General features: G+C 46.1%; 2 protein-coding genes across 3 annotated transcripts; one reads left to right on the top strand and one right to left on the bottom strand.

Moving 5' to 3' along the window:
• Window positions 1–115,500: 115,500 nt before the first annotated feature.
• EFHB (EF-hand domain family member B) lies at window positions 115,501–366,089 on the bottom strand. Of its 2 annotated transcripts, XM_078663999.1 has the most exons (13): window positions 365,944–366,089; window positions 339,084–339,143; window positions 328,520–328,663; window positions 301,632–301,812; window positions 266,724–266,834; window positions 236,752–236,881; window positions 221,577–221,660; window positions 202,456–202,523; window positions 179,489–179,643; window positions 172,689–172,896; window positions 146,217–146,399; window positions 121,562–121,743; window positions 115,501–115,829 (listed from the first exon to the last, which is right to left on the bottom strand). In XM_078663999.1, exons 1-13 carry the CDS (start codon window positions 366,004–366,006, stop codon window positions 115,671–115,673), a joined length of 1,728 nt encoding a protein of 575 aa, XP_078520125.1. In that variant the 5' UTR covers window positions 366,007–366,089; the 3' UTR covers window positions 115,501–115,670. The 2 variants fall into 2 exon arrangements, with proteins under 2 accessions (XP_078520125.1, XP_078520126.1); XM_078664000.1 differs by lacking the exons at window positions 339,084–339,143; window positions 365,944–366,089 and having other exon boundaries at window positions 301,632–301,808; window positions 328,520–328,652.
• Window positions 366,090–416,536: 50,447 nt separating this feature from the next.
• Window positions 416,537–565,217, top strand: RAB5A (RAB5A, member RAS oncogene family). The gene is made up of 6 exons (XM_078663998.1): window positions 416,537–416,761; window positions 461,372–461,632; window positions 513,811–513,962; window positions 523,754–523,876; window positions 525,012–525,105; window positions 563,021–565,217. Exons 2-6 carry the CDS (start codon window positions 461,467–461,469, stop codon window positions 563,134–563,136), a joined length of 651 nt encoding a protein of 216 aa, XP_078520124.1. The 5' UTR covers window positions 416,537–416,761; window positions 461,372–461,466; the 3' UTR covers window positions 563,137–565,217.
• The last annotated feature ends 11,499 nt before the right edge of the window (window positions 565,218–576,716 follow it).

The following is a 576,716-nucleotide window of genomic DNA, read 5'->3' as shown; positions in this document are numbered from 1 at the left end:
TCAGTGAGTGAGCGACTGGCAAATGCCACCGGCATCCAGTCCATTTCATCCCGTTGTTTCTGCATTAGTACTGCACCCAGCCCAGCATCTACGGCCACCAGGGTGAGATTTCTGGGATCAAAGAAGGCTAGAGTGGTAGTGTCCGAGAGAGCTGCCTTGATGTTCTCGAATGCCTTTTCTTGCTCCGGTCCCCAGGTCCAGGGTGTGGAGTCCTTCGTGAGTTCTCTCAAGGGAAGTGTCAGATTGGCAAGGTCTCTAATAAATCGTCCACAGTAGTTTACCATCCCCAGGAAGCTACGGACTTCGGTGACCGTTGTGGGAGGCTTGGCATCCTTGACATCTTTGACCTTCTCCGGGTCTGGGTTGACTCCATCTGCCGAGAAGGTGTATCCAAAGAACCCTATTTTCCGCCGCAGGAACTCGCATTTTTCTATGTGTAGGGTTAGTCCAGCCTCTCTTAGTCTTCGGAATACTTGTGCCAGTCGTTGGTTGTGCTCCCCGATGGTTCGCGCATGTATCATAATGTCATCACTGACATTGATCACCCCTGGTATGTTCGCAATCAGTTCCTGGATCACATTTTGGAATACTTCCGCTGCACTGGATATTCCAAAACTGAGTCTGGTATATCTCCTGAGGCCTATGTGAGTTGAAAACGTCGTTATATTCCTCGACTCTTTGTCCAACACCAATTGATGGTATCCAGATCGAAGGTCCAATTTTGAAAACCAGCATGCTCCGGCCATTTCCCCAATGAGATCATCAATGGTGGGTGTAATGTGGCGGTCCCTTTTGATAGCGGCGTTGGGAAGTCGCATGTCCACACAGATCCGAACAGCTCCTGGTTGTTTCGGCTTCCTAGTTACCACAATGGGCGATACCCATGGGGTGGGACCTGTGACTTTTTCGATGATGCCAGCCGCTTCCAGTTTTCTGAGTTCTTCTTCCACCAGCGGCCTGAGATGGAAAGCTATGCGACGGTGTCGCAAAGCTACAGGCTGCACCGTCGGGTCCACATGGAGATGTATTTCACGACCAGTGAACCGGCCTATTCCTTTGAAGATGTCAGAGAAATCCATTATGAGCTGCTGCACAGACTCTTCGTGGACACCAAATGCAAAGGTGACGACCCCCAGGTCCTCAGCCGCTCGACATCCCAGTAGCATGCCTTGCCCATCTTCCGACACGAATATGTTTGCATTGATGGTTCTGTCCCCATGGTTGATGGTTGTCCGGTACTTTCCTCTGATTTTGAGAGGCGTCTCCTGACCATATGCAAAGACTGTGATGGGTGAGGGACTCAGATTTGGAGGGTGAGTCATGGTCCTGTAGAGGGCTGCGCTCATGAGATTGATGGTGGCCCCGTTGTCTACCACAGCCATTATATCCTGCTCCGCCACTCTGAGTGAGAATTGTGGAAGTTTCCGGGCTCGACGTGCGGCTACGCCAATCATGTGTACCTTGTGCACCGTCCGTTCTTCCTCCTCATCATCGTCCATGTCACTTTGACTCTGGTCACCTTCCGGTAGTGCATTTACTACTTGTCTGGGCTTGCGGAACTTCTTCGAGCGACATACTTTTTCCAAATGGTTGAGTTTGCCACATCCTGAGCATCGCTTCCCTCGAGCTGGGCATTCCGGCGCTGGATGATTCGGGCCTCCACAGTACCCGCAAGGAAAACCAGACGCGCCTGCTTGTGTCCTCGAGGTTTCTTGTTCCACTTATCGGTGATCGGACTTGGAGCTTGTTGACTGGTTCAGCCTTGACCGGTGCCTGTAGAGCTGCCTCCATGTGTGCAGCCCGTGCTTTGGACAGTTCCTTGGTGCGACCAAGGGTCAGGATATCAGCGAGCGGCTTACCCGACTCTTCCAATATGCATTCTCTCAACTTTGCCGAGGCACAGCCTTGAATTATTTGACCTCATATCTCCTCGGTGGCATCCGCAAATCCACAGGACAATGCCAGTCTCTTGAGCCTGGTGTGATACGTGTCCAACGACTCCTCGGGCAACTGTCGCGCTTGCCTGAATACAAATCTTTCATAGTCCTGGTTGGCCATAGGTTCAAAATGAGCATTCAGGGCATTGATGAGTGTGTGGTGAGTTTTGGGAGTGGCTTCCGTGAGCGTTCTGGCAATGGAATGCACATCCTTGCCACCTAGATGGAGCACCATGGCTCGCTTCTGCTCTTTGTGGACTTTCGTGGCTTCAAAAAATACCAGGAGTCTATCCACCCATTCTTTCCACTTGGGGGCCAATGACAAAGGTGATCCTTCCACCACGAATGGTTCAATTGGTGGTATTGTGGCCATGGCGCGACTGGCGACTGGCAGGCCCCCCTGTGACTGGCGAGGTGCGGAGCCTTGCCAGGTAAACACTTGCCACGCAGGTTCCCTAGAGCTTGTTGTCTCTTGCGTGTGCACCCCACTGCGGGGGCTTGTCCACAGTTCAAGAATATGGTGGGAGAATGGGGGAGCTTATGTGCAGGTACGTTCTTCCCCAAGGGCAACCGAAAGCAGGGCACCCTGGTGCAGCGTCCGCCGAATCCGGCACACCGCTTCCGCGCGATGCGTGTGAAAGAGCAGGGTGCGGCTCCGCACGATGCGTGTGAAGCGGCAGGGCGCGGCCCCGGCACGGAGCGTCGGCTGTGCAGGGCCAGAAGAGAGCACGCTTCACGCACCGGCAGGGAGGCCGAGTGCGGCGCTAACCAGGGAGCACCGTGGCAGTGACGGCAGGCCCGTAATCTGAGGAGGGGCAGAGTCTGCACACCCCGCAGGGCACAGAGACGGAGCGGGAGCGCGGCGGGCAGACAACAGGGGCGCCGATCCAGCTCACCTGCACGCCCGTCAGGCGAGACTCAGCGTCCGTGTGCTCGCACAGCGTGTGGGCGGCAGTGGGGCGCGAGCGTGTGTCCCCGCTCGCGGCCGCCGCACAAGAGGGCCTGCGCCACCCACACGCAGCGAAGGCTCGGCAACCTCCCTCGTCGCCAATTGTTGTGTTGAGGGTACTGAGGTGATGACCTGGGACAATTACGGCCTAACACGTGGCTTGATAATAACAAGAGACGGACACTGGTGGTATGGTTTATGGCTCTCCGCTCCGCACCCGAATGACGTGCGTGCGTACGGGGCCCCTCTTTATTCCAGCAGGTCACATGACCCAACGTTGCACGCCTGTGGTGTCATCGGCGTGCAATAACAGGGACACAACAGTAAGTGGGGCTGAGGCTTAGTTTTGGGGGAGGTGGGGGTAGTTGGTATGGGTTAGGGTAGATTTTATGGCTGGGGGGTCGGGGTGGTTTTCCGGGCAGGGGGTCGAGGTAGTTGTCAGTGCTGGGGATTCGGGGTAGTTTTCAGGGCTGTGGGTTGGGTCGTTTTATGGGATTAGGGGGGTGCAGGGAAGGTTTTAGGGCTCGAGGGATCAGGCTAGTTTTTAGGGCATAGGGGAGGGCGGGGTTGTTTTTTAGGGCTCGGGGGATCAGGCCAGTTTTTAGGGCGTAGGGGAGGGCGGGGTTGTTTTTAGGGCTCGGGGGGTCAGGCTAGTTTTTAGTGCGTAGGGGAGGGTGGGGTTGGTTTTTAGAAAGGGGGGGATAGTTTTAGGTGTCAGGGCAGGGATTTAGAGGGCCGTTTTAGGTGTCAGGGCAGGGTTTGGGATACTTTTTATGGCTCAGGGGGGTCTGGTTAGTTTATAGGGCTTAGGGAAGGGCGGGGCAGTTTTTAGGACTGGGGCAGGGAGGTTTTAAGGGCTCAGGGGGGAGGGGTTGGTTTTCCGGAGGGAGGGGGTAGTTTTAGGACTAAGGGCGGGCCCAGTGGTCAGGGGTTTAGGACTTAACTGTCAAGTCTTAACCATGGATATGTCTTTACCATACATGCCTTAACAACGCATAATTCCTTCTAAAGGCATGTGTGGTAAAGGCATATGCATGGTTAAGACTTGTGTGTTGAGTCCGCGTGGAACTGGAATGCATGGTAAGCGCATGCGTGGTTCCATCACACAACCGTCTCTCTTCACAGCACTGGCAAGCAGAACACTCTGTATGAAAAACAGCACCTGGCGTAAGGCTATTAACTCATATTTATTAATTCCTAAGCTCTTATACGATGTCGTGAGAGGGAAACCAGTGCTTCCTGTCTCCTTCCAGGAAGTTCCTGGCATCTCACTTCTGTATGGGCCAGCTAGACCACTGACCTACTTATCTAACAATGTCTTATCCTAGAGGACATGACATCTCCCCCCCACTAACAAAGAAATTCAATCAATCTCTTCAGTGTTCTCTCATTCTATCCAACTCCGCAAAGTCCCTTGGCTTCTTCCTGGACAACAACATGTCAATGAAAGAGCACATCAAAAATTCAGCCAAAGGAGCGCTTTACACGCAAAAACACCTCAAGAAAATTAAATCATTTATTCCCTCTGAGGATTTCAAGATTGTGATACAATCTCTGGTCCTCTCCAAACTGGACTATGGAACATGCCATTCTCACAGGGACACCGAAAACTCACCTCACCTCCCTTAGATCCGCTCTAAACATGGCAGCCCAGCTCATTACTGATTTTAAATGGTTTAAACACATCACTCCTGTCCTCAAGAGCCTCAACTGGCTATCCATCAAAGGAATATGTACTATACAAGACTGCTTGCATCACCCACAAAGCCCTTCACTCACATACCTCCAACTACTTAGAAAACAAGCTTCTGAAAGCTGGGATTACTAGATCTTTGAGAAGCTCCAAAGCACTTTTGCTCCTACCTCTCAAACTAAAAAAACATCAACCAAGTCTCGCTCTTTTTCTGGAAATGCACCAAGCATATGGAACTCTCTACCTAGCAATCTCCGATGCAAACCCCCCTTCCCGTGCTTAAAAAGAGACCTGAAACTCCTCCTAAACAAATACTTAAGCTCTTAGCTTACTGGACTTGGTTAATTATCTCTCGTATCAGACTAGTCGTAGTCGGCTGTTTGTTTGCTTATGCTGTCTATTAGATCCTCTAGAATTTTTCTTTGTTTTTTCTTGGATGTGTACTATAATCTATTGAGTCTCGCTACATTTGTTATTGCATTCTAGATTTACTGTATTCTTCACGATAATGTAAAGCACTCTGATACCTTCAGGTCTAGCTAGCGCTATATAAAACTTATAAATAAATGAAATAAATAATCCTTTGGGCTCTCTAATTGGTTTCTTCGCCCTGTGGATGTTGAGAGTGGTTTCTATTGTGAAATGTGTTTGTTGGTGGGGTGAGTGTAGTTCCCTCTCCATGGCTTTACGAGAGCAAGTATCAGCTCTTGTACCCATTTACTTGTCTTGTTTGTCGCAGTTGTCTATGGGAATTTTGAAGTCTTTGCCCACCCAGGCATCTACATGTTCTTTTTTCATCCCCCTTTACTTGAGAATGACATGTCTCTGCTAACACATCTCAGCCTTTCAGACGAAGGGATGATGCAAAATGTTCCCAAACTTCTGGGTAATTTACCATTCGTTTTCTTCTTATTCCGTGAGTTTTTGAGTCAGCCGGGCCACCCTCTGTCACAGGTGAAAGTGTAACAGTCATATCTTGATGTGAATATAACTGACATGACAGGTTGTGTTGCAGGATTGGTGATTGTTCTGAGCCATTGGCAAGTGACATGTTGCTCTGAATGGGGAGAAAGTTCTTAGAATCCACTGTGCATTTTGAGTGACTGACGGCATGGGCATTTTCTCTATCTTGACGTGCCAGATAATTCCATTGACCTACGTGATTGTGCTAGCATGCTTTCTGGCTCAGACGAGACTTCTGGTGGTTTCCTTTCAGAAAGTTATTTTGGGTATGGTCTGACTGGTGAGTCTCTTGAGCTGATGGACTGTGATGAACTGCTCCTTGAGTCTGAGATATCTTTGGGACGTTTCTTTGTGTTCATCTTTTTAAGTGTCTTATGTACTCTTGCACTAGGGGTGTCATTTGATAGCTGAGTCTTTTGTTTTTTTTGTTTGGCCCCAGTGCGTTTTGTCTCTGCTCTTCTCATTTAATGTTAACTGTCGCCTCTCAGTTTTCTCCTTATTGACGTGGGTTTCTCAGGTGTGTTTGTATCCCATTTTTCAGAGAATGGGGAAATTGCCCAATCTTCTGTAGTTTTTTTCTTCTTCTCACTTGTTGATTACGCTGTTGTCTGTGCCATTTGTGTGATCCGTCCCACGGCTTGATGCTGGTTGTCTCAGGTGTGGTTGTATACCAGTTTCCGGAGTCTGGGTGAGCTGCTCAATCTTCTGTAGTTTGTTTCTTCTTCTTCTGAATTATCTGGGAAGTTTGATGAATTGCTCATTGAGGATATTTCAGTTTGGCTGTCACGATCCCTGATTTTCCAGGGGATGTACGTTGTTACAATGCATGCTTTTACCACGCATGCTGTTAGAACGCAAGTTTTACTACGCAAGCCATTACAACGCATTGCTTTGGGGGTGCTGGATATTGAATAGTTTAATTTACTATTCCAACTCCAGTCCCCGTGGATAGTAGGGAAGGTGTTGGATAGTACATTAAACTATTACTTATCCTAGAGCGCCCCCCAGTGCAATGCGTTGTAATGGTTTTTGTCGTAAAGCCTGCGTTGTAAAAGCGCTGCGTGGTAAAAGTTGCATTGAAAAGGATGTTCCCCTTTTCCAGGTCTTTCATTTGCCATCCTCCTTTACTGAGTGCATTGTTGAAGCTGAGTATTTTGTGTCATGTCGTCTATTGTGATATCTTGCTTCTGATCTGTCTTTGCCTTCACTCTTTCCCTTTCTATCAGTCTCTTGGGCTTATTCACTGACATGAGAAACATCTAAATTCCCTTTTCCTCCCTCTCCTTGTATTGAGGTGTAATTTTCTTGCTTTGGCCCGATATCCCACTTCGGCGTTCTTGATGATTTACTTAACACCTTCGATGCTGATGACGGAACCGCTCCGTCATCAGCTGCGGTGGCGCTGTGCTGATGATGGAGCGGTTCCGTCATGGCCCTGCCGCCGCGCCTTTGCGGCGCGGATTTCGCGCCTGCGCTGGGCGTTCTATTGAGCGGGCGGGGCCATGACGGAACTGCTCCCTCACGAGCACAGCCCAACCGCGGCTGATGACAGAGCGGTTCCGTCACCAGCATGCGGCCGCCCCGCCCCCTTACCACTGCGGCGGAATAGCCGCCGCAGTGAAGGGGTTAAGTGAGAGCTACTTTTGGAGGATCTTACGCTTCATGTCTGGTGGTCCCTCAATTACCCTGAGTCGAATTGCGTCCTCATTTGTGAATGTATTGAAATCACAGTATTGTACCAGACTTTGTAACCTTGTAATGAAATGTGTTAAGGATTCACCTGGTTCTTGGCATGTTAAGTTGAAGATGAGGTGTTCTTGATCCACATCTTTCTTTGTGTTGAAATGGGCATATAGTGTCTCTTTGAGTTTTTCATACGTCTATGCGTCCTTTGCTGAAAAGGTCCTGATTAGGTGTCGGCCTTTATGACCCACCAGCTGAAGTATTAGTTGCAGCCATTGTTTGTCCCTTCGCTCACCGGCTGCTACAAAAAATGTATCTAGTGACTCCAGCCATCTGTTCCTTTTGGGACCCAAACTCTGGGTGCTGGCCTGTGTCACTTGGGGTAGCACTTCAATGCAGGGTTTAACTTTCTGTGATCCTTTTCCCACCCGGCATGATTGTGTAATATGCTAATACAGTGATCCCATATGACTGTTCACTATGATGTTTGTTGTGTGTATTTTATTATGTATTATTTTTCGTCCCTCTTATGCAGAGCTCCAGGGTGCTAGTTGTCATTTGTGTTTCAGTGGTGTGTCTATTCCTGGCACATGTGCCTTGTTGCTTATCACACTAGTGTTGCTTTTCTTTTCTGTAGCATATGTTGGCTGATATTTTGATCTATGTTTAGTTTGTTCTTGATTTGCTTTGGTGTTTGCTCCAAAACCTTGGGCCTTATTTATGAAGGCCTTGCGCCGACGGTGCGTCACTTTTTCCCATTTTAAAAGTGGCGCACCGGCGGCGCAAGGCCTTCATAAATAAGGCCCCTTACTTCTGCAGTACGTCGCAGTCAGAGGATGTGCCTTGGGACTTTTATTACTGTTACGTGTTTCGTTTCTCTTTCCTGCATGTTTGTTGTACCGTTGACAGAATCTTTCCACGTGGTACAACTTGCATCCCGGCTGGTAAAGTCATGTTTTATTTTTATTTGCGTTCTTGTGCCTCAGTTGCCTTCGCCGGCTAATCTTCATGTGGCCTTCTTCTATTCTGTGCTGGCTCACTCAAAGCTAACTGCCGTGTTCTTTCTGGCAGCTTCACACATTCCTTGTAGAGCTGTCCTGACTTTGATGCCCCCAGCTATGTGTATTCCATCCTGGATTGCCTGATTCAAATATGGCCGCCTAATTATTTGTAGTGGGTTTGTCTGAAGATACCTGACGTCAAAATGGCTGCCATTCGTCTGACGCAAGCTTGACTTGTAACTCTGAGAAGTCCTGCTTTTCTTTAACACTGCCTGCTAGCTGCAGTTAATTTGTGCTTCCTCAGCACTGGTACTTTCTTGTGTTACTTGCCTCCTTTGTCTCCAGGCATGATCTTCGATCCCACCCTTGTCGCTGGTTGTCATGTTATGGATGGGTTTCTCTTCGCAGCACCTGCAAGCGTAACACTCTACATAAAAGACAGCACCTTGTGTAAAGGAATTAACTCATCTTTATTAATTCCTCAGCTCTTATACAGGGCCTGCTGCTGTGGAGCTACTCTCCACATGTCCTCTACTCTCTGCTTCCCACGATGTAGTGAGAGGGAAACCAGCGCTTCCTGTCCAGTGGCGGCTCCTCCACTCAGGGGGAGGAGCATCGCCCCACTGCTCTTTGAGCAGTGCAAAAAAAAGAAAAACAAAATGATAACAACATGACATTATTATCATTTTCTTTTTCAGTACGTACTCGGAGACAGGTTAGAGTGGAGCGGGCTGGCCAGAGCAGAGGGAGGAGTGGTTTGCACTCTCTAAGTGCGTTTGGCAGTTTGGCCGGCCCTCCTGGCCTAGCCAAACCATCATGTTCTCCAGCGGGCTGTAAAGCACAGTCTGGCTGAAGAACATGCCCAGGCTCCCAGTCCCCATCTGAGTGCTGAACCACGGTGCCAGGGTGCTCAGACCAATCACAAGATTGCTGTCATGGTGACAGCAGCGTACTGATTGGCTGGGAGAGTCTGGGAGTCTGGGTGCTTCCGTTCCGTGCTGCCAGTGCCGAGAGAAGAGGGCGGAGGAGAGGTCTCTTTTTTCCACCCCTTCCTCACCACCCCTGTTCCGAGGCAGCTACCATAAGTCTCCTCCGAAGGGAGTTCCTGGCAAAAGAGACAAGAAGTCAGTGCCAGCAGCCAAGACACAAAAACCAGAAGGCAGAACACCAGGATACCAAAGAAGAGGACACAGAAGAAATAAACAACCACACCGTAACCCAACTAAATCCCCAAAACACCTATGTAGATGATGGTCAAACTGTGTCAGGTCATATGAAAACCAAGGGAGCATCACTCTAAGGACAGAATATGGAGACAACATGCAATGGAACAGTCCCAGATGCTGAAACAGGACCATAACAATGATGTGCAGACGCCTGTCGGTCGACTGTGAGTCAGAGGTTTCAACCACAAGGCCTTACTATATCTCCTCAACCTAAAGGGCATATGTATGAGGTAGTTGTGTCACCCTTGCGCCATTCAATTGGATGCATGGGCGATGTAACTACTAAGTAAGATTTATCAAGCTACACATGGCCACCTTGCAAGGCCCTGCATGACTTGATACATATTGAGTAAAACAACCCAGCGCAAATTGCTGCATTGCGTTACTCTGCCCCAGGGATCGTTACATGGGTGAAGCGTGGGTGCTCCCGCACATCCACCCATAGATTCTGGCCCATTCCCAAGTTTACCAACACTGCTAAACACGGGAATGCATCAAAATGCAACGGTGAGGCGTAATGAGGAGAAATATCTTTATTTGTCCTCATTTGTTCTTCTTTCTATGTGTGCTGCATTTTGCAGCACACATAGAGAGTGGAAGAAGCCTCTTTCCTGCACAAAACAATCTTGCTTACAACTCGGGCACCCTTGTACTATGGTGCATGCATTGAGAGTAGGCAGCAGTTTGGGCGCCAGTGCAAGGAAAATACAGGAATGTGCTGTATAATGTTAAGTACTGGGCATTCCTGCCCTTTCTCTATCACGCACCGCAGCAAGGTGGCTTCCTGCACTGCATGATTTGTTGATATGGTGAACGTGTGGCCAGAAAGCTACTATATTACAGAAGTGAGCAGTGATCTCCTCGAGTCGCCACCTTCCTGGTAGTTATCTCATTGTTTCAGATAGTAGTCCATACCACAGTAAAACAGAGCAAGGAGTGCCAGTGAACCAAAGTAAGAGGTAATTGGAGGAAATCCCAGAAAAGAAAATGGAAGCCAGGGAGGAGACCACACATAGGAAAAGCTAAAACCAACCATAAGAATGGCCAAGGTACTTTAGCAGGTCGAAAGGCAACATGGAAATGCCCATCACAAATACCACCAGCATAGCTAAAACAAGTCCCAGGCACCCCAAAGAATAGCCTCTACAATAGCCAGTGAAATGCAGACATTTGTATAAATATCCTGTTACGTTCCTTCTTTGTATCCCTTTTCTTAAGCTACATATGTTGATTATTTAAAGACAAATGATAATATGTGGAATGCACTTTTATTGGTATAGTTATTTTTATAACGCAATTGTTAGAAAACTGGTCAATAATTGTGTGGCCTGCACAAGTAATGGGTTCACATTCACCCTCTACTGGGAGCCAAACACTCCAAGGTAGCGCTTAACTCTCTCAGGGTAGCGAAGCAGAGCAGTCCAAGGCCTACTCAAGGGAGGTGGTGTGGGTTAGTAATCACCATTCACAGGTACACAATAATAACACTCAATAAATGATTGTCCAGTCTGTGCTTTTTCTTTTGAAAAAGGAAAAAGTACATTTATTAAGCCCACAGTACTCAATACTATGCAGCAATTTACAAATATATATAGAAGCTGATGGGAATGCTTCTTGATGACATTGCATAATCCTTCTTAACACCCCCCCCCACCCCACCCCAAAGGGAGATCTAGTTCAACAAATCACATGCCAAGACATTTACTTGTATTAAAATGCAATAATTGAGCACAACTTAAGGTAAGAGCACTTAATACTGGCAATAAAGCATGCAAACTTCGATCACAAGTGGCTGTCAACATTATTATCTCAACAAAGCATTTCACCATAGGATTAAGGGTATTAATTAAACATAACCATGACTGAGAGCACTTAATACCGGCAAGAAAGCATGTAAACTCTGATCACGAATAGCTGTCAGCATCATTATTTCACTGAAACATTCACAAGAGAAAGGGTCTATACATGTCTGGATGATTTGTGCAATCATAATTACTTCCAGCACGAAATACACAATTAAACCTTAGCCTGCTAAAGGGCATCACCTCTATAATCACTGAAGCGTCCTCCCCAGCACGGATACATGTAATTGATCATACCACACACGGAGCTTAGTATTACATGTCTTTATTCTGCAGAGTCTAGCCATTTACTGCCCATACTATGTCATACATTTTCTTAACCACAACCGATCACTTACATCACTATTCTATGGAGCCCATCAGGGACAAGAGACATCCCACTATCTCTAAAATAGAAAACATTACATCTCCCCCCTTGTTAAATAATAAGTACAAAAATAAATATATACATACATAATAACTCCTCAATGAGTCTTAGAGGTGCTCTAATCAATCCTTCAGATCTTGTTGCGTGAGGTTGAAGAGACATAGAAGAGGCTTCCGCGGCCGGCACAAGTGACACAGGCATAGGGGCAGTCTTTAGGCTCTTCTGACTTCAGATGGAAGGGTCTCACTCTGAACGTTTGGAGTCAACGAACCTCGAGGAATGTGTTTGAAAAAAAGAATCTCTTGTGATGGACTTTTAAGGATGATGAGTAGTCACCATGTGTCCTTTGCTAGTTACAACCCTTATTGGGTCATCATCAAAAGGAGCATCAGACTTGCTCCTTTTGTTTCTGTTTCTGCCTAACAATGACTTGGTGTTCTCTTTTGAACACAGTACTCCGATCACAGCGATGTTTATCTGCGTAGGTCTTCATTTTGTGTTTGTGAGACGCATCAGCAGTGCAAAGTTCATCAGTGTCAATAGATTTTCAAGTGGTCCATTGTGACAATTTAGTTCCCATGGCTCTCTCAAGCATTAAGGTGGCAGGTCTCTCACTAGTGGTAGAGTGGGGAGTTGACCTGCATGCACAAAGCGTAGACTGAAGAACTGATTTGAGTTCAAGTCTTTCCAGCGCAGCGCTGAACAGTCTTCTTGAGGGTGCTCATAAATGACTCGACGACACCATTCACCTGAGGCCAGAGAGGTGTGCTTTTGTGATGCTTGATGTTTAGGTGAGTGAGGAAATCTTTAAATGATCAACTATTGAAAAGCGGGCCATTGTCAGATTTCAAAATCAAATGGAAAAGCCAGGTTGCAAAAATACATTCTAGTATCTCAATGACTATGTCATGAGTGGTTGATGGCAGATCTTCCACAAACGGAAAAACGAAATTTTCATCAACAACCACTAGTAGAAGATTACCATTATCAAGTTGTCCAAAGAAATCAATTACAATCTTCCCCATGCATGCTTTGGAATATCAGACATGTTTAACAGGTGTGGGGTTGTTTTGGATGACACGCCGTTGCACAAATGAGATGCCCTTAATTTGTTTTCAACTCTTTCATCAAGATGAGGGAACCATACTTGGTCCCATAGAACTCTATTAGTAAGAAAAAAACTCCACGATGTCCCAGATGTCCCAGTTCAATCACTTGTTGTCGCAGGCTCTCATGTATGACAATTCTCAATCCTCGTACCCCTTCTGGGGTAACTGAAATTTCTTCCTCCACATTTTTGAATTTCTGATATTCATGGTCATCAAGAAGTGGTTGAGTATGTTTTCTCCAAGATTGATGTTTAATAAACACTCTAAGTATTAGCAAATACCTGTCAGCACTTGTTTCAGCGATGATTCGTTCCACAGATATGGCAGCAGGGGCACTGGATTTTACAATGAAGTTAACATAAGCAACGGATGCTTTAGAAGGGGTACCATGACATGGTATTGGTACACATAAGAAGTAGTCAGCGGGGTTTTGATCGTCTCCTAGAGGATGTACAATTGTATAATCATACTCCTGCAGTCTCAAACCACACCTCTCAATGCGAGGGGGCATCTTGGTTTTAGGATTGCCACAAATGGTGAGTAATGCTTGGTGGTCAGTAACAACTGTGAAGTGCATTTTATACAGGGATACACAAAAATTTCACAAGCCCACACCACAGCGAGGCTTTCATTTTCAGGTTGTGAATAAGCATGTTCCGTCAGTTGAGAAACTCTGGCTAGAAAAAGCCACAATGTTTCTGGGGGCATTAGGATGTCCATTGTGCTGAGCAAGTATGGCACCTAACCCCACTGGACTGGCATCAACAACAATCTCTGTTTGCAGTTTTGGATCAAAGAATGCCATTTTAGTGGCATTCTCAATTGCATGTATGATTTTCTTGAGGCTTTGTTCACAAATACTTGACCATCGAAATGGAACATTTTGTTTTGTTAAGTCTCTCAATGGTGCACTTACAGTGCAAAGCCACGTATGTACCTTGAAAAGTAACTGGCCATACAAGAAAGGATCGCAACATAGTTAGATCTTGTGGTGGAGAAGTGGATGACAAAGCCTGTACTTTATTTGTAACTGGAGTCAATACCCCATCAGAAAAGATATGACCAAAGAACTTGAGGTTTGTTTTATGAAACTCACACTTTGCTGCATTTAAATAACCCCGGGCGGAGACCTCCGTTCCGCCCATAGAGTGTTAACAAACACATGATTGTTTGATTGAGTTCAAGTTCTTCAAATCAAGGTGGGAAAATATTTGGCTCCATTAAGCTGCGAAATCATGTCAGCAATATGTGGACCTGGATGTCGATCTCTTTCAATCACCTTGTTAGCTTGGTGCATATCAATGCAGATATACACTGTTCCTCCATTATCCTTCTTAGGCACTACTACTATGGGTGACACCCAGGGCATCAGATCAGTAGATCACTCAATGATGACATGCTTTATTAGCGTCTCAAGTTCTTTCTCAACAGCCTCTTGTAAATGAAATGCAATTCGATAATGTCGTTGAGCAACAGGACGGATGTCCTCATATATGTGAAGTTGCACTTTCGTTGTCTTGAGTCTTTCTAGTCTATGAAACAAGGATGAAAACTGATTTACTATCTCATGATAGGCATTGACATAGTATTTTACAGAAATTAGCCCCATGTCAGCAGCAGTGCTTAAACTGAGTAAACACGCACTCGATGAAGTGCCTGGCAGGACATAAATTGGTGGCTGGACTTCAAACTTTTTATGCTTCAGAGTTGCTATAAATTAAGCAGCCCATGTATACACTTTGGTTTTCGACTGAGTTAAACGGGCACTTGAGACAGATCATAGTATTTTCCCGCTGGCATAATGTTTATCGATGCGTCACCGTCTATGATAAAAGGTATGGAGCACCCATTCACCTTCAGTGTGATTTTGGGACCTCCCCCTATGCCACTCATCCGCCATTCATCTACTTTTTTTATTAGTGTGTAGTGTGTGTTTTTGTGTCTGTGTATTTTACGTCCTTTTCTTTTTTTTTTGCTTTTACTGCGACTTTTGGTACTTTTTTTTGTACTTTTTTTTGTTTTTCCTTTTTACTTCCTTTAGTTCTTCCTTTCTGTTTCTGTTCCTTATTTTGATTTATTTGTACACGCCAGCACCATGTCGGAGCACCAGGGAGCAAGCAGCTTTGCCAGTGCTGCTTCTCCAAGCTGCAAACCTTGTGGTTGCCAGCACCACCAAAGGATGCAGGTCGCCTCATTTTTTCTGAGGCCGAAGTAGCCAAACTTGTTTTCTATATGCAGCACCACCTCCCCTCCATGCTGGCAGTAGGAGGCAGGACTAGGAAGGGGGTAGAGTCTGCAAGAGCTTTGGCTACTGTGCGGGAGAGTGTGCCGGTGTGTGTACCAGCACAGTGGGGTGCAGCGCACTATGCAGAAGCTGATGCACTGCTGGGTGGATATAATTGACCGCAAACAGGACCTGCTCAACTTACTAGGCACTGAGGTTGCGGGGCTTAGTGAAAAACTATTTATTTTTTGTGTTCTACAATTATAAAATGTTTTTTTCAAATAGCATGCTGCTCACACTCAAAGGTAAGTTAAGTTTACATTATGAATATTACGTGATCCTGTTTGAGCTAGCCAGGTGCTCAGCAAAACCTAATTATACTCAGTGACTGCAGAACTTGCTTGGGCTGATTATTTAAGAAGTTATGAAGACTTTGTCATGCCATTAAGATAGTGGTGTTAGAAATATCACTGGGTTAGCGTTCTCTGTGCCTTTCTTTACCTAGCTCATACAGTTCCAATCTCCCTTTAATGTGTAGTACGCATCTATACATTGAAAATGGAGACTGAGTTGTCCAATCAAAGGGTGATGAGAAGCAAACATCATTCATTTCAAATGCAATGCATTAGTAGTGCCAAATGTAGTTTAGGTTTAGGAAATTTGGAATAGGGCTTAGGTTCAGAAAATTAGAAATAGGTCAACTCGATACAAGTACTATAGGCGATATGAAATAGAAAAGTATAAAGTTACTGCGTTTCCCTTTGCCTGTCAAATATTATTTGGGAGATTAACTGTACCACTTATGTATTTTTTTGATCTTCTTTATTTATTACATCAGCACCCAAGTGCAAGAAGATGAGGGCATCATCACCAGCGGCGGGTCAGGACAGGGCTACCACCACCAGTGCCGTAGCAGGTAGAAATACAACCACCAGTGCTGCGGCCACGGCCATCAGCACTGCTGGACCCAGTAAGTACGGTTATCATTATTATTAATAATAAAATTATTATTATTATTGTTATTTACCTAGCTTTTACCTCTTCCCACTATTTGAATCATTTTGCCTTGTTTATTATTTTGTATACGGTCTCCCTTTTTCCAACTTCTCCCTTATCTAATATTTGTTAAATTCTGTTTATCCCTGCATTATGCTTTTTTACTGTATTTCATGTTTCTGTAACTGACTTCCTCCTGTCTGTACTTGTGGTCTGTAGTTTTCTTCTGCTTTGTTAGTAAGCTTTCCCTATTCCCTTCTATTTCTTGGGGACTGGTACTGTAAGACTAAGAGAACAGAATTTAGGTACTCTACTGTGAAGACTGCAAGCCCAAGTGAGCTATTTTTCTCTATGCATGTTTGCTGAGAAGGCTTTCTTTTTCTTGCTCATGCTTAAAAAGTAGAAGAAGTGGTCATGGTGAATCCACCCCCCAATGTTGTGTTGTGTTATTATTCATTTTATGCCAGCATTTTCCATGACTTGGCATGAGGTCCCATTACATTTGTCAACCAAGACCATGTGTCCTTTATCGACCAATGTATTTATTCCACCCCTACATTGCACTTCAATAACTGAGAGTCATCATAGCTCTGCCCTTCCATTATAACATGTTTTTGGTTTGCTTGACTACCTGGCTTTTCTAACATTGTCAACCAACAAAATGCCCAAAGGGATGTATGACGTTATAACGCATACTTTTACTCCGCAGACCATTACAACGCGACTTTTACTCCGCGTACCGTTACAACGCATAGCGCCTTGGGGCGCTGGATAGTGGTAAGTATAATTTACTATTCTAACTCCAGTCCCCGTGGACCCTAGGGAAGGTGTTGGATAGTAAATTATACTTATTCCCTATCCTAGAGCGCCCCCCAGCGCAATGCGTTGTAATGGTATGCGGAGTAATGGTCGCGTTGTAATGGGTCTGCGGAGTAAAAGATCCGTTGTAACGGGTGTATACCGCCCAAAGTGATATTTTTCAATCAATCAATCAATCAGTGATTTGTGAAGCGCACTACTCACCCGTGAGGGTCTTAGGGTGCTGGGGAGGGGGGCTTAGCGCAGCTTCGTCTCATCCGAAGAGCGAGGTCTTGAGGTTCTTCCTGAAAGCTTGCAGTGTGGGGTTTTGTCTGAAGCTTAGAGGGACTTTGTTCCAGGTCTTGGCTGAGATGTAGGAGAAGGATTGTCCCCCCGCTCTGGCCTTGCGGATGCGAGAAATTTCAGCCAGGGCAAGATCAGTGGATTGGAAGCTTCTCTTGGGTACATACATGGAGATTCTTTAGTTGAAGGATTGGGGTCCGATGTTGTGGAGGGATTTGTAGGCGTGGGTGAGGAGATTGAAGGTCACTCTCTTTTTGACAGGGAGCCAGTGGAGTTCTCATAGGTGCTGGGTGATGTTGTGTTATCTGGGACCTACTCAACTCCACCGCCCCAGGCGTCGCCTTCCTAACAGAGACCTGAACCCCTCCTCGGCACCCGACATCGCCATAGCCCTCCCGGAAGGCTACAAGATCACCCGCAGAGACCACACCAACGGAGTAGGAATCGCCATCGTCCACAAGAACACCATCAGAGTATCAACCTACACCAATGACGGGGGCGTGGCTTGGCAAGCCACGATGGCGGCTGTGTCCTGCTGAGGCTCCGCGGTCGGGCTAGCATCTTGCCCACTTCCTACGATCGCTGGGAGCCTCAGCCTACAAACATATATTCCACTGGGGCTTACCTGCAGTGGGGCATCCTCTAGCTACGTCACGGGAGCTGCGGACGAACGCTAGACACCGACCCGTCCCTCTCCGAAGCCGGAGCCGAGCGCCGGGCACCCAAGATGGCGAGCGCGGCTCCTTCTGCTTGCTGGGGGCGCCACTGAAAACCTGTCCCCGAGGCGGCGACCCTCGCCGAAACGGACTGTTGGCGGCTCCGGAACCCCGGCGAGGAGCGCAGTGACCGGCTCACGGACTTTTGATCCAGGCCAGGCTGATTATTGCGGTGGCAGTCCGGCGCCCAAGATGGCGGCCGCTACGATGAAGCAGCGCTACACCGGCACTCTTACACGGCCAGGAGCCTGATCCCAGCACTGACCAGCCCACCGCCACGGACCAAGGAACGCCAGCGGAGGTGCCGCCTGTGTGACGCTGGGCCCTTCGAGCGACCACGATCCCACCTGGAGGCGGTGAGTGTCGACCCCTCCTCCCCCCCCTCCTCCCGTGGACCGCGGCGCCGGCAACCCGGCGGCCCCCTACCCCCTCTGGGGCCCGCCGAGGGGTCGCGGACCGCGTCGGCCCTTGCTCGGGGGGGGGGTCAGAACGCCTCTGTAGCATCGCGTGGCCCGGTGGACCCGGGTGCCTGACCCCAAGATGGCGCCCACAGAGCCCAGGGGGCCGTGACCGGAGTGGGCTCCGCCCTGGAGGCACGGTGCTCTTCTGACCCTGAGGCGGTAGCACGCCGCACCGTAGACACTCATCGACCCGAGGCCCCCCCTGGGCCCTGGTCGCCTACTCCTTAACCCCCGGGGTCGCCTGAGAGACAGCGCCACGCGCCGGGGAAGGGGAGCGCAGGATCCGGCCTCACTGAATACGCCCTATCTCCGGGGCAACCTGGACTATGGTGGCAGTGCCCCCCTGATGCGCATCCCCTGACACCTGGACTGTCACCCCCTGCAGCCGCGAGTTACTAATCGCGCCCCGAACTGGCAGGGGTCCCCTAGAAGGAAGACGGTGACTGCCCCGGGGCCAAGAAGGACTGGGCGCCCAACCTGCACTGAGCTGCTGCCTACCTGGATGCACAGAGTGGAGGTGGCCTGCTGATCGCGGGGTGCACGGGGGCCCGGCCCCCCCCATCTTCGACAGCACTCATGGGGAAAACGAAGGCCTCGCAGCTGACGGCTATCCCCGAGACGGCCCCCGAGAGGATGCCACAAACTAGAACATGGACGCAAGCCAATGCGTCGCAAACCGACCCTACACTGTCGGCGAAGTTGGATCAGGTGTTGGCAGCAATCGAATTGTCCCGCCTTTCGATGGAGGAGAGATTGGGCGCCCTGACAACGGACATCAGTCTAATCCGCGACGACCATCGCAAGTTGGCGGACAGGGTGAAGGAAGGAGAACGGATCGTGACTGAGCTGCAGCCTGCGGTGAAAACACAGGAAGCGGAACTGAAGGAGGTCCTACACCGCGTGGCGGCCTTCGAGGAACGCACAGTGGACTTGGAAGGGCGTTCAAGAAGATGTAACATCCGCGTCTTAGGCCTACCGGAAGGGATTGAGAACTCGGACCCTCTGACATACATGGAATCCTGGACCAAATCTTTCACACCGGAGGCGGACAGGTCGGCATACTTCTCCATTGAAAGAGCCCATTGGGTCCCGGCCCGGGCACCCAAGCCGGGCCTTCCTCCGCGACCCATGTTGGCTAAATTCTTGCACTTCCGAGACCGCGATGCGGTGCTCCGTGCGGCCCGGACGGCGGGCCCCCTACAAGTGGAGGACCAGCACGTTATGGTGTTCCCGGACTATGCCCGAGAAGTCCAGCACCAGCGTTCCACCTATCTAGACGTCAAGAGGCGCCTCCGCGCAAATGATCTTCAATATTCCCTGCTGTTCCCGGCCCGCCTGAAAGTGCTACACAAAGGGAAAGCCCTCTTTTCCAACACGGCGGAGGAAGCGCAGGATTGGACTGAGTTTCACTGCCCAATAATCCCTAATCCTGGACCCCAGAGAGCACGCAACAACGACTTTAGACGATCCAGACGACGAGGTGCGAACCGTGCTCGATCGGGCCGCCCCAGGGGCCAAGCGTCATCCCCCACGGGATCACCCGACCTCACGCAAATCATGCAGGAGCGACGAGACGCCTTACGAGCGGTGACCGAACTGCACACGTCACCCATAGCGTCGGATCTGGAAGGTCGACCGCACCTGTTCACCCCTGAGAAGGACCGGGACAGTGACGGAACAATGTCAGGGATAGGACCAATCTCCTCCCCCCTTGTTGCGGTGCACACCTTGGACGCTACCCTGGCCAGCCAACCTGGCACCTCTTCATGATGGAAGAACTGTCCACTGTTATATCCTTCTCATGGTGGCCTATTGTATTGCACGACGTCTAGGAGCCTAGACTGCTTTGTCAAATGATTGTAAGCGCTAGCGAGCGATCGACGCTTCTCCTGCAAGAGCCCGACCTGCGCACAGGCCCAGCAGCGACACACGCTGCCACCCCCGCAGATATCCGTTGTATTTCTCCCCTAGTGGGACACTAGTTTGGATATGCCACCTCCGGTGAGATATCCCCAGTATTGGGACTGTTTCCCACCTAAGGTTCTGTTTGTTGTTAATCCCCTTAGTCCCTCCCCCATGACTGTGGAAGCTCGGCGCATAGGAACACACGTGACACATACACACTGGCGGCCGTCGGGGGCTGCAGGGGGATCCCTCTCCCACTCACGACACCCTAAGAATGGCAGTCTCATGCTCAGACATTAATGTCCTTACACTGAATGTACGAGGCCTGCACACGCCCAGCAAACGCTATTCTGTTTACTCATACATTAGGCGCATGTCAGCCAATATTGCGTTTCTGCAGGAGACACACATTAACACTACCGAACTCACTCGCTTGCAGGTCAAATGGCGAGGGATCCTCTGTGCCACACACTATTCAGCGTTTGCGCGCGGCGCGTTAATTTGGGTCAGGCCAGGCACTCCCTTCCGGGAGCTTCGACGAGTGGTAGATAGAGAGGGCAGGTATGCGCTTCTAGAAGGAATACTTGATGGACAGGGAATACTCCTTGGCAGCATATACGCCCCCAACACGGATCAGGACAAATTCTGGGATCACCTCACGGGCGTTTTGGCCCAGTTCACTACAGTCCCGTGGGTACTGGGAGGTGACTTTAATTGCACACTGGACCCCACCCTGGATCGCTCGCATCCTCCCCCCACACACTCCCCGGCCCCCCGGCAGGCAGAACTCTTCAGGGCATGGACCATGCACTGGGCGCTCACTGACGCATGGCGATACCTACACCCACTGGCTCGCATTTACTCCTTCCACTCGATTCCACATAATCTCAGGGTCCGCCTGGACCGTTTCCTCTGCTCTACACCAATCCTCCCTAAGATCACATCTACGGATTACCTGGGTCGGATCCTCTCGGATCATGACGCCCACATCATTCGGCTGACCTGGCGCCCCCCGCACCCACCAGTCCCCACCTGGCGCCTCCCTAGAGACTGCCTCTCAGACCCAGTCTTCAGAGACGCACACGAAACCAGCATCCGAGACTACTTCACACACAACACAGACATGGCATCGTCGGTACTGGTGGAATGGGACGCGTTTAAAGTGGTGGCAAGGGGAGAATGCATCAAACAGGTAGTCGGGGTCCGCCGCACCTTGGAACGGATGCTCCAAACCTCAGAGCAGACTCTGGCCGCACTCACTAAGCGGCCTGACGACTCGGAGGAGCACGCCATGCTCACAGCCAAGGCTAAAACGGAGTATCAGACTGCCTGCGCTGACCTCCGAAAATACAATTTTAGGGCTTACGCCTCTAGGGTGCATAAGGACAGAGACAAAACTGGAGCACTACTGGCTTGGATGGCGAGGCAGGATACCGAACTCAAGCCAATCACGGATATTGTCAATCCGGACGGCGTGCTGGTGCGCTCACAGGCCGAGATCCTCCTAGCGTTCCAGCGACACTATACACAAGTGTACGGGACCCCGGCCCAATACTCTCCATTTTCTGTGGATAGTTTTTTAGACCCACTGACGCTACCCGCAATATCGGATGCGGACAAGCGCACCCTCGACACCAGGATCAAACCCTCTGACGTCACCCAGGCGATTCGGGCCATGTCCCGGAATAAAACGCCGGGGCTGGACGGATTCCCGCTGGAATACTACTCGACATTCTCTCCCCTAGTGGTCCCCCATCTGTCACGGGTGTTCGGGGCGTCTCTTCGTCTGGGGAGGTTACCCCAGTCACTGCGGGAATCCGTGATTGTCACCTTTCCCAAGCCCCACAGGGATCCACTCCACATGGGGTCGTACCGCCCCATCACGCTCCTGTTGGCCGACTGTAAAATCCTGGGGAAAATTCTAGCTGATCGTTATGCACAGGTCATACGCCCGCTAGTCCACCCCGACCAATGCGGCTTTGTTCCGGGAAGGAACACCTCCCAGAACCCGCCGCCGAGTCTTCCATGTTCAGGATCAGATACGTGGCAGATTTCCCCGCGCCGCCTGCCTCATTATGGACCTGGAGAAGGCGTTTGACACCCTCACCTGGCCCTATCTCTTCTCAGTCTTGCAACGCCTCAATGTCGGCCCGACGCTCATAGCATACACACGCCTCTTGTATACCGATTTGACCACGCGAGTCCGTATCGGGAAACGTATATCACCAGCGTTCGAAGTTCGGCGAGGCACAAGACAAGGGTGCCCCCTGTCGCCTCTCTAATTCGCATTAGCAGTCGAGCCGCTGGCGGTTCGGCTGCGCCTGGAAGGTGTGGAATGGGGCATCCCACTTGCGGACAGCACGCATTGCGTCTCCATGTATGCGGATGATCTCCTCATATACGTCCGAGACATCGAAACGGACCTGGCCCCTATAGGGGCGACACTGGAGGAATTTGCAGATGCCTCGGGACTACAGGTGAACTGGGACAAGTCCAAAGTTTACCCCTTACACCCGGGCCTGCCCCCCCGGGAAGTCGAGCTCGGAGGGCATAAACTGTCATGGTCCGCGGAAGCCCCCCCGATACCTCGGTGTTCGCTTGTACCATTCCCCAGCTGACCTTTTCGAGGGGAATCACCGCAAAGCACTTGCCAGTCTGCGCCCGGCTGTTGCCTTCTGGAATAAACTCCCACTGGCCCCAATAGGACGGATAGCGCTGGCTAAAATGGTAATGCTTCCCCGACTCCTTTACCACTTCACGAATTTACCAGTGGTACCACCCAGATCCTTTTTCCGCGACGTTGACTCCCTCCTAGGGACCCTTATCTGGGGCGAGGGCCGACACAGAGTCGCCCTGAAAACCCTCCAACTTCCCACGACGCTGGGAGGACTCGGAGCTCCGTCCTTCAAGTCGTATTTCCTTGCGGCACAGCTCCAATGGCTGTCATACTGGACGGCGGACCGTTACCCTCAGGAGACTGTCACCTCGACCGGCAGAATCGCAGCCCCGGAACTCACCCGTCTTCTACTCCCGGGCACCAAGCCACGGCGCACATACCCCCTCCAAGTGGCAATAGCGCGCCGATGCGTGATGCGGATCCACCGAATGTCCCCCAATAGACCTCCGTACTCCCCGCTATTACCACTGATAGGCAGCCCCAGGCAAGATTCCTACTTCACGGCCCCGTTCTTCACCGAATGGTCGCACTGTGGCATCACGGATCTGGAATCGCTCTTTGAGGAAGGCCAGATAAAATCACTTGACCGCCTGACCGCTGAATACGGGCTTCCCCCGGGCCAATTCCTCAGATATCGACAGCTGATTGATGGATACCGGCCCCATTTTAATCTTTGTACGGGTGAGCCAGACACGCATCCAGTAATACACGCTATCCTGCGTATGGGGGTGGGACGCCACTTAGTCACCTGGCTGTATAAATCCATCCGAGAACTCTCACACGCTCCCCTGACGACCTTGCGAGCTACATGGGAGGAGGACATAGGTCGCGCACTACATGACTCTGAGTGGACTAAGGCACTTGAGGCCCCCAAACGCGTCTCTAGGAACGCCCGCTTCAAGAATATCCAATACTATATCCCACACAGGGCGTACCTCACCCCAGCGCGATTACAGAAATTCTATCCCTCCACTTCATTCCTATGCCCCAGATGCTGCTCCCCTGCTGCAGATTTTCGCCACATGTTTTGGAGCTGCCCCGACCTTCATCCCTTTTGGCGGGCGGTACACGACACACTGTCGGAACTGACAGGTCTCACTACACTATCCACCTGGGAGTCTAGCGCATTAGGCATCTTTCATGTCCCTAAGCGAGACCCAGTGCGTAGACGCTTCGTGTCCTTAGCGCTCCTGTTGGCAAACAGATGCATAGCCATGCGCTGGCGATCCCCGGAGGGTCCCCCTATAGCAGCCTGGACGGGGGCGGTCGGTAAATGGGCGGCGGCGGAAGAGGATGCTCTTAGAGAGGAAGAAGCCAGGGGCGCGAGTAAATTTCCCATATCCATGGAATGGGCCATGCTCCTCCACAGCTTCCGACAGTCCACAAGTGTGGGTGACCCACCTACTCCTCCCCCCACCCCAGCCCGAGAAGACCAATAGCATCTACCTGGTGTCCCCCTCCCCAGAGCCTGCTCCTGATTGACTTCCCACCCTTCTGGAGCGCGGGCTGCTTAGCTCCTTGGGCCCCCCCCCCTGACGCCCGTCACCGGTATCCCCCTGCTTTGACCATGCTGGCGCCCACATGCTTCCCTCCCATAGTTTTGTCCCCCCCTGTTCACTGGTAGCACCGTTATATGGACAGTACAGACCCCGATCCAACGCCCTTGAGACGGGAATTTACACACCTGTTATCATCCACTGTCCTCTTGGCTATGCAGGTTCACTGTTTCCCAGCCTGCAGACATGGTTGCACGATCTGTACTGATTAATTGAGGAACTGTATATTTACACCAGTTGTATAAACAAAAAAAAACACGTTGCACGTATGGCTGAATGTTGAGGCCACGTCAGCAGATTATTTCCACTGTACCCATTTACTTTGATGCAACAATAAAACAAATTTAAAAAAAAAAAAAAATCAACCTACACCAATGACACCCTCGGCACTGCCGAGCACCTGCACTTCCAGATCTACATCGACCCCAACACTACCCTCAGAGGCACCCTCATCTACAGACCACCCGGACCCCGACCGCAGTTCAGCGACTCCATCGCCGACTTCATCAGTGCACACGCCCTCGCCTCCGCGGACTACATCCTCCTCTGGGACCTGAACTTCCACCTTGAGAACAACAACGAGTCCAACTCGCCAACCTCGGACTCAGACAACTCGTCACAACACCCACCCACTCTGCCGGCCACACGCTTGACCCCATCTTCTCAGCTAGCTCCCACATCTTCTTCAACCGCACCACTGAACTCCACTGTACCGACCACCGCTGCATCCACTTCACCTTCCAGAAACCCACCACACACCTCCGCACCCAGCAGATGCCATGCCGCCACTGGAGCAAGATCACCGAGCACCAGCTAACCCCCGCCCTCGGCCATAGCCCACCCGCAGACCCTACCGACCCAAACGCTGCAGCCTCAGACAATGGATCGAGGACTGCGCCAACACCCTCGCCTGCTCAAGAAGCCCTCCAACACCCACACCAGCAAGAGTCAGCTGGTTCACCGAAGACCTCCAGACCTCCAAGCGAACATGCCGAAAACTCAAAAAAAAACTGGATCCATGAATGAACACCAGAGAGCTACACAAGAACGCCACCCGCAGACACCATCACCTCCTCAGATCCGCCAAAAGGACCTCCTTCAAAGACCGCCTAGACAACAACACACACAACAGCAAAGAGCTCTTCAGCATAGTGAAGGAACTCTCCAACACCAATGACATCCCAACATCACAAGACCTGTGTGACTCACTGGCTACCTTCTTCCATCGCAAGATCACAGACATCCACGACAACTTTGACGCCATCACCACCTCGGCTACCGCTGAGACTCCCACTCCCATGACCACCACCCGCACCAACTGCCTGCTCGCCTGGACCAACATCAATGACGACGACACCATCAAGATCATGAACACCATCCACTCCGGATCCCCGGAAGACCCCTGCCCACACCACATCTTCAACAAAGCCTGCAGCACCATCGCACCCCATCTTCGGAAAACCATCAACATCTCCTTCAAAACAACGACCATCCTGGAGAGCTAGAAGGACGCAGAGATCAAGAAACCCAAGGTGGACCCCAAGGACCTCAAAACTTTCAACCCATCTCCCTGTTCCCGTTCCCGGTGAAGGTTATTGAAAAAGCAGTCAAAAAACAACTGACCAGCTTCCTCAAGAAAAACAGCATCCTAGACCCATCCCAGTCCGGGTTCCACAACAACAACAGCACCGAAACTGCCCTCATCGCCGCCACAGATGACATCAGGACCCTGCTGGACAACGGAGAAACCACGGCCCTCATCCTCCTGGACCTGTCAGCAGCCTTCGACACGGTCTGCCACCACACTCTAAAAACATGCCTCCACGACGCAAGAATCCAAGAGAAGGCTCTGGACTGGACCACCTCCTTCCTCACCGGCAGAACTCAGGGTGTCCGCCTCCCCCCTTCTGCTCCGAAGCCACTGAGATCATCTGCTGCATACCCCAATGCTCATCCCTCAGCCCAACATTGTTTAACATCTACATGGCACCACTCGCCCACGTCGCATGACAGCACGACCTCAACATCATCTCCTACGCCGACAACACCCAGTTGATCCTATCCCTCAACAAAGACCCCCACAACGCCAAAACCAACCTCCACAAAGGAATGAAGGCCGTCACCGACTGGATGAGAAACAGCCGACTGGAGCTGAACTCGGACAAGAGGGAGGTCCTCATCCTCGGATCCACCCCCCCGGCCTGGGATGCTTCCTGGTGGTCAACCGCACTAGGAGCACCCCCTACACCCACCGACCACGCACGCAACCTAGGGATCATCCTTGACTCCACCATCTCCATGACGAAGCAGGTTAATGCTGTATCCTCCTCCTGCTTCAACACCCTCTGCATGCTTCGCAGGATCTTCAAGTGGATCCCCACTGAAACTAGAAGGACGGTCACCCAGGCCCTCGTCAGCAGCCGACTGGACTACGGCAACGCACTCTACGCAGGAGCCCCGGTCAAACTCCTGAAACGGCTCCAACGCATCCAGAACACCTCTGCATGTCTGATCCTCAATATCCCTTGGTGCATCCACATCACACCACACCTGAGAAACCTGCACTGGCTCCCCGGTACCAAGAGGATAACCTTCAAGCTCCTCACCCACGCACACAAGGCTCTCCACTACACCGGACCAGCATACCTCAACAGCCGACTCAGCCTCTACACCCCCACCCGCAAGTTCCGCTCAGCAGACCGCGCCCTCGCCACCGTCCCCTGCATCCAAAGAGTGACCGCTGGTGGCAGATCATTCTCCCATCTCGCTGCCAAGACATGGAACACCCTCCCCATCCATCTGCGGCAGACTGAAGACCTCCTAACCTGCATGAGACTCCTCAAGACCTGGCTCTTCGAACAATAGCAGCACCCCTCCACCCCAGTGCCTTGAGACCCTCACGGGTATGTAGTGCGCTTTATAAATGCTATGATTGATTGATTGATTGTTATCGTGGGATGCCGAGGACCAGTCTAGCTGCGGCGATCTGGATAGTCTAGAGTTTGAGTTAAAGTAGTGATGTACTGTGGTTGTATTGTGATACATTTTGTTTATCTGACATCTAAACTGTGTAATGTATTTTCTAGCCGCATGCCAAACACTGAGGCATTTGGAGGGGGAGTACTAGTGGCAGCAAGAACAGGCGATGGTAAGTCACATTGATTAATTACTAGTATACTCATCTGTTAAGCCAAGCAGATATGTATTCCACCCATCATCATTTATTTCCTCCCTGCCCATGGCATTTCGCCACCCATGACCTAACTGCAACGTGGTTCAATTTGGCACTGCAGTTTTGGCTGTGCAATGTGCATCTGTTTCAGTTAATGCTGCCTTTACAAAGCTTTCAATGCATTGCAAATCAATAACAAGGTGTGTTTTCTTTCCCTCCCAGTGCCCATTCAGTCACCCCCAAGTACTTCCCTTCTTTATCCTTTCCTATGTTCTGTCCCAGCCTCCCAAAAAAAATGAAAAATCAATTCTTGGCATGTGTCACCTTCTTCTTCAAAGTCCCCTATGGCAAGAAGTTTTAATGACTTGCAAGGCAGAGAAATGCAGTGGTAAAGAAGGGTAGTCATACAGACTACGTTGTAAAGGTATTTTGTGGTTTAGACTTCGTGGAAAATGATGTTTCACTCTTACCCTGCAGTAGAGTAAGTTAGGTTTCCTTTCCTTACTGCCAAGCGAATGTATTTGTTGAAAATAATTTGTAGTGGAGGGTGAGGCTAGGGAGTAAAGTCAGACTAAGTGCCTGATTCTGAGTTTTGCGGCTGGGATACTCTGTGAAGAATGTGAGAAATAAAATCTATATCCCATTTGTTTCCCTGTCATACGGTGTATCATTTTTCCCACCGTTTACTTATGGCACTGTGAGACGGCGCCTCGGACCCCCCTTAATGGAAGCAGCCCTTCCACACACGTACCTCCTTCCTTTCCGCCAGGACTGCAACCCCACAGACACTTCCCCGCGCCGGAGACGGGACTCGGAGCAGCAGCCATAACCCACGGAACCCCGCCCTTCTCTCTATTGCAGGAACCAACCAGAGCCCTGAGACCGGAGGAAACACATCCCTCCAACCCTGGAAGTCCTGCCCCCGGGGCAGCGCCAGAACAGGGAAAAGCCGAGCCCAGGAAGCAGAACACGGTTGGAGCATCGTGGCAGGACACTTGGACTGGAGCTGGAGAAGGAGAGGAGCCGTGCGACGAGGAGGTGTGGACCGAAGAGTGGTGGAGCCCTTAGGAGGTGGCTGAAGAGCGGCCATGACTCACTGGAGAGTTACGGCGGACCGCGTGAGTACCTTAGAGCCTTCTTTTCATAGCTCATTAGGAGCCGCTGTATAGCCCCTGTAAATATCTCCTTTCTCTGTAGCATCACATCCCTTGCACTGTAGTATACTTGTATAGCACTATCACAGCGTAAAAAGCCTTCCACGCCCGCCCAATCAACACCCTTTTCTATCTGCCGCCCTGCCTTTCCTCCACCCCGAACCCTTCCTTCCCTCACTGGTTCTTTCCTTCTCCCCTCACTGCCCGGGTGACGGTGACTGTTACCTTCGTGCCCTAAGGCTCAAGACAGGACTAACGGTCCCTTGTTTTTCTCCTCTTGCTGCCCTCCGTGGATCCTCCCCACTACCGGAGCTGTCATCGGACTTCCCGAAGATCTGGACCCGACCCCAAGAGCCGGAGAGAACAGCGATCTCCTCCCCTGGAACTTCTTGCTTCTACTGGGACTTTGCTTTCTGTTTTTGGTGTAATAAAACTAACAGTATAGCCCACTATATACGGCCTCCTTGCCTGCTTTTCCGGCCTGCGACAGACCCACCATCACATCTGGTGTCAGAAGTGGGATCTGCTGGAAGCATGGAGGCCGTCATGAAAAAAATGGCGGAATCACAAGAACAATTCAGAAAGCTAATGGAGCAGTTCCTGAAGACCGCGGAAGATGACAGAGGACAGCTCCACGACGTTCTGAAGGGTCAGGGAGTAGCCCACGAACAAACCTTGGGAAAGCTCACCGACGCCATGGGACAACAAAGGCCTATGACCTCTCTCCCCTCCGTGGTCCTCCAGAAGTACGTGCCGGGGGAAGACCCGGACTATTTCTTCACCAACTTTGAACGATTGGCCCAAGCAGCCAATTGGCCTATGGACCGATGGGGCCAGTATTTAGGTCCCCTATTAACCGGCGACTTGCAGGCCGCCTATCAACAGGCCAACATCCAGGGCAACAACCCGTATGCGGACTTCAAACGGTGTATCCTGGAGCGTCTAGGGATAGACGACGAGACCTACAGGGTACAACTGAGACAAGCGAAAGAGAGACCCCAAGAGAACCCCAGAGCTCTCTCATTCCGGATTAGGGATCTCGCAAATCGTTGGCTCAGACCAGAAGCCTCCACTAAAGAGAATATCCTAGAGAAAATATATCTCGAACAATTCTTGAACTCCCTGTACCCGGCTACTCAGCGCTGGGTAAGACAACACTCCCGCCTCACTTGGGACACTGCTATCGAAATAGCGAGTGCCTTCAGCCGTGCTCAGGAACTCCAGCAGGGCAAGGAGGACCATCTTCACAGGCCCCACAACGCGACAGGCCCTCGTCCACCCCGATCTCTGCTTCCCCGAAGACCAGAACAAACCCCCCTTATGCCCTCGCCGGTCCTGTTCCGGCCCCCTAACCCTGGACCCCAGTGTTATTCCTGTGGAGGTTTCGGACACATTGCCCGCGTATGTCCACAGAAAGAAGAGCTGATGGAGATTGGCCTCGTGAGGAACTATGTGTGCACCACTCAGGGAACCACCCCTCCCCCGTTTCATTGCCCCGTATCAATTGATGGACAGCGAGTCATGGCTCTTGCCGACACCTGTTGCCGTCAAAGCGTTCTCCGGCCTCAGGACCTCTCCCATCCAGTTGGTAACCCTACAGGAGTCGTGGATATCCAGTGTGTCCATGGGGATACCAAACGGTATCCAACCACCCAGGTTCACGTCCAACATCCCAAAGACCCCGGAACAAGTCTCACTGTCGGACTGGTACCGGCACTACCAGAGCAAGCCATTTTGGGGAGCGACTATCCAGGACTGCCTATGCTCCTCCAGGACACCACAGACTCCCTGGCTCAGTGGTGGAGGGAGGCTCCCTACTCTCAGGGTCTGACAACCCCGGCTACGGACCCCAAACCACACAAGCCAAAAGCCAGAGGAGAAGAGAAAAAAAGGACTACTCCAGTGCTTATCCCGCACTCACGGAGGACCACCCCTGGCAGACCGACAGGGATTTCAGGGCAGCTCAACAAGAGGATCCCCTCCTTCAGGAAGCGTGGGGAAGGGCCCTTGATAACGAGGATCCATTGCAAGTAGGTCCCTACTTTTACAAAAAGAACGGGTTGCTGTATCGAAAGGGTGGGCCACAACAGAACCCTCAGTTGTTAATCCCCGGTCCTTTCCATGACAAGGTCCTCTTCCTAGCTCACAGCCACCTTTTAGGGGGACACTTCGGGGACGAGAAGACCAGTCAGGCGGTTCTGGAAAAATTCTATTGGCCTGGCGTACATCAGAGGATCAAGGCTTACTGCCGTGAGTGTGCGGTCTGTCAAAAGCACAGCCGTCACAGACCCCCCCCGAATGCCTTTACAACCTCTCCCTCTTATTGACATCCCGTTCAGCCGAATAGGGATGGATATCATAGGACCCCTCCTACCCTCCCGAAGCGGGTGTCGCTATGCGTTGGTCATAGTCGACTATGCCACTCGCTTTCCGGAGGCCATACCCCTTCGTCAACCCACGGCCCAGAGCATAGCCAAGGCCCTTATTTCTATATTTTCCCGGGTGGGATTTCCCCGGGAAATCCTGACTGATCAGGGTACCCCTTTCGTTTCTGCTCTTATGAGACAAGTTTGTTCCCAGTTAGGGATAAAACAGATCAGGACATCAGCGTATCATCCGCAAACCGACGGATTGGTTGAGCGCTACAACGCCACTTTAAAACAAACACTGAAAAAACTTCTGGGCCTGGAAGCAAAACGGTGGGAAGACATGCTACCACTGGCCCTATTTGCCATTCGCTGCAAGACCCAGAGCAGCACTGGTTATTCCCCATATGAGTTGCTGTACGGGAGGCCCCCACGTACTCTGTTAGACATGGCAAAGGAGGCCTGGGAAGCAGAGCCTGATCGCACCCGTCCGCTCCCTGAATATCTGGAAAACCTGAAGACCCACCTGTCTCTGATTCGAGACATCGTAAGGCAGAACCTAGTAACTGCCCAAAACACTCAAAAGAGGCAATATGACAAGGGCACCAGAAACCGTGTCTTCGCTGTTGGTGATCTGGTCCTCCTTATGATGCCCTCGTCAGACCAAAAACTCCTGGGTCAATGGCAAGGACCCTACACCATCCAACGGCAGGTGACCCCAGTCACCTACGAGGTGGAGCTGGACCCTACTCGGGGTACCTCCCAGATATACCACGTGAACCTGCTAAAAAAATGGGAAGGACCCCGTCCGGTCCTCTCCGGAACCTACCTGCACCTACCTTTCCCATTTGACCCCTGCCTTGACCCCGAACTGAATTCCACACAAAACCGAGACATCCGATAAGCCCTATGTTCTGTGAAAGGGGTCTTTTCCTCGTCCCCAGGCCGAACCGCTATCACAGAACATGTCATAGACACAGAGCCAGGGAAAGTTGTCCGTTTACGGCCCTACAGAGTCCCAGAGGCTCGACGGGCGGTTATTCGGAAGGAAATAGAAGAGATGCAGAGGATGGGTATTATAGAGCCCTCAGTCAGCGACTGGAACTCCCCTATCGTCTTGGTGCCAAAACCTGACGGGTCTGTTAGGTTCTGTATTGACTTTCGGGAGGTCAATAAGGTATCCAGCTTTGACACCTATCCCTTGCCCCGGGTGGATGAGATGATAGAGAGGATAGGAAAGGCTAAATACATCTCCACCCTTGATCTCTGCAAAGGGTATTGGCAGATACCCCTCAGGGAACAGGACAAAAAGAAAACCACTTTTTCCACCCCTGAGGGGTTGTACCAATTCACAGTCATGCGCCTTGGGCTGCATGGCGCCCCCGCCACTTTTCAGCGTGCCATGAACCACATCCTACGGCCCCACTCACAATACGCTGGAGCATATCTAGATGACATCATCATCTTTAGTGATAACTGGGACCAACACCTGACACATCTTTACAGCGTTGTCTCATCCCTAGGCTCCTTTGGGTTTGCCATCAACCCTGCCAAAACCACCCTGGCAGCGAGGACAGTCAAATACCTGGGGTATCTCCTGGGGGATGGCCTGATAAGACCCCAAGAAAGTAAAACAGTGGCCATCAAGTCCCTTCCCTTCCCTCAGACAAAAAAAGACCTCCGAGCCTTTTTGGGCCTTCTAGGCTATTATCGGCGGTTTGTGCCTAATTTTTCACAGAGAGCTGCAGCCCTCACAGATCTACTAAAGAAAACAAACCGCTCTGATGAGCTGTTACGAAACCCCACACCCGAAGCATGGGAAGCCTTCACGGACTTAAAAAACGCCCTGACCTCAAGTCCGGTCCTGGTGCCCCCTGACTATTCACTGCCATTTATACTGCAAACGGATGCTTCCGATCAAGGGCTGGGGGCAGTGTTATCACAAAAAGATGCCCTAGGGAATGAAAAACCCATACTCTATGTGAGCCGCAAGCTGTTCCCCAGAGAAAGACATTACGCTGTAGTGGAAAAAGAAGCGCTGGCAATCAAGTGGGCAGTTGAAAGCCTGCGATACTATCTTGAAGGCAAAGACTTTGTCCTCTACACTGACCACGCCCCCTTGGAGTGGATGGCCCGGAACAAAGGCCACAACGACCGGGTCCTCCGCTGGTTTCTGTCCCTACAGCCCTTCCGTTTCCTGACAAAACACCGAAAAGGGTCGGACCATGGTAATGCCGATTTCCTTTCACGATACCCTCTGTCTCCCTCTGGTACAAGAAGGACAGCTAGGGGAAGGGGATGTGAGACGGCGCCCCGGACCCCCCTTAATGGAAGCAGCCCTCCCACACACGTACCTCCTTCCTTTCCGCCGGGACTGCAACCCCACAGACACTTCCCCGCGCCGGAGACGGGACTCGGAGCAGCAGCCATAACCCACGGAACCCCGCCCTTCTCTCTATTGCAGGAACCAACCAGAGCCCTGAGACCGGAGGAAACACATCCCTCCAACCCCGGAAGTCCCGCCCCCGGGGCAGCGCCAGATCAGGGAAAAGCCGAGCCCAGGAAGCAGAACACGGTCGGAGCATCGTGGCAGGACACTCGGACTGGAGCTGGAGAAGGAGAGGCGGCGTGCGACGAGGAGGTGTGGACCGAAGAGTGGTGGAGCCCTTAGGAGGTGGCTGAAGAGCGGACGTGACTCACTGGAGAGTTACGGCGGACCGCGTGAGTACCTTAGAGCCTTCTTTTCATAGCTCATTAAGAGCCGCTGTATAGCCCCTGTAAATATCTCCTTTCTCTGTAGCATCACATCCCTTGCACTGTAGTATACTTGTATAGCACTATCACAGCGTAAGAAGCCTTCCACGCCCGCCCAATCAACACCCTTTTCTATCTGCCGCCCTGCCTTTCCTCCACCCCGAACCCTTCCTTCCCTCACTGGTTCTTTCCTTCTCCCATCACTGCCCGGGTGACGGTGACTGTTACCTTTGTGCCTTAAGGCTCAATACAGGACTAACGGTCCCTTGTTTTTCTCCTCTTGCTGCCCTCCGTGGATCCTCCCCACTACCGGAGCCGTCATCGGACTTCCCGAAGATCTGGACCCGACCCCAAGAGCCGGAGAGAACAGCGATCTCCTCCCCTGGAACTTCTTGCTTCTACCGGGACTTTGCTTTCTGTTTTTGGTGTAATAAAACTAACAGAATAGCCCACTATATACGGCCTCCTTGCCTGCTTTTCCGGCCTGCGACAGACCCACCATCACAGGCACACAGGATATCCGCATTTTATACTTGATGTGTGTGACGTAGTATCATTATTATTCATCTGCCTCTTTAGAGTCAGGGTAGAATTGAAATACATGTGGAGAAGAGCTAGGCCATTGGAATTAAAGATAATTGTCCATTACAGCTGCCCCTGTTGCAGACTGGAGAAAGTACCAAAGTACCCGACGAGCTAGCTAGCATGCCTCCATTAATTTAGCACAACAAGAATACTTGTATTCCATAGTGCCTTACTTATTAATGAGAGGTAATTTATTTTTATTTTTCCACACAGTGTCAGTTTTGTTTTTTATCAGGAAATCCTTTAAAGAAAAATAAATCACTCCGTTTTTTTAATCTGGTGTTATTCTGCCTTATTTCCTTTCAACCAGTCAGTGCTTTTATGTGAGGCATGTGTGGGTGAAAAATGATGCTGTTACTCTCCCAATCACATCAAATTCCAAATGCCCTAGGGGACCAGCAATGTTCTGCTACTGTGCCACTATATCATTTTAAACAAGTGTTTGCATAGAGCATTGTTTACAATTTGTCTTTTTATTTTTTTTCTTTCTTGATATAGCTACTCCTTCTAGTCCACCACCTACATGGCAGGGGATAGCAGACAGGCTGTAGCAGAAGAGGTTGGAAGCTAGTCAAGTGCTATCCATAGCATGCCCATAATAGTAGCCTGTATGTTTTTCTTTTGTGGTGCCAATGACGTAGGCAACTGCTAGAAAGAACTGGGAGATAAAAATGTAAATGTAAATGTCGGAATTTGTAAAGCGCACAGCTACCGGCGCTGTTCGTATACCGCTTAGGAACCCTTCCTGGCTTTCCTGGGAAATGTCCACTCCTGGGCACCCCCCAGGTGCAGCCAGGCATCCCAGCGCTTTTGGGGCCGTTGTGGAGACTAAGCAAGCTATTGCCCAGAGTTGCAGCGTGGGACCCATGATCAGAACAGGTACTGAGGCGAGAATATCCAGTCAGGGGAATTAATGAGCCGGAGACCCACCGAGGCGGGAAGCGAACCCTGATCCCTGGCCAGAGCTCTGCATCAAGGTCTGCCTGCTCTAACCATTGAGCCACACTCCTCCATGGTAGACTCAATGTGAATCTTGGGGCAGTCACTGTAAATGGTGCTGTTGGACTCTAGTGGACTCCAGTAGGGGTAATTGTGGGCAAAGCTGCATCTACTGCTTCTCATTTGATCTGTTTTGCATGCCTGTTTGCACATATCTACTGATGCGTGTTTTACTGTGTGTGGCTCCTGCACTGCTGCGTGTTGCTTTTAATGTGTGTACAGTAATTTTTAACATAAGAGGGTCTCCTTACCTGCCTGGTGCTGGTGGAGAGGGTCAGGCTCCTGTCTTGCCTCCCTGCTTCTAGGGCTGAGACATTTTTACCCATTCCACTTGGAACGCCGGATAGGTGCCATCTTTGAGGGTCAGCTGTCTAGTCGTTAACTGGCAGGCTGTACCCACTATTTAATGGGAGCTGTGACGCAGACGAGCACAGCGGGCACGCCAAAGGCAAGCCCATCTGCGCCTGTCTGCGTCCGGACCAGCCATGCTGACCAGATTTCGAGCTCACCACGTATTAGCTGGTCTAGGGAGAGGCTATTGAATATGAACTATGCTGCCTGCTCTGGTAAGGCCAGGATAGAGTTGGGACAGGTGCCTTTGAGCACTATTGCAGCACGTACATGTTTAAGCTGGTGATAGGTGGTGGGCGAGATAGAGGCAATATTGCCACCTCAGCTCCACCGACGGCCAAAAATGTCAATATCAGTGCCTCCTTGATCATTGTAGATATTTGCCAAAACACGCAGAGGACATCCAACTTTCCCTGGAGGTGAACCACTGAGATCTCATGTTCCTAACAGAAACCTGGTTGATGGAGGTCACTAACCCTGACCTGATGCTGGCGGTGCCCGCCGGTTTTCGGATTGTCTGTGCCAATAAGGGTGGCAACAAGATAGAAGGTGGTATGGTAGTTATGCTTAGGGATGGCTGGGAGATCACCACCAGGTGGGTGGTGCACATTGGGAACATTGAGGCTTTGTCCTTCTGTGTCAGGATCTCATCTTCCTCGTCGGTGGCTAGGATGTTAGTAAACAGGCCCCCGATAGCCCTTCGGGCCACTTGTTAGAGCTTTGCGACACCGTCGCTCAACTCTTGCTAAAGTATGCCAATTTTACTGTGCTTGGAGACTTCAACGTACATGCTGATGATGAAAACTGCTCCCAAGCAACACTGCTCCTGGAAACATAAGAGTGTATAAATCTCTCACAATTGGTTTCCGATCCTACACATACTATGGGCCATATGCTCGACTTGATTTTTTCTAACAACCCAAACCTCAGAGTGGAGGCACCTCTGCATCTGACTTGGTCAGACCACTTCTTGGTACCGTTCACCTTTAGTATAGAATCCTGGCCAACTAAATCCTTGACGTTTACTGACAGGAGGAGAAACTGGAGAAATGTCACCCCTGAAGCCTTGGGGTCAGCACTCCAAAAAACCATCCCATTACTGACTTGGATTCTCAACAGTGACTTCTCCAGCTTTAACCGCTGTCTTAGACACAGTCGATCCATCCAGACCGGTTACTTCTACTAGACAAAAACCCTCAGCCCCCTGGTTTTCCACGCAACTAACAACAGAGAAAAGCCTCTGTAAGAAATTAGAACAGTCCCGGAGAAAGTCCTATGAACCAGCAGCTAAATGCCTCTATAAAAAGGCTTCAAAAAGATTTCATAGGTTAAAGTGCAGCAAGATGAGGGAGTACTTTTCTAACCAAATCACCAATTGAGACAACTCAGCAAAGAAATCTTTAACATAGTCAAAAACTTTACCAATCCAACATCTCTGGATAGCACATTTACGCCCTCTCCTACTCTTTGCTCTGGCCTGTCAGACTACTTTGCGGAAAATATCCAAAAGATATGTTCAGCCTTCCCTTTACAGGCACATCTCTCCTCTCACTGGCAAATTCTTACTCCGACTCTCCCTGCACCATATCTGAATTCCGCCCTTTGTCCTCTGATGAGTCACTCAAGGAGTTGTCCAAAGGCAAATCAGGCTGTCCTGGAGACCCTTGCCCTGCACTGTTCCTCAGATTACTGGCCCCCAGGTTAAATCTGCTTTTGAACCAGACTTGGAACTCCTCCCTGAAATCTGGTATCTACCCAGTTGCCTGGAAATAAGCATTCCTGCTGCCTCTATTAAAATAAAAAAAACCTGAGGCCAACCCAGCAAAGCTCAAGAACTTTAGACCTATCTCTCTACTGCAGCACAGGCTAAAACCCTGGAGACGGAAGTCCAAAAGCAAGTGGCAGAATTTCTAGAAATGAATAGCCACTTACATGACTCACAATCGGGTTTCAGAGCAGGGTATAGCACGAAGACCACACTGCTTGAAGTCTCCAAAACAGTACATGAGTCTGTGGACCAGGGTGCCTCAGCGATGCTGGTATCACTTGACCTGTTCGCAGCTTTCGATACTGTTGCCCACCCGATTCTGCTCGAGAGATTGAGACATGTGGGAGTGCGGGGCATATCTTTGTCTTGGATTCAGTCATTCCTGGAGAATCGCTTGTAGCAGGTGCTTCTGCTTCCTTTTTTCTCCTCTCAGAAGCCCCTTGTTTGTGGGGTGCCCTAGAGTTCAGCATTGAGCCCGCTGCTATTTAATGTCTATCTTGCCCCACTGGCTACCCTTGTTGAGACATTGGATGTGAGGGTAGTCTCCTATGCTGATGATAATCCTATGCTTGTCCAACTCCACATGTTGGAATCTGAACAGGCTTTTAGGAAAGCGTTAAAAACCTGGCTTTTTAACCAGTCATAATGTCCCGCTAGTCCCCCTCCGAGTCTGCTATTAGTGCCGGGACACCTCAGCTGAGGTAGCTGTTCGCTTAAGAAGTTACCTTTATTATTATTATTATAGTGCCATTTCAAGTTTGCTGAGGCAGGTGATACTTGTATACTGCTGGCGACAGGGCAACTTTGCGTAAAGCTGTCACCTCTTCTTCCTCATCACCTTCACTTCACATTGTGATTGATTCTGATTCAACTCTCACCTCACCATCACCACCTTCAGCAATTGTTTTAAGGTGTAGATCCCATAAAATTCCTTGATGTGTTTTCATATGGGTCATTTGGCCTCCAGTACCATAGTTTGAAATTAAATGAAATACCAGCATTTGTAAAGCGCACAGCTACCTCCGGAGAGGTGTCTCGGGGGCCCTCTGGAAGATTAAGCGAGCTATTGCCCAGAGACGCATGGTGCTGGGCTAATCTGCTGCCAGCACCGGGGATCGAACCATGAGCCCCGTGGTCCGAAGTCCGGCACCCTGGCCGCTGCGCCACACCTAAGGATGCAATGAATTATTACATAATGAACGCTAGAGTGGAGAAGTGTGGCTCAAATGGTTAGAGCGGCAGACCCTGATGCAGAGGTCTGGCCTGGGACCAGGGTTCAATACCCGCCTTGGCGGGTCTTGGGCTCAATTTCCTCGTGCCTATTCTAATCATGGGTCCCACTCTGCGACTCTGGGCAATAGCTTGCTTAATCTCCACAACGGCCCCAAAAGCGCTGGGATGCCTGGTTTCACCCTGGGGGTGCCCAGGAGTGGTCACTCACAGGGAAAACCAGGAAGGGTTCCTAAGCGGTATACGGACAGCGCCGGGACACTACCTCAGGGAAGTAGCTGTGCGCTCTATAAATACCGGTATATTTACATTTAGAGTGCGGCTTTGTGCATATGGCAGGCAGGGGGTCCACTGGTCTAGGGGAAATAGTAATGAACCAGGCTTACCTTGACGAACACTCATGTGGCAAATGAAGTATGTTGCAACCTTATCCTCCTGCTTGCTAATCGTAAAGAAGTCCCAAACTGAGGAGGAGAACTTTCTTACTGTACCACTGCCAATGCCTGAAAAAGAACTGGAGGTGGTTGGGTGGGTGTGTCATCGATTGCCTCTCTGCAGAGCGTACTTCATCTGAGGGAATGGGGGATGCAGGTCTCAGCGGAGGCCTTACAAATATGGAAGCTGATAGTGGTGGTACCAGTGCCACATCCCTTAGAGCAGGTTGAATAGGTGGGGTAATGTCAGTGTCCTCTGAGCAAGCTTCCATGACAAGGACTGGCTCTTCATCCTTATCCCCTTCCAAAATTGTAAGACATTCCAGAACTTTCCTTTTCCCTTGTCCCTCCTGGTGTGTCTTAGACTCAGCCAGGGTCCAATCCAGGTCAAGATCATCAAAAGGGGTGTTTGGAGAAGATGGCGGAGTATCCTTCTTAATTCTTGCTGGCGATCTGGATGCCAATGGTTCAACAACAGGTACATCTTGCTTAGCAGGAAGCTCAACCTCCTGTTCCACTTCTACGTCAGGAAGCTCTACTATTGATGGCTGCGGCTCCAGTTACTTTGCTTAGTTTCCTGCAAAGATTGTGTAATAGTTTTCAGTTGAGACATATCCAATTCAGACTCACTGCTCGTTGCCATGATTTCAGTGGCTGCTTCACTGAGAGACAAGGGCTTGTGCTTAGGTACGGTTTGTGCCATTCTTGATGAGGGAGTGCTGCTCCCAGCTTGCGGCCCGGAGGACGGTGCAGCAGGCAAAATAACTATCTTGAAAAAGGAGCCAGTGGTGGCAATCTGCTACTTCTCCTCCTCCTTACTGGCCACTTTCTTGACAGCAACTTTCTCTGGGGTCATCTTGAAGCTGTCAGCTGGCAGTGGCACTTAGCTGCACAAGTGCAAGACACTGGAGGACTCACGTCATGTGTTATGGTTTTCACGTCACTTTGTACAGGCCTTCTGCCTGTACTGGCTGTGGGTGATGTATTTTTTGTACCTAAAAGCAAACAAGCAAGAAAAGCATTCAGAGAAACATTACATTTTGCAGTTTGAATTATTCATATTAAACACAAAATAATTTAGTGTGGTTACTTGTTATCCTAAATAATTAACAACAATAGTATATCCATTCCAAAGTCAAACCACAACATCATAACATTTCATTTTCAATCAGGATAACAACATAAAATGTAACTGTTTGCTTTGTGTGCGTCTGAGGGAGACACCTCTGGCAGTCAGGGAGTTGCAGGAGAAAATTGAATAATCCTTAAAAAATGTATGCTGTTGTGCCCTGTGCACCTTTGGCAGGCAGGGGGTCCAGAGGAAAATGGACTACTCCTTAAATAATGAATGCTAGAGTGCAGCTTTGTGTATATGGCAGGAAGGGGGTCCATTGCTCCAGGGGAATTAGTAATGACAATTCTTAAAAAATTAATGCTGGACTACTGGTGTGCAAATTGCAAAAAACACAGTTGATGGACAGACTGTAGAACAATGTCATACATTCACCCCAGTACAAGGATCTGGGCCTAAATCCATCGTTTTTTTGCACTCCACACCACCCTGAGTTAGACACTGGCTATATGCAAATCAGCTCTGACCCTGTGCCTCGTGGGAACAGTCCAGCCCAAACTACCAAGCCATGTCTTTCCCAGACCGGAATCAAACATCCAAGGACCGGTTTCTGGCTATCAGCCTTCATCAGCCTGGATAGCTTGACTCCAGTGGTGTGGAGAGCCTGGGACTCACGTCTGAGCATACCCAGCCCACTCGGGGTGAAAATTGCAAAAAACACAGTTGATGGACAGAATGTAGAACAATGTCATACATTCACACCAGTACAAGGATCTGGGCCGAAATCCATCGTTCTTTTGCACTCCACACCACCCTGGATTAGACACTGGCTATATGCAAATCAGCTCTGACCCTGTGCCTCATGGGAACAGTCCAGTCCGAACTACCAAGCAATGTCTTTCCCAGACCGGAATCAAGCATCCAAGGACCGGTTTCTGGCTATCGGCCTTCATCAGCCTGGATAGCTTGACTCCAGTGGTGTGGAGAGCCTGGGACTCACGTCTGAGCATACCCAGCCCACTCGGGGTGAAAATTGCAAAAAACACAGTTGATGGACAGAATGTAGAACAATGTCATACATTCACCCCAGTACAAGGATCTGGGCCTAAATCCATCGTTTTGTTGCACTCCACACCACCCTGGGTTAGACACTGGCTATATGCAAATCAGCTCTGACCCTGTGCCTCATGGGAACAGTCCAGTCCGAACTACCAAGCCATGTCTTTCCCAGACCGGAATCAAGCATCCAAGGACCGGTTTCTGGCTATCAGCCTTCATCAGCCTGGATAGCTTGACTCCAGTGGTGTGGAGAGCCTGGGACTCACGTCTGAGCATACCCAGCCCACTCGGGGTGACAATTGCAAAAAACACAGTTGATGGACAGAATGTAGAACAATGTCATACATTCTCCCCAGTACAAGGATCTGGGCCTAAATCCCTCGTTTTTTTGCACTCCACACCACCCTGGGTTAGACACTGGCTATATGCAAATCAGCTCTGACCCTGTGCCTCATGGGAACAGTCCAGTCCGAACTACCAAGCCATGTCTTTCCCAGACCGGAATCAAGCATCCAAGGACCGGTTTCTGGCTATCAGCCTTCATCAGCCTGGATAGCTTGACTCCAGTGGTGTGGAGAGCCTGGGACTCACGTCTGAGCATACCCAGCCCACTCTGGGTGAAAATTGGCAAAAACACAGTTGATGGACAGAATGTAGAACAATGTCATACATTCACCCCAGTACAAGGATCTGGGCCTAAATCCATAGTTTATTTGCACTCCACACCACCCTGGGTTAGACACTGGCTATATGCAAATCAGCTCTGACCCTGTGCCTCATGGGAACAGTCCAGTCCGAACTACCAAGCCATGTCTTTCCCAGACCGGAATCAAGCATCCAAGGACCGGTTTCTGGCTATCAGCCTTCATCAGCCTGGATAGCTTGACTCCAGTGGTGTGGAGAGCCTGGGACTCACGTCTGAGCATACCCAGCCCACTCGGGGTGAAAACTGCAAAAAACACAGTTGATGGACAGAATGTAGAACAATGTCATACATTCACCCCAGTACAAGGATCTGGGCCTAAATCCATGTTTTTTTGCACTCCACACCACCCTGGGTTAGACACTGGCTATATGCAAATCAGCTCTGACCCTGTGCCTCATGGGAACAGTCCAGTCCGAACTACCAAGCCATGTCTTTCCCAGACCGGAATCAAGCATCCAAGGACCGGTTTCTGGCCAGCCTGGATAGCTTGACTCCAGTGGTGTGGAGAGCCTGGGACTCACATCTGAGCATACCCAGCCCACTCGGGGTGAAAATTGCAAAAAACACAGTTGATGGACAGAATGTAGAACAATGTCATACATTCACCCCAGTACAAGGATCTGGGCCTAAATCCATCGTTTTTTTGCACTCCACACCACCCTGGGTTAGACACTGGCTATATGCAAATCAGCTCTGACCCTGTGCCTCATGGGAACAGTCCAGTCCGAACTACCAAGCCATGTCTTTCCCAGACCGGAATCAAGCATCCAAGGACCGGTTTCTGGCTATCAGCCTTCATCAGCCTGGATAGCTTGACTCCAGTGGTGTGGAGAGCCTGGGACTCACGTCTGAGCATACCCAGCCCACTCGGGGTGAAAATTGCAAAAAACACAGTTGATGGACAGAATGTAGAACAATGTCATACATTCACCCCAGTACAAGGATCTGGGCCTAAATCCATCGTTTTTTTGCACTCCACACCACCCTGGGTTAGACACTGGCTATATGCAAATCAGCTCTGACCCTGTGCCTCATGGGAACAGTCCAGTCCGAACTACCAAGCCATGTCTTTCCCAGACCGGAATCAAGCATCCAAGGACCGGTTTCTGGCTATCAGCCTTCATCAGCCTGAATAGCTTGACTCCAGTGGTTTGGAGAGCCTGGGACTCGCGTCTGAGCATACCCAGCCCACTCGGGGTGAAAATTGCAAAAAACACAGTTGATGGACAGAATGTAGAACAATGTCATACATTCACCCCAGTACAAGGATCTGGGCCTAAATCCATCGTTTTTTTGCACTCCACACCACCCTGGGTTAGACACTGGCTGTATGCAAATCATCTCTGACCCTGTGCCTCATGGGAACAGTCCAGTCCGAACTACCAAGCCATGTCTTTCCCAGACCGTAATCAAGCATCCAAGGACCGGTTTCTGGCTATCAGCCTTCATCAGCCTGGATAGCTTGACTCCAGTGGTGTGGAGAGCCTGGGACTCACGTCTGAGCATAACCAGCCCCCTCGGGGTGAAAATTGCAAAAAACACAGTTGATGGACAGAATGTAGAACAATGTCATACATTCACCCCAGTACAAGGATCTGGGCCTAAATCCATCGTTTTTTTGCACTTTTTTTGACTACTGGTGTGCAGCAGGCCCCTATGGCGGGTACGGAGTGGATGAAGGGAAAATGTTGAAAAAAAATACAAAACAATTTAGACCTTTTTTAAAGTACTATTTTTTGGAAAAAATGTAAAAAAAATAATAATAATAATAAATAAATAATTAAATGCTGCGTGCTATGGGATCATGAGAAACCCATTTTGCAGAAAGGTGGTACAAGGGAAACATTTAAAAAATGCATAGAATATAAAAAACTGTTCAACAAAACATATACTACAATGATCCTCAACCATATTGTTAAACTGAAATCGGGAAAAAGTAAAAAAAAAAAAAAGGAACCATTACAAAAAGGCATAGACCTCTTCTATCTACCACCCTAGAAAATGGCTTTCAAAGCTGGAATAAAATGATTTACACAGTGGCTGGCTGTACAAAACGGCAATTGGCCACATGGTCAACCAACAACAACAAGCAAGGATGCATGTCCCCAAAAAAGAACACATGCAGGCCTATGGCAAAAGCACACTGGCTGGCTACACAACATGGTTGCCAGCTTCATGGTCAAACAACAACAGCAAGCAAGGAGGCATGTCCCCAACAAAGAACACATGAAGGCCTATGGCAAAAGCACAATGGCTGGCTACACAAAATGGTTGCCAGCCACGTGGTCAAACAACAACAGCAAGCAAGGAGGCATGACTTCAACAAAGAACACATGCAGACCTATGGCAGAAAGCACACTGGCTGGCTACACAACATGGGTGCCAGCTTCATGGTCAAACAACAACAGCAAGCAAGGAGGCATGTCCCCAACAAAGAACACATGAAGGCCTATGGCAAAAGCACAATGGCTGGCTACACAAAATGGCTGCCAGCCACGTGGTCAAACATCAAAAGCAAGCAAGGAGGCATGTCCCCAACAAAGAACACATGCGGGCCTATGGCAAAAGCACAATGGCTGGCTACACAAAATGGTTGTCAGCCACGTGGTCAAACAACAACAGCAAGCAAGGAGGCATGACTTCAACAAAGAACACATGCAGGCCTATGGCAGAGAGCACACTGACTGGCTAAACAAAATGGTTGCTAGCCTCATGGTCAAACAACAACAGAAAGCAAGGAGGCATGTCCCCAACAAAGAACACATGCAGGCCAATGGCAAAAGTACAATTGCTGGCTACACAAAATGGTTGCCAGCCACATGCTCAAACAACAATCAAGGAGGCATGGACAACAATGAAGAACACATGCAGGCCCTTTTGATACTGACTAAACAAAGTTGCCCAGGGCCACATGGTATGGAGAATAAAGGCAAATGGTGGCCTTTGGCAAACACACACACACACCAACTAGCCAAACAAAGGAGACTTGGTAACAGTGCATCAAATTTTACCCCACCTATACACTTTTGGTAGAAATAAATATGAAATACAAAAAATAACCCACATTTTTTATTTAATCCTATTCCATCCTCAACGTAAATGATGTTTTAAATCAACATATAGCACAGATCAATTGTTTAATGCACCCATAACTAGTACTTGGCCTACTATCTGGATGGCCCGTTGGCAGACTAGGCCACATAGTAAAATTAATTAATATTGCAAAATTAAACAAACATGGAGAAAATGTACTGAACCTTGCAACCTTTTTTCCTTACAAAAGATGACAAATTAAATGCAAGAAAATAACTAGGTCTCTACTGAAACTGCAGACCACCCACCACAAACATTTTAAATATCGAATAAAAGGACAAATAAATACTGGTGTATGCCCTCTATCAAACAAACAACAGCCTTATACAATAACTTACTTGTAATATCAGTTCAGGTCAAAAGCTTTATTCGGTATGTATAATACAACCATAAAAGTGTGCATACATCGAAACTGATTGCATTACGCATAAAAACAAAATAGATAAAATCTGATGTGCAACATAGGGCCAAAGTTAATCAAATCTAAAATGTTCAAACATTAAAACTGATCGCATTACACATGGGAAATATCAAGTAATAAAAAACAAGGCAAATGACGCTTTGTCTTCAACATGGGGCCAAAGTCAATCACATTTGAAACGCGTACAATATAAATAAGACAGCACAATTTCTTAAAAATCATCAGAGGGTCATCACAGTATCGATACAACAATACTTTTATGCGCATTAAAAGCATGTATGATAAAAAGTGCCACATTAAGGCAGACCCTGGCATCGTTAAGTTCGGACAAGTATTTTACTACAGCAAGATGCGAACCACTGCCATACGCAAGCAGAAGTGTTTTTAAATTGTAATTCTTAAAACCCAAATAAAAAACACAAAACAGCATTAAGTGCAAGGTGCTCTGCTTGCTCTGTCCATCACATGTGCAAGGGGTCGTGGCCGAAGGACAAGTTTTCGTGTTAGGGAAAGCCACTAAATTGTGGGTGATTGCCAATCTGAATCTAACTAATACAAACGATGCATAAGGTTGGGCATGTATGGTAGATAAGGATGTATGACATTACAACGCATGCTTTTACATCGCATGATTTTACAACGCGGTTTTTACAACGCATACCATTACAACGCATAGTGCTTTTGGGCACTGGATAGTGAATAGTTTAATTTACTATTCCAACTCCAGTCCCCGTGGATAGTAGGGAAGATGTTGGATAGTACATTAAACCTATTCCCTATCCTAGAGCGCCCCCAGAGCAATGCGTTGTAATGGTTTGCGTTGTAAAAGTTGCGTCGTAAAGGCACTGCGTGGTAAAAGTTGCGTTGTAAAGGTTGTTCACCGGTAGATAATCTTGGCAACTCACATTAAAAGTAAGTGTTAAATAAAAATTTGCAGTTGGGTTCCTGCATTCACAATCAAGCCGAACTTCCTTCCTAGAAGTCATACAAATTTCTCAGATAAACAGCTTACTAAGTGATGATACTTGAAGGGGATTAGTCCGTACTGACATCTTAAATAATGTACTGTACAGCGAACTGATATAACTTAACCAGGGAAACTTCATGGCATTATCCAAAGTAAAACAGTCTACAATGATAGATTTTGTAAAACTGGCTTCCTCCTTAGACCATATGGAGTGCCAGAGCAGTAATGGGCGAGATGCAGCTACATCTATAAGATACTGTAATCCCACTTCTTTATGTATGATCTCTGAAGAAGCCTAAGTAGTAGGCTGAGGAGGCATTTGAGGAAACTATTTTCCTTCATCTGCAACGAAGAACTATTGTGGTAACACCAGCCCCGTATGTTGCGATAGATAAAACCCTCAGCCTATAGATTGCTGTCATGTCTTTGACCGGCCTATGACCTAGCTTTGCTAAAAATCTAATAATACCATGGGTGCTTCTAACTATTTTGCTCCTGACATTGGTAATTTCCGGAGTCCATGACCTGTTACCTGAAAAAGTAATGTACAGGTAGCAGAAAGTATCAACGAGGTCCCAGGTGATTTATCCATTAAAACATTTCTGCTTTGTTTGTCCCGTGACCCACAGACCAAAGTATAGTTTTACTTTTCTTGATAATTAATTTCCTAGCAGCAATAAAATCAGTGAATGCATCCATTAAACGTTGCAGCCCCACAGGCGTCCTAGCCAGCAGGACAGCGCAGTCGGCATACAAAAGTACAGGTGTGGGGCTCCCAGCCACTTGGGGGGCATCGGCATGCACTGCTTGTAAGGTCTCTTCTACTCCATTAATAAACAGAGAAAATAACAGAGGCGCTAGTATACAGCCTTGCCGAATGCCTCGCTTAACTGCGAAGGTGTTGGTGCCGTTGAAAAGGGCGGAGCTCAGGGAGGAGCCTTGGGGTACTCCGCAGATGATCTCTGTAGGTTCTGAGAGGAATGGAGCTTTTCATGAGCCGTCTGCAGGTGCTTCTAGACTCGTGGTGGGTGGGTGGGAGGGAACCAGCTGGCATTCTTGGAGTGTTGCTTGCTTGGGCCCTCTTGAGGGGGCCCAGAGTGTTGGCGCAGTTGGAGGTCCATAGGTAGAGGTTACATGCTAAGGTGTTGGCGTCTGTTGATGTCGGCGGTGATGTAGTGCTAAGGAAGGCAGTGAGGTGTTCCTCTGTGGCCTTCTTCCAGCTGTGACAGGGGAGGCAGTGAGGGCAGTGATAGATGGTGGGAGTGGTAAAGTTGAAGTGCACGCAGTGGCGGTCGGTCCAAAGGAGTTTGGTGATTTTGGCTAGAGATGATGTTTCCAATGGAGGTGAAGACGAGGTTGAGCGGGTGTCCAGCTGCGTGGATCGGACAGTGACTTGCTACTTGAGTCCGATGTTGAATCAAGCTATCCTGGCTGAAGAGCGGTGAAACCCCAAAACCGGTCCTATGATGCTTGTTTCCAGTCCAGGGAACACCTGGCTTGGCAGTTCGGGCTGGACTGTTCCCATGAGGCACAGGGTCAAGACTGATTTGTATATGGCTGGGTTCAAACTGGAATGGCATAGTGAGCAAAACAACGATGGATTTAGGCCCAGATCTTTGTACTGGGGTGAATGTATGACATTGTTCTGCATTCTGTCCATCAACTGTTGTTTTTGCTTTTGTTTTTGTAATAATTACTATTCCCACTCCTCTACATACCAGCTAAGGGAAGGTGTTGGATAATAAAGTGGTAATATGTACTATTCCCACTCCACTACAAACCAACTCAGCAAATATGTTGGCCACTAAAGGGGCAATAATTACTATTCCAACTCCAGTACATACCAACTAAGGGAATGTGTTGGACACTAAAGGGGTAAGATTTACTATTCCCACTCCACTATATACCAACTCAGGGAAGGTGTTGGACACTAAAGGGGTAGCATTTACTATTCCCACTCCACTACATACCAACTCAGGGAAGGTGTTAGGCACTAAAGGGGTAACATTCACTATTCCCACTGCACTGTAAATCAACTCAGGGATGGTGTTGGAGACTAAGGGGTTGTTATTTACTATTCCCACTGCAATGTAAACAAACTTAAAAAACATTTTACAAAATATTTAAAAAGATCTAATAATTCGAAAATACAAATATGTTATGTTATGCCATGTCATGCCATGTCATGTCATGTCATGTAATATTATGTTATGTTATGTCATGTCATGGTATGTTTAGTTAGGTGAATTTAAAAAGGTCATGGTGACCCGAAGGCATCCCATCACTGCCTGGCAGCACTGACTGTGACCGCTGGCTCCTTAGGGGTCAGTTCACGAACAGGAAGATTTTGAGCAATTTCCTAAAGGATTTTATATCTGCTATTATTGAGGCCGCTGGTTCCCTGGCGCTGACGGCCACCAACTTTAGTATTATTGGTGATTTAAATCTACACTTCGACCGTCCCCCTGATTGCCAATTAAGCCAGCTTGTGGTGGGCCCTACCCACATTGCCAGACACTTGCTTGACCCTGTCTCTTCTAGCATCCCCTCTCTTTTGGTCAAGACACCTAGCCCGGTGGGTTGGTCTGACCATTTTATGGTCTCCATCTCCTTCCTGTTGTCAGAGCCAGTGCCTAGAGCTGATCCTAAGGCCTCCTTTAGACGACGCTGCATAAACTTAAACTGGAGGACTTGCATGCCATCCAGGCATGTGTTCCCCTATTCCAGCTACCGATCCGGATTTGGCATACAAATCACTCTGTGACTGGATCCTACATGCCCTAGACACACTCATTCCAGCTAAATGGTCCAATGGCCGCTGCTCGAATTCTAATCCCTGGTTCAACGATTCTCTGGCCGTCTTGCGCAGTACTTGTAAAACACTGGAACGGGTCTGGAGAAGAGACTACGACCTTGGGGCTAAGAAGTCCTACCAGGATGCAATCAAGTGCTATCACAAGGCCATACATTCGGCACGAGATCAAGTTTAGTAAGAACCCTGACAAATGTATTTTTAAAATACTTGACGATCTCGAAAATAGGAAAGACCCCTATGATCACGTCTGGGCAGCAATGCTAGGACCTGGACACCTTTTTTGTTAAGAAGGTGGAAGCCATCTATAAGTCTTTCCCTATTTGCACTATTGATCCCGCCTCCTCGCACGGTCCTCTCTCCACTCTCACCTTGGCAGCTATCCCTCCTATTTCCCAGGATGAGTTTCTCATGCTGAGCAAGAAAGTCAAATCTGGCTCCCCGTGGATCCTCTGAGGCCTGCCCAATTTAGGGACTCCCTACCTGTACTCCATATGCCATTGTGTCAGGCAATTAACTCCTCTTTCACAACTGCAGTTGTGCCTCTGCTATGGAAGCAAGCAAGGGTGGTCCCCCTGCTGAAAAAACCCTCACTGGACGCGACTAAACTGGAAAACTTCTGCCCTATATCTCAACTGCCTTTGGTTGCTAAAGTTGCTGAGGCCCACACCAACAACATCCTCTCGGGCTTTCTGAATAACACCGGCATCTTGAATCGGTCCCAGCATGGATTCCACCCTGGTCAAAGCACTGAGACCGCGCTCTTAGCTGTGACCGAACATCTGCGAACCATTCTGGATGAGGGACATACCGCAGCCCTGATATTGCTCTATCTAAGCGCTGCTTTTGATACAGTCTCTCACCGGATCATTTTACATCGCCTAGAGGAGGCTGGGGTGGTAGGTCTCACCTTGGACCGTTTTTGATCTTTTCTGTCTGACAGAACATTCCAAGCAACTGCCCCCCCTTTCTCTCCAGTACTGAATCCATCGGGCAGGGGGTACCCCAGGGTTCGGCCTTGAGCTCCGTACTTTTCAACCTGTACATTCAACCCCTAGCTGCGGTGGCCAGGGACCATGGCTTGACCATGATCTCATATGCCGACGATATGCAGTTGGTGGTGGCCCTCTCCGATGATACTACGCGGGGTGCCTCCAAATTTCGGAGCGGCCTAGTGGCAGTCGCGCGGTGGATGACCATCAACTGCCTTCAGCTCAACGACAATAAGTCAGAGGTGCTGTTGGTGGGGAGAGATAAGGGGCTCTGGAGTGCGCAATGGTGGCATGTGACCTTGGGCAACGCCCCCTCCCCTAAGTTGGTGGTAAAAAATCTTGGGGTTTGGCTCGATTCCACTCTTGGGTTTCAGAAGCATACTAAGAAGGTTGCAGGCACCTGCTTTGGCCTCCTCCGGGGACTTGGGCCTATGCTGTTTTGTTTTTTATCCCTCTACCCGCCAGTTGATAGTCCAGGCGGCTATTTTGTCCAGACTGGACTATGCTAACTCACTCCTGTTAGGCGTTAACAAGGCAGAAGTGATATGTTTGCAGCGAGTCCAGAATGCAGCTGCTTGAGTCCTTTTAAGGCTCCCTAGAACCTGCTCCGTGATGGGGGCTATTCACCATTTACATTGGTTACCAATGTCCAAAAGGATTAAATTCAAAACTCTATGCCTGCCTTTCAAAATACTTAAACTTTCTTCCCCTGAGATTCTGTCCAATCTGCTGGTGCCCTATGTACCTACCCGCCAGTTACGCTCGGCTGAGCAATATCTGGCTACGGTCCCTCGGGTGAAGCGCCTCCGTGCTGGGGGTCGGTCCTTCCGGTATCTAGCTGCGAAACTGTGGAATTCCCTCGCTACCCAGATTTGGCACCAGGATTGCCTGTTGTCCTTTTGTAAGGCCACCAAAACCTACCTGTTCCCCTTGGTTTAGTCCCTAGCTTCTCTACTGACACTGCTACCAGCGCCGGGACGCCTCTTCACTGAGGCAGCTGCGCGCTATATAAAAATACCTAACATAACAATAATAAACATCCTAAACTACAATAAGATTTTTTTTAAATACATTAAATATATATTGTATGCTATACAATATCCAATTATATTTTTAACAATTGTTACTACAATTTCCAATTATAACATACTATTTAAAACAACAATTACATGTATCAATATAACATTAAAATATTTGTTTAAAATTGGGAATATACACATCTATTTCCAATAATTTAATTAATGCCTTTCATTAATAAATTTATTTTTAAAATAGTACTGCATTTTCTAAAAAATATAGTTTTTTTTACTAATAAAACTATATATTTTTTTTATTTAATTTTACATTTTGTTTTGCATTTTTCACATTCCTAAAATATTTTGTCATTATTTTAAAAAATATCAAGTTTAATTTGCTTCAAAAGTGTATAACAGATTTAAACATAAAAATAATTACATTTCATATTCTAGTATTTTTACCAATACATTTGTTAAAATTAAATATTTTGTTTAAATTGATACATTTGATTGATGGTGAAAAGATTATTGGGGGTCCGGGGGTCAGTGGGGACACTCAGGGTGTAAATTCATGACACCCAGTAGGTTGGTTGGGAGGGTCGAAATGTGGATAGCGTGGTCGCTAGGGGTTTTTCGACATTCCGAGGGGGTGGGCAGTTCTGGTTGGGAAGGGGGGGTTTCACAGCAGAAAAAAGAGCAGGGGCAGAAAGTTCATGAAGGTTGGGTAAATATACTAAGAATAGTTGATTACGGAAGATAGTAAATGTAAGATCCTATCAGCCAATGTAAATGGAATATTGAACAAAAAGAAGTATGGCGCTCTTATAAGATGGCTGTCCTCTTTAAATCCCCAAGTTTTGTTTTTACAGGAGACACATCTAAAATCTAACTCTCCGAAACTTTTTCTATCCAAAATATTTTCTAAAGTATCTGTTGCATCTTTAGGCCTGGCAGTAAGAGGGGTAGCAATATACTTCTCAAACAAACTTCCCTGGGAATTCTTAGAGGTTCATAGGGATATACATGGGAGGTGGATATGGGTAGTAGCTAAGCTTCAGGAAAAAATATTAAATTATAAATTACTATGGACCCATCTCAGATGATGTAGGACCCTTGACGGAGATTTATGATTTACTGGTAGGGGTTTCGGGGCAGGTGATATTAGAAGGGATTTTAATTTTATACAGGACCTTAATAAGGATACCTCGAATAGAAATAGAAAACAATTGAAACCAAATACAAAAAGCTATTATACAAGAGTATCAATTAGTAGATTCATGGAGAGAATTGAATGAAGATAAGGAATTTTATACTTGTTACTCATGCCGGTTTCGGACGGCTTCTTGAATAGATTTTTTTCTTAATTCCAGATCTCTTCAGATTCGAGATGTCTGTATAGGTGGCAATCCCTTTTCAGATCATGCATATGTTGGGATAGAAATTATACTTGGGAGAGAAAGTAGGGAACGCCCTAGGTGGCAGCTAGATCGGCTTCTTCTGAGTGGGTAGAGGGATTCAGAGAATGGATTCGAGAATACTTCCAGATTAATGAAAACACTGCCACTCCATTCTCTGTATGGGGAGGGTTTAAGGCAGCAGCCCGAGGGCAGATAATAGCTTATACGACAGGTCAGTCCCGCACCGGAAAGATCAAGATAGCCCAATTGCAATTAGAAGTGGATCAGGATTATGCTCTTAAACTCCAGTTTCTCCCAAATAAATATGAACAGACAAGAGCCGCGTTGAAGGATTTCTTTATCTTAGAAGAAGTCTGTAACACACAATTATTTCAGCAGACGGTCTATGAGGAGAGCCAGCTAATTGGTAAACTCTTGGCGAATTCTACCAGAAAGAAGCAAGAGTCAGCTAGAAAATTGAAAATCTTGGATCCTCTGTCCAGTTTAGAAGTAGTTGACAATAGCGAAATCTCTCAGGTCTTCATGGACCATTTTCGCCGGTTGTACTCTACCGAATATTTAGTGGAGGATGAGTTAATCAAGAAATATTTTATAAACATGAATATCCCAAAACCTATGGAGAATCGGATTGGCTATTAAAACAACAGCCGGAGCAAAAGCCTGCAGACAGGATGGTTTCCCCATTGAGTTTTTTTTAAGTTTTTGCAAAAAAAACTTTTGACTCCTCTGCGGAATTTATTTAATTTTGTTAGAGAAGGGGGCATGGTTCCGGTGGCTTTTAAAGAAGCAATAATCGTTTCATTTGTTAAGAAGGATAAAAATCCGGAGGACGTGAACTCATATAGGCCATTCAGTCTTTTGAACTCCGATTATAAGCTTCTGATGAAAGTTTGGGCAAAACGTTTTTTACCGGCCACCCAGGATGTCATACATAATGATCAAACAGGCTTTATAGCGGGTAGATCAATGGCTGCTAATACCCAGTTCCTAATACATGACCTAGATTATATTAGCACAAATTGTATTCCGGCGAGCATTGTAATGGTCGACCCGGAAAAAGCTTTCGATCTAGTGAACTGGAGAACCTTGTTTGCCACCCTTGGGCAGTTCGGGTTTCCCGCACAAGTAGTGGATATGCTGCGGAATATCTATCTGGGTGCTACAGCTAAGATTATTATTAATGCGAACTGTGCAGGAACCATTCAAATAAACCGCGGCACCAGACAGGGCTGCCCACTTTCGCCCCTACTTTTTACTTTATTTATTGAACCTCTGGTTTTAAAGATACGAGATAATGCTGCTATCCAATCCCCAATTCCTGACATGGCCAAACTTAAATTATTTGCGGATGATATCATTTTGTACCTGACTCCGGAAAGGGTGAATTTTGAAACAGTCCTGAGGAAATTTTCTGAGTTTTAAAAAATAGGTTGGTACAAAATTAATGCACTAAAACTGATGTTCTAGCCCTCAATGCTGATCTGAATTCTTTTCCACCTTGTTTGAAACTTCAAGCGACCAAAACCGACCCGATAAGATATCTCGGAATATATGTATCTGCACAGTTCAATCAATTATTTGAGTTAAATTATTTGAGGATGAAGAATAAGATTAAGAAGTTGTTGGAACAATGGACATTACTCCCCTTATCGATAGTTGGTCGAATATCACTAATAAAATGTCCAAATTACCGTTGCTAGTTTTCCTATTCTCTAATATCCCGTTAAGAATAAACCAGTCATATTTCAGGGAAATAGATACTTTATTTAGACAATTCATTTGGGGTAAGAAAGCTCCAAGGGTCAAACTAAATGTTTTGCAATTACCTAGAGAGCTAGGGGGTTTGGCGCTGTCGCATTTAAAAACATATTACGAAGCGGCCTTTTTAGAGTTGGTGTCGAGTCTGATAGGATCAAATTTACTAGAAAAAGGACTTGAAAATTTGAAAAAGCCTACGCCAAGAGGGTAGGAGCTACTAAGAGATTTGAAAATAATTGGAAGTTTTTTAATGAGTTGGAAAAGATTAAAGAGAGATCATAGTACTGGAAGAATTTAACAATTATAGCAGCTCTTTTCTTTTTATAGGAGACAATTGCATTTTCAGGTGTATGAGTAGGAATTTATTGTTAAAAGCACATTAGCACCAGCACTTTATTGATATTGCACTATAGGCCTACCAGGGATTTTTTTACATTATTGGTATGTAATTTGGATAAATTGTATTTTGCACTTTGTCTTATGAATAGTCATGAGATTAGTTGTTTTAACTCTTTATAAATTGGCACTTTGCACTTTTGTAGGCCGAATGATCATAAGTTTTGCTTGGTGATCAACGATAGGACTATTGGTTATAGCTTTTTACAGATCTGCACTTGGCACTTTATAGGACGAATGATTATTGTTCGTCTTTCTACTTTAGGCGTATTTGGAAATTTTTCTCTTGTATTGCTGCTATGTTGTCTTCTAAATGATTATGAGATTAACTGCTTCTGTCAAAAGCTGTCTTACTGTTAATATTATTATTTTTAAGCATATAACCTATCATGAACTATATGCTCTGCTCAAATAAAAATAAAAATAAATAAAAAAATTATACATTTTGTTAAAAAATGTTTAAAATAATACAATAATTTTGACACTAAAATACTATTTTACTTGAAAATACAATTAATAATTAATATTATTTAAAAAACTCCCCACCCTTATCCCCTATATATAGCGGGGTGCTACTACGAATTGTTATTTAAAAATGAAAAAGACATTAAGGGGCTCATTATGAAGGAGGATTTTCCGCATCCTCCGGGCCGGCGGAAGCCACTGCCGGCCCGGAGGATGCGGAAAATCCTCGGCGGACCCACCAAAGACCCACCGCCACATTAGGATGGCTGGTGGGTCCTGGTTTCAGTCCGCCGCTTTTCCGCCGCGGTTGACTTACAACCGCGGCGGATAAGCCGTAACATGGCTGGCGGTGTCTATCAGACACCGCTAGCCATATTAGGATGGAGTAAAAAGTATGCTTCTCCACGGCGGCTTTTCCGCCGTGGAAAAGCATACGGACCTTCACTTCGGGGGCCCGTTGCGGGCCCCCTGGGTGAAGGGGGGGTGGGGGGTGCACATGGGGGGTACTTATGGTACCCCCTGCATTTGCGTGAACAAAGCGGCAGGCACCGCGCGGTGCCTGCCGCTTTGTGCACGCAAATGCTGTACATGCATTTTTAACATTGCGGCGGGTGCAGCTTGAAGCTCCACCCGCCGCAATGTTAAAAATAGAGGATGTGACTGCCACCCTGGCGGTCACATCCTAATCTGTATGGAGGGACCGCCGCTGCCCCTGCGGACGGTCCCTCCTACTCTATGGTGGCGGACGGACTCAAGTCCGTCCGCCATCATAATCGGCCCCTAAGACATTAAAAAATTGGAAAGTAATATTTTTTTTAAACTCCCCACCATTATCCCCTATAAACCCAACATCCCACTACTAAAACCATATTTCTACATATCAAAAAAACATTCAAACAATTTAAATTACAAAAAACATTTTTATAAATAAACTTTACTTTAAACTTAAAACATTAAAATAAATCATAACCATATATAAGATGAAAATATACAATATATCACACACTATTTACCACTAAAAAACGATATTATAACCAACTATAAAAATGGCATTGTTATTCAATAAGTCAATATTTTAGACAACATCTAAAACAATTTCTTTAGACAATAATGTACCATTCATAATATTAATTTCTCATTATATTCTTAACACTATATTTATGTAACACGATATTTGTGATTCAATATTTTGTCCAAATACCATCAAGGTTAAGACTCTGTCAGGTTTCTTCTAAATGTATCAAGGAATTTTCTTTGATGGCAACCCCTTTCACTAGGTTACTCTAGCAAAGGTATCTGATTCAAGTGGGAGGAAGAACAAGTGTGTGCTTCTGAAGCTGCTGAAAGGGAGTTGTCTGATCCTCCTACCCAATTTGCATCCTTTTATTCCAAGAGTTCCAGTTGCTGTAACAGTTGTAGCCGTTGATTACATTTTGAGGGGCTTTGCTCATGCAGAAAGGAGGAATGTGTAGAATGAGGTTATGTCTACTCTACACACATTCAAAGCAACTGAAAGGCCATATTCTGCTATTGAAAAAGAAGTGTTAGCATGCACATAGGCAGTGCAAAATTGTAAGATATATATGTCTTAAAATCATGTGCTTCAAACGGACCATAACCCTTTGGCTTACAGTTTAAGAGCAAGTAACGTCCACTCATCGAAACTAGAACTGCTAGACCTATTAGATTGGATTAAGTTGTTTATTGATTTTTTTCATCTTTTACATTGTCTGACAAGTAGTTAAAAATATACCATGGTTGTCATCGATTACTTCTCAAAGTGGAATGAAGACACGTTCCCATCTCATCCTCATACTGCAGCAGAGATAAGATTTTTGAATGCGACATTTGTACAAGAGGGTTCACTAAAATTCCTAGTATCAGACAATAAAGTAGTGCAGTTTATTTCACTACAAATGCAAAAGTTGTTAAAAGAAAATGGAATTAAACATAAAAGAAGTCATCATGATCACCTACATGGGAATGGGTTGGTGGAAAGAGCTAATGGATTGGTTGGGAATTGTGTTTCCCTGGCTGTGGCTAATAGAATGGATGTGCAGCACAGTGTGAGAGAAATGTTGAAAGTGTAAGGGTGTTCTCCACATTCATCCAGCCACGTTTCACCAAGCGCCTAAAGGCTGTAATGTATTGTTGATTTGAGTCCCGGGTGCATGATGAAACAGGTTTTCTTGGGCAATCTACCAAGCTTGTTTTGGGAGTAAAATGAGAGGAAATGTTCTGAGAGTTCAGAAGGAAAAGGTAAAAGAATTTCATAATGTGTAAAGTCAGGAGTTAAAAATTGATAACGTGGTTAGTGAAGATGTTAAATGTTAAATGTTAAGAGATTTCTAGAGCGCATGGCTGCCCGTGAGCGTCCCAGCGCTGAATAAGTACAGGAGGAGTCAGAAGAGGAAGTTCAAGGGAACAGACAGGTGACTAGTGATCGAGGGGAAGACCAGTTAGGTCCAGTAGATATAGTCAGAAAGATTCAAGTTCAGCAATCTGTGTGATTTCTTGGAAATGGTGAAACAAAGAGAAGGTTGCAAAAGTTAAGAGTCGAGAGAGAAGAGTAAGGAATGGATATGGCATTGATGAGACGTTATGTGTCATAGGGATGGGGGAATTCCAGACGCATCAGAAGAGGCCCGCAGGTGGGTAAAGGATTATGTTGAGATTTTTGTGCCCTCTTGTCTTCTTTTTTTTCTTGTTGTTGCCTGATTTCCGTTCTTTGGGGCATATTATCAACAACTAGCGATATTTATCGCTAAATGAGCTTAGCGATATTTTTTTATCGCCGCGCATCGCTTTTTTATCGCAGAGATAACGTGCTATTAGCAACGTTTATCTCAAATGCGATAAAATATCCGGCGATAGCGCCTCAATTCGTGAATATCACTGGAAATCCAGCGATATTCAGGCATCATTGCCGATAGGATCTTAACCTGAATATCCACCTCACATTGGATATACAGGTTAAGGAGTGGTTTGAGCAGGCGTTAGGTTTTGGCGACATTCGCGCTTTGTGCAAATTTTTTTAGCGCTTCGCCTGTGTTGATAATAGGTGATAGCGATGTTAGCGACTGCTTTCAGTTGCTAACAGTTTGGGTCCGCCCACTTTGCATTTCATAAAGCGGCGATAATGCCCTTGATAATATGCCCCTTTGTGTTAATTGGATTTGTTATATTCTGTGTTATCATGATGCACAGTGATGTTAAACAGTTGTCTGAAAGTTTGTTTTCGGTGTATGTGCTGCTGCTGTGCGGTGCTACACCGTTTGCCTCTCTCCTCACTGTGGACCAATAAAGTGTACATCAGAAATGGACCAGTTCTTCGTGTGCCTTGGCAACAGCTCCTCCATCGGACATGTCTCTCCTATGTAAAGCACTGCGCTGCCTCTGGGTCAGATGTCAGCCATGTAAACCCCCAGCACACATGTGCAACTGCATGTCCTGGAGGAACAGAAACAGCGGCAACCCCAGAAGTGGGGGCAGCCACAGATCTGAAGGAGGCGACAGAAAGCGGAGGGACCCAGGGAGAGACAGGTGGGTACAAAAAGTGTTTTAATAAAACATGTGCTATCATTTCCTGAGTCCGCCTGGCCGTAATGAGCGCCGCTGACCTACATTCCGCGGCTGTGGGGGCGTCGAGAAGGAGGAGGCTTCCCGCAGCAGCCCTGGGGGGTTTGATCGCTGCTCAGGGCTGCTCGCGGCACATAATGCTGCCAGTTCGTTTCCATGCCCACTTTCTTGTCCTGCCTGCCCTTCACACCTTTTTTCAGCCCCCTGCATGGCACCTGCCCCATAGCTGCCAACATGCCCGACCTGTGATCGCCTTTTCCTTATTTCAGAGACCAAATTATATAAAACATCCCCGCTGATGTCCTGATTTCGCATCACTAGATTGTAATGATTAACTATGTGCAGTACGATAACATTTCAGAGCGAAGACATGTCTGTTGGCATGTTAGAACGCGCTCTGCCTGGTGTGTAGCGCTGTGTTATTGACGTGGCGCTTTCTGGGTGGCTAAGGTTGGTGCCATGGGCGCCTCTAGAAGTGTCCTTTAGTGGGCGGGGCACACGGGGCCACATGCAAAACTGGAACCAGCAATCCTCAATTGTGTGTGTTTCGCGCGTGTGCGTATGTGAGTGAGCATATATGAATACACATATACATACATGTGCATAAAGGGCCTCATTTATGAAAAGTGATGCAGAAAACAGCGATGAGTCACTTTTCCTCGTGCCCTCCTTGCGACACCAATGATTCGTCATATTTACAGTATGAAGCAAGGAGTTACAGATATGTCAGTATTTCTGACGTGTATGTAGGCGCAAAAATGACGCATTGCTGGAGTGTGTCACAAAAGTGGGCAAGCCCCATGTGAAAGGGCCTGCGTCAGTCTTACCCCTGCCATGAGGCAGGCATAAGATATTGACGCATTTGCGTGCTAGAAGGGGTGCAGTGAAATCTTATAGATTTCACTGTGTCACTTCTACGACCCTTTCTTACGTCGGAATGCCACCCTTGCATACATTATACCTGGTGCAGGTATAATGTGGTGCAGGGGTTTACAAAATGACGCATCTACCTAGATGCGTCACTTTGTAAATATGGTGCAATAAGGCTAATTTTTTACGTCGCTGGTGAGTCACAAAAAGTGCCGCACCGTCAGCGCAAAAGTGACGCAAGGGCTCATAATTAAGCCCCAAAATGTTTAAAGCATACATGGATTATATATGTGTTTGTGCGTGTACAAAGCAATATATAATCATTTAAAGTAAATATTGTAGGCTGATGTATTGCCTCAAACATTTGCTGCTTTGCACTGAAAGGTATTTGAATTTGATAATATGCATGTGTTTTCCGGGTGTCAGCTCCCGGGCTAGCATTCAGCAGCTTTGGTGCTGGGACCTAGGGGGCCAGGACAATGGAGAGGGGCGCAGGCCCCATCTGGCCCCCTTCCTGAGACACCTTACCAGCTAGGTTTGCATAAATACCACTACATACATACAATGGTCTGCGGTGTCATGTCTTGTGTGACGCCATCATTAAATACCTGGGGGCCTATTTATGAGCCCGTGCGTCACTTTTGCGCCACTGGTGAGTCAATTTTTGTGACGCATCAGCAGGGTAAAAAAATGCACCATGTTGCGTCATATTTACAAAGTGACACATCTAGGTAGATGCGTCACTTTGTAAACCCCTGCGCCACATTATACCTGCGCCAGGTATAGTGTATTCAGGGTGGGCGTTCAGATGCAAGTAAGCCTCGTAGAAGTGGCGCAGTGAAATCTATGAGATTTCGCTGCGTCACTTCTAGGTCACAAATGCATCAATATCTTACGCCGGCCTCGCAGCAGGCATAAGACAGACACATTTGAAACGGGACTTGCCATTGATGGAGTTGCGTCACTTTCATGACACACTCCAGCAATGCATCATTTTTGCGCCTACAGATACGTCAGAAATACTGACGTATCTGTAACTCCTTGCAACATGATGCGTCATACTGTAAATATGATGCATCCAGCATGTCATAAGGAGGGCGCAATGAAAAGTGACGCATCGATGTTTTCACTCAGCGATGCGTCACTTTTCATAAATAAGGCCCCTGGGCTCTTCAAGGCTTCCATCTGCTTTTCGCTTTATACCTGAATCCGGAATCATCATACACACTTTCCTCGTTCACAGGGAGCATGGCAGGGGGTGGGTCTTGTTGACCCTTCTTCCCTGTGTTTCTGCTAATCTGTCATATGTTTTTTATATGACCAGTTCTGAATCCAGCACTACACATAATTATGTATCCATTTGTGTGACAGTGTGCACACATGTGTAGATGTATGATAGAGAGGGACAGAAATAGCTGCAGCCATACGGTTGATCCAGAAACAGAGATAAAGGGGGAAAGGAACAGGTAGATAAAGAAGCATTGAATAAAACATTTCCTATCATTGCCACAGCCCGCCTGGCCATAATGAACACCGCTGACCTACATTCCTGCGGCTGTGGGGGCGTTGAGGTAGAAGCGTTCCAGAAATGTGCCTTAGGAGAGCGGCGCGGCCCAGGGTTCCCCGCGGCACATGTGACGCGTTACCGCAGCCACGCGCTTCTCGGTAAGAGCACACGTGGGACGTGTCTTACCTGGCTTCAAGAGGCACCTGAAATAGGATCCAGAAAGACAAATCATGAAAAAGTGCTCTATGTGAGCGAGATAATGAGGCTGGCGCGGGAGCGAGTCCGGGAGCTAGGGAACGGAGGCATGAACTGGGCGGCCATACTAATCAAAAATTCACGCAACACATCAAGCCACCTTGCTGCGCTGCATGAATGGGAAAGGGCAGGAATGACCCCATTAGCTGTGCGCCAACGGCAACGCAGACACCCTGCGTCATGTTGCAAGGGTACCTGTGTTGCAAGCAGGATTGTTTTTGTGCAGGAAGGGACACCTTCCTAGATGAAAGCAATCTGCAGAAGCATTTTCCTCTTTCTAAGTGTACTGCAGAATGCCTCCCAGCGATTTGCGCCGTCTTGCATGCAAGGGGCCTCATTTATGAAAAGTAACGCATCGCTGCGTGAAAACAGCGATGCGTCACTTTTCACTGCGCCCTCCTTGCGAGACCAATGATGCGTCATATTTACAGTATGACGCATCATGGCGCAAGGAGTTACAGATACGTCAGTATTTCTGACGTATCTGTATGGTACTAAAGAGACGCATTGCTGGAGTGTGTCACAAAAGTGACGCAACTCCAGCAATGTGTCCTTTCACATGGGCAAGCCCCATGTGACAGGACCTGCGTCAGTTTTACGCCCGCTGTGAGGCAGGCGTAAGAAATTGACGCATGTGTTCTAGAAGTGGCGCAGTGAAATCTTATAGATTTCACTGCGTCACTTCTATGACCCTTTCTTGTGTCAGAACGCTCCCCGCATACATTATACCTGGCGCAGGTACAATGTGGCGCAGGGGTTTACAAAGTGACGCATCTACCTAGATGCGTCACTTTGTAAATATGGTGCAACAAGGCACATTATTTACGCTGCTGGTGCGTCACAAAAAGTGATGCACCGGCGGCGTAAAAGTGACGCACGGCCTCATAAATGAGGCCCAAGGTGTCCTTGCGTGGCTTGGTAAATCTCATTTGGGTTTTGCGTCACCCTTGCACCCCGTTGCAAGGGCGACACAAAACCTTGATAATATGCCCCTAGGTCTGAATTCAGAAACATCAGGACTCACTAGGTGGAATAGAGGAGAGAGAAAAGGAAGCAGGGGAGACAGAGGGAGGGAGCACAAGGATGGGGCAGCAAGAGTAGAGGAGAAAAAATAGGAGGAGAGAAAGAGGGAGAAAGGGAGATTGAGATTCAAAGAATCTGCACGAAACCTTCCAAAAAAATGTACATTCACTTTGTGTACCTGGTGGCATGCTTTATGCAGATCTATTTAGCTGGGACCAAAAATAGGGGGATGTCTTAGGAGGAACATTCCATTTTAACTCTAATATAATTCTTTGCATCACAATACAGAAAAAAACGGGTGAAACAAATTACACTAAACTTGGCATTAAATAAGAACTTTACTCAAGGAAGATACTTTGACTTGTTTGGTGTAAATTTGTTAAGTCGTTTTTGAGAAATTTGCCTTAAGAAAGTGTTATGGTTGGGGCACGATGAGGTTAACTTCAGAAGATCTTGACCATTAATTTGTAGATTCTCTGTGGATTTATGAATCCACATAGGATTTGCATATCCATTGAAAAGCGTAAAGGCTCACCATTGGACCTTTGAGGTTTTTCTCCTGTAGCCCAATGCGGATTTGTGAATTCGTTCCTGAATGCCTCCTTCCAAGGAAAAAAAATAAGTATTATAAAAAACTATCATGGGATTCTCAAATTCTCTACCAAATGTGTGAATCCTCTACAGTCTCTTGAACCTGGAACCTTCCTGGGGCTCAGGATTCACAAATTGAAAAAAATCAAAAAAATATTCAGTGCACTGTGGCTGTTCTCGACCACAGGTCACATGCTAGGGTTGGCCACCTGTAATGGGTTTGGAGCAGGGTCACAAACCAGTCTCTTCCACCAACCCCTGCTGTGCACGATGAGCCCACCCTCAGTGGGATGAGGTCCTGCGGCCAGTCCCTGTGGTACAAACCGAAAGCCTTGACCAGTTGGAGTATGGCTGCATGCCACAGAATAGCCACCTGCGGCCAACCCTCACTGTGCATGGCCAAAGTATGTCTGCAGAGGTGTTCGGTTATACGCTGAAACCTGTGCACCAGGGGCCTCATTTATGAGGCTGTGCGTCACTTTTACGCCACCAGTGCGTCACTTTTTGTGACGCACCAGTGGCGTAAAAAATGCATCATGTTGCGCCATATTTACAAAGTGACGGATCTAGGTAGATGCGTCACTTTGTAAACCCCTGCGCCACATTATACCTGCGCCAGGTATAATGCATGCAGGGGGGCATATTGACACAAGAAAGGGTCATGGAAGTGACGCAGTGAAATCTATAATCTATATAAGTCACTGCGTCACTTCTAGGACACCGTTGCATCAAAGGCGCAGTGAAAAGTGACGCATCACTGTTTTCACGCAGCGATACGTCACTTTTCATAAATGAGGCCCCAGGTGTGGCTGAACGCCATGTTTTCTGGAAAGGCGCACAATGCACAGCCAAATGCTATGCACCGCAGTGTTTAATGGAGTGTTGGGCACAGATATGCCCACAGGCCATTCCCTGTGGACCCAGCAGTGTCAGGCTGGCTGGCCATTATTGGTTTGGTGAAGGTCACTGTGGCATGTGGTATATGATCGAAAAATGCAAACATTTGCTAGAAACAAAGGTTAGAGTGAAGCTATGTTTAGATTTGTTTATTCAGTGACTATAAGTGCACTAACCATAACTTGCTGCTGCATCATGCACAGCTTATGACTTCACATATGACATCGCTCATGACATCTTAAATGACACCACTGGCAGCATCACTGATGATGTATTTGATGAAATCATCTAAGATAGTGCTGTTGACATTAGACAGTGACCTGCAAAACATATAAAAGGCTGTTCATGGTCCATAGCCACTGACCTGGTCTGTTCCCCTTTGCTTTCCCTTAGTGCATAACCTGCCAGTTGCATTCTGTGCCCAGCAGGAGTTTCACACCTTATAGAAGAGGGTCCAGCAGAGTCTACCCTACAGCCTCCATTTTAGGACATCCTCATTCCTCACTCCTCATCCCTACTTCTCATCCCTATTTTTCATACATTGTCACTACTTCTCATCCATTACCCATATATCTCTTTCCTCACTTTCTTCCATCATTCCTACTTCTCATCCATTAGTCATAATTCGCATGCTTCTTCCTATCCACCAAACCTACTTCTCATTCTTCATCCCTACTTCTCATCCTGCTTCCTATCTACCATCCCTACTTCTCAGCCGTCATCCCTACTTCTCATCCTGCTTCTTATCCACCATCCTTACTTCTCATCCCTACTTTGCATCCATTATCCCTACTTCTCATCCTGCTTCCTATCTACCATCCCTACTTCTCAGCCTTCATCCCTACTTCTCATCCTGCTTCTTATCCACCATCCTTACTTCTCATCCCTACTTTGCATCCATTATCCCTATTTCTCATCCTGCTTCCAATCCACCATCCCTACTTCTCAGCCTTCATCCCTACTTCTCATCCTGCTTCTTATCCACCATCCTTACTTCTCATCCCTACTTTGCATCCATTATCCCTACTTCTCATCCTGCTTTTTATCCACCATCCTTACTTCTCATCCCTACGTTGCATCCATTATCCCTACTTCTCATCCTGCTTCCAATCCACCATCCCTACTTCTCAGCCTTCATCCCTACTTCTCATCCTGCTTCTTATCCACCATCCTTACTTCTCATCCCTACTTTGCATCCATTATCCCTACTTCTCATCCTGCTTCCTATCTACCATCCCTACTTCCCAGCCTTCATTCCTACTTCTCATCCTGCTTCTTATCCACCATCCTTACTTCTCATCCCTCCTTTGCATCCATTATCCCTAATTCTCATCCTGCTTCTTATCCACCATCCCTACTTCTCATTCTTCATCCCACCTTTTCATCCATCTTCCTTACGTCTCATACCTCATCCATCCTCCCAACTTTTCAATCCTCACCCCTCAGTCATACCAACTCACTTTTAGTTTTGTGAAACACACCTTTACACTGATTGGTTTGCAACAGCCAATCAGAGTTACGAGAGAGAACTAAGTTCTATTGGTGCAGCCACTGAAATAACGTCCTTCTCACTGCACACTGTGCAGTTTGCTTCCAGTGAATCCAAGGCTGTGCAGCATTTCATTTTATTTAAGTGTTTTTCTATTTACACAGAATTCTGAGAAAGCTCTGATGGATTGGGCAAGACAAGGGGCCTTCCAGGGCTATAAATCAACACTTGGAAACAGGGTAATAATACAGTTCAGCAGAAACCTTTTCTGGTTCCAGTTGTTTTTGTAACAAATAATGGGCCTCATTTATGAGGCCGTGCGTCACTTTTACGCCGCCGGTGCGTCACTTTTTATCACGCACAAGCAGCGTAAAAAATGTGCCTTGTTGCACCATATTTACAAAGTGACGCATCTAGGTAGATGAGTCACTTTGTAAACCCCTGCGCTACATTATACCTGCGCCAGGTATAATATATACAGGGGGGGGGCGTTCTGATGCAAGACAGGGTCATAGAAGTGACGCAGTGAAATCTGTAAGATTTCACTGCGCCACTTCTAGGACATAAATGCGTCAATTTCTTACGCCTGCCTCACAGCAGGCGTAAGACTGGCGCAGGTCCTTTCACATGGGCTTGCCCCATGTGAAAGGACACATTGCTGGAGTGGCGTCACTTTTGTGACACACTCCAGCAATGCGTCACTTTTGCGCCTACAGATACGTCAGAAATACTGACGTATCTGTAACTCCTTGTGCCATGATGCGTCATACTGTAAATATGACGCATCATTGGTCTTGCAAGGAGGGCGCAGTGAAAAGTGACGCATCGCTGTTTTCACGCAGCGATGCGTCACTTTTCATAAATGAGGCCCAATATGTTTTAGTCTGTGGCTGCCTTTAGCTCGGAGGCTGTGTGTTTTTTCTTTCCTTGAAGTTTGCAGATTTCAGGGGCTGGGCTTCAGTTATGTAGGAAACCAGGGAGGGCAAGGCCTGGACAGATTTGTTACATATGAAACTGAAACCAGAAGATATTTCCTGGTGCATCCTATAGTTTTTGCTCCAAGTATTGATAAATGGCCCAGGGGAGACCCCTTCTCTTGCCAACAAAAATCAGAGCTGTCCCCAGATGCCTGTATAAACAGAAACACATTTAAATAACATAAAATGCTGACCAGCCTTCGATTCACCGAAGCAAACATCAGCTGTATTTCCTCTCCTCTGTCCTCAGCCAGCATGTGCCATGAGAAGGATGTTTTGTTTACAGTGGCTAGGCCAATAGAATGCAGCCCTGTCTCTTAACTCTGATTGGTTGTTGTCAATGAATCAGCGTAAAGGGGTGTTTCACAACACTGAAAGAGTTTTTGTAAGACTGAGGGGTGAGGAATGAGAAGTAGGGAAGATGGGTGAGGAGTAGGGATGAGAAGTAGGGATGAGGTTTAAGAAGTAAGGATGATGGGTGAGAGGTAGGGATGTGAAATAAGGATGATAGGTGAGAAGTAGGGAAGAAGGATGAGCAATAATGATGAGCAATAAGAATGATGGCTGAGATGTAGGGATGATGGCGGAGATGTAGGAAACATGGATGATAAGTAGGGAAGAGGGAGGAGAAGTCGGGATCATGGATGAGAAGTAGGGATGATGGGTGAGAAGTAGGGATGAGGGATGAGTAGTAGAGATGATGGAAGAGAAGTAGGGATGATGGATGAGAAGCAGAAATGGGAAGCAGGGATGATGGATGAGAGGAAGGGATGATGGATGAGAAGTAGGGATGAGAAGCAGGGATGAGGCGTGAGAAGTAGAGATGATGGACGAGAAGTAGAGATGATGGACGAGAAGTAGGGATGATGGATGAGAAGTAGGGATGAGAAGCAGGGATGAGGCGTGAGAAGTAGAGATGATGGACGAGAAGTAGAGATGATGGACGAGAAGTAGGGATGATGGATGAGATGAAGAGATGATGAATGAGAAGTAGGGATGCGGTACTCCCCACTGCCACTTAAGACCAAGGACTTCTGTGTGTGGCAGCAGAGAAACTTGTGAAACAATTCCCTGAAACCTTCAGCTCAGGTGGGAGTCGATGAGTATCCTGTGTCCAAGAAAAAGTTAATCTTTGCTTTGGTGCAGTTGGGAAACTTTGTTCGCCATCCTAAGTGATGACGCTTCACGATTTGAAACAAACTTGTGTATAACGAGATTAGCGTGTGACCCCCTAGCCATAGGAAATTCCAATCTCATCAAGCCTAGTCTCAAAACATCTCTGAATGTTGTAGCCTGGCTGGTCACTGCTCGACAAAAAAAAAGAAAGAGAACAGGAGAAAAGAAATGGATGGAAACATAGATGAACAGACAGGTATAACCCGTGTTGAAGAAGTGCAGGGAAGATGCGTACCCTCAGGAAGCGCCTCGAAGAGCGTGTCTGCTGTCTGCACGGAGCAGTGGCTGGCTCCAACTAGGCGCTGCTGTGCAGCCTGACTGTGCATTACTGAGCTTGGAATCTGCGGAGAGAGCGAGAAAGGCAGAGCTACGCTTTATTCTGATCGAAATCCTAGGGCGTCCTCTTGTGGCACAAACTGAAATCATTACCTGTTCTCAGGGAGTAATGTTGAAACTAAAAAGAATTTCCTTTCATACAATTCATGTTCTTGATTGAATTGTACCCAAGGATTGGCTGAGAGGTTTCAATGATTACCAATTCAAAGGTATTCATTTTATTTTCATTTATTACCAATTTAATGGTATACATTTTATTAGAGGAAAAAGCCGGTTCGGATGTTGACAACCCATCTGTGTAAATAAGTTTATTTTCATATCTGTAGGAACAGCATATTTTGTGTAGGGTAGATGGATCCGTGGTGCAGAGATCCTTGTGTTACCTGTAGGTTGTGAAGTACAGAGGCGCTATTATAGCTCATTGAGCCATGCATCTGCATCAAAGAGCTGAATGTAATGCATACGTTTAGAACATTACACAATGTGTCCGAACTCTGCTGTCATTTTAATGCAGTTAAAATAATCATTAACATGATTACAGAGACTGATACACCTTACATTGCTAAACGGCTTGTGAAGACCTACACTTCTTACACAGTTTGAGTACGACAAACCTCAGATTGTCTAGCAACAAATAGTCAAGTAACAGGCTGTGTGTCTTTGTTTCCTCTGATGGGTGTCACTCAGACTTTGGCATGAAGGCGTATAATTGCAGCTGTGTGCCTTTGACACACAACTGCTGTCACCCCAGCCAGACTTAGAGAGTTGCTGATTGCTGTTTTAGTGCACCAGGCCCAGTCCTGCAGGCTCAGCAGCATGCACCTGAACAGTCCCAGTGCGTCAGCACACTGCACCGGGAGAGGGGAAGGTTCAGGTAACATTCACTGGGCACGTGCCTGGTCTTGTATCACGTTCAATAATAACTGCTGGAGCTGAAATCTGTCTGGATTCTCCTACATTCGAGCACTGATTGCAAATAATATACTAGGGTGGCGTGTCATACCTACTTCTCTTCAATCACACCTACTTCTCATCCCTCATCCATCATCTCTAGTTCTCCTCCATCATCCCTGCTTCTCATCCCTACTTCTAATCTATCATTTCTACTTCTCATTCACCATCCTTACTTTTGTTCAATAATATTTACTTCTCATCCATGCTTCTCATCCCTACTTCTAATCCTTTATCCCCACTTCTCATTCACCATCCCTACTCCTCATCCGTTATCCCTAATGCTTTTCCATCATCTCTACTACTCATCCCTGCTTCTCATCCTAAATTTTCATCCATCATCCCTACTATAGGCATACCGGCACTATAACAGCTCACTTCCTCGCACTCGGCGGGGATCAGATAGATTTAGTCGGGTCCGACATCTTGGGTTGGGTAGTGAGGCGAGGCACTCCGCGGCCATCTTGCGTAAGGCAAGAGGCTAGTAGGCGGTCCTCCGCTCAGCGTAATAGTATTTAGGATGGACAGACAGACGCGCAGCGCTCGCGCGCAGCGGGCGCGTCGTAGGCGCGCCGGAGGTGCGCCAGAGGTAAGCCCGTTTGCGCCCGTTCGCGCAACAGACGCGCTTAGGGCCGCTACCTCTGGCCCCTCTGGCTCACTCCGTATAACCTACTCTCGGGCTGAGCTACTTAGACTCAGACCCAGTCAGAACCCGGTAAGGCAACCAGCCAATGCCTATGCTTCAACTACTAGGCAAATTTCCTGTGGGCTGCTTAACGTTAGATCCCTTTGTAAGCACCACACGGAAATTGCCTTCCTCATTGATTCAGAAAAACTCGATGTCCTTTTCCTCACAGAAACTTGGACTCGGGAAGACTGAGGTTGAACTGGGCCTAGCCTGCCCCTCAGGCTATAAAATTAGTCATACTCCGCGCACACTCAATCGAGGAGGGGGTATCGGGTTCATTCATAAAGACTCGCTGACCTTTCCCAGCTGAAGATTCGAGAGGTGCCTGGATTCGAATTGATGGGATTCTCGGTCAAAAAGCAGGAGCTGACACTTTGCTCGGGCGTCCTGTGCTATCGTCCTCCAGGACCGGCCTCTTCAATATCGCTCCTTATTGACCTGATTTATGAGCTCTCCAGCTCCCACTCCAAGTTATTGATTCTTGGAGATTTTAACCTGTGGGCAGGCGGCTCACTGGACAATGCTTTTTCCTCCCTTAGCGAAGCCTGCAAAGATATCAGCCTGGAACAGCTGGTGAATGCCACCACGCATCGGAAGGGTCATATCCTGGACTTAATATTTGCGGATCCACAATGGGTATCAATAGATGAGATTAAGTGCCAGTTTTGGACAGACCACTTCCTGATTACGTTCTCTCTTTGCTTAGAGGACTACACCTTGCGGGAGGCTGGACTATCCCAAGCCAAGTTAGGGAGACCTTGGTCCCGAATACTCAACATCTTTCCACTACCGAATATCTTAGGGAAGGACTTTAAGCTTGGCAGTTCAGCTGAAGAGAGTTATACTCTCTTTAGCCAGTCCATCTCGAGCTCGTTGGATAAGTTGGCACCCCTCCGGAAGTCACGAGGGAGGGTGAATCGAGCTAGCCCTTGGTATACGAGCGAACTACGCCAGCTTAAACTTGGCTGTAAACGCGCAGAAAGAGCGTGGAGGAAACAGTATTTAGACTCGGAGAAAACTGTGTTCCGGTCCGCTTTACAAAAATATAAGGCACAGATCAAGATAGCTAAAGCGGCTTATCTTGAATCCACCTTGAACCAGGCCCCAAACAAGGCACAGGCCCTCTTTAAGATCGTCAGGGACCTCGCCCACCCTATGTGTGCGGCCAACACCGTCCCCACATCGCAAGCTCTATGTAATTCGCTTGCTGATGCTTTCGAGGAGAAGATCTGCAAAATTCTGGAGGGTTTGCAGGATCCAGTCAATCCTACCACTGGTCTGGGAGCTCCGGAGGCGATGGCCAGTCGACCCCTGCAGAGGGTTTCTTACCTCTGTTTGGAAGCTCCGGCCACGCCTTCCAGTCGACCCCGACCAGAGGACCACGCACTCAGCTTGGGAGCTCTGGCGATAGAGTCCAGTCTGTTAAATCTAAGGTCAAGGGACAATCGATATTTGCCCGGCGGTATCGCCTCTTTAACCCACGAATTATTAATCAATGAAGAGGCAGGCGCTGGGGACGGGAAGGCAGGAAACAAGGTTTATTCTCTCCGGAGGAGAACACATCAGTTCAAACAGCAGGTATCGTTCTGAGGTGCTCTAACCGCATCTCTGAGGCCTGGCCTCTTATACACAGCTTTATTGCTTTATTACATATAACATATTCATGGCAAATGCTTTGATGTACGGAAAGACATTCTCGGAATCCCCGCTCCAAGCCCGTTCCCACACACATATACAGCAGAAGTCCCCACCCCGGTCACGACAGGTGATGATTATCGCGCAGCTGGACATTCCGCCGGTTCACGGAATGTGGGGGTTTGATCGGATCTCATAGGGTGGGGGCATCGATCAACTCGAGGGTCCTTTGATGAGGGAAGCTTTCTACTGTACGGGGAGGGGCAATAAACAGTATTGGCAGAGCTAGGTGTCGGCCTGGGAACGAGGAAGACAAACGGGCACACAGGAAAAGGGGTTTTGTATCAAAAAAGGGGCTGGGACCACAAAAGGAAGGAAGGGAGGTGTCGCGCTGGGGACAGGATGGGGTTCTGAGGCAGAGCTGCGCCGAAGAGGGGTTTATGACCCAAGGCATGTGCGAGCGGGGGTTTTCAGGGTGCGGGCTTTCTGAGGGAGGAAGGCTATGCCGGGGGCCAGTGGCAAGCAAAAAGGGTTGTTCTGATCGAGGCACCTAAAATGGCGGGTGCGCACGACAAAAAGTGTGGCATCAGGGAAAAAGGCAAGATGGCGCAGATAATGTTTACCAGACCGTACTAATTTTCCACAGTCCTCCCTTTAACATATCCAAGACATCTTGCTGGCCTATTTCCAATTCATGTCGATTGTGGTGGTCATAGGAAAAGAAGTAGGTACCCAGGTAAAGGAGTTATAAACATTACATTTTAAAATCTTTCATCTTAGGAGGCGGGTCTATAGATAAAACTCGTTTGCAGGAAAGTCATAGTAATGCAATAACAGACAAAAATGATTCTGTAGTGAGAGCATTGAGTACATTTCACAGCTACTTATAGTCGTTTTTGAATGTAAATTGATAGGTCATTACATATGTGAGTTCTGTTCATGTTTGGTTGGGGCATAATTAATACAATGGTGGCTGGGAGAGAAATGAGACGTAGCAAAAACGATGATTGAGGGTGTCAATGTTCGAAGGTAAATGAGTTTTCAGCATTCTTTGTCGTCTTTTGTTGGCGCTGTGGAGCACCGGCGGTGGAGCTAAGGGTCCAGCTCTATTCTAGGTCCCGCGTTGCAGGGCACGACCTTTTCCTCGCATTTCAGGTCAAAAAGGTCCTTTTCGCCCTGTGTCCTTTGAGTTGATTGTCAAAAAGGTTCAGATGGAAGAAATGTGCGTGTGAGCAGTCCTTTAGGGTAGGTCGGAGAAAAAGGGGGATGGAGCAGGGCCAGATCGGGAACAGACTAGGGGGACGGAAAATTTCAGGTAGGCGGGCTCATGACCGAGTTTAGAGAGCGGGGACTTTTCGGCATACGTTGAACATCGAGCAGGGGCATCAGGTCAGCCCTTTCCTCTTATTTTGTCGAAAACAGTGCCTCGTCCTGCAGCTCCTTACTGTCGCGGTCTCGCCTTGGCCAATGTCGCAGGTGTTCCATAGTCTGTAGTCAGGCCACGTGCTCCCACATCCGGTCCTTCTTTCCTCCGACAGTCGTACCCTTAAATGAGTTTGAAAAGACAGTCTTTAGAGAATTGGCAGAGGAAGGTAATCACATAAGTCTATTTCTCTCCCAGCTCCCGGCAAAAAATGGAAACGTCCGTCATATTAGGGTTCGCAACTAACATATAAATGATTGATGATGGGCCTGCTGGATTTACTATAACTTTCCTTCACAACCATTTCTTTGGTGTTTGTTGGTCGTGGGACGAGATCTGGTACCTTTTATTGCGTTACAGTTACGTCAGTTCCTCTGACGGAGACCCACCTTCCTAGTACGAGCCTTACAAAGCTATACCGTTCTCCTGGGCTTTATATCAAAAAAGCGCAATGTGCTATCACCATGGTCTGATAGGTATCTTTCTGAGAGATGAACATAGGCTAAACATTTTTCATTCTATCAATGCATCCTGCCTTTCAGCTAAACATTTTACTTTCAACAGGGTTCATTGCAACGACTTCTTCACTTCGGTCTAATCTTAATTTCGCAAACATCGTTCTAGTTTCTACATGGCCTCTTACAGCCTGACTACTTAATTAAAAAAACCGGGGTTTTATGGAAAACAACTAGGGACATAGAAAACTGTGGTAAGGGCGTAAATCGACCCATCTCTTACAACCGGGGGTGAGGGACAGTTTTATAACTCTCATCTGGGGCAGCTGATACGAAACAGGGGGCGTTCCGGGAACATGAGGATGTTCCGATCACCTTTACTGTTTGGGTATTGCGACAATTCGGGACGGGGAAGGTCGCGTTATCTGAGGCATCTTTTTATAACACAGGAGCCGCTGACATGTAGTTCCCTTATTTCGGGTCAGATTAGGGAACCTCAGTCGTCTTACCTGTCCTTTCCCTAATGGCCAAATCTCGGTTTCATCAATTTTTTAGCAGAAAGGAGAGGTAGTGACACGGCGTCAGGGTGGTTTTTTATTTAGGATAAATTTCGAGCAAATACTTGTGGTATTTGGGGCCAATTGGTGGTGCACTAGGGGTGGCGGTTTGCCAATTTAGGTGCTAGTCGTTCGGAAGAGCGAGAGAGAGAGAGAGAGAGAGAGAGAGAGAGAGAGAGAGAGAGAGAGAGAGAGAGAGATGTGCAACAACAGGCTAAATAGTACACGTGCGACATGGGGAGTGGCCGTGCATTAAGATAGGCTATTCAGCGTATTATACAACATAAGACATTACGGGTCCGTGTTAGAATGTTGAAAGCATGCAGTTTGGGATGGACGAGCATTAGGCCGGGTACAGGGGACATGCATCGAGTAAAAGGGCACCATTGTGTCGCATTTCTTGCATTCTCGGTCCTTTAACCAGTTAAGTCAACGCGTCAGTCATACACAAACATCATCTCATAGTTTCAGACATACGTGACAGGTGTCCATTCACGCAACACGGATCAAGGGTGATCGCTTTCATCATGTCATACAATTTATTGGCTCTTCTGGTACAAGAGCAGTTTGTGGGTGTGTTTAGGTGCCACCAGGCAGTGTTAGTCCGCTTCGTGTATCAGACATGGCGAGGCTTCAGATCTTCACCGTACCTTGGTCGTGATTCCGATGTGGCCTGCAGGGGGGGAAAAAAGAGGGGAGGGGAGGGGGACAACATTCGAGCACATCAAAAGCACGGGTACGAAGGTCTTTTACTTACCTCATACTCGTCTTATCTCCTCGGGATAGAATCCCTGGGGTTGTGGTTTCTGGAGCCAAAAAAAGGGGGGGGGCAGTGTGTCCTTATAGGCTGTGAGTAGGAAAACGTTAGAGAATCAGAAGCACTTAGCGCGAGGTTTCTAGTTGGCAGGTGGACTTAGCTATCGGGGTCCTTAAATCTCTTCCAACGCTGTGATGTTCTAAGGTTTATCAGCTCTTCGGTCAACTCTGTTCCCTAGTACCTTTGAGTGTCGTATCTTTATATTATTCTATCATTTACATCGTTTCGCTTTACCCATCCTTTATATTCCATCTTTTACACCGTTTCGTCTTACCCAACCCCAGAAATCGAGGTCTTTCTCCATGCGCGAGACCCTGAGTCAGTCGCATATTTGACGGCAGAGTGTCGTGTCTTAGATTCGATCCTCCATCCGGGGCTGGGCAACCATCTTCTATTAACCTAAAAGAGAGAGCAGAGTAGGGTGCACAGAAAAAACTCTCCCGCCGATCCCATATTTTAAATAAAGCATGCAATACCCGTTCATAGTTTCGAAAACCTTTATTTGCACAATCGTTCAGCATGTCGATAGGACAGTGTGATCGGGGTTGGCCGGATACGGCAATGGCTAAAGTGCGTACAGTAGAGGGGGGGGGCTATCTTGTAGGATTAAAAACATGTTTAAAAAGGTTCATTCATTCATTTGCAGGGAACTAAAAACGTCTATCGAATAGTTGAGGGACCAAGGGGCATTCATTTCATAATTGGAAACACAGTTGGACTAGTTGTAATCAAATTCCTATAGGTATACCATGGGAGTGTGTCATAAGCGAGGTTACATGTCAGATATGATAATATCATAATGAATCGTACATTGAAAAACATTTTTCACGAGGTCCTTTTACATGTTCGTCGAGTGAATCCTTCCTTTTTTTTTTTTTTTTTTTTTCAAGTGTACAAAGGATCATAACATATCTCGGAACATCGAGTCTTTTTTAGCAAAAGGAAACACCACGAGGCGTTCGTAAGTTCCTATTGTTACCGGCGCCATTTTGGGCGGGGCCGGGTTAGTCCGGAAGTAGCGTCAGGAAAAATGTCTCCTACAACCGGCAGTTGGACCAGAGTCCTTTTCGGTAGTTCGAGAATTCATGCTAACAGAAGGAGTGGCTATGTCATGCTTATTTCGTTAGCGACCAAGGCAGTTGTTCCTCACCGGAAGCCTGCAGGGGCCGAGGGCTCCTGGGACCTTTGTAGAATCTTCAAGGCTGTGGGGGTGCTGTTGGAGGTGGGGGCTCGTGCTCCGGTGGGCAAGCGCCCGAGTTACGTTGCTGTTCACAATTACTCTAGGGCCGAGACCCGCCTTCCAGGGGGCCCAGACGCCATTTTGAGGCCCTGCAGCAGCCGCCCTTCGTCGAGTCTGCAAGAGTGGAGGAGACCTTTTGGAATGATCCCATGTCCAGTGCTGCGGAAGTATGGCCACCTGCGGTGCATGTTCGGTGCTGTGCAAGTATCGGCACCGTTGCATGTTCGGTGCTGCGCAAGTACTGGGGCGCCACCATGGTATGTTCGGTGCTACGCAGGTATTGGCACCACCGCCTGGCTGGAGGAGTTCGGCGCTGGGCCGGGGGCTGGGAAACCTCCTATCCGTGGAGGTGGGAGAGGCTCGTCCGCGTCGCCTCTCCCTCCCAGCCCGACCTGGACTAATTTTCGCGGAGGTATGTACAAGACATCCCCCCTCCAGAGTTGTCGCAGCCATTATTCAAGAAAGAAGTGGCGCCTGGCGTGTTGCTGCCGCCATTACGGAGGAGAAAAGAAAGAAGTGGCGCCTGGCGCGTTGTCGCGGCCATTACGGAGGAGAAAAGGAAAAATGTCCCGTCCGTCTCTGGGCCGGGCTTCCGGTGGATGTCGGCCGGACGCCTCTTGCTCTGGCCCCATGAACGGGTTCCTTGGCTCATCGGCTGCAGCCGGATCCAGTTGGCCCCAGTCCCTGGCCATTGGTGGCCGGACCGGGAAGACATGTGGCGGGACTATCTGCAACTCTCACGTGCCACCGTGGCCGGACTGGGGGAGAGAGAGAGGGGGGGTCGAGGACATAGACATTCCCCCCCCCTACAACTCTCCGGTGTGGTCAAGGTGATCCCCTGGCTGGGTCCCGCTGGCCCTTGTCTCTCCTCCGGCTCCACCCTATGTTACGATTTCCTGGCCGGCTGTTGGCAGCAGGACCCGCCTTATATGGGTTGCTGCCGGCTGGGCGTAGCCGTAACCCTACCCTACTTTGGAAGGTTCCAGAATGGGGGGGGGGGCGAATGTTCTGCTGATTTTCATTTTCTAGTTTACCGTTCTTGTTTCAAACGTTTTCTGTTGTTAGGGCATTAATAGGTGTTATTATTACGTATTGTTATTTGTTTCTTGTTCGTTATGTTAAATAAAAGTTCAAGTTCATCAGTGGCCTACGGATTTCGTTTTCCCATTCCTTTCTTTCCAGGTTGTTGCATGCTAAAGCTTCTGTTTAACAGAAGTTTAAGTACCACGGTAACACAGGCAGAGGGATGACGCAGATTCATGCATCACGTACACACAAACTCAGACGGGGAGACAGTACAAATATTATATAAAAAGACCCAAGACAAACATAAAACAGTTATTGGCCACAATTATCTTATTTCTATATGCTGCGCATACTTTTTGTTAGAGCAATGGGGCAGGCTTTAGTTATATGCCTATAAGGATGCGGAAGAAAGGAGGTAATAGGTTTTCAGACATTGGCAATCTCCCTAGTCCTCTCGGCGAAGGATACTTGTGTAACCCTTACCTCGAAATACCCTAGACTTTTCCCTACTTAGCTAAACGTAAGGTTGCTTGATCATGTGTGTACGTTATTCTTTCGGGTTTCTTCGGGGTTTGTCGTCTGTCAATTTAGAGCTAGACTGGGTTTTCCCGTCTTATCGTTGTTGGGTCTATGAGGACTCGAACATGTCGCCGAAATCGGCTTGGCGAAATCTGTGCTATCGGGCGTAATCGAACGTGGTGGTTCTATCTGGCCTGTTCAAGTCAGTCTGATTCATCTTTGTCTCGCGCCTTTTCCCTTTCTGCCGGCCTGTTATTCCTGTCGGTCCTGTGCTCCTACTCACGTTCAGTAGAGTCGGGCATTGGGCTTTCCAGTGCCCGGCATATCTACAAAAAGCACATTGGTTTTGCCCTAAGTCTGGCCGTCCTGTGCGTAGTGTCGGGGGATTACTTTCGGGACGTTGTGTTCTGGGGTCGTCCTGTCGATATGTTCCTTTACCTGCTCTGTCCTCGTCTCTATTCTTTCGTTGCATTGCCTCTTTGCGCCACATACCGAGGCAGTCGAGCATAATAGGCGTTGTCTTATTATCACGAAGGGCTATTTCTAACGTTTCTATTTTATCAAGATCGAAGGATCCTATCAGTGGCCACTGTTTCTCTTGACTTTCTTTGGTATACCTGTGCCACAGTTTACTATAGGCTATGGTAACTAATCCATAGTTTATGAACATGTCTTTATTAGGGGTGCCTTCCAGCGGAGCTAGATGATCCACCTCTAATAAACGGTCCGGGCTGAACCAGCTATCGACCAGTGGGGAGAAGACAGACATGACAGCTCACAACGAGGGACAAAAGTCAGCACTGCCTATCTTATCACTGTGTGCAAAGACTAGACAGAATATTTATATTCTACGTTGTTTGCAGGCAGTGAATACCTCATGAACCAATATCAAATGAACAAAAAGAGGACCAGTGGGAAGAATAAGTAGATTCGCAAAAGATCTGCGTCCTCTACCCTTTCACTATCTGCAAAGGGGAACCTGTTCTTTCCTGTTTGTAGACAGAGAATCTCCAGAAAACAATCCGCGAGCAGTAGCTCGGGGTCAAAAACAGTTAATCAGTGGCCGTTAAATAAATAATCGATTCAGTGGGGGAGAGAGATAGGCGCGACGGCTGCGTTACCTATCCTTCACTGTTTGCAAAGAGAAAAGAGCCTACTGTTTCTTCGTGTGCAGACAGTGAATCTCCAAATAGGTCAACAAAGAGTAATACTAGTATTTTCTGAACAATTAAACAATTATTTCGTGTTTCGTCGTGTCTACACGACCTTACCCGGACCGTATGGACGGTTTCTTGTCTTCCGAATCCAGCGCCCGATCGTCCTCTTTTCTTTGTATTCCTCGCAGCACTCCTGATGGTTCCCAGTCAGGACCGTAGATCACTCGGGAGAGGTCTGTTCGGAACCAGTGAAGTTCGGATGATCGGCTGCCAGACGAGGGTCTATTGGGCAAGAGCTCTCCCGATCGTTGCAGTCGTTCACTTTGTCGTCAGGACCTCTCCCACTGGATCCACGAGTCGCTGATGGGCCCCACGCTTGGGACGCCAATTGTTAAATCTAAGGTCAAGGGACAATCGATATTTGCCCGGCGGTATCGCCTCTTTAACCCACGAATTATTAATCAATGAAGAGGCAGGCGCTGGAGACGGGAAGGCAGGAAACAAGGTTTATTCTCTCCGGAGGAGAACACATCAGTTCAAACAGCAGGTATCGTTCTGAGGTGCTCTAACCGCATCTCTGAGGCCTGGCCTCTTATACACAGCTTTATTGCTTTATTACATATAACATATTCATGGCAAATGCTTTGATGTACGGAAAGACATTCTCGGAATCCCCGCTCCAAGCCCGTTCCCACACACATATACAGCAGAAGTCCCCACCCCGGTCACGACAGGTGATGATTATCGCGCAGCTGGACATTCCGCCGGTTCACGGAATGTGGGGGTTTGATCGGATCTCATAGGGTGGGGGCATCGATCAACTCGAGGGTCCTTTGATGAGGGAAGCTTTCTACTGTACGGGGAGGGGCAATAAACAGTATTGGCAGAGCTAGGTGTCGGCCTGGGAACGAGGAAGACAAACGGGCACACAGGAAAAGGGGTTTTGTATCAAAAAAGGGGCTGGGACCACAAAAGGAAGGAAGGGAGGTGTCGCGCTGGGGACAGGATGGGGTTCTGAGGCAGAGCTGCGCCGAAGAGGGGTTTATGACCCAAGGCATGTGCGAGCGGGGGTTGTCAGGGTGCGGGCTTTGTGAGGGAGGAGGGCTATGCCGGGGGCCAGTGGCAAGCAAAAAGGGTTGTTCTGATCGAGGCACCTAAAATGGCGGGTGCGCACGACAAAAAGTGTGGCATCAGGGAAAAAGGCAAGATGGCGCAGATAATGTTTACCAGACCGTACTAATTTTCCACAAGTCGACCCCAGCTGAGCAGCTTTCCCCTCCCCTCCCTGGAGGAGTTTGGCAGCCTGGCTTTTACGATCTCATCTGGCTCGCCTCTTGACCCTCTCCCTCCAAAACTGTGGAGGGTGTTTCAGGAGGAACTTTTCCAGCCTTTGCACTCCATTTGCTGCCAGTCGTTTGAAACAGGGACTGTACCGGACTGCTGGAAGAAGGCAGTGGTATCTCCACTCCTAAAAAAATCTACGCTTGACCCCGCTTGTCTTTCCAACTATCGGCCAATTTCCCTGCTTCCTTTTCCAGTTAAAATCATGGAAAAACTGGTCACCCGCACTCTGTCCGGCTTCTTAGAAGGTAACACCTGGCTGGATGAGACGCAATTCGGTTTTCGCCCAGCTCATGGGACGGAATCCGCGTTAGTGACCGTGTTAGACAATCTGCTGGCGCGAGTCGACAGTGGTCGGGCAGCCTTTCTGGTGCTGCTCGACATGTCGGCCGCGTTCGACACGGTCAGCCATCCTACCTTGATCAGGAGGCTGGAAGAGTGCGGGGTTAAAGATAAGGCCAGGGACTGGCTGATCTCTTATCTGGACAACCATCAGCAACGGGTATCGCTCCCCCCCTTCAGCTCAGAGGAGCGGAGAGTAGGACAAGGAGTACCCCAGGGCTCAGCCATCAGCCCTATACTCTTTAATATTTACCTCCGCCCTCTGGTCCAGCTTATTAAATCATTTGGGATCTCCGCATTTAATTATGCGGACGACAACCAGCTGGTCTTTTCACTGGAGGGACAGGACGAAGTCCCATTGGAAACCTTCCACCGATGCATGCAGGCTACAGCGGAATGGCTCCGATTGAACTCGCTGCAGTTTAATGGGACTAAGACAGAGGTCCTGTACTGTTCCAACGACCGAGTTCCCCGGGATCTCCCAGACGATTTCTGGCCTTCGTCATTCTCAGAGACGGTGTCAGCTGCACAATCGGCGCGCAACTTGGGTGTCAGTTTCGGGCCCAACTTGCAGCTAGATCTGCACGTAAATAAGACCACCTCAACGTGCATGATGCTGATCCGCATGCTGCGCAAAGTTCTGCCCCTCCTCCCTGAGCAAGCCAGACCCGAAGTAGTGCGGAGTACCATCTTAAGTCGACTCGACTATTGTAACGCACTACTTCTGGAGGCCCCGATAACACTACTGGGCAAGCCACAAAGGGTGCAAAACATGGCTGCCAAACATCGCCCTCTCCCGCCCCTACTACAGCTCATCCACGGCAGCGTTACAGGAACTCCCCTGGCTGCCGGTCCATCTACGGGTTTGCTACAAAGCAGCTTGCATTGTGTTCAGGGCTATCTATGGCCTGGGCCCGGTCTCTTTGCGGAAAATGTTCGCCTGGTATCTTCCACCTCGAGCCTTACGCTCCTCCTCATCCAGGTTACTCGTAGTACCGCGTTTCCAGAGAGTGAGGATGGGCGGCCGATCTTTCAGAGTAGCGGCGGCCAAACTCTGGAACTCCCTGCCGATATCTCTAAGGAGTCTTGAGGATCTCTTAGCCTTTAGGAAGGCGTTAAAAACCTACCTTTTTCCCAGGACAGACTAAGTCGCTGAAATTGTTGGTTCATCGTTCGAAGCGCCAGGATGCCCTTGGGGTGACAGGTCTGCGCTCTACAAATACACCACGAATACGAATACTCATCCATCACCCTGCACTTCTCATCCATCAACCCATGCTTCTTATCTCTACTTCTAATCCATCCGCCCTACTTCTCATCCATCATTCCTTCTACTCATCTCTGCTTCTCATCTATGATCTCTACTTCTCATCCCTGCTTCCCATACCTACTTCTTCTCCATCTTTCCTACATTTCATCCATCTCTACGTCTCATCCAATATCCCTACTTCTCATTCCTATGTTTCACCCTCATTTTTTACTTCTTATCCCTACTTCCCATCCATTAGCCTTACTTTTCATTCATCATCCCGACTTCTCATCTCTACTGCTCATCCATCATTCTTACTCCACATCCATCATCCCTACTTCTCATTCACCACCCCTACTTTTCATATTTCATCTCTGCTTCGTATCCCTACTTCTCAATCATCATCCCTGCTTCTCATCCCTACTTCTCACCCATTTTAAATTCTCATCCATAATCCCTACTTCTCACCCATCAACCTTACTTGTTATCCCTACTTCTCATCCGTTATCCCTACTTCTCTTCCACCATTCCAGCTTCTGATCCCTACTTCTCACCCATGATTCCTACTTCTCATCCATGAATCCTACTTCTCATCCATGATCCCTACTTCTCATCCCTCATCCCTGCTTCCTATCTCTACTTCTCATCCATCTTTCCTATGTCTCATCTATCATTCCTAAATCACACCCATCATCCCTGCTTCTCATCCCTACTTCTCATCCACCATTCTTACTTTTCATCCCTACTTCTCATCCATAATCCCTACTTTTCACCCATCACCCTTACTTTTTATCCCTACTTCTCATCCGTTATCCCTACTTCTCTTCCACCATTCCAGCTTCTGATCCCTACTTCTCACCCATGATTCCTACTTCTCATCCATGAATCCTACTACTCATCCATGAGCCCTACTTCTCATCCCTCATCCCTGCTTCCTATCTCTACTTCTCATCCATCTTTCCTGTGTCTCATCTATCATTCCTAAATCACACCCATCATCCCTGCTTCTCATCCCTACTTCTTATCCACCATTCTTACTTTTCATCCCTACTTCTCATCCATTATCCCTACTTCTCATTCACCATTCCAGCTTCTGATCCCTACTTCTCACCCATGATTCCTACTTCTCATCCATGAACCCTACTTCTCATCCCTCATCCCTGCTTCCTATCTCTACTTCTCATCCATCTTTCCTATGTATCATCCATCATCCCAAAATCACGCCCATCATCCCTGCTTCTCATCCCTACTTCTCATCCACCATTCTCATCCATAATCCCTACTTCTCACCCATCATCCTTACTTCTTATCCTTACTTTTCATCTAGCACCCCTACTTCTCATCCCTACTTCTCATCCATCATTCCTACTTCTCATCCCTACTTCTCCTCCATCATTCCTACTTCTCATCCCTACTTCCAATCCATCATCCTTAATTCTCATCCATCATCCCTACTTTAAATCTCTATGCATTCATCAAGCCATGGCCAGTTGATTCCATTTTATAAGGGATAACATATTCCAATCCAAGTTTTCCATCTAAAAGTCATCAGAATTTCAATATTAAATGGAACTGGTGCAATTGAGGGGACTGGAAACTGCAACCCCATCCATGCTTTTGGATTTAAAACAAATGCTCATTACTGCAACATGGTGCCCGTGACGAAACAGTGTAATCTGGTAATCTCAACTAAACAAACCAAGTTCCTCACTATACACAAAACATCTACCTACGGCCAACCCACCCCACATGCCACTTGAAACACCATCTCCAAATGCCACCCAAACACATATCTCTCCTCATCCTTCACCCATCTTCCATGGAGTTGCTATAAATATATTTTTTTAACCTCTTCAATGCTGGTGACGGAACCATTTCATCATGACTCACGGTTGAGCTGTGCGGATGACAGAATGGCTCCGTCACGACCACACCCGCGATTGGAATGTTCAGCACCGGTGGAGAATCGGCGCCGCAGGCAAGGTGTTAAGCGTAGCCAGCCTTCCAACATGCCAGCAACATCCATCAGGAGTGGCCTCTGAACTGCCGTCAGCCCTTTTTATTGGATCCAAACATTTCAACAAAATCTCAACATCATGACCTAGTGATGGTTATGTCACATTTTGAAGGTCATTTTATATTGAACTCTACATACATCGGCTCCGCAATATCTACTACCAACATATCATCAAGGAAAGCATATATATATAGAGAGAGAAGTAAGGATAACTATTCTTAACTCCACATCTATCTACCTTGACAATACAGTGCTAGTCGGCATTATGGAGTCTACCGAAGTGTAGATCAACACAAAAACGTTGATATTGCGGTAGAACACTTTTCTGACTTTTTGATGATGTGTTCGCAGACTGCCAGCTCCTGACTCCTCGCCCTGCTTTTCTTGGACTAGTCCTCTCTTGTGATGGTCAGCCTCCTCATGAAATAACGGATTAAACCCATACCCCTTCTGCGGTACTCAGGAATACACACGTCGCTCATGTAGCTCGTTCATGCTAACATGTACTATTAAGCTCTATGGGCTTCGTTTATGAGGCCGTGCGTCACTTTTACGCCGCTGGTGCATCACTTTTTATGACGCACCAGCAGCGTAAAAAATGTGCCTTGTTGCACCAAATTTACAAAGTGACGCATCTAGGTAGATGCGTCACTTTATAAACCCCTGCGCTACATTATACCTGCGCCAGGTATAATGTATGCAGGAGGACGTTCTGACGCAAGGAAAGGTCATAGAAGTGACACCGTGAAATCTATGAGATTTCACTGTGCCACTTCTAGGACACAACTGCGTCAATTTCTTATGCCTGCCTCACAGCAGGCGTAAGACTGATGCAGGCCCTTTCACAAGGGGCTTGCCGCATGTGAACGGACACATTGCTGGAGTTGCGTCACTTTTGTGACACACTCCAGCAATGCGCCACTTTTGTGCCATACAGATACGTCAGAAATACTTACGTATCTGTAACTCCTTGCGCCATGATGCGTCATATTATAAATATGACGCATCATTGGTGTCGCAAAGAGGGCGCAAAGAAAAGTGACGCATCGCTGTTTTGATGCAGCGATGCGTCACTTTTCATAAATGAGGCCCTATGTTCTCTGTTGCCTCTCTGGACCAGTTCCATGCTCTATGAATATCAAAAATGCGTTTAATAGAAATAAAATGTATGGTTCATCTAGAGATGTACTCATGCTAGTGCAAGGGGTAGGAGGAGGAAGAGAAAGATGACGAAGAAAGAGAAATATCAGTAAATAAAATAGGCTTTACTACCATCTACCGAAACAATCCTCGTTCATTAGATGTACCAAAGCAGGGTTAGGGCCTGTGTGTAAAATACAGAAGCAATCAAGTTGCACCTCCTGTGTAGGAGATGTCCCCCTGTGCACAGCTCTGAGCCCCACTCGGTGGGTTTACAATTAAAGCAAAAAAGGTGCTGTAGGCGATGGGGTCGGTTGTGAAATGACTTTCATTCACATTAATCCATCTGGTTTAGACTTTTTCAAAGGTTTTGAAAAGTGAGTTCATTCATTCAAAATGGGAAACATCCTTTACAACGCAACTTTTACCACGCAGTGCCTTTACGACGCAACTTTTACAACGCAAACCATTACAACGCATTGTGCTGGGGGCGCTCTAGGATAGGGAATGCGTTTAATTTACTATCCAACACCTTCCCTAGTGTCCACGGGGACTGGAGTTGGAATAGTAAATTTAACTATTCACTATCCAGCACCCCAAAGCGCTATGCGTTGTAAAGGTTTGCGTTGTAAAAACCACGTTGTAAAGGCATGCGTGGTAAAAGCATGCGTTTTAATGTCATACATCCATTCAAAATTGAACATAAAGGTACATCATTCCCGATGCATTTCGGGCAACGTCGTGTCCTTCATCAGGGGACACATCTGTAAGTGTAACCTAAACAATGGGCATACCCCGAATGTCTATCAATGACTGTCGTCAAAGAAACAACCTTATAACCACATGCATGAGGTGAACAACGGTTAAAAAATGGTGAGTATGCCACAGTGCTTAGATAACAAACGTCGTCTGAAGTTTCCAAATGTATAGAAACGGCTGCATTCAAGGTGCAACGGACAAAAATGCGACGTAAAGTCCAAATTAGATGACTATACAACAGATTGCCAGTAGGGAACAATGCGCTAAATAGTGTAAATCAATATCTTCTCTCCGTATGTATAACTAGCATATGCTTTAATCTCTTTTATTTATCAGCTTTGAAATAAATAAATATCATTGGTATGTTTTATACAGTCCTTTGTAAAATAAATTATTAGTGTAGATTAGATGTCCCCTTTGTTAATTGGTGTAGGAACTGTACGCTTCTTTACCCTTTTTTTCTCTATTTGAATCACGACTTTGGCACTATAGACACAAGGGGCCTCATTTATGAAAAGTGACGCATCGCTGCGTGAAAACAGCGATGCGTCACTTTTCACTGCGCCCTCCTTGCGACATGATTGATGCGTCATATTTACAGTATGACGCATCATGGCGCAAGGAGTTACAGATACGTCAGTATTTCTGACGTATCTGTATGGCACAAAAGTGACGCATTGCTGGAGTGTGTCACAAAAGTGACGCAACTCCAGCAATGTGTCCTTTCACATGGGGCAAGCCCCCTGTGAAAGGGCCTGCGTCAGTCTTACGCCTGCTGTGAGGCAGGCGTAAGAAATTGACGCATTTGTGTCCTAGAAGTGGCGCAGTGAAATCTCATAGATTTCACTGCGTCACTTCTACGACCATTTCTTGCATCAGAATGCCCCACCTGCGTACATTATACCTGGCGCAGGTATAATGTGGCGCAGGTGTTTACAAAGTGACGCATCTACCTAGATGCGTCACTTTGTAAATATAGTGCAACAAGGCACATTTTTTACGCTGCTTGTGCGTCACAAAAAGTGATGCACCGGCGGCGTAAAAGTGACGCACAGCCTCATAAATGAGGCCCAATAGGTGTAGGTACTTATCTATACGTTTCTTTTCCTTCTCTGTACTTATTTGCATGGAAGTTATATTCCTAATAGGTATTTCTATATATTTTGGGATCATATTCTTTCTAGAGCACTACTTTTGGATCACTAGATTTCTTTCTTTGTAGGTTCTTTCTCCTTCTTTTGGAGGTCTCTAAAAATGGACTCTCGATATTTATTTGGTCCATACGCGTATTAATTGAGCACACATTTTGCTTGCCTTTAGCCCTGACGAAGTCAATCGGCTGAAGAGCCAGACGAAACACGTGTTGGCAAGATCAATTGGCTATTTGTATTATTGAAGAAACCCTAGATGATCTGTACCCAGTGATTGGACTGAAATTAAGAATCTACTTTGGAACAAATAAAAGAAGACAAGGAAAATCACATCAGTTTGAAAAGGCTTGATATGGACATTTGTAGTTTCTAGAGTTGCTCAGGTTGGGGAATTGTGTTCCTAATTTGATGATTAAGTGAAACGTGAAGCGAGCTCGTGATACGTTCATGCTTAACACAAATGGGTGAAAACGTGATGTGAACAGAGGTGTTGAATCAAAGAAATATATAGATTCTGGCGAACTAGTGACTTCGAAGAAACACCAAATTATGCCACAGCTATGCACAGGGGTGGCCTTAGGCATGTGCAAGCTGTGCACCTGCACAGGGCCACCAAACCACAGGGACACCATGCCAATATATATCCTTAATATAATAATCCTCTGAGGATGGATACATATTTGCGTGGCGGCCCCTGGCAGGGATTTGGCGGCCTCCGGCTCTGTTCCACTTCCAAACACCCTGACCTCCCCCCTCTTCACTGGCCTCCGTGCTCCGCCCCGCCCGGACCCCCTCTTCCGGGGCCCCCTACCTACGCTCCCTGCCCAGGGCCGCCATGAGCCTACGCATAGCAAAATATACCCAAGAACAAAACTCCAGAATTCCCTTCTCAGCTACCAAAATCAGCTGCGTCACAGCTTGCATTGTATTAAACCACGAGTCATCCCGCCAAGCAGCAACATGGCTAAAACATTGACAATGCGTGTTCCTACTTTGCATGTCTGCTGCATTTTACAGCACACACATAAAGTAGATTAAGTGTTAAAAGATACTTTTTGTACTGGAAGGCTCTCTTTCCAATACAAAAACTATTTTCTATACAATGCACACACCCTTGCACTATGGCGTGTGGGAGTCTACAGGGAGAGTGAAAACTGTGCCCTTTCTTTTGACATATGTTGCTGTCCTGCTCTCTCCCTTTCACGCAAGACAGAATTGTTTTACTAGAATTTTTTTGTAAATTTGTAACTTTGTTCTTTCTGGTTTGTCTGGGAGACTAGATGGTATGCAGTTTAGAGTATGTTAAATCTGTTTCTGGTCAAACATCATCCATGTGCTGGAGCCGGGTCATATATATAACACCCAGGGTGGGAAATTTGACACCAGCATGGAGCAATTTTGTGGCATTTGCACCTATGGCAAAGGCAAAAATGACATTTAACTCCTAATCCAAGCACACAAAGCGCTACACAATACCGGACCTACATACCTCAACGACCGACTCATCTTCCACACCCCCACCCGCAGTCTCCGCTCTGCCAGCCTCGCCCTCACCTCAGTTCCTCGTATCCGGAATACCACCGCCGGCGGCAGATCCTTCTCCTACCTCGCCGCCAAGACCTGGAACGCTTCGCTACCAGCCTACGACAGACCCAGGACCTGCTGGCCTTTAGAAGACTTCTCAAGACCTGGCTCTTCGATCAGTAGCAGCCCCCCCCCCCTAGCGCCTTGAGACCCTCACGGGTATGTAGCGCGCTTTAGAAATGCAGTGATTGATTGATTGATTGATTTGACCAACCAAAAACTGCCCTCCACCTGTGCAAAATTCCCTTTCACTGGCGTGCTTTACGTGATCTAGCAGTAGCCATACAGTTGCAGTAATGGCAACACACATTTCCAGCATTTTTGGGGCTATTTACATAGGCCTCTGAGTAACAGCCTTAAGAGATAGTTTTACTTCCACAGGTGCCTGGTCCCTTCCCTCCAAATTGTCAAAGGGGAGCACCTCCTGTGATCGGCTCCAGGTTTTGGCCTTCTTCTCTTTTTTCTCCTTTGGGTGAGCCGTCCCAGACCTGGTGGAGAGTTAAAAGTAATTATCACATTCAGATTCCGTCCCTACCTCTTCATTTCTGACGAACGGATCCAGTCATTAGCAAATGGACCAATTATGTGGGGAGGCCATTTATCCTCCAGCTGGCCAGCAGAGTAATTGTCTTGGCTGATCAAGAGGAAAAAAAATCCAAAAATCAAATTAGGAACTGAGTTGGTGATATATGCAAAATCTCACTTTATTGTTTTTTCTTTTAAGGAGTTTTATATAGCGCGAACTTGACCCGGTATCGGTTATAAGAGCGCTTTACATAGCACCGGTTGCATTACATGAGGACACATTCATTTTTATTGTTAGGCACGGGGAGATTAAGTGATTTGCCCAGAATCACAGGATGTTCAGCATCGTTGCCGAGACTCAAACCCGGTTCCCCAGATTCGAGGTCAACTGCCCTAGCCGTTAGGCCAACTCCTCTCACCATGCCAGATGGAATGCAGATAAAACAAGAGTGGCATCACATCTGGACTTAGGGTCCATGTTTACTATGGGATTGGTGTGTAACGCTAGTCTCTAGCCCTAAGTATGGTAAAACTGTTTTTTGGCGCAGATTTTGCCCAAAATGTATGATACACTAGAGCGTATGTATGACGTTCAAACGCATACTTTTACAACACATACCTTTACAATGCATTTTTTACAATGCAACATCCATTACAACGCATTCCATTACAACGCATGCCATTACAACGAATTTTTAAAAACTACCATTACAACGCATTCCATTACAACGCATACTACCTTTACAACGCATACCATTACAACGCATAACATTACATTGCATGTATGGTAAGTATTGGATAGTGTGGGGGCAAAAATTACTATTCTAACTCCAGGGGGGGTGCAACAGTAGGGTAAGTGTTGGATAGTGTAGGGGTAAAAATTACTATTCTAACTCCAGGGGGTGCAACAGTAGGGTAAGTGTTGGAAAGTGTAAGGGTACTATGCGTTGTAATGTTATGCGTTGTAATGTTATGCGTTGTAATGACATGCGTTGTAGTGGTATGCGTTGTAGTGTCATGCGTTGTAATGGTTGCGTTGTAATGGCATGCGATGTAATGGATGTTGCGTTGTAAAAGTTTTGTTATAATGGTAGTGCGTTGTAAAAGTTGCTTTGTAAAGGTTGTTTCCCCACTAAAGCTAACTCCCTTTTCAGTGACGCACTAGAACCTTACACTATGAACGCCCACTCACACTATAAGGTCTGCACCAATCAATGAAGGTCCCTTCAGCGACAGGTTACCTGGGTGCAGATGTCAGGATGAGAAGACGGTAGTTCCTCTCGCTCATTCTGCATGTGTGTGTGCACCTGTTCACGTGCAGCCAACTCAGAGGCTTTTATCCCAGCTGCACAGCAGCAAGCCTTGTTTTAGGACACAGGCGCTGGCAGCTAGCTGAGTTTATAGTGAGTAAGACACAAGGTAAAGTTCCAAAACTGGGCAGACAAAAGTAAAAAAAATCCAGGAGGTTACTGGTCCTGATCCATGGCAGGATCTTCAAAAAACACAGAGAAAATTCAAATATGTGAAAACAGAGTCGGATGGCTGGGTGATAATTGCGCTGGGCTGTGGTAACAACAAGTCTCTATATGAACCGATTCGGTAAATTACCGAATCTGAAATGTAGGAAGCACTAAAGTGAGTGCTTTTCACCTGTAAGGATTCGTTAATTACCACCAACTACAAGTTGGTGGTAAATAACGAAAACTGTTAAAAAAGCTATTTTGTGCTTTTTTATCAGTGCCATGTGGCAGACATACATGCCCTTAGGGCATGTATGTGTGCCGCATGTGCACCCATGCACTATTCATGGGTACAACAGGGTGTCAATGCGACACCCTGCCACCCTTGTAGGTCTTCCCCCTTACCGATTCGGTATTTACCGAATCAGTATTCCCCATTCATTCCTATTGGCCTGGAGGCCCATAGGAATGAATGGGGAATACCGATTCGGTAAATACCTAATCGGTATTTACCGAATTTTACAGATTCCGTAAAAATTACCGAATTAATACCTACATACCATTTACCCATTCTAAAATACCAAATCGGTAAAATTCGGTATTTTAGATTCGGTAAATGGTATTTACCTACATCTGGCCCTTAATCTCCCTGTGCCTAACAAAAATGAATGTGCTCTGATACCCGATTCGAGTCAAGTTCACGCTATATAAAACTCTGCAAAAAAAAAAAAGACAGATCCCAAGCTACAGAAGTTAAAAAGCTGCTGGCGTGTCTGTGCTGCAGGAGAAGTGTCTGAGACACCACACAACAAAGATGAAAGGCTGTAGGTACAAGGGAGTGGGGTCTGTGATAAGGCTTCAGAAAGAAGCGAATTAACATAGGCTCACTTTACAAAGCATGCACAACATCAGTGGAAGCGTTTCATGTAACATGTAAGAGGCCTCGGCTAACCCTGCAGGAAAAGGGCTTACACCAGAGGGCCCCCAACCCCAGGCCAATGTCGTCTCTTCCAGGAGGCCTCTGTTTCTGACCCTGGCTGAGGTGTCCCTGCGCGCCTTTTTGCTAGATAACATATTTAATAATATGATTGTCACATAGTACTTTGGGCTAAGACCAAGGAGTCATATCTTTGCATTTCTTTTTTAATTTCAAAGTAAGTTTATTGAGATAAAGGAATAGATTTATGCAGAGAATACAAGAACCGCAAAATTAAAAGAACTACATACAATAAAGTACAATGGATTTACATAAAAGTCAATCAATTATAACATGTGTAAAAGGATAACAAAGTCGTAACAAAGTCGTAAAAAGAAAAAAAAAAGAGTCGGTAAGGGGAAAGAAGCTAACATTCTTTTCTAACTTACACATTGCATACTAGAATATAATTAAACTATACAGCATGAACATGAAGGAAGTCATGGAGGTTTAGTAACTTCTTGTTGGAAATATCTTTACATTTCTAAAGATGAGTCTTCCCAAAAGCTCGTTCCTCTGGGGGATTTCACTGCCATTTGATCAATTCTGTCTTTTTTAAGTCCATATGAATAAAAAATGAAGCTGCTTTTCTGAGCCCTCTGTAAGGTGCACATGATTGGGGACCGGGTTTGTTTTGCCAGGTTTCTGCTTCTTCCTGGATGGATCAGGTGGTCTCGTTCTCTTAAATCTGCTTCCACGTCTCAAGGCTCGGGCGAGGTGTTAGCGTCCAGGTAAAGGACACTTTCAGTGGCCTCAGATGTGTCCATCAGGGCCAGATCTGACATGAATCATGTCTGTAAGCCTCAAAGTCCCTCGCCAGCCAACGCGTCATGCGTGACCCAAAAGGGGCAAATTCACAAAGGTGTTCCTTGATGAATTTCAGACTCAGAGCGGGAAAATGTAAAAATGAGCGCATGTTAGGTTATATTATGCAGATTTGTATTATCACCCAGGAGGGTATACTAGCATCAGGGCCAGACAGGCCATAGCGGGCACCAGGCATTTCCCCGGTGGGCTGGAAGGGTGGGGCTGTCTTTTTTTAACGGTGGAGGCGTTTTTGTTGCTGGGGGCTGGTTTTGGAGCAGTGCTGCAAAATCGGCCCATTGTAACAAAAGCGTAGTCCGCCCTGAGGCGACTGGACGTAATTGCAAAGGCTGGTTTGTGATCCCAGTCCGGCCCTGCCCGGTGTTGACCAGGTGTGATTCTAGGCCAAGGTCTTCAAACTTTTTGATGCTGTGACCCCCTTGTTGAACGTTTTTAGGCATAAGGACCCCCTTCTGATGAAACTTTCTAGAGCCTGGTACTCCTCATCATAGACAACTATCGACAACCATAAACGCCTCCAATTTCCACTGCAAATACTTTTTACGGTGGGGGAATAATATTAAACAGTGTTTAGCAAACCAAAGGTCAGTGAGCGTGGGGGTGTATGCAAAGGTGTAGCTAAAAACAAAGGGCCTTATTTATGAGGAATTGGTGTATGGTAGCGCTGCAAATCTTCTTGCTTCGCTGCCCTATGCTGATGTGAATGGGCAGGAATGCAGAGTATTCATGAAATACGGTGCATTCCAGTCCTTTTCCTTTGTGTTGGCGCATAAAACAATCCCGAGAGGCGCTTTCCTCTTTCAAGTGAGCTGCAGAATGCAGCATACATGGAAAGAGGAAAAAACGAGTAGATATTAAAACATTTATCCTCGTTACACCTCCGCTGGGGAAGCATCTGTTTTTGGAGCTGCCCCAGGTTTACGTGATTTTGTAAATAACGGGCAGCATCAAAATCCATGGGTGTTGCGTGGGAACCCCATGCAAAGCCCATGGAACACCTCCTTGATGCAGAGTGAGGCAACGCTATGTCTTACTCCACATCTATGAGGCCATGCAAAGCCATGCAGGGTGACAGAGTATAAAAAAAGTGATGCTCTGGCGATGAAAGCCTCTCATAAATAAGCCCCAAAATATTCTGTACGTTTTTAGGTCTTTCATTATTAAGTATCTATATATAAAATAATGAGCAGAGTAAATAAAAAATAAATGTATACCATTGTTTGTTACTCAGTGGGAAATGCACGGTAGTACACCACAGTGTAAGATAGAGTGCTGCAAATCGTGCAAATAGTTTTACAATAAAATGGTGCTTCTAAAATGGAGATTTTAGTAATACCAGTGCGTATTTAATGCAATTTTCTTTTTACACAACTGTCCCTTCAACACACCTGTGTAAATGCAGTTAAAATTAAAAGCACACAGAGTGAGGATTTCCCAGCGGTCTTTCCGGCGCTGGAGAACTTGGTAAGATATCCGTCCCACCGTGGGTTGGTAACCAGACTTTACAGGCAGATGCAGAACACGGCGCCAGTGGTTGAGCCGAAATCCCTGCAGTGCTGGAATGATGACCTCCCAGAGCCGCTGACAGAAGATCAATGGGTATTTTGTTGCGGTCAACTTTCAGAACTCTCACCTAACTACAGGCTGCGCCTGATACATTTCAAATATCTACATAGATTCTATAAGATCCCTGTGAGTCTGCGCAGAATGGGACTCAGGGAGGGAGATGACTGCTGGAGATGTGGCTTTTCCCTCGCCTCCTTCCTACACATAGCATGGTCTTGCCTGGCACTTACAGAGTACTGGTCTGATGTTTTCGCCTCGGTCAATCAAATTGTAGGATGGTCGGATGCCCCATCTCCAGCACCAGGCGTCTTGGGGTATGTCAAAAACACTCCACCCAAAACACGTAAACTGCATGCACTACTCCTCCTTTTTGCTAAAAGAAGGGTGGCGTTACACTGGGGCAGACGAAGAGTACCCACCATCAAGGGATGGCTGGCTGATGTTGCATACGGACATACACAGCTGGGAATATTCTGGGAGCTGATGCCGCCCACTTCCTGTCCACATGACATCTGGGAACTGAGCTGGTGATACCAGTGAGGTGGTTGGGTGGGTATCTAGTGGTCTCGGAAACCAGGATGGGTACCAGGATGAGGTGGATGGGTGTGTCGGAATGGAATTGTATCTGCTTAGTGGTGCTCAACTGATGTCTTCCATGCATAAACCAGCCCCTCAGTGAGTTGGGCTTGGATGGTCCAGTAAGACACTCAGGGAACATTCTAACCAGTTCCATTCAATTTCCATTCTTTCTACAATGGCTGATGATAAATATCGACAAGTCTCCTTTCCACATGACCGAAAGTACTGGAATCTTGGCAAACGTATACTGTGGATACTCCAAAACTTGAAACAAAAAACACTTATTTTAGCTTGGATTTTCAATTATCTTGAACATCATTGAGGTGTGTTCACCGTGTGTAAAGAGCCTGTTACATGGGGCGTGAGACCCACGTGAGCGGTTCCAGAGAGCCTTCACCTAGTGTTCCTCTCTCCTTCCTCCCCTTCTGCTTCATTAGGTTCTGCTCCTGATTCTGAATCCCATCTTCCATGTTCTCCATCCTATGGAAAGCTCTCCTATTAGGTGGCAGAGACTTTGATTGTGGAGACAAAATCAATTGGAAGGGAAGGCCTGGAAGGTCCAATCAGGGCTCTTGGGATTTGGATCCAGGGAGGTTTGGATAATCACATTTTAGGATTTTGTTTCTGAGGCTCATTAAAGGCTCATTACAAGGTTCCTGGAGCATCTTATCAAATTCTACCACCATTCTATGCAGGAAAAGAAGGAACCTGTAGCTTGTTCAGGTGGAGCCCCTGGTGTTTCATAATCTCAGGCAAAAAGGCTGCAAAGAACCTCCTGCCTTCAAGAAGTTAGTGAAGATAGAATGCATGTGAGTAGTCCACATGGCCGCCTGGCATAGGTCTGTGACAGGCCCAATCCTGTTAAATGCAACTGATGCCACCTTAGCCCTAGTGGAGGATGCCCTGGTGCCAGATGATGGTGGGGTTCTAGGTAGACTGTTGCAATTGATGATCACTGGACCCTGCTGCCTTAGTCCATCCGCAACTGACCTGATCTCACTCTCTTAAAAAAATTCTGAAAACTTGCCTGTTTAACGTGTAACCCTGCAATTGTACCCTGCATATGTCCCCTGCTGCATTGGTACCTAGACATCCCCTCAGGAATGATCTGTGTGCCAAATAAACAAATAAATGATGCAAAAGGTCATCCACCTGTCGATGGTGGCTTAAGCAGTTCGTTGTCTGTCATCATTATCGTGTCCCCAAGAATCACAAGTCCACTGGTCAATCCATCCAGAAACAAAGTGCAGTGAGCACTTTACAACTAAGGTACGGAGAGTGTCTTCAGTCGAGTTTGTATGGGGATGTGAGCGATGTGGAAAGAAGGTTGCGGACAATTTCTCTATTCCGGGTGAACTCAGAAAATACAATCAGGAAGGAATGGCAGGTCCTGAAAAAAACAGCTCTGAAGCATGAATGGCTTGAGAACAACTTTCAAATCACTATATTCTAGTGACGTCTGAAAAGAGATGTGGGGAGTGGGGCTACGTGATGGTTCAGCTCATTCGAGGTGATTTCAGCATTCCGTTAGATGAGTTTGCGTTAGCCTGAGACCTTCTAAACCTGAAAGACGCGGAGGGATTGACTCAGCACAGACAGGAGGCCACTCATGAAGCTGGCTATTTACTAGACCTTGTTCTGAACATCAATCTTTGGCCATGATTACCTCAATAACCACATAAGACCAGGACGTGATCACATTCTGGATGCCTATCGTACTAGTCAGCTTTACCGATATCCCCCACATTGTAACCAGTAACCTGCGGTCTGTCACCAGAGATTACATGCCATGACATATTACTCCCTATCCATCTAACTTGCCTGAGTAGGAATCCAAATGAGATCCTACATCAATTTCAGTACAAATAACAAATTCGCCTTAGATATACTGGCCCTCTTGAAAAGAGTGAAAAGTGCCTCACGTAAGTCCCAGGTAAACTATTGGGTCTCCCAGGAATTTAACGAATGAAACAGGGAGGCCGGCAATGAAAGTGCAAGTGGCACAAATCCACCTCTGCCGAAGTAAAGCACAAATAGATCTGTAAAAATCAATTTTCTCTGGCCAATGCACTTTCACCAAGTCATGTAGTACTGAAGCTCAAAACTCCACCAAACACTTCAGACTTACAAAGAGCTCACTGCAGCCCAAAGGAATATATGCTCAGTGAAACTTCCCAACATGCAGGCAGCTGTGTTAGCAACTTCATCTATCACAAGAGATCGGCTTTCAGGTTTAACATAGAAATGGATGTATTTACGAACAACGTCATTTTTAATTCCTGGTCCCCTCCACCCCCCCCCCTAGAAAAATCAAGGCAGTAGAGAACTGTCTAACCAATGTGCCCCACTATTCAAAAATTGAGGTGCGACCCGACGATAAGCGGGCAATAACAAGAGTAAGAGGGTTACCCCACTCAAGACAATTGGGATTGTAATTAAATATATAGAGATTGGAATATTACAAGTGTAGTAATACTCTTGGAGGATAAAAATAGTGAAACCAACAGACAACGTCCGTGATAACCAAAAATGGAAAGCATTAGGAGATAAATTCCTTGCTTTTAAGATGAATAGATTTTAAAAAATATTATGTCATGAAGAAGGTGGAGTGAACCAACGTAAAACCACCGAAACGCCGCGTCAACAAATTGTGATAGGATTTGTAATTTTTTGGGAGATGAAAGTAATAGTAAGATTTGTGGTTGATTAGATAGGTTATTCTCTTATTTTTTTTTAATAATAAATGAATGTATTTTAGACAATATTGAGATGTATTTGGGGTGACATTTTGTACAGAATACAAATGTGTATTTTTAATCAAAAAGTTAAAATTATTTTGATGACATATTGTATACAGTATAATTTAGCTTTGTATTTGTAAACGTTTCTTATTAATTTTGACTAAACCAGACATCTTTACATGAAACAGTGTTCAGTGCTTAGAGAGTACAGTGCATGTAAGTGTAGGATGGAATTCAGTTTATAAGATTGGTTGATTGGTATTGACAGAGAGAGAGTGTGGTACAAAATGGATCCTTTCTTGTTTTAAGGGTTATTTGACCATGTCTCTTTTGGTTAGAAGGGTATCTCTCTCAGATTTGCGGAGTTCTTTATAAACAACGAGACATAACCTACTAAATTCTCCGCAACACAATTGAAATAACAGGTCTTGGAGTCACCTGACGATGACATAAGCACAGCAATACACTAAGCCCAATGAGCTTCAGATAACTTTCTGATAAAAGAAAATATCCCTATCAGAGATGAAGATATTGCCTAGGTTATTATTGCATCCTGACCTGGATCTAACTTCTTAGCAAACTACGAACCTATGTCTACCCTGCTTTTTCTTGCAAGCCTAGCAGAGTCCATAGTCACAGGACATCTCCAAGAATCCCTAGAAGGAGTCCCCTTGTTTTCTGACTTTCAGTTAAATTTTAGGCCCAACCATACCCGTGTAACAGCAGCGCTTGGTGTCAGACAGCAACTTTTAGAAATCTGAGATAAAATACAAAGGGTTGCAATGATTCTTTTGGATTTATATATGGGATCTGCCATCATAGACCACTGGTTGCTTCTTGTCTACTTCAGAATAGAATTGTAAATGCACTACAATGTTCTCAAACTGGTTATTCATTTCTCACTGATGGACAACAGTGAGAACGCCTTAAACATTTGGTACCCACAGAGAAGGCAATGCTATGCACGGCTATCTATGGCCTATCACCACTTCTTTTCAACAGAAATAAACAAGTTGCTTGCCTTTGGTAACGCCTTGTCTGATAGAGACTCTATCTAGCCCAGATTCCTTTCCTTAGAATATTTCCCAGGAGTCAGACTGGATCCGGAAAACCTTGAGTAGTACCTCCGCATGCTGGTAGGTGACCATCGTTGGCTCAGCGTCATCGGCATCTTATGTGTCGGAAGTGACATGTGCAGTGCTTATATAGGCGTCACCCCAGCGCACTGACATCTGTTTATTTGAATTGACATTTCCATGCCAGAATCAGGGAACCATGTTAGAAAGTTGATGGACCAGTGTACAGACCCTAAGGACCTAAAGTGACCTTTCTAGATAGATAAAAATGTTTGCAGATAAGGTATTACCAAAAGTACATACCTTGTTGATTTGATAGTGACTGCTAGCTGCAGATTCCTTACATTAGAATAGACACCCAAGCAAAATGTCCCTGGAGGAGAGTCTGCAAACAGGTTTAGACCAAGTAGTCCTGCAGGACTAAACAGGCAAAGCACCCATTGCAATGGACCCGACGGTCAAGGCAATAGTGTTTAATAAAAGTGATGCCCACGAAGCAGCTCTGTGAAGAATGCGGAGATAGGCAAAACTCCACCTCCGTGGCATAGCGGAATTAGCCGCTCCCTCCCCACTTCCAAATCCCCCTTCCAAATACTTTAAAAATAATAAAAAGAAGGCAATTACCTGTGTTTCTGCCACCTCCCCTGCCTGGCCACTTTCTTTCCTGCTCCTCTCGCGTCCTTTTTCATTAAAAAAAACCACTACATTATACATCTTGCGAGTGCGCATGCAAACGAGCAAGACGTACACTTTAGTGGGTTTTTTCAATGAAGAAGGCCGCGAGGCGGCGAGGAGCAGGAAGGATAGCAGCAAGGCAGGGCAGGTGGCAGAAACACAGGTAAGTGCCCTCTTTTTGTTATTTTAAAGCATTTTGAGGGGGGAGCAGAGAGGGAGCGGAGCAGAGCTATGCATAGAGGCACTATGCCAGCTCCACCAACCCTTAATGAAGAGTTGATCGGCCACCCATCTGACTGCTCGAATTACTTCACAGACTTGTCTAAGGGAGGTCAAAGACTGTCAGCTGCTGTCACTCAATCTCCATGCATGTATTCGGAGCGTGCGCAGGTTTAGGTACAAGACCCTGCCCTGTTGCAGAGACATGAGATCCTCCTGAAGGGGCAGCCTGATTGGAGGACCAATGCTCAGGCTCAGGTGTTCAGGATACCATGCGCTCCGTGCCCAATCCCGAGCCACAAGAATGACGTGTGCCTAGTCATTCTTGATCTTTTTGAGAATTTTGGGCAGAAGTTTATTGGAGTGAAGGCTTAAAGGAGGCCTTAATTCCACTTAAGAAGAAATGCATCTCCGAGCAAGAGCCACCTTGGAAACTCCAGAGCGCAGAAGTGCTGATATTGTGCGCTCTAGGTGGCGGCAAATAGATCTAATACTTTAAGTAGTAACAATTCCTAGGCAACTGAATACCTGTCTAAAATCGGGTTTGACACATGCAGAATGATAAACAGAAACTCAGTGTATTAACAGACAAACAAAATTATAAAAGTATTTTCATTTTATTATTGCGTATATAAAATTCTAAAATATAAAATCAATTTCATTGTCAAACACATATAAACTGACAACACACATAAAATAATTATTTCATCAAATCATAAAAAAACAAAAATATCAACGTTAAATGGTAAAATATAGCAAGATTACAAAGAATGAGTAGATAAGATGACGATCTCTATGCGCATTTCGGCGTAACACACGCCTTCTTCAGGAGAACCTCTTGAAGTTTCTATATGCAAGAAAAACATACACATGACTTAACATAATATATACGACAATATAATACACTGAGTCTGTTACAAATAAAGCCTGGTGCATGAGACGTGTATAATATAATGTGGTGCTACAACAAAACACTCAAGAAAAGGCAAATAGATCTAACCAAGGTTCTCCGCAGTCATAGAAGAAACTTTGCATCATCTTCAGATGGAGATGCTATTCATGATCTGCGAGGCATCGACGGCTGAGTCCATCCGGTCTGGTGTTGTAGGACCAGGAAAATGTCCTGAAGTTCTAGCCATGTCTAGAGATGCAGGGCTTTTTGACATCGGGTCCCAAACCCCACCACGCCCTTCTTATTGCAATAACACATGGCGGTGGTGTTGTCTGTGAACACCTGAATCAGACTTCCAATGAAGGAAGTAAAAAAGGCTTCACTGCCAGGCAAATATCACTCAACTTCAACAGGTTAATGTAGAGCTGAGACTCCACCAGAAACCAGAATCCTCTGATCTCCACCTCTCCCAGGAGGGATGGCCTCCCCAACCCAGGAGTGCTGCATCTGTTACCACAGTGAGCACTGGGTGGGGAGAGGAGAGGGGTATGCCACCAACCCAATCACAGTTTGTCCGCCACCACTACAGATCTTTACAGTTCTCTCCAAGATCTGAATCATGTCGGAGAGATTCCCCTGATGTACCGCCCACTGGGCCCTTCAGGTCCCACCGAAGAGCACCTCGCATGCCAGCGGGAATGTGTTACCAGCAGTATGCAGGATGCCATGATGCCCAGCAGCCTCAAAGTCAGTCTCAATGAATTCCAAGATAGAGGCTCAAACATCCGAATCATAGCCTGAATATCCTGGACTCTTCGCTCCGGAGGATAGGCCTGAAACTGCACTGTATCCAGAATGGTTCATATGAAATGAAGTATGTGAGAGGGAGTCAGGTGTGACCCACAGCGAACACAGGAGGTCCACCACAGTCTGGAGGAGGGTAACAACAACCTAGGATGAGCCTGTCTCAACAGCCAGTTATTGGAGTTGGGGAACACTGGGACCCCTGACCTTCGCAGATGGACTGCAACCGCGGCCACCACCTTTGTGAACACCTGAGGGGTGCTGATATGGCCACAGGGAAGCACAGCAGTCTGAAAGTGTTTGTGGACCACAGTGAACTGATGGTAATGTCTGTGGGCCGGCAGGGCGGTTATGTGAAAATAGGTGTCCTGCTAGTCGAATGCTACCATCCAGTCTTCAGGCTATAGGGCGGACAGGGCCTGAACCAACATGAGCATTTTGAATTTCTGCTTCTTCAGAAAGAAGTTGAGGGAACGCAGGTCTAGTATAGGGCAGAGGCCTCTGCTCTTTCTCCGGAAGTAGCTGGAATAGCAATGGAATAGGGTGGTGTTGGCACCCTCTCAATAGCTCATTTGGCCATAAAAGCCTGCACTTTCTGACGCAGCAGGAAGAGATGGTCCTCCCCCAGCCTGTCTAAGAATGGTGGTATGGGCGGAGTGGTGTCTGTGAATGAAAGAGCACCACCCTGCTGAACAATTTGGAGCACCCATTTGTCAGAGGTAATACACTGCCAACGTGGAGGTGGTGCTTGATCCTGATACCGACCAGTTGCCCATAATGGTGAGAGAGCATATTAAAGACATTTGGAGCCTGCAGTTGTCAAGGGTGTGGCTCTGGGCGAATCTCTGGCCTTGGGTCCCACGGGACTCGTGAGAACCACATTCTTGGCAACAAACGGACTAGGGGGCCTGGTTGCTGCATTTGCTGGGTGGTAAAAGACGCAGTTAGTAGCAAAAGTGTCTAACTGTGAACTATGGGGATTCCTTGATTCCTGGGAACAACCACTACTTCTCTTAGGCCATGACAAAAGGGTCTAACTGGAACAAATCATCAGATACCAAGGGAGGATGGTTTTTTAATCTGGGAGTTTAACCTCCCCAAGGACTACACATACCACCTGTGTAGTACCAGTGAAAGTGTATTCCACATGTGAAATGGAGGGTTCCTCCACCCTTACGGAATGGAATGTTCCACAGCCCTGAGAAGCGGCAGAGACAAGTACTTACCACCACAGTCTTCTTGCGGTGATGACATGGCTGTTTTGGACTTGATGCATATTTGCTCTGTATACCACTGTTAGAGCACAGGGCACAGTCATGCATCTGATGACTGTTCCCTAGAAACGAGATACAGATGATGTGTGAATTGACTGCTGCAAACAGCTGATGGGCACGACACACATGGTTTAAAGTTGAGGTGTTGGCACATAATTTACCAGATCTGAAGGAAAAAGATGAATGAGCAAAACATTGCAAGAATATAGGTAAAAACTGCTAGAAACTAGCTAACTACATTTCCACCCACTTCAATTGCCAAAAGAAAGGGACCTGGTGATTAAGCATATGGATAGGGATGGGGATGGGGGTGTGCCACCAAAAACATACAGAAGCATAATTTGCTACTGGCACAAGAAAGCACCTTAAAAAATTCTTAAGCAAGAACTATTGCATTGAAGTTGGGGCATATGACTACACATAAATGCAAAGTGATAACTCAATATATACATAGACAAAATACAGTATATTTTATATTCAAGAGAGCAAAAATATTTATTTGGTGTACATTTAATAAGAAAGCTAAAATAGTATTCAGAGACTATCAACTATTCAAATATCGTCTTTTGTGATGAAATTGCACATCATACAGTAGAATGCTTTGATGCAAATGCAATCAAATGAACATATTCTAAAATATTCATGATATTGTCTGTGACTAAACAAGTTGATTTATTGAATGTAGTCAATAATAAATGACAATATAACATTTAATTTATTTCATTTATGGAGGGCTTGAAGATTTAATGTTATTACATCTTCAAGCCCTCCATAAATTGACGTTATAGTGTCTATAATCAATGAATCAACTTGTTTAGTTACAGACAATATTATGAATATTTTAGAATATGTTAATTTGATTGCCTTTACATCAAAGCATTCTAATGTATGATATACAATTTCATCACAAATGACGATATTTGAATTGTTGTACAGATAGTCTCTGAATACTATTTTAGCGTTCTTATTAACTGTTGTGTTATGTTATGTTAATTTCATTTTCTAGTGCGCAGTTACCCAACAAGGGTTTCCCAGCGCAGATCCTGAAAGAGATTCTGAAGACCCAATATAGAATGATTGGTTAAAAAGCCAAGTTTTTAATACGAAAGTTGGAAAACAAATTCTCTTTCCGCATCATGTCAGGTAAAGAGTTCCCCAGGGTTGGACCGAGAAAAGAGAAGGAACGCCCTCCCATTTTCACCATTTTGAACCTGGGAATTTCACATTTCTCTTCTGTAGAGGAGCGTAGCAGGCGGGCGGGGTGGTATGGACGCACCAGGTCTTGCTAATATTTGGGTGCGGAGCCATGCTTGATTCTGAACATATTATTACACCCAACAATTGTTGGTTGTAATAATATATTTTCCCTGGTTCAGGGGTGTCGGACAGCCCCTGTAGTTTGTTAATGCTTCTGAACATATAACACAGCGCTTTGAATTTAGCACGGCTTTCTACCCTGAGCCAATGCAGTTCTCTCAGGGAATTCGACATACTAGCCATTCTAGGGAGTCTACACAACAGTCTGGCTGCGGAATTCTGCACCATCTGCAGCTTACGCAGCACATCCCTGTTTGCACCCAGAAACAAGATGTTTCCATAGTCCAGGCGAGATGTTACAAGTGCCTGGACTACTGTCCTCTGGGTAGCAACAGGGAGCATCCAGATGATTTTCTTAAACCATCTGACAAGGGTAAAGCAGGTGGCAGCAGTTTGTACTGCCTGTTGTTTCATCGACAATTTATTGTCGATAATGAAGCCAAGATTGCGGACAATCCAAATAAATATTTTTGCTATTTTGAATATGAAATATACCTTATTTTGTCTATGTTTATATTGAGTTTATCACTTTGCATGTATGTGTAGTCTTATGCCCCCAACTTCATGTAATAGTTCTTGCTTAAGAATTTTTCCTACGTTACATTGCTTTTTCCCTGCTCTTGGCAAGCCATCATTATGCAGGGGACCCCCCCTTGTTTTCTAAATTACAAGAAAGCACCTTATACAACAGCTACTGAAGCAGTTTCTGATGTGACAAGAAGGTTGCATGGCCCTTCATAATCTGAGACCAGGTGAGTAACAATTGTTGCATTTTAATAGTGCTCTACTGTGTGTTCGAAGAGGATTCTATGTCAGGGCCGGAGGCGAGGATTATGCAGAACTTTCCTGCTTTATTGTAGTCCAGCAGCTTCAATAATAAACAACAACTACATTTCCCATAATCATCAGGAAACGAATGAACAAATAAACCAATCAGCATAAATTGTCCTCATGAAGAGGCGGGTTTGACTTCCTGCCCCTCCTCTTTCTTCAGTGCTGCAATAGCAGATAAGTATTCCTTCATAAGCTCTCCCTCACACTTCTGTCACATTTGCATTTTGTATTGCCAATTTATGAGTTTATTTTCTTTTTTGGACAGTTTGCTTGTGATTGTGCGGTGCAGGCGTCTTTGCACACTCCTGATGGATCAGTTCTCTGAATCTCTGATGGTTGTGACGTTGCGTGGGGGCTTGCCTTATGCGCCACAGTGCTCTGACCACTAGAGGGCACTGTTCCCCTCTTGGACCTGATTTCAATCCATCTTTCAATCACAGTGCATTTTTGCAGGCCTTCATATCTCCTCAAAGGACTGAGATCCACGCTGCGATCCTTTGAATTCAAGCCCTGCCGCCTTCCTCAACCGAAATTTCCAGCAGCATTGGCTTACACGTCCCGGCCTCTTGGAGCCTGGAGCATGACACCCCTTACAGGGGTCTGTATTGCAGAACTAACGGGGTAGCCATGGAGAAGCAGCTTTGAACCCTATAACAGGCCTGCGGCCTCCATAACAGTATACAGACACACACACTGTGGGGTACATTCTTGTTGGCTGAGATCAACCCTAATCTTGTCTACCCGGCACTAACAATTGGCCTTACCGTGCCCCATAAAATGTATGAAGGGGAGGACACCTACCTCCACGAAGAGGAGGTGGAATCTGTGGCATGGGATGACCATTTCCCTGAGGCAAAAACCATTGCCTCAAAGCTGGCGCCTCTGGAGAAGAAACTCCTAGAATTAGCAACTATCTGCCCAGAACCCTCCCCAGGAGAGAAAACAAATCAGGACACTCAGGGGTCATCAAAACCTCCAAGGCAGCCCAAACTCTTGTCTAAATGCCCCAGGGACTGGGCTATTGATCCCCTTAAGAAGGCATTCTTAGCTAAAGACCACCCTAATCTTGAAGATGAGGGGTCCCTCTCATGCTCAGGTCTCACCGACTTTTTTAGAGGGGACCTAGATTCTCCTTCATATTACCCATATGATTCTCCCCCTGATTCCGATGGCAACAAAGATCCTAAAAAGCCTAGGTGCCCAAAATAACATCTTGGCCCCCACAAGTGACCCTGCTCCTTCAGGGGAACCCTTGACAGCGGATAAGCTCCACCATGACAACTTATACTATCCTTACTTTCCCTGCCGAGAAATTGGCCACCTACATGGTAGGACGACTGTGCAAACCGTTGTCTGCAACAGAGTGCAGGCAGAATGCCCCTGACCATCTTTGGAACAGAAAGTCTCCCTCAACCCAAGACTGATTCCAAAATGGCGACCTTTCTTGACAATTATATGTAAGGGTCGCTAGAAACGCCTTGACCATTCATGGATGCCATTCCAAGATAAACTCTTAGACTTGGCAGGTCCCTTGACAAAAATCTTGGACATGGACAAAGAGGCCAAGCAATCGGGATCTGTAATCTCACCTGAAACCCGATCTGGGTGGGCCCAATGGAATATAATTTTTTGTGGCAACTATGTGCTATCAACTGAGAGACACAGATCTCTGCTCATTGAGATCGACTTCAAACTGGGTGACCTTGCCTTTACCAAGGCTGGCACAGTGGCCCTGGGGGCTTTTTGTATATTCCTTTTTAATAGAGGAATTCAGCCAATTTGTCAATATATTCACATCCTTGAACGAAGTCCAGGCTTCTATTAAAAAGTGTTTTCTACCAAGGTTTTCCCGCAGGGCCAGCAGAGGACAGTGGCAGCCGGTTGGCCATCTATACAACAAAGCTCCCATGCAGGGTCAATACTCAAGATGTGGGTACTGGCAGGACCCAAGTTCGGGCATTTCTTCCGGTCAAGAGGTAACAGAAGAGCACCTGCCAACAAAGGCATGTCCAGATGAGCAGACAATGGCCACACCTATGGTGGTAAGTGCAAACCCCACAGTTTCAACTCCTGTGGGCAGCAGGTTGGCAAAGTTCATCCACAACTGGTACCAATTAACATCAGACACGTGGATGCTCCAAACCATAGAGTTTGCATAGAGTTCTATGGGTCCGCCTTTCAACCAAATCCTCACCAGCCAGTGGCATTCTCCGAAGAGCAGGCCAGACAGACAATCGACCACAAGATGGCGGATGTGGAGGCCAAACAGGCCATTGTAAGGTCATTCTTCCACCCCAATGGCTTCATCAGCAATATATTCCTGATGGAGAATAAGGACCTTAGATTCAGACAATTCATAAATCAGTGGAATATCAACAAGTTGCTGGGATACCGACAATTCAAGATTGAGGGCATCCATCTACTGCATGAAATTCTCTGTCCCAGAGACTTACTGGTCTGCCATGACCTGAAAGACGCCTACCTCTCAATGCTGATCTTTGAACCACATCGCAGATTCCTCCAGTTTGTTTGGAGGGGTCTCATCTTTAAGTTCACGACCCTTCCCTTCGGCCTGTCATCGGCACTGTGGTGCTTCACCAGGGTCCTCAAATTGGCAATGGAATTCCTCAGGATGCAAGGCATCTGCTTGATTGTTTACCTGGACGACATACTGTTTATGGACCAGTCAAATTAGACCTTGATCTCCCACCAATGATGTGCGATTTCCCTTCTGAAAGGTCTTAGCTTCATCATATAAAGTATGAGAAATGAGTGTCAACTCCATTTGCACATGATCCAGTTTCTGGGCTTTGTGATCGACTCGGTGCAGGCCTCACTGAGCCTTCCCATGAAAAAGATCTCCACGGTCTGACAAGGGCTTAGGATAATGCTCTCCAAACCAAAATCCTCACTCAGACAGATAGCCTGGATAGAGGGCTTGCTATTTTTCTCCATCCAGGTGATCTTCCAGTGGACGCTCCTTTACAGGGCCCTTAAACACCTCAAGGCTTTTAATCTCAGGAGAGGCCTCACAAACTCAGAATCGATTATCTTATCAGAGGACGACAAAGAGATCAGATGGCGGCTGAACCATATGTAGGCGTGGAATGGGACGACCCGTTTTCAACTTGGACCTGAAGATTGTCATCTAGTCGTATGCCAGCCTGCATGGCTGGGGCGCCAGATGTGGAAATATCAACAGGAGGAAGCTGGTTGGACAAGGAATATGCACATCAACTGTCTAAAACTGTTATCTAGCTCATTAGCAATCAGATTCTGGACCAAAGAGAGTGCTCAGTGCTGCGTCTTCCTGAGGATGGTCAACATCTCGGCTGTGCGGTACATAAATCACCTTGGGGCATAAGGTTTAATATTCTGACTAACAAAGCATGGGATTTTTGGAACTCCTGTCTAACAAACCAGGTGCCAGTGATGGCAGAATACCTCCCAGGACTGGACAATAAGGTGGCAGACTGGAACTCCAGACACCTCAAGTATTTAAGTATGTGAAAAATAAATCTGCATGTTTTCCTTTCACTGCCCAGGATTTGGGGACCATTTTCAACTCACCTATTCGCATCTCATCTGGATCGTCAGATGACAAAATATTTTAGCTGAAGGACGGTTCAGGAGGCAACTGCAATGAACGCATTCCTTCAAGATTAGCAGTTGGAAAAAGGATACATTTTCCTCAATGCAATGTTTGCAAGAATGATGGCTCAGGTCCAGGGTTAACAAGCAGACATAGTCCTCATCACAACGATCTGGAGATCACAAGCGTGGTTTCTGCTTGCTCTGGAACTTTCCTGGGAATCTCCAATCCGACTCCCCCTATCCTCATTCTAGTGAACCCGGAAGGTCGTCACACCAACTGGTGTTGGAGGGAAACTTACACCTAATGGCCTGGAGGATTAAAAGGGAATATTATCCACAAGGCATGGACAGATAGCACAGCTAAACACTGTCGATAAACTTGGAAAAAATGGTTGGTTGGGTTGGTGTCTGCAGCAGCACCTGGATCTTGTGGACCAGCCTTGTTCGTATTTTGAACTTCCTTTCGGAACTGACTAACCTTTATATTGCTTATAGGTCAGTAAATACCTTTCTGTTGGCCATATCTGCAGGACACTTACTCTTTGGTGGGATTCAAATTGGGGAACACAGCTAGTAAGGAAATTATTTAGAGGTATTAGGTTAACGCTACCTCCAGGGCTCCGTTATCCAGAAACTTTGCATGTTAACTATGTGCTCGACTTATTTCTATCCTAGCATCACTGCAAGTATTTAGGTAGGAAACAATTAGCTAAAAAACTGCCAATGTTGCTTTGTTTGGTCTTGCGCAGGAGAGTATCTGATGTCAGAGCTCCAGACATTTCAGGCAGAATGTATACACCAGAGGAAGTCATATTCAATGTCTGTAGGCGTATAAAAACTCACGCTAGAGTGATATCTTAACAGGCCTTCAATGATTGCTTAAAATTGTGTATGGTGGAATGCTGGAAAGCTTATGGGAGTATGACGGACAACTAAGGCCCATGGGGAAATGTCAACTGCTCCTTTCCATTAGGAAGGCTTTCAAGGCGGTTTCCCCCGCTACCCTGACCGTTGCCCAGTGGGTTAGGTAGAGCATGCAGGAATCTGGAATAAACACCTTCTTGTTTGGTGCACAATTCACAAGAGGCTTGGCATCTAAGGCTTTTAACGTCAGAGCAAGACTAGAGGACATCATGAAAGCAGCAGATTTGTCTTCTGAACCCACATTTAAAAGGGTTTTACTTTAAACCCACTGTGGATATTGCCACCATGGTGGTAAGAAAGCTTTAAACTTGCATAATCCTAGCAACCGTAAAGGAAAGTTTCCACTATTTCACTTCTACATAGACACGGAGACAAAGATTATCATCGGAGTAAGGAATCCTCTTTCCAGATGGTCAACAATGCTGATTTAATACTGATAACAATAAAGCTTAGGGACATTGGTTTCCATTTATGTTTGTACCAAATATTTCTGATTTATGATAATGGTTGATACGTCATTGTTGGGCCTTACATCCTTGGTGTGGTTTCCCCTAAGATTTTGCCTTCAATCCTCCTGTTTTTGCTGGCTCTGTTTATGCTGGTTTTAGGACTCTGCACACTTTACCACTGCTAACCAGTACTAAATTGCTTGTGCTGTCTCCTTTAAACATGGTGAAATTAGCTTCCACCTTATTGGCACATTTACTTTACTTGTAAGTTTCCTAGTAAAGTGGTACTACATTTAGCCAGGACCTGTAAATTAAATGCTACTAGTGAGCCTGCATTGTTTTATTGTGCCTCCCGCTTCACTAGCCCTTTAAAGATGTCTCGGCCTGCCATTTGCAGCCCGTGTGTGCAGTTTCAAACTGCCAGTTTGACCTAACAAGATAAACCGCTTGCTGGGCCCAAACCTCCCTCGTGTAGGGCATACAGAGCCCAGAGGGAAGGGTGCAATTTATTAAAAATATTAGACATGTACTTTTAAGTTTTCATTAAGTTTAAGTTTTAAGTTCCTGTTAGTGAAAACCCCCTACATTCATTTTTCGCTACTGTGAAGTCTACCTCTCCCATAGTATAACATTATGTTCCCTTATTACATTTAATAAGTGGTAACTTTCAATTCGGAGCAGATAGGAAAGTCGAGTTTGGTGCCTAAAGATTTGTAAGTACACCCCTCTTTAATGGTAAAGTCAGATATTAAGTCACAATCCTGAAAATGCCGCTTTTAGAAAGTTGTACAAAAGGGGGTGGTGATGGACGGAGCATCAGAACCAATCAAACACTCACACCCAGTCAAAAGATCTGGGTTTGATCGATCACCGTTCTTTAGCCCACTCTGCCACCCCAGTTCAGACATGGCTATATGCAAATCAGTCTGACCCTGTGCCTCATGGGAACAGTCCTCCAGCCCGAACTGCCAAGCCATGCCTTCCCTGGACCGGAAACAAGCTTCCGAGGACCGGTTTCTGGCATTCCAGCCGTCTTCAGCCCGGCTTGCTTGAATCCAGTGGCAAAGTGAGCAAGGGACTCACGTCTGAGCATACAATGCCACACTTATGGCGGCCAAAGCGGTACAAAAGGGGGTGGTGATGGACGGAGCATCAGAACCAATCAAACACTCACACCCAGTCAAAAGATCTGGGTTTGATCCATCACCGTTCTTTAGCCCACTCTGCCACCCCAGTTCAGACATGGCTATATGCAAATCAGTCTGACCCTGTGCCTCATGGGAATAGTCCAGCCCGAACTGCCAAGCCCTGCCTTCCCTGGACCGGAAACAAGCTTCCGAGGACCGGTTTCTGGCATTCCAGCCGTCTTCAGCCCGGCTTGCTTGAATCCAGTGGCAAAGTGAGCAAGGGACTCACGTCTGAGCATACCCTGCCACACTTATGGCGGCCAAAGAGGTACAAAGGGGGGTGGTGATGGACGGAGCATCAGAACCAATCAAACACTCACACCCAGTCAAAAGATCTGGGTTTGATCCATCACCGTTCTTTAGCCAACTCTGCCACCCCAGTTCAGACATGGCTATATGCAAATCAGTCAGACGTGTGTCTCTTGCTCACTTTGCCACTGGATTCAAGCAAGCCGGGCTGAAGACGGCTGGAATGCCAGAAACCGGTCCTCGGAATCTTGTTTCCGGTCCAGGGAAGGCATGGCTTGGCAGTTCGGGCTGGACTGTTCCCATGAGGCAGAGGGTCAGACTGATTTGCATATAGCCATGTCTGAACTGGGGTGGCAGAGTGGGCTAAAGAACGGTGATGGATCAAACCCAGATCTTTTGACTGGGTGTGAGTGTTTGATTGGTTCAGATGCTCCGTCCATCACCACCCCCTGTTGTACCGCTTTTAGAAAGTTGGCATTTTCTTGTCCTAACCATTTGGAGTCTGCAGCCTGTATCTTAGGTCACATGAGCCATCTCTGACTTGATTGGGAGGCAGAACTGTCACCTACTACAATTACACCTCATAAAGCCTTTGCCTCAGCATACACACAAAGGCTTTGACAGTAGTCTTTTGTGTCTTCTTTTGTGTCTCCAGACAATCTGGGGACAGGGTAGGAAGGCAGTAAATCCCAGTGGGGGTGGAAGCCACTAGAAACCTATCCTATTGCAAAGCTAGCACCAGGTCAAAATATTGGACCCTTAGTCCCAAGTCTTCAGTACGCCTCTTGACCTGTGGATACTACAGAAGGACTGCTGTGCTGCTCTGCTGCCAGAAGGACTGCTTCCCTGCTTTTCTGCTGCCTTTTGCCCTGAGTGCAGAGAATGAATACTGGACCTGCAGCACTCATCCCAGGCTGGAGTGAAACCCAAAGGTGAGCCGACTGGCCTCCTGTTCAGAGCTACAGGGACATAACAAGCTCCAGAGGCTCCCTGTATTTACCCAGCTGGCTTGCTGTCTGGACCTGCAACTGGACCTGCCTGAGCCCCGCTGGCCCCTGCTGGAGTGAGTTGTTGATCCCCAAAAGGTGCCCCTCAGGTCCTGGACCCTTGGTGTGGCATCAGTAGAGTTCCTCTTCAAAGAAAAGGGTAAATCCTGAAGTTTTGGGCTCTTTGTGACCACAAATGGGCCTGTTCACATCAAGATCTTGCTGCCCACCAACGTGATGCTCAGGTGAGCCTGACTCTTCCCACCATAGTGACTACCAGCAAAGTGATATCTGTGCTTCACGCTACATTGACAGACCGCAGTGACCACCTGCGCAAAACTCCATCAACAGCTGTTCGCAATGCCCAACAGGATCTTCACACTACAGCTATGTCTGTTTATGACGTGCTACAGCGACGATCATCCACAACACTCTCCTTGCCTCTCGTGGTCCCCCTACACAGCAAACTGGATTCTTTGAGCTAGACTCTGAGGGTAACTCTTTCAGCTGGGCTATACTGGTCCCAATATCTGGCCCATGCTCCATCGCGGTTGGCCTGAACTTGTAAGTTTTACTTGGTCTCACACAACTAGATAGCTGCGAGTGGTGCTTTGTGCTATTAGGCGATTTACTTGAAATCTTTAAAATTGCAACTCTCGGGTTCTACTGATAGAATTTTTGTCGTTTAGTTTCAAATAATTTATTACATTTTGATCAATTTTTCTAAATTGGTGTGGGATTTTTCTTCTGCTGTGTTTTCACGTTATTACTGTTTGAAGGGCTGCATAAGCACTTTACACATTGCCTGATTGCTTTTGTGCCAACCTACCACAGGGTTGAGCATAGGTTAACTTGGTTTTTGCTTGTTTCAGCCTGACAGGAATTGTGGTTGTTGCTTGAATAGGGTTTCACCCCCTTTCAACCAATAATCCAATTTCCTACAGTCATCATGAATTTACACTTAAGTATCTGTTATTTAACAGTCATCTTTATTTAACAGGGAATGAACAAAAGACAGAGTGATCGGATATTCTTCATGGCATGGTGGCTGTCGTGCAGAGAAAGAGGAGGGGCACAAAGTTACTTTGCCTCTTCATGGGATACAATAGATGCTGACTGGTTGATAACCAGGAACAATTGTCCTTTGCTGATGATTATGGGTACTGTAGTTGATGTTTATTATTAAAGCTGCTAGAGTAAAATAGAGCACAAACATTATGCATAATCCTCGCCTCTGTGTCCTTAATAGAACTAAAACTTTCCTTTACGATTTTCTTTCTACTGTAAGACTAGGGAATTAGAATGGTTTAAGACCTTTGTTATTGGTGACTGCATGCCTTCCCTTTAGATCTAAGGAGTTGTCTTTGGTTTTGGGGTCCCCCATTCTGTTAAAAGTGTATGTTTAGCCACTGGGCAAGGTGATTAGGAATTTTGGTTTCAGGGTCCACTGATATTCCAATGACATGCAACTGCTACCGAAACATGAACATCTTTCCTCAGACAGGATTGTGCACTTCGGAGATTTCCTTACAGCAATTGAGTAACGGGTGGTCATGAATTTCTTAAAGGTCAATGGGTACAAGATGTGGATATAGTCTATTTGATTTGGTCAGTGAGGGCATTTCCTGTGTCCCTGGGAGAACGTCCTAACCCCATAGCTATAGTTAAACATCTAGGGTCTGGTTTAACCAAGCACTCACATCTGACTTCAGAAAGTATGGTCATCTTGTATCCTGTTTCTCTGCGCTAAGACTCACAAATATGAGATCACCAATTTTCCTCTGTTGAGCTTTCTTGAGGTATGTTGTTCATTAATAAAGCTTAAGTCAGGGTCACCTAATAATCTCTCTCAGGCAGCTATGCAACACACTTGAATTCCAGTTGTCATACCAAGGTATAACACAGAGAAAGTGTTTCGGACACATCTTCGAAGAGCTAAGTTTCGCCAGAGACCACAGTCCCCTCACTGACATGCTGTGGGAACCTATCTGCAGCTTTCAACAAACCATTGCATCTTGCTTGAACAACTAGCAAAGCTGGACTGATTGGCTCTGTGCTTAAAAGGCTTCCCTCTGCTTAGGACACAGCAGGTTCTGGCTCATAATGTTTAATCTTCTCTGTACATAGCGCACTGCATAATGTTGTTCATTTCTACAGCTTTATACACTTAGATTGCATTCTATGTCAGAATGCCTCCCCCTGTTGTACTCCTAATATCGCACTTGAAAAATTGATCATCCTTTTCATGGCTTCTCTTTTAAGAATTAACCTAGAGTACAATGGGTCCGCCCAGTATCTCTGGGAACCTGGGTTCATCATATACAAAAAACAACATTGATTCCCTTGGGAGGAATTTATGAGGCTAAACGTTTAATGCAGAAGACAAGATGTATTGATTGAAAAAACCAGACGCAATCCATTACTTTTGTGTGTATGCACAGTGGAGTATAATTGTTTACTTAGAATTGCACAATTCTAAGTAAGCTTTTGAAAGAACATAGGCAGACATTTTGTATTCTTTAGAGGTTTCACATCCCTCTAGATAGATGATAATAACTATGCCATTTATTATCCTCAGATTTGTTACTTACTCATAGAGGTCTCATGCATGATTATTCCGTGTTGGTGAGCTAAGGTAAGGCATTACCAAATAAATACACAGAACTATACATCACAGTGTATACACAAAAAATAATGGACTGCTTCAGATTTTTCAAGTCCCATAATTTGCTTCCTCTATTTCTGCCCTGTCGAAGACCCATCTTTATTATATTCACAGAATCGAAACGTCAACGTATTGACATTCAAATTTTGAATCCTCTAGTTTGGAAATTGTTTCAGTACTCAGTCAACAATGTTGTTAGATTGTTCTATGTAATTGGCACCAGCACACCCGTATTCACCATTGTCACAAATCATTCTCACTGTTCTGTTTAACGGAGCACCTACTGCGTATGTTTTTGTCTAAATTATATGTGATTTCATAGTAATTTAATATGCTGTTTAATCTCTTAAAGATGACTAATACAACTTGATCTTCTGCTTCAAATGTTTAGGCTCATATACTTCTCCCAAGGGAACCAATGTTGTATATCCTCTTTCAAGAATAGCCTTTTCTCTGTCACATGCATGTCTGTCATAATATCTGTTATTCTATTTCTGAAAATGGCTCACACCACACTTCATAGATCATAACCTCTCTTTTTTTAAAACCCTATTGCTGCAAGCTAACAATACCTAATCTTCGTCAGCCTACCCATTTATGTCACCAACTATTTTCAAATTCCCACATAGCTCCCACTAATGATTACATCTAACGTCTATATATTTAATCTGCCACAAAGAAACTGGAGTAAATGCATGGAATGTTTTCATTAGCCCCTTTCCTACTTGTGTCGGCCAACGGCTGTCGCGAGCACTACCTCAGTAGTGCTGCGCACGTCCGTTGGCTGACGCGGCCCGCTCACTCAATGGAACGCCCTGCACCGCGGCGAAATATCCGCCGCGGTTAAGCCGTTAAGAGCACAACTAATCCCAATAATAAATAATGAACAGTGGACTAAACACTAACCTGAAGTTGTTTCGGAGTAGCGTGTTACTCCCTGTAAAGCACTTCAACGTCTTGTCAGGTGTATTATGTGCTATATGAATGCAATTATAATACAATACAATTACAATAATTCAAAGACAGGTGAATGTACAACTTGCCATGGAAGAGAGTTACACAAGACTCAATAGGCAAAGAAAAAGGATTAGCAGAAGGGAATTTCATTCTCCTGGAGCTGCAGCTGGCAATTAACTTTGGCTCAGTGATGGGTGCCACACTGGAGCACCTCCTCTGCAGAGGCTTAGGTGTCATTACAGCTAGCGTGAATCAGAATTCTGGGAGTATTAAGACTTGAAAATCCATACTAAAGAGGTACAACCAGTCCCTCAACAGAGCAGATAAAACCGGGTGGGCAGGCAGGCGAGCTGCTGTAGCATTACAACAAATGATGAAATCACACTGTGGTCCAGAATCTACATACTCTCAGAGGTCAGTGGCTAAGGTACCAAATACAAGTGGGGGCTGTTAATTCACCTACCACTAATAATAAAGTGTGTCAGCATCCTGTCTCTGAACACAAAGAACTAACCTCAAACAAGGACCTTTGGAGTGATAAATAACAGACCAAATTCCTGCTGTCCATGGGAAGGAAATATCTGTATTTCTTCATCTGAAAATACTTCTGCTGTTACAGGTACACAATGAGGTATTCTGTACACAAGCCACAGTACACATAGGTTCAAAAGATATGATAGTGCGGTGTTATAATCCCCAAGTCAAGCAGAGACACCATCCTGGAGAAGTCATCAAGAGAGCATTGGGGCTGCTTGTATCTCGTCCAACACGTTCCTCATGGTCTCGATGCACACCTCCCCATTGGGATGTCTCATGGCGGCAAGTTTCCAAACTTCTTCAAAGGTGCTCTCTGGGAGACTCACGCCAATGTTACAAAACAGGGTTACGAGCTGGGAAACAAGAAGGGACAACGTTAATCTAGCAAGTGGAAGAAATGTGGAAAGTGGAAGAGAAACGAAGAATATTGTGGACGAGAAAGAATGGCGGTTCAAAATACGAAGAATTCAAATGTAATGACTGTTGTATAACTGCAAGAATGGTATGGTTTTTTTTATAAAGCATGAAAAAAAACATTGAATACCCTTTGAAAAGAGCACAACAGACCTTGGTGGAAAACTGGTATGCATGAAATCTGTGGAGAGACGTAGCAAAATGAATTGGGCTAGCTCATCAGAAGGGGACTGCCATGTCTTGTAAGACCATTTCTGCTCATTAGACCTGCTTGACAGTTATTAAGACCTGGGAGATAGGCATCATGAATAGTCAAATTACTTCCCAGGAGCCAGTTCCACACCAATTGGGCTTTCAGTGAGAGAACTGTGGATCTGGTGCTGCCCTGTTTGCTGAGGTGGTGCATTGTGGTCTTGTTGTCTGTATAAGAATTCTGGTTGATGCTAAGGAGAGTAGAAAAGCCTTCAGAGACAGGTGGAGAGCATTGATCTGAAGCAATTGCTGTTGGCTTTCCAACCACAACCCCTGCAATTACAGGTTCTGAAGATGGGCTCCCAAATCAGAAACACAACTGTGACAATAGTTTGCAATGGAAGTTCTTGATGAAAAGGAATCCTTTTTAGAACACTAACCAACTTGCACCACCAATAGAGAGATAGTTTTGCCAAGAGAAATAATCTCAACTTGTTCGCCCAGATGTACTCACCCTGAGACCCCTATTCTTCTGAGTCTTGTTGCAGAGGTCTCAGGTCAAGTCTTGCATTGCGTACAAGGAAAATGCAAGAGGCAATCAACAGTAAAAGAGATAAAATCTGCCGAGCAGTAAGAAAAGAGTTATGAGAAGGTGATGACTTTTTTTGGAAAAATGCTAGGCAGTCTTTCGGCCAAAGAATACATTCAACACATTTCGAGTTTAATGCCACTTCTATATAGTCAAGTATGTGCAGAGGAGTCGATGTTGATAAATGGGGCTGGCATGAAGGACAGGTGTATAACTTCAGTTTGTGGAGATGCCACTACAACTGAAAAGTACTTTGAAAAAGGTCTGAGGCACCTGATTTCAGACCAAAAGGAACTAATGTGTAGTGTTATTGGCAGTTGCCTACAGTGAACTTCAGGAATTTTCTGTGGTTCCCTGCTACTGGAATGCGGAAGTAAGGATCTTGTAAGTGAAGCTTTATTTGGTGCAGCTCCAACATTCTGAGCTTCTGTATCTTGATCCTCTTTGTTACTGAGGTTGATTAGGCATTTTGAGAACAAGACAGCTACTACCTCCAATTCAGACCTTTATATAAAAAAAGTGGTCCTGGGTTCCCATACATATTCAGGAATAGTCAATGTTTATGACTATCAGTGAACATCCTGCAATGCTGATCTTTTTTGCTTTTTCCTCCATCAAAATAACATCCACTGCAACATTTTTCAACAGGTGATTTGTGACCCTGACAATATCCATGTGTCAAGTCTATGCCACAGACCAGGACAACATAACATCTCCATGGTAGGTGGTCACTCAAAGTACTCCTTTATTGAACATCTTGGGAAGTTTTCCCCCAAGCTAACAAAAGATGACTTTATAGGGTGAAAGCAAGGATTGGAAGAAGTGGGGTAAAGCCTTCTTACTTCTTCCCCATGTGAAAAAAATCCCTTTTGCGGGACCATCAACAGAATTATGCTTGCTGGTAGTTGAAGCTCCAAAATCAATGGAGTAGCAAAAGTGAAAACACAGGAATGTTGCCATGGAGTGGAAAGCTTGTAGAGCACCAGATGCTGGACGCTGGATGTTCAGAAGTGGGTTATGGCTGAGGTAGCCATGCAACACAAACAAGACCGTAAGGGGTCTTCAATAGATCCTTAGCACACAATTCTGCTCGCCTTTGAGGCTACATTGGATGACCATGGGCTGGGAGTGGGATAGGGACAGCATTGTCTTTAGTAAAATGGATATTCAATTTTGATAATGAGGTATGCCGGAGATGAGTCTAATTGTAGGAGAGGAACTACAAGAGGAAGTTGTAAGATGAAATACTGGTAGAATTGCAAGAACTGTGATAGAAGGAAAGACAGTTTATACATATGTTAAATTATACTGTCAATTGATTGGTTATGATAGACACAGGAGACCGAGGCAAGAGATTGACCTGTCCGACTATATTATGGTCTTTAAGATCAAGAGGGGAGGGGGGGACAGCTGCAGATAGAAATGTATACGTTTTATTTTTGCTGGCTGTGATTGAAACTACAATTATATATGGTGTCCCTCATGGAGATCTTCTTGGATGGTTTGTGTATCTCGTATACAATTAATAAGGAGCAATGTAAAAAAACATGATTACTAACTTTGTTTTAGTGTTTGCTTAGCTTTATACATGTGTGTATCTGAAACCAGGTACACTTTCTCAAGTAGGGCCCGATTCACAGAACTAATTTAAGACAAAATCCTAAACTTACAACCATTTTGGTATTCACAGAAGGCACTTACTCATTTCGGTATTCACAGAAGGCACTTACTCATTTCGGTATTCACAGAAGGCACTTACTCATTTCGGTATTCACAGAAGGCACTTACTCATTTTGGTATTCACAGAAGGCACTTACTCATTTTGGTATTCACAGAAGTTAGGAGTCCTAACTTTAGGACCCCTAAATGCCTTCTGTGAATACCGAAAGTCTTAAAGGTAGGATTTTTCTCAGTTTAGGAGTCCTAAAGTTAGGACTCCTAACTTCTGTGAATACCGAAATAAGTAAGTGCCTTCTGTGAATACCAAAATGGTAGTAAGTTTAGGATTTTGTCTTAAGTTAGTTCTGTGAATCGGGCCCGTAGTATGCAGCAACATTGTTTGACAATGTCCATAAATTAAGAAATCCACCATCGCAGTTTGCTTAGTATTTTACCCTCACTGAATCTTCTGGGCCAAAGGCATTCCCTCGTAGCAGCAGAAATGGTTGAAAAAGGTGCCTGTGGACTCAATTTCAAGTGATAAACAGGGGCATGTACATGTAAGAGTCCAGACTCCTTATTGGGACTCCACAGAAGATCTTCAATGCAAACCTGGTTGTGTTAAAAGGCAATACCAGGTAGGCACATAGGGTGCCCATTACCATGGAATTCCTATATCCCCCTACAAGCAGCAAATGAGGCCTGATACAAGAGAGGAGGGCATCAAAACAAACCTTTGGCTAGCATGGCACACATTCTTGCCATGGCCCTACTGCAATGATACCCTAACCATTGGCAATGATAATCTCTGCGCTTTTTTAAACACTCATAGGAAACAGGTTTGATATTACAGAGCTCCCAAAACCTTGAATTTGTCTTTTGTAATGAAGCTTCTATAAAATGGCGGTATCTAGTGGGTGAACTGTTACCTCATTTAAAGACCTTATTGTTTGGTGGATGGAATACTCTATGACAAAGGTGGTAGATGCCCGTCAGCCGTATTGCCATTGAATTATAGCGTAGGCACTAGTATTATGGCGGACAGGATATCTGCCATGTTATTACAAATCATTCTATCTGTCAACCTTTAAATTAGGCCCTTAGAGTTACCAAGCTACAATGACATTAAATGTGAATGTGATTTAGCATTACTCAAGCAGACAAAGGCACTCTGAAGCATACAATAAAGCTCCAACTGCAGCCAAGGGACTCCGGCCAATGGGAGGAGGCCCATAACACAGTCATGAAGTTGTTTGATACAGCGGTCTCAGTGAAAGTAGGAGAAACATCCGCAACTCATAGGGGGGGAAATGAAAATAGACCTGGTTAAAGGGGATGCCATTCATGGGGGAGGAAAGCAACTTACACATCTGATGGTCACTGAATACAGGGGGTGACTTAGAGATGTATTTAAAAGATATTCGAGATACCGCCAGTAGAAGGTGAATGATGAAGCTAAGACTTGGCCAGATCCCGGCATTTATAATGTGGGTGAAGAATAAAACCAATAATGTACAGGGGAAATCTGAGGTAGCTAATAGTGCTTTCTGCACTTTTACATTTTGTTGTATTCTGCTTGGTTTTTCGAGACCTACGGATTTTGTGGGAGGTGGGGGTACATGAACTAATGACGTTTGTTATGAAATGTAAAAGTGTGAGATCACGGGCCAAATTTATTTTTGGGAGGTCAGCCCGTCCTCCACCAGTGACAGAGTAAATTACTCCGTCACCCTGACAGAAGGGGCCACAGCCAAATTTAGAAATGTCCACCGGCCCAGCAGAAATTCCTACCATTGGCAGGAGCCACCGTAACGGCTGTTTCTGTCAATGCATTGTAATTTTGCAGTATGGATCCATCAACATGACAAACTCGTATGGCACGCTTGCAAGGTTTTTTTTAATCTTCAAAAAGAAAAGCCAAGTTTTCTCAGATAGTGACGGGGGCATTGGGAACTTTCAGTACCCCTTATCGCCCCATTCCGACGAGAAAATTGGCTATATGTCCGCCCATCTAAATTATGTGGGTGAACATAAAGCCAACCCTCCAATCGCCCTTACGCCATAGGGCCATCAGAGAAGTTTTATCACAGCGGAGGCAGAGCATTCTCCACTGTCGTCAAACTATGGTCCGCCCAATAATGTAGTATTGGCAGGGAGGGAACTCTGTCACCGTTGCGACTAATTTCTCTCTCCCCCAAGACATAAATCAGGCCCTATGGTTCAGTCTAGGTGAATTATTTTAAATGTTAAAGAAAAAACTGGAACTTAAGATGTCAGAAGAACATTATTTTAATCTGATGCACTTTACCTGGTTTGCACAAATATAATATATGGAGAGATATATGTTACATTTTGTAACATCCCCTAAGAATAGTGAACCAGTTTTAGATTCATTTGACAAATTCCCTGTAATGAAAATTGGTTCCTCAAATAGCCTTGCCTTCGCCCTTAATTTTGATACAGAAATAATTTTGTTTTTAAGGCAGTTTAGCATATAGGTGACTGATTTTTAAAACTTCTATTTGCACTTTAACATGCTATTTGCATAGGTATTGAGCTACCCTTAAGCGAGTTTGGATATCTATATAACTTGTTTTAGAGAAGCACACGTTTTAGTAGCTATTGAGGGGATTGTGCAATGTTTTGTGTTCAGGGGTTTCTTTATTAGGCGGTGGAATGATGATTATATGTACTTTGGATTTTTTAAATTGATAAATGATAATTGTATATACATGAACGATCTTTTAACGTGTGTTTTTCCTAAACGGCGTAAAATCTAAATTAATTAATAAATTGTATGTTTGAATTGAATGGATAATTCTCGCTATGCATCTCTGCGAATAATCCCTCTGTGATATACACAGTCTTGCAAAACGGCAGAATATGAGACTAGGACACCAAAATCCTTACATTTTCTTGAGGTCCCTGTGTGTGTTTACGTCAAATCTACCCCCAACTCATCTTTTTTTTAAATTTCTTTATTAGATTTTCGCAGTGAGAGAAAAAGCAAACAGTGCACTTATATTTGCTAAGTCTGACAAATATCCACTTTACCATAGCTTACATTTGAGCCCAATGTCCGTACTTGCAAGTTGCACCCCCAGGGAAAGGTTGAATGTTTGGTATAATGCTCTTCTGGGTCGAAATCCCCTATGCCAGGGGCATAGTCATTATCCCCCCCCCCCCAGTACCTCATCATTTCTAATCGGAAAAACCTTGAATATACTCTACCTCTTTCTTCGATCGTGGGGCGAAAAATTCCTTCTCATACACTCCCTTCTCGCTGAAGATGGAAGGGCACAGCAGGGCGTAGGCACCAGGGTCGTCCCCATAACTGTTCCGGTCAGAGACCCCGCGGATGCGGGGTACAGCAATGTCCGTACGCACACTCGGAAGGCCTGAACTACGACAATCTGTGGACCAGAGAAAGATACTGAAGTTCATTCATTAAAAACTGATATTTGGACAACAAGGGTGTCTATGCATGGTGAGGCTTTGACATGACATATTCAATGGTCACCCACTGCATGTAACGGGCTACACATTAGGAAAGGCTTTTTATCCAAGCAAACTCGATTGTGCAGCAAGTGCCCCATTCTCTAACTGTTACACTTTAATAGTGCCTGGGAGGGTACTATCCCATAGATTCATCAAGCATCCATTTTGCGATTCCTTATTTGCGAAAAATAAGGATTCGCTAATAAGGAATAGCAAAAGGCTATGCATGAAGAACTTCGCTAAAAATTAGCGATTTCTTAAAATTCCTTAATTGCGACTCGCAAATTGCAAGCCGCAATTAAGGAATACCTCCCCATTCATTCCTATGGGCCTAGAGGCCCATAGGAATGAATGGGAAGACAATCTCAATTTGCGATTCTCAATTAGAGAATCGCAAATTGAGATTGCAATTTCAAGGGTGCCAGGGTGTCAAAAGGACACCCTATTGCACCCCTGAAATCTGCATATGTGTACATCTTGCACACACACATGCCCTAAGGGCATGTTTGTGTGTAAAATGGAACTTTGAAAAATGCACTTTAGTGCATTTTTCAAAGTTTTTGCAAATTACCATGAAGTTCAACTTCATGGTCATTTGCTCCCCCTATTAGCAAAATCACAAATATTTTAACTTTAATGCATTGCATTTAAAGAATCTCAATTTGAGATTCCTTAAATGCAATAGCAATTTAAGTAATCGCAAATTTGCGATTTCTTAAATTGGGATGTTTGCATTTGGGATGATGCATCCCAAATGCAAAAATACCGGTCGCAAAGGGGCAGATTCTGAGAATCTGCCCTTTTGCGACCGGTTTTCAGCTTGATGCATCTATGCCCTAAAGTATTATTTTCAAAACAATGAATTAAATATTAAAGGTGGTGTAATAACATGTCTGCTGCAGTTGAGGAGGGGTATCTGTCAAATAATGTGACACTAGCATAAATCACAAGTTCATATTTTATTTGGAAACACTTAGGAGGGCTATTGAACACAGCCTTACAGTCAAGAACGGAAATGGAGCCAAGACGAAAAAAAATTAACTGCCATCAAGAAAGCCCAATATAAATCAACTAGGATTGTCTTTTATAGCCTTATCCGGTTGAAAAATTTCTATTTGGCTTTAGTTGTAATTCAGGAATACTGAAGAGTTAAAAATCAATAAATACCTCCCCACACCTGGGCCACTTTACGCATATCCTAAGGATACGACTGACAGTCCTGGTGGACACCAAAGAGAGAGTTGGACAGGCTCATCAAAGTCTATGAAACACTGAAGGACAATGACAAGCACTAACCCAACATAGCGCCAACGCTTGCAGGGCACCTTGGAGTAAATAATGCGGTGTATCGAAGCCGCACCATGAGCACAATGGCCAAAATGTAGCTATGATCACACGACCTCTAACAACACTACTATCTCTGAAAACACTGAAAAAACAAATAGCAGTATCAATTAGTAAAAAGAAGGGAATATTGTGTGGAAAGGGTCCCCATGTCAACCTGTTTTCAATCTCAAAGCCTTCGCTTCGACCAAGCATTCGTAATGCATGTTCAGGTTTTAAATCGCTTGAGAAGACATTATTGGCTGATGGAATGGTCCCCAAGAGTGAATCATAGAGATGGGAAGGAGCTTCAGGAGCTGGATTTCCTGTGATCTGGAAGTCTTCTTAGCTTAGGTGGGATCAGAAGGGGCTTGAAGTTGAGCTGCATCATGTGGTTTAGAAACCAGGTAAATGTAAATGTAAATGTACAGGAATTTATATAGCGCAAATCACCAAGCGGTTTCTAAGCGCTTGCTTAGGGAACCCGTCCTGGTATTCCCCTGTGAGATAACCCCGGCAGGGTATCCGCAAGGTGAAAGCCAGGCATCCCGCCGCGAGGGGCCGTTGTGGAGATTAAGCAAGCTATTGCCCAGAGTTGCAGAGTGTGAACCCGTGAATCGAGTAGGCACCGGAGCGAGAATTGTCGAGTCCATGGACATTTTAGGACTCAAGACCCCGCCGAGCCAGGAATTGAACCCTGGTCCCGGGCTGACCTCTGCTTCCAGGTCTGCCTCCTCTAACCAGTGAAACAACATTTGGGGGTGGGCTGCACACCTTCTTTCATCACGTTCGCCTTTATATCCATTGTATCATGAAGCGTGCTCAATGGTAACATGCCCAGCTCCTAGGCACGTATAAACATTAAATCACTATGAAGGGGCACTGAGTCGGTGCCCCAAACCATGGCACTGTTGCTAGTGCTGAATGCATCCATTTAACTTTTTATCTTCCACTTAAATCCTTTGTATTTCATTATTTGATTGCTTAAACCAACAGTTATCAAGATTCATCCACGGGCAAGGAAATGCCAATTTACTTAGATTTCTCATATCCTTGATGGGCCATCCGAGCCTCTTCATTCAAAAATACATACTGGAGCCGTGTTTCATCATAAGCAGTTTATTAAAAACCCAATGCATTTCAGGCCTCCACGGGCCTTTCGTCAGGGGTAACTGTGAAATTAATTGAACACTTATTAACATACAATGCACTACTGCATAGACTAAACATTTATCACGTTATCATGGTTAACTTTGTAAAAAGCAACAAACATATAAATCATGGGCGTTATATAACCTTACTAAAAATATAAGTTTATCAATATATCAATTTCCTAGTGTATTCTTATAATCATTACATGCTATAACGTGGTCGCCTGTGAGCTAAAGTGTTCTCATAATATAACTTTCCATCTCTTCCCTCTTCCCCTTAATTACTTTGCTAATCTTCAAACATTCGTGCTGCTCTGTTATTAGGGTGAATCACCACACAACTGAAACCCCCGTGTTTAACAAAACCCGTGCATCCTGCCGTTTTCACGCCTCCAGTACGTATTTTTGAATGAAGAGGCTCGGATGGCCCATCAAGGATATGAGAAATCTAAGTAAATTGGCATTTCCTTGCCCGTGGATGAATCTTGATAACTGTTGGTTTAAGCAATGAAATAATGAAATACAAAGGATTTAAGTGGAAGATAAAAAGTTAAATGGATGCATTCAGCACTAGCAACAGTGCCATGGTTTGGGGCACCGACTCAGTGCCCCTTCATAGTGATCCTCTAACCAGTGAGCCACACTTCCAGGTGTAGTGGGTCCAATGCGGACTTAAAGATTTTAACAACATGTTCCTGCAGGTTTATTCCAAGCATCTCCTAAAAGGATCAGGATGTTTCTAAGAAACATGGCAACAGGAATACATACATTCATAAACAATATAGGGCCCTTTTTCATCACAGTGCTGTATGTGATGTGCCAGCGTAGAAGGGGTCTGTGCGTTTCTTTATGACATCTTGACTGTATTCGTTAACTCAGGATATTTCTCGGTTAATGCATGTTTTTGTGAAAGCAGAGCTTCGAAAAACACTGAGGCAATTACTCTCTGGAGATATTTCAAGTTAATGTATGCATCACATAGCATAACAAAGGATTGGTGTATGAGAAAGTGCTTGAGTGTAGTACTGACTTTTGAATTGTTTCTTCAGTAACCTATGCCCATTTACACCCAAGAAGAGCAAACATGATCCGCATACAAGACCATACTAGGAAAGAGGTTGATACAAGAGTTACTTCTTGCAGACATGATCCGCATAGAAGACCATACTGGGGAAGAGGTTGAAACAAGAGTTACTTCTTGCAGACATGATCCGCATACAAGACCATACTAGGGAAGAGGTTGACACAAGAGTTACTTCTTGCAGACATGATCTGCATACAAGACCATACTAGGGAAGAGGTTGATACAAGAGTTACTTCTTGCAGACATGATCCGCATACAAGACCATACTAGGGAAGAGGTTGACACAAGACCATACTGGGGAAGAGGTTGATACAAGAGTTACTTCTTGCAGACATGATCCGCATACAAGACCATACTAGGGAAGAGGTTGACACAAGACCATACTGGGGAAGAGGTTGATACAAGAGTTACTTCTTGCAGATATGATCCGCATACAAGACCATACTAGGGAAGAGGTTGGCACATGAGTTACTTCTTGCAGACATGATCCGCATACAAGACCATACTGGGGAAGAGGTTGATACAAGAGTTACTTCTTGCAGACATGATCCGCATACAAGACCATACTGGGGAAGAGGTTGATACAAGAGTTACTTCTTGCAGACATGATCCGCATACAAGACCATACTAGGGAAGAGGTTGGCACATGAGTTACTTCTTGCAGACATGATCCGCATACAAGACCATACTGGGGAAGAGGTTGGCACATGAGTTACTTCTTGCAAACATGATCCGCATAGAAGACCATACTGGGGAAGAGGTTGGCACATGAGTTACTTCTTGCAGACATGATCCGCATAGAAGACCATACTAGGAAAGAGGTTGAAACAAGAGTTACTTCTTGCAAACATGATCCGCATAGAAGACCATACTGGGGAAGAGGTTGGCACATGAGTTACTTCTTGCAGACATGATCCGCATAGAAGACCATACTGGGGAAGAGGTTGGCACATGAGTTACTTCTTGCAGACATGATCCGCATAGAAGACCATACTAGGAAAGAGGTTGAAACAAGAGTTACTTCTTGCAAACATGATCCGCATAGAAGACCATACTGGGGAAGAGGTTGGCACATGAGTTACTTCTTGCAGACATGATCCGCATAGAAGACCATACTAGGAAAGAGGTTGAAACAAGAGTTACTTCTTGCAAACATGATCCGCATAGAAGACCATACTGGGGAAGAGGTTGGCACATGAGTTACTTCTTGCAGACATGATCCGCATAGAAGACCATACTAGGAAAGAGGTTGAAACAAGAGTTACTTCTTGCAAACATGATCCGCATAGAAGACCATACTGGGGAAGAGGTTGGCACATGAGTTACTTCTTGCAGACATGATCCGCATAGAAGACCATACTGGGGAAGAGGTTGGCACATGAGTTACTTCTTGCAGACATGATCCGCATAGAAGACCATACTAGGAAAGAGGTTGAAACAAGAGTTACTTCTTGCAAACATGATCCGCATAGAAGACCATACTGGGGAAGAGGTTGGCACATGAGTTACTTCTTGCAGACATGATCCGCATAGAAGACCATACTAGGAAAGAGGTTGAAACAAGAGTTACTTCTTGCAAACATGATCCGCATAGAAGACCATACTGGGGAAGAGGTTGGCACATGAGTTACTTCTTGCAGACATGATCCGCATACAAGACCATACTAGGAAAGAGGTTGAAACAAGAGTTACTTCTTGCAGACATGAACCGCATACAAGACCATACTAGGAAAGAGGTTGATACAAGAGTTACTTCTTGCAGACATGATCCGCATACAAGACCATACTAGGGAAGAGGTTGGCACATGAGTTACTTCTTGCAGACATGATCCGCATAGAAGACCATACTAGGGAAGAGGTTGGCACATGAGTTACTTCTTGCAGACATGATCCGCATACAAGACCATACTGGGGAAGAGGTTGATACAAGAGTTACTTCTTGCAAACATGATCCGCATAGAAGACCATACTGGGGAAGAGGTTGGCACATGAGTTACTTCTTGCAGACATGATCCGCATACAAGACCATACTGGGGAAGAGGTTGGCACATGAGTTACTTCTTGCAGACATGATCCGCATAGAAGACCATACTAGGGAAGAGGTTGACACATGAGTTACTTCTTGCAGACATGATCCGCATACAAGACCATACTAGGGAAGAGGTTGGCACATGAGTTACTTCTTGCAGACATGATCCGCATACAAGACCATACTGGGGAAGAGGTTGATACAAGAGTTACTTCTTGCAGACATGATCCGCATACAAGACCATACTAGGGAAGAGGTTGGCACATGAGTTACTTCTTGCAGACATGATCCGCATACAAGACCATACTGGGGAAGAGGTTGATACAAGAGTTACTTCTTGCAGACATGAACCGCATACAAGACCATACTAGGGAAGAGGTTGAAACAAGAGTTACTTCTTGCAGACATGATCCGCATACAAGACCATACTAGGGAAGAGGTTGGCACATGAGTTACTTCTTGCAGACATGATCCGCATAGAAGACCATACTAGGGAAGAGGTTGGCACATGAGTTACTTCTTGCAGACATGATCCGCATACAAGACCATACTGGGGAAGAGGTTGATACAAGAGTTACTTCTTGCAAACATGATCCGCATAGAAGACCATACTAGGAAAGAGGTTGAAACAAGAGTTACTTCTTGCAGACATGATCCGCATACATGACCATACTAGGAAAGAGGTTGGCACATGAGTTACTTCTTGCAGACATGATCCGCATACAAGACCATACTAGGGAAGAGGTTGGCACATGAGTTACTTCTTGCAGACATGATCCGCATACAAGACCATACTAGGGAAGAGGTTGACACAAGACCATACTGGGGAAGAGGTTGGCACATGAGTTACTTCTTGCAAACATGATCCGCATAGAAGACCATACTGGGGAAGAGGTTGAAACAAGAGTTACTTCTTGCAGACATGATCCGCATACATGACCATACTAGGAAAGAGGTTGATACAAGAGTTACTTCTTGCAGACATGATCCGCATACAAGACCATACTAGGGAAGAGGTTGGCACATGAGTTACTTCTTGCAGACATGATCCGCATACAAGACCATACTGGGGAAGAGGTTGATACAAGAGTTACTTCTTGCAAACATGATCCGCATAGAAGACCATACTGGGGAAGAGGTTGGCACATGAGTTACTTCTTGCAGACATGATCCGCATAGAAGACCATACTAGGGAAGAGGTTGGCACATGAGTTACTTCTTGCAGACATGATCCGCATACAAGACCATACTGGGGAAGAGGTTGATACAAGAGTTACTTCTTGCAAACATGATCCGCATAGAAGACCATACTGGGGAAGAGGTTGGCACATGAGTTACTTCTTGCAGACATGATCCGCATAGAAGACCATACTAGGGAAGAGGTTGACACATGAGTTACTTCTTGCAGACATGATCCGCATACAAGACCATACTAGGGAAGAGGTTGGCACATGAGTTACTTCTTGCAGACATGATCCGCATACAAGACCATACTGGGGAAGAGGTTGATACAAGAGTTACTTCTTGCAGACATGATCCGCATACAAGACCATACTAGGGAAGAGGTTGGCACATGAGTTACTTCTTGCAGACATGATCCGCATACAAGACCATACTGGGGAAGAGGTTGATACAAGAGTTACTTCTTGCAGACATGAACCGCATACAAGACCATACTAGGGAAGAGGTTGAAACAAGAGTTACTTCTTGCAGACATGATCCGCATACAAGACCATACTAGGGAAGAGGTTGGCACATGAGTTACTTCTTGCAGACATGATCCGCATAGAAGACCATACTAGGGAAGAGGTTGGCACATGAGTTACTTCTTGCAGACATGATCCGCATACAAGACCATACTGGGGAAGAGGTTGATACAAGAGTTACTTCTTGCAGACATGATCCGCATAGAAGACCATACTAGGAAAGAGGTTGAAACAAGAGTTACTTCTTGCAGACATGATCCGCATACAAGACCATACTAGGAAAGAGGTTGATACAAGAGTTACTTCTTGCAGACATGATCCGCATACAAGACCATACTAGGGAAGAGGTTGGCACATGAGTTACTTCTTGCAGACATGATCCGCATAGAAGACCATACTAGGGAAGAGGTTGGCACATGAGTTACTTCTTGCAGACATGATCCGCATACAAGACCATACTGGGGAAGAGGTTGATACAAGAGTTACTTCTTGCAAACATGATCCGCATAGAAGACCATACTGGGGAAGAGGTTGGCACATGAGTTACTTCTTGCAGACATGATCCGCATACAAGACCATACTAGGGAAGAGGTTGGCACATGAGTTACTTCTTGCAGACATGATCCGCATACAAGACCATACTAGGGAAGAGGTTGACACATGAGTTACTTCTTGCAGACATGATCCGCATACAAGACCATACTAGGGAAGAGGTTGGCACATGAGTTACTTCTTGCAGACATGATCCGCATACAAGACCATACTGGGGAAGAGGTTGATACAAGAGTTACTTCTTGCAGACATGATCCGCATACAAGACCATACTAGGGAAGAGGTTGAAACAAGAGTTACTTCTTGCAGACATGAACCGCATACAAGACCATACTAGGAAAGAGGTTGATACAAGAGTTACTTCTTGCAGACATGATCCGCATACAAGACCATACTAGGGAAGAGGTTGGCACATGAGTTACTTCTTGCAGACATGATCCGCATACAAGACCATACTGGGGAAGAGGTTGGCACATGAGTTACTTCTTGCAGACATGATCCGCATACAAGACCATACTAGGGAAGAGGTTGGCACATGAGTTACTTCTTGCAGACATGATCCGCATACAAGACCATACTGGGGAAGAGGTTGGCACATGAGTTACTTCTTGCAGACATGATCCGCATACAAGACCATACTGGGGAAGAGGTTGATACAAGAGTTACTTCTTGCAGACATGATCCGCATACAAGACCATACTAGGGAAGAGGTTGGCACATGAGTTACTTCTTGCAGACATGATCCGCATACAAGACCATACTAGGGAAGAGGTTGGCACATGAGTTACTTCTTGCAGACATGATCCGCATACAAGACCATACTGGGGAAGAGGTTGATACAAGAGTTACTTCTTGCAGACATGATCCGCATACAAGACCATACTGGGGAAGAGGTTGATACAAGAGTTACTTCTTGCAGACATGATCCGCATACAAGACCATACTGGGGAAGAGGTTGATACAAGAGTTACTTCTTGCAGACATGATCCGCATACAAGACCATACTAGGGAAGAGGTTGGCACATGAGTTACTTCTTGCAGACATGATCCGCATACAAGACCATACTGGGGAAGAGGTTGATACAAGAGTTACTTCTTGCAGACATGATCCGCATACAAGACCATACTAGGGAAGAGGTTGGCACATGAGTTACTTCTTGCAGACATGATCCGCATACAAGACCATACTGGGGAAGAGGTTGATACAAGAGTTACTTCTTGCAGACATGAACCGCATACAAGACCATACTAGGGAAGAGGTTGAAACAAGAGTTACTTCTTGCAGACATGATCCGCATACAAGACCATACTAGGGAAGAGGTTGACACATGAGTTACTTCTTGCAGACATGATCCGCATACAAGACCATACTAGGGAAGAGGTTGGCACATGAGTTACTTCTTGCAGACATGATCCGCATACAAGACCATACTAGGAAAGAGGTTGATACAAGAGTTACTTCTTGCAGACATGAACCGCATACAAGACCATACTAGGGAAGAGGTTGAAACAAGAGTTACTTCTTGCAGACATGATCCGCATACAAGACCATACTAGGAAAGAGGTTGATACAAGAGTTACTTCTTGCAGACATGATCCGCATAGAAGACCATACTAGGAAAGAGGTTGAAACAAGAGTTACTTCTTGCAGACATGAACCGCATACAAGACCATACTAGGGAAGAGGTTGGCATATGAGTTACTTCTTGCAGACATGATCCGCATACAAGACCATACTAGGGAAGAGGTTGAAACAAGAGTTACTTCTTGCAGACATGATCCGCATACAAGACCATACTAGGAAAGAGGTTGAAACAAGAGTTACTTCTTGCAGACATGATCCGCATACAAGACCATACTAGGAAAGAGGTTGATACAAGAGTTACTTCTTGCAGACATGATCCGCATAGAAGACCATACTGGGGAAGAGGTTGGCACATGAGTTACTTCTTGCAGACATGATCCGCATACAAGACCATACTAGGGAAGAGGTTGAAACAAGAGTTACTTCTTGCAGACATGATCCGCATACAAGACCATACTAGGAAAGAGGTTGAAACAAGAGTTACTTCTTGCAGACATGATCCGCATAGAAGACCATACTGGGGAAGAGGTTGGCACATGAGTTACTTCTTGCAAACATGATCCGCATAGAAGACCATACTAGGAAAGAGGTTGAAACAAGAGTTACTTCTTGCAGACATGAACCGCATACAAGACCATACTAGGGAAGAGGTTGGCATATGAGTTACTTCTTGCAGACATGATCCGCATACAAGACCATACTAGGGAAGAGGTTGGCACATGAGTTACTTCTTGCAGACATGATCCGCATACAAGACCATACTAGGGAAGAGGTTGAAACAAGAGTTACTTCTTGCAGACATGATCCGCATACAAGACCATACTAGGAAAGAGGTTGAAACAAGAGTTACTTCTTGCAGACATGATCCGCATACAAGACCATACTAGGAAAGAGGTTGATACAAGAGTTACTTCTTGCAGACATGATCCGCATAGAAGACCATACTGGGGAAGAGGTTGGCACATGAGTTACTTCTTGCAGACATGATCCGCATACAAGACCATACTAGGGAAGAGGTTGACACAAGACCATACTAGGGAAGAGGTTGACACAAGACCATACTGGGGAAGAGGTTGGCACATGAGTTACTTCTTGCAGACATGATCCGCATACAAGACCATACTAGGGAAGAGGTTGGCACATGAGTTACTTCTTGCAAACATGATCCGCATAGAAGACCATACTGGGGAAGAGGTTGAAACAAGAGTTACTTCTTGCAGACATGATCCGCATACAAGACCATACTAGGGAAGAGGTTGGCACATGAGTTACTTCTTGCAAACATGATCCGCATAGAAGACCATACTGGGGAAGAGGTTGAAACAAGAGTTACTTCTTGCAGACATGATCCGCATACAAGACCATACTGGGGAAGAGGTTGAAACAAGAGTTACTTCTTGCAGACATGATCCGCATAGAAGACCATACTGGGGAAGAGGTTGAAACAAGAGTTACTTCTTGCAGACATGATCCGCATACAAGACCATACTAGGGAAGAGGTTGGCACATGAGTTACTTCTTGCAAAAAGCACCCACCTATTTGCCTCTTTTTACAATGAGAGGGTATTTGCAGCTTAGATGTCTTTAGAGGCTTCACATATAATGGACGTGAATGGAGCTGGTGTGCATTTTCACAAGCTGTGTAGACTGACATGGCCACGATAAGCCGAATGGGACTTCGGACTTATAGAATGATTCTTTCAGGTAGGTTTTCAGTTCTTGCCAACAGCACTCTTATACAAGATTCAGGGCCTGAATTAGAGTTTGGAGGACAATTACTCTGCCACAAATGTGACGGATATCATACCTGCCTTATAACAGGTGCATTACATGCTAATGCACTTATAATACGGTGGACAGGATATCTGTCACAATCAGGCCCCAAGTTGGAACATTAGATTGTTGGAAAGGGGAGTCTCTGGTTGGCGCAGTGCAGCACTGGCGACAAGCAGGGACCCTCTCTTCCACGTCAGGGCGAAGGGTTACCTTCAAGAACAACCTCTGCTTACCCTCTAGGTAGTGTGGCGCAAGCAGTCTAGGCTAATCTCTGGGGCACATGGGGTTAAACATTTGCAATATCATACCAATCACCACTAACCCACCACACAATGACACCAAACTGTATTTTAGTAAAAATATATCTTTATATATATAGATTTAAGCAGGCTTGTAAATACAGTCTCTTCAATTTCAAGAAATGGTTCCAGTTACTTTCAATAGACCATATATACTCTTCCAGCAGTGCCTTGTAAATACAGTCTTTTTACTTTCTAAAAGTGGTTCCAGTTACTCTCTGATTATGTCACAGGTCTTTATAGCAATATTTAGGGCCTTCTGCCCACTTTCCTGAAGGTATGGTGCTCCTTAGTCCTTCTATGCGCTTCGTAGCGCTCTAGTTCGCTTTGTGCTGCTTCGCGGTAGATGCCCTGCTAAACCTCACGCATCTCGCGTGAGACGGCGTTCGGCACGAGCACTGAGAATGGCTGGTACGAGCGTACAAGCAATCCCACTGCCAGCGCACTGCTCTCAGCGCGCTCTATGCCTCTGGGGCGCCCAGCCTCAATGCTCACACGAGGGGGGCAGAGGCAGGAGGGGTGTATGCTGCAGTCAAGGCGCTCGGGGGCCAATCACTCCGACAGAGGCTTAGAGCTGGCAGTGCGAGGCGTCAGGACTTCAAGGCGCACACTGCAGGCTCCGTTCAAGTACATATCATGACGTGCACACTTCAGCTACTTTGATGTGCACACTTCTTGGGTGAACCTTAAAAGCGGACAGTCAAAGGCAAGTTTCAAGCGCCCAGTTCTTTTCAGAGTGCAGCCGTGCGCTGCGTGGGAGGCACAGTACCTTGACTTTCCTTGGCGGTTCGGGTCGGACGGCTCTAGGCTGTCGTCCAGCGGGGCGGTGCTGTCCTGGAGGGCGGGGTGACGCGGGGGCCACAGGGTCGCTTTCCTTCAGGCTGGCGGTGCACCGGGGGACACAGGCTCACAAGGGCAGAGTCCTGGGGTCCTGGAGAGGGGGCAGCAGATTGGATGATCGCTTACAACAGGGCTTCTCATGGAAGGCGAGCCCACGCTTCTGGTCCGTCTTTTCTGTACTTTCCACCGGCGGGGGCCAGCAGATCGTGGTGATTGGACCGGACGGGTCCTCTGCTTTGCGTTGAGAGCTTCGGCTCAGGGAGGCAGTCACGGTGCTGGGGTCAGACAGCGCTGACCTTTGCTGTGCGAGCTGCGGCTCGGCGGCAGGAGCTCACGGTGCTTGGCAGGACAGGGGCAGCGCAGGCTTGTCAGAGGGCACGATGGGGGCAAAGCGCACTCAGCTTTCCGGGGCAGCGATGCAGGGACACAATCCTCAGCAGCAGTTCCTCTTCGAGGGGGAGGGTAGCGCCCAATGTTCCTGGGGCGCAGTTCAGGGGGCAAGTTCCACAGCAAGCCCTTGGAGATCTTGGTAAAAGTTTGGCACAAGTTGAAATTAAAGCAAAGTCTTTTCAGTCTTTCTCCTGCTCTCCTTCAGCAGCAAGGCACCCACCACAGGCCAGTCTCTTGGGGTCAGAGGCAGTACTTCTCCATGCAGCTTCCAGGGTCCTTCTCCTCGGGCAGAGCTTCTTCTTGGTTGCGCAAACAGGATCTAATTTACAAGGAGCAGGGCTCCTACTTTTATACCAGGTTTCTTTTGTTCTTACAGGCCAGGGGGGCCTTTGCATAACTGCTCTCAGCCTCTGAGCACTTTTAGTGGGTACTTCTGGCTTCTGCATTCAGTGTGAGGGCAGGCACATCAGCCGCTCCCCAGGGGGGCGGAGCCAGCATTGTGGAGGCAGAGCACAGCCTGATGCATCATTCAGGGAAACTCCCACCCCCTACTAAGGTGTCATCCTGCTATTCACCACCTGTCAACTCCCAGCCCTGTCACTCACACAACTCAGACAGTCAGATACACACAAAAGCAGAGGCGGGCTGAAATGGTTAGACAAGCAAATGCTAGCTTTCTAAAAGTAGCATTTGCAAACACAGGATATTAAAATAAACTTTACTAAAAGAAGTATTTTATTATTCTGAGTTCAGGCATACTAAACATTAATTTCTACCATGTTCCCTGAGCCTGCTAGGATTATAGAATGTAATAATTCCAGCAGCCCATCTGGCCTAAAGGGAACAGGTAGCCTTACAATAGTGAAAAACGAATGTGGTAGTAATTCACTATTAGGACATGCCACACACACCAGAGCATGTCCTACCTTACACTTACAATGCACCCTGCCCTCAGGCCTACCATAGGGGTGACTAATATGAAGTTAAGGGAAGGTTTAGGGGCTGGCAAGTGTGTGCACTTGCCCAGCCAGCATGACAGTACCAGACTGTACGCAGGTTCTGCAATGGCAGACCCTAGACACATTTGAAGGCTGCTTCTGTGGGTGGCGCAACCAGCGCTGCAGGCCCACTAGCAGTATTGGCATTCACAAGCCCTGGCACTCCTGGTGCACTTTACTGGGCACTGACAGTAAATCCAATAAACCAATCAGGTATATCAATCACATATACATTTCGCACAGGGAAAGCATATGCACTTTAGCACTGGTCAGCAGTGGTAAAGTGCCCAGAGTCATTAAACCAACAAAAACAGGTCAGAGAGAGTATTGGAGGAAGGCAAAAAGTTTAGGGATGACCCTGCCAAGAGGGTCAGGTCCAACACAACCCCCTTCCAGCCAAAACGCAGGGTAGACCAATCACCACTGTGATGGGCTTCCCTGCTTAGGGCGATAGAACATGGACCTGGCCCGCAACAGCAGGGGCACATTCCAGTTCTACGCCAACCTGTACCTATTTCAAATCCTCTGTCTATACTCTCAGGGTTCACCCAGCTAATCCATGGGGCACCCTTCTCTTCCCCTGTGGACACCACCTGTGCAGCCTCTAACCTTAACTTGCCCACAGGTGTGTCCCAACAGACAGACATCAAGTCATAGCGGCCACTGACGGTAGTCAGAGCTGAGACCCAGGCCTCATGCCTCTCAGGGCTCTCAAACCTCTGTGGCCTTAAAGAGCGGGGGGCATTAGCCCCAGGTGCTTGGCACCCTTTGTCCACTCTCCCTCCTGTCAGGTCAGGTATGTCATCCTGGCACTGACCCACCAGTCCCAGGTCTGTACCTGGCGGCTGTACCAAAGACTGGGGTGGCCTCTCCCACACCCGGTCCTCCTCCTTGGGGCTGTGTACCCTCCCACCTGGAGTGGTACCCCCTTCCAGAATTGTCAGGGCACCTGTGGCAGGTGACCTGCACAATCGCCCACCAGTTCAGGGGTGCTATCCTGCAACTGGGGCACCAGGTCAGGGGGGACACCCTGCACCTGGCCCTTAAATCTAGGGTCTAAACCCTCAAACTGCACCGGGGTCAGAGGCAAGGACTCCCTCCCTCTGCACCCCCTTCCAGAGTACTGCCCACCCCCCACTGGAGTGGTACCCCTAGAAGTGACATGGGTCAGGACACTGATTACAGTGGTCCCACCCTCCAGGTCAGACAACACCTGAACCTGGCCCTCTAACTCAGGGACCCAACCCTGCAGTTGAACACTTGCCTGGCGCACCAGGACTTTCCGGGGAGCACGCCTGCCCCCCCCGAGGGTGGCACATAACTCATGTGTCGTGCGACAGTCTGCCTGGCGCAGATCTCCCAACCCCTGTCCCTCTGACAGTGCGGGACGATCCCCCAGGACAGAAGTGGTGTCCCCCTGGTCATTCACTGGGGACGCAGCCCTGCCGGCTGGCCCCTGACCCACTGGTTCTTCCACTGGGGACTCTTTCCCCCTCTCGCCCCTCCTTCTGGACTCCTGCACCCTCCCAACTGGAGCGGTACTGCCAGACACCAGAACTACTGGAGCTCTGCTTACAGAGCCTCCACGTTCTCTAGCCACTGGGGGATCCCCCTCAGAGGATGACTCATCCGGACAGCCTAGGCTCCCCACCTGGTGTTCCCTTAAAGAACCATCCAGGCTCTGAGACTGAGGTTGGGCACTACCGGGACAAAACCCATTCTCACTCCTTCCCCTCAAGGACAGGACGTGAGGCCCTACACCCCTCTCACTACTACAGGACCTAGCTGGGCTACTCTGCGCCACTTCCACCACTCTGGGCTGGAAGATACCTGAGCCACTCCCCACAGGATCACACCCCAATGCCTCTCCAGACCCTCTGGAATCCACCACAGGGTCTGCCTCCAACGTGAGCTCCCTGGGGTCAGAGAACTCACTCTCAAACAGGTGTTGGCATAGCTCTGGAAAACTGGGACTTAAAGTATGCTCTCCCACAATTGGATTACACAGCCCCCTAGCAGGGTTAACCAAATTATCCTTCACCTCACCATCCAGCACCTCACACACATACTCCACACCATCCTTCTGAGACTGGCCAGACAGTAGGGGACTGTCTCGGTCACACAACCCACACTCTTCTGGGCGGTCCTTACACTCACCCACCAGGACCTCAACCCTGGGGGAACTCCTCCCGCCACTAGGACCATGAACTCCTACGCCAGCTACCCTATTCCCTTCAGGGACGCTGCGCACTACTGGAGCTACCTCATGCCCTTGAACCTCCTGGTGTAAGTTAACCCCCTCCAAGTCAGGTGCCATATCTCTAGGTGTGCGCGCTATGCTGTCTGCACTAGATACCTGAATGTTGCTGCCACCATCTGAGCTGGACTCCACCTCCAACTCAGCAAAGCTCAATCTCTGAGCTACACACCTTTCTTGTTGCTGGGCTGACGCCCTCCTGGCCTCAAGCCCCTCGAGCTCCAAGTCAAGTTTCCTCATTCTTAAGTCATGCGCAAGCTCCATTTTCATTTCTTCCAGGGCTAACTTCCTAGATTCTAGCTCCAGTTGGCAATTCAATTTCAGCTCCGCCAACTTCATTTCATGTATTCTGGCCTCCTTCCGATCTGTCAACTCCTCTGGCGACAGGGCTCTACCAAAATCCATGATGCTTCCTGCTGGTTCAATCTCCATTCTGACTGATCCAGGCATGACTTCACAACATATGGGGATTCTCTCAGTAAAACATAAATCAAAAACAAAAAAAAATCTGTGGCTTAGTTACTGGACTGTCATCACTGTGCAATGGTCAGTAGCTAAGGTAAAGACACTGCAAATGTAAATCCGCTATCCTCACCGCTGCGTCCAACGTTGGAAAGGGGAGTCTCTGGTTGGTGCAGTGCAGCACTGGCGACAAGCAGGGACCCTCTCTTCCACGTCAGGGCGAAGGGTTACCTTCAAGAACAACCTCTGCTTACCCTCTAGGTAGTGTGGTGCAAGTAGTCTAGGCTAATCTCTGGGGCACATGGGGTTAAACATTTGCAATATCATACCAATCACCACTAACCCACCACACAATGACACCAAACTGTATTTTAGTAAAAATATATCTTTATATATATAGATTTAAGCAGGCTTGTAAATACAGTCTCTTCACTTTCAAGAAATGGTTCCAGTTACTTTCAATAGACCATATATACTCTTCCAGCAGTGCCTTGTAAATACAGTCTTTTTACTTTCTAAAAGTGGTTCCAGTTACTCTCTGATTATGTCACAGGTCTTTATAGCAATATTTAGGGCCTTCTGCCCACTTTCCTGAAGGTATGGTGCTCCTTAGTCCTTCTATGCGCTTCGTAGCACTCTAGTTCGCTTTGTGCTGCTTCGCGGTAGATGCCCTGCTAAACCTCACGCATCTCGCGTGAGACGGCGTTCGGCGCGAACACTGAGAATGGCTGGTACGAGGCGTACAAGCAATCCCACTGCCAGCGCACTGCTCTCAGCGCGCTCTATGCCTCTGGGGCGCCCAGCCTCAATGCTCACACGAGGGGGGCAGAGGCAGGAGGGGTGTATGCTGCAGCCAAGGCGCTCGGGGGCCAATCACTCCGACAGAGGCTTAGAGCTGGCAGTGCGAGGCGTCAGGACTTCAAGGCGCACACTGCAGGCTCCGTTCAAGTACATATCATGACGTGCACACTTCAGCTACTTTGATGTGCACACTTCTTGGGTGAACCTTAAAAGCGGACAGTCAAAGGCAAGTTTCAAGCGCCCAGTTCTTTTCAGAGTGCAGCCGTGCGCTGCGTGGGAGGCACAGTAACTTTCCTTGGCGGTTCGGGTCGGACGGCTCTAGGCTGTCGTCCAGCGGGGCGGTGCTGTCCTGGAGGGCGGGGTGACGCGGGGGCCACAGGGTCGCTTTCCTTCAGGCTGGCGGTGCACCGGGGGACACAGGCTCACAAGGGCAGAGTCCTGGGGTCCTGGAGAGGGGGCAGCAGATTGGATGATCGCTTACAACAGGGCTTCTCATGGAAGGCGAGCCCACGCTTCTGGTCCGTCTTTTCTGTACTTTCCACCGGCGGGGGCCAGCAGATCGTGGTGATTGGACCGGACGGGTCCTCTGCTTTGCGTTGAGAGCTTCGGCTCAGGGAGGCAGTCACGGTGCTGGGGTCAGACAGCGCTGACCTTTGCTGTGCGAGCTGCGGCTCGGCGGCAGGAGCTCACGGTACTTGGCAGGACAGGGGCAGCGCAGGCTTGTCAGAGGGCACGATGGGGGCAAAGCGCACTCAGCTTTCCGGGGCAGCGATGCAGGGACACAATCCTCAGCAGCAGTTCCTCTTCGAGGGGGAGGGTAGCGCCCAATGTTCCTGGGGCGCAGTTCAGGGGGCAAGTTCCACAGCAAGCCCTTGGAGATCTTGGTAAAAGTTTGGCACAAGTTGAAATTAAAGCAAAGTCTTTTCAGTCTTTCTCCTGCTCTCCTTCAGCAGCAAGGCACCCACCACAGGCCAGTCTCTTGGGGTCAGAGGCAGTACTTCTCCATGCAGCTTCCAGGGTCCTTCTCCTCGGGCAGAGCTTCTTCTTGGTTGCGCAAACAGGATCTAATTTACAAGGAGCAGGGCTCCTACTTTTATACCCAGTTTCTTTTGTTCTTACAGGCCAGGGGGGCCTTTGCATAACTGCTCTCAGCCTCTGAGCACTTTTAGTGGGTACTTCTGGCTTCTGCATTCAGTGTGAGGGCAGGCACATCAGCCGCTCCCCAGGGAGGCGGAGCCAGCATTGTGGAGGCAGAGCACAGCCTGATGCATCATTCAGGGAAACTCCCACCCCCTACTAAGGTGTCATCCTGCTATTCACCACCTGTCAACTCCCAGCCCTGTCACTCACACAACTCAGACAGTCAGATACACACAAAAGCAGAGGCGGGCTGAAATGGTTAGACAAGCAAATGCTAGCTTTCTAAAAGTAGCATTTGCAAACACAGGATATTAAAATAAACTTTACTAAAAGAAGTATTTTATTATTCTGAGTTCAGGCATACTAAACATTAATTTCTACCATGTTCCCTGAGCCTGCTAGGATTATAGAATGTAATAATTCCAGCAGCCCATCTGGCCTAAAGAGAACAGGTAGCCTTACAATAGTGAAAAACGAATTTGGTAGTAATTCACTATTAGGACATGCCACACACACCAGAGCATGTCCTACCTTACACTTACAATGCACCCTGCCCTCAGGCCTACCATAGGGGTGACTAATATGAAGTTAAGGGAAGGTTTAGGGGCTGGCAAGTGTGTGCACTTGCCCAGCCAGCATGACAGTACCAGACTGTACGCAGGTTTTGCAATGGCAGACCCTAGACACATTTGAAGGCTGCTTCTGTGGGTGGCGCAACCAGCGCTGCAGGCCCACTAGCAGTATTGGCATTCACAAGCCCTGGCACTCCTGGTGCACTTTACTGGGGACTGACAGTAAATCCAATAAACCAATCAGGTATATCAATCACATATACATTTCGCACAGGGAGAGCATATGAGCTTTAGCACTGGTCAGCAGTGGTAAAGTGCCCAGAGTCATTAAACCAACAAAAACAGGTCAGAGAGAGTATTGGAGGAAGGCAAAAAGTTTAGGGATGACCCTGCCAAGAGGGTCAGGTCCAACACAGATGATGTTGATAGATCAGAATTTTTTGAAATTCTACATATGTTATGTTATGTTATGTTATACATATTTTTATAGCACACAGCTGCCCCAGCAAAGGGGCGTCCCGGCGCTTTTGAACAGGCAAATGAACACATAACACCACATAAACTACAGGACCAAAGCAAGAGAGGGAAAAGGACTAAGAAACACTAGGAAACAAGTAGGTTTTAATGGCTCTCCTGAATATGAACAGGTCGTCAAGTGCACGGATGTGGAGCGGAAGAGAGTTCCAGAGTTTAGCAGCCATAACCCGGAAGGACCGCCCTCCAGCCCTACACAACCTAAACCGAGGTACCATCACCAAGTTTTGACAGGCAGATCTCAGGGAGCGAGCAGGAACATAGGGAGTAAGAAGATTCTCAAGAATCTGAGGAGAGGACAGCTTGAGGATCTTAAAGGAAAGACAGAGAGTTTTAAAGTCAATCCTTTGCGCAATAGGCAGCCAGTGAAGAGACCGAATAGTTGCACTCACAGAGCAAAACCTCGGTAACCCCACCAGGGCTCTGGCCGCAGCATTCTGAACGCGCTGCATCCGGGCGATTTCCGCCTGGTTCGCCCCTAACAGGAGCGAGCTGGCATAATCGAGCCGAAACAGAATAGTGGCCTGGATGATCAACTGCCTAGTAGGGGCGTCAAAGAACTTCAAAATGGGTCTCAGTCCTCGAAGGATCCCGAAACAGGTAGCTGCCACTTTTTTTGTATGGGCACAAAAACTAAGGGCAGAGTCTAACCACACCCCTAAGTTTTTTACCTCCGATACCGGAGTAGGCGTGACACCTAACTCTGGAGGCCACCACTCATCACTCCACATGTTACTATGCTTACCAACAACCAGTATCTCAGTCTTCTTAGCATTCAGCTGAAGACAGTTGGCTGTCATCCAGCCAGCCACCGCCAGGAGACCCGCTCTGAACCTGGGGGCATCGAGGTCGGACTTCCCACTCAGAACAACCGCCAGCTGCGTGTCGTCAGCATATGAGACGATGGTCATATCCCACTGCTTGGCGACCGCAGCCAGCGGGTGAACATAAAGATTGAATAGTGTGGGACTTAATGCTGACCCCTGAGGCACTCCCAGTTCTAACGGATAGAATTTGGACTCAAAAGGCGGAGTGGCGACCCGGAATGCACTATCACTCAAGAAAGACTGTAACCACTTTAGTGCCATGCCAGAGACACCAGCTTCTCTTAGACGTTGTACCAGTATCGAATGCGAGACCGTGTCGAACGCGGCACTGAGGTCGAGTAACACCAGTGCCGCTGTATGTCCGGAATCGAGCACGGCCCGCGGGTGTTCCGTCATTGAGAGAAGGGCAGTCTCAGTACTGTGGCCGGCACAAAAGCCATTCTGAGAAGGGTCTAGAATGTTAGCCCTTTGGAGATGCTCAGAGAGGAGAACATTAACATGAGACCCGGCTACTTTCGCAGCCCAAGGAAGGAGTGAGATCGGGCGATAATTTACCAACTTGAGGGGATCTAGTGTAGGCTTCTTGAGAATAGGGGTGACCACCGCCTGTTTCCATTTAACCGGGACTGAACCTGAGGACAAAGACAGGTTGATTAAGTAACGCATTAGGGGCAGACAGAGAATCGATAGTTCTCTGAATTGCGCCGGTCTGAGGGGGTCGGCAGGAGATCCCGATTTTACCTTAATGACTAATCTATCAAACACCTCCTCTGACATAGCAGGGAGGGAGGAGAGAGCCCCGGGAGTGTTGATACTAAGCCTCGGCGTCTCACAAGGAGAAGGAGTGTTAGTAAAAGAGCGATAAATCGTCTGAACCTTCTCTAGGAAGAAAGCCGCTAGGTCTTCACAGTGAGACACCGAGATATCGCATGGCAACTGCATCACAAGCTTGCCAAGACTCAGTGACGTAGCAAGGGTGGGAGATGAAGGGGGGAGGGGGAGCAGACTCCCCATGCAGCACTTGTTTTGAGGGCGGTGGGCTCCCCCCCTGCTCTTACATGCAGCCGTGGGGGGTAAAAGGTCTTGCTAAGTCATTGCCAAGACTACCAATACATTCAATCTAGATTGGACATATGCCACAATGGTTAGCGTGACTATGCATATAATTGCACAATCTTTCATACATCATGTACATTTTTCGAGAGATTTCAACAGACCACCAATCTTGAAAGACTTTGCTTTCTAAAAATAACTATCCATGTTTAAGTAGCTTGACATTTTGTAATTAGTTACCCATTACATTAGAGTGTGCCAACACATGAACCTGCAGAGAACAAACGTAACAAAAACAAACAGACCAATTTCTTTCTACACACCAACCAGACATCACCGCTCCACCCAACTGGCCCTGGCCACCATCCCACGGATCCACAAGACCTCGGCTCGAGCACGATCCTTCTCCTGCCTCGCTGCAAAGACCTGGAACTCCCTGCCTCTGCATCTCAGGCAACAAGCGTCATCGCCTCAATTCAGGAAGGACCTCATGACATGGCTCTTCGATTGAACTGTATAATCCCTCCCCACCCCTCACCCCAACGTCTTAAGACCCTTACTGGTAATTGGTCACACTTTACAAGAACCCTGATTGATTGATTAAAATATGTTGCAGTCCCTGTTGCTAGGACCTTGCTTTGGATGTTCCTACTAGCAGTTTCTTTGTTACTACAGATATAACCGACTCCCTCTGTGTTGAACATTGTTCTTCTATGCTCTCCCTTCCTTGGGAGTTTTCTACCTCACTCTTCCCATGCAGTAATCTTTGGTCTCTAGGTTCTCAGGGTTCACCTAACACTGCATTACAACAGCTCACCACCTGCCCTGGATCCGAGACCAACTGGAATAGGGAAAAGTGGAAATTTCATGCAATGACTTGAGTGATAGAGCTCTGGGCAATCATGGTGGCGCTTTAGGCTGGGATCTCACTGTGTGAAGGGAGTTGTCAGGAAGATCACTAGGGGAAGGAGCAAGCGGTACTAACTCAGATGTGCTTCTGAATGTGCCTTCTTGAGCGGTGTCAGGTAACTAGGGCAGGTGACAATGCCGGGTTCTTGTGTATTGATGGGCGGGACACAGGGGAGATTGGCAAGACACCAGGGGTTGTGTTACTGCTCTGGTTGGCCGGGTACATCAATGCAGACTGAAGCCATAGGCCATATTCTAACACGCTATCTTTAGTGCAGATTAGAACCCACACCTGCTCTGAGGAAAGTGCTGGATTGAAAGACAGACCAGCGCTTTGACACCATCGGTCTGTTTTTCAATACTGACTGCCTAGCAGCCGGACTTTGGACGGGGAGCAGGGATTCCACCACAGTCATCTGCACATGCCTGGTGAAGGTTGCCCGGAAGGCACCTTGGATGCCTGTGCCCTCCTCTCAAGGGGCCCCATGGCGGGGCCAGCAAACAGTGCACCTTCCTGAAGCTTCTTTACATCTGACCCTGCTGTGGGATGTATGACGTTACAACGCATACTTTTACAACGCATGCCTTTACAACGCATTTTTTACAACGCAACATCCTTTACAACGCATTCTATTACAACGCATGCCATTACAACGCATTTCCTAAAACTACCATTACAACGCATTCCATTACAACGCATACTACCTTTAAAACGCATACCATTACAACGCATAACATTACAACGCATGTTTGGTAAGTATTGGATAGTATAGGGGTACAAATTCCTATTCTAACTCCAGGGGGTGCAACAGTAGGGTAAGTGTTGGATAGTGTAGGGGTAAAAATTACTATTCTAACTCCAGGGGGTGCAACAGTAGGGTAAGTGTTGGATAGTGTAAGGGTACTATGCGTTGTGATGGTATGCGTTGTAATGACATGTGTTGTGAGGGTATGCGTTGTAATGGTATGCGTTGTAATGACATGCGTTGTAATGGATCTTGCATTGTAATGGATCTTGCATTGTAAAAGTTTCGTTGTAATGGTAGTGCGTTGTAAACGTTGCGTTGTAAAGGCTGTTTCCCCTGCTGTGTATTATAGAGCAGGAACAAAAGGTTTTCTCATTCTCATGGAGCCATACCCCCAAGCAAATGGTGGGAACACCCATGGGGGATCACAATGCCACACGTTTTGCAGTGGCACAGTGATCCAAATCTGAAAAGGCCCCACAAAACTGTCTACAGCCGCTACTGTAATACCAAGCTGCCCCATCCGTGCAAAAAAGGGGGACATAGCATGATGTGCCTCTGAGGCGATAGGTGTTATAAGATACTGGTATATTCTCATGGTTTTTCGGGGAGATGGATGAAATTAAGGGGAGTTAGAGGGTAAATGCAAGGCTGCCAAAAACATTTTTTTTAACTTTGTTAAGAAACGTAAGCGAGTAAAGAGGCCCCTGGAATAGGAAAGCAACACTTCAAGTAGTACGTAAATTTTGCCGAAAGTGGTAGAGTAATAAGGTTAAGGAAAGATGGGTTGACACCTGGTACTTGTGTTCATAGGCATACATTCTGTAGCACACGTTGTACTGCTGGTCCGAACAAAGAGCTCAGGGGGATGACATGAGGGCAAGGTGGTATACATAACATGAACTAAGGGTTAGATCAGGGTTTTCCAAAGTATGTCCTTGAGGGGTGGATCCATGCCAGATTTGCAGCATATCTCCGTTTCGATAAATGTAGTTATCTTAAAAATCTGGCATGGATATGGTCCTCCAGGACCGACTTTGAAGAACACTGGGTAAGATCATCCTCCACAGCTAGGTGCTTCCACCTCGGGCTCCAGTGTGTCAGCAACTATTCTAGCAATGCTTTCATTACGGTTGGGCGGTTGGGGCCCACATAGAAAACACCTTCTTTCTGGCTGCGAAACAAATGCACAGTGGCATATATCATAACTCTGTTGTGTTCCCCTTTAGCAACCCTTGCCATTCTAAGCATGGGACCTCTTCACAAAATCTTCATCCACACACAGCAATGCTTATCGTTCTCAACCTAATGTAAAGGAAGCGTGACAGATCCAAAAGATATATTATGTACTTACGAGCAGCGGAGGGACCGCCCACCACACCATTGATGGCAGAGGATGTGGTGCGATAGGTGTGTGCCACACGATCGGTGGCTCTTGTAAGAGTTTTGGGAGTCTTTCCTGTATCGGCCTCTTCTCTTGGCACGAGATCTTCGGGCTTCGCCAACCCTGTCCCAGGACACTCACCACCAGGATTTGCTGTTGAAAAATAAAAGCCAAAGGATTTTAACAGAATCACATAAGGGGCACCAAGAAATAGTTGTGCAAGGATGAAAATATATAACTACAGCTTCTGAACTTTCACGCCTCCTTCATTTGGCAATTCAAAAAGGCTCACAAAAGTCCCTTTACGAGTTAAAAATACTTTTTTGAATCAAAAAAGAGCTTTAGTACAATACAAAATCTTTTTGTGATTTTGCAAGTTGTTCACTGGGCATTTAACTCCATATTAGAGGTTTTCGTTCATGCAAAGCCGGATAGAGGAAGTGCAATCTTCAATCTCAGGGCTCAACAAAGGGTGCTCAATGGATTATTTTTAGGGGTGAGGGGCAGTTTGGATGCATGTCCATTCAAAGTTCTGCCTCCCTGGTGTCATCTACTGAAGAGGTTGCTTTAGTGATTTCCCTAAATGTTGTCTTTTGCATTTTACATGGTCTCCTGTGCTCCCATCAATAGAAGAGCCATAGCTATTCTGTAGTGTTGCTTCCTTGCTTGAAACAACACCACATAATCTACTCATTTTCTGATTTAAGGCCAAATTAAGACTATGGCAGATGGTGTCCTAGAACACCTAGGAAAACACTACCCTCCACGGAACTGGTGAACAACCATGTGCAACATTTTGAGCTCGCCCTGCCCACGAGGTGGGGATCTTTATAATGAAAGTGCATCTGCTAGTGTGGCACATGCACTTTCATCACTAATGAATTACAGGCAGGCTGCCATGTTGAAAGGGCCCACTTGGCATTCTCCTTTGCCCTCCAGTCCCAAATCTTTAAAGTGGGGGGCTGTTGTTCCAAAGCAGACGACAAATGTCCAAATTTGGGTTGGTCGCGCGACACTGTGAACTGGCAGCTCCCCAGTGGCTGTCTGGTCAAGGGTTTCCACCAAGATAGCTGTCTGAGGCTCTATTGGCTCTGCCCCGGCTATTACCTCCCCTCTAAAATGGGCAACACAACTGAGAATTTGGAGGTGCTCCAACAAATGGCAAACTTTAAATGAGCTCCTTTGTCTCTGGTCTTAAAACATTAGGGTTTTTGTGGTCTTCTAAAATTGAACAGTTTGGCTGTTTATTACAATTTATCTTTTTGAAACGTACTCGTGAAAGAATTCTTTCTATTGTGCTAAGATATGGTTCCCTGAGAAACTATTGATGTCAAATGGTGATCAGCTTGTTAATCAATAATCAACAAATCAGAGTTTTAGGAAGGAGCTCCTACTGAGTGAAACAGTCCGCTAGTGCTGCGTTGACACTCTATGAGGAGAAGAGCTGGGTCAAGGAGGCTTCTACTGAGTGAGACAATCAGCTAGCGCTGCGTGGACACTCTATGAGGAGAAGAGCTGGGTCAAGGAGGCTCTTACTAAGTGAAACAGTCCGCTAGTGCTGCGTTGACACTCTATGAGCGTGGAGACGGGCTGGGACAAGGAGGCTCCTAGGGCTGTGTCAAGGAGGCTCTTACTGAGTGAAACAGTCCGCTAGTGCTGCGTTGACACTCTATGAGCGTGGAGACGGGCTGGGACAAGGAGGCTCCTAGGGCTGTGTCAAGGAGGTTCTTACTGAGTGAAACAGTCCGCTAGTGCTGCGTTGACACTCTATGAGCGTGGAGACGGGCTGGGACAAGGAGGCTCCTAGGGCTGTGTCAAGGAGGCTCTTACTGAGTGAAACAGTCCGCTAGTGCTGCGTTGACACTCTATGAGCGTGGAGACGGGCTGGGACAAGGAGGCTCCTAGGGCTGTGTCAAGGAGGTTCTTACTGAGTGAAACAGTCCGCTAGTGCTGCGTTGACACTCTATGAGCGTGGAGACGGGCTGGGACAAGGAGGCTCCTAGGGCTGTGTCAAGGAGGCTCTTACTGAGTGAAACAGTCCGCTAGTGCTGCGTTGACACTCTATGAGCGTGGAGACGGGCTGGGACAAGGAGGCTCCTAGGGCTGTGTCAAGGAGGTTCTTACTGAGTGAAACAGTCCGCTAGTGCTGCGTTGACACTCTATGAGCGTGGAGACGGGCTGGGACAAGGAGGCTCCTAGGGCTGTGTCAAGGAGGTTATTACTGAGTGAAACAGTCCGCTAGTGCTGCGTTGACACTCTATGAGCGTGGAGACGGGCTGGGACAAGGAGGCTCCTAGGGCTGTGTCAAGGAGGTTCTTACTGAGTGAAACAGTCCGCTAGTGCTGCGTTGACACTCTATGAGCGTGGAGACGGGCTGGGACAAGGAGGCTCCTAGGGCTGTGTCAAGGAGGCTCTTACTGAGTGAAACAGTCCGCTAGTGCTGCGTTGACACTCTATGAGCGTGGAGACGGGCTGGGACAAGGAGGCTCCTAGGGCTGTGTCAAGGAGGTTCTTACTGAGTGAAACAGTCCGCTAGTGCTGCGTTGACACTCTATGAGCGTGGAGACGGGCTGGGACAAGGAGGCTCCTAGGGCTGTGTCAAGGAGGTTCTTACTGAGTGAAACAGTCCGCTAGTGCTGCGTTGACACTCTATGAGCGTGGAGACGGGCTGGGACAAGGAGGCTCCTAGGGCTGTGTCAAGGAGGTTCTTACTGAGTGAAACAGTCCGCTAGTGCTGCGTTGACACTCTATGAGCGTGGAGACGGGCTGGGACAAGGAGGCTCCTAGGGCTGTGTCAAGGAGGTTCTTACTGAGTGAAACAGTCCGCTAGTGCTGCGTTGACACTCTATGAGCGTGGAGACGGGCTGGGACAAGGAGGCTCTTACTGAGTAAAACAGTCAGCTAGCGCTGTGTGGACACTCTATGAGCGTGGAGACGGGCTGGGACAAGGAGGCTCCTAGGGCTGTGTCAAGGAGGCTCTTATTGAGTGAAACAGTCCGCTAGCGCTGCGTTGACACTCTATGAGGAGAAGAGCTGGGTCAAGGAGGCTCTTACTGAGTAAAACAGTCAGCTAGCGCTGTGTGGACACTCTATGAGCGTGGAGACGGGCTGGGACAAGGAGGCTCCTAGGGCTGTGTCAAGGAGGTTCTTACTGAGTGAAACAGTCCGCTAGCGCTGCATTGTCACTGTTAGAAATGGGATTTCTGGTGGGGCGTGGCTTGTCAGCCAAGCATGGCGGTCGCGATTGAGTAGAGCTCCGTCTCTCGGCCCTTATTATCCTGGCACCTACCCTGCAAGAGGTGCTTTTCAGACCCGAACTGTGCGGAGCTGGTGTGGGGCTGCCGCAGAGAACCTGTGGAGCCCGGTGGATCCCAAATCCGGGCAGCTGAGGCGGCAGTGAGGCCGAAGAAAGTGTGGCCCGAAAGGTATCCAGCAGCCGTTGACGCGGGCGCCTGCTGTCACAGGAGGCCAGGCGCTGCTCCGAGCCTGTGGGAGACACACGAGCCCTGTTGGGGGACCGGTGCTGCTGGGAGGCACGAGCGGCTTGGCAATCGGCCGCGATAATTGCTGCAGCGCCCCGCACGAGCGGGGGATGAGGAGATCCCCGCGGCCGGCGAGGACCGGGGCCTAACGCCTCCCCTTTGGAGCACGCGACTGGCGACAGCGAGCGGATTCCCCTGACTCAGCAAAGAGGCTGCCAGCGTCGGAACTTTCGGAGCTGCTGCCCGTTTTAAGAACCCCCCACGCTGAGGAGCGGGAACCCGAGGCGGCTGGGGGAGCCCCGCGGAGGTGCCGTGGCTTGGTGGCTGGTGGCGGCCTGGGGCACCCCGGTGGTGGCTGTGCAGCCAGGAGGCCCCGGACGGTGGATGGTGGACGGCGCCCTTGGGGACTGAGGCCCGCCCTAGGTGTGTGCAGTGAGGTGGGGGGCAGACTCATGTGCCAGCTGGACAGTGTGGGAGATCGTGAGCTGCACGGCCCTTGCAGCATCAGTGTGAGTGCAGGCCTGTAACTATAGTGGTGGAGTACTGCCCTCAGAACACGGCCGGAGGTGGGGGCTGAGTCAGAGGAGGCCGCCGGCGCTGACCGTGAGCCGGGCAGAGCCTCGGTAGCCTATTTTGCCAGCAGGACGAGGTGACAAGCGGAGACACGGGCTGATGCCTGATGTTACCTTTTTGGAACGAGCAGTGCACACCGTAGGACATTTTAAGATCTAGGCGCCATTTTGGTGTTGGCGCCATTTCGCCGCTGCTGCCCCGTTGGCGACCTGCGCTTGGAGAGCTGACAGAGCGACAGGTGGCCAGGACTGAGAGCAGTGTGCTGTGTCTGCCCTATGTGGCGCTGTGGTCGCTGCTGTCGGGGACTATCGAGGTGAGGTGGCTGTGATTGCTGGTGGAGGGGGCACTGGCGGAGAGGACTCCTGAGACCCAGCGGGCGCAGTCCTGTGAAGGGACGCGGTGGCAGTCAGTCAGTTGTTGGAGGCGCCCGTGGGACTTATATACCCTGCTCCCGACACCGGACACCAGGCGCTGGACTTTGGTAGCGGAGGGCTCCCCTGTGGGTGCTGCTGGCGCTACACGGACCCCGGAAGGTGGGCCGCGCAGGAGGCTGGGGCCGTTATGCAACGGACCTAGATGAAGTCAACCGGGCTCCCGGATACTGGAACGCCATGCCGCTGCGCCGAGTTGGGCGTGTCAGTGGAGGACACAAGGCATCGGTGGAGACTGTTACAACAGGCTGGGTGGCGGCGACATCGGGGCGCAGTGGAGAGCGTTGCTGGCGCGCACGACCTGGTGGAGGCCTGGCACGCCTGGGCTTGGGCGCCATTTTACACCGGGCGCCATCTTAGACCCTGCCATAACAAGCGTACTCAGCCCTCGAGTCAACTCAGGCACCGTGCCTGGAAGCCAGGATATTGAGGCTGTGCAGGGTGCAGTGGACCCATCCCTCTGCGCTGCTGGAGCTGCTGCAGCCATAGGTGTGGGACATTAGCGGGGGCTGCTCACACTCGGGGGGCACGTGCATACGGAACTTGGAGCTGGGCTGGATGGCGACCCACCCCTGGGACTCTTGGCGGGACCCCTGGCAGTGACAATCCGCCTCTTCAATTGGCTCCTTCCTGGTACTACCACTGCAATATTGGAGTTGGTGAGGTGTCCCTTCCGGTAGGAACTGGTAGACCGACGCTGCACGCTGATGCCAACAGCACAGCAGTTAGTGATGGGCAGGCTCAGGGACAAATCCCAATTGAAGCAGCAGGCGGCGGGAGACTCAGGCTCCACACTAGAACAGGGACGGGGAGACATGGAGCCCAAATCAATTCTGGCAGCCAAGATGGACTCTGTTTTGGCAGCGGTGGAGCGCATTGGAACCACTCTGGAGCAAACCAAAACGTCCCTCGAAGGCAGGATAGACAAAGTCACCTCTGACTTCACGCTACTCCACGCGGACCATCGTAAGCTGTCAGAATCAGTTGCCACGCAACGCCAGTCGGTCCAGGAACTACATCCTGTGGTGCAAAGCCATGCCTCAGCGCTGCAAGACTTAATTGACAGGGTCACGCACTGGAGGATCGCGCTGAGTACGCAGAAGGGCGCCCTCGGCGCAACAACGTCAGGGTGTTCGGACTCCCGGAGGGAGAAGAGGGGACGGACCCTGAGCAATACACGGAGATCTGGTTGGGGACACTCTTACCACCTGGGATGCTGTCCCCGCACTTCGTGGTGGAAAGGGCACACAGAGTGCCGGCACAGGCTCAGAGGCCTGGGTCTCGGCACCACCCGTTTCTTTTCAAAATCCTCAACTACCGTGACCGGGAGGTGGTGCTCCGCGAAACCAGGAAGCTGGGTGTCCTAAAAGTGGAAACAGCCGAGTGATGTTTTTCCCAGACTACACAGCAACGGTGCAGAAAAGGAGAAGCACATACATGGCCGTAATGAGGCAGTTGCGTGAACTGGAATTGCCTTACTCCCTGCTGTTCCCCTCTCGCCTTCAGGTAGTTTCCAAGAACGACAGACACTTCTTCAAGGCCCGTCGGACATCTGGGACTGGCTGGAAGAGACGGGGCAATGGTCGGGCACGAGACCCACGGGCCCGAAGGAGGGCGGATGGCAAGAGCAGGGCTCAACGAGGCGGAGAAAGAGGGGGGCTCACTGGGGCGCAGATCGGAGCCGGGTCGTGCCCAGCCCCGAGAAGATGCGACAGAAACGGCAAGAAGCGCTTGAAACGGTTGCGACACTGGGAGTGACGAACAATGCTGCCTGCTTGGACTCAGAGTGACCGCAGAGTGACCTAGACGTGAGTGGTTCGTCCTCTCCATCCACTGAGCTGTCGGAGGACGTGGGCCTGCCCCTGGTGACGCACCAGACAGCTGACCACATTGTGTGTCTGGATGATAAGACATGGTGGCCTGGCTGAAGTCTCTGTTCTTAATGCTCTGTTCCTTATATCCTTTATAATACTGTTGCTAAGCGCGCTGCCAGAATACGTCATTAGCCTCCGATGCTGGCGCTGCCTTAAAAGCATGTACCGACTAGAGTATGCAGAGGCGCTTCCAGGCTTGCAGTTGGACGGTGTTGAGTGCCCGGCGCGTACAGTGACCCCCTATGGGTAGCTCACACTAGCTCTGCGCGATCTTCATCCTAGCATTCCCTATGCACCTCTTAGATGTCCAAGGGCCTGGGTAGCGGTGTACCTTGGATTGATTTTTGACTGCCCGCTCCACCGCATATCCATTGCGCTGTGACAATACATTACTAAGTGGTAATCTATTTTTGGTTTGGACATATGCCCCGTTGGGAACTCGCCCACACTGTTACACGGTTAGTTGTTGTTTACACGTTTCAGAAGCGGCAAGTTAATTCCTCCCCCCGAGAGGTTACCCATAGGCCCCATCTGGGACGCCCCCAGGGGGCTGCACTGCGACCTGACACATGGCATGCGCTAACATCATGACCTGGAACATCCGCGGCATGCATACCCCATCGTGCCGCTATTCTGTCTTCTCCTATCTGCAGTGTCACGGGGTGGGGATTGCACTCCTTCAGGAAACGCACATGACCAAGGTGGAACTCGACAGGCTCCGCAGTCGCTGGAGAGGGCAAATATATGGTACGACCTTCTCTGCGCATGCGCGTGGTACGCTAATTTGGGTGATTGCTGGTGTCCCCTTTGCCTGTGAGGGCACTCAGGTGGACCCGGAGGGGAGGTACTCCCTAGTGAGGGGGAGGCTAAACGGTCAGGAGGTCCTGTTGGGATCCTTGTATGAACCTAATACGGATCAGTCATCCTTCCTGGCAAGTCAAAATCACATCCTCCATCTGTATGCGGGCCTCCCATGGTTACTTGGCGGGGACTTCAACATGGTCCTTGACACACTTCTGGACCGCTCCTCCCCCCCCACCTCCGAACTGCAGCAGTGACATCGAATGCGCAGGCGTTCCGAGACTGGCTCTTGCAGTCGGGTATCCTTGATTTATGGCGCACACAGCACCCTGCAGATAAAATATACTCCTACTACTCGCCTGTCCATAACCTGCACGTCCGATTAGACCGTATAATAGGCTCCCAATCGCTGCTCCCGCTCCTGGCTAGGTCAGAATACCTGGGCAGGACACATTCCGATCACAATCCCCTATGGTTCCAAATTAGCTGGGAGAGGACCGGCCTCCTGTGCCCACGTGGCGGTTGCAGCAAGCCGCGCTCGAGGACGCCGAGTTCCACTCCTCACTGGGTACTGCCATATTAGCCTATTTCGAGGAAAATGCAGGGACGGCGAGCGATCCCATGGTGGAATGGGATGCACATAAAGCGGCTATTTGTGGGCATTGCCTGGGGGCCACGTGGAACATCCGTAAGATGGTGTCCGCTTCCCTGACGCGCCTGGAGTCTGAGCTCTTAAGCTACGAGAGGGAAGATGAAGGGGCTGGCAGGCACTCGACCATGCTAGGCGAACTTCGCGGTGAGCATGCGATTCTCATGGAGAAGCTGAGATGTCACAACTATGCAGCCCACACGGCCAGGACCCACGCCAAGGTAGACAGAGCTGGTCGATTGCTGGCGTGGTTGATACAAAAGGCAGGCCGCTGCGCCCCGATAGGTGCCATTCGAGCAGGGGGAGGGGAGATGGTCTATACGCAGCGTGAAATACATCGGGCGCTGACTGATCACTACCGGCACCTCTACGCGGCCCGAGGCACCGGCCCTAGACATGTGCTGCTTGAGTTCCTGGGCTTGGTTGCACTGCCCACAGCCTCTGAAGAACACAAAAATGCACTTAATGCCCCACTTACCTGGAGAAAGTGGGAGACGCGATTCAGACACTGGCGACCGGGAAAACCCCAGGACCTGATGGCCTGCCAGCTGAATACTATAAAGCGAATAGTGACATTCTAGCCCCCCGACTCCTTCAGCTGTACAATGCAGCGATAAATGCAAGTTCGTTCCCGCCGTCTCTGCGAGAGGCATTTCTGGTATCACTACCTAAACCAGACAGATACCACACGGCCCTGGGCTCCTATCGCCCACTGGCAATGCTTAACGTTGACTACAAAGTCTTTGTCAAACTACTGGCGGAGCATCTGGCGCCCGTGGTCCCCCACTTGATCCACTCAGACCAAAATGGTTTTGTGCCAGCGCGGTCCACGTCCCTGAACCTCAGGAGATATTTCAAGGTGGCGCCTGAGGCGACGAGGGGTTGGCCTAGAGCAGGGTGCCTGGTGTTAGACTTGGAAAAGGCCTTTGACTGTTTGGAGTGGGGTTACCTGTCGTTGGTCCTGGAGAAATATGAGCTAGACGTGGACTTCCTGCGTATGGTAGGCTTTTATATCGAAATCCAGTGGTCCGTGTGAGACTGGGGCATATGTTTCGGAGACAGTGGCGGTGGGCAGGGGCACCCGGCAGGGGTGCCCTCTGTCCCCACTGCTCTTCGCACTGGCCATGGAACACTTAGCCGAGGCCATGAGGCGAACCTTGGGAGATGGCATCCCTCTAGGTGATGCCACCCATCAGGTATTGATAGAGCAAGATTTCGCATCGCGACTTGCTCGAGTCATGAACCTCGAGTCTGTTGTAACTCTATAATCAAATTGTACGTCTTACTAATCTCCTTTATTTTGATATGCGTGTATATTAGTGATGCTTGCTTATGTGTTTTACTAATACAAATAACCCTTGTCCATAATATGGCCGCCGCTTTTGAAATTGCTTCTGCGCATGCGTTAGTCACATTCATGTGACGTGACGTAGTTGTAGGTTTGGAGGGAAACGGTGCGCATGCGGAATAAGCCTCAAGATGGCTACCTTTGTAATAACGTGGAGAAGCTTGCACCGCCGCTCTTGTGTTATTGTCTGAAGCACTTACCCTTAATCGCATAGTATATTTTTATGATGATAAACCTGAAGTACGAAATCACAACATGTAATACATTCATTTATTTCTGTGTTTTAATTTGTTTTCGCTTACTTTTCATGTATCCTCGGCATGGAGGGGTGATGGGGTGATTGGGAATCCATTTTGGAGTGCAGTTCTGCGCAGGACCAGAAGTGCGAGGTGCCGTTGTCACAGCGCCAAGAGAAAGTCGCTGCCAAGACGTGCCTGGGAAGATGCACCTTCACCCAGCCAGAGAGACCAAATTGCGCTACATTATATACAATGTATTCTTTCCTATTGTATTCAGTGCGACTTCTCATGGGAACCCCAATCTTGCTAGGCGGTACCCAAAAATGCAGATTAGGCCTTAGAATAGTCTGTTCTGATTGGTGTGTTAACCCATCCTACCTTAGGACCAATCGAAATTGGGGATTCTGACACTTTGCAACATTGGGGGGTGGTACACTGACCCAAGAACGGTATAACTAGCCTAGGTTCACCTAGGGAATTTGTCCGACTTGTCTGAATAGCTGACCTGTCACTGACCCAACGCACTCAATAGGTGACTGAATTTACAGAGCGCTGCGGAGCACTCTGTCCGAATTTGACCATAGACTCTAAGGTTTTACTAAACCTTAAGTGCTGGCGGAGCACTTTGCTGGGGAGTTCGCTAACCCAATCGGGGTCCTGATCGATAACTGCAGAGAGGGTGGAGCGCAGGCGTTGCTTCCGAACTGCGGGTGCTGGTCGTGTCCTGGTGGTCCTGTCCTGATCCTAATCTGGTGGTTCTGTCCTGTCCTGGGGTGTCCATTCTGCATCTGCTGTCCCATTGATGACTGTCCTTCCTTGGGGTATTTCCTGTCCTTAACTGACCCGTGGCCAGGGTTGGTTTTTACACCAGTCTAGGTAAATATACTGCTGCGAAACGCTATACTGCACCTTTCTATTTTTCTGTCTTTGCTTCAATAAAGACATACCTTTGCATACGTTAATTTTCCATGCTTTCCGCAACCATTGTATATCATAAAGTCATTTGCATTATTGGATTTCATAGCGTGTTCCTATGTTACCCTACCTTTTAGAAATCATTTTCTCCATTGCAGTTTGCAATTTGCTGATGTGGTCTATAATTTTCTCTCACAAAACTGACTAAAGTAATTCCCTTGATGCATAGCGTGTTTTGACTCTCCTATAGATATATAGGATCTCTGAATTTACCATAGTATAAGAACTTTTCCAAGAGGGAAATTCTAGTACGTGCATAAGTTTGTTCCTTAATGAATGTCCATTCTTAAACTTACTTCTAAATCTAAATCTACATAGCATATCCGCGTTCCATCTTATATTGAAATTCCAATGGTTACCCTGACATTATTTCTCTATAGCTATGTGCTTTTCGTTATCTTGATTATTGATTGTCTTTTGACTGTAAACTTAATGATTTCTGAGAATGAACTTTAGATAAAATTCTTAAAACTTCCCAGTTGTCCGTGGTCATTTGATGAATATCAAAGTTATTTGAATTGGGTTTTGTATTTTGCTGCCTTTCCTTTTACAGCTAGCTCCCTGACCCATCGTGGTCATAGGTACCCGTAACGGTGGATGGTAAGTCGGGTACACTAGAATTAATCAAAAGGGACTCAATGGTTATTGGTAGTAGATTGTAAGGTCATCTGATCAATGTATATATAGTAAATTGGAGTATATGGGCCCGAAGCCAGAGTGGCGAAATTATTGGTCGGATGACCTGCGATCTCTATCAGTAATTTTCAGGTAGCGCAGAGGATGGTTAGGGAATAGTTAAAGGTTAGGTAGGACTAGTTAGACTAGCTAAGTTGGACGCTGCTAGTTGAGATAGCTGTTGCTGCTAAAAGTAAAAGTGTTTCTGTGGACTGATCACTCACATGAAATGTTTGCTTTGAAAATTATGAAATGTTTTAAAATCGTTATTCGTGTTATTATATTGTTATATGTATTAATCCATTCGTACGTAAAACGTTTTTTGTGTTGTTGGAATCCCCGGGGAATTGAATAGCGAGTGGTGAATAGAATCCATTTGCTTTGAGGTCACTGGCTTTCAAGGAAAGTTGGTGCAGGCTAGGTAGAACTGGAAGCACTAACTAGGGATTTTTTTCTGAATGTATGTTTGAATAAATGTTAGCAACGAGGTTCATTGGCAAAATTCCTATTGTGGCGTAACCTAGTGAGGGTCACACCGGAAGAGTAGCAGGTTCGTCGAAGCTTGGGTGAAGGCAAAGGGGTCCGCTGGTGAAACTTTAGACTCGGATATATCCCGGAAAGGTGGATGAGTCTAGGGAAGTAACAGGTTCTCTAATGCTTGAGTGAAGGATAGGCAGAAGAGATCTATCCGTAGTGTATGAAAAGTAAATGGAAGTAGTTTACTTGCAGTAAAACAAACTCTTTCCTGTCTAGACACTTGAGCACAGTGGCGAATGTGTATTCGTTGTTTAATAACCAAGCACAAGCACTTTAGAAAGTAAGAAAGTTTCCGTTACCTTGTAAAGGAGGGAGTCAGTCGCGAAGCTGCTCTGACGTCACTCTGTGCCGCGCTGGGATTGGTAGACGCTGCGGGTGTGTAGCGGAGCTGGAATTGTAAAGGAGGGGTCAGTGCCGAAGCGTGAGAACTGTCTCGCGAAAAGGCCGCGCACCCATTGGTCGAGATTATTTGAATTTGTGCACTTCATTGGTCCCACGGGAATAAAAGACGTATTTGGATTGGAAGTGATTTTTGTAAACAAAAGTCACTCGTAGAAATCGTATGTGGCATTCGTATAGACCGCATACCAGACATGATCCTCGGTGTATGGGATTTGAGACCGATCAGTGGAAAGGTGTTAAAAACGACATTATGTACGGAAATAAGAGAAAATTGTCTCTTGTAAATAAAGTAAAGAATTATTTCAAAAAAGACAAGCCGATTAAAACTAGAGAAGGTGTTGTCATTCCGCCACCGAATACTCCCGCATCTTTCATGATGTTCGATAAAGGGTACAACACCTGTGTATGGTTGGAAAATTGGGCGGAATACACAAAAGATGACGGAGTATTGGCTTTTCCGTTAGAAGGTACCTTCAATAGCAGGATTCTATTCAATTTGAGAACCCGAATGAATGATTTACATCCCAGACCTAGATTAACGCAGTATGAAGCACTAGAGGAATGGGAGATTGAGGCTTTTGAAAGAGATAAGCCCAGAATGGATAAAGGGTTGACAAAATTGTATCCAAAGCTGAAACAGGAAGCCCGAGCCAAAAAGATGAAACAGTGGAGACAGAATATGATTGTAGAAGGGCTGTTTCCAATGATGCCAGCATGTGGCCCTCCTACAGGGGAGAAGAAAACAGAAAAATGTAAGCATTGGGTGCCCATTGGGGAATCGGATGATGAATTGTTAGATGACATGTTTACAAGAAGCCCACCTCCTTATAATGAAGAACGCCGACCTTCTAGCGAAGGGGAAATTTTCCGAAGACCTCCTCCCTTAGAGGAGGCCAGATCTGCCAGTGTAGGAGGGGACTGCCTCATACCCCCCTATACCGGGAGTTTAGGTCCTGTAGATACGAGGGATATTTATCCAAGGATGCCAATTAGTGGGGAGGCAAGATACTCCCGTGAAAGAGACTTTGCTCGAGACCTCCATACGAGGGTGAGGCGAGACCATCAGGTTCAGGAATGCCGTTCTTACAACCACAGTATGAAAGAGAACCAAGATCCCTAGGTACAGGAAATTTGTTCCCGAGGCCCAATTATGGTGAAGGACCGAGTGAAACTCACCCCACTGCCCCGAGTTATATTCCCACTTTAACCCCACAGGTATTGCATGACAAATCATTAGAAAGGCTATTGGAGGAAAAGGAGCGAGAAGCTCTAGCAAAACAGAGAGCTGAAATAATTCAGAAAATCTCCCAGCTAAATGCAAGCCCTGAAGCCCTGACAATACCAGTAACTATTGGACCAGTGGTTCCGTTGTATGGGGATCGACAGGGAAGTCCAAAAACTCCAGTCATTACCCCAGTCATAGCACAGCCCAGACCAGAGCCCCTAATCATAGATGACCAGACAAGTGAGGGCGAGTCTGAGGTCTCGTTAATGGACCTGCCCATTAGGGACACCGGGAAAGGAAAGCAGAAAAGGCATAATCCCTTTAATACGAGGGAGATTCAAATGGAAACGACTTCGGGTACTAAGAGTGTCAATCTAGTGACTCCTGAAGAAATCGAGAGATGGAGTCGAGAATTAGAAAAACAAACTCCTCAGTCTAAACCTTTAGATCTCTACAAATTGAGAATAGAAATAGAAGAGCTAATGGCAGGAAATGTAGGATTGGACAGATTAAATACCTACTCTGAGGAAGAGCGGTTGTTCATTTGCAAAAGTCTCACCCGAAATGCACGAGTACTTCATGAAAAATTAGCAGATACTGCAGCTAGCATGGGAATAGATATCTCGAAATCGAAACCTTTGCAGAAACCCTACAGAGCAGATTTTTCAGACAAAGATTTAGAAAACCTGAATGTGTCCGGAAAGAAAGTACAGGTCTAAGAATTATTGACAGTGTTGCAGAAATGGGGGGATGTAGAAAAATGGAAAGCCAGATGGGCCAAGAAAAAAGATGAGGCCAAGATTAGACAGGTATCTCCCGAATACGTTCTGAAGGAAGCCGACAAACCCGAACAGTTATACCCCATGCGCGAAGTGCCAGGTGGAAAATATGTACATGTCCCGTGGTCCAGACAGGATATTGTATCCTTTACCAATGATTTCCCGAAATTACGAGAAAAGCCTGTGGATTGGTACAGGCAGGTGGAAAGATTCGTAAAGGTGCAAAAATGCCTGTGGAAGGATTTGGATGGGTTCTTTGACATTGTGGTCCCTGTAGACCTATGGACCGAGTGTAAAATAGCCATAGCTTGGCCTTGTGAGGAATACCCGAGGGACTCTAAAACAGGAGAACCCTCTAAGGAAGTGATGAAAAAATATGATCAGGTAATTCAACATTTGAAACTAAAGGTGCCTGCAAAGGAAACTGATTGGACCAAGATAGATAGAACCACGCAGGAAAGGGACGAGACTGTGCATTCCTTTTATGAAAGGCTGTTGCAGGTGTTCAAGACGTACAGTGGTATAGATAACATCGAGATGAAGGATATGACACATTTTATTTACAGGTTTGTAAATGGTTTAAGACCCGAAATTTGTCAGTGGATTAAAGATAACAAAATTTGTTGGCAGTCTAAAAAGATGGATGAGGTCCTACGGTACGCAAAGTACTGTGAGGACGAAATGGCAGAAAAGAAAAAGACTCTAAAGGAAAAGGTGATGTGGGCACAAGTAAAGCTCGCAGAACAGCAGGAAAAGCAGTTGAACAAGTTAAATAAAGCCACTCAGAACCAAGGCCCTGGGGGTGGGGGTGGAGGAAAGCCCCGAGCGAAAATGAGTAGAGAAGAAGCCAAAAAGAAATTTCCCTGCCATCAGTGCGGAGAGATTGGACATTGGCGAGACGAGTGTCCGTATTTACAGCATGATAATTCCCAAACACCTGATTTAACTCCACAGACGCAGAATGAAAAGCCAAGAAAGACCCAGCAGCAGGTAAAGACAATTCAATTGCCCCGAGCGCCAAAGCCAACTTTTAAGGAAAATCACCGCAGGGTGACGACATAGAGATCTGGGGAGGCAATGAGAATAGAAATGCAGCAACTTCGCAGTATTTATTGAATGACACTTTCTTCTGTGACGACCAGTACTGACGGGGCCTGAGAGGGGAGGACGAGGAGTGTGTACTTGGCGCCTCCTTGCCGGTAGAACAGTCTGGGCCATACATTGAAGGAAAGGTCGACGGAAATGATGTCACCTTTCTATTGGACACTGGTGCTACCCGTTCTACTGTGAGAACAGCGGACGTTCCAAACCTACCCCTCTCAGGAGAAGCAATCCAAGTAGTGGGAGTATCTAATAAATTGATTAGTACCCCCGTTACAGAACCAATGGAGATCTCAATTGGAAACTTTAAAGAAATGCACAGATTTGTCGTCTGTGATACTAGTCCAGTAAACTTACTGGGACGTGATTTGCTGTGCAAAATGAACTGTACCATCTTTTGCACACCAAAAGGCGTCGAAATTCAGACCCCAGATGAAGATGGTATCTATAAATTAATGTTAATCAGACCTGACTCAGAAATTAAACGAATGACTATACAGGACCTACCTGAAGAACTCCAAAAGACAGTGAAACCAGAAGTATGGGATTTTACTGGAAAGGATGTAGGATTAATGGCAAATGTAGACCCCATACAAATAGCCATGAAAGAGAATGCAGTTTACTCCAACACTAAGCCTTACAGAATGAGTGCCGAAGTAAGAGCAGGAGTTGCCATTGAAATACAGAAATTGCTAGAAGCCAACATCATACAAGAAGTGATGAGTAGCCCATGTAACTCACCCATAATTGGAATCAAGAAACCTAGTGGCAAGTACAGAGTAGTGCAGGACCTGAGAAAGGTAAACAAGATTGTGGTTCCTTGCTGTCCTATTGTCCCGAACCCCGCAGTGATCCTGTATCAGATTCCCTGGGACGCTGAGTGGTTCACAGTGATAGACCTATGTCACGCATTCTTTTCAATCCCATTGCATCCAGACAGCAAATTTCTTTTCTCATTTGCTTTCAACAGTCACGTGTATGTTTGGAATCGTGTCCCCCAGGGGTACACAGAAAGCCCCTCTATCTTTAATCAGATCTTGAAAAAATGCCTTGAAACTTTAGTCTTACCTTGAAAGTCTGTTCTGGTACAATATATCGACGACCTCTTGGTGGCGTCCAAAAGTCATAGGGACTGTGTAATTGACACCATTGCTTTACTGAACCACCTAGGAGAAAAGGGACATAAAGTGGCCCCTGAAAAATTACAGTTCTGTACAAAATCAGTAAAATTTCTGGGGCACCAGATCGAAAAAGGCGTCAGAAAAGTCACCTCAGAGAGAGTCAGAATAATTCAAAATATGCAGTTACCCCGTACTCAGAAAGAAATCAGAATGTTCCTTGGAGTTGTAGGTTACTGCAGGCAATGGATTGTGGGATTCGCAGTCCTAGCGAAGCCTTTGATAAAAATGACAAAGAAAGGAGCACAGGACCCTGTGGAATGGGATGATGAGAGCTTAACAGCATTCACTCAGTTACGAGATTGTCTATGTACAGCGCCTGCCTTAGGCATGCCTGATTATTCTAAGGAGTTTGCCCTATTCTGTGACACCCGAGACAATTGTGCATTGTCGGTCCTAACTCAGGAACATGGCTTGACTAGACGCCCCGTGGCATATTTTTCTGCCACTTTGGATCCAGTGGCTGCTGGATTACCTGGGTGTTTGAAAGCAGTAGCTGCAACTTGCATGAGTTTAGAACAGAGTGAATCCATTGTCATGGGACATCCTGTAACTGTGTATGTTCCACATGCAGTTGTGATCCTACTGACCCGAACTAAGACTCAGTATCTCACCCCTAGTTGGCTGACTAAATACGAGAGGATTCTCGTGGGTGCTGCAAATGTAGCCATTACTCGGTGTAATATCTTGAACCCAGCCACTCTACTCCCTGACTCAATGATTCTGGAAGATGGGGGAGAAAACGAGCATGACTGCATTAACCTGACAGAGTTCAGTACCAAACCCCGCCCAGACATTAAAGAAACACCCTTGCCTGTACATGATAAGGAATGGTTTGTGGATGGTTCATGTATGAGACACGAACTTGTAGGCCTAAGTGCTGCATACGCTGTGGTTACTTTAAGTAAGGTTGAAGAAGCCTCATGTTTATTTGGAATAAAGTCTGCACAAGTAGCCAAATTGATTGCCTTGGTAAGAGCTTGCAAATTGGGAAAAGACAAAAGAATAACAGTGTATACTGACAGTCAGTACTGTTATGGGGTTGTGCATGACTTTGGCCAGTTATGGCTACAAAGAGATTTTCTGACTTCATCAGGTACCCCCATTCGAAATGGAAAGGTTATCCAAGACCTTCTAGAGGCAATCCAATTACCAAAAGAATTGGCAGTGGTCAAATGTGTTGCTCATAAAAAGGTCCTTGACCCTGTGTCATTGGGAAATGATTTTGCTGATCGAGTAGCAAAGTAATGCGCTATGGATCGCATGTCAATAAACATCAAACTGGGTGGGATTGGAAACAGCTGCCAACTTATGGTGTTTGAAGAAGTGCCTACCTGGGATGAAGTGAGAGAATGGCAGCATGCTGTGCCCTGGGAAGAGAAAGAGAAGTGGAAGGAACTTGGTTGTCGACCAAGACGGGAGGATGGTGTCATTGTGAGCCCAAATGGTATGCCTTTGTTACCTAGACACCTGCTTGCCCCTATGGCCAGACTGATACATGGAGGATCACACACTGGTAGGGATGCCATGGTTCTGGTGTTTCAACAGACCTGGTATAACCCTAAATTCAGGAAGGTAGCAGAATCCCTTTGCCAGAGGTGCTTGACGTGTCAACAGTTCAATGCTGGCAAGAGAACAGTGGTTGAACTGGGAAAAATTGGGAAATCAGGGGGTCCCTTTGTGAGAATACAAATTGACTTCATCACCATGCCTCGTTGCGAGGGAAAAAGATATGTCCTTGTCATTGTCTGCCTATTTTCAAAATGGGTGGAAGCTTACCCTGCCAAACAGAGTGATGCCTTAACAGTGGCCAAATTGTTACTGCGAGAATTGATACCTAGGTTCGGGGTCCCAGTCACTATTGAATCATATAGAGGCGGACATTTTCAGAATGAAGTGATGGACCAACTCTGTAAAGCATTTGGAATCGTACAAAAGTTGCACTGTGCACATCGTCCAGAGGCTTCTGGAGTGGTAGAGCAAATAAATGGCACAATAAAATCGAGATTGGCAAAAATGTGTGACTCAACTGGAATGAATTGGATTACTGCCTTGCCTCTTGTTCTGATGGGGCTCAGAAGCATTCCAGACTGGAGAACAGGCCTGAGCCCCCATGAAATCCTAATGGGAAGAGTGATGAGACAAGCATGGGTACCAGGATACAAACTGTTAAGCATTTCTGATGATTTGGTACTTGAGTACTGCAAGCAACTGGGTGACCAAGTGCGTTCTATCTCTCGCCAGATTGGGGAAAACGCCGTCGCCAACCCGACAACTCCAGTTCACAAATTGGTTCCTGGTGACTGGGTTAGAATCAAGAAGCACACTCTTTCGAGTTGCCTTGCACCGAGGTGGGGAGAAAAACGCCAAATAATACTGGTGACCACGACAGCGGTGAAGTGTGCAGGCGTTCCCAAGTGGATCCATGCCAGCCATACACAAAAGGTAATTCCAGACAAGGAGCCTGGAGCGGAAGGTCGTCCAGCTGAGGGGTCTGCAAACGTTGGTCCTGAAGTAGCTGATGACGAGCAGCCGAGCACCAGCCCAGATGATTGGATACCTATAATCGATCTCACTGGAGATCCACTCAGAACAAGAGAGCGAATCAACGAAGACAGAGAGTGGAATAGAGAGGTCGAGATAGGCACAGGCGAAGACCCTCAGATCATTGAGATTCACATCAAATCTGAGGACGAAGAGGAAGGTCAGACAGGGACAGAACAAGTGATTGACACACCTCCACTAACTCCTGAAATTGAAAAGGGACAGACTAGAACTAGTGTAAAAGTTCGAGCGGAAGAAAATCAAGGGATCGAAGTGCTTGAACAGGATCAGATAGAACTAGAAGAACGTGTTCAGGAAGTAGAAACAGAGACATTCGAAAGCCAAACCCAAAATTTACCTGAACAAGGCCAGCTTAGTAACCAGGCAGAAGAAATAGATACAAGACCTGGGACTAGTCAGACAGGAAGGGAAGAGGCAGAAACAGAAGTGCCACAAACAAGTGAAAACAAAAGAGCATTAGAAGAAGGCCAAATCTCAGTGCCAGCCAAAAGACTCAAGAAAAAGAAAAATATCGAACCAAGATATATTAAGAGACTAAGACTGAGAATAAAAACAGTAGAAGAAAAACTTGCTGACAGAAGAAAAAGTCTACGAATAGCAGAGCAAGCTGGAGAAAGCTCCAAACGAAGGAGTGATCGAATAAAGAGACTAAACGAAAAATATCAAGATCCTGAATGGACTTACTTAATTTTGGAAAATTTTGAGGATCTTGATATTACAGACGAAAGCGACGGGGAACCGATTGCTGATTACTCTGCAGAGGAAGAGGACGAACCGCCGTGAAATTGCTCAGGATAAAGATACCTGTGCAAGGCCACAAAGAGGGGTTGAGAACTTCTTCTGAGCCAAAATGTCTGATTCAAACGTGAGTGGTAGACCTAGCCGCAGTTGTTGCAAAACATGCTGCAAAGTATGTATATGTAGTATAGTTATAGTAATATTAGTTTGGATAGGCCTAACAGTTTTCATTCCTTTTATGGTGAGCAAAAATACTAATATTGACCCGACACAGATTGTAACTACTGACACTGAAGAACTGACAACACGAAGTGTAGAAAGACGTGAGAAAGCACTCAGACAGACTAAACGAGACTTAGAAGCATCAGATGAGAAAGGACTGCATTATCACGGAGTTAAGAACAGGACACATTTAAATGTTTTCGCAAATCTGTTAGTACACTATGTAGAAACTATGGAAATAGAGGACTGCTATGTCTGCATGAAGCTACCCACTTCTGTAGCTGAAGGCGTGACTTACCATCACCTGCCCCTGACATATGGAATTTCCTGTAGCATTTTAGCAAGCTTGTTTTATAAAAGAGGACCGTTACAGTACTATTACTCTAATAATGACGTGATCTTTTCTGAACTTCCTATACGTGGAAACTTGAACCCTGTACATACTAAAAGTGACGTTACACGTTATATGGGAGAATATTTTCTGACTATAGGTAATATAGACTTAGGTGATGCACACAGAGACAACTTGACCTGTTTATTACATGAACAGGAAAAGATGTTTTTGAACATGGCAGAGAAAAGGAGAGAAAGTATCCAAAGAAAGGCAAATGATAAAAAGCAGAAAACCCCAAAATGGGCTGAGAACATGGAAAGCACCTCAAATGGTGGGGCGGGGCCTGCTCTGTTGTTGGATTTCGAAAGGAAGGGAAAGCTATGTCTTCACCGCGAGAAGACTAGTTACTATAATAACATTTTCATTGGTTCCAGTCAATGTGAACATAATTATAAGGTAATTGGAGGTTGGGGTTTCAAAAATGGGTCAGAACCTGTGTTTCCCGGAATTTATTATATATGTGGAGACAAGGCTTATTTCAAATTGCCGGATCACTGGTATGGAAGCTGCTATTTTGGCATAGTCTTCCCGAAAATATACCATGTGAATGAAGTTGCTGGAAGCAGTGAAAACACTAATGGCTTAGTGCGTAGCAAAAGAGAAAGCGTAGGTGAAATAATGGGTAGTATTTTCAGTGCACTGATACCTGGAGTGGGAGTGGTTCTGAACACTCACAGAATTTGCAAATTATCCACAATAGTGGATGTGTTGTCTACTGACACAGCTCATGGATTTCTGCTGGTCAATACCGAAATGGTTGCGATCAGATCGATGGTTTTGCAGAACAGACTTGCGCTTGACACCTTATTAGCAAAAGAGGGCGGAGTCTGCCGGATGCTGAAGGCGCAACATTGTTGCACTTACATTCCGGACAAAAGTGTACAGCTCAAAAGATATGTAAAAAACATTACTAATTTGGAAAAGGAACTCAAACCACTTGAGGTCGACAGTGCCTGGAAGAGACTCGTTGATGGTCTCTCCAATGTAGGTCATTGGTTTGCTAGCTTAGGTAAAAGCTTATTGTTTAAGGTACTGATGCCAATTGGGATTATAGGTCTTATCCTATTTCTCATATTCGTCTGTTGCAAATGTCGCAAACACTCAAAGAAGTATCAAGTGAATGCGAGAGGAGTGAAACGGAGTGCGGATGAACTTGAATTGGAAGAAATGAATAATCAGATTTACAAAAGGGTGAAAAATTCTCACCCTACCAAAAATGAGAAAGAAAAACTGAATCGTCTGTTGGAAGAGATAGAGTTGTACAAAGTGTGAAAAGTTGGCATCTGGTTCCATTATTTTGTGATGATAGTAAATATCATCAAAGAGGGGATTGATAGAGCAAGATTTAGCATCGCGACTTGCTCGAGTCATGAACCTCGAGTCTGTTGTAACTCTATAATCAAATTGTACGTCTTACTAATCTCCTTTATTTTGATATGCTTGTATATTAGTGATGCTTGCTTATGTGTTTTACTAATACAAATAACCCTTGTCCATAATATGGCCGCCGCTTTTGAAATTGCTTCTGCGCATGCGTTAGTCACATTTATGTGACGTGACGTAGTTGTAGGTTTGGAGGGAAACGGTGCGCATGCGTAATAAGCCTCAAGATGGCTACCTTTGTAATTACGTGGAGAAGCTTGCACCGCCGCTCTTGTGTTATTGTCTGAAGCACTTACCCTTAATCGCATAGTATATTTTTATGATGATAAACCTGAAGTACGAAATCACAACATGTAATACATTCATTTATTTCTGTGTTTTAATTTGTTTTCGCTTACTTTTCATGTATCCTCGGCATGGAGGGGTGATGGGGTGATTGGGAATCCATTTTGGAGTGCAGTTCTGCGCAGGACCAGAAGTAGCGAGGTGCCGTTGTCACAGCGCCAAGAGAAAGTCGCTGCCAAGACGTGCCTGGGAAGATGCACCTTCACCCAGCCAGAGAGACCAAATTGCGCTACATTATATACAATGTATTCTTTCCTATTGTATTCAGTGTGACTTCTCATGGGAACCCCAATCTTGCTAGGCGGTACCCAAAAATGCAGATTAGGCCTTAGAATAGTCTGTTCTGATTGGTGTGTTAACCCATCCTACCTTAGGACCAATCGAAATTGGGGATTCTGACACTTTGCAACATTGGGGGGTGGTACGCTGACCCAAGAACGGTATAACTAGCCTAGGTTCACCTAGGGAATTTGTCTGACTTGTCTGAATAGCTGACCTGTCACTGACCCAACGCACTCAATAGGTGACTGAATTTACAGAGCGCTGCGGAGCACTCTGTCCGAATTTGACCATAGACTCTAAGGTTTTACTAAACCTTAAGTGCTGGCGGAGCACTTTGCTGGGGAGTTCGCTAACCCAATCGGGGTCCTGATCGATAACTGCAGAGAGGGTGGAGCGCAGGCGTTGCTTCCGAACTGCGGGTGCTGGTCGTGTCCTGGTGGTCCTGTCCTGATCCTAATCTGGTGGTCCTGTCCTGTCCTGGGGTGTCCATTCTGCATCTGCTGTCCCATTGATGACTGTCCTTCTTTGGGGTATTTCCTGTCCTTAACTGACCCGTGGCCAGGGTTGGTTTTCACACCAGTCTAGGTAAATATACTGCTGCGAAACGCTATACTGCACCTTTCTATTTTTCTGTCTTTGCTTCAATAAAGACATACCTTTGCATACGTTAATTTCCCATGCTTTCCGCAACCATTGTATATCATAAAGTCATTTGCATTATTGGATTTCATAGCGTGTTCCTATGTTACCCTACCTTTTAGAAATCATTTCCTCCATTGCAGTTTGCAATTTGCTGATGTGGTCTATAATTTTCTCTCACAAAACTGACTAAAGTAATTCCCTTTATGCATAGCGTGTTTTGACTCTCCTATAGATATATAGGATCTCTGAATTTACCATAGTATAAGAACTTTTCCAAGAGGGAAATTCTAGTACGTGCATAAGTTTGTTCCTTAATGAATGTCCATTCTTAAACTTACTTCTAAATCTGCATAGCATATCCCCGTTCCATCTTATATTAGAATTCCAATGGTTACCCTGACATTATTTCTCTATAGCTATGTGCTTTTCGTTATCTTGATTATTGATTGTCTTTTGACTGTAAACTTAATGATTTCTGAGAATGAACTTTAGATAAAATTCTTAAAACTTCCCAGTTGTCCGTGGTCATTTGATGAATATCAAAGTTATTTGAATTGGGTTTTGTATTTTGCTGCCTTTCCTTTTACAGCTAGCTCCCTGACCCATTGTGGTCATAGGTACCCGTAACGGTGGATGGTAAGTCGGGTACACTAGAATTAATCGGAAGGGACTCAATGGTTATTGGTAGTAGATTGTAAGGTCATCTGATCAATGTATATATAGTAAATTGGAGTATATGGGCCCAAAGCCAGAGTGGCGAAATTATTGGTCGGATGACCTGCGATCTCTATCAGTATCACTATATGCTGATGATCTGTTGGTATTCGTACGGGACGTGGGACACATACCTGAGCAGTTGGCCCACTTGCTGAGCCGCTTCGCCGCTATCTCGGTGAACGCCGGCAAGTCCTGCCTCTATGCATTTAGCAGCGAAGTAGACGATCCAGAATACCACCTTCATGGCACAAGAGTCCAATGGAAAGCAGACACATTTAAGTACCTCGTCATCCAGATTTATCGTCAGCCGGCTGATCTATTTGATGGGAACCTGGGACGAGCGGTGACAGCGCTCAGGTCCCAGATCTGCTTCTGGTCCACTTTCCCGCTGACGCCCAAAGGCAGGGTGGCTCTTTCCAAAATGGTCATGCTCCCCCGCCTTCTGTACCACTTTGCCAATCTGCCCTTATATATACCGGCATCCTTTTTCTCCACGCTTAACTCGGTCCTGCGTGACTTCATTTGGGGCAAGTCTCGGTACCGGCTGGCACTTGGGAAACTATTTCTACCCACAGACAGAGGTGGACTAGCTGCTCCCTGTTTTGAGCACTATTACCTAGCTGCACAGCTCCAATGGATCGCCCGCTGGTTAGCAGACAGGGGGAGAGAGGACACTGCCACGGATGAGCCGCCATACACTCTGGAGGGGGTCACCATGCTTTTTCATCAGCTAACGGTGCCGACCCGTCCCGCGCCGTTGCTGCTGGCGGTGGCATATAAATGTTTCCGTAGAGCGTTGCTTCTCACACAAAAAGTACTCCCCTATGCACCTGCAGTGCCTTTAGAGGGCCCACCGGGAGGTTAGGGGGTTCTTACGCGCCACTTGTTAGTGCAGTGGCATGAGGCGGATGTCCGGACGTTGGGTGACTTATACAGGGATGGAACACTGACAACATATGAAACACTAGTTGCTGAGGATGGGCTTCCTTCTGGGGGGTTCTTACTACACTTCCCCCTTATAGCACACATGTCGGCTAGGTGGGGAGATATCACGGCGGAGCCCCAGCAACACCTGACCATGCAATACCTACATGTCATGGGTAGGCACTTGATCAGATGGTTTGCCACGTCCTTGAGGGCACACACGGAGCTGGATTTGGCCCCACTGCGAGGCAAATGGAAGCAGGATATAGGGTGGGCACTCGCTGATAAAGAATGGGAGAAAATCATCAAAAGCCCTGTGCGCATTCCCAGAAATGTGCGCTTTTGCCAAATCCAGCTCTATGTTGTGCACATGGCCTATCTCACCCCTGACCTAATAAACAAATACTTTCGCAGAACCGACGCATCCTGCCCCAGATGCGGTGAGGTGGATGCAGATCTTCTCCATAACCTGTGGAACTGCCCAGGACTGGGCACTAACTGGAGGGACATTAGTGAGCTACTTAGGCACTGCACCGGGCGCGCCATCCCCTGCAACTGGCCTGAATGCCTTTTACAACATTTCAAAAGATCACCCTAAGATAAGGTCTCGTCATGCTTCCTGGATTTGGGGATGAAAGTGGCAGGGTGCCTCCTCAAGAAGAGGTGGAAGGCGCGCGACCCACCCAGCGTACAGACATGGACCCTGCCCCTCCAAGCATGGGCCCGGGCGGAATGGACTGCCATACGAAGGGAGGAAACAGTGGGGCTCCGCAGGGAACCTATTGCAGAGCGCTGGGAGCACATGCTTAATGCCCTACAACCAGTAGGAAGCTCTATGAGCAACAGGGCAGCAGGGGATCAGATAGGCACACTTGGGGATGGGGGTGCACTGCGGACAGTACACCTGGCTTGATATCGCGTCTCTATCTACATGCAGATCTCCCTATTCACCACCAGGCAGACCCATCCTGACTCATGGAGCCAGGCACAGCAGTCAGCTCCAGCCAATCACAAGCCAGACAGTCAATTCACAGTCACTGCTCAGACAGGCCAACTTCTAAAAGTGGCACTTCGACACTAGTCACATTAAATCTGTGCACACCATTGCGCAGCATTTAATCTCACGAGTTCGCACATACCAAACTCGCCCCTGCACTCCCCACACATCAGGAACTACCATGGACACACATATCCCCCATGCATTCCTATGGGAGGGCAGGCCAATCTCACCACACACACTCAGAGTGCGCACGCATTTTACACTGGGACACGGTGTTAAAGTGCGCAGAAGCCAAAAACAACTAACACCAGGTCACATTTAAGAGCAAAAAGTTTAGGGGTGAACCTGCCAAAAGGGCCAAGTCCAACAGTCACTCTATGAGGAGAAGAGCTGGGTCAAGGACTCTTCTACTGAGTAAAACAGTCAGCTAGCGCTGCCTGGACACTCTATGAGCGTGGAGACGGGCTGGGACAAGGAGGCTCCTAGGGCTGTGTCAAGGAGGCTCTTACTGAGTGAAACAGTCAGCTAGCGCTGCATGGACACTCTATGAGTATGGAGAAGGGCTGGGTCCAAGTGGTTAAAGCATTTGGTTTGGCGTTTGCTGGAATCTTTAACTGATGAAGATATTCCTTGATGAAACACTGTGGGCCCGATTCACAAAGGGCCTCCGCACTCGTGGCAGAGGCACCGCACTTGTGGCGGAGGACCCACAGTCATGATAGGACCTCTGCATTGCAGTTTCTCATTGCAGAGCTACCGCCACGATTGCGGGGCCCCCGCCTCACCTGCAGAGGCTTCTCATGAGTGCGGGCGCCCTCTGTAAATCAAGCCCTGTGTGAGTGAGAGGGAATTCTTGAAAAGTGCTGAGGGAAGGGTAACCTTGCTTCGACTGGGGAAGTCCACCAGCCCCAGACCATTAACCTCACGTTGACCAACTCTGTCAATAAAAGGCAGCACATACCTCTGGTTAAAATCTGCTCTTCCAGCTTCCCCATTCTCATATTGTCTTTCCAGTTAAGGAAGTTGGCAAACTCCATGAAGCTGATCAGCCCATCTTTGTCCACGTCACAGTATTCCACCAAAGCATCCATGAGGTCAGGATGCAGCTCCAGGCCGAACTGGATGCAAGCCTGATTCAGCTCCTCCTTGTCTATCTTCCCATCACCCTTCTGTTGGAAGGAAGGGAGCTCTGTTAGATGAGAAGGACTGAGGACCAGGCCAATGAGTTAAAAGATCTCTACTCAGTGAGGAGTATGAACGTTCAGCCACATAAAATGTTTAGATGGGACTGTGGCAGGGCTTGTACGGGTCACACCATTATAAAGATTTTCCTAAATCTGTTTCTAACATTTTCTTCCAGATTATCACAATGAAAAGGCCATACATGGTACCAAGAGAAAAGCTAGCCAACAGACTTTCTATTGCTTTTCAAAGAAACAACCACTGAATTTACCTCCACCCAACATATGTCTGGACATCACACTCTCTCTGGTGTGTCCTCCCCTTTCTTCTCTCATACAGCACCCCCTCGCCTCTGCTACACTCTTTCTCTGTATCATATCTGGTTTATGGAACAAAGGCTTAAATTACATTACATTTCGGTGAAGGTGCTGAGAGAAGTAGGAAAGGATAGGAAATGTGATTGCCTTACCCTCCTGTGTCTGTTCATTAGATGGACTGTTCCTGCTAACACCACAGTTGTTTACTTTACAATGTAAATACACATCATTGCATGATAGAATATATTGTTGAGAAATATGTGAAATTTGTAAACAGACTCTGCTTTTTTATGCACACCATTTTGACTTCACCAGGGCTCTCTTAAAAGTTCAACCTTGGCATTTACACGTTGTTCATGCCTTAAAACTGCAGTGATTCTCTCTTCTCCCCCATGTATCACAGGCACTGCAGATGCTGTCAGACATCTTCACCCTATGCCCCATCACCCCTACGAGTAGGAGTCCAGAAAGGCTTTGTCCTAGGTCAGCAGCACCCCATCTGCCTTGGGAACATCATCACTTCATATCAGTTCTCTGAACACCTTTTCCACAATGACACATGTTTTTCCTCCTCTCTTATGTCTCTATATTATCTATCAATATATACCAATGTGCACACTTAAGAATGAAAGGTTTGGCCTTCCTAGCAGCATTGCACTGGAACAACCTCCTGTGGAAACTGCAATCTACGCTGTACCTTAATGTTCACGCCAGGGTCCTTTCGTCTGCTGTGAAGACTGGAGACAGACGTTGACCCTGTAACACGTGTGTCATGATCAACCTTTGGGACTCACACTAATATTAAAATCAGTAAACTCATGTATATTTTTTTGCAAACGTACATTTTTGCTGATGTTTAGCCATGATATGCTATAACATCCAAATCCTTTCTCTATCATATGTTTCATTTCCTGTATCTCTATGATAACATGCATGTCCTCTCTCGCTATCATAACATACAAGTCCTCTCTCTCCATCTTAACATGCAAATCATGTCTCCCTAGCAAAAAATACTAAGATGCAAGGGTTCTCTCTCTATTATAACATACAAGTCATCTCTCACTATCCTAAAATGCAAGGCTTCTTTCCTTATCATAACATGTAAGTCCTCTCTAACTATCATAACATGTAAGTCCTCTCTAACTATCATAACATGTAAGTCCTCTCTCCATCATAACATGTAAAGCTTCTCTCACTATCATAACATACAAGTCCTCTCTCTCTCTCTGTCTCTCATAACATACAAGTCGTCTCTCTCTCTATCATAACATGTAAAGCTTCTCTCCCTATCATAACATACAAGTCCTCTCTCTCTTGCTATCTAAATATGCAAGTCCTCTCTTTCAATCATAACATACATGTCCTCTCTCACTATCTTAACATGCAAGGCTCCCCTCCTTATCATAACATACAAGTCCTCTCTCTCTATCATAACATACAAGTCATCTCTCTCTCTATATCACAACATACAACTCCTCTCTCGCTATCCTAACATGCAAGGCTTCTTTCCTAACATAACATGAAACTCCTCTCTCTCGATCATAACATGCAACTTCTCTCTCACTATCCAAACATGTAAGTCATCTTTCCCTATCATAACATACAAGTGCCCCCCCTCTCTCTCTCTCTCACTCTATCATAACATATAAGTCCTCTCTCTCTATTATAACAAGCAATTCCTCTCTCACTATCCTAACATGTAAGGCTTCTCTCTCTGTCATAACACTTAAGTCTTCTCTCTGTGTCTATCGTAACACACACATCCTCTCTCTCTCTCTATCATAACATACATGCCCTCACTCTTTTCTATCATAACATGCAAGCCCTCTCACACTATCACAACATGTAAGTCCCTCTCTCTATTCATATCTTTCAAGTCCTCCTTCTCTATCATAACATACACGTCCTCTCTCTATTTCTTTCATAACATACAAGTCCTCTCTCTATTTCTTTCATAACATAAAATATCGACGTCCATAGCGCTCTTTGCAGGAGTGCCGGTTATAGATATTTGTAGAGCGGCAACATGGAAGTCGCCACATACCTTCACTAAGCATTACTGCCTGGATGCAGAACTCATGAAGGATGCTACGGTGGGACAAGCAGTACTTCGTCATCTGTTTCAGTAGAGGTGAGCCTTCTTTTCATCCCTCCATCCTTCTCATGTATGCACATTTCTCTTTTGTATAATGTAGTGGTATTACTTACTTGCAAATGCATGTATCTATTAGTCATTTGATATGTTGTTATCTAATGACTTACATTCCTGTACCATCCGAAATGTGCTTTGCTCATTGCTTGCTATTCTGATTCAGGCATGTGAATCTATGAAAGACACCCCTAATACTGGATAAGAAATGCGTTACTTAACTGCAGTTATCCAGTATTGGTGTCTTTCATAGATTCACATGCAACCCTCCCGCCTCCCCTGGAAGGGCTCACCTACTTCTCTCAGTAATACGCCTACTTAGCTTTGTGCGTACGAAAATCTGAGGGACTGAGGCTCCTTCCAGGAGGGTTCTAGAGGGAGGTGACAGCTGATTGGCTCTTTTCTAGAGTTTGGTCCTTTCTACAAAAGGACAGGGATAGGTTACTAATATGAGGCCTTTAGGCCTATTTAGCTATATGTCTATGGGACATTACTTTATTTATGTACCGGGGACTCCCATTCCGACGACGGGGAATGATTCAGGCATGTGAATCTATGAAAGACACCCCTAATACTGGATAGCATACACGTCCTCCTCAATTTCTTTCATAACATACAAGTCCTCTCTCTATTTCTTTCATAACATAAAAGTCCTCCCCCTCCAGCATAACATACAAGTCCTCTCTCTGTTTCTTTTATAACATAAAAGTGCTCTCTCTCTCTAACATAACATACAGGCCCTCTCTCTACCATAACATACAAGTCCTCTCTCTCTCTGACATAACATACAAATCCTCTCTCTATCGTGACATACAAGTCCCCTCACTCTCTATCATAACATGCAAGTCCCCTCTCTCTCTCTATCATAACATGCACGTTCTCTCTGTTTCTTTCATAAAATACAAGTCCTCTCTCTCTCTCTCTCTCTCTCTGTCATAACATAACTCTCTCTGTCATAACATGCAAGTCCCCTCTCTCTCTCTATCATAACATGCAACTTCGCTCTATTTGCTTCATAACTTACAAGTCCTCTCTCTCTCTCTCTGTCATAACATACAAGTCCTCTCTCTATCATGACATACAAGTCTTTTCTCTATATATCTTAACATGCAAGTCTCCTCTCTCTCTCTCTCTCTATCATAACATGCAACTTCTCTCTGTTTCCTTCATAACTCACAAGTCCTCTCTCTCTCTATCTTAACATGCAAGTCCCCTCTCTCTCTCTATCATAACATGCAAATTATCTCTGTTTCCTTCATAACTTACAAGTCCTCTCTCTCTCTATCATAACATACAAGTCCTCTCTCTCTCTATCTTAACATGCAAGTCCTCTCTCTCTCTATCATAACATGCAAGTCCTCTCTCTCTCTATCTTAACATGCAACTTCTCTCTGTTTCCTTCATAACTAACAAGTACTCTCTCCCTCTATCATAACATGCAACTTCTCTCTGTTTCCTTCATAACTTACAAGTCCTCTCTCTCTCTCTGTCATGACATAATTCTCTCTGTCATAACATGCAAGTCCCCTCTCTCTCTCTATCATAACATGCAACTTCTCTCTATTTGCTTCATAACTTACAAGTCCTCTCTCTCTCTCTTTGTCATAACATACAAGTCCCCTCACTCTCTATCATAACATGCAAGTCCCCTCTCTCTCTCTATCATAACATGCACGTTCTCTCTGTTTCTTTCATAAAATACAAGTCCTCTCTCTCTCTCTCTCTCTCTGTCATAACATACAAGTCCTCTCTCTATCATGACATACAAGTCTTTTCTCTATATATCTTAACATGCAAGTCTCCTCTCTCTCTCTCTCTCTATCATAACATGCAACTTCTCTCTGTTTCCTTCATAACTCACAAGTCCTCTCTCTCTCTATCATAACATACAAGTCCCCTCTCTCTCTCTACCATACCATGCAAGTCCCCCTCTCTCTCTATCATAACATGCACACTCTCCCTGTTTCTTTCATAACATACAAGTCCCCTCTCTCTCTCTATCATGACATACAAGTCCTCTCTCTCTCTATCATTACATGCAAGTCCCCTCTCTCTCTCTCTCTCTCTATCATAACATACAAGTCCTCTCTCTATCATGACATACAAATCCTCTCTCTCTCTATCATTACATGCAAGTCCCCTCTCTCTCTCTATCATAACATGCAAATTATCTCTGTTTCCTTCATAACTTACAAGTCCTCTCTCTCTCTATCTTAACATGCAAGTCCTCTCTCTCTCTATCTTAACATGCAAGTCCTCTCTCTCTCTATCATAACATGCAAGTCCTCTCTCTCTCTATCATAACATGCAAGTCCTCTCTCTCTCTATCTTAACATGCAAGTCCTCTCTCTCTCTATCATAACATGCAACTTCTCTCTGTTTCCTTCATAACTTACAAGTCCTCTCTCTCTGTCATGACATAACTCTCTCTGTCATAACATGCAAGTCCCCTCTCTCTCTCTATCATAACATGCAACTTCTCTCTATTTGCTTCATAACTTACAAGTCCTCTCTCTCTCTCTTTGTCATAACATACAAGTCCTCTCTCTCTCTATCATAACATGCAAGTCCTCTCTCTCTCTATCTTAACATGCAAGTCCTCTCTCTCTCTATCATAACATGCAACTTCTCTCTGTTTCCTTCATAACTTACAAGTCCTCTCTCTCTGTCATGACATAACTCTCTCTGTCATAACATGCAAGTCCCCTCTCTCTCTCTATCATAACATGCAACTTCTCTCTATTTGCTTCATAACTTACAAGTCCTCTCTCTCTCTCACTATCATAACATACAAGTCCTCTCTCTCTCTATCATAACATGCAAGTCCTCTCTCTCTCTATCTTAACATGCAAGTCCTCTCTCTCTCTATCATAACATGCAACTTCTCTCTGTTTCCTTCATAACTTACAAGTCCTCTCTCTCTGTCATGACATAACTCTCTCTGTCATAACATGCAAGTCCCCTCTCTCTCTCTATCATAACATGCAACTTCTCTCTATTTGCTTCATAACTTACAAGTCCTCTCTCTCTCTCTTTGTCATAACATACAAGTCCTCTCTCTATCATGACATACACGTCTTTTCTCTCTCTATCTTAACATGCAAGTCCCCTCTCTCTCTCTATCATAACGTGAAACTTCTCTCTGTTTCCTTCATAACTTACAAGTCCTCTCTCTCTCTCTATCATAACATACAAGCCCCCCTCTCTCTCTCTCTCTCTCTCTCTCTATCATAACATACAAGTCTTCTCTCTCTCTATCATAACATGCAAGTCCCCTCTCTCTCTCTATCATAACATACAAGCCCCCCCTCTCTCTCTCTCTCTCTCTCTATCATAACATACAAGTCTTCTCTCTCTCTCTATCATAACATGCAAGTCCCCTCTCTCTCTCTATCATAACGTACAAGTCCTCTCTCTCTCTATCATAACATACAAATCCTCTCTATCATAACATACAAGTCTTCCCTCTCTCTATCATAACATGCAAGTCCCCTCTCTCTCTCTACCATACCATGCAACTTCTCTCTGTTTCCTTCATAACTTACAAGTCCCCTCTCTCTATCATAACATACAAGTCCCCCCTCTCTCTCTACCATACCATGCAACTTCTCTGTTTCCTTCATAACATGCAAGTCCCCTCTCTCTCTCTATCATAACATGCAACTTCTCTATGTTTCCTTCATAACATAAAAGTCCTCTCTCTCTCTCTCTCTCTCTCTCTCTATCATAGCATACAAGTCCTCTCTCTCTCTATCATAACATGCAAGTCCCCTCTCTCTCTCTATCATAACATACACTTCCTCTCGCTCAGTTATAACATACACGTCTTCTTTCTGTTTCTTTTATAACATACAAGTGCTCTCTCTCTATCATAACATGCAAGTCCTCTCTCTGTTTCTTTCATAACATACAAGTCCTCTCTCTCTTTCTTTTATAATAAGGAAGTCCTCTCTCTTTCATAATGTACAAGGTCTCCCTCTCTTCTTGGATTGATGAACTCATTGACTAGTTTTAGTTCTTAAGCTCCCCTTGTCCAGCATTTCTTGTACAGATATTTGAACAATCACACAGATATGAAGACAGACACTTTTAGTGTATAAGCATGACACTAACCTTGTCATAATGTCTGAAGGCTTCCAACAGTGTGTCAAAGTTGTGGTAGTTCACCTTCTTCAAATGCTGTCTCAATGCGGCAAGAACTGCTCGGTGCCTCTCTTTGCCACGCAGGAAGTTCATTGGTGGAGTGTAATGAAGCAGTTCTGCAACACCTACCAGAAACAGAAAAGAAAAGCACAGTTTATCCTTAGAGTGGTATCACGTTGCAGAATATCTGATCAACAAACATGGCAGACAGTATCAACAAAACAATGGGAATGAAAGGAGGTGCCAGACAAACAAGGGAGAAAATGGTTTATGACCAGGCCTTAGTTTCAAGTCCTTTATGTAAGCCATGACTAAACACTGTTCTACGGAAACTCAACATTGGTGCCATGCAAATACATTTTTCTCTCTTTCTTATATGCTCTTTAACTACAGGTTAGAAACGACATGGCAATACAATCAAGAAAATGGGATGAGAGTCCTAATCTGAGGCACAAATCTTGACCCCCCCATAAAAGGTGATGGACAAAGGGAATAGAGGCCAGAGTAATTCATCACAAAGTGAATCAAGTGAGGGCATGCCTATACAGTGGCCACAAATACCATTCAACTTGAAGAATCCTACTATTATCTGCCAAACATTTAAGGGGCGATCCTTCTAATTTTATCTTGAAATGAAAGGCGAACACTATAGCCTTATAGGCTGCCGTATAAGGCTATTAAAGGCACTCTCCAGCGTTTCGGCTCGGCCTTTAACAAGGGAGAGGGACTTTAATAGCCGGTATAGCTCAGCTACCAAGGGCTATAAGGCTATTAGAACATTCTGCCACTAGAGGGAGAATGTTGTAACAAAAAAGAACAAACGCTTATGGGATTGCGAGGGAATTGGAATCCCATCAGGCTCCCTGAAGCCTTTGTTCACAGTCAGAGCTGTGAACAAAGGAACATTGGAATGTGGGAGCTCCGGGCTTATACCAGCCATTATAAGCCCGAAGCACTCCATTGTTTTCAATGGAGCTCCCAACATTCCAATGTTCTAATCCTTTTTACAGAATGCAGTAAGCTATAAATGGCGGCTAGATAACAGAAATAGTTCTTATGTTTTAGCATTAATGGACAGGGCTTCTCCTGAGTAGATTCACTGTTGACTTTGAAGCCTTGACAGCTAACTGTTGAAAAAACAACAGCTTAACAATGCTGCCTCCGCGAGTCATTCCCTGTAGTTCGCTCTGCATCGCAGACTGTAAATAATTTGCTTTGGCTCCATAGAGAAGTACAGAAATGGCGAGGATCGTTAGCAGTGGTCTTCAATCCCTCAAGTTGGCCAACGGTAGGGTGGGCATGTGAGCAGAAGACTAGCAAATCAATCTAAGGGGTCAATGTAAACTCTGGCAAAATGACTGTATGGAAAACTATAGGGTGTGGTCATTTCCCACAAACTGTAATACTGATTTGTGCCCCATCTTCCCTTTACACCCATATTGGGATTACCAGCACAAGGAGAAAGAGGACGTGGATCTGGAATGGTACTGCTCTACAAACATTGAGGCCTACATCCATGAAATCTTCCAAACTCAAATGAAGCAATGTGGTGTGTATACATTAGGCTGGCAGATTAAGAAATAGTTATTTGTACATCTGGTTCTTCCTCATCAGTATCCTCTTTGAAATCATAAACATTCACAAACCTACGGGCGGTGTACCGGAGCACAATCCCACAGATAACGTTTTTATTTTCAGAACAAGCCTAAAAGGGACAACATTTTGTTTATTTTGAAACACAGCTGCTTGAATCCAAAGTCCAGCATTATAGAATTCATTTGGACGAAAAAAAGATACAAAGCAAGAATTGATGCATTTAGGCACCACTCTTTGCAGAGACAAGTATTGACACTGCTCCTTTAAGAAATCCTAGAGGTCCACTGTCCCAGAATGCAGTGCAGAGAAAGGGAAGCTCATTCGAAAGTGAAGAAAAGAGTGAGGCTTTAATTTACCAGTTTCAAGTTGTATTCCAAGTTTAAAAGGGGGAAGGGAGTGGGATATTTATGAATTCACAAAGCCCATAAATATGTCCAGAAAATGGGAAACACAAAAATATTGGTATGGACCAGAAGCCAAGCGTTTGTGAATGACACCGGAAAAGACCAATGGATGAAGGGGACTGAGCAAAGCCCCCTCCCTGTATGGATGCATATGTCTTTGTATTTTAGAAGCATGATGGTGGTGAGTCTGCTAACGGTGTCCCTATGCCCAGCCAACAAAGGGCTGAAATAGGGAGAGGAGACCATAGGGCATCAAGTGATAAAGTCATTTAATTTATATAAATTAATAATTCGTTTTTCATTATTATTATTATTTATTTAATTGATAATTAATTAGGTTACTAGTGCAATTTTTCTTTTTTCTTTTAGATTTTAGGTGCAGGTTGTAGGTCTTATAGGGCTACAGGTTGGGAAGCAATTTAATTTTGAATAATCAATAATTAGTTGTAAATTATTACATTTATTAATTGGTAACTAATTATGTTAATAGTGTAAATACATTTTTTAATTTTAGATGCAGATTTCGAGGTGTATAGGAGGACAGGGTGGGAAGTAAATTAATTCTAATTAACAATTAAATGTTCATTAATATAAATTATTTAATTAACAATTAATCATGTTAATGGTGTAATTCATTAAAACAAAATTAAGTGTGGGTGTGGTGTTCGCAGGGGTACAGGGTGGAGAGAAAATTATTTGTAATTAATTAGTTGTTGTTGGACCCGTCTGCTTCTGAGAGTCCCCTCACCAATATGATTTCTTTTGTTCTCCTGAACCTCCCAAAATTTGCCGCTTTTTATTTGTCTACCAGGACCTTTTTGTGTGTTGTTTCATGGGGCTAGGTGTTCCTTGACACCCAGTTGCTCACAAGGTTTCTGGCACCTATGTACAAGGCGCCTGGCGAAACCTGTGGACATGAAAACTGAGGTTGGCAACCTGTGTGTGTTTAACCTTAAAATGGTGGACACATATTTCCCTCATGTGAGTGACTCCCATTGGAGCCTCCTTGAACCCTGACCTTTTGAGGTTTTGGCGCCCTTTCTGGTTGGCGCGCTTTCCTGACAGGAATTTCATAACTTTCCTCAGGTACACAAAATGGCTGCTCCAGAGCCCCAGTACGGTGGCTCTGAGTGACCAAAAGACACCTCAAAAGTGCCATGCCATTGACACAGCCAGGGAAGGTTCTAGAACCTTCTGGCTCGTGCCAGTACCTCAGGGCACTGGCTATATAAAGCCCAGTCCCTGGCGGCCATTTTAGATGTAATTCAGGTTCCAGACTTGACACCAGAGTGACACCTGCCCGCTGACCCCTGAGGTGGCTGAGAGCACAGGCAGTAGAGTGGCAAGGGTTAATAGCCTGATTCCTGACTGGCGTTCCAGTCAGGCGTGTTCCAGTAACCTTGCGCCTACAGCGCCTGCCCAGCTAGTGCCTCATTGCCCCAAAAGACTGTGGCCAAGTTTATGTGCCTCCCCGCCCCCCCGGTGGCGAAGTCGTGAAGAAAAGGCGAGTCGCGACCTTCCACAGTGCCCCCTTCGTGAATAGCGCCTATCGCGGGGGACTCGGACGTCTCCGAGCCCCACCGGCGTTGCGCGCTTCCTGGTTGTGCAGTGATCGAAGGTGAGGTGGTGCGCCGGGGCGGGGAGAGGCCGGCCTTCATTGGGCGGGATTAGCGTCCCTGCCCTTTCCCAGAGACCCGGGAAACTGTTGCCGTGGGCGGGACCAGCCCCCGTATGAGGAAGTCGGAGGGAGGTCCGTGAAGCCCCTGAGAACCCTGATGCTGGCGTAGGAAGTGCTGTGCCCCGACTGAATCGCTATTCGATTGCAGCCGTAGTGAGGTGGGTCGTTTCCCCTGGAGTGGTGCCGCGTTATCAAGGAACTGTGCACCAGCGTTGATTTGAGCGAGCGCTGAGACTGAGTGACCCCGCTGGCAGCCGTTCGTTTGTCTACTGACTTCGAACTGTGCCACCCTGGTGCCTGCAATATTGCCGTAGGCTCAAGTAAACCACACCGGCAAGTGGACATCATTCCCCGGTGGCAGCGGAGGGCCAAATGTCATATTTACCGTGTTTCCTTGTCTTTAGGTACACGCGCATGGGCCCCGCGTGAACATAAAAGAGTCCCCAGTGCACCGTGAATCCAGAGAAGCCCGCATGCATTCCCCATGATTCCACAAGTACTGTTATCCTTTTCAAAGTGGGTTTATCTTGCAAATGTAAACTTCCTGATTTATTTAATTGGTGGCAGCGATACCAGAATGAAAATGTGGTTATGCATTTAAATGAACCAGGCTTTGTTATTCCATGTATTGGTGATATATAAACCTGATATTCATTTTATTTATTGATAGAGCTATTCCTAATATTTATGCAACACCAGTGTTCCTGAAGTCCTATTTACTGTATTTATTCTCAACCTGAATCCCAGAGTGCTGTAACAAATGAAATGTGAATGTGCTTCCCCAATTGATCCCTATTTACAGCAGAGAACTTTTATATAAAGGAATCGTATTTTTCTACAGCAGTGGTGTGGTGTCCTTCTTTTTGGTGTGACTGTGCAGGGGGTTATTATTGGGTCAGAGCCGGCTTAGCACTACAGCCTTCACTGCCTTGACACTTGAGCCAAGCTACCCCCTTTGTGCTGGGCTTGCCCATCGCAGGTCCAACATAAAATTGGTGCTCAGCGGGTGGGATTGCGAGCCGTGCTTGTTCTGTACCCCATAATAATTCAGTGTGCGTCACAGGTACACACCCGGAGTTTTCTCCTAGCGGCCCTCGAATTCAACATTTTGCTTTTTCTAAATTCTTTCCTGAAGGTGGGTGGAGGTGACCCTCAGAGTTCCTATCCTGGTAACCTACTTCGGGGTGGTTCTCCACACTTTTCACTGGCAAGATGGAATTCGAAATGTCAGAGCTGGAGACCTATACTGTGGCACAGCTCAAGGATTTCTGTCAGGAAAGGGGAGTGTTCGTTAGGCGAGGGGCCAAAAGAGAGGAGCTCCGTACTAGTCTGCGAGCCTGGGTGGAAGCGCACACGGAGGGAACGGTGGAGGAGGAGGAGTCAGACAGAGGTACTATCATTGATGGGACTGCGGAATGTCTCCCGGGGGTGGGTGAAATGTCAATCAGCCCTAAGGTAACCTCACGGGAGGGCAGCAGTGTGTCATCGAGAGGGTTGTCAGAGACCGAGTTAGCCGACACGAGAGAGAGGAAAGACAGTTAAGGTGGGAAATAGCAAAAATGGAGATGGAAGAAAGGAGGGAGGGGAGGAGGATGGAACACGAGTTCAAGCTACGAGAACTCGACCTCCAGGCCCACAATATCACTCCGGAGGGTGTCGAGTCAAAGGAATTTGCCAGGGAGCCCAGGCCCCATTTACCCAAGGACGTAGTTGCCAGTTATACCGCTGGAGACGACATAGCCAAGTGGCTGGCAGCCTATGAGGTCTCCTTAAGAGCCCATGGGATCCATGAGAAGCATTGGGGTGGTGGATAATACCGGTACATGCCTCCGACAGGTAGGGATGCACTATTGGCCCTAGCTCGGGAGGAACAGGTAAACTACCCTGCCATGAAGGTGGCGCTCATCAGGAAGTTTGGGTTGACCCCCGAGAAATACCGGCAAAGGTTTAAGGGCAGCCACAAACTGAGCTCACAGAATTGGGTTGACTTCCTGGATTTTGCCAAGAAAGCCCTGGATGGGTGGGTCCAAGGTAATGAGGTGGAGGACTATCGAGGGTTGTACGACCTAATACTCAAGGAACATCTACTCGAGAAATGTCTTCCCGAGCTGAAGCAACACCTGGTAGACAGCAAACTTACTTGCCCCCGTAAGCTTGCTGAGGAGGCGGACATTTGGGCGAGTACCCGAGTGTCCACGAAGGGGACGGGAGGAGATTCTCAGAAGTCCGGACAGGGCGCTCCCCAGAAGAAAGAGGGGGGAGATAACAAGAAACAGGAGTTCTCCAAAGGCCCCCAAAATAACTTTAAGGGGAAAAGTTTATTTTCCAACTCTAAGGCTAACCCGCAGAAGAACCCTAATCCTGGCCAGAGTCAGCAGCCAAGGGTTGTCCATTGCTTTGAGTACGGTGGTATTGGACTTTATAAGGGAGACGTGAAATGCCCAAAGAGACCACCCCCTCCCACTGGAGGAAAGGCCCCGGGAGTCGCTAGTGTAGCGCTCGGGTAGGGGAAACCCATAGTTAAGGGGAGGGAGTGGGCGGGAGTCACCTTAGTGTCCCTGGGTGATCGGGAGATGGTTCCAAAGATCCAGGTGCCCTCAAATACTACCAAGTATGGGCAATGGGTCACCATCAATGGCCATAGAGGGGAAGCTCTGAGAGATACAGGAGCCAGTATGACTATGGTAAGGAGTCATCTGGTGTCTTCAGAGCAGGTGATTCCAGGCGTACTTCATCCAGCCGCGATGGCTGACGGCAGAATGGGCCACTATCCTGTGGCCGAGGTTCCCTTTGAGTGGGGAGGGGTTGCAGGTTCACTTCGAGTTGCCGTAAGCCCCGCCGTGCCAGTCGATTGTCTGCTGGGTAATGATATGGAGCACAATGCTTGGAAGGAGGTGGAATACCGGACTCACACTGAGATGCTGGGTACACCTGATTGGGCCTGTGTGAGTACCAGGTCTGCGGCTGCTCAGGAGGAGAAGTCGCGTGGGTTGGAGCCTGGAACAATGGCCCACCCAGCTGCTGATGAGGGAGCATCTCGAGGACAGGAAGAGCCTGCCTCGATGTCCGTGCCCCGTGCGACAGATAGGCCACCTGTGGAGGTGGACCCGGAGTCCGCGGAGGTGGACATGGTTCCGTTGGAGGATCTGTCTATCCCCGCTGAGTGGCGAGTGGAGGGAGGACCATCCAGGGAGGAGCTAAGCAAGGGACAGAGGGAATGTCCCACCCTCGAGGGTCTGAGGCAACAGGCTGAAGCCCAGGCAGCAGGTAACGAGTCTGGGAACTATCGTGTTTACTGGGAGGATGGTCTCCTCTACAGTGAACCCAGGGCGCCAGTGCACAGGTTGTCACGGGCCCTGGTAGTCCCACAGTGTTACCGAGCCTTCCTATTAGAGTTAGCTCATGAGATTCCCTTGGCAGGACACTTGGGTCAGGACAAAACCTTTGCCCGGCTTGTCCCCCACTTTTATTGGCCTCGAATGAGGGTGGCGTCCGATACATACTGTCGGTCGTGTGTGTCATTCCAAGCCAGTGGGAAAACAGGGACGAAGCTGAAGGCTCCCCTGGAACCACTTCCCGTCGTTGGCACCCCCTTTGAAAGGGTGGGCATCGACATTGCTGGGCCCCTAGATCCACCGACATCATCCGGTCACAGGTTTATCCTGGTACTGGTGGATCACGCCAAAAGGTATCCAGAGGCAGTCCCTCTGAGAACCATTACTGCACCGGTAGTGGCGAAGGCCCTGATGGGGATCTTTACCCGAGTGGGATTCCCCAAAGAAGTTGTGTCTGACAGGGGGACCAACTTCATGTCAGCATATATGCGGGCAATGTGGAAGGAGTTTGGAGTGACCTACCGGTTCACCACTCCTTATCACCCACAGACCAATGGTCTTGTGGAAAGGTTCAACCAAACCTTGAAGGGTATGATCAGAAGTCTACCCGAAAGCCTGCAGAGGAAATGGGACGTCCTCCTACCCTGTTTGCTCTTTTCCTACAGGGAAGTGCCACAGAAGGGAGTGGGCTTCAGCCCCTTCGAGCTTTTGTACGGGCACCCTGTACGTGGACCTCTCAGCCTGGTGAGGGACTCCTGGGAAAAGTCTCCCTGGAAAGTTCCCCAGGATGTGGTGAGCTACATGCTGGCCTTCCGAAGCCAAATGGCTAAGTTGTGGAAGCAAGCTTCTGACAACTTGGAAGCCAGTCAAGCAGTTATGAAAGCGTGGTATGACCACAATGCTCACCCAGTGGAGTTGGAGCCTGGACAGAAGGTGTGGGTGATGGAGCCGGGGGAGCTGAGTGCTCTCCAGGACCGTTGGACAGGCCCCTATGAGTATTGGAGAAGATGGGCAAGTCTACCTATCTGGTGGACGTAAGGACCCCTCGGCATCCGCATCGGGTGTTACATGCCAATCGCCTCAAGCCCTACTTCGAGAGGCCCGAAGTCATGTTGGTAATGTGACTGACGGATCGGAGGAAGAGGACACAGAGCCTCTCCCCGACCTCCTTGCGTCTCAAGAAAAGGATGGGTCAGAGGAGGGAGTAAAACTCTCACCATCCCTGACTCCTGAGCAGCAGGAGGAATGTCGCCAGGTCCTGGGGACATTCGCTCCGCTGTTCTCCCTTGTCCCGGGTAAGACCCATCTGTGTACCCACGACGTGGACACAGGAGACAGCCCACCTGTGAAGTCAAAGTCTTACCGGCTGTCTGACAAGGTGAAGGCCAGCATCCGAAGCGAGGTAGCCAAGATGCTGGAGCTAGGAGTCATCGAACCTTCGAACAGCCCTTGGTCCAGCCCGGTGGTTTTGGTACCCAAAGCTGCCCCACCTGGCACCACACCAGAATTACGATTCTGTGTGGATTACCGAGGACTCAATTCAGTAACGAAAACCGATGCTCATCCGATCCCTCGGGCGGATGAATTGATTGACCGGTTGGGAGCTGCCCAATATCTCAGTACCATTGACCTCACTGCAGGGTACTGGCAGATTCCCATGACTGATGGAGCCAAGGAAAGGTCAGCCTTCTCCACACCTGATGGACACTACCAGTTCTGCGTTATGCCTTTCGGGCTCAAGAACGCTCCTGCCACTTTCCAGCGGCTGGTGAACACGATCCTCACCGGGATGGAGTCATTCTCTGCTGCTTACTTGGATGACATAGCTGTCTTCATTAGCAGTTGGGAGGATCACTTGCAGCACTTGCAAGCCGTTCTCCAGGCCCTGGAACGGGCTGGCTTGACGATCAAGGCCAGCAAATGTCAGATTGGACAGGGGTCGGTAGTGTACTTAGGTCACTTGGTGGGCCGGGGAACGGTGCAGCCCCTTCAGGCGAAGATTGAGGCAATCATGGCCTGGAAACCCCCCAAGACCCAGACTGAGGTCCGAGCCTTCCTGGGCCTCACAGGGTACTACAGACGGTTCGTCAAGGGGTATGGCACTATCGTGGCACCCCTTACAGAACTCATGGCCAAAAAGCAACCCAGGAGAGTCATCTGGACGGAGGCTTGCCAGCGAGCCTTCGACACTCTGAAACAAGCATTGTGTAAAGCTCCAGTCCTGAAGGCTCCAGATTTTTCAAAAGAGTTCATTGTCCAGACAGATGCATCCGATATTGGCATTGGGGCGGTGTTATCGCAACTCAATGAAGAGGGTCTGGATTAACCCGTGGTCTTTTTGTCACGGAGACTGCTTCCCCGGGAACAGAGGTGGAGTACCATTGAGCGGGAAGCCTTTGCGGTGGTCTGGGCACTGAAGAAGCTGCGACCATACTTGTTTGGTTCACACTTCCTTGTTCAGACAGACCACCGACCCCTTCGCTGGCTCATGCAGATGAAGGGGGGAAACCCCAAACTGTTGAGGTGGTCTATCTCCCTACAGGGAATGGACTTTCGGGTGGAACATCCGCCCGGAGTTGACCACGCCAATGCAGACGGTCTCTCCAGGTATTTCCGACTTAGTGTTGAGGACTCCCAAGGGGTTGGGTAGTTCTCCCCACTTTCGGCTGGGGGGGACGCGTGTTGGACCCGTCTGCTTCTGAGAGTCCCCTCACCAATATGATTTCTTTTGTTCCCCTGAACCTCCCAAAATTTGCCGGTTTTTATTTGTCTACCAGGACCTTTTTGTGTGTTGTTTCATGGGGCTAGGTGTTCCTTGACACCCAGTTGCTCACAAGGTTTCTGTCACCTATGTACAAGGCGCCTGGCGAAACCTGTGGACATGAAAACTGACGTTGGCAACCTGTGTGTGTTTAACCTTAAAATGGTGGACACATATTTCCCTCATGTGAGTGACTCCCATTGGAGCCTCCTTGAAACCTGACCTTTTGAGGTTTTGGCGCCCTTTCTGGTTGGCGCGCTTTCCTGACAGGAATTTCATAACTTTCCTCAGGTACACAAAATGGCTGCTCCAGAGCCCCAGTTCGGTGGCTCTGAGTGACCAAAAGACAACTCAAAAGTGCCATGCCATTGACACAGCCAGGGAAGGTTCTAGAACCTTCTGGCTCGTGCCAGTACCTCAGGGCACTGGCTATATAAAGCCCAGTCCCTGGCGGCCATTTTAGATGTAATTCAGGTTCCAGACTTGACACCAGAGTGACACCTGCCCTGCTGACCCCTGAGGTGGCTGAGAGCACAGGCAGTAGAGTGGCAAGGGTTAATAGCCTGATTCCTGAATGGCGTTCCAGTCAGGCGTGTTCCAGTAACCTTGCGCCTACAGCGCCTGCCCAGCTAGTGCCTCATTGCCCCAAAAGACTGTGGCCAAGTTTATGTGCCTCCCCGCCCCCACCCGGTGGCGAAGTCGTGAAGAAAAGGCGAGTCGCGACCTTCCACAGTGCCCCCTTCGTGAATAGCGCCTATCGCGGGGGACTCGGACGTCTCCGAGCCCCACCGGCGGTGCACGCTTCCTGGTTGTGCAGTGATCGAAGGTGAGGTGGTGCGCCGGGGCGGGGGGAGGCCGGCCTTCATTGGGCGGGATTAGCGTCCCTGCCCTTTCCCAGAGACCCGGGAAACTGTTGCCGTGGGCGGGACCAGCCCCGTATGAGGAAGTCGGAGGGAGGTCCGTGAAGCCCCTGAGAACCCTGATGCTGGCGTAGGAAGTGCTGTGCCCCGACTGAATCGCTATTCGATTGCAGCTGTAGTGAGGTGGGTCGTTTCCCCTGGAGGGGTGCCGAGTTATCAAGGAACTGTGCACCGGCGTTGATTGAGCGAGCGCTGAGACTGAGTGACCCCGCTTGCAGGCGTTCGTTAGTCAACTGACTTCGAACTGTGCTACCCTGGTGCCTGCGATATTGCCGTAGGCTCAAGTAAACCACACCGGCAAGCGGACATCCTTCCCCGGTGGCAGCGGAGGGCCAAATGTCATATTTACCGTGTTTCCTTGTCTTTAGGTACACGCGCATGGGCCCCGCGTGAACATAAAAGAGTCCCCAGTGCACCGTGAATCCAGAGAAGCCCGCATGCATTCCCCATTATTCCACAAGTACTGTTATCCTTTTCAAAGTGGGTTTATCTTGCAAATGTAAACTTCCTGATTTATTTAATTGGTGGCAGCGATACCAGAATGAAAATGTGGTTATGCATTTAAATGAACCAGGCTTTGTTATTCCATGTATTGGTGATATATAAACCTGATATTCATTTTATTTATTGATAGAGCTATTCCTAATATTTATGCCACACCAGTGTTCCTGAAGTCCTATTTACTGTATTTATTCTCAACCTGAATCCCAGAGTGCTGTAACAAATGAAATGTGAATGTGCTTCCCCAATTGATCCCTATTTACAGCAGAGAACTTTTATATAAAGGAATTGTATTTTTCTACAGCAGTGGTGTGGTGTCCTTCTTTTTGGTGTGACTGTGCAGGGGGTTATTATTGGGTCAGAGCCGGCTTAGCACTACAGCCTTCACTGCCTTGACACTTGAGCCAAGCTACCCCCTTTGTGCTGGGCTTGCCCATCGCAGGTCCAACAGTTGGTAATTAATATTACTTATTTAATTGATAATTAAATATGTTAAGTGTGTAATTAATTGTTTTTATTTTTATTTTAGGTGCGTGTTGTGGGATTTGTAGGGGTACAGGCGGGAAGTAAATTAATTTGAAATATTCATAATTTGTTGTTAACTAACATTAATTATTTCATTGATAACTAATTATGTTAAGTGTGTAATTACTTTTTTATTTTTTATTTTAGGTGCAGGTTGTGGGGTTTATAGGAGTACAGGGTGTGAAGTAAATGTATTCTAAGTAATTAATATTTTGTGTTATACATTTTTTTTACATACATTTTAGATGTGATTTGTGGATTTTGTAGTTGTATATGGTGGAAAGTAAATTAATTTTAAATAAGTAATAATACATTTTTTACTTGATATGAATTATTACATTGATTATTAATTATGTTAATTGGGTAATTAATGTTTTGTTAAGTTACATTTTAGAAGCGTGTTGTGTGTTTTGGGGGTATATTGTAGGAGTAAATTAATTATAATTAAGCTATTTACTTTTAATTAATGCTAATTAGTTTATTAATACATATTTATGTTAATAGTTTAAATAATTAGTTAAGTTTTAGGTTTGGGTTGTGAGTTTTGTAGAGGTATAGGGTGGGAAGCAAATAAAATAAAAATATTTATTTTGTTAATAAATAATTTTTTTATTAAATTCCTAATTTAATTGAAAAATGTTTTTGTATTTTAATTATAATAATATTTGTAGTTATTTATGATATGCATTTAACATTATCATATGTATTTATTTTATTCCATTTTTAATATAAAATATTTGTATTTCTTTTTCTTACCTGTTGATATTGTTTTCTGTTTACTATGTATTCCTATTAAATACAAAGCTACATGCGATGGACCAACTATGTGTGATGGACCAACTTTCTGTGCTGGACCTGCTACTTGTGATGGACCAACTTCCTGTGATGGACCTGCTACCTGTGATGGACCAGCTAATTGTGATGGATCAGCTACCTATGATGGGCCAGCTACCCGTGATGGACCAGCCTAAAGTTCAAGCTGCGTCCTCCTTGACGGTAGCGTACTATGGTTGCATGACATAATATCAAGTACAAAAATATTGTCTTACATAACATGAGTCTAAATATAGTTTATAAAAATATTGCTCCTATGCATGTACATTTACCTTTATTAAAATGTACCTTTATTAACCTTAATGTGGCAATATTAATTTACCTTTATTAACCTTACCATAGCAATATTTTTGTAAACAATATTTAGGACACAATATTTTTGACAGGCGATATTTAGGCAAATATAGTGGTACCTTAAAACCTAACAGGGCTGGAGTGGCATTTAACCCATCGGGTAATTTTTCCTAGGGGTCAGTAGCCAGTGAGGCCAGATTTTGTCATCCCAGGGCCACTGCTGGGCCTTCAAGAAGACTCTCCCGCTCCCAATGGTTTATTTCAGCAGGTTCAGATGGGGCAAAAAGAAGGGAGAGAGGGGGAGAGGGAGAGAGAGAGGGATGGAGAGAGAGTGAGAAAGAGAAGGGGCATAAAGAAGGGAGAGAGGGGGAAAGGGAGAGAGAGAGAGAGAGGGAGAGGGATGGAGAGAGAGAGAGAGGGAGAGGGATGGAGAGAGAGTGAGAGAGAGAAGGCGAGAGAGAGGGAGAGAGAGGGAGAGAGGAGGTGGAGAGAGGAGGTGGAGAGAGAGAGAGAGAGAGAGAGAGAGAGAGAGAGAGAGAGAGAGAGAGAGAGAGAGAGAGAGAGAGAGAGAGAGGGATGGAGAGAGAGTGAGAGAGAGAAGGCGAGAGAGAGGGAGAGAGAGGGAGAGAGGAGGTGGAGAGAGAGAGAGAGAGAGAGAGAGAGAGAGAGAGAGAGAGAGAGAGAGATAGCCATGAGGCTGGTTGGAATATTTTTGCCAGGGCTGTTTCCGGTGCCCAGTCCAGCTATGCTACTTAGTATACAGGATGCTGACCTGAACCTTAGCAATGTGCTGCACTGGTGCCCTCTGCTGGTTGAAAGAGAAGGTGGACTTGATGCTCTGAGCTTCTTTCTAGTCCACTGATAACAGAGGATGCTTGAGCCTCATGGTGTGGGACTGCATCTGGAATACTAAAAAATGGAGCACCTGGGAGCTGTTATGAGGGATTGTGCACCAGGGCACAGTCATTAATAGGGCAGCTTCAAATGCTTACAGACCAGGCTGGTGCACAGGGGCATAGCACTCATTAGCAGAGCTGTAAATGCTATCAGAGCAGGCACAGTTTAAAGGGGCACAGATATCATTATTGCAGCTTCAAATGCTCCCAGACAAGTGTAGGGTACAGGGGCACAGCTATCATTAGCCCAGCTTCACATACAGGTAGAGCAGGCTAGGGTACAGGGGCACAGCTATCATTAGCGCAACTTCAAATGCTCCCAGAGCAGGTTGGCACATAGGGGCACAGATATCATTCTCGCAGCTTCAAATGCTCCCGGAGAGGGTTGGCACATTGGGGCACAGCTATCATTTGGGCAGCTTCGAATGCTCGCACAGCAGGCTGGCGCATAGGAGCACAGCTATCATTAGCGCAGCTTCTAATGCTCTCAGAGCAGGTTGGCACATTGAGGCATGGCTATCATTAGTCCAGCTGCAAATATTCACAGGGCAGGGTATGGCACAGGGGCACAGCTATTGTTACTGAAGCTTCACATGCTCCCGGAGTGGGATGGTGCTTTGGGCACAGCTATCATTTGGCCAACTTCAAATATTCGCACAGCATTCTGGCGCATAGGGGCACAGCTATGGTTAGCACAGTCTCACATGCTCACTGAGCAGGTTGGCACACAGGGGCAAAGCTATTATTAGCGCAGCTTCACATGCTAGTAGAGCAAGCAAGGGTACAGGGGCACAGATATCATTAGTGAAGCTTCTAATGCTCCCAACGCAGGCTAGGGTACAGGGGCACAGCTATCATTAGCACAGCCTCACATGCTCCCAGATCAGGCAGGAAACAGAGGCCCAGCTATGGTTAGCGCAGCTTCTAATACAGCGCAGGCTTGAGGTACAGGTCCACAGCTATCATTAGCACAGCCTCACAAGCTCCCAGAGCAGGCTAGTGTACAGGGGCACAGCTATCATTAGCGCAGCTTCTAATGCTCCTAGATACAGGCTAGGCGGGGCACAGCTATCATTAGCACAGCCTCACATGCTCCCAGAGCAGGCTAGTGTACAGGGGCACAGCTATCATTAGCGCAGCTTCTAATGCTCCCAGAGCAGGCTTGAGGTACAGGGGCACGGCTATCATTAGCACAGCCCCACATGCTCCCAAAGCAGGCTAGGGTACAGGGCACAGCTATCATTAGCGCAACTTCTAATGCTCCCAGAGCAGGCTAATGTACGGGGGCACAGCTATCATTAGCGCAGCTTCTAATGCTCCTAGATACAGGCTAGGCGGGGCACAGCTATCATTAGCACAGCCCCACATGCTCCCAAAGCAGGCTAGGGTACAGGGCACAGCTATCATTAGCGCAACTTCTAATGCTCCCAGAGCAGGCTAGTGTACAGGGGCACAGCTATCATTAGCACAGCTTCACATGCTCACAGAGCAGGCTAGGGTACAGGGGCACAGCTATCATTAGCACAGCTTCACATGCTCACAGAGCAGGCTAGGGTACAGGGGCACAGCTATCATTAGCGCAGCTTCTAATGCTCCCAGAGCAGGCTAGTGTACAGGGGCACAGCTATCATTAGCACAGCTTCACATGCTCACAGAGCAGGCTAGGGTACAGGGCACAGCTATCATTAGCACAGCTTCTAATGCTCCCAGAGCAGGCTAGTGTACAGGTCCACAGCTATCATTAGCACAGCCTCACAAGCTCCCAGAGCAGGCTAGGGTACAGGGGCACAGCAATCATTAGCGCAGCTTCACATGCTCATAGAGCAGGCTAGGGTACAGGGGCACAGCAATCATTAGCACAGGTTCTAATGCTCCTAGATACAGGCTAGGCGGGGCACAGCTATCATTAGCACAGCCTCACAAGCTCCCAGAGCAGGCTAGTGTAGAGGGGCACAGCTATCATTAGCGCAGCTTCTAATGCTCCTAGATACAGGCTAGGCGGGGCACAGCTATCATTAGCACAGCCTCACATGCTCCCAGAGCAGGCTAGTGTACAGGGGCACAGCTATCATTAGCGCAGCTTCTAATGCTCCCAGAGCAGGCTTGAGGTACAGGGGCACGGCTATCATTAGCACAGCCTCACATGCTCCCAGAGCAGGCTAGGGTACAGGGCACAGCTATCATTAGCGCAACTTCTAATGCTCCCAGAGCAGGCTTGAGGTACAGGGGCACGGCTATCATTAGCACAGCCTCACATGCTCCCAGAGCAGGCTTGGGGTACAGGGCACAGCTATCATTAGCACAGCTTCTAATGTCCCCAGAGCAGGCTAGTGTACAGGGGCACAGTTATCATTAGCGCAGCTTCACATGCTCACAGAGCAGGCTAGGGTACAGGGGCACAGCTATCATTAGCGCAGCTTCTAATGCTCCCAGAGCAGGCTAGTGTACAGGGGCACAGCTATTATTAGCACAGCTTCACATGCTCACAGAGCAGGCTAGGGTACAGGGCAAAGCTATCATTAGCGCAGCTTCTAATGCTCCCAGAGCAGGCTAGTGTACAGGGGCACAGCTATCATTAGCGCAGCTTCTAATGCTCACAGAGCAGGCTAGGGTACAGGGGCACAGCTATCATTAGCGCAGCTTCTAATGCTCCCAGAGCAGGCTAGTGTACAGGGGCACAGCTATCATTAGCACAGCTTCACATGCCCACAGAGCAGGCTAGGGTACAGGGCAAAGCTATCATTAGCGCAGCTTCTAATGCTCCCAGAGCAGGCTAGTGTACAGGGGCACAGCTATCATTAGCACAGCTTCTAATGCTCCTAGATACAGGCTAGGCGGGGCACAGCTATCATTAGCGCAGCTTCTAATGCTCCTAGAGCAGGCTTGGGGTACAGGGGCACGGCTATCATTAGCACAGCTTCTAATGCTCCCAGAGCAGACTTGGGGTACAGGGGCACGGCTATCATTAGCACAGCTTCTAATGCTCCTAGAGCAGGCTAGGGTACAGGGGCACGGCTATCATTAGCACAGCCTCACATGCTCCCAGAGCAGGATAGGGTACAGGGGCACAGCTATCATTAGCACAGCTTCACATGCTCACAGAGCAGGCTAGGGTACAGGGGCACACCTATGATTAGCACAGCTTCTAAAGCTCCCAGAACAGGCGAGGGCACAGGGACACAGCTATCATTAGCGCAGCTTCTAAAGCTCCCAGAGCAGGATTGGGGTACAGGGGCACGGCTATCATTAGCACAGCCTCACATGCTCACAGAGCAGACTTGGGGTACAGGGACACAGCCATCATTAGCGCAGCTTCTAATGCTCCTAGATACAGGCTAGGGGGGTTACACCTATCATTAGCACAGCCTCACATGCTCACAGAGCAGACTTGGGGTACAGGGACACAGCCATCATTAGCGCAGCTTCTAATGCTCCTAGATACAGGCTAGGGGGGTTACACCTATCATTAGCACAGCTTCACATGCTCATAGAGCAGGCTAGGGTACAGGGCACAGCTATCATTAGTGCAGCTTATAATGCTCCCAGAGCAGGCTAGGGTACAGTGGCACAGCTATCATTAGCACAGCCTCACATGCTCCCAGAGCAGGCTAGGGTACGGGGCTACAGGTATCATTAGCGCAGCTTCTGATGCTCCCAGAGCAGGCTTGAGGTACAGGGGCACAGCTATCATTAGCGCAGCTTCTAATGCTCCTAGAGCAGGCTTGGGGTACAGGGCAAAGCTATCATTAGCGCAGCTTCTAATGTCCCCAGAGCAGGCTAGTGTACAGGGGCACAGTTATCATTAGCGCAGCTTCACATGCTCACAGAGCAGGCTAGGGTACAGGGGCACAGCTATCATTAGCGCAGCTTCTAATGCTCCCAGAGCAGGCTAGTGTACAGGGGCACAGCTATTATTAGCACAGCTTCACATGCTCACAGAGCAGGCTAGGGTACAGGGCAAAGCTATCATCAGCGCAGCTTCTAATGCTCCCAGAGCAGGCTAGTGTACAGGGGCACAGCTATCATTAGCGCAGCTTCTAATGCTCACAGAGCAGGCTAGGGTACAGGGGCACAGCTATCATTAGCGCAGCTTCTAATGCTCCCAGAGCAGGCTAGTGTACAGGGGCACAGCTATCATTAGCACAGCTTCACATGCCCACAGAGCAGGCTAGGGTACAGGGCAAAGCTATCATTAGCGCAGCTTCTAATGCTCCCAGAGCAGGCTAGTGTACAGGGGCACAGCTATCATTAGCACAGCTTCTAATGCTCCTAGATACAGGCTAGGCGGGGCACAGCTATCATTAGCGCAGCTTCTAATGCTCCTAGAGCAGGCTTGGGGTACAGGGGCACGGCTATCATTAGCACAGCTTCTAATGCTCCCAGAGCAGACTTGGGGTACAGGGGCACGGCTATCATTAGCACGGCTTCTAATGCTCCTAGAGCAGGCTATGGTACAGGGGCACGGCTATCATTAGCACAGCCTCACATGCTCCCAGGGCAGGATAGGGTACAGGGGCACAGCTATCATTAGCACAGCTTCACATGCTCACAGAGCAGGCTAGGGTACAGGGGCACACCTATGATTAGCACAGCTTCTAAAGCTCCCAGAACAGGCGAGGGCACAGGGACACAGCTATCATTAGCGCAGCTTCTAAAGCTCCCAGAGCAGGATTGGGGTACAGGGGCACGGCTATCATTAGCACAGCCTCACATGCTCACAGAGCAGACTTGGGGTACAGGGACACAGCCATCATTAGCGCAGCTTCTAATGCTCCTAGATACAGGCTAGGGGGGTTACACCTATCATTAGCACAGCCTCACATGCTCACAGAGCAGACTTGGGGTACAGGGACACAGCCATCATTAGCGCAGCTTCTAATGCTCCTAGATACAGGCTAGGGGGGTTACACCTATCATTAGCACAGCTTCACATGCTCATAGAGCAGGCTAGGGTACAGGGCACAGCTATCATTAGTGCAGCTTATAATGCTCCCAGAGCAGGCTAGGGTACAGTGGCACAGCTATCATTAGCACAGCCTCACATGCTCCCAGAGCAGGCTAGGGTACGGGGCTACAGGTATCATTAGCGCAGCTTCTGATGCTCCCAGAGCAGGCTTGAGGTACAGGGGCACAGCTATCATTAGCGCAGCTTCTAATGCTCCTAGAGCAGGCTTGGGGTACAGGGCAAAGCTATCATTAGCGCAGCTTCTAATGCTCCCAGAGCAGGCGAGGGCACAGGGACACAGCTATCATTAACGCAGCTTCACATGCTCATAGAGCAGGCTAGGGTACAGGGCACAGCTATCATTAGTGCAGCTTATAATGCTCCCAGAGCAGGCTAGTGTACAGGGGCACAGCTATCATTAGCACAGCCTCATATGCTCACAGAGCAGGCTAGGGTACAGGGGCACAGCTATCATTAGCACATCTTCTAATGCTCCTAGATACAGGCTAGGCGGGGCACAGCTATCATTAGCGCAGCTTCACATGCTCACAGAGCAGGCTAGGGTACAGGGGCACAGCTATCATTAGCACAGCTTCTAATGCTCCTAGATACAGGCTAGGCGGGGCACAGCTATCATTAGCACAGCCTCACATGCTCCCAGAGCAGGCTAGGGTACAGGGGCACAGCTATCATTAGCACAGCTTCTAATGCTCCTAGATACAGGCTAGGCGGGGCACAGCTATCATTAGCGCAGCTTCACATGCTCATAGAGCAGGCTAGGGTACAGGGGCACAGCTATCATTAGCACAGCTTCTAATGCTCCTAGATACAGGCTAGGCGGGGCACAGCTATCATTAGCGCAGCTTCACATGCTCACAGAGCAGGCTAGGGTACAGGGGCACAGCTATCATTAGCACAGCTTCTAATGCTCCTAGATACAGGCTAGGCGGGGCACTGCTATCATTAGCACAGCCTCACTTGCTCACAGAGCAGGCTAGGGTACAGGGGCACAGCTATCATTAGCACAGCTTCTAATGCTCCTAGATACAGGCTAGGCGGGGCACAGCTATCATTAGCGCAGCTTCACATGCTCATAGAGCAGGCTAGGGTACAGGGGCACAGCTATGGTTAGCGCTGCTTCTAATACAGCGCAGGCTTGAGGTACAGGTCCACAGCTATCATTAGCACAGCCTCACAAGCTCCCAGAGCAGGCTAGTGTACAGGGGCACAGCTATCATTAGCACAGCTTCTAATGCTCCTAGATACAGGCTAGGCAGGGCACAGCTATCATTAGCACAGCTTCTAATGCTCCCAGAGCAGGCTAGGGTACAAGGGCACAGCTATCATTAGCACAGCTTCTGATGCTCCCAGAGCAGGCTTGAGGTACAGGGGCACAGCTATCATTAGCGCAGCTTCACATGCTCATAGAGCAGGCAGGAAACAGAGGCCCAGCTATGGTTAGCGCAGCTTCTAATACAGCGCAGGCTTGAGGTACAGGTCCACAGCTATCATTAGCACAGCCTCACAAGCTCCCAGAGCAGGCTAGTGTACAGGGGCACAGCAATCATTAGCACAGGTTCTAATGCTCCTAGATACAGGCTAGGCGGGGCACAGCTATCATTAGCGCAGCTTCACATGCTCATAGAGCAGGCTAGGGTACAGGGGCACAGCTATCATTAGCACAGCCTCACATGCTCCTAGATACAGGCTAGGCGGGGCACAGCTATCATTAGCACAGCTTCTAATGCTCCCAGAGCAGGCTAGGGTACAAGGGCACAGCTATCATTAGCACAGCTTCTGATGCTCCCAGAGCAGGCTTGAGGTACAGGGGCACAGCTATCATTAGCGCAGCTTCACATGCTCATAGAGCAGGCAGGAAACAGAGGCCCAGCTATGGTTAGCGCAGCTTCTAATACAGCGCAGGCTTGAGGTACAGGTCCACAGCTATCATTAGCACAGCCTCACAAGCTCCCAGAGCAGGCTAGTGTACAGGGGCACAGCAATCATTAGCACAGGTTCTAATGCTCCTAGATACAGGCTAGGCGGGGCACAGCTATCATTAGCGCAGCTTCACATGCTCATAGAGCAGGCTAGTGTACAGGGGCACAGCTATCATTAGCACAGCTTCTGATGCTCCCAGAGCAGGCTTGAGGTACAGGGGCACAGCTATCATTAGCGCAGCTTCACATGCTCATAGAGCAGGCTAGGGTACAGGGGCACAGCAATCATTAGCACAGGTTCTAATGCTCCTAGATACAGGCTAGGCGGGGCACAGCTATCATTAGCGCAGCTTCATATGCTCACAGAGCAGGCTAGGGTACAGGGGCACAGCTATCATTAGCACAGCTTCTAATGCTCCTAGATACAGGCTAGGCGGGGCACAGCTATCATTAGCACAGCCTCACATGCTCACAGAGCAGGCTAGGGTACAGGGGCACAGCTATCATTAGCACAGCTTCTAATGCTCCCAGAGCAGGCTTGAGGTACAGGGGCACAGCTATCATTAGCACAGCTTCTAATGCTCCCAGAGCAGGCTTGAGGTACAGGGGCACAGCTATCATTAGCACAGCTTCTAATGCTCCTAGATACAGGCTAGGCGGGGCACAGCTATCATTAGCGCAGCTTCACATGCTCATAGAGCAGGCTAGTGTACAGGTCCACAGCTATCATTAGCACAGCCTCACATGCTCCTAGATACAGGCTAGGCGGGGCACAGCTATCATTAGCGCAGCTTCACATGCTCATAGAGCAGGCTAGGGTACAGGGGCACAGCTATCATTAGCACAGCCTCACATGCTCCTAGATACAGGCTAGGCGGGGCACAGCTATCATTAGCGCAGCTTCACATGCTCATAGAGCAGGCTAGGGTACAGGGGCACAGCTATCATTAGCGCATCTTCACATGCTCATAGAGCAGGCTAGGGTACAGGGGCACAGCAATCATTAGCGCAGCTTCTAATGCTTGTAGAGCAGGCTAGGGTACCGGTGCACAGCTATCATTAGCGCAGCTTCACATGCTCATAGAGCAGGCTAGGGTACAGGGGCACAGCAATCATTAGCGCAGCTTCTAATGCTCCCAGAGCAGGCTTGAGGTACAGGGGCACAGCTATCATTAGCGCAGCTTCACATGCTCACAGAGCAGGCTAGGGTACAGGGGCACAGCGATCATTAGCACAGCTTCTAATGCTCCCAGAGCAGGCTTGAGGTACAGGGGCACAGCTATCATTAGCGCAGCTTCTAATGCTCCCAGAGCAGGCTAGGGAAAGGGGTATGGCTATCATTAGTGCAGCTTGTGTAACCACAATGCGGCACAGAGCTGACACTATTATGATTGTCTTTTACTATCCATCCTGTGGGCAGGGAGCACCTTGCAATTTCCTTCATAACCCATGTCCCTCTTACTACGCCACAGCTCGTATACCGCCGTCAAATGGGCTAACACCTAGATTCATCAAAGTCCCATTTTGCGAGTCTGTAATAGCGATTCATAGGGAATCGCTATTAAGGACTTGCAAAACGGGATTCATGTAGGAATTGCAAAAAATATTGCGATTCCTACATCTTCCTTATTTGCGATTAGCAAATTGCTAATCGCAAATAAGGAATAACTCCCCATTCATTCCTATGTGCCTAAAGGCCCATAGGAATGAATGGGGAGTTATTCCTTATTTGCGATTAGCAATTTGCTAATCGCAAATAAGGATGCGATTTCAAGGGGGCCAGGGGTGTCCAAAGGACACCCTGTAGCACCCCTGAAAAGCAAATGTAGCCAGATGTTGCGCACACACATGTCCAAAGGACATGTGTGTGTGTGTAACATGCCACTCAGAAAAAAAAATGCACTAAAGTGCATTTTTCTGAGTTTTCGTTATTTACCACGAAGTCTGACTTCGTGGTAAATAGCGGCCAGAAATAGCGAATTCGCTATTAGAAAATGGTTAATGAATTGCATTTAAGGAATCTCAAATAGAGATTCCTTATATGCAATTCCTCGCAAATATGCGATTTCGCAATTAGCGACTTTTGCATTTGGGATGATGAATCCCAAATGCAAAAATTGCACTCGCAAAGGGCCAGATTCTCAGAATCTGGCCCTTTGCGAGCCGTTTTCGTCTTGATGAATCTAGCTGTAAATGTTTGAAAGGATACAGGTAGCAAATGTGTTTAATGCAGGGCATACTGTACACAATACAAGGAAAATATGTACTGAAAAAATAAAGTAAAATAAAATAACATAGGAATCCTTACCATACTCGTCAGGCCGATGAAGCACACCAAAGGTGTGATCCGGGGGCACGTTCATTGTCTCTGCAATGCTGGAAAGGAAGAAGAGAAGTATCAATATTTTCAGTCTTCACAGTACAACGTCCGCGAGGCTCAAGGCGCTACTCTGACATTCAACCACTCAGGAAGAGAAGAATCTATTCAGTCTTCACAATACAACCTCCATGAGGCTCAAGGCGCTACTCTGACATTCAACCACTCAGGAAGAGAGGATGAATCTCTTCCGTCTTCAGAGTACAACCTCCCCGAGACTCTAGGCGCTACTCTGACATTCAACCACTCAGGAAGAGAAGAATCTCTTCAGTCTTCACAGAACAACCTCCACGAGACTCAGGCGCTACACTGACATTCAACCACTCAGGAAGAGAAGAATCTATTCAGTCTTCACAGAACAACCTCCATGAGGCTCAAGGCGCTACTCTGACATTCAACCACTCAGGAAGAGAGGATGAATCTCTTCAGTCTTCAGAGTACAACCTCCCCGAGACTCTAGGCTGACATTCAACCACTCAGGAAGAGAAGAATCTCTTCAGTCTTCACAGTACAACCTCCATGAGGCTCAAGGCGCTACTCTGACATTCAACCACTCAGGAAGAGAGGATGAATCTCTTCAGTCTTCAGAGTACAACCTCCCCGAGACTCTAGGCGCTACTCTGACATTCAACCACTCAGGAAGAGAAGAATCTCTTCAGTCTTCACAGAACAACCTCCACGAGACTCAGGCGCTACACTGACATTCAACCACTCAGGTAGAGAAGATGAATCTATTCAGTCTTCAGAGTACAACCTCCCCGAGACTCTAGGCGCTACTCTGACATTCAACCACTCAGGAAGAGAAGAATCTCTTCAGTCTTCACAGAACAACCTCCACGAGACTCAGGCGCTACACTGACATTCAACCACTCAGGTAGAGAAGATGAATCTATTCAGTCTTGTAATGTAATGTAAAAGGGGCTTGTATAGGGCAGCTGCTACTCTGTAGAGTGTCCTGGCACTCTACAACCGACCGAGGGGCAGATTCAGGAAAGTTAATTGTTAGAGAAGAGCCAAGTTTGTAGCTTCTTCCTAAACAGAGTGGTAGGGGTAAGACGTCATAGTTCCAGCTTTACTTTATTCCACAGAGATGGGCCCAGGAAAGAAAAGGACCTGCCTCCTGTTCTGGATTCACGAATCCGCGACATTTTGACCAGGAAGATGTTTGCTGCGTGCAAATTTCTAGGGGTGGGGTGTGGGGGGGGATATAGAGACAGAATCTTGTTTTAGTATCTAGGCCCTACTCCATGCAGTGCTGTATGGATTAGCAATGCATTTTTTTAAATAATGCTCTTCCTTACAGGGAGCCAGTGCAAGTCTCGGAGAGCTTAGGAAACGTGTGCCTGTAGAGGAAGGCTAAGCACTATGTGGGCAGTCGCATTCTGGACTACCTGTAGCCTATTGTTCAGATAGTTGGGTAATCCTGGGTACAGTGCATTACCATAGTCCAGTCTAGATGTAATCAGGGCCTGGGTCACCAGTTTTCTAGCTGACAGTGACCGAAAGTGCAGAAACGTCCTTAGCATCCATCACATGCCAAAACAAGCCCCCACTACTGCGTTGAATTGTGGGAGAAAAAAGAGATCCCCATCAAATGTAATGCCTCCATGTTTAATAGCATTAGTGTGGATAGATGGGGGAGAGGCCTCCTTTGGCCAGAAAGACTGCCAGGGCATTTCTGATCTTAAACAGAAGAAAAGGAGCTCAGTCTTTCCTCCATTACATTTCAATTGATAAAGGGAAAGACTTCGAAAAACTGCAGTCAGACAATTCCTAATTTTTTACCCAGGAAATATTTCATCCCTGCTCCAAGAGAAAAGCATCTGGCTGTTGTCAGCAAAAGACATTACTTTTGCACACAGTGTTTCCTGCAAGGTGTGATAGGGGAGTAAGATATATGTTCAATAGTGTGGGGCTCAGGGCCAAGCTTAAAATGAACGCTGAGAAGACGAACATTGTGGTCTTCGGGCGGAGAATCTGGTTTGGACTGACCATTGGTGACCTGAGACATGTGGCCCGCTACCAGTTCCAGGGGCCTTTGCAAAGAATCTGGGGGTAATCTTCGATAACACTCTGAAATTTGACTCTCAGGTCAACTGAACAATGATCTTCTGTTTCTGGATTATTAACAGCCTGAAGAAGATTTTTCCCTTTCTTCCCCAGGAGTTAAGAGTTCCAGTGGTCATTGTACTCATAACACCTAGCCTTGACTACTGTAATGCCCTGTATCTGAATGCCAGCCAGAATTCGCTTAACAAACTACAGGTCATCCAGAATGTGGAAACTCAGTTTGTGTTGGGCGTTTCCAAGACATATCTTGGTGAGGGTTGGATTGAGAACCCTTCATTGGCTCCCAGTGAGGAAGCGATTGATTTTTAAAGCCCTGTGTTTGGTCTATAAGGCCCTCAACCAGCCAGGCTCCTTTTTTCTGTGAACCGCCTTCAAATGGTATCTTCTAAATAAGACAGCTGAGATAGGCAGGTTGGATGAAAGTGATTGTTCCCAGATTCAGGAAGGTGAGATGGGGCGAGTGTGTCTTTTCTGTGGCAGCGGCCAGGCTATGTAAATGTAAATGTAAATGTGTGTATACTTGTAAAGCGCACTATCACCTAGAAGGTATCTTGGCGCTGTATACCGCTGTGGAACCCTTCCTGGCTTTCCCTGTGAGATCGTCCCTTACTGGGCACCTCCAAGGTGAGGCCAGGCATCCTAGCGCTTTCGGGGCCGTTGTGGAGATTAAGCAAGCTATTGCCCAGAGTTGCAGAGGGGGACCAACGGTTAGATTAGGCACCTAGGCGAGAATTATCGAGTCCGTGGACACTGAGCCCAAGACCCTGCCGCGTCGGGAATTGAACCCTGGTCCCGGGCCAGACCTCTGCCTCAGGGTCTGCCGCTCTAATCGGTGAGCCACACTTCTCCCTGGAACAATCTCCCTGGAACAATCGCCCTGCACAGATTCTTACTCAGTGTTTTGTAGGCACGTGAAAACTTGGCTTTTCTCGTAACCATAATCGCTCCTGCTTTTCTCCCCGTTTGCTCTTGCGGGTTATAGCTTTTCGATACCTTTCTGGTCTTATGCTCTTTACAAATACAAAATACAAATACAAAAATGTAAGGTGGTAAAACTATAGAAAATGGGCAGAGGTAGCTAGACACCTAACTAATGTTCTGCATTTTGAGAACACAGGGTCCAAAGTTTGCAAAGTTTGAAGACGTTTCCAGCTACAGACAACTTCACTTGCCGTTTACCTCGACAAAACATTTTCTCACAAACATTTTGTGTGCATGATAGGTGTCTCTTTGCAGAACTTTTCTCCGAGAAATGTTTTTGCATAGGTTTTCCCATATAGTTTTTAAACCGTTGTAAACGTCAAATGTATTTTTTAATGCGCACGTTCACCCGTAGGCATCTTGGTGTTGAAAAACAGATGTTTATTGTTACCCAACTCAATGGTACTCATTTTATTGAACTCAGATGGATGAAAGGTTGAGTGGACCCGCCAGGTTTTTGAACTTGTGACCATGAGGTCAAACACAGGCCCCTGCAGGGGAAGCATTCGTCCACTGAGCCACCAGACTCGTCATCTACACAGATTGCGATGTTAAATTTCCTGAAGTTGCGGGGGAAAAACGTTCACTTTTGCACACTTCTAGAGCCCTACACCTACCATCAGTTTTAGGAGGATGAATGACTAGGGTGCAGGTGATTAACCTTACATGGAGCATCACAAAAACCTTCACTATCACATGGCTAAGTTAACACATTGTTTCATCAGAGAGATAAGCTTTTTAGGATGTCCCATGTAGTGGAAACGGAGATAATTGGTGAAATAATTATAGGTTCTCTCAGTCACTCACCTAAGGGTTTATCGATAAACTCCCACTATAGCCCTAGAAATTTGCCCTAGAAATTTGCGGTATTGTAATAAAATATCACACACACACGTTACGGACAGTCAATGACCAGCACCGAGGACCATGGACAGACCTACACAACACAAGCTAGCCATCACAGTAGCTTGACTCCAAGCCCCACAAATTTCAAGGCGGCACCCACATTTTTTAAATACTCCTACTACCTATTCCCTAAACATTTAAAGTAAGGGTTCCAACAGAAGAACAAGAAAGCCGAATTAATACCAGATTTTTGTGATATATCCACATAAGATATATATTTGGACCCAACTAATTTAAATGGCACTCATTTACATACTGTGGGGCTTATTACGGTGTTGGTCGGAGATGCCTCTGACCGACACCGTCTCCATCTCGGGACCGACCGACCTCTGGTCAGCAGTTCCGACCGCCTGATTACAATGCGACCGAACACTGTTCAGTCGGATAGTCACATTTCCCTATGGGAGCTTGTGTTACAGCCGTAAATGAGCTGTTGTGCAGGCTCCCATAAAGAAATAGGGGTGTGTGTAAAACTCTGCACCCTGTGGCAGGCACCCCATGGTGCCTGCCACACAGTACATGGATTTACAGGGGGGCACCCTAGGTACCCCCTCAGCCACCAACCATAGGCCACGGAGGAAAGATAAGGGGCCCTGCCAGGGGCCCCCAAAGTCGCTTCCCGACAGCCTTTCTATGTCGGAAAGGACGGCACGGAAAGGCTGTGGGAAACGACATCGTAATCCCGACGGTGGAAACGCCATCCATAGGGGATTACGGTGTGGTTCCGTCCAACTGGAAGACTATAAGAACCAGTCGGAACGTGTCGGAATGGCCGGCCGGTTCATGCCCCGACTGCCGATACTGTAATTCGGCGGTCGGACCACAAACCGACCGTGTGAGTCTAAAAGCCTTCGACCACGGTCAGAAAGCTTCTGACTAGCAGTCGGAGGCTTTCCGGTTGACATCGTAATCATACCCAGAGTGTTTATATTGATAATCAGGCAGGAGTTGGGTACTACAGTTGACACCGCCACCTTAAGGCATCTTGCAGAGTGAAATTTGGCTAATGAAATGGAACTCATTAACATAGTGGTCACATAAATAACCAGGCATGAATTGGGCACTGCCTTGGAACAACCTGCTTCCCTTAAGGCACTGTGCGTAGCTGGGATTGACCCTCCCAGATTTAATCATGCAGACCGGTATCCCAATAAAAAATACAGTCACCTGACCTGTCACCAAGCCCTATGTGTTTGTCTTTTGCCCAAAGGGTCAGTTTAGGAAGTCCTGGTTCAAAGACGGTGATTGGCTTAGCCCCCCTTGCAAGATGGCTGACACCCTACATCTCCAGGATTGTGCTCACCTCTGCTCTTCAAGCAATGGATGATGTTTACGCTGTGGTTGCCATGGTTTCTCATTGACGCTTTCATCTATTTTTTACTTTTTGGGTCAGACTGTTCCAGGTTCCTGTCGTACACAAAGAGAACACCCTTGGGATCTCATGTTCAATTTGTCTTTGAATAGATCGCAGCTTTCCTCCCTTCTTCATGTGAATTGTCATGGGTTGTGCCTAATGCAGAGCAGCTCTTGTCAATGGAACATTCCACGGACGTCATCGCTTTCAGCAGAACATAAAGAGAGCTGCTCATCGAGGCACTTCCGGCACCCGCACATGTGGGCCGCGTGCCGGAGAAAATGGGTCCTTAATTATCTGAGCCCGCTTCGAGAACCTTCGCCTCAGAAGGCCTTGAAATGAAGTGCAAGGCAGGCTTTTGTACCTTGGATAATGACATTCTACTAATATTCTCCAGGGCTGGAGGGAAAAGTCTGAACATCTGGAAGATGCCGACGTTACAGGTGTCCTCCCGACACATCAGATAGCCCAATCTGGCCCCAATCTGGCTCCTGACCTCCTTGCGTTCTGAATGCTTGTTCATATCTCTTTACCCGGACCAGATACAATGTTTTTGTTTTTTATTGCAGTTTTATAGGGCAAACTCGACCCTGAGGTATTGGAGCACTTTAGATGAGCACCAGTCACATTTCACAAGGACACCATTTTTGGTAGGCTTGGGGAGATTAAGTCATTTAGCCAGAATCACAGATTTGAGCCGACGCCGAGACGCAAACCCGCTTTCCCAGTTCCAAAGTCGGCAGCCCTGGCCTTACACCACATCCTCTCTGTGTGTTGGTTACATCATCAGCATCTGTAAATGATACTTGTGCCATTGCTTGGAGTCTAACCCCCAGATTCATCATGGTCATGTTTTGCGAGTCCTTAATAGAGAATTTTAAGGATTCGCTATTAAAGACTCGCAAAACGGGATGCAAGTAGAAATCGCAATATGTTTTGCAATTTCTACTGCTTCCTTATTTGCAAATCGCTAATTGCGAATCGCAAATAAGGAATGGCTGGGGAGTCATTCCTTTTGCGATTAGCAATTAGCAAATCGCAAATAAGGAAGCAATTTCAAGGGTGCCAGGGTGTCCAAAGGACACCCTGTAGCACCCCTGAAATGGTAATGTACACTGGTGTTGCGAACACACATGTCCAAAGGACATGTGTGTGTGTAACATACAACTTAGAAAAATGCACTAAAGTGCATTTTTCTAAGTTTTCGCTATTTACCACGTAGTTAGACTTCGCAGTAAATAGCGGCCCCAGATTGCGAATTCGCAATTTTAAAATGGTTCATGAATTGCATTTAAGGAATCTCAAATTGAGATTCCTTAAATGCAATTAATCGCAATTTAGCGATTTCTAGAATTGCGATTTTTGCATTTGGGATGATGAATCCCAAATGCAAAAATAGCGCTCGCAAAGGGCCAGATTCACAGAATCTGGCCCTTTGCGAGCCGATTTTGGCTTGATGAATCTGGCTGTTAGCACTGTAAGCTCTATGAGGCGCCCTCCGCATGGGTTTGGGATCTTCCTTTGACAACAGTTGATCAAGGTTCAGCAATGGACTCTGGAAGCATCTTGTCAGCCTTTGTGTTCCTTGGGCCACTGGGTGCTGTGAAGATGCAGCTGAAGGCCAGGCAGCCACAGAGGCCGAAAGACAGGGCCTGTAATGCTGGACTGCATTGTTAATTCAGTAGGAGAAACTACATGACATTAAAACAATTTGTAACAATCTAGCTTCATCTAGCACATATTATTTCTACGTCCATACACTAAAATGTGTTGTGTGCTGTCTTGGTGGGTCCAACAAACACAATCACTCCTCTACAACAAAACGCAACACTGCCATTACAGATTCGTGAAACGTCGCAGAGTCAGTGACCCAGCACTGAGGACCTTGCCTGAAGGCAGAAAATGTCATTGTCTCTGGCTCTGCTTGGAAGAGAAGGGCTGATTATGAGATGAGTAGATTAGACCACACAGGTAACTCCCAAGCGGCTGAGGATGTATGTACCAGCTGGCTCCTAAGGCAAAGTCAAAGTATTAGCCCCAGGCCAGCCTAAAGTATGGGCAAGATGTGGCACTGGTGCACAAACAGATGCACCAATCAGAAGGGATGCATCAATCATTGGAAATCCAACCCCATTCCAGACATGGAGAGGCAATGCATGGTGAGGGAAGGAAGGAGATGAAGGCTTCTAGTATGACACACCATAAACAACTCCGCTGCTTCGGGCATGGGCATCAGGGAGGAGGCGACCAGGCGAGACTTTCTCCGGACCCCACCTGTCTGAGATACTAAGGGTCTGTGATTAAACTGCAGACTCAGAAGGGCAGCCAGAGGTTATAAGAAGAAACTTCAGTTTCTTCATACCTCACTTCGTGCCAACTAGGATGCAGGATGTGAGAGGAACACAAACAGTGCCTTGGACCAACCCTCATAGACGGTGAGCAAGCGTACCTTTTACGGTTACTATCAATATGGGTTCTGCTCCAGCGTTAACAAATGTGACTGACAGACAGACACACAGACAGATAGATAGATAGATATATAAATATTTTGATTAGCACACATGTCCATTAGGGGCCATGGCTGGACGCCACACAAGAATTCCACTGCTCTGTAGAGTCCCAGTGCAGCTCCAGCGAGAAGCAAAGAGTCTGTGTGCCACAGCTCTTTTCACCTGAAGTCTCTGGAGGGAAAGACGTCGGCGCATGAGCACCATGCAGGGAGGTGTCTTTCATCATCCTGACAACTCATTTTTACTATGACTACTGCCGTCTAGTCAGCGCCCAACCCAGCAGCCGCCATCTTCCTTTCATACGGTAATTTTTCAAATGCACTTCATGGGGATTCCAGATGGAAGATACCTGCCTCAATGTTTTTCTTTTTTGCAAAAACTCCTTCATAATTCTAGAAGGACATCACTTTCTGCACTTATGCAGTTAATTGAGATTTATAGTCAGTATGGTCATTCTGAATGCTGACTATGTACTTGTATGTCATATCGGTTACCTCATAGTACATGCCTTCACTTTCAGTAAGTCTGTGAGGACCTATGTATAAGGTACATGGAATATATTGTTCCACATGATATATTTCTGCTGAACGGATCTTTGTGCATCCAATTTGACTGCCTTGTAATCCTCTCCATAGTCTTAGTGTTTGGTATCCTTCAACCACTATAATTTTTTCTAGACTTTGTATGGAGAGGTTATGCAAAGCCAATAGTGACAATAAATGTTCTCCCTTCAAGTCTGTGAATAGTATGCACATTAAACACCCTCAGAAACGTTCTGCATTTGTTGCTACTTCAAAGGTCATGGAAGGATCCTGAAAAAGAGTGTTTGGTCACCCTCAGGTATCCAGAGCAATTTCAAAACAGTCCAATAGTTCCTATTCTGTCAAGCAGCCTAAAAGGACTCTGATTCTCCTTCTATATCACTTTCTCCTTTGACTTTGAAGGATGTTATGGAGCTAATTAGAACTGAGACATTCATAGTAAAAATCAATGCCTCTTTGCAACGTATTGAGGAAAAATGGTCGTCCCATGATCAGCTGATCTCTCCTCTTGAACAATGAGTGAGCACAGTGGAGGTCTATGCTCCTGAGGTATCTCACTTGGCAAGAGACATCGAACAACTCAAGAGTTTGACAGAAGACTTGGAAAACAGAAACAAGAAGAATAATCTTAGGCTGTTTGGTATTCCAGAAGGTTCAGATGGCTCCAATATTATTTCCTTGTTGCAAAAAGCAATCCCTTACATAGTCCATCGGCCAGCTCAATATCCTCCCACAATACAACAGGCTAATTGTCTTGTACAATCTGGAGTCTGTTAAGATGTCTCCTTTGGATGTTAAGGTAGAGGCTGTTACAGTAATCCAGTCGTGACAAAATGAGCACTGTGACTGCTGTCCTAAGGCTGTCCTCTGGAAGGAGAAATTGCATTTTTCTCAGGATCCTAAGGAGGAGGAAGCAAGTGGAAACGATCCGGCCTAGCTGCTCCCCAAAATAAAGTTTTGAGCCCACGATCGCCCCCAGATTCTTCACCTTCTCGGTGGGGGCCGGAGGCTAGCCCATTACACCAGGCCACCAATCAGGTGTCCAGAGATTTGTGGAGTTACCAAAAATGATAACCTCCGTTTTCCCTACATTTAACTTCAAGCAGTTTAAAGACATCCAACTCGTAATGCCTTACATGCAGTCACAAAGCGTAGTCCTGCCTCGGCCTCTTTACCCCTCTGAAGGGACAACACAATTTGCGTGTCATCCGCATAGGAAGTCAGTTGGAACCCATAGGATCTTATAAGGGCTGCCAATGAAGACACATACACGTTGAATAGTGTGGGTCTGAGGGCTGACCTCTGCGGCACCCCGCACGGAATGAAGAAGGGCCTAGATCTATCTTTGCCCAGGTCCACCGTTTGAGTTCTGTCAGTGAGAAAAGATTTTAGGAGATCCCAGGCCTTGCCTTGAACCCCCCTTTTCGCTATATGGTCCATCAGAACTTCATGGTGAACCGTATCGAAGGCCCCCGATAGAGCTCTCACATAATCAATATTGCGGCTCCTCCCTGGTCCAAGGCCTCTCTGATCTCCTCTGTTGATTTAATTAGGGCCAACTCCGTGCTGTGTTCGGCACGGAAGCCAAATTGCGTCGGATCCAACAAACAGTTGGTCTGAAGAAATGTACTAAGTTGGATGTTCATAACCTTTTCAATCATCTTTGCCGGCAGAGGAAGGCGCGAAATAGGTCTGTAATTATTCGGATCTTTAGGGTCCAGATTAGATTCTTTTAGAAATGGTAGAATTGATGCTATTGACATTGAATTGACATCATTAAGTCATGTTATTGTCAAGGTGCTTTGGTGTTCCTAGTCCTTTTACTGGTTACAAAGTCTTGTGTGTTCATTCCCCTGTTTTCATCGTACCCATACATCTCACTTAGGTGTTCCACTGTCCCTTCATCCTTTGAGGTGCTCCTTTTCATTCTCTTGCTTTGTCGCCATCTTAACAATTTTGTTCCTGTGATGCCAAAATCATTCTAGTCAATCTATTGGGGGATGTTACCCTCAGTTTATTTTATTTTATGTTCCCTATCCACATCTCCCTTTCTTTTTACCCTCTTTTCCTTATCTTCTTAACTTTCTTCCTAACCATGATATTAAAAGCTTTTTGTAAGAGTCAAACGTTTTTAAGATTTAACACTATTTAGAGTTGTAACATGGAATGCTAAATTTTTGAAAAACCCAATTAAGCGTCAATATGTACTGCCACATCTAAGTATGTACTGCCACATCTAGCTGGATTGTAGTGTCAAATAGCTTTATTACAGGAGACATTGATTCAGAGGTGACAAGTTAAAAAAACAAAGGGTTGGCAAAACTATTTTTCTCCCTCAATCTCCAATAAGAATGGTGTGATCCCTTGTTTTAAGCAATAAAATATAACATTACTCTTTCAACATCAAAATTTAGATGGTCAGTGGATACTAGTTACACTCAAAATTCATGATGCCACTCTCTCTATAATGGATATATACGGTCCAACCCCTCCCGATCCAAGTTTGTTGGAAAACACTCTCACACCATTTCTGAACATCCCACTGAAAACCTACTGATGGGACGAGATTGCAATAAGATCATGCATTCATGCATGGACAGGAAACTGACATCTGGATTAGTTACCTATGCCTCTCATAAAGTCTCCAAAACCACCATATCTCAAAAGTCACTTACCAAAACTTAGAGACTATTCAACCCTGACCTTCATGAGTTTTCATTCCATTCAGCTAACCATCACTCTCAATCTCGAATGGATTACATATTCCTAAACAAAAGTTTATTACAAAACCTGGGTAATCCAGAGATCGGTTCTATTTTAATAACCGACTATACTTCGGAGTGGACTGATTTGGAGATCTTTGCTAGCAACCCCAATAAATCCCTATGGCGATTCAATAATTCAGTGCTATCGGACACCTCTTCTGTTTCCTCACCTTTGTCAATGATTAATTCACAATTCATGAAAATAGACAAGCACCCTTTCATTTAATTTGGGACGCTTTCAGGGCAGCATCTATGGGTTTCATAATAGGCTACGTTTAAGTCAAAAAGTAAAACGAAGAAAAGAAGTCGGCTTCAATGCTGGCTCATATGCAGCAAATGGACCATAACTATTACACTTCGAAAAATAATAAAACGGACCTTGACACTTTGATAGCGGCCAAACTTGAATTTAATAAATATACCTTCGACCTTTCCTGTACTTCATTGATAACAGTTTTTTAACCTAAGAACAACTTAAATTCCTTCTTAAGTGTACGTTTCTAAGCACTAAAAAAACGCATATTGGTGATCAGGTCGATGGCATTGTGTTTCCCATAAATCCCATACTTTAAAAGCAAAAGCTTTAAAAATTCAGGACACTCTATGAAAACATGTGTAATAGGACATTTAATTTTCTGCTCACATATGCAAAATAATTTCCTTTCCTTAACTATCTCAGCTATACTTCGGACCCCCCAAGACGGGATTACATCCGGATCTAAACTTTAAAGTTTCAAGATGAAGAGTTGGATCTGGTAAATATAATAGATATGGAAATATATCTCAATTGCCTAGGGTCTGTAGCGTTAGCATAATAGATGATTTCCGGGATAAATAAAACCCGAAAGAAAGGAATAGGGAATCATTTACCCTTTTGGCAAATTTAATATTTTTTTTCAAGCAACTGCTTTCCACTGGATCTAAAATATCACTTTTTATACCTATTATTTAAAAACCATAAAGTGCTAGTGGTGGAATTTTGGGTAACAATGCTTTAACAAGAGGCGTGTATGACAACCCTCTATACATCCTATTAAACTTCACAAGGGAACATGACTATACAAGTGCTCTAGATTTAATAACATCAACATGTTCATCCCAGTCTAAATTATGAGAGAAAAGCAGCCCTAAATAATTATGCGTTCTGATTTCTTCCAGTAATGCCTCATCTATTAACTATGTAAAATGTGTTACTTTTTCCCCAAAAACGAATACTTTTGTTTTTCCTTATTTATCTTTAAAATGTTTTCCTTACAATAATCTCTTAAAATGGCGATTTTATTTTGAAGACCTCTTGGGGTATAATCTAATAGTACAACGTGCTCTCCGTACATTAAACACAGTGTATGGGAAGATTCCATTTGCGGAGAGAAGGAGCTTGAAAAGCGAATTAACTGGGTACATCGGCCACAAATAAACTAAAAAGAATCTGGGCTTGAACACAGCCCTGGCACAGTCCATTACTAACATATATCTTTTTACTAAGGCGGCCAGAGGGGTCCATTTCTGCTTGGGTCCAATTTGAGCTATGTAATGCTTGTATTAGGGACAGCAGACCCTGTGGTATTTTACAAGCTGACAATTTTTCACATAACCTAGCTCAGTCCTCAGTACCGAAAACTTTTCAAGAAGTACACAAAGCAACAAAAAATACATCACTTATATCGATGAACATCATCACAATTGCCCACAATGCAACACGGTGATTGGTTGTGGAATGGCCTGCCCAATACCCTCCTTGTTCTACGGCTAAACAATTATTTGGAGAAACCCACTCCTCCAGTTTATCCAACAACAATTTAGAAAAGACTTTTGCATGCATGTCTAAAAGGCTTACAAGCCTTTATTGGAGGGGCTACTCCCATCCCCCATCTTCAATAAAGGTTTAATAATTGACCACCAGAATCTTAACTTCGGAAGATACAGTTTGCATTTCTGATGACAGCTGCCCCTATCTTTGGGTTCCCTTAGTTTTCTCTAGAGCTTGCAAGGAACTCTTATAATAACCTTAGGAAAATGTGGGCTCGGTTTTTAAGCACCAAACTCTTCTGATGCAAATAGGTTGAAATCTTAAAGGATGCCCTTAATCCTAACATCTAGGGTAATCCACATAATTCTTCTCTATGTTCTGTCTCGTCACGTTTTTTTAAATAAAATGCCTACTGGATACTGAATGACTAGTCTATCATCTCCAATCCTCAATATGTGATGGACTATGTAGATTACAACCAAAAACCACTGGAGAAAGTACCAACAAAAAGTGGTCAAATGGGTTACAGTAGCTGCTATGTATAACCTCTACCAAAAATCCATGAATCCGGGCGATGCAGCAGTTGTCCTCAGGAGCTATATTAATCTCCACTAATAAAAACATTGCCGCTACCACAACTATGCATGGTTGAGAAATTCTCGCCAAAAGGATTGGGAGGCCCAAATAACCATTTCATAATCACAACGCCAATGCAGCTTCACAATCTTACCATATGCATTGCATGAAGAGTATGCTAACTGTGGGATCAGAGACCAGCGGCAGGGTCACTGCCTGGCAGCAAACAATGAGCCCTTAAACTAAGAAACCGTAAGCACTGCCCTCAAAGAAACTTACACCCACAACACACTTATGCCTCTTTAAGATTGACCCAGTGTTGGAAACAATAATTATTGCTCCTGATAAACAACAACACTGATGTTTATAGCACAAATAAGCTAATTTACTAGCCATTTTTCCCAGCTAAATTTCAGCAGACTTGCTTAAAATTTTAGCTGGAGAAAATTGTGGGCTTACAGTGTTTGCAACAACTCTGACATTCGTATTTCCCTACTGTGAGGCCTACCTGTCCCATAGGATAACACTGGGTTGCCTTGTAACATTTAATAAGTGCTAACTTGTGATTGGGAACAGGTAAATATTTCCTGTTTGATATCTATGAAATTGTAATTAAATTACAATTTTGAAAATTCCATTTTTATAAAGCTATGTACAAGGGGCTTCAGCCATTTAATCAGCTGGGTTGGGCTACATTAATAATCAAAATAAAGCTTACACCAGTTTTATGGTTTTCAAAATATTGAGATCTTATAGGTAAGGTCGGTGCCCTCTTTTTTTTTTTAAACGTTTCTTTAGTTTCTTTGATGTTTCTTCGGCTTTAACTATACCTATCAACTGTGTACATAGAAGAAAGAATTGAGTGATATTTGCAATCATCACAAAGGACAATAAGTGCAAGGAGAGTTAAAAAGAACTAACCAGTCAGGGTCCTGATGAGAACCCAAATGTATTGTGAGGTTCGGAAAGCATCGATGACTAAACTTGGGGAGTTATCACGGCTAATGTGAGAACTTAATGCACACAACCCTGCAAGAGACATCGGTAGCCTACAGCAACGGAGTGCGCTTTATAACCCCAATGGGATCATGGAAACAAGCGGTCAAGCATAAGACTAATAATAGAGACCTCAAAATTTTAGAAACCATAAGATTGATGTAAGCTTTTTCTTTAAATATGTAAAGACTGACAATGTTGGATATATATATAAAATAACAAATGTATTTGATTGATATTTTCTTTACAATATTTGACTTCAGGTAAATGAAAAGTTTATTCAAACAGGGCTGTAACTAATGTGCCTGGTACAGAAATGTTGTCTGAATGATATGGTAAAGTGTTTGTGAAATGCATAAAAACATGGCAAAATCAGATTAAGTTAATTAAACGATCTCATAAAAATGGCTATTGAATAATGACAGTCTAGGTATATAATAGTTTTTTGACTTTTATAAGTTCTCTTTCTGGACCTGCAGAAGGACTCTCAGAGGACTGCCTGCGGCTGTGGCTTGCTGTGTACTCCACAAGACTGCTTTGCTGCATCTGAAGGCGTTGCTTGCTGCCGGGAGGCTGCCGTGAAACCTCAGAGGCCTGCACTGCTGATTGAGCCCTGCTTCATCACTTGAAACCAGGACAACACGAGCGACTCCAAGATCTAGTTTGCTGGTCTCCTGATCAGAGCCTAAGAGACAGAAAAGGCTCCCGCCATCTTGAACCTGGACACATCCTGAGAGAGTCCTGAACCCCTACGTCCAGTCCTGGATCATTGATTGTGGTGTTATAGGTGCCCAGGTAGCCAGAATCGAAAACTTGGGCTATAGAATTCTTTTTTGCAGAAAACTGCTCTGAGAACACAAAGGAAGACCAGGACCAACCTGCACATCTATCGGCATAAAGTGTTTTACAGGTCAGACTTACTTCATGGTAGTTCCCACTATGTTCTTATCCACAGCAGCAAATCCTGTTCAATGGTCCTTCACCAAAGGAGTTATCCAGACTCCTGGAACTCTTGTCGGCTACAGCCTCTTGCCTAGACCTGCTTGAGATTTTCGACTTTCAAAAGACAAACTAAGTCAGAACGTAGAAATCTTCACCGCAACTTCGAACAGCGGCTCCCCAAGTATGATGCCTCCTCCTCTGACACGGCCTGCAGCCATACCCCACTGAACTTTACCTTCTCAGAACATTTTATTCCAAAATTGCTTTAAAGTCCGAAGGTAAGTGCTGACAAGGCTCAATCAACTTCTAATATCCGACCTGCGCTTCATTGCAGTCGGCCATATTTTTCAACTTTGACCCGGTCTCGCATGACTAGATGTTCGTGATTGCCACTTTGATCTTTTGCCGCTAGATTTTACTAAAAACTTAAAAAATACATACCGTTGGCTCTAGTGATTGGATTTTTGTCATTTTGGTATCATGTAATTTATTAAAATGTTCTCTGTTCTTCTAAATTGGTGTAGACTTTTTTTGTGTTGTGTTTTCACTTTATTACTGTCGGTGTGCTGCATAAATACTTTACATATTGCCTCTAAGTTAAGCTTGACAGCTTGTGTGCAAAGCGGCCAGAGGGTAAGTACAGGATAATTTTGTGACTTTTGTGTTCACCCTGACAGGAATTGTGACTGTTGCTTGATCAGGGGCAACTACCCCGACCACCCTCCAATCAAGCAACAACCCAAATTCTCACATGACCCTTCAGACTAAAGAGGACCTTCTGTGATGTACGGAGTATAGATCCACAGTGTGCTCAAGGTCTTTCTGGGAGGCAAAGACTTTCCGACAGACACCAAAAACAGGCCATTCAAGTGGAGAAGGCCCGGCCACAGAAAGACCACTTATTGTCAAGCACATTAGACTCGGCATTTGCAAGTCTTTCATGCTGTGAACATTTACACCACTTGACAAGAAGAGAAATCTCAGGCACACCATTCCTGTAAAACTGGCAGCATGGCCTCCTCCTCCATTCTGGCCATAGAAATAGAAGAACAACCTCCACCAGGAAGCTATATGTAAATATGGAAAAAGAGAAGGCACTTAATTTTCTTTTCCCAAGCCAAGAAAGCTTGAATACGTTAAATATATTTTTAGAATGTGACCCAAACAAGACGAAGGATACATTTGACTGGAAACTCCTGTCATGTGACAAGAATTAGAATATATAAGGTTTATTTTTTGTATGACCATGCATCACAACTCCATTGGTACTTTCAGGTGGCAGTTTTATCACTCAGTAGCCTATATTTCTGTCACTCCCATTTTGTTCCTATTTTTTGGTTCCTTAAAAGTGTTAAATTCCTGCGGTCGTGCGTCCTTGTGCCTGTTCTGGTTCGTACTGCTCACTTGTGTTCAGCTCGTGTCACATTCCTAATTTCTATCTTGAATTTATTATTGTTTATTTTGGTTTTTTCCCAAAGTAGTGACTTCTTTCAGAGTTACTTTTCGGATACTTATTATTAGAAGAGAAAATAAACACAATATGTATCTTGAGCTAACAGATAATAGGAAATATAGATCAGCAAATGACAAAATCTTGTGTCTTTTCTTCTTTTATTTTTGATGTAAATCTTCTTAAGAATTCTCTAGCCGTTGCCAACACGTGTTTCGTCTTTGGTGGTGTTCAACCACAAACTTCTTCAGAGCTGTCTTATCTAAGGTAAATTTCCCAATACTTCTTTCTCATAAGCCAAATATTGATGTACTATGGATTTGCGGTCTTAGTAATTTCAAATAGTCGCGTTTCCCGGCTCCGTATAACCGCAAGTAAACAATGTACTCCACGTGTAAGGAGAGACCATATGTTCTTCCTAAGACGGAGTAACGTCTTCCTCAAAGAAAGTTCTAACCGGCATCTAGCTAGACGCCGGTTAGAACTTTCTTTGAGGAAGACGTTACTCCGTCTTAGGAAGAACATATGGTCTCTCCTTATGACTTGCGGTTATACGGAGCCGGGAAACGCGACTATTTGAAATTACTAAGACCGCAAATCCATGGTACATCAATATTTGGGTTATGAGGAAGAAGAATTGGGAAATTTACCTTAGATAAGACAGCCCTGAAGAAGTCTGTGGTTCAACACCACCAAAGACAAAACACGTGTTGGCAACGGCTAGAGAATTCTTAAGAAGATTTACATAAAAAATAAAAGAAGAAAAGAAAAGACACATGATTTTGTAATTTGCTGATCTATATTTCCTATTATCTGTTAGCTCAGGATACAGATTGTGTTTATGTTCATATGGTATTGATTTGATCATGCCTTTTGGTTGTAGATGGATGGCCTAAACCGTATCCTTGGAGCTTTCTACATTGTACAAATCACTTTTGTTATCACCATAGCCTAGCGCAATTATCACCCAGACATCCTTCTTTTTGTCTTGTATTATTAGAAGAGAACAAGCTCAATGAAGTGATTGTCCTCGCCTCAGTGAACACAACAAGAAATTCAACCAACAACCCAAACGTCCAGCCTTTGTCAAATTGTGACTTTAAGATGTCCAAGGTAAGATCCACTTCAAAATCACACCACCAACCCCATGCCGGAAAGAGAGGATTTCACAAAGCCCAATTGCCAACCGTTTTAAAGGCCACTGAGGTTAAACCATGAGTAGTTTAAACACCTTTGCTGCCACCTTCAGACATAGAACACCAGCCATCCCCTGGACAAATGGTGACTTCAGGCTGTAGCATGGATTCATTTTTATCACACCGTAGAAGCTTGCGCTAGCAGCTTTAAAAGTATGATAAGCAGGGTTAATCTAGGCATTAGTAAATAAACCTCATTTCTATACCTTACACTGCAGGGGATCAGTGTTGGATACTCGCAGTTCGCCCATAGCGCAAACGCTGTTTTCTTCTAGAAGTTCTGGTCAGTACACAATTCTTCTTATGCCCTTTAGAAGAGAGTGAGTCTCTGTTCCCAATGTAATTAAGGGGATACTGAGAGGAGACCCTATAGACTGAGCCTGCTTTAAAACTCATTGTCACCTTTTTGAATGTGCTGAATGGGCTGGATAGAGCAGTCAGATGCATTTATTCGGGATTAATATAAAAGGATTCCAGGCAGCACCCATAAGGCTAGCATGCATACAATAAACAAGCTGTTGCAGAAGAAAATGTCTTTCATTTTCCCTGAGGTACCAGTTAAAATGTACTCTTTCATCTTCAGGAATCTGTTCTTTCCTGGAAACCTGAACATCAAAAAGTATAGTTGCACAGATGTTGTTTTCATGCAATTGTATGAGTGTTTGGTGAGCTGAAGTCTTGAATCATTCTATCTGCTCAGAGATATTGTGATTAAAAAGAAAATAAAACAAAACAAGAAAACTAGGTTGACAGAAGGATAGTAAATCATGATGGTCAGTGAAGGTCTTAAGACGATAAGGCGCTGAAATGTGCAATGACTATTCCTACAAAGGATCGTTTTTTAATGGGAGAAACCGTAAGATCAGAAATGTCATGATCCCATCAGAAATTAAGGAATCTAAAGACTTACACAGGTTCAATAACCAATGAGGGGACCTCATTAGAAGTCATATTCCAATATTCCCAGCATTCTACAAGAAAAGCCATCACTTGTAGTTTGTGAAAAGTACTTACGGGTCATACACCTTTCCAAGCTGATGCTGGAACTTCTCATTGAAGTCGTCATACCTTTTGGCCACGATTTTTGCTGCTTGGCTCCTGAGAAATGTAATTAAAAGTCAAAATGTTACCTCTTTAATGTTACATGAACCCTTCCACATTACCCTCTCAACAAATAATGCAGCACATATTACAGGTAACCCTAGGAAACAAGTGCCCATTATGTACATAAGGAAGGATGGAGCCAGAGTAGTCAGGCTTACTCTGATCAGGCGCACTTGCTCATTTGCGGTAACTACACAAAGATGTCCTTCAGACCTGAAAATGTAGCCAAAACACTACATTTCTGCGTTCTTTTTTTTAAGATGGTAGGATCTGACAATATAAGGCCAGCCATCACGACCTGACCTTTCGGCTCCTACATTTGGGCGTTTCCCTTCATTGAGTTCAGGGAGTGTTTCTCCACTTCCCGGATCTTTGGGTCAAAGCACATGCGCGCCATCAACTTACTGTAACTTGAAGAATGTCACCAGCCTTGGAGCCATCTTTAACGCCCCCTCATGCCCAGTGCTTGCCATTGCCTTTTTTCAAACTTTATTTATAATTTCATAAAGAGTAATACATGGATGTGGCATTACGGTTACGGTTCATAAACAGTGGGACGCCCAGCCATTGACAATGCATAGATAACATAGGAGTGGAGAAAGGACATTTTCAGGCATCTAATGTACACATTTTAACCCTGAAGACATATAGTGGCACATTTATGAAGGCGTTATGTTATATAAATTTATTGCACGCACAGCTGCTCGTGAGTGTCCTTGCGCGAAACCAAACAGGGTAAAACAGTGGGCTTTAGATGAGTAGATGAGTTTTCAATTTTTTCTTAAATGCCGCTGAATCCTGGATGGTGCGCAGGTCCAGAGGAAAAGCATTCCAAGCAACCACCTCTTTCAATGTAAAAGAGCTGCCCCTATCCTCTGATGCTTGAAACATGGGACCTGGGTATAACATAAGGACGAAGAACGCAGGGAGCGCGCAGGAACATAGTAAAATAAGCGCTTCTGCAGGTAAAGAGGGCCACACCCATGAAGCGCATGGTGGGCCAAAATCAGAAGTTTGAATTTCACTTTAGCCGTCATGGGCAGCCAGTGAAGGGAGCGCAGTTGTTGATGCACACTGTCCCTGGCCGACAGACCTAATAGGAGTCTGGCTGGGGTATTTTGCACCACCTGTAACTTCTTCAACATGTAGCCCGGGATGCCAGAAAAAAGGGTATTGGCATAATCCAACCGAGACAGGATCAACGCACAAGTGACTGTTTCTCTCGCCATCTGCGGCAGGAGTGGAAAAAACCTTCTGAAAGATTTAAGCAGGCCGAAACAGCCACCGGCCAGCTTCTTGATATGTCCTGAGAAGGAAAGACCTTCATCAAACCAGACCCCCAATTTTTTGCTGGCTCCCCTATTGAAGTTGGTAGCGGGTACTCGGGAGGCCATAACTGTTCTCTGAAATTGAGGGATAATTTACCGAATAGCAGAATCTCTGATTTTTCTTCATTGCACTTGAGCTGTGTCTCCGCCAGCCATTTGCAGATAGATGAAAAGGAATGTTGGATCAATAGTACAGAGTCTGCGTCTTTGTCCCAGGTAAAAGGCAGCTGGATGTCATCAGCATAGGCCAGCACCTTCGCCCCCAACTCCTCTGTTAGATATATCAGCGGAGTAACAGATATTAAATAGGAGGGGGCTATGGGAGGATCCCTGTGGGACACCCGTTGTTACTGGCTGAGGGGAAGAAGAGGATGGTGGAATCCAAATCTGCTCAGACCGCCCGTCCAAGAAGGAACAAAACCAGCCCCATAAAGTGCCCGATAGACCAATCTTGGCCAGGCATGACAGGAGAAGGGAGTGCGGGACCGTGTCAAACACCGCCAAGAGGTCGAGCAAAATCAATGCAGCCCACCCGCCGGCATCCAGACACTCCCGAATAGCCTCCGCCACCTCAACCAACACAGTTTCTGTGCTGTGGGACGCCCGGAACCCAGATTGAGCTGAATCCTTTTCCACAAAATCAGTGAGCAGCTTATTTACCACATTCTCACACACCTTCGCCAATGCAGGAAGGAGGGAGATAGGCCATTAATTCCTCGGACAGAGGAGGTCCAATGACTTTTCAGAAGTGGCAAGATCTTGGCCTCCTTCCAGGCCAGTGGAACCATTGCTTTCTGGAGGGACAAATTAACAATGGAGTTCACTTCTACATAGATGACCTCAGCAACCGCTGCCAATATCCTAGCAGGACAGGGTTCCAAAGGCGAGCGAGACTTTAGACCTTTGAGAATTTTGAGACATTCCAGAGGATCGACTGACCTAAACCCTGACAGTGAGTGGCCTATACCAACAGGTTGACACTCCAGAAATGCCTCCAAACTGATGCTGCGGGAGGTAAATGCTGCTTGAATTGCCTGAATCTTGTCCCTAAAGCATCAGGAGAGGATGTTGCACCAAGCTGGAGAAGATGACGCCACACTACCTTGGGCCACAGAAGACATAAAACTCTGGACAATCGTCAAAATTTCCTTAGTCAGTCAGTCATAAGCTTTTATTCGATACTCAGAGATATCTTATAAGCACATACATAATACAATCAATACAGTATACAAAAAAGTTTATGCCATAAGAAGTCAGTAAAAAGTATTTAGAATGTTTAAGAGTGATAAAAGGGTATAAATCCGTTAATAAATTAGCTAAAACAAGAATTAAACAGCTACTGACAGTCTCTTACATCGAATATGCCAAAACTGCTTTAAAAATTTAGCTATTCCACAGACTATTGAGGGGGAAGTGTCCGTGCTTAGGATACGCAAGGCTACTAAGTAACTGCGTGTGCCCATGTTACGGCAGAGTGGTTTCAGCCAAAAGCTCCTAGGCCTTGCGTAATCCGGGCACTCAAATAGAACGTGCACAATAGATTCTATCCTAGTATGGCAACATGCACAGTTGGGAGAAGTGCGGTCCGCTGTTGCCCATTTCGACACCAGGGCACCCAACGGGAGTGAACCAACTCTAAATTTAAAATAAAGGGCCCGATCAAAGGGGAGAGTAATCAAGTCCAAATAAGGTTCAAAGGCCACGTTGTCTTTAATTTGTAAAAAGGTGGCGGTGGACTTGCAGTGATTTGGGCTGGCGATTAGGCGCTCAGCAATCCAATTCCAAAAAAGCGCCTTGACAACTTCTTTTGGGGGGGCTGAACGGGATGGCCAACAATCCCCTAGGCCTATGTTCTCCAACAACTTTTTGGTGTCCCTTAACCATTTAATTTTGGCCCAACCCCCTTGGCTCATTATGTCCCTCAGTGCATCAGCATAGGATTTTAGTTCTTCGCACCTCCAGATCCGTGTCCACAACAGGAGCGGGCGAAGCTGGGCCTGGTCTTTAATATTTTTACATCCCGTGTCCATCCTCACAGGTACTGATGGTGTGCTCAGGGGGAGAGCAATGAAGGATTTTAATAGCTTGCTCTCAGCAGTAGCTAGGGCATCCAGGCGGCAATGACCCCACAGTTCTGCCCCATACAAGGCTGAAGTAGCTACTTTGGCCTTGTAAATGTCAAGTACTGGGGTTAGCGATCTCCTAGTTGAGGCCCTATATTCCCTCATGAGAGCTCCTCCTGCTCTCCGGTGGTTAAGGACCATTTTTTCAATGTGGTTTGCCCATGTCATCCTGTCCGTAATCCGAATGCCAAGGTAGTCAAATTCGGCTACTTTCTCCAGGGGAATAGAGTTAAGTGTAGGTGAGCAGCCCAGTTTTTTAGGTGGATTGAGAACTAGGTATTTGGTTTTGTCCACATTTATTGTAAGACCTTTTGCAGCACAGAACTCCTGGAATCGTGTTAGAAGTTTCTGTAGTCCTTGTGGGGTCTTAGAGATCAGGAGCGTGTCGTCCGCAAAAAGCAGGGTTGGGATGCGGACACCTCCAAGACAGGGAGCGTCAGCTGGTTCTTGTAGGAGATGTTTTACCACCCCATTCAGATATAACGAGAATAGGGTGGGCGCCAAGACGCAGCCCTGTCTTACGCCCCTAGACACTGGTATTTTTTCCGTTAGTTCTCCGTTATTACCCCAACGGACCTGTGCAAAAGTGTGGGCATGAAGGCTTATAAGAAGGGACAAGATGTAAGGTGGTAACCCCATCTCAAAAAGGACCCTCCAAAGCTCTTCCCGGGGAACTAGATCGAAGGCAGTCTTCAAGTCTATAAAGGCTAAGTAAAGACTGCCCCCGCCCAGTTCCACCACCTTCCACCCCAAGAGGGACAACCTGAACACCTGCTCTATAGTCCCCATACCAGCCCTGAAACCTGCCTGAAAGTCTGATAGGATTTTGTTCTCCTCCACCCAATGGAGGATCCTACCTAGGATAGCTTTACCAGCTATCTTTTGGGTGGAGTCTATCAGACTTATAGGTCGATAGTTTCCCGGGGTTTCCCTGCAACCTTTTTTGTAGATGGGGACTACCATCGCCCCTTTCCAGGATTCTGGTACTACTCCTCCTCTCATAATGTCATTTAGTAGAGCAGCTATAATCCTTCCCCATTCCCTTGGGTAAGCCCTCATCAGATCACCCGGAAGGCCATCCGGGCCCGGTGCCTTGCGTGGTGCCACCCAGCCTATTGCCCCCTCAATCTCTGAAGGAGTGAAAAGGTCATAGGCATGAGGTTCAATAGCTAGCGTGAGATCCGTCCCCACAGACAGTTCCCCGTCTGGTGGGAGGTATAAAGACCCAAAGTGTTTTGCCCAACTTTGAGGTGGAATGCTGCAGGGTCTCATGACTGCATCGGATTTGGTCCGTTTCCTTATGAGATTCCAGAACACACCGGAATCCCTGATTTTGCTAGCCTGGAGTAGGTCCTCCCAGTATTTTTCTTCCCACTCCCTTCTAGCCGAATTAAGGATCTTTTTATAAGCCTTCCTAGCCTCATGGATCACACTTTGGGATTTAGATTTAACTGCCTCAACTAGCTTTGTCTTATGGGTCCTGCAGGCTTGGGTATACCACCCCTCATAAACTTTCTTTTTAATTCCTGTAGTGCCCGGCTTATTAGAGGACAGGGTAAAGACATTGGTTAGGTCTTCAACCAGAGACAGAAACAACCCACTCACTTTACCAACCCCTTCTAGCGAAGATTCCAAAGATGTTACCGCGCGGTTTAAGTGGGATTGAATTTCCCCAACCTTCGCCTCGGATAGGACCAGTTTCGCCCATTTAATTCTTCTGCCACATGGGGAGACTTCTGATTCATCTAGTGGTACGAGCGCCTCTTTAATGTTGGCCTTCCATTGGGGTTGCCACCAGTGCTCCATTTCTAGGGAGAGAGGGTTGTGATCACTCTCCGTCGAGGGGACCACCTGCATGTCCTTCACATAAGGCCACAAGCACACATCTATTAGGACATAATCCAGCCTAGAGGTGTGCCCTGGTCTGTTGTAGGTATGTGCACCCCCCCTATCCAAGGAAGTCCTCCCATTCGCTGCCCTTAAATTAAATTCGAGAGTAAGGGAGTAAATTTGGAGCGCCACTTCTGTCCACTTTTTGATCGGTACGATGTCCAGAGCCGGTATTCCCCACCTGGCATCCTCCTCATCCTGGTCGAGGGAAACATCCGAGCCCAAAGGCTCGAACGTGCAGTTCAAATCACCAACAACCAGGGTGCGGGTCTTATTGGGGGTGTTATTTAGCAGGGTCTCAAGAAGAGCTATCACTGGAGACTTTCTCCCACCCTTTGTACCCCGGGCATACACATTAAAGATGTTTAAAACAATTCTTCCCCTTCGGTCTATAAGGGTAATATTTTGTATGTCCGGGGAGCCTGTGGGATAGTCCACCACTCTACAGTCTAAAGATGCCGCGACCCAAATAAGAAGGCCGCCAGCTGGGCGGCCTCTCCCGGATTCTGAGGCCCGCGCAGGAGAGGAGTATGAGGAAAAGCCCACCCTATGGACCGGTATCAAGCTCCAAGTTTCCTGAAATAGACACAAGGAGTGCTTGTCGACCCATGCAGTAAAATCTGGGAGCGCCAATTTTCCAGCAATCCCTGCGATGTTCCAGCTGAAAACCTTAAAGACTAGGTCCGTCACAGGTGGAAAGTCGCAGGACGCTTGAAGGCCCCTATCCCTGGGGCTCCCTCTATATAACCGAGGAGAGCAAGGATCTTGTGGAGTTATTGTAGACCCTCCTATTTCACTTACAGGGTTTGTATGGGCGGATGATACTTCCTCTCGTTCTGCTCTCCTCACTGGTTCCAGTCAACAGGGGCCATTTGCCCGCATATAGTTCTCCCTGTCGCCTCCTACAACCCCGGCCCAGTTTTGGCCCGAATTGAGAGAACTTCCACTTCCTCCAATAGGGCTCACAAGATGCCTAGGGTAGAAATACGTGAGGTCTACCAGTTTCACCCCCGGGGCCCCCATATTTATAATAGGAGTACAAATGGATGGCACCATTCTATAATCTTGGAAATTTATAATAACACAGTCCCCTTCCAGCATTTTTTTCCCTTGCCCCACCCATCCCACTCTACGGACACTTAAGATAATACCGTCCATACCCGGGGGGATTGGTTTATTTGCCTTCAGCCAGTGTATACACTTATTCTTAAGTGATTGATGGTTTTCCAACTGGCCATCCTTTAGAGGAGGCACATTAACCATGACTGCAACAAATGGTTGACAGTCAGGTGGGAGATTAATTGGGGGAATCCGTCGAGGGCGGATACTGGGGGCCTGTGAAAAGATTGTTGGGGCAGGACTTTGTGTTGCAGGCCTGGAAGCTTTCCTAGTCGTTGGGCCACTGGGTTTACTACTAGCTACTAATTTTTGTTGAACCGCCTTTTTGTCCTTAGATGTCTGTTGATTTTTTTGGGAATCTGGTTTTGCCTGATTTTTCTCTGGCTCTTTATTTGTTGGAAGTCCCTTATCGCTTGGCCCTGGATTCAAAATCGGAGGGGGTTTCGGAGCTGGAATTACTCGATTATTAAGAGCAGCTTTATTTTGGGTTATTTGGGGCTCAGGGCCTTTCTGCGCTAACAACTCATTCCCTTTTGCACCCACATCCTTATTTACAGTCACTCTGGTTGCTAGTTTAATTGTTGTCTTGAGTGAATGTAACCCATCCAGAGTTGACTGCTCTAATTTATCGATCCTCTCCCCTAGACCCTTCACTTGAGATATTAATGGTTTCAAGAGGGTATAAACCTTCTCCAGAATATTTTCTACCACTACCAAGTCAGCTCGCTTTGGGACTTTAGTTGAATGAGGGCCCTTTGGAGAGATCAGTATGTCCCCTTCTGTATCAGTTTCGTTCTGGATAGGGGTACCCCTTGTAATACTTGGATTTGGCACAGGAGACTTCCTTACTCTTTGGTAGAGGGCGGCCTGTCTCACTAGCTTACCCTTCTTGCGTTTACGTGATTTTTTACCTACGAGGGGAAACTCCTGCCGAGTATAACAAGACACGCTAATAGAAGATGCCCCAACCAGCTTTCCATCAGATACAGCTGAGGTACATACAAGGGAATTAGGGGACTCTAGGTCTCCAGTAGCATCACTTAACAGAATAAGTGGTAGTGATGCGGAGCAATTACTACGGCCATCATCTTCCAGAGTGTCTATAGAAGGAGGAGCAGCCTGGAATTCCAATCTGTCAATGTTTTGCTCAATACCAGACCGATAAAGGGGTTCCAAGGGAGCACTGTCCATACTGGGGGAGGTACCTCCTTGAACCCGTGTAGTGGATGGTGTGAGCGGCTGGGCGTCTATCCCCAATAATGAGCGACTTGCGGGGAGATATACCTCAGATAGACGCCGCTCAGAGATGGCAATCTCCTTTTCAATCACCGCCGCCACCCTGGTAATGAAGCGGTCCATTGACCCTATCACGGGGCTCGCGGCATTAAGTCCCCTTTCAATCTCACCCCTGAGAGGCTTACCAGATCGTGTAGACATGATTTGGGCAACAGGAGAGCAATAGGCACCAGGCGTGCGTCGTCGTGGAAAGGGACGTGGCCCAGCCCGGCCTCCCTCGGCCCCTGACGGCCACAGACGGCCCGCCCTCTGCCCGGGCTCCGCCCGGCGTCCGCGCGCGTCCGCGACGCGGAGGGGCTGGCCCGCTTTTGAAGCGCCTCCGGGCGCGCTGTCAACGGGGACCGGAAGTGCACGCAAAGCCCGCTGGGAGCTGTAGTCTCCAGCCGCCGAGATGGTGATGGCGGCGAGACCAACAGCGTTCCCGGACCCAGGGGCGTGAGGCTGCGTGTCCAGGTGGCGAGATGGTGCAATGTTCCTCCAGGTGAGCTGCTGCTGCTGCTCTGGCAAAAACCCCCGCTCCGTCGAGGGGCTGGCCCGCTTTTGAAGCGCCTCCGGGCGCGCTGTCAACGGGGACCGGAAGTGCACGCAAAGCCCGCTGGGAGCTGTAGTCTCCAGCCGCCGAGATGGTGATGGCGGCGAGACCAACAGCGTTCCCGGACCCAGGGGCGTGAGGCTGCGTGTCCAGGTGGCGAGATGGTGCAATGTTCCTCCAGGTGAGCTGCTGCTGCTGCTCTGGCAAAAACCCCCGCTCCGTCGAGGGGCTGGCCCGCTTTTGAAGCGCCTCCGGGCGCGCTGTCAACGGGGACCGGAAGTGCACGCAAAGCCCGCTGGGAGCTGTAGTCTCCAGCCGCCGAGATGGTGATGGCGGCGAGACCAACAGCGTTCCCGGACCCAGGGGCGTGAGGCTGCGTGTCCAGGTGGCGAGATGGTGCAATGTTCCTCCAGGTGAGCTGCTGCTGCTGCTCTGGCAAAAACCCCCGCTCCGTCGAGGGGCTGGCCCGCTTTTGAAGCGCCTCCGGGCGCGCTGTCAACGGGGACCGGAAGTGCACGCAAAGCCCGCTGGGAGCTGTAGTCTCCAGCCGCCGAGATGGTGATGGCGGCGAGACCAACAGCGTTCCCGGACCCAGGGGCGTGAGGCTGCGTGTCCAGGTGGCGAGATGGTGCAATGTTCCTCCAGGTGAGCTGCTGCTGCTGCTCTGGCAAAAACCCCCGCTCCGTCGAGGGGCTGGCCCGCTTTTGAAGCGCCTCCGGGCGCGCTGTCAACGGGGACCGGAAGTGCACGCAAAGCCCGCTGGGAGCTGTAGTCTCCAGCCGCCGAGATGGTGATGGCGGCGAGACCAACAGCGTTCCCGGACCCAGGGGCGTGAGGCTGCGTGTCCAGGTGGCGAGATGGTGCAATGTTCCTCCAGGTGAGCTGCTGCTGCTGCTCTGGCAAAAACCCCCCTTAGAGTTATTGTTGGCTGATTCAATACGGGCTGAGTAGAATTGCCCTTTAGCCAACTTGATGGCAGCATAATATGTCTTCTGCATATCTCTGAGCTTTCTCTTTTTGGCTGGGCAATAGCCACCCCTCCGCCAGGCCCGCTCAAGAGTTTTACAAACATGCGTCAAAGCTTTAAGGGATGAATTGAACGAACGTTTGGACGGAGATTCTCTAGCCAACCTGGTAGAATGTAGAGGGGCCACCGTAGCAACTGCCTTCGATACCCAGCTAGAAAACCCTGCAACACGTTCCTCAAGCTCTCCTACCAGTCTAGGCTTGGAGGCTGCCAAGGCCATATTTAGCTCAAGAGGGTCAATTTTGCCAAAGGCTGATTTGTAGCCTAAATAGGCTAAAGGCTCAATATTCAACACTTCCCATGAGAAATGGGTTATAAAATGGTCCGACCAGATGACCGGACAAGGGTCCCTTAGTTGAATCGGGAAGTTAGTACATATAGGGTCAAGTACATGTCCAGCTTGATGCGTAGGAAGGCTAACGTGCTGGTTGAGCTTAACCAGTTGTAGCACATCCAGCAGGTCCTGCGCATCCTTACTGTCAGCCTGATCCAAATGAAAAATCAGGTTACCCAGGACCATGTAGTGAGCAAATCTAACCGCCCTAGTAGTGACAGCATCTCCCCAGGCCTGGAGAAAGGGCCCCACTGGGCCCGGTGGCCTATAGATCAAAGAACCTCCTAGTGTAAAGTGGGCTGAGAGGCGAATACTGAAATCTAAGGCTTCGCAGCTGCCCCACGAAGTAGCCTCTTCCCTACGGAGATCCCACTTATTTTTATATATAGTCGCAAACCCGCCCCCTCGCCCCACCTGGGCGATCAACTCGGGAAATTTTGTAGCCCAGAGGTGTTGCGGGTCAGAAGAGGGATCAAGCCAAGTTTCAGTTAAAAACAATAGGTCCAGAGAATTATCCTCTAAAAGCTCATAGACCTCTGCACGGTGCTTCGTAAGAGAGCGCACATTCATAGAGGCAGCCTGAATGACAGGGCCTTGAACAGCTGGCCAGATAAGTTCCCAATGTTATCTGAAGAGACATGGCCCAGGGACAGCTTAAAACCACAAGAGTGACACATCTGTTTTGGTACTCCAGCCACATCCCAAGGTCCTACGTGGCAATGTGGAGTGGAATCAAGGGCCCGCAGAGCGGCCGCTGTATATCTCCGTCTAATTCCAGAGGGCTACCAAGCAGCATGGCTGGCGCTTGCCGCTTTCGGGACACTGACGGGCGCAGGCGGGCTTGCCTTAGAGAGGCGCGCCCGCACAGGGCCCGCACAGCGCACATTCGATATAGTCCCAAGTGTCAGAGAAACTAAAACGCCAACTCTCCAAGATGGCAGTTGCTCGTGGCACCAAGGGAAAGCAGGAAGAGTGCTAGGCAGGAAGGATATGGGCAAACAAGCAATAAATGTTTTTTTTAAATGCGGGTATGAGGGAGCAATTTGAAAGCAAAGTACACATCTAGTTCAGAGATCCTTTCATTGGACTACTTCAATGAGATATGTCCTGTACAACTGGATTCCCATGGCTCAGCAGCAACAATCAGTGGTAAGCATTACCACACTTCTATGGTACAAAGAACCTCTTGGCCTTCAGCACTGCCCAGATTTCTTCGCTGTCAAGTTGTAGTTATGGCTAAAGACTGATGTCTATAATTCTTTTCAGCAGGTATTCTTGAAGGGGACCCCAGATGGCCCTTTGGTACTCTGAACTGGGGTGGCAGAGTGGGCTAAAGAACGGTGATGGATTAAACCCAGATCTGTTGACTGGGTGTGAGTGTTTGATTGGTTCAGATGCTCCGTCCATCACCACCTCCTTTTGTACCGCTTTGGTAGAACTAGCAAGGGAGCAGGCTGGCATACACATCCACATAGTAATTACAATATGTTAGATCAGTGGTTCCCTACCTGTGGTCTGCGAAGCCACCTCAGGGGTCCGCAACTACTTTAAGTAAGTAACGTAAACAGGTTCATAAAGTGTATATTAATAAAGAAGCTAAATATTTAATAGAAAATGTTAAAACGTACTACAAATGTGAAGGAATTTGAAATTGGAGGCTAACAATTAAATTAGTATCCTCAGATAGATCTGTGGTAGCAGTTCATGTACATCAAACAGAATATAGTATGGACATGAGCAGCCTCAATTAACTTTAGAAAAGCTCCAACCTTTTATGTTAAAATATAAATTGAGATTTTTTGTTATTTAATTGTGTTTGTGAATTAAATAAAAGGTGTTATAATTTGTGCATTTGTTTGATGAATGCTTTTTCTGTATATTTTGTGGATTGTTTTGCGGCTCAAATCATCAGCAATGCTTAATCCGGGGTCCTCGGTTTCCCGGTTTCCAGTAAAGGCACAGTGGGGGGATCCTTGTATTCCAATAATGATTCAGTGGGGTTCCACAGAAGTCAAAAGGTTATGAACCACTGTGCTAGGGCCAATCTTTAACATTATGAAATTATGCTACCCTAGGTTTGGGCTGTAGGAAAGCAATCGCTATATAAATCTAGCAGAAGGTGAGAACACGTTTACCAGCGCTGTAGAGTCAGCAGCGTTGAAAGAGTAATATATATATAGCTACCTTAGAACATGCCCATGAAAGGTCCATAAAACCGGCCTCCGGGAGATGACAGTGGATATATTCAGGATCAATCTCTAGACAAAAGGATGTTGTTTCAGCAGGGTATAGTGAAGTTTATGGAGATATTTGTGGTGCAACAACCACCGTTTGCTTTTACAAGAGACCTGCTTAGTTTTCAAGTAACAGAAGGTCCACTGTTCATCTGTTAGTGGTGTTTCTAGTTACCTGTCTCATTGCAGTCAGTGCAGTTCATGAATTAACCGGGGTGTTGCATATTCAGGATATAAAGTAAAGACCTATGTCAATGCTCGTAATTCTATAGGCATCTTAGGTAAGTCAGATGGGAAACTTTGTATTGTATAGTATAATATAGCCGGAAATACAGGAATATGTCAGGGGGGTGTAGCTATGAGGTCTTTGAATAGCACAAGTGTTTAAAAGTGCTACTGTTGCTTGTCCCAGCCATGCCAGTTGTTGTTGTGCATGTTTTCTGTTCTGATTTGGTTGTTAATCTGTGGGTATTCAAAGTGGCAATTCTGGTATGTAGAGATGTTTGCAACCAATGCTTATCGCCCTGCGATACAAAGCCCAAGCAGTCCATGACACTGAGTTGACCAATGTAGAGGGTCTTGTCATTGATTTAGCCAGCACCATATTGAGTGGGCGAGTGCGACCTTCATTGTCTGATGGGGCACCAAAGAAGTTGGCTTATTCCAATAAGGTGAAAATTGTGCTTGCGCCACAAGAAAATATGAGATTGTGTATCCCCCCTTTTCACATTACAGTTAAATAGCATCCCAATTTCATTGGGGTTGCCTCCCAGCCCAAACCAGTCCAGTCAATAGGGTACTCAGGATTTTAAAAGACGATCTAGTGAATGGGATGGGAATGTTTACAAAGAGGTTGACTAGTTTTGGGAGGGCGACCATTTTAATCCGAGCCACGTTTCTACCGGCAGTGACAAAGCTACCCTCTCCCCCCTTTAATTTCCCATCTGCAGTTTCAGCACCAACAGGCCATAAGTGTCCTTCAAGGCCATGCCAATATCTCACTTTTAGAACTTTAAACCTACATGGAAAATACTTGTCCAGTTATTATCATTTGAAAGACTGAAGTTCTTCAACTGAGTGCTCATATCATTTGGAATTACATCTCAAAGCTTTTTGTCCTTTGATAACATTTCACTATATTTTTATCCCCAAATGTGACTTAATCATCCTGGGGCTATTCTAAGTCAGACCCTGCGGTAATTTGTACATATATCAAAAAACAAGAGCAAGCCCAATCTACCACACCAAGAACCTGGGCAATACGACATATCTGAAAAAACAATAGGTCACTGTGGATTCATTTTTTACTAGCAAGTGCATCTATTTTCCAGTGGATGATACTGCTATCCACATGTGAAAATCCTAATCACAATAACATGCAGACATTAGAACTGGGCGCTACGAACATGAGGCGCAGCAGCAAGGGGCGTCTGAAGAAGGAGTAAATCCGAAATGCATTATGCCTCAGCTGTAAAGATTTCTAATAAAGAAACCCCACACGAAGTCCCTGCTCGTGGCTCCTTCCTTTAACGCTGTTGGAGGGTTCTGTGGACATTTTCGTGTCAGCCAGAGACACGTTCAGGAGCCCCCGTTTCGACAAGTGGCTGCCTGCTTTACTGGTTCCTGTGTAAGCAGTCTTTGTCGTCGCCAAGGTATTGGCTACAGGCAGCCCCCTACACAGCGTTGGAATGCGATTGATTCTGCTAGCTAGCAGACCATCACTGAATGGAGGTGTTGGTGCAAAATAGCCAACCCACAATCCAGCGGACCTGCGCCCTGCAGGTGAAACGGTATGCGGGGACCCGAGGGGTCAGGATAACAGAACAGTGACTTCAATACATGTGCCCAGTTTCACTAACGCTCGCAAATTCCTAGATTGAACTTTGGATTTCCCACATCACGCTACACCAGGTCAACAGCATTCTGGGAGTTGGAGCTCCTTACTGGCTGCAACATAGCGGATGGTCACATGGTTGGGGCGGCGTTAGTAGTGAACTCTACAAAGGTTGCAGACATTCGAACTGGGCGCTGCAAACATGAGGCGCAGCAGCAAGGAGCGTCTGAAGAAGGAGTAAATCCGAAATGCATTATGCCTCAGCTGTAAAGATTTCTAATAAAGGAACCCCACACGAAGTCCCTGCTCATGGCTCCTTCCTTTAACGCTGTTGGAGGGTTCTGTGAATATATATATATATATATATATATATATATATATATATATATATATATATATATATATATATATATATATATATATATATATATATATATATCAAACAAACCTCCTCCAAATGAAAGAGGAGATAGATAGATAGATAGATAGATAGATAGATAGATAGATAGATAGATAGATAGATAGATAGATAGATAGATAGATAGATAAATAGATAGATTGATAGATAGATAGATAGATAGATAGATAGATAGATAGATAGATAAATAGATAGATAGATAGATAGATAGAAACACAAAGTGTAATAATCTCATGATCTGCAATAAAATGAAGTAAAAAACTTAACCAATGCAAAGAGATTACAATTTATGTTTCAAAATTGCATTAATTATAAATGATCCAGTGCTCACATATGTGAAGAAAGTGCAAAAGTGAGAGATAAGTGAAAAAGTGCATCACAGACAAAAGTAAAAAGACATATGCCTATTGACCCCTTCAATTTCTTCCAAACTTGGGGTCAATCGGTGGGGTCTATATACGTCTATGTTCGATGGTGTTTCGACCTACGGTCAATGGGAGGTCATGTTCAGGACAGAAAAGTGAGCACCATGTATCTTCTAAGGGTCAAGTGCTTCGAGGAAATATTCGATCCAAACATACCAGGACTTCTCTTAATTAGGGTCCCAGAAAGGGCTCCAATGTATCCCAATCTGATTTTGATCCAAAAAAGGATTATGTGACCATACCAGTCTGTCTGTCTATTAAAAGTAAAAACTTGTTAGACTAACAGTAGGAGAGCTCCTAGATGACTGAAGACTATGCAACATCGACTTTTTTTAAAGAGGGCTTCCTTTACCTGATGGGCAACAACCACAGGAGTCTTTGGATAAACTCTGCATTTACCCTGGATCCTCACTGTTTGAGATGAGATCTCTCAGGTTCTAAAATGTCCTTATAATGGAACTGGAAACACAGCCCGGCCACTATAACATCAGACATATCCATAAAAACAGAACTAGTTCATCTTACATTTGACACTCATGAAGCCAGTGTAGAGCTTTCTTTGTAAATCTTCCATCGTTGAAATGCGGAGTTGGTACGCCAAATCTTGCATCTTTCTTCCACCTTGACCAGTCATATTTTCTATTTCTCATTTCACCTTTGATGAAAAAAATATATGTTGTTTATACAAAGTAGTTTACCCTTACTGAAAACACCTTTAAACCAAATCGCACCTTCCACATTCCCAAACAGTAGGTTTAGTGCACACGCTAATTAGTATTAGTCACTAATTAATACTACTGCAAAACAGATCAACATACAGTTACAAACATAGAGGTCCAACCAAAAGGAAAAAAAACCTATGAACATATTAAAAAAATTCTTCTATCTTCTTTATTTGTATTCCAAAGTCTTTAATTCCAAATAAATGTGAATCAACTACAGCCTCAGCAACATGTTTCATTCGAACATCGAACTTCTTTGTTTTATCACAAAGTAGTATATTTTCTTCACATATCTAACACAAGAAAAATACAAGCCTGATACTAAGTCACATTTCAAGTCATTTTCCAATCAATTCCATCTTCTTATCATAACCCATTCCCAATGTATTCTGACAATTCACCAATCCAATCCACATGTTCAAGGTTGGCAGTGATACCAGGATCAGTGTCCCACGTCATGACAGGCACTCCATGTTTTTTTATTGTTTTTTTAACATGGAGTGCCTGTCACAACATGGGACTTTTAGTTTACCCATACTGTTTGTCCGATTGTTTTACTAATATTGTTAGTTTGGGGTGTATATTATGCTTGGGAGTGCACGAACAGCTCCAGGCCAATATATCTTTTGAAGACATTTCTATAATGCTCTATTTTTATGTATTATAAGTATTTTTATACCACATGACTCACCACTGATGAGGTCTCTTGGTGCAGAGTCCAAAGGTGAGGAGGCGACATGGCTTGTATGGTAGTTTTATAGCTGGAAAAGCAAAGTTCGGCCACTTACAGAAGGCCAGCTGGTTATAAATGTTGCTGGTCAACAGTGGGAGGCAGTTCAAAAGTTTGGATACTAGAATACCTAAGACCTTGTTTTTTGGATGGAAAAGTTCTCTGTATGGTATAGGGTTTGAACCCCTGCCTGAGTGGCCAACTGTACTGATGTCTGGATCCCTAATGCTTCTTGTTGTTGTCATAGGCAAACATGGATCATGTGTGTGTGCCATGACATAGGCCTGTCTCATGGATTGAGGTCTCATTGGACCAGGATGGGCACCCAAAGCACTACCCTCATAATGGTGGAAGGCTGCTGCCTTCACCAGGAGTTAAGTAGCACCAGCACAGTGGTGCAGTGGTGGCACCATACTGTGTAGTGATCAGTAGTAGTGAACGGTGCCTTTTACCATGTGTCACTGGAGTGAGGCCTACAGGTCCACAAACCTCTTAAAATGTTCTGCTGCATTGTGCCTAATTCACCCATGGTCTACATCAGTTAGATGTAAAGTGCTGCACAGTGCAGGAGTGGTGAATTTGGGCTGGTTGTGTGTGCCGGGGAAGGGTGCAGTGCATGGATAGAGCAGCGCATGTAACACATGAATGGTGAGTGCATGCCCGGATTGTATGTATGCCTGTGAAGAATACATTGCAGGAGAGATATAGTGCTGCACACTGAGTGCTGCACACTGAAGCAGTGGGTGCATGTGTGCTTGAGAGAAGTTCAATACACATTGTGTAGTGCATGCATGATAATTGTATGTACTGGCAGTGTGTGTTTGCGAGTAGCACACCATGGAACAACACAGAAAGGCCACAGTACTGTACAGTGCGCAGAGCCAATGTGTGTGCTGAATGTATGGGGGCACAATACATGAAGCTAAGAGTAGAGAATAGAGGGTGTAATAGATGTGTGCTGTGCCCATACACTGAATGCAAGTGTGCCTGCAATGGTACACCACGTGGAAGGCCCTGGGTTAAATTTTGGGAAGCCCAGGCCTGTCTAGTGAAGACATGAGGATTAGAAGAATCCCCCCAGAAAGATTTATGTATTGCTGTGGACCTGTGAGTTGGGTGGGACATACTGGAAGAAGGGAGAAGGAGAATCCCCCCGTACACTTCAAAATGATGCTCACCGATTCAGTGATAGAGCACAAGGAATTTGGTGTCTGGAAATGGAGTATAGGAAGAGGAGGTTGAGACCCCAAAATCTGTCAAGCAGCATGACGGGCTGTGTGAGAAAGGGAAGCTCTGCAAGACATGTGCCGGTTACCAGGACTGGTGACCAAGGTCTGCTAGGCTCCCTGCTGAGTGAATAGACATTGGAGAAGTGTGGCTCAATGCTTAGAGCGGCAGACCCTGATGCAGAGGTCTGGCCCGGGGCCAGGGTTCAATTCCCTGCCTCGGCGGGTCTTGGGCTCATAAATTCCACGGACCTGATAATTCTCGCCTCGGTGCCTATTCCAATCATTGAGTCCCACTGTGCAACTCTGGGCAATAGCTTGCTTAATCTCCACAACGGCCCCCACAACGCTAAGGATGCCTGGCCTCCACCTTGGGGGTGCCCAGGAGTGGACACCTCACAGGGAAAGCCAGGATGGGTTCCACAGCGGTATTCGTACAAGCGCCTTGAGACCTTGCGGGTGAGTAGTGCGCTATACAAGTATCAATTTACATTTACATTTACCCAGGGAAACCAAGACCACCTGCTCTGGAGCTTGTCGCACCAGTGCCTGCCTGTTTGCTAAGACCAGAGCTTTGGAGGGAGCGAGGATCAGTGAGAAGCAAGGTGTGAGGAGACAGCTGCTGCACTGATTAAGTCCTTGCCAATGTGCAGGACTGAGTATGCGACCCCCATATGGCAGGAGAGGGTCGCCGTGAAGATTGCTGTGTAAAAGGATGGCTGTGCGGTAAGGATGGAAGCCTGTGCTGCAAAACTGCGGCGACCCTGTGACTCATGAGGGCCCACCGTGGAAACACTGCCTTAGGATCAGGACTGAAGTCTGCATGACACCGTACTGGTGACCTTGTATGCCAGGATGGGCTGTCGTCATAAGGACTACCATGTGGCAAGAACTGAAGCCTTGCATGGCAGTAGAGCAACAATGCCATATGCCAGGAGGGGCTGCCAGGAATAATTGTGCCATGTGGATCAGGTGGGTGTCCATGAACTGTAAGCAGCGGTGACCCATAGGTCACCAGGAGCAAAGAGAACTCCAGCTGATAACACCCCATGGACTGAGTGAGAACACCATCACCACCTCAGCAAGATCAGGAGCATCAGAACCCCCCACCCCTTTCGAAGCGTGGACACTTAGCACGCAGGAGCAGCATGGAAACACCTCTGATTGCTGCCAGAGCACTACTGCATAGGCTAAGGAGAGAGCCTGCACTTGCCCAGTGCTGCTGCTACGTCTAAGCGCAGCTAACTCACCTGAGCAGTAGCTGGGCTGTTCAGAGTACCGGTGGACGAAGCACCCTCCAAGACACTGCGTGCTTCCTCCCTGTTGGAGCGGGTAGGACTTATTACGGGTCTTTGGGCCCTGGAGGACTCGCTGCTGAAAGTGTAGCAGCACTAAGACATTTTTTAATACATTTAGAAGATTCATAGTCAACTCTTGAGATAAGGCCTGCTACTGAGCATTCCTTGGATGCGTCCACCAGTAAATGGGAAATAACACCAATCACATTGTGAGGAATGGGTGGACAGGGACTTGCCTTGGAGACACTATGCCCAACCTCAATGGAGAAATGTGTTATTGTCTGTAAATGCTGTATTCTTCATTTGAATGAGTAGAGTTAGAAATAAAATACTCATTTGGTAATAAAAGTAAGTATTTGGCTGGACATTGATTTATTGCTGCAGTGTGATTTTTAAAGTATGAGCCATGTTCACTAAACTGTATCCACACCTCCCCCTGAGGGAGCCTTAGATTTTTTGTTCACGTCTACCACCGAAAGTCAATTGCAGAAGGGGTACTTGGCCCAGTTGCTTGGGATCCATAGTAGGTCGGGCCCAAGACATCGGCAATAAAAGGCCTCAACTTCCAAGGTTGGGACCAGTAACCCGGGCATGCCCAGGGGCCCTGTGAAAGGGGTTCTGAGGATGTCCAAGGCACCTAGAATGATATATAAATGAGAGGTAGTAAATTTGAGGAGTTACCCTGAGACGTAACAGAACCCAGCAGAGGTGCTTGTATCCCAGGTATTGATATTACAGCTTGTATGACTGACATAGTTGGGACATTTGGGATCCGTTTCCTTGTCAGGGACCATAGTCTGGTCCCTTGAGCTGTGATATCAAATGTAAAAATTGTTGCTGGTGAGTGGATACGTACTGAAATCTTTTGACTAGGATATCAAGCTGGAATCCCCCAAGGAAGACTCTCCGGGGCCGATTCACAGAACTAACTTAAGACAAAATTCTAAACTTACTACTTTTGGTATTCACAGAAGGCATTAGTAGTAGTAAAGTTAGGATTTTGTCTTAAGTTTGACTTAAGACAAACTTACGACAGACTTAAGACAGACTTAAGACAGACTTAAGACAGACTAAAGACAGACTAAAGACAGACTAAAGACAGACTTAAGACAGACTTAAGACAGACCTAAGTCTGTCTTAAGTCTGTCTTAAGTCAAACTTAAGACAAAATCCTAACTTTATTACTACTAAATGCCTTCTGTGAATACCAAAAGTAGTAAGTTTAGGATTTTGTCTTAAATTAGTTCTGTGAATCAGGCCCTCCTACCTGATGTCTTAGGCACTATAAGTGGTATCAGCAGGATAGCAGGGAACCAGTGAGTGCCAACCATTATGTTGCGGGGAGAGGTCGCATCCGCAGATAATAGTAGAATTAGCTGGTATCACGTTTGGCTGGTTTCAGCTGGCACCACTGGATATCAGCAGATATCGGCAGGTATCAGCTGGTATCATTTGCCATACGATGGAGTGACGATGGAGTGACATAAAAACCCATGTAGCGTAAGGGTCAGTGCTTTCTTTAGTGTGCTCTTTGTGATGATCACAGTTGCGAGGAACCTTATTAGCGGTCGCATCTACTGGCGTCACTAGTCATGCGGTGGAGAGGAGTCACATCAACTCCCAGTGTCACCCTCCCTGTTGCTGTTGGCGGCCCAAGAAAGGGAGAGAGGGGCCACGCCTGAGTACAGCCGACAGGTAAGGCGCTGAATATCGTTTTCAGAAGGTCATGTGTGGCGAAGATCAAGTTAGCTTTCTCTTTCTTCCCTTCGGTGGTTGCAAAGACTAACCGGCAATGCAAGTTAAGCACGGCGCAGACCCTTGCATCTCCCCATGTGTCCTGAGCCTGCAGTTCATGGTCCGGTACTTCTGTCTGACGAGTGGGTGCATGCGGCCATTTTGGAGACTGCTGAGAAGTGGGGTTGGGCTCAATCACTCATCCACACACTACGCTCTGGTCCCCGTGGTGACAGTTTATCGCCTAGGTGTTTTGACATTTGGATCTTCAATTTTCGGTCTTCATTTCAGTAGAAACTGTTACATTTGTGCGTGGGAGCGATTCTCCCATGGTGGAGTTCTGGTCTTAAGTCCCCATTTTCTTGGGCACTAGCCAAGAAGTCTTTTGAACAAACAAAGCATTTTTACCAATGGTGAGATCCAGATTGACGTTGACACAGTCGGACAACACAAGTGCCCTCCAGTTCTTTATAAAAAAAAGAGAGCACCTTTTCCACTTTCCTCCACTGCCTGGCATTAGAGTAGTAGTAATGGGTGAAAGAGCCCAACATACATCAGCGGGTTTCCCACAAGCCTTGAGCAGACAGCCGCAGTAGACCTCTTCTCTCCCCACACTACCCGGAGATCCAACAGCAGAGATCCACCAAGAAGTAAACAACTACACCTTCGAGGCATTGAGTTAGCAGGTCATGAACTCATTCACAACCCACCTGAATTTCAGATGCAACCAGCTCGCTCCCTGTATTGGTGGTGGTCCTGGAAAACTTCTGTGATTCCTCTGAGTTCAGGATGTTTGCTCTTTCTAGGAGGGTCAACTTAGACTCAACAAGTTTGGCTTTGTACCTGTTCCATCCATGAACGTCCAGGAAATCAATTAGCCAAGAAGCCAGTTGTAGCAGAAGTGACATCACTTGTCATTTAATACCAATGACATCACAGGAAGTGATATCGTATGACTTTAGACCCACTGTCAACCTCTCCTCCGCAGTCTGATTTTTCAACTATCTGTTTATTATTAACTCTCTCACCTGTCTTTCTCACCTGTTGTCTCTTTCTCACCCATCCTCCTCTGTCAGCTGAGTTTTTCTCGCTAATCTTCCTATATTATTTCACACTTCTTTCCCTCTCTCATTTGATTTTCTCATCGGTCTCTTTTACACCTCACCATTACCTGTCTCCCACCTGTTTTACTCTGTCTACCTCAGCTTCAATATCACCTTTATATCTCTCACCTTTCCTCCTTATCATCACTCCCTCAGCTGGCTTTTTCTAACCTGTCTCACTCCCAAACCTGTATAACCTCTCTATCTCACACTGGGCTTTATCACTTTCTCAACTGTTTCCCTTCTTTTACTGGTCACTTTCTCATCTGTCCACCACCTCTCTCAACAGTTTTCTAAGATGTTTCTGTATTGCACATCACTTTCACACCAGTCTCTTCTCTGTACGGCCTCTCATCATTTTCTCCATCACCTCTTTTGCATGTCTCCCTCTGCCGACTCCATCTCCTTCTCTCCGAACAGTCTCACTACTCCCTCACCTCTCTCACGCCCCCCTCACATGTCCCCTCTTTGCTCCCTCTTTTGTATTAATCTCCTGTTTCTCCCTTTGAGCTGTATCTTTCAAGTAGGTCTTACCTACCTCCCTCGGGTTCTCGGTTGTTTATGACCCATGTATCTTTTCATAACTGTTCTCACTCCTACCTCCACCCCTCTCTCTGTCTTCATTAGTTATCTCTTTCTCATTTGTCTCTATCTATATCACATCTGTCCTACTGGCATCCCTTCTCCCCAGACTTCTCTTCAAACCTTCAACTGTCTGCCTCTGTGTTTATCCCCCATCCCTCTCAGCTGCTTCACACTTTTCACATCTGTCTCTCACAGCTGTCACCTATCTGACGTTTTTAATCCCTTTCTCTGTATTTGTCTCTGTCTCTCACCTGTGTCTCTCTAGTGTCCCCTTCCTTTCATTATTTTGCCGCTCATAGTCTTTCCACTCTAACCTTTCTCTCCCCTTGTATTTTTGATCCCTTCACCTGCTCAGTAGCAGTAGGAGGCACAGAGATGCCTCTTACAGGGGTCGCATCCACAGCAAATGTTACAGAGTGTGTTAAATTGCTCAGATCTTGCTGCTGCTTAGAGATTTCATGCCTTCCCATGCACACAGTGTGGCTGAGGGGCACAGGAAGTAAAGAAGGCTCACTAGAGCCTTGTGTAACGTTTGTTTCTTGCCACCTCTAGGGCCAGGGGTCGAAAGGACAGTTCCAGGTGTCTCGAGGGGCAAACCAGGAGTTAGATGAGACCCCTGGCAACCCCTAACTGGTGTCCATGGATCATTCTACTTCATAAGGAAAACATCTACTTTCCCCAGAGGAAAGGCTTACTGATAATAGAGAATATGCTTTGCATCCCTCAGTATATCTGCGTATGTATGCATGCATTGGTATTTATGTAGCGCAAGCCTAGCTACAGAACAACGGAGTGAAGTACATTACATGAGGAATTGCGAGATGGTCGTAGACCATGTACATTATTTGAGGATTGCAGAAATACATTTATAGATACATTTAGGCACAGGGAGATGAAGTTATTTGTCCACAATCACACAATATTGGGTCTAGCTCCAAGACCAGGATTCAGACCTGGCTCCCCAGGTTACAAAGGCGGCAGCTTGAGCCGCTGAGCCACATCTCCTCCCTGGCTTAATTTGAGGACATGATTTCTAAGGAGTAGCTTTTCCACCCGTGTCCTTTTTGCAGAGAAAGTGGGCCCAGCCTCATGTTCCCTGCTAGAGTTTTGTATCCCTCAGTATAACTGCTACATTTGAGTACATGGTACTGGAGGTGGTAACCTTTGCTCACCTCAACCTCTTCATAGAGGATCTGGAAGTGTTAGAGGGTGGCAGCAAATGCTCCAACATAGCACAGTCTAGGAGCAAATATCGGAGGGTCTGCTATTGGCCACAGCCCAAAGAGGTCAATCTGCTCACTTACTAGGTGGAAGTCATAACCTTTTATCATCTACTGGCAGAATCACTTACACACCTTAAAAACCCTCTAAGTAGCCACGGGGGCCTTTCAGGGCAGATCCGGTGCAGCCAACTAGGATGTTACAAGACACCTTATGGGTAAAATGCATCCATTTCCTCCAGACATCCTGCAATCTCCTAGGGCCTAAGCCTGATCCTAATCAGGCAGGCGCACAAACCTCTTCAGCCAATGGTCTAATATGACTTGAAGCTCCTCCCCTGGGAGTCCTCATTCTTAGTTGCAGATTTTGGCCATATACTCAGGTGAACCTCAGCTCTACTGCACTTCCGTCTCAGCAATCACCCTACTTTCGTCCCAAGATTCTGTCAAAATTCCATTTCAGTTATGATTGAAAAGGACATTCTAGCCCAAGAAGCAACACATATTGAACCTCAGATGCACTTTCTGTTTCCACTTCAAGACAACCAGTGAGCCAGGGAAGTCCAATCTACTGGCTAACGTTTGGTGGCTTTGGATGCAATGATACTCGTCAAGCAACTGCGTCGACTAACATTGCAACATAGATTGCAATATGCACCACCCATTGCGGACGTCCTAGCTCCAACTGATTTAGCCAGCGTTACACTTCTGAGGCTTCCTCTAGGAACAATGCAACAGTTGGCCACACAGCTCTATGCAACTTGTTTGCTTAGACCTAAGATGCCATGTGATGCCTTGTCCTCCTCCCTTTATCCTTCACAATTGCTTTGGATTCTAATCACCAGTCCAGACTGGAAAAGGGCCAAGACATAAGAGTGAGACAAAGCTACTTTCATGGTGACTCCATCACTCTTAGTCCTCCATTTAAAATCTTAATTCGATTTATAAAACCAAGAAAGAAGGCAAAACATAAAATACAACAACAGTTCACAACGGGAGCACCCAGTTAAAACCATGAGGTATGACAATGGCTATTGGTCTACCATCATTACAATCCCCCACCCTTTCACTCCTTGCGCATCATCCAAACACTGATTGGCTATTTTTTTAAAGACAGGAGCTGGTAAGGGCCAGTGAGTGGGGAGGGCATGAGAGGTGTGCATGCGTGTGAAGTACTGTGAAGAAACCTCTGATTTAATACATTTTGAAACAGTTTCTGATACAGAAACTTAGGGGCCGATTAGGATCGCGGTTTTCCCGCATCCTCCGGGCCGGCGGAAGCCACCGCCGGCCCGGAGGATGCGGGAAAAACGCCGGGGAGGCACAAAAGACCCACCGCCAAATTAGGATGGCGGTGGGTCTCAAAATCGGTCCACAGCTTTTCCGCCACGGTCGCCTTCCGACCGCGGCGAAAAATCTCTAACATGGCTGGCGTTGTCTATCAGACACCGCCAGCCATATTAGGATGGCAGAAAGCAGATGCCTTTCCGCTGCGGATTCTCCGCCGTGGAAAGGCATACGGTGAATTCTTTGGGGGCCAGTTGCGGGCCCCCAGGGTGAGTGGGGGGTGCACATGGGGGGTACCTATGGTACCCCCCTGCATTTGCATGCACGAAGCGGCAGGCACCGCACGGTGCCTGCCGCTTTGTGCATGCAAATGCTAAGCATGCATATTTAACCTTGCGGTGGGTGCTGCTTCACGCAGCACCCGCCGCAATGTTAAATATTGAGGATGTGACCGCCAGGCTGGCGGTCAAATCCTAATTGCACTGGAGGGACCGCCGCTGCCCCTGCGGACGGTCCCTCCTCCTCTAGGGTGGCGGACGGACGCAGGTCCGTCCGCCATCCTAATGAGCCCCTAAGTGCCGATAATGGGAAAGATTATATAGATCAACAGCCATGGAGCTATCACGTGCTAACATTGTCCTATTTCTATATAAACTATACAATAGAGCTGGATGTCTATGGATATGCTACTTCTGAAAAATGCAAAATACAGCAGTGCATGTTTATATCTCTGATCTTCATCTTTAAATGTGCCCTATCGATCAATATCATAGTGGATCTGCACGTTGAGTCTATTTCCTACACAAATACCATTCTTCCAGCTAGCAAACCTAGCTTCACGTCAATCACCTGATTACTGTACCAGACAAGGCTCTACGACTTGAGTGCTTATTAGGGCTTGTTGTCACAGAGCATCAACCGCAGGAGCCTTTTAAAGTTGTTACAACATTGACCTAGTTAAATCCCAGGCTAACAGGCTGGGAGTGGTATCAATAAGACGCACACATCAGTCTCTAGTCGCTAATCCTTGCCATGATTCGCGGAACTGCTGTGAGTCATGTAATTATTTCCAAGATCCCTTCTATGAGCACCTAACTCCTGCAGGGCTGATTGTTCAGAAGTGAAGCGACATGTCTACGAGATTCTCTTTTTGTAAATTGGATAAGCCGCCTCCTCTGGGACCCATTTCTGGACTGTCCTTAAACAAATCAATAAACTTCTTGTGTGATGTACACTACATGCAGGGAACATGCATTGTGCAGAGGAGCAGCTGGATCCAAGCAGTAGACACTGTACTCACATTATTGATTATGATCAGACCCCAGCATTTACTGGAAATTCCCTTCTCATACACCTCTGGGTGGAAGCAGATTTTACGATATGGAAAGGACTCCAAAACCTAGCTGCCTGTTCTGATACCTTCCCCACCAGGACAGGCACTGCTCTGGAATAAAGATTTGCTGTGCCTGAGTAATAGACCATGGAAGCTACCCGCTCTACTTCCTCCCATTCTTCGAACGACTGGAGTGGTAAAAGGCTTTGGTCATTTTACAGCTCGGCGTGGCTGGCACTGTGCTAACCCTATGCTTAATAACTTTTGATAGAAAAGTAGACATTTGAGGTCGTTGGTGTTGTAGGGTGCCCTATACAGGAGCTGCTCTCCACCTAAACTTGGGAACTACCCGGAGTTCTCTGCTTCTTTTTGCATAATTTATGCAGCACTCTGTGCCTGAAAGGTTATTGTTTTGATATATATATATATATATATATATATATATATATATATACACATATATATATTCTCATGCAGGAGTCAAGCAGAATTCAAAGTGGCCGCCTCTTGGTACAGGTTTTGCGGTTGTCCAATGGAGCCCTTGCTTCTGGGAGTCGTAGGCGACACTGAGCCTCCATTTATCCACCTACTTCTGAATCAGGAGGTGGAGAGGTGGGGTGGTGATGCATCACTCACCACGTCCCTTGTTGGGCTCCTGAATGGAGCCATAATAGAGGTCCTCCTTCAGCCCCCACCAAGAGAACCAGAATGGCTCTAATAGGCTTCAGATTTCTGTCAAGTTTACGGTTAGAATCTCATCCCAGGGACCCAATTTCAGAAGCTGAAAAAAGTGCCAGGGCCTCAGAAGGATATGATGGGACAAGTAGATGGGCTTAGACAGGTTCTCTTTATTTGGTTTAGAAGTGAGAGCAAGTGTAGCACAACTCCTGGTCAACCCAGTGTGTCTGAGAAACATTCTATAACCTGGATTACTAGGCCTGGTGTCCTAATATAGGCCTGACAGGATCCTGACAGTTTTTCAGGAGTGCTTGACCTGACTTTGTAAATGAGCTCAGTCTAGATTTATTGCCTTTTAATTTATCTTCTGTGCCTTGAAATTTTGGCATGGATTCGGCCCTCCTAGACTTCTCGGATACCCCTGGCCCAGACAAATATTATCATTTATGTAGAAAGTTCCATGTATGTTGCTATGTTTGCAACTGACCTTTAATGAGTAAAATTCGTTTATCTGCTGCTAATACATCAACGGAACAATATTGTCCCATGATGCCCTGAGTGGATGGCTCCAGCTTTTTTTTTTTTTTTTTTGCAGTGTCAAACTACTGTTTTATCTATACTACTATTATAAAGAGAGAACTTTGAACCTTTGAGGCGGGTAAACTCTTGAACCACAGCGCCAATCCAAACACCCGATACATCGTTGTAATTGTCAGGGTCTGCAGATGGACATAGGCTATATAAAAAAATAAAATATACGTTCTTTAAAATATTTACGATTAAAAAAAAGTAGTCCCTTGGAAGTAGCGCCGGCCACGACGTGCGTGTTGACATCAGGAGCGCGGGGAGGAGCGGCGTACAGGAGCGCGAGAAGGAGCGGCGGACATGAGCGCGGGGAGGAGCGGCGGACAGGCAGGGAGGAGCTGTGAGGAGCGGCGGACAGGCGGTGAGGAGCGGCGGACAGGCGGTGAGGAGCGGCGGACAGGCGGTGAGGAGCGGCGGACAGGTGGGGAGGAACGGCGGACAGGCGGTGAGGAACGGTGAGGAGCGGCGAGGACCGGCGGACTAGCGGGGAGGAGCGGCGGCTGAGTAAGGTGAAGCGGCCCGTGTGGGGCTCATTGGGGGCCCTGAAAGTGGCGGGTGCGCTCCGGGGGACCCACGGACAACTTCGGGGCGGGCGGGGGCCCTGAAGCCTGAGACAACGTCGGGGCGGGCGGGGGCCCAGGAGCCTGATTGCTCCCGGACAACGTCGGGATGGGCTGCTAGTTTATTATACAATTCCACATAAACGTGCATTTAATTTACAATGGATTATTTATACCAGGACATATTGGGGGGAACCTGGAACTAACATAGCCTTGTGGGTAGACTCAGCCTGCTGATGACGTCACGTGCCGTTAACTCACTTTTGAGCACTTTGCACTCTTTTGCAGCAATATGAAATAAAAGGAATATCGCTTTTTGCTGTTTTTAGACTCGGAGGCTCTCGCCTTCCTTGGGGGCTGGGGGTGGGGGCTGGAGGGGCAGGTGGGGCCCGTTCCCTGGATCAATTTGTCCTGCTCCCCTGGGGCCCCACCGCCACAGCTGCTGAATGAAAGGCAAGCACACGCTGCGCCTTGTCACACACCTTAATTTCAATCACTTCTAGCGACGCCGCTGCTTCGAGGCGCCGGTTATTTTGGGGGGAGTGCACGCAGGGGCAGCCTTAGGTATGTGCAAGCTGTGCACCTGCACAGGGCTGCCAAACTCCAGGGGCTCCACGCCAATATAAATCCTTAATATAATAATCCTCTGAGGATGGATACATATTTGCGTGGCGGCCCCTGGCAGGGATTTGGCGGCCTCCGGCTCTCTTCCACTTCCAAACACCCTGACACCCCCATCTCAACTGGCCTCTGCGCTCCGCCCCGCCCGGACCCCCTCTTCCGGGGCCCCCTACCTACGCTCCCTGCCCAGGGCCGCAGTGAGCCTAGAGCCGCCCCTGGGGCACGGCAACATGCAGCTGACAACATCAAATGTGTATAGCATTTGGGAGCCTTGTTCTCCGATTTTCGTTATAGTTAGTAACAGGGTTGGAGCATTTCTAGAAATGAAAACTCTGGAGTAATTAGCTCAATATTAACGATCCACATTATTAAAGTCTTGCTTGCGTATTTGACAGGATTTCTCACCCGGAACGGCGCATACTATTTGTATATATAGAACTCTAACCTCTAGTATATGTAGTAGACCTTTGTACTTATTACCATTCCTATGTGATTTTAGAGTTTATCTGTTTGTATCTTTCCTTGGGTGACTTTACAACTTTTACATGTGAATTTTTTTCCTGTTTCTATCTCTTATGTAACTTCATGTAATCCAAAGTCCCTTTGAATCGCAACTGGTTCTTTTGTAAAGCGCTCTGACAGCTTTGGGTAATGTTCGCGCTATATAAAATCGCATTAAATAAATGTCTCAAGGGACGTCCTGTGGCTCTCCGATGCTGCCGCAAACCCGGACAGTCCATCCAGAGAGCACGCGCTCATGATCACGCACCTAAGATTATCCGGGAAATGCACTTGCATTTATGGCTTCTGAGAGCTATCTGCTCCATGCTCCCCCAGGCTTGCAGGGCACTGATCTGTGCTGTAGACTCTCAGTCATCGCCTATCGAATCCTGCAGCGCTCCGGCCGTCCTACGTCATCCTCCATGATACGGTCTTCCAAACTAAAATCTAGCGATGGAGCAAACACAATGCTGTGTGGCTCGTTCAACAAAACCAATTCTATAACTCGGGTTCAGAGCTACAGGACATGACGTAACACAATGGAGCGGAAAGAGGAAGGGAAGAGCAAAGCACAAGGGCAGAAAAGAAAAGAAAACATGGTGACAAGAGGGAAGGCAAACACAAGACCCATGTTAATGCCATATACTGGAGCTAAGGTTTAGGCCATCAAACTAACGCAAGACCCATCTTTTATGTCATATACTGGAGCTAAAGTTTAGGCCATCAAACTCACACAAGACCCATCTTTTATGCCATATACTGGAGCTAGTTTGGGCCATCAAACTACCGCAAGACCCATCTTTTATGCCATATACTGGAGCTAGTTTGGGCCATCAAACTACCGCAAGACCCATCTTTTATGTCATATACTGGAGCTAAGGTTTAGGCCATCAAACTCACACAAGACCCATCTTTTATGTCATATACTGGAGCTAAAGTTTAGGCTATCAAACTGATGCAAGACCCATCTTTTATGCCATATACTGGAGCTAAGGTTTAGGCTATCAAACTGATGCAAGACCCATCTTTTATGCCATATACTGGAGCTAAAGTTTAGGCCATCAAACTGACGCAAGACCCATCTTTTATGTCATATACTGGAGCTAATGTTTAGGTCATCAAACCAATGCAAGACCCATCTTCTATGCCATATACTGGAGCTAAGGTTTAGGCTATCAAACTGACGCAAGACCCATCTTTTATGCCATATACTGGAGCTAAAGTTTAGGCCATCAAACTAACGCAAGACCCATCTTTTATGTCATATACTGGAGCTAATGTTTAGGCCATCAAACCAATGCAAGACCCATCTTCTATGCCATATACTGGAGCTAAGGTTTAGGCCATCAAACTAACGCAAGACCCATCTTTTATGTCATATAGTGGAGCTAAAGTTTAGGCCATCAAACTGACGCAAGACCCATCTTTTATGCCATATACTGGAGCTAGTTTGGGCCATCAAACTAACTCAAGACCCATCTTTTATGCCATATACTGGAGCTGGTTTAGGCCATCAAACTGACGCAAGACCCATCTTTTATGCCATATACTGGAGCTAAGGTTTAGGCCATCAAACTCACACAAGACCCATCTTTTATGTCATATACTGGAGCTAAAGTTTAGGCCATCAAACTACCGCAAGACCCATCTTTTATGCCATATACTGGAGCTAAGGTTTAGGCTATCAAACTGATGCAAGACCCATCTTTTATGCCATATACTGGAGCTAAGGTTTAGGCTATCAAACTGACGCAAGACCCATCTTTTATGCCATATACTGGAGCTAAGGTTTAGGCTATCAAACTGACGCAAGACCCATCTTTTATGCCATATACTGGAGCTAAAGTTTAGGCCATCAAACTGACGCAAGACCCATCTTTTATGTCATATACTGGAGCTAATGTTTAGGCCATCAAACCAATGCAAGACCCATCTTCTATGCCATATACTGGAGCTAAGGTTTAGGCCATCAAACTAACGCAAGACCCATCTTTTATGTCATATACTGGAGCTAAAGTTTAGGCCATCAAACTGACGCAAGACCCATCTTTTATGCCATATACTGGAGCTAGTTTGGGCCATCAAACTAACTCAAGACCCATCTTTTATGCCATATACTGGAGCTGGTTTAGGCCATCAAACTGACGCAAGACCCATCTTTTATGCCATATACTGGAGCTAAGGTTTAGGCCATCAAACTGACGCAAGACCCATCTTTTATGCCATACACTCGAGCTAAGGTTTAGGCCATCAAACTCACACAAGACCCATCTTTTATGCCATATACTGGAGCTAAGGTTTAGGCCATCAAACTGACGCAAGACCCATCTTTTATGTCATATACTGGAGCTAAAGTTTAGGCCATCAAACTCACACAAGACCCATCTTTTATGCCATACACTGGAGCTAAGGTTTAGGCCATCAAACTCACACAAGACCCATCTTTTATGCCATATACTGGAGCTAAGGTTTAGGCCATCAAACTGACGCAAGACCCATCTTCTATGTCATATACTGGAGCTAAAGTTTAGGCCATCCAACTGACGCAAGACCCATCTTTTATGCCATATACTGGAGCTAAGGTTTAGGCCATCAAACTGACGCAAGACCCATCTTCTATGTCATATACTGGAGCTAAAGTTTAGGCCATCCAACTGACGCAAGACCCATCTTTTATGCCATATACTGGAGCTAAGGTTTAGGCCATCAAACTGACGCAAGACCCATCTTCTATGTCATATACTGGAGCTAAAGTTTAGGCCATCCAACAGACGCAAGACCCATCTTTTATGCCATATACTGGAGCTAAGGTTTAGGCCATCAAACTGACGTAAGACCCATCTTTTATGCCATACACTGGATCTAAGGTTCAGGCCATCAAACTCACACAAGACCCATCTTTTATGCCATACACTGGAGCTAAGGTTTAGGCCATCAAACTACCGCAAGACCCAACTTTTATGCCATATACTGGAGCTAACGTTTTGGCCATCCAACTAACGCAAGACCCATCTTTTATGCCATATACTGGAGCTAACCTTTAGGCCATCAAACTAACGCAAGACCCATCTTTTATGCCATATACTGGAGCTAAAGTTTAGGCCATCAAACTAACGCAAGACCCATCTTTTATGCCATATACTGGAGCTAAAGTTTAGGCCATCAAACTGACGCAAGACCCATCTTTTATGCCATATCCTGGAGCTTAAGTTTAGGCCATCAAACTGACGCAAGACCCATCTTTTATGTCATATACTGGAGCTAAAGTTTAGGCCATCAAACCAACGCAAGACCCATCTTCTATGCCATATACTGGAGCTAAGGTTTAGGCCATCAAACTAACGCAAGACCCATCTTTTATGCCATATACTGGAGCTAGTTTAGGCCATCAAACTGACGCAAGACCCATCTTTTATGCCATATACTGGAGCTAAGGTTTAGGCCATCAAACTCACACAAGACCTATCTTTTATGCCATATACTGAAGCTAAGGTTTAGGCCATCAAACTGACGCAAGACCCATCTTTTATGTCATATACTGGAGCTAAAGTTTTGGCCATCAAACTGAAGCAAGACCCATCTTTTATGCCATATACTGGAGCTAAGGTTTAGGCCATCAAACTACCGCAAGACCCATCTTTTATGTCATATAGTGGAGCTAAAGTTTAGGCCATCAAACTGACGCAAGACCCATCTTTTATGCCATATACTGGAGCTAGTTTGGGCCATCAAACTAACTCAAGACCCATCTTTTATGCCATATACTGGAGCTGGTTTAGGCCATCAAACTGACGCAAGACCCATCTTTTATGCCATATACTGGAGCTAAGGTTTAGGCCATCAAACTCACACAAGACCCATCTTTTATGTCATATACTGGAGCTAAAGTTTAGGCCATCAAACTACCGCAAGACCCATCTTTTATGCCATATACTGGAGCTAAGGTTTAGGCTATCAAACTGATGCAAGACCCATCTTTTATGCCATATACTGGAGCTAAGGTTTAGGCTATCAAACTGACGCAAGACCCATCTTTTATGCCATATACTGGAGCTAAGGTTTAGGCTATCAAACTGACGCAAGACCCATCTTTTATGCCATATACTGGAGCTAAAGTTTAGGCCATCAAACTGACGCAAGACCCATCTTTTATGTCATATACTGGAGCTAATGTTTAGGCCATCAAACCAATGCAAGACCCATCTTCTATGCCATATACTGGAGCTAAGGTTTAGGCCATCAAACTAACGCAAGACCCATCTTTTATGTCATATACTGGAGCTAAAGTTTAGGCCATCAAACTGACGCAAGACCCATCTTTCATGCCATATACTGGAGCTAGTTTGGGCCATCAAACTAACTCAAGACCCATCTTTTATGCCATATACTGGAGCTGGTTTAGGCCATCAAACTGACGCAAGACCCATCTTTTATGCCATATACTGGAGCTAAGGTTTAGGCCATCAAACTGACGCAAGACCCATCTTTTATGCCATACACTCGAGCTAAGGTTTAGGCCATCAAACTCACACAAGACCCATCTTTTATGCCATATACTGGAGCTAAGGTTTAGGCCATCAAACTGACGCAAGACCCATCTTTTATGTCATATACTGGAGCTAAAGTTTAGGCCATCAAACTCACACAAGACCCATCTTTTATGCCATACACTGGAGCTAAGGTTTAGGCCATCAAACTCACACAAGACCCATCTTTTATGCCATATACTGGAGCTAAGGTTTAGGCCATCAAACTGACGCAAGACCCATCTTCTATGTCATATACTGGAGCTAAAGTTTAGGCCATCCAACTGACGCAAGACCCATCTTTTATGCCATATACTGGAGCTAAGGTTTAGGCCATCAAACTGACGCAAGACCCATCTTCTATGTCATATACTGGAGCTAAAGTTTAGGCCATCCAACTGACGCAAGACCCATCTTTTATGCCATATACTGGAGCTAAGGTTTAGGCCATCAAACTGACGCAAGACCCATCTTCTATGTCATATACTGGAGCTAAAGTTTAGGCCATCCAACTGACGCAAGACCCATCTTTTATGCCATATACTGGAGCTAAGGTTTAGGCCATCAAACTGACGTAAGACCCATCTTTTATGCCATACACTGGATCTAAGGTTTAGGCCATCAAACTCACACAAGACCCATCTTTTATGCCATACACTGGAGCTAAGGTTTAGGCCATCAAACTACCGCAAGACCCAACTTTTATGCCATATACTGGAGCTAACGTTTTGGCCATCCAACTAACGCAAGACCCATCTTTTATGCCATATACTGGAGCTAACCTTTAGGCCATCAAACTAACGCAAGACCCATCTTTTATGCCATATACTGGAGCTAAAGTTTAGGCCATCAAACTAACGTAAGACCCATCTTTTATGTCATATACTGGAGCTAAAGTTTATGTCATCAAACTGACGCAAGACCCATCTTTTATGCCATATCCTGGAGCTTAAGTTTAGGCCATCAAACTGACGCAAGACCCATCTTTTATGTCATATACTGGAGCTAAAGTTTAGGCCATCAAACCAACGCAAGACCCATCTTCTATGCCATATACTGGAGCTAAGGTTTAGGCCATCAAACTAACGCAAGACCCATCTTTTATGCCATATACTGGAGCTAGTTTAGGCCATCAAACTAACGCAAGACCCATCTTTTATGTCATATACTGGAGCTAAGGTTTAGGCCATCAAACTCACACAAGACCTATCTTTTATGCCATATACTGAAGCTAAGGTTTAGGCCATCAAACTGACGCAAGACCCATCTTTTATGTCATATACTGGAGCTAAAGTTTTGGCCATCAAACTGAAGCAAGACCCATCTTTTATGCCATATACTGGAGCTAAGGTTTAGGCCATCAAACTACCGCAAGACCCATCTTTTATGCCATATACTGGAGCTAAAGGTTAGGCCATCAAACTCACACAAGACCCATCTTTTATGCCATACACTGGAGCTAGGGTTTAGGCCATCAAACTACTGCAAGACCCATCTTTTATGCCATATAATAGAGCTAAAGTTTAGGCCATCAAACTGAAGCAAGACCCATCTTTTATGCCATATACTGGAGCTAAGGTTTAGGCCATCAAACTGACGCCCAGAGTGACTTTTTGGTGAATTATGCCTATATTGCGTAGGCAGATTTACAATGTTTGCCAACGCAATCGCTGAGAATCCCCCATATTTTTGGCGACCAGCCAAGATGGCATCGATAGCTCCACCAGAGTGGTTATAACCCCAAGGAAAGAGCACGTACAGTAAACAGGCTTTTTGCTGGAAAATCAACCAAAGTCAATCTACTCCGAGGGAAATGCTGCTGGCAAATTTGCGCAGTGGCAATGGGGGCACACCGTCGGTACCCTCCCATGAGACTGAAAAACCACCATCATTTCCATGCCGGCCTTGAGGCCCAGGGTAAACTAGAAATATAAGCCTTGATATGCAACTGAGCAAAGTGGAAACCAAGGAAGGGAAAAAAGGACATTTGAAATAAGAAAACAGAATGCTGTTGGTTCCCCAGGACTTCTTCTTTCTCTCCAAATTTCTAAAAGTAAACGTCTTATGATAAACTACACACTTTTTAAAATATGTTCAGTAAGATTTTAAAACTAAGGGGCCGATTATGATGGCGGACGGACTCAAGTCCGCCCGCCATCGTAGTGGGGATCGGAACCGCCCGCCATGCATGCGGTGGTCGCGCACTCCAAATCAGGATACGACCACCACCATGGCAGTCCCATCTTGCAATTTAACATTGGGGCGGGTGCTGCTGACAGCAGCACCCGCTGTGGAAAATGACAATGTATATGTACATAAGCGGCGTACATTTGTGTTCACCATACCCCTCGCTGTAAGCAGAACGAATACCGCGAAGCATTGACCGCATCATCCCGCCAGCATAGGCCCATGCACGCACGTACACGACAGCCATTTTAGACACCAAGGCCTCTCTGCCCACTCCCGATAGCCAGCGTCTCTCTCTCCCCCCCTCACTCCCCAGCCTCGCAAGCATCCCCGACAGCCCCCGGTCTCTCATGCATAGGCCATAAAACCCTCTCCCTCTGCGCGACCCTGCTCTAAAAGTGACACCCCGCCTGACCGACACCCCCTGCATTCCTCCCAGGAACACCCTTCCCTTCTTCTGATGACCCCCCCCCGGCTACACCTGGCCTCCCGACCCGGTCCCAAGTCATAAAACAAAGCCTCATGGATGTACCCCTCTGGCCCCGCATAGCAAGGCGTGATACACCAACCGAAGTGCCCGATCTTATCGCCTGCCCAACCTTAGATCTGACCACCCCCTCTCGCCCTCGTGTCCTGTTGGAATGTCCGGCTACAAGATTACAATCACATGTTACATTTGGGAGGGGAAACGACATCCGAACGACTGGTATGGGAATAGGCCTGAAGCTGGGATTCCAAACACGCCTTTTCGTACTTCAAAGTGCCTTTATTGCAATAAGGAATGTTTTGTACATCATAAACCTGTGTATAAAAGACGAAGCCTCAGAGAAACTTGTTAGAGCACCTCTTGAAGACATTGTGCGTATGTCCGAAATGACAGGCTCTCCTCATGAGAAATAAATTAACTCTGTTCTTGCACTCCCGCTTCCAGCGCCCGTCTCTTTATTTGGTAACTGGTCAAAATGGGAACTAAGAGGCGTCGCGTGCCGGCAGCCTGGGCATCGGTTGTAAACTGGGCTGTTTTTCCTCAATTGGCGTCCCAACGCGGGGCCCATCAGCGACATAAGGTCCGGTAAGAGAGGTCCAGATGATGGGGTGAACATCTGAACGATTGGAGTATACCTGCCTTGAGAGGACCCTCGTCCGGCTGCCGATTGAATGAACTTCACCGATTCCGAACGGACCTCTCTCAAGTGACCTACTGTCCTGACTGGGATCCCACAGGAAAGCTGCGGTAAAAACATGGAGTAAGAGAACGATCGGGCGCTGGAAAGGGAAGGCGAAGAACTGTCCACACGGTCCGGTCCTGGTAAGGTTAAGTAGGACGTCTTTACGTCTGATTGGTAGGATGTAAATGTAAATGTAAATGTATTGCGACTTATATAGCGCACGTATCACCCGAAGGTATCAAGGCGCTTGCTTAGGGAACCCGTCCTGGTATTCCCCTGTGAGATACCCCGGCAGGGTATCCACAAGGTGAAAGCCAGGCATCTCGCCGCGAGGGGCCGTAGTGGAGATTAAGCAAGCTATTGCCCAGAGTCGCAGAGTGTGACCCCGTGTGTCGAGTAGGCACCGGAGCGAGAATTGTCGAGTCCGTGGAATTTTTGAGCCCGAGACCCGCCGAGGCGGGGAATCGAACCCTGGTCCACGACCGATCTCAGCTTCCGGGTCTGCCGCCTCTAACCACTGAGCCACGCTTCTCCACTAAGGATGGTTTTATCCATCTGATTGATTGATTGTTTATATTGTAAATGTAAATGTATGTAAATGTATTGCGACTTATATAGCACACGTATCACCCGAAGGCATCAAGGCGCTTGCTTAGGGAACCCGTCCTGGTATTCCCCTGTGAGATACCCCGGCAGGGTATCCACAAGGTGAAAGCCAGGCATCCCGCCGTGAGGGGCCGTAGTGGAGATTAAGCAAGCTATTGCCCAGAGTCGCAGAGTGTGACCCCGTGAGTCGAGTAGGCACCGGAGCGAGAATTGTCGAGTCCGTGGAATTGTTGCGCCCGAGACCCGCCGAGGCGGGGAATCGAACCCTGGTCCACGGCCGATCTCAGTTTCCGGGTCTGCCGCCTCTAACCACTGAGCCACGCTTCTCCACTGGAATATTGGAATCAGTATTCAAATACTGGTATTGTTCATTGATTGGTTCATTTAGCCTTGGTTGCTACTTGAAGTATTGGTTCTCTTTGAGACATTCTCTGTTTGCAAACAGCGACGAATAGGAACGTTCCTCTCTCTTTGCAAATAGTGAAGGATAGGTAATGCGGACTTTTGTCCCCCGTTGTAATCCGTCATGCCTATTTTTCTCCCCACTGATTGATTGGTTTCTCTGTTGCTCTTTGAGACATTCGCTGTCTACAAACAGAGAAGAATAGGAATATTCTGTCTCCCTTTGCAGATAGCGAAGGGTAGGTAATGCAGACTTTTGTCCCCATTGTAATCCGTCATGCCTATCTTTCTCCCCACTGATTGTTTGTTATCGATTTTTATCGATTATCGCTCTTTTGAGATATTCCCTGTCTACAAACAGAGAAGAATAGGAATATTCTGTCTCCCTTTGCAGATAGCGAAGGATAGGTAATGCGGACTTTTGTCCCCCGTTGTAATCCGTCATGCCTGTTTTTCTCCCCACTGATTGATTGATTGTCTGGACATTTATTGTTCAAGGAATAGTTCTTTTGAGGTATTCTCTGTTTGCAAATAACGTGGAATAGAAATTTTCTGTCTAGTCTTTGCAAGTAGTGAAGGGTAGGTAATGCGGACCTTTGTCCCCCGTTGTAATCTGTCATGCCTATCCACTCCCCACTGATTGATAAACCAGTTCCACCCGGACCATTTATTAGAGGAAGATCATCTGGCTCAACCGGAGGGCGCCCCTAATAAAAAGGACATACTTAAAATACGAAGCGATCACCGTATCCTGTTAACAGAAACTTTAGCACGAAACGCACTAGAAAAGGAAGGAAAAAGAAATCGAACAAAATCAGTAGGCCACTGATGAGTTTTTTTTTACTTCGCTAGAAATAAGAAACGTTAGAAATAGCCCGCAATAAGAAACATGAAAGTGGTGAGAGAAGCCAAGCTTGACATCACGGCAGCCACGAGGTAGCTAGGCTCCACCGCCCCTCACTGCTCCAAACATGTCTGTCCCACCGCCCGCCACGCCCAATAGCGGTAACATAAGATAGATACAAGTCAGCAGATACCTACCCCCATTCCGGAAGCTCCCGAAGTGCAACAGGTCCACGGGTACGCCCATCCGGAAGACGAAGCCTCGACACGTGCAGGGCGGGGCCCGACTGGCCGCCATCGGCCGGAGAGGTCGTGGGGAGGATGGCCCGGGATGTAATGGTCTTCCCATCCTCCTCTTCTGACGCCTTGCAGGCCACGGGGGGGGATGTCTTGCTTATGCCTCCGACCCCCCCCCCTCTCTCATCGCCTGGTCCGGCCACCACGAATGTCAAGCACCAGAAGACGGCGTGGGGTGCACTGGGAGGGAGAGGCGGCGGGGACGAGCCTCTCCCACCTCCCCAGGTGGAGGCCCCTCAGCTGCACCCCCAACGCTCCACTCACCCGACAAGGGTTCGTCCACTGTTGTGGTGCAACGCCACGCCCGACAGGCTGGAGTCCATCTGCCCTTGCGATCCAACGACTGCCGGTTGCCGCAGAACTCGTAAAATGACGGTCGACTCTGCAAGATTGGACCTGGCATGCAAGGATGGCCTGGTCGCTTGTCAGCTAGACAATGAGCCCCCCCCCCTGTCCAAAAGCGTTCTCCTCAGCTTTGAAGATTCTATGAGAGCCGCAGGGGCCCCCGACTCCCGCGGGCCCCCCGATGGGGAATGACTGCCATGATTGCCCGCGGAACGATCAAGACGTAGCCACGAGACGTCGGCGCTCTCATGCTGGCGCCAGCCTCAGTTTGAATGACCAAAATCCTGCAGACTACCAATTTGATCAGTTCCGGTGGAACCCCAGTATGACCCGGTAGGAAAGATTGTTGCCTTCCTCCCCCCTTTGACTGATGGTTCATATCGCCGGTCCCTTCTGTTGCCCTTTAACGAAACTTTTGGACTGCCGAACGAGACTCTGGTCCAACCACGAGTTGGTGGAGACATTTTGACTATACTTGGACCTGCCTGACCTCACCCAAAATGGCGCAGGTACAAATGAAACTCGCAACTCCCTGTTGTGTTCCGGTTGCTCAGCCTTGATATCATGAGATATGTATGCAGTTTTTTTGAAGCGCATGGAGGGAGGGGATGAGTACTGATTGAACACTTGGACGATGAATTGATATTAAGTTCTGACGCGTCATTGATTACCGTATTATTGAAAGTTCGAATTTTCGACACTTATGGTACTTACCCAAAATGAATTTTCGATATGATTTTATTGCACTTGTCGCACCCTTATGAAATCAACGGTCACCGACTCCGTTCAAATAAATATCCCCTCATGTACAGTTCCAGTCTGCTCCGTGGCTGGCCCACGTGGTTGTAGACCCGTATTTGTGCACCAACATTTTTAAATAAAGGTTTTGTGAAAAGCAAACATAGTTGCAGCGCTTAAATTGGTAAGTTTCGAATAAATGGCCACTGTTTCCGATATAAGTAAAATACAGGTAAAATGAAGCAACTCGATTACTTAAAGGTTAAAAAGCAAAAGTACACAGAAATATGGCAAATGTGAATGGTCCAGGTTTGTTGTGTATATGTTTTTTATTATTATATTTTTATTTTTGTGCAACGTAAAGCAATCGATAAAGGTCCCGGTATTTAGCCTTTACCTTATGTGCCACATGTATCAGGGAAGTTGTTTCAGATGCCCCTAAGCCACTCCGAAGGAATGCCACCTAGCCCCTCTAGTCTCCGTGCCTAGTGAACAAAAACAACCCTGTACCACTGTAGACCATCCCTCCTCCTCGAAGGAGAGCACGAGTTCACCCCCCACTTTACACTGACTGCCCTTTGTTTTGACCCTTCCCTACACACGATCCGTAATACCACACTTGGCGATCTATGCAATACACAGTCCATCAAAGATTATCTCTCCCGCACTACCGGTCCCCCTGGGCTTAAACGCCGAGATGAAAGGTACTGCATCCCGCGGAAATAGGTCGAGTATGTGGTAAGTAAAAGCATTTTCGGGTTTATGCGCGCTGATGTGTTTTAAAACGCTGCCCCCTCCCCTTCTTTTTCCCTTCTTTTCTGCAGGTCACGTCGGAGCGTCGACTAAAGTATGGAGAAGACCTAAGCAACACTTCATGGTTCCGCACGGAAAAATTGGAGATTGTCTATGGGGACTGCCCCTGAGAACGTGACGAATTTGTGTTATATGAATGCACGCGTGTATGCCCTGATGTGTATAGCTCGACTGAATACGCGTTGCACACGTTTGGATTGATAAGAGAAATGTTTTATGTATGACTTAAGTGATGATCGAACGGCCGATGGAATGGGGAAAAGGGGTCTGAACATGGTGCCTATACACGACGAACAAACAAAGATATAGCACTCCCTTACTTAGAAACGACTGTCTCTCTCTCTCTGAACCCAGCGACTGGGAGGGTGGCCTGAAGCAGAAACTTGACGGGTTATTGCAGTATGACAAAATATGACTCCAACCGGCATCCCAAATAATGCAACCAAGATTGACGTGCACCCATGAGTAAATTCATACGATAACTAAATAGGGAAAGGTTCAGGAATATCCCAGGGTGAGGTTTACCCGAGTACACTCCTCTTGGAAGACTAGGAAAATTGTCAATGTTTAAGATTTACCACCTCCCCCTTGCACCCTCATAGACATGAAACTCAAAGCTGCCCCATTTTTCTCCCGACTGACACCCTCCGTTGCCTCAACTTGGATACCCACTCGCTAAAAATGATTCGAAGATCCCACCGTGAGTATTAGCTCGACCAGGTTAGTTCCCGAACAATTGACAAAGGTGTAAGTATTTGCAACCGAGGCCACCAGCAAAGGCAGCCAGATGAATTAAGTAGGATACTAAGGATGCGCAGCATGCAGGAAGAAATCTTTTTGGCCAAGTACTGTTCTATGTTTGTCTTGGATTTTTGTATATAATATATGTACTATCCCCCCCCGCCTGAATTCATGTGTACGTAATGTATGGATCTTCGTCGTCCCTCAGCCTGTGTTTCTATATAACTTGACCCCTGCTGTTCTGTGTTGTGTGCAAATTAAATGGCCTATTATTGTACACGTTTCTCTCTCTCTCTCTCTCTCCATGTCGTACGTGTACCGAATAGTTCGTTTAAAATGCGGACAACTCTCTCTCTCTCTGAGGGTCCCCCTGTTCTCGCTTCCTTTGTGTGGTAACGTTGTGCCCCGCCGGCACAAGCCTAATTGGTTTTTTAACACAAAGGTGTTCGGCAAAATTGACAGAAACTAAAACAATTGTAAATTGCCATATTACTACCTCTCCTTTCTGTAAAATGATGAAACTTGAATTGGCTAAGAAGGAAAGGACAGGTAAGACGACTGATGTCCCCTGATCTGGCCCTTCTTTATAGGGGGACTATATGTCAGTGGCCTTCTGTTCTCAGTTCGTTGGAAACACAATCCCCAATGCCCAGATCTCCCCACCTCTCTGCACCCAAGTACGGATGTCCAAAGCATCCTCGTTTCTCCCGATTGACCCCAGCTCGATATCCCGAAGTATAACTGATGACCCTGATTAACTGTTGCTCCCCGAGAAAAGAATGTTTAGCCTCTGTCCCTCTCTCATGATAATAGAAGATTGCCAGGGCTTGGGTTATGAAGACGAGTCTCTACCGTAGGATCCGATTTCGAGTTTGATGAGATACGCAGTTGATAAGAGTCTGATTTCTCTCCATATACATCATGAATGAACGCCAAAATAGACTTAGTACAAACTCAGTGGAAATGCCCACGTACATACTCCATAGTGATAACTTCTGACCGTGACCGATGAACGTATCCCCAACTACTTAAGATTGGGGGCGGAATTGAAATGTATAAATGTCTTCTCCTGCCAGTTCTCTAAAGCTTGTTTGGTACCCATTCAAAGATACACAATCACCGGAGGAGAGGGGCCGGACGTGACGCACAGCCCAGCCGCAGATCATGAAGCACATGTGACCTCGACCAAAGGTGGAGCCGCAGAGCAACGAGACGCGGGACGAGGCACCATCCTCAAACGCAGGAAATGAAAAGATGTAGGGCTGCTTCGAAGCCCTCTGCTTGCTGACCCATGCGTGCCAGAAGTCCCCGCCCCTTTTAGCCCGATCGATGGGCCTGCCTGCTCGTTATCCTTTGCTCCCTTGGTCTGTCTCAAAGATCTGATCCCACTCCGCCCTCTCTTCCCTCGATTATCCAACAAACCCTCCTTTTCCTTTTTCACATGGATTTTGACTCAGAGAAGAAGAACAGCATTTAGGTAGAATAGGGTTTGCCACGGAAGGAGAAAGAAATGCAGGTGCCCAGCATGAGGCACCCTTGAAAAGATTAGTTAGAAAACAGGACTGTGGTCTAACAGCAGAGGACAGATCGCACCCTGCAACGTGTAAGGATTGATCCGAGGTGGACCTATAGCTCCACCGCCGGTGCTCAACAGCGCCAACGGAAGAAAACAAACTACCAGAGCCTACCAGTGATGGCTCGCTGCTAAAAAGACACTGTGGCGAAGACTCCCCCCCTTTTTCCGAACTTTCTACCCCCCCCCCCTCAGACTACTTGCTTGTATTGAACTGAATTCCTCCCTCAACCACTTTGTATTGCTTTCAAAATGTTTCATCGGTCATTTTTAACTGTACATTGATATCGCCGGAGAGAGAGCCAGAACATGGTTCCATAATGTGCCGGAACATTTCCTTGATTGACTCCGACTGAGTTGTATACCGTTCTCTAGACTCGTATATATATCACGACAAATGTAAATTCGTATGTATTGCACTTCGTCTATCGCATCGACTGCACATGGTTATATGCAATAAGCCAGTATTGACAATGCTATTTCATTGACCACACATGGCTATATGTACACCCCGTCAGTTATGATAAACACGGAAATGAACTAACTTATGTTAAAAAGCGGCGACTGTGGAAAATGACAATGTATATGTACATAAGCGGCGTTCATTTGTGTTCACCATACCCCTCGCTGTAAGCAGAACGAATACCGCGAAGCATTGACCGCATCATCCCGCCAGCATAGGCCCATGCACGCACGTACACGACAGCCATTTTAGACACCAAGGCCTCTCTGCCCACTCCCGATAGCCAGCGTCTCTCTCTCCCCCCCCTCACTCCCCAGCCTCGCAAGCATCCCCGACAGCCCCCGGTCTCTCATGCATAGGCCATAAAACCCTCTCCCTCTGCGCGACCCTGCTCTAAAAGTGACACCCCGCCTGACCGACACCCCCTGCATTCCTCCCAGGAACACCCTTCCCTTCTTCTGATGACCCCCCCCCGGCTACACCTGGCCTCCCGACCCGGTCCTAAGTCATAAAACAAAGCCTCATGGATGTACCCCCCCTGGCCCCGCATAGCAAGGCGTGATACACCAACCGAAGTGCCCGATCTTATCGCCTGCCCGACCTTAGATCTGACCACCCCCTCTCGCCCTCGTGTCCTGTTGGAATGTCCGGCTACAAGATTACAATCACATGTTACATTTGGGAGGGGAAACGACATCCGAACGACTGGTATGGGAATAGGCCTGAAGCTGGGATTCCAAACACGCCTTTTCGTACTTCAAAGTGCCTTTATTGCAATAAGGAATGTTTTGTACATCATAAACCTGTGTATAAAAGACGAAGCCTCAGAGAAACTTGTTAGAGCACCTCTTGAAGACATTGTGCGTATGTCCGAAATGACAGGCTCTCCTCATGAGAAATAAATTAACTCTGTTCTTGCACTCCCGCTTCCAGCGCCCGTCTCTTTATTTGGTAACTGGTCAAAATGGGAACTAAGAGGCGTCGCGTGCCGGCAGCCTGGGCATCGGTTGTAAACTGGGCTGTTTTTCCTCACCGCCGCAATGTTAAAAATGCATGTGGTGCATTTCACTGCACTACGTGGCAGACACCACACGGTGCCTGCCACATGGTGCAGTCCCCAGTGCAGCAACACCTCCCCCAAACACAAGGGGAGCCCGCAACGGGCCCCCAAACCAATACCCGCCAGCCTTTTCCAGGGCGTTTTCACCACCATGGAAAGGCAGGCTGAAGCCAGCATCGTAATTTGGCGGACGGTGCATTCTAGGCACCACCACCATTTTTTGGATGCAGACCACTCCGCCAGGCAATCAGAATGATTGCCTGTGGCGGTTCCGTGGCCAGCGGTCTTTGCGCCCGCCACGGTTGCGGTTTGATCCGCCCGCCATCCTAATCTGGCGGGCAGTGAATCCACGTTTGATGGCGGAGGGCTCGCCACCACACGGCTGGCGGGCCTTCCGCCCTCATAATGAGCCCCTAAGATCTCTAAAAGAACAAGTCACCAACAGGCACATTCATACTTAAAACTCGAATTACATTTCTCAATGACCAAATGAAATGCATTTTTTCTTGTACATTGTTTTAAAATGTCTTAAACTCAATTGAGAGACCTACCTGCACTGTAATCATTATGTGTGATGATGTAAAGTTCGTGTCCAAGCTGGGCTTCCTCATTTATATCACGATAGGTTTTGGGAGGATTTATAATCTCTTTTACAGATTCCCCTGAAAAACAAACAAATATATGTTTTTGTTTTTTTAAATAGATGAACAAAGGAAGTTTTTTTACAGTGTTTATGTGTAGCATTTCAATTGCAAATGTCCATCTGCATTTCCATTCTTTGCAGATGGACAATGCACCTTCATTTGTCATTCTCCACTTCTGGGACACTATTTGACCGCGAACTGGATCTTGCATTTCTTGCATTTCTTCATCATCTATTCTCTATTCGCCAGTAGGTACTAATGCTATTGGTTCATGGGCCATGCCAGCAACACACTGAAGATCCTGGGTTTGCTTTTGAATCCATCCCAGGTGCACTCACCCACTACAGCTGAAACAAGCTTATCCAATATACTGCCAGCAGATCCCTTCAATCTACTAATTTTCACAGTTAACCCCCTTCCTTCCACCTATGTCAGCAGGGGAGACGAAGACTCTTGAGCAAACTTTCTATACCAACACTGGAAACACTGCAGTCCACCACTCAAATGAAACTTCAGGCACCCAACTGTGTAATATGTCCTGTACAACCACAATGTACCCGTGTTCTTGGAATTTCAGTGGTCATCGTAACCCAAGATGTGCAAAGCACCTTCCGACAATTACATTCACAGCACTCGCCATCTAAAATATATGTCTCATCCAACCACACCTCTTCCTTCCTGCATCGGTATGCTTGTGGACGTGGCCAGTGGTCACCAAAACCAATGCACAAGTCACTGTAGTGGGCAGCTCTGAATTATGCTGCTGTGAGCAACAGGGTTAAATGCCTAAACAGCCTAGCTGGGATAACTAAAGAGGAAGGGAGGGTGACCCAGATGAACCATATGCATGATGGTACTGCTTGTTTCCTCTCTGCTATGAAACTTCACATGCCCTAGGTCACCATATAAGAATACAGGACAAGGTGGCTTGTGGCATGGGGAATGGTTCAGCAAATATAAAATGGTTTCCAATCGGGGAACAGAGGTGATACCAAATTAATGAATGAATGAATTAGTACATACTTATATAGCGCATGGCTACCCGGATGCATCCCAGCGCTTTTAGACCCAGAGCAGGACGACACCACTCAATGAAACAGGAAGGTCTTCAACCGCTTCCTAAAAGCAAGATGGTTGGGTTCAAGCCGAATATTCTCGGGGAGTTGGTTCCAACATTTAGCTGCATTAAATGCGAACCGTCGGCCACCCCTACGTGACCGCTTGACCCCAGGGACTGTAAGCAGATTAAGATGGTTAGATCTTAAGACTCTGGAAGATTGGTAATGGCAGAACAAAGGGCGCAGGATGACCGGTCCGTTGTTAGTTATTGACTTATGAGCCATACACATGGCTTTAAACCGGACCCTTTCCTGCACCGGAAGTGTTAGACCTGTCTGGCCCTTTGCCTAGTCCCTCCAATTTATTATTTTTTTTGTCCCCTTTTTGCCCCTCATGACTTTATATATTTTGTGTCTACTAAATTTTTATGGTGTTGGTCTGGGGAATAGGTGCTTTTTCACCTTCATAATCCTTCACCTCAGGCCTAAATGCCTTTCCTGACAGGAGTTTCCTTGGAGTCACAAAATGGTGGCTCCCAACTGACACAACTGACATACCTGGGACCTGACCCATAGGATAGAGTAGGGCATTCCAGAACCTTCTGGTCCCTTCTGGACCTCTGAGGGTCAGCCTATAAAAGGCGGAATGCTGGGCAGCCATTTTGTCTTGTTAGTGAGGAGCAGCTGGAGTATAGGTCAAGGGTCTGGAAAGGGGTAGGATCTTCACAGGGTAACTTACCTCTCAAGGGTTGGCCCTCTTAGGATTCACCCCCCCCCCTCCACCTCTGTAGGTCTGACCCAGTTAGTTCCATCCTGCTGACCCTGGACAGGGGGACCCAAGCCCAGGAGGGTGTGAGGCGTAGAACCAAGTCTTCACCCATCCTTGTCCAGTATGAAGGGATAGAACAGTTTGCAGGAGATAGAGGGTTGGAGCCTTGGGGTGTGGAACTTTACCCCTGATCCGTTCCTCCTTTGTGTCAGTGGGACCGTGGATTGACTGTGTAAAACCGGGACCCCATTGCTTGTAGGAGAAAGCACAGCCAGAGAAATCTCCTCTCACCTGTGGAAGCTGAGGTGGGAGAACAGGCGCTGCGGCGAAGGTAGTGTGAAGCGGAGCATTGTGTTGACTGAATTCTGGCAGCGCGCTTCTGCACAGACTCTCGGCGGTGATCTCTGTCCTGACAGGAGGGGCCTAGGACCGAGCAGGCCCAGAGGTGAGCCACTTCCTGTGTCGTCGAGGGGAGCAGCCGCCGTTTTGAGCCGCTACTCTCCCGCGCGTGCGCAGGAGCGCTGCCGGGGAGAGAGGTGTCCGGGGCGGACCGAGGCGGGGAGCGGGCCCTGCACTGAGCGTGAATCTAGCGCGAACTCCTCACGGGGCTGGCAGGTGCGATCTGGAAACCAGCCCGAGGTTTTACTGGCTTTTACTGGCTCAAGTAAGGAGAGTGGGGAAATTGCGTTGGGCCTAGACCTTCCCCCCCTTTTTTCATCCAGCAAAGTGACTAGAGGCGCCGGAACTCGGTGTAAAAGTTCGGTTCTGGTATCCCAAAGGATTCCCTTCACAGAACTCAAAAGAGGCAGAGTAAGAGAAGGTTTCAGAATTGAGAAAGGCCAACTGAGGAACACTACTAACCTTGCTGGGGAGCAGCCTGGGTAGAATGCCTGTTGTTTCTTAGAGGATTGTCAAATCGAACTTGTTAAATCTAAGGCTCACTCAATAGATATTGTGTTCTTCTGCTAAAAACCTGATATGGGAAAGTGGTCCTAACAAATCTGTTTACTCCTATCTATAGAGAGTTCAGCCACAGGAAACCGTCTGACAGAGAATCCATTGGGGGGAAGGAGGGAATTGCAGTGATGCTGTAAGAGTTGGCTATGTTAACCTTGTAACCCCATAAATAAGGTACCTGGTGACTGATAAGAGAGTAGTTCCTATGAATGTTTCAATGCTGTAGACTTAAACACTGCTGAAGTGGGTTCTCCTGATGTTATCAGATTTGTGGGTGGAAATGATAAGAATTGCGTAGTGTAACTATTTGTAAACTACTAAATAAGGAGAGTACTGGTGTAAAAGTGATAAAGAAGAAGAAACTTATTTTTATAAAACAATTCGTATTTTTACACAAAGATTGGTGTAGCGTCATTTTTGAGTGGAATTGCATTAAATTACTGCTGGGTGGTTTGCAACCTTTACAAATGTGCCTTCATTAGAGATTGTCTTACCCTAGGCCAGGCTACCCTAAGTGACCTGACAACATTAGGTTCCAACATATTGGTGTCTAGCGGTGGGATCTGGACTGTGGTTGTGACTACTCTGCAGTAACTAAGTGTAATCCACTAACCTACACCTGGAGTTTTCTCCTGGCGGCCTTCCTAATTTTTACTTTTGCTTTTTCCAAATTTATTCCTGGTTTGTGGGGTGGAGGTAGCTTCAGGTTGCCCTTGCAACTCTTTTCTTTTTGTGTGTTTAACCTTGTGTTGCCTTTTGCAAAATGGAATTTGCACTGGAAAAACTGGACACTTATTCATTGGCCCAGCTAAAAGATTTCTGTCAACAAATGGGAGTGTTCTTTAAGCGTGGTGCCAAGAAGGGGGAACTCCAGACCAGTTTGAGGGATTGGGTGGAAGCGCGCAGTGAAGAGAAGGAGGAGGATGGGGAGACATACCGGGGCACGGTCATAGGGGTAGAGGGATTGTTCCATCCAGAGGTGGGAAACCTACTCCCCGAACCAATGACCTCTTCTAGGAGGGGCAGTAGTGTCTCCGGGGGAAGCTTGACCCAAGCGGAGCTCACAGACAGGAGGGAAAAAGGAAGCTGAAGTGGGAGTTAGCCAGATTAGAACAGGAGAAGGAAGAGCGGAGAATGGCTCATGAATTCAAACTAAAAGAGTTAGAACTCCAGGCCCTGCAACGGGGACCCTTTCCAACTCCAAATGGTGGCAGCGAAACCAGAGAACCAACCAGGGAGTCCAGACCCTACCTGCCTAAGGATATAATTGCCAGCTATAGTCAGGGGGATGATATAGCCAAATGGCTGGCTGCCTATGAGGTCTCTTTAAGAGCCCATGGGATCCAGGAAAAACACTGGGGGGGTGGGTTGTATAAGTATATGCCTCCCACTGGTCGAGACACCTTGTTAGCTTTAGAGCCAGAGGAGCAGACTAACTACCCCACCATGAAGTTAGCATTGATCAGGAAGTTTGGGCTAACCCCAGAAAAGTATCGCCAGAAGTTCAGGGGGAGCCACAAGTTAAGCACCCAGAACTGGGTGGACTTTCTAGATTATGCAAGGAAGGCATTGGAGGGCTGGGTACAGGGCAGTGAGGTGAAGGATTATGAGGGGTTGTATGATCTTTTTTTGAAAGAGCATCTACTCGAGAAATGTTTTCCCGAGCTGCGCCAACACCTGGTGGACAGCAAGCTGACTAACCCCCGGAAGCTTGCAGAGGAGGCGGACATCTGGGCAAGTACCCGGGTGTCCTCAAAGGGGACTGGAGGGGATTCCCAAAAGGCCGGACAGGGCGCCCCTCAGAAGCAGGAGGGGGGAGATAAAAAGCGGGAGTTCTCTAAAGGTCCCCAAAACAGTTTCCAGGGAAAGGGAACAGGTTTCACCCCTAAGGCTAACCCGCCCAGAAACCCTCATCCTGGCCAAAGCCAGCAGCCAAGGGTTGTCCACTGTTTTGAGTGTGGTGGTGTTGGACACTATAAGGGAGATGTCAGATGCCCAAAGAGACCACCCCCTCCCACCGGAGGAAAAGCCCCGGTAGTAGCTAGTGTAGATCTTGGGGAGGAGTTGCCCTTAGATAAGGGGGGTGAGTGGGCGGGTGTCACCTTAGTGTCCCTGGGAGAACGGGAGATGGTTCCTAAGATCCAGGTGCCCCCAAATACTGTTAAGTATGGACAATGGATCACCATCAATGGCCAGAGAGGGGAGGCTCTGAGAGATACAGGAGCCAGTATGACTATGGTGAGAAGTCAGCTGGTGTCTCCAGAGCAGGTGGTTCCCAATGTACTCCACCCCGCCGCGATGGCTGACGGCAGAATGGGCCACTATCCCGTGGCTGAGGTTCCCTTTGAGTGGGAAGGGGTTGCAGGTTCACTTCGAGTTGCCGTAAGCCCTGCCGTGCCAGTTGATTGTCTGCTGGGGAACGATATGGAGCATAATGCTTGGAGAGAGGTGGAATACCGGACGCATTCTGCGATGCTGGGTACACCTGACTGGGCCTGTGTAAGCACAAGGTCTGCGACTGCCCGGAGAGGGAGTTCGCCTGGGTTGGAGCCTGGAACAATGGCCCAACTTGTTGCCAAAAAGGAACAGACCCGAAGACAGGAGAAGCCTGCTTCGGCCTCCACACCCCATGTGACAGATCGGCCGCCTGCGGTGGTGGACCAGGAGTCCGTGGAGGGGGAAGTAGTTTCTCTGGAGGACCTGCCCATCCCTGCTGAGTGGCATGTGGAGGGAGGGCCTACCAGAGAAGAGTTCTGTAAGGGCCAGAAGGAGTGCCCTACCCTTGAGGGACTGAGGCGACAGGCCGAAGCCCAGGCAGCAGGGGACGTTGCGGGACACTACCACATTTACTGGGAGGATGGACTCCTCTACAGTGAACCCAAGGTACCCTTACCTGGTTCATCAAGGGCCTTGGCAGTCCCGCAACGGTACCAAGCCTTTCTGCTGGAATTGGCTCATGCAATACCCTTGGCAGGACACTTAGGTCAGGACAAGACCTTTGCTCGGCTTGTCCCCCACTTTTACTGGCCTCAGATGAAAGTGGCGTCCAACACTTACTGTCGGACATGTGTATCCTGCCAGGCCAGTGGGAAAACAGGGGTGAAGCTGAAAGCTCCCCTGGAACCACTTCCAGTCGTTAGCACCCCCTTTGAAAGGGTGGGCATCGACATTGTAGGGCCATTGGATCCACCAACAACAGCTGGTCACAGGTTTATCCTGGTTCTGGTGGATCATGCCACACGGTACCCAGAGGCAATTCCTCTGAGGACTGTCACTGCACCTGTGGTGGCTAGGGCCCTGATGGGGATCTTTACCCGAGTGGGATTCCCCAAGGAAGTTGTGTCCGACAGGGGGACCAACTTTATGTCAGCGTACATGCGGGCAATGTGGAAGGAGTGTGGAGTGACCTACCGGTTCACCACTCCCTATCACCCCCAGTCCAATGGACTGGTCGAAAGGTTCAACAAGACCTTGAAGGGCATGATCAGAAGTCTGCCTGAAAGCCTGCGGAGGAAGTGGGACATCCTCCTACACTGTTTGCTATTCTCCTGCAGGGAAGTGCCACAGAAGGGAGTGGGCTTTAGTCCCTTTGAGCTTCTGTATGGGCACCCTGTATGCGGTCCTCTCAGCCTGGTGAAGGATGGATGGGAAAAGTCTCCCAGGAAACCCCCCCAGGATGTGGTGAGCTACATGCTGGCCTTCAGGAGCCAAATGGCGAAGTTGTGGAAGCAAGCTTCTGACAACTTGGAGGCCAGCCAGGCAGTGATGAAGGAGTGGTATGACCACAACGCTCACCAGGTGGAATTGGAGCCTGGCCAGAAAGTGTGGGTGATGGAGCCTGGAGAGCTAAGTGCCCTCCAGGATCGCTGGACAGGCCCCTTCTACGCTGTTCTCCCTTGTCCCGGGAAGGACTCACCTGCGTACCCATGATGTGGACACAGGGGACAGCCCACCAGTGAAGTCATAGACCTACCGGCTGTCCGACAAGGTGAATGCTAGCATCCATGGTGAGGTTGCCAAGATGCTGGAGCTAGGAGTAATTGAACCTTCCAGCAGCCCCTGGTCCAGTCCGGTGGTTCTAGTGCCAAAGGCAGCTCCACCAGGCACCACTCCAGAACTGAGGTTCTGTGTGGATTACCGGGGACTGAACTCAGTCACCAAAACTGATGCTCATCCAATCCCTAGGGCGGATGAATTGATTGACCGGCTGGGAGCTGCCCAATATCTGAGTACCTTTGACCTCACTTCAGGGTACTGGCAGATCTCCCTTACAGACGGAGCAAAAGAAAGGTCAGCTTTCTCCACGCCTGAGGGACACTTCTAGTTCTGCGTGATGCCCTTTGGGCTCAAGAACGCCCCTGCCACTTTTCAGCGGCTGGTGAACCAGGTCCTCTCCGGATTGGAGGGTTTCTCCGCTGCTTATCTGGATGACATTGCTGTCTTCAGTAGCAGTTGGGAGGACCATTTGCAACATTTGCAGGTAGTTCTCCAGGCCCTGAAACAAGCTGGATTGACAATCAAGGCCAGCAAATGTCAGATTGGGCAGGGGTCGGTTGTGTACCTTGGACACTTGGTGGGAAGGGGGACAGTGCAGCCCCTGCAGGCAAAGATTGAGGCAATCATGGCCTGGGAACCCCCCAAGACACAGACTGAGGTCCGAGCTTTCCTGGGCCTCACAGGCTACTACCGTCGCTTTGTGAAGGGGTATGGCACTATTGTAGCGCCCCTCACAGAGCTCACCTCAAAGAAACAACCTCGACGGGTAGTTTGGACGGAGGCTTGTCAGCAAGCTTTTGAAAAACTAAAGCAGGCAATGTGTGCAGCACCGGTCCTGAGGGCCCCAGACTTCTCCAAGGAGTTCATTGTCCAGACAGATGCATCAGAACATGGCATTGGGGCAGTGTTATCGCAACTGAATGAAGAGGGCCTGGATCAGCCTGTAGTCTTCCTATCCAGGAGACTGCTTCCCCGGGAACAAAAGTGGAGTGCAATTGAGAGGGAAGCTTTTGCGGTGGTGTGGGCTCTGAAGAAGCTGCGGCCATACCTGTTTGGCACGCACTTCCTGGTTCAGACTGACCACCGACCCCTTAGTTGGCTGATGCAGATGAAGGGGGAGAATCCCAAGCTGTTGAGATGGTCCACCTCCCTACAGGGAATGGACTTCCGGGTGGAACATCGGCCTGGAGTGGACCACGCCAATGCAGACGGTCTCTCTAGGTACTTCCGCCTTAGTGATGAGGACTCCCAAGGGGTTGGGTAGTTCTCCCCACTTTCAGCTGGGGGGGACGCGTGTTAGACCTGTCTGGCCCTTTGCGTAGTCCCTCCAATTTATTATTTATTTTGTCCCCTTTTTGCCCCTCATTACTTTATATATTTTGTGTCTACTAAATTTTTATGGTGTTGGTCTGGGGAATAGGTGCTTTTTCACCTTCATAATCCTTCACCTCAGGCCTAGATGCCTTTCCTGACAGGAGTTTCCTTGGAGTCACAAAATGGTGGCTACCAACTGACACAACTGACATACCTGGGACCTGTCCCATAGGATAGAGTAGGGCATTCCAGACCTTCTGGTCCCTTCTGGACCTCTGAGGGTCAGCCTAGAAAAAGGCGGAATGCTGGGCAGCCATTTTGTCTTGTTAGTGAGGAGCAGCTGGAGTATAGGTCAAGGGTCTGGAAAGGGGTAGGATCTTCACAGGGTAACTTACCTCTCAAGGGTTGGCCCTCTTAGGATTCACCCCCCCCTCCACCTCTGTAGGTCTGACCCAGTTAGTTCCATCCTGCTGACCCTGGACAGGGGGACCCAAGCCCAGGAGGGTGTGAGGCGTAGAACCAAGTCTTCACCCATCCTTGTCCAGTATGAAGGGATAGAACAGTTTGCAGGAGATAGAGAGTTGGAGCCTTGGGGTGTGGACCTTTACCCCTGATCCGTTCCTCCTTTGTGTCAGTGGGACCGTGGATTGACTGTGTAAAACCGGGACCCCATTGCTTGTAGGAGAAAGCACAGCCAGAGAAATCTCCTCTCACCTGTGGAAGCTGAGGTGGGAGAACAGGCGCTGCCGCGAAGGTAGTGTGAAGCGGAGCGTTGTGCTGACTGAATTCTGGCAGCGCGCTTCTGCACAGACTCTCGGCGGTGATCTCTGTCCTGACAGGAGGGGCCTAGGACCGAGCAGGCCCAGAGGTGAGCCACTTCCCGTGTCGTCGAGGGGAGCAGCCGCCGTTTCGAGCCGCTACTCTCCCGCGCGTGCGCAGGAGCGCTGCCGGGGAGAGAGGTGTCCGGGGCGGACCGAGGCGGGGAGCGGGCCCTGCACTGAGCGTGAATCTAGCGCGAACTCCTCACGGGGCTGGCAGGTGCGATCTGGATACTAGCCCGAGGTACGCGCCGGTAGAGATCAGCGGAGGCCCCTGAAATCGGAGCGGAGACCGGAGAGAGAGGCACTTTTACTGGCTCAAGTAAGGAGAGTGGGTAAATTCCGTTGGGCCTAGACTTCCCCCCCCTTTTTTCATCCAGCAAAGTGACTAGAGGCGCCGGAACTCGGTGTAAAAGTTCGGTTCTGGTATCCCAAAGGATTCCCTTCACAGAACTCAAAAGAGGCAGAGTAAGAGAAGGTTTCAGAATTGAGAAAGGCCAACTGAGGAACACTACTAACCTTGCTGGGGAGCAGCCTGGGTAGAATGCCTGTGGTTTCTTAGAGGATTGTCAAATCGAACTTGTTAAATCTAAGGCTCACTCAATAGATATTGTGTTCTTCTGCTAAAAACCTGATATGGGAAAGTGGTCCTAACAAATCTGTTTACTCCTATCTATAGAGAGTTCAGCCACAGGAAACCGTCTGACAGAGAATCCATTGGGGGGAAGGAGGGAATTGCAGTGATGCTGTAAGAGTTCGCTATGTTAACCTTGTAACCCCATAAATAAGGTACCTGGTGACTGATAAGAGAGTAGTTCCTATGAATGTTTCAATGCTGTAGACTTAAACACTGCTGAAGTGGGTTCTCCTGATGTTATCAGATTTGTGGGTGGAAATGATAAGAATTGCGTAGTGTAACTATTTGTAAACTACTAAATAAGGAGAGTACTGGTGTAAAAGTGATAAAGAAGAAGAAACTTATTTTTATAAAACAATTCGTATTTTTACACAAAGATTGGTGTAGCGTCATTTTTGAGTGGAATTGCATTAAATTACTGCTGGGTGGTTTGCAACCTTTACAAATGTGCCTTCATTAGAGATTGTCTTACCCTAGGCCAGGCTACCCTAAGTGACCTGACAACATTAGGTTCCAACAGGAAGCCAGTGAAGAGAACGCACAGCAGCCTTCGCGGAGCAATGTCTCGGTACATCCAAGAGCAAGCGGGCTGCACAGTTCTGGACGGACTGTAACATTTTAATAGTGCCTAAAGGTGAACCCAAATAGACCGCATTTGCATAGTCCAGTCGGGAGAGAATAAGGGACTGGACAAGCAGCCGACTGGCCTCAAAGGGAAGGAGTGTCAGAACCTTCCTTAACAGCCTAAGCAGGCCGTAACATGTCAAAGCGACCTTACGAGCCTGAACTTGGAAGCCTAGAGTGGAATCAAGCCAGACCCCCAAGCTCTTAATTTGGGTCTTCGGAATGGGAGAGGGACCAAGACACTTCCGCCACCAAGGGTCCAGATTAATGGGGGCCTTATAGCCTAACAGCATAATCTCGGTTTTTGAACCGTTGAACTTTAGGAAGGAGGAGTCCATCCATTCAAGAACCTTGGTAAGGCACGGGGACAGATTATTTATCCCAGAATCCGCAGCATCCACCCTAGCAAGGGAAACGACCAACTGCGTATCATCTGCGTAGGTGACCAGCTGGATTCCCCAGGGAAGAACCACGTCAGCCAGAGGCCTCATGTAGATATTAAACATGGTCAGGCTCAGTAAAGATCCATGGGGAACGCCATAATGCAGTGGATATTGTTTGGAAGCTGATTCATCTTCAAAGACTGAAAAGGTTCTCTCCGAAAGAAAGGACTGGAGCCATTTAAGGGCCACCCCCTGTGACTCCTACCTCCCGCAAACGGTGAATCAGGAGTGGGTGATTTACCGTGTCGAAGGCTGCGCTGAGGTCCAACAGGACCACCGCAGCGCAGCCTCCCGCATCCACAATTTTCCTGGTTTCCTCCACTACAGCAACCAGAGCGGTCTCTGTACCTTGCTTAGTTCTGAAACCCGTTTGGGTGGGGTGAATAGCTCCCTCGTTCTCCATGAACGATGATAATGCCAAATTGACATATTTCTCTGCAATTTTACTGAACCCAGGCAGCAGAGAGATGGGTCGATAATTGGACCAATCTTCCGGGTCCAGGCTGGGTTTTTTTAGGAGCGCCTTGACACTAGCCTGCTTCCTGACCAGGGATTTGAAAATGTAAAAAAATTTCCCTAGGAGAATTAGCAGCCTCAGAGATTTTCACTTTGTAGTAAGACGATTGTGCAATTTTTAATTGATTCTTATAAGCTCTCAGTGCCTGTCTATATTAATTTTTAGTCTCCAAGGAGAAATTCTTTCTCCATTTTCTTTCAGCTCGCTTACAGCTTTGCTTAAGGCTTTTTAATTTCGTAGAGTACCAGGGCATTTTATTAGGACCGGTACGGTGACATACTTCAATTTTTGGAAGGATGAGATCTAAGGAGGTCTCAAGCCACTTATTAAAGGCAGCATTAGCTCTAACAGGATTGTCACAAAGTGGAGAGGGGGGGGGACTTCTTTAGGGTGGCTACCCAGTCATCCAAGGAGAGTCTCGACCAGATCAGACTCAGCTTCCTAAATGTTTTGACCGAATGACTGGAGTCGGCCGGAGTCCAGGTAAATGCGAGCAACGCATGGTCTGACCATGGAACAAAAAGTGACTCCTCCCAGCTAATATCATCCAGGTTGGTAAAAAAATGGTCAATCAAATGTCCCGCTGAGTGGGTGGGTCCGATACAATTTGTTTGAGTTGTAACATCCCCAATCCTTCCACAAGATCTTGCGAGGGAAGAGCATCAGGTTCATCGAGATGTATGTTAAAATCACCTAAGATAGAGAAGTTGGGGGTGTTACTGTTGATATGGGTAATCTTGTCGTGAAGATTGTTGCAGAAACTATTATGTGCTCCAGGGGGCCTGTACACCAAAATCCCAGAGAGGGTACATGTAGGTGAGAAGGAAATGGCATACGCTCTCAGAGATTCGACACACGAATGAGTTTCTATAAATAATTGCAACCCCTCCTCCCCCGTCCAGTTTGACGGTCATGCCTGCTGATCACATAGCAGGGGGGAAGGGCACAGACTATATCTGGGTCAGAGGCCTCCGTAAGCCAAGTTTCCGTGAGGAAAAGGACATCAGGGTCTCGCTCTTCCAACAGCAGGCGGATTTCATGTGAGTGTTTCGGAAGAGAACGACAATTCAGAAGCACTAAAGAGTATGGTTTAGGTTTTACATTTATAAGAGAACAAGTTTCTTGAGGATCCTGTGTGAGTTTACAGTGAGGGCAATGAGTCATTACCTCCTCAGGTGGTTTAGAACGGGGGCAAAAGGCAGTGAACACACCCCTCAGACTCCGAAGCTGTTCCCCAATGTAGTTCAATTTACCTGCTACACTAGCTCCCATCCTCCCAGCCCCTGGTCCCGTCCAGTCACGGACGAGCACAGACGGGCTTTCCTTAGGTGCTCCTTTGGCGTGGGAGAGGCGCGCCCGCTGATCGCGTCCGCTGCGCGAAAAAGTGACCATCTCAATGTATGCGCTTCAGCGCGTGTGCCTAGCTTCTTCCCCAAAGCCTAGTACGGCAACCTTCCTCCACCCCTAGATGGCCGCTGTGAATTGCCGGCCGCCTCCGAGCCCCGAGGACAACTCAGCAACCTAATCAGCTGAGAAGGGGCAGTCAAGTACCAAGCAACGGCGAAAATAAGTAAAAGCCTGCTCATGGAAAATAAAAGGGGAATAATAACAATTTTAATATAGTCACAGAGTGAATTTTAAAAACGTGCAAAACGATCTAACTCCCGGCTTCCGCCTGAGGAGTGGAATGAATCGCCCTAGGTCTGACCCGAGCACTCTAAGAGCCTCAATTTATGCGCTTCAGCGCGTGTGCCTAGCTTCTTCCCCAAAGCCTAGTACGGCAACCTTCCTCCACCCCTAGATGGCCGCTGTGAATTGCCGGCCGCCTCCGAGCCCCGAGAACAACTCAGAAACCTAATCGGCTGAGAAGGGGCAGTCAAGTACCAAGCAACGGCGAAAATAAGTAAAAGCCTGCTCAAGGAAAATAAAAGGGGAATAATAACAATTTTAATATAGTCACAGAGTGAATTTTAAAAACGTGCAAAACGATCTAACTCTCCGCTTCCGCCTCAGTAGTGGAATGAATCGCCCTAGGTCTGACCCGAGCCCTCTAAGAGCCTCAATTTATGCGCTTCAGCGCGTGTGCCTAGCTTCTTCCCCAAAGCCTAGTACGGCAACCTTCCTCCACCCCAAGATGGCCGCTGTGAATTGCCGGCCGCCTCCGAGCCCCGAGAACAACTCAGCAACCTAATCGGCTGAGAAGGGGCAGTCAAGTACCAAGCAACGGCGAAAATAAGTAAAAGCCTGCTCAAAGAAAATAAAAGGGGAATAATAACAATTTTAATATAGTCACAGAGTGAATTTTAAAAACGTGCAAAACTATCTAACTCCTGGCTTCCGCCTCAGGAGTGGAATGAATCGCCCTAGGTCTGACCCGAGCCCTCTAAGAGCCTCAATTTATGCGCTTCAGCGCATGAGTGAGTGAGGGAAGTGAGATTTGTATTGCACTACTTAGCCCCAAGGCATCAAGGCGCATCAGATGGTACAGCAGAATGAGAGGTAAAACCAGATGTCGACTATAGGTAGGCTTCTGTGTAGAGCCAGGTCTTTAGGGCTTTGCGGAAAAGAACGAGGGACGCATGGCCCTTGAGTTCAACTGGAAGCATGTTCCAGAGTTTCGGAGCAAGGGAAAAAAGGCCTTCCCTCCCCATCTGGCCTTAACAGTTCGGGGAACCGACAGAAGGTTCTTGTTGGCAGAGCGCAGAGCCCTGCCCGGGGTATAGGAGGACACAAGAGACCTAATGTCTTCTGCACCGGATCCATGGAGAGCACGGTGGGTAAGACACAAAACCTTAAAGTTTATCCTGGCCTGCATAGGAAGCCAATGAAGGTTTTTTTCTGATGGAGGAGCCTGATGACCGCCTGGGGGCATCAACAACGAACCTAGCTGCCACATTCTGCACAACTTGTAAGCGTGGACCAGCCTCTTATTTATGCCTAAATAGAGGGCGTTACAGTAATCTAACCGTGAGGAGATGAGAGCTACCGAGAGTTGTTTCCGAGCTTCCAAGGAGAGGTAGTGTGAAAGTTTTCTCAAAATCCTTAAGACACCACAACAGGTGGAAACAGTCCTGTTGACTTGCCTGTCAAAGGAAAGTGTGGTGTCAAGAATTACACCCAAATTGCGAGCGGCAAGAGAGGGTGTGGGACAGGTTCCAAGGGCAGACGGCCACCAGTCAGCCGACCAGACCTCCTGTTTACCTCCGAAGATGAGGACCTCGGTCTTTTCCCCATTTAATTTAAGGAAGTTATTGGTCAACCAGCCTGCCACTGCTTCCATGCAGTTCCTAAAATTTAAAGCCACAGTCTCCACAGGTTGAGAGAGGGAAACCATAATCTGGGTGTCGTCAGCATATGACAGTACTTCCAATCCGAACGATCTTACTAGCCTGGCAAGTGGGGCCACATAGATGTTAAAAAGTGTGGGGCTCAAGGATGAGCCCTGAGGGACCCCACACTGCACAGGCTTAGCGGGGGTGAGGAAGTCGCCCAGTTTAACCCTTTTCTCACGCTGATTGAGAAACGACGTCAAGAGGCTCAGCGTGTGCCTAGCTTCTTCCCCAAAGCCTAGTACGGCAACCTTCCTCCACCCCAAGATGGCCGCTGTGAATTGCCGGCCGCCTCCGAGCCCCGAGAACAACTCAGCAACCTAATTGGCTGAGAAGGGGCAGTCAAGTACCAAGCAACGGCGAAAATAAGTAAAAGCTTGCTCAAGGAAAATAAAAGGGGAATAATAACAGTTTTAATATAGTCACAGAGTGAATTTTAAAAACGTGCAAAACGATCTAACTCCCGGCTTCCGCCCCAGGAGTGGAATGAATTGCCCTAGTGAAATTAAGCTTCACTCTTAACTTTCTATGGTGTCAACAGACTGCATATCCCTACTTCTTCTTGCATGTGTATAGCTAACGATGTTGTCCAATGCAGTAAGGGTAAAGTAAGGATTAGTTACTTACCTGTAATCCTAGTTCTCTTCCAGGGGTATCCTCATCAAAGTCATAAGCATTAGAATATTCCCGCCCATGTGCGGGACCCCGGAAACAATATATTATATGTGCCCCACATATATATAGACATATATATATAAATATATATATATATAAAAATAAGCAATTGCAGCCAAATAAAACAACAGAGCTGTAATATGCTGTGAAGAATTTCCACCATACAGTGTATTTTGCATTAGAAACATGAGAAACAACACCAATGCTTGTTTAGAAACTGTTTTAATGCTTAAAAACAGTAGAAAATCTCATAACACACTGTAAACATATACAGCTCCCAGGCTGCATTGCAAATCCCCAGTCTAAAAAGACTGAAAAGCTAACCTGTAGCTGAATGTACTAAAACTGACGCTGTGCCTTTAAGGCACCTCTGCCCCTAGCTTCCCATCATGCCTCAGGGGTTACAGTTAGGTCAGTTGTTCTTTTCGGAGACTGAAAACCAAACCATGGTAATAACAGGTTAAAAACATCTCCTATGTAATAAACAAAGTCCTTTGCCCGGGGAGGCGGGAGGGTTGCTTATGACTTTGATGAGGATACCCCTGGAAGAGAACTAGGATTACAGGTAAGTAACTAATCCTTCTCTTCCAGGGGATCCTCATCAATAGTCATAAGCATTAGAATAGAGTAGCGAGCCTCACCTCATCCCTGCGGGCAAAGGAATCAACAGATAACATTCATATCCGTAGGCCCAAGAATAGGCCTTACTCTACCCAAAAAGGTTTCTCAAGGAGGCTTGCCCTACTTGAGAATCCGCTCTGGAATCAGACTCTAGGCAATAATGCCTTGTAAAGGTATGGACTGATTTCCATGTCGCAGCCTTGCATATTTCTGACATAGGAATGTCATGCAAAAAAGCTATTGTGGCTGCTTTCCCTCTAGTGGAATGAGCTTTGGGTGATTGCAACAAAGGTTTGCCAGCCAGCTGGTATGCTAGTTTAATACAAGAGACAATCCATCTGGAGATGGATCTTTTGGCTGCTGCAAACCCGGTCCTCATTGCACCATAATTGACAAAGAGTTGGTCTGTCTTTCTGGTGTCCTTCGTTCTTTCTAGGTAAAACTTTAGCACCCGTTTAAGATCCAACGAGTGCAACGACCTCTCAGCTGGGGTCGATGGGTTAGGAAAGAAAGAAGGAAGGGTAATCGTTTGATTTATATGAAAATCCGAAACCACCTTTGGAAGGAAAGATGGGTGAGCCCTCATTACCACTCTGTTGTGGTGAAACACAGTGTAAGGTTCCTTGGTGCAGAGTGCTTGTATCTCGCTAACCCTGCGCGCAGAGGTTATTGCCACCAAGAAGGCCGCCTTCCAAGTGAGATGTTGCAAGGAGGCCTTGTGTATAGGTTCAAACGGTGTAGACATCAGTCTGGAGAGAACCAGGTTCAACTCCCAGGGAGGAGAAGGATTTCTCACAGGTGGATAGACCTTCTTTAATCCCTGAAGGAAATCCTTCACTACTGGGACCTGAAAAAACGATGTTTGTGTAGGTGATTTTCTGTACGCTACTATGGCGGATAAATGAACCCTAATAGAAGCGTATTTCAACCCTGATGTCGCTAAGTATAGGAGGTATGGCAGGACTACCTCTTCTTGTCCTTTGGTGGGATCAAAGCCATGGTCCTTACACCAAATGAAAAATCTTTTCCACTTGAACGCATAAGACGTCCTTGTGGAAGGTCTCTTTGCCTCTCTTAAAATATTCATACATTCCGGAGGCAGATTTAAGTGTCCATATTGCAAGACCTCAGGAGCCATGCAGTCAGGTTCAGCGACGGGAGATTGGGATGCAGGATCCTCCCGTCCATCTTGCTCAGCAGGTCTGGCCTGCACGGCAGACGTCTGTGTGGACACAGCGACAGATGTAACAGATCTGGATACCACCATTGTCGCGGCCAATCCGGAGCAATTAGGATCATGTCCATGCTCGATCTGATGAGCTTGGCCACCACCTTCGGAATCAGTGCCAGAGGGGGAAAAGCATAAGCGAACATTCCTGTCCACTCCAGCAGGAGAGCGTTCCCTTGCGTCCCTGGCCGGTGGAACCTGGACGCGAAGGCGTGGCATTTGGCGTTTTCGTCGTCCGCAAATAAGTCTATGTCTGGACGACCCCAGCAACGGAAGAGTTCTTCGACCACTTCGTCGTTTAGCACCCAGTCTGGCTGATCTTCGAAGTGCCTGCTGAGTGCGTCTGCTTTTGTGTTTAGCTCGCCTGGAAGGTGTACTGCCACCACCGACAGTCCCCGAGCCAGAAGCCAGTGCCAGATTGTCTGGGCCTCCAGAGACAGAGGGCGAGATCGAGTTCCTCCCTGCTTGTTCAGATAGAACATAGTTGTAGTGTTGTCCGTCTGAACCAGGACTTTGTCCGTTGTTATTGCTGGAAAGAACGCTTTGAGCGCCAGATGAACTGCTCGAAGCTCCAGCATGTTGATGTGGTATGTCTGAAGGTTGGTCGACCAGCGACCCTGAATCTGAAGATGACCCATGTGAGCACCCCAGCCTTCTAGAGATGCGTCCGTTACCACAGACAGCGAAGGAAGAGGTTGCTGAAAAGGGACTCCCTGCAGGACATTCCGAGGGCGAGTCCACCACTGTATTGAGGTCAGTGCTGCTTGAGACAGGATGATTCGATCCTCCCAATCTCCAGTCGCTTGGTCCCACTGATCCTCCACAGACTCTTGTAGAGGCCGCATCCTCAACCTGGCGTTCGGTATTAGGAAGATGCAGGACGCCATGGAGCCCAACAGAGACGCTACGTCTCGCACCTTTGGACGAGGAACCTGAAGTAACTTCTTGCATTTTTGTCCCATGGAAGATAGTCTCTCTTGCGAAGGAAACGCTCTTCCCAACTTTGTGTCTAGAACTGCTCCCAGATAGTGGATAGTTTGCGTGGGCTGCAGGATCGATTTTTCTGAGTTCACATGGAGGCCGAGCCTGTGTAGCTGTTGGAGACACAGGTGACAGTCTTTGGTGGCTTGACGAGGTGACGAAGTCTTCAGGAGCCAGTCGTCTAGATATGGGTACACAAAGAGACCTTTTTTGTGTAGACACGCCGCTACCACTGCCATGCACTTGGTGAAGACCCTTGGTGCGGATTTGAGTCCGAAAGGAAGCACTTTGAACTGGTAATGCTTGGACCCTACCAGGAACCTCAAGTACTTTCGATGACCTGGTGTAATAGGAATGTGGAAGTACGCGTCTTGTAAATCCACCGAACACATCCAATCTCCGATTTGTAGATGAGGACATATTTGGTGGAGTGCCAACATGCGAAACTTCTCTTTGACCACCACTTTGTTGAGGAGTCGAAGATCCAAAATCGGTCTGAATTTTCCTTCTTGGTCTTTTTTGGGGACAAGGAAATATCTTGAGTACACTCCTTTCCCCCTTTGGGATAGGGGTACCTCTTCGATTGTGTTTTTCTTTAAGAGGACGCTCACTTCCCTTTTGAGGAGCTCTAGTTGGTACGAGCGAGACTTTTTTGGAGGAGTCGGTTGTGGTTTCTTCCTGAAACGTAGCGCATATCCATTGCGCAGTATATTCAGCACCCACCGATCTTTCGTGATGCTGACCCACTCTGCCAGATGTTGTGCAGCACTTCCTCCCACTGGAGTGGGTAACGGTGTCAGAGGAAGCCACTGCTCAGGCCTTGCCTCCTCTAGGTGTGGTAGAGGACTGATGATGTCCGCCTCTACCTCTGCTCGACCTTCCACCTCTGTATTGTGGCTTTCCTTGTGGCTTGTTTTGAGACCATTGAGGGGTTTGAACCCTCTGTTGGCCTCCCCGGTTTTTGTTGGTCTTGAAGCGTCGTTTGAACGGTGCTTTCTGTTTTTCCAGACCTACTGCCTTTACTGTGTCTAACTCAGTCTTCATACGGGCCATTTCCTGATCGGCATGCTCCCCGAAGAGTGAAGATCCGGAAAAAGGCAGATTGAGGATGCGCTGCTGTGCATATGGTTTGAGCCCAGTTAAACGCAGCCAAGAGGATCTCCTCGCACATATCCCATGTGAGTAGTTATGTCCAGCTAGAAGGGCGTTATCTGCTGATGAACTAATCATTTGGTTTGCCACCAAACAGCCCTCTGTCACTGTCTCCTCAAAGTCCTTCTGGTCCTCCTTGGGCAATTTCCCTTTGAATCGTTCCATGGAGTCCCATAGGGCCCTATCCTACCTTCCCAGAAGGGCTGATGCACTAGAGACTTTCAGGGATGAAGCTGCTGTGCTGCATACCTTACGTCCCCAAGAATCTTGCGTCTTGCTGTCTTTGTCAGGAGGAACTGACGAAGAAGGAGCGGCTGTGTGATTCTTCTTAGCTGAGGCTACAATAACTGAGTCCGCCGCAGGCTCACCTTTAACAAAGATAGGATCTGAGTCGGCCGGCCTATATTTTTTCTGGATACGTGCCGGTACTGCCCTGATCGTTGCTGGCGTGAGGAAAACCTCTTTGATTGGGTCCATTATTCCTGGAACTAATGGGAGCAACGGCCGTGTATATGATTTGTGATGAAGGGTCTCAAAAATCACAGTAGTGGACACCTCTGGAGTGGTCATCTCTATATTCAGTTTGTGAGCACCCCTTTGCAAGACGTCCAGATATGTGTTGACGTCGTCAAGAGGGGAAGCTCTTGAGCGAGGGCTGTCTGCCAGCGTTGGAGAGTAATCCCTTTTAGAAGATCCAGGTGAAGATGGAGGGGAGGATGATGGAGTCCTTCTTCTCCTGTGGTGAAAATGCTCCTTCCTCACCGGTGATCTCCTAGGTCGTTCCTCCCTTCGAGGAGAACGTGATACCTTCTGATGTACTGGAGATCTCGATCTCTCAGTCCGTACCTCCTTTCTCGGTGTTCGAGATCTGGGTTGCTCCCTCCTTGGTGATCGGGAGACCCTAGGGGCATGCGACCTGTCCGCTCCTCTCTCTCGTGAGCGTGATCGGTGAATGGCAGGACTCTGTCCATCTGCCTCTTCTGCTTGCTGAAGAGGGGACCTGTGGACTGGACTCAAGTACCTTTGAAGTCTCTCTGGTGCCTTAGAATCCTTCCAATTACTCAAAGGAGCATACCATCTTGGCGAGAGTCTTATATGTGAAGTGTACCCCCGCTGGGGACTCTTTTGTACCGGACTCCTACTCCTAGAAGATGACCCCGTTGAACCCGAGGCACTTGAGGAGGAATGGAGTGAAGCAGATTGTGTCACCAGGACTGTCGAAGGCACCGAAGGAGATCTCCGTCTCACTGGTGTTGGAGGACGTCTCAAAAGCCTTTCCCTCGACGTCGAACGCCTCTGCGGCGTCGACGGGGTGACAACCTTTGGCGTTGAATGCTTCGACGTTGACCTGTGGTCCCTCGACGTCGATCGGCGATGATGTGCCGACGGCGGAGTCTTCTCCCTCGACGTCGAACGGCGTTGCCCTGCCGTCGACGAAGGTCTCGACGTCGAACGGCGTTGCCCTGCCGTAGACGAAGGTCTCGACGTCGAACGGCGTTGCCCTGCCGTCGACGGAGCTCTCGACGTCGACCGACGTTGATCTGTCGGCGACGGAGATGGCAATCTCGACCTGGCATGTGGCGACGGTGGAGGATCGGACATCCTCGACGTCGAGCGCCGACGTGCCTTCGATGATCCCTTCCTCGACGACGATCGTCCGAGGGGGCTCTTGCTCCTCGACGCCGAGCGCCTCCGTGGAGACGTCGGCGGAGGTGTCACACTCTTCGAAGCCTGTCGACGTCGAGACGACGGCGAGTGTGACCTGTCTCTCGACGCCGACCGTCGCCTGGTTGACGGCGGCGGAGTTGACTTATGTCCTGACGTCGATCTTCTCGTCGACGGCGATCTCGTGGCTTCTCTCGACGCCGATCGTCGCCTAGTTGACGACGGCGGAGCCTTCTTCGACGACGGCGAACTTCTTTTCGACGACGATTTCCTAAGCGACGCCGATCTCGACGTCGACGGAGCTTTTTCTCTCGAACTGTCCATCAGATGTCGTTTTTTCAGCGCCGAGCCCGGTGCTGAGGTTGATGGACGCTCTGACTTGCCTTTGGAGGGAGTTCTGGGTCTCTTTGAACTCTTCCTCTCCGTAGATCTTCCTCTCATGGATCTCTGGGCCAGACCATAGAGCCTGTTCCTCTCTCTGTCTTTAAGAGTTCTGTCAGACAGATTTTTACAATGGGAACAGTCTTTAGGATCATGATCCTCTGGCAAGCATAAAATACAGACCTCATGAGAGTCCGTTTTTGCCTTCTTGTGGCCACAAGAAGGGCAATCATCAAATAATGAGGGCATCCTGACAGGAAAACCTCACAAAAAATTGACTGCTAAGCAGTTATTTACTTGACTCTGATTTGAAAAGTCAAAGTAAATCAAAAAATTTTTCTTTTGAAGATTTTCTGACTGAAAAAGGCAGAAAAATGTGGAGCTGAGTATCCAGGGTCCTTCCTGAAGGAGCCGGAAAGAACAACTGACCTAACTGTAACCCCTGAGGCATGATGGGAAGCTAGGGGCAGAGGTGCCTTAAAGGCACAGCGTCAGTTTTAGTACATTCAGCTACAGGTTAGCTTTTCAGTCTTTTTAGACTGGGGATTTGCAATGCAGCCTGGGAGCTGTATATGTTTACAGTGTGTTATGAGAATTTCTACTGTTTTTTAAGCATTAAAACAGTTTCTAAACAAGCATTGGTGTTGTTTCTCATGTTTCTAATGCAAAATACACTGTATGGTGGAAATTCTTCACAGCATATTACAGCTCTGTTGTTTTATTTGGCTGCAATTGCTTATTTTTATATATATATATATATTTATATATATATGTCTATATATATGTGGGGCACATATAATATATTGTTTTCGGGGTCCCGCACATGGGCGGGAATATTCTAATGCTTATGACTATTGATGAGGATCCCCTGGAAGAGAATTATTTCTGACATTTTTTGAACCGGTGGGATCTTTTGGTCAGCAGTATTTTTCTAGCAGCCTGGAAAAGCTCAAAGCACAGCATTTTTCAAAGACGTGAATTTGTAAATATTGGTGGTCTCGTTGTTTGAGACATATAAAAAAATATATATTTATTTGTGAGTACATAGATACCAACAAACATTGGCAAACCCAGCAGGTCTGGCCTTGGCAAGCCTCAGATACTTTTTCAAACAAATGTAACCTATGTAATAGTTATATAAATGTAAAAGTAATACAAAATAATGACTCGTCACAAAAATAACTAAAACAATGAAATGAAAGCAGAACTGAAAGCAAACACTGGCACACCAGCTTTGGAACTGAAGTTGATTACAGCGGTACACATGTGTACATGAAACATGACATCACTCACAGTGAAGAAAGAAAACGGCAGCAGTGGACTAACCCATGGCCCATGCTGTGATGAGTGGAAGCAAAATTGGAATGCTCCTTGAACAGACCAATGGACGCTGATGGCTGACCGAAAGCCCCTTTATCTATCGATATGTAAATATGTATATGTATATATATGTGTGTGTCTGTGTACATGTATATATATATATATATATATATATATATATATATATATATATATATATATACATATATACATATACATATACACACATATTTATTTATTTTTTCATGCATTTTTGGGAAAACATTAGACTGGTGAAGCAGCCAAATCGGTTTCTAGGTCAGACCTAAAAATTACCAAATAAAGTCATAAATAAGATCTGCGTGGGTTTTCAAAGGTCCATATTAGTTAAAGTGACAAAGAGCTGCATGCCCCCAAGACAACACTTAAAGGGAACTACTGTGAAACCCCCATATATTCCTCCAACACTCTGGCCCTGATTACGAGATTAGTTGCTATTTATCGCACCCGATAAATAACGATACCACAGGGTACATTATTTATTGGGTGCCATAAATAACACATATTAAGAGATGGTGGGGAATAACATGGATTTTGGTGTTTAACGCACAACTAACTGCATGATACAGTAAATACTGTATGCTTTTTCCCCATTATATTTCAGCAGGTTTGACCTGCCGAAATTTATTGAGGATTGAGATATTTAACGCTTTTGATAAATATCGATGCGTTAAATATCTACCAACTCCTAATTCCGACCCGTGCATAAGCATGAGTTTACGAACCGTTTACAATATACCGACCACCTCGTAATCAGGCTCTATGTCTTCTGTGGAACGTCTGTATAACATTCTGTGGTCAGAACAGTAGATATCTACCTCCAAAGTTTATAGTGAGCAGTGGCCCAGATGCATGAAAGGAAAATCTGGTTGCAAATGGGCAGATTCTCAGAATCTGCCCCTTTGCGACAGGTATTTTTGCATTTGGGATGCATCATCCCAAATGCAAAAGTCGCAGTTTAAGGAATCTCTAAATTGAGATATTAAGAAATCATAATTTTTGCGATTTCTACATGCATAGCATTTTGCTATTCCTTATTAGCGAATCCTTATTTTTCGCTAATAAGGAATCGCAAAATTGATGTTTGATGCATCTGGGAGTTAATCTCCAAGTGAGCAGACCAGGCATGATTTATCTACCTCAGGGTTTATCGGGCGTTTAATTGGTGCAAATACTTGCAACCTGTATTTGAGAACCTCTTCTCAAGGAAAAAAGAAATGCACAATCTTTGCCAAATAAATGTTGCACGTGAAAGGGAATGTAAGAAATGTCTGAGGATTTTCAGTCAGAAAAATGTTGAAAAACAGAGGGAAGAGCTTGGGCTCCTTAAAAGAGCCGAATCCCTGCCACGATTGAGCAATCTGGGCTGCCAGCTATTATATAACAAGGTAAAGAGAAGCATATGATAGACTTTTTCATTTTTCTTTACTTTCTATTTCAGTCTTTCCGAGCAGCACACATAAAAGCAATATTCTTCTGAGAGTGGCAGCCTGTGTGTAGGCTGGTTGTTCAGGTGGCAATCTTGGATGTGTTGCAGTGGGACTGAAGAATAAATAATCAATGCCCTTGCCGCCAGGCAGTTAGACCTGGAATACTTTGCGTGTCTCTCTTCTTACTTTTTGCCTTCAACCCTCCTGTTTTGCTGACTTCATTTTTGCTGGCTTTAGCACCAAGCGCACTTTACCACTGCTAACCGGGGCTAAAGTGCTTGTGCTCACTCTTTTAAACTTGGTAGAATTGACTTACACCCAATTGGCTCATTTCATTTACTTGTAAGTCCCTTGTAAAGTGGTAATACGCGTACCCTGGTCTGTTAAACGCTACTAGTGGGTCTTCAGCACTAATGCCACCCACTAAAGTAGCCCTTTAAACATATGTTAGCCTGTAGGTGCAATTTTAAACGGCCATTTTGACCTGGCAAAATAAAGTTTGCATGCAAATGAGGGACCGCGTCCTGAAAATAGTGCTGGCACTTTTTGTGCGCCAGCGCTATCGGTATTACAGAAGGGGGTGCACAAGCGTCTGCGGCTCCTTCTGTAATACCAAAGTGTCCAGGGGACGTGCAAAGCGGGCGCAAACGTCTGTTGCGCCCCCGGGGCACTATGTGTAATACCGGCTCAGGTGTAAACATTGGACCCTTAGACCAAAACTTGAGTGCCCTTCTGGAACTGTGGACCCTGCCCAGAAGAAGGACTACTGTGCTGATGAAAGGACTGCCACTCTGCTGAACTGCTGCCCAAAAGGACTGTTGCCATGCTGTGCTGAATTGCTGCCCTGCTGACCTGCAGTGCTGAACTGTTGTAATGACCTGCTGCCTGGCCTGTGCTGATCTGTTGCTCTACTGCCCTGTTGTGCTGACATGCAGCCCTGCTGTGCTGCCATGCTGTGCTGGCTTAATGCCCTGCTGTGATGGCCTGCTGCCCTTCTGTGATGACTTGCTGTCCTGCTGTCCTGCCATGTTGGTTTGACCTGCTGCGCTGCTGTGCATGCCCTGCAGTGCTGACCTGCTGCCCTGCTGTGCTGACCTGCTGTGCTGACCTGCTGACCTTTTGCCTGGCTGAGTAGGACTGGATCTGCATGTCTAAACCCAGGACCCCAGAGCGACTCCACAGGCTAGTTGGCTGGCCTAACCAGAATCCTCAGGGACAGAAGAGACTTCCAGCAACCTTGAACGCAGCACCTGGACTCTGCCACCTTTGAGTCGTGCCCTCCCAAGTGTTGCCACCCAAGCCTTGGATTCTTGAAAGTGGGCCTGAAGGTGCTCTGCCAACCCATCTGCGGATTCAGCAGAACCGACGCGCCTTCTCAGTGGTGCAGTGCATCTCCTTCAGAACCGGCACATTCCCTATGCTGTTCAACGCATCTCCCTTGGTACCGAAGCATCCCCTCAGCTATGCGGACTTCCCCAACGCAAGGATTTCATATCGCCTACAGCAGCCCATCGGAACCCCTGCTCCGGAATGCATCTCCACGCATGGACATCGCCTCGTCTAACGCAGCTCATCGGAAACGCCGCTGTGCAATACATTTCCACACAAGGACATTGCATTGTACTTTGCAGCTCCTTGGAAATGAAGAAGGGGTGGAAATACTTGTAGCCTTCATTAGCAGGGGTTAATTCCCAATGAACAGAGGTGGAGTGCAATGGAAAGGAAAGCCTTTGCAGTGGTCTGACCATGGCCGAAACCAGAAGTGGTGAGGCTAAAATCAGACTATAAGTATCATTCATACATTGGCAGTATCCTCAAGAGGAGAGTCCTGTGTATTAGGGGAAGTGAATGGAGGTCACACATTTTCAGCCATACAGATTCATAGAAGAGCCTCCTAAAGGGACATTTAGCCAGTTGCTCAACAGCAAACACACCCTTGGCAGGGAACATTGTTGACTATGACAAACAAATTTATCTGCAGAACCCGGGGCTTTGAAAACAGATTTTATGATTTTGGGAGGTATGTTTCAAATGTTGAGCAGCTTGCTGACAAAGACAATGAGCCATCGTCGTGTGACTTTCTGAGGCAGGTCTTACGGAAAGTGTGCATAGTGGAGTGCCATATAAAATGGCTGCAGTTGTTATTCAGTTCCAAGTTGGCACAAGTGCAAGTGGGAGGGACCGTGTGATGGTGCTTCTCTTTGCATAGGGAAACCATATAGGGCTACCCATTGACAGCCCTGCTTTATGCACTGGCAATGGAGCCCCTGGCAAGTCGGTTGTGCACTGTGCTTCGGGGATGAAGTATCCCATTCCCAGTGAGGGTAGACCAATCATGTGTGCTCCTTATATGCTGAAGATGCCTTGGTATCAGGGGCCTTTGGTATCCTTTGAAAGGGTTGGGGCGAGCGAAGTGCCCCACCCCTTCCCAAACAACAAAATTAAACAAGCCCCTCTCTCCAAAAGCCTAACATAAAGCATAAACAACAACTAAACTACATACATTACACATTTAATATAGATGAAATAAAGTTAAATGGTACTTACCCATGGGTTGGGTATCCTCCTTGGTGTTCTTCTGCAGTCTGTCTGTGGTCCCCTAACCAATCAAGATGGTGCTCTCATGCTGTTAACCAGCATGAGAGAAGTACCAGGATTTGATGGGGCAGGTTGGCTGAACACTCATTCAGGCCCTGGAAGCGTGTGCTTGCTCTCCACCTAGCTGTTAAGACAGCTGGGTGGAGTTCTTCAAAGTGCTGATGTCAGCAGAGGACATGCCCCCGTTTCTCCGGCTAGGGGGCAGGATGAAGACTCTGGGATGCCGTGGTGAAAAATAAAATGGCAATGAAATCATTACATTGCAATTTTATTTTTAACACCAAGCGCGGCTCGTAGCGAACGGGGGCGACACTCCCCCACCCTCATGAAGAAACTGTTGCTGCTTGGTATATCTGCAGCAGCCAAACTACTCGCCCCCCGGTGTCTTTATTATCTGGCAACTCAGCTGCAGCATGTAGTGCATTGGTTTGATGACAGCCTTTGAGGGGTCTTGGGGTTTGTTTCCCTACTCCACATCTTCAAGCTGGCAGAACTCCCTTTCCTTCTCAGATTTTTGGGGCCCTTTATGAGACTCAGTTTTACCTTTTCTTCCCCCGCCTTTGGACTCCTCCTTCTTGGGGTCACCCTTGGAACTTCTTAGACAGCCAAGAGCTTACCCACTCATCAACTGCTTTACCAAGCTTCCTGGGGTCAGACATCTTAGTCTTCACCAGATGCTCGTCCAACTCTAAAGGACAATTACTCGGGATTTGCTGTCGGATAAAGAAATCCTTTAGCCCATCATAAGAACTCACATTACTACCCTTCAACCAGCCAGCCAGTGCTTCAGTGAGGTGACAGAATCCCTGTTGTCTTTAGTGGTTCTTTTGCAAAGGGCCTGGAATGTCTTCCTATACTGCTCAGGTTTCAGACCAAACTTACGAACTAAAGCACACTAAAGCTCCCATCATATGTCTGTTGGAGTATGCTACATTCACACCCATATCTAGGATGGAAGGCCTCTCTCCCACAGGCACCAGTCCCAATAACAGTGCTCCCCGGTGATCTTGCTCTACTTTGTGCAATTGTAGTACCCTCTCATAACCCAGGAACCACTTGTCAATGTTGTCCTCCACAACAGAGCTAAGAGCCACATCTTTTGGTAAATGAGCGGTGTGAGAAGTCCTTGCGTATACCTCACCCTTGTTGCCGTCTTCTTCAAACCGTGCAGGTCCTGAAACAGCCTTTTGCAAGCTCAGTTTTTGCCTCTCCAGTGCTAGCCTCTTTTCTTCCAGGGCCAAAGCCAGCATCTCTTTCTCAAGGTTCTTGGCAAGATTTTCCTTTTTAAAGGCCAGCCTTCTCCAGTACGGCAGTACGGCCTCTCTGTGCCTTCTTATCCTTGAACTCCAGCTGGCAAACTGATAGCTCAGAGGAGCTCACACTTCTGGGGGAACTCACACTGCTACCAGCCCTGGAATGTGCAATGGTAATTTCATGTTGCCTTGACTTCTTCTGGAGCATTTTCATTCTCTCCTTTATTCTCCTCTGGAGTGATCTGTAGATAGTGGCCCTCTTCTGAGGCCTGGTAGGCTTTCATGTAGTCAGCCTTCATGGACGTGTGGCACAGCTTCAGCTCCTTTTCCTACCACATGGTCTTTTTCTCTCCCACAGTAAGGTCATCCTGGATTATTCAATTAACCTCCATGTTCACCAAGGAAAAAGGCACCAAATAGTAGCCAAAAAACGAGCTTTAGAAAAATATCAAACATGACCCAATTCAACACCTAAATTGGAATTAAAAGTAAAAAAATGTTTTTCTATAAAATCACCGCTGAACACCAATGTAGGAAAGTGGGTTAATATTTCGGATGTACAAGGGTCCACCCCAAAGGATAAGGCCACTGCCTGCTAGATGTCCCACAAATTAAATAGTGTGACACAAAGCAGTCAGGCTTAAATCATAGGCAATATGCAAAGTATTTAAGGAGTGCATAAACAGTAGAGAAAGTTATACAAAACACAATAAAACTCCACACCCAATTTTATAATAAGGAATTATGAGTAAAATAGGACCAAAACTACAAAAACACAATGAGGGGAACCAGATATATGAATTTATGAAGTTTTAAAGAGAAAAGGTACAAAGAAAAATAATTGTCGCAGTAGAACATGACCAAAGTGCAATTTCAGACCAATTGCAATGGAGCCCAGGTCTGATACACCAACTGAATTAGTCCTGGGGAAAGTCTGGAAGTCAAAAAGTTTGAAAAAGTTTCTAAATCACATCTCACAAAGGGGCTTTGTCACTTTCTTGAAGAAACATCTGCTCCGTGCAGGACACCACTTAAATTTGAGCAACTGTAGTGGAACCAGAGGCTGGATACCTGAAACCAGTTGATCCCACTGGTGCTCTGGAGCTTTTGAGATTTCTCGCTGAAGACCTTCTATATCCCAACTCACAATAGGATTCAAGTTGTTTTTTGTAGTTGTGGAGATCTCCTAGTGTGACTGAACCAATTTGATGCTGCAGAACTGCCAGTCACGTTTTACAAAGGGTCCCACTAACGTTCTAGAGCTCTAGAGTAAATGTTTTCAAACATTTCTAAACTTTCTTCTGGGGCCCAAACAACCATAGGAGTACATTTCTAATAGGCCCAGGGCCTCAAACGAAGGCACTGAGAGACTCTAAGAAGGTCAGGCATGGGTTAAAAGCAAAGTCCAGTTGCCACTGGCCCACTGGGATTCTTCACAGGAATGTCCTCTTAGTTTTTTTATGTTCCTGGAGCCACTGAGGACATCAGCCACATAATCTTTGTAGCTCTTTCTATCGATGGATCTCAAGTGGAAAAGTCCACCTGGTATCCTTTCACAAGTCCAGCAGTATTCGGAGGAAGGCCGGGTGAAGGTACAGTTTTGTATGGCTCAGCGATCGGTGAGTGGGGGACGCCCTAAGATACTCATAGCCTCTCTTACCAGTAGAGCACATATTCCCAGGCCCTGGCTTACCCATTTCAGTAGTTCCTGTTTGCCTTTATGCAAACAGTTCCAAAATACAATGTGTCAGGCAAATACAAGCTGTCAAAAGTCTTCAGCCTCTCTAAACTTGGGTTCTGAGAGCTTGGGGTGTGTAGGGGAGTGTATTATGAACATCACCAGTATCTTCCCAAATCTAACACTAAAATCCAGTGTGAAGCTGGCCCTGGATCCAAAAAATAAAACAAGACAGATGTCTAGCAATATGAAGCAGGGTCCTTCAGCAACCAGACAGGAAAAACAAAAGAATTGTGACCCGCTTTCTGTTTGGTCCCCTTCCAGGGCACGGAAAGTTTTACATGTTCTCAAACAGGCCTGCCATACAGAATGTGACCCTTTTGAGCCAACAGGAGGGGCAGCTGCCCCCTCCCTCAATGGGCTGCTGAGGTCAGAGATGTAATCCCTGGCCATTCAGACTGACCTGTCAAACAAAGGGGTCTACTGTGGTTCACAGAAGGAATCTCACACCTCATTACAGGCAGGGAAAAGCCAGCCTGCAGGTGTAGACTAAGGCTAACGAGCCACAGTGGCTCAGGCAAGTTAAAAGAACTATTCTGAAAGTTATAATTCTTAATTAATTAGAACAAATCCAGCTTTATCAAGAGAAGGTTTTTTAAACAGTTAAGAGAAATTAAACATCTTGTTCTGTAGCTGTTTCCTACCAGATATTGCAGCATTAGTTATTTATTCTGGTTTACTAGTCTTTTTCAAATAAAACAGCTAAAAACAATACTGGGAAAATAGTCTTTGGTGATTTACTCACTATAGGTACCGTCTTAATTCATCATTTCTACACTGACTATGCACCCTAACTTATGGGCAGTAAGGTTATTTTAGGGTTGACTTATATAGAGCTTAGAAGCAGGTTATTAGGACTGTAAAACAGTTTCTTTTTACAGGTCTGTCTGCAACCACGAGAGCTTGCAGGCTGCAGAGGACCAGGCCTCAGTTGAGGCACGTGTTACGTTTTCAGGATCACAAAGTGGAGGGCACATTATACTGCTTCAGTCCACAAGTAGCCTTTATTTTTACATGACAACAGAGTAGTCTGTACACTATATATAATGGTCTTACAGTAAAATGGTATATGCCAAATGGCGTTATAAGTCAACTTCGACTTTGTTTTAGGGGTCAGAGCACATACATTGGGCAATGGATAGCAGAGTCCTAGTGTTAGAGCTATACATTACCATGAGGTGAGTCCCAAAAAACTGAGGGTGACCACCCAAAAAGGGGTCACTTTGAAGCAGTGCTTAATTTGTGCCGGTGGTTTCCAGTGCTCAGCACCGGCCATTCATCAACAACGGCTCTTAAGCACCAGTTAAGGACACATTCATTTTTGGAAGGCAAAGGGAGATCAAGTGACTCGCCCAGAATCATAGGATATTGGGCCACCGAGACTCCCCTCAGCTCCGTAGTTGGAAGTTCTGGCCATTAAGTCACATCCTCTTCCCAATTGTAGGCTTTTGGCGCTCTTTTTAGGCAGCGCTAACAGGAGAAATGGGCTGGTGGAAGCTGCCTCCTGACGAGAGCCCATTTTAAACAAACAAGGGAACCCGAAAAGTAACTAAGGACCCCGGGTGTCAGTTATTTTATAGAACAATGGTCCTTAGAAGACAAGTAAGAAAACAACAACAAATACACTATAGACCTGGATGGGTACTATAAACTTTTGATGTCCAGCCGGACAAAGGATTTAATGTGCAAATGAGAACAAAAATACTTTGATAGTGGAAAAAGGAACAATACAGCGGGACACAATCCTGCACCCGATACGTGAGTCAAAAGAGCGAAAAAAACATTAAACATGAAACATAAAGAATAACAGGCAAATATTGGAGCGTTGGAAGCTTGCACTAGTCATACAATGAAGCAGGCTAACCATTTTAGTGAACACATTAAGCATACCTAATGAAAACCAGTGGCACTATTTAGTATGTCGACGACGTTTCGACCCCAAGCTCATTAATTATAGGGATCATCATCAGGACTACAAGAATTGAATTGCCTGGTGTTAACCACAGTGCCTTACGGAACAGATTGTTGGGTTTCTGGGCGTGGCAATAATGAGCGCGGTGGTGTTTACTTAATTGATAGTCAAGGAGGAACATAACGTGATCGATTCTATTGCGCGTCTTCGGTCAGCGCGGGGATCCGATGTCCGGCTGGACATCGAAAGTTTATAGTACCCATCCAGGTCTATAGTGTATTTCTTGTTGTTTTGTACTTGCCTTCTAAGGACCATTGTTCTATAAAATTCCTGACGAGAGCCCGGCACTTATTTTTTTTCAAATTAACCACTGCTTTGCAGCACCTACGCACAGAGGTGGTGAAGCAGCTCATGGGGAACGGGCTTAAGAAAATAACATATATTGTTTAAAAATTGCTCACAGGAAGCCTGTGTTATGTAATGTAGTTTCTGAACGTTTGAGGTATGCTTAGGCATGGCCAGGCATATATGGGTATGGCTTGACATAAGTTTCCACCATTTAGAAACATTGGCAAACAGGAGCATGCATACTGGGACAGTGTTGGGGCACAAATGAAAACAATCTTATAGTTCAGCACCAGATGGTCCCAACCAAATACTCCCCTCTTCACACAACTCCTGTCTCGTTATTGAACCCATGCATTTGTGTGTAGAGCCTTTTAGGGAGACTCTCTAGAGTCTAGAGGGGAAGCCCATATAAATTTAGAAACAGACACTTGCCTATAATTCAGAAATCAATAGAAGAGCTAAAGGTGCAATCGGCTCTTGCAGAATCTGACATTATAAAATGCGTTGCTGCAAAGCCAGAACTCGAATGGCCAGTCTTCAAATCCTTCTTGGCCGGTGACATTGCAGGATTTGTAAAATCCTTAGTGATAGGAGCACATAGACGAGACCAGGAGCTCAGTGACTGATCCTTATTGGCTGTGCTTTGGTAAACATAACATGTAATTGGTCTTAGTAACTGGACAAGTTTAGGAGTCAGTGAAGAATCTAGGGCCATATAATCAAGAAAGTGCGATACATTATCGCCGCTTTTATCGGCAGGAAACTGCAGATAAAGCGGCAATAAAGGGCTTGATAATATGCCCTTGTGAATTCCCATAGAAGCCCAGGTTCTGGTTTTAACCTGGGCTTCTATGGGAATTCACAAGAGCCTATTATCAAGCACATTATCGCCGCTTTATTGGCAGTTTCCTGCCGATGAAAGCGGTGATAATGTATCGCCCTTTCTTGATAATATGGCCCCTAGGGACATATTATCAAGGGCCTTATCGCCGCTTTAGCTGGACTTTTTCCCGCTAAAGCGGCAATTATTTCATCGCCCTATTAGCAAGCTGTCTTTAACAGCAGTTAGCGACAGTTTGTAGGCGATAGTTAGTGGTTTGGGGACCGCTTTGCATGTCAGCGATATTTATCGCTAATGACATGCAAAGTGGGTGTACCTAACCTTTTAGCAACTGAAAGCAGTCACTAACATCGCCATCGCCTGTTATCAACGCAGGCACAGCGATAAAAAAATTTGCGCTAAGCGCGAATATCGCCAAAAAATAACGCCTGCTCAGACCACATCTTAACCTGTATATCCAATGGGAGTTGGATTTTCAGGTTAAGACCCTACTGGCGTTAATGCCTGAATATCGCTGGATTTCCAGCGATATTCACGCATTGAGGCGCTATCGCCTGATATTTTATCGCATTTGAGATAAAAGTTGCTAATAGCGCGTTATCTCTGCGATAAAATCCGGAGAAGCGCAGCGATAAAACAAATATTGCTGAGATCATTTAGTGATAAATATCGCTAGTTGTTGATAATATGCCCCCTAGTTTTTTTCAAATCTGTAAGAGAGTTTGCTAAATCTGACGAGAAAATGCAGGTGTAGGCGACTCCTCTTACCCTCTGCACCGGAAGGTAAAGCTGTAAAACAATCTGATGGAGTGAATGCCTGTCCTACCTCGTCATCATTTAGTGCTGCGACCGAGGGAAGAGGTACACATTGTTGAGTATCAAAGCAATGTTGCGCACCCCCTTGGATACCAGTGGCCTGAAAGAAGCCATTCCCTCTGGTATGTCCTTTTGATTGGTTTTGGCCAATTTAACATGCAGGGGGAGCCGCAACGCGTGAACCAGAATACACTGATACCGAAAGGTTGGATAAGGGCCCTGAAGATCCAAGCTTGTCCTCACAGCAGTCATGCAATGCAGCTTCCTGTGATTTTCTGATTGAAGCGTGAATGCCTAAGAGTGCTCTGGCCCAATTTGGGATGGTGCTAGGGAGAAGCGGCAATTTGGAGTACATGCACAACAATAACAGAAATTAATAAGTAATACACTACAGTGGGTTCAACCTCTTGAGACGCAGTGCTGTCCCTCTGTGCATCCACAAGAAGAACCAACTGAATGGATGGTGGAATGCCCCAGAACATAGGGTGCAGCCCTTCCACCATTACTGGTAGAGGAGTTAAAAATAGAAGACATTTACAAACATTTTGTATGAGTAAGCTGTAGAAACTGAAGGAAGTAGAAGATGCACCAACAATTTCCAGGCAAGATCCTTCTCTAGCATCTAAAGACATATGATGTGAATATAACCCACTGGGTGTTGTGCAGGGACATTGTGTAGAAGATATCATCAACATATGTCAATTTCTTGGTCTAAATATCTTTAGACATGTCCATTTCATGAACACTGGATTGTGTAATCTCTCTGGGGTCTCACATGGGTCAATCAGTGCAAGGGATCGGCGAGCTGCCACAGTGTCTGCTTTCAGTTGTTGCTGAGCAGTCTATGAGAGACGGATTTGGTCAGCCTGACAATTTACCACCTCATCAAGCATTCTGCCCATCTTCTACTCCATAAGTGCACAGACAATCCTACACTCTTAAGTACTGCTTGTTACTGTGTACAGTGTTTCTGTGGGAGTTATCCATCTCTGAATAAATGAATAGCAACAGTAAATTAATTAATCCTGAAATTAAATCTCTGGATTTGCATATGTGTTGGAATAATGAACTAAGCACTGATACAGACGCATTAAGACTGTGATGAAAGGCAATGGACTAAGAGAATTCTATTTATCGCAGAAGTAAAAGGTGAGGCTAATACAGGGCATGGTCCAGAGTCGGGAACGGGCACGCAACGGGCAGAGTAGACGGGACCGTGGGACGTGGTCTACAGTCAAGTTCTATGTCTATGTTTGTTTCAAAGAGGCCCTAATGCACTGCATGAGGCACACACCACCTCAGAAGGTTAGTGCCTGGCAACATTCCTGAATTTCTTTACCAGTATTTGTTATTACCTCTCTCAAATTGGCACCCAAAGGTCAACTTGTTCAGATCAGTGCCAGGAGGGAACATTGGTCTCTGGTCATAGGATCTTCCGAGCGGCTTTCGCTGGTGACTCGAATAGCAGGACTCCCGCTTGTCAAGCATCCTCTGCTGGAACAGGGTCTTCAGTGGTGGGTTTATCAGCGTGGCTGCCTGGAGAAAGGGCACACGTCAAATAAGGGACAATTTCCTAAGATGCAAATTCAGCAAATTCATTGTATGTTGTTGTGCATACGTGTGTTCCATTGGGCATTTCATGTGTCTGGTGTTTGACTGCACAGCCTGCAGGTGTCCTGACTTTTTATAAAGACCAAGAGTGATCATGATCACTTAATGTAATTACATGGATGAGTTGGTGAATAAAATAGTTCCTCCTTTTGGAGACAGTACCTAGAGCTCCTCTCTCACTCACTTGTAAACCTCCTGTAAGGTGAAGGCAATCCCCTTCTCAAGTTTCTAGCTAGCTGGAGAAATCTGGGGGCACATTAGCGTGTCAGAGGAGCACAAACAGAAGAATACAACACAGACCATTGCACACTAACATTGAAAGAACCAAGCACTGAAACAAGAAACATCAAACAATCTTAGCACTGTTTTGCATTTTTCTGTATTTTTTAAACCTTGTAGATGTGTGCCACTCTCGCAATTTGATTAGTTACTCACTGGGTAAATACTATATATTAAGTTGGTGGATCCGGCAAATGGAAGATCCTCCCACTGAGCGGTTCTGAATGTGGTGTCCTGAGCCTTTCAGCCTCTAGAATGGTAAATACAAATGGCAGCAGGTGAATGCCTCAGCTGACTCACTGGGGGTGAGTCTGTACCCTCAAAGACTCTGCACGCCCTCCCCACACACCTGTTTTTTTTACCTGTGCCTTAAACTATGTATAGTCAAGACAGTTTTGAGGGTCTGGCGGCTGGATCTAAACTTGGAAAATCTATAAATGAATAGTTACTACAGTAAGTAATTTTCCCATATTCTTACGCCTAAATCCTTTAAGTCCTAGATTTACAAGAATGAACTACAACAGGACAGGGTACCATACTATCTATTACGCAATATAATATAAGCCATATTCTCGGGGTGGATGGAGGACAGAGCATGGGACCGGAAATCTGACAGGCAGTGTTTGAAGATAGTATGAGATAGTATGAGAAATAGCCCCATGTACTGCTTTATAGATGACCTCAATGAGTCCATACTTATGAAATAAGTAGAGGCTTCTGTGGATTAAACTATTTAATCATGGATACCTTGAGGCAGCTAAAGACCCTCAAGCAAAGAACTCTTGACAAGACAGGACCCTATCCAGTTAAGTACGGTGGCAATGTCAGCATGCGTAGAAAGAGTAGGACCCTCAAAGTTGATCAAAAAAAGTTTGAGGACTTTTGAAATGTTTCAGTCTGAGTAAACAAAACTAATTATGTCTTTAAACAGTTGTGCCATTAAGGAGTTTTTTCTACTTCATAAAATAGATCTGGAAAAAGAAGTTGGAAAGAAAGTGTCTTGATTCAGATGAAAATCAGAAACAACCTTTGAAAAACCATAAGTATGAGTCCCTTGTAAAAATAAATATGCATATTTCACCGATAGAAGGCCAGCAGATATCAAAGTCTATGGGATGTAAAACAAAGCAATGAGGACACTGTATCAGTCTCGCACCAAGTAAGGGTCGTGATAGGAGTAAGTAGATAGAGGAGTATGGAGAAATGCCTCTACAGCCTTATTTAGGAACTTAGACGTGCATCTTCTGGTGTGCTTTGTAAGGTCAATAGCCCGGAAGATTTGCAGAAATAGGTCTGCATGCTCGAGTGAGCTAAAGGAGCAATAGATTAAAATATTTCCTCTGTGGAACATGGGTGAATTTAAATTTCTTTTCAAAGAGCCCAACAACTGACTAGTAGCTATGATTTCAACTCAAACTTTCAGGCATTCGATGTCCAGGTTCAGCAAATGAGAAGAGATAAATGATGTAGCCCCTGTGAATGGAAGTGGAGTACCTCCACCAGGATTATCAGATCAGAGACACAGATGTAGATGGAGCAAAACAGAGCTGCCAAACTAATCCCGTCACTCGTAACTGGATGATTACTTCTCTAATAATGGCTAGGAGAGGCTACACAATAAAGAAGCTTTCCATTGCGCATAAGAGAAAACACATTTCTCAGAGTATTGATTTTCCCCATTCGGGGTGTAACCCAGATATGCTAGTGGTTATTTTGAAATGTTAAAAGATCCATGTAGAAACCTCAACATGAGCACCCAGCTGAGTTTACTGCCATATACAGAGGAAATAGATGAAAGAGTCTTCAGCACCTTGGAGAGGTGCGTCTTTTTCTTTGAGTGGCAAGATATTCAGCAACTAAAGTTGTCAAGGCAGGGTTAAAGGTAAATCTTCACTGCTGTCATTGTCACCACGACCTAGGTGAAGATGAGCTTGATGATGAGTTACAGCCACAAAATATTTGGTTTGTGTTCTCATGGGAATGTGAAAGTAAGCATCCTCCAGATACATTGCAGACAGGCAATCCCCACATTGGAGAGAGGGACATTTCTCTGCTATGGTCACTATCTAGAAGTGACCATAGCAGACTGAAGAGGATTAATTGAAGAAAAATAGATCGCGGTTCATGCGATACACACCCGACTGTGAAGAATCTATTCAAGAAGACGATCACTATCTAAGCGTATACATTGAATCGATTGCCCCCCTATTAAGAATTTTAATTGTGCAAATATCTGCATCTGTCCAAACTACAGGCGGAAGACGTGGGCAAGGAGTAAGGTCAATATGAGGTTTTTCAGTGACCAAAACCTAGCCATCCCAGCTCATATCATATACAGATTAGAATCATAGTAAGACTAAAGACCACGGTGCTGTCAAAGAAGGGTCTAAGGCACTATACTCGGACTCTTAAAACCATGGTGCTGTCAAAGAGAAGTCTAAGGCACTATACTCGGACTCTTGCCTCACAGATTTCAAGTATGCTTGACTCCTGTAGATTGGCCCTAGACAATGCTTTTTACTGAGGTTACTGCCTGCAGCACTCAAATCCTGGTAAGCAAGATTACTCCCTTCTGCTCAGACCTTCACATTTCAGCTGAGAGAGCTCTTCTGAAGGACCTGAGCACTTGCCACATTTAGAAGAGTCTTCAAGTCATTACAGCTTGATTATTAAACTACACTGAAAAAACTGGTACAATTGTGTTCTGATTCCACCCAGAATCGCTCCTTCTTCAGTGGAAGGCGTTAATACTCCTGCAGAATTAGTTTGTCCTTTAAAACATGAGACTGTGGAGGACAATAACAGGGGCTCTTAAATGTACTCTTAAGCACTTTAGAAACCTCTGGAGAGTAGTTTGGCTTTTTCAGACTTCATGTGCCGCATATTACTGTCTCTTTAACAAGTGTGCGGAAGCAACAGCGGTTTAGTCAGGCGGCATGATTGGAGATTCAGGAGCATCCATTTAAAAAATAAAATGCACAAGCCATTTGAGAACCAGAGAATGAAGAGCCCTCCAAAGAGACAGCCCTGACCCTGGTTCAGCTGACACCTGTCCTTAGTGTCAGTGTCTGTCTCGTGTCAGTATCAAGGAAAGGCTTTGGTGCTGGAGGGTAAGGCTGCAGAGAGAGCAAAAAAGGAGCAGAAAGGTCAAGAATTACATTTTGGGGTTCAGGAGTTGAGAGACTCCATAGAGTCTGTGTATAACCCACTAGTAGGGCAGGCCATTCCTGAGTCAGGCACTGGGCTTCATACACAGCTGTGCTGGTGTAGTGTACTATTGAGCACTGAGTACAAGGAACAAAGGTTGTGGGCTTTCAAGACAAATAATGTGGGATCATCTAATCTTGTCAATTAAGGTACAGAACAAATACCTTATTCTTACTGGAGGCTTTCGTACGTGGAGCATATTGAAGAAGGTCCAGCCAGTTTGTTAAGCAGCAAAATAGATTTTGAAATAACAGACTCCCTAGGTTTTCGAATAAAGATATTACCGAATTGACCTATGGAAGGACCTTTAAAAGAAAGCACATGGGAAACCTTTACCTGATCCAGTTTCATCAATGTAGATGCATTGTGTAGGGTTATTTCTAGCAGAGCTTTAGAATGTTACACATGTTTTGTGACTGTTTAATAAAAGGGTGCTGATCTTTGAGTCTCCTTTTCGGGTGCAAATACCTGCCATTCTCATCTGACATGACTTGTGGATGAAATATTTCAACAAAAAAGCAGACATCCAAGGACCCGCTGGTGCTTATCAGGACGCACAGGAGTACAGATGGGTTGGAGCTAGATGACGAAGATTGGCGAGAGGCGGTCTCCTCTCCGAGGGTGGTAGCGATACAGATGAGGCTCAGATTAATGCAACTGAAGATTTTACACAGGTCATATGTAATGGGGCCTCATCTAGTTCGTATGGGTCGAGTGGACAGTGGGGAATGTCGGAGGGGGTGCGGAGAGCTTGGAACCTTCATGCATATATTGTGGCACTGTACAGAGGTGCAGGAGTACTGGGTGAAGATCCATGATACGCTGCAAGACGTCCTGGGGGTGGAGATACGTCCGGAGGCGCGCAGGTGCATATTAAACGCTTGGGAACCCACATATCTGAGTGTGTATGGGAGACAATGGGTAACATTGGCATGTATGGTAGCTAAACGTAACATTGCCCAGCTGTGGGGAGCCAGTCAGCCACCCTGGGTTGTGAATTGGGTAGAAGACTTGGATTGGCACATGTTCAGGGAGAGGTCGGTCTATGTAGCCAGGGGTTGTCCTGAGAAGTGGGGGAAGGTATGGGAGGCTTGGAATCGATACTGTGGAGATATCTGTACGCCCCCGATACGTCTGGAAGAAGTGGAGGCGCATTAGTACCTGTGATCCATTATCTATATTTTGTATTAATTATTCTGAACGTATGGAAATGTAACATTGACAAGTGTGAGAGCTGCTAATGTCACCTGATGTCTTTCTTTGTTGTTTTGTTAATAAAAAGATTTTTTTTTTTTAAAAGCAGACATCCTCAGGAGCCATCAAGGTGCTCAGCATTTGTCTCAGACTCAGATATCATCCTGACTATCCGTGGTGGGATCTGATTACGTCATGCGTCTCCTTAGCGGTAAAATGCACCACTCAGCAGGGGGAAACACTACAAGTGATTTTTATAAAGGATATTGCAAGAAAACCAGTAAGAAAAATGTTCGTGGATCGAATCCGTGCTGAAATCCTTCAATGCTAAAGGTTCTATAGCATTCATGTCACCCGGAAGGCAACATGCACATTGTAGTAAAGCTTGTGAGGGGTGCCAGTGAGCAGATTCTCTACCAGTGCCGCTGAAAAGGGTCCAGCGAATGAAGAGAAGGTGCAACTCGTTGCAAAAGCGGCCACGCGTGAACAAATGTATTTTAATTTTAATTTTAGTAAAGCCAAAAATTGTGGCCAAAGTTCTTAGTACTGAGAAAAAAATGTTAGAAGGCTTTCATTTAGATTTGGTGTCACACAGCTATGCGGAACAGTGGGACTTACCAAAGCTCCTGGTTTCTGTTCGGATAACTTTATAAAGCGAAATCAAGGCCTACATTTAGAAAGTTGCAGTAACTGATGATTCTTACATCTGTTTATGTTTATGGCATACATGATTATGGCTGTATATTATCAGAAGAATAATAATGTGAAGTTTTACGAAGCATATTTATTGTGTAATAGGAGTTATATCAGTTTTTAAAAGGCACACTCATCTAAAACCAGCAGTAATATTAATTAAGCCATTATTGGGGCCAGATGTGAATCGGTAAATACCGGTTCGGTAAAAGGGGGAAAACTTAGAAGGGTGGCAGGGTGTCACTTTGACACCGTTGCACCTCTCAATTGTGTATGGGTGCACATGTGGCACTGAAATAATTTGCTTGAAATTGCTTTTTTGGGGCTTTTCGTTATTTACCACCAACTTGTAGTTGGTGGTAAATAACGAATCCTAACATGGGAAAAGCACTCATTTAAGTGCTGCCTACATTAGGAATTCGGTAATTTACCGAATCGGTATTTAAGAATTCGGTAATTTACTGATTCCTTAAATTACCGATTCGGTAAATTACCGAATCCTTAGATTAGGCCCCTACATCAGAAAAGCCTAATACCGGTCGGTAACCGTTACCGACCGGTATTAGGCTTCCCACATCTAGCCCTTGGTGTCAAAGAAGCGTCTCAAATCTAGTTTGGCCTACTTAAAAACAGCCAAACACACATTTCTCTAGTTTATTGACATCGTTCAGGGAGTGGGTGCCTGAATTAATTGAATTATAGTAGAGAGATCACAAAATTAAGCTAAGGAGGTGCAAGTTTTGTCATGTATTCCCATGAGGCAAGAAAAGCCCCCATGATGCAGATACCGTTATCTGACGCAGTCACACTACGGCACAGGAACGTGTTATCTGATTAGGTCATAACGCTTGAGATCTAATTAGACAAGCGACATTCCTCCAGCCCCTGATAAGGCATACGACGTTCTCATAACAAATCAAACCTATGACAACCTGGAAAATCCGTGCGGCCATTGTTTTGATTTCACAGAGAACTTCAGTAAAAGAATGTGCTAACGAGCAAGTCGTATGACATCTTTATTGACGTATCTATGTCCATCCTTACGTCAATCTCGGCACCTTTAAGGTATAAATATTGCCGATCTTGCCCTATGCAAACACACGCGTGGTGACGAGACGGAGCAGCCATACTTGCCGAAGCCAAGAGCAGAGCAGACCCCGCTGGCAGCAGCCCCGCCTTCCTGACGCGCTGAGAGACGCGCTGCTATCTCCTGCCGAGAGACCCAGCACCGGCGCTTTCGGGCAGCCCTCGCAGGCGGCCTGGAATATCGAGAGCAGAGAAAGAGATACCATTCCTCATTTCATCCTAACTTCCAGGTACAGAACTGAATAACCCCTCACAGAGAATTCTTTAGTTATTCACTTGGCAAAAACAAACTTAACTTAAACTGTAACTTTCTATTCCCGCCCACGCATTAGACTTAGGTCAGGTACACGGGGTAGGCGTATTTAGAAACACCAGTTGAGTACGTTTAGTCAAATGTATATGTGTATGTAATATATTTTAATCATTTTAAACATCATATGGCTCAGAAACCATATCAATGTTTTTACAGTATTATTTTATACTATTGCTTTTAATGTATGCACTTTACTTAACTATAAGTATTGCAATAATATCGATCCATTTCTCTTGTACGAGAAAAGAGACTGATCAATAAATAACACCTTTTTATTGAACACGCCCGTCTCTTCCTTTTCTCTACAATCTGATGAGACTAAGAATGCACGTACTGACTGAGTAAAATAATTGCCTTGTGCTCACACGACTCTGGAGATACACTCTTGATTAGGGGAGAGCAAAGTTGTCATGTTCTATGGTTGTCAGAAACTAAATCCCTTCTTGTCTAATCAGGGGAGTTAATTCTTTCCTGAACATTCGAGAAAGTTTCTAGCGAACTCTGAGCTACGCTGGCAAACCCAAAACTTAAGTCTAGTATCGACAGTAGTAGACCTAGTTAACGTCTGGCCTAGGCCTTTACTGCTGTAGGTATTATTCCAATGCGCAGAGCCTATTGGGAAGATAGGAACTACACTACATGGCGCCCAACGCGTTTGGAAAGGGCGATAAAACTAACGTAAGACATTTAGAGTAACTCAGTCGTGCTTTCTCACTCAGACCCCTTTTCCCAAATTCTCCAAAGACGTCTGGAGTGGGTGAAAGGTAATATCCTCCAAAACCTCGCAGGAGGGAACTCCTATGTATGGTTCTTGGTACAGTCAACGTTGAAGGATACACTGTTCCGAAATATTGTGCATCTAATCTTTGTTCCATTAGAAACCTGATCTGCAAACAAACATAATACCATCCTGTCGGTAAAATGGGAGACAGTGATGAAGAAAGAGAGGCAGTTAGATTAGCAGCTGAAATAGCAGCAGCAGATACTGCACTAAAGGATGCAGACGCGGATATAATACTCATTCCGGTCAGCAAAAGGAAATCTATAACCTTAAAACTTATAGAAAATGGACTGACACCTAGAGGTGGCACAGTCATATTCGTAATTGAGGCACACGAATATCGGCAGACAGAGGTATACTATACATGGATACATTTTCCAGCAGCAAATGCTGTAACAAAGTACTTCCACTATTACAAAATAGAGGTACCACCTGACATTTACACTCCTTTAGAGGAGGTGGAAGTACCACTCAAATTCCAAGAGCATTTGCTCTTATTTGATGGCGCCCTAATACATAACAATCACATTACAAGGCTCGGTCCTTTAGGTAGGCCAGGAGCAACGTGGCCGGTCTTAGCCGGATACACACCACACCCAGACATCGAAGGGATGTCTACTGGAGAGCTGTTAATACAGCTAAAACAATTACTAAAAATTCATAGACAATTAGTCCAGTATGTAATGCGGACTTCAACAATTCAGCCAGCGATTAAACTTCCACAGCTGACCCCTCACCAGGGGAACACAAATAAAATTACACCACAGAACATCCAATCCTGCCTAGGTAAAGTTCCGGCTAAACGGGAACAGATACCATTCTGGTTGGCACAGAAAATCACCCAAATAGAGGCGGTGTTTCCTGACACCACCCCGCTAGAAAAACACAGGATTCTGACTATATGTCTCCCAATGGGAATCGCACCACACATAGAGGACTGTGACACTTGGGGTACAGTCTTTGCTTCAATCTACACAAAAACGCACAGTGTTCCATCCATTTCGGTAATACCAGATGTGCTAAAACAAATTCAAGATGAATACGGTCCAGAACCAGCTTTAACTCTTGGTATGAAATTACTGAAAGACTTCAAGCAGGTCTCGGCTATATTATTAGCCAATATAAAAGGTGAAGCAGCAAACGTGGCGATCCGCCAAAGGTTAAAAGAGACAGATATAGCAGACCAACCAGCTGAAATTGCCAGAATCATAGAAAAATCCTATGAGGAACTAGGTAGAGATAGTTTAGGGGGAATACCAGTAAAACCGCAACTGACTGAAAGTCCAGAAAAAATATTTTTTAATAATTCACCAAAAAAGAACTGGGATGGAAACAAACAATCCAATCCAAAAGAAAATAAATTCCAGTCCCGAGGAAGGTCTCCTAGGCGAAGGGAGAAATCTCCGAACCAGAGACACAGGTCACCCCAGAGTGACCCCTCTGGGAAAAGATATAACCTTAGAAATAGGGATAATATTAAAAAACCTGATAGATATCAAGACATTGATACACGTCCCTCTCAATCTTTTCAGAATTCCTCGCAGAAATCGGAAAGAAGAGGACGATCAGAACAAAGAGAAGAGCACGCCAAGTCCAAAGACAAGGAACCTGCTCAGCTAAAAAAGAAATTACAATTTCCAAAAAAGAAGGTAGCCAGTATCAAGGTAGTTAACAATGCCGAGAATACTGAGGACACAACTGAAAAACGGAGAGTGGGCTCAGACAATGCTAGACAGCGCAGCAGAAGTGAGCATAGCTCGCAAAGTCCTTATGAATCATCTGGAGACAGTGGACACGAATGAATATCTTCAAGTGGAAACTGCAGACACCAGAGTTAGCAAACCCCACAAGATATACGAGATAACATTACGTATAGAGGGAGATAAGACTAGGAAAATAAGGGGACTATTTTGGGATAATCTCTCTAAGGGTTATGATATCCTTCTAGCTGAAAAAGACTGGCCACCAGAGTTTGTTAGGGAGTGCCCTCATGGCGAAGAAATAATTATGCCTGCCTTCTCGAATCAAATCCCGATTCATAAAAAATATACACTTGCCAGAAAGTGGGCAGTGGCTCTAGCACCTGCTTTATATAAAAATCATGTAGGATGGGATGAGGACTCCCCTCCTCACAAAATCCAGTTAAAATCACAACCTACTGCACAAAGGCAGTACCCAATTAAGCAAGAAGCTAAAAAACAGGTAAATGAAATACTAGATCAGCTAGAATACCAGGGGGTGATTGAAACTTGCACCTCACAAATGAACAATCCTTTGTTTCCGGTCTCCAAACCAGACAATACATATCGTCTAGTTTTGGATTACCGACACCTTAACACATGTTGCAAAACCTTTGCAGTGCAAAACTCACACAGTGCTGCACTAATGAATAACATAGTGCGCAAAAAATACAAAACAACCTTGGACATCTCCAATGGATTCTTTTGTCAAAACATAGCACCAGAGAGCAGATATTTAACTGCATTCTCGGTAAATGGCACTCAAAAACAATTCTGTCGGTTAGCCCAGGGGTACAAGAACAGCCCGGGGGTATTCTCAGCGAGAGTAACAGAATTACTACAACTATATGATGATGAAGCATTATCTTATGTCGATGACATTTACTTAACAGATGATGACTTGGAGACTCACTTGAAAAGAGTGAACACCATAATACTTGGGTTCGCAGCAGAGGGTTACAAATTCAACTTTAAAAAATCCAGAATTGCCCATCTGACAGTCCTATTCTTAGGATATGAATTATCAAGTGAAGGCAAAAGCCTGGCTGACAATTTCCTAGAGAAATGTGCCGTAATCCAAGCTCCTAAAACACTAAAAAACCTACAGTCAATTCTAGGCTTCCTAAATTTCGGAAGAACATACATTGCAAATTACGCAGAAAGGGTCAAACCCCTTTATGATCTAATTAAACCAGACTTTAAAAGATCCAATTGGACTCAAACACACACAGAAATTTTGAGATCCTTACAAACAGACATGCTAATTAAAACAAAATTAGAAACACGTGATAACACACGCAATCTTGTGATTCGAGTCATCCCAGGGAGATGCGGATTCACATACCTGACCTCTAATGAGGGAGAAAAGGTACCAATTGCATTCAAATCACACTTGTACACAGAAGCTGAACAGAAATTCAGTAATACAGGAAAAATCATTCGTGCAGTTCAAACCGCAATAGCTAGAGAAAAAGACATAGCTGACGGTAGACATATCACAGTCAGAACAGCAGAATCAGCCTTTGAGGCACTAACAACACCGTGTAATTTACCAACAACAACATTGAATCCGGAATGGATACAATGGGTGAATTCAATCACAACGGACAAAGTATACTACTACTTTGATCCAGAACTAGAGGAAGTAAAAAATCTAAAGTATGAAAAGACGTATCCTCTGCCAATCGACATTCTGCCTCTACGACATTACGCCTGTGTAATCTATACAGACGGACATGCTCAACCCCCCGTTTGGGGAGAACAAGCATACAACCCCACATGTGAGATTACAAAAGAAGTGTGGCGCGGAGGTAAACTAAAACCTCTATTAACAAAATCACACTCAGTAGAAACTAATTCAGAACAACAAACTGAAATAATAGCATTGAAAATGGCGCTAGATAATGCGGATCGCGAATTCCCGACACTTATAGTGTCAGATTCATATTACTGCGTCAAATCATATAATAGCGATTTGCAGGCATGGATTCAAAACGGTTACAAAGATGACACAGCTGCACCAATAAAGCAGAAACTGCTCTGGGAACAAATAGCTCTTTTACAAAGACTCACGTGACACACTCACTGAGTCATCAGCGTGATGGCGTTCACGTTGTAGGGAATTCATTGGCTGAAGCAGCCGCAGCGGCAGCCACTAAATCGGCTCCCGTAGTTCGAAAAAAGCGTACATTAAAATACATTGACGGTGAAAACAGTGCTGGCGGTGAAAACGTCATCAAAAGGTGACTGCTCAGCGTTACCGATCAACTATCCACTCAATTATACATACATAATCGATGCAAACTCCGTCCCTTTTGCTCGAATCCCTGGAGTGGGGGATAGAGTGATTCCAAACATGGGCAGGAGAAACTTGTTAATCGCAGACGCACATATGGGCGAGGGTCTCAGACACCTTAAATTAAAAGATTCTCTGGAAGAATTACAATCACGGTACTGGTGGCCAGGCATGAGCCTGCATCACACCATGTTTGTAAAAAACTGCCCAAACTGCAACAGAGATCACAGTGGGGAGAGAAACAGTTTAATACCTCGTCGTATCAAGGCAGATAATATCACCAGTAAAAAGCAGGGCTTGCGATTAACATATACAGGCTAGTTTCCACTTATAATGTCGATCCTCAGCACTCGGCTGACGTCCGGACTGTTATACAAAGATTTGCGAGTCTAAATGGCATATACGCTAAGAGCATGTTACGTTTGACCATTGTCTTCACTCTAGCCCTCCGGCCGGGGGGGAAACATGGCCAAATGAGCACAGCCCAGCGGGAATCTTCTCACTTCCTTCCTGAGGGTACGGGATGGTGTAAAGAAAAAACCAAGGCAGAAAGCAATCTATAATGGAAAGGATATTAGGTTCGGGAGCTGGGTGGGTCAAACATCTAATAAGTGTCCAACGTAGTCTAAATAACTTGCCAAGAAATTCTCTGAAGGGATTCAGTCCGTACGAATTATTATTTGGAACTAGAATGATTATCTCTGACCTCGACAGTCAGACTTCAGTGGTTAAAGAAAAAAGCTTTGATGTCAAAGACCGTTTGGCTATTTTGCAGGACTTAAACAAAACAAGAAAAGACCTGAGCAACATACAGTTGAAACAACAGCCAACAACCACTGAAGAATCACCACCTGTCCCAGCAAGACCTGTCTGGATTCCAAAAGTCGGGGATCTAGTCAGGGAGAAGATCGCGGTAAAGAAGGAATTTGGGCCTTCTTACAGAAAAGCAGTTCCTGTCTTGTCTGTCAACGGGACAAGATCAGTTGTACTACCGCCACTTGCTGGTAAAAAGGAGAACCGAGTTGTATCCATCGACCTGGTAAAACCACAACATGTGGCCGATAACAAACAGTAGGCCAAGTGGACTCCCAATAAGTAGCAGAACACCAAGGTTTGCTACCAGTACAGAGGTCCTAACGAAGAGGCTCATCACATTCGAAACGCCTACAGAAGAACAACAAGGACTATGCAACAATGCAATAGAACTAAGACCTCTGAAAACCCAAATAAAAACATTTAGCAGAGACACACCAATCTATAATGAAGTACCAAGTGAAAATGCAAGAAACAAAAATCCTGAAGCAATTGGAACAATTGACAGAACTGCATCCGGCTACTTCATAAACTTCGATGATTCCTCTGAAAGCCTCAGTGAATCAAAGACACAGCCATCATCAAAAACCTTTAAAGAAAAAGCTAATGAACTTTTGAACCAACTGAAAGAAACATATCTGATTTCTCCATGGATTGAATTTTGGGTGGGTTTTGGTGCATTTATCCTCATACTTTGGCTCATCATGGTATTAACTTTGGGACGCTTCATTGAGGGAAAATATGCTAAAATGGACACAGCAAGTCAGAACATCAACTTGATCCTCAAACCACACACATCTTCACACGTCGAGAAAAGAGAACTTTCTTCAGCCAACTTCACAGCCAATCCGATACCTGGTGGGGTAGCCTGGGACAACACTGACTATGAAATTTATGGTCCGGTCGAAATCCTGAAATATCCACACCAAATTAAGATCTCCTTGAGTGACTTTGTAAAACCAAACTCATTTGCTGATGATTGGGACTTCGAAAGCATTAATAACATGATGTCTGATTTAGTAATGTCTGCTAAATTTACCAAACATGATTATTTGCAGGGTTCTACAAATTATGACAGTATGTATTGCTATAACCACTATGGTAATCACTTTTTACATAGATCTGCACAACCTAGAAATGTGTTAAATTATAATCAATGGGAACATTGTGCAACACCTCCAAAAGGGAGCTCAAGAACCGTTTACGACAAATATTCATATTTTTCAGGTTTTAACACAAGTAATGCTGAAACATTTTATTTTAAATTATCAAACAAGACAGGGATGAAAACCATGATAACCAACACAAAATTGTTATATTCAGACTCATTTTTTGAACAAATGAATACTTTTGGATTTGATTATTGGGACAAAAATGTTGATTTGAAAAGTGTTTGGGGTACAAAAGAATGGCAAGTACAGGGTTTAGAAGCTTTGTTTAGAGCTTGCATGATCCCAGAACAAATGATATTTTTAAATGACACTGTTCAACAAACCACCTGTCTTGGCCTAGCCAAAATCAAAGATTTAAATAAACCGTCTATTCCAAAGCCAACAATGTTTAGCAATAGCTCTGATACGGATGAAGAGATAGACGTAAACCATATATTAAACCAAAACAGAACACATCCTGATTGGAAACAATGGTTGATCTGGCCCACAGATACAAATAACTGTCAAGACAGATTCCCGAATAAAACACAGGGGTTCAAAATGACCAGGCCAGACCCTAGATATCCCCAAAGACATCACCCAGGGATAATAACAACCTACAGTGTGGGCAAATTATGCCTTCAATGGCTACAAACTTCCACACTGCCTGAAATTAAGCAACACCTAACTTTACTTACTGATGGTGCTGACTTGCGTGATTTCATTTTGGGACCACGCAAACAGCGTCAGAAGCGTTTCATAGCAGCCTCTGTATATGCAGCATACAATGAGGCCTGGAAGGTTAATCAAATTGAAACAGCAGAGAGAATACGGGAAATTGACCGTATTAATTTGGAAAAATCACTTTCTGTAGTGGACAATGGGTTAATGACTCTGTCCTCCAGAATTTTTTCATTGGACAGCATTGTGTCTTCAGCAATCGATATATTATCGCAAGACTTACTGTTATTACAACATGGTCAGTCACAGTTGCGTTCTATTGTACAGCTTGGCTGGACGTTACAAAATCTTCGTTCAGGCTATGTGCCTTGGCGTTTAATCAACACAACGTCACTATTCCAAATCTTTAACCTTACTGATAGACAAATCGGTATGGCGCAAAAGGGTGCTGATTATACAATCTTGAGCATTGAAAAACTAGAAAGATTACCAATGACAATGTCAGAACGACCTGTCAGTGAATGGATAATACACGGAATCATAAATATTCCAATCTCAACCTTCAGGTTTCAATACTGCCAAAAATATATACAGGCTGGCATGTATGAGAAATTGGGAAAGGGGTACCTTAAAACAACTTGGAACCTGCCCTATTCACATGCATGTGTCAGTAATAAAGGACAGAAAGTGTTTCTTAGTGGCAACAATTGTGCTATGTCACTAAGCGGCACGCTTCTGTGTAACGGAATTAGTTTGCATGGAGCCTGTGAAGGGAATTCATACAACCTTTCATGTCACCAGCAAGGCGCACCTGCAACTGAAATAGAACCATTCTTTCAAAGACTCTATAATGGGAGTTACATTCTTATTGTAGACCGCAGATGTTGTAGTCTTACGCCCGGGACTCCTTATCTAGTAACTACGACTGCGAAGGTCAAGTGCTGTGTCCCCAGCTCCTTTCCAGACAGGGAGGCAAGGGCATGGCCCAATTTGAAAATTACTTCTATTCGAATAGATACTTTAAGCAGAATGAAAACAGTGCTTCTTCAGACGCCTACAAGGCTCACGTCATCAAAAGAAACGTATGATCTACAAGTCGCAAGGACGACTGCAGAGATACATACATTATTATCAACTAATTCACCCGTACATTTCGCGGAAATCCTGAGCGAAATCTTAAATATTTCTGATACCACTGGGGTCTCAAAGGTATTTAAGACAGTATTTTCGATGGCATTAACACCATTCAAAGCCATACTGGGTATTTTTCCAGATTTCGTCCATTCGATTTTTGGCGGACTTCCCCTGATCCTGGGACTAATTGCAGGAATCCTATTTTTAGTCCTTATTTTTCGTTATGGCAACCCATGTCACAGATCAAACTCTCGCGACAATGGAAGATACAATCCTAGCCATTGGATACCGGGACCGGATATCAAAAATCCTGGGACTCTCCCGGCTTAGAGACCTGAACATGACTTGGTTTCTATCATTTCGACCAATGTGGCAAAGGTGTGTTTTACCTGTATTAAGGTGTCTGCTATGCGGAGAAGAATGCGTGTTAGACACCTGTCTGACGCTACAATCGGATGCGCCAGTGGATGCAGATACATTGTTGGTTCCTACCAAGGTTCACGCTTTGTGCTGCCCTCAAAGGCTGCCAATCCTGATGACGGCATTCGTGGAGTCTTCACCACTACGATTGAAGAGTAGTGAAGTTCAAGATGAAAGCAGCATCGATCAGGTACGACCTTCTGTCAGCAATGCGAATCAGAATGTCAATGGAGGCAATCATGCGCACGAATGCATGGTTACACCTATTTCCGACTTAGTGGAACTTTCCCATGAAGCTGTTGACAGTTTTTTCGAAAGCCTTAATGATATGATGTTCTCTCCAGAACAGAAATAGAGACTTTTGAGCAAGCTCGCACACGGCGTTCCCTGAATTCGGCCTTCAACTTTGAAAATAAAGTCACATGAACAATTTTTCTCACCAGTTCACGGACAGCAATTTTTTTAGCAGCCCCAAATTAATTTTTACAAAAATTTCGGGACACTTATCTTCTGCTTAAAGTAAGAAACTATTCCTAGAGAACTAAGATTTCTATTTTTAGATACTTTATAAACTTTAGTTGCCCACTGGTATGTTCACAAATATTTTATTATGTGATGAAATGGTCTCGAACTTTCTTTCTGTATAGCCGTATTAAGAGCCATTTCATGTGTATTTCTCATATACCATATAAGCAATAATGTATACAAATGCGTGTTTACTTTGGCATTTAATTCATAGCTTGAGTGCATACGATACATATGACTGCAATTTTTCAGTATATTTGAACGTTTCAAAATGCATTTATGTATTTTGGGGTGGTAAGGTATACACTATACTCTATAGTATGTTGTACTATGTTATACTATGCATAGATTAGTAAATATGACCATAGTTAGCGTGGAGTGGGTGTCATGTATTCCTATAGGTTCTGAATCGATCCCCCTAGTTTAACCTATTCTGGTTAAACTAACTATCAAGTTAACTAACAGTCAGCCCATGAGGCAAGAAAAGCCCCCATGATGCAGATACCGTTATCTGACGCAGTCACACTACGGCACAGGAACGTGTTATCTGATTAGGTCATAACGCTTGAGATCTAATTAGACAAGCGACATTCCTCCAGCCCCTGATAAGGCATACGACGTTCTCATAACAAATCAAACCTATGACAACCTGGAAAATCCGTGCGGCCATTGTTTTGATTTCACAGAGAACTTCAGTAAAAGAATGTGCTAACGAGCAAGTCGTATGACATCTTTATTGACGTATCTATGTCCATCCTTACGTCAATCTCGGCACCTTTAAGGTATAAATATTGCCGATCTTGCCCTATGCAAACACACGCGTGGTGACGAGACGGAGCAGCCATACTTGCCGAAGCCAAGAGCAGAGCAGACCCCGCTGGCAGCAGCCCCGCCTTCCTGACGCGCTGAGAGACGCGCTGCTATCTCCTGCCGAGAGACCCAGCACCGGCGCTTTCGGGCAGCCCTCGCAGGCGGCCTGGAATATCGAGAGCAGAGAAAGAGATACCATTCCTCATTTCATCCTAACTTCCAGGTACAGAACTGAATAACCCCTCACAGAGAATTCTTTAGTTATTCACTTGGCAAAAACAAACTTAACTTAAACTGTAACTTTCTATTCCCGCCCACGCATTAGACTTAGGTCAGGTACACGGGGTAGGCGTATTTAGAAACACCAGTTGAGTACGTTTAGTCAAATGTATATGTGTATGTAATATATTTTAATCATTTTAAACATCATATGGCTCAGAAACCATATCAATGTTTTTACAGTATTATTTTATACTATTGCTTTTAATGTATGCACTTTACTTAACTATAAGTATTGCAATAATATCGATCCATTTCTCTTGTACGAGAAAAGAGACTGATCAATAAATAACACCTTTTTATTGAACACGCCCGTCTCTTCCTTTTCTCTACAATCTGATGAGACTAAGAATGCACGTACTGACTGAGTAAAATAATTGCCTTGTGCTCACACGACTCTGGAGATACACTCTTGATTAGGGGAGAGCAAAGTTGTCATGTTCTATGGTTGTCAGAAACTAAATCCCTTCTTGTCTAATCAGGGGAGTTAATTCTTTCCTGAACATTCGAGAAAGTTTCTAGCGAACTCTGAGCTACGCTGGCAAACCCAAAACTTAAGTCTAGTATCGACAGTAGTAGACCTAGTTAACGTCTGGCCTAGGCCTTTACTGCTGTAGGTATTATTCCAATGCGCAGAGCCTATTGGGAAGATAGGAACTACACTACAGTTTGACCTCAGAGGCTTGAACATTTCCATAACAATCACAGGTGCAGCAAAGAGGAAACAGAACACTCTTGACTATACATGAACTTTTGAGTCAGTCCTCCCTAAGCATTATCTAAGTTTAAAATGATATCAAAGTGTTGTAGAGCAGGTAGATTAGTAGTTTACCATTAGTACCTCTAGGGATCAGGATACAGACCAATCACAAGGTCAGATGTCTCTATTCATTTAATGACAAGCTATAGTAGTTTTGCTATCATGCTTCCAGGTCAGAAGTGCCTATCAGTACATTGGTTTGACCATTTGCAGGCAGTGTCCCCCTGTGCCACTTGATGAGCTGTAGAGGCCAAGAGGTTGCAAACAAACCAAGTGTGGCAAGACTGAGATGTGACAGATGAGGAGCTGTATAAGTACCAAAGAGGCAGAACTAGGATTAGTCAAGCTGGAGAGACCAAGGTATGTCCTGGTCTGTGTTGGACTTTGGCCCTTAGGGCAGGTTCACCCCTAGACTTTTTGCTTGAAATGGTGACCTGGAGATGGTGATTTTGGGATTCTGCGCACTTTCACTGTGTCCCAGTGGAAAGTGCGTGCGCACTCTGAGTGCATGTGCTGAGCTAGGCCTGCCCGCCCATAGGAATGCATGGGGAATGTATGTGTCCCTGGTAGTTCCTGATGCGTGGGGTGTACAGGCTTGAGTCTGGTATGTGTGAACTCGTGAGAGTGAATGCTGCGCAACGGTGTATGCAGCATGTATGTGTCTAGTAGCGAAGCGCCATTTCTAGACATGGCTGTACGTGTGCTGTGAGGGTGCTGGCGTGTGATTGGCTGGAGCTGGCTGGCATGCCAGGCTCCAGGAAGTCTGGATGGGTCTGCCCGGTGGTGAGTGGGAGATTAGCATGAGTGATGTGTGGGAGGAGTGTACCTGTGTCCTGGATGGGCTGGGTTTTCCCCACACAATGCTGGCTCCGCCCCCCTGTGGTGTGTCTAATGACCCAAGCCCTGCCAGTGAATAGAGAGGGTGGTTGAGGTAAACAGAGTACTCAAGAACCAGCTGCGACTGGTTCCGCCCCCACTCTACACCCTTGAACAAAGGAATGCACTGTATAAAAATGGGGCTGTGTCCCCACTGAAGTTGTTCTCTTCCAGGATCCTGAGGGGGCTGTTGCTGCTGGGCCAGAGGACCGCCACTTGGGGTGTCTCCCTGCCTGGAGACCCAGTGTGCTGGCTCTGGGCCCAGCTTTGCCCCTTTGCCTGCCTACAAGGACTTTGCTGGGTCTTTTCCTGATTTATAGCGCTAGGAGCGCTTGGCTTTTCCTCCTAGCGCTTGGAAGCGCTTTGTTTCGTCCTAGCGCTGGGAGCGCTGTGGTTTGTGCCCCCTAGCGCTTGAGAGCGCTTTATATAGACCACGAGGCGCTTGGGAGCGCTTTTGTAAGGCAGGTGCCCACCCTGCCTTTTGCCTGCTCTAGCGGCTGCCCACGCCGCATATTTGCGTGGTTATCGATCTACGAGGGAGCCCACTCCTCGGATCATCTGGGAAGCCGCCTGCCTGCCTAAATCGGGCCGCCGCGCTGCCCGCGGTGACCCGGAAGTGAAGGGCCGACCGGCCAATCGCAGCGCGGCCCAGGAAAGGCCGACCGGAAGTCCCGCCTCCTCCGACGAGCCGGGGAGAGAGAAGCTGCCGGCCGGGTCCCCGAGGCTCCCGTGTGAAGAGGAGAGCCCCGGGACCAGCGGGAGAGACCCGCCTCCGCTGGAGAGCCCAGCGCGAACCCGGTAGGTGCCTGCAGAGGAGGGGGGAGCGTCGGGACACATTGCCGGTGTCCGCCCCGCCCCCTCTCTGTAGCGCGACCTCGCGCCCACGTGTTTAGAGCCTGAGAGAGGCTCTGGGGGCATTTTCTGTTGAAGCCTTGCGAGGCTCGATTGCCGGCACCGGGGCATTTGTTCTTAGAGCCTGCAGGGCTCTTGGGGGGCATTCTGGATTGAGTCCACGAAGGACTCCGGCGACCTGGGCATATCTGTCACGAGCCCAGAGAGGCTCAGGGGGCCATTATTTCACGAGCCCTGAGAGGCTCAAGGCGCCCCAGTGTAGAGCCTGCGAGGCTCTTGGCCAGCATTATTGCTTTGGGTCCCCAGAGCGAGGGACCCCCCAGCCCAGCGAGGCTGTACCTTCCTGTTGCTGGAGCCCTGAGAGGCTCAGCAGCCCCCCTTGCTGGTGAGAAAGCCTAAGAGAGGCTCACCAGTGCCACAGTGGTGGTTCTTTGAGCCCAGAGAGGCTCCAACTTTGCGCTAACTTTCCCTGCTCCAGTTGCCCAGCACTTTGTGGGCAACTGCCACGTTTAGGCCCTGACATTGGGACACCGGGACAGTCACAGGTGGTGACTGGTGAGTTTGGGGAAGTTGGTATTTGTTCTGCACCTCTGAATGTATTGATTATGCGTCATGTGCCTTACACCTCTGAATGTATTGTGATGCATCATGTGTTTTCCTCTTTACACCTCTGAATGAATGTTATGCATTGCATCATGTGTTTTCCTCTTACACCCCTACAGGTATTGTGATACATAGGTGGTTGTTTTCTCCCTAGTACAGGTGGTGCTAGTGAGGTCCTGGTTACCAGTAATTACTGGTTGTGTGCTATTTTGTGCTATATCCTATGTACTAAGTGCTATTTCTGAAAGTGCTACTTCTGATTCCTGACAGTGGTCCAGGTGGCCCTGTCTTGTAAATATCCCCCCCCCGTAAATTCTGCCCGTGCCTCTGGCACATTGTAAAGTGTGTGTTTTATCTAATGTGTTTTGGTGTAATACAAAGGCTATTTTTATATAACCTTGTGTGGAGTTTCCTTTGTGGTGGGCCTTTGGTTGTTGTTGCTGGGGTGCGTGCGCAAATACTTAACCTACATCGCCTCCAAGTTTAGCCTTGCTGCTCGCGCCACGTTACCTAGAGGGTGAGTAGGGGTTATCTTGGCGTGTAACTCCCTTGCCCTGACTTGGGTGTGGTGGTCTCTGACTGACTTTGGCGAAAGCCCTGGCCAGCCGGGGATCCCATTTCCAACATTGGCGGCAAGCGGTGGGATAAGGATTTGTGTTTGCCTTGTACCTTAGTAGCAGCTGGCCATACCACAAAACTCTGCATTTTAGATGACCACATTTTTGGGGATTGTATTGTTTTGGAAGTTTCATTAGTTTCTTCTCCTGAAGAGTGTCATTTGATTGTGTTCAGTACATTTGTCCCCCGCCCTGCTTCCAGAGTTTGGTACCTGTGTCGCTTTTGGTCAGGTTGAGAAGTCAGGGGTGGTAGAAACTGCCTTACCGATCCGAGGGGAGGGTGTGTGTGGATGAATGGTGTGTTTTCCTGGACGCATGAGTATGAGTTCTCTTTGATAAGGAGATTGTTGAAGTTTTGGAATTGTGTCCTCTTACTTCAGATTGTTCAGTCCCCTGTGTTGCACGTGTCTGTGAGCATCTTGCCAAGATGGAGTCTGCTTTTAATGTCTGGGGTCTGTTTTTGCATGAACTGAGAGAGTTTTGCGAGGAGAGAGACATTGCAGTGAATGAGTCAGACACCCAGTCCCAACTTAGGGGTAACCTAATCCAATGGGAGAAGGATGACTGGGAGCGTGAGCACAGTGAGGAGAGGGCCCGGGTCTCACACCATGAGGGTGGTGGGTCAGAGGGGAGCCCTGAAGAGTCTGAGGAGGAGGAAGATGATAGCACAGGGACGCCAGCAGAGAGTGAGGACCCCATAGATAGGGAGTCCCTTGCTGGGTCCAGTTTAGGAGGCAGCGCCTCATCCCTTTCCCTGTCCCCAGAGGAGCTGGAAGATAGGAGGAGAGAAAGGGAGCACCAGCTGGCTTTAGAAAAGCTCAGGTTGGAGCATGCCCAGGCTATGGCACAGCTGGGCATTAGAAAGCAACAGCTGGAGGTTAAGAAGCAACAGCTGGAGACCGAGAGGGTCTTAGCGCAGGACAGGATAGAGGAGGCTGAGAGGGCCGCCACCAGAGGCAAAGTAGCTCTGGAGGGTAGACTATCCCCTGCGCGCAGTGTTGAGTTTCTGGATCCCCCAGGGAGGGTTGAGTCCAGTGGTGGCAGCTATTTAGATTCCAGTGTAGGAAATCCCAGTCCCAGTTCCCCCAGTCTGGTACCTGTTTCCCAAGAGGAGGAGTATAGGTTGAAATTCAGGGGCAGTAGGAAGCTGCCTCACCAGTCGTGGGAGAAGTTTGAGGATGAATGTCATGGAGCACTGTGGGCTTGGGTAGAGGTTCACACTGACTCTGATTTTGAAGTCCTGTTTGATCTTATTGTCAAAGAGCAGGTGCTCAGTGGTTGTTCGCCAGAGTTGCGCCAACACCTGTTGCAAGTTGGATTTACTGATCCAGAGTTACTGGCAAGGGAAGCCGACCGCTGGGAAAGGGCCAGAGGTTCTCTAGAGTCATTGGTGAGTGAGTCCAAAAGAAGTCGTTCAGGTATCTTCCAGCCCAGCGTGGTGGAAGAGGCTCAGTGTAGCCCAGCTAGGTCCCTGGTTAGTGAGAAGGGTGTAGGGGCTGACTGCCTGGCTCAGTGGAGCAGGAGTCAGTGGGTGGCTGAGAGCCCCCAGAGGCCCGAAGCCCTGTCTCAGAACCTGGGTGGTTTCTTGAGGGAACACCAGGTTGGGGACCTAGGCTGTCCTGTTAGCCCATTTGAGGAGGATCTCCTAGTGAGTAGAGGACCTGGAGTGTCTGTAAACAGAGCTCCTGTGGTTCTAGAGTCTGGCAGTACCGCTCCAGTAGGGAGGGTACAGGAGTCCAGAGTGAGGAGTGATTGGGGGAGTTCCCCAGTGGAAGGACCAGTGGGTCAGGGACTACCCAGTTGGGCTAGGTTCCCGTGTAGTGACCATGGTAACACCCCTTCTGGTCTGGGGGATCGTCACGCACTGTCAGGTGGACAGAGGGCGGGAGATCTGCGCCAGACAGACAGTCACGCAACAGATATGACATTTGTTAGCCTCATGGGGATTGCGTGTGAATCCCCAGAAGTCCTGGAGTGCCAGGCAATTGTTCCACCGAAGGTTCTAGACCAGAGGTTGGAAGGCCAGGTTCAGGATCAGCCTGACCTGAAGGGTAGGACGACTGTAACCAGTGTCCTGACCGGTTCTTCGTCCAGAGGAACTTCTCCAGGTGGGAGAGGGCAGACCTCTGGAAGGGGGTGCAGAGGGTGGGAGAGCCCACCTCTGACCCCGGTGCAACCTGAGTGGATAAGTCCTGGGTTGGAATGGCGTTCTAGGGGTACCCCTCGCAGAGGGAGGAGGAACCCTAGGAGAAGAGGTAGGGGGAGGAGAGCCTTCCCCGAGACTCCTGGTCCGCCTGAGGTTGTAGGCCCTAGGCTGGAGTACCAGTGGCAGTCTAGCCCTGTCTTGCAGACAAGAAGAGTGGAAAATGGCTCCTATGTGCCAGGGGTTACTACCCCCCGCTCTGCGAATTGGCATGGACCAGTGGCACCTGGGTGGCCCAGGGCCTGGTCCTGGCCGCGGACAACTTGGGAGTACCAGTGGGGTAGCCCAGTTGGTCCAGACAGTGTGTTTAGAAGGAATCCCCTGGGTTCACCGTGGCGTAGAACAGGAGGGTGTCCCTGCAGTTGTGGGCCCGCGTCCGTGTTCTATCGCCCCAAGCAGGGAAGTCCATCACGGTGGTGATTGGTCTCCCCTGCGTTTTGGCTGGAAGGGGGTTATGTTGGACTTTGGCCCTTAGGGCAGGTTCACCCCTAGACTTTTTGCTTGAAATGGTGACCTGGAGATGGTGATTTTGGGATTCTGCGCACTTTCACTGTGTCCCAGTGGAAAGTGCGTGCGCACTCTGAGTGCATGTGCTGAGCTAGGCCTGCCCGCCCATAGGAATGCATGGGGAATGTATGTGTCCCTGGTAGTTCCTGATGCGTGGGGTGTACAGGCTTGAGTCTGGTATGTGTGAACTCGTGAGAGTGAATGCTGCGCAACGGTGTATGCAGCATGTATGTGTCTAGTAGCGAAGCGCCATTTCTAGACATGGCTGTACGTGTGCTGTGAGGGTGCTGGCGTGTGATTGGCTGGAGCTGGCTGGCATGCCAGGCTCCAGGAAGTCTGGATGGGTCTGCCCGGTGGTGAGTGGGAGATTAGCATGAGTGATGTGTGGGAGGAGTGTACCTGTGTCCTGGATGGGCTGGGTTTTCCCCACACAATGCTGGCTCCGCCCCCCTGTGGTGTGTCTAATGACCCAAGCCCTGCCAGTGAATAGAGAGGGTGGTTGAGGTAAACAGAGTACTCAAGAACCAGCTGCGACTGGTTCCGCCCCCACTCTACACCCTTGAACAAAGGAATGCACTGTATAAAAATGGGGCTGTGTCCCCACTGAAGTTGTTCTCTTCCAGGATCCTGAGGGGGCTGTTGCTGCTGGGCCAGAGGACCGCCACTTGGGGTGTCTCCCTGCCTGGAGACCCAGTGTGCTGGCTCTGGGCCCAGCTTTGCCCCTTTGCCTGCCTACAAGGACTTTGCTGGGTCTTTTCCTGATTTATAGCGCTAGGAGCGCTTGGCTTTTCCTCCTAGCGATTGGAAGCGCTTTGTTTCGTCCTAGCGCTGGGAGCGCTGTGGTTTGTGCCCCCTAGCGCTTGAGAGCGCTTTATATAGACCACGAGGCGCTTGGGAGCGCTTTTGTAAGGCAGGTGCCCACCCTGCCTTTTGCCTGCTCTAGCGGCTGCCCACGCCGCATATTTGCGTGGTTATCGATCTACGAGGGAGCCCACTCCTCGGATCATCTGGGAAGCCGCCTGCCTGCCTAAATCGGGCCGCCGCGCTGCCCGCGGTGACCCGGAAGTGAAGGGCCGACCGGCCAATCGCAGCGCGGCCCAGGAAAGGCCGACCGGAAGTCCCGCCTCCTCCGACGAGCCGGGGAGAGAGAAGCTGCCGGCCGGGTCCCCGAGGCTCCCGTGTGAAGAGGAGAGCCCCGGGACCAGCGGGAGAGACCCGCCTCCGCTGGAGAGCCCAGCGCGAACCCGGTAGGTGCCTGCAGAGGAGGGGGGAGCGTCGGGACACATTGCCGGTGTCCGCCCCGCCCCCTCTCTGTAGCGCGACCTCGCGCCCACGTGTTTAGAGCCTGAGAGAGGCTCTGGGGGCATTTTCTGTTGAAGCCTTGCGAGGCTCGATTGACGGCACCGGGGCATTTGTTCTTAGAGCCTGCAGGGCTCTTGGGGGGCATTCTGGATTGAGTCCACGAAGGACTCCGGCGACCTGGGCATATCTGTCACGAGCCCAGAGAGGCTCAGGGGGCCATTATTTCACGAGCCCTGAGAGGCTCAAGGCGCCCCAGTGTAGAGCCTGCGAGGCTCTTGGCCAGCATTATTGCTTTGGGTCCCCAGAGCGAGGGACCCCCCAGCCCAGCGAGGCTGTACCTTCCTGTTGCTGGAGCCCTGAGAGGCTCAGCAGCCCCCCTTGCTGGTGAGAAAGCCTAAGAGAGGCTCACCAGTGCCACAGTGGTGGTTCTTTGAGCCCAGAGAGGCTCCAACTTTGCGCTAACTTTCCCTGCTCCAGTTGCCCAGCACTTTGTGGGCAACTGCCACGTTTAGGCCCTGACATTGGGACACCGGGACAGTCACAGGTGGTGACTGGTGAGTTTGGGGAAGTTGGTATTTGTTCTGCACCTCTGAATGTATTGATTATGCGTCATGTGCCTTACACCTCTGAATGTATTGTGATGCATCATGTGTTTTCCTCTTTACACCTCTGAATGAATGTTATGCATTGCATCATGTGTTTTCCTCTTACACCCCTACAGGTATTGTGATACATAGGTGGTTGTTTTCTCCCTAGTACAGGTGGTGCTAGTGAGGTCCTGGTTACCAGTAATTACTGGTTGTGTGCTATTTTGTGCTATATCCTATGTACTAAGTGCTATTTCTGAAAGTGCTACTTCTGATTCCTGACAGTGGTCCAGGTGGCCCTGTCTTGTAAATATCCCCCCCCCGTAAATTCTGCCCGTGCCTCTGGCACATTGTAAAGTGTGTGTTTTATCTAATGTGTTTTGGTGTAATACAAAGGCTATTTTTATATAACCTTGTGTGGAGTTTCCTTTGTGGTGGGCCTTTGGTTGTTGTTGCTGGGGTGCGTGCGCAAATACTTAACCTACATCGCCTCCAAGTTTAGCCTTGCTGCTCGCGCCACGTTACCTAGAGGGTGAGTAGGGGTTATCTTGGCGTGTAACTCCCTTGCCCTGACTTGGGTGTGGTGGTCTCTGACTGACTTTGGCGAAAGCCCTGGCCAGCTGGGGATCCCATTTCCAACAGTCTGCTTGTGCAGCAGCATTCTCGTGCTCCCTCATCCCTTGCCACACATTCATGCTATCTCACAAAAGAATATGCATCAGGATGTAGGAGAAGAAACAATGAAGGTACCAACACAATATTACACATAGAATCTTCCTTACCTTCGCAACTTAAGGTGACATTCCCATTGCGTGGTCCTCAACAGTATCCACCAAAGGTGGCTTTATCTCCCTTTGGTCTATACCATCACGTCTGGAGGTCACCATTCACATAACATAGAAATAAGTAATGAAGAAATCTTACACTATGAGAGTGACGAGAGCTAATGCCATGGGTCATATGATATGGCGTATCTGGGTCATCGGCTCTGGTGTGCCATATCCTTTCAGCTCCCGCATTTGGACGTCTTATAGTCAGACACTTCGCAACTTGAGGTGGAGTGATGGGCTGTCGAACAAGAAAGGAAACAAGCAAGGAATCAAATAAGCCTTTAGGAAAACATTTTATTTATTCAATAAACCAACAGCTGTGAAAATGTTTAGATTACCCAAAGAAAGAGGAAGTACCAGACACCATCTTGTTACATCAGCCCACACTGAAACCGTATAAAACTTTTGTGCCCATCCTCTCGCTCCCCAGACAGCTTATGCCTTGACCAATTGTTTTTTATGATCCAGTGACCACGCTTTTTTTTGTTTACATGGCCCGAGTTGGATCCCCCAGAATTGGGCCCACCTCACCGTAAGCTGATGTATTTATGTGGGCATCTCCAAGCATTGCATATGGGAAGCTCAAACCCTAGACCCTTCCCCCAACCCCACAATGATGGCGCCTCCACACCTTTCCAGGCTTTAGCACTATCTCACATAGCTGTAAACAGACCAAGCCAGAACAGGGTTCTTTTGTACCAATCCCCCTTCTATGTCCTCAGTATTGTGATGTAGAGCAAATCTAGGGTCTCTAAGGAGCCTCCACTGTGGAACCTTTCCAAACCTGCAAACATTCTACTAAAAGGCACAGCTCTAAATTGTGTGCCTGAAGGCTCCCATTTCTGTATTACACTGTAGGCAGAGCACAGTATAAATCCCATCTTCCAAAGCCGTTCTCAAGTGAAATTTACCCGGTGCAGGTATGTTAGCTGTATAATCAGGTATTGAGCTGCTATGGCTTTAGGCGATGTCATCGGCTCCGGCCAGTCATTGTTAGCGAGTGGTCCTAAGTCCTGATTCCAAGTGTCACGTAAACGCTCAAAGGAGTCAGGCATTTTTTGACCACAAGTGATTTCTTAGTCTTTAAGACTGAGACAGAGATTTCTTAGTCTTTAAGCGGCATCAGGAACACCTTTGCCTCCAATCAGGGACAACCTCCAGAGCAAAAATGCAAGGGATAAGTGTGTGTCTGAACTGCAAATAATGTTAAAATTGATTACGGTGAAGATCATATTCATCTTGTAAGTCTAAAAGGGATTTGAGATTATTACCGTGTAATAGGTTGCCTAGCTTGGAAATACTAATGCAATCTCTCTCTCCAAATCGCTGCAATCTCTGTGGAAGCCAGGTTCTGGTCCTCAGCGGGGTGTCGTATGTCAAGCACCGGGACCACCTTAGTGTCACGCATATATCATTCTAGACTCTGAGTACCATCTAAGGTCGCTCCGACTAAAGGGCACCCGTATATAAGAATGTGATAGTATAGTCTCCAACAAGGCCTATCGCTCCGATGCGTGTGCCGGGTCCCCAAACCCACCATTCATTACGGACTACCAGTAGTGAGGTTTTATAGTTTGATGCAACATCCTATTTAGCTATGCCACCATTGAAGATAGATTTACACTATTTGGCTAATGGAATCCTAGGGGTCTGTTATTCCACAGAAATTCCCACAAGAGTATGTTGAGGTGGCCAAAGAAAGAGCTAGGAATGGGATACAGGAAAGTTTGGAATTGGTTAAGCAAAGCCACCATTTCATAGATTCTTACCTCTCCAAACAAGAGAGAGGAAGTAAGGCCCAGAATTTGAAGACTTGTGTCAGCCTGTAAAGCTGTGACTATAAAGTGCTGTCCCAGGCCCTTTGTCTGTCCTCCGTCACAGGGACTATCAGGTATTGGAATCCATCTTTGAGAAAGTGTAAGCCATCTGTACACAGCATATTGGAGGGAGTGCGTGGGAAAATCAGATAGAACGATGACTTGGCTGCATTCACTTGCAATGTGGAAAAGTCTCTGAATATCCGCAAGATTTGTAAGGTCAGTGGCCTTTTCATGGTAAGGCACACAGCCCATGCCTCATTCATAAAGGTTTGTCGTAGGACGTTGAGTATGTAGAGTCTCGAAGGAAGGGCCCATCAGCGACCTCGAGGTAATGCACCTCTAACTCAAAGATGCGCTTCTCCAGATCTGAAATCTCCTGCTGAGCCTATATTTTTTCAGCACATTCAATACCTGACAATCTCCCCTCTTACAGTAGCTGTAAGTGCCTCCCATAGCTTCCCCAGGGAGTCAATTGAACCAATGTTTATCACAAGATATTTATCCAAAAAGAGTAATATTTAAAGACATTGGTATTTCAATCAATTACCTTTTGAAGGCAATTTGTAGCAATTAAAATGTTTATATTTTATGTTCTAGACATTGTTTTATTTTCCATTCTGAGATGTAAGCCCTTGTTACAAGTTAAGTGCCATATCCCAATGGTAGTCTTGTTTTCATCTTGTTTGCCATATTATGCCTTGTTTTCCTGTTGCAATCCCTTCTATCCCTAATACTTCAATAAAGTTAACTGCAAATATGGCCACTGAGATAGCTAGCTCAGTTCACCGACAAGACTATTTACAGACATTATCAACAGAATAGCTCTTCCCATCATTTGTTTAAGAGTAAATCGAAAATACAGTCTTAAGTATACATCGCAATGCTAATGGACTCTCTGTACATGACTAGGTGTCCCTTGTGACAGCAAATTACATGAATTTTGCACACCCTTACTTGTAAATCTCAGTAGCAGAATTAGAATTTTGTCCAACGCCATAACAAGGGCCTTACCTATGTCCAATAGGAAGAAGCCTTTCATAAAACTAAAATGGCGCAGAGTGCTGTAATGCTACCACTGGGCTGCCCACGATTCTTCATGAAATCAGGCACAGGCAGGCGGAAGCGCTGGTTCTTTTGCACTTCGCGTGCAGCGAGTCCTTCCATAGCAGCACCAGTGTGACACTGTCTTTTTTTGCTCTACTTACCTCTAGGTGGCCGGCTCGCCGGGGCAATTATCTCCCGCTGCGTTCCTCTCCTTGGGAAAGCGCTGTCAGCCATTGGGGCATATGGTTCTTCTTCCCAGAATTCCAGTTCTCCCTCTATCCATCTTATTTAAGGAAAGAAACCTTGCTATTCTTTGTTTTGCAAAGCTTCCGATAGTTTCCCGTCGTTTTCCTCACTCTTGGCACTTCCCCGGTGTTTTTCCTATATTTTGCCAGGTCATCTCACTTTTTTGTTGTTGTTTGTTTAAGCCTTGCTTGTTCTTCCAAGCACTTTTCTCCACGAGACTGCTGCATCTTCCTGGGCGCTGGAACCTCAGACCATGTGTCTTGTCCAACACTGGCCTATCACTGTTCACCAACTTCAGGTCCCCCAGCCATACCGAAGCCCACTCCACAAGAATTCGGGAGGTTACTTGCCTCCCCTGGTTTTTTCTCCATGGAGCTTTTTCCAGACGGCACCAGATGCTAGTCGCCTTCGTGTGTCAGCTGAACCGAGACTACTGGAAGGGGCTGCCCGTAAGACCAGACCATCCAGATTCAAATCTATACTCTGAGATCCTACAAGCGTAATTAGAGTGACAAAGTGGCACAGAGCTAACCTAATTATAAACCAAATGGAGGAGAAGATGAGAAATAGTAGGATCAGAAATTGAGGCATGAATGTTCTTCACAGTGCAAACCCTCTGTCTGACTACATCAATGAGTTCAAATCAGAATAAAAAAACATGAGGCACAAGCCTAGAACATCCAGAGGCTTCAAGGTTCCAGCGACCCTTGATATCAATCCCTAGTCTAGCGCCTTTGTGATAAAATGCATATGAGAATCCAGAGAGAAGCTGGATACATCATGGTGTGCATGTCATACCTGACAGGAACGGGAAAAAATGTGGGCGGTGTCCATGGAAACAAGGAGATTGAGCGCAGGAACCTAGAGTTATAGAAAGTCTGGGCCCAGAGATAGATCTGCCTTTTGGAGAATGCTAATTGTGCTATCTTGGCTGAGAAATGACACCGCCTGGTAAATACCAGGCTAGAAGTCTTGTCCACTGGGAAGAAGGGAAAAACTATTCCCCTAAAAAAATGTCAGGGAAATTCAATCATGGCAGAAGGCCCCCAACCAGGTTTCTAATACTCTGTAAAAAGAGAAAGGTGTTACTGGTGGGACCACTGAAAATCAAGTCTCTGATTCTCACACATAGGTTGGGGCCATGAAAGAGAAGGCCAGAAGGCATTTTGGTGAGAATTCCAAAGCCCCCAGTGATGAGATGCTCTGCCCACGGTTCTGGGACAACGAAGGGACGGGAAATAAGTTCTTTCATATTTTTTAAAAAAAAACCACAATTACAAACACATTCAAAGCGTTTTTAAGTTTTGGGACTCCTCTCTGAACCATGGATTGCAGATTCTTTAAGCTTATACCTAGATAAACAAGCATTTGCAATGCAATACGAGCATTATTAAAGTTTGAGCTATTGGCATTGTTAAATAATGCAACACCAATAGCTCAAACTTTAATAATGCGAGACCTATTGCATTGCAAATGCTTGTTTTTTCTTGCTGTGTCCCTGATATTACCTCTAACATTGATTTCAGGAAGCACAATTGTAGCATTCTCCCATACCTGGAACCCTGGCCACTTCTATAGCTATCAGATTTGCTAATGGAGGCCACTTTTATTTTGATTCCAGGGCCTATTTCCTGTCTCAGCCCACCCTGGCCATAAATTATGTGTTATCTGGTATTTTGTATAGTGGAAACCTAGACAAAAGCAGTGGAACCAGCCGGAATGTTTACTACAAAAACAGCATGTGCAAAGACCCTGTACTTTGAACATGCTATTTGTCTGAATAAAATAAGCTGGCCTGGTTTAAAACATTCTTCTGGAGCAGTTAACTAATTTTCGCGGAGTCTCCATGCTGTGATATTTGACACCAGTTATTACTTTTTTTGGGATGTATGACGTTGCAACGCATACTTTTACAACGCATACTTTTACAATGCATTTTTTACAACGCAACATCCATTACAACGTATTCCATTACAACGCATGCCATTACAACAAATTTTTACAAACTACCTTTACAACGCATTCCATTACAACGCATACTACCTTTACAACGCATACCATTACAACGCATAACATTACATTGCGTGTATGGTAAGTATTGGATAGTGTAGGGGTAAAAATTACTATTCTAACTCCAGGGGGGTGCAACAGTAGGGTAAGTGTTGGATAGTGTAGGGGTAAAAATAACTATTTTAACTCCAGGGGGGTGCAGCAGTAGGGTAATTGTTGGATAGTGTAGGGGTAAAAATTACTATTCTAACTCCAGGGGGTGCAACAGTAGGGTAAGTGTTGGATAGTGTAAGGGTACTATGCGTTGTAATGTTATGCGTTGTAATGGTATGCGTTGTAATGACATGCGTTGTAGTGGTATGCATTGTAGTGTCATGCGTTGTAATGGTTGCGTTGTAATGGCATGTGATGTAATGGATGTTGCGTTGTAAAAGTTTCATTGTAATGGTAGTGCGTTGTAAAAGTTGCGTTGTAAAGGTTGTTTCCCCATTTTTTGCCATCGGCTTCTGCTAAAGAAGCCGATGTTGTGCTTTTCAAACATGAGAAGTCGCAAGGACGGCCCTCGAGCATTCACTTTCCGGTAGTACATCTGAGATCTATAAGGTGGTTTAACATTCAAAGTGGGGTAAATATGGCCCAGGAAATGGCCGTTGATGCAGAGATGAAGCACCCCCATTTTATTTCAAGTTACGCTTATCACATCAAAAAGAGATACAGTCACTAATGTTGTGTCAAATGCTTAAAGGAAAGGTAAGTGTGATGTTTTCTTGGAAGACTTCGGTAATGTATTTATAAGTCTTAGGGAAAGTGCAGTGCATTCTTCGCCAGTACTTTCTGTCTCTGTGGGTGTGCGTTTCAATGAAAACGTTTTTCCAGGAATACGGGGGACGAGTTCAGAGATGATTGTAAAGTGTGTTTGATATCGTCTTTAATTCTCCCATCAACCAAAGTAGCCCGTTTAAAGAAAGATAAATATGTTTTTATCCACAAATGGACCCCTCAAGCCGCTCTGCACCCCCTGCGCCCTCAGACTCTCCTGAGAAACAGCAGGCGTTGTTCTGTTCGTGGATATGTTTGTACTGTTTTCCATATTACTCTACTGACAAGTATTTTGCACTTCTAAGGAAGAGGACCCAAAGTTAGAGGCAAGCTCTAATCTACTGCTATCAGCTGTGTGATTATTATTAAGCGATTATTGCGAAAGGCAAACTTGCATAATTGACAAGTCCAACTATAGAAAATGTGAAGTCATGGAAAATGCTGAAACCTTGGCGTTCGTGACTTCCTTGACTGCAGCAGTAAACACAGAGCTGCACTGATAACAAAAAATTGCAAGGAGGCAAACTTTGAACCTTGTGCCAGCAGAGTTGGCAGCACGGAGGCTAGGCTTGAATTTTAATTGGATTATTCAGAGCTTTTTGGAACAGATCTGCACTGCAGTCAATTTAATATGCTTATGTTCACGTTTGCGAATTTATAATTATAGAATATTAAATTAATGAATAGTTATGCCTGTGTCAATTAACTACCATATTCATTTGATTGACAGGTTGTGTTACTCATCAGTAAAATGGAGGCTTTCTCCTACATTTCATAACAAGCGACACTGAAAGTGATCGCGAAAGCAATCGCTATTGTAAAAAAAAACACACGCCCGCAAAGTGGTGCGCGCGCACGCGCCACTGTGAGCCATATGTTTTCAATTATTGCGCCAATGTCTGGTCACGATAATTGAAAACATATGGGCTTTGGTGCGCGTAATAGAAATCAACAGGCCATGGGCGGAACAATGCGTCCGCCTTTGGCCTGTTGCGTGCTCTGTAAAAAAACACGCAAACAAAGCCCAATAGCGAAACCCAAAAGGAAAACCAAATGCACGAGCGTGTGCAATTCCAAGGTTCGTTTTCAAACCCCTGACAAAAGGGCTCTCGCCTGCGCGATCAGTGCTGCGAACTGCAATGCAGGGCGCAAGCCCTATAAAGACTTAATGGGTAAATAAAAATTGCACTAGGTTTGATAATTAATAGATGCACAATGTATGCTCCGTTCTGCTTTATGAACGCCAGGATGTAGGATAACAAGCAACTAGCACTTTTCTTCCCTTTACCAACATTTGCTAAAAGAGCAAGAAAGAACTGTCTGCCCACTGAATTTGTGCCATGTTTTATCAGGTGAAAATGAGGCACGCAAAATCCCCGGTGGCGCAATTTGCACCCTGATTCTTATACTGGGTAGGGCGCAAACTGGTGCTTGTACTTGATTTGGTATTAGCACAACAATATAAAACAGGATGTTAGTCCGGAGTTACAGAGAAGAGTTTACACATGATCAGGCAATAGCAAAAGCAGATCTGCACACTCAATGGATCATGAGTAGCCAGTTTCAGTAGAGAAAAAAGAAATGGTGTGCATCTACTCATAAATGCCTGACTGCCTAAAAGGATCTCAGCATGTAAGGCAGTCCTCTTCTCATGATACTCTTAGATAAGGTAACTGCTATGTGAGGTGGGACCTCAAGAACATATGGTTCAGTACTGTGCCACTGGTTCCTATGCATCTCGCACTGAAAATCAAAAAGAGTATGTAAAGCAGGTTAGATAGAGTTTATTTCAAGCCAGGTCTCTTGAAATGTATCGCTGTAAATTATATATTTTGCTTTTTTTATAATCAAGGTGAATGGTAAATCAAAACATGTTTAAACAAAGCTAATTCTGGGTTGTATTTCAATGAGACAGTGTTCTGGATTTCTGGCACAATTATTCTACCTTGTGTAGTAATTATATAGAAATTTCTCATGGTACAATACAATAAGGTTATTGTCCTATCTGATGAAACATTGATGGTAAAAACTGTAATCTAGGGCAGCATCCTTGATATGATTATTCTATGTACATTTCTTGTTCTGGGGCTGAATCTCTCCTGGAATGTTTTCGAGGGCATTATTTATTTTGCTAACGTAATCAATCAACTCCCAACTGCCACTACAAACTAACTGCAACCAACTACAAACCGATCTCCTGCCTAGCGTGCCCAGCCAAAGTCTTAGAGAAACTCATCAACAGATGCCTCACCGACCACCTCAGCAACCAGCAGCTTTGGACCCAACCACAGTACAGAAACAGCACTCATCGCCATCACAGACGACATCCTCATGATCCTGGACAGAGGTGATACAGCTGCCCTCATTCCCTTGGAACCTCTTAGCAGCATTTGACACTGTCTCCCACCCCATCCTCATCACACACTTACAGGACCTAGGCATCCAAACGCCCACTCGCCGCTGGATCTGCTCCTTTTTGATGGATAGAACTCAAGCCTGAAAACTTTTTTGTGAAGTGCCTCAAGATTCAACCCTCAGCCCTGGCCCTCTCCAACGTGTACATGATCACTTAGGCAGTGTCATGCATGCACACAACATCAACATACTCTCCTACATTGATGAAATACAATTCCTGCTCTTCCTGTCGGACAAGAACCCAAACACAAGGACCAAGTTTCCTGCCTGCGTGACTGAAGTAGCCACTGGATGAAGTCCAACTGTCTCAAGCTCAACAGCGATAAGACAGAAATACTGATATTTATCAATAATGCCTCATCATGGGACTCCATCTGATGGCCGGCCAACCTTGCGCCCACACTCACCCCCACGCCAGGAACCATAGGATCATTACTGACAACAAACTAGACATGACTGTGCATGTCAATGCTGTTCTAGCAATCTGCTTACACATCCTGAAGATGCTGATGAAAACCTTCAAATGTATCCCAAGCATTGCCAGAACATGAGCAAACCATGCCCTCGTCATCAGCAAGTGGCAACACCCTCTACACCAGAATCACCAAGAAACTCACTAGAAAACTACAAACACACATCACACCACACCTCATGGAACTTCACTATCTCACAATACACAAACATGCACAGTTCAAACTACTCACTCACACATTTAAGACCCTAAACAACACATGCCCGCCTACCTGAACAATCGCATCGCCTTCTACCAACCATCCAGACACCTCCACTCTGCTGGCATCCTACTCACTCACATTCCACAAATGCACAGAAATAGATCCAGAGGCATGGTCTTATCATACATAGCTCCAAAAGCCAGGAATAACCGCCCAATACAGACCAGTCTCCTCCTCTCTTCTTGAGTGCCGCAAGAAGCTGAAGCTTTGACTTTTCGATTGACCTCCCACCCCAGGCAAGACTAGAGACATGATCAATCAATCAATCAAGTCGTATTTATAGAGCGCGTTCTTGTCACCGGAGAGGGTATCCAGGCACTTGCTGTGGATCTTCAGTTGAAGAGCCAGGTCTTGAGCTCCTTCCTGAAGTTGGTCAATGATGGTACAGTGCGGAGGTAGAGGTGGAGGGTGTTCCAGGCTTTGGAGGCGTGAAAGGAGAAGGGGTATCCTCTAGTGTGGCAATGGCGTATACGAGGGATCAGCGTGAAGTGTGCGGAGCGGAGGTTCCTGGGGGAGTTGGTGGAAGTGAAGGCGGTGGTTCATCAAGGCGGACCTTTGGTCATGGAGGGCTTTACAGGTGTGGGACAGGAGCTTGAAATGGCATTTCTACTGGACTGGGAGCCAGTGGAAGTCCTTCAGGTGCTGGATGATGTGGATTCTCTTGGGCAGATTGAGGAACAGTCTGACAGCTGCGTTCTGGATCATCTGGAGTCTTTGCATGAGTTCGATGGTGGTGCCTGCATAGAGTGCATAACCGTAGTACAGCCTTCAGGTGATGAGCAGCTGCATTACCATCTTCATGGTGCTTGTGGGAAGCCACCTGAAGATCTTGTGGTGCATGTGGAAGCAGGCTGAGGAGACGGAGATGACCTGACATTTTGTGGAGAGTTTGCCGTCGAGGACGATGCCGAGGTTGCCGGCGTAGTCTTTCAGAGTGGAGGTGGGTCCGAGTTCTGACAGCCACCAGGAGTCCAGAGGGCGGTGTGTACTGAAAATGAGAACCTCTAACTTATCCGTTTTGAGATTTGGGTAGTTATCCCTCATCCAGGCTGCTCACCTGCTCAGCACCAAGATTCCCTAACGGGTGATAGTGCGTGCTACGAACAGACATAACATGACAAGACAATCTGTGGGTTCCATTCTTCATAGCGTAGGTATTCCAGAGAGTCCCCTTATGCACGGTTCTGCTGGCATGAACCTTCCTGGGATGCAGGGCTTTATTATAGCATTCCAGCACACTGTCATGAGAAGAACCAGTTATTAAAGCCCTTTAACTGAGTTATAGGTCTGAGCCACAGGCCATTGCCTACAAAAAGGAGGAGGACATTAACAACTGTTACAGCCCAAGGGAGGATGGCAATAATACTATTAGAACAGTCCACCCATTGAGGGTGCCACTTTATTGTGTTCAAAGGAGATCTCAACTTTCCAATGTTCTAAATTTCCTAGCATAACATTCCTGCGGAAGTGCTCTTCATGGTTCTGCTTTCTAGAGCATTATGGCAGATCATTTTCAAATCATGTGTGCCTGCAATCCATACTCTTCTTTAACTGTACCTATGGCACTTACCCTAGGAGGATCCCCAGAACAAGATGCAATTTGTTCTCCAATGGGCAGCAGCTTCCCTGCCTGGAAATAAGAATAAAAGGACAGAATTAAATCAGTGCCAGGCGACTAAAAGAACATATATAACTAGTAATATTATCAACACCAGTTAGTATGAATACGGAATTTAGACTAACTAATAAGGTGTTGACAGGCAATAACAGTATGTGCCCAGAGAAGAGTTAGGGGCCGGTTTCTAACAGGGGTATAAAAGAAACCATAGCGACACAGTAGGTCGTATTTGAAGTGGTTACGTGTTTGTGTTAATGATGGTGATTGGTGGAGAAGCTGCAAGTGAAGAGGAAATCAGTGTGATGGAAGCCATATGATGATATGACTCAACAAAACAGTATGGAGCCTACCAAAACCTTAAATGTGTGCAAGGGATTGCGAAAAAATTAACATTTCGCCAGCCTTAATAAAATGGGACTTTTTTGCCTGTTATAGAGAGAAAAACAATCCATTAGACTTTAGAACCACACAAGAAATCTTGACTTCGCGCAAAGACGGGATCAGGCCATGGAGTGCCCCTCTGTCGAGAAGAGTTCCGTATGTTGCCTCATACATTGAACAGAAAACAATGCAAATGCCTATATTGCTCATAAGCCTGGTTTCCTTAAAGTACTTCAGAAAGTAAGACCCCCTGAGTTTAGGCATTCTTACAGATCAAGGTATGTGGTTCCAGAACAGACGGCTCTGCTCCTGAGAAGCCCTTTCTTATGACGAGCACTATTTTTAGCAACAGACGCAATGTTCTGAAGATATGATGGACGATGGATACTCTAATTTACCTCAATTCATTCACCTTTGATTGCCTTCAACTTTGAGAAGCTATGCTTCTGACAAGTAAATCTTTGTATCACTGACCACAAATGAGGTGCATAACCAAAAATAACAGACCACCCAAAGTATGAGTTGGCATGAGCAGAGGAACAATTAAGATGTTATTGGTTACATCGCCTTGGACAGTAAATATGTAAATGGCTCTTTGCTGGTCACTCTTTATCTCACTCTCTCAGGTTTCTTTACATCTCTGCTTTCTACCTTTGTAACTGTTTTTCCATCTTTCCTCCTTCTTGTTTTGCTTATGTATTTTCCTCTCTCTTGATGAAAGTCTAATGAGGAAAAATGTGTGCCTGTCTCCACAAATAAGTGCCAGTGGTCCCCACCTGAAACCTCCAGCTCCAACTAAGCACTTCACTAACAAAGCACATGCAAGCAGACTTCAAAAATTCCAGTAGCTCACAATTTATATCAGCCTATTTTTTTGACTTGCCAACCAAAAATCAAGCAGTATGTCAAGTAGCTGAGATAAGATCCAAGCAACCAACCCTCGATCTGTAAATATACTAAAACTCATCATCACAAAGGGAGTGAATAAGACTATTCATACTCTCTACTTCACTGTACATATTTCCTTCATATAGGCTTCTCTGCGGGGTTACTATTACTTACATACACTTCTTTGCCTTCTTTTGTATTTCCTGCAATCCTTACATAAGGTGTGTGTTTGTTGACACTTGAGAAACTGACTAGGACCGCACACAGAAACACAACTACACAACGTATTGTATTAGTTTTACTTCCTAGCTCATGTGATGCTGAGCAAATGGGTATTTCTGCGTTCACGTGAAGTAGATGATAGGGACTGAAACAGCACGTTGTTTAGTCCAGCCATTGAAGGTTAACCAAGATACACAAGACTAGGAAGCGGCTGCACCCACAGAGCAGTCCACACAAACACACATGCCCATATAAGCACCCAGAAAAGGCAATCCAACGTGTGTGTTACTGTCTGTCTGTTTGTATGTCACTGATTACAAGTATCTAAGATCCGGACACTGGAATACTATGAAAAAGAAGCTGCACTTCCAGGCTATTTACCCTTCCACTCTACAAAAAGGACCTCTGACGTCAACATGTTGCCTGACAGCTATTTCATTTTTTGACATTGTAAACAATTTATTAAAGAAGAAGCTTCAAATAACATGCTTAGAAAGTAGCAAATACAGAGCAATGTTACGAAATTAGCAATACATGAGACATTCAGCACATGACTACTATATTATAGTATATAAATGTTGTGTATATAAATTTGGATGAAACTCAAACACTTCATTTAGCAGTAATAACTAATAACAGAAACACTTACTACCCAAAGTGTGTCTAAGAAGAATATAAAAGGTTAACCATGAACATCAGGATATCTGCACCAAATGGAAGTGAAGACAAGTTCATCATGTTTTAGCCTGTAGCAGACTTTCTTTAAATTTGCTAGTGTTATCAAGTCAGGAGCTTGATCATTTATACAAACCTTCCTTGATGAATTCTAGTAATGAAGGCATGATTAATTCACCAATAACTGGACTCTAGCAATCCAAGTAATGCAAATTATATCTGAATGCTAGCAGATGAAAGGGCATTCAGTTATAGCACAGAAGGAGAATGCCGGAGATCTACATTTGTGATGGATGTTTTGTTGGTAAATATTTTCTTGCACCATTAGAGAATTGCATCACAATAAATGAGCATAGGAAAGTAGCCTGCATAATCTTCCTTACATCTCATTGTGGTGTAGCGGTCTAGCCTTCTAGTACCGGCTATGACGTTTCAGGATTTCCGGCGGCGGCCATTTTAGATCATTGGCGCGCCGACTTCAATGAGTGAGGAGAGCCCGTCCGGCGCTCCCGATGTACTGTAGTTAAAAACGCAGCGGTTAAATAATAAACCTGCTATTTAATTAAACGAGTGTCCTGGCATCAATCATAGGCTACAAGGAACCTGCAACATTATAATGGCGACGAGTGACGGGATCCGACCATGATATCACGGACCCACCAGCGCAGGACAGCCTAGTCCATACCACCGGACACCTACAGAAGCAAGGGAGCGTGGCAGAGACGGGCGACTACAGAAACTGTGCTAGCAACACGAGCAAGTCCTCCCGGGAAGAGCGGTGAGAAGTGGCTAGCGCGCAGAGGGCACATATACACTTAAACACTGAAATATAAGCACTGGCAGGCCGTGCATGCGCCAGCAAACCCCTAAACAAAGGCGCTGGAGCCCCAAGGCAACAGAGAAGCGCGGGAAAGGGAAAAAGCCCAGCCAGCAGCCGTCCAGACTGAAGAGGAGTTACCTCACACCTCAGAGCCAGAGGAGAGTGAAAGGGAAGCGCCCAGCGCTGCGAGAGGCCCAACCATGTGCGCCCAAACGTCGGCGTTAACTATCCCGGTACCATTCCTGCCAAAAATGGGAGAACCCGACATGCCCTGGGAAGACTGGAAGCAATACTTCCTCAACTACCTCTCAGCACTAGAGGAAGAAGGCGAAAACGAGTTCACAGAGGCTCGACGCAAGAAAATATTGTTGCACAACCTAGGGCCAGCGGGCCAGAGGGTATATCTCAATTTAGTGAAACCGGACAGACCAACCACGGACACGGATGTTTTCCAACATGCACTTCAAGACCTAGATGCCCATTACAGGCCTGTGGTCTGCACGGCCATCGATAGGTACAACTTCTTCCAAAGAAAACAGGCAAAAAGTGAAACGGTGGATGAATATGTTGCGGCACTGCAGAAGTTGGCTCTCACGTGCAAGTTTGGAACCTTACAGGAGGAATTGATCCGCGATCAAATAATAATGCACACCATCATCACGTCGGTCCAGGAAAAACTATGGGTAAACGGGTACGCACCCCTAAAGGAAGTGGTGGCGCTTGTAAAGAAGGCAGAGATGTCAAAAAGGTGTGCAGATGCGGCGAGGCAAGAAACCAACCAAAGCGCAGCAGTATGCAAAGTGACGGACAGGAAGTGTACGGAGGCCAAGCAACAAACGGGGCACCAAGGACCACGCATGAACAAAAGACAAGGCCAGAAAACATACAAGAACCAAGGACAAAGGAACTGGGGCAAGAATGCGTGCTATAGGTGTGGAAGCACAGCACACGCTGCCAGCGACAAAGGGTGCCCGGCTTATCGCGCCAAGTGCGCGTTCTGCGGCCTTATAGGACATTATGAGAAAGTGTGCAGAAGGAAGCTGGCTAGGAACGAAGTCAAATATGTGGCACAAGAGTCTGTCCAAGGAGACGAAGAAGCGGATAGAAGCGAGGAAGACGAAGTCCTGATGATTGGAGATCAGATATTAGGTATCGAAGGAGCCACTGAGAGGAAGCCAAAATGTGAAATGGAGATAGGTGGAGTGAAGATGACCATGATAGCTGATTCAGGGTCGCCCTACACGATCATCCAGAGGAGCATTTGGGAGAGAGAGTTTGCGCCCAAAGTGGGGCGGCAACCTTTGCCATCAGACATTCATCCGGTGACATACACGGGAGAGCCCATTCCCATGGTGGGATATTGCCCATTAACCTTCACTTTCAGGGGTAGGTCAACAGGAGGCAAGTTGTATGTAGCTGAGAAGGGTCCGTCCGTGCTAGGATGGAAAGATCAAGGAGCCCTAGGGATAAATCTGAACCCAGGAGGGCGAACACAAGTGCTGGCGATGGAAGAAGCCGAGACGTATGAAGCGAAGTCTTGGAAAGAAGAGTTCCCGGAAGTGTTCAGAGACACTATAGGGCACCTTACAAAGTATACGCACAAAATTTGCCTGATGGAAGGGGCAAAACCCAAAAGCCACAAAGTACGAAACATCCCATTCAGGATTAGAGCAGCAGTGCAAAAAGAACTGCAGAGGCTAGAGGACAACGGGGTGATAGAGGCTATTGACAGCGCAGAGTGGTTGGCACCGTTGGTGGTGGCGCAGAAGCCGAACGGGAAAGTGAGGCTGTGTGTGGACCTCCGCGAACTAAATAAATGCATCGTAGTGGACAAGTTCTCGCTCCCCAAAATAAACGAAATGCTGGCCAAGACGCAGGGAGTGGAATGGTTTTCAACGATTGACCTCACTTCAGCCTACCATCAAATCGAATTGCACCGGTCATGCAACCACCTGACGTCGTTTATCACGCCCTTCGGGTGTTACAAGTTTTTTTTGAATGCCGTTCGGGCTGGCGTCCGCAGCGGCAGTCTTCCAAAAGTTGATGCATCACCTTTTCCACAAAATGGAAGGCATCCAATACTTCCAGGACGACATCCTGATCATGGGAACGTCGCGAGAGGACCACGATAAGAAGCTAAAGGACGTCCTGACCACCCTAAGAGACAGTGGGCTCACTGCCCAATGGGACAAATGTAAGTTCGGAGTAAAACGGGTCACATACTTAGGGCACGAAATAAGCAGTCGAGGCATTGAACCAAAGGCAGCGAATGTAAGTGCCATCAAATATGCACCCACTCCAGAGAGCAAGGAGGACATAAGAACGTTCCTAGGGATGGCAGAGTTCTACGGAAAGTTCGTGCCACACTTTGCATCGAAAACCCATCACATGCGTCAAGTACTCAAAGACAAGTCCACATTCCGATGGGGTAAGGAAGAGCAAGGAGAGTTTGAGGAAATGAAACGGAGCATTTGTGAAGCGGTGCCCATACAAGGATTCGACCAAGAAGCTCACACAATACTGACCACAGATGCTAGTGACCGAGGATTAGGTGCGATGCTCACACAACAGTCTGCGGGAGGCAAGGTCTCCACCATCAGCTTTGCATCAAGGGCGCTGGCCCCAAATGAACAAAAGTTCAGCGTCATTGAAAAAGAAATGCTTGCTGCTGTGTGGGCGATGGAGAGGTTCAGGCAGTTCTGTGGGGAGGAAAATTCACGGTAAGAACTGATCACAAGCCTTTAATCAAGGTGAAAATTGCAAAAAACACAGTTGATGGACAGAATGTAGAACAATGTCATACATTCACCCCAGTACAAGGATCTGGGCCTAAATCCATCGGTTTTTTTGCACTCCACACCACCCTGGGTTAGACACTGGCTATATGCAATTCAGCTCTGACCCTGTGCCTCATGGGAACAGCCTCTCTAATTAAAGAGAGGGACCCTAAACGCCAAAGGGGTAGGGTTCCAAAAGACAGTATGTCACAAAATAACGTCCCCTCTGGACCAATTCTAAGCAAACAAAGAAATTTACATCTATACCACACACAGGTCAATTCATACTTTCATTTTGGGCAGCAAACAAGATGATGTAAAAATAGTCAGAGAATTATAAAGAGTATACAATTTATTATACCATTAAAAAATTTTACAATAAAAAAGGATAAGCAATATATCCTAACATCATACATGCAGATAATAGTCACAAGGTGGGAACAAAACAACACATTGGTTAAAAAATAGAACGGGATACTGTAGTCCGACTTATATAAATCATACTCCAATTTTGTAAGAATATTTTTGAATTGGAGACGTTGTCTAGTCCATTGATTTAGTGTATCCCAATACACAAGGGCATCAACGCGTTTCGGTTTTGGCAATTAGGTTTATCAGCCAACACCTTCATCAGGATAAACATTAAAACATTCCCACAATATAAGGATAATCTGCAAGAATATAAAATATATACAATATCAAACAATTTATCATTAATATATTGTCACTAACTACTTATTACAGCATCAACAGTTTGCTACTCCCTTAAGTAACATACATACAATTATACATTCAACACAGTCATCTGCACAAATATTCTGAAAATTCGACATTGTTATTCAAATGGAAAAAGCATACAGAATCATATACAATGGCTAAGACTGTAAGATGATTTAATAATACTGTTCAGTCTAAAGCCTAGCTTAATAAGCAGAGTTGTGATAAGTTCATGCACATTTGTAGATGAAAATGCAATTTATAAGTGAACATGCAATTTATAAGATAAGTCGTCTTAAGGGAACAGTCCAGTCCGAACTACCAAGCCATGTCTTTCCCAGACGGGAATCAAGCATCCAAGGACCGGTTTCTGGCTATCACCTTCATCAGCCTGGATAGCTTGACTCCAGTGGTGTGGAGAGCCTGGGACTCACGTCTGAGCATACCCAGCCCACTCGGGGTAAAAATTGCAAAAAACACAGTTGATGGACAGAATGTAGAACAATGTCATACATTCACCCCAGTACAAGGATCTGGGCCTAAATCCATCGTTTTTTTGCACTCCACACCACCCTGGGTTAGACACTGGCTATATGCAAATCAGCTCTGGCCCTGTGCCTCATAGGAACAGTCCAGTCCGAACTACCAAGCCATGTCTTTCCCAGACCGGAATCAAGCAAGGAAGCAAGGTGCTAATGTCCAGCGGCCATGAGCGAGCGACTCCAAGGATCGCTAGGATGACGTTAAGATTGCTAGATTTCGTATACGACGTTGAGTACCTGCCTGGCCATAAGAATAAAGTCGCCGATTTTCTGAGTCGAGCGGCAGCAAAGGAAGGCGCAGAAGAACAAGGCAGGAGCGAATTAGAGGATTACGTAATAGCGACGACAACTGACCCTGAGAAAGCAATAAGCATCCAAGAGTGGGAAGACGCATACATCAAAGACGAAAGGCTGGAAGCAGTGAAGTCGTATGTAGCCACTGGATGGCCAGATAATAGAATGCTAGAAGAAGATCTCAAACAGTTATGGGAAGTCAGAGAAGAGTTATCGGTGGGGGACAACCCGTGTTTCCTGTTGAGGAGTGGGAAAGTGTACCACCAGACTCTCTGATCGAACAACTTTTGTGCATTGGTCACGAAGGACATCAAGGGATAGTCAAAACTAAAAGGAGGGTGAAAGAAGACTACTGGTGGCCGGGGATGGACAAGAGGATCAAAAGATACGTCTGCTCCTGTGAACAGTGCAACAATGTGGACAAAACACAACGGCTGTTGCGCCCACACTTGGGAGTGCATGAACAACCAGAAAATCCGTGGGAGGAAGTAGCGATTGACATTCTCGGACCTGTCCTAGACTCTCAAGGCACGCAGAAGTACATCACAGTATTGATGAACAGGTACTCGAAGTGGCCCGAAATCAACGTGACGGACGACACGGAAACAGAGACAATACTCGTGTTCCTCACAGACGTCTTCATACGGGAAGGAATACCAAAAGGTATACTGAGTGACAATGGTCCCCAATTTGTTTCCACCAAATGGGCCCAATTCATGGAGAGAAATGGTGTCGCGGTCAGACACACCCCGGTCTATCACCCGGCTGGTAACGGCTTGGCGGAGAGATTTAACCGGGTGATCATGGGCTCCATCCAGGCCACCATCAGCCAAGGGAAGGACTGGGAGAAGGAGTTGAAGCAATTGGTGTGGGCGTACCGCATAACACCGACATCCACAGGATACAGCCCGTTCAGGATTCTGAGAGGACGAGAACCGTTCACAAAGGACAACGTTGCCTGAAAGCGGCTTACGATCCAGAGTCAGTGGTCACCGGCAGTCGTCCGCAGGAACCTAGAGAAGGCTCAGGCAATCTACACAGAACAATATAACAAGAGGGGCAGCACCCAGGAAACCAACCTGGAGAAAGGAGAATGGGTGAGAGTCAGACAACCAGTTCAAAAGAAGAAGGGAGAAAGCAAATTCACTCCTCCCCTTCGAGTAGTGGAGCCGTATTCCAGATCTGCGCTGCTCAGCGATGGCAAGGTATGGTCTCAAGACCGCATGGCCAAATGCAAACGCGTGGAGAACTGGGATGTGGTGAAAGAGAATGTGAGAGACACGCCAGGAACAGAAGGAACCACTAGGAACCCCACGGGAAATAAGGGAAGCATCAGCCAAAGGGAAAACCCGTGGGAGAAGGACAGGGAAGATAGACAAGGAACCAGCACCCCTAGCAGAGTCATAATAAGAGAAGAGCAAGAAGATGGGGATGAAAGCCGTGAGCCCTTGCTCAGCCCAGAGACTAAGAGACGTCACCAGTAAACACCCAGCAGGACTTGCAGACGCAGAGGGGCAGGAGAATCATGTTGCCCAGGAGGTTTGAGGGGTTCCACATGGAGAGAAAGTAAGACTGTTCAATGTTAAAAAAAAGATTGTGAAAGGGGGAGATGTGGTGTAGCGGTCTAGCCTTCTAGTACCGGCTATGACGTTTCAGGATTTCCGGCGGCGGCCATTTTAGATCATTGGCGCGCCGACTTCAATGAGTGAGGAGAGCCCGTCCGGCGCTCCCGATGTACTGTAGTTAAAAACGCAGCGGTTAAATAATAAGCCTGCTATTTAATTAAATGAGTGTCCTGGCATCAATTATAGGCTACAAGGAACCTGCAACATTATACTCATTGACTTAACATCTTTCTGTACGATTTATTTATAAAGTTTCCAAGGAGTCCAATAAAGTCACAAGAAGAAGTTTTGCTGTATTATAGGATCTGCTGGTCAGGGCTTCGTTTTTTTATGATTGTGGTATATCCCACTAGGAGGAGGAGCCTATTGGCGTAGTCAAGTAATGTTCCCAGTCCACAAATATTTTTTTCTAAACACCTAGTGGCTTTTTTGAAGTCGAGATGGTAAATGTGGGAGACCTTATTATGTTTCTGGGAACGGTTAAACAGAAATGTACACATCCTGGTGATTTAAGATCTAGAATATTAAACTGATTCATCGAATTGGTGAGTACAATTTTTAGATTAAGCCCTGATATAAGAGAAGCCAAACTCCCATCAACAGGTACTTTTTGTCTTTTATTGGAGTTTTTTTAGTTTTTTTTATTTTGACCCCAGAAAAAAGTTTTATACATTGTCCTAAAACTTAAATAACTCCTAAAACTTAAATAACTTTAATAAGACACTTGATAAGGAGTTGTGCTGCAACATACCAAGATTTGAGCAAGATAAGGCATTTTAATGGTGTTTCATTTTGCAAATAGTCATAACCCACGTTTACACCATCTAGGAACTTCATCGTTTGATTTGACTAGCATTAATTAGGACTCATTCCAGAGGAAGCCACCAGCAGGGTCCAGGGCAAGTCCAGTTGGAACTTTGCAGCTGGGCTCTTCATGAAGGTGGGCTTTTGTGATCTTGTAGATTAACAACAGGCTAGCTAACTACCCCTTGGAGTCACTGTTCTGTCCTGGGTGCAAGTAGGGGAATGTTCAGTCCTTGGGGTCTCCATCCACAGGTTATAGTAGGTGCAGTACTCTTTCTGAAGGCAGGCTTCAGCATGTGCAATCCTTGTCCTGACTTATACAAGTCCAGCAGTGTTCTGAAGAAGGTATCCAGGGGTGCCACTTGTATGCCCACTAACTTGTGGATAGGGGTATCTCCCTAACCAAATTGGAAAAGGTTCCCAGCGGCAACCCTATCAACTTTGACCTAATTACCTGGGGCTTTGGTCTTAAACAATCCCACAGTGCCCTGCTCCGCCAAATCCAACATGTCAGAATCTTTTTTCCCTTGGTCAGAGCTCTGTGTACACCCCGGAGGTGTGTCTGGGTAAATGAGCCAAGGCAAAAGCAATTCTGAGACTGCTTGTCCCCCCACTGTGATTGTTGTCACTCTGGCTAATGGGACACTAACATAGGAAGGCCCAGTTGTAAGTACCATCTCTCCAGTACAATAACTGCCCTTTTAAAGCTTGTACGGTTGGTGGCCACCTCCCCAATGCAATTTTGTCAGGAGGAGGTCACACCTCTTCCAGGCCATGGCCCTTTTGTCCCATTTCTTTGGGAACTATTCACACCTCTTAGCAGACTGCCAGGTGACAGGTGAGGATTATCTATGAAAGAGCTCCTAGAATATTTTAGGCAGGAAAACGTTCTAAAACTGGCATTTTTAAAATAGTAATTTTAAGGCCAACTTTAGCATCAGATTGGATTTGTAATTCCTATTAATTTAAACCCTTTAATTATGGTTCTAGCCATTCTCACACTGAAGTTGTGCATTATAAGGTGTAATACCGTAACCCAGTGCTTTTCTATGGGACGGCCTGTCTTGCCACTGTGAAAACGACTTTGGAGATTATTCCCTGCCAGGACATGTAAAACTGAAGTACATATGTCCTGCTTTTTAAATGTTGTGCACCCTACCCTATGGGCATTGAGGGCCTACCTTAGGGGTGATTTATAAGTATTAAAAAGGATGCTTTGGGCCTAGCAAAGGGTTCATTTTGCCAGGTCGAATTTGCAGCTTTAAAACTGTATACTCAGGTTGCCGGCATACGGCTAAAGACATACTTGCATTGTCACTTTTGTGGTGGCACAATAGGTGCTGCAGTCCACTAGTGTCATTTAACTTAAAGGCCCTGAGTACAGTGAATACCATATAATAGGTAAATTAAATATGCCAATGAGGGATTAGGCAATTATACATGTTTTTTTTACATTGTCAAAGACCAGCTTAAATCTTTGAATTAACAAGTAATACAAGAGGATGCTGGGTTGCGGATGGTTGATGCATCATGATGTAGTATCTTTTAAAGAGGTGAATCTTCAACTCTTTCCTAATTTGGTTCAGCATTGGGGCAGTCCTGATGGATACAGAGATGTTGCTCCAGATACAGGTTGCATAAATGGAAAAGGACTGCTGCCTTAATATTTCTTAATTACACCTCTTAGTTTTAGTCGTGTCCAGACTTCGGGTCAGTAGCGGCCCGTGGAGGAGGTCCGTGGGGCGGTGAGGTGGGGCGGGGGGTAGTAAACACCGGGATATGGATGATCGGAGGTAAGTAAACCATTAAATAAATAAAATGAATTTCGTTGAGCGTGCTCCATTGCATTTTGCGATGCAGCACGCGCAACAAAATTTGTTTTATTTATTTAATTGTTTACTTACCTCCGATCAACCATATTCTGATTTTTACTATCCCCCACCATGCCCTCCCCCGCCACGCCTTACCGCCCCACTGTTCTCCCTCCACGGGCCGCTACTGCTTCGGGTGTGCTGAGAATCACCATAGATGTTGAGCTTGTCTGAAAGATAAGCCAGGGTGCAGGTTGATGCAGCTGGTTTTGGAGTCACATATCATCCATGCTTGTAGACATTATATGTTAAGAGTGCATGAGAAACACAAAGTCAGGATTTAAAATATAAGGGAGTGATAGGGTTTGTCTGTACTAACAAGACTTTATTACTCCCCAAAATAACCCTTCTTTGTAAACTTTGATGGTTATGTTATGTTGATTTGTACAGCGCACTTATCAACCAAAAGGGTATCCATGCGCTTGGGCAAGGCGTGTAGGTGTGTGCTCCCAGAGTGATTTTTTGTCCAATTCCAACTCTGGGGTCAAGAGATATGCAAATTTGGGGAGGCACAGTTCCTGAAAATCAGAGTGAGGCCCACACGAGCTTCATCATTACTTTGCTTTTTAGAAGTCAAAGTTCATTTTGTTCAAATTGGGTGTTTGTGGGTCTTGTAAACTACAATGATGTGTGCCTTGAAAATTGTGTATTACTTTGAAATTTATGGGGAGGATTCATGAGAAATGTAAGGAGTATTTTCTGTATTGTTATGTAAAGCGGCTGCTTTTTGGATCAACAAAAGTGCACAGGCTAAGACTACAGACGGTTATGTGGTAACTAGAACAAAGAGGGCCAGATTTACAAGCCCCTTGAGCCTCTTTACGCAGCCATTGTGTCACTTTTTTTGGCACAACAGTTGCGCAAACAATTTACAACGTGATGCATCTAGGGAGATGCTTCATGTTGTAAAGCCCTGCGTCACATTATCCCTGCGTCAGGTATAATGTATGCAGGGGGGTGTTCCTACGCAGGAAAGCCTCGTAAAAGTGACGCAGTGAAATCTACAAGATTTCACTGCGTCACTTTTAGGACGCCACTGCGTCAAAACCTTGAAGCAGGCATAAGGAGTGACGGAGTGTAGTGGGAATAAGTCACAAAATGCATTGCTGGAGTTGCATCATGCTTGCGACACGACTCCAGCAATGCTTGACTTTTGCCCCAACAGATGCGTCAGAATTTCTGACGCATCTGTAAATTCTTCTGCCACGGTGCGCTGTATTGTAAATACAGTGCATCCATGGTGGCGCAAGCATTTTTTAGGGTGGCGCAAGGAAAGTGATGCATCTCTGTAGATGCGTCACTTTCTTGTAAATCTGTTTCTTGTGCATTGGAGGGTGCTAAGTGTGGCGTAGAAATTAAGGGGTGGCACTGACAAAGAATTAGAGGGTGTTGTTTCTCAAAATTAAACATGCATCTGTCCTAAGAATTACAGGGAGGTGGGCAGTGCTGGGAAATAGGGGGATCCAGCTGGAACCCGATTCCGGCAGATATTTCTAGGCCGGATCTGTCCGAGAAAGGAAAACATGCTGAATTTTTCCTGGTGTCATTTTAAGACATTGGGACACATTTCAGCAGCGCCTGCATGTTGTCTATATGTCATTCGGAGCAGCAACATGCAGGTGGCTTGCTTATTTACACTTCCAGCTGGGCCCAAAACAAAGGATTGATTTGAAGGGCCATCAGCCCTCCTTTTGTTCAAGTGTAATACTAAATGGGAGCTATCTGAAGCCTAATACCTGGAAGCTCAAACAATGCAAGGAAACAAAGGTGCACAGCTCGCTATAATTTCACACGTGCTTAAGAGAAACTCAACTTTGGAAGCAGTTTTTTTTAACTTTGTTCAACTTCCTATGTAAGAGATGTGCATGCACTTAAAGACTGCACCATTTGTCTTTATAAGTAATTATATAATTATTGATGTAAGCGGCAACTAATATTGTTCCTATTTAATTCTTTTGTAGAGCTACTCATCCCAGTGTAGGGATTCAGAGAGCTCTATTTCATGCTCAGAGACACAATAAATCATACAAGGGTGTAATCAATAAAGAAGAAATGTTACATAAGACAATGAGGGTTACAAGGTATAGGAGTCACATTTCATCCATATTGGTAGACACTATAGGGCTAGATGTACAAAAGTTAGGAATAGCGAAATCCTAATTGTGATTGTTTGTGACTTACAATTAGGAAACTAATGTAGGAAACTCATTTCAGTTTCTTTACCGATTGGTAGTGGGTCACAAATAGACCTACCTCATGAATATTAATGAGACAGGTCATAATTTGTGAACCACTACAATTTGCTGCCATCTGCAGTCAGCAGAGCACCATTTCTGTGATTGCTGTTAAATAAAGGAATCTATTTTTTTAGGTCTCGGCAACGAGAACTATTGTCGCCGAGTAAGCTCGCAAGGGAGTACAGAGCGGTGCACGAGCCGACCAGGGTCTGTGGACGCGCACACACAAAGGCAGGCAGGCAGGCACACACCAGACACACACAGACAGACACACGCACGCACACACACACACACGCACACACACACCCTCCCTCTCTGCCCACTCCCTCTCTGCCGCCCCCCACCCCCTCTACCCCCACTCACCGGGCTCTTTCCCTCTGCAGCGGGTCAGTCACGGCAGCAGGCAGGCTCGGTGTCTTCTCCGGCGATCTTCAGCTGATGTGCACGCTCACGCTGCGTCTCCTGCGCGCCCACCACGCTGTTTCGCGCCCGTTGATCCTCAGCTTGTGATTACTACTCCTTCTAACCCGGATTCTAAATTACTATTTCTTGGTTCTCTAACTCCACTCTGTTGATTCGTAACAAACTGATATTCAGCACATTTCACAGTCTCGCTTTTGCTTCTCATAAATACAATAAGATTATTTTAAGCAATGTCTACCCTTCTTTTGGTTCTGTGCCTATTATGCTTCGGACTATAGAGTTTTAGAAAGTGTGGTGGAAGATTCCATGATATCAGTGGTGTGCAGAGTAGTGAGTGCAGAGTAGTGAGTGCAGAGTAGTGAGTGCAGAGTAGTGAGTGCGCAGAGTAGTGAGTGCGCAGAGTAGTGAGTGCGCAGAGTAGTGAGTGCGCAGAGTAGTGAGTGCGCAGAGTAGTGAGTGCGCAGAGTAGTGAGTGCACAGAGTAGTGAGTGCACAGAGTAGTGAGTAGTGAGTGCAGAGTAGTGAGTAGTGAGTGCAGAGTAGTGAGTAGTGAGTGCAGACTAGTGAGTAGTGAGTGCAGAGTAGTGAGTAGTGAGTGCAGAGTAGTGAGTAGTGAGTGCAGAGTAGTGAGTGCAGAGTAGTGAGTGCAGAGTAGTGAGTGCAGAGTAGTGAGTGCAGAGTAGTGAGTGCGGAGTAGTGAGTGCGGAGTAGTGAGTGCGGAGTAGTGAGTGCAGAGTAGTGAGTAGTGAGTGCAGAGTAGTGAGTAGTGAGTGCAGAGTAGTTAGTAGTGAGTGCAGAGTAGTGAGTAGTGAGTAGTGAGTGCAGAGTAGTGAGTGCAGAGTAGTGAGTAGTGAGTGCAGAGTAGTGAGTAGTGAGTGCAGAGTAGTGAGTAGTGAGTGCAGAGTAGTTAGTGAGTGCAGAGTAGTGAGTAGTGAGTGCAGAGTAGTGAGTAGTGAGTGCAGAGTAGTGAGTGCAGAGTAGTGAGTAGTGAGTGCAGAGTAGTTAGTAGTGAGTGCAGAGTAGTGAGTAGTGAGTGCAGAGTAGTGAGTAGTGAGTGCAGAGTAGTGAGTAGTGAGTGCAGAGTAGTGAGTAGTGAGTGCAGAGTGCAGAGTAGTGAGTAGTGAGTGCAGAGTAGTGAGTAGTGAGTGCAGAGTAGTGAGTAGTGAGTGCAGAGTAGTGAGTAGTGAGTGCAGAGTGCAGAGTAGTGAGTGCAGAGTAGTGAGTGCGGAGTAGTGAGTGCGGAGTAGTGAGTGCAGAGTAGTGAGTAGTGAGTGCAGAGTGCAGAGTAGTGAGTGCTGAGTAGTGAGTGCAGAGTAGTTAGTAGTGAGTGCAGAGTAGTGAGTGCACAGTAGTTAGTAGTGAGTGCAGAGTAGTGAGTAGTGAGTGCAGAGTAGTGAGTAGTGAGTGCAGAGTAGTGAGTGCAGAGTAGTGAGTGCAGAGTGCAGAGTAGTGAGTGCAGAGTGCAGAGTAGTGAGTGCAGAGTAGTTAGTAGTGAGTGCAGAGTAGTGAGTAGTGAGTGCAGAGTAGTGAGTAGTGAGTGCAGAGTAGTGAGTAGTGAGTGCAGAGTAGTGAGTAGTGAGTGCAGAGTAGTGAGTAGTGAGTGCAGAGTGCAGAGTAGTGAGTAGTGAGTGCAGAGTAGTTAGTGAGTGCAGAGTAGTGAGTAGTGAGTGCAGAGTAGTGAGTAGTGAGTGCAGAGTAGTGAGTGCAGAGTAGTGAGTAGTGAGTGCAGAGTGCAGAGTAGTGAGTGCAGAGTAGTGAGTGCGGAGTAGTGAGTGCGGAGTAGTGAGTGCGGAGTAGTGAGTGCAGAGTAGTGAGTGCAGAGTAGTGAGTGCAGAGTAGTGAGTGCAGAGTAGTGAGTGCAGAGTAGTGAGTAGTGAGTGCAGAGTAGTGAGTGCAGAGTAGTGAGTAGTGAGTGCAGAGTAGTGAGTAGTGAGTGCAAAGTGCAGAGTAGTGAGTGCAGAGTAGTGAGTGCAGAGTAGTGAGTGCAGAGTAGTGAGTGCAGAGTAGTGAGTAGTGAGTGCAGAGTAGTGAGTGCAGAGTAGTGAGTAGTGAGTGCAGAGTAGTGAGTGCAGAGTGCAGAGTGCAGAGTAGTGAGTGCAGAGTAGTGAGTGCAGAGTAGTGAGTGCAGAGTAGTGAGTGCAGAGTGTGAGTGCAGAGTGTGAGTGCAGAATGCAGAGTAGTGAGTGCAGAGTAGTGAGTAGTGAGTGCAGAGTAGTGAGTGCAGAGTAGTGAGTAGTGAGTGCAGAGTAGTGAGTGCAGAGTAGTGAGTAGTGAGTGCAGAGTAGTGAGTGCAGAGTGCAGAGTAGTGAGTGCAGAGTAGTGAGTGCAGAGTAGTGAGTGCAGAATGCAGAGTAGTGAGTGCAGAGTAGTGAGTAGTGAGTGCAGAGTAGTGAGTGCAGAGTAGTGAGTGCAGAGTAGTGAGTGCAGAGTAGTGAGTGCAGAGTAGTGAGTGCAGAGTGCAGTGCAGTGCAGGTATGTGCAGTGCAGGTATGTGCAGTGCAGTGCAGGTGAGTGCAGTGCAGGTATGTGCAGTGCAGTGCAGGTGAGTGCAGTGCAGGTATGTGCAGTGCAGTGCAGGTGAGTGCAGTGCAGGTATGTGCAGTGCAGTGCAGGTGAGTGCAGTGCAGGTGAGTGCAGTGCAGGTGAGTGCAGTGCAGTGCAGGGCAGTGCAGTGCAGGTGAGTGCAGTGCAGGTGAGTGCAGTGCAGTGCAGGGCAGTGCAGTGCAGGTGAGTGCAGTGCAGGGCAGTGCAGTGCAGTGCAGTGGAGTGCAGGTGAGTGCAGTGCAGTGCAGGTGAGTGCAGTGCAGGTGAGTGCAGTGCAGTGGAGTGCAGGTGAGTGCAGTGCAGTGCAGGTGAGTGCAGTGCAGGTGAGTGCAGTGCAGGTGAGTGCAGTGCAGGTGAGTGCAGTGCAGGTGAGTGCAGTGCAGGTGAGTGCAGTGCGTGCAGTGCAGGTATGTGCAGTGCAGTGCAGGTGAGTGCAGTGCGTGCAGTGCAGGTATGTGCAGTGCAGTGCAGGTGAGTGCAGTGCAGTGCAGTGGAGTGCAGGTGAGTGCAGTGCAGGTGAGTGCAGTGCAGGTGAGTGCAGTGCAGGTGAGTGCAGTGCGTGCAGTGCAGGTATGTGCAGTGCAGTGCAGGTGAGTGCAGTGCAGGTATGTGCAGTGCAGTGCAGGGCAGTGCAGTGCAGTGCAGTGGAGTGCAGGTGAGTGCAGTGCAGTGCAGGTGAGTGCAGTGCAGGTGAGTGCAGTGCAGTGGAGTGCAGGTGAGTGCAGTGCAGGTGAGTGCAGTGCAGGTGAGTGCAGTGCAGTGCAGGTGAGTGCAGTGCAGGTGAGTGCAGTGCAGGTGAGTGCAGGTGAGTGCAGTGCAGGTGAGTGCAGTGCGTGCAGTGCAGGTATGTGCAGTGCAGTGCAGGTGAGTGCAGTGCGTGCAGTGCAGGTATGTGCAGTGCAGTGCAGGTGAGTGCAGTGCAGGTGAGTGCAGTGCAGGTGAGTGCAGTGCAGGTGAGTGCAGTGCAGTGCAGGTGAGTGCAGTGCAGTGCAGGTGAGTGCAGTGCAGGTGAGTGCAGTGCAGTGCAGGTGAGTGCAGTGCATGCGAGTGCAGGTGAGTGCAGTGCAGTGGAGTGCAGTGGAGTGCAGGTGAGTGCAGTGCAGTGCAGGTGAATGCAGTGCAGGTGAGTGCAGTGCAGGTGAGTGCAGTGCAGGTGAGTGCAGGTGAGTGCAGTGCAGGTGAGTGCAGTGCAGTGCAGGTCAGGGCAGTGCAGGTCAGTGCAGGTCAGTGCAGTGCAGTGCAGTGCAGGTCAGTGCAGGTCAGTGCAGTGCAGTGCAGGTGAGTGCAGTGCAGGTGAGTGCAGTGCAGTGCAGGTGAGTGCAGTGCAGTGCAGGTGAGTGCAGTGCAGGTGAGTGCAGTGCAGGTGAGTGCAGTGCAGGTGAGTGCAGGTGAGTAGTGCAGTGCAGGTGAGTAGTGCAGTGCAGGTGAGTGCAGGTGAGTAGTGCAGTGCAGGTGAGTAGTGCAGTGCAGGTGAGTGCAGTGCAGTGCAGGTGAGTGCAGTGCAGTGCAGGTGAGTGCAGTGCAGGTGAGTGCAGTGCAGTGCAGTGCAGGTGAGTGCAGTGCAGGTGAGTGCAGTGCGTGCAGTGCAGGTGAGTGCAGTGCAGGTGAGTGCAGTGCAGGTGAGTGCAGTGCAGTGCAGTGCAGGTGAGTGCAGGTGAGTGCAGTGCAGGTGAGTGCAGTGCAGGTGAGTGCAGTGCAGGTGAGTACCGTGCAGGTGAGTGCAGTGCAGTGCAGTGCAGTGCAGGTGAGTACCGTGCAGGTGAGTGCAGTGCAGGTGAGTGCAGTGCAGGCGAGTGCAGTGCAGGCGAGTGCAGTGCGTGCAGTGCAGGTGCAGTGCAGTGCAGGTGCAGTGCAGTGCAGGTGAGTGCAGTGCAGGTGAGTGCAGTGCAGTGCAGGTGAGTGCAGTGCAGGTGAGTGCAGTGCAGGTGAGTACAGTGCAGGTGAGTGCAGTGCAGGTGAGTGCAGTGCAGGTGAGTGCAGTGCAGTGCAGGTGAGTGCAGGCGAGTGCAGTGCAGGCGAGTGCAGTGCAGGCGAGTGCAGTGCAGGCGAGTGCAGTGCGTGCAGTGCAGGCGAGTGCAGTGCAGTGCAGGTCAGTGCAGTGCAGGTCAGTGCAGTGCAGTGCAGTGCAGTTGAGTGCAGTGCAGGTGAGTGCAGTGCAGGTGAGTGCAGTGCAGGTGAGTGCAGTGCAGGTGAGTGCAGTGCAGTGCAGGTGAGTGCAGTGCAGTGCAGTGCAGGTCAGGGCAGTACAGGTCAGTGCAGGTCAGGGCAGTGCAGGTGAGTGCAGTGCAGGTGAGTGCAGTGCAGGTGAGTGCAGTGCAGGTCAGTGCAGTGCAGGTGAGTGCAGTGCAGGTGAGTGCAGGTGAGTAGTGCAGTGCAGGTGAGCAGTGCAGGTGAGTGCAGTGCAGGTGAGTGCAGTGCAGGTGAGTGCAGTGCATGTGAGTGCAGTGCAGGTGAGTGCAGTGTGTGCAGTGCAGGTGAGTGCAGTGCAGGTGAGTGCAGGTGAGTGCAGTGCAGGTGAGTGCAGTGCAGTGCAGGTGAGTGCAGTGCAGGTGAGTGCAGTGCAGGTGAGTGCAGTGCAGGTGAGTACAGTGCAGGTGAGTGCAGTGCAGTGCAGTGCAGGTGAGTGCAGTGCAGTGCAGGCGAGTGCAGTGCAGGTGAGTGCAGTGCAGGTGAGTGCAGTGCAGTGCAGGTGAGTGCAGTGCAGGTGAGTGCAGTGCAGTGCAGGTGAGTGCAGTGCAGGTGAGTGCAGTGCAGGTGAGTGCAGTGCAGGTGAGTACAGTGCAGGTGAGTACAGTGCAGTGCAGGTGAGTGCAGTGCAGTGCAGGTGAGTGCAGTGCAGGCGAGTGCAGTGCAGGCGAGTGCAATGCAGGCGAGTGCAGTGCAGGCGAGTGCAGTGCGTGCAGTGCAGGCGAGTGCAGTGCAGGTCAGTGCAGTGCAGGTGAGTGCAGTGCAGGTGAGTGCAGTGCAGGTGAGTGCAGTGCAGTGCAGTGCAGTGCAGTGCAGGTGAGTGCAGTGCAGTGCAGGTGAGTGCAGTGCAGTGCAGGTGAGTGCAGTGCAGGTGAGTGCAGTGCAGGTGAGTGCAGTGCAGGTGAGTGCAGTGCAGGTGAGTGCAGTGCAGGTGAGTGCAGTGCAGGTGAGTGCAGGTGAGTGCAGTGCAGGTGAGTGCAGTGCAGTGCAGGTGAGTGCAGTGCAGTGCAGGTGAGTGCAGTGCAGTGCAGGTGAGTGCAGTGCAGTGCAGGTGAGTGCAGTGCAGTGCAGGTGAGTGCAGTGCAGGTGAGTGCAGTTGAGTGCAGTGCAGGTGAGTGCAGTTGAGTGCAGTGCAGGTGAGTGCAGGTGAGTGCAGTGCTGGTGAGTGCAGTTGAGTGCAGTTCAGGTGAGTGCAGTTGAGTGCAGAGTGGTGTGTATTGACAATGTAAATGACAATGCCATTTATTTATGATTTAAAGAAAAAAAAATGTCATGAGCAATGCCAATAGCTCTACCTTTAATGATGCCGAGACCATTGCATTGTAAATGCTTGTTTTAAATGCAGCCCATTTCCCTTAAAGGAAAAAGGGCTGCGTTTCCAGCAACAAAAGATGAAACTTTGAAGTTTCAATTCTTAAGAGTAGGCATTGGTCCCTTGGACCACTAACTGTTCTTAAGAAATATTTTTACAACCATTTACAAAGGGTACGGGTTCCCTTGGGGATCCCTTTCCATTTACAAATGGGTTACCACCAACTTTCAATTGCAGGTAAATTGCGAATGTTTTGCAACCACATTTCGGTCACATATCATTTGTACATACCATTCCAATTCAGTATTAGGAAGGGACCTCTTCAACACGCCCCTTCAAAATATTTAATAACAAAACCCAATATGTGGTTCAGCAACAAGTTACTGAATCATAAATTGGGCTTTGTACATCAGAAAAAGCATTTTAGCAGTCACAAACGTCCCGATTTGTGGAATCTGGATGTTTGAAAAAATGCTTTGTACATGTAGTCCTATATGTTAACAGTGAATGGTCAGGAGAAACACAAAGTCAGGAAAGAAAATGTAACAAAGTGATCGTGGTGTCTGTCCCTGTAAGACTTTATTAGATCCTAATGAATCCTCAAATTGAGAATCAAACAAACAATAAGTTCTAAACCAGTGTTTCCCAAACTGTGTGTAGCAATAGATAAAGATATCTTTATATTCTGTATTTATCTTGTCACATTTGCACATCCTGACAGATCAAATGTCAGGATATGTCTACTGGCAAATTGCTGTTTTTTTTAATATGGGTTTAATGTAAACAAACTTCTTTCACTTTGCAATCAGAGAAAGAAAAATAAAGTGAAATATGTGACAATCTTGTCGGGGTACAGATGTGTGAAAGGAAAGGATATAAGATGTCATTTTTTTGTAACACGAAACAAAATGTAAATAGCTATAAATGAACTTTACACATTCAGCAGTTAGGAAAGCAAAAATGAAGCACATTTATGTAATTCTGATGTGTGATGGGAAAAAAGATTGAAATAGAATCAAGAAAATTAAGACGCTTTACTTCTTGGTGCACAAGTGATAAATATTCACTAAACCCGATTTCCACACATTATCATTTGTGTGCAATATAGTTTTATCAATAAAATTGTATGTCTGAGAATTTTTTTTTGCCATTTCAATTGAAAATGTGCCATCTGTAAATGACAGTGCGCCACCACACGATACTTCATTTACTTTAAAAAAAAAACTCCAGCCTCATGGTTATTAAAGCTGGGTGGGTTGCGAAAGTTTGTTGTTCTAAAAATTGGGTTGTGGTTTTAAAATGTTTGGGAACCACTGTAATGATCTAAACCCATGATTTACAGTTTGCATGCAGTGCCTTAATGCCAGTAAATAGATCACTGTGCCGTATTAGAAGGCTTGCAACTTATGAACTGGAAGTAACAAAATGATCTCAGTGTCAAAAGCAGCAGCCCACTTACCCAGCTACATAAAATACAAATCTGGGATCTACATGTTACACAATGTGCTTTGCCGTAGGCACGTCAACCCTCTATGATACCTTATAAGTCAAAGCGGTGACTGGACAAAACACAGTACTCTACCAGAACTGCATTAAGCAGTATTTTCTTACACTATTATAAAACCTTCATAATTGCTGGGCACGAAAAGATTTCTCCAGCAGATGTCTTTATATTTTTTTTTAATACAGCCTCTTTGCAGCCAATTAGGTAATCTAGAACAGAATTATTGTAAAACATGTCCTTGTTGCCTATTTCTTTTCCGCAGATTTTTAAACAAACTAATGTATAAGTTGATATGTTTTATAAATTAGCAGCGAATATAGAAAGATTGTGACATAGATGCAGAAAATTATAAGAGATGCATTCACATAAAAAATACAATAAAACAAATCATTTTCTGCATGAGGATCTAAATCAGTGAGGGTTGAGGTTTTTCCATAGAAATTGAAAAGATGTATTTTCTATGAAATAGAGGCAGAACAATACTTGGAATTGAGGAAGTTCTGTGTCTTTAGTATTAAATGCAGGGTACGAGTCGAGAGTACATACGGGTAGATGGCGTATACCCACTCTTTTTACAGGGTGGACACCGCCTACCCTGTCAAGAGGTTGGGCCCCAAAGAAATATGCTAAATTTGTCCCAGTGTACGAGGATGCCCCAAAAAATGGGAAAGGATATGGCAGGCTTGGAGGAGGTACAGAGGGGAAGGCCTGGATACCCCAGATGCTACACTGTAGGGGTCTCCCCCACTGGGCACCACATACTGCCAATCTTTGACACCCTCTCGTCCTGGGAGGTCATGAGCCTTGGCTGGTGACAGATTCTGAACACTCCGTAGTGGGGATAGGGGGGGGAGGGAGGTCGGGGGAGGGCGCTGGCCAGGGAGGGGGGCTAGGCGGGGAGGGGGGGACGGGCTAATGGACCCACCTACAATTGACTGGGGCAGGCCATGGGGGTAGACCGTTGCTATGTCTGCTGATATCTGGTTTGTTTTATTCTAATCATTTACTGTGTAAGTACCACTGCCTCTTCACTGCTACTGGATGTATCTTTTGATGGAGCTGTTTTGTTTCAATAAAAATAATTTAAAAAAAAAATTGTCCCAGTGTAATTTTCAAACACCAGAACACATTCAACAGAGCCTGCACATTGTCTACTTTCGGTCAGAGTAGCAACTTGCAAGCCTCGAGGGGGCATATAAGATTCCAGCGAGGCCCACAACAAAGGCCAAAGTTAAGTCATTTTGTTGGTGTCCTGGCTGGGAGCTATCGGGAGACTCACACCTAAATGCCATGGAGGAGAAACAAAAGCTCATAGCTTATCACTTCACAGGTACTTAAGGGAGGCATGCTTTTGACTTTGTTCAGTTCCTGTATATGAGATATGCATGCACTGTTAGAATGTCAGGTCTTGTGGTCTGTCCCTCCCAGTATTTTTATAAATAACAATTTAAATCCCACAATTGTGTTTTATTTCTGTTATAGTGCTGTTCATCCCATTGCAGGCTGTCAGAGAACTTTACATCACATGTACACATTATATGGTGACAATAAGCCATATGTACAGTATATAAATGTGCAGGGTGTGTTACATAAGACTGTGAGCGTTACCAGGTGTAAGGGCCACATGTCCTTGATAGCTTACTGTGCTATATTAGAAGGGTTACAATTTATGAACTGCAAGTAACACAAGCATTGGCATTGCCAATAGGTCTCGCTTGTGGGACCTTATAAGTATTTAGTTTTGCAGCACAATATCCGATTATGCAACAAGGATATTGTGCTGCAAAACTAAATACTTATAAGGTCCCACAAGCGAGACCTATTGGCAATGCCAATGCTTGTTATTTATCCAATACATTAAGTGCTCTCACGCCGTGGATCAGGTTTAGGCTAAGACCGCGCTACATAACAATTAAATACATAAAAAGCTCTACAAAACAGCCTTTGAGAGGCATCTACGGCTATGGAGTTTTCGCCATGGCAGCCGCCCCAGGCAGCCTGGACTTGGTGGCATAAATCTTTTTTACGGATACCGCGCTGTTTCACAATGTGCTCACAGGTCTCATGCTGACACTTCCTCCGCGCGGCGAAGCGTTACGTCACCAGGACACAGCTGCAGGACAGGACACTGAAGAGGACGCGCGCGGGAGAAACGAAGATGGCACAGAGAGAAGTTGAACCGGGGACAATAAAAGCAACAGATGTGAGGTAAAGAGGGGGTGCCAGATAAAAGTGTGGGATGAGCAAGTAAGTGAGAGGGTAGAACGCAGATTAACATACAAACGAGAGCCAGAGCGAAGAGTTAGAGAACAAGAGGCATGGGAACGACAACATATCTAGACAGACGGAAAAAGAGAAAATACACCAAAGGGAGTACTGGTGTTAAGGAAAATAAGAGTGTTATAGACGATAAAGTACAAACATGAATAACTAGAGAAATCAGAAGAGATGGGTGGAATATTGAATACATGGGGAAGCATGGAGACTAAGAAAAGGAGACCAAGAAGCAAGGAAATGGAAATTAAAATAAGAAGAATGAAACTAAAAGGGGAGGAGGAGAAGAAAAAGGTGGAAGCGATGAAAAAGAAGAATCTGGGAATATGGAAACAGGAGAAAGAACACGCAAGTAAGAAAATAAATATATGCACACTTTGGCAGTCCCCACAAAAACGCAATTAAAAGCTGACACGAGAGAGCAACAACAACAAAAATGCAGAGCGGGAAACTGAAAGTACGGCTGGCCTGCGGCCGGCCATGATTCAATTAGGGGAGGAGAAGCTAAATGCAGAGCGGGAAACTGAAAGTACGGCCGGCCTGCGGCCGGCCATGATTCAATTAGGGGAGGAGAAGCTAAATGCTGAGCGGGAAACTGAAAGTACGGCCGGCCTGCGGCCGGCCATGATTCAATTAGGGGAGGAGAAGCCGCAGAGGGCACGCTGGGCGAAGCCCTTTGATGTGCTGTGCGGCAAATGGAGGGAGGCTGATGCGCGTTCATGTTTGCACACGTGGTTCACATGAACTGCATGAAAACGCCAGCAAAAAGCTGGTGGTTTCATGATGTTTTCGCCACTTGAATTCTCGCTCCGCTCGATGCGCATGCGCGCATCGATAGGTCGCGAGACCTAAAAAGGACTCTGTGTTAGAAGCAGTAACCCACTTACCCATTTACATAAAATAAAAATCATTTTACATAGTGTGCTTTGCATGAGACTTATTAACCCTCTATGCTACTTTGATTTAAAAATGGGACTAGACAAAACACAGACCTCTCCAGCAAATAGTTATCTTACCATTATTATAGTCCCTGAGAATCTCTGTAGTAGGTGCCTTAAGCCATAAGATATATTAAAATGCAGTCCTTGCAACCAATTAAGCAGAACAGATGTAAAGACATAAGTATTCTTGTTGTCAATTTCTTTGTAAAAAGAACAATTGGTGGACAGAATGCAGAACAATGTCTTACATTCACCCCAGTACAGAGATCTGGGCCTTAATCCATCGTTTTTTTTGCTCACCATGCCATTCCAGTTTGGACCCAGCCATATGCATTTCAGTCTTGACCCTGCATCCAATGGGAACAGTTTAGCCCGAACTGCCAGGCCAGGTCCTCCCTGGACTGGAAACAAGCAGCCTAGGACCGGTTTCGGGCTTTCAGCCCTCATCAGCAAGGATAACTTGATTCCAGTGGCATGGAGAGCACGAAACCCACGTCTGGGCATACCCGTCCTACTCGGGGTGACAAATACAAGTAGAACAATTAATAGACAGAATGCAGAACAATGTCTTACATTCATCCCAGTACAGAGATCTGGGCCTAAATCCATCTTTTTTTTGCTCACCAAGCCATTCCAGTTTGGACCCAGCCATATGCATTTCAGTCTTGACCCTGCATCCAATGGGAACAGTCCAGCCCGAACTGCCAGGCCAGATCCTCCCTGGACTGGAAACAAGCATCCTAGGACCGGTTTCAGGCTTTCAGCCCTCATGAGCCAGGATAGCTTGATTCCAGTAGCATGGAGAGCACGGGACCCATGTCATACCCATCCCACTCGAGGTGACAAATGCAAAAAGAACAATTGATGGACAGAATGCAGACAATGTCTTACATTCACCCCAGAACATGCATGCCCAGACATGGGTCCTGGGCTCACTGTGCCACTGGAATCAAACTATCCTGGCTGAAGAGGGGTGAAACCCCGAAACCGGTCCTAGGATGCTTGTTTCCGGTCCAGGGAGGACCTGGCTTGGCAGTTCGGGCTGGACTGTTCCCACAAGGAACAGGGTCAAGACCGATTTGCATATGGCCAGGTCTAAACTGGGGTGGCGTGGTGAGCAAAAGCATTTTGGATTTAACCCAGATCTCTTGACAGGGCGTGAATGTTTTGATTTGTTCTGTATTCCATCCATCAATTGTGTATCTTTCAATTTCTTTGTGGCGGGCTTTAGAAAAATAAATGCCTACATTGAGGCCCAGGTTTTGCGTGAAGTTTCATCACTTTTTTGCCACAACACTGATGCAAAATCTCATTTGTTAAATATTGTAATGCACTCAAATGTACTCATGGTAGACCTGCTATACATATGTGTTCGGTCTTAAGATCTGATGTCACGTCTTGTGAGGTCATGGGTTGTGATGCCACTTCCTGTGATGCCACACGCAATGTCAGGCGCAGTGATGTCACACGCTGTGATGCCACCTGCCATGATGTCATTTTCATACTGCCCAACTTGGTTAGTTCCCTCCTACTTCTGTTTTTTTAGGACTTGTGCCCTGATCAAAATGTACATAACCAATGTTTGCCACTTGTATGCGATGAGCATTTCTCAGAAAAGGCGGAGACCATACCACAAAATAAAAGTGAGTGTCTAATAGAAATTAAAAAGAGGATGTTTTCCAGCCAACCCTTGGGTGGGAGTTGGGTAATAAGTGGCATGTCCTAGCACTCACACACCGGCTGGCCCTGCTGACACCCTCTTTCGCTCACTCACCGGCACGATATGCGGAGACCGGTCAACGAAGAGCCCGCAGTACCTCAGCCTCCCCTCGCCCATGATGCCCCCTTGAGACCGGCGGACCCGGCACGGTACAAGGACCTCGGCACAGGGAGCCTGTGCGTCGCCGTCGCCTAGCAACCGTACACACAGACGACGGACTAAGACACTGGGGAGATGGCAGGTGTCCTACCGGCTGCTGCGAAGCGAGCGGCCATGATGGACGAGTAAGAGTGACTGCATCTTAAATATAATATTATAAAAATGGAGAAAAAATTAGAGAACAACAAGACTGCTAGAATTATTCCATGTTAATATGTGAGCTCAGTTAATTTAAGCAATTTTTAATATATTCTTTAAAATATAGTACACTTTTAATGTCATAGTACATTTTTACGGCTATATTTCAGGTCAGTCGATGCTTTTTAGACCAGCTTTAAAAAAGAAATGTTCCTTCACAAATAGCAGCCAAATAAATATTTATATTTACACAAAGTTTCATACTGTAAAATGGTTGTGGGATCAGCTTAGTCCTTCGTCTATGACGCTTGGTGACAATCATTCTTCAAGGAGAGGCCATTGTAGAAATATTGCTATGTACTATTTTAGCGAAATTATGCAACTCAGTGCTTTCAATCCGTTCACATAAACACACTCTATAACAGATTATTAACACTGTAGTGTCCCGGTGTGGGCCTGAATAATGGAGACACTGGGACACGTGTGGTTATGGTGGTGGCTAGTTTCTCACTGACCACGCCCAGGGCTCTGGGCTATTTATTCATAAGGGGAGCGCAACGGCGCTCACGTTAGGGGCAAACCAAAGACCCTGCACGTCCCAGGGGGGAATGCACAGGAACAAGTGGGAGGGGGCGTGTGCCGCAGTGGTACGCCCCACTACAGCAACACTACATTCCTCCTTTACCTAGGGGAGAAACAGGACCATACAAAACAGCTAGGAGCCACAGTCTATTGTTCACATACTCTCTGGTCGGCGACCATGATAAGGCATGAGAGAGCCAACGTCCATGTGAAAGTTCACCAATTGTCTCTGATGTAGTCTCTGGTCAACCTGCAAACATGGGATAACATTTTTAACTTCAAAAACCAGAACATTCTTACTTCAGTTCTCGGCGGGGTCAGCCATCTCGACTCTTCAACGCCAGCATTGTGCTACAAAGTCACGGTACCTCTGAGACGGCTTCGGGCATGGACGTAGGCTGTACCTTGTCTGACTTCGACTCTCGCCGGTGGCTGCAGGTGACCCCTCCGAGTCTCTAGTCTCTTGAACAGTGGGGTCTTCTGCGGGTCTCTGAGCGACTTGCATGCCGGGGTTATTGTTCTCTGCTTGGCTTGCTGCGGCACTGACATCCGCCGAACTTGGGAGCCGAGGAGGAGTGGTCGGGTGCCACTCATCTTGGTCATAGTCTATGTTCTCTTCAGGCACCTGCTTGAAAAACGATACATTCCTGGTGACAGACTCACCAGCTCTGGTGGCTGTGATCATGGTTCCGTTAACCTCTGTCACTGTCCACGGATCCAGCTCAAAAGGCATTCGGAATTTCCCTCCGGGGTGGCGGTCCTTTACCAGAACCCTGCTCCCGACTTGAACCGGCCTGTCCATTGCTCGTCTTCGTCGGGACGCTTCCTGATTGGTTTTGGTGCGCCGTTCCATGGACCGGTTCTGTGGGGGTGTGGCCTGTTCCCATGCCGGGTGGTGTGGGATGGTATCTGCCACGACTCTATTGAAGGAAAGTCGGCTTGGGGAGACTCCTGTAGTACAGTGGGGGGTCAAACGGTATTCTCTGAGGAACTGGTAGATTGCTAGCTCCAGACATTGGCCGTCAACAGCCGCAATTTGTATAGTTTTGTTCAAAGTCCTCATTAGGCGCTCGACCTCTCCATTGGCCTGGGGCCACCGGGGGGTGATCCGTCGGTGCTTGATACCATGGCTTTGGAGGTATTCCGTGAATTCACTGCCGTTAAAGGGGGGTCCGTTGTCGGTGCGGACCTCGCTCACGAGCCCATGGGTGGCCAGTATCTTCTCAAATTTAGGTATGACTTCCCACGTAGCCGTCGACGACACGATCTCCACTTCTGGGTAGCGGGAGAAGTCGTCCACCACTACAAGCATGTACTTGCCTCCCGGGAGGCTGCCGAAGTCCGCGCTCACTCGCACCCACGGGGATGTGGGGCCATCTTCGGTCACGATTGGCGCCGGAGGGTTTGGGAGGCTCGTCGCTAGACACACTGGGCACCGGTGGATCACTTCCTCAACTGCGTTATCCAACCCCGGAAACCACACCTTGCTCCGGAGCCTGTTCTTGGACTTGACAATTCCTTGGTGTGATCCGTGTGCTAGGACCGCGGCTTGCTGGGTCAACCTGCTGGGAAGTACTAGGCGAGGGCCTCGCAGGAGGCACCCTTCTGTAGATACGGACAGTTCGTGCCGGACTTGAAATAACGCCTTCAGGGTGGTTTGGGCCTCAGGCGTGCGGAACGAAGCTGGGCTCTGGAGTGCTTTCCAGTCACCGCTCTCTATGGCCTGGATCGCGATCTGGAGGCAATCGTCTTCCTTGGTGGCACGTGACACCTCGTCCAGGGACATGGGGCGAGGTCTTGACCTCTCGATGATCAGTCGGACATACTCCTCGGTGTCTGCTGCTTCGGCTGCTTCGGCATCCGAGACGGGTCGGGCGTGCCTCGACAGATAGTCCGCCGGGTTGCGCGAGCCAGGCTGGTACTCCACTGTGAACTGAAACTCCTGCAGCTGCAGCACCCACTTCTCGATCCGTGGGGGAGGGCGAGAGGAGGAGCCTTGGAACAGTGGTATCAGGGGCTTGTGATCAGTGACCACTGAGAACGGGTGTCCATAGAGGTAGATATGAAAGTGGCGGCACCCCCACAGAATTGCAATGGCCTCCCGCTCGATCTGGGAGTAGCGTTGTTCAGTGGGTGTGAGGGTGCGGCTGGCGTATGCAACGGGGGCCCACTCTCCGCCTTGCTGACGCTGTGATAGGACGGCGCCCAGGCCAGTGGGGCTGGCATCTACAAGCAGCTGTGATTCGTTTTGAGGGTTGAAATACACTAGCGTGGTGTCGGCTGAGAGAGCCGCTTTCGTGTTCTCAAACGACTCTTGTTGTTCCGGACCCCAGATCCAAGCGGTATTTGATTTTGTGAGATTCCTTAGCGGTCCCGTGAGATCGGACAGGTCCTGGATGAAACGCCCGCAGTAGGTCACCATGCCTAAGAAACTGCGGACTGCGGTCACTGAGGTGGGGGCGGGTGCGTCGTGGATGTCTCGGACCTTTTCTGGGTCTGGGCCTACCCCTTGGTCGGAGAACTTGTACCCGAAGAAGCTTATGTCTCTTCGCAGGAACTCGCACTTGTCTTTGTGAAGAGTCAACCCTCTCTCCTTGAGGCGATCGAACACTGCGTGGACGCGCCGGATGTGTTCTTCCAGCGTCGGGGCATGCACCAGGATGTCGTCACTCACGTTGAGTACCCCGACGAGACCTTGAAGGACATTGTGTATAATGTTCTGAAACACTTCGGCGGCGCTTGAGATGCCGAAATTGAGCCTCGTGTACCTCCACAGGCCAGCATGCGTCGAGAATGTGGTGATGGGGCGTGAGTCTGGGTGGAGCGGAATCTGGTGGTACCCGGATCTTAGGTCCATTTTGGAGAACCACTTGGACCCTGCGAGTTCTCCGATGATGTCGTCAATGGTGGGCGTTAGGTGGCGTTCCCTCTTAATGGCCAGGTTGGGGATACGCATGTCCACACATATCCGTACCGCGTCGGGCTGCTTAGGTTTTTTCGCCACTACGATGGGGGACACCCACGGGGTGGGCCCGGTCACACGTTCGATGATTCCTGCTTGCTCCAGCATTCTCAACTCGGCTTCTACCTTGGGCCGGAGGTGGAACGCTATCCGCCGGTGTCGCAGAGCTACTGGGGCTACAGATTGGTCAATGTGGAGCTGGACAGGGGGTCCACGGAGGCATCCGATGCCCTCAAACAGTGAGGAGTGTTCAGTGACTAGATTGTCCAGGCTTTGAGCTTGTACGGTCAGGGCGAAATGTATAAGTCCAAGTTCACGGGCCGTCTTGCAACCGAGGAGGAACCCTGACCCCTCTTGGGACACATAGACTTTTGTTTGCAGCTGCCGGGTGTCATGTGAAATGGTGGTTCTGAATACCCCGCACAGGCGTAGGGGCCGCCGAGTTCCGTAGGCAAACACTTGCACTCTGGTGGGGTGGAGTGCGGGAGCGTCCGTTAGGTCCTGGTATACACTGGCAGCCATGAGGTTTATCGTCGCCCCGGTGTCGATGAGAGCTCGGGTGGCCTGGTCGTGGACTTGGACTGTGCACATCGGCTCGGACGAGGAAGCAGGCGTCAGGGAGTTGAGCATGCGCACCACGTGGACAGATGCGGCGTCCTCGTCGTCGTCGTCCATGTCACTGCCGGGTGACGTATCCGGGAGTGGCGCCACCTGCCGCGCTCTCCTGGGTGGGCCGCTGGGCTTCTTCCGTTGGGACGACAGACAGACACTGGCAAAGTGGTTGGCTTTGCCGCACGCACTGCAGACTTTCCCTTGAGCTGGGCAGGCTCCTTTGTGCGGAGTGGTACCCCCACACCACATGCAGTTTCGATCCCGGGTAGACTGGGAGTGCTGGGGCTGGGGGGTCCTCTGCGGCCTGGACCGGTTATCTGGACGTTGCGTCCGGACAGCGCACACTGGTTCTTGCTTGATCTTGACGGCTGGGCCCGGCTCCATGTGGGCCGCCCGGGCTTTGGAGAGCTCCTTGGACCGTCCTAGGGCGAGTATTTCTCGCATCGGCATGGCGTCTGTTTCGAGGACTCTCTCTCTCAGTTTCAGAGATGCGCACCCCTGAATGAACTGTGCGCGAATTTCGTCTTCCGCGTCTGGGAGTGTACACGTGCTCGCCAATTTCTTGAGGCGCGCGTAGAACACATCAACTGACTCCTCAGGGAGTTGGCGCGCTTGACGGAGCAGGAAGCGTTCGTAGTCTGCGCTGGTGAACGGTTCGAAATACTTGGTGATAGCGTCTCGCAGGGTGGCGTATGTGAGGGGCGGATCGCCTTCAGTGACTTCCTTGGAGATGTCGTGGATTTCCTCCCCACCTAGGTGTAGGAGCATCGCCCTGCGTCTTTCCGCTGCGACCTCCGCCGCAATAAAGTAGGTCTCCAGACGTTCTATCCACTTCTTCCAGCGAGAAGCCTGGGAGGGTGGCGTGCCGGTGACAGAAAAGGGCTCCAGGGGGGGCACAGTGGCCATGTTGGCAGCTGGAAGGAGGAAAAGGATACACCCCTAGCACTCTGTAGGCAGAAACAGGTCCCTCGGGGTCGCCCAGGCCCAACAGGAAGCAAGAGGCTCTTCCGGCGAACACACAGGCCTCACTCCGCCAGATGCGTGAGGAATGGCACCCTCCCGTTCCCGCCGATACGCGAGAAGCGTGAGAGACGGCAGCCGCCGGAACTGCACATGCGCGGGAGTTCCGGGATGACGGGCAGGCTGGCGGCGGGCAGGGAGCGGGCCGCAGGCTTCCGGGCGGCAGGATAGAGCTGGAGGCAGGGCACAGGGGCAGCCGTGAGGCGCGGCAGGCAGCAGCCCGTACCTGGAGGAGGCCACGTGGGCGGGTCGGACAGCGGCACAGGCAGCCGGAAGGCCGGACGTCGCGCCGGAGGCAGGCGGGGCACTCGGGAACTCCGCTGGGGCACAGGCGGGCCAGGTGAGGACGGGAGACGCGGACCAAGCTGCTGGGCGGCCTCGGCAGACAGGGAGGCGCGCCGCCGACAGGATGCGCTGCGGGGCAGCGAGCCAGGCGTGGGTGACCGACAGGGTCACGGGTCCGATGAGGCACGCGATGAGCGGGGGGCAGACCCCCTCGTCGCCAATGTAGTGTCCCGGTGTGGGCCTGAATAATGGAGACACTGGGACACGTGTGGTTATGGTGGTGGCTAGTTTCTCACTGACCACGCCCAGGGCTCTGGGCTATTTATTCATAAGGGGAGCGCAACGGCGCTCACGTTAGGGGCAAACCAAAGACCCTGCACGTCCCAGGGGGGAATGCACAGGAACAAGTGGGAGGGGGCGTGTGCCGCAGTGGTACGCCCCACTACAGCAACACTACAAACACCAATATTATAGGTTAGTCTTCAGGGCGCGTCCTAGCAAATTCTTTTTTTTAGTTAGTATAAGAAGGTTAGTGGTGTTTGTAGCTCCCAGAGTCGGTTAACATGGAATTAGAATTTTCTGCACAATGTTAAAGACAGTATAGATTCTAAAAACGGGGGCAAGTGGCATTATATGACACTGCTTAACACTTTCCTTTCTACTCACTAGCAGCAAAGAGATGTCAACAGTATTTATACACAACAACTCACATCAGTCTCTTGTGAGTATCATGTAACATAGTAAACATAGGCAGATATGCAGCAATCAACCAATCAGCATCCTTGCTGGTCCATAATTGCACTGACGAACACCATCACCCCCCTCTTTTCTTACAAAGCTGACCCAGAAGTATTTCTCTCTTCTTCACACAATTCTGGGGCTCAAAAACTCTGATAGAGCAAGCATCGCATCGCGACTTGCTCGAGTCAAGAACCTCGGCCGTGTGTAATCAATTAATAAATTGTACGTCTTACTAATCTTTTATTTTCATATTCGAACAAGGTAGAGGAAGCTTGCGTACGTGTATTTCTAATACAACTAAACAATGTCTCTAAAACATGGCCGGCGCTTGAAAAGTGCTTCTGCGCATGCGTCAGTCACACTCACGTGACCTGACGTAGTTATAAGTTTTGGAGGGAAAGGGTGCGCATGCGTAATACACAGCTTTCGTGAATAACGTGGTAATGCTCTTGTGAGTGTGTATATGTTGCTAACATTTATACTGCATAGTATATTTTTATAATGATAAGTTTGAAGTACAAGACCAATGATGTGTTTACATACATTTATTTCTATGTATTAATTTGTTCTCGCTTACTTTTCATGTACTGCGGGAAATGGGGGTCCGAACCGGTTGGGAGCCATATTGAGGGTCCCTTCTGCGCATACTCGTGGAGCACTGAAAGGTGGCAACATTGGACAGTGGAACTCAGCCAGCTGGCAGCCACAGTCAAGATGCTCATGGGAAAGCCACCTCTGCCCTACGAGAATGGAGAAAGTTGCTCCTTATATGATACATTGTGTGTTGCGCTACTGTTTGCCGTGCAGTTTCTCATGGGAACCCCAATCTTGCTAGGCGGTACCCAGAGATGCAAAGTAGGCCTCCAAATAGTCTATTCTGATTGGTGTGTTACCCAAATCCTACCTTAGGACCAATCCAAATTGAGGGATTCTGACACTTTGCAACATTGGGGGGTGGTACACCGTCCCAAAACAGTATATCTACCCTGGGTTCACCTAGGGAAATTGTCCGACTTGTCTGGTTTAGCTGACCTGTCACTGACCCAACGCACTCAATAGGTGACTGAAGATACAGAGAGCTGCGGAGCACTCTGTCCGAAATTGACCATAGACTAAGGTTTTACTAAACCTTAAAGTGCTGGCGGAGCACTTTGCTGGGAGTTCGCTGACCCAATCGGGGTCTTGATCGATAGCTGCAGTGAGGGTGGAGCGCAGGCGTTGCTTCCGAACTGCGGGTGCTGGTCCTGTCCTGAGGGTCCTGTCCGAGAGGTCCTGTCCTGATTCCTAATCTGAGGGTTTCCTGTCCTGTCCTGGGTGTCCATTCTGCACCTGCTGTCCATTGAGGGATATCCTTCCTTGAGGGTTTCCTGTCCTTAACTGACCCGTGGCCAGGGTTTGGTTTTCACACCAGTCTAGGTAAATATCCCTCTGAATCTTGCACCTTCCTGAATTTCTGTCTTTTGCTTTAATAAAGACATACCTTTGCATATGTTAATTTTCCATGCTTTTCCGCAACCATTGAATCATAAAGTCATTTGCATTTGTTTCATAACGTGTTCCTATGTTACCCTACCTGTTAGAAATTATATTTTGCATTGCAGTTTGTCATTTCCTGATATGGTCTAGGACCTCCGTACTTAAATTGTCTAAAGCACTTTTGCCTTAAAGCATAGCGTGTCTCTCTCTATAGACTCTCCTATAGTTGTATAAATGTCCCGAACTCCTGTCTCATTCCCTTGAAATAATTCTAGAATACTAGTCCTAATCAAAGCCTATCCCATCTTAGTGATTCATCTTAAACGTTCTAATTCCTGATCCTTCATTTTTGAATGTGTCCTGGTTCCATTAGATTATAAATGGTTGCACTGACTTATTTCCTATTCAGCTATGTGCTTTCTGTTATTCTGATTATCGATTGCTTAATTACTGTGAATTTGATGCTATCTGAATTTTACTAAATTAGATAAAGACTTTAAAACTTCCAGTTGTCCGTGGTCATTTTACAAAGGTATTGAATATTATTTTGTTGGGTTTGTATTTTGCTGCCTTCCCTTTTACAGCTAGCTCCCTGATCCATGATGGTCATAGGTACCCGTGTCGGTGGATGGTAAGTCGGGTACACTGAAGAATAACGAAAGGGACTCACTAATATCTGATAGCAGAGCGTGAGGTCATCTGATCAATGTATATGGTGATTTGAAATATATGGGCCCGAAGCCAGAAGTGGCGAAATTATTGGTCGGGTGACCCGCGCGCTCTATCAGTATTTCTGGTAAGCAGAGGATGGTTAGGGAATAGTTAAAGGTTAGGTAGGACTAGTTAAGTTAAGTCAAGTCGGTAGCTGCTAGTATATTGATGCTGCTATAAGAGCGGCCATTTCGAGGGACCTGATCACTCTCTTGAGAATGAGCTGTTTTTGAAATTTATGAATTGTTTTAAAATTGTTATTCTTGCTCTTATATTGTTATATGTATTAATCCATGCGTACGTAAAACGTGTTGTTCAGTGTTGTCAGAACTCCCCGGGGAATTGAATAGGCAAGTGGTGAATAGAATCCATTGCCTTGAGGTCGCAGGCTCAAGGAAAGTTAGGTGCAGGTTAAGTAGAAAACCAGAAGCACTAACTAGGGTTTTTTTCTGAATACAAGTGTGAATAAATGTTAGTAACAAGGTTCATTGGCAAAATTCCAATAGTGGCGTAACCTAGCGAGGGTCACATCGGAAGAGTAGCAGGTTCATCGGAGCTTGGGTGAAAGCAAAGGGGTCCGCTGGGAAACCTTAGACTCGGATATATCCCGGAAAAGAGTGGATGGGTCTAGGGAAGTAACAGGTTCTCTAATGGTAGAGTGAAGGGTAGGCGGAAGAGATCTACCCGCAGCGTGTGAAAAGTAAATGGAAGTAGTTTACTTGCAGTAAAAGAAATCTTTCCTGTCTAGACACTTGAGCACTGTGGCGAATGTGTATTCGTTGTAAAATAAATCAGCACTAGCACTTTAGAAAGAAAGAAAGTTTCCGTTACCTTGTGAAGGGAGGGAGTCAGTCGCGAAGCGTCTCTGACGTCACTCCGTGCCGCGCTGGGATTGGTAGAAACAGCGGGCGGGTAGCGGGGCTGGAATTGTGAAGGAGGGGTGAGCGCCGAAGCGTGAGAACTGTCTCGCGAAAAGGCCGCGCACCCATTGGCCGAAAATATTTGAACGCGTGCACCCATTGGTTGCACGGAATTGCAAGACGCATTCTGATTGGAGGTAATTTGTAAACAAAGTTAAGCGTATAAATCGTATGTGGCACTCGTATTCTCCAGAAACTAGACCCGATCCAAGAAACCAAGGGTTTGAAAGGGATCAGTGGAAAGCTAATAGATACGATATTATGTACGGAACTAAGAGAAAAATGTCCCTTGTAAAGAAGGTAAAGAATTACTTTAAAAAGGACAAGCCGATTAAAACTAGAGAGGGCATTGTTATTCCACCACCAAATACTCCCGCCTCTTTCATGATGTTTGACAGAGGGTACAATACGTGTGTGTGGTTAGAAAATTGGGTGAAGTACACAGAAGACGACGGAATAATGGCCTTTCCGTTAGAAGGTACCTTTAATGGTAGAATCCTATTCAATTTAAGAACCCGAATGAATGAATTACATCCCAGACCGAGACTAACGCAGTATGAGGCATTAGAGGAATGGGAGATTGAGGCTTTCCAAAGAGAGAAGCCCCGAATGGACAAAGGGCTGACAAAGTATTACCCAAAACTGAGGCAAGAATCCCGAGATAAAAAGATGAAACAATGGAGACAGAGCATGATTGTTGAAGGACTGTTTCCCATGATGCCAGCAGAAGATCCTCCTGGGGGGGGGGAAAGAACAGAAAAGACTAAACATTGGGGGCCCCTGGGAGAGTCAGATGACGAATTGTTAGATGACATGTGCATGAGAAGTCCGCCTCCTTATAATGAGGGACACCGACCTTCGAGTGCAGGAGATATTCCCCCGAGACCCCTACAAAGGGAAGAGGTCAGGTCCGCAAGTGTAGGAGGGGATTATATAATTCCTCCTTATACTGAGAATCTAGGACCCATAGAACCCAGAAGTCTTTACCCCAGGAGACCCGTAGGTGGAGAGACAGGATATTCCCGTGAAGGAGAGTTTTTCCCTCGTCCCCCTTATGGAGGAGAGGTGAGGTCCGTAGGTTCAGGAATGCCGTTATTACAGCCCCAGAATGAGGAAGATCCAAGAATCCTAGGCACAGGAAGTCTGTTTCCGAAGCCTAACTATGGCGGAGGGCCGAGTGAGACTCATCCCACTGCCCCGAGTTATGCTCCCATTCTGACCCCGCAGGTGTTACATGGAAACTCCTTGGACAGGTTATTAGAAGAGAAAGAGCGAGAAGCGCTGGGGAATCAGCGAGCTGAAATAATACGGAAAATGTCCCAGCTAAATGCAAGTCCTGAAGCCTTGACGATCCCAGTAACAATCGGACCGGTGGTTCCGCTGTACGGGGACCGTCAAGGGACTCCAAAGACTCCCGTAATTACCCCTGTCATTGCACCGACCAGACCAGAACCCTTAATTATAGATGATCAGACCAGTGAGTGCGAGTCAGAGGTCTCGCTGCTAGATCTGCCCATTAGAAAGACTGAGAAAAGGATCCCGAAGCCGCACACGTTTAGTACGAGGGCAATTCAGATGGAATCGACCTCGGGTACTAGGAGTGTCACATTGGTGACTCCTGAAGAAATCGAAAGATGGAGTCAGGAATTGGAAAAGCAAACGTCCCCAACGAAACCTTTAGATCTTTACAAGCTGAGAATAGAAATAGAGGAATTGATGGCAGGAAACGTAGGATTAGACAGATTAAATACCTACTCCGAAGACGAAATGCTGTTTATCTGCAAAAGTCTCACCCGAAATACCCGAGTACTTCATGAAAAACTGTCAGACACTGCTGCTAGCATGGGTATAGATATTTCAAGATCGAAACCACTGCAAAAACCCTATAGAGCAGATTTCTCAGACAAAGATTTGGAAAACTTGAATGCTTCAGGAAAGAAAGCACAGGTCAAGGAACTATTGCCAGTATTGCAAAAATGGGGAGATGTGGAAAGGTGGAAAGCCAGATGGGCCAAGAAAAAGGACGAGGCCAGGTCTAGGCAGGCAACTCCCGAATTTTTGCTAAAAGAAGCTGGAAAACCAGAGCAGTTATGCCCTATGCGCGAAGTACCAGGTGGGAAGTATGTGCACGTTCCATGGTCCAGACAGGACATTGTGTCCTTTACTAACGATTTCCCCGAATTGCGCGAAAAACCAGTAGACTGGTACAGGCAGGTGGAAAGGTTCGTAAAGGTACAAAAATGCCTGTGGAAAGACCTGGATGGGTTTTTCGACATTGTGGTCCCGGTAGATCTGTGGACCGAGTGTAAAATAGCCATAGCTTGGCCTAGTGAGGAATACCCGAGAGATGGCAACACAGGGGAACCATCGAAAGAAGTGATGAAAAAATATGAACAAGTAATACAGCATTTGAAAGTAAAAGTGCCAGCAAAGGAAACTGATTGGACCAAGATAGATAGAACAACACAGGAAAGAGACGAGACAGTACACTCCTTTTATGAAAGGCTGTTGCAGGTGTTCAAAACATACAGCGGGATAGACAACATCGAGATGAAGGATATGACACATTTTATTTACAGGTTTGTAAATGGTTTAAGACCCGAAATTTGTCAGTGGATAAAAGATAACAAAATCTGTTGGCATACTAAAAAGATGGATGAGGTCCTGCGGTACGCAAAGTACTGCGAGGACGAGATGGCAGAAAAGAAAAAGGCTCTCAAGGAGAAGGTTATGTGGGCTCAAGTGAAGCTCGCAGAACAGCAGGAAAAACAATTGAATAAAATGGCCAAAACTACTCAGAATCCAGGTCCTGGGGGTGGGGGAGGAGGCAAGCCCCGGCCCAAAATGAGCAGGGAGGAGGCTAAGAAGAAATTTCCCTGCCATCAGTGCAGAGAAATTGGACACTGGCGAGACGAGTGTCCCTATTTGCAGGATGATAACTCCCAAACACCTGATTTAATTCCACAGACGCAGAAAGAAAGACCAAGAAAGACCCAACCACAGGTAAAAACGATTCAGTTGCCCCGAGCACCAAAGCAAGTATTTAAGGGAAAGTCCACGCAGGGTGATGACGTAGAGGTCTGGGAAAGCAATGAGAACAGAAATACAGCAACTTCGCAGTATTTACTAAACAATACCTTCCTTTGTGATGACCAGTACTGACGGGGCCTGAGAGGGGAGGACGAGGAGTGCGTACTTGGCGCCTCCTTGCCGGTAGACCAGTCCGGACCATACATTGAAGGAAAGGTTGACGGAAATGATGTCACTTTTCTGTTGGACACTGGCGCTACCCGTTCTACTGTGAGAACAGTGGACGTTCCAAACCTACCCCTCTCGGGAGAAGCCATCCAAGTAGTGGGTGTATCTAATCAATTGATTAGTACTCCTGTTACCGAGCCCATGGAGATCTCAATTGGAAACTTTAAGGAAATGCATAGATTTGTCGTTTGTGACACCAGTCCAGTGAACTTACTGGGACGTGATTTGCTGTGCAAAATGAACTATACCATCTATTGCACACCAAAGGGTGTTGAAATTCAGACCCCAGATGAAGATGGCATTTATAAATTAATGTTAATCAGACCGGACTCAGAAATTAAACGAATGACTATGCAGGATTTGCCCAAAGAACTCCAAGAAACAGTGAAGCCAGAAGTATGGGACTTTACCAGAAAAGATGTAGGATTAATGAAAAACGTAGACCCCATACAGATAGCCATCAAGGACAATGCAGTATATCCTAATACTAAACCCTACAGAATGAATGCAGAAGTGAGAGCAGGGGTTGCCCTGGAAATACAGAAATTATTAGAAGGAAACATCATACAGGAAGTAATGAGTAGCCCATGCAACTCACCGATTATGGGCATCAAAAAGCCTAGTGGCAAGTACAGAGTAGTACAGGACCTAAGAAAGGTAAACAAGATAGTGATTCCTTGCTGCCCTATTGTCCCGAACCCGGCAGTGATTCTGTACCAGATCCCCTGGGATGCTGAGTGGTTCACTGTGATAGACCTATGTCATGCTTTCTTTTCCATTCCCTTGCATCCAGACAGCAAATTTCTTTTCTCATTTGCCTTCAACAGTCACGTGTATGTCTGGAACAGGGTCCCCCAGGGGTACACAGAGAGCCCCTCTATCTTTAATCAGATCTTGAAAAAATGCTTGGAAACTTTGGTCTTACCTGGAAATTCTGTCTTGGTGCAATACATTGACGACCTCTTGGTGGCGTCCAAAAGTCATAGGGACTGTGTGATTGACACCATTGCCCTACTGATTCACATGAGTGAAAAGGGACATAAAGTGGCCCCTGAAAAATTACAGTTCTGTGCAAAATCAGTGAAATATCTGGGGCACCAGATAGAGAAAGGCATCAGGAAAGTAACATCAGAAAGAGTGAGGATAATTCAAAAGATGCAGTTACCCCGTACTCAGAAAGAAATCAGAATGTTCCTTGGAGTGATAGGATACTGCAGGCAATGGATTGTGGGATTTGCGGTCCTAGCTAGGCCTTTGATACAAATGACCAAGAGAGGAACACCTCTCTGTGGAGAAGTGTGGCTCACTGGTTAGAGGAGGCAGATCTGGAAGCAGAGGTCAGCCCGGGACCAGGGTTCAATTCCCGGCTCGGTGGGGTCTTGAGTCCTAAAATGTCCATAGACTCGACAATTCTCGCTCCGGTGCCTACTCGATTCACGGGTTCACACTCTGCGACTCTGGGCAATAGCTTGCTTAATCTCCACAACGGCCCCTCGCGGTGGGATGCCTGGCTTTCACCTTGCGGATACCCTGCCGGGGTTATCTCACAGGGGAATACCAGGACGGGTTCCCTAAGCAAGCGCTTAGAAACCGCTTGGTGATTTGCGCTATATAAATTCCTGTACATTTACATTTACATTTACATTTACATTTACATTTACATTTACATTTACATATCGTAGAATGGGATGATGAAAGCTTAACAGCCTTCACAAAATTGCGAGATTGTCTGTGTACAGCCCCTGCGTTGGGAATGCCAGACTATTCCAAGGAATTTGCCCTGTTCTGTGACACTCGCGATAATTGCGCGTTGTCTGTCCTAACCCAAGAACATGGCACAACCAGAAGGCCAGTGGCGTATTTCTCTGCCACCCTGGATCCAGTGGCTGCTGGATTACCAGGATATCTGAAAGCAGTAGCTGCTACTTGCACAAGTTTAGAGCAGAGTGAATCCATTGTCATGGGACATCCTGTAACTGTGTATGTTCCACATGGAGTGGTAATTTTGTTAACAAGAACGAAAACTCAGTATCTCACCCCTAGTCGGCTGACTAAATACGAGAGGATTCTCGTGGGTGCGGCGAATATAAACATTGTCAGGTGCAACATTCTGAACCCCGCTACTCTGCTTCCTGACTCAATGAATATGGAAAATGGGGAGGAAGAGGAGCACAACTGCATTGATTTGACAGAGTTTTGCACAAAGCCACGCCCAGACATCAAAGAAACACCTTTGCCTAAACATGACATAGAATTGTTTGTGGATGGTTCATGCCTAAGGCATGAACAAGGAGGCCTGAGTGCTGCCTATGCGGTAGTCTCCTTAACTAAAATTGTAGAAGCAGGTTATCTATTTGAAGTAAAGTCTGCACAAGTAGCCGAATTGATCGCTATGATAAAAGCTTGCAAATTGGGGAAAAACATACGCCTAACAGTGTATACTGACAGTCAGTACTGTTTTGGAGTTGTGCATGACTTTGGCCAACTATGGCTACAAAGAGAGTTCCTGACTTCATCAGGTACCCCTATTCGAAATGGAAAAGTTGTTCAAGACCTTTTAGAGGCAATACAGTTACCAAAGGAACTGGCAGTGGTCAAATGTGCTGCCCATAAGAAGGACTTTGACCCTGTATCTTTGGGAAATGATTTTGCTGATCGAGTGGCAAAATTATGCGCCAGGGATCGATATATCATAAATCCAAAACGGGGAGGGCCTGGAACCAGCTGCCAACTTCCAGTGTTTGAAGAAGTGCCTACATGGGATGAAGTGAGAGAATGGCAGCAGGCGGCACCCTGGCAAGAGAGAGAGAAGTGGAAGGAAGACGGGTGTAGACCAAGACGTGAGGATGGTGTCATCTTGGGCCCAAATGGTATGCCTGTGTTACCCAGACACTTGCTTGGCACAATGGCGAGATTGATACATGAGGGATCACACATTGGTAGGGACGCCATGATTCTGGTATTCCAACAGACTTGGTATAGTAAAAAGTTCAGGAAGGTAGCAGAGTCCCTCTGCCAGAGGTGCCTGTCGTGTCAAAAGATGAACCCAGGCAAGAGAACAATAGTGGAACTAGGGAAAATTGGGAGGTCGGCGGGTCCCTTTGTGAGAATACAAGTTGATTTCATCACCATGCCACAGTGTGAAGGGAAGCGTTATGTCCTTGTCATTGTCTGCCTATTTTCAAAGTGGGTGGAAGCTTACCCTACTCCCCAAAGTGACGCACTGACAGTAGCAAAGTGTTTACTGAAAGAACTGATACCTAGATTCGGGGTTCCAGTCACTATTGAATCAGATAAAGGCCGACATTTTCAGAATGAGGTAATCGACCAACTCTGTAAGGCATTTGGGATCTCGCAAAAACTCCACTGTGCATATCGACCAGAGGCTTCTGGAGTAGTGGAACAAATAAACGGGACTATCAAAACAAGACTAGCGAAATTGTGTGATTCATCTGGCATGACCTGGGTAAAGGCCCTGCCTCTGGTTCTGATGGGACTCCGAAGTATTCCAGACCGAAAGACAGGCCTGAGCCCTCATGAAATCTTGATGGGAAGAGTGATGAGACAAGCATGGGTAGCAGGAAGCAAACTGTTGAGTATTACTGATGATTTGGTGCTTGAATACTGCAAGAGATTAGGTGACCAAGTGCGTTATATCTCTCGCCAGATCGGAATAGACGCCGTCGCCAATCCAACGACTCCTCTCCACCAACTGGTTCCCGGAGACTGGGTCAAAATAAAGAAGCATACTCGGTCGAGCTGCCTGGAACCGAGGTGGGGAGAGAAGCGCCAAGTGATCCTGGTAACGACCACAGCAGTGAAGTGTGCAGGTGTTCCCCATTGGATCCACGCCAGCCACACCCAGAAGGTACAACCCGACAAAGAGCCTGGAGAAGAAGACGGTCCAGCAGAGGGGCCTGCAGAAGCAAGACCCGAAGTAACTGACGACGTACAGCCCAGTACCAGTCAAGCTGAGGGGTCCGCAGACGTTGGTCCAGGAGTAGTTGATGACGAACTACCAAGAGTCCAGCCTGCTGAAGGGTTCCCAAAGGTTGGTCCAAAAGTAGCTGATGACGAGCTGACAAGCATATGGCCAGATGAGTGGATACCATTGATTGACCTTACCGAAGACCCCATCAGAACAAGCGAACGAATTTGGAAAGGAAGAGAGTGGAATAGAGAGGAAAAGCAAGGCACAGGCGAAGAACCTCAGGGTATTGAGAGTCACATCAAAACTGAGGAAGGAGAAGGTCAGACAGGGACAGAACAAGTGATCGATACTCCTCCACTGACTCCTGATATCGAAAAGGGACAGATTAGACCTAGTAAAGAGATTCGAGCGGAAGAAAATCAAGAGATCGAAGTGCTCGAACAGGATCAGATAGGGATAGAAGAACGTGTTCAGGAAACAGAAACAGAGACATTCGAAAAGCAAAACCAAAATTCTCCTGAACAAGGCCAGATTAGTAATCAGGCAGAAGAAATAGATGCAAGTCCTGGAACTAGTGAGACAGGAAGGGAAATAGAAGAAGCAGAATTGTCACAAACTAATGAAAATAAAAGGGCAAGAGAAGAGAACGAGGTCTCAGTGCCAACTAAAAGACTTAAGAAAAGAAAGCACATTGAGCCTGGATACATAAAGAAATTGAGACTGAGAATAAAAATGGTAGAAGAAAAACGGGCAGAAGAAAGGAGAAGTGCTCGCATAGCAGAACAACCAGAAGACACTTCCAAAAGAAGGAGCGATCGAATAAAAAGACAAAACAAAAAGTACAAGTCTCCTGAATGGACGCTCGTTTTAGAGGAATTTGAAGATCTTGATATAACCGACGAGAGCGACGGAGAACCAGTCGCTGAGTACTCTGCCGAAGAAGAAGACGAGCCACCGTGAATTTGCACAAAGTAAGCTACTGGTGTAAAGACACAAAGAGGGGTCGAGAAACTTCTTCTGAGCCAAAATGTCTGATTCAAACGTGAATGGTAGACCTAGTTGCAGTCGTTGCAAAACATGCTGCAAGGTATGTGTATGTAGTATAGTTATACTGATATTAATTTGGATAGGACTAACAGTTTTCATTCCTTTTGCGGTGAGCAAAAATACTAATATTGACCCTACTGAGATTGTAAATACTGAGACTGAAGAACTAACAACACAAAGTGTAGCAATACATGAGAGAGCACTCAGACAAACAAAACGAGACCTAGAAGCATCAGATGAGGGAGGACTACATTATCATGGAGTAAAGAATAAAACGCATTTAAATGTTTTCGCAAACTTGTTAATACACTATGTAGAGACTATGGAAATTGAAGATTGCTATGTCTGCATGAAGCTACCTACCTCTGTAGCTGAAGGCGTGACATACCATCACCTGCCCCTAACATATGGAATTTCCTGTAGCATTTTAGCTAGCTTATTTTACAAAAGAGGACCGTTACAGTACTATTACTCAAACAATGACGTGATCTTTTCTGAACTCCCTATACGTGGGAACTTGAATCCTGTACATACTAAAAGTGACGTTACTCGCTATATGGGCGAATACTTTCTGACTATAGGTAATATAGACATAGGTGACGCACACAGAGATAACTTGACCTGTTCTTTGCGTGAGCAGGAAAAGATGTTCCTGAACATGGCAGAGAAGAGGAGAATAAAAATAAAAAGAAAGGCAGATGACGAAACACAGAAAAGGCCAAAATGGGCTGAGAACATGGAAGGCACCTCAAATGGTGGGGCGGGTCCTGATCTGTTGCTGGATTTTGAAAAGAAAGGAAAGCTATGTCTTCACCGCGAGAAGACTAGCTATTATAATAACATTTTCATTGGTTCCAGTGAATGTGAACATAATTACAAGGTAATTGGAGGTTGGGGTTTCAAAAATGGGTCAGAGCCTGTGTTTCCTGGAATTTATTATATATGTGGGGACAAGGCTTATTTCAAATTGCCGGATCACTGGTATGGAAGCTGCTATTTTGGCATAGTCTTCCCGAAAATATACCATGTGAACAAAGTTGCTGGAAGCAGTGAAAATACTAATGGCTTAGTGCGTAGTAAAAGAGAAAGCGTAGGTGAAATAATGGGTAGTATTTTCAGTGCACTGATACCTGGAGTGGGAGTGGTTCTGAACACTCACAGAATTTGCAAATTGTCCACTATAGTGGATGTGTTGTCTACTGACACAGCTCATGGATTTCTGCTGGTCAATACCGAAATGGTTGCGATCAGATCAATGGTTTTGCAGAACAGACTTGCTCTTGATACCTTATTAGCAAAAGAGGGCGGAGTCTGCCGGATGTTGAAGGCGCAACATTGTTGCACTTATATTCCGGACAAAAGTGTGCAGCTCAAAAGATACGCGAAAAACATTACTAATTTGGAAAGGGAACTCAAACCACTCGAGGTTGACAGTGCCTGGAAGAGACTGGTAGATGGTCTCTCAAATGTAGGTCATTGGTTTGCTAGCTTAGGTAAAAGCTTATTGTTTAAGGTACTGATGCCAATTGGAATTATAGGTCTTATCCTATTTTTCATATTTGTCTGTTGCAAGTGTCGTAAACACACCGGAAAGCATCAAGTGAATGCCAGAGGAGTGAAACGAAGTGTGGATGAGCTTGAATTAGAGGAAATGAATAATCAGATATACAAAAAGGTGAAAAATTCTCACCCTACTAAAAATGAAAAGGAGAAGCTGGATCGTTTGTTGGAAGAGATAGAGCTGTATAAAGTGTGAAGAAGTTGGCATCTGGTTCCATTATTTTTGTGATGATAGTAAATATCATCAAAGAGGGGATTGATAGAGCAAGCATCGCATCGCGACTTGCTCGAGTCAAGAACCTCGGCCGTGTGTAATCAATTAATAAATTGTACGTCTTACTAATCTTTTATTTTCATATTCGAACAAGGTAGAGGAAGCTTGCGTACGTGTATTTCTAATACAACTAAACAATGTCTCTAAAACATGGCCGCCGCTTGAAAAGTGCTTCTGCGCATGCGTCAGTCACACTCACGTGACCTGACGTAGTTATAAGTTTTGGAGGGAAAGGGTGCGCATGCGTAATACACAGCTTTCGTGAATAACGTGGTAATGCTCTTGTGAGTGTGTATATGTTGCTAACATTTAAACTGCATAGTATATTTTTATAATGATAAGTTTGAAGTACAAGACCAATGATGTGTTTACATACATTTATTTCTATGTATTAATTTGTTCTCGCTTACTTTTCATGTACTGCGGGAAATGGGGGTCCGAACCGGTTGGGAGCCATATTGAGGGTCCCTTCTGCGCATACTCGTGGAGCACTGAAAGGTGGCAACATTGGACAGTGGAACTCAGCCAGCTGGCAGCCACAGTCAAGATGCTCATGGGAAAGCCACCTCTGCCCTACGAGAATGGAGAAAGTTGCTCCTTATATGATACATTGTGTGTTGCGCTACTGTTTGCCGTGCAGTTTCTCATGGGAACCCCAATCTTGCTAGGCGGTACCCAGAGATGCAAAGTAGGCCTCCAAATAGTCTATTCTGATTGGTGTGTTACCCAAATCCTACCTTAGGACCAATCCAAATTGTGGGATTCTGACACTTTGCAACATTGGGGGGTGGTACACCGTCCCAAAACAGTATATCTACCCTGGGTTCACCTAGGGAAATTGTCCGACTTGTCTGGTTTAGCTGACCTGTCACTGACCCAACGCACTCAATAGGTGACTGAAGATACAGAGAGCTGCGGAGCACTCTGTCCGAAATTGACCATAGACTAAGGTTTTACTAAACCTTAAAGTGCTGGCGGAGCACTTTGCTGGGAGTTCGCTGACCCAATCGGGGTCTTGATCGATAGCTGCAGTGAGGGTGGAGCGCAGGCGTTGCTTCCGAACTGCGGGTGCTGGTCCTGTCCTGAGGGTCCTGTCCGAGAGGTCCTGTCCTGATTCCTAATCTGAGGGTTTCCTGTCCTGTCCTGGGTGTCCATTCTGCACCTGCTGTCCATTGAGGGATATCCTTCCTTGAGGGTTTCCTGTCCTTAACTGACCCGTGGCCAGGGTTTGGTTTTCACACCAGTCTAGGTAAATATCACTCTGAATCTTGCACCTTCCTGAATTTCTGTCTTTTGCTTTAATAAAGACATACCTTTGCATATGTTAATTTTCCATGCTTTTCCCCAACCATTGAATCATAAAGTCATTTGCATTTGTTTCATAACGTGTTCCTATGTTACCCTACCTGTTAGAAAATATATTTTGCATTGCAGTTTGTCATTTCCTGATATGGTCTAGGACCTCCGTACTTAAATTGTCTAAAGCACTTTTGCCTTAAAGCATAGCGTGTCTCTCTCTATAGACTCTCCTATAGTTGTATAAATGTCCCGAACTCCTGTCTCATTCCCTTGAAATAATTCTAGAATACTAGTCCTAATCAAAGCCTATCCCATCTTAGTGATTCATCTTAAACGTTCTAATTCCTGATCCTTCATTTTTGAATGTGTCCTGGTTCCATTAGATTATAAATGGTTGCACTGACTTATTTCCTATTCAGCTATGTGCTTTCTGTTATTCTGATTATCGATTGCTTAATTACTGTGAATTTGATGCTATCTGAATTTTACTAAATTAGATAAAGACTTTAAAACTTCCAGTTGTCCGTGGTCATTTTACAAAGGTATTGAATATTATTTTGTTGGGTTTGTATTTTGCTGCCTTCCCTTTTACAGCTAGCTCCCTGATCCATGATGGTCATAGGTACCCGTGTCGGTGGATGGTAAGTCGGGTACACTGAAGAATAACGAAAGGGACTCACTAATATCTGATAGCAGAGCGTGAGGTCATCTGATCAATGTATATGGTGATTTGAAATATATGGGCCCGAAGCCAGAAGTGGCGAAATTATTGGTCGGGTGACCCGCGCGCTCTATCAACTCCAACAGAAATATCCAATTAAGCCTGAAGGATACCTCAACCCAACCATTCACTCCATCTTCTGAGCTTCTCCTAAAACGAAATCAACAATTGTAAAAACTCCGAAGGGGTGGCAATCAAGAAAAAGAACTAGGCTGTACAATTTATTTATTTATTTTATTTTATTTATTTATTTAATGCATTTTTATAAAGCGCGGACTTTACCCGAAGGTGTCAGAGCGCTGTACAATAGAACCAGTTATGTTACATGAGAGAACTGTTACAGGAATGGAACAAACAAAAATAGCATGCCATAGAATCAAAGCGACGCAGGCATAAGGCACACAATCTCAAGCACAGCAAGCACAGACTGTACAAGCAAAAATATGAATATATATGACAAATTGTACAATGACTAAAGCACTTCCTGGCGAAAAATAGCAGGCCATAGAATCAAAACAACGCAGGCAAAAGGAACACAATATTAAACGCAGCAAGGACAGGATGAACAAACAAAAATATAAATATAAGTGACAAATTTACAATGACTAAAGAACTTCCTGGCGGGGTCTGAGAAGGAGGGAATTAGTCCTGAAAGCGTCTTTGGAATAAAAGAGATTTGAGGTCCTCTTTGAAGATCTGGATGGAGGTGATGGCATGAAACGCATGTTAACCCCTTGACTGCGGGGCACATTCCCCCGCTGTGCTGGCGGGCGGGGGGGCGCGTAAAGCGCCCCGGTGCTCATGACGAGGTCAGCTCGTCATGAGCTACGGCGCTCCGGTGCTCATGACGAGCTGAGCTCGTCATGGTCACACCCGTTCCCATGGAACGTTCAGCACAGCAGGGGAATCAGCCCAGCGTGCGAGCGTTCCACGGAACGGGCGAGGTCGTGACGAGCTCAGCTCGTCATGAGCACCGGAGCGCCATAGCTCATGACGAGCTGGGGTTAAACACATTACGTAAAACCTGCATAGTATTAAGTATTTGCTTAAGAAAATTAAACATTTTATATTTTGAAGGTGTTCTGTCTATACAGATTTCCTTTTTCCCATTGGTGGAATAATACTTGCTTCCACGTTATTAATAGAATCTATACTTTCCTTAATGTTGTTCAGAAAAGTTTAATTCTTTTATATGACATGGAGGCTCATATGATGCTTCATATGAAGCTAACTCACCACCTACATTGTAGGACCTTCAATGGCCTTAAAATAGAATTGCTTAAAAACTGAACATCTTGACCAGTCTGCAGCTCAAACAATTTCTTGCAAGTGCATACCTACTTGGAATGTCTTCAAGGTCACAGGCCCTCTGGTAGAACGTGCAACAAAATCTTCAATGTCAATGCCTGCTTGTTGCATTACCCATTTTACCCATTGAGTCATGGTAAGCTATGCGACAGCTTGATGCTGTGGTTTCAAAGCAATAAACTGCTCCTATACACCCGCTATGGTGTCTTGATTCATTTTCTCTGAGACGTCTTACGTCACACAGTTTAAGCTTTGATGGAAACACTGGGCAACTAAAAAGCCTGCAGTTGGTCTTACTTCGAGAAATGGCAGAAGTGGCTGGTAAAAAGATTGTCCCTCTAGATCCAGTTCTCTTTCGTCGAGCAATCAAACATATAAAAATAACCATTTAACCCGTGAGTTCCTTCAGTGACAAATTGTCATTGTCGGGACAAACTTGCGAAAGTTGAAATATCTTATTCACATTCCACAGGGACTTTTAAATTGGTTCAGAAAAGAATGGGAGCTAATGCATCTACAAAATCTGAACATTAAATTATGCTCTCCTACCTGAGACCCATTAATGCAAGCATGGCACTGCAATATTCTGTTCTAGGCAAAGGCGCCAGAACCCTTTCACCAGTTAGAACTGTGGACAGAGTTCCCCCGAGGAGGCTGACAAATCTCACTACAGAGTTAATGTCCATCCATAACAGTACAACAGAAGGTCCTGTCATTTGTGAAGGTTTCGATAGCAAGAGGCCCAGCTAATAATTCTGGACAGCTGATGTGCCGCTGAAGTTCTTGTCCTGACCACTGCTCTCCCATCACTAGGTGGCTGCATTAAGCTCCCAAACCCATCTGAATGGTGTCCGATCTATGACTACATCTGGTAATATGACCCTGTCGTTCCATACTTGAACATGGCTCAGCCACCACTGCAGTTCCTTTTTGGTATCCATTGTCCAAGGAACCCAATAAGCATGAGTGAAACCATTGGACATTTGACAACACTTCATTCTCTGCTGGGCTCTGTAATGAAGAGGCCAGGAAAGATTGCAAACAAGAGATCCACTATTTATGCTAGGGATCTCAAGGAAATCACAGGCAACAGTAAAAGTTGATTGATCTCCTTTCGAATATCTTTCAAAATTCTTGGCCTGCAGCTGGAGCACTGCTTGGACTGAATCCATGGAGTGACCCAGAAACTATCCTCTAGACGAGAAACAGAAAAGACGTCTGTCAGATAATGACGAAGCCTTGATCCTGTAGTAACTCTATCACTGTTTCAGTCTGATGTTGAACCATTGCACCACCCTGTGCCAAGAGAATCATGTCACCTGAGCAATCCGAGTTCCCCTCGACCTCAGGTATGCCACTACCAGCTTGAAGAGCTTTCTGATTCATCAGGGAGCTGATGACAAGCTGAAGGGTAGAGAAGACCACTTCCGGGTCTGTAAGGCCAACTCAAATCGAGGAAAAGCACCAATGAGGTTCCCAAGTGGGCAAAGTTAGATAAGCATCTCCTTTAAGCTGGGATGTGTCATCCAGTCTCCCTGTCTTGAAGGTTGTGAATCCTCTCCATCTTTAAATGTCTGCACAGTAACCACTGACTGAACTCCTGGAAATGTATCGCACAATGCATTGCCAGTGCATATTTTCTGGCTAGATGAAAAATAATGCTCAAGAAACTCTTTGGTCAGACCCTTCCAAAATGGTGCTTTTCTGTTTTAAGTTTGAGACCTGTGCATCCATGAGCTGGTGATGCTCTTTCAAAACCATTATAGACATTGGTCAATGACATTGCATAGGTATTCTGTGAAATCTATCTATAACCCCTTTACCATATGGAGAATCCCAGCATCCTGGGAAAGCTACCATCGGTTATGCAGGAACTGTGCTAAGTGTCCTTCCATACAGTGCACTGTCACAGGAGGGAAAGACTGGAGATTGTGGCTTATGTCCTGCCAGTAATGGCCTTGGTCACCTTGGGGCCACCTTGGCGATGCACCACGGCCAGGTAGATGACCCCTACTTTGACTGGCTATTGCATAAAACTTACAGCCAAAAACTTTTTGAAACAGTTCTGAGCTTTTTCTAGCGTGTTGTAGGGGGCCGACAACTTTGCTCTCCTCTTTTATAAAGTAGTCTCCAAACAACTGACCCTGAGTCAGGGTTCCTATTTCCATAGAACTCGATCCCTGAGCCTGGGGTCAATCTATAACAGAAGCTCTTTGCACTGCTAAGCTGAGATCGAACAATTAGCAATGTCAGGAAGCAAACAACTAGCTGGACCAAGCCTTTGAGTACCATCCTGTCAATCAGCACATGTGTCTCTGTGAACTCCTCTGCACGGCCTCAAGTTTTGGCTCGCGGGCCACAGACATCCAAAAGTCTATTCTGGCATGAGCACCATGCCCTGTCTATCTCACTCTTGGGGTCTCTGGCATATATGAACATGAATGTTAGTTGCTTCGCGTCTACCCCTGGAGTCACTGCTGCCGTATTCTTGCAATCGGGGTTTGGGCATTCTGCCCTCTGCTCTTCTCTAAGGGTTTCCTCAGTTTTTTATCAAGAAAACATCAAACCTCCTTGGAAGGAGCCCAGTCGGACGACCGGGTGTGAACAGTGTTCTCAGAGGTGATGTCGTCTCCAAACCATGGTATCTTCTAGCAGGGTGGTCACCTTCTGAGGAGTCTTTGGGAATTCCCACTTGCGCCATTCCAGCGGCAGCGACCCATCCCACCTGGATTTGATGTCCATATCTGATCCAGAGGAGGCAGAAGAGAACTTGGTGCCGCAGAATCACAGCGGAACGCGTTCTCTTTCCACAGGAGCATCATCAGGGGACCCTAAGCTGTCAATGCCAAAGATCTCCTTGAGCTTGTGAAACGGGTCCGCTTCAACAAAAATCTTCGACTTTTTGAACTGGTCCTACAGCTCCTCATGAAGGGTCATACTAACATCCTAAGCCTCCGGGTGTGTATATATTCTTGTCTTTTAACATGGTGCCACAGAATCGCCAGAACCACTGGCTACAAGGTCCTCTATGCGAATCACCCAGATGGGCTCAAAGGCAGCAGCACATGTCTCAATAACTTCTCCGGGGTCTGCATGAAAGGTTTCACAGCTTCTGAGAGGGTTTGCTGAATATTAGAACATTGGAATGTTGGGAGCTCCATTGCAGACAATGGAGTGCTCCCTGCTTCTACTGGCCGGTAAAGGCCCGCAGAGCAACATTCCAATGTTCTACAAAGGCTTCTCGAAGTTCGAGAGGATTTATATCCCCTCGAGCTTCGAGAACCCTTTGTTTAATTTGTTAGAACATTCTGCCCTCTAGTGGCAGAATGTTCTAATGGCCTTATTGCCTTTCGTAGCAGGGCTATACCGGCTATTAAAGTCCCGCTGTTTCGTTAAAGTCCCTCGCCTACGGCTCGGGCCTTTAACGATTCAGCGGGCCGTTAATAGCCGGTATAGCCCGCTATGGCGGGCTATAAGGCTATATTAGAACATTGGAATGTTGGGAGCTTCATTGAAAACAATGGAGTGCTCCGGGCTTATAATGGCTGGTATAAGCCTGGAGCTCCAACATTCCAATGTTTCTTTATTCGCAGCTCTGTCTGTGAACAAAGGGTTCAGGGAGCCTGAGGGGATTCCAATCCCCCCAGGCTCCCATAAGGCTTTGTTTTTTCTTGTTAGAACATTCTACCCTCTAGTGGCAGAATGTTCTAATAGCCTTATAGCCCTTCGTAGCTGGGCTATACCGGCTATTAAAGTCTCTCTCCCTTGTTAAAGACCCGAGCCGAAGGCTCGGGCCTTTAATGCTGGAGAGGGCCTTTAATAGCCGGTATAGCCCTCTACGGCGGGCTATAAGGCTATAGTATTATCCACAGAAGCCCCCATGACATGCATAAAGCTGCAGGTAAGTGGGGAACCCCATTCGTCTGATTCCACACAAGTGTCCTTTGACTTCTGCTTCTAGTACATAGAAGCCCTCATATCTGTGTTTAATCAGCAGTAGATAAAAAAAAACTTTATTTTATAACCTCCTGTCACTGAGTGAACGTTTTCCTGTACACAGAGAAGGGCGTCTACTTCATAAATACATTTAAAAAAAAGAAAAGTGGGAGATAAAAAAAATAATAATAGGATAATGTATTTCCCCATTGATTTCTACTGAAGACAAGGCAATCTCAGGTGGGAGACAGACAAAAGAAAGCCATTTATGATTTTTGTCTTAAAAAATCGGAGTCTCCCGCCTGAATCGAGTCTATTAACACTTTGTGCCCTGCTACCAATCAACAGGCGTCCCCAAATGCACACCACTTGCACCACAACACCCAGTGCATTCAGAGGCGTTAATTAAAAGCTATAGGTTTCAAATATGGGCATAGAAACATTTGTTTCCCCGCCCCTCACCTTGACAAGAATGCTGTTAGTGACCTGCGAGGCATGTTAATTGTCATATGCACCCTATATGTGGTCTAGAATCTTGTTACACATGAAGCAGCATCATATTCTAATAAGCATATTTTTTTGCGAGCTTCTGTATTCTATGTATGTTCTTGACTCAGAGGACGATTCCACTCCGTCAGCTGGGAACCTGGCCTACAGCTGGAGCGCCACATCTGGGTGGAGTCTAAAATAAAACTCAGTTTTTACTATAGAGAAATTGTTTCTCATGTTTGGGGACACAACACTCACAACCTGAAATCTCGTATTTGGAGGTGCTCTCAATTGGGATAGTAAAGAAAAAGGAAGAACAGTGACATAAAATATAGTCTAGGATCAAACAACTTGGTCAAGTGGGGAAGCCAGGATTCATCACAGGTTTTTTGGTTTCACATTGTGCAATTCAGCCACTTGATGAGCAGCTCTCTCTTCCCTTTAAATCACAGGGTAAAGTGTTGTCATTAATTCTTGGTGTATGAGATTTGACTGTAGGGGGCAGACAGGAGCCACAAAAAAAGCTCTGCTTGTTTTGGCTTAAGGGTCGAGGAAGACTTTGAGCTGTGCCAAAGGTAAGTCCTTGGCTCGAGCCTTCATTGGCTTGCCCACTTCCACTGTCAATCGAGGTTTAACCCACCTTTTCCATGAAAATGATTGGATTTATGTAAAAAGGGCATGAGGGCCATATGTAATAAGGGATTTCGCATTTCTTAATGAACCCAATCGAAATTGCCTTTCCATATGTACAAAGGCAGATAGGCAAAAAGTCAATTTTGTGATTTCCTAAGTACATGTACAAAAGCATTTCCTAATTGCGAAATGGGCATTTAGGAAATGCTATTACCATTGCCTCCAAGTTGATGGTAACCATGTGCAATTTAAAAAAATGCACCCAAAACGCATTTTAAAGTGCGAAGTAGTGCGCATATGCCCCATAGGCATTTTTGCCACTTACATGTGCACCACTTTTTTTTAGGTCCCTCAAGAGGGGCATTAGGCCCATAGGCACCCTTGGGTTTACATTTCTTACAAGGAAATCGTAAATTTGGAAATGCAAAATCCTTCCTACCTCTGGGCCTTTAGGTTCATAGGCCCATAGGAACTAATGGTTTAGCATTTCCTAAATAGCGGTTTCCTAATAGAGGTTTCTACTCGGTAGGAATCGCTGTTAAGAAATCTCTATTTTTGTGCATTCGATTTTGCATTTCCTAATTAGCGATTTCTTGAGATTCGCTATTTGGGAAATGCAGAAGGAAAATTTTGTACATATGGGGGCTCATGCATCAATGGAAATTGCATTCGCAAATGGTGCGAATCGCAAAATTCGTCCGTTTGCGAATGCAATTCCCATTTTTGGGATGCATTAACATTTTTGTAATTTTCGCAATTTAAGAAATCACAAAATTGCGATTTCTTAAATTGCGATTGCATTTAAGGAATCTCAAATTGAGATTCCTTAAATGCAATGCATCAAACTTTAAAAATTTGCAAATTCGCAAATAAGGGGAGCAAATTACCATGAAGTTGACCTTCATGGTAATTTGCGAAAACTTTGAAAAATGCACTAAAGTGCAATTTTCAAAGTTCCATTTGACACACACACACATGCCCTTAGGGCATGTGAGTGTGCAAAATGTACTTCTAAGCAGATTTGAGGGGTGCAACAGGGTGTCCTTTGGACACCCCTGCACCCTTGAAATTGCATTCTTAATTTGCGAATTTCTAATGCTGAATTGCAAATTAAAAATGTCTTTCCATTCATTCCTATGGGCCTCTAGGCCCATAGGAATGGATGGGGAGGTATTCCTTAATTGCGATTCTCAATTAGAGAATCACAATTAAGGAATTTTAAGAAATCGCAATTTTTTTAGCGATTTCTTGATGCATTGCAGTTTGCAATTCCTTATTTGCGATTCCTTATTTTTCGCAATTAAGGAATCGCAAAATGCAATATTGATGCATGTGCCCCATGGCCCTTAGTTATGTTAGTAAATCTCCAAAATGGAGCTTCACCAGCTGGTGATTTCCATTTTGAGACCTAATTAAAATGAAGTGGAGCCACTGGAAGCCGTTGAACAAGCACTACGCCAGAGCCAGTTCGTTTTGTTCTCGCGCAACAGACAGCCATCTTGTAGTGGCCCCTGAGAGGGCTTACCTGGGTCCACCGTCTATTTGGAGAATAAAAACAATTTTATATGCCCTCATGGGAGCTTGTAAGAACTTACAATTATATTTTTACTTTTTCTGGGAGCCATGACTTCTATCTAGCCTGTCGCATTGCTCCAGGTCATGGCGGACGTCTGGCTTCCCCGCGGGGCTGCCATTGTGTTCGAGTTGTTCTGTTTAGAGGCAGCAGGGGCCTGCTTGGGTCCTTTGAAGTCTGCTTTCACTACTCTGGCTTGGCAGAGTCCTTCTGATCTGCTACTGTCCCTCCTGGTGAGAAGCTGAGCTTTGAAGGAACCATGGCCTATTAATAATTGATGGCCCTCTTCACAATTCTGTGCCCTTTTAGAAGTGTTTCAAGTTGACGAGAAGAGGCTAAAAACATTGCTGTCAGAATATATCTCCTGAAGGCTGTGGGGCTGCTCCTGTGCAGCTCAGGGCTAAACATCCTCAAGGTTGGGAACACATTATTATTTAGCCTTATTTTCAGCAGCGAGCCACATCCCGAGGATGAATGTATCCACATCATGTGAGAAGCAAAACAGAAATAAATATTGTGTAAATAACAGCAAAGTGTCAATAACAATGTGGTGAGGTACACAGAGGCCAAATAACCTACTTTTAAAAGTATTGAACTATATTGAATACAAATAAAAAGCATGGATTTTAACTTTGTGATAAAGTTTTTTCTAAATTCATAGGAATGATGTTAGGTTAATATCCATGCCCTGGCAGTTTAAAACTAGCAAATGGAAATGTGCTTCCTTGGGCCACGCGGGTGAAGAAGTCAGCGCTCGCTAGCATTCCACGCTGACCAGCAAAGAAATGTCTAAGGGTCCGATTCACAGAACTAACTTAAGACAAAATCCTAAACTTACTACTTTTGGTATTCACAGAAGGCATTTAGTAGTAGTAAAGTTAGGATTTTGTCTTAAGTTGACTTAATTATAAAAACTAGCAAGTACCTGGGGTCGAATTTCAAAATGGACTGTTTATTATTTCATAGCAGCCATCAGGTTTTGTTTTTTTAATTCACAAAACACATGTATTAATTCATACAGTTCCTTGTTATTTGTTTACATTCATACATCAATTGTACGTCACAGGTTTTAACACACCTATACATAGAAGACAACAGTCTAAACAAACATTACATCAATTTTAACGACAAATCAAGAAGCAAATTAATAATAAACACATTATTGCCTTTGAATTTGTTTGTGTATGGGCCAAATGTTGTTACACATACCGGCCTGTCAAGGGGCTTTATCTCCCTTTTCGTTAATAGTTCCTCTCGTGGTGTGTACCACGCACGTTTGGCAGAGTGTTTTAGTAACTTGCTTGGATAAAAAAAGACGCAACGCGCAAGAAAAATCCCAGAGAGTGTTAATTCCATAGACCAAGGTAACTTCTCCCGTCACACATCTCAAGTTCCTATCAAGTAAGGTTTCATCAAAAGATAAAAGGAGCAGTGCTTAAAATATTCCCAATTTCACCCTGTAGGTACCCAGCCCAGCCCTGAAGAAGAACCCGGTCAACACAGACAAGGGTTCAGAAACGCGTCGGCTGTTCCAAGGAAAATACACCTTGGCTGGCTTTGGAAATGAACTCCACTATACACACTAGGGCTTGTTAAGTCTGACTTTAACTCCCAAGCAACCAGCTATAAGTCACGATTATACATTGAGACAAACAAATAAGCCCACTGTGATAAGTTAAAAACCAGGACCACATTGAGACCACACTCTGGTGTACCTTTTTTAAATTGGTTGTCTAAATAATGTGTTTATTATTAATTTGCTTCTTGATTTGTCGTTAAAATTGATGTAATGTTTGTTTAGACTGTTGTCTTCTATGTATAGGTGTGTTAAAACCTGTGACGTACAATTGATGTATGAATGTAAACAAATAACAAGGAATTGTATGAATTAATACATGTGTTTTGTGAATTAAAAAAACAAAACCTGATGGCTGCTATGAAATAATAAACAGTCCATTTTGAAATTCGACCCCAGGTACTTGCTAGTTTTTATAATGATTGATTGTCCAGCCTGGGTCCGTAGGACAAAACCCCTTTAGTGTAAAAAAAATTAAGTTGACTTAAGACAGACTTAAGACAGACTTAAGACAAACTTAAGACCAACTTAAGACAGACTTAAGTTAGCATTTTGTCTTAAGTTTGTCTTAAATCTGTCTTAAGTCTTGTCTTAAGTCTGTATTAAGTTTGTCTTAAGTCTGTCTTAGGTTTTTATTACACAAGTCATAGATTCTCAGGATATACATCAATGAAGAAATAGGCAACAAGGAATATTTGACTACAAAACACATTTAAAGATTCTCTCATAATACTATTACATTGCATTCAGAGGTTCCCAGAGTCTATCTAGGTGACGGAATTGCAAAATTGTATACAAAGCGGGCTGGGACAGCTAGGATGTCCTTTACTAGGTACATCTTAGTCCTAAAGTCTAGGACAGCTCCAGTCTTTCCATGGAAAGCTCACACTATTTTTTAGAGCAAAGGCAACAACGACAACAATGATCACGTTGTGATTGCAGTATAATTTCAAAATAGAAGACAGGTCAATTTTGGTTATGTTAGCGCCAGCTCAAGTTCAAACATCTTAGGAGAGGTGAAACAATGTTCACAAGGTCTTTGTAAATACCGGAGGCCTCTTGCGAAATATTCCGCAGATCTTCCAGGGAAAGTCTGCACAATTAAGATTGTGTAAATTTCAGCCAAGGTATACATCCATGGCCATATAGACTAAGTACCTCCTTAAGTGCCTTTCTAAATATGATCAACTCATCAGTGTGCCATTGTTGTCTCCAGTAGAGTAATGGTCTAAGGCTTGCTTTGTGCAAGACGAGATTTATCCCTATATCCATATGTACCAGTATTGCCGGGGTATTCTGGGGCAGATTAATCAGAGACCTCAGAAATTTCCTGTCTATTCTGTACAATCTTGTGACCTATGAATGTCCCCCTCAGTTCATTACGATAGACGACTGCCCCCACTTCTTGCAATGTATATCTGTAGGGTGAGCGTAAGAGACCTAACAAAGGTAGATTTAAGGGTCCTCAATATGCTAGAGTTATATTGCGACAGCTTTAAAGAGCATTTGTCACTGCATTAACATTATATATTATCTGTCAGTTTAACACCCAAGTATTCAAATGTTTTGACCATAGTTCAACTCCTTTGAAGGTCGGAACACCCCAATAGTTCCTGTACGGGTTAAAAGCAATACATTTTGTTTTCTGCATTTATCTCCAGTTCCCTCTCATCACAGTAGGCCGCAAAGCGATCTAACCTGGCCAATAGTTCCATAGGTGTTTTGGAGATCAGCGCATGTTGTCCGTGAGCAGGAGGGCGGAACAAGGACATTTACATAATTTTGGAAAGTCAGTGTGACAAGCACTTAAAAAGTCCACTTCTCCATTTATGCACAGTGTACACAACATAGGGCAAGAGTGCACCCCTGATGTGCCCCCTTCATGTGAGTTTGCCCTGTGACTCCCATCACACTTGTGCATAAGAATTTTCATGCATTCTCATTAAGATGGACCACATATTTTCCTGGACCCCATTTCCTTAAGAACTGTCTAAAGCTTTGAACAAGAGACCAGGTCAAAAGCATACCTGAGATCTACAAAGATAACATACAGAGGCTCTGACAAGAAAAGTCTCCTGATATTTTGTAAGGACCTGAGACCTTGTTTGCTACAGAACCTTTTATACCCAATTTTTTCCAATCTTAAAACATCTTGACGCTGCCTCTCCTCTGCCGTTACTGTGGTCTGATCACTAAGCAGTACCTTTCTCAGTCCTGGCTTGTTCCACCCCAGCCAGGGCATAGGGCAGATCACAGTTTAAGACCAGGACGTGGTCTAGACTAGACATCCCATGCCTCAATAGCTAACTGAGGAGCACGATGCAGAGGTTAACTCAAGAGGTTGAGCAAAATTAGACTAGGTTCGACAACTGGCTGCGGGAATTGCTGGATATTGTCCTGCCAGCTAAACTCAGTCAGCCAGCCAGGTCTCACCCCCCTGCCCCTTGGTTTACAGAGGCATTACAGGTGGAGAAAGCAAGATGTAATGGTTTAGGTCCTGGAGGCTCACTTACGGTGAGGATAGCATGCTCAAATATAAACTAGCAATGTGAAGTTATCACAATCTTTGCAGAAGAGCCCGGTCTACTTTTTATTCTGAGCAAATCACATCTGCCCAAAACTGTCCTAAAACACTTTTTAGAGTGGTGAAGGACCATTCTGACCAATAAGGTTTCATCTGCACCATCCCTGTCCCAGTTTCAGTGCAACGAACTGGTGCTGGATGGATATTGCTCCGGCATGCTTTTTTCTCCCACCCCCACCGGTGAGGTCTTGAACATCTGAGTCTCCCCACAAGTTTGTCAGAAATCAGACTGTAGGTCCACTCTTGACTTGCTCACGTTCATGTCGCTGCGGCAAACAATAAAGTCTGGTTCCCCTAGAGACCCTTTGCCCCCTGCCAAGCTTAGCATTCTAGATCCGGATATTTTGCAATTGCTGATAGGACTTCTCAACTCCTCCTTACAGAATGGGTACATCCTTCTAGCATGGAAACATGCTTTGGTACTCCCCCTCCTGAAGAAGCCCAACCTGGATCCTTCAATTTGGCCTGACTATGGACCAATTTCTATGCTGCCCATCATGTCTAAAATCATGGAGCAGCATGTCACATACAACTCGCCACTTTGTGGAGTCCCACAACTACCTTCACCCAGCTCAATTTGGGTTCAGAGCATGACACAGCACTGAATCCGCCCTTCTAGTAGTCACAGAACATCTCAGACGGCTGCTGGATGAAGGCGATACGGCTGTACTGATTTTACTGGGCCTCAGCGCGGCTTTCGACACTGTGTCTCATGCCACTCTTCTGGAGGGGCTGGCTGCTCTAGGTCTCCAGGGATTATCCCTTGCCTGGATGTCATTCTTCTTAAAGGATCATGCTTTCCAGGTTACCTCCGCCAGTATCTCTTCCAAACAGCATGCCCTTACATCAGGAGTTCCCCAAAGCTCAGCCCTAAACCCAGCTCTATTCAACATCTATGTGCGTCCACTTGCTGACTTGGTGGAAAGCTGGGGCCTCACCCTGTTCTCTTATGCCAATGCCACATAAATCATTTCTCCTTGTCATCTGGCCAAGATCACAAATCTGAGGCCTTGTACTCCTGTCTGGACCTGGTCATGACATGGATGAATAACAACTCGCTTAAACTTAACGGAGATAAATCAGAGGTACTGGTGCTGGGAAAGAATCTGACATTGGGGGGCCCACAGCACTAGCCAGATACTCTGGGTGCTCCACCGGATCCAGCTCCCAAGGCCAAGAATTTGGGCTCCCTGCTGGTCAACAAGTTATCCATGAAGGCCCAGGTGGTGAAAATGGATGCCACCTGCTTTTGCATATTGAAGTGGTTGTGGAAAATCATTTGGCTACTTCCACTTACATCTCAAAAGACTGTTATCCAGGCACTCATAATGTCGACACTGGTCTACGGCAATGTTCTTTACCTAGGGGTAGATAAGGCATCCATCAGACGCTGCAGGTGGTTCAGAACTCAGCGGCCAGAATGTTATACAGACCCCCTAGGTCTGCATCAGCTTCACCCCTTCTCCGACAATTTCATTGGCTCCCAGTGGAGAAGCCCTATACTTGCAGAGTCTCTGTTAATGTTACAGATAACAGCTCAGCTGCTTTAAGAGAGGGAGTCGCATCTGCTAACCCTTACATATTATGACAGTCCATCTTGATCGAGTAAAGAATGGTAAAATGCTCTGCCAAGTTTTTGTCTTAGTCAAAAAATCCATGGTTGTCTGAGCAAAGTAACTTCCTTGGGCAGCTGTATGCCAGAACCACCTAACATCCTTCGCATTCACTGCTTTAGTGCGGTTAACCCACTTAATATCATCCCATTGGCTCTTAGCTTGGGCTAGTACCTTACTATATATGTGTTTTTAGCCAGTCCTATGCGGTCACCATCCTTCTGCTGAATTGCAATGATCAGCTCCCCTTAGCTGCCTTGCATTCCTTATTAAAACATGTGTTTTGCTTTGGACCATAGCAAACAGTTTTTACTTCCCTCACAAAATAATCTTTCAATGATCTACACAGCTCATTGTATGCATGCACCACACGTTTAGAACTGTGGGGTGCTCAGATATATAGAAAAAGGGTTCCATTCCATCAGCCAGTTGACTATATAAATTGCCTAGTAACTCTGATTGCTGTCAATTATTTTTGACAGTCAAGCCATCTCTTCTCATTGGTCGAGTGTTTCTAAGCGCAAAAGCAATATTGTGGTCATAGTCTATGTGAGGAAATGGGGTGTATTGTATGTGTGGTTGTGAGACCTCACCCTGTAATACACTCCTGACTCCTTTAGGACCAGTCAGGTTTTGTTTTTTAAACCTTAGCTCCACCCTGGGTAGCTTTGGCTCTGAGCAGTCAGGCTTACACAAAGGAACAAGTGTAAAAGCTTTTGAGCAGCAGCAAAGCAATTGAAGAAGTAAGAAACAGGACTCTCAAGAACTCCAACTCCAACACCAACACCAATTTATAAAAATACATTCGATTTGTAATCACTTTTAGACACCAACATGAAAAAGACCCACTCTAGGATTCCAGAGGTACAGAATTTACAAGTTCAAGTTAATCACAACTTTTCACTTATCCGCAAACAAGAACTGGCAAATTCAAGACATTCAAGAAAAACTTGGGTACGTTGTATTGTGGTTACTTATAGTTACTGACTGACGTGGTCCAACAAAACTGATAAAGAGGTGGCCTAAACTACAAAAGGCTTACAGCTATCCAAATAACTCAAACCGGCTATCATGCTATCTAAGGAGTGAAGAAGGACCTCCTCCTGGGTACTTATGGTACCCTCCAACATTGGCATACACAAGGTGACAGGCACCGCATGGTGCCTGTCACGTTGTGCATGCCAATGCACAACATGCATATATTGCATAGTGGCGGTGCTGCTTACAGCACCGCCCCCCACAATGTAATATATGCGGGATACCACCGCCACCATGGCGTGGCATCCTAATTGCCAGTGCGGGACCACCGCACCACTGGCGGCCAGTCCCAGCACCGCTAGGGTGGCGGGTGGACTGCAGTCCGCCACCCCATTCTAATAGACCCCTCTATTCTCTGACAAAAGTTTAATACATAACAGAGGGTGGAAGAGGTGGAGAATTTCCTCAGGTAGCTTGGAAGATAACCGACAAGCAGATACCAAGGAAATATTAAAAAGGGAGTTCAGAAATCAGGGAAATAAACTAATCCTGGTCAGGATAGGGTAGGCACTTCCTATTGCACTTCTAGTGCATTCTGGGGATAGTAGTCTTGCTTGGCTTACACTGAACTACTTTGGCTCTTGAAAACAATAAACTGTAAGTGACATGTTCAGGACTGCAGGAACTTTCCATAATGAGCTGGAGTGAGGTGGTAACCCTAATCAGAAATCTGGTGAGGCAGCGTAACGATTGAATGATTAGCCAACATCAAAAGTACAACTTGAGCTGTAAAAGCACTTCATTGATCGTGTGCTGATGAATTTGATCATATTTTCAAGATTTAATGGTTTTCAAATGAATACCGACCTGAGAATAATTGTGAATATTTGATATGTAAATTATTAATTAGTGGTATCATTGAAAAGTATTACTGATACTTGTCAGGAAGTCTTCCAAGAAGTGAGAAAGGGCACGAGTAGAGTTATTAACAAAAAACTCTTGGTAAAAGGATACATTAAACGTGGTTAAAATGAACATAAATTTCCTTATCCATTGGCAATTACCCATTATTAAAGTAGTTCTTAAGATGTTATCCACCACTTTAATATGATCTATCTATACAATTATTATTTGTAGAAGTCTGTGAAAATCACAGAGAGGTGTAAGAATATTTGCAAAGAAGAAACTGTGTCTTGGGAACCACTGCATTGATAATGAATACTGGTGAGCAGGGACGGCTACTCCCAAAATTATGCGGTGGGACAAATATTAATAAATTTTTTAAAAAGCACTTACCTGCCGCTCCCACTGCCGGCTGCCTCAGTGCTCCTCTCTTCCCATAATACGTCCAAGGGCCAAAACAGGCTCCCAGACTCCCCACCCAATCCAGACGCTGCTCTCATGCTATGAAAGCAGCACCAGGATTGGTCTGAGCAGCCTGGTTAGGCGCTCACTTAGGGATTGAGAGCCTGTGCCATTTCTCCAATTGACTGTACAATACAGCTGGGTTGGAGAAATCTAAGTGCGCATGTCGATTTGGCAGTCCTAAGACGGCCTGTCAAACAGACATGAGCACTTACAGTGCTGCTGACAGTCCATAAAGGGCAGTCCAGCCCTGCCCCACCTTAGACTCTGCAGCATCGGCTGTGAGCGAAAAATAAAACAATAATGAATTGTTTTATTATCATTTTATTTTTTATCTGCAGTGGGGCGACGTTCCTCTGCCATTACTCAGGAGCCGCCGCTGCTTGTGAGGCAAAATACTTATCAGATGCAACGACTCATTACTCATGGCCACAGATATGATGATACATTAACATAAGGGAACCACATGTGTATGTCCTCCTATTCTAAATTGTACAACAAAGGATACTCCATGTAATGTGTTCAAAATAAGGGTGATGTTCACAAGCAATAAAAAAGGATTCTTTCAAAGACAAAAGCCTTCGCCCACCCAAGAGGGGGCATACTCCATCATATGCATTCTCCTCACACTGACACTCAGCAGGGGATCAATGTGGGCTACAACCATCAATAGATAAGAGCTCTTTTGGTGTAAAAATAGAGCAACTCCTATGGGTGTTGGTGTGGTCTCTAAATATTGGTAAATGCAGAGGAGACAAAGTGGTGGGTGAGAAAAAGGATTAAAACTCCCTATCGTTAAACCCTGATTTTATTCTCCAGTCGGTGGAAATTAAAAGAGCAGAAATTAATGTAATCTGAAAGAAGTGGTCGACATATCTCTGCCTGGATTAATACCCCAATAACGGGGTGTTACAGCTTCATCAGGACCTGCCCCACTCTGCTTCTTATAATACAGTGACTAATCAGGTGAAAAGAAAGATTTTTTTAAAACAGTGTTCTTGCAGCATTAGAGGTCCAGGAGTACAGAACCTTTATTGGGTTAAACCTAGTGCTTCAGCTCACCCTCCAGACTTGGCATAGGGAACCTCGGTACCTCTTATGCTTGTTTATTATGCTGTCTGTGGAAGGTGAGGAGAGCAGATATGATAAGAATTCCATACTGACTTTAAAAGTCCTGGCAAGGAAGGTAATAAATTCAGAGAGCCAAATGACAATATGTTTGATAAACCATCCACACTTATGACCAAAGACAAGGGCATTATAAAGACAGAATTTTTAAGGCAAAAAGCAAATGCACGGGAGGACACGAACTGATGAAATCCTTGGTGAGAGCACATCTGTTAACCAAACTAACACCAGGAATGGAATTTTATCTGTCCTACATTTACAACAAACATGACAGATTCCTGATGACCAGATTCAGGCTGAACCTCCTGCATCACATCTTAGCCGTCCCAGCAGGGTACACATCAGACATAGAGACCAAGGGAAGGTGCGGTTGCGACCAGAGGTCTCCGCAGGACACTCTCCACTTTGTTTTATTATGCCCCTTTTATGCGTACCCACGGACAATGTTTTTAAAAGCAATTTTAAGGCAAGGTAGATTTGACCAGGCAAAGGTGGCACTTTTATTTCTGAAATTGTCAGCAGACCCATTGACACTATTTTGCACCGTAAACTTTCTAAGATCGGCCGCGAGACTGAGGAATACTAGAGGTGAAGATTAACCATGGATGACCCCCACTAGATGAATGAATGGGCGGTCGCATCCAACACTCCTCAGGATTTCTGTTTGCACTGCATAAATTATTTATAAATATGACTTTGCTAAGGCCTGGAAGACTTTTTAATGTATTGGTTTTTATAATCGTTTTTTAACCTCTATGTAATTTTTTATGATAGAAGTTTCTTTTTTATTCACTTTGTATGGTATTGTTTTTATACCGAATAAAGTAATCTGACTTGACTTGACAATATATTGCATCCCTGCATGGCAAGTCAACCAACTAAAGGCTGGAATAAATCCTGAGTCAAGATGGAATACACAGTACACTCAAAACACTTCTTCCAGGTCTAAATGCTAATGTGCTCTGCTCAGTCCTGTTATTGATTCTTGCTTTTGACTCTGAACATCTTCGCCTGAGAAATGTACTATGATCTAACTCTTCTAACCCTATTTTTTTAGCACAGATTTAAAATCTAGCTTGCCTTACCTAATGACTTTACCTTGATGTGCTTCTGCTACTAACTGTTGCCTGCCATTCTAACCTGCATTCTACACAGCTTCATCCCAGTACTAATACGGATATAACATATCTGGTTAATTTTACCCGCCAATACTTCGTAGACGCTGGTCTTTTGTTGTGGCTTGATGATCATGACTGGCCTGAATTTTTTAAGCAAAAACTGGATTTATTTTGGTGGGCTCCCACCTCAAATTATTCTTATAATTATTATACCGGAATTTATAGTGCGCACAGCTACCCCAAGGGGTTTCCCGGCACAGAACAAGGGTAGGGAACAAAGACGGAGGAAACAAGGAGCAAATTAGAACAGCCAGGTCTTTAGACCCTTGCGGAATGTGAGAAGAGATGTTGAGTCGCTCAAAGAAGCTGGCAGGGAATTCCATACTGTTGGCCCTAGATAGGAGAAAGACCGGCCTTTTATGTGGGCCAGGCGGGTTTTCGGAGCCACAAAACCAATCTGCCGAGCGGATCGCAAGGGACAGGGAAGAAGGAATAGATGGACCAAATTATGCACTAGACAAGAATAATATGCTTCTTGAAAAAAAACAGCATTCTGAAAAAATAAAACCCTCACAGGGAATGCAAGATTAAGGAACGCAAGTGAAATATAAGCAGGAATGACATGGATTACCTTAACACTTTTTACACTCGTTGTTCAGAAATCGATCAGTATTTTTTCAAGAGGATGACATTTTCCAGCATTCGCATAAAGAATTTTCAATTCTATTAAGGACATGGAGCCGAGGATTATGCTTCTCTTTCTTTACTCTTCAAAAACAGCAGCCAATCATATTAAAACTTTCAGAACACTACATTTCCCATGGTTCCATCACAGTCACCTGATCAACCATAGAGACCGAGCCCTATATAACCCTCTTGTAGCAACCAAGCTCCCTCTTTCTGTGCACCAGTTCAAGGAAACAGATACCAGCAACGCCAGTACACATAACCATACGTTTGAGACCCTGTAACAACAACAGGACATCGACCAACAGTAGGCATCACTATCTGGCCCAACGGGAGCATAATACGAAGCGCTCAGTCCAACTAGACCGGATGTCCTTTAGCTGAAACTTTAGGAGTGTCCCCCCTGGAAACAGACTCTAGAACAACCAGGGAACTTCCACAACTTCAGAACGTTGCCGATCCGGCAACCACTTGTCTCCAGTTCCTAGTAAGGAAGGAAAACATCAAAGCCGTAAACACAGGTCTCACCAAAGACATAACATTCTCAGTACAATGTCATCAGGGAAGTAAAAAAATGGAGAACATACAGAATCCATTACAAAAGACAAATATGCAATTAATTTTATGCAGATAAATACAATACAATGTAATGGGTGTGATAATCCTCACCTCCGTGTCCTTAACAGAATTGAAAACTCTTGTTGTAAGTGCTGGAAGATTTTTAATTCTATGTCAGGACTGGAAGCTCTGATTATGCTTGTTTAAAGCTGGGACACCAACACAGAAGCAAAATCAACAATAGGTTTATAATAAAAGGATTTAAACGTAGATTCTGCTGACCAATCAGCCACCTTAAGAATGTTAGCTAAACTAGAACCTAAAGCAAAAGATTTGGATGCCATCGCTACTCAAGCAGAGTGAGCCCCAAACATGGAGGTATCAATACCACCTTCACTCATAAGCCATCACATCCATCTGGCAAGAGTGGCCAAGGCCACTGGGTGTAACAGCTTCTGCAAAGCAATCAACAATTGTCTCCTCACGTCAGTACGAAACTCTGCTGTACTAACCTCATAAATCTTCAAACATTGCACAAAGCAAAGTTTAGGATTATCTGGAAATACTTGGTAGGAAATCGATGTGAAATTACATTTGGTGTGAAGAAAAACCAATAAAGTAACCCCTTCAGGAGAAAAAATCCTTCCTGCGAGATCTAGAGCCATACGTCAGACACCCGTTTACAAGAGATGAGACATAAGAGCATAGTCAATTTGGCTGACAATTGTTTTCTTGATAGATATTTGTTTTCTGGACAAGCGTCCAAAAGTCCAAAAATCTCAGGACTATGGTAACATCCCATAAAACAGAGTATTTAGAGGTGGGGGCTTAACCATAAGGATACCTCTCAACAATGTACATACTCTCGAGTTTACCATTAACAGACAAATGACCTGCCAAAATGGCAGACCTAAAACTGTTAACTGACCTATAAGCCACGGCAGTGGAAACCAAAGAGGACAAACAATATATGACCAAACTGCAATCTGCTCCAACGGGATCTGGAACCCGCTCACTGCACCAGCCTCTCTAGCATCTCCAAGTGGAAGAGTACCGCTTGTAAGTGCCCGAGTATCACTCTTGACTGATGAAAGAATTAGTCTCCTGTGAAAGTCCTGAGAGATCCCATCTGTTCCTGAAACTCTCCATGCTACAACAGACAGGTGTTATGACAGGATCAACAGATGAGGAGAACCCCCTGGATCCAGAAGGAGATTCCAGTGGAACAGAATCAGAATCGGACAGGCACAGGCCATCTCCAGAAGGAACGGACACTATGCTTGCACTCTCCAAAATCAAGTCATCAAAAACAGCTCCGCTCCTTCGCATTGCAATTGAGTCACCCTGGGAATCATCAGGAATGGGGGACAGGCATAGCACAGGCCAGGAGTCTAGTCCTGAAGAAAAGTATCCGCTGCTTGGGCTTCGGATCTGGATGCTAGCTGAAAAAGGTTGGAAGCTGGCGTTTGAGGCAAGATGTGAAAAGATACACTAAACAAAGATCCCACAGGTTATGCAGCACATGGAACACTTGCGGATGGAGCATACAGTTGCTGAAATCCCAAAGGGGACAGGATTGCCAGTCCGCGACGGTATTGCTCTGACCCGAGAGATATTACACCACAAACGAAATGCGATGTTGGAGTCAAAAATGTCATAAATCCTTGGCTATCTCTGCCAGAAGGCAGGATCTGGTCCTGCCTAACTTGTTCACATAATGAACCGCCGAGATATTGTCCATACAAAGAAGTATGCAACAATCTGACCTCTCTGGAGAAAGGCTGCGAATTGCAAACAAACCCGCCAGGAGTTCCAAGCCGTGATGTAGAGGGTCAGTTCCCCCTGTGACCAATGACTTCCTGTTGAAACAGGACCGCAACAAGCCCGCCAAACCTATCGGCTGGCAGCAGACTCAATCACTATCTCCTGAGTTGAGCCCAAAATCGCTCTGCTTGTCCAGGCCTGTTACATCCTGCTTTTCCTCTTTCTCTGTCCTACTTTAGTGTTTGTTATATCTTGCTCAGCATGCATCTATGCTGTCACATAGGGTTCTGATTGTGTATGCTTGGATTGAGAGTCAGTTACATCTGAGGCTGAGCAGGAGTCCATTTGCTCCTGGTGGGGTTTTTAATTGGATTACTATTGAACCTACTTATTTCTGTATTATCATCTAAGCTTCAATAAATCAGATCTATTTCTATCAACTGGATTCAAGGATCATCTTTTAATTGCTACAAATTTGGCGACGAGGTACAAACCTATGCATGAAGGAGAAGTCAGATACTATGGATTACTGCAACTATTGAATTTAAGAATACTGAAACTGCAACTGAAGAAACTTGAAAATTTAAGGTAAAATAAGCTAAGCGCCCTGGTAAACCCCACCAGTGTCTCTAGTGATCTGGACAGCTTCTTTCCCCAGGGTGTATGATTTCTTGCGACATGATTTAAACTATATTGGCCTAAAATTTTCAACATTTTACTTACATGACTTGGATGTTTGTCATCTTTAAAGAGGAAAAGGCGTCTGCTATCATCCATGTGTTAAAAGGGAAAAGGCGTCTGCTATCAACCATGTGGAAATGGATGTGCCACATTTTGCTGCTGTTAAGGAATCAGCTTATTGTATTGCTTCTACATCATTGAATTGCTTCTACATCATTGACTGGTGTTCAAGACTGTGAACAAGGCACCGTTAGTAGTATTTTTTTAACTGTTTGAGGTCAAGTGGAGAGACCAGTTTACACCGGTAAGCAATTTGTACGACAGTGCCTTTACCTCAAGAACTGCACACAATTGATTTAAGAGGCCGTGCGGAGAGCAAGTGTGGGCATTAACAACGTTATTGTAAGTTGCTCAAATTAATATTATTTCAAATCAATGTAATTTTAACTGCGCAATGTAATGTGCGCAAGAAATGCTTAACAGTCATCTTTAATTTGAAGGAAAAGAAGTGCGCGAGAAACACGCAACGCCTACCTTAGCTGCACAGCTCCTTGTGACGTAGTGGGAGTTTGTTATGCTGCATCTTCACGTTTTTGAGCAGCGGTGTGCTGAGAGCCACCCGGTGCGACGTGGTATGCGTGCCACCATTTTAGTAATTACATCGTTTTACATTGGATTAATACAATGGAGTGTAGATCGTTACTATGGAAATGATCCTTTTGCCAGAAGTGGAAAAAATTATCTTTTTGTCAGAAAAGGAAAGAACTATGGAAACGATCTTTTTGTCAGAAGAGGAAAGAACTGGCAGACAGTGTTCTTTCTACAGCGACATGCAAGCAGTTTTTAGGACATAATTGTTATGTTGCAACAGAGGGAACTGACAGACAAGAACTACAACGTTAAAGCCGTTCCGTGGATTATTTGACATAATTGTTATGTGGCAACAGAGGGAACTGACAGACAATAACTACAACGTTAAAGCCGTTGCGTGGATTATCGTGAACATTGGAGGCTGTTACTGGCTTATGGAGAACGGTGATTTCAACTTCTGTGGCAACCTCGGGTGAGAGATCGCTCACCGGAGTGTGTTTATTCATTTTATTGTAATTTTTTTATTTGTGAGGGAAATGGTGCAGTTTGAGATGTGCTTTGTGGAAAAGATTGTGCATGTACATTTTATGTTGTGATTTTTACCATGTTCATGTGTTTCATATATTTGCTGCGTATTGGTTTTGGAGGTTGTGAGTTATTTACTCCGGTGGTGAATTAGTTTGGTTTATTTGAGTGAGCCATTTTTATGCTCAACTAATGTGGAGGTGCTCAGTTGTTTTAAATTCAAATTTCAGCTGAGTTAGTTTCTTTATTGGAGTAAGCCATTTTTATGCTCAACTTTGGTTGAGGTGCTCAGTTTTATCTCATTCAGTCTATTGATTGCAGGTTTGTTCTGATGTTTGTTTGCAGTGACTTTCATTCAAATATTCATGCTTTGGGATATATTGAATGTGTATTTTGACGGGGCCACATTTGGGCTCAATTTTGAGGTGCTCCTTTCTTTCAATTTGATTTTATAGTGCTGCAATTGATGTTCGATTAATTTTACAAGGTGTTCTTGTTTTGCTGAGTTAATGTGTTTAGGTTGCATCCGAGGATGAGCCTTAAGAAAGTTATGTGAGGAGTTATAGTGCTTTTAGATTTAATGTGTTTGAGGTTGCATCCGAGGATGAGCCTTAAAAGCTTAGTGCTTTTCTGAACCACATTAGTGCTCTACTATGTTAGAGGTGTTCATTTTGTTCAAGGTTAAAAGAGCTGCATGTTGCTCTATTTTAGGTTCTGAACCACTTTTGTGCTCTAATATTTTAGAGGTGTTCAAATTATTCGATGTTTTAAAGAGAGGATTGTTGCTTCATTTTGGGATGTGAACCACATTTGTGCTCTGATACTTTAGAGGTGTTCACATCGTTTGATGTTTAAAGAGTCATAGGTTGCTTATTTATTGAACCACCTAAGTGCTCTAATATTTTAGAGGTGTTCAAATTGTTTGATGTTTTAAGGAGAGGGAGGTTGTTCAATCAGTTAAATGATCTAACGTGTAGAGAAGTTCTTATTTATGTATCAAATCCATCTTTTTCCATTCTTGTGGATTTGTGTTACAGATGTATTTAATTTGATCTGAAGTTAATTTATCAAATCCATCTTTTTCCATTCTTGTGGATTTGTCTTACAGATGTATTTAATTTATCAAATCCATTCTTTTCCATTCTTGTGGATTTTGTTACTCTAATGTTTTTAGAGGAGCTCAAATTTTATTTTAACCCATTCTGTTTACTTGTCCAGTAATTTTTACGGTGTATGTGTTGTATGTTCTATCTTCTTCTTTTCCACACGGTTTTGTGTTCTTACTTTGTTTTTATTTTTGTTAAGAAGGGAGATGTGTTACATCCTGCTTTTCCTCTTTCTCTGTCCTACTTTAGTGTTTGTTATATCTTGCTCAGCATGCATCTATGCTGTCACATAGGGTTCTGATTGTGTATGCTTGGATTGAGAGTCAGTTACATCTGAGGCTGAGCAGGAGTCCATTTGCTCCTGGTGGGGTTTTTAATTGGATTACTATTGAACCTACTTATTTCTGTATTATCATCTAAGCTTCAATAAATCAGATCTATTTCTATCAACTGGATTCAAGGATCATCTTTTAATTGCTACAAGGCCTCCATGTGATCCAACCACCACGAAATCTCTGACCTTGCTTCCTCCAAAAGGAGAACCTGTTCTGAGTAACTGAGGCCTTTCCAGAGATGCCAAATCTTGAGTGCCAGAAGGGTGCGATAATGGAGGGGGCTGGAAAAAATGGCCTGAATCGATGTGGCTAACAGGCCCAACCAATGAACTATCGACCTCAAGGATACAGTCCGCTTGCTCAGAGTTGATCTCAATTATTTCTTCATGCCCCAGACTTTTTGGTGAGGGAGAATCATTTGGCAAAAAAAGAGAATCCACCTGTAATCCCAGAAACTCCACATGTTGGGAAGGAGTCACGACTGATTTCTGAGTATTCACGGCAAAGTAGAGATCCTGGAGGAGGACAACTGTCCATTCCAATTGTGTAAGTGGCAACTGTGGGCATTGGGTCATGATAATGATGTTGTCTAAGTAAATAATTAGACACACACCTTGAGCTCTCAGGGATTCCTCTACCGGACACAGGAGCTTCTTAAAACCCCAAGGGGCAGATGAGGGGTCAAAAGGAAGCACCTTCTACTCGTAACAATGACCCTGCCAGAGGAACTAAAGAAAGCGTCTGAAAGGGGGAATAATGGAACCATCGTCTTTCAAATCTCCTTCATCTTAAGCAATCCAACCATTGAAGTCCTTGAAATTTAAACCTAGACGAGACCGCCCCCTTTTTCTCCACCAGGAAGATGCAACTGAGAAACCTTTTTGGGTGAGGGGCAGACACCTCTATTCCCCCCTTTTGTAGGAGAGCTTGTACTTTGAAGGAGATCAAATCTTGTTCAAGTTGGGGGAAAAAATCATGGGAGGAGGAAAAACCTGTCTCAGGGACATGTAGAACTCTAGTTTGTAACCCTGAATGGTCTCTAGAACCCACGAATATTGCATAAGAGTCTGACAATTGTGTATAAATGACTTGATCCTGCCCCCCAGCAACACATCTGACAGTGGAATCAGTCTCACCTGTGGTACCAGACTCTTGGGCCTGGGATCCACCATAGCGTCCCCTACAGAACCCGCTCTTGTTAGCTCGGGCGAGAGCGGTAGAAAGTGAAACCATTGGAGGAATCCTGGTAACCACCTCTAGATTGTTGGTAGGAACCTCTCTGTGGGCCTCGGTGGTAGCCACACCAGAACGCTCACCTTCTGAAGCGTCCGGCCCTGCCAAAAAGTGGATAGAAGATTTTCGGCAGAGTCCCTTGTGCCTTGTCCAGGCTACTGAAGGTCACCATAAACTTGAACAGTTCTTTCAGGAAAGGCAGCCAAACAAAAGGTCCTGAGCTACGGGACCAGACTTGGACGATGCAAGCCCTGTGAGCTTAGGGTCAAGCCAAGGAGTATGGAGCACAAATATATATCTATCTACAATAGATTGATATATTTTTGGCAATACCAGTCCTGATGGTATGTTTGTATTTTACAGTTTCCCTGAAGAAGAGATATCCTAAATCCCGAAATGCATTGGGCATAGTCTTCAATGAAGATTTGAATATTCATATTGAAGTGAACATAATCAGTATGTTTCTATGTTGATTTTCTGTGGTTTGTATATAATGATTTCGATTGATCTCGTTGAGAACATGCATTCATTAAGCCAAATAAAGGCTAACGTAAATGCATCATTTACTGATCATTGGTATCTGAATGCTGTTACGACAAATTTGTGTTGAATTTATGTCAATCATTTTGGATTAAGTGAATTAGTGTTTATACGCTATGCATCTAGCATACAAGTGAACACTCACTTGCAAATTAATTCTTACTGAGAGGCAGGCACCCTCTCGCTGGCTGGCACGCATACGAGCATACATTTTTGATTCTTTATATTACTATGTAGATAAGATGTGCGCTAATCCCATTCATTCATTGTGACTGTGATGAATCATGGGAAATGTAGTGTTTTTGAAAGTTTTAATATGACTGGCTGCTGTTTTTAAAGAAAGAGACGCAGAATCGGAGCCTCCGGTCCTGACAATAAATTAAGGACATGAATACAGGGCCCAGAAGAGGCCCATTTTTTTTTATATTACTTTTATTTTTGCCCCGGTAAAAGTAACAGTTTATACACAATATTATTGACAGAGATATACACAGAGGCAATCGTTCAGCATATTTCATCACTTATCAATATAGCCTTAAGAATAAATATATTATGGTCCATATGACAAAACACAAATAGTCATAGCATAGAGTAAGAAGAGTAAAGATATAAAACATACTATGTATGCAACATACGGTTGAACTTTCCTGGAACAAAGTGCTTAGTAGACATTAAAGTGCAAACAGTGAATCAACATATCGAAGTCCATACAAAACCATATAGTAGCGGCCTGGCAGCACCAAAAGATGAGACTTTCCTGAGATGTAATGTTTGAGAGGCATTAAAATACAAACATTGATTTAATATATCAAGATCCATGTAATAAACTATTTTAAATCACAGGCATAGATTAGAAGGAGTTAAGATATAAATCATACAGTACAATAATAACAGGACAATGTTATAGCAACATGATCACCCCATTTGATTGATGACTTGGAGAGCCTAAAAGTGCAAATCATAATATCTGGCCCCAACCTTCCAGCTTCTCCCCACCTTAAACAACCTTAAAGTGGCATGGGCATAATACTTCTTATTTCCCCGGGTAATAATGATGTTGGATTTAGCAGAAGTGGCTAAATCACTGCTAGGGCTGGTGTTTCTGGATGCGGAGAAAGCATTCAATAGAATCTCCTGGGGATACCTCTGGGAGGTGTAGAGATGGAAGGGACTCGGTCTGGGCTTTATTAAACCTATTAAGGCACTTTATCAAGCTCCTAAGGCTAGGTTGCAGATAATGGGTAGATGACCGAATTACATTTATATTATATTGGGAATAAGGCAGGGGTGTCCTAGTTCACTCCTACTATTTGCCTTATATATTCGACTGGAGGGTAACAGTAGGATCTTACCAGTAATTATGACTTAAGCTCAGTATAAAGTATAATGATGTAGTTGTTGTAACACCAGACCCTTGTAATGCTATAAATTATATAAAATTGGAAGCGCGTAGGTTTGGGGCTATCTCAGGATACCATCTTAATGAGGGCAAGACCCAAGTTATTAGCACAGAAGGTACTTCTGGAGATCATCGGTGGGTGGCGGAGGCAAAATCTCTAGGAGTGGTTCACGCAACCGATATTGGGAAGATAGTGGAATAAAATCTGACCCCATTGTTTATCAAAATCAAAATGGATCGGGATAGAATTGATAGTTTGTATTTAACTCTGAAAGGGAGGTGTAATGTTATAAAATTGGTTGTGCTCCTGAAACTCTTCTATTTATTCAGAACTATTCCTCTGGAGATACATTAAGAGTTGGCTGGCCAAATTGGAAAGCCTGTGTAATAGTTTTGTATGGAGGTTTAAAAAGCCATGGTGGGCCTCAAAATGTATGATCTTATTGAAAGATCGGGAGGACGGGGGATTCCTGGTTGGGCTTATATTATGCAGCGTTTTGCGGTATTGATTACAGGTAACACCCAAACAAGAACCTGACTGTAGCACCATCTATATACCAACTTATGTTGGGTACTGGCTTGAAGGGATGCTTTTTTATTAAGGAATATAGAGAAGACTTATTATAAGAAGACTAAGTTTAAAACAGTGGATACAGATTTTAAGGTTGGTGACAAATTAAAAAGAGATTTGATATTACCAAAATAAATCGTTATACCCCTCTGTGGGATTCTCCGTTTTTACCAAGCATATTTCAAAAAGGGACACATTACAATGTCGGTTTTAAATTACAGCTGGGTCTGAGACCAGGAGGGACCCTGTTCACTTAAAGCCCTTAAGAAAACTAATTTTCCTCTTAGGTCACTGGTAGCATTATCATCAAAGCAAGGGCAGGAGTGTTTCTTATTGCATGTTTGTACACTCTCACTTATAATAAATGCTTCAATTCAGCGATATAATTTATTTGATGTACTAAAGGTGAAACTGTTCCAAGTGTTAAATAAAAATGTAATACACCGTATCATATTCTAATTTGTTCTAGGGTTTAAATGCCAAATATTGTCAAGTCTCTGCTCGTGCACGAGCTCCGAGACTCGGCGCATCTCTCCCTGTTAATAGGTGCTTCTACGGTCAAAGTATTTTCCTCATCCAACATGGCGTCTCCTCACACTGTGCCGCACGCGCGGTCTAGTGACTGAGGCCGCTGTAAGCTCCTGCGGGATGGGCAAGACTAGGAGGGGAGGTGACGTGGCGCGCGCCGGGCGGAAGCGGTCGCGCCGGACCGGAAGTGGCTGTGTTTGTTGTTTTTTTCGGGGAGGGGGGCAGGAGGAGGAGGAAGTTGTCCGTGTTTCCCCGGGACTCTGCAGGGCCGAAAAAAAAGGGAAGGCCCGACCCGGAGAGCCGAGCGGGCTGAAATCCGGTGAATCAGAGCCGGAGGGACCGACAAGGAGCGCGGAGGTAGGAGGCTCAAGGAATCCGCGAGGGGGCTGGTGGAGGAGGATAGACAACAGATGAACCCAACCGTACCTGACAGGGAGGAGGGGGCCTCGTATACCTGTCAGCACCGCACCACCGCGGGTATCAATAGGTGGTAACGGTGGGGCGAGCGGGCCAAGCTACCCCGTCTGGCATCTGAGCGGGTAGGAATGTGGCTTGTTGCCGGACAGACGGAAGCTGCTGATACCTGAGAGCTATTTTTTAATATTTATGTATTTATTTTATGCGTGTTTATATAGCGCCGACTTTACCCGAAGGTGTCAGAGCGCTTCACAATAGGAACAGTACTGATACATGAGAAGATTACAAGTGAGCATGTTACAAAAGCAAACGTTACATTACATGAGACTGAAGTGACAATTGTGAGTAAACAAAATACAAGAGGTAGCAAACGGTACATAAAAGGGGGTGGTGATGGACGGAGCATCTGAACCAATCAAACACTCACACCCAGTCAAAAGATCTGGGTTTGATCCATCACCGTTCTTTAGCCCACTCTGCCACCCCAGTTCAGACATGGCCATATGCAAATCAGTCTGACCCTGTGCCTCATGGGAACAGTCCAGCCAGAACTGCCAAAATACAAGAGGTAGCAAACGGTACATTACAGAAGGAAAAAGTGACATGTGTGCAGGTTACAAAGCGTACAAAGTACCAGTAGAGGTATAATACTGCAATAAAAGTAAAGTAAAGTCCACATTTGTAAAGCGCACAATCACCCGTAAGGGTCTCTAGGCGCTGGGGGCCGTCAGGAAGATTAAGCGAGCTATTGCCCAGAGTCACATGGTGCTGGGCGGACCTGCCGCCGGAGCCGGGGATCGAACAGTGATCCCCAGATTCCAGCGTCAGTCGCCCTGGCCGCGGCGCCACACCTCTCCCACTATGCAATAAATGGCAGACTCAAAACACAAGAACAAACGTTAGGTCACATGAGGCATTGGTGGCAATTGTGCATGTATCAAAAGCAAATAAAATAAAATACAAGAGGTAGCAAACGATACATTACAGGAGGAAAAAGTGACATGAGCAGGTTAGTAACCTGAGGTTAACAAAGCGTACAAAGTACAAGTAGGGGTATAATACTGCAATAAATGGCAGACACTCAAACACAAGAACAAACGTTACGTAGGCAATGGTGGCACTTGTGGAAGTATCTAAAGCAAACAAAATGTAAGAGGTAGCAAACAGTGTGTTACAAGAGAAAAGTGACGTGTGCATGTTACAAAAGAGTACCAAACACAGGTAGAAGGATAATAATGCAATAAATGGCAGACACTCACACACAAGAACAAACGTTACGTAGGCAATGGTGGCACCTGTGCAAGTATCGAAAGCACACAAAATGTAAGAGGTAGCAAACTGTGTGTTACAAGAGAAAAGTGACGTGTGCATGTTACCAAAGAGTACCAAACAGAGGTAGAAGGATGGTGGTGCAAGGCAAACTGCCGACAGTCCCATTCATGACTAGTGACTGATGTATGTGAGTTGTCGGACATTAAAAATCTGGAAGACATGTGTCCTGAAAGGATATGCGAACAGGTACACACGAGGGTCGGGTACATGATAGCGGGGGCATTGGACACGCACACGAATATCTTACAGATGAGTTGGGGCTCAGGAAGGTTTAGGGGAGGGCTGAGGTACTGACTGGGATGGGGTCTGGCATTATACATTCGAGGCAGGTAGGTGCACATTTGTATGTGTGGGACACATGAGGTGCCCGATGTAGGCGAGGGGGTGAGATATCTGAACGGTTGCTCGAGAGGACAGATGAAGAGCTGTAGTAATACTCCTCGGAATTATGCAAATTAATCTTCTTTATTTTCAAAGGAGCAAGCAAATAAAAGGGTGCTGTCGACTCCAACATAGACATAAGAATAATACATGAAAATTTCAAAGTTCTTACTTAAACATACATTCTAAATGATGTAATCACACTGTAATGGGGAAGCACTATTGTGTCGGTCAGAACAGGGAGTCCCGCACCGCAGGGAAATTCCTGCCACCACTGAGAGACATATGGCACCTGGCCAGACAGGAAAGGGTTGTGGATGGTTGCAGACTCAATGGTGGAGAAGGAAACATGTTCCCGGTAATGGATGGAAATTGTACTGTAACGCAATTGGTCTACCACACGTTTCTAGCCACAGACTTCATGTGATTGGTGTAAGAAATTCAATTATTATTTGCTATGGGTGAAATAATTACAGCCCTTGTCACAGTGAACCCCCCAAAGTCACTAAATTATCTGAGCTCAAACCGCTGTAGGTATGGCATAGAGCAGACAGGCTTAACTTAGGGCATGGCATAGAGCAGACAGGCTTAACTTAGGGCAATGTGTCAGGTAATTATGCAGTACCAAAACAGTAATGGAGGCAAATTGCAAAACAGTAAAAATAAATCCTGAACTGATTTACGAAAAGAGAGTTAAATGTAATAAAATGGCACCAGAATTATAAAAATCCAATAAGGGGAACTGTCGCAAGTGCCGGTGATATTCAGTGTTCGCAGTAAACCAGGATCTGGGCACAGTTTTATGCTGACCACAATGCAGCAGGAGTCGAGCATACCAAAACCAGGTTCTTCTGGTCAAAGATTTTACCTTCTGACTTTGAAACCCATTGACAAACAGTCAGAGGCCATCAGCTGAGTCCAGTCCAGGTGCCACCGGTCAGCTGAGTACTTTCATGAAAAGGTCACTTGCAGCTTATTATTGCCCTGTAGCTTCCACAGTAGGCTAGCCAACTGAACTTTGAAGTCTACTTCTGTCTCCTGAGTGCAAAGGGCAATTGGTCCAGTTCTTCAGTGCTCCTCTCAGGTCACAGGCGGCAGGGCCAAATGTCTTCTATTCTTTCACAGGCTCTAAAAGTGTTCTGACTGGGGATGGCACATTTATGCCTGGCACAAACTAGTGGGTGGGGTGACTCCTGGCCCCTCCGTAACCAGTAAGATAAAAGTTCTCGGGCTAACCCTACCTCTTTTTTCATTAGTTTCTGCTTGCCTTACTGCAAGTAGGCTCTAAATGGAACGCGACAGGTCATTTTCGGGATGGTTAGATTCTTCGGCCACACTAAACTTGGACTGTGTAAGTGGCATGTACTATTGCAATCCTAGTGCCCTCCCACATCTATCACTAATATCCAGTTGCCCAGAACAAACCCAGAGACGTCTGGTCGAACAACATCAGAGTGCTTCAGCAACAAGGGAAAAGATGCACAAGAATTGTTGTTGTATTCCGTTCTCTCCCCTTTAAAGCATGCCTATGTATAAGACTTATCTCACCAGAATTGAATATGTGGAGTAGACTTTCTTCAGTGCGAGCTCAACCTCTCTGGACTCTGTGCCCTTCTCCATCTAGTAGCATCTGGGTTGCAATCCACTGCCACAAGCTTACCTGATCTATGTCTGCTTGATGAGGTTTCCCTCTCCTGTGTCACCTCCATTCTTCTCTGTGGACTGTCATCCCATCTGGAAGTGTTCCAAGTGTTCATTTTTAAGGCTAGCTCTTATTGCTTTGGCACATCCTGTTCATATTTCCATGTGTTGTGAGAAAGTCAGGGAACAGAGTTTTTGTCATTCGTCTGCAAATGTGTGGGATGCTTGCACTGCTATGCACATGCTGTGCATTCTTCCCTCTGTGGACGTATGGTCTTTTGCTACTTTGTTGCACCTGCTTTGTGTGTAGGGGAGCAATACTGCTGCCATCATCACCTGCCCTAAACTCTCTTTGTTGGCGAAACATGTACTATTGCTGCCTGCCGTACCTTTTTTTTATGTTACCAGTTATTTGTAAAGCTGCTCTAGTGACTCTTTGTAGAAATGATTTCACTATGTGAAAAGCAAGCGTTTGGCATTGTCAAGGCTCCTTTATTTTCCCTGGCTTGGAAACCCTACCGGGTGATAAGCTGCACTATACAAATCCTCATAGAATGGCTTTTTCTTTGGCAGCTTACTTGTTATGTGAATCATAGAATGTAGTTAATCCATTCCACCAGTATGCTAGGGGACACAGATACAGTTCTTCTCCTTCCATGCATACTTTCCCTTCATTTTGGAGTAGTTGCTCCATGGTGCTGAGATGTACTATGCCTGGGTTTAATTGGATAGTGATTATGTCCATGTAGCACAAGTATTTGAAAACATATGTCATTGGTACTGTCTTTTTTGCCAGCATGGTGCGTCAACAAATTAAACGTTCATTGAAGGAAATGCACAACTCGGGCCACACCTAACTTAACAGTCTTATGTCTTTCCACTAACCACCCAGACACCCCTGCTCCACAGGACTCCTACTCGCACGCATACACAGAACCAGATCAGGAGGATGGGCGCTCTCTTACATAGCTACTGAAAGGTGGAACATCTTCACACTCTCTTCTTGAGTTCTGAAAGAAGCTGAATACTTGACTTTTCAATTAACCAACCTACCATAAGCAGGGCTAGGAAAACACCAGCTCAGCACCAGGATACCCTCGCAGGTGATAGTAGGCTTTAGAAATACACATAACGCAGCCTTTAAGGGTAGGTAGTGTTTTGCAGTCCTCAAGTTCAAATCCGGGTATGGTTGACTCAGCCTTCCACCCTTTGAAGGTCAGCAAATTGAGTACCATTAAATTGAGCAATACTAACCCGTGTTATTTTCATCTCCTAAAAACAGCACAAATACTTATGTAGTTGCGTATAAAACACATTATTTCTTAAATGTCTAGTTGTGTGATACAGTTAATTCATTCGACACATGTGGCCAGTGTGAAAAAGAACTGGGCACTAGAAATTATATTTCTTCCCCACAATAATGGACATACTGTGCTAGGACAACCAGTGAGAATGAGTGCAGGATAGATGTGACATGATCATATTTTCATTAGCATGCTGACCGCATAACTCTGCAAGTCTCTAATCATGAAATTCGATACAAAAGCAGTTCAGGTAAAACATGAAGCATCAATGTCTGATTGATCTTAAAGGTGTAGGGTTCTCTTCTATTTAGAAGAAAGGGAAAGAGGGTTACAAAGGTAATCAGTGGCCGTCTATAAGCCCAAGTAACCTCACGTTAAGCCCACAACATGTCTTTTTTTAACTAGACTGCTATACTGTCTGGTATGAACATGTTGTAGACAGCTGCCATTGAAATACAAGTTTGACTCCCAGTTTTGGGCTGCTCATCCCATAATCTTCTTAATGAAAGACTGAAACGTCAGGCATGCTTTAATGTCGGCTATTCAACATCCTGTTATCAATTTGTCATATTATTGGATTATCTCACTTTGGCTTGTTTGTTAAAATGTTTATTAGGAGTGTTATTGCTTTGTACTACCCTACTCTAATTTATTTATTTTGGGTTTTGTCTTCAGACATCTTTTAGCTGTCTGTCAAAAGATCTCTTGGGGGACCGCACCAAAATTTACAATGGTCACTGTGCCAGCCCATTGCTTGCAGTTGGTTGGCTTTTTTGTCACTCATAGTTGCTTGCTTCTTATTCAATAGCTTCATTTACCCTTCTCATGTTTGTTCCTTCCCTGAAGCATAGCTTCTTTACAATCCTTTTGGTTGGCTGATTTATGTCCTTCTGTGACTCACATAAGCCAGCTACTTTTTTTTCTTTTTCTTGAACACTCTATGGAAGCACGTTTTCTTGTTCTCTTCTGTTTTCTTTGCACTCTACCTATAAAGTAAAAAGCGGAAGAACCAGGTTGAATGTTCTGACACCACATCGTGGTTTCCCTAGTAGCACACAAGCATGATCTTAAATTAGCTGGATTGTGGTTCGCATGCGATTTAAGGTATTGGGGCAAATAATATACTGTACTTGTGTGGGGTAATTCTTGACCTCCTATGATTCTGTGCTAGATTGATGGAAGGACATATCAACGCATTGGTTGTGAATTTTAGATTAGTGTGATTGCCTCCACCCTCCAGGTTGTGCAGGTTAGAAGCTACTTGGTTGTGGATTGTGCTTGCACTTGGGTTCTTCCGCTCTTTACTTTATAGGTGTGGTAGTTGGATGACTATGTACTGAGTAGACCTCTCAAAGACATTGTGGTAGAATCAGCAACAAAACCCCTGATTAGTTAACACCTGCAATGAACAGAGAGGGCTTGCTAACTCTGAGAGCTTCCCTAGTTTTTTTGAGGACTCAAGTGTATACATCCATTATGGAATATACATTGTTTTTGTGATGTAATTGTTGTCCATTTAAATCAATTTGCAAGCACTATGTCGTCTGCACTACTGATTCACTTTCCCACACTATAACTATATTTGTTTATATATGTATGAATATAATACTTGTATGACAGAAATTCTGTTTGTCCAGCACATTTATTGATTATCCTTGTATCAAAATTGGTTATTCAATATATCTAGGATTCATTACGATTCCCCTATTGAATTAAGTTTGCACTGAATGAGATTAAGTAGGATACAGTAGGATACAGAGTCTTCATACGTTAGTCAAGACTAAGAAACAAATAGCCCACTGTGAACTCTGCCTCCCAGGTCTTACCTTCTTAGCTGGGAATGCATGAAGAGGAGCAAGTTAAAGTTATCATTTTGACTTTGGATGATAGGAGTGTAGAAGCAAATTTGTCGGTTTTCTCGACACCTAGCAACTTATCCACTTTTCAATTTTAATTCTGGCTCACTTTCCTTAAATTTTAAATTAAAATACAATAAAGTTGCTTTGAGTTCCCAGTCAAATAAATACTTTTGTTTAATAAGGGTTGTCATGCGTGTTGCTTAATGTACTGAAATACTTCTCAAATAGAGTTTGTGAATGGTCTCTATTGCAGAAAGACTAACTGACCTTATGTTCTCATTACTTTGCACGTTTCATTTCTTCATTGTGAAAATCACTTGTCCGCATTCTGCACCTTATTTAGTAGGGACGATGAGGCTAAATAATATGAGAATTAGATCTGAACTTGCCTTTTAGATGCAGCTCTCTTAGGACTAAATGCAAGTCATAAAAGGAGATTTTATTAGGAGCAGTGTCAGTCTCAATTAACCATAACAATCCTTCGTTTGCATTGCATGTATCATGAACAATTATTTGGTATTGAGTTTTTACACCTACAGTTCTGGATTCATAGCACAAGCGGAAAATGCCGAATGTAATTTACCTTAAGGAAGATTGCATTATGGAAGCAACATGACCGTCAAGCCATGCATTCAATCAGTGTATATTTTATTTCAGTGAACTGGAGATAGAAGAACCAAGGAGAATGATAGTGGTTTAAACGTGATCTTGCCATTACAAGAAATTTTTGTGATCAAGTGACCATAGCTCTATTTTACTTCTACTGTAGACCACTTCTGACCAATTCTTCTTGGGGAAACCTATTGTTCGTCTTCTTTCTAATTCCCTGCTAATATGAACTGCAGGGAACCACCAAAGATTCTCTTTGGTCACTCGCATGAGCTTTAACAAAATAGGCATGGTTAATTTCTCAGGGTTCCTCATTCAGCCCCACGCTCTTAAACATCTACATGGGCCCCTCTCGCAGCCACCATCATGAGACACGGACTCAGCATAGTATCCTACGCCGACGACACCCAGCTCATCCTCTCCTTCACCAACTAATCCAACATCACCAGACACAGCTTCCAGGAAGGAATGAAGGACGTTGCACCCTGGATGAGCAGCAGCTGTCTGAAGCTCAACTCTGAGAAGACAGAAGATCTCGTCCTCTGAACCATCCCCTCCGTATGGGATAACACCTGGTGGTCACGTGCGGTCCGCAACCCTCCCACCCCCACCAATCACACCCGCAACCTCAGCATCCTAATCGACTCCCCCTCACCATGAACCGACAAATCAACGCCGTATCTTCCACATGCTTCAACACCCTCCGCATACTCTGCAAGACCTTCAAGTGGATCCCCTCCGACGCTAGGAAAACCGTAACCGACGCTTTCATAACAAGCAGACTGGACTACTGGAATGCCCTCTACACCGGAATCAACAAATCTGTACTACACAAACTCCAGAACGCAGCAGCCAGACTCGTCCTCGGCATCCCACGACAAGATCATATCACCCAGCACCATCAAGCTGCTCACTCATGATTACAAATCCCTCCACAACACTGGACCCCTATACCTCAATGAAAGAATCTCCTTCCACTCACCCAAGAGAAACCTCTGCTCCGCCGACCTCGCCGAAATCCCTCGCATCCTGAGGGCCAGAAAGGGAGGAAGATCCCTTTCCTACACCGCAGCAAAGACCTGGAACAAACTACCCATCAGCAGAACCCCCACACTGCAAACATTTAGCAAGAACCTCAAAACTTGGCTCTTCAGGTGACTCGGAGCTGCCTTATATTCCCCGTGCCTTGAGACCCTCACTGGTGAGTAATGCGCTTCCCAAATCCTTTTTTGATTAATTAGCAACATCTGGGTTTTTAATTTTGTACCAGTGCTGTCTTTGTCCTGTAAACAAGACCGAAAACAGTCGAGTAGATCATGCAACTGTTACTAAGCTCCATCACAACCATTTTCACCAATTTTTTAAGACCTACTGAAGATTTGTGAGTGATAGATAAATTGTAAATCCCAGGGAATCCAATCTATGCCGTGTTGAGAATCTTGGTCAGTGTGTTGCTGAAAACAGACTTTGGTATGTGCACTGGGAATCAAGCCCTTCAAAGTGAGTGTTTGTGTTCACTATTAACACCGGTGTCGTACATCTTCGAAGCAATCTTTTCTCTCTCTCGTTGTTAAAACAAATACTACGTTTGGCTGTGTAATAATAGTTTTATATGTATATTATATTATATGTGAAGCGCTTTTTGTTTAAAACTATTTTATTAAATTTCATTCGCTTTAAAAGCACTGTTACAATGTTACAGGTAAACATTATTAGATTTTTGTGATCAATCTAGCTCAAATAGTATAATGTTACAAGGTGACTGTTACATATTGGGTTACATAAATAACTTTGTGGCAGGTTGCCAACTGCCCTTCCACTGCATCATCTAAAACGGAATACCTCTCTCCACAATGTAACATTTTCACACAAGGGCATACTCTTTTTTTTCATGCAGATTTCTTCGCTGCTAGCCATTCATGAAATTCTTTTATCTAGACCCTGAATGATGGCCCCTTGTCTTTTAGCTAATGAATCACAATACTACTCTTTGCAAGCAGTAGAAATAATGCCAATATTTTATCTCTCACTTTACTCTTCTTGGGCCTTAAGTGGAGATACAGTGTTTCAATGTAGGCACAGTCAATTGTCCATGAGAGTCACACTGTCTTGTCACTACTATACCCTGCAAAATTTTCACTGAGGTATTTGCAACAAACAAGCTCATATTTGACACATCTAGGGTAATTATCCTTTTATTTTGAACATATCTTGCTTAGTATAACAATAGTGTGTTTTATGTTTGGTGTTAGGTGGCATCTAGCTTTATTTGTTACTGCCTTTCCTTACAAGAGTGACATTTAACTTTTTCCCATTTTTGCCTGACATTCCACCTCAAGCTAGGCTGGTCCCATCAAACTGCTCCAGATATTACTTGGACGGCTCTGCTACCACTCTGCAGCAAAAAGTTCTCTGCATCCACTGAAGTTTCAGGTTATCTGATAGGAAACTCCTCCCAAGTTCATCTGACAGCCCCAGCCAATTGTGCATAAATCAGAATTTGGAATAGGCTGACCCCGACCGAGACGAAATCACTGCATATGTTAAATATGTATCATCCATTTTATTGATGCTCCATCCTACTACAACTATTCTCTTTCTAATCCGCAGTGTCTTTCAACTCACTCAGGACCGTACACAGCTTGAGGCTCCAAATCTTTACCACCATAGGCTCCTGGTACTAATATTGTAGCAGACATGGGGTTTCAGCATTTGCTCAGATTAGTAACCGATTAAATTTGCCTACAGAGCTTATGCAAAAGCAGTGAGCCAAAAAGCAGTTCTTCATGTTTGGCTGTAAATCCAGCCATTGAGATAAATGTTGCAACTGTGCAACCAGATAATAAACCTCCAAATCCGGTAGCATCCTCTCCTCCCGAATCGTATGGAAGTTTAAACAGAGCCTTGTGAGAAACCTGGATTAGTTTAATATTTCAGAGCACTAGACTGCCTTTCCATGCCAATGTTGTCGAGGTCTCTTTTGTCCACGACCACCTACTCTCTCCGAGGAAAAAGGCAAAACATAGACCAGACTGTACTCTATAGCAATAAATTGGCTAACAAAGCCAGTATTTCCAACAACTTCGGGGCAGACCTTTTGGTCCAGGTCAAGTACATCAATGTGTCACCTGAATAGCAAGACTCTGAGTGTTTTATCTTCAGTACCAATGTCACACTCAAACACGTCCTTCCTAAGCACGCGGTCAGATCACGCAAGAGGGTAAAACGGACACGCCTCTTTAGTGCCAGAACAGAGTTCCCATCTCTCAGAGATAATTACATTTGTCTTAACCACTGCCTGTACATTAAATGAGGACTGAGATGAGAACTCTAAAGTGCATCAACAAGGAAATCTCAAACTATTGAGTCAATTGACTCTTTGATTTCTAGTAAAGTGAAAGCCAATGACCCTCCTCTTGTTCTAAAGAACGTTTGACTTCCTACAACCTACTCATCTTGGCAGTTGTGCTCTAGCCCGGCACAAAACCATAATGGTCTTCATTCACCAACACAAGAACACATGGCCACCTTCATGAGTCTCCACACTACTGTTTTACTAATGATCTTAATATCGGAGTTGGTCTTTGACAGCAGCCTGTATAGCCTGTAGTCAGTTGTATCTTTACCCAATTTATGCATAATTACTATTAAAAGCTCCTTCAGGGGAGCCAGAGGTTAGTTAGGCGTAGCCTCTGTCCTCTATCCAGACCTCTAGTAATCTGTCCATTTAATAGGTCCAGTGCACACTGGTAAAGTCCAGTGTTTTTAGGTCTCGCCTGTCGATGCGCATGCGCATCGAGCAAGGCGAGAGTATTGGGACTTATCCGCTCTTTATCCACACTGCAAGGAATCGTGGCGATTCCTTGCAGTGCCCGTGACTTTTAAGCTCAATGCGCATGCGCATTGAGCTTAAAAGCGCGTGCACGTCCGTCTTTGTTTACCCGCTCCGCCCCCTCCCCGCCGTCTCGCATTTCCCCTGTCGCACTTCTCCTCCCCCCTCCCCTCTCTTCCCTCCGTCTTGTTTATTGTACCCGCTCCGCCCCCTCCCCTTCCCGCCGTCTCGCATTTCCCCTGTCGCACTTCTCCTCCCCCCTCCCCTCTCTTCCCTCCGTCTTGTTTATTGTACCCGCTCCGCCCCCTCCCCTTCCCGCCGTGTCGCATTTCTCCTCCCCCCTCCCCTCTCTTCCCTCCGTCTTGTTTTCATCTTTAGATCCTTAAGGTAAGGCGTGGTTACTCACTCAATAGACGGTTATCTCTATATACATGGGGAAGAGGTTACTGCCTCGGTCGAGTGGTGCGAGTGAAACTCTTGACTGTCCCCTACTCTCACTACCCCCACGCCTCCTCTCCCGGGAAGAGGGGGGCACATACCTGAGGGCCGCGGCGAGCAGGGAGTCCGGGAGGCCCCCGCGCATATCTGCACATAAGAAACCCTGAACTAAGTCACGTCGCTGTAGCTTCCTCTGCTTGAGGTGGGCGCCCCAGAGACTTTATCAACCGTATTTACCGTCATCCTTACAAATACTGTGTGCTCAGCCTTGATTCTGGCAACTATTTGCTAGTCTGCCACCACTGTATTTATTTAAAAGAAATCTGTGTGTACACAAACACTACATACTCACTAATATACACGCATGTGATGTATGCAGATGCCCAGAGTGCGCAGTGCTGTTTATTATCGTTACTGAGTGCAGCGAGGGACACGGGGAGTTTCCGGGGATGCCATGTCTGTCCCTCAAAGCCGTTTAAATAGCGTATTCTTCTTTGCGGAAGTGCACGTCGGGTTCCTGCCAGGGTGATTCTAAGCACGAGGTTAAATCGCATGAGTGAAATGAAATATCTCATTACATGGGCCTCTTACAAGATGGTTAGTTAGAATGTGTCGTGCTCACACCATTCAATTCACAATTGCACTACTACCCTTGTACATATAGTTATTAGCAGATGTCATTAGTAACATTTAATTGGCTCACAATTATTATCATGGTATGTCACATGTATAGCACACGAAAAGCACTTCAGTATGTGCTTAGATAAAACTCATGTTTCAGTGCAGACCCCCCCCCCCACACCTCACGGTGGCCCTGTGATCTTGCACCAGCTTCTCTTCAGCCCATGCACAGGATATGTAGGCTACATAAGTGGCAGTATACTCTGCGCTGCAGCCGCATGGCCATCTGTGTACATTCCTGCAGATGAAGGTGATGTGCTTAACTTGCACCATAGCACTGTTCTGTGGAACGTTTCAAAATGTATTGAACTAATGTAACCCCTTGCAAAATTCACAGGGGGCACAGTGATCTTCTTTACCCCTGTACAATCCTGCCGTTTACGTCATGTTTTTAACCCCCAATACCATCCTGAAGAAGGGAGTAATGATGTACTTAGCCAAATGAACATGCTGCGGGAGGGTATGGTGATGTGTTTATGGCCTGTACTATTTAGATGGAGAATGCACCCTCAACCCCTCACCCTCACTCACCCTCAACCCCTCACTCACCCTCAACCCCTCACTCACCCTCAACCCCTCACCCTCACTCACCCTCACCCTCACTCACCCTCAACCCCTCACTCACCCTCACTCACCCTCAACCCCTCACCCTCAACATCAACCCCTCACCCTCACTCACCCTCACCCTCACTCACCCTCACTCACCCTCACCCACACTCACCCTCACTCACCCTCACCCTTACTCACCCTCACTCACCCTCACCCTCACCCTCACTCTCACTCACCCTCAACCCCTCACCCTCACTCACCCTCACCCACCCTCACTCACCCTCACTCACCCTCAACCCCTCACCCTCACACAGTGGAATAGGTCTCGGAGCATTTGAGTTAGAGCTTTTAGAAATGTTTATGGTTTTTTTTTTTTAATTCTTTAGCATTGGCTACAGGAAACAAAAATGCTAAAGATTTACAAAAAAACCCATAAACAATTCTAAAAGCACTAACTCTAATGCTGCGAGACCTATTGCATTTCCAATGCTTGTTCCATGTTGCAACGATTCCAGTGCCATCTGTAACTTTGCCTTAGTGAGCGGCTCATCAAATGCAGGTGGAGTCTCTGGTGCCCATGTCGACAGTCCTGCCTAACTTAAGTATGTTGTGTAGTCCTCAGAATAAGCTGTTTCTCTATGTACATAAAGCGTCTGTTGGTATCTACTAAGACCCTAATAATGGGCGCTTGAGTGGACAGACTGGGTCGTGCCTATTTCATCCGTCACATTTAATATCTGTTATCTGGGAGTTTCACTGCAGAGCAATCAGCGAGTATTGTATCAGACTTGTATGCTCCCTGTGAAGCCTGTTCCCATAAAATGTGCATGGAATGCTTATCTAGTCTTTTAGAGCTCACCCCAAGGCTTGTTTCTTGTCAATCAAATCTAGAGCGGTATCAAATGAGGACCTCAGTTTGGTCTAGTCAATCAAGGATGATCCAAAATTCTTTTGCATGATCATGCCAAAGGTTTTGCTCATGCAAAGCTTTCTCACCCCAATTTTAATATTTTCCCCCGGGTCTGCCATAGTAGTTGTTGAATTCCAGTAATATTGAACTGTAAAGGTATCTACTCATATATATGTACAGGGAACTCCTCATCCTGCAACATTTCCACTTATAGTCCCCATGTCAGCACAAAGCGTCAATTCCTCTTTTGCCGATACATCCTGCAGATCAGAAAATGATCTGAGAATCTTCTCCCCTCACGCAGCACATGACTAATAAAAAATAAATGATCACTCTTACTGTCAGAGCCATTGGGGGAGGGGGGTAAAAGTAAGACGCCCTTTCAGTGCAATGCAGTTCTATCCAGTCATCCACCATATCTACGCTATCCATCAAGTCAGCCAACTGCATTGAAAATCTGTGCTCTGTCCATTGAGGATATCCATCTTACCCGTCATTACACAGTTACCATTGCCTGTCCGTATCATAGGGCTCTTGCTTATGAAACATCTATCAGATAGTGATCTTCCTGGTCCATGTTTATCACTTCTAGAACAAACAGATCGCCACCCCTCTGTTGAAGGTAGAAGACACAGAATAATATCACTGTCCACCCCATTCCTCTGCTAGCTTGGGATACTCCATGTGCATTTTAATGCGTTTCCTGCAGGAACTCGATTCCTACCCTGTTCTGTTTAAGGAAAGCAAAACAAGTGATGGGTCGACTTCATGAAATAATGTCAGCCACCAGTAATTGCCCTGGGTCACAATCATTCCCATTTTATTTTTGCACACCAGGCCACCTTTTATAGCAACCAGCCATGTGCACATCCGCCGTGCTCCTGCTACAAGACTGGCAGTCAGTCTTGCCTGCTGGGCCAAGTCCCCTCAGAACAGGAACACAGGCAACCCCAGACTGGTTTTGGCCTCGTCATTATGATGCAGCTTGAATCCTGTGATACAGTGACCATGTCACCCACATCTGGGCTTACCCGTCGCAATAAGGGCGTCACACTCAGGAAAATAAGTGATGGGTTGATTTCTTGAATTAATCTTAGCCACTGGTAATTACGTGGGCTGCGATCGAGTACATACTGTTTTTTGCTCACCATTCCATCTCCGGAACCAGCCATAAGTAAATTGGCCTGGTTCTTGCTCCATTAGGAACATTCCAGCCAGAACTACCCGGTCATGTCCCCTCTGACCAGAAACGTTCACATTCCTCTGACCAGTTGCAGCCTATTTGGGGCTCATCTGCAGGGTGTAGCTTAAGATCTGACTGGACTATTCCTAGCAGAGCAGGATCAAAACTTATTTGCACATGGCTGGTTCCTCTTGCAGAGGATATCTCTACATTTCTCTACACATACATTCCGATATGTGTTCTTTGCGCTGCTGGCTGACAGGGTAGGCATCAAAACGTATGCCTGGCTGTTTTCTCACTGCAAACTCATTTAAGCTGCATAACTTATATATTTCCTGAATTGTTTAGTAGAGATGTGATTATGAAGGGTATAGAAATCGCGTCTGTATTGGACCCCAACTGTAACCTTCAGTGTATAGTTATTAGGCTTTCGAATTTATCAGTAATGATTCTACAATAAAGTCTAAATAAATGACCTGATGGCAAGGAGATGCTAGGGTAATGATCTGAAGGTGTTCCTTCACATTTCTGCCATCAGCCTCTTGGTGTGGAATTCATTGGCCTGGCTCTTTATCACGTTTGATTGTGCAGACAAGTTGGCTTTTAAGAGGTGTTTTGAAGAGTGTTCAGGCTTTTGTGGGTTGAAAACAAAACGTGTTACTTTTGACAAATGATCTTTAAGATCACAACTGTGGAGTTTGAATACATAGTTGTTCCCTTGGACAGTGAAAGATACTGTCCCCCAAGAAAGTACGGCATTGCCGTGCCAACTAACAGCAACACTACGTCTAGTTACAGTCACAGCAGCCTACGATGTTGATGTCCTTCGTGTTAAAAGCAAAAGCAGCCTGGCTGCTACAGCAGCTCACAGATGTTGTGGACACAGTGGATAAGGGGATCATTCAGTTACAGTGGTTCGCTGGAATCATACAATGCAGCTTTATTTGAGATTGTGCCAATCTGTAGTGCCTGTGCGAGGCACATGTAAATCGTCCTCTTATCAGTGTGCTGCCACAGCATTGTAAGCTCTTGATCTTCTAAGTATTTAAACCTATAGGCCCTTGATATGCTCTTTGGTCGTTGCCTGCATTGAGGCGCCCACCTAACCGGGAAATAGTGTTGTCCGTAAGGCACAATGTTTGTCATTGTAAATTGTTTGGTCTTTTTTTTTTTTCTCAGGAGTTTGTAGACGTCTTTGGCTGATGAGGAATTCCAGCACTTCAGAGAGAGCTTATATTACAATGAAGTGCTTCTGATGGGAATTGTGGGAATGGCTGAATGAAAAGCTGGGCTTTGTTTTTTCACGGCTTTACTTATTTGGTGACTACAAATGAAGTATGCGTAGATGGTGATGTAAAATCATCGTCAGCCCTAAACTAGCTCGCTGAACCTGAACACACAAAAACTGTAAGTCCCTGATTTTCACCCACATGTTTTTTTTTATTGTTTTTTATTGATTATTTTTACTTTACCCTCATTCAGTGTTAGTCTTTAGTGCTGAATGTCTTGAATTGGTAAAAGTAGAACTTAAAACAGGAAAATAGTAAAGTCATGAAAAATCAGTCATTATGGAATGGTATTTTCAGCTGGTTTTGGGAAATTCAGTCCCACATATATGTGCCACAAATTAGTAATTGCTGAAATTCCCTCTTTCAGAGCAGTGGCAATAATAGTGTAATGCTTTTAAAACGATAAATCGATCGGCACAGCCTCTGGATCATGGCGTTTGCATGCTTGTATATGATCGTTTTGATTCTTGCATTGTATTATGGGCCTAGCACAGGTGAGCTCAGGGGTCAAGGAATCACATTTATTGTTGTCCGAATTCCCCAACTTAAAGCACGGATACTTTAGTGCTGCTAGTTCCAAGCCCATAACTTTCCAGCAGCTATATTTAAAATATCTTTTTTTTTTTTTTTAAAACACACTTTTGCAAATCCTGCTTAAACAGTATTTCTTACATTAGCTTGTGCTCAACCATTTTGTTGATCGGTGTTAATCTGTATATCTGATAAGAAGCTTTAGATGAAATGTACATTTGTCCACTGGTGGATGTTCAGCCCCGGCATTGGTTAAACCTATTATCAAGGACCTATCAACTACATGACCTACCTTGATAAACGGCTCTATGACTGAAAATGTCAAGAACAGGCACACATTTCTTTTCTTCAGTAATTTGTAACCTTGAATGATGTATTCATTAATCTTTTAGTCAGTATTCTTAAATGTTATTCTCTGTGAGAATAGCTTGTTACAGAATCTGGGGGAAAAAATAACAATCTGAAAATCAAGGGTTACTATGGAAGTAACTGGACACTACACTTCCGCTACAGATTTCTTCCCTCGGCACAGAGACCATTGAAGTAGCGCTGAAATGAAGATGGAATGCGAGGCTGTGGTTTCTTAAGTAAGGGCAAGAGTACAACACTAATTTATGAACATAGCAGACATGTAAGCAAATCATGGCTCCTGAGGCTAAGGAAAGAGGTACTGAGAAAAGAATTGCAGTGATGCTGAAAATGCCACCTTTATTTCAGCAGTATTACACCCAATGATAATCTCCAATTCAGAGCAAATTTAGAAGCAATAATGGACTATCTGTGCGGTTTACTGTTAAGAGTTCCAGAGGGACGCTAAAGTGCCACGTGCCAAGATGGCTGTTTCTGTGGAATCTTTGTGGAGCAGCTGTTAAGCCATCATAAATGATTTGCCATCCTGCTCGAAAGTGTTTTTTACTGGGCACCTGAAGTGCCCAGTTATCTACTGATGATGTTGTGCTCTTCCATGGATGCGTCTGGCTTCTCTGTTCTAAACATGTCGTGGCAAGAGGACACCACTTGAGTACATGGGCTAGCATTGATCCTGCCACCACAGAGCCCACTGGTCATCTTATGCTGGAAGGCTGGGCACCTTTGTCCTAGTCTCTACAGAAAGGAGACCAACATTACTCACTGGACTGGAGATGTTTAGGTGAGCATGCCTAGACGGATGAGACTTTCTGCTCTATTTCACTGTGTGTAATTGTGCAGACTGGAATCTCTATACTTCTGAAGCTGGTAGTCTGTAGGTGGGGCGATGCCTAGGATCTGCGATGTTGACATTGTCTCTCACCTGCAATCGCGTGCTCCGCGGTGGCGTATCTGGGCTATAGATTGGTGAGACTGGGAATCTGCATTACGGGAGCTCTGCAATGCAGAGGCACCTACGGAATCGGCCAAAACGCCGCTCTGAAAGCGGGCATGGCCAACTTTTAAGTTTTGCGAGTCTGAATGGGACAGTGGTGTGAGACTGGCTGCCAGGCTGCATCCTGTAGATTAAACGGTTGAATGTAAGCGCAGCACTTCAAAGTATGATGCACATTTTACAGGAGATCATCGCAGTGCACAAGTATAGAGCTGGACATAAATGACCCAATCTAAATATGAACTGCATGTTCAGATCTCGATAGCAGTGGGAAAGGTGGAAAAGCAGAAATTGATGTAGTACTTCCGTGGTTCGAAAGATACAAATAAGGTAACCAAACCCTCTATCCATAATGTAATTGAGACTGCTAGATGCGTCCTCGCTAGAAAACAGAAATGAGTACCAAGTTTTGCAAAAAAAAGAATATCTGATTGGTGTTAACACCAAGCTGAATTTGCTATTCAGAAAGGTGGAACATATCTAAATGAGGCAAGATAAGGTCAGCAAAAGAATAGACCGAACTGAACTAAGAATACCATACTTGGAAGGCACTGATACAGCAACATCAGTAATTGTTCTCAAACTACTGAAGCAGACATTGGGCGCCTAGGCCAAGCTGGCAGATCTGAAGTGCCAGGAGGAACAGTATCTGTTTCTGTGAACTGAAGAGAACAAACAAATCACCAACATGGACGGTTTTGTTTCAGTCCCTCTGCGATTACTTTTCCAGTTCAAGGTATTTTGAGGTCCTGCATAGATCTTTAGCGGAGTGCCCTCCTTCTGTCAGGCCACCAAGGTCCATCGTAGTGCATGTGCCAAATTATCATATTGGGGATAAAGTACTTTTTCTTTCTGGACGGAAAAGGAAATCTAAGACACCAGGGTTCTAAAGTAATCCTATTCTCCGGCTTCACCACAGTTTTTTTATGTCCTCAATTATGCCTTAATCAGGGTTAAGGTAGACAGCGTGGTTTCTTTCAAGGGAATGGAGACCATCCTATATTCATAGCGAAGTTTGGAGCAAGTCTTAAAACACTCAAATTCTTTTGGTTAATCAGTCGCCGTACCACCGTACTGATTTACCAGAATTTGATGGATCACATTGAGTGTAATCATTGGACGTTCCCCCCCACCCCCACCCTACCTCATATTTCTATCCCAGAGTTCCCAGTACCTTGTTCTTTTCCCTGTTCTTCGTGAATTATCCAATGCCCTGACCTTTCTTACAGAGCGAATCCATTCTAACGCTATTGGCGGAGTAATAAGAATCCAATTTACGCATTTCTCGCATCTGGTTAATAAAATTAAAGTAAATAATAAGGATTTCTGTTTCTTACGTAATACGTAGTAACATAATTACTATCCAGCATGCCAAAAATAATAATGGGTGGGCTTACCTCAATGTCGGTTTCTAACATTTTTTCAATTATCTTACCCACTTCTTTCCCAAAAATTCCCAGTCGAGGACACTGGGTAAACATGTGGATGTCATTCGCCTTTGGTTCCCCACATTTAGGGCAGGTTTTCACCACTCGGATATTCATTTTCGATAATTTTTCCGGGGTACAATATGACCTATGCAAAGTAAAAAGATGATTTCTCCTAAGAGGTGCAGAAACTATATTTTGCCATAATAAAGTGCAGGATACTTGCCAAAGATGTTGCAATACTTGTGCTGGAAAGACCTCCTCCATAGTTTGTCTGGGGTTGTAAAATCGTCATCTCCTGTTTGTATCAAATGCCAGTACCACTTTGATATGTCCTTTGATGGATAGTCACGTTTTAGTTCATTCTCTAATTTTTCAGTAGATTCTTGAATTTTTTCCTGATCCATTGACCAGCTCAGCAACTGGTAGTATTTGAACTTTGATATTTCCTCCTGAGTTTCCTCAAGCAGAGAGTTCCAGCTTTTTAAAGCGCCAGGTTCCAACAATTGTTCCCATCTTGTTACTCCTGCTTCCCTCAGCGATACTGCCAAAGAGTCTTTTAAGTACTCCGGTGTTCCAGGGGACCTCCAAATAGGTGCCAAGCGGCTGTAGTATGGAATCTTCCATATTCTTCTTATTTCATACCATGTTCTGTATGCTGAGTTAAGTACTTTTAATTTGATCTTTTTAAAGTATTTTGGGTGACCAAACTTAAATAGACAGAAATCCTCTTCGGTAACAGCTTTCCAATAGAAGGCATATTCAGCGTGAGGTCTGAAAAGGATTCTCATGTGTTTAAATTGAAAAGCTCTATAGTAGGAACCCAAGTCAGGACTTGCAATCCCCCCCTCGATGTTTCTTCTGGCAAAGTTTTCTCCATGCTATTCTCACCCCTTTGGAGGACCAAATAAACTCGTTAATTTCACTTTGAATCTTCTTTTTTAGCCATAGGTACTTAAAATCTAGTGGTTTGGCATTAAAAAGGAAGGTAAACTTTGGTAGGATAGATATTTTTATTATTTTGGATCGCCCCACAAAGGAAAGAAATTAACATCTCCATGATTTTAGCAACTTCTTAATTTCCTTTACTTTTAAATTCAAATTTACTTGGGCAATTTATTTTTATTTTTATTTTTTAAAGATTTTATTGAAATTAAACAAACATACAGAAAAAACAAACCGAACCTCACGAGGCAAAAACACAGTAGTACAGTATCATGAGGCCATGCTGGCAGAGCTCCACGGGTAGATGAATGCATTGCAATCAGCTAGTACGGGGATAGGGGCGGACAAGGAAACAAGCGGAACCATCAGCAATAAATGAAGAATGAATGTCAATTAGGGGGACGAAGACACATCAATGGTTACATCCTGTGGGGGAGTACATATATTACCACGATAGGCGTTCCATTGGGACCAAATTCTACCCCATTTCTTGGGCCGTCCCCGGGAAAGGTACACAGTCTTCTCCCGGCACATGCACCAGTCCATGTTTTCTTTCCACTTGGATAAGGTGGGCGACCTATGTGAACCCCAGAGCTGGGCAATGTCCCTTTTCGCGACCATATTTCCAAGGGTCGCCCATACAATCTGTGCTGAGCCATAGTCATTGGGCTCCTAAACATTCAACAAACAATGCCTGGCCTCGGGCAGCAGGGACACACCCGTGACACCCTCCATGACATCATGCACTCGGGACCAGAACTTAACCATCTCCGGGCATTCCCAAAAAAGGTGGAGAAAGGTACCAGACATCCCACATCCACGCTTACATAACCCATCCAAAGAAAAACCCATTCAAACCAGACAAGGCCCAGTGACATACACTCGGTGAAGTATCTTAAGCTGGACGAACCTCAAACGAGCAGGAATGGCGACCTCCTTGGGCGAGGACAAAGCAGCCTGCCAGTCCTCATCATCCAATTCCAGTCCGTCCGCACACCACGCGGCCCTGAGGCGAACCAGCAAGTCGGCTCTGTTGTTGATGAGTTTTTTATAAATCAATGAGATCGTGCTGTCGGGCACATGACCATCCAAAATACGGTCCTCCAGAGGGGAAGACTCAGGAATATCATCACCCGCAGCAAACACAGACAACAGAGCATGACGGATCTGGGCGTACCTAAAGAATTCATTGTCACTAAGCTCATACTCCACTCGCAGCACGTCAAAGGACTTGACAGTACCCTTCGACCACAGATCGCCCACTCTGCTGATACCAATCATATCCCATTTATCAAATCCTTTCGTTTTCCACAGATGGCCCAAACATTCCGAGTCATACAAAGGGGTGGCCCGAGTGAACCTACCAAGGCCGCATTTGCATCATGGAGTGGTGTGGCTCACTGGTTAGAGGCGGCAGACCCGAAAGCAGAGGACGGTCGGGGACCAGGGTTCAATTCCCGACGTGGCAGGGTCGTGGACCAGGGTCAGCGGACTTGATAATTCTCGCTTCGGTGCCTACTCTAACCAGGGATCACACTCGGCAACTCTGGGCATTAGCTTGCCTCATCTCCACAACGGCCCCCCACATACACCGGGGATGCCTGGTTTCACCTTGGAGATACCCAGCAGGGATCATCTCACAGGGAAAGCCAGGATGGGTTCCCCAGTGGTCTACAGCGCTGGGACGCCCCATTGCTGGGGTAGCCATGCGCTTTACAAGACAACATAACATAACATCACGCCACACTCTCACTGCAATCTTAGTGGGACCGGTCAGTGTTCCACGGAGTTTCCCAGAGTACAACGCTCTGCTGAAGGTCCCCTCTGGCAGAATAAATTTATCCATGGAGAACGCCGGGGCAGGGCCTGGTGCGTAGGTCGCATGATTAATAGCACTTAACTGGGACGTCCAGTAATAACGTCTGATGTCCGGGAGGGCTATACCGCCATCATACCACGGAAGCGTGAGTTTAGAAAGAGCAATACGGGCACGCCTGTCCCAGACCAGTTGTCTCTGTAGGCTCTCCACTTCACGAAAATAGCCCGAGGCAATCGGGTCAAAGGAATTCTGAAGCGCGTACAAAAATCGAGGTAGAGACATCATTTTGAAAAGCGCCGCTCTACCGAGGGGCGACAGAGGCAACCTACGCCAGCGAGCTACATCGAGCGTGAGCCGCTGAAGGGGGGGGGTAATAAATTAAGCTCGTAGCGCCTAGAGGGGTCCATGGAAACCTAAATCCCCAAGTACTTGAAACCTGTCTCCGTCACGTGGATCGGAAATCTACGCGGCAGTGGAGGGAGATCTCCAGCCAAAACGTAGACGCAGGATTTAGCCCAATTAATAACAAGACCGGAATTCTTTCCGAAAGAGGTCAGAACATCAAAAAGTACATTAAGGGACTTTTTAGGGGAAGTGAGATATTCTAGGATGTCGTCCGCGTATAGCGAGACTCGATCCTCGAAATCAGGAGACCATCGTATGCCCCGCATAGAAGGTTCCCTAACGGAGCCACTCAGCCAAGGGTTCCAGAGCGAGAGCAAATAGCAAAGGAGACAGCGGACAGCCCTGTAGGGTACCCCGTCCAAGCGTAAAAACGCAAGACACTCATCTATTAACAACTACCTGGGCCAGGGGAGTCTCATAAAGGAGTTTCACCCAGGCTATGAAGCCCGGCCCAAACCCGAATTTCGAGAGGGCCGCCCAAAGGTAGGGCCATTCGATAGTGTCGAAGGCCATGGTAGCGTCAAGAGAAGCCAAAATGGCAGGTTCAGTAAGCGTCCCGGCTCTCGCGAGAACTCCGTGGAGTCTGCGCAGATTCAAAGCAGTGTTGCGGTGTGGGATAAAACCGGATTGATCTGGATGGATCAAGTCCCCGATCACAGTTACTAAGCGATTAGCCAATAGTTTAGCCAAAATTTTGGGTTCGGCATTGAGTAAAGAAATAGGTCTGTACGAAGTACAACGATCCCGTGGCTTACCCTCCTTAGGAATGACTACGATAGTAGCGAGTCGTTGGTCCAAGGGGAGGGAGCCAGACTCCAGGGCCTCGAGGAACATGTCCCTTAGGTAGGGCGCCATTTTGTCTGGTCGCAGCTTGTACAATTCAATGGGCAAACCATTGGGGCCCATCGCCTTACCCGAACGGAGGGAACGAATCGCCACCGCAACTTCATCCACAGTAAGCGGAGCATCCATGAGGTCTCTGTCAGCGTCAGAAAGGCGAGGCAAAGAAATGTCCCTCAACAGCAATCGGGGGGAGTCCTCATCCCTATCACAAACAGAGGTGTACACCGTCTCAAAGTGGTCCGCAAAACACTGAACGATCCCAGCTGGGTCCGTGACACACTCACCATCAAGCCGCTCAATCACAGGGACCACACGATTAACCCTCTTTCTTGTCCAACCACGCAAGCAATTTACCCGCTTTGTCACCCACATCATACAGTCGTCTCTGCTGCTCCCTATAGATCGCTTTCGCAGCATCAGTTACAAGAGCCTTGTAGTCAGCTTGTTTCAAAGCAAGGGAGTGCAACTTCATACTAGAGACGCCCAACCGGAGATCGTCCTCCAAAGCGGCTATCTCAGATTCCAATCGCACAACCTCCACATTTGCAGCCTTCTTAGCAGCGACAATCAAGGATAGGGACTGACCACGTATAACAGTTTTAAATGCTTCCCATAGCGAAACAGCAGAAGAAACAGACCACACATTTTCGTCAAAATAACGCTCAATAGCTTTTACAAGTTCCGAGCGGGTCTTGGGGTTGCGAAAGTACCATGGATTAATAGGAGCCACTCTTCCCCCCCATCGCCTGCCCTGACCTCATACCGGAGCCACAAAGGGGAGTGATCGGAAATACCCCTAGGGAGCTGACGGATTTCTCTGATAGAGGAGGATTGGACCGCTGGCATTAAGAAATAGTCCAATCTAGAAAGGCTGCCGTGTGCCCCAGAGTGTAAGGTGTACTGCGACTGTGTGGGGTGTAGTAGTCTCCAGGCGTCCACCAGCCCGAAGGTCTCTAGCAAGTCACTCAACCACATCTGTGCCCTGGGTAGATCTCTAGGAGGATGACTATCAGAGGTGCCAGAAACAACCGAATTCAAGTCCCCACCCAAAATCAGAAAGCCCTCAGGAAGGTTCAAAAGGACTCTACACAGATCAGCATAGGTTAAAGCTTGCAGACCCGGGGGGACATAAACGGAAAGTATGGATAGTGTCTTCCCCTCCCACCTACCAGTGAGCACCGCATAGCGCCCCCCTGTCGTCAAGTTTCACCTCGTCAACTGCAAAAGGGAGAGAGGACCGAATTGAGAATACCAGCCCCCCTGGACCCAGAAGTAAACCGATAACCGCGCCTATTCATTGCCTGACATGCATTGCCTATTAAATGCGTCGCCTGTAGGAGGACAATATCGGGAGAATGACGCCTAAGGAATCGCAAAACAATACTTCGCTTAATTCTGTCCCCTAACCCATTGACATTCCAGGATAACAGTCTCAACTCGCCACCCCCCATCCCCGAAAAGTATACAGAGCAGGACCCACATAGAACCCCACGATCAGTGCGGATGGAAAAAACAATACGATGCCTCACGAGTAAACAGGAACACACACAAACCACCCCCGAACTTGAACGTGTTACTCCCCCCACACCCTGCGTACGACTAAGAAGCCACCCCAACTTTCAGTGTGCCTGTCGCCCCATTACTAAACTAAACTAAGCTACGCAAAGAACCCAGGAGGAGGAAGAGTCCCCATTCACCCCCTGCCACCCCCAGGCTAATATAGGCCTAACAGAAGACCCAAGTCCAGACTCAGCTGAAACAGCAGAAAAGTTCAGACGCCAGGATCCACAGGTACAATCCTCACTCCGCCACACCCCCGTCGGCGCCTTCGGGGTGCCCAGTATGTTCATCTCTTATAGGCAGAGAGTCAAGCCAGTCACTGACATTTTCAGGTCGATCAAAAAAGAATACACGTTCCCGATATTCAATCCGGAGCCTGGTAGGTAACAACAAGGCGTACTTGAAACCCAAGTCCCGCAATCGTTTCTTCACTCCCTGAAAGCCAAGTCTTTGTTTTTGGACAAGCGGTGAAAAGTCAGGATAAAAAGAAACGGAGGCATTTTCAAAGTTCACTGGGCCCTTGTCCCGTGAGGCCTGTAGAACAGCATCCCGGTCTCTAAAGTGTAACAACCTGGCAATAATGGGCCTTGGGGGAGCACCCTTAGCCTTTCCGCCAGGGACACGATGAGCGCGCTCAACCGCAAAGAACTTGCTGAGTCCAGCGGGAGAAAGATAGTTGGTAATCAAGTCCTCCACCAAGAGGTCAACCCCCAGGATCTCTGGATTCTCCGGGACACCAATAAGGCGCACATTATTGCGACGGGCCCTGTTTTCGTAGTCCTCGAGACGACGAGCCATCAGGTCATGCGAGGAACGCAGATTACCGATCTCAGTCTGGGCCTCTGTGACGTCCGCAGTAAGACTAGAAGTCTTCAAGCCCAAGGACTCAACCCTCTCGTTGGTCTTCGCTAGATCCGCTCTAATCAGCGTAACGTCAACGGCCACCGTGTCTATCTTAGAGGCTAGGGCCTCGTACTGCTGTCCCATAGAGGCCTGCATGTTGGCAATGGCACTCATGACGTCCTGCAAGGATGGTTCCGAAGACGCTGAAAAGACGGTTTTAGGATTATCCGAAGCGCGGCCCGCAGCGCCAGGCGACCCCTTGACCTGAGAGTAGTGATCCATAATGTTCGTCTGGGTTTGGCCACCACAGAGAGGTGCCTTGGTCTTGCGCTTCTCAAGAGGCGGTCCGGTGGCCATATTGGAAAAGGGACCCCAAAGGGGTCCTCGCGACCTGGTGAAAATGGCCGGTCGTGGAGTGTCCAGACAGTCAACAAGACCAAAGCAGATGGGTGTAGGCACAAAAAAGGCCGGGCTGCGGGCAATCAGTCGGGCCAGTACCGAACAGCAGGGAGACAACGGGCCAGCCGAAGGTGGATCAGGGCTTAACCTCTGCCAACAAGAGCCGGGAGCAGAAAACGAAACCGAAAGTCCGGAGGGGTCGACCAGAGGGGACCCCTACAGCTGTTGTTGATCGACTACTCCGAGAGACGATACAAAAGTGGACCCCAGCGTCCAAATTCGATTTTTCAAAGGGTACGAAGATCAGCAAGGATGTACGAACAAAAGCCCGTCCTCGAAATCAGGATGTAGTCAGGATATCCGTGAAGGGCGGCACGGGTCCGGGGAGCTCTGTGCTTACGCGACCATCTTGGATGCCCGCGAAGCTCCTCCCTCTTACTTGGGCAATTTCATCAATATTTTCCAAGACCTCTATACCCAGATAATTTATACTGTTTTTAGGTCTCGCGACCTATCGATGCGCGCATGCGCATCGAGCGGAGCGAGAATTCAAGTAGCGAAAATCCTCATGAAACCACCAGCTTTTTGCTGGCGTTTTCATGAAGTTCACGTGAACCACGTGAACGCGCATCAGGCACTCCTCCCACACCTCACGGACATCTGTTCATTTCTCCTGCACAAGGCTCTCCTCCCTCCCCACATCAAAGGCATCAATCACCCTCCCACAGGCTTCCCCAGCGCTGCCCCGCCCCCTGCTTCACGGCCAGGCCATCTGTTCCCTGCCAGACCTCACACACCTCCGTCACAGCATGCCTGTTTATGTTCTTGTAATTATTCATGGCCGGCCGCAGGCCGGCCTTACACTTTTAAACTGTTTCTTTCTCAATCATAGCAGAATTGTACTGCTTTACCAAATGTTTCAGAATTTCAGACACGCACTTCCTTAAGAGTAGTGTCACCACCCACTGTCCAGTTCTATATTTCTTTGGACAGTCTCGTCCTTTATAAACTCGATTTTTTTTTTGTGTTACTGCAGTTGGGTGTCATTGTTACCGCATTCGGGTGTCGGGCATGTGTTTGTTTTCCGTTGTATCCCTTTTGTGTGGAATGATTGTCAGTGCGATAATTTCCTCGTCAGTAGGGTCTGAGTTTCACACCTCCCCACCGGAGGTCATATTGGTGGCTGCTTGTTACTGTACACTGCGCAAATTGGAACCACTGTGGAAAACACCGCACGTCCATGCTTGGGGTTGCCAGTGCCCCTCTCTTCCTTGTGGTGACCAGAGCCCCTTACCCCTGGACACGAGGGCCCTTTAAATGGATGCCTGTCCGTCTTCGGACCCAGTCTTTTGTTGTTTGAAAAAATCAATGCCTTTGCAGTGAGGTCTGCTACACTGACGGTCCACGTCTTGGGAAACTCGAATGTGCGCACGCCTTTTTGGCTATATTGACGCTGTTCTGTTAAATGCACAGTGGATATTAGTGGTAAGAGGGGATCCTTCGTGATTTAACCGATCTGCTTACATTTTCAGTTTACAAGGGGCGTCTGCGGATCTGTTATGCCAGCTCGGCCGCTCTGAATGCCAGTCCGTGAATGAGCGTCCCGTTTCACGGGCAGCCGCCTGCGAATGGCCATCTCTGGGAACTGGAGGTCTAACGCCGCATATGACTCAAACAGGGCGTAACGCAGGCCCTGCAGCTCCCGGCGGTGCAAGGGGGGCAGCCCTCCACCCACTCAGGGGACCCCCATTCGACTCAAGGCTAAACTGAGATATGTGAGACTTGCGGGGCCCCCTTCCCGTTCTATAGGGGTGTCCCCTCATTCTGCGTCGCGCCACTGACTCAAACAGCCATTTATTTCTACGGCAAAGCCTCATTTAACACACGACGCTGCAGCCTGGATGCTCCCCCGTGACATCTTTGATTTGTGGAAACGGGAGGGTGTGTCGTGCAAACACAAGAAGGTACACAAACAGAAAGGCAGCTGCGTGCGGCGAGTGTCCGCCTTTATGTCCCTGCCCAGAACAAGCATTGGCATAGCCAATAGGTCTCGCTTGTGGGACCTTATAAGTATTTAGTTTTGCAGCACAATATCCTTGGTGCAACAAGGATATTGTGCTGCAAAACTAAATACTTATAAGGTCCCACAAGCGAGACCTATTGGCAATGCCAATGCTTGTTTTGTTTGCAGTATTGGTGTTTCTAAGTTCCAATGCATTATTTCTGTTTTTTGAATATTTACATTATAACCTGAAATGCTTCCAAAATCTGCTAGCCGCTTTGGTATAATAGGAAGGGACTTACTTAAATCACTCATGTAGACCATTAAGTCGTCGGCATACAGAGCCCCTTTATTTACCCAGCCGTTGAGTTGAAAAGGTACAATTTACTGGGATCTCATTATCATATTTGCAAGAGGTTCAATGTATAAGTTAACAAGCATTAAAAATGCAATAGGTCTCGCCTTTAATTACGTTCAAACCATTTGCTCTGCTATACAATACCTTTAGCAAAGCAAATGGCTTTAACTTAATAAAAGGCAAGACCTATTGCATTTTCATTGCTTGTTTGTGCAGTCTTCAGATTAACAGACCACAAATGTGAAGACTGTAAAATGCAGCCAAACCTTAATGTAATGGGATCTGTCTTTCAACATCAATAACCATTCGCACAATTTTCTTAAACTTGCAATTCTGCTTCTTTTTGTGGCCTGGAACCTATAATGTACCAAGAGATTTTCAGCTTTGTGTTAGATATTTTTGAGTGGGCTCTTAGTGGAGGCTGTCATTGCCAAGTAGCTAAATTCTAGAATTGCTTTTTGGGTTTTGGATCAGTCAATTAGATTAGCTTGTTAACATGCTAGGCAAACAACACCGGTAATAACATGGAAAAACTGGAAGTGACGTACCAATGTCTCACACATGCATGTAAACCAACCTGTGCTGTCTACGTTTGTATAAAAAAGAACCTGCCCCTGAGTTAAGAGGGAAATAAAATTCACGTTTTCAAGCTGTGCTTTACGAAGATACAAGTTCAAAAGACTGTTTTTTGCCTGCTGCTGCAGGAACCTGTCCTGATCTTTATTGGTTAAAAAAAAGAGTAATCTGCGATTTAAGACTGGCATGTATTGTGTGATCACAAGTGGAATCCAAGGGTATATCACACACTGAAGCATTGTGCCTTGAAGGCTTAGGGCTTTGGCCTTTCTGCATAATGAGGACTAGTAGAAAAAAATAAATGTACTTACTGTTAATTTTTCTGCAAAGTATTCCATTCCATCACCCCTATACATGGCAATGCGAGCAATGGCTGAGATGTTAACACCAAATTCGGACTAGTCAGTGAAGGGCAGTTTGATTGGGGCTGTACTGGGAGTTATCCGTAGGACTGCTGCATTTTTAATGGGGCTGTACTGGGAATACTCTGAAGAGCTGCTAAATTTTTTAACGGGGGCAAACGTGACTCTTCTCAACAGGACTGCCATACTATTAACAGGGGCAGGACTGGGAGCTCTGTGCTACTCCACTTTTAATGGTGGCCGGAGTTACACTTGTCTGCAGGGCTGCTGAACTTTTAATGGGGCACTACAGGGAGTTCTCGGCAGAGCTGCTGCACTTTTAATGGGGGCAGTGTTGTGAGTTCTCTTCTTCAAAGCCGCCATGTTTGTGCAGGGATCGAAGAGGCAGTGTCACGTGACGGGCACTCACTCGCCTAGAACTAATCACAATTACAGTTCCACCTACAAACGGCACAACCGCTGTTCTGCCTTTTCTGCTGGTACATGATTCTCCTTAGATTTGATTAACAGACAACAATGGGTAGGTAACAATGTGAGCAGGGTTCAAGCCAGAGAGATGTCCGCCGGTGTTCGTTACCGGAAGCTGCTGTCACTTGCAACATGTGCTGTACTATATGGAATACATGTGTAAACAGATGCTTAGACGTGTTCACGACACTGCTTTTTACTATTGACTGGCTTCTTAGAGAACAGGGTCTGCCTCGCAGAGCTGCACAGGTATGTAGTGCTGCCTTAGCAACAACTAACACATGCTTTTATGGTGTGCGCCTGTCGTTATAACCCAGCCCTTTAATGTCGAGGAGCATGGTTCTAAATGTTGTTCCTAAGGATCTTAAACATCGGTAATTCCTCTAACCAAAGTAGATAGGTGTACGTTAGGAGAGCAAATCAGCAAGTTGGGTTCAAACTGATTGACAGGCTAAAGGGCGGTACAGGACACTTTTTGTGTGGCTCTGCTTCACAGCCCGCATTCTATTGGTTAGAAAATGAACCGCCCCATTCTGCGAAACAGGAAAAAGCATACCACCGCTCCGGAAGGCATGGCCCAGCCATATGTAATCCGGCTCTTTTGGGCACAGAGCTAAGTGGTTGCTTGCAGTGTTTGTTGTAGCCGGCTGTTGGTAAAGGGTTACTGGAAAGACGCACCCGTAACACCGGGGTATTTAGTGTACACGTACCTCATTATTGATCCTGCTTCTCGTCGGACAGTGGTTGGAGAGGACTCCACATTAGCAAAGAAGCAGAGCTCTTGTTGTGTGGATTTTTGTTTACCAACCTGATGCAGCGGACGAGTAGCAATACTGTTTAACTTCAGGGAATATAACAAAGTTGAAAATGAAGACTTGAAAAGTCCATGACTGTGGCATAATGTCCATCTGGTAACACCCCTTTCATCTCTACACCCATCTACATTTTAACCGCTCTCCTTTAGATCCGAATAACTCCATTCCTGTACATCGTGCCCCTCACCTGTCCCGACGGGTTAAACTGAACTTACCTTTCAGGTAGTTTGTTCATCTTCCCCATTCCACCGTTGCTCAAACTCCTTTGTCCGTGGCCTTGAGCTACTATCGCCGTTTCGCTCAAGGCCCCAAACGCAAAAGCAACAGATTCAAGGCCAAGCAGGACAAGACCACACACAGCATGCTCTTACCTCTCTGATTCCGAAGCGGGTTGAAGTCTAGCCACACCGCACTTTTTGGGTCGCTCACCCATGACGTAGATGGAAACAAGAACGGAAGCGAATGTTTGATACGCCATTTTATAGTGGTCTGGTTAATAAGGTGGGATCCATCTAAGTCGGGTAACGTTACTGAAATAGAAACGCTATCTTGGACTTTTATTTAAAGAGGTGGAATAATCCCGTTGTAGAAAGTACAATACGTTGGCTAAAACCACATAACGTGAAGGTTTGGACACATTGTTTCTCCTAAAACTGGGCAGTAATCACTACCTGCAAGCTGGACAAACTAGGCAATGGCAGACTACGGATAACTTTGAATTATACTCTTTTCTCTTTTTTCTGCCGTCCCACTTGGTTTGACTTCCTGCTGGCGTAAAAGGTTGATTATCTTCTTTATGGGGCCATCAGTTTCGCCCCATAAAGTTAACCAACCTTTACGCCAGCAGGAAGTCAGGGCAGTCCGTCCAAGTGGGACGGCAGAAATAGAGAAAACTGTACGTCACTACAAGCTTTTCCCAATAGCCAGCCACCGTTTAGCATTAACTGTGACGCCGGCCAATGGGAAAGAGGGGCGGGGCTTAAAGTCAGCTAGAGAAAGCTCCTCAGATCATAAGATCTCGCCAGCGAGACTGTGCGTGTGCGCAGTCTTAAGCTAGGCTTCGACTTAAAAAGGTGAGGGTACATGGGGACAGTCCTGTCTTGTCCCTCTTTTAATCTGGATTTCTTTAGATAAGCCACCATTTATAAGTATTTTTGCTACTGGAGCTGTGTATATGATCCTTATTGCCCTTAAAAAGTTTCCTCCTAGTCCATAGTGTTTTATAGCCTTCTACAAGAATAACCAATTAACACAGTCAAACGCTTTGGCCGCGTCAAAGGTGAGAACTACTAATGGTATCTTTTCTTGAGTGGCAACATCAATAGCTACAATAAGTTTGTGTGTACGGTCTTGTAATTGTCTCCCTCTTATAAAGCCTTTTTGATCCAAATTAATGAGTTTGCCCGTGATATTTCCTACTTGTGCAGCCAATATTTGGGTAAAAATGTTGTAATCACAGTTTAGGAGGGATATTGGTCTGTATGACTCACACTTAAGGGTATCTTTTCCCGGTTTTAGAATAAGGCTGATGGTGGCATTATTCCAGGATTTCGGAAGGGCTAAGCCTTCCAGATAAATAATGTTAAATAGGCCCACTAGTCTGGGTGTTATTTCTTTTAAGACTACATATACTTCATTTGGGATGGCATCTGGACCTGCGGTTTTCCCTTTTTTGACTTTTAACACATTTAATACTTCTTCGATGGTAATTTCTGCTTTTAAAGATTCATTGAAATCCATCCCTAACTTTGGAACCATTGATTCTCTCAGATAGAGATCTATTTCGTCACTTGAGGGTCCTAAGTCCTCCTCATACAGGGATTGAAAAAAGTCTTTAAAAGCATCTTCTATTTCTGTCCTACTCTCTACCTTTTCACCTGTCAGGTCGCTATATACTGTCATAATTTTATTCCTATTGGTATTAGTTTTTAATTTCCATGCTAGGAGTTTCCCACTCTTTTCCCGGTATGCATAATTTGTCAATCTGCTAGCTTCCCATCTTTTTCTTACCCTTCCCTCCAAATAGTTAAATAAATCCTATTTCTTTTTGGAGATTTCCTCTTTTGCTTCTTTTTGTTCTATTTCAGAGGTTACGGTTTCATAGATTTTATATTGTTCTAATATTTCTAACTCAAATTTTCTTATTGTATGCCTGATTTCCCTGTTTCTGTTTGCTGCTAAATTGACCCGAGTTCCTCTAAGAACCGCTTTATAAGTGTCCTTCACTACTTGTGTTGAAACGTCTCCGTTAGCATTGATTTGAAAATATTCCTCAGTCATAACCTTCAACTTCTCTATGACCTGTTCTTCAGCCAGGCGTATGCGATCTAATGTCCATCTAATCTCGCCCTGTGCACAGCTTTGGATCAGTTCTATTTGAACTAAGGAGATGTCGGATAAGTGGGCTGGTACATGTTGTACTTTTGTTACATGTTTGCTTAATAATTTATCTATCAAGAAACAAATATATTCTTGACACATGGCCATATTTTTGATTTATATAGGCAAATCTATTATTATGATCTCTTTGCTCTTCCAAATATCTACTAGACCCAGATCTTCTTTAAATGTATTCATCCATTCCCTCATTCTAGGCTAGAGGCTCTGCCGGGCGGATATCATTTATTGGATCTAATAATATAATAAAATCTCCGTCCAGAAACATTTTTTTGCTCTAGTTTAATCTTAGCAGCTGCCCACCTTCCTTTTGAGTCAGCGTGCTCTTCCAGAATATTTATCTTTGAGGATTTTTTGACTATTATTGCTACGCCTTTATTACAGCATGTCTGATTTGTGCAAACGTAAGTTTCAACCCATTTTTCATGCTTTATTATTTCTGGCCACTCTGATTTTAAAAGGAGAGTCTCTTATAAGATTATAACTTCGCAATTAATTAATTTAAGAGATTAAAAAAAAATTGTCGTCTTCTCCCTACTCTCAGCCTGATTACATTCCAGGTTATAATTTTTATTTTACCCTCAGGTGCTGTCATCTGTGTTTTCTACTTTCTCCCTTTCTCTTTAATATTGGTGTCGACCGTGCAGTACATATTGGAGAACCTTGGCTTCCCTCTATCTTGCATATCGGACAATTTCTTTTTTTTTTCCACCACTGTTGCGCGGACAGTGATCAAATCCTTTCTGAACATAAAGGTTCTGGGTGTGCATTGTGTTAAATGTGAACAAACCTGCATGCAGAACTAGGAGGCAAGGCACTTGACTTAGTGCGGGTTAAAATGCCGGTGGCATTGTTGATTGTAACCTGGTTTCTTGAGAGAATCCGCCATTGTGGGTGATAAAAAAATTTGACGATGGATCCAGGAGGCATGTAAACGTACGGGAGGACTATGGTGGTGGGCAAGGCCTTACTGTTGGGATGCTCTCTATCAACTGTTATCACTCTACCAGGATGCACGGCATGGAATGATGGTGGACAGGGAGGGGATGTAGTAGCCTACAGTAGTTCATTGTGGAGGACTGGATGGTAAGGAGGTGGGGGCGATGACCAGGGCAGTTTCTGGGCATGGAAATATGCCAGAGCGTGAGAGATCTATAAGCCTTGATGTAACGGCTGCTGTGGACGATTAACTGTAAATCCACCATGTAATCATGGTATTCTTGCTGCATGATATACTGTGCATTGCCTGAGTGTTAAACATGGGCGGGTCTGTTGTGTACACAAGGTATGCGCTAACAGTGGGTGAGTTAACAGTGTGGGCGAGTGAATAGTATGAGAGAAAACCTGAGGCAAGTCCTGCAGCGCCGTGCGCCGTGCCCGACTACATCCTACACTTTATTATTTATTTGGAACAATAGAGAAGGGGTTTCCCAATGCTATTAATGTACTGTATTGACATTTAACGAATAAAGCCTGCTGTTTCCACCTTGTTAATGGGATTCATGGGAATGCATCTACCAAAACTCTTTTTCTCAGCATGTTTCTCAATATCACAGAAATAGAACAAGCTGAGCCCAAACGTTACTGTGTGTGTTTTTGCACGTTTTTAGGTCTCGTCCTTTTCCATTGCGAAGCAATGGGAAATGGGGGAGAATTATAGTGCTTGATCGGCTAGTGAAACCACTGGCGTTTCTTCACAGTGCATGTGAGGTCACGTGGCCACAAAGCGGGTCACGTGACCGCACGAGCATCTCCCTAATCCGCCTGCCCCCAACAGGCTCGCATTCCCGCCCCCTCACCAGGCCGCACATCTGCCTGCCACACTTCTCCTCCCCATTCCGCTGCCCCTCCTTTCTCCCCCCGCCAGAAGCCTTGGCTCTCCCGCATCGGAGCTGACACTCCCCAGCGCTGCCTCGTCGTCGTTGCGCTTACACTTTCAGTGCAGTCTTGTTCTTCTTAATCGGCTTCCCTCCTCGCTCGCTCGAATTCACTCCCCAGGCTCTCCCACCCCCACCCGGCTTCCCTCCTCGCTCGCTCGAATTCACTCCCCAGGCTCTCCCACCCGGCTTCCCTCCTCGCTCGCTCGAATTCACTCCCCAGGCTCTCCCACCCCCATCCGGCTTCCCTCCTCGCTCGCTCGCATTCACTCCGCCAAATTGATGCAAAACAAAATAATTCGAAAGAAAAACCTTTTTTTTACTTTACAGCTGGCATCTGCCAGGCCGCGCAATGTCTTAAATTATTTTCAGCTGTCCTTTCCCTTAATCGCGCGCAAACACAGCCTTGCTCATCCGTGACTTCTCGAGCGCGCCCTTGGCCCGTTCCCTCCCACTCACTGGCATCCCGCCGCCCCCCCACCAGGCTCACGCTTCTCCAGCGCGCCAAGAGCTTCACTTCAAAGGCATGCCTTATTCATTCAAGTGCTGCGTTGACGATCGGAGCTGACACTCTCCAGCGCTGCCTCGTCGTCGTTGCGCTTACACTTTCAGTGCAGTCTTGTTCTTCTTAATCGCGCCATCGTCCCACATCAGCTCCCTGATCAGCCTTATGCCTGTTTCACAAGCGTGCATCCATTCCCCTAATCGTGGCCTCGTCCCTTTACTTTAACATGCTGAAAGCTAATCCTCCAGTGCCCCGATTGATGCAAAACAAAAGAATTCGAAAGAAAAACCTTTTTTTTACTTTACAGCTGGCATCTGCCAGGCCGCGCAATGTCTTAAATTATTTTCAGTTCTCCTTTCCCTTAATCGCGCGCAAACACAGCCTTGCTCATCCGTGACTTCTCGAGCGCGCGCTTGGCCCGTTCCCTCCCACTCACTGGCATCCCGCCGCCCCCCACCAGGCTCACGCTTCTCCAGCGCGCAAAGAGCTTCACTTCAAAGGGATGCCTTATTCATTCAAGTGCTGCATTGACGATCGGAGCTGACACTCTCCAGCGCTGCCTCGTCGTCGTTGCGCTTACACTTTCAGTGCAGTCTTGTTCTTCTTAATCGCGCCATCGTCCCACATAAGCTCCCTGATCAGCCTTATGCCTGTTTCACAAGCGTGATATGTGTGCACTGTCAGGAAACGACATCGGGTTTGAAGAGGAAGCGCAATTGAAGAGAGACTGCTTGCCGGTTGCAGCAGAGAGCTAGAACGGAGCACTTTAAAACGATGCTGCTGCACCAGACAAAGAGAAGATATTGTTTTAAAGTGGCGGTGCTGTAAGTACAGCTCACCGATTACAGTGGTGCAGTGCTAATCTGGGCGGACCAAATCACAACCCAGCGGTAGTACATATGTGCATACCCCTCCTCAATCATCAATAATGTCCAGGCTAGGGTAATGGCAGATGACTCACTTATCCACTCTGCCTCAGCGATCGGGGGAGTGTTGTAAATAGCGCTTCACACCACATAGGCGCTATTCTGAGCACAGAAGCAAAAAATATTTTTCCACAAACATTTGGAATTAGAAGTGGGCAGTTTAAACGTCATGCCTCTCACTCTAAGACCTCAGCTGAGAGAGTCCAAGTGTTTGCAAAGCTGCCTTTGGATTCTTTCTGAAGAGGAAGCCGAGCCACTACAAACAAGAAGTGCATGTGGTCTCGTGAACGCTCCGCCTGCCTGCCGAGAGCTTCACACACTTCAAAGGCTCCGCTCCCGCCCCCCGCCTGCACTTCGCACTCTCCGACTTCCCCTCCCACCTCCCACGACCGCTATTCCCATTCACGCGCTCGTTACCATTTGCTCCCGAGCCGCATTTCCCCTCCCATGCCAGGAGCTTGTTTTGTAAATACGCGTTGACAGCTGGGGTGGACAGATTTTGCAATGCAATAGGTCTCGCAGTTGTTAGACTTTGAACCATTGGCATTGTAAATGGCAATGCCTTTTATTTATGTGTTGGTTTTTAAAACGTAAATAAGACATTGTCAATTCCAATTCCAATAGGTTAAACTCTTGCAAATGCGAGACCTATTGCTTTGCAAATGCTTGTTGAAAATAGGGAACTTAACCCCTTCGCTGCTAGGCCTTTTCCCTCCCTGTGCTAAGCCTTTCTTTGGCTATTTGGGGTAGTTTGCTCATAGGCCCCTGTAACTTTTTGACCACATAAGGTATCCATGCCAACTTTGCGTCTTTTTCTTCCAACATCATGGGGCTTCTAAAGGTGCCCAGGGTTTGTGGAGTCCCCTGGAGGGGTCCCAGAAATTAGCCAAAATATAGCCCAAAAAGTTTGGGGGGAAAAATGGGGGAAAGTGCTGCAAATGAAAGTGTCTCGCTTTTTCGCTGCAAATGGTATCAACAAAGAGTTTGTGGGGCTGAAATGACAATTTTTCCAGCTTTCAGGGACTGACAGACTTTGGTCAGAAAACCAACATTTTTTACACAGTTTTTTTGTATTTTACTGGGACGTAGCCTATTTTTGTGCTTTCAACCTTCTTCTAGTTAATTGTAGAAATGGGTATGAAAGGAATAATGGATCCTGGAAAGCTATACATTTTAGAAAAGTGGACAACATTCTGAATTCAGCAAGGGGTCATTTGTGTAGATCCTTCAAAGATTCCTTATAGAAACTAACAGTTGAAAATAGGAAAAATTGAAAAGTTACAAAAAAACGGCAGTTTGTGCCAACGTTTTCACCTGTAACTTCTTCTAATTGTGACAGATGTTTGAAAGCAATATACCTTTACATCAGCTGGACCTTTCTGGTTCTGGGGATATAAAGGACTTGTAGGATCACCAAGAACCCGACGAACCCAGAGCCAATAACTGAGCAGAGTCTTACAATGTTCTTTTATTATGTACCCGGTATATAGCAATTGATTTGGGAAAATATATATAGTGAAAAATTGGAATGAAAGACACCTAAGTAATTCTGATATTGGAACGAAATATAGTTTAGAAACCGCATCTATTTTCACATTTCTGAAATTGTGAGTACCCATACAAGCATGAGAATGAGGACATTTTTCAAAGTGACTTCCTTTTTTACACAGTCTTTCATTTGGAAGGCAGAAATGCATCAAAAATCAATAGGTAATAACAGTTGCTCTACAATTCTGTTACCCTAAGTCTCCTTATAAAAATGGTACCTCACTTGTGTGGCAGGAAACGGCCCAAAACGCAACGTGGACACACTTCATTTTTTACAGTGAAAATTTTCCCTTTTTTGCAAAGTGCCTAGCGGTAGATTTTGAACCCTTGCTCTGCCGGCACCTAGGGAAGCCTAGCAAACCTGTACATTTTTGAAAAACTACCAAACCCACACATTTCTGAAAACTCCAGTGAGGTATGGCTTCCGTGGATCCCCCAATGTTTTCCTAACCAGAATCCCCTGCAAACCTCAAATTTAGCTGGAAAAAATACATTTTCCACATATTTTTGCGTGGAATCTCTGTGCCGGCACAATTGTCCTACCCCACAGCGTTCCCCCTCAATCTCGCGAGTAAAATGATACCTCACTTGTGTGGGTGTCCAAGCAGAATTGGCTAAAAAAACTTTTCAAATGTAGCGCTTAGAATTCTATGTGCTATACCCTTAATCCCTATGTTTTTGGCTGTTCCCAGTCACAGGCCCTTGCCTCACCCACACAAGTGAGGTATCTGCCTCTTGGGGGTGGGGGAGACAGACTGTGGCAATTTGTTTTTGGGGGGAGGGTGGCATTGGCATACCCATTCTGGACAGCCCACACCCCTACGTATATTGAGAAAAAAAAGCCCTGGTGCCTTGTGGGCTTGATGCGCTCATGCAGGTCACAGAACAAGTTGTGACCCTCACATTAACAGGGACAGGTCTAGGCGTCTGTGTACATGCTAGATGAACCCCTTGTGTGCGGTGCGAATTTCCGTGCTGTGCGGGGGTTTTAATTAGTGGGTGGGATTCGGACGGCATGGGGCCGTCCTCCGCACACGCCCACCGTGACGCTTGACTGCTTCTGACCGTCACGAGCATGCAAGGGATTAACATGACACCAGGGTGAAAGCAAAAATCAACATACCAGTTTCACAGTCATTAGGGTACTCTGGGCAGGAAAACGTGCCTGTTTACGATATGAAGGGCATGATCACCGCAGCACAAGGGCACAACCCCACACAAAATACACATTTATTTTGTAACTAGCAACATTGCTATAGCGGAACTGGTAATTGCTTGTGCGCCTTTAAGGCATTGATAAATGGGCATTAGGAAGGCATTAAGAAATGCAATTAAAGATTGGATAGGGATTTTAGAGAAGTTGATCTTGGCTGACACTGGAACAATTGGTCTTTGGGTTGTACACTTTGCATGCTTGATCTTTTTTTGGGCAACCGGGTTCATTTCCTTTCTGTGGTAAGAGTTCCAGACTCTATAATGAGGATACCTTTCTATCTTATTTACTCACTGCTTGAAAGAGACCCATCAGCTTCTGACCATGCAGAATGAACTGCAAGTAGAAGAAGGGGTAAGGAAGTAACTACACTTGCTCCTCGCTTGAGGACTTGAAAGTTATTTTCTTTTGACCTTAGTTTCCAGGTTATGGGCGAATTATGGGTGTACTGCAGTGTGAGGGGAATGTGGACAAAGAAAAAAAACATTTGACTTATCTAGCTTTACAGTTTTATCATGCAGAGGTAGGCAGCAAGCTAGGGACACCAACTTATTGGCCAAGTGCAACCCTAGTCCGGGTTCACAAGGCAAGATCCCCCTGACAGTTGCAGATGAAATGGTGGTAAAATGTCCTAAAGCACCAGAAGTGCAATATTAAAGAGGAATGAAGCAAGCTGGAGGGCAACGTCCCCTCCCAGTACCACTTTACTGATCCCTGTTTGTCCGTGCTTCCCTGTTGCAAGCTTGCTGGAAAATCTGAAGACCTGTACTGCAAAAATAAAGATCGCTGACCTAATCCTTTTCATAAGTTCGAAAGTTTCGAAAAAAGAATTTTCACGACCCTTTCATTTTCTATAGGCCAATGTGATCTATTCACCACCATCCCCATTACTGCATATATTTCAGTACATTTTTTTTATTGAAAATTATATTTACATGGTGCAGAGGATATACATGGGAGATAACTGAAAGCAGGGGAAAAAAGACCAGGAAGAGGCCCCCGGGGGGAGGGGGGGTAGGCAGTGTCTTGCAGCTATTTGTCCATTTTCATTCTTGCTTCTTCTTTCCGTTTCTTTCGGTATTCCCCATTCCCCCTTGCAGACTGTCCGATTGTCTTTTCGCTCCCCTGGTGGCGCGGAGAGAGAGGTGTAGAGATATAGAGAGTAGAGATAGTAAAGAGGCACAGTTTGTCACAGAGTAGGTGATCTAAGTAGTCTATTTAGTGATGCCTTTTCTGGCTCTGGGCTTCTATCCCGGTTGTCCCCCTAACGTTCAGGGTGGCTTGTGTGAGGACAGGTAGTTGTCCAGCGAGAGCCACATTTCGCTTTTCTTCCCTGAGTTCGGTAAGCTGTTGGTTGTTATAGTGTCTGCTCCCCGCAGGAATATGACCCAGTTGAACCAGGCTTTGAAGGTGGCTTTCGCTGTGTCTTTCCAATTGGTCAATACCGTCTTGACCGCCGCTGTGAGCAGGAGGTCAATCAGGTCCCTGTCTGTTTCGGATGTTATGGAGGGATCGGTGTACCCCAGTGCCAGATGGTGAAAGTCAAGTGTTAGAGTGGCTCCTGTAACGTCGTTTATTAGTGTGTTTACTGAGTCCCATAATTTTCTGGCCTTGGTGCAGTGGAAGAGGAGGTGTGCCAGATCTCCTTTCTGCTTATTGCAGTTCCAGCAGGAGTCGTTTTCCCGGATACCCATGGAGGCTAGTCTGGCTGGGGTCCAGTAGGCCTTGTGTATCAGCCAGAATTTTGTCTGATCTAGTGTTGTTGTCACCTTCCTTCTTGATGTGGAGGACCAGAGGTCGGCCCTCTCCTTGTCGCTGAGCTCCCTCCCCGCCACAGTTCCCCAATGTGCTGTGATTTTGTTGTTTAGTTTAGAAGTCTTGGGGCTCAGGGCTTTGTACATGTGTGCCACTTGGTGTCCTATTATGTTTAGGCTGGTGGCGTACTGTAGTATTGAGGGAGTGAGCTTGTTTATGTTAGCTTTGGTGATTGCTACTCTTATTTTTAGGAAGTTATAGAGCTCTGCGCTGTCAAACCTATGTTGCTCTTTGAGTGTGTCGAATGTGGCTTGAGTTCCCTTGTGCTGTAGCTGGCTTACTGTGGTAATGCCGTGTCGGTACCATGTGTGCATGTCTAGTGTGTTGTTCCTGTGTTTTATTCTAGGGTTGTGCCAAAGGGATTCTAGTTGGGTTTGTCTGATGCTGGTGTCTAGTAGCTTATCTATTCTTAGTAGGGCTAGTCTTGTGTTTCTTAGTATTGGGTTTTGTTTTATTGCAGGGTGCTTCGTTGCCGTGAGCAAGGCTACGGGTTCCATCCCGCCTAACAGTCTCCTTTCTAGAGAGAGCCAGGCCGGGGTGTAGTCAATCTTCGGAGTTAGCCGGTACAGGCCTTGTTTTGCTATGCAGGCTGTTTGAAATAGTTGAAAATTTGTTAAGTTAAGACTTCCTAGTGTTTTGGGCAGTCAGAGTTTTTGAAGGCTAATTCTGGGTTTCTTTCCTCTCCATAGGAATGTGTTGATTAGCTTGTCCAACTTCTTGAGAAAGTCTGCTGTGTTGGTTAGTGGTAGCATGTTGAGCATGTAGTTAACCATTGGGGTGACCATCATTTTGATTGTTTCTATCCTCCCCCACCATGTAGTGAATTTGGGTGACCATCCCTCGAGCTTCTCCTTGATTTTGTTTAGGATAGCTTGTTTGTTCTGGTCTAATGTGGTGCGCAGGTCTCTTTTGAAAAGGAGGCCTAGGTATTTGATGGCTTTCCTCTGCCAGGTCAGTCCAGAGGACCCCAGCATTGTCTTGTTGGTGTGGATGTTCAATGGTTTGCACTTTGATTTCTCTCTATTCAATTTATATCCTGATACCTGGGCGTATTGATCTATAGTGTCCATTAGGGCTGCGATGGATCTGTCTGGGTCTTCTGTTACAATGAGGACATCGTCAGCGTATGCTGCTAGCTTGAAGGTCTCTCCCTCTATGGGTATCCCTTTTATGTCAGGGTTTGCTCGTATCATGTTGAGTAGGGTTTCTATAGCCATTAGGAAAAGGGCTGGTGAGAGCGGGCATCCCTGTCTGGTTCCTCGTTTAAGATCTAGCAGCTCTGACGTGCCTCCGTTCACTACTACGCGGGCTTTGGGCTCGTTGTATAGGGCCATTACCATCTTCCTATAGTTGTGGCCTAAGCCGAATTTTTGCATGCATTGGTTTAGGTACGGCCATGATACTCTGTCAAAAGCTTTTTCTGCATCAAGGGCGATCATGACCGCCGCATTGTTGCTTTTGGCTGCGTGGTTGATTACGTGACAGAGTAGTCTTGTGTTGTCGTGGGACATCCTGTTCTTCTGGTATCCCACTTGAGCGCAGTGTATGAGGGAGGGTAGGTATGAGTTAAGTCTGGTTGCTAGAATCTTGGCATATATTTTGCAATCTACATTTATGAGTGAGATTGGCCTGTAGTTTTTGGGGTGTTGCGCGTCTTTGCCTTCCTTAGGGATTACAATGATGTTGGCTTCTGCCATCGATTGGGTCATGCGCCCTTTGTGTACACAGCTTGTGAACACTGATGTCATCGTTGGCCTGAGTGTGGTGATAAAGTGTTTGTAGAACTTGGCTGTGAACCCGTCTGGCCCTGGTGCTTTGTTATCTTTTAAGCTTTTGGCTGCTCTTTCTATCTCTTCACTTGTTATTTCTGCGTCAAGCCTCTCCCTTTGGGCTTCCGTCAATTCTGGGGTTGTGATGTGTTCCAGCAGTTTTTTGCCCCCATCTACGCTTAGTGTGTCGTCTTCCTTGTAGAGCTGCGCGTAGAAGTCTTTGAAGGTGTCAAGTATTCCTTTGTTCGTCGTCTGTGATTTGTTTGCCCTGTCCCTGACAGCTGCTATTGTGTGTTGTCTCTGTTTGCCTTTGAGGTAAGACGCCAGAGCCTTCCCTGCTCTATTGGCAGAGCATAAGTTTATTGCTTTGTATTTGTTGACCCAGGTCCCCGCCCTCTCGCTAAGGATCTTGTTCAGTTCGTATTTTTTCTTTGTTAGGGCCGTGAGTGTGTTCCTGTCCTCTAAATTGGCTATGTGTCCTGATTCTAGTATCTTGATTTCCCGCTCTAGGTCGGTTATCTTTTTGCCTCTTTCCCTGTTCTGTCTCCCTTTGATGCTAATTATCGTACCCCTCGCCGCGGCTTTCAGTGCATCCCACAGGATCTCCCTGTCTATGTCTGGGCTGTCATTGTTGGAGAGGTATTCTTTTATGGCTAGTTCTATTTCAGTACTGTTGTTCGTGTTTTTGAGTAGGTCGTCGTCAAATCTCCATCTTCGTGTCGGGCGTTCATTGTGTTTGCCTGTCAGTGTTAGGCAGATATGAGAATGGTCTGAGATGGTCCTTGGGCCTATCTCTGTGTGATCTATGAGGTGCGTGTGTGTATCTGACATGAGGATATAGTCAATTCTACTGTAGGAGTTGTGTGGAGTCGAGTAGAAGGTGTACTCTCTCTGGTCTGGGTTTTGTAGTCTCCATGGGTCTCCGAGCCTTAGTTTTGTGCATAGGTTCCGTAGTGTGTTACCTTTCTGTGTGGTCTGGCTGTGTCTTTGTGGATGTCTGTCTAAGGCTGGGTCCAGTACCTGATTCATGTATCCGGCTACTATTAGGAGCTCTCCTAGTGGCAGTGTTCCCAGTTCCTTGCTGGTCTGTTCCCAGAATGCCTTATTTTCGGTGTTGGGGCCGTAGATGTTTGCCACATGTATGGGTTCCTCACCTCTGAGCAGGCTGGTGACTAGTAATCTGCCCTCTGTGTCCTTTTTTGACTTCGCTAGTGTGAGTTTCGACCTTTTGCTAAGTATTGTTATGACCCCGTTTTTTTTGTTCTTTGCGGGTGACCCTATTACCTGACCTATCCAGCTGGCCTTTAGGCGGTCAATGTCTTCCTCCTCTAGTCTTGTCTCCTGCAGGACATAGATGTCACTTTTAAGCTTGGCCAGGTGGTCTAGGACCTTCCTCCTCTTTACTGGGTGGTTGAGCCCCTTAGCGTTCATTGACACTATCTTGATGTCAGTCGTTAGATTGTGGTCTGAGTTGTGTGTCATCTTTCATTCTGTCTAGACTGGCGGTTTGTCTGGTTGTCTTCCGATCGTCTACCTGTCTTAGTACTTTGTTTAGTGTTCCAGTGTGCACTCTCTAGGGATAGGTGATAGATGTGGAAAGATAGGAAAAGAGAAAAGAGCCCATTACTGCATATAACAAATTTAATTATTTTATGATTGTGATAACATTTGTTCCTAAATCTCAATTTTTTCTTTTCTTACCACAATATTTGTATATGCTGATATTTCTGTCATTTTGTCATGCTCAAATGTTGTTTTTTTGTTTTGAATTTGTAGGTAAACAACAGCAGAAGAAAGGATCCAGATAAAATTGGAATTCTGGCTAGATCTTTATTCATTTTTCTGGAAGAGACCAGCTGTCACATTACGACATGGCTAATCGAGGAGGAGCGTCAAGACCTAACGGGCCGAACACAGGGAATAAAATTTGCCAGTTTAAACTAGTGCTCCTGGGAGAGTCCGCAGTTGGCAAGTCAAGTCTAGTGTTGCGATTTGTGAAGGGCCAGTTTCATGAATTTCAAGAAAGCACTATTGGAGGTGAGCAAACACTGTGACCTTGGTGTGATTCTGCAATTGGTGAAAAGCTGCTTAGCAGCATAATAAAACCCTTGCGGACAATATAAAGGATTAATATCTGGTCCTGTTCATCCCTTGTTCCATCCACAGTCAAATACTTTCAAAAGCGTTGAACCCGTGTCGTAATTGTAGTAAGTTCTGCTTTTAATAAAGCAGTTTATTGTTTCTGTGGCCTTGGTGCATTTTTTTCACCATTGCTGTATTAAACTTTGTATTGTAATTTATATTTGATGTCTGTGTGAGTGGGAGTCTTCTGGTACTCCTTTTTCTCATCCTAGCCTTGAAACGTTTGGCTGACGTAATCCCTTAAAAAGTAGAACTTGGAACAATGGGGGGCGGAGGGGTGTCACAGGTGTTTCTTTCAAGATCACTTTTATTAACGCTTTTGATAATTGGTAAACAAAATGCATGTTGCCCACATTTTCTATATTTAAACTAGCTATTCTGTATGTATGACAGACTCCGCTGTCCTTCGCTAACTGGTCAACATTAAATGTACATTAATGGATCATGATAGTCAACTTTTGTGAATACCATAACATTCTCCACAGTACATGCAACTACAATCTCACACAGCTGTAAAAGGAGTTTACTGGGCTGGTCAGTCCTGTATGAATGCTGCCATAGATGTTCTATCACTTACTCCAATGTCTGCATGTCTTCACTAATAACTTTCATGTTCTGATAGTAATCCAGTCTGAATGTTGGTGACCTCACGTTAGCAGCTTGGGATTAAAGTGTAAAGATGTAAAAGCCACAATGCTGCAAAATGTATACTGGGTATACGACTGATAATCAATTGGAATATCCTGCGATTATTAAAACAAGGTTAGCTATACTTCTTTGGCTTAGAAATTAGGTTCCTTTCTGTCACTGCAAGTATGTAAAAACAAAACTCAACTTAGACACTAAGCCTTTTGTGCCACTTACATAATTGCCTCTTACAGCTCTTTCTCTTGCAGCTCTAGATTGTGTGCTAGTACTGTAGGAGTTTACCAATGACACAATGTACACTATTTAAATAGAACTCACATTAAGGTCTGGTCTGTGATGAACCATAACCTGATGCATGCTTTTTGTTAAGTTGGAGAAGCCTAGGTTCGGTGCCCAAGAACGCACCTAGTAAATGAAGAGGAATGACGTTTCTGAAGTTTCTGAAGAAGGAAACAGAAGTACAAAAGGACAAATAATATAAAGTATTCTGCAAAAGAATAAAACAAGGTTCCCAATAGCCATACATGCTCATGAGAAGGAGGTACAGAGGATAAGGTGGAGGGTAGTTGTGCTTTGGTTTACATACTATTCAGATATGATGCGAGTAGGAACCATACAGTAATTCATTGCAACATACTCTTGTCCCGTTAACATGTTCATGTGTATATCCTGTGTCACGACATAGCGAGGCAAATATAACATAGACAACATATATCTCACCATTGCTCCGTACTCCACCTTTTGTCTGATAGAAACATAGACTAGTGTAGATTGTGTAGCATGTCGTTGTTAAATATGTGATGCGAGTAATGAAAGAAAAGGAGAACTTATAGCTGAGTTAAAGGAAACATTTGTCAGCACTAGTTAAGCGACATGAGCTTGTAATGGTTTACTAGTTGAGCTATGCCTCAGGGTGGACTTTTTATCGTACAATTGTAACTCTACCCCAGGAAGCATAGTATGGGTGTCAAGTGCTTGCAGGGAGGTTCATAGTTGAAGGAAGTGGCATCAAGTGAATCCCACATCAGTCTAAGTTGAAGTCACCATTGGGATACAGGGGTGTGGAATTTAATAAAGTATCTACTTGTCCATGGGGCAGGTTGCTTCTTAAATCGATTTGTCCTGTAACAAAATCCACTTGCCCCTTTGGTGACATATAGTGCAGCGGCAAATTATGGCATCAATCTCATTATAGAAGAGCTCTGATATAGCCTCTCTGATTATGTCAGGGCTCATACCATAGTAGTGTTTGAATACTTGCAATCCCCTTACTTTGCCAAGTTTCCGCAGATCTACATACTGGGGCTGAAGGTCGTGGTAAGCAAACATTCCAGGGCTAGAATGGCCTTTTGAGTCTGTGCAACCTACTAACCTGCATGTTTTAAGGGGTTTCAACAACTCTTCTCTAATATTTTCCCATATTGAGAAATGTTGGAATTTACTCCTGACAAAGACAGACGTAAACCTTCTTCCAGAGTTGGGGGGAAAAAAGTGGTTGTAGGGAAAGTGAACTTGTAAACACTAAGATTTTCGATTGAGCAAATTTACACATACTTTTTTGCTCATGCTAAAATGCAGTTCACAAATATTTTCTAGGAGTACTATTTCTTGGCCTACGACTCTAAATTCTTGGGAATTCACAAAAACTATAGATTCACTCAAAGTAGTTTTGTTCAGTGCCAATAACTACTATCTATGTCAGTGTGGGCTTTTTGACACCAAAAAACTATTTTTGCTTTTGCCAATGTTTGTTATAAGGGCGAGGGCCCGGCAGCTCCCACACCAATAAGGTTTTACAAAAACCATGCCAAAACAAGTCACACATTCACAAAACTAAAAAGCTGACCACCAATTTCACACCTACTGGTTTTGCCAATACTTGTTTATTTTTGTTTCCCATAATCTTTTTGAAACTGATTACACTGGTTCTCCATTGTTAATATTTTTGGGAAATACTAGCATGCATCAACACATGTTACTAAATGATGCTGCAAAGAAATGGTACCTGGAATTTTACAGTAGTTTAGCAGAATGTTTTTTTTCCTGCTTTGATTTTTTATGAACATTTGATTTTGAAATCAAAGGATCATCAATCTTACTTTCAAGCTTCTGCAAATATTTGCATCAAATCAGAGCGCGTTCTGGGAGCATTATACGTAGCCTCATATTGCTAAACTTTGAAAACTGGAACCACTGTCAATTGTGCAGTCGGAGCTTACAACATTTACTCAAAGCGCTCACCCTAATAATAAATGCTTTTATTAAATGATCCATAAATGCAAGTTTGAACAGCATTAACCTAGACAAAAATATTACCTTAACTGCAGACAGTGCCCTTCCCTGATCCATAATGTGGTACTGCAAACTGGCACCCAAAGGGTTTGTGCTGCAGGGGGGTTGGGCCTACTTGTCCCAAGGACAAAATACACTTGAAAACATGTTGACCCTGACCCCAAACAATATGTCCTGGGCGTCAGGCTATAGGAATTCCACATCCCTTGGATAGTTGTAGAGAGATTATCAGCGCCTCTAAGAAAGCGGATCCATTCTTGCCACACCTTGAGACTGGCTTCAAGTTTTTCCTGTTAAGAATTAGTTTACATGCAAGTGTAAGCATTCGGTCCCAGAGATAGCGATCATTTTCATTTTGTAGTTGAGGGTCTAGATAGTCCAGGAGTATATAGAAGAATTCTCTGGTAAGCTCAATGTTAAAAGGGTTTTTTTATACAGCAAAATATCGTGTCCCGTAGTTTTGTATATTGTGGCAATAGTATAACGTATGGGCTAAATCTCCCTCGTGTAGATTGCAATTCCAGCAAGTCAGGCTTTGACTAAGATTGAGTTTTTAAATTCTAGATGATGTCTAGTATGCCCTATAAATTATCATATATTTTGCTTGTGATAGCCAAGGTGAGATCTTGTTTGAAAAAGGGGTTTTATGTATACTTCTCGAGTCAAAATCTATATTTCTGGTATTTAGTTCTGATTGCATTTTAGCTAGTTACGGACATGGGACTTACACAGGTTAGGGAGTAGTAGTTTATATATTTTAGATACAGTGTGTCCTTATTAAAATACATGACCCATCCGCACAAGAATCGAGGCGTTTATAGGATGTATTGAATATTTTGTTAACTGAGCCTGTAATTTCCAGAATTTATAGAAGTCCAGATTTTCTATACTAAAACGTGTTTGCAAGCTAGAGAAAGGTTGGGGTAAGTTGTCCACAAAGATGTCTTTGACCAAGTTGATACCATTATTTGACCATTTTTGCCAGTATGTCATTTGTCCTTCTATTTTTAAGGTTTCGGTTATACATGGGGAGGTCAAGTTGCACTTGATAATTTTTATATGCAATTGACAATCTAATGACAGAAGGGCATGGTTTGTGCTCTGTTTGATATATTTAGAGTGTAGGGGGCAGGTGTTATGCGTTAAGATTGTGGGAAGGGGGATCTTGGTTAGCAATGATTTTTCTATATTTGCCCATGTTGGTAGATATTCTAGGGCATTTACCAACCAGTAGAGAGCCCTCTTTGCAAAGGTATGCTGTTTGATAATTTCTGAAGTTGGATAGGCCTAATCCCCCTTTCTCTTCAGCCAATTGAAGTTTCTTAAGAGATTAGTCTGTTTCTTCCCTTGCCAGAGGAAAGAATCAATTTTTTTTGTCTATTTTGTTTAGAAAGTCTTTAGACAGGGTCATTGGGAGCATGCTGATAAGTTAGTTCATCAATGGCTAAATCCTCATTTTTAACGTTTCGGCTCTTTCCCACAGGACAAGAATTTGAGGTGACCAGCCATCTAGTAATGTGTGATTTGTTTTAATAAGGGTATTTTCATTAGTCTGCAGTATAGTCATTAGGACCTTGTTGAATTCTAATCCTGAGTATTAGATGCAAACTGGTTGCCATGTCAATCCCGAGTTTCCGATGATTTCTTTGTTACCGATGTTATTAAGAAGCTTAACCTCAGTTTTGTCTTTGAGTGTATATCCTGAAATCTCAGAGTATCTTTGTATACCGGACATTAAGTCCGGTATGGCCGTGTTGTCGTTCTCGGAGAAGATCAGTACGTCATCTGGGTATGCAGTAATTTTGACTGTGGTATTGCGAAATTGGAGGCGTAATATGTCTGTTTTCCTTTAGGTGGTATAAGAAGGGTTCTATTGGTAGTAGGAACAATGAGGATGAGAGTGGACAGCCTTGTTTCGTGCCTTGCTTTAGGTCGAACGGGGAGTGGATAGTGCCTTCTGCTCTTACTTTGGCACTTGGTTTGTGTTAGAGCGCCATGCCATGATCATGCGAATTAGCGCCTCTCCTAAGTTGCATTTCTCTAATATTGCTTTTAAGTTTGACCAGTCAACTTTGTGAAATGCTTTTTTGGCATCCAGTGCGATAGCATCTGTGGGAGATTCTGTTAATTTGGCTTTCTGTAGAGTGTGGTTCATGATTTTCTTATTGTCCCTGGAGAGTCTGTGTTTTAGAAAACCCACTGGTGAGGCATCTGTGAGTTTGGAAATATGTTTTAGCAGGCGGTTATCTACTATCGTGGCATAGATTTTACAATCCAAGTTTATCGACGAAATTGGTCTGTAATTTTTGGGCTGCAAAGGGTCTTTGCCTTCTTTTGGTATCACTGTGATGATTGCTTCTGCTGGGGTACCTGTAATTTTTCCTGTGTCAGCAAAATGATTAAACCGGTTCAATAAAGGAGTGGAGATTTTTTTTTTAAATATGGCATTGTACCAGTCAGGGCATGGTGCCTTCCCCTTTTTAAGTCTTTTATTGTTTCTACAATTTCTTGGGTAGTTATTGGACCATTAATTGAGTTCTAATCTTGTTCTGTTAGTGTGGGCAGATTACATTCATCCAAGTAGCTTTGGCATTTTGAGTGATCCAACGTACTGTTTTTATCATATAACTTTTGGTAAAACTCTGTACATATACCTGCTATTTTGTTTAGGTTGGTGTGTACGGAGCCGTTCAAATCTTTTAATGCATTAATTGTGCATTTCTAGAGTTTGAATTTCAAATATGATGCTAGTCTTCCCAGCTTTATTGGAATCACATACTCTGAGTACGTTTTTGTTTGGTAATCCTTAACCCAGCTCTGGTACTTAGTATTTTTATTATACTATTATTTCTTATTCACTATTTTATTTGGAATTAGGTCATCTCTGGATGTAATTTCTTTATCTAATTTTTGTAGATTATTATTAGCCTCCTTATTCATGACTGCTCTTATTTTGAGGATCACCACTCTGGGTTTTTAATGCCTCCCACCGTATAAGGTCAGAAGCATCACCTACTGTGTTTTCATTAAAGTTTCTAATGTCCTCTTCAATGAATTGCTTACATTTTTCCCGACGAGATAGTTTCTGCATTAAAGAAGTTTTTTGTGGGAGGTGCCTGGTCAGTAGTGGAGAAGGTGATGCAAGAGTAATCTGATATCTCCCTTGGTTCAGTAGTAATCTGATTGATCTTATTTATGTAATTTCCAGATATGAGAAGGTGATCAATGGATGAGTATGAATTACGGGGGAATGAGTAGAAAATATAGTCCTTTTCTGTAGGATTCTGTGTTCTCCAGGTATTAATCAAATTGAACTCCTTGCGTAGGTTTGAGTGCTTTATGTGACTTTTTGCGTCAGTAAGGGCATTGTGAGTTTCTATCTAGTGCGGGGTCTAGAGGTAAGTTAAAAGCACTTGCAAGTATAAGTGTGGCTGTATCCGGAATTAATTTAGAGTTCCTCCGAAAAGCAGGGATCATCTTTGGTAGGTGCATATATATTGGCAAAGGAAAATTCTGTTTTTTGCTAATTTCAATATAATCCATCTTCTCTGTGTGTCAGATGTGCTTGAAACCAGAGTGATGTTGGATTTCTTTGAGATAGTGTTAAGACACTGTGTTTTTTACCTATAGCTACAGAACCTGTACCATCAGAGTATTGATTGTTTCTACATAAGTTGAGTTGTCAATCTTTCTTTCTTGCATAAGAATTATCTTGCCTTGCTGTTTGTAAATTTAGTCCAGAATTTTCTTCCATTGGACTGAATGGTTGATGCTTTTTACATTCAGGGATATTATCTTAATGTTGTGTCCATGTCATTGTTAGTATTAAGAAAATGATCTGTACAAAAGATCCCACTAAAAGCTAGTATGTAGCAGACAGGCTGTCTAGCGATTGGTATAGTGTGATTAGATGGTGTGTGCAAACTCATTTGCGTATGTATGATCCTCTTGGGGTTTGTCAGATGACTGCTTAAGGGCCAACCTACGGTATAGGTGTGAGCATAGGATGGTTTTGAGGTGGGTCTTCTTAGTAATGTAACTCATTTGAGTGAACTGAACAGCCTCCAAGCACTATTTTCTCAAATAGCTTTGTCCTGCCTGCTGTTGCAGGCAGGACATGCTCTCTCCTAACGCTTTATTTTTTATTTTTAGAGCACGCATTTGCAATGCAATAGGTCTCGTGTTTGCGAGAGTTTAAGCTATTGACATGGTAAATGACATTGCCTTTTATTTATCTGTTATAAAAACGAATAAATAAAAGGCATTGTCATTTACAATGCCAATAGATTAAACTTTCGTAAATGCGAGACCTGTTGCATTGCAAATGCTTGTTTTCTTAGTAATGCTTACTGAATGTATACTAGAACTGAAATTTGCCGAGTAAACAAAAATAAACAACATAAGCAGATAATCCAGTGAACTAAACCAAACCCACATTCCAATGGCCCACCCCCTGCCTCCCCACCCCCCAAGAAAAGCGGATGAACCACTCCTTCGGGGAAACGAATTTCAGTTCTAATTATCTGCATGCAACAAGTGAAGTCAAAGCATAATCGTCTAACAGGTTAGTTCCGTGCGACTTACTTAGACTAAAAGGAGCAGATGTGTGTAAAGTTCCAGATCAAATTAAGTTAGAAATCCAAGTAGAATGCAAATCCAGTTTAATGAGAAGAGCACAGTACTGAAACATCAGAAGATCCAGCTAGAATGACCAGAACACCAGTCCATATGATGTAATGACAAACTGTATGGAGGGTGTCATGGTTAAAAGTATACAAAACAATTTAAAGGGAAACAAGTAATTAAAAGGTAAACATATGAATTGATTACATGAAATATAACAATGAGTTTAGCTCTATTTTAGGAACCATTTAGCCTAGTCAAATTATCTGCATGCAACAGGTGAAGTCAAAGCATAATCATATAACAGGTTAGTTCCCCCTGACTAAAAGGAACAGATCTGTTAAGTACTACTTTAGGAACAATTATAACAACAAACCTATTGAGCCTACATGACTTCTGACCCTCATTATATAAACAATTTAATCCTGGCTGGTACTAATGATCTCCCCATTATAGTTATGATTTAAGAATGTAAGAGTACAGAATATGTAAGATTGCAAACCTCACGCTCACAGAGTTTGTATAACCAGATTGACCAGCTTTGCCATTGTGCCCAGTATAACCAGTTTTTTAGTTGAAACAACAAGAACATCAATTTGTATGCGAAACAAATATGGTAAGTGATATCTATGTGCTGCTCAGATAACGTTCCGAACAACAAGAACACCAGATTGTATATGAAACAAGTGTGGCCAGCAGATTTGAAGTACCACTCGGATACCATTCAGGCATCGTTGGCAGGCACCAGTGGCGCAACTGACAACTCATTACTTTGGAATTCTTGTTCAAACAGAAGCTTAATGTTTAGACATCGTATTTGTCATGCTGTGGCTTTAGGTGTCCATTCGTGCTTCTTTCTCATCGATGAATTTCTTGAGGGTATTGTGATCAGTAAAGATGTATGTAGTACATTGGAGTAGGGTGCGATATTTAGCTGGGCCAGCAAAGGAACTGATAGTTCATTGCTATAAGTCTTGGGCGGAGGGCTAGGAAGCCTTTCCTTGTTTCCACCGTGGCTTTACTGTAATCCTGAGATAAGAAAATGTTGTTACCCTTCCATAGTATGTGATTGTGTTTTCTCCTGAAAGATGAGATCAGTTCTACATGTTGATATGGTAGTGGTTTTTAAACTATAAGTCTGGGGGATTTTGGGCTCAATAGTTTCCTTGTTGAGACTTGTTTGCTGTGTCATATTCCAAGTGTTTGTTAAATACTAGATTTGTGGCTTGTGCAAACCATTTCTCTAGGAAGGCGATACATGATTCAGCCAAGTCTTCTTCCCCTCCGGTACCCCAAAGATCCAGAGATGTCCGCGTCTATTACTGTCTTTCAAATCTGAGAGGTGTTTGGCAAGTGAATTCATAGTGATACTGAGTGCCTGGATGGATTTACTAATTTTAGCTTTTGAGTCTTCCAGGCAGTTGAGCCTACTCTCATACTAGTATTGGTTTCTCTGATGTCATAGCGGATTGCAGAAATCTCGTTTTGCATGATATCAGTGTTCTCTCTAGTTGACTTGGCTAATTCGTGTACATCCGCAAGTTTTTTTAGGATGTTTTTCATGGTGGTATTAATGTCCTGTTTATTTTTAATTGGTGAGTCTGAGTTCTGCAAGTCGACTTTGACTCTATTTAGGATTGTTTCATTTTCTTTCTCTGCCATGTTTGATCAAGAGGCGTGCTTGTGAGAAGACAGCTTGTTAACCCACCACGTTCCTTCTGGTAATGACAGGGTCCAGTTGGTCAGATTAGTAGGATGCTGGCTGTATTAGTCCCAGGTAATTCTATATAGAGGCCTTTAAGAATTACTTGTAGGGCTTTGAGACCTTTCCAAGCTTAGTGTGCATGTCAGCAGTGTTATATGATCAGGGTATTTCACTTCAGTGGAAATGGTAGGTTATCTAGTGCTATAGTGAGTAATATAGAGACATCACCAGTGTATAAGGATGTTGTAACTACATCAAGTGAGCAGGCCACAGAATATATAGTCTGTTGCTGTGAGGCTGTATCGACCGCAATGCTGTGTTATTTTGGTTACTGTGATGTGCTATGATGCGAAGAGCACGGTGTTTGCTGTTGCTTTATGGTAGTGTATAGTGAGATTGTCCCAGAATTAGGGCTAACAGTTGGGTGGTTAGATAGCTGGTGAAGTGCCTCATGATCACAGTGACTTAGGAGACCTCTCCCTGCGTCAGTTGATCTCTGTTGGTTTCACTAATCCAATCTTACACGCATACATGTATACTGAATAACCTCAAGGTACTAGTATGCTTAGTCCCATATATTGTAATTGATGTGTATTGTTCGACGTAAGCAGGTCAGCTTGAATCATATTCACTACACAGCATCATTTTGTAGTACAACAGCAGTGGGTGAATAGGCTGGTGTACATTTGAATGGATGATCCAGCATTCACTAAGACGCGGCGGCCATTATAAAACGCTTGAGCCAGAGGGCTCGCTGATATTAGGGCTGCTGACTGTGTTAGTTACGCTAGGCAGATTAGTTCGATTTGAAGCCACGCTTCACCTTCACCATGGGCACCTGTTTTGCGGGTAATGGCTGGCTAAGGATGCGATAACCTCAGTGCGGCATCACTTATTGCAATGTGCACATGTGCCCTAAAATTGCAGGCACGCCATTGTGTTCGATATGCACAATCGGTGTTGTGTTTGATACATGCAGTTTGGAAATAACTGTATTGAATGTCTTGTCTCGATTCTTTACTGTTGGACTTTGGCCCTTAGGGCAGGTTCACCCCTAGACTTTTTGCTTTAAATGGTGACCTGGCAATGGTGATTTTTGGGATTCTGCGCACTTTCACTGTGTCCCAGTGGAAAGTGCGTGCGCACTCTTGAGTGCATGTGCTGAGCTAGGCCTGCCTGCCCGCCCATAGGAATGCATGGGGAATGTATGTGTCCCTGGTAGTTCCTGATGCGTGGGGTGTACAGGCTTGAGTCTGGTATGTGTGAACTCGTGAGAGTGAATGCTGCGAGATGGTATATGCAGCATGTATGTGTCTAGAAGGGAAGTGCTACTTCTAGACATGGCTGTACGTGTGCAGTGAGGGTGCTGGAGTGTGATTGGCTGGAGCTGGCTGGCATGCCAGGCTCCAGAAAGTCTGGATGGGTCTGCCCGGTGGTGAGTGGGAGATTAGCATGAGTGATGTGTGGGAGGAGTGTACCTGTGTCCTGGATGGGCTGGGTTTTCCCCACACAATGCTGGCTCCGCCCCCCTGTGGTGTGTCTAATGACCCAAGCCCTGCCAGTGAATAGAGAGGGTGGTTGAGGTAAACAGAGTACTCAAGAACCAGCTGCGACTGGTTCCGCCCCCACCCTGCACCTTCAGACAAAGGAATATGGTGTATAAAAATGGGGCTGTGTCCCCACAGAAGTTGTTCTCTTCCAGGATCCTGAGGGGGCTGTTGCTGCTGCTGGGGCCAGGAGGACCGCCACTTGGTGTGTCTCTCTGCCTGGAGACCCAGTGTGCTGGCTCTGGGCCCAGACCTGCCCCCCCTGCCTGCCTACAAGGACTTTGGGGCCTGAACTTTGCCTCTAGCGCTTGGAAGCGCTTCCTTGTGGCCCTTAGCGCTTGAGAGCGCTTTCTCTTACCCCTGAAGCGTTGGAAGCGCTTCATTTGCGGCCCTAGCGCTTAGAAGCGCTTTATTTATCGGCTAAGCGCTGGGAGCGCTGTCATTGCCCTTCCGCGGCTGCCCACGCCGCTTTTGCTGATTTTAGAGTCCCCTGGCAGGTGCCCACCCTGCCCGGGACATTGCCGCTGTTTCGGATTTATAATTTACCTCGAGGGAGGCCACCCCTCGGTAAATTCATCCCCGTCTGCAGTGCCTGAGCCGGGCCGCCGCGCTGCCCGCGACGACCCGGAAGGAGCTCCCAGGCCGGCCAATCGCTGCGCGGCCCTGGGAGAAGGTGCCGGAAGTCCCGCCCCCCACCGAGCCGCGAGAGGAAGCCGGAAGCTGCCGTCCGGGGCTCCCATGTGAAGGGAGAGCCCTGGGGTAAATCGGCAGAGGCGCGGCCGCCGGCGAGGCCCCGGAGGACGGGAGCCGCGGCACTCGAGGAGCACCAGAGAAGAGTCCCGCAGTCTGCAGAAGCCGGTGAGTGCACCAGACAAGGGAGGGGCGCCGGGACACATTGTCGGTGTCCGCCCCCCGCCCCCTCAGTAGCGCGACCTCGCGCTTTGTGCTTTGAGCCCAGAGGAGGCTCACGGGGGCCTCTGTCTTCCTCAAGAGCCCCGAGAGGCTCAGTGCGCACCATTGCCTTGGGAGTCCCCAGGAGGGGGACTCCCGCTTAGAGTGCCCCCATTTCTGTGGTCAAGAGCCCAGAGAGGCTCTAGGGCATTTTCTGTTTGCGAGCCCCGAGGCTCAAAGGGGGCAATTATTTCACGAGCCCTGAGAGGCTCAAGGCGCCCCAGTGTTAAGGAGCCCAGAGAGGTACAGGGGCAGTCCATTTGTTCTTAGAGCCCAGTGAGGCTCTGGAGTGCCACAGTCATTTCTTAGGGCCCGGAGAGAGGTTCCAGGCGCCAAAGTTGTGTTGAAGAGCCCAGAGAGGCTCCCCCATTGGCCCCACTGTTGTTCTTGAGCCCTGGCAGGCTCAAACATTGTTGCACCAGTTGCCCAGCACTTTGTGGGCAACTGCTACGTTTAGGCCCCCCCTGACATTGGACACAGGGCGTCCTAGCCCCAGAGAGGCCAGTTGGCCTAGGGACAGTCACAGGTGGTGACTTACGTGAGTTTGGCGCAACTGTACTTTTTCTGCACCTCTGAATGTATTGTGATGCATCATGTGTTTTCCTCCCTTACACCTCTGAATGAATGTTATGCATTGCATCATGTGTTATGTGCTTCCACCCCCACAGGTATTGTGATGTGTAGGTGGTTGTTTTCTCCCTAGTACAGGTGGTGCTAGTGAGGTCCTGGTTACCAGTGATTACTGGTTGTGTTACATTTTTGTGCTAAAGTAATGTTACATTCAAAGTGCTATTTCTGAAAGTGTTACTTCTGATTCCTGACAGTGGTCCAGGTGGCCCTGTCTTGTAAATATCCCCTGTAAATTCTGCCCGTGCCTCTGGCACATTGTAAAGTGTGTGTTTTATCTAATGTGTTTTGGTGTAATACAAAGGCTATTTTCATATAACCTTGTGTGGAGTTTCCTTTGTGGTGGGCCTTTGGGTGTTGTTGCTGGGGTGCATGCGCAAATACTTAACTTACATCGCCTCCGAGTTTAGCCTTGCTGCTCGCGCCACGTTACCTAGAGGGTGAGCAGGGGTTGTCTTGGCGTGTAACTCCCTTGCCCTGACTTGGGAGTGGTGGTCTCTGACTGACTTTGGCGAAAGCCCTGGCCAGCCGGGGGGTCCCATTTCCAACATTGGCGGCAAGCGGTGGGATGAGGATTTGTGTTTGCCTTGTACCTTAGTAGCAGCTGGCTGCACCACAAAACTCTGCATTTTAGATGACCACATTGTAGGGGATTGTTTTTGAAGTTCCATTATTTTCTTCTCCTGAAGAGTGTCATTTGATAATTGTGTTCAGTACATTTGTCCCCCGCCCTGCTTCCAGAGTTTGGTACCTGTGTCGCTTTTGGTCAGGTTGAGAAGTCAGGGGTGGTAGAAACTGCCTTACCGATCCGAGGGGAGGGTGTGTGTGGATGAATGGTGTGTTTTCCTGGACGCATGAGTATGAGTTCTCTTTGATAAGGAGATTGTTGAAGTTTTGGAATTGTGTACTCTTACTTCAGATTGTTAAGTCCCCTGTGTTGCACGTGTCTGTGAGCATCTTGCCAAGATGGAGTCTGCTTTTAATGTCTGGGGTCTGTTTTTGCATGAACTGAGAGAGTTTTGCGAACAGAGAGACATTGCAGTGAATGAGTCAGACACCCAGTCCCAACTTAGGGGTAACCTGATCCAATGGCAGAAGGATGACTGGGAGCGTGAGCACAGTGAGGAGAGGGCCCGGGTCTCACACCATGAGGGTGGTGGGTCAGAGGGGAGCCCTGAAGAGTCTGAGGAGGAGGAAGAAGATGATAGCACAGGGACGCCAGCAGATAGTGAGGACCCCATAGATAGGGAGTCCCTTGCTGGGTCCAGTATAGGAGGCAGCGCCTCATCCCTTTCCCTGTCCCCAGAGGAGCTGGAAGATAGGAGGAGAGAAAGGGAGCACCAGCTGGCTTTAGAAAAGCTCAGGTTGGAGCATGCCCAGGCTATGGCACAGCTGGGCGTTAGAAAGCAACAGCTGGAGGTTAAGAAGCAACAGCTAGAGACCGAGAGGGTCTTAGCGCAGGAAAGGATAGAGGAGGCTGAGAGGGCCGCCACCAGAGGCAAAGTAGCTCTGGATGGTAGACTATCCCCTGCGCGCAGTGTTGAGTGTCTGGACTCCCTAGGGTGGGTTGGGTCCAGTGGTGGCAGCTATTTAGATTTCAGTGTAGGAAATCCCAGTCCCAGTTCCCCCAGTCTGGTACCTGTTTCCCAGGAAGAGGAGTATAGGTTGAAATTCAGGGGCAGTAGGAAGCTGCCTCACCAGTCGTGGGAGAAGTTTGAGGATGAATGTCATGGAGCACTGTGGGCTTGGGTAGAGGTTCACACTGACTCTGATTTTGAGAAACTGTTTGATATGATTGTCAAAGAGCAGGTGCTCAGTGGTTGTTGTCCAGAGTTGCGCCAACACCTGTTGGAATATGGGTCTTCTTGTTCAGAGCAGCTTGCCGTGGAAGCAGACCGCTGGGAAAGGGCCAGAGTTCTCTAGAGTCATTGGTGAGTGACTCCAAAAGTAGTGGTTCAGGGATCTTCCAGCCCAGCGTGGTGGAAGAGGCTCAGTGTAGCCCAGCTAGGTCCCAGGATAGCGAGGAGGGTGTAGGGGCTCACTGCCTGGCTCAGTGGAGCAGGAGTGAGGGGGAGACCGAGGTTCCCCAGACGCCCGAAGCCCTGCCTCAGGACTTGGATGGTTTCTTTAGGGAACACCAGGTTGGGGACTTAGGCTGTCCTGTTAGTCCATTTGAGGAGGATCTCCTAGTGAGTAGAGGACCTGGAGCGTCTGTAACCAGAGCTCCTGTGGTTCTAGAGTCTGGCAGTACCGCTCCGGTAGGGAGGGTACAGGAGTCCAGAGTGAGGAGTGATTGGGGGAGTTCCCCAGTGGAAGGACCAGTGGGTCAGGGACTACCCAGTTGGGCTAGGTTCCCGTGTAGTGACCATGGTGACACCACTTCTGGTCTGGGGGATCGTCACGCACTGTCAGGTGGACAGAGGGCGGGAGATCTGCACCAGACAGACAGTCACACAACAGATGTGTCATTTGTTAGCCTCAGGGGAATTGTGTGTGAGTCCCCAGAAGTCCTGGAGTGCCAGGCAATTGTTCCACCAAAGGTTTTAGACCGGAGGTTGGGAGGCCAGGTTCAGGGTCAGCCTGACCTGAAGGGTAGGACGACTGTAACCAGTGTCCTGACCGGTTCTTCTTCCAGAGGAACTTCTCCAGGTGGGAGAGGGCAGACCTCTGGAAGGGGGTGCAGAGGGTGGGAGAGCCCACCTCTGACCCCGGTGCAACCTGAGTGGATCAGCCCTGGGTTGGAATGGCGTTCTAGGTGTACCCCTCGCCGGAGGAGGAGGAACCCTAGAAGAAGAGGTAGGGGGAGGAGAACCTTCCCCGAGACTCCTGGTCCGCCTGAGGTTGTAGGCCCTAGGCTGGAGAACCAGTGGCAGTCTAGTCCTGTCTTGCAGACAGGGAGAGTGGAGAATGGCTCCTATGTGCCAGGGGTTACTACCCCCCGCTCAGCGAATTGGCAAGGACCAGTGGCACCTGGGTGGCCCAGGGCCTGGCCGCGGACAACTTGGGAGTACCAGTGGGGTAGCCCAGTTGGTCCAGACAGTGCGTTGAGAAGGAATCCCATGGGTTCACCGTGGCGTAGAACAGGAGGGTGTCCCTGCAGTTGCGGGCCCGCGTCCGTGTTCTATCGCCCCAAGCAGGGAAGTCCATCACGGTGGTGATTGTTCTACCCTGCGTTTTGGCTGGAAGGGGGTTGTGTTGGACTTTGGCCCTTAGGGCAGGTTCACCCCTAGACTTTTTGCTTTAAATGGTGACCTGGCAATGGTGATTTTTGGGATTCTGCGCACTTTCACTGTGTCCCAGTGGAAAGTGCGTGCGCACTCTGAGTGCATGTGCTGAGCTAGGCCTGCCCGCCCATAGGAATGCATGGGGAATGTATGTGTCCCTGGTAGTTCCTGATGCGCGGGGTGTACAGGCTTGAGTCTGGTATGTGTGAACTCGTGAGAGTGAATGCTGCGAGATGGTGTATGCAGCATGTATGTGTCTAGAAGGGAAGTGCTACTTCTAGACATGGCTGTACGTGTGCAGTGAGGGTGCTGGAGTGTGATTGGCTGGAGCTGGCTGGCATGCCAGGCTCCAGAAAGTCTGGATGGGTCTGCCCGGTGGTGAGTGGGAGATTAGCATGAGTGATGTGTGGGAGGAGTGTACCTGTGTCCTGGATGGGCTGGGTTTTCCCCACACAATGCTGGCTCCGCCCCCCTGTGGTGTGTCTAATGACCCAAGCCCTGCCAGTGAATAGAGAGGGTGGTTGAGGTAAACAGAGTACTCAAGAACCAGCTGCGACTTGTTCCGCCCCCACCCTGCACCTTCAGACAAAGGAATATGGTGTATAAAAATGGGGCTGTGTCCCCACAGAAGTTGTTCTCTTCCAGGATCCTGAGGGGGCTGTTGCTGCTGCTGGGGCCAGGAGGACCGCCACTTGGTGTGTCTCCCTGCCTGGAGACCCAGTGTGCTGGCTCTGGGCCCAGACCTGCCCCCCCCTGCCTGCCTACAAGGACTTTGGGGCCTGAACTTTGCCTCTAGCGCTTGGAAGCGCTTCCTTGTGGCCCTTAGCGCTTGAGAGCGCTTTCTCTTACCCCTGAAGCGTTGGAAGCGCTTCATTTGCGGCCCTAGCGCTTAGAAGCGCTTTATCGGCTAAAACGATTCAAAAAGGGGGGTGGTGATGGACAGAGTATCTGAATTAAGCAGAACACTCCTACCCAGTCAAAAGATCAGGGCTTGATCCATCGCCGTTTTTTAGCTCACTGCACCATCCCAGTTCAGAACCTGGCTACATGCAAATTAGTCTGGCCCTGGCCCAGTGCATCATGGGAACAGGGCAGACCAAACTACCAAGCCAATTCTTTACGGCAGGGTATACTCAGACATGAGTCCCTTGCTCACTGCTCCATCAGGATTCAAGCAAGCCGGGCCGACGAGGCTGAAATGCCAGAAACCGGTCCCCGGTAGCTTGTATCCTTTCTGGTGAAGAATTGGCTTGGTAGTTTGGTCTGCCCTGTTCCCATGATGCACTGGGCCAGGGACAGACTAATTTGCATATAGCCAGGTTCTGAGCTGGGATGGGGCAGTGAGCTAAATAACGGTGATGGATCAAGCCCTGATCTTTGGACTGGGTAAGAGTGGTCTGCTTAATTCAGACACTCTGTTCATCACCACCCCCTTTTCTGAATCGTTATTTATCGGCTAAGCGCTGGGAGCGCTGTCATTGCCCTTCCGCGGCTGCCCACGCCGCTTTTGCTGATTTTAGAGTCCCCTGGCAGGTGCCCACCCTGCCCGGGACATTGCCGCTGTTTCGGATTTATAATTTACCTCGAGGGAGGCCACCCCTCGGTAAATTCATCCCCCGCCTGCAGTGCCTGAGCCGGGTCGCCGCGCTGCCCGCGACGACCCGGAAGGAGCTCCCAGGCCGGCCAATCGCTGCGCGGCCCTGGGAGAAGGTGCCGGAAGTCCCGCCCCCCACCGAGCCGCGAGAGGAAGCCGGAAGCTGCCGGCCGGGGCTCCCATGTGAAGGGAGAGCCCCGGGGTAAATCGGCAGAGGCGCGGCCGCCGGCGAGGCCCCGGAGGACGGGAGCCCCGCCCGCGGCACTCGAGGAGCACCAGAGAAGAGTCCCGCAGTCTGCAGAAGCCGGTGAGTGCACCAGACAAGGGAGGGGCGCCGGGACACATTGCCGGTGTCCGCCCCCCGCCCCCTCGGTAGCGCGACCTCGCGCTTTGTGCTTTGAGCCCAGAGGAGGCTCACGGGGCCTCTGTCTTCCTCAAGAGCCCCGAGAGGCTCAGTGCGCACCATTGCCTTGGGAGTCCCCAGGAGGGGGACTCCCGCTTAGAGTGCCCCCATTTCTGTGGTCAAGAGCCCAGAGAGGCTCTGGGGCATTTTCTGTTTGCGAGCCCCGAGGCTCAAAGGGGGCAATTATTTCACGAGCCCTGAGACGCTCAAGGCGCCCCAGTGTTAAGGAGCCCAGAGAGGCTCAGGGGCAGTCCATTTGTTCTTAGAGCCCAGTGAGGCTCTGGAGGGCCACAGTCATTTCTTAGGGCCCGGAGAGAGGTTCCAGGCACCAAAGTTGTGTTGAAGAGCCCAGAGAGGCTCCCCCATTGGCCCCACTGTTGTTCTTGAGCCCTGGCAGGCTCAAACATTGTTGCACCAGTTGCCCAGCACTTTGTGGGCAACTGCTACTTTTAGGCCCCCCCTGACATTGGACACAGGGCGTCCTAGCCCCAGAGAGGCCAGTTGGCCTAGGGACAGTCACAGGTGGTGACTTACGTGAGTTGGCGCAACTGTACTTTTTCTGCACCTCTGAATGTATTGTGATGCATCATGTGTTTTCCTCCCTTACACCTCTGAATGAATGTTATGCATTGCATCATGTGTTATGTGCTTCCACCCCCACAGGTATTGTGATGTGTAGGTGGTTGTTTTCTCCCTAGTACAGGTGGTGCTAGTGAGGTCCTGGTTACCAGTGATTACTGGTTGTGTTACATTTTTGTGCTAAAGTAATGTTACATTCAAAGTGCTATTTCTGAAAGTGTTACTTCTGATTCCTGACAGTGGTCCAGGTGGCCCTGTCTTGTAAATATCCCCTGTAAATTCTGCCCGTGCCTCTGGCACATTGTAAAGTGTGTGTTTTATCTAATGTGTTTTGGTGTAATACAAAGGCTATTTTCATATAACCTTGTGTGGAGTTTCCTTTGTGGTGGGCCTTTGGGTGTTGTTGCTGGGGTGCATGCGCAAATACTTAACTTACATCGCCTCCGAGTTTAGCCTTGCTGCTCGCGCCACGTTACCTAGAGGGTGAGCAGGGGTTGTCTTGGCGTGTAACTCCCTTGCCCTGACTTGGGAGTGGTGGTCTCTGACTGACTTTGGCGAAAGCCCTGGCCAGCCGGGGGGTCCCATTTCCAACATTTACTTTCCGGTGTTAAGTTATGAGGCAAAAATTACGCAGAGAATATATTTATATTTCACAGGATAGGTACCGTTACTGTGCGGACATTTGCCATCTTACAGTCCGACAGAGCTCCCTATTCTATTGTTAAGTGTAGATAGCAAGCACCATGCCCCTGTTTGAACTTGGGATTACTATTAATATTGAGGCTTTACTTGAGGATTGACCTGTGGCTCACGGGCCATCGGATTTTCGACGTTCTTTGACTTGCTGTGGACCTTCGGAGGGCCCGGTAGCTTCGATGTGTTCCAAGACTGTAAAAATGGCCATATTAGGAGGGAGCTTGATCCCTGCGTTAAGCAGCGTTCCTAAATCCCATTTGTATCCTTAGAGTAGACCGGAAGCCTAGATTTCCTGACGTTTCAATGTCTCATTACGGATTGTGGGAGTGTGGACCAGATTTTGAGGTCCTTCAGTTGGCTTAACAGTGGAGTCCTTTTTAGGCTCTAATACATTTGAGCGCCTTGTACTTGTAAATATGTACGTTTTTGAAGTAGTCACTTGCTTCTTAGTGCTTGGAAATATGTGTATTTGTGGAGGGGTATAACATTAATTGGGACATATTTAAACTATGAATGTGAAGCACTTGCATCAGCCTTGGGATTGTGCTTTTAGGTTTCAGAACTTCGAGGACCATGTCGTCAGCTAATACAGTTGCTCTGTCCTCCTATCCCCTCTCCATTTAAAACCCAAATCTTAGTGTTGCATCTAATCCACAAACTCAGCAGCACAGTTAGAAGTTCAAATTAAGGAGCAGATAGAGCGCTCCCATATCTGTTCCCATGTTCTTTAGAAAAGGGAGAGGAAAGTATTCTGTTAACCTGGTCATGGGGCCCAGGAGCTATATTAAGCATTCAAATGTATTAAAGGAATAGGGGGCAAAATGAATTTTCTCTGGGTGTTGGAGAAGAAAGTGCTAATCAAAAATTCAAAGGCTGTGTGAACATCCGATGTGGAGTGCTGTGGAGCCCAAGAGCTCATCCTTATACGCCAGGGCTAGTTGTAGGCACTGGATGCTATGCTGTGTACTGGCAGAGGTGACCCTTAAAAACAACTATTTTAAATTTGAAGATAACTTTTATGTTCAAATCAAGGGCACAGCTATGGGTTGTCCTTATGCGCCGGAGATGGCGGTGCTCTACATGGCGCAATACGAGAAAAGATTTATCCAACACAATAATCCCTACAAGACACACATCCTACATTGGTTGAGGTACATTGACGACATCTGGCTCCTGTGGCAGGGGAGCCAGATGGAACTCAATGAATTCTATGACTGGCTTAACACCAGACATAGGGATATAAAATTTTGCATTCAGTCTAGCAAAATTAAAATGACCTTCTTAGATGTGGAAGTCAGCATACATGATCAGAAACTAAAAACATCATTGTTTAGAAAGGACACGGATAAAAACACCACTTTACATTACAGGAGCTCACACCCAAAGAGTTTAAAAGATAACCTTCCTTATGGGCAGCTACTCCGCATTCGGAGAAATTGCACTGAGATATCCGACTTTGAAAACCATGCCTCGGTTTTCTGTGAAGCAATGAGTAAAAGGGGTTATCCAAAGAAACTGCTAAACCACTCTAAAAAACGAGCCAGGTTCACGCCTAGAGAAACATTGTTGCAAGTAAAAGAAAAATCGGAACTTGAAAAATTGGTATGTGTAACTACTTTTGGCCCCCAAACAAATCAATTCAAAAAGATAGTGCTGAGAAACTGGCACTTATTGGAGAATCTTGAGACTCCCTTACAAAAACCAATATTTGCAATGAAGAAGAACACAAGTATTGGCCAGCAAATAGTGAGAGCCGATGTCTCGATTCCCAAACAAAAATGTGATTTGATTTCCCAATGGAATTTAAAACCTATACAAGGCCATCGCAAGTGTGGGAACTGCGTGGCTTGTAGCCAGACTATTGAAGGTATAGAATTTGCCCACAATGGAATAAGGTGGAAACATGAGCAATTTACTAATTGCAGAACGAAAAACGTTGTGTATGCCATCCGCTGCCCCTGCAGTCGAATATATATTGGCAAAACTAATCAGCAAGTGAATGCAAGGATCACGCAGCACAGATCACGCATAAAAAATAAGGTGTCCACTGCACCCATGGTGGAACACTTTATGGAAGAAAAACATGGTGAAAACGAATTTCAGTGGACTGTGCTGTCAGTCATAAATGCTCCCAGTTCCACTGATATTGAATCTACATTATTGCGCAGGGAGGCCTACCTAATAATGAAATTTGACAGTGTACTGAGTGGATTGAACAGCATGAGCGAAGTAAATAGGTTTTGAATACTTGAAACTCAGCAGTGGCACAACAGAGGGACTACACATCCCACAATGCCTAGGGGAAATATCAGGTCACATGATTGATCACATGACCCTATAGAAACAACACTTTGAGCAAACACTTGGTGAAGGAGTAATGGCGTTTTTGGCAGGAGAGACTGATTACCAGGAAAACGAGCGCCTAAGTGCGGTGAGTTTCTCCAGCCTAAATACACGCAACTATGATACTATTAGGAGAAGAGATTACTCAAAATTGTGTTGTCACTTTATTGCAGACAGCAATTGAAGTATAATCCCTCTGGCCAACCGGGTGTGGTTAAGCGATCCCCAGCAATGTTACAACTTAATAACGACTAATCCAGGTACCATTGCGCCGTACTCTATCCTTGTGGTTCACTTATAACGATGATTAAGGAATGGACATGTAATCAAAAACCAAAACGTTTTTGAATTTCAGATACATACAACATAGTCCCCAATTTTTTGATCAACTTCGTGAGTAAATCAAGGTCCAGGAGCACCCTCTGTCGGTATGTACTCTTCCCTGCATGCCTCATAAACATTAACTCACAGAAAAGAATCAAAACACTGAGAGTGTTTTAAATATGTTCCCCTGCAGGTGCTTGTTGGATGGCCACAACGCTCCTAAATTACATTGAAAGACGAAACCATTCATTCAGGTACCCCCCTTTTTAACGTAACGGTAGTTAGTGCAGTAATCACAAAGAGAGGTTCCGTCCTAATGTTGTCAAAACATTTCATTTTGTAGATCAGAACAATAAAGCCCTGATGAGAGTTTGGCGATTGATTGTCTGGACTCGAAACGCGTCGGCACAAGCCTAGTAATAAAACGAGGCGCACTGATTTATGTCTGTTTTAAATAGACAAGTTGGTCTTTCACTTTGAGTTCTTTCAAAAATAACTTCATTGTTCGCAATGTACTAAATTGTATAAAAGCGGTATATGCTTGATTGAAATCATTATCTTGCATCGTTGTTTTGACAAATATCATCACTTTTTTGTCACTGTACATAAATCACATATTGTTTAATTTTTCACTGTATAAAAATCACTTGTTTCTTATGAAATTCATTATTTGTGATATATGAGCAGAAGTTGGAAGTGCAATTGTTTCTTTTTCCACATACATACATGTTCAAAAAATAACGAAAATTTTGTATGAAATGACAAATAAATGTCTATGATAAACAGAAGAAAAGTGTTTATCATTGTTGCCTTAGTAATTGCAAAACTCAAAATATATGAGGGGTAGGCAAATCTTTTTTTGCAACTTCATTTGGCCCAGCCAACCCTTCTGTCCCATGGGCTCTACTCCCCCTTTTTTTCAGTATTTTGAGCGGGTTGTTACTCGCGTGAGTTGGGACAGGTATTCATTCCACTAACCTTTGAGAGATATAGCAACTAGTGGCAGCAGGGGTGTAAGCTCCTGCCAAGTATGTCGGAAAAAGAGACATTGTCTTTCACGGAAACTCATATACAGAATCTAATTGCTTCTGCACCTTTCTCTACCGTTAAATTAAGTGTATCTGCTAAACAACAGAATGAGTCTGAGAAATTAACACGTCTATTCAAAAAACATGTACGCACTGAGCTCCATGGGTATTTTCTATTACAACATTTGAAAGCTGGTACTATACCGTGGGGTTTACAGGTAAAAAACATACCAGTCATTTTTACTGAGGATACTGAATACAAAAAAGGATTCAGTTACATCAATACGAAATGTAGCCGTGATCTCATGGTACATACAATTGAGACTGCCCAGAGAATTTGCAGTAAAGAGGAAGGTGAGATTGATGAACTGATAAAGGCAATTAATGACAATCAGACTGTCACGGATGCCAAGGCTTTACTAGATAAAATCGAGAAAGAAATCCAAAGCTTCAGGGATTTCACCATCAACTCTAAAACCACACAGTTTGAGAAAGATTCAAAGTCATTTAACATTGAACAAGTTTATCCCTTCCTCAAAGAGGATTTTTACACTTTACCTGAGTCACGACGAGCGCTAAATACATTTCAAGGAAGATCAAGGAATAGGTTCACTACCTTCTCTAGTGCCTCCTCTTCGGAGTCCTCAGGGTCTGACTCAAGAGATACTAACCCTAAAAAACAAGTCTCTTTTTTAGAGAAGGGAGGACAATCAAGAAACCGCTACAAACAGCCATGGGAAATGCAGACCCGCAGCCGGGTCTACAAATCCTAGAGGCATCCGCAATAGTGAATTTATCAAACAAACAATTGACTGAAGATGAGGAAAAGATTTTAAGTCTAGGTCTCAAATTTGTCCCCTCGAGAAAGACTGATTTTACTAAATTAAAACTTGAGGCATTAGATTTCTGTAGAAAAATTAGACTAAAAACTTTTTTTGCAGGTTCTGAGATTCCTGCTGGAACAGAAACTACTGGACTCAGAGTCAAATCAAAATTCATGCCTTCCTTCAATATACCAAAGCAGGTTTTTGCCTATGAACAAGCGGTATTATCCTCAATCTCAAAACTTGAAAAGGCAAAACATTTTAATCATAACAACATCAGTAAAGACCAGATCAAAGCAATCCAAAACTTGAAACAAGATACGTCCGTGGTCATTAAACAAGCAGATAAGGGCGGGGCAGTTGTCATCTGGCCTCGTGAGATGTACCTTGAGGAAGGACGATTACATGTCAATAATAAAGAATGGTACAGGCTAGTCAACGCTGACCCAGTAAAAGAAGTCCAAGGAAAAATCTTGAAAATCACTCAAGACGGCCTAGATGAAGGATACTTGGGTCCTAAAGAGTTCGAATTTTTAAATAAGAAATCGCCAAGGACCCCCATACTTTATTTTTTACCCAAGTTGCATAAAAACAGCTCTAGACCACCAGGACGCCCGATTGTTTCGGGGTGTGACTCGGCATTGGAACCAGTGTCGAAGTACATCGACTTTTTTCTTAAGCCTTTCTTACACGGGGTGGACTCTTATTTAAGAGACACCACCGATTTCATCATAAAGATTGAGGACACAGTGTTTAATGAGGAGACCCAAGTGATGGCAACACTAGATGTTGCATCACTATATACACAAATTCCCCAGGAGGAGGCACTTGAGGTTATGGAACTTTACCTTGACCAACGAGAACGCCCTCATCGTGTCCCAACTCAATTCATTATTCAGCTGGCAGAGGTGACCCTTAAAAACAACTATTTTAAATTTGAAGATAACTTTTATGTTCAAATCAAGGGCACAGCTATGGGTTGTCCTTATGCGCCGGAGATGGCGGTGCTCTACATGGCGCAATACGAGAAAAGATTTATCCAACACAATAATCCCTACAAGACACACATCCTACATTGGTTGAGGTACATTGACGACATCTGGCTCCTGTGGCAGGGGAGCCAGATGGAACTCAATGAATTCTATGACTGGCTTAACACCAGACATAGGGATATAAAATTTTGCATTCAGTCTAGCAAAATTAAAATGACCTTCTTAGATGTGGAAGTCAGCATACATGATCAGAAACTAAAAACATCATTGTTTAGAAAGGACACGGATAAAAACACCACTTTACATTACAGGAGCTCACACCCAAAGAGTTTAAAAGATAACCTTCCTTATGGGCAGCTACTCCGCATTCGGAGAAATTGCACTGAGATATCCGACTTTGAAAACCATGCCTCGGTTTTCTGTGAAGCAATGAGTAAAAGGGGTTATCCAAAGAAACTGCTAAACCACTCTAAAAAACGAGCCAGGTTCACGCCTAGAGAAACATTGTTGCAAGTAAAAGAAAAATCGGAACTTGAAAAATTGGTATGTGTAACTACTTTTGGCCCCCAAACAAATCAATTCAAAAAGATAGTGCTGAGAAACTGGCACTTATTGGAGAATCTTGAGACTCCCTTACAAAAACCAATATTTGCAATGAAGAAGAACACAAGTATTGGCCAGCAAATAGTGAGAGCCGATGTCTCGATTCCCAAACAAAAATGTGATTTGATTTCCCAATGGAATTTAAAACCTATACAAGGCCATCGCAAGTGTGGGAACTGCGTGGCTTGTAGCCAGACTATTGAAGGTATAGAATTTGCCCACAATGGAATAAGGTGGAAACATGAGCAATTTACTAATTGCAGAACGAAAAACGTTGTGTATGCCATCCGCTGCCCCTGCAGTCGAATATATATTGGCAAAACTAATCAGCAAGTGAATGCAAGGATCACGCAGCACAGATCACGCATAAAAAATAAGGTGTCCACTGCACCCATGGTGGAACACTTTATGGAAGAAAAACATGGTGAAAACGAATTTCAGTGGACTGTGCTGTCAGTCATAAATGCTCCCAGTTCCACTGATATTGAATCTACATTATTGCGCAGGGAGGCCTACCTAATAATGAAATTTGACAGTGTACTGAGTGGATTGAACAGCATGAGCGAAGTAAATAGGTTTTGAATACTTGAAACTCAGCAGTGGCACAACAGAGGGACTACACATCCCACAATGCCTAGGGGAAATATCAGGTCACATGATTGATCACATGACCCTATAGAAACAACACTTTGAGCAAACACTTGGTGAAGGAGTAATGGCGTTTTTGGCAGGAGAGACTGATTACCAGGAAAACGAGCGCCTAAGTGCGGTGAGTTTCTCCAGCCTAAATACACGCAACTATGATACTATTAGGAGAAGAGATTACTCAAAATTGTGTTGTCACTTTATTGCAGACAGCAATTGAAGTATAATCCCTCTGGCCAACCGGGTGTGGTTAAGCGATCCCCAGCAATGTTACAACTTAATAACGACTAATCCAGGTACCATTGCGCCGTACTCTATCCTTGTGGTTCACTTATAACGATGATTAAGGAATGGACATGTAATCAAAAACCAAAACGTTTTTGAATTTCAGATACATACAACATAGTCCCCAATTTTTTGATCAACTTCGTGAGTAAATCAAGGTCCAGGAGCACCCTCTGTCGGTATGTACTCTTCCCTGCATGCCTCATAAACATTAACTCACAGAAAAGAATCAAAACACTGAGAGTGTTTTAAATATGTTCCCCTGCAGGTGCTTGTTGGATGGCCACAACGCTCCTAAATTACATTGAAAGACGAAACCATTCATTCAGGTACCCCCCTTTTTAACGTAACGGTAGTTAGTGCAGTAATCACAAAGAGAGGTTCCGTCCTAATGTTGTCAAAACATTTCATTTTGTAGATCAGAACAATAAAGCCCTGATGAGAGTTTGGCGATTGATTGTCTGGACTCGAAACGCGTCGGCACAAGCCTAGTAATAAAACGAGGCGCACTGATTTATGTCTGTTTTAAATAGACAAGTTGGTCTTTCACTTTGAGTTCTTTCAAAAATAACTTCATTGTTCGCAATGTACTAAATTGTATAAAAGCGGTATATGCTTGATTGAAATCATTATCTTGCATCGTTGTTTTGACAAATATCATCACTTTTTTGTCACTGTACATAAATCACATATTGTTTAATTTTTCACTGTATAAAAATCACTTGTTTCTTATGAAATTCATTATTTGTGATATATGAGCAGAAGTTGGAAGTGCAATTGTTTCTTTTTCCACATACATACATGTTCAAAAAATAACGAAAATGTTGTATGAAATGACAAATAAATGTCTATGATAAACAGAAGAAAAGTGTTTATCATTGTTGCCTTAGTAATTGCAAAACTCAAAATATATGAGGGGTAGGCAAATCTTTTTTTGCAACTTCATTTGGCCCAGCCAACCCTTCTGTCCCATGGGCTCTACTCCCCCTTTTTTTCAGTGTACTAGGGCCTGGCATGAATCCATTTTGGTCTTGGAAAATTATGGATCTTTTTACTTTGATAAACCTATCAGCCAGAATATTGGTGAGGATATTAGTCGAGACTTGATTGAGTGCTGCTGGCCAGCACGAGGCACATTGGCTAGGAAGCTTACACTGTTTGTGTGATAGTGGGGCTGTGGAGGCCATAAGGCATGGGGCCAGTTTGTAGGGCTTTCTCGAACACTGTGTGTAAGTATGGGGATATCTATGAAACATTCTTTTTAATGAGTTCTAGTGGTAACCTATTTAGGCTGGGTGTTTTTTTCCGGCTGACATTCCACGTACTGCTTCATGGAGTATTTCTATTGTTAGGGAGAGTTTGAGATCATATTTGCCTGCCTCATGCAGTTTATTCACTCTTTGGTCGTTTATTGTGGAATATTCTGTGTTGATAGTCGGTGGGTTTATTTTCGAGTATATTTATTTTTTAGCAAGATTCTTTTTTTCATCAAAAATATGCTATTCATGGTACACAATGCTATATATTACAATATAAAATTACTTGTGTAATTACATTTTTTTTAACATATGCTCAGATATCACAGTGCAATATATTATATATGGTGGGCCTTCTATTCTTAATACATTCTCAACACTAACCCGCTCAACAAAATCATGGTCCGATAGCCACTAATTGCTGAGCATAACACGTTTCATTATTTGGTATAGGCATCTTTTTTCATACAATTGCTTAAATTAAAGTATAGAGTTTACATATTGCAAAATTATGTCTGGACTCTGGAAGTGATTCACCACTGTATTTTGTTCCATTTTCAACTTCACATCCTAACTCCGCAATTTGTCGAACTGCATATCTTCCACATCAGGGAACATGAATCTATTAAATATAAAATAATCATAACCAACGTATATATATATCTATGTACTGTCTCCAAGATTGTATAAATTGAAAAATTCTTACTGCAATACAGCTTTTTTTTTGAGATTTCAATGCAAGTCCCCAGGCCCAGCTCTCCCGTGCTGCTGCACCACTCGTCCCAGTTTTTAGGTCGAGCCTGAGCAGTGCATGCGCTGCTCTGCGAGGCATGTAGTTCCTAGAATATGGGCTTTAAGCACCGCCCATGTTTTCAATTGGCTTCTTTTACTGTCCTTTGTAAATGCCCACTTTTGATTGGCGGATAGTCCCTCCTGTTGGGCTTTTGTATCCTCCCATAAAGACTGCCCTTGTTGCATGTGCTTATACACTTCATGTTATTTCCCAAACTTCAAGAACACTCTTTTTTTGGTTGCCCTGCCTCTGCTCCTGTTCCTGGCATGAAACCTTTGACACAGCTTCATTTTTCAGCTTGGCCTCTCACTTAATCTCTGTCTCCCTGTGCCGTTCCCCATAACACCTCACCCCTCCTACAATAGTTCATGCCCCCACTACCATCACCCCTCCGAGGTCACTGCTCGTTCGTGGCACTCTTAATTATTCTGTGCCATTCCGCACACCATCTCACCCCTTTAAGCGTGCCTTCATTTACGAGCGGCGCCGCTTTCACTTAAAATTTAAGGAGGTGAGTGCTGCGCTTCAACATGCGCCTTTATTTCTGCATGGTGTTGTGCAAGTCCTCCCCTGTTTTTGGGTGCCGTGGCTCCTACCTTTCATCCAGTCCTTAATTGTTGCTATATTGAGAATAGTCCAAGGGTACTGTCACCCCGCCACAATCGACATGCTCAACTGGGAAAAGACCGAAAACACAGTGGGGCCTTGTTCTAATTTTGGTACCTGCTAGGAGATTAAATTACTCGTCATGCCCATTTAGAACAGGTCAGGTAGGCACCCTATGAAAGGACACGCTTTTCCAATCCTTGTTAAATCAGGAGTTGGACCAATTCAAGATGGTGACAAAAAACAGGAGATGGCTTTCGACTGTCCCTTGAAAGATACTTGGATATCACGTTCATGTGTTTTTTCTATTCTTGTGCCGCATGACAGCGGCTGAGACATTTTCGTCTCCTCAAACAGAAGGCTGGGAAGAACTGGTGTAAGTAGTTAATTCTATGTTTCATGATGAAGTCTGGCTGTAACTTGTGAGCTTTGCTCAGGACGAGCCCTCCTCCAGGAAGCACTGAGCATGCCACTTCTCCTTTTTCTCTACTCGGGCCTTCTCTCCTCTTGTATCTCTCCACCTGTATCTCTCCACCCTCTTTATTCACCCAGCCTATCTCTCACTCACATAAATACATCCCACATTAAACCGATTTATAACACATAGCAACAATCCACATATACATTCCACACCATTCCACATAATTCCAAACTGCATAATTTCACTCCATGCCACATAGTTCTACACAAATCAACTCAACACTTTTCTAATCGACACCATATAATTCCACAAGAAACACACAATTACATGCCACGCCCCATACATACAATCCCCACCACATAATTTCACATCACACCACATCCTTCAACAGCAAGCAACATAATTAAACTCCACTACATAACACTCCAACACAAAATACCATGCCACACGATTACTCTTCGTAATACACAATCCCATTCGAAACAATTCCAAAAGACTAAATACCACATAATTACGACACATTCCATTGCATACCACATACATCCACAACACAGAAGCAAAACATATTTACATTTACGCCAATAGCTCTAACTCTCGTTTTCTTACTAATCACTCCACTGCAGAGAAAAAAACATAATTTACGCCAATAGCTTTAATTGTCACAAATGCGAGACCGATTGCGATGCAGATGCTTGTTCTGAGTTCCTTCTCTTCTCTTGCTCTTGTCTGGATTTTGCTGCTCCCCCCCCATTTTTCTGACTGCTTTCGCCTCGTTTTTCACTGCTTTCTCGGCGAAGCAGTTATCAAATCTAGCGCCTTGAGACCATCAAAGGTAATTTGATGCGCTTTATAAATCTTGATTGAGATCTTTTTGATAAAGACGGGTTTCTTTACGGAAATTCTGTTTTTTGTTTCTGTAAGTTAAAATGCCAACAAAACGGTTATTGCTTATTAAGTGTGCAGTGTCACTACAACCAATTGTATGCCTGTTTTGTCAGTGGGTTCACTTTGCCCATATCTGTCCAGATCAGTAGTCCCATCCACTTGTAGCTCCACCAAGGTCAAAGTGCACCCAAGCTTAACCCCCAATAAATCTCATAATAAAACGTAAGGAGTGTTTATCACTGATTCTCCCTTTTACAATAAAAACGTTAATGGTAGCTAAGCAACTGTAAAAAACAAAAATTATTAGCTTCATGAAAAAGGCAACTTGGAATGTATATCAAAAGCAGAGTGTATGTAGAAAGGGGCTCAAAGGAGTCGGGTGGCACGAAGTGCTGCCCTCCAGAACCTTCATGGGGGTATGGGGGCACACAAGGTCACAGTTTAGAGGTGTGGGCAGAGTGCGAATATGGGTTTAAGGAGTGGACAGAGATTTTCAGGATAATGTTATCACTGAAACCCAAGGTGGATCATGGAGAGCCCTGTCCCATAAAGTATTTTTTTACCCATATTTTTGTAAGTTTGTGGGGGGGGGGGGGTTCTAAATGTCAACGTGCATGTGCCATTAGTGTTTCTATTTCCTGCTTTCTCACACAGGTGTAGTTGTGTGTGTCCCCTTGGTCATGAAATCTAGAAATTCTCCAATAAATTGTGAATGTTTCGGTGGGAGGGGACCGGTGAGAGTGGAAGGGGCTGTATTGCAATGTGGAAAATCCATTGCAAACTTCGAGCTGGGACTGAATGAAACTGAAAAGTACCTGCATGATGTGGATATTAATCAGTGAAGTGCAAGTAGCACTTTTTCTCTGCGTGATTTTAGTTTGATTTCTCGTTTTCACATTTCAGACAGATTTCGACACAATTGAATGAGATCATAGCTCGACCGCCTCACTTTAATTAATTTCATGTTCACCAGCTTGTTTTTATGCAGCAAACTGGAAGAAAGGAGCGTCACATTTACAATTGTAGTCTTTGTAGGTCAATATTAGGAAAACGGTTACATTTCCCGCAGTTTCTGACTGTCTGGGGCTGCAGAACTGGTTTGGTGTGGTTCTTTTCAAGTGTCATTCTCAGGCTGGCTGCCTTTGTTTGTAGTCATGCTTCAAACAGCAGGCAGCACTGAGGCTGCCTCCAGGCCGGGGTACCCACAACATGAGCACAGTGAAATGTGATATCTCTGCACTTGGCTGCCATTAACCATTTTTGATGCAGACAAGGGGCTGATCTGACCTAGAGACATCATCACATTGTACAACAGGAATTACAGTAGACCATTGTCCTCTACCATCTACGTATAGCAGAGATAAGCAACACACCCTAGCTACGAAGGCTTGGGGAATTGCTAGTAGTAGCCTTGTCTACATCCTCACTTCCTTCATTGTCTGGGTCTCCACCCTCCAGCCGCAGGAATGCAGGCAATGTACTTCCTGTTTTTTTATTTAATTTGTTATTGTCATAAGAGATTAGATCACCAAAATACATAAGGAAGTGGATTCAGCATTACAATAAACATTCAGCTTAGCTCATTACCATACATCTGCAAGTACATAATCCTAGGTGTACATAATTCATTTCTACAGATGGCCTTGTTTTTTGACCAAGACAACTCTCCCCCACACAGTACATCATGAATTGAATTCTACACTTCTATCACGTCAGGTTCAGGAGATGATAAAACAGGCGTATTAAGTTAACTACATTATGCTTAGCACATACTTACTTATAGGCTCTTAAACCCCATCCCCCCAAAAAAACCATCATGATTGTTGGTTTGATCGATTAACGCATAGTATGAGGTTGCAAGCTCTTAATCCCTTACGGAATATAGGCCAACCCCATGGGCATACCCCATATACAGTGCATGCATTAAACAGGTTACATGACATTAGCACCTGTAGAATTTGACTACTTTATTCAATTGCACCTGGGGGCTTACAAACCTGGAGTTAGCCAATCTCTACATCCAAAACTGTCATCTATCCAATCTGTCGTTGGTGCCCAAATTAGCATCCCCCATTTCCTGGCTCTCCTTCATGTACAGTTGTATAACGTTTTCTCTTAAGCTATACATACTCAATAGGCAGTATACTTCCACTGACTGGGAAGCTATTGTCAACCTCTTCTTGTTCCACAGTCTGTCCCCATTTGTTTTGCTTTTGCTTTCTCTCCCTAAGTGCGCCGGGTATGCCGAGACGTGGGTCCAGGGCTCACTGTGCCACTGGTATCAAGCTAGCTTGGCTGATGCAGGGTGATAATTCTAAACAGGTCCCAGGATGCTTGTTTCTGGTCCCGGGAGGATCTGGCTTGGCAGTTCGGGCTGGACTGTTCCACGAGGAGCTGGGTTAAAATTGATATGCATACGGCTGGTCTAAACTGGGGTGGTATGGTGCGCAAATGAACGGTGGATTTAACTCCGATCTCTTGACTGGGGGTGAATGTGTGAGTAGTTCCGCATTCAGTCCATCATTTGTGTGTCTTATGCCACAACAAGGAGCTTTCAAAATGGATACCAGTATGCTTTCATAATTAATACTGTGAGCCGTACTTTAAGGGTGAACATCATAAAACATCCTTTCCAGCACTTGCTGAGTCTTTTTCAATATATATGCATTATTTACCCTGTATTCTCTCTCTAATGGTGCTATGATCATATGGTTGCTGCTTACTTTAAGCGCAGCCTAAGCCTCTCAGTATTACTCTCTATAAACCTCCAGACTACTCTATGCTCCAGTCCTTGAGCTGACCAGCTGTTCTTGTTCAGCTGGTCTGTCTGTCGCCTCTCAGGAGATATGCTGTTTGCCAGATTTCAGTGCTCATCAAAAGTATCTAATATTGCACTTTCACATGCAAATAATGTTATTTCTTTCTACAGTATTGCATCCTAAGATTTTATGTAGTCTTAACATTACTCTGAATTCGCATGAAATGTGACCATGATTGAAAACGTCTGATCGTTTCCAATCCTTTTTTTCCTTCAAATGAACCTCCTGCTACTTTCCATCCTCTACATACATCCTCTCTGAGCGCAGCCTACTCTAATTCATATGCATGTCCTCCTAATCCCTTTTGAAGTTATTAAAATTGCCCACACCTCAACTCAAAAACCACCTCTCCTTTAAATGTTATAACCCTGCAACCTAGCAATACCAAGCTTCCTGTAGCTTATTTATTAATTCATTCCAGTCATATGCATTAATTTTCATACCTCTTCTCACCAAGGATCCCTCCTAGCTCCTATTAATGTAATCTACCACATAGAAACTGGAGGAAATGCATTGATTGGTTTCATTGAGAGCATAGGACTAATATCGATAAGCACTAAAAAAAAAAATCAGCTAATCTTGGATTTCTAAGCAGCGTGGTGTGTGGCGTAAAGCCTAATCAAGAATAGCCATCACTTTGTAAATGCAGTTTAAAATGCAGTTTATAACCCTTCTGTCCCACACGAATTCTGTAACGGGCCGCGATTGATTTTAGTACATACAGACTGCATAATAATTTCCTTATATTGCTTCACACACTCATATGGCATGGAATAACTGAAGAGATCTGTCACATGCTGCTGGCCAACGGAGGCCTTAAATTTAGTCCACCATTACCTCCCTATACACGGCCCCCAGGGATAAGTTAAGGGGGTGAGTGGCGCATTATAAATATGATTAACATAAAATACAGGCAGCATCTGCTGATTAATCCCCTTCTGTTGATTGGTAGCCTGTTCAAGACTTTCAGTTGTCTTAACTGAATGAAAAAGTAAATCTAAGTGAATTCCTACTATAGTCGTGCCCGACAATCATTCGACAGCACAAATTCTGTTGGGACGTAATGCAAACGTCATAAAAATGAATATTCTGAAGCATCCTAAAATCTAAAATGATTGACTAAGCCTCGTAGATCTTTGTTCTAATTTTCAACGTGTTGTTAAAGTATTGTGTTTAAAAAAACATATATGTTCCTGTTTCTATCCTGTGCTTGAAATAATAAAGTTAACGTGGTTTTTGATCAAATAGTGTGGGAAAATGGTTTCAGTCACATTACTTGGGCTTTGTTTCCAGAGAGTTGTCTTAATAGTTCAGCCTGTTTTACTGACGTCAGATGTTTAGCTCAGTTCTACTCTTCAGTGTCACTGTTTTAAATGCGATGTAGGTCAGTTTGTGGGTGTGGTTTCGTTGTCTGCCACACCACTGATGGCACCTTGCCCGTTGGGCACCAGGCTGTTCCAGACTATTTTTGGACGGGTGCCTTACCGCAGTGCAGTGCGCTTTCATTCATATCACCCACTCTTGTACTGTCTAATGTGCTGCCCAGTTTGCGCCAGGCGCTCTGTTCAGTCGCAGTTTCTTCCGTGTTGGGCGCCTGCAATCTGCAGTTTTTGATTGCATGCGGTTCCTTTGGGTCTGCACATTTTCATTTTGCCCATGCACTTGCTGATCTGGGGAGGACCTGTTCGGCAGTGCGCCTCGGGTGGTTAGTTAAGTCTCATGGCATTCGTCTTCTCTCAGGCAATGAGTGGAGGCATGTGGTCAGCCATTGTAGAGATCCAGGCGTAGGAATGCTACAGTTTCACAAAAGAGGTGGTGTGAAGTCTCTTCATGAATACACCAATCAATGTATTCACAAAGTCATTTATGGTATTCATGAAGTCGTTTACAGGTTTCTTACTGCAGCCTGAGCTTAGTGGGAATAAAAAAATGTTTGGTTCCTTGTGGAGTTCGCTGTAAATTTTTGGCTTCTTCCAAATCTTTTTGGAGATTAAACAAACACTTTTCCAATCCGGTGCCTGAGCGCTCACCTAGGCGCAAGACTTGTTGAAAGGGCCTGGTATTTTCACGCACCATTTTTTCTGCAGGCACTGCTCATATGCTATCCGATTTTTAGGTCTCGCGGTGCATTGCAAAGCGCTGCTCGCCTCAGCAGATTTTTATTTCCTCTCCCCGATTTCAGAGCAGTTGGACATCATTTGTCCCATGGAGCCTTGGGCTCCGGCTTCTATACTTTTTATAATTGTTTTATTGAGTTTTAAAGAGCAACATATAAAGATTTCCTTAACCAATAGCACAAAGTGGCCTAATACATTGAGGCTCTAGAACTTTGCTTATCACTTGGAGGTTTAGCTGGCTTTGTTGCAGTGTGATCATGTAGCTCCTTACCCAGTGCAGTTCCCACTAATAGTCCCCAGTGGTGTCGCGTCCACTGCTGTTCTCTCCGGCTGGTCTCTTCTGCATCAGTATTTTAGTTTATTTGGTACTCTCTTTGTACCAGATAGTGTCACCAGATTGTCTGCTTCCACTTCTACATGAGGCTGGTTTGGCGTCTGGAATTGCCAATAGTGTTCGTATTGGGCCTTCGCCCTCAAATAGTAGTCAAGTCAAGTCAAGAAATTTATATAGCGCACTACATACCCAGAGGGTCTCAAGGCGCTTGAGGAGGGAGGGGGGGTTTACTTATCAAATATCCAGGTTTTGAGCTGTTTTCTGAAGGCTAGGTGGTTTTGGGTAAGGCGGAGGTGGATGGGAAGGGAATTCCAGGTTTTGGCCGCTAAGTAGGAGAATGATCTTCCCCCCATGGTGGTTTTGTGGATGCGCGGAACAACGGCGAGGGCTTGGTTGGACGAACGCAGATGGCGGGTGGGAGTGTAGAAGGAAAGGCGTGTGTTGAGGCAGTCAGGTCCAAGTTCGTAGAGGGCTTTGTGTGCGTGGGTGAGGAGACGGAACGTAATCCTTTTGTTGACGGGGAGCCAGTGAAGGTCTTTCAGGTGACCGGAGATGTGGTCTGTGCGGGGGATGTCTAGTATGAGTCTGGCTGAGGCGTTTTGAATGCGTTGGAGTTTTTTCTGCAGTATTGCGGTGGTGCCGGCGTAAAGGCTGTTTCCGTAGTCCAGACGGCTTGTAACCAGTGCGTGGGTGACCGTTTTTCTTGTTTCGGTGGGGATCCAGCGAAATGTTTTTTTGAGCATGCGTAGGATGTTGAAGCATGATGATGAGACGGCGTTGACTTGTCTGGTCATCGAAAGAGTGGAGTCCAGGATGATGCCCAGGTTTCGTGCGTGGTCCGTCGGTATGGGAGCTTTTCCTAGGGCCGTTGGCCACCAGGATTCGTCCCAGGCGGAAGGGGATGCACCTAGGATGAGGACTTCCATTTTGTCCGAGTTCAGTTTCAGACGGCTGTGCTTCATCCACTCGGCTACTTCTTTCATCCCTTCATGAAGGTTGGTTTTGGCGGTGGATGGGTCTTTGTTGAGTGAGAGGATCAGCTGAGTGTCATCGGCGTAGGAGATGATGTTGAGGTTGTGCTGACGTGCGATGGTTGCGAGGGGGCTCATGTAAACATTGAAGAGGGTAGGGCTGAGCGAAGATCCTTGTGGAACGCCGCAAATGACTTCGGTGACCTCTGATTTAAAAGGGGGGAGGCGGACTCTCTGAGTTCTTCCAGCGAGGAAAGAGGTGATCCAGTCCAATGCTTTTCCTTGAATTCCAATGTTGCTGAGGCGTTGTATTAGGGTGCTATGACAGACTGTGTCGAAGGCTGCGGTGAGGTCGAGGAGGATGAGGGTGACTGTGTCTCCGTTGTCCAGTAGTGTTCGAATGTCGTCTTGCTGCGATGAGGGCGGTCTCGGTGCTGTGTTTGGCTCGGAAGCCAGACTGTGAGGAGTCGAGTGATTTGTTGGTTTCGAGGAAGGCGGCGAGCTGATTGTTGACGGCTTTCTCAATGACTTTGGCAGGGAATGGGAGGAGCGAGATGGGGCAGTAATTTTTGAGTTCGGTGGGGTCGGCTGTGGGTTTCTTCAAAAGGGCGATGAGTTCGGCGTGTTTCCATTTTTCTGGGAATGTGCCCGAGTTGAAGGAGCAGTTGATGACGTCTCGGAGATGGGGTGCGATAATGGAGTCTGCTTTGTTGAAGATGTGATGGGGGCAGGGGTCTGTGGGGGATCCAGAGTGGATGGAGTTCATTAGGCGAATGGGGTCTTCTGTGGTGATTGGGTTCCAGTAGAGAAGGTTATTCGGAGGGGTTATAGGTTCGGGGGAGAGAGGGGAAGGCTGGTTTACGGGTTGGTTGTCAAAGCTGTTATGAATGTCGGCGATTTTGTCATGGAAGAAGGAGGCGAGGGAGTCGCAGAGGACTTGAGAGGGGGTGATGTCGTTGGAGCTGGCGGTGGGGTTGGTGAATTCTTTGATGATGTTGAAAAGTTCCTTGCTGTTGTGGGCGTTGTAGTCTAGTCGGTCTTTGAGTGCTGATTTCTTGGCTGTCCGGATTAGTTGGTGGTGTTTGCGGGTGGCGATTTTGAAGGCGGTTTGGGTGATAGTGTTTGGGTCTTTTTTCCAAGTTTTTTCCAGGGAGCGGCAGAGTTTTTTGGATTTCTTAAGGTCATCATTAAACCATGGGGCGTTCTTGCTTGACTTGATGTTTTTTCAGGGGTGCTAGTTTGTCGGCGGTTTGGGTTAGCCAATGTGTGAGGTTGGTGGCGGCTTGGTTAGGGTTCGTCGAATAGGCAGGGGGTTTTAGAAGACGTGATGTGGAGATCTGGTCGATTGAGATTTTGTTCCAATTTCTTCGCAGAGTTGGTTGAGGGTGGTTGTGAATCGTGGTCTTGTTGTAGGTGAAGTGGATGCAACTGTGGTCCGTCCAGTGGAGGGTTGTGGAGTGAGTGAAGGAGATATGCTTGCTGGAGGTGAAAATAGGGTCGAGTGTGTGTCCTGCGTAGTGGGTGGGGGTGTTAACAAGTTGTTTGAGTCCGAGATTGGCGAGATTGTCCAGGAGGGTGGTAGTGTTCCTGTTGTTGCTTTTTTCCAGATGGAAATTGAGGTCTCCCAGTAGAATGTATTCTTCTGAGGGGAGGGCGTGTGGGGTGATGAAGTCAGAGATGTCTTTGCTGAATTGTGTACGGGGTCCTGGGGGGTCTATAGAGGAGGGTGCCTCTGAGTGTGGTCTTGGGGTCGGTGTGGATCTGGAAGTGGAGGTGTTCGGCGATAGCGAGGTTGTCTTCTGAGCTGGTTGAGACATGGATGGTGTTCTTATGGACGATGGCGATGCCTCCTCCTGTTTGCTTGGTGCGGTCCTAGACCTAGACTAAATAGTAGAGCTTGAGGACAGGTGCCGTCAGTCATCCCTGATTGTGAGGTAATGTCAGTATGTCCCAGTTTAAGGGGAGCTGCTTGCTTTCCCGGGCAAGTTGCATCAAGCAGGATCTTAATTGTGCGAAGAGTTCCTCATTCAGCAGAGGAGGTAATATGTCAATAAAATACATATAGGTATTTTGGCAGTATCGCCTTTCTTGCAAAAACCTGGTGGCCAGTCAACGAAAGTGGCAGCCATATTCATCTATCTGCCTGCTGCACTGAGCTTGCACAAGCCATTCTGTAGGTCTCTCGTATGTCTTTTCTGTTCTCCTACACACTTGTACGTGTAAAATATTTCACCATGTCCTCCCACTGCTGTTGGTATTCTACTATGCAGCTGCAAGTATTGTTGGTCAAGTACATGCTATGGATTTGGCTCAGATTATGTGGATCTTCGAGTATCCCGCACACCTGAGGAATTCTCTGATCAGTGGTGCCATGTTTTGCTCTGGCGGTTTCACATAATGAGTGTCATATTTGCTTTAAGCGATATTAGTGAAATTCAGTCCTCTTTTCGTGTGGTGTTGGCATGGTCTTGGTGCGAGTCGCTCCATTGCTAGGGCAAAAAGAAATGGTGAAAGAGGGCAGTTCTCACTCATCCCTCTTCACATGTTTATCGAGCCTGTGTTATACCATTTTGTCAGGCGCACACCACTGGGTTAGTATATAGTAATTGTATTCATCTCCCATATCTTGCGTTAAAGCCAAACCAACCCAGCAGGTGGAACAAGTAGTTCAATTTGAGGCAGTCGCACGCTTTGTTGCGTCCAGGAAGACAGCCTCTACCTTCCTTTCCAGGTCAATATAGTGTAGCAGAGCAAATAATGTACTTAAATGATGTGTTGTTGGCCTGCCTAGTATGAATCCGGATTGGTCTGATCTGACTAGGCTAGGAGAGGTAGCATGCGAGTGGCTAGATCTTTGGCTAAAATCTTGTCAGAATTTATTTACGACAAGGGTCGATGTCATCTGCCTTGTCTGGGGTTTGCCGGGTTGGTTATTATCATATCCCCTCTATGAGGGATGGGTGCAGGCTTTGTCATTTTGGAAGGCTTTGTTATTTTGGAAGGCTTTGTTATTTTGGAAGGCTTTGTTATTTTGGAAGGCTTTGTCATTTTGGAAGGCTTTGTCATTTTGTCATTTTGGAAGGCTTTGTCATTTTGGAAGGCTTTGTCATTTTGGAAGGCTTTGTCATTTTGGTAGGCTTTGTCATTTTGGTAGGCTTTGTCATTTTGGTAGGCTTTGTCATTTTGGAAGGCTTTGTCATTTTGGAAGGCTTTGTCATTTGAAATGCTTTGTCATTTGAAAGGCTTTGTCATTTTGGAATGCTTTGTCATTTTGGAATGCTTTGTCATTTGAAAGGCTTTGCCATTAGAAAGGCTTTGTCGTGAACGTCTCAATCTAGGCGCTAACTGGGATGCATGTTCTTTATAGGATTGTACCAGTACCCATCGGGTGTGGCAGCTTTGTGGTTAGGCAAGCTTTGTATTACATTTCGATTTTCCAGTTGTGATGTGCTCATCTAGCTACCTCCTGTGTACCAGTTCTAGCAATATCAGTGCTTTGGTGTCATTGACACTGTCTGATCTGTCATGTCTAGTGTAGCTTTAGTGCGGTATAGGTCTGTGTAATAGTTGTGGAACACTATTATTTGGCTTGCTTATTGTACTTGTGGTCTCTCTGCTGCCTTAGTTTCTTAGATCCCCGAGCTTACTCTGTGCTGACGTTGGAGAGCAGCTAATGTTTTGTTTAGCTTATAATCCTCTCCAAAAAGCCTGGCCTTTGTTGATTTACCTGTTTGTCACTTCTTGATATTTATCAAGTTAGTAGCACACCTCTGCTAGTGTTTCTTTAGTGCCTTCTATTGCATATTTCATATCGAGGTTTTTTACTTCTGTCTTCAGCTTTGCCTGTCGGGCCTTAACGGGTTTCAAGTCCCGGGCTTCTTTTGCTATACACACTCCCCTGATGACCACCTGGATTGCCTCCCATAGCATTGTGGGACTGTCTTTTGCATGACTGTTTAATGAGCAATATATGTCTATATTGTTGCAGATTTAATCTTTAAACCTCCTATTTTTCTGCGTTCCACTTGCCAGTCTCCAAGAGAATGCACTGTGTGTCTGACGTGGGACATTCAATTTAAGGACCAACTGTGAATGATTTGATAAGGTCCTGAGTAGGTGTTTGACTCGTGCCGTCCATGGGCTGGCATCAGCTGATATACGCCAATAGACCAGTCTGGACTAGGAACCTCCGGCTACGGACATAAAAGTGCCATGAATGAATGAATGAATGTTGTACTTATAGAGGGCGCTGCCACTCTCAAAGGAGCATCCTGACTCTAAGCGGTAGTGAGTGTGGCTGCATACACTTAGTCAAACTTGTGGGAGAATGCATCAGAGAATTAGTAAATAGCATAAAGTTTCAGAGATGAAAGAAATTAATGTCTTAAGCTGCAGTTTGAAAATTCTTTCTCAATCAATAGATTTTAACTCCCTATGGTGCTAGTTCCAAGCCCTTGCGCCCAGAAATGTAAAGGAGATTCCTGCTTGAGTTTTAGTCTGTACGTAGGGGTTTGAGTGCTTGGCTTATGGGCGACCTAAAAGGCCGTGTCGTCATGTAATAAGTGACTCTGGAAATTAAGTATTTTGGTGCCCGCCTCAAAAAGCTCTGAAGATAAATAACATAGTTTTTAAAAAAGAACCCTTTTATTTACTGACAGCAATTGTTCTACTTTCAAGGCTGCTGATGCTGAGGCTCAACGAGAGAGTTCGAGTACCAGTCCGGCCGCAGAGTGTTGCACTACCTGGAGTTTCTGCAGGATTTGTTTTGAAGAACCTGCTTTGAGACTATTGAAGTAGTCCTTTCTAGATGTTATCAATACAATAAGTAAAAGTGTATAGCTAGGTGATTATTCAAAACAACATCATTTCTATATCTCTCTAGGACCAGCTGAAACCCCTCCTCTAACAAATATACACACAGTGATAAATCTAGAAACACATATTTATTTTATTATTTTATATATGGTTCATAGTCAGATTTACTTTTTACTTCGTGAACATATATCTTTTTGAATTCACTGATTTCATATGAAACATTTGACAAAAATCAACATAAAATAAACACAATTCATTATTTTCCCCATGTTTAGCTAATCTATAGATATATAGGGGTCCCTTGTTTTCTTAAAGAGCATGTTCCAACTACTGCCCTAGCTTGTGGGCGAAAAGACTTAAGGGCATCAAAATTTACACCAAGGTTCTTAAAGACCTGTACCGAAGGAGGTGGTGAAGGGGTATCCTTGGGCCACCATAGGGCCGGGGCAAAGGATTTGGAAGCGAAATCTGTTTTATGGGTATTTCACTTGAGATGGTTAGTGTTCGGCCACAGGATAACTTCTGTTAAACAGCTTAAGTTGATCTTGGAACCAATGGAGTCTTTATCCAATGACAGGATTAACTGAGTGTCATCAGCATTAGACGTAAATTCAATACCAAAAGAGGTGATCAGCAAGATCAAAGGGGCCATGTAGACTTTAAATAATGCGGAGTCCTGGGGTACTCCAGATGTGAACAGCTTTTCTGAAGATAAAAAGATTTCTAGCCTAACAGTCTGTCTGCGATCTGAGAAGGTTTCCTCCAGGCCAGCACCTGAAGGGAGATGCCACAGTCCTCGAGTCGTTGCAGCAGAATGACGTGGGAGATGCAGCTGATAGATCTAATAAATTCAGCACTGCATTTTTCCCTGCCTCAAGTGTTAATTTGAGCGTATCTGCATCTTGCTGAGAGTCTTTGAAGGTAACCAGCCTGCTAAGGGTGTAGGGTGTTTTCCTCCAACAGAAACCCCGTTAGCTGGTCATTGACCAACTTTTCAGTTATTTTGCTTTTGAACAGGAACTAATGAGATTGGTCAAAGGTTTGAGAGGGTTGTGAGGTCAACAAGTTGTTTTTCTGTAGATGTTTAACTGCTGCTATTTTCCAATCGGATGGGGCTATAGCCTTGGCCATTGAGGAATTCACAATTTCATTGATGACAGGATTTGCGCAGTCTATACCTATATGAAGCAGACTGGGAGGGCAAGGATCATGGGGGGAATCCGGATTGGTGTATGTAGTAGGCGCCACATATCTACTAGGTTATCTGTCATAATGCCCTGTATTTGTATTGCTGCCACTGCATGTAGTCTGCTGCTTTCACATGACCTGTCCTTGTTTGGGTCTAGTATGACATTAGTCAACATCCCAAAGAAGGGTCCCTGAATTGTATCTCAGTATGCTAGCCTATAGTTTGCTAAAGAAGGTCGGCGTTTCTGTATTGGGGCCATATGTACACTATCGTAATGGGTTGTGCATAAATGAGCACCCCCGTGTCCGTTGTGTTGTGTGATGGATGGTCTAGGGCACGACACCTAATTAATATTGCTGTGCCAGGGTCATATGAGGAGTGGGATCCTGGGTATTTAGTTTTGATCCATCTGGGTTGTAGTCTGACCTCAGAAGAGCATGTTAAATGTATTTCCTGTAGTAGGCTACCATCTGTTTCACTTTGCAGGAGTCATTGAGGCTGTGGGTGTTCCAGGTCATAAGTTTAACTGGCAATGTCTTGAGGGCATATGGGGTATCTCCTTGTTTGCAAGGCATATGCATGCTGTCTGGGTTTGTATCACATGAGTCATATGTCCTTGTCAGCGTTGAAGTGCACAAGTAGCCTCGATGTGCTAAATGTATGGCATTTCAGTATATATCTTACACACTATTCCCTTCCTCCTCCCATCCCCTATTCTAGGCTCCAATGATACTAACATGGCGCTAACCCCACTACCGAAATCTTTAAAAGGATCAGCGTACACCCAACCAACAGAGTGCTGAGTTTGTGGCCCAGTGGTACATGTGTAGGGTATGCCAATGATTCTAAAGGTGTCTTTTAAGCTGAGAGCCAATTTTAGATTTCTGTTCCTTCGCTTTTAGTTTTAACAAAAAGAACAAATGATAAACAGAATGCTGACCAGTGCAAACATTCACCCCCAGACAAACAGATCTGGGTTTAATCCATTGTTCTTTTGCTCACCACCCCACTCCAGTTGGACTGGGAGGGTGAATGTTTGATTTGTTCCACATTCCGTCCATCATTTGTGTGGCTTTTGTTTCTTGCTTTAAATGCACTGGGTATGCCCAGACATGGGTCCTGAGCTCCCTGTGCCACAGGAGTCAAGCTAGCCTTGCTGATGAGGGGTGTGGTACCCTGAAACCGGTCCCGGGATGCTTGTTTCTGGTCCAGGGAGGACTGGCCTGGCAGTTCGGGCTGGACTGTTACCATGAGGAGCAGGGCCAAGACTGATTTTCATACGGCTGGGCCTAAATTGGGGTGGTATGGTGAGTAAAAGAACAATGGATTTAACCCAGATCTTTTTATCTTTTTAATAGGGGTGAATGTTTTTGTTCCGCAATCCGGCCATCATTTGTGTGTCTTTTGCTTTTTAGTTCTAGGACACAGCGGATTTTAACAATGCACCATTGCTGTCTTTTTGGAGCTATGATTTGGGTCGGCATAGGCCAGCTTTAAAAGACAGCCACCATCTTCTCCTTGTCTTGTGCCTCTTGAGGATAGTGAATGTGATGTTCGCAGCTGTTTAGCAGATCGTCATCATTGTGCATCAGTTTTCTGTTGTAAGAACATGCCTCTTTTTGTATAGTCACCCCCAAGCTTTTCGACTAATGGTGCTGGCATTTGACTCCGAGTGCTCTTAGGACTGTTAACCATACCTCAGTGCCAGTGCCCTAACCCTAAAGAGTTTGGCGAATTGGCTGTACCCAATTGGAAATGACTAACTTACCTGCAAGTTCCTACTGAATGATACCCTGGCCACGTAAGTTAAAAAGGTACTGCAGCTGCCGTACCTCGTCGCTAGCAAAGAGAGGGACTATGCCTGCTGTGTCCTGCTCAAGGAGAAGTTGCCTCCAAGAACCAAGTCAAGCAAGAGTATTCCAGTGCCCACCTGACTGGCCTCCTGTTTGCAGCTGAGAGAAGCAACCGTTAAAGAAGACTGCTGGGGTAAGTTGGTAGCCAAAGTTTTCATGTCGCTACCACCGCTGCTGTGCAGTACCGACGACCAAGACCTGAAATACAGAGTTGCACCCAACTTTGCTGAGCCCTGGAGTGCTGTTGGAGGGTTGATGGAACCCTCAGAAGGGAATGTAGCAACCTAGGAATGATTGGCCCGTGACAGTGACAACGGACGACTGGTAGTCCAGTGGCAACTGGACTATGGCCAGACCAGAGAGGACCTTGTGGGACGGTGACCCTGCGATCATGACCCCCCTCACCATCTTCATGGAGCAAGAAGCCCCTGCAGCAGGACCCCTGTCTTCCGCATCGCTTCCACATCATCCTTACACATCTTTAGCATCCTTAATCCCTAGCATCAGGACCACTCCAGAGGAATTCTTTGCATCGCAGATAAAGTGCCTGGAACTACTGAAAATTAGAACAATTCCCAACAGGTGTCAATTAGAAGACAGTTTCAAAGGTGTATGCAATATGCATTACAAAAAATGAACAGAAAGGAGTCTCTGCGGTTTTTTGAAAAAGGGTATTATTCACCACTTTAAGAGCAAGGCGGGTCTATTGCATAGTAATACAGTTAGGCAGCACTGTACAGATCAAATCGTGTGACAACCCGGTAGCACTTGGTGAAAAGTGATATATACATAAATATATACAGTGGGTGATAGTGATAGTGCAAGTGCTGGGGTGAAACAGCGTGGTTGGCGCGTTGTGACAATTAGTGAAATTTATACAGTAATGGCTCCAAGGATCAAGTTGTAATCACTTAAAACAAGAATAGGTCAAATTTCCAGGAGTACAAAACATAATGGGCGCCATAGAATTTAAGCTGTGTGGTCGACGGCGTTTCGATCCCCATCAGTCGGGATCGTCATCAGGACTGGTTTGTCGATGGAACAGTGCTGTGGGGGTAGAGAAGGGCAGGTAAGAAGGGGGGCAGGGAAGCGAGTGCGGGCTGGGATGGTAAAAGGTCGCGCGTATATTAATTGGGAACGGGAGGCGCGCAGATAAGTGGTAATAGCCAGGTCAGGAGACACTTGGCTAAAGATATCCAGAGGGTTCAACTGAGTCCGCAGTAGTGCGGACTTAGGGTAAACAGTGGGTTCAACTGAGGCCGCAGTAGTCCGGACTTAGGGTAAGGACTACTGTAGAAGGGTGCGCTCGGGTAGGCGGCGCGCGCGAGAACTTCATATTAATCATCAATTGGGGAGGTATCTGGCAAGGCACTAAAGCAGTCACAGGGAGGGTAAGATAAGTCAAAGACCCAGTGGCAGGAGTGCTAACTAGGCTGGGACACTTACGTGGCCACCCACGGCAGAGTCGCACTGGTGGTGATACGGGTGTACCGTAGTGGGTCCAAGGCTACAGAGAAGGGAAATGTAATTAAATTTAGTAGAATTAAGCGTTGGAAGGGGGTGTAAGACGCTAAGAGTAACATCAACTCGTAAAACAGCCTGTGATTACCTGAACGGCAATTCGGAGGGCTTGGTTCAGCGAGAGCTCGCGGCGTCTGTGGAGAAGGAAACCAGAGCGGGGGTAAGGTGATGGCCGGGTGCAATCAAGTTTAATTTAATTTAGTTGAATTGAGCGTTGGAAGGGGGTATCAAACGCTAAGGGTACCATCATCCCGAGAAACTGCCTGTGATTACCTGAACGGCAATTCGGAAGGCTTGGTTCAGCCGGAGCCGGCAGCGTCTGTGGAGGAGGAAGACAGAGCGGGGGTAAGGTGATGGCCGGGTGCAAACAGCTGGCAGAGCAAGGTGTGTCCGCACAGGGAGTGCCTGTCTACCACGTACCTGAATAAATCTGGACGGAGGGGCGATGAATACTATCGCAGAAGGCTGGTGCTCGCAATGAATGCAGGAGCTCAATGCGACTCGATGACAGCGTCTAGGATAATGGCAACTGAAGGGGGAGGGCGGGGAAATCGGTCCCGCGCGCGCACACGGGACGGAGGCGGGCGGGGGGTGTGCCTGTCGGTTGCGGTGGCAACGACAAAAAACAGGAAGAGAAAAGAAATGGTAGGGACCAAGGCGTGTGTTAGTCAGCAGCGCCGAGGCAAGAACCATGGAAGCGGTTCAAAACTGGTCATGGCAGAATGCGAGGAAGCCGGGTCAGTGAGACGTATATTCATGTTACGCCATCCATAGTTTTTAAGGAAATGAACACAATAATGACAATTTCCCTGCCACACATTAAATATTTTAAACAGCTACATTCACGGACAAAGTTGCATTTACAATTTCAATTAGAATTATAATGATCAGCCCGAAGAGTGGTGCAGTATCCAGCAAAGAAGTATGAACACTCTTACCAGTGCGTAGCCTGCACAAATACATGAAAGATCTGCCTATACAATCATGGGTTACAATAGTAGGCAGAAGGGTAGTGTGGTTTAAAACCGTAGGGTTAATTACATAAAGATCTAGGAGTGGTTCAGTGTGAAAGCATGGTGGAATGATGGCCTAGTATCACATTTTAGAGTTAGTGGAGCGAGATAGGCTCCATTGGGCAGGCAGTGAGGAACTAATATTTTAGGACTACTGAGCAATATGGTCTGCAGTCTGGGGTTATGTGTTCCAGGAGTTCTAAATGGTTTAAGGATACATTTTAGACAGTGATCGTGTTATTCCACTCATCAAAAGTGGTGGTGGCATTGTTGTTCTAAATAACACTCAATATGACCAGGAAATGGAACGTCCACTTACTAACACCGAACATTATCGAACCCTAACAAAAGATCCCTTGACAGATATCAAACAAAAGATCCTTTCTATCACTACCACAGCCAAGGATCGCAATATCATAACAAAGAAGGAATTTGAATACCTTAACAACCCACACCCAAGAACACCAGTCCTGTACGTCCTTCCCAAAATACATAAGGATGCCAGGAATCCCCCTGGACGCCCCATCGTATCTGGATGCGGGTCGATACTGGAACCTCTTGGTAAATATCGGGATTAGATTATCAAAGAATTCATACCTGTCACAGATACATACATACGTGACACGATGGACCTCATTAACACCATAGAAGACCAACCCTTTGATCAAGAGTCCCAGTTATTGGTTAGTATGGACATCGAGTCTCTTTATACTAACATCCCCCACCGTGAAGGACTCGAGGTAATCAAAAACCTTTTACTTTCCAGACCACAACCCACTCAGATCCCGACTGATTTCATCATGGACCTCCTACGTGTTGCCCTGCAGAACAATTACTTCATGTACAAAAACAGCTACTATCTACAGGTTAAAGGAGTATCTATGGGCGCTTGCTTCGCCCCCAACTTTGCTATTCTATTTGTTCATGACATGGAGAAATCTTTCATCCTAAACTCCATCAATCTGTACCGGCCCCAAATCCATCTATGGCGCCGGTACATTGATGATATTCTATTAATTTGGAACGGAACATCAGACACCCTTTTACTCTTTGTTGACTGGTTGAACACTGCACAGGAACATTTAAAATTCACCAGTGAATGGAAAAATAATGATCTACCATTCCTTGATGTCACAATTCATGCTGAAGACGGCGCCCTGGGCACTCTGCTCTTTCGAAAATCCACAGAACGTAACACTCTATTACATTACTCGAGCTACCACCCCAGAGGCCTACGAGACGGCCTACCCTACGGCCAGTTCCTAAGGATTCGCCGGAATTGCAAATGGCGAAAAGACTATTTCAGGGAGGCAGATATACTGGTCACCAAACTAACCAACAGAGGCTATCCCAGACGCCTGGTCACAAAAGCCAAGAAAAGGGCCTGGTATAATCATCGCGAGGATCTGCTGGTACCAAACATCAACAAAAAGACTATGACCAGAATCCCCTTTGTCTCAGTATACAGCCCTGACAGCAACAAAGTTTCCAAAATAATTAAGAAAAATTGGCCCATTCTACGATCTGAAGAACAATTCCAGGAGCCACCTCTATTTTCATACCAAAGGGGCAACAACATCGCCAACCATCTGGTACGAGCCATTACGTGGCCTTCCACCTCCATGGAAAGACACACCATCACTGCCGCCTGGGGTTTGGATCCAGTGATTGGACACTTCAAATGCCAATCCTGCAGTGTTTGCGAGTTAAATACAAAGGAATTCTTGTACAATGGACAAACCCACCAACTCACACACCACTCTAACTGCAAAACCCAAAATGTCATTTATGCCATCCGCTGTCCCTGTGACCTCCTTTACATTGGCCAAACCACGCAAATGGTCAAACAAAGGATAATCCAGCATAAAAGTAGGATCAACTGCAAGGTTCTTACAGCTCCCCTTGTCACGCACTTTTTGGAGAAATCACATGCTGACACAGACCTGAGATGGACGGTCATCGAAAAACCCACACTACCCATCAGAGGGGGTAACATGACTACCCTTCTCAATAGAGCGGAATGTAAATGGATTTCACGAGTGGACTCTGTCAATCATGGTCTTAACACTTTTGATGAGTGGAATAACACGATCACTGTCTAAAATGTATCCTTAAACCATTTAGAACTCCTGGAACACATAACCCCAGACTGCAGACCATATTGCTCAGTAGTCCTAAAATAATAGTTCCTCACTGCCTGCCCAATGGAGCCTATCTCGCTCCACTATCTCTAAAATGTGATACTAGGCCATCATTCCACCATGATTTCACACTGAACCACTCCTAGATCTTTATGTAATTAACCCTCCGGTTTTAAACCACACTACCCTTCTGCCTACTATTGTAACCCATGATTGTATAGGCAGATCTTTCATGTATTTGTGCAGGCTACGCACTGGTAAGAGTGTTCATACTTCTTTGCTGGATACTGCACCACTCTTCGGGCTGATCATTATAATTCTAATTGAAATTGTAAATGCAACTTTGTCCGTGAATGTAGCTGTTTAAAATGTTTAATGTGTGGCAGGGAAATTGTCATTATTGTGTTCATTTCCTTAAAAACTATGGATGGCGTAACATGAATATACGTCTCACTGACCCGGCTTCCTCGCATTCTGCCATGACCAGTTTTGAACCGCTTCCATGGTTCTTGCCTCGGCGCTGCTGACTAACACACACGCCTTGGTCCCTACCATTTCTTTTCTCTTCCTGTTTTTTGTCGTTGCAACCGACAGGCACACCCCCCGCCCCGCCTCCGTCCCGTGTGCACGCGCGGGACCGATTCCCCCGCCCCTCCCCCTTCAGTTGCCATTATCCTAGACGCTGTCATCGAGTCGCATTGAGCTCCTGCATTCATTGCGAGCACCAGCCTTCTGCGATAGTATTCATCGCCCCTCCGTCCAGATTTATTCAGGTACGTGGTAGACAGGCACTCCCTGTGCGGACACACCTTGCTCTGCCAGCTGTTTGCACCCGGCCATCACCTTACCCCCGCTCTGTCTTCCTCCTCCACAGACGCTGCCGGCTCCGGCTGAACCAAGCCTTCCGAATTGCCGTTCAGGTAATCACAGGCAGTTTCACTGGATGATGGTACCCTTAGCGTTTGATACCCCCTTCCAACGCTCAATTCAACTAAATTAAATTAAACTTGATTGCACCCGGCCATCACCTTACCCCCGCTCTGGTTTCCTTCTCCACAGACGCCGCGAGCTCTCGCTGAACCAAGCCCTCCGAATTGCCGTTCAGGTAATCACAGGCTGTTTTACGAGTTGATGTTACTCTTAGCGTCTTACACCCCCTTCCAACGCTTAATTCTACTAAATTTAATTACATTTCCCTTCTCTGTAGCCTTGGACCCACTACGGTACACCCGTATCACCACCAGTGCGACTCTGCCGTGGGTGGCCACGTAAGTGTCCCAGCCTAGTTAGCACTCCTGCCACTGGGTCTTTGACTTATCTTACCCTCCCTGTGACTGCTTTAGTGCCTTGCCAGATACCTCCCCAATTGATGATTAATATGAAGTTCTCGCGCGCGCCGCCTACCCGAGCGCACCCTTCTACAGTAGTCCTTACCCTAAGTCCGGACTACTGCGGCCTCAGTTGAACCCACTGTTTACCCTAAGTCCGCACTACTGCGGACTCAGTTGAACCCACTGGATATCTTTAGCCAAGTGTCTCCTGACCTGGCTATTACCACTTATCTGCGCGCCTCCCGTTCCCAATTAATATACGCGCGACCTTTTACCATCCCAGCCCGCACTCGCTTCCCTGCCCCCCTTCTTACCTGCCCTTCTCTACCCCCACAGCACTGTTCCATCGACAACCCAGTCCTGATGACGATCCCGACTGATGGGGATCGAAACGCCGTCGACCACACAGCTTAAATTCTATGGCGCCCATTATGTTTTGTACTCCTGGAAATTTGACCTATTCTTGTTTTAAGTGATTACAACTTGATCCTTGGAGCCATTACTGTATAAATTTCACTAATTGTCACAACGCGCCAACCACGCTGTTTCACCCCAGCACTTGCACTATCACTATCACCCACTGTATATATTTATGTATATATCACTTTTCACCAAGTGCTACCGGGTTGTCACACGATTTGATCTGTACAGTGCTGCCTAACTGTATTACTATACAATAGACCCGCCTTGCTCTTAAAGTGGTGAATAATACCCTTTTTCAAAAAACCGCAGAGACTCCTTTCTGTTCATTTTTTGTAATGCATATTGCATACACCTTTGAAACTGTCTTCTAATTGACACCTGTTGGGAATTGTTCTAATTTACAGTATACACCCATACCAACGTGGTCTATGGGTCCCCTCCTGTTATTCTTATATATGGAACTACTGAAGGACTGCTTCTGTGAAGGTAACTGTTCTTGAGTAACTTGCTGGTCCCCCTGCCCAAGTCGGTCGCCCCAATTCCTCCTAACCAACTGCATTGACACTTGCCAAAGTTTTCTTTGGAAACGTTTCTAAATATCTAATTCATTGACTTTGCTAAGGCTTGTTCACGATTGAGTGAAATTGCTTTGATTTATTATTGCTTGTAAAATGTATATGTCCGGAACCCTAGGGTAGATCTTTTTCGCTCTAGTGTCTAAATTCTTTTAAAAATACGGTTTACTTTTTATAAATTGGTGTTGGATTTCTTGAGTACATGTTTTCTTCAGTTGTTTTGGTGCTGTTTAAATGCTTAACACTTGTTCCTCTGAGTAAGCCTCGCTGCTAAGTGCCACAGCTACTTAGTCACGCTTTGCAAGGTGTGCTTCAGCAATTATGAAGTGAGACATTGCCAGAAGCTGCGTAGCAGAAAATCCTTTGTTCCAACTGTTTCAGTGGCTTAAGGTAGCTGCCATTCTATAGAAGTCACATAGTCACACTGAGCATGTATCAATCAGCACCTCCGCTCCTGTGTGCTCTTCTAGGACGGATGGGCTTCATATGCCATACGTTGGGAGCTGCGTACTTGAGGGCACTACACTGGATTCATAGCTGGTGTCTAAGGCGGTCTTACTTTACGAATGTCCTATTTTTGCTACCACTATCCCAGCTGGAAGTGGCACTGTTGCTCTTCTTTCACGTCTAGCGGTACTATTTTGAATTCCAACCTCAGCTGAAAGTTATTTGGAGGATGTTATGCTATATCTGTGGTAGTCTCTACCTCTTGTCATGCATATTAGGTAATTCGTCTGTCCAACATTTTTCTAAATTACTACCAACATTTTGACTTGTCCTTTAAAAAATATTTGTTTATCCTAGAGACTCTGAAGTGTAGAAACACGATAACTATTGGGGGGTGGAGGCTTGGAGTATGCCATTGGCACCTGGAATGTGGCAAATTTGTATTGTGCTGTTATGATTTGGTGGGTTGGGGTCCTATCCTCGCCTTCTGGCTCTCTTATAGACACAAACAAATTCCACGCCAAAGCTTAAAAAGATGGTATCCATTGTTTATTCTGACCTTTGAATGTGTAATGATTTTATCTAGCACTAGTACCGAGTTTAAATGTAATGCTTCCTTGTTATTTTCAGCGGCCTTTCTTACCCAGACGGTTTGTCTCGACGACACCACAGTAAAGTTTGAGATTTGGGACACAGCTGGCCAGGAGCGCTACCACAGCCTCGCACCTATGTACTACAGAGGAGCCCAGGCGGCGATAGTTGTGTATGACATTACCAATGAGGTGAGTGTGCTTGTTTACCAGGCTGCTTGTTCTGTTGGATCCATGGACATGGAATGAATTGATTTGAGGCACAGCCAGCCAGGATCGCTACTACAGCCATACCCCAAGGTACAAAGGAGCCCAGGTGGCGATAGTTGTTCATGGCCTTACCAATGAGGTAAGCTGGGTGAGTTTGTGTAGCAGGCTGCTTGTTCTGGTGAGAGTCATGGATATGTGGATGAATTGTTTTTCATGGAACAAGTAAGCCACTCCCTTTCTTTCACTAAAAACCTGGGCTTCTGTATGTGCTTATGTTCTAGTTTTGTCTGAAAAAGCAGCTGTTGTTAATCCATAAGATATGTGTTGATAAACCTACGGGGACATCCTGTTACTGTTGTATCTCAGCGTTGACTGTTCAAATTCTACCTCCTTAATACTCTGTGGCATGAACATGTAAACTTATCTGCTTTGTGCCCAGGTCCACCTGTCCTGTTTCTCTCCATTGCTCTGCTTCTGGTTCCCTTATTGTTGCAGAAAGATCCTAATCATCCTGGTGGTATTTTCAAAACCCACTTCGAGTCCCCTCGCTGGGGTGTTGGGTCACTAGAACGTGGGCCGTGGGTGTTGGGTGCACAGTGGTGAGGACTCGCGGATCCGGTTAGATCTGTAGTCCTGACTTGGGTTGGTGTTGGATAAATCCAGTGTCTGCGGGTGGTAGTAGTTCTTAGTGAAGACAGGGCAGGTCTCTGGCATCCTTGGAGGTTGCTGTCTGCAGGACATGCTGGTTTCAGCTACCAAGGGTTCAGAGCAGGAGACAGGCCCATAGGGCTGGGGCCAAAGCAGTTGTCATCCTCCTCTTCTTCTGAAGCACAGCTCATCGGTCCTCCTTCCTGTCACGTCTAATTTGTAGAGGTAAAGTTCAAGGGTGCCCCTAAATACTAGATTTAGGGGGCATTACAGGGGTCTGCAGGTTGGGACCAATAGGTACCTTCCCTACGGTGTGTACACACCTTAGAATGCCACCCGCCAGTGGGAGGGGGGCACAAGCCGCTTTCTGATTGGAGGGGTCCCCCCATCTCCAAGATGGCGGCGACGGAGATGTGTACTTCACCTCGCCTCCCCCACCTGAGGGGTGCGGTTGGCAAAGGTGAGCACACCTCCCTTCCTGGCTAGGTTTTCCCGTGAGTTCTGGTGCCCAAATTGAGGGTCAGAACCGGTTGGAGCCAGTTGCTGATAGCAGCATAAGGCTGGGGGTAACTAACAAAGGCGGCAGGCCTTTGAGGTTCCCTCCTAGAGCACCCTGCCCATCCTGGAGGAGGAGGCATGACACCACTGCCCTGGATGTGCTTTTTTCCGGGGCCCAGAGAGCAGAGGGCTCTCTACCCATGGGTCCAGGAACCTGTCTGGTGGTGGCAGATGGCCGGGAGCCAGTCAAGAACTACACTAGAGTCTGTGTGCATTTTTCATTAAATGACATGCTGGCATCCATGTGGGATTGATGTGCTGAGAAGTTTGATACCAAACTTCCCAGACTTTAGAAAAGCCCTCATGGAGCTGGGTACTTCGTGCTTACAAACTCCCAGCTCATTTACTCAAAATGGCTTCACTGCACTTACAGTGTCTGTGAATGGCACAGGCACTGTAGGGGCATTGTGCTCGTGCAGCTATGCCCTCACCTCGACATGGTGCACCCTGCCTTTAGGGCTGGAAGGCCTGCTAGAGAGGTGACTTACCCATGCCTTAGGCAGTGTTAGGTGGGCATGGTACACAGGGGACACTAAATAAAACTTTATTGACCTATTCTCTTGTAATCAAACAGCACATCAACCATTTGTCAAAGGGAAAAATCTCCAGCCAGTTGATTATATCATTATAAGTATGGAATATTTTTCCATGTGTAGGACCTTTCATGTTGGTAATTTTATTGGAAGTGACCATCTGTCAGTTGCTGCAGTCATTTTACAGGTGGATTCATTTGCGACCTGTGATCTCCAACTTTTGACCCAGCACGGTTGTCTAAAATTCCAGGTGCCACAACAAATCGGGTTGAAATATAATCGAGAATTCCTTGAAAATTGTTTGTCTGTCTTTGGACTGGAATGGCTAATACTCTGCTGGAAACAGAGTCTGGTGTCTTCTGGCTTCTTCGTGAGTGAGAGGATGAGCTGGGTGTCATCGGCGTAGGATACAATGCTGAGACCATGCTGTCTGACGATGGCGGCGAGGGGGCTATGTAGATGTTGAAGAGCGTGGGGCTGAGCGATGATCCTTATGGTACTTCGCAGTTGATATCGGTGGGTTCGGAGATGAAGGGAGGGAGTCTGATCTCTGGGTTCGGCCAGAGAGAAAGGATTGGATCCAGTCGAGGACGGTTCCTTGTATCCCCGCATCGTGAAGTCTGGATGCGACTATGCGATGTGAAACAGTGTTGAAGGCTGCGGACAGGTCCAGAAGGATGAGGGGCACAGTGTGTCCCTGGTCGAGTAGCATGTGGATGTCGTCAGTGGCGACGAGGAGGGCAGTATCAGTGCTGTGGTTGCTGCGGAATCCAGATTGGGAGGCGTCCAGGATGGAGTTCTCTTCGATGAAGACGGTCAGTTGGGTGTTTACGAGTCTTTCGGTGACTTTGGCCGTGAAGGGGAGGAGAGCGATGGGCCGGTAGTTTTTCAGGTCCGTTGGGTCGGCCGTTGGCTTCTTGAGGAGGGGTTTAGTCCCTGCCTGCTTCCAGTCATCTGGGAAGATGCCGGACATGAAGGAGGCGTTAATGGTCCGTCCTAGTTCGGGTGCGATGACCGTAGCGGCCCTGTAGAATATGTGCGGTGGGCAGGGGTCCGTTGGGACTCCTGAGTGGGTTTTGTTCATGGTCACGGTGATGGGTTCTATGGTGGCGAGATTCCAGGTCATGATGGATGGCTTATCGGCGGTGAGTGGGTGGGGGGTGTGTCCGGGCGTCTGTTCGTGGAAGTTGTCATAGAGGACCTTGATCTTCAGATGTAAGTAGGAAATGAGCTTGTCGCAGAGTTCTTGGGATGGAGTGACATCTGTGGCTTCGCTGGTTTTTTTTAAGAACTGCTATATGACGTTGAACAGTTCCTTGGCATTGGTTGCATTGGTCTGGACTTTGTCTCTTATGAAGGTCCGTTTGGTGTCTCTTATGCGCTGGTGGTATTTCTTCAGGGCGCTCCTGTGGTTGTTCCGTGCTTCCGTGGTTTTCTGGTTTTGCCAGGTTTTCTCTAGGCGTCTGCAGGAGCGTCTGGCTTCTTGTAGTTCTGTGGTGAACCAGGCAGCCTTCAGAGGGCGTTGTTTGGCGAGGCGGCGGAGGGGTGCGAGTTAGTCGGCGCAGCAGGAGATACAGCGGTGAAACTCCCTCACTGCGTAGTTGGTGTTGGTCTAGGCGCGGGGGGCTTGGAGGAGGGTGGTGTTGAGGTGTTCCTCTGAGACTTTGCTCCAGTTCCTTTGTGACAGAGGGGGGCCGGGGAGGGAGGGGGGGCAGGGGTGCTTGGGTTTCATGGTGGTGTTGATGTTGAAGGTGAAGTGGACGCAGTGGTGGTCTTTCCATGGGGGCTGTGTGGTGTGGCTGAAGCGGATTGTTGTCCCACCCGCGAAGATTGGGTTGAGGGTTTGTCCAGCTTTGTGCGTGGGCGTGTTGACCAGCTGCTTCAGTCCAAGGTTGTCGAGGAGAGTGGTGGAGTCTGGATCTTCGCAGTTGTCGAGGTGGAAGTTCAGGTCCCCGAGTAGGATGTAGTCCGTGGAGGTGATGGCGTGGGGTGCGGCGAGCTTGGCGGTGGTAGTTGCGGACTGGGTGCGAGGTCCCGGTGGTCTGTAGATGAGGGTGCTGCATAGCGTGGTCCTGGGGCTGGTCTGGATCTGGAAGTGGAGTGTTGGAGTGGGGGTCACTCTAGCTGGATGTGGAGAGTCAGAGGGGGGTCTTGTGTGCGATGGCGAGTCCTCTCCCTGGGCGGTTGGGATAATTCCACTATAATTGAACACAGTCAAGCATGAAAAATGCGTGCAGCATATTTCTCTGCATGCCTTTGTGAAGCTTTTCTATGTGTAAAGGGAAATGTTTGGAGAATTTTTCTCTGCACAATGACATTGCGAAGGGATAGATCACTAAATTTTCTGCAAAGTAGATTTCTGGTAGAACCATTTTCTAAATAAGAATACTGGTGACATAACTTGTTTCAAAAGACATCTTCTTGACATGCAAGTGGCAAACTGAAAATGTTTGGAAAAACATTGCAGCTTCAATCACCTCTACTGATAATGTTTCAAACTTCAGTCAGGTTTGGGTGAAGTTTCAAAGTACATACATTTTCAAAAATGTGTCCTTCTGTTTCAGCCCAGTAATGATTGCAGCGCTTGCATCGAGTTAATGTGATTTATGCACACTGAATCATTATGACAAAACTGATTGAATGTGCCACAAAAACGTTCTGTCCTTCTAATAATGTGTAGCTAATAGAACAGTACACAAAAGCAATAAAGGAATAAAACAGGTTCTTGGTGAAGCAACAACAAAAATATCTGGTTAATGATATAAAACACAGCACGTGAGGCAAAAACGAAGAACGTAAGTACAACAGTGCTAACAATCACATCAAACAAAGAACTCTGTGGTGAATCAATGAGGTGGAAACATAGAACAGCAGGTACTCAGACCCACACCTACCACTGGCCAGAGAAATCAAGTTTACACAAGTATTGATAAAGCCATTACTGCCTATTCTTCACATTAATGCACGGCTTTATAGTAAGCTTAACAAGGGCGCGCGCGCTGCAGCAGGGGGCCTGCGCGATTCACTTGCGGGTGCGATAATTGCTACCATGTGGCGCCGATCGCTCCCGCAAGTGAATCGCCGCACGCGTTTCCATTGAAGGCAGGAAAAAGCCTACACTGCCGAGACCGGGTGTTCGCTGTAGCGAAATGCAAACACCCGGTCCCGGCTGTGTAGGTGTTTTCCTGCCACTTAATTTTGTGTGAGAAGGCCCTAGTGAGTTGCTGGTAGGCAATCAAACATGTCGACCGTTCAACTTAAAATGGTCTAAACATGCCGTTTTTTTTTGTTGGGTGTGAACACTAGGCAAATATTAAATACATATGATAGGTGTTCACAACCTATTTTAATGGGGAGTGCAGTTGACTCTTTGTTACACGATATGGGGTTGAGGTGGTAGATAGTTTACACCATTATTTGTTACACCTTTCTCATTTATGAGTTACATTTGCAAATATTTTTGAGTTGGGTCACATTTGTTTTTTGACATGAAAGTGCCAATGATGACAAAGTGAGCAAACTGGTGAGTACCTACCATCAGCTCTGTGGACGTTGCCTACGTGATGCACTTTTTGACCCACCTCACATTTTTTTCACTTTTTTATGACCATTGTACCAGTATCATCCTCAATTCTTGGGATTATTGGAATGCGTTTGTGGGTGAATCTTTTTTCTAAATAATTGTACACACATTTGAGGTATGAATAAATAATATAAGCATAGCCGCACCCAGGGGGTATATTTGATACCCAGTGGATTAAGAATGCATAAGTTTATTGCGTGTCAATTGCAACCAGGCCTTTTTGTTGTGTAATTTTCTGAGTGGAGAGCGCCTGGTTACGTATACCTCTGATGCTCCTTGTTTAAGAGTTGAGAATAAGTAAAACCCTGTTGAAGATGGGAAATCGTCAGGTGTTGTAGTGCCAGATAATGGAGGGGGCCTGGGAAAAAGGCCTATGTGGAGGATGAGAGAAGTCCCACTATTCATGCTAATTGACGTAGTGATATCTGCTGTCTGAACAGCGTTTTTCTGAGCTTGTGTTTTATCTTGGTCAGTTTGCGAGATGGGAGATTGAGGGTAGCTTTGATCAAGTCTATCACAAACCCCAGGCACTGTAGATTTTGGGATGGGGAGAGTGAGGAGTTCCCCTTGTTGACCGCGAAACCGAGATTCCAGTAGGTTGATGGTCATCTGCAAGTGTGCGGTCAAGCATACCGGGCATTGGTTCACGATCAGGATATTGTCCAGATAGGCGATTAACTGCACTTCCCGAGCTCACAAGTGTGCGACCACTGGTTTCAAAACCTTAGTGGAGCACCATGAAGCGGAAGACAGACCAGAAGGGAGGCAACATGAATATTTATGACTTGCATTGGAATTGTAAAAGGCGTTTGTGAGTTTGAAAGATAGATAACGCCATGTAGGCATCCTTCAGGTCCAGGAAGACCATCCAGTCGGCCAATTGTAAAAGATCTCTGAGAAGATGGATGCCCCCCATCTTGAAGTGGCAGTAAACAAGGCACTCGTTGAATTCTTTTAGATTGATAAGTGACCTCCGTCCCTCTTTACTGAGGTTACTGAGAAAACCATTGGTATGTAAGACGGTCAGAACAATTGCCCTTCTCCAAGAGTAGCGTAATTTACAGTTTCAGCGATTCTGACTAGGTTTGTGTGGTTGAGAGGGAACACTATAGAATTCTATCCGAAATACGGTTTGGAGGACCCACTCATATGAGGAAAGAGCCTTTCAATTCTGCAAAAAATGCAGCAACTGGCTCCCAAGCTTTAACCCTTCGAAGTAGTGTCACCATGGGCATTGTAGGTGCAGTTGACGCAGGAAACACCACTGGGATCTTGGCAACGGGGTAGGACCTTGTTGGGTAGAAGTTTCCAAATGTTGAGGAATCTTGCCATTGGCTGCGACGGGAGTCTGCGCAGAGGCTTGATGAAAAGCACAGCTGGTCAAGGGCCCCCTACCATGACCTGCTCTGCCAAAAGCACTGGTGGTAAATATGCGCTTGCTTGATATTTGGGTTTTATCTAAAGAATTGTTGACAAACTTGCCAAGCTCCCACATAAATGGATTGCCTATGAGATTGCCTTGACCCACAGGGCCCGCCTCCAAAGTAAACCGCTCCCCCAGCTTCGGATTGATTTTAATCAGGAGCGATCTTCGCTGATCTGTGGAGATTGCATAATTGGCGTTCTTGGTTAAAATTATGGCATTTTGGACCCAGCTGGGCAATGCTGGGAGCCAGATGCCACCATCTTCCACCATGCCCATTATTTTGGCCAGAGGTCATACCACGTCCAGAAGTTTGTCCTGGCAGGAGTGACAGGACCGATCCATACCCTTCTTGGGGTCACTGACAAATTTTGCAAATAAAACGGTTATCTTGATATTTATCTCCGGCATGAGGCCCACTTTGCCCTCCAAAAATGGCCAAGGGCATTCAGCCAGTAGGCAGCTGCTTAACTCCTTGTCTAGGGGTTTTCGTAATCTTCCTGCTATCTAGGAGGCCACCTCGGGTACTAGGCACCATTCCGAAAAATGTGGATGTAAAAGATCGTGTGGGTCTAGCAGGTCAGTGTCAGGTGGCTAGGAAGCAGTGTCCGCCTTGGGGTCACTGGACAGGAAGGGCTTGGCCTCCGGATGCCATGGCCTGCTAGGGTCCCCATCCCAGTTTGAGGTATTGGGAGTGTAGTCTCCATCTCCAAGGAAATTGGCCTGCTAGGGTCCCCATCCCAGTTTGAGGTATTGGGAGTGTAGTCTCCATCTCCAAGGTAATTGGGTGGAAGGGGAAAGATGGGGTCCCCTGAGGTACTAGGAACCTCAGAATCGGGATGGAGGAGTTGCGAGTCCATAAACACCTTTTTAAGGCGTGCAAATGTGTCTAGATTGACTCCTGGGTCGTCTGCATGCATGCGTTTCCCATCTGGGTTGGATGTAATCGGCTGCCCTGGAGGGATGGGGCCTCGTGGTCAGAAGAGTCTTCCCTTTGGCATTATGCTGGCAATTGCATGATTTTCCTCTCCAAAGGCACTACCACCCGCGAAATAGCCGTAAAGATAGAGGCATCCATAACTTGGCAAATAGTAGTTAGGGCAAGCCCTGTGGCAGTTTTAATTAAATTTCCCTAGGGGAATGGTAACTATAGGCAGCCTAAAGGCTGTGGGACCCAACACCCTAGGCTGTACTGGGTTTTAGTGCTGTCTTGGATGTGTCCCACTTAATTCCTCTAACAAGGCTAGTATTACCCGCACCGCAAGTGTTTTTTTGTTCAGGCGGTGACTCTGTAACTAGCAGCCAACAACAGTAAAGTTTTGGAAACTGCCTCCGTAATAGATTATAGATTGCCGCTGTACGCACTTCACTCTGATGAGTCAAATTGACGCGTGCTAGTTGCTGGGAGGTTGGGAGGTGCTGGACACGTTGAGAGAGTTGTGCGCGGGTCCCCCAGCTGCCGGCTGTCTGCACCATGCACTGGGTGCAGACAGCCAGCGCATGGTCTACGAATGATTTAGCACCGGGTGCCCCACGAACATGAGAAGCCTGAGAAGTCAGCAGGCTTCTCAGGTTTGGCAGTCTGAAGTGACTGCGTAGGAGCGAGAACGTTCCAGCGGCCGCGATGTGGAGGGAAACAAATTAATTTACATGAAGGCAAACAAACACACAGTGGTATGAAAACCCCGGCGGGTTGCTATGTTCCCCGCAAGACCAGGCACATTAAAGATAAAATATAACAGAATTTCAAAGGCACTTATTTTTAAGCTGCCGGAGTAGTTAAGAAAGAGGGGGATAGAGAGTCTTCAGGGATTTTTATATGGAAAAACGTCTAGAAAATGTAGTGTACTGTTACAAATCTTATAATGTTAAAGGGTGCTGGTTCGTGCCATAGAATTCAAACATGGACACTGGTAATATACATTTGTGAATTTGTCCAGGGCCAGCCCAACGTTGGGTACAGGATCGATTTTTCCTTGTCCAAATCCTGCCTCATCCCACTCAATTGATGCAGAACCCCAAATAGTCTCTGATCGTGAGGTGATGCATAATTTGTTGCGTTGTATCAATCGGTGTTGCCATGTTAGTAGCACTTCGTTCGCATATAATTAGAATCGCTCATCCAATTCTTGTCCCACCTCAGACCCTTCATAAGGGCATCTTTCCTTACCCAACTCCAGAGGCGCCAGTGCCAAGGTGAATATCATTGGGGACATCTGGCAACTCTTCTTGTCCCTCTGTTTAGAATACAAGGATCCAACAGCACCCCATTCACTTTAACCTTTGCTAGGAGGGTTCCTTATAGAGGAGCCTTAGCCATATCCTGGAATTGGGTCCAAACCTATGCTTTCTAGCCCCATAAACATACATTTCGATTCCAGGCAATCCAGTGATAGCACTGTAGTTGGTTCCCCCACGTCTCGGATATTGTCCGGACACCCAAATTGCTGCCGCAAGTTGATGAACATACTTCTGTTGGGTATAAAGTTCGACTGATAAGGTTATATGAGTCTGGATATAGCCTTTTTGAGTCTTGTAGCCAATACTTTTGCCAATATTTTATCTCAATATTTAATCACGAAATGGGCCTCTAGGACTCCTATTTGTCAGCAGGCTTCTCAGGTTTGGGTGTCACCACAATTGTTGCCGAGCAGCGTCTCCTGGAGGGATGCCGTGTACACTGGCCTCTAGGAATAGATCTTTTTCACCCACTGTTGTTGAGCAATGGCCAATAAAAGGGTTGCAGTAAAATGGGTATTTAATCCAAAATAAGTCTCATTTGTGACAGACCTGTTATTTTGAAAACTTTATATCAAACCTTGGTGTGCGGGAAAGGTTAAATTAGATTTTTTTTTCTGATTTGTAGCTATTTTTGCACAAGGTTTTTGTTTGTTATGATGGTATCGTACATTTGAAACCTTTTGTAATGACTGAGAGTAAAATAGATATCGCTCCATGTAGCTAACTGTATGCTAAACAGAGGAATTATCTTTTTGCTGAGTGTTCATGTCATTCGTACAATCAACAGGAGTCTTTTGCAAGAGGGAAAAACTGGGTGAAGGAACTTCAGCGACAAGCAAGCCCGAACATTGTAATAGCTTTGTCGGGAAACAAGGCAGATCTCGCCAACAAGAGAGCTGTTGATTTTCAGGTATGTTAAAACCTGATCCATCACTGTGTGTAAAGTGTTACATGATTGTGGTGATTATTATTATTTTTTTAGAAAACATTTGGGCATAAAACTGTAGATAGTTTCTAGAAAAGCAACACTACCCACAAGTGAGTAAATTCATTTTAAGAATACGCTACAGTTGCCTTCAGTGTTTCGAATCGCAGACGAAAACATGGTCGATATTAATCTTAAAAATTCTAAAATGTCTGATTGCAGTGTTTAAGGGAGGTCATCGTTCCTTCTGGAACATGCTAATGATACCCAGCAGGACAGGGAATTGTCACATGAAAATGCAGCTTTCTATAGGATGCCCTTTGCAGCACCAGTCTCTGTGTTTTACATTACTTTTTTAATTGTATAGAATATCATTACCTATTCGAAATTGGTACTCATTTTACCTATGTCAGGAGGATGAAAGCTCAGTCAGCCTTGCTGTTATATAGTCCTGAAAATCCGCAGATCAGAAGGTACACTGCAGCAAACGCTGAGGTCTGTGAGTTAACTTACCAATAGCAGTTCAGTGCCCCTTGATTGAACTGCAGACCAACTAAAGCCATATGGGTGCTCACTCTGTCTTATGACGAGAACCCACATGCTCCCAGGTCATTTTACACTTCCGTTTTGCTAGTGAATATGCATTCCTGGTGAGATCTCTCTCGGTTTCTGCAGTGCAGAATAAGGGTTCTAGCTAAGTTGAAAGGAGCCAGACTACTATCATGGTAAGTCAGAGATGTGGTTGGATTCCTTCTGTCTTCTGGATAAGGAGATACTGAAATTTAAGAACACACACACACTCTTCCCCTATCAGCGTTCCTTTTTGGAGGTGTAGCACTCTGACATGATGGTGAGAGGCTGACTCGGTCTCCCACATAGAATCACTTTAGGACTTCCCCTTTAGATGAGGGGGTATAAGCACCCTGGTAACTGGCTTCTTTGAAGGCTCTTTGAAGACAAATCCCCAGAATAGATACCACACACAAATCAAAAAGTCTGATCTGATACTTAAAAGAATGTGATTGCCTTAGCAAGCCTGTACAATGCGTACATATTATTTATGCTAAGATGTGGAAGAATATATAATGAATGTTTACACACTTTTTTTTTTTTTTTGCAGGAAGCACAGTCCTATGCAGATGACAATAGTTTACTGTTTATGGAGACTTCCGCTAAAACATCGATGAATGTAAATGAAATATTTATGGCAATAGGTAAGCACATTTTTTGTTTTTTAAAATAATGTATGTCTTTTTGGTTGTGAGATGCAACACGTTAGTACCCACTAATAAGTATCCTTAAGTTCACTTCTCCTACATCATGCACTCTTCTAAGGTTCACCCCTCTTGTATCATACTCCTTGAGCTCCCAAAACACTGATCGGCCCTCAATTGGATGATTTTTCTTGCGATCATAAAATTATTTGCTCTAGAATGCGTTTAACTTCAGTAAACTGTGCCTTAGCTGTTTTGAAATGGTCCAAGGCTGAAAAAAGCTTGCATGCTGGACTTTGCCCTGCCTACATTACCTATGCTGACCCTTTGTTTGTGCTTTTCCTATAAAAGAGCCTGGAAAGGTCCCACAAAATTTACCGTTTCTGTTTTTGTCCCGCTAGATTCTGACTTGGTTTTCTTCATTTTGATGGATACCGCTCACCTCACCTTTAGAATTATTTGCTGTGCGACTTTGCTTTGGCCTTGTTATCCAGTATTGGGGTATCATTCATACATTTGAAAAGGGAGTCCCACTGTACCATAGAAAGCAGTAAGCCTTGTACCATAGGTCATAATGGTTATAGAAGACACCATTATAGCCTATCTAAGTCCTTTTTTAAAAAGAGAACCAAACTTGAAACATAATCAAACAGGTGACAGCACACGCTAGAACACTCAAGACAGAGGTTGAAACCCTCAGATTTTCTGCACATCGTGTGAAGGGAGTCTCCCTGAGCTCTGCTCAGTTTTCTTCAGATTTTTTCTGTTTGGTAGATCTTTACAATGTCGGACTCTTCAAAAATAGGACTCTTCAGATCCTGCAAATCCTGTGGGGGAAAAAGAAACTTCATGTGGATGCCACATAAATACTGCCTGTATTGTCTTTACCCTCAACATCAGGTGAAGGAGGGCAGGTTATGTTGCACTTTTTCTTCAAAAACACTACGAGACCGAGAAGGACTTCTTCTTATATGGCTGAAAAAATCCAAACTCAGGCATCCAGTGCTTCTGGTGAGGACAGTGACTCTTCTCATGCCTCCCCCAAAAAGGTCAAGATCTTCTGACCCTGGGCTGCTGAAGGTAGTAGAAAGCCCTTAAAGAAGGATCCCCTCAGAAAAGAGAAACTGTAGCTGGTGTCCGTATGGTCGGCTTCATCCCAACCAGCTACTCCTTCTGACAGGTAAAAAGACAGAAAGAGTGATTCCTGGCGGTGGGAGAAGAGGAGGGTCGGTCACTTGTCCGGTGTCACCCGTATCTGCGCCTGTCTGCTTGGATTCTGGAGCTGCGGTCGCGGTGTCGCAGGCTTCGCAGAGCCGGGAGGTAGATTCGCCTGGATCAGCTGGCTCAGATAACTCCCTGCTAAACAGAAGTAAGGTGGTTGGGCAGGTCCGGGGCAAAAAAGGTTCGGCTGACAATGGTAAAAGTAAAGGTTTTGGTAAAGTTGTGTCCTTAAGGTGTACAAGAAGCACAACTAGAAAGCAGAATAAAGATCATAAGTTGGCAAAAAAACTACAATTTCCAGGGTGCACCACAGGGCGGGCTCAGAACGTAGACAGAGGGGTTGCTGGAGGCCTGGAGCAGAATTTAGATTTAGAGAGAAGTGAAGCGAGGAGTGCCGATATAAACGACAATATTAAAGGTAAAAATAAAAACCAAAAACATAAAGGTGCTGGCAATAAACATTTGAAGAGCTCTAGTGGGGTAACACCATCCCTACGCTCTTTCTTTAAAGTTATACCCCAGGTATTAGACATCTCGTCAGGTATGGCAACCTCTGTAGAGGTAACTTCGCAGGCAGTCTTACCTGTCTCCATCCCTGTTCTGATCTCAGCCCCGGTCTCGGTCCTGGCTACGGTTCCTTTCTCTGCCTCTGTTTCTGTGCCCGGGCCTATTTTGGGCCCTTTTTCTGAGCCAGTGGAACCTGCAGTGCCTGTATTATCCTCCGTAATGATATCTACCCCCACACCTCCCTTTTGTGCTCCTTCACCGATTGCTTCACATTCTGTACCACCCAACGAATCTTGCACACAAGATACCTCTGAGCCCGTCAATATGATAGAGACAATTACCTCACACGACGGGCAGGCTGAGCAAGGAGACCAAGGGGCACAATCAACAGAGAAAGAGACAGTGGATGGAGGCAGATGTGGGGATCTGGAGGTAGGTCGAACACTTGAGGCCTTGGTTCTATCAATTACTGCAATGAGGGAGGAATTCAGGAGCGACTTCGCAGTTTCCAAAGCTAATCAAAACGATATTAGAGCATCCTGTGAAGTACTTGACAAGAAGGTGGATGGTCTGTATGAAAGGACGGAGATATTAGAAGGCTCGGTGGGCCTACTAACATCCAACCTTGAGACCGCCAGGTCAAAAATTCAAACACTGCAAAAGGATGGGGAGAGTATGCGGGAGCGGATTGAAGTGCTGGAAAATTATTCTCGACGGAATAACATTCGGCTTTTGAAGATTCCGGAAGGGAAGGAAGGTACAGACCTTAAGAGCTATATTACCAAGTTATTAAAAGATTATCTTAATTTTGAAGAAACAGTTGAAGATTTGGATAAAGATATCCAACGAATACATAGGGATCCGTTCCGCCTTAATCCTGCAAGAAATAAACCTAGAAAGGTTTTGATAAACTTCCTGACATACTCCCTCAAGGAAAAGATTTTGAACCTCGCGCTGAAAGCCAGAACTCTACAAGGTCCGGACTTCTCTTTTGAAGTACGGTCAGATCTATCAAAAACCACTCTTGATCGACAGTGGGAGTTGGGGCAGCGCATGGATGAATTTAGGTCACTGGGTGCCACTGTCCAGATGAGGTTCCCGGCCTTTCTACGCATTATGTATAATAACAAAATGCACAATATTCGCTCTCCACTGGATGCTGATGAACTATTGGAGAGTATTAGAGATCATCTTCAGGCTCAAGGCGGTAGTTGACCTACTCATCTCGTGGTCTGTATTTACAACCACCTAAATTCCCTGTCAAACCCCTAATTTGGTTTACTTTAGATATTTTATTAATATTATTATTTTTTTTTTTTTTTTTTTTTTTTTTTTTTGGGTGGGTTGACAATCGGGCAATATCAAACTGAAGGGTCTAAGGATCCAAGGAAACAAAGGGAATAGCAGGCTGTAAGACGAAATAAACAAATAAATAAGAAAATAATGGTAAATAGAAGTAGACTATGATTGGGCAAGCATTTTTTCACTTTTGGGGTGTAGTAAGGAGTAAGGAACTTGCAAAAAAGGGAAAAAAAACAACAAGAAAAGAAAAGGGGGACAAAAGGGAAAATAGCAGAAAGCACTATACTTTTAAGAGTCCCCCCTTTGCACCTTAACCAATTTTTCCCCTTAATGTATTCACCTTAGCAAGAGTTGCAGGTGTAGGTGTAGATCGCCTGCGGAGAAAAGCAGCAGGGTGGGGTTTGGGGCAGAGGGCTGTTGGAGGGCGTTAATCTGGCTAGACATCAGGCCAGAGTATTCAGGGGTGGGTTCTCTAGGGGGGAGGGGGGAGGGCTGTGGGGGGGAAATTAGAAAAAATTCCTCATTTGTCTGCCTTTCTTTTTCATTTCCTAGTATATTTTTTTTTAACATCTACTCGAGGTCAGAATTTTAAAATGCTAAGGCTAGGATCCTGTAAGAGGAGGTTAAGAGCAGCGGGGTGGCTAGATGTGATTCTATGACGTTTATTCAATGCATGACCTGGAATGTCAATGGTCTGCGCGTGAGAAGTAGGCGGGATCGTATCCTACAATACTTGAGAGATTCTCCCGCGCAGATCATCGTCATCCAGGAGTCACATCTATTGAAAGCAGAGGCCACAGCAATACTGAAAAAACAGAGATGGATAGATACATTTTGCAGTACAGACCACAATGCGAATATCAGGGGGGTATTATTTATCTTTAAAAAGTCTGCCAAAGCCCGAATTTTAGATCACAAAGAGGACCAGTCAGGGAGATGGCTGATAGTTAGAATTCTGTTGGAGGGTCAAATTTATACCCTGGTGGGATATTACGGCCCTAACTCTGATGATCCATCTTATTTGGATATCATCAGAAACAATCTGGTAACATCTCATGACCCGGTGATCTGGATGGGTGATTTTAACATCGTGCTTAACCCCCGTCTAGACAAATCGGTAAAATCTAGAGCCTGTGGTGCTGTTAAATCCAGGCAAACCCTCACTGAGATCATGAAACAACTAGGGTTGGCAGATTTATGGAGGGAAAGAGCTGGGGATAAATTGGGGGTCTCCTTCCGGAACAGTCGATTTAAACATAAATCCAGAATCGACTATGCTCTTTTCAGCCACAGCTTGAAAGACACTCTAACAGAGATAAACTATCTTCCTTCTCATATGTCAGATCATTCAGCTCTTATATTTACCCTAAAAACTGGTAATACGTTAAATCATTCATCCTGGTCGTTTGACCGGACAATCCTACTGGAGGAAGAAGAAGTTAACTTTTTGGTGGCAGAGACCATCTCATACTTTGAGTTAAACCTTAACTCTGCTGGCCTAGCTGTGGTTTGGGAGGCATTTAAGGCATTTTTAAGAGGCCGCATCACTAACAGAGCCTCCTATAGGCGGAAACAATACAGACTTTTGACATCCAGCTTGGAACAAGAAATGAAACAAATAGAGTTAAACCTTGGCCTATCCTTAGGATCCTTAGAAGAGCAGACAAGACTCGCCGAATTAAAATTACAATTGGAAATAATATTGCAAGAGAGGGTAAGTAAAAGGTGGGAGGCCAGTAAAATCTCCCAGTTTGAATTTGGTGAGGCTGCAGGTAGGGTCCTTGCATGGAAGACAAAGTCTGATCAAGCACTAAATTACATTAAAGAAATCAAGGTAGAAGGGGAGGCGGTAGTAAGATCGTCGAACTCAGAGATCGGCAATGCCTTTTTTGAATTTTTCCAGGCAATCTATACGGAGGACCTTCCCAATGACCAGGTGGCGAGAGACACTTGGCTAGAGGGAATTACGCTCCCAACTCTTTCAACAGCACAGCGGAACAGCTTAGAGATGAAAATAACCGAGGCCGAAGTACGGGTGGCCATAGGGAAAATAAAAAAAGGAAAATCGTCGGGCCCCGACGGTCTCCCTGGAGAGATGTATCGAGCTCTGGGAGATTCCATCATCCCAGCTCTGACGGATCTCTTTAATGGCATCTTAAGTGAAGGTGATCCACCGCCAAAATCATGGGGGGAGGCCACGATTGTCCTTATCCCTAAACTAGGGAAGGTACCATCGGAATGCGGGTCGTACAGACCGATATCACTGTTGAATAGTGACTATAAAATCTTCACTACGATCATGTCGGAGCGATTGGGCAGTGTAATTGGCACCATCATCCATCAAGACCAAAAAGGCTTTATTAAGGGACGCCAATTATCTGACCTAACGCACGACTTGATAGGTGCAATAGATATTGCCTCGGCTTTTTCCCTACCACTGGCCACCCTTACACTAGACGCTGCTAAGGCCTTTGATAGGGTTAATTGGTCTTATTTGAATGATGTACTAAAGAAGTTCAATTTTGGGGAGTATTTCTGTAGGACCATCGCCCTGCTGTATGGGTCTCCTACAGCTAGGTTGCTAATCAACGGGGTCCTGACAGATGCCTTTAATATCACAAGAGGCACAAGGCAGGGCTGCCCGCTTTCCCCCCTCCTCTTCAATTTATATATTGAGCCATTTGCTCAGGTTTTACGGGAGGAGGTAAATATTCCATCTTTTAAATTTAAGGAGTGGGAAAGGCGGGTAGCACTGTATGCAGACGATATTTTGGTCCTTACCTCGGACCCAGCTTTGGCATTCCCTGCTGTCATCACGCGGGCTGAGGAGTTTGGGTGTATCTCGGGGTATAATATTAACTCGAGTAAAACTGAGATCATGGCATGGAACATACCAGACCTACGATTGGAAGTAAATATTGCCACTTCCATGCGTTATCTCGGGATACGCATTACGCAAGATCTGGGCAATATTGGACCCACTAACTTGGACCGAATATCAAAGGAATGTAAAGCTCAATTAAAATCTTGGACTCACCTGCCCCTTTCCATACTGGGTAGGGTGAATTTGGTTAAAATGTCTATCCTCCCCAAATTTACGTTTATTTTCAATACCATACCCTTAGCATTTGACATTAAATCGATAGACAAGTGCCAACGAGAAATCAATTCCTTCATTTGGAACTATAAATCCACCAGACTCGCATGGAAGAAGCTGAGGAGGAGAAGGGAAAAAGGAGGTCTTGCTCTGCCCGACCTGTCATATTATGCATGGGCCTTCCAGTTGTCACACTCTAGGATGCTTTTAAAAATACCATCTAATCTTCCTAGTGGATCGATATATAGAGCTATGCTAACAGGGGCTAATCTACCAGTTGACGGGTTTCTCTTCAAATTTGGGAGCCAGAAGTTTTTTTTAAAAATTAAACTTAAAATTTTACAGTCATGGGCCAAAGATTGGTTTTTCATTAGGAAAAAATTGGGGTTGTCCTACTATTCCAACTTTGCCCCAATATGGGATTCCCCGGGTCAACCCTTGTGTTTAAAGGATAGCCTGTCCTCTTCGCTGGAGGAGGCCGGGGTTACAAGATGGGGAGAGCTATTGGTGGAAGGATCAATAATAGCCTGGGATGAGCTACGTGAGCATATAGGCCCTGGGTTCTCCAGATTTAAGTTTATCCAACTTGATAGTTGGGTTAGGGCCGAGTGTGGTAAAGGGTTACAATTAGGTAAGGCCAGTACCTTAGAGCAGATGTTAGTGGAACGATCTAGGGGTGGTAAAGAAGTTGCCCTATGGTATTGGCAGCTAATGGAAGAAATTGATGGGGAGTTTGTCCTCCCAGATAAACTTTGGGGGGAGACGACTGGCTTTCAGTGCGAGGAGATATGGTCAAAATCTTTCACCCTCCTTTATAAAATTGTAAAACCATCATGGTTAAGACGTAACCACCTGTTCACAGTTCATCGGGCATATATTACTCCGTCGAGACTCTCCAAGTTTCTCCCAGACAAGAAATGCAACAAATGTAATTTATTGGAAGCATCAGATATTCATATGTTCATGGAATGCCCTAAAATTGCCCAGTTCTGGGAGGAAGTGAGATCTACTCTAAATTCCATTTTAAATATATCACTGTCAATCAATCTGCCACTTATTATCTTCGGGTGGGAAGACAGTATTATCGGCAAGGCGAGATCTTTCCTGTTCTATGCCATCTTACTGGCCAGAAGACAAATCTGTATTCACTGGGTAGACAAAACTGCTCCATTACACTCTGGCTGGCTTACATCCCTATATGAAACATCGAAAATGGATTTGAGTAGACCATGCAATAAAAGTAGTATTTCTTTTTGGGACCTGTTGACCCAGTGGAGATAGTGTTCTGGGGTTTTTTTTTTTTTTTTTTTTTTTTCCCCGGGTCCTATGATTATGCCCTTAACACTCCTTGGACTGGGTCTGGTCACGTCACTATGGAAGTCCTACAGGTTGAAATATACCTTGATGGAGTTAGCGTAAGGCTCCCAAAGTCTCTCTTTCTCCTGGGATTTTTCTGCCACCATTCTTTTATACTCGTGTTCTGGAGCTGGAGTCGGGTAAAGGTCATCTTCTTACCTGACTCTCAGAGGAGGACACGCAAGGTGGTTGGTATTTCCCAAATTGAGGGCAAGGCAAATGAGGACCAAAAAAAAAAAAAAAAGACAGAAAGAGGTCTCCTTCTTCAGAGCAGTCGACATCAAAACCGTACGGACGGAATAGGTGGTATTTATTTAATTATACCTCGTCCGTTGGCTCCCGCGCCATGCCTTGCCCCACCACGCTTACCTTAGCTAGCCGCTGCGGAGTATAACTATCAGCAACACAGGAGAGATGAGGCACTCATGCCCACCTCCATTTACAAGATTTCCAGGCTATGCTGCACGACTATTAAAGATGCTTCCGGGACACCCTACAGAAGCAGCCACTTATTCAGCTGGTTCTTCCGGCTATGCAAGTAAATATACCACCACTTATCACATCCATGGTATCGCCAACACATAATGTATCACCCCTAAAACAAGACCATACATCCTTTGAAGAGGAACATGAGGAGGGAGACATTCAGGAGCCCCAACAACCACCTGAAGAATGGAAGGATTATTTGAACCTTACTCCATCTCCTCCCCCCACCTCACCCGGCAGATTATCCCTGGAAGACATTTGGGGTTTCCATAATTTGATGGACAGAGCAACGGCAAGGTTCCACCTCCCCTCTTCAGTCAAGGAGCAGGCTAAGAAGTCCGTAAGAACAATTCCTGTCATTGATTAAATTTGGGAGGAAGATACAAAAAAATCTGACAACGGTTGTACAGGTTCCACCACGTCTTGATTAAAAAAAAATAGAAGGCCACAGACGATTCTTCGCCCTTCCTTATTAGCCATGCCAAGCCAGATTCTGTCCTCTCACAGACTGCTCAGAGGCGTTCTAAAAATCTGTCCACTCGCATTATAGCACCTCCGGATAAAGAGGGTAGTAGGTACCTCTATAATATATGGATGTGGCTCTCCCTGAAGTCAGCAATCTGTCTGAGCAGCAAATTCACTAGCTATCTCAGCTAAGTATGATCGACAGATGTGGTCATATGTTAGCAGCCTTCTTGACCTCATTCCTGAAGATAAGCAGATGCACAGAAGATCATACACGAAGGCGAGCACACATCAGAAAGAAATTGATTGTGCTCTAGACATCGCCTCAACAGGGTTTCGACAGTTAGCAGGGGCGGCTGTCCTAAGACTACAGGAGTGGCTGAAGGCTACAACATTTAGACCGGAGGTTCAGACAAACGTACTTTATATGGCCTATGATGGCGAGTCCCTATTCAGGAAACATGTCGACAAGGCTCTGCTAGCAATAAAAACAGATCCTGAAGCTGTGTGATCCCTTGGCACTTTACAATACTGCAAGTTTCCCTTTAGTGGTACCAAAGGCCAAGGTTTCGCTACCTATAGAGGAGGGATATCAACGACCCAAGCAGTATCAACCACAGTTTCAACATAGAACAGGTTAACAACAACCCTACTGCCAACCACCTCCCACGCCCTACAACAAGCAAGGCACAAAGCATAAGCAGATGACACCGGGATCAATCAGTGACCAGGATCAGGTACTGGTTACACCACCTTCCAGTCAGGTGGGAACATCTCCAACTATCTTCCACAATGGCAGGAGATAACATCGGACAGATGGGTGTTGGATTTAGTAACATACGGATACACAATGTGTGCAGAGACCTCCAGCCAATCCTCCGAAAGGAGCGCATTCACCTCGTCTTCACTTATTATGAAAAGAAGCTCATATGGTGCAGAGACCTCCAGCCAATCCTCCGAAAGGAGCGCATTCACCTCGTCTTCACTTATTATGAAAAGAAGCTCATATGTTAGCAAAAGGAGCAATAGAGTGAATCCCTGCTTCCAAAAAGAGAAAAAGTTTCTACTCCACTTTCTTCCTTATTCGAAAGAAGTCAGGGGAGTGGCGGCCCATCCTAGACCTCAAAACTTTAAACAAATTCCTGCGCAAACATTCTTTCCATATGATTCCGCTCTCCGACATTCTCCGCCTTTCGAAAAGCAGAGATTTCATGACCTCCCTAGATTTGCAAGATGCTTATTTCCATATTCCCATACATCTAAAGCATTGCAAGTATCTCAGTTTCACTGTAGCCGATGTCCATTTCCATTTCAAGGTCCTCTCGTCTGGGGCAAAAATCCACCCTGAAAATCTTCACAAAATGTCTTGCTGCGGTGGCAGCCACACTTCGCCAACAAGGTCATCAGGTTTTTCCCTACCTAGAAACTGGCTCCTGAAAGCTCCCACACTGCAGCAGGCCTCCAAAACTACTGTGGCGTGCGTTCCCTTATTTCACAGGTTGAGTCTCGCAGTCAACTACCAGAAGTCCTTAATCATCTCAAGTCAGACGAGGATTTTCTTAGGAGCCAAACTCAATACCAACAACAACAAAGACAATCTATCGCTGGACAGGCAACAGCGATCATGAAACCTGGCATAAAAAAATCTCATAAAGTCCCTTCTTGGCATGATGTCCTCCATCATAAACCTAGTCCTACTGGGTCGACTAAAGATGAGACCCCTACAGGAAGAGCTTCAGTTGCAATGGGTCCAGTCGACTGGCTCATTCGATTACTTTATAAATGTCACCTCTAGAATGAAAGAAACGCTGATTTGGTGGTCTCAACTGCCTCATTTTTCTCAAGGTCTCACGTTTCCGACTGCAACACCAGATTACATCATCACCACCAACGCCTTTCAGGGGTGATGGTTGCAATCCCAGAAATCACTCCACATCAACAACCTAGAATTAAAGGCAATTTTTCTGACGAGCCAAGCCTTCCTACAATATATTGCAGGAGCGTCCGTGCTGGTTCAGACAGACAGCACAACCAGCATGTTCTATATCAACAAACTTGGTGGCATAAGATCTCTCTTTCTTAAGAGGCTCAAGCCCTTAAAAAAGGCACCAGATCACCCTGAAGGCAATACATGTTCCAGGGTTCAACAATGCATTAGCAGGCACGTTCAGCAGAACCATGGACAATTGCCCTGAGTGGGAACTGGATCAACAGGTGTTGAATGGGATTTTCTTACGATGGGGCAAACCAGCACTCCATCTTCTTGCAGCCAACAAGAACGCAAAATGCCGACTTTACGCCAGACGATACCCATTTCCTGGGTATCGCGGAAATGCCCTTACAATTACATGATCAAGGATTAATGCTTACGGTTTTTCTCCTTTCCCTTTAATTCCGAGGGATATAACCTCAGTCTCTTAGCTCCATAGTGGCCCAGACAACAATGGTTCACCGAGCTTCTCCTACTCCCTGAAACTCAACCCATCCACCTTCGCAGGAAACACAACCTTCTCACTAAGAACAAAGGCCAGATCCTCCATCAAGAGCCAGAATCTCTTCAAGTGCATGTCTGGCTCCTCAATTCCACGAGTTTTACGATGTAAATATCTCTCAAGAATGTAGAAACATCCTGGCAAAATCCAGAGCTGACACCACTAACAAGAGACACAAGCTAAAGTGGAAAAGGTTCTGTTTGTGGTGCGAAGCTTCCAATATTCACCCCTTGGATTCCTGATCAGAACAAGTTTTTCCATAATTAATACCTCGAGCTGGTTCAGGTTTGGTGCATTCTTCAATAAAGGTCCACCTTGCAGCAATATCTAGGTTCAGGCGTACCTCTGATTCGCTTTCTCTCTATTCATACAGAATAATCAAACCGTTCATGAAGGGTTTATTAAGAACCTTCCCTCCAATTAAGGCTCCTCCACCATAATGGCACCTCAGTGTGGTTCTCTCTCAACTCATAAAAAATTGCCCTTTGAACCCATTCACAGGGCGGATCTCAAGTTCCTCTCTTGGAAAGTTGCTCTGTTGCTCACCCTTATGTCAACCAGAGGAGTTGGTGAACTTCAGCCCCTAACTATTCAAGAGCCTTTCCTCCATTTTACTGATGAGTATGTGATGCTACGTACAAACCCTAAGTTTATCCCCCAGGTTCAATCACTGTTTTATCTCCATGAACCTACCATGTTGCGTACCTTTTTTCCACATGCGAAATCGCCAGCTGAATAGTCTCTTCACACCTTGGACATCAAGAGGTGTCATAATTCTACCTGCAAAGAACTAAACAATTCAGAAAATGCGACCAGCTATTCATCTCTTATGGTTTCCATCAAAAGGGTTCAGCAGTCACCAAAGCTAGCTACCATTGCCAGATGGATAGCTGCCACGATTCAATTCTGTCACTGCAAGGCATGGAAACCCCCCTCAGCTAAACCAAGAGCACACTCTACATGGGTAGTTTCTACTTAAGCTGCCCTGTTTGCCGGGGTTTTGCTGGGCAAAATTTGAAGAGCGCCAAAGTGGAAGAGTGCTCGTACATTTACTCAACACTAGTGCTTGGACTTTGCCCACAAAAGTGATGGTGCCATGAGGCATGCAGTTTTACGCTATTAATTCCACTGAGGTGAGACTCCTGAACTGTAAGTTATTTTTACTATATGTTAACAACTTGCATTGTTGCATTCATGTTTACACAGATTTATGCGTATAATTTGACATTGTTACCCACCATCCACAAGGGTACTCTACACAGATACAGACAGCTTGCTGTTCTGATTCAAGCATGTGAATGTATGAAAGATACCGCAGAACGAGATAAGGAATTAAGTTACTTACTTGTAACTACAGTTATCAGTATTGATATCTTTCATAGATTCATGTGCAACCCACCTTCCTACACAGAGAGGCTCCCTTCATTGCTTGAGACGTTTTATTCCCACTTGTGCTTTGAAATCTGAGGTTTTTAGCCCCTGGTGTTTTCTAGAGGGTTCTGTCGCATGATTGGTTATGTGTCAATTTTGGTTCTTTTTTTTTTTTTTTTTTAAAAAGGACTTCGCGAGGCTATTAGGTTGACCTCAATTGCCAATATGACCTATGGTACAAGGCTTACTGCTTACTGTGGTACCGTGGGGCTACCACTTCGACAGGGAATAATTCAAGCATGTGAATCAATGAAAGATACCAGTACTGGATAACAGTAGTTACAGGTAAGTAACTTAATTTCTTCTGCTCTGCTAGTGACTGAGCAGCGTCTTATATAGGTGCCACCCTTGCAAGCCAACATCAGTTTCCTTCTTTCTGTGCCTTTGAAAGCATATCTAGAACTTGCTCCTTTTTTTGTTGGTTGACAAATCCTTTCACATTCTCTTTGTTCAGTGTGCCAGGGAACGATGTCCCCACCAAAGACTAGAAAGTTCAAACCGTGCTGTGACTGTCGGAAATGGCTGTCAGTGACCTACACATGGTCTCCCTTTGGTGTTTGGGCTCTGGGCATTACTCCTAGACATGCGAAAAATGTGCCCTCATGTACCTGAAGGTGATGCAGGACTGTGAAGCAACGCAGTATGCAGAAAGAAGTTGCGGACTTTACATAAGTACCGCTTCTGCTATAAGTCGAGGGCGTGGACCAGTTCCTGCTCTCAAGGCTGATTCCGCCACAGGTCTTGTTCCTTGTCAATGTTCTAAGACGAAGCATACAAAGTGAAAGAAGAACTCTACCCAGTTGGGAGAGCGCCAAGATGCCAGTCGATCACTCTGTTGATAGAGTAGCGATTTAACAAATTGGCCCACAGTGCCACAAATTTCCCTGGTCATCGGCGACCCCTCAGCAGATCGAGGCCTTTAAGGAGGCCATGCTATATATTTTTGGCACTTTTGAGGCTCCCTCTCGCACTCCTTTCAGGTCCCACAGATCCGTAGTGGCCTCTACTGGGGTTACTACTGGCGGATTCACCCGCTGCGCTGTCTGAGCCCTTTGAAACCCACCTTGGGTTATGCCCTCATTCCAGTGCCCACTTCCAAACTGGCTTCAAGACATGCGCTGCTTCCTTCTTCATCAACGCTGATTCTGACATCGCTGGTGCCTGAGGTCAAGCCCCTTCTTTTTCCTGTGTCTGAACCCAAGCCGAATCTATCTCGATCCTAGCTGAGGTTGTGCTAGGACTCCACTCCAACGCACCCGCATTCTGTATGTTCCTGCTCTGACAAAATACATCCTGTACCACAGAGGCTTCTTCAGAGGCTCCATCAACTCTTTGACTTTGATCATGACCAATGTGTGCCACCATCTGACAATGGGGGCGATTTACCCTCACATTACAATGACCACAGTATCCACATGGATTTGCAGGCAGTTAATGGGCTTGATAATTACCCTTGTTACCGAGTTTATTTTGCCCTTTGGACCCTTAAAAGAGCAGTGTGGGTCACTGGACATCGTGAATAGATGTGCAGCTGAGGCCCTAGACCTGCAGCTGCATTCTATTGAAGTCATTACAAATGTCCTTACTGATCTTTTGCACCCTTTGCTAGCCTCAAATAAGCCCTTGTTTCCATTTAATGAAGCCCTAACTGACACCCTTATGGGCACTTGGGCTAAGCCTTGCTCTTACTGCCAGTGAATACGCAAGAGGCCAGACTCTATAGACCAGTGCCTGAAGACTCCCAACTTTCTTACGCAACATCATTCTCTAGAGAGTTTGGTGGTCTAGGCTTCTACCAGCAAAGTAATTCCTAATTCGTTCCCCACAACTCCTCTAGACAGGCAGTCCAACAGGATTGAGACTTCCTTTTGGGAAGCAAATTTTCTGTTTGGCTAGCTTGGCATTGAGGTTAGTCAATGCTGTCTGCCTTTAGGCTATTGTACACATGCCTCCTAGGACATGGTCCACAAGCTCTTTCTGGCGGCCCTTAAGGAGTTTTGGACCTCATTGGCTCAAATCAATCTGGATGGTCCGAATGCTGCCCAGTATGTAATTCTGCTCCAGACTGAGACGGACCGGATCATAGAGAAGTTAGAGCTGCATCTTCAGCTGGTCGGTGGGAGGATTGCCTGACTATTCCTTGTTGCGCATCTGCGCACAGCGATACTTTGTATTCAACTACCCAGACTCCCCCATCCCCGCTTGGCAGACTTCTACAAAATATCTACAACAACTCTTGCTGATCCAGTTGCAGAGTCCCAGAAGGTGTTATTATACACTCTTAGGGACACCAGCCATTAGGCTGCAACCAAACGATTGATTCTACTAGACCTTCGGCCTAACACAGAGCTCAGGCAATCCCGTCTTGAAGAGACCCCACATCACGAGAGGGTCAAAACGTTGTTGAATACAAAGGAAGGGAGAGTCCCAGAATATTGGAATAATTATGTATTAGACATCCATTCTCCCATAGGACCTCCCTTATAATTCCAATAACCAATTGTTCCTTTCTATTTGTCTGTGTAATTTACTTCACTGTTAGTTATGGTCACTACACTGGGGCACATCTGTCATGTTTTTTTACCCTGTATATAGCGTAAGTACTTAGTATCAATTCTCTCTCTAAGAACTGTTTTGCAAATAAAATGTACGCCCATTGCGGCTGAAGTGGGCACAACAGTAAATCCATGGTTAGTGGGCTTTTCCTATTTCTAAGATTAATTCATTACTACAACTAATGAAATACGAGTGTTGGAATGTTATACCTATTTAGTCTAACTGCATTTTTTATTTAGTTGCAAGGAACTAATACTCCTAGCTTATTTGCATTCTTTGTTATAATGAGTTCCTAGTGAACAAATGTTTTTGGGCTGAATAGCTACACCCAGTTCACAGAGACATATGGGTTCCTCTTGTTTTTGTTAGAACAGTATGTAATTTGGGCTCACATTGATACCTCTACTTATTACTTGGGGTAAGTAGTAGCACTAGTTCATGCCTCCTTTATGGATATGCCTTTAGATGGGACCTGCCTTTTTTAGTGAGAAGGCTGGCGCTTTAAGCTATAGTACATTCCTTGGGCCTTTCCTCCCTTGCTAGTCAATTTCCCCATCGGTTTCGCTCTTCCCGAGAGTTGGCCTATACACATCAGGCCCCTCCACCAGCCAGCCAAGCCTTTTCGTGGCTGGAAATGAAGCAAACATCATGGAGGGACCAAGCATTTTCGGTTTGACAAGCTCCCCTTCACCCTTACCAGTGCCCATAGAGTGTTCATGAAAGTAATGGCGGTGGTCATAGCCGTCTTCAGAGGTTGGGATAACCGTTTTCCCAACTGGCTGTTGAAAGGGAGCTTGCCGCAGTCAGTCGTAGACCATCTTCAGTAGAGGGGTTCTTGCTCAACAAGCCAAAGTCACACTTGACTCCTTCACAGAGGCATCATTTTAGAAGAACTCTTCTTGATACTGCGCAGTTCTCTTCCAGGGGATCCTCATCAAAGTCATAAGCACTGAATATTCCCGCCCATGTGCGGGACCCCGGAAACAATATAAAAATATATATGTATAAAACACATATATCTCGCTCCACATATATGTATGTACATATATCATTTTTCTCACATCAATGCAGCCCCAAAACTGAGGCTAAACAATGCAAACACATATACATGAACTGCAATTAGTAAGGAATCAAAAAACACATTAGGTCAAAAAATCCTTGAACTTTGTGTTTTAATGAGTCAAACCACTCATAAATCCTGAAAATTGCTTATAAATAGACATTGTTAGCCCTCAGGCTGCATTGTAAAACAATATCATAGAAAATGAAACCATTTTCACAATAACTGGCACCGTGCCTTTAAGGCAGCCATGACCCCAGGCTTCCCATCATGCCTCAGGGGTGACAGTTAGGTCAGTTGTTCTTTCCGGCTCCTTCAGTCAGGACCCTGGTGAAACAGCTCCTTTTCTTTTTGACTTTCTGTCAAAAAATATTCAGCTTTTACTAGAATTTTTGACTTCACTCGACGTCTTTTAGACATAGAGTGCTGTTTGAACACTTTTTGTGCTTAAAAAAGGTATTTTTCCTGTCAAAGATGCCTTCTCTCTTCAACAACTGTCCTTCATGTGGAAGGAAAAAGGCAAAGACTGACTCTCATTCAGTCTGTATCCTGTGCCTACCAGACTCTCATTCCTCTAAAACCTGTGAACACTGCCAGGTTTTATCTTCCAGGACTCTTAAGGATCGAGAGAGGATTAGAGCTTATGGGCTTTCTGAGAGAGGAAGATCTCCCAAGAAGCAGAAAAGTCGGAAGACGCGGTCGACGTCGAGAGGAGCCCCGACTGGTTCACATTCGACGTCGGGATCGGCGTTGGAGAAGCAGTCGACGGCGACGAAGAAGATGTCTTCAGCGTCTACATGGAAGGTACCTCCGCTTCAGTCAGCGTCGAGGGACAGGTCGCCGTCGAAGCGGAAGAGCTCGACGGCGAGCCGTGTGACGTCGAAACAGCATAGTCATGCTGTGACGTCTAGGCATTCTCCGTCGACGTCGGTCCATCGACGTTCGACGTCGAGCCATCCTCGGTCGACGACTAGCCATGGTCGTTCGACGTCGAGGGAGCCTCTGTCGGCACATCATCGGTCGACGTCGATGCAGCCAACGTCGACGCCTGGACGAGAACGTTCGACGTCGGAGCGGCATTTGGAGTCGAGGCACGCCCAGTCGCCATCAAGTCAACGGCGATCGGCGTCGAAACAGCCTCCATCGACGTCGAACAGACAGCCTTCAACGTCGAAGGACAGCCATTGCCACCCGAGGTCGACGGAGAAATCACGGTCGACGTTGAGGGAGCGTCTTCCTGCTCGGCGCTCGGCGTCGATACAACCACTGTCGAGGGATCAACAAAGATCCAGGGAGAGAAGTTCTTCGCAAACAAAGAACGTTACTCCTACAAAATCAAAGGAGGTGGTTCGGGACAAGGGAAGTGACGTGTTAGTCCAGACTCATGCCCTAGAGCCACAGTTGGGTTCTCCAGGTTCAGCATCGGCTGCGGAGGGGGAACAATCTCCAGTGCAGGATCCCCCCGCCAAGAGACGGAGACTTGCAGAAGAAAGATCTCGCTCAAGGTCTCCCTCTGGATCTCTGGTGAGTCTTTCCTCATCATCCTCATCATCTCGGAGTGGCAGATCCTCGGATGGACGGGGCGGCGCATCTAATAGGGGGAGGTCCGAATCCCCTGCAAGATCGCAACAGGATCGAACGGAACGACCTCAACGGTCGCGTACACCTGAGAAGGATCCCATCCACAAGTCTCCTTCTGTTCATCTTTCCCCAAGGTGGAATAGACCTCTTCACCACTGGGCAAAGGACAAGGAGACGGCGGAGCGCCTAAAGCGATATCGAGACCAACCTCTTCGCAGAGAAAGATCTCGTTCTAAACACTCAAGCAAGAGACATTCTCGTCACAGAGAGAGATCTCGTTCCAAGACGCGTTCTAGCAGAAGAACTAGGTCCAGGAGGACAAGTAGTTCTTAAAGTTCGTCGAGAACACGATCTCACAGGGATTACTCCCCGACTCTTACTAACAGTCCACGCTCAAGAGTGTCTCCAACTGAGGATATTTTCTCGTTCCAAGATATCTTGGGCAGGGGAGCCCTGAAACTGGGAGTACCGATGACAGCTCCACAAGTCAAGACGACTGTCATATTCGAAACCCTGCAACATAGATCAGCACCCAAACCGTTGTTGCCGTTGGTTCCGGGTATAATGGAACATGTGAATGAAGTCTTCCTCACTCCGGCAACGGTGAAGTCCGTTCCAGCGAGGATTCTCAAAAAGTATCGTCCTCCGGAAGAGGATCCTCTGTTCCTCAAAGCTGATCCCCCGCCAGATTCAGTGATCATTACGGCGGCAAGAAAATCCAATGCGGTGGCTTCCTCATCCACGGTACCTCCGGATAAGGATAGCAAGGTGCAGGACTCATGGGGGAGAAGGGTGTGTAACACCTCAGCCTCTTTCCTCAAGGTTTCTAACGCGGAAGCCCTGCTCGGCAGGTATGACAGGTCTCTGTGGGACTCACTTCAGAGATTTACCGCAAAGCTCCCTGAAGAAGACAGAAAGGACTTTGAGGAGGTTCTGATGGAGGGCAGTCAAGTCTCCAACCAGATTATAGGATCGGCAGCAGATGGGGCAACTCTGGCGGCACATGGCTATGTGCACGGAGTTACAGCAAGGAGAACATCTTGGTTACGCCTCACGGCATTAAAACCGGAGGCTCAAGCAAGAATCCTGAACCTTCCTTTTTCAGGCACATCTCTCTTTGGAGCAAGTGCGGATGAGGAAATGCAGCGGATGAAGACCGAGTTGGACACTCTCAAAGCGGTGGGACTCGAGAAGAAAAAGGAATTTAAGAAGAAATTCCGTTCGAACAACAAGGGTTATTCGAAGCAGAGGGTTCAAACCCCTCAATGGCAGAAAGGCCAGAACCAGGAATGGGTACTGTCTTCGTTTCCATCGTCTACCTCCGCACGTTTCCCCGATGTCAACATCAAGTCACCAGCTACAAAGGTTAAAAGCAGAAGTAGCTACACTCCTCGAGAAAGAAGCCATCGAGAGAGTTCCGGTGTCCCAAAGGGGGAAAGGAGTGTACTCGAGGTATTTTCTGGTCAGAAAAAAGGGCCAGAAGGAAGAATACAGGCCCATTCTGGACTTGAGAACACTCAATCTGCATGTACGAAAAGAAAAGTTTCGCATGTTGGCGCTTCATCAGATATATCCACATCTCAGGCAGGGGGATTGGATGTGTTCGATGGACCTTCAAGATGCGTACTTCCATATTCCAATACGGCAAGATCACAGAAGATTCCTTCGGTTCCGGGTGGGGACCTCTCACTACCAGTTCAAAGTCCTCCCGTTTGGGTTGAAGTCGGCTCCCAGAGTGTTCACCAAGCGTGTCGCAGTGGTGGCGGCAGCTCTACGCCGCAGGGGAGTCTTCGTATACCCATACTTAGACGATTGGCTGTTGAAAGGTCCAACTCCAGGCAATGTAAGGAATCAATTCAAGACATGCATAGAACTTTGTCAACGTCTAGGTCTACATGTCAATTTCAACAAGTCTGTATCACAACCAACTCAGAGGATCCACTTCCTAGGAGCTCTGCTAGACTCCGAAGTAGGAAAAGTGTTTCCTTCGGAGGAGAGACAGTTTTCGATAGCCCTCAAGTGCCAACAAGTTCTTCTCCACAGGTCCCAGAAGGTGCGGAAGATAGCCTCGCTCTTGGGGTCGATGGCTTCCTGCATCTTCCTAGTGCCGAACGCCAGACTTCGGATGCGTCCTCTTCAGCAGGATCTGGAGGACAAATGGGACCAACACTCAGATCAGTGGGACGATCGGATCACTTTGTCGGAGGTTGCTCAATCTTCCCTCCAGTGGTGGACAAAGAGACAGAACATGCAGATGGGGGTTCTCTTCCATCAACCGCCTCCAACACAAACGATCATCACAGATGCATCATTGCAAGGATGGGGAGCGCACATGGGACCCCTACAAGTGCAGGGTCCGTGGTCTCCCAAGGAAAGCACTTATCATATCAACTTGCTGGAGTTGAGAGCGGTTCACCTGGCTCTCAAAGCGTTCCTTCCCTCGCTTCAGGAGAAAATGATTCTAGTACAGACTGACAACACCACCACGATGTACTATTTAAACAAGCAGGGAGGAACACACTCAAGGACTCTGTCTCTGGAAGCGCAGCGCATCTGGCATTGGCTTCTAGCTCGCAAGTTGTCTGTTCAGGCAGTCCACCTCCCAGGAGAGCAGAACGTGAGGGCGGACGCTCTAAGTCGGCACTTCGAAGACAGAGAAGACTGGGTTCTCAACGACGAAGTGCTAGACGACATTTTCCAGTCTTGGGGTCGTCCTTCAATAGATCTCTTCGCAGACGACGAAAACACCAAATGCCCAAGCTTCGCCTCCAGGTTCTATCGACCAGGAACGAGAGGGAATGCTCTGTTAATGGACTGGTCGGGGCAGTTTGTGTACGCCTTCCCACCCCTTCCGCTGATCCCGAAGGTGGTGAGCAAGCTGAACCACTCGTGCACAACGATGATCCTGATTGCCCCAGACTGGCCGAGACAATGGTGGTACACAGACCTACTTCACCTATCAGTGTCTCCTCACAAGAGGCTTCCATGCAGGCAGGACCTGTTGTCGAAGATGAACGGGAGGATTCACCATCCCAACCTTCCGTCACTGAACTTGGCAGCTTGGCTCCTGAGGTCATACAGTACGGCCATCTAGGGCTGCCACAGGACTGCATGGCCATTCTGAAAGAAGCACGACGCCCTTCCACTAGACATTCGTATGCATGCAAGTGGAAGAGATTCTATATGTGGTGCATGCAGAATGGTCACAATCCGGTAAAAAGTCAGGAAGAAGCAGTTCTCCCATACTTGTTGTACCTGACTAAAGCAGGTTTGAAGTTTAACTCCATTAAGGTGCATTTAGCCGCTATTACAGCTTATAGGCGATCACCTTCACAAACTTCTTTTTTTCAGCTTCCTGCAGTAAAAGATTTCCTGCAGGGTCTAAAGAAAGTGTACTCTCCGGTTCGGCCTCCTGCTCCGCCTTGGGAGCTGAACCCAGTCCTATCAAAATTGATGGGTTCACCTTTTGAGCCTATTCATAAAGCTTCTTTACAGCATATTTCCTGGAAAGCGGCTTTTTTGATAGCGATTACGTCAGCCCGTAGGGTGAGCGAAATTCAGGCCCTATGTACTAAAGAACCGTATACGGTTTTTCATCTGAACAGAGTGGTGCTTAGAACGCATCCTTCTTTCCTGCCTAAAGTGGTATCAGATTTTCATGTCAATCAGTCTATCTCTTTACCCACTTTCTTTCCTAATCCCTCTACTCCAGCTGAGAGGGCATTACACTCTCTGGACCTGAAAAGGGTTTTAAAGTTCTATCTGGACAGGTCCAAGTCTATTCGACATTCTGATCAATTGTTTGTTAACTACGGTTCGATCAGGACTGGTCATGCAGCCTCGAAACGTTCTATCTCCAGGTGGATCGTTTCGTGTATCAAGCTTGCTTACCAATTGGCACAGAAGACTTTAGGGGGTTCCCCTAAGGCGCATTCTACTAGAGGTAGAGCAGCCACGGCGGCTTACCTGCAGGATGTGCCCATGTCTGAGATTTGTAAAGCGGCGACCTGGAGGTCTGTCCATACATTTACCAGACATTACTATCTAGATTCTGACACGAGAGCAGATACCCAGGTGGGCCAGGCCTCCCTGAGGAATCTGTTTAACAGCTAGAATTTCTTTTGGCTGTTATGATTGGTTGGGTCATGTACTTCTCATTTACCTGCAGGTGGTTGATGGGCTTGCTATTCTATTCAGTGCTTATGACTATTGATGAGGATCCCCTGGAAGAGAAGGATAAGTTACTTACCTGTAATCCTAGTTCTCTTCCAGGGGTATCCTCATCAAAGTCATAAGCAACCCACCCGCCTCCCCAGGTAAATGAGATTTGGTACTGTTTTGTTTTCAATCTTGTGGTTGAGCCCTGTCTTCAGGGTTATGCAAAGAACAACTGACCTAACTGTCACCCCTGAGGCATGATGGGAAGCCTGGGGTCATGGCTGCCTTAAAGGCACGGTGCCAGTTATTGTGAAAATGGTTTCATTTTCTATGATATTGTTTTACAATGCAGCCTGAGGGCTAACAATGTCTATTTATAAGCAATTTTCAGGATTTATGAGTGGTTTGACTCATTAAAACACAAAGTTCAAGGATTTTTTGACCTAATGTGTTTTTTGATTCCTTACTAATTGCAGTTCATGTATATGTGTTTGCATTGTTTAGCCTCAGTTTTGGGGCTGCATTGATGTGAGAAAAATGATATATGTACATACATATATGTGGAGCGAGATATGTGTTTTATACATATATATTTTTATATTGTTTCCGGGGTCCCGCACATGGGCGGGAATATTCAGTGCTTATGACTTTGATGAGGATACCCCTGGAAGAGAACTAGGATTACAGGTAAGTAACTTATCCTTCCTAACCATTCCCCCTCAGCATGAGTCCAGGACATTTGGTATATGCTAAGAGCAGCTGTGAGAATTCTTGTTCCGCTGGCTTTATGCATCCAGCTTTTCCACATTGACGGGTGATGTATGCAGGCTCTGCAGTGGGATCTGAAGTCTAATTGGGCCGAGTACCAAGGAAACCTGCTGTATGTCATTCAGGGTTTTTGAGAACAGCGTTGGTTGCTTGACCTCAACTTGATCAGCAGCAGACCCCACTCCCTTCCCCACTCAGAGATGTCAGATGCGTTCCTTATCAGCTGGGGAGATTTTCTGGGAGAGTTGGAAATTAGAGGACACAACACTGCTATCTGATGGAAACTTCAGTCCACATAAATCTGTGAAAGAATGTTATGAGGCCAGGCACCTCATATTTGTTCGGCCTGACCCATCTGAAGCACCTTTCGGTCCCACTGGCTCAGGATTGGATCCCCACTGGCGGGGTTCCCCCTCATTACCAGTCTAGCCAAATGGATCTTGTATTGGATCCAGAGCGAAGTAGCCTGAGATACCGAGAGCTTTTTCAGTGCCCGCTCCAATGCCGACACCCCACAGCGGCACCATCCCCATTGTTAATCAGGACTACAAAACGGATGCAAACTGGCATCATACAATGCCGGATCTAGCGCTGACCTGGACCATTCCCTCTGGATCGGAGCCAGTGCCTTTTTCCTTTGACAAGCCTGGAGAATGAGAGGAATGGGAAAGGTTGGAGGACCCTAATGGATACCAGCATCTCCTAGATGATACTGAGGACAACGGGTATGAGGAACTGATGGAAACCGGTGGGTTAGACACATCAGCGAACACTGGTTTGGTCTCTCTTCCTACCGTGGCTACAGATGAGAGAGCTTCATTTGCTATAGGGGTGCGTATGGAGACTGATGTCCTGGACCTTCAGCTACCCTCAGTGGAAGTGAAGATGAACATGTTGAAAGAGGTGCTTCAGCTGGGAATCTCCCCTTCCAAGCCCTTACTCACTTCTTATTAAAGCTGCTAGCGACATCCTACTGTGGGCCTTGACCAAGCTCTGCACAGGGGCACTTGTGCCTAGGACAATTACCCGCCACCAATAGCTTTTTCCCGGGTACCCCGGTTTCCTTACCCAGCACCTCATTCAGGAGAGCTTGGCGGCTCACACCTTCACCTTTACGGTCAACCCTGGCTCATTCCCTGCTGCTACAGCAGATAGGAATCAAGGAGCCTTGATACTTTTGGCAAGAAAATGTTCTCTTTCGCCAGTCCTGCACTGCAGTTGGTTAACACCTTGTGCCTTTTGGGCCGATATTCACATACAATCTGGGATTCGGTTGCACAAGTGATGCTTATGGTCTCTGAGGAGGCCCAAGCCACACAAGCTAATGCAGGAAGGAGAAACTCGGCAAAGTCCACCATGCGATATGGACTGCACATGACTGACCTGCTGGGCAGATCGATTTCATTGTCGGAGGTCCTTCGGCACCACGCCTGGCTGAGAACCACTGGCTTTTCAGGGAATGTCCAACCCTCACTTATAGACATTCCCTTTGATGGCTGTAGTCTTTTTGGTGAGAAAGCAGACTTGGCACTGGATCGCCTTAGACAGCAGAGCTACAGCCAGATCCTTGGGCTTCCCAATGGCCCCTTGTCAATCTAGACCACCGTCCATCCCTTTTGTGGCTAAGGAAGGCTCCCAATTGTATTCATCCTCTCTCAGCCACCCTGACCGAGGACACGTGTCCCATAGACCACGTGGGACAGTTAGCAAGACGTCAGGCCAGTCTACCACGCCCAGGCAGCCGCAGCCTCCAAACTCCTTTAGTTTGCCCTCTGACCATTATTGGCATCCAGTGGGAGGGGAGGATATGCCATCACCTGCACCACTGGAAGTCAGTAACCTCAGACCGTGCAGAGGGGTTACTCCATCCCCTTTGTGACAACTCCTCCACCTATGCCATCCGCATACGACCGGCTGATGGAGGACCATCTCTCCTCTTTCTGTTAGGAAGTGCTGGCTCTTTAGGCCAAAGGAGTCATCGAGAGGGTGACTGCATCAGAAGTAGGTCAAGGTTGCTATTCCCGCTACTTTCTGGTGCCCAGAGAGGACGGAGACCTTTGTCTGATCCTAGACCTGTGCATTCTCATACTCTGCCTGAAAGAGGAGAAATTCAAAATGCTCACGGTTGCCCAAATTCTCTCTGCCATGGACCCAGGGGACTTGATGGTAGCGTTGGACTTGCAGGATGCATGTTTACACATGGCCATCCTGCTTGCCCACAGACATTACCTGTGGTTCATGGTGGAACAAGAGTGCTTTCACTTTTCCGTGCTCCACTTCAACCTTATCAGCGCCCCGTGCTAGTTCACCAAGGTGATGGCTGTAGTTGCAGCTCACCTGTCGAGGTCAGGGGTTCCAGTATTTTCTTAACTTGACGATTGGCTGTTGAAGGCGGGCTCGCCACAGGGAGTAGTCTCCCATCTCCAGCCTACAGTGAACCCCCTGCGTTCGCTGGAGTTTCACTATCAAAGTGCAGAAGTCACACCTGGCTCCCTCTCTGATGCTACCTCATCTAAGCTGTTCTGGTCACAGTGCGGTTTCGGCATATCCTCCCGAGCTGCAAGTCCAGGATATTCAGACTTATGATACTGATATTTCAACCACTATACTGAATTTCATTGACTGTGTCCCTGAAGTTGTTGAGCCTCATGGCCTCCTGCATCCTGCTTGTAACAAATGCCCGTTGGCATATACAGGCCGTTTAGTGGGACCTTAAGTCCCAGTGGACACAGCAGCAGGAGAATTTCTCCAGCGTGTTTTAGATCTCAGAGGGAATTTCGAAAGATCTGCAGTGGTGGTTGACAAATTATAATTGAGTCACTGGCAGACCTCTCTCCCTTCCCCAACCAAAGCTGATGTTGTGACGAGTATATCACTTCTGGACTGGGGTGGCTGTCAGGAAGAGGTGGAGATCAGAGGACTCTAATCTCTGGCAGAGTTCGGGCTCCACTTCAACCTGTTGGAGCTTTGTGCGATTCGCTTGACATTGAAGACCTTTGATCAAAGGAAGGCATTCAGACAACACCATGTGATGGTACTTCAGCAAACAGGGCGGGTGAGGTCATTGACCCTTTGACAAGAGCTACCGCGCCCGCTGCAAGTAAAGGCCGGGGGCGGGGAGATAACGAGTGACGACCACGAGGGAAAATTAAATGAATAATTAATTTTCCCTCGTGGTCGTTTCTCGAAATACCACCTCACCCGGCCCCACTGCTCTTGCTTGCAGCGACTGGACAAGAGAATCTAAGTCTCTGGTCTTGCAGCGGCTGGACAAGAGAATCTAAGTCTCTAGTCATCCAGCAAAATTGCCATCTCCAGAAACTTCAACCCAACTTACAAACAGAACCAAGGCACCATCTTAGTGCAGGCTTTCTTCAAGCAATATATAATGCATATCTCACAGGAGGGTTCCTAGTGCCACTCTACCACCACACTAGATAACTAGAGACCAATCCAACAGTATGTGGTGCAGTGTCATAGGCTTCTTACCAAAGGAGTCTTAGGAAAAAAATTAGCTTCCCACAAGAGCCTACCAAAAAATGCACTCTACGGCTGTCCCTTCTTCATTTGAACCTAATAGCAAAATACAGCGATGGGCAAGTCCTCACCTTTAGTTGTAGGGTTATCTTTGCTTGAGAGGGTGACATGGTGCTATCAGTATCAAGGTTAGTAATATTACTGCTAGCGTGATGATGCTAGAAGCATCAGCTCATAACTAGCATTAACTCCCTCAACCACTCAGCAAAAGCCTCCATATTTGACTGGAAAGTTAACATTTTCAGATTGTTTTTGTTAACCGTATATCCCATCACATTTCTCACCTCCACACCTGCATATGTATGCCCCCAGCTCAACCATGAGGAACCTCACCAGGACAGGTGTGCAGCCGTACATAACCTAGCAAGGGTAGTACAAAAAAATATTGCCAAGCCTATAGGTCTCACTATTTTACAAGTGAAAGCATTTCTTCATTGACTGGTAACTTTGTGTGACTGTTTATAGTTCTCTGTAAAGATGGTTACACAGCCCACAATGATCACAGCAAGCTTGTCCGTTTTCCCTTCAGCTATGTTAATAAGCACTGCAGAGGAGCAAACTAGCAGACATGATATGGGACATTATCTGTTCATTCCACTAGTACACTGTCAAAACACCAAACTTGTGGGAACGTCCATAAATGGCAACACCAGAACACTTTAAAACAAGATTTTGAAAATAAATATAAAAATGCAAAGAATTCACATGTTTCAATCAAAAGACCACTTTTTTGAGTAGTTAGGCTGATTAAAGTATGGCTGGCTTCACTTTGTAAAAGAGCTTAAAAAAATGGGCATACCCTTTATTGCCGGACCGCACAAATGTATTTCAGATTTACTGTGTGCCGAGTTCTGTCTATAGTCGTCCTATTGAAGAAGTTGTATGCATGTTTTACTTGAGTTGCTAGCAATCGTTGAGAACTTGCTGGGAGAGGATTGGTAGAGCAGCACAGATTATGGGAAGAACATAAGCGTAGTTGATCAAATTCAGCAAAGGAGCTGGTGCTTTGCCCATCAGGCTGGGTGGATGGAGGAGTGTGACAGTGCTGATGTAGCAGTGTGAGGCAGTGTCCAGAACAGGAATGCAAGTCACAGACCTTCTAAATACTAGCAGGGCCCGTTCAGGAGCAGACTCATCTGTCTGGAGCACAATAAGCAGCGCTGGGAACAAAATCGCAGTGGGACTCAGGAGGCAGAGGGATGAAGTAAACTAGAGGTCTACAGTCCGAGTACTGTGCTGTTATGCTGGCACAAAGAACAACCTTTCCAGTTCTCGCCACTACACCATTCACTTTCCTTCAGAGTGTGCCGACTGACTCCGCCTCGATGCAAGAGGCGAAGGTTCTTGCCTTGCTGATCAAGGGCTCCATAGACTCCCCACTGCCGGCACCAACGACATCACCCCCTCCCAAGACCTCTGCGACTCCTTATCCTCATTCTTCCACAACAAAATCGCCGACATACATAACAGCTTTGAAAACCATTCCGAAGACCAGTCCACTCCACCCACCTCCGAACCAAAACAGCACTCTAACAACCTTTGCGCCTGGAACCCAATCACTACCGAGGACACCATCCGCCTGATGAACTCCATCCACTCTGGATCGCCAACCGACCCATTCCCCCACCACATTTTCAACAAAGCAGACTCCATCATCGCACCCCATCTCCGCGATGTCATCAACTGTTCCTTCAACTCCGCTACCTTCCCGGAAAACTGGAAACATGCCGAACTCAGCGCCCTTCTGAAGAAACCCACAGCAGACCCCTCTGAACTGAAGAACTACTGCCCCATCTCGCTCCTCCCATTCCCTGCCAAAGTGATTGAGAAAGCCGTCAACAATCAGCTTGCCGCCTTCCTTGAATCCAACAAATCCCTCGACCCCTCACAGTCCGGCTTCCGAGCCAAACACAGCACCGAAACCGCATGCAGCTACAGACGACATCCGAACGCTACTGGACAACGGTGAAACAGCTGCCCTCATCTTACTTGACCTCTCCGCCGCCTTCGACACAGTCTGTCATAGCACCCTCATACAACGCCTCAGCAACGTCGGAATACATGGAAAAGCTCTGGACTGGATCATCTCGTTCCTCGCCGGAAGAACACAGAGTCCGCCTCCCCCCATTCAAATCAGAGGCCACCGAAGTCATCTGCGGCGTGCCACAAGGATCATCACTCAGTCCCACCCTCTTCAACGTTTACATGAGTCCCCTCGCATCCATCGCTCGACAACACAACCTCAACATCATCTCCTACGCAGACGACACCCAGCTGATCCTCTCCCTCACCAAAGACCCAAACACCGCCAAAACCAACCTACACGAAGGAATGAAAGAAGTAGCTGAATGGATGAAAAACAGCTGTTTAAAACTAAACTCAGACAAAATGGTAGTCCTCATTTTAGGATCATCCCCCTTTGCCTGGGACGACTCATGGTGGACACCAGCCCTGGGTACCGCACCCATACCTACAGATCACGCACGTAACCTGGGCTTCATCCTAGACTCCTCTCTCTCGATGACCAGACAAGTCAACGCCGTCTCATCATCATGCTTCAACATCCTACGCATGCTCAAAAAAATATTCCGCTGGATCCCCACCGAAACAAGAAAGACAGTCACCCACGCACTGGTCACAAGCCGACTAGACTACGGAAACACCCTTTACGTCGGAACCACAGCCAAACTACAGAAAAAACTCCAACGCATCCAAAACGCCTCAGCCAGACTCATACTGGACATCCCCCGTCAAGCCCACATTTCCGGCCACCTGAAAGACCTCCACTGGCTCCCCATCAACAAGAGAATAACGTTCCGTCTCTTCACCCACGCACACAAGGCCCTCCACGACCTAGGACCCGAATGCCTCAACACACGACTGTCCTTCTACACACCCACCCGCCAACTACGATCGTCCAATCAAGCGCTCGCCGCAATTCCGCGCATCCACCATGGGGGGGAAGATCCTTCTCCTACTTAGCGGCCAAAACCTGGAATTATCTCCCCACCCACCTCCGCCTCACACAGAACCACCTCTCCTTCAGAAAGCAGCTAAAAACCTGGCTATTCGATAAGTAAATCATCCATCCTCCCTCAAGCGCCTTGAGACCCTCTGGGTGAGTAGTGCGCTATACAAATTTCGGAACTTGAACTTGGTGCCACTGGAGGAGAGAGGCACATGATTTTACTCGGGGCCTATCCAGGATCGATACCTTTTGGACTTGTTCATACTGCAGACCCAGATTTCTTGAACTGGGGAGACTGGATGGTGTGCCTGGGCATCCAATAAACTTTCTTTCATCTTCTGATTCTACCGCTCACAGGTGCCACTTAAGGTTCAAGTTGGGATCCCAACACTGTCAATTCACATGTCCTCCCATTTGGAATGACAACAGCCCCGTAAGCCTTCACAAACGTGCTGCACATGGCAGCTTCACTGTGGCCGTTGGGTGCCCATGCATTTCTGTACCTTGATCACTGGCTGTTGAAAGTGAAGGTTCAAGGCATGTGTGCTGTAGATGCACATGGTTTGCATACTCCTGCCATCTAGTGTGGGGTCCGGATATTTGCAAGTTATTTTTCTTCGAAGAAGTCTTTCCAGTCACTAGGTAAGGTGACTCTTCCTTTCGGTGATAGTGCGGATGGGCATCGACTCCATTGTTTGTTTTTTTCCACCTTGTGGTTCGGACGTGTATTGCTTGCCTCTGATTCAAAAGCATTCTCCGGGTTCCCCTCAGTGCGCAATCCACTCTACCCTTGACGGTATTGTTTTTGAACACATTTCCTTGTTCTCCGCGTATCGAATCAGTCTCTATCTTTGATTGAAAACCTTGTGGGCGGCCCTCCGGCCTTCTGCTTATGGAACTGGCTCTATTTCAGTTCTGTCCTCGGTGCCACGCCAAGTACCTTCGCACCGACTTACATCAAGTTTGTAACTTGTGCCTCTCCCCAGAACACAAGGAGGAAGACTGCGATGCCTGTAAATCATTTCAGTCAAAGATAACTCTATGCAATTGTCTGGCTCAACAATGAAAAAATGCAACATCAAGGCATTCAAGACACTCCAGATACCTTTGGCAAAGAACCGGAGCAGGAAGAGGTTGAAGCGTTGGCGCCAGAAGAGAAGGTGGCCTTCCCCTGTTCCAGAGTCTGATTCGAACTCAAGATCGATTTGAAGTTCGAAGACGTGCCTCTGGGACAAGGTGCCGTGAGTACCAAAGACCCCCTTGCCCCCCAAAACCTTTTCCAAAAAGCATAAGGCTATGGCACCACCTCTGCCTTATGGCCAATGTCGGCACAGAGACAATGTTTCCGACGCCCCGCCTCCGGCTCAGCACCGAAACAAATCTCCAAGCCCTCCGGCTCGGGACCGAGTCTGATGAGATCATCTTCGGATCCAAAACCCTCCGGTTCGAAGGACAGATCTGGTTGAGAGCCGAAATCCTCCGGTTCAAAGGACAGATCTGGTTTGGAGCTGAAACCCTCCGCTCCAAAAGAAAAACATGCTTCGGAGCCTAAACCTTCCGCTCCCAAAAGCAAACCTATCTCGGTGCCGAAATCAAAGGACAGCCTCTCCGAGCCCCTCCTAAACCAATTTTAGACCTTCTTAAAGCTAATTTGGAGCCTAAACTAAAGAAGATTTATATCAAGCCTGATACCGGGCCTATTTTTGCGAAAACACCAGCCAAACGCAAACTTCTTCTGAGGACCCTGCATATAAAATCCCTCTGAAGAAAAAAACAGACATGGCTACCAGCCCTGCTTATCCTGCCCCGCAATACCCTCCAACTCCATCTCCTCCACATTTAGCAATTCTAGATCCTTTACGCACAACACCTCAGGGATCTCCACATACACAGCCTGAAGGGGATGATATTGATGAAGAAGAAACTCATTTGCCTGTATACCCATGGAATGATTCCACCATTGACCCTCAATTATATACTGACCCAGAGCTTTACCCTGCAAAGCCATCATCACCGTACGATAACGTGGCTTATCAAGAACCTATTGCTAGAGCAGAATAGTATCATGGGGTGGCCTTACATAAAGAGTCCTCGGTAAACTTTTTATTTGAAACACTCTGGTCCACACACAGTTCAGGCCAAACACTCCCTATGCTAAAGAGCATGATAAGGCATGCCGATGACTTCTATAAAGACCCTGTGTGAGCACGTATTTTAACTCCCAGAGTCGCTAAAAAATATAAACCTTCTCCATCTGATCCTGTGTTTATCAAAGGATTATTACCTCTCGACTCCCTAGTGGTGTCCATTGATCGCAAAAGAGCAAATTCACAAACCTCTGGTGATGCACCTCCCCCAGACAAAGAATCTAAATGTATAGATGCCTCGGGTAAACGAGTGGCTGCTTAAGCCGCTAACCACTGATGCATCGCAAACACACAGAGCCTACTAGCTAGGTACGACATGGCACACTGGTACGAGATGGAACAACTGCTCCAATATCTCCCAGACAATCACAATGCCAAGCAAAGATGCTGCTGAAAACGCAGCTGGTGGGGTCAATAACAACATTCTCCTTAGAAGGCATACATGGCTTAGGATTTCGGCGTTTAAACCTGAAGTTCAAAATCCATTTTAAACACTCTTTTTGACAAAGAACACTTGTTTGGTTCCAAAGTCGATAAGTCTTTAGGAAAAAGTCACTGAAGTGGCAAAGTCCATGGGAGCGCTCCAATCCCCATCAAATAGGGGCTCCTTTCACTGCTCCTTTTACAGAGCAGGGTTTAAAAGTACATCCTCACACCCAAATGTTTCCTCTTATAAAAGCAACACACAATCCTCTCCCATTAGCGGTTTCTATAGAGGAAACAATTCTAAATATAGGAGTAAAGGCGCCACACCACTTAACACCCGTTCCCCTAACAAACAGTCACTTGCACACACTCCCCCACCCCACCAATACTTAACACCTGTCGGAGGAAGACTTCAACTGTTTCTCTCCATTTGACAATCCATGCCAACCGACTCTATACCAACCGACAAATGGGTGATCGACCTTATCTGACATGGCTACTGCCTGAAGCTTACCACCAATCCTCCAAAAATTCCACCTTGCATTCACACTGTCGTCAGGCCACTTACAGTCACTCAAACAAAAGGTGCAATCTCTCTTCGAAAAGGGAGCCGTAGAACCAGTTCCATAACAGTATCAATGTTCAGCTGTTTACTCTCTCTATTTTCTAATCCCCAAAAAAGACAGCTCCTTAAGACCAATTTTGGATCTCAGAGTGCTAAACCAGTACCTACTGTCAGAACATTTCCATATGGTAACACTTCAACAGGTCCTTCCACTTCTACAGCAAAGTGATTTTATGTCCACACTAGACTTAAAAGATGCATATTTTCACATTCCGGTTCATCCAGCTCATCACAAATATCTTAGATTTATAATAGCAGGCAGACATTGTCATTTAAAATCCTCCCATTAGTAGGAACTACTGCTCCCAGAGTGTCTAGCAGAAGTGGCAGCTCATCTCAGAAGACAACAAATTCACGTTTTCCCGTACCTAGACGACTGGCTCATCAAAGCCAGCACACCTCAAATGTTTCTAGAACACACTCAAAGCACGCTACACCCGCTCCACTAATTGGGTTTCATAGTCAACATGCAAAAGACTCACCTACAGTTTTCACAGATACAATCTTATCTAGGAGCCACTCGCAATACTCACACGGCTCTAGCCTCTCCCACTGCAGCCAGAATTGGCAAAATCCTAACTCTATTGCTATAATTCTAGGCCGACCAAACCATACCAGCCAGGACTTTCATGCAACTACTAGGAATGATGGTGTCCTGCATCGCAATAGTGCCTCATGCAAGACTACACATGTGCCCTCTGCAAGAATGTTTTGCACGTCAGTGGAATCAATCAGAGGGTCAATTAAGAGATGTAGTGTTGGTTGACAGCTGCACCCGTCGCTCTCTGCAGTGGTGGAACCCACAACCTTTATCAAAAGGGCGGTCCTTCATCGACTAACAGCACATGCATCTCTCACAGGTTGGGGGGGGGGCACATCTCCATTATACAATCCATTGTCACCTAGACAACAAGCACAAACGTCTCCACATAAACTATCTAGAGCTTCTAGCAGTATTTCTAGCGCTGAAATCTTTTTAGTCTCATCTCAAAGACAAAGTTGTCCGCACGGACAACATGATATGATTGTACTATGTACAAAAACAGGGGGACACACACTCCAACTGTCCTGCCTCTCCCAGACCATTTGTAACTGGGCAATCCATCACAGGATTTTAATATTCTAGCAGAACACCTTCCAGGGGTGAACAATCAAATTGCCAACCTCCTCAGCAAAAAGAGGCAGCAAATACACGTGTGGGAGCTTCATTCTGAAGTTCTCCTTCCATACTTTCAATAATGGGGATACCCACAAATAAATCTGTTCGCCACAGTAAACGAGTCACAATGCCCAAACTTTGCCTCCAGGTTCCCTCAGCCTCTCTCCAAAGGCAATACACTATGGATGAATTCGTCAGGGATATTTGCCTACTCTTTTCCTCCTCTCCCCCACCTTCCGTTTCTGGTTTGCAAACTCAGGCAAAACCTCACTCACACTGAATTAAGTAGCTTCCACATGGGCCCGTACCATGGTACACCACCCTGTTAGAGCGGTCAGTAGTTCCACATCAAAAACTACATCTCACCTCCAGTCTTCTCACTCGAACAATGGAGAAATCAAACTATCTAAAAGAAGCAAGAAAGCCTACTACGAGAGGTTGTTATGCAGCAAAGTAGAAGAGATATAGTCTATGGTAACAACAAATGTATTCCTCTAGATGCTACTGTTCATAACACTATTTGTTACCGTTTGCATCTACAGCAATCTGGACTAGCTTACATATCTATTAGATTGCACCTTGCAGCAGTAGCTGCGTATTTGCAGAACAGACTGCATTTATCTTCGTTCAAAGTTCCTGCCATTAAAGCCTTTATATAGGGCTTAAAGAGAATAATACTATCAAGAATCCCTCGGGCAACAGTGTGGATTCTTAACATTGTACTTGTAAGACCTATAAGTCCACCCTTTGAATCATTACATAATTATCCTTTACTGTTCCTTTCATGGAATGTTGCTTTTCTCGATGCAATCACTTCATTAAGGAGAGTGGGTGCGCTGTAGGCATTAACCTTAGAAGAACCCTTCTTTCAGCTTCATAAAGATAGGGTAGTTTTTAGCACCGATTCAAAATTCCTCGCTAAAGTAGTTTCTGCTTTTCATCTTAACCAATCAGTTGAGTTATCTGTGTTCTTCCCTCAACCTAATTCTGTAGCAAAACGAGCTCCTCACACACTTCAGAAGAGCGTTATTGTATTATGTAGCCGGACAAAAGATTTTCGTAAAATAAAGCAACTATTTGTTGCATTTGCTCTACCACCCAAAGGCAATCCTATCTCTAAATCTGGCATTTTAAGATGGATTGTTCAATGCATTCAAACTTGCTATGCAAAAGTACAATCTAACAATTGAGTCGATGCCCATGCGCACTATCACCGAAAGGAGTTGTCACCTACCTTGTGACTGGAAAGACTTGTTTGAAAAAAAACAAAGTGTAAACATCCGGACCCAACACTAGATGGCGATCTATGCACAGCATATGACTCTACAGCTCTATATGCCAAGAACAGATGCATACTGGGTAAGTAGCATTTTCAATCCATTGCACTAGAGCACATTCCATTTGCAAAATAGGGGCATCTGTGACCTTTTTTAAGTAACATTCCTATAGCTTACCTCTGTAAAGCAGCAACATGGTCTACACCACACACAATTACCAAACACTATTGTGCGGATGTGTTAACACGCCAATGGAGAGCAAGCAGTGCTAAAGACACTTTTTCAAACAATTGCAACATCTACTGGTTAGCCACCGCTCGCTTTGGGAGAATACTGCTTTATAGTCTATGCTAAGCACAGGACAAATGCCTCGAACGGATTATGTTACTTACCCAATAAGCATCTGTTTTTAGCATGTAGAGCTGTAGATTCACATGCCACTTCCCCGAACACCTGTAGTTGTCGCAGTGCTCATTATTTACATTACATACGTATGGACATCTCTGTACTACACTCACTTACTCCATTCTCACACTTTTTTGGGAAAACAATCCAACAATGGGGTCAATGCCCATGCGCACTATTACTGAAAGTAGGAGTCACCTTACCTCATGACTGGAAAGACTTCTTCGGAAAAAAACGAACTTGCAAACATCCGGTCCCAACACTAGATGGTAGATGTATGGAAAGCATGTGAGTCTACAGCTCTACATGCCAAGCACAGATGCTTACTGGGTAAGTAACATAATCTTCCTCCTGCTGGTCCAGGAACATATTCGCAGATGATGACTACTCCATAATTTGTGCCTCACCATTAATTTCCAGAAGTCTCCCTCACTCTCACACATAGGCTGGCCTTTATTGCAGCAGTGTTCAACTCACTCTTAGGATACCTTCAGTTCTCAGAGAAGAACCAAGGACAATGATTCAGATGGGTTTGAATTAAATCCCAGTCCTGCAGTTGTTGCACCTAATGAGACTGATGTCATTGTGTATCCTTTTGGTGCCTAATACTAAGTGGCGGATGGTAGTTCTCCAGGAGTTTCCAGGGAGACAATGACTACAACACCAAGAAAGTCTCTTGGCTCAGGTGTGGAGCTTCAGTCTGAGCATCAGGCTCTGCACTGGTGGATGGACCCCTCCAAACTTCTGAAACACCATTCAGCCTTCAACAGGCAAGGTCTACTGTGGTCACGGATGCCTCCTTGCTGGGTTGTGTCGCCTGTCTGGGTGACAACACGTGTGCAGGTCTCTGATCTGTCTGAGCAGCACCTGCACATAATGTGTTTGAGCTGCTTGTGGTCTGTCTTGTCCTGAAGGCCTTTTCCCCTTCCATATCGAGCAACAATATCCACATTCGGTCGACACAACACCTCTTCTGTGGTTTATATAAACTTGCAGGGTAGCATGAGGGCTGAGCACCCAATGTGGGGGGTGATTCACCCCTAGACACGGACACTGCAACATGGAGTCATCCCTGTAATGGCCCACGTCACTCACTGCTTCAGTGCGAGAGTGGATGCTTTAATTCTGTGTGTTTGTTTGGGAGGACCATAAGTGTTTGCTGCACCAAAGGCTAGCTTCTCCACATTGGGTTTTCCTCTTCATGGATCTCTTAGCTGAAGCCCAGGACAGAAAGTGCACTGAATATTGTGCCATAACCTTTCTGCTGATTGCTTCCCAGGAATGTCTTCATGTTAAGCTAGTCTCAGGTCCTGCTGTACTTTTTTTGCAGTTTCCACTTCTGTCCAAAGTAATGCTGAAACTGCTAAAGCGGCTGAAGGATTAGGTGGAGCTGATTCTGATCGCTTCTGACTTGGCAAAGAGGATCATCAGTCTGTTGGTACTGATCATTCTGCCACCTCATTGCAGCCTGCTCAGAGCAGACCTGCTCTCGCAACAAGACAGGTGCTCCACCCAATCCCAGGTGATGTGGTTGCACACATGAAGTTTGAGCAATGCCAGCTGGAACTCTTTTGTCTTCCTGATGAGGTTGCAGACCTCTTTGTGTCTAGGAATCCTTACATTAAATATATCTACGCCTCCCACTAGAACAAGTTTGTTCCATGGCGTGAGCCTGAAGACATGAATCCTTTATTTCACACCTGTCTGATGTCTGGAGGTTTGCATTTTTCCTTGAACGCCAGTGTCTGGCAGTGGCTATTCCTGCCAGCTTTGTCAGCATTTGTCTCTCCCTGACCAACCTTCCCTGTTTAAACTGTCACAAGCGGTGCTTTTTCTGAAAGTTTTGATGTACTTGTTCCCTCCGCACCCGTTTATTGTTTATCCGAAAGATTTGACCCTAGTTTTGACTTGCTTGATGGTACCTCTATTCAAGTCCATGCACAGTGGCCCTGTTTCAGTTTTTACTTTAAAAACATTTCTGTTGGTTGGCGGTTACTTCTGCTCGTACGGTTCAGGTCCTTTCTGTTCATCTACTCTTCTTACCCAAGGTGGTGCCTGCATTTCGTATGTGCCGGTCTGCCATCTTTCCTGCCACGATGGTTCATTAGATGAAAGCTGAATTGAATTGTAATTGTATATTTCTTTGTATTTCTTTCATATTTAACTCTGTCTCAGGAGGTTTTTCCGAGCTGTTTGTTTTTTTAATTGAGACCGGTAAACTTTATTAGAAACTTTCACTGTCAGAAGCCAAGCTAACATTAGACCATTCATACAAGAGGACTGATGTATGCCTGATAACCTGGCTAGCTTTTCTTCATTCAAGCATACTGGGGACTGAGCTCATGAGAGGTTCAGACAAGAGCGACTAATGCTCTGTGGGACAACTGCATGCAGGATCACGCAAGAGAGTCTGAGCCAAGCCAAAAAAGCTGCAGGCACCGGCAGTCCTCAATTAGGGACGAACCAGTGTAGGACCAAGTTGTAAGCATGATCTGTGACAGGAAGCAGTGGTGATGAATCACAGGAGGGCAGTAGTCCAGGGGTATTTACCTAATTAGCCTGGATTAGCTAGCAGAAATAAGGGAAGCATAATACCTTTGGATTTAACAGAGAACAAAAGGTCGAAACAAGGATTGGAAGCAATGAAAGTTGACTGTTTAGTCTTATTCTACAAAATCCATTATCCAAAAATGAATTATTGGCTCTGAATAGTGCTCAAGGCATTATATGACCTTGGAGCATTTGTCAGCAGTCCGGCTTTATACAGGCTTCAGTCTGTATGTTTGATTGAACGGTGTTCAGGACATCATTATCATGACTTATAGCCTACATTTACACGTGATCGAACAAGTACGATACTGAATTTATGTGAACTTCTTCCTATCTTTCAGCTAAAAAGTTGCCTAAGACCGAACCACAGACTACTGGAGCAAGTGCCACACGAGGTCGAGGAGTGGACCTGACGGAACCGACACAGACCCCCAAGACGCAGTGTTGTAGTACCTAGACCTGCAGACGGCTTCGAACTGTGGCGTGAAAATTCTTCTGCTTCCGAATTGCTCTTAACATTGGAAATGGAGTGTTTAACCTGGCCCATTATAACTTCCAAAACTATTGAGAGACTTCTGGTGTTACTCGCATAACCAAATTATTTTAGGTGTTTTGAACGTCATTTTTTTAATAACATGCATGTATAAATAACAACCTGGCTGAAGTGTCTCATCAGTCTACACAACATGGACATTTGAAAGAATTGTCTTGTTCGGAAGATTTTAAAATTGTAACGCTTATCTCTTGACATTTGGGGTTACGTAGCGGGTAGCGGTTATTTTTTAGACCTTCGGGGAGTCTATTTTGCACATTGGCGCTTTCATTACCACTGTAGTAACTAACGAGTTAGGAATGAACCCAAGCCAGTTACCTGCAAGTGTGCTTATTTTAACAATTCTTTCCAAAATCCCTTGTTGGCGTCCAAAGTTTTCCTGTTAATTTCTTCATCATAATGTAGGTGAAATGTACATTCCACATTTTAATAATTTTTCATCGTCGAAAGTGCACAAAGCATTTGTGAAAAACAAAAGAACATTTAAACCGTATGCTTTTCAGAAAAATATATTCTTTAGTTACTATGCTTGGTAAGAACTATACTGGTTAAATGATTGGGATTTCGAACAGACATCATCCTCAACTGTAATCTTGTCACTGAAGTAGAAGCAAATAAATTGATATGTTCAGCAGTCTTTTCTTCGCACTACGAGGTCCAGTAACAAGACAGCACTTTTTTTGTGTTTTTTAGTCATGGCCATTGCTCAGGCTTTCTTATGTACTTCTTTTTGAGGTGAGACCCATTGATTTCTCCACCCGTGGGCAGAAAAGTTCTCATCATAAGCTAGTTTTGAGCAGCCATGTGCTTATCAACATTTAGCTTGATCAGCGGAGAAGTGCTCTCCAGCCATGGTAGGTGCTCCAAAGTACACTTTTTAAAGAGCGATGTTACCTTAATACCTTTTAAAAACCTACCTTATTCTCCTGCTTGGTGCTTAAAAGGTTAGTCCATTTTTTGTTCTACATCATATCCCCATAATTTAAGAACAATTGAATGTTTGAATCCAATGTTGATATGTCCTGGCCTACTGCAACCAGGCTCGGCCAAGCACAACCTTCCCAGATCAAAGTATTCACCACCCTGATATTTCATTTTAATTATCAACGCAAAAAAAAGCCTAAATTAAAGAATAACTTAAAGTAAATTTCGTCTCCTTCAAATGCAAGCGTTCTTGTAAAACGCTGTAACATTGCAACATGCACGCACTTATGTGCTGCATCTAACAAACCTTTAGAAATATGAGGGGAGGCGGGTACCGATTCTTTTTTTTTTTTTCTTCTTCTTCAAGCACCTGCCTTTGATATTCAAAGAATGATTACTCAGTCATGCCTTGCAAGGTGTACAGGTAGCCAGTACCCCATACGCAGCACTGCAAAGCAGTTTGTGCTTTTATGGGGGAGCAGCTAAGTTCCTCTTTAGGGCGCTATCCCCTGCACTAACAATTATGTATACTCAAATCAATTATCTTGCATTTGGAATTAAAAACAATATTGTATATAGGGTACTATTTAGAAGTCTACATTTATGTTTAACATGTTCTGTAATATGATTAGTAAGAGATTTGCCTAAATGTATACAATGTGTACAGTTACTAAAAAAACAAACAGGAAAAACCTAACGTTATTTTCATTTCCAGCCCCACCTGGGGTTCTTTCTCCAGGTTTATAACTGTAACATCATGATTTCTCATTAACACACTGCTCTGTGAATAATGAACTCTGCATTCTTTTCCTCTTAAAGTCTGTATTTTGGTCTGTCCAGATAATTGCACTAATTCTTTTTATTTTCATTATATGAAATTTGCCAAGTGTGTTGGAAAAGAGATGATTTAAGTCTATTTAAATACCGAACTGCTAGCAGAAACATAGCTGCGCAAATCGTACATTTGCAGTAATCGGGGCTTGACAAGGAAATAACAGCTCAGCAGTGTTTAGTTTTATATTGAGGTGCTCAGGTTTGAATAAAGTGGTATAAAATCAAAACGAGACCCTGTTGAGTCTTTTTTTGTGACTGGAGTTGCACATTAATCAAAAATGGTAAAACTAGTGACACCTGGAGACTAAAAAACATCAGTATGTACACTGTCTTATGAATTTCTGTTTGCCCATCAGGAACATATTTTCTAAACAATGAATATAGAATTTAATAAATAACTCCACACCATCGATTTTTGTACTGCAAGTTAGGTGACCTTCCTGGGGCGCATCATTTTCTATACAGGAATACAGTGAATCACTAAACAGTACTCAAGAGTCAGAAAAGAAGACCAGATGAATTTCTGATGGGGAATTCTAACTGCAGATTCCTCACCTTACGGATACCTCCAGGCGTCAGACTGAATCCGGAAACGTTATCCATATATATAAATGTCACTTACTTGCGCTGGTGTCAGTTCCTTTATTTCTGTACCAACTGACACAGATCTGGAGCTTCAGCTGTCATTCAATAGTTTTAGCAATGTCTTGAATATTGTGCTTTTGGTATGCAGAATATCACCTAAACCATCAGGTTTTAAACCGTGTTGGAGAACCCGGCCTTATGGGCCAGGCGGCGCAGGGCACGCCTAAGATCTCCGAGTTCACCTGCCTCGACCGACAGAGACACGGGACACTCTGTTTGGCGTAGAAAAGTAGTTGTATTAGCTGCAGCTAAGCACAGTTATCTAAGAAGTACCAAACAGGTAGGTTCTCAAGAGACTGCCACTTTAATCTGTGGCGCACAGTCTATTATAAAACACAAGTTTACAATGACAACTCCCAATATATACACAAAACTGACAAATAGGAATAGTTCGAAAACAAGCTATCAGATGTCTAAAACACACCCTCCTTTCAGACCCCGTGTGCTCTCCTCCCATCAGGTTAATCAACACTGATGCCCGTAATTCAGTTTGCAGGTGGCAAAACATGTGTAGAATGCTTCAAAAGAAGAGCTATGTAACAAGAGAACACACAAAGAGAATAGTGAAGGCCAGTTAAATAAGATAAGGTAGAGAAGAATGGTGGGACCCAAACAGTGGAGTAAGTCATGGATTAATCAGTCTAGACATGGCTCTGCGAACTCGGCCAGACCCTGACATCAGTATCGCACACAAGGACAAAGGTTGTTCCTCAACGAGAAAAACATCGAGCAGCTGAAAGTGGCAGAAAGACCATTTTTCCGCGTTAGCCGTGCTGCCCGAGTGAGGCAACATAAAATGACGACTAAACGCGAAATGGCGGCTGTAGCGAAGCGAGGCCGAAAACTACGTAACCTCAGACCCTCCTTTTGCCATACTCGGGCAATGCACAAAGGAACCCATGTCAGTCTGAGTCAATATCGATGGTCATGACGTCACCAAGATGTTGTTGCACCATCATCTTAATGTGTTCTGTCTGTTGTGCTACTGGTTTGGAGACACAGATTGTGGCACAGAGTCCGCAAATGGCTGGACCACACTGTAGACAAAGACAACAAGAAAAGACGAGTGCTAGAATCATTCCAAGGAAGGTTAGCACCTTCCATCCCCAAGTGGACAGTAGTCCCCAAAACCATCCCATCACAGACCAATCTCCAGTATCTTGGTCGATCCGCCTGAAGCTCAGCAGTCACATTTTTTAATGCTCCAGAAGTTACATTGATTGTGGCATCAACCTCACGGATCAACTGTCTGATATTTTTGCTATTGGCCATCGGACCCCAAAAGGGAAGAAACCCTTTCAGAAAATCCCCTCCTTCTTGCCCTGCTGTATCTTCTGAATCTACTACTCCTCTAGCAACTCTCTTCCTGTGATAATCAGCAGGAGCGGTGTATGTAGGAGGGAGGAGAAAAGCTATATAACATGTTCCCGAGAAGTGTGTGGGAAGCCATGTATAAGCTTTATCATGACAGATGAAATATGTACCTTGTGATGCCACTAATGGTGCGGGTGTAGAAGGAGTATAGACATAAGTGTGGGAGCAGTTGCTCCTCTCTTGCTTAGTTTTGGTGTACTGGCCATTTATTTGCAAGCACAAACGACCTCGTTGGGGTAGTACCCAAATCGGTGCAGAACTCTGTTGCTTGAGCTTGTCAGTAAGGCTGAGAGTATAGCGAGTTATATTCCACCCATCATACGCTCTCTTTTCGTCTTTGGGAATCTTGATGATGTCAGCAATCTTTGCCATAGTTACAATGCCCTTTATCAAAGAACCGTAACTGAAATCCACTCCACCATTATAGGATCCACCAGAAGGGTATCGAAGTAAATTCTGGTATGCATTGGAAAACATAGCCAGATAGGCCCAAGCAGAACCTTCATATGAAAAGGGGAGGACTAGATACGGTATTCCTCTTTGTGTATTATGTGGTATGAGACCACATACCCAACAATCAGTAACATTTACTATCAATTGATGCTGGTGTAACAGTTGAATAAACAAATTGTTAAGATATTCCATTCTTCTCATTTGCTCGTGATCTGGGAGTGAGTAAAATGTATGCGGTGAAACAGTAGTAGAGGAAGTTAGAGGGACAGAAACGGGAACAGGTACTAACTGCAGGACATGAATAAACCATCCTATGCATGCTAATAAACTACTTAAAACCTACTAAAACACATAGTGCTACGCCACAACGACCAAATAATTTCTTATAATGTGCTCTCTTCATCATTTTAATATCACTTCCTTTCCCTGCACTATCCATTACTCTAAAGGCGTTGCTCACGATAATCTTCCTTAATCACTTGGCTGTGATTGTTAGCCGTCCTAAGACACTGCAAGTCCTGTTGACCTAGTCACTATTCAGGTCACAGCTCAAGACTCCTACCGTGACCCTGCAACTTGATGGATAAGGGAAGGAAAAACTTTTCTTTATTAACAGAATTAAAAAGAAAGTCAAGATTAATTGTCTTTAGGGGATCTTTTCCTCAATTTATATCGTCTTTCCAAGCGTTGTCTGGTCCTGGAACAAATGTTCGGGATCTGTGGTGTTGAGTCTCAAATGAACGGGTACAGCTTCCTGTAAAACGTCATCGTCCTCTTTCTCTGAGCTAGTCCAATCCAGGTGTGCACTGCTGAACGGCACGAAACTGGGTACCTGCTCACACTCACTGTCACCGATACCTTCTCGAAACCACTGGTCATAAGGCAAAGGCAATGGTACCCTTTTGCAGTGCACACCGTGGATCCAGTGTTTCTTTCCCAGGACCTTGACAGCTGTACGAGTCGTAAGTAGGACTTGCCTCGGAGGCCCCCAGCGAGGTTCCAAGTTTTTTTTTCTCTGGAAGTTTTTCAGGCACACCCAGTCCCCAGGCTGGATGGTGTGTCCAGGATCTGAAGAGGCCTCTGGTAAAGCGTTTTGGACCTGTTGACGAATAACATGCAATTTAGTGCAAATAGTCAACCAACAGTGGGTATGGAATATCTGAGTACTTTTTGGGTCTGGGGACTCCCCAGACATTAGCTGGGCGTCCAAACACAATCTCGTGTGGGCTAAGCGCCAAACGAGAATGAACAGTAATTCTAGTAGAGAGGAGTGCTAAAGGCAAAGCATCAGGCCAAGAAAGGCCAGTGCTGGCCTGAATCTTTGCTAGCGTAAGTTTGAGAGTGCCATTGTAGCACTCTACCAGACCTGCTGACTGAGGATGGTTTGGCGCATGGAATTTCTGTCTAATGCCTAGACCTACACACACCTTTTGCATAATTTGACCTACAAATTCACTTCCATTGTCACTCCAGACAATGCGCGGCAAACCAAACCTCGGGAAGAATTCTTTCAAGAGTATTTTTGCAGTGGACAAAGCAGTGTTGTCCTTTAGGGGGTAGGCCTCTATCCATCTGGAAAAGGCACAAACCACCACCAGGACATACTTGAGATTATTGAAACGTTCCATATGTATGTAGTCTATTTGCAGTACCTCGAATGGGTACGTAGGGGGTGCAAAGTGACCTGCTGGAGTTGGAGTTCCCTTTCCTGGATTGTGCATCAAACAAACAATGCAATGTTTCACCACTTTTTCTGCACATTTAGGAATACCATCATTCTGCCATACTGGAGCTAAAAGCTTACATATACCCCGTGCATTAATATGGGCTGGTCCATGGGCCATAGTAACCACAGGCAGTACATACGCATCAGGTAACAACCATCGTTGATGCTCTGACAATTCCGTCCAACATCCCGTACTATCCAACATTCCCGTACTTTCTCTCCACGTACGTAATTCTTTCTCAGTGGCCTCCTTCTGGATCGCTTTCACACTTTCCACTGTGTCTTCACACATACCAGCTTCTGCAACCCATCTAGCAGGACCTGCAACATACATGCGACTTTCAACATTCCTCGCTGTTTCCTTCGCTATCTCATCTGCAAATGCATTTCCTCGACCCACGTCATCAGTAATCTTTTTATGCGCACTGCACTTCACAATCGCTATTTGAGTAGGCAGGGCAAGTGATTCAAGAAGGTCAGTTACCAACTGACCATGCTGTATCTTGGTGCCGTGGGAGATAAAGAATCCTCTTTCCCTCCACAAACGACCAAAACTATGGGCGACGCCAAAGGCATACTGGCTGTCAGTATAGACAGTCACTCTCTTCCCTTTCGCCAACACACATGCTCTTGTCAACGCAATCAATTCTGCAGCTTGCGCTGAATTATGCGGAATGCGTGCAGTTTCTACCACTGTGTACAACGTCGTTACTGCTTAAGCAGCTGTGGTTTCACCATTAGGAAGCTTGAAACATGACCCATCTACCCATAGGATCCCATCCGGATCCACAAGTGGTGTATCCTTGAGGTCTATTCGACCCTTCGTTTCTTCTTCAGTGCGAAGAAAACAATCATGCTGATCTTGTACATGGTTAATATCCAAAGCAGGCAACAATGTTGCTGGATTCAGAACATTACATCTTTTTATGTGTATGTGACTAGCTAAAAGTGTCAACTCATAACCGGACAAGCGAGCACTCGTTAAATGCTGAGTTTTCGTCCTGTTAAGAAGAGTATCTACTGCATGTGGCACCATAACATTAAGAGTATGATCTAGCACTAGTCCAGCGGATTGACGATTAGAAATTGCCGCTGCTGCTGTTGCTCTAAGGCAACTAGGTAATGCCTTAGCTACTGGATCTAATGTTGCAGAAAAATAGGCACACGGCCTTTGTTTGTCGCCGAATCGTTGCGTCAATACTGATAATGCGCAACCATCCCTTTCATGGACATAGAGTGTGAAAGGTTTACTGTAGTCTGGAGTACCCAACACAGGAGCGGAACACAAGGCAGTACGTAAATCTGTAAAACTCTTTTGACATTAGTCAGTCCAAGGCAAAGGATGGGGCGTATCTTTAAGTGTAAGTGCCAACAGAGGTTTAGCAAGATGGGAAAAATTTGGAATCCACTGTCTACAGTAAGAGGTAATGCCTAAGAAAGCACGCACTTCTCTTTGTGTGGACGGTGCAGGCATTCGTGCAATTGCATGAATACGTTCTGGAGTCAATCGCCTTCCCTCCTTCGACAAGAGATGACCTAAATAGGTAACTTCTTGTCGGCAATATTGTAACTTGGAAGACGATACTTTATGATGTGAATCAGACAAATGCTGTAAGAGCGATACAGTTGCTGCCTTACAAACATTTTCAGAATCAGCAGCGATCAACAAATCATCCACATATTGGATAAGAGTGGCACCTGAGGGCAAAGAAAAGGTATCAAGTTGAGATTTCAAAGCTTGACTGCCCTGACTCACATCAGAAGCGGCCGCTCCCTCACGCTGCTCCCAGCCCCACTGAAGCCTCCATCTGGTATCGTAGCGCTACACCGAGTAACTCGCTCTTGCCTGCCTGAACACTCGAAGGCACATCAGCGCTTACCTAACAGCCTAGAGTAGATTAAAAATCGGCTACAGTACTTTATACCGCTTAATTACCTGTTTTACTCGCTATTGCCAAGTTAATTGCAATTGTAGCGCTAGACTGACATAGAGCGCGATTTTAGAATTTTTACTTGCTTAGTTGTGGTTAGATCGTCTGTATCCCCAATCCTGCTTCGGTTTTTATCTTGCAGCCGTTTCTGTTGTTGTTGTTGTGACCCCCTGGCCAGATATCCTCCACGCACCCGCCTCCCAGCTGCTCCTCCCTCCCCCTCCCCTTCCACTATCCACATATGACAGATGCTTTTGCGCGCAGCGGCCGCGCGCCGAATGCGCGCCAAAGGTAAGCCCGTCTACGCCCGTCCGCGCCTGGACCGCGCCCAGCGCCAGACCCCCTGGCCCCCGCAATACCCTACCCACTACACTCACATATGATGCCGCAACTCTCCTCGCCCTCAACCCCGGGCGTACTCCACAATGCTGCGAAGCCACCCCAGGACGCTCCCACGGCCCATTCGCCTGTCACACTTGCAAGTTCACCTGCTTCAAGACCCTCACCAAATCCACTTCCTCCAAACATAGCTCCGACTCTAACCACCTGAAATGCATCCTGCTGAACACCCGCTCAGTCCACAGACACGCAACTGAACTCTGGGACCTACTCGACACTGCGTCACCGGACATCGCCTTCCTTACAGAAACATGGATGCACATATCATCAGCACCCGACATCGCTATAGCCATCCAGGAAGCTTACAAAATCATCCGAAAAGACCGCACCAACCAAACAGGAGGAGGCATCGCCATCATCCATAGGAACACCATCAAAATCATGACCAGCTTCGACGATAATCTTGCAACCGCCGAACATCTCCACTTCCAGATCCACACCGACCCTAGGACCACACTTAGAGGCACCCTCATCTACAGGCCCCCAGGAACCCGCACTCAATTCAGCAATGACATCACTGACTTCATCACCCCACATGCCCTCGCCTCCGAGAACTACATTCTATTAGGAGACCTCAACTTCCACCTTGAAAATAAACACGACAGCAACACCAACTCCCTTCTGGACAACCTGGCCAATCTCGGACTCAGACAACTTGTTGACACCCCCACCCATGTAGCCGGACACACGCTCGACCCTATCTTCACCTCCAGCAAGCACATTTCCTTCGACCGCACCACAGCTCTCCATTGGACGGACCACAGCTGTGTTTACTTCAGCTACAAAACCACCTTGACCCACAACCGCCCACAACCCATTCCTCGGAGAAACTGGAACAAAATCACCTCCGACCAACTCCTCACATCACTCAACAAAAACCCTCCCACCCTCTCATTGGACCCAAACCAAGCAGCCACCAAATTCAAGCAATGGATCACCCACAGCGCCGACGAATTAGCACCCCTGAAAAAGCACCAGATCAACTCAGGCAGCAAAAAGGCTCCCTGGTTCAATGAGGACCTTAAAAAATCTAAGAAGATATGCCGCACCCTAGAGAAAACATGGAGAAAAATCCCAACCACCGACAACATGGCCACCCTCAAGGCAGCCACCCGCAAACACCACCAACTGATCCGATCCACCAAGAAATCAGCATTCAAGGATAGTCTTGACAACAACGCCCACAATAGCAAGGAACTTTTCAACATCGTCAAAGAATTCACCAACCCCGCTGCAGCATCTAACGACATCACTCCCTCCCAAGACCTCTGCGATGCGTTATCCTCCTTCTTCTACAACAAAATTGCCGACATTCACAACAGCTTCGAGAACACTCCCTGCGAACAACCCTCCCCACCCCCCTCAGACGCTACACTGCCGACTAACAACCTCAGCGCCTGGAACCCAATCACCACCGAAGACACCATCCGCCTAATGAATTCCATCCACTCTGGCTCGCCAACCGACCCCTGCCCCCACTACATTTTGAACAAAGCTGACTCCATCATCGCACCCCATCTCCGTGATGTCATCAACTGCTCGTTCAACTCTGCCACCTTCCCAGAAAGCTGGAAACACGCCGAACTCAGCGCCCTCTTGAAGAAATCCACAGCAGACCCCTCTGAACTTAAAAACTACCGACCCATATCCCTCCTCCCCTTCCCCGCCAAAGTCATTGAGAAAGCAGTCAACAGCCAGCTCGCCGCCTTCCTTGAATCCAACAACTCCCTCGATCCCTCTCAATCCGGAATTCGAGCCAAACACAGCACCGAGACCGCCCTCATCGCAGAAACAGACGACATCCGAACACTACTGGATAACGGAGAAACAGCGGCCCTCATTCTACTCGACCTCTCCGCCGCTTTCGACACAGTCTGCCACAGCACCCTTATACAACGCCTCAGCAACATCGGCATACAAGGAAAAGCCTTGGACTGGATCATCTCATTCCTCGCCGGGAGAACTCAAAAAGTCCGACTTCCCCCATTTAACTCAGAGGCCACTGAAGTCATCTGTGGAGTACCACAAGGATCATCACTCAGTCCCACCCTCTTCAACATTTACATGAGTCCACTTGCCTCCATCGCGCGCCAACACAACCTTAACATCATCTCTTACGCCGACGACACCCAGTTAATCCTTTCCCTCACCAAAGACCCTAACACCGCCAAAACCAATCTTAACGAAGGCATGAAAGAAGTTGCCGAATGGATGAAACATAGCCGCCTAAAACTCAACTCAGACAAAACGGAGGTGCTCATCCTAGGATCTTCCCCCTCAGCCTGGGACGACTCTTGGTGGCCTTCCGCTCTGGGCACAGCACCCACACCCGCAGACCACGCACGCAACCTGGGCTTCATCCTAGACTCCTCTCTCTCGATGTCCAGACAAGTCAACGCAGTCTCATCCTCCTGCTTCAACGTACTTCGTATTCTCAAAAAGATCTTCCGCTGGATCCCCCTCGAAACAAGAAAGACTGTCACCCACGCACTGGTCACGAGCCGACTGGATTATGGTAACACACTACACGCCGGAATCAGCAAAATTACAGAAAAAACTCATTTTTTTTTTTTTTTTTATTGAGATGGTTCCGGGTATCAACAAAAGAGAAAATCCATTAATACATTAATACAATAATCGACAGGATAAAATCAGACATTGAAAAAACAGTATACATCTTATAAATACAGTCGTAGGAGAGATAAAACATTTTCGAAAATAGCACATACTGAAATGCTCTCAGCGTCACCGAAAGTCTGTAAGCTCTTGTTCATCTAATTTCTCTCCAATTCCTGAGAGGAGCCCATATCTTCTTACCATATTCTTTCGACCTCTTTCCTTTAAAACCGTACAAGCATTCCTCTATATTATGAGTCCCGAGAAGCCTAGTTAACCACATCTGAAATGTAGGAGCTACAGGATCTTTCCAGCCGGCCGAGATTAAAATCCTAAAAACAGCCATGCAAAGAAAAATAAATGCTTCGGCTTTATACTCTAATTTTAGATTTTCGTCTCTACCAATCAAAACCGTAGGAGGGGATAGAGTAATCTGATGCTCTAGCAGCCCCGTTAAAAACCTTTCAATTTCTTTGAAGACTGGAGTAAGATTCTGACAGTTATAAAACATGTGGGGTAAATCTGCAGGGCCTTGGTTACACCTGGGGCACCTATTGTTTTCTCTCTTACCCCACTTGAACAGCTTGGCAGGCGTATAATATAAATTAAAGATAGTCTTGTAATGCTGTGCCTTTAAGTTTGAAGCTCTTAGTATTTTCTTATTCAGTGCTAAGGCAAAGTCTATATCTATATCCGGATCCCCAATTTTTTCTGCCCAATCAGATTCAGTTTTTCCGATGTCATCCCCCAAACCCTGCAAGAGGTAACTATACCCGATTTTAATCATCTTACCACCGTTCCTTACATAGTTCACAAATGAGTTAGGCTCCTGAATTGAAATCCTAGGTCTGATTGACCTAACTGTTTGCTCCAGTTGTCTATATAAAAACCATTGACTAGCAAGTATACCAAACTTATGCTGAAGTGTATCAAATCCTAATAGTTCATCCTCAATCATAACATCCCCCAGACAACTAATACCCAGCTCCTTCCATAACCTACTATTACTATTCTGTCCAAGATGAACAAACGGATTTGACCGCCACAAATCCAATATACTGTTAATCTTTGGAATCTTCAGGAACCTCATTATTGACTTCCAGGTGCCCCAAGCACTAAGCATCACCCTGCTTTTACTCCTTTTAAAATACCTACAATTTATTTCTCGTGTTAGGAGCCCCACTGCTTTCCCCCCTGCTAACAGTTCATATATTGTGGGGGTTCTGTCCACACCTATCGACCCAGCCATATTAACATGTTTGAACAAAACATTCATTTGCATCATTAGACACACCCAGTGATACAGCCTCAAGTTTGGTGCAGACAGCCCCCCTCCCTCCAGTGGAACTGATAGTCGAGCTAAGGATCGACGAATTTTTCCATATTGCCACACAAATTGGGAGAAGACTGCTTCCATTTTCTTCAACAGACCTTCTTCTACTAGCAGAGGTATGGCACGGAATAGATACAAAATTCTCGGAAACATTGACATCTTTAACACGTTCACCCTACCGATCAAGGATAAATGTAGAACATCTATTCTTCTCAATTCTTTATCTATTGCAGCAATCAAGGGAACATAATTTTCTTGTATAATTTTCTCCACATTTGCATTAATTCTCACCCCAAGATAAACTGCAGACTCCACATACCTCTGGTCGATTTTATGGATATTATTAGTACAGATTATTATAGTTTTTTCTTCATTCAGCTTGTACCCAGAACGAGTTCCAAATGCGTTGGCCAATTGACTCAGTTCTACTATAGCCGTCTGCTGGTTGGTGGTGACAATTGCCAAATCATCCGCATAGGCCAATAATTTGGTGGTATGGCCATTTAGTATAACAGGGGAGATTTTATCTGAGGCTAAGATTTCCCTGATCAAGGGATCTATATAGAGTGAGAAAAGCAGAGGAGAGCAAGGGCATCCCTGGCGGGTTCCTCTTCTAATTACCACCTCCTCCGACTGTAGGCCCATAGTTACAATTCTGGCTACCGGATCAGAATACATAGCCTTTATTGCTTTCCTGCACTTCTCTCCAAAACCTCTACTGACCAAAACTTCCCACATAAATTCCCAGACCACACGGTCGAAGGCTTTTTCGGCGTCTAGGAGGATCATGGCCATTTCTCCCCCCGTGGCAGCGATAGCGTCAAATAGCGAGATCGCACGCGAGGTGTGATCTGTAGTACCTCTCCCAGGGACGAACCCATGCTGCCACGGAGAGACGAGTTGGCCAATGATCCCCCCTAGTCTCTTTGCCCACACCTTGGAATATAGTTTAGTGTCGGTGTTTATCAACGATATTGGCCGATAGGAGCCCGGATTTTCCTCAGGTTTACCCTTTTTATGTAACACTACAATATTGGTCTGTTTCCAAGAGTCAGGGATCTTTCCAGAACAAATTACTCCATTAAAAAGATCTACGAGCAATGGGAGGATTTCCTCCCCCAAGGTCTTATATACTTCCATGGGTATCCCGTCTGGTCCCGCGGCTTTACCTGCAGCTAAATCCTGTAATGCAGTCCATATCTCCTCTGGGGTTATATCATTCTCCAGCTGCTCCCTATCTTTATCCTCT

The sequence above is a fragment of the Lissotriton helveticus genome, chromosome 10 (assembly GCF_964261635.1).
Source record: "Lissotriton helveticus chromosome 10, aLisHel1.1, whole genome shotgun sequence".
NCBI lineage: Eukaryota > Metazoa > Chordata > Amphibia > Caudata > Salamandridae > Lissotriton > Lissotriton helveticus.
Note: the sequence above shows the minus strand (reverse complement) of the source record. Positions and strands in the feature narration are given on the sequence as shown.

Coding starts and splice junctions, on each gene's coding strand:
- EFHB (XM_078663999.1), bottom strand. CDS start 366,006: ATGGGCGAGGGGAGGCTGAGGTACTGCGGGCTCTTCGTTGACCGGTCT. Junction 328,664..339,083: donor GTTCTGGGGATCCTCCTAGG/GTAAGTGCCATA, acceptor CTTGTTCGACAG/CCCATCACTCCACCTCAAGT. Junction 115,830..121,561: donor CCCCACGATCGAAGAAAGAG/GTAGAGTATATT, acceptor CTTGTTTCCCAG/CTCGTAACCCTGTTTTGTAA.
- RAB5A (XM_078663998.1), top strand. CDS start 461,467: ATGGCTAATCGAGGAGGAGCGTCAAGACCTAACGGGCCGAACACAGGG. Junction 461,633..513,810: donor TCAAGAAAGCACTATTGGAG/GTGAGCAAACAC, acceptor TGTTATTTTCAG/CGGCCTTTCTTACCCAGACG. Junction 525,106..563,020: donor TGAAATATTTATGGCAATAG/GTAAGCACATTT, acceptor CCTATCTTTCAG/CTAAAAAGTTGCCTAAGACC.